This window comes from Schistocerca americana, chromosome 3 (assembly GCF_021461395.2).
Source record: "Schistocerca americana isolate TAMUIC-IGC-003095 chromosome 3, iqSchAmer2.1, whole genome shotgun sequence".
Lineage (NCBI taxonomy): Eukaryota > Metazoa > Arthropoda > Insecta > Orthoptera > Acrididae > Schistocerca > Schistocerca americana.
Window position 1 is genome coordinate 230,219,763 of NC_060121.1, and position 537,392 is coordinate 230,757,154.

Consider the following 537,392-nt stretch of genomic DNA (forward strand, 5'->3'; position numbering starts at 1 on the left):
GTCAAGAGTTGGGGACGTTTTGCAAGACAACAACCATCTGCACTAACAGTTCGACGACGTTTTCAGCAGCATGGACCATCAGCTCGGAGACCATGACTGCGGTGACCCTTGACGCTGCATCACAGACAGGAGCGCGTGCGACGGTGTACTCAACGACGAACGTGGGTGCACGAATGGGAAAACGTCATTTTTTCGGATGAATCCAGGTTCTGTTTACAGCATCATGACGGTCGCATCCGTGTTTGGCGACATCGCGGTGAACGCACATTGGAAGCGTGTATTCGTCATCGCCATACTGGGGTATCACCCGGCGTGATGGTATGGGGTGCCATTGGTTACACGTCTCGGTCACCTCTTGTTCGCATTGACGGCACTTTGAACAGTGGACGTTACATTTCAGATGTGTTACGACCCGTGGCTCTACCCTTCATTCGATCCCTGCGAAATCCTACATTTCAGCAGGATAATGCACGACCGCATGTTGCAGGTCGTGTACGGGCCTTTCTGGATACAGAGAATGTTCGACTGCTGCCCTGGCCAGCACATTCTCCAGATCTCTCACCAATTGAAAACGTCTGGTGAATGGTGGCCGAGCAACTGGCTCGTCACAATACGCCAGTCACTACTCTTGATGAACTGTGGTATCGTGTTGAAGCTGCATGGGCAGCTGTACCTGTACGCCACCCAAGCTCTGTTTGACTCAATGCCCAGGCGTATCAAGGCCGTTATTACGGCCAGAGGTGGTTGTTCCGGATAGTGATTTCTCAGGATCTACGCACCGAAATTACGTGAAAATGTAATCACATGTCAGCTCTGGTATAATATATTTGTCCAATGAATACCCGTTTATCATCTGCATTTCTTCTTGATGTAGCAATTTTAATGGCCAGTAGCGTACTTAAACCTATCTAACCTGAGGACATCACACACCTTCATGCCCGAGGGAAGATTCAAACCTGTGACCGTAGCAGCAGCGCGGTTCCAGACTGAAGCGCTTAGAACCGGTCGACGATACAGTGAGATAAATTGTAATAAAACTATTTTTCACGACACGAATACCACGAAACAGCAACACGAACAACGTCCGCATTGTTGTCAGTTTTCTGGCAATCAAAATTTCTGACAAACACGTCGAACACGCTGTATGTTTGACAGACGCGTCAAATAGCACTGGACACGGTTAAATATTTCTCAAACACAGTAGAATTTGACAAACTGTTCGTGTATGAGGAGACAGAGAGGAGAGAGTATATGCGTATGGGTTGCGAAAGCGGGCTGAGGAGCAGGCGTGGCGGCGCGGTGGGGCGTCCGCTGCGGCCGCGTTCTCTGGCCGGCGGTCTGCCCGTCCGCTGCCGCGGCCCCAGTTGTCCACAGATCGCCGCGCAGAGCGCAATGGACCGCACCGCCCCGCTGCTGTCTCTGCTGCTGCCTCTGCTGCTGCTTGCTGCTTCCGCAGAGGGCGCGCCCCGGCGCGCATCGCGCAACTTCGACGGCGCTGCGCGCTGCTTGCTCGACTGCCAGGTCAGTTCCTCGCTGCTGCTCCGGTGAGCAAGTACAGGAGTTCATTTTCACAGACACGACGCTGTGATGTTAGGTCACCGAAATTTACGGTGTGAATTCGCATTCCACTGACAAAATTTCTGAAGTTGGTCAAGCATATTCTCTGACAAGGTGTTGTGTTGGCATAAGAGCCAACACCGTGTTACGAGTGGAGGCCGAAATGCACGCGTTTTAGCTTACGCAGGCTGGCTTGAGGAGGAAAGAACTATACTGACGTGACGTCTGGAACATGACAAGGAATTAGAATTCAGAAAGCGGACGAAATTAGTTTGATACTTAACTTTAATCCAGTAATGATGAACGTCGCTCTTGACGGTACATGATTCACAATATTATCAGTTCAGAATACATTCTTGAAGAATATGGCGCCTTGCTAGGTCGTAGCAAATGACGTAGCTGAAGGCTATGCTAAACTGTCGTCTCAGCAAATGAGAGCGTGTGTAGTCAGTGAACCATCGCTAGCAAAGTCGGCTGTACCACTGGGGCGAGTGCTAGGGAGTCTCTCTAAATTAGACCTACCGTGTGGCGGCGCTCGGTCTGCAATCACTGACAGTGGCGACACGCGGGTCCGACGTATACTAACGGACCGCGGCCGATTTAAAGGCTACCACCTAGCAAGTGTGGTGTCTGGCGGTGACACCACACAAGGGAAACTCCCCATCGCAAATCGCCTGAGATATAGTGGTAAAATGGCACAGTGGATAGCCCGTCAGAACCTGAACACAGATCAAGCACGAAAGGGTGAAAGGAACTGTGGATAAAGAAGCAAAACAGGAACAGTGAACGGTCCAAGGCAGAGATGTGCAACATTGAGCGAATTGCAAGAAACACTGCGTCGTGGTTGTGTGATCACGGTTTTGAACTGCAAAGTGGAAGACCCGTGTTCAAATCTCCCTCTCCCCTCATTTTTTTTCCACAAAATTATGAATTTTCCGTCCGCTCATTGACATGTTCGTTATCCTTCCGTAGTCTTGTCAACTGCAGTACTATACATTGCTTACAGACAGAATATGGGTCATGTGGTAAGAATATATTACTGTTGTAAGTAAACTTTATGAATAGTGAGAGCAGGCGAGATGCAGCATAGACCTCTTCAGAGAAATGAAAACAGCAAATAAACGGATGTGAACAACAAAGAGTTCTAGAGTCAAAACTTCCACATCGAAACGCAAGAGTCGTAACATGTGGTACTTGTGTAGAACGAATAGGACGGCCCTTCCTTACACCTCCCTGTTAGAAATGGACGTTACACCCCGACACAAATACTAATCTGAATACAGCGACAGACACGTAAAAGACAGGACGGACAGCTCATAATTTTGAGTGAAAAAATATGGGGCACTAAGGATATTTGAAGATCGATCTCCCCTTTGCCGTTCAACACCGTGACCTTATAACCACGACGCTGTGGCTACCCGAACTCGCTCGGTGCTGCACATCTTGAACTTGGATCGTTCACTCTTTCTATTTTGCTTCTTTTTTCACAGTTCAGTACACTTTCTTCCTGTTTGCACGCTCGATCTGTGTTGTCGTTTGACGGGATATGAACTGGGCTATCTACCACTAAATCTGAGGGGGATGCGATGGAGAATTTCCCTTGTGAGTATTTTGGCACAAGGGGCCTCTGGCTCTGGTTGCTCATTACACAGTGATTGCATTTGGTTTTATTTCTTACGCCCAGATGCAATGAAAATACTTGCACAACAGTGCGAATGTCGATGGTGTGCGCTGTGATTCTTATTGGGAAACAGCCTTATTCCTTTCACTCATGGTAGTTATTCATCGTATGGCGTTATTACAAATCGCACCATTGAACATAAATTAAGAATAACAGCCATATGGAAACATCTACGTCAGAAATACAGTTAAATGAACTATGAGTTGTATTCAAGAAGGCTTCAAATTGCCCGGTGTAGCCTGTTAGTGAACATGTCTGCACTATATGCTGGAGTGTCTGCCTTTTTGCTTCACGGTCGTACTTAGAAGGTTTAATTATATCGCCGCTACCCTTTCCGGCTGCTCTATAATGCATTTCTTGAGCTTGGACCGTTCACTGTTTCTATTATGCTTCTTTTTTCACAGTTCAGTACAGCGTTGTCCTGTTTTCACGTTTGGACGGGCTGTCCGCTGGGCGCTCTTGCCACTAAATCTGAGGTGGGTGCGATGGGGAGTTTCCCTTCTCAGTAGCGCTGCAGCTAGCATGGGTTAGGGCAGTGTTCTGGTTATTCTTCGAGTTTTACTGTGCCTGTTAATACGTATAGAGAAAACAAATATCGCACTAATCTGGGGCCGCTCTATAGAATGAGCAAGTAAAGTTCCGGTTTAAAAATAATTTTGTTCGTAACGTGAAACAAACCGATTCCATCCGTCGACAACGGGTGTCGCGTGAAAGACACGATAAGCACTACTTGTCTGGGCTGACTCCGGCTACACAATGCAAACACTAAATGGCAAATATCTGTTGAACCACCAGAGAAAATGTGCCTGATGTCTCTTAGGAGAGGCAGCCTGCAAAATGAGAAAGCAAATTTGCCATGGTTGGCTCTAATTCGGTTTAGAGTTACCCAGGACTGCTTTTTGGGTGGTCAAAGTCAGTCTGTTTTTCAGGGATGAATCGGAATTTGTTGAGATCTGCAGTTACACTATTTTCCCAGGCTTTCTTTTGATGTTACACAATATCAAGGTTGTAATTTCTTAGGCTCAGAGCTTCAGCAAATGGTTTTCTAGAATGGTCAGCAAATGGTTTTCTAGAATGGAGTCCTTTAATATTTATGCAATCAGAGGACGAATCAAAATGAAGTTGTTGATTGTTTTGAATTTTTATAAATTCTTTAAGAAGTCCTTGTTATCTTCGCAGTTGTGGTGGAGATATAAGACTAACGACTGACAGCCAAAAGACGGGAGTTTCTTTGGTAGAGCATCTACCCGCGAAAAGCAAAGGTCCCGACTTCGAGTCTCGGTCCTGACCACAGTTTTAATCTACCAGAAAGTTTTAATCATATAGTATGAGAAATGGTTGACAACATTACCGAAAGATTAAATCCTGAGACGCCAAATAGTGTGTTGAAAACCTGGAAATAATAGTGAAGAAATAAAATAATGGATCGAAGATAAAAGAAAAGCAACAGAAGCAGACAGGAATGAAAAATGCTGGGAGTGTGATGACAATGTCAGTGATACTGGTTCATTGGTGGATAGGAGCGGATCACCTAGGATGAGTACCTGTAATCCCCTCCAGAATTCCGTATGGTTTCGCATTAGCAATGGTTTTCTGGGTAATATGTTCAACAGGCAACCGACGAAAATGGGAAATGAGGTATTTAGATGCAGATTATTGTTGAAAAGAAGGAAAACATTTCAGATACGCCAATATGGACCCTTGCTGATGTGAATACGTGACAATATGATTTAACCACCTCTTGAATACAGAGCAGTTTTAGATAAGACGAAGGTTACTATTAAGTTGCTCCACAGTCGTATCGCTGAAACAGACAAGGAGACAAAGGATAGTCATACATAGTGTTATGCATAGATGTTGCCAAGACGCTAACACGCATACAGTATTGTGTAGCAGTTAAAGAATGACGAGAGACATTTAATGAGCGTGAGAGATACTGAGTGGCAAAGAAGCTAATAAAGAAAATTGAGCGGGTAAAAGTAATTTACGCTATTTGGTCACATGTACCTTAAATGTGCCCAGGAACGACTAACACCATCAAACAATCGAATGTCACACACACTTTATACAAAAGCGTTCAGGTCGTCAGGAATGTATTGCACTACATCACAGTAGTTGACATTTGGCTATGCTAACGTCTGAGCTAGTTTTTATTTTATTTTAGGTGGCAACATTTTTTAACCTTTTGAATATCATATAAATTAGAGACAGATTTTCTGTATGCTGTGACAATCTATTCTCCTCAATTTACATGTTTATACATGATTAGCTGAAATATTTTACCGTCTTTTGATCGAGGAACTGGGTACATCAAGGATTGCAGGAAGAAGTGCTTGACGAAGATGTTTGTTGATCAGCTTTATTTCCGGCATAAGGGCCACCTATGGCTTCGTAGGTATTAGTCTGAGACCGAGGTTTTGTGATCCTCTTGACTGGTTTCACGGTAAATGATAACAGTCAAACAGTTGCAGTATAAAGATTTGTTGAAATCCTTGACCACGGTTTCGGTATATCTAAATATACCTTCATCAGAAACAAAAAATACGCCTGAACAGGAAGACACCTTCATTAGCAAAAAAACTTGACACCATAACAGAGAGAGGGTGTGGAAGCCCTAGGGCAGACAGTTTCACCGAGAGAGGGCACTTGGGGTATGTGCGAGACACTCGCGCTCATTGAAACCCGGGGATACATACTCATACGCATCAAAATTTTAATAGTTGTGCTAATTCAAATCCTCTGTCTTAATAAATAAAACATATCAGAACCATTTAAGACCCTACATACAATAGAAAATATGAAACCAATTTGCCTGTGTCTTAGAGTCAAGCAGGCGAAGTTTGCGCTAAGGAACACATCTAACGAGAGAGGGCACTAGTGTTATGCGCCGCAATCTCGCGTAACTTAAAGACTAGGATACATACTAGCGAAAACGAACAAAATGTTGTAGTAAAACGAAACCATCTGTCGTCGTGAATAAAAAACATAACAGAATCATTTAAACCACACATACACATCGAAAACCGCGAAGAGCAAGCATCATAAATACATAAAATTTCGACAAACCAGGAAAGGAGCATCTCAGCAGCATCAACAGACAAGAAAACTAGCCCCTAGTCAGCCAGACTATATTACATTAGAGCAATTTGAAACTATCCACATTTTTTTTTGTTTCTAAGCTGCGCCTGTTCGTTAAAATAAAACAATCTTTTTGAGACAGATGCTGGAAAATCTCTAATTCCTCGAGCAGGTCCAGTTTGTAACCCTTACTCACTTCGTGTAGCAGTTCTACGTCACCCAGGTTACGTGGTGTATGCTGTAAGAGCAATAGATGCTCAGCGAACGTGGAATTGTGCACGTTTTCCCCGTTTTTACCTAACATGTGTTTCTTATATCTTACCTTAATGGGTCTACCTGTCTGTCCAATGTAATAGTTGGGGCAGTCGTGACATGTAATTTTGTAAACTCCGGATTTAGTGCCAAGTTCTTCCTGTGCCCCAATAGTATGAATCACTCTTTGTTTCAAGCTATTATTTGCGGAAAAGGCAACTCTGTATCCGTATTGCTTCTGTACAAGTCTTCCTTATCTTGTATGATACGTTCCCCAAAAATGGAATAGAAATAAAGTTATTACCCTCACTCTTTTTCACCCTGTTAGTTTTGATACTAAACAGATGTCATCTTTCACGCTTTATAATAGAACTGATATTCTTGGAGCTGGCACTCGGGTAGAGTTGAATATGGTTACAATGTGTCATAGTCATAAAATTGTAAAGGAGATGGGGTATCATTGATAGAGGGAAGCAGCTCAGTAAGGACTGAAGCCTGGGGGACCGTGGAGAGCACCTTTTTCCGTGATGACTCCTCCAACCCGTGGACGATACCCATTTATCAGGTATGTTTTAATTTTTCGAGATTAAGATACTGAAGCCAACGTTATCAGAGTCTACTCCAAAATCAGTCTTAAGATGGCCGCTTCTCGCCTGTCCGCGGCTTATTTGAGACAACAGTCAGTGATTTATTGGTACGATAATGCGAAAATAAAGTCTATGTGCCAAGGAAATCTCCTTCAAAACACTTACGAGACCTGAAATACTGTTAAAGTTTGTGACATCCAAATCTGATTGGTCACACTGGGGGCATCGTGAATGTACAAAGGACAGTTAGCAATCGTAGGCCGACTTGCTTCACGTAAAAGTGTAACAGAGGTATTGAGAAATATCAGCTGGCAGACGTTATAAGAATGATGCCGAACATGTCGTGAAATATAGAAGACCCGGATTTTTTGGTAGAAAACACAAACACAATAACAGAATAAAAATACTCGTTGACACGCAATTCATAACGGTTCGCACCGAAAGAGATGGAGCAGTGATAAGGTACCGCGTTAGCATTCGGGAGGACGGCGATTCAAATCCTCGACCGGCCATCCAAATTTATGTCTTTTGTGATTTCCCTAAATCGTTAAAAGCAGATGCTAGGATTGGGTAAACGTCGGATTCCGCGGCCGTTGTCACAGTCAATAAAATTCTTCTGGGTTTCAGGCCGCATTGCCAACTATAAAATTCCGACGTTTCGGCCACCATTGCCGACGTCTTCTTCAGGGTGTACTGATAAACTGCTGAATGAGCATTTTTTTCCCTTTATTGTATTTCAGCGCCCCATCTGGGGCGAGCTGGCAGCAGCATATGCGCCGCTCTTCAGCCGAAAGACATGAATTATCGCACACAAAACAAAATAGCACACACTGGATCACAAAAGTACTGAATGAGCACTAGTCTGGTTACTTATATACTATAGAGGAGTGCTGTCATTGGATATGTGGGTGAGGAGGAAGGGTATTAGGCGCTCTTTTATTGGTCCAAAATGTCCAAATGTGTGTGAAATCTTATGGGACTTAACTGCTAAGGTCATCAGTCCCTAAGCTTACACACTACTTAACCTAAATTATCCTAAGGACAACACACGCACCCATGCCCGAGGGAGGACTCGAACCTCCGCCGGGACCAGCCGCACAGTCATGACTGCAGTGCCTCAGACCGCGGGCTTTTATTGGTCTTTGCATTGCGTGTTGTCATTGGCGGAAATAGGCGTTTTCTATTGGAATTTCCTTTATTGCTTGCCATTGGTGAAAATCGGCAAATGGGTGAGCGATGACTGCAGCGTAGCGTTGTTTACTAACTGCCTAATGTCGACTAGGCCGCGTCAGCGCTCTGTGTACCCTCCGCCGCTGTGGACCACCGCGCGCCTGTTTCATTGCGAGGGCTGTCCTTCCGCAAAGCTGTCCCAGCTGGCAGCCAAGACGCTGGAAGTCGGTGCCCGTCTTCTCTACTCATATTGCCTGGTCGCTTGGCTATTTTTGTAGCCTCTCTAATCATCCTCCTCAAACTAAACGCCTGTTTTGTCAGCACGCGGGCCTTCCGAAATTCGATCTCCATCCTGCACTGTTTCTGGTATTCTGCCACCGCTAATTTGTTGTATTGTTTGAAACGGATATATCTCTCGTGTTCAGATAACCACGAATATATCTCTCGTGTTCAGATAACCTTGTGCTTACAGGACGCCCAGTCTCACCTACATATACCGTCCCATTTTCGCACCAGATTTCATAAAATCCGGCGGCATGAAACTTGTAAAATGTGTCTTTCTGCGAGAGCAGAATGTCTTATTTTGTTTTTACTATGGAAAATCGACTTAATACCTGCCCGACGGAGAATTTTGCCCAGACGTTCAGTAACCCCTTGTACCAACTTCCAGGGTCTTGGCCGCCAGCAGTGACAGCTCTGCGGAAGGACAGTTCTCGCAGTGCTGACGCGACCTAGTCGATGCTAGGCAGTTGGTAAACAACCCTACGTTGCAGTTGCCGCTCAGTTTCTTATTCACTGATTTCCACCAATTGTAAGCAATAAAGGAAACTCCAATGGCAAACGCCTATTTCCGCCAATGACAACACGCAATGCAAAGACCAGTAAAAGAACACCTAATACCTTTCCTCCTCACCCACATATCCAATGACAGCACTCGTCCATAGTATATAAGTAACCAAACTAGTGCTTATTCAGCAGTTATCAGTACATCCTGAGGAAGGCGTCCGAATTTTATAGTTGACAATGCGGCCTCAAAGCGGAAGAATTTCATTGACTGTGACAAATGGTGGGACTGTTTCCATGAAGAGGACACAGCATTTTTCCTTTCCCATCTTTCGTTAATCCGACCTTGTACTCCGTGTGTAAAGGCTTCGTTGCCTACGGGCGTTAAATCCTAATCTTCATCCTTCTTCCACCATTCCATATGCGGCGTGAGGTACACTGTTGTTGTTGTGGTCTTCAGTCCTGAGACTGGTTTGATGCAGTCCTCCATGCTACTCTATCCTGTGCAAGCTTCTTCATCTCCCAGTACCTACTGCAACCTACATCCTTCTGAATCTGCTTTGTGTATTCATCTCTTGGCCTCCCTCTACGATTTTTACCCTCCACGCTGCCCTCCAATACTAAATTGGTGATCCCTTGATGCCTCAGAACATACCAACCGATCCCTTCTTCTGGTCAAGTTGTGCCACAAACTTCTCCCCAATCCTATTCAGTACTTCCTCATTAGTTATGTGATATACCCATCTAATCTTCAGTATTCTTCTGTAGCACCACATTTCAAAAGCTTCTATTCTCTTCTTGTCCAAACTGTTTATCGTCCATGTTTCACTCCCATATATGGCTACACTCCATACAAATACTTTCAGAAACGACTTCCTGACACTTAAATCTATACTCGATGTTAACAAATTTCTCTTCTTCAGAAACGTTTTCCTTGCCATTGCCAGTCTACATTTTATATCCTCTCTACTTCGACCATCATCAGTTATTTTGCTCTCCAAATAGCAAAACTCCTTTACTACTTTAAGTGTCTTATTTCCTAATCTATTTCCTTCATCATCACCCGACTTAATTCCACTACTTTCCTTTATACTTGTTTTGCTTTTGTTGATGTTCATCTTATACCCTCCTTTCAAGACACTGTCCATTCCGTTCAACTGCTCTTCCAAGTCCTTTGCTGTCTCTGACAGAATTACAATGTCATCGGCGAACCTCAAAGTTTTTATTTCTTCTCTATGGATTTTAATACCTACTCCGAATTTTTCTTTTGTTTCCTTCACTGCTTGCTCAATATAGAGATTGAATAACATCGGGGAGAGGCTACAACCCTGTCTCACTCCCTTCCCAACCACTGCTTCCCTTTCATGTCCCTCGACTCTTATAACTGCCATCTAGTTTCTGTACAAATTGTAAATAGCCTTTCGCTCCCTGTATTTTACCCACGCCACATTCAGAATTTGAAAGACAGTATTCCAGTCAACATTGTCAAAAGCTTTCTCTAAGTCTACAAATGCTAGAAACGTAGGTTTGCCTTTCCATAATCGAGCTTCTAAGATAAGTCGTAGGGTCAGTATTGCCTCACGTGTTCCAAAATTTCTACGTAATCCAAACTGATCTTCCACGAGGTCGGCTCCTACTAGTTTTTCCATTCGTCTGTAAAGAATTCGCGTTAGCATTTTGCAGCCGTGACTTATTAAACTGATAGTTCGGTAATTTTCACATCTGTCAACACCTGCTTTCTTTGGGATTGGAATTATTATATTCTTCTTGAAGTCTGAGGGTATTTCTTTCGCCTGTCTCATACATCTTGCTCACCAGATGGTAGGGTTTTGTCAGGACTGGCTCTCCCAAAGCTATCAGTAGTTCTAATGGAATGTTGTCTTCTCCTGGGGCCTTGTTTCGACTCAGGTCTTTCAGTGCTCTGTCAAACTCTTCACGCAGTATCATATCTCCCAATTCATCTTCACCTACATCCTCTTCCATTTCCATAATATTGTCCTCAAGTACATCGCACTTGTATAGACCCTCTATATACTCCTTCCACCTTTCTGCTTTCCCTTCTTTGCTTAGAATTGGGTTTCCATCTGAGCTCTTGATATTCATACAAGTGGTTTTCTTTTCTCCAAAGGTCTCTTTAATTTTCCTGTAGGCAGTATCTATCTTACCCCTAGTGAGATAAGCCTCGACATCCTTACATTTGTCCTCTAGCCGTTCCTGTTTAGCCATTTTGCACTTCCTGTCGATCTCATTTTTGAGACGTTTGTATTCGTTTTTGCCTGCTTCATTTACTGCATTTTTATATTTTCTCCTTTCATGAATTAAATTCAATATTTCTTCTGTTACCCAAGGATTTCTATTAGCCCTCGTCTTTTTACCTACTTGATCCTCTGCTGCCTTCACTACTTCATCCCTCAAAGCTACCCATTCTTCTTCTACTGTATTTCTTTCCCCCCTCCTTGTCAATTGTTACCTTATGCTCTCTCTGAAACTCTGTGCAACCTATGCTTTAGGCAGTTTATCCAGGTCCCATCTCCTTAAATTCCCACCTTTTTGCAGTTTCTTCAGTTTTAATCTACAGTTCATAACCAATAGATTGTGGTCAGAGTCCACATCTGCCTCTGGAAATGTCTTACAATTTAAAACCTAATTCCTAAATCTCTGTCTTATCGTTATATAATCTATCTGAAACCTGTCAGTATCTCCAGGCTTCTTCCATGTATACAACCTTCTTCTATGATTCTTGAACCAAGTGTCAGCTATGATTAAGTTGTGCTCTGTGCAAAATTCTACCAGACGGCTTCCTCTTTCATTTCTTAGCCCCAATCCATTTTCACCTACTACGTTTCCTTCTCTCCCTTTTCCTACTGACGAATTCCAGTCACCCATGACTATTAAATTTTCGTCTCCCTTCACTATCTGAATAATTTCTTTTATTTCATCATACATTTCTTCAATTTCTTCGTCATCTGCAGAGCTAGTTGGCATATAAACTTGTACTACTGTGGTAGGCGTGGGCTTCGTATCTATCTTGGCCACAATAATGCGTTCACTATGCTGGTTGTAGTAGCTTACTCGCATTCCTATTTTCCTATTCATTATTAAACCTACACCTGCATTACCCCTATTTGATTTTGTGTTTATAACCCTGTAGTCACCTGGCCAGAAGTCTTGTTCCTCCTGCCACCGAACTTCACTAATTCCCACTATATCTAATTTTAACCTATCCATTATCCGATTAAGCGATCTGACATTCCACGCTCCGATCCATAGAACGCCAGTTTTCTTTCTCCTGATAATGGCATCCTCTTGAGGAATATTTTACGCAAGACGACGCCATCATCATTAACCATACAGTAAAGGTGCATGCCCTCGGGAAAAATTACGGCTGTAGTTTCCCCTTGCTTTCAGCCGTTCGCAGTACCAGCACAGCAAGGCCGTTTTGGTTAATGTTACAAGGCCAGATCAGTCAGTCATCCAGACTGTCGCCCCTGCAACTACTGAAAAGGCTGCTGCCCCTCTTCAGGAACCACACGTTTGTCTGGCCTCTCAACAGATACCCCTCCGTTGTGGTTGCACCTACGGTACGGCTATCTGTATCGCTGAGGCACGCAAGCCTCCCCACCATCAGCAAGGTCCATGGTTGAGGGGGGGGGGGGGGGGCGGGAGGTACACTATGGGCCAAAATTTCTTACTCTCTCTTTACGCCCCAGCCACAGATGGCTAGTGAGAAGAACGACAGTAGGTGCTGCTTCATAAAAGTTGGAATCTCTCTTACTTTGTCTTCACAGTCACTATGAGAGTGTGAGAGTAAGTAATACTTGGAATAGAAAGCTTTCTGAATCTAGAAATAAACAGCAGCAAAATGTTAAATTCCGCAAGAGCTGTACGCCGGAAAGGCAGGTCGGACACCAATTGAGGCGGCGTATTTGCTGCTGAGAAGGAAACTCATTAACGTCTAATGAAAGCTTGAGAGCACGTATTAACGTTAAAACTGGGCAAAAAATAGGAACACTCTTCTTCCAACCCGCGTCAAGCAGCGACCTGATAGATGGCTCAGAGAAATCTTGGAAAATGTAGCGCGTTAGTTATTCCTTCATCATGTGGTAGTGATATGGGGGGATTTAAATATGCCATCTACAGACCGGAAGATGCACCCGCTTACAACGGGAGAAAAGGGTAAAGATTCTTGTGGCGCTATAGCAAGCATATTTAAATAGGTATTAAGCAGTTGTTAGACAAACCACATGTGATGGAAACGTAGTGGATTTGCGGGCAACAAACAGGCTTTTCCTCGGTACAGTGACCATGGAGATAATAATAACGACCACAAGGTTATTATATCATCGTTAATCATAAGTGTTAAACTAAAATTTAAGTAAAGTAGGATTGCATTTCTGCACTGAAAGGACGACAAGAAAATGGTTAGATACTATCAGAGCAACCGACAACAAACATTCGTCGCTGGGGTGGAAAATATGAACGAGTTATGCCGCAAATTCCGGAAATGTTGCAGGTCCATGCCAGAAACGTTTATGTGGTGGAAGGTAGCAAGAGTCTGGAGGGCTCCGCCATGGTTCAAAAACTAATTTGTAACACTGTATTCCATAGTTTTAAGCAGACAGAGGTGCAGTCCAGATTCAGACGAAGTTGAATCACTTTTGGCAAAAAAAGGTGATTAAAGTGAAAACAAGCGTACGGATTGCTGTGGAAGAAACTTTCAGTGGACCGTGATTTAAAAAAGAGTAAGAACGTACAGGCTTATGTAAAATCGGTTTGTGCTTCAAAATCATCAGCCGAGATGCCCGACAACGCCGGGCCGGAGGGGTATAAAATGTATAATTAAACCCTAAATTCTTTTTTTATAAAAATTATCACCGAAGATTACGACAGTTTACGTTGTGTCAATCGTCAAATGAATACGAATGTGATATATATAAAAATGAAGACGATCGGTACAGTAAACGTCGCTAGACCTGACGGGGTGGGGTACTCTTTGAGATGTGTGTGTAATATGCGGCGTAACTAGCCGCTCATCTAACAAAAGCTTATCGTAACTTCGTGAACAATGGTGTGGTCCAGATGACTAAAAAAGGCCACAGCTGGTTCCAGTCTGTAAGAAAGGTCACGAGACAGATGCACAGAACTACGGATCGCTCTCACTAACATCAGTATGTTATGGAATTATGGAACACAGTTTGTGTTTGAGTGCGCCGAATTTTTTTTTTTTTTTTTTAGAGAGCAGGAAACTCCTCTGTAGGAGTTACCGCGGATCCTGCAACCAGTGATCGCGTGAAGCATAGCACGCTCTCTGTTCGTTTACGATAGCCAGAAGGTTCAACATAGATAATGGTACCCAAGTTGATATAAAGTTTCTTGACTTCCAGAAATAGGTAATGGGTTCTATTACGACGGGGCTTCAAGAAATATGTTACACGTTATTATTTCAGGCCAAGTAACTTTCATTGACTGCCGCACTACACTTCAAAGTGGGACAGAGACGTGACACTAATAGTCACCAAGTGTCTGTAAACTATGGTGGGAACGGTCTACCACTCTTTCATTTCCCCGACAATACAAATCCGCTCCTTGGTCACGGAGCCATTCGAGAATTCTTGTACGAGCTTCCTCATCGAAAAATATCGTTAGAAAATATATCCCCCCCCCCCCCCGATAAGTTCCTTCAGATTGCCGTAAAGATGGAAATAACATGGTGTAAGAACTGGACTTCCCGACCAACAATACCCACGCCCGTGCGGCGTTGGTCACTACTTCATTACGAATGTGCTGCATATACGAAAGTCATTTTTAAAGTAAGAACCGACAGGCCATCGTGTCCGCACATCCTGTCACGTAACGTCCGTTGACGGTCGGCCACTCTTGTACCGGTCTCTCACTACGCCGCCATAACGTTTTACGTCTCTGCCGGTGTTGGTGCTTCGTTTCTCGCCATGTCAATAAGTAATCCCGCCGATTGTGATGTGCGCTCGGTTATTCGGTTCTTAAATGCAAAACAAGTTCGTCGTGCTGAAATTCACCAGCAGCTTGTTGAAGTTTATGGTGAAGGTGTAACGGTTGATGGAGATGTGCGTAAATGGTGTATGCTGTCTAGTGGAGGAAGGACAAATGTTCATTAAGAAGAACGGTCTGGACGGTCTACTGTCATGAATGAACACTTGATACAAAAAGATAACGACGCAATTGACCAAAACAGGCGCTTCACTATTGACGAGCTGCATCAGAAATTTCCGCAAGTTTCAAGATCAGTTGCTTATCACATAATTACTGACAAACTTCATTGTTCCTGTTGAAGTGCAGTGATTTCTTACAACAAGCTTGTTGAGGGAATAACTATACTGTGAAACGGGTACAATGCTACTCATACGCCGAGCACATGGCAGTCACGACGAAAAGCGTATTCACATAAATTTTGAGCCAAAGCCTTTTTCAGAAAGGAAGCACAGCATACACATACATTCATACAATCACACACACAAAACTCAACGCTCGCATGACTGCCGTCTCCGGCTGTTTTAGCCAGAATCTTTTTTGAAGAAGGAGGAAATGTGAACAATGAATAGTAATTATTGGCAAGAGGAATTTACAGCATCAGATGATGCCACAACCATCATCACGGTTACGTAGCCGTGTGTTGTGCGGGGATGAGACCATTTTTACACTGTGGTTCGGATGCTGGAACGTTTGCGACTTGGGAGGGAATGAGAACCACAGGAAAGCAGAGAACGGACACTGAGTGAAGTAAGGCAAATCTAAAGTGAAATGACAGAAATAAAACCATTACACTAGAAGTAAACAGTGCAACAATAATTTATGTAGGCTATACGAAAGAAAATATTGCTTGAATTGCTCCATTTACGAATGAAACGTGATTTCTTTAAACTTTAGATTACGACTGAATTGATTAGTACACCCATAAACAACGCAAGCTGCCATTTTTGACGAAATAACTATGTCTCCAGACAATAAAAAGCACCCAACACGCTCGAAACTGGGCACGGGTACGTCAGAGTGACGTCACGGGAAAGTACTGCAGTGAACTATGGAGGTATGAATGCGGTGAACCTTATGTTTTGGGCTAGTTAAGATGGTGGACATCGGCTTCAAGTTCGTGACGTAATGACACCTCCCTACTCTTTTTTACCTCCATGTTGTCAGTCTAGTAATGTTTGCCTGTGAACAAACTTGCACTCTCTCCGATGTGCTCATTGACAACTTACAAAAATCAAAATGACATTACTACCTTACAGCCTCTGTGTTATATAGGAATAATTGTAGAATGTGAACAAATACCGAAACTGAGGATAGCAAATAACATAGCATTTTCCGGCGGAAGGAAGGAAAATTAGACGAACTGTGGAATGAATGGCTTACTGCCGGACAACACGCTCTCACGTGGGAGATACTGCGTTGGCGGCGTCCCGTGCAGACGCTACGTCAGCCCCAGAAGACGACGCTCAGCGCCCTTGCTGATGTAGCAGCTGTTGAGACAGCTGGAAGGTCAGACGTGTCGTCCACACAACACTGAGGCTCTCTTGCGTCTAGACCAGTCGTCAAATTTTTATGCTCAAGAGCCAACACTGATACTGCGAGGCGGTACCTCAGGCCGCATATGTACCGTTTTTATTATTAATTGGTGTCCTACGTAAATTATTAGGTTATGAGCCCCCAGTAAACTAGCTATAGTAAGGGCGCGATAACTTGGCCGCCGATCCGCGGTGTTGATCGTTAAAGATCGGCGCCGTTCGGGACACTTCGTGTTGACTATTCTCTGTTTGAGATTGTTGCTGCCCTCAGCGACCCCGAACTTGACGCTGTATTTGCCTGACGAAATGTTGTTATGTTGTCTGTGAGAGAGGATGATGACTTAATAACAGTAAAAAAATGTAAATGTCGTGTAACGAGGGCCTCCCATCGGGTAGACCGTTCGCCGGGTGCAAGTCTCTCGATTTGACGCCACTTCGGCGACTTGCCCGTCGATGGGGATGAAATGATGATGATTAGGACAACACAACACCCAGTCCCTGAGCGGAGAAAATCTCCGACCCAGCCGGGAATCGAACCTGGGCCCTTAGGATTGACATTTTGCCGCGCTGACCACTTTGCTACCGGGGGCGGACAATAGCAGTAATTGTACTTATATTTAAACACATTATGCAGTCTGAGACACGATAGCATGTGTTTACCAAATATTTCAGTGTCAATTTCTTCTACTGATTGCGTTGTACTACAGCAGCCTTAACCAAAGGGGGAAATAATGTTACATTACCGCAAAACCATCGTAAATTTTACTGCTCCAAATTTTATTCAGAGGAAGTCATAATTTATAGGTTATAAACTAGTTAATTAAAATTGTTAAATCTCCAGTTGGACGTTACATGCAAAATTTTACTGCTCGAAATGTTGTGGGAAAGAAGTAATAATTTACGCTACGCACTAGTTACAAATTACTGTAATTCTTATGACTCCAGGAATATTTTGTATACAAAATGAGTAGAGCGTCTTGTGATTGCTTTGACAGTCACCGAGGAGTTCTTCATTCGATTCCTCCCAGTATGTTAGCGTCAATATCAAACTCAGTACTACCCATACTATGTTAATTTCAGTAGCAAAAGACGAGATTAGCACTGAATAAGGCCAATGTGATACAAGCTAATACCCTTCTAACTATAACTGCATGATATTTTGCACCTACGATGCCAAACTGGATAAATTCTAAGCGATAAAACACGTGTGCCGACTATTAGAAAAGCAATATTTACAAGGACATCTCTACCAGCGAACCGATGGAGCCGGCCGGTGTGGCCGAGCGGTTCTAGGCGCTTCAGTATGGAACCGCGCGACCGCTACGGTCACAGGTTCGAATCCTGCCTCGGGCATGGATGTGTGTGATGTCGTTAGGTTAGTTAGGTTTAAGTAGTTCTAAGTTCTAGGGGACTGATGACCTCAGAAGTTAAGTCCCATAGTGCTCAGAGCCATTTGAACCATTGTTCTGAACCGATGGAGGCAGGCAATAAATAATTCAGCCATTGTTAACAACTGTGTTTTCCAAAAAGGTACTCAAGAGCACGTCCCACTAATATGTTCACATTGTCGGAAACCAAGAAGAGATACCAACTGCAATCGTAAACTTTAGGAGGGTTTAGTAATAAAAAAAATGGTTCAAATGGCGCTGAGCACTATGGGACTAAACATCTGTGGTCATCAGTCCCCTAGAACTTAGAACTACTTTAACCTAACTAACCTAAGGACATCACACACAACCATGCCCGAGGCAGGATTCGAACCTGCGACCGTAGCAGTCGCGCGGTTCCGGACTGAGCGCCTAGAACCGCTAGGCCACCGCGGCCGGCGATTTAGTAATCTAGGATTAATTCAATGCCATATTCCCATCTGCATTTGAAGATAATCATCTATATCACGCGCATTCACGAATCCATGTTTTTTCCGCTTGAATGTAACGCCATAGCAGCTTATCAATACTGTACGAGTCGCGCATGTTCGGGAGTTGTCGGAACTGGATGACAAAAAATAAAACATACCCCCTCTCGCATCTTCTGACCCTGCAGCAGCCGGGCTACTTACCCTCTTCCCCTGAGGTAGCGTTCAACTGTACTTAGCCCACGGCCGATATGAGCAAAGCCAATTAAAATTAAGTCCGTCTTAAAACATTACTTTTTCTGCAAGCATTTTTGTTTGTTGCTGAACATAAAAGCTACACTCTGAAGAAGCTGTAAATGGTAGTCGACGAAAAATGGTTCAAATGGCTCTGAGCACTATGCGACTTAACTTCTGAGGTCATCAGTCGCCTATAACTTAGAACTAATTAAACCTAACTAACCTAAGGACATCACACACATCCATGCCCGAGGCAGGATTCGAACCTGCGCCCTTAGCGGTCGCTCGGTTCCAGACTGTAGCGCCTAGAACCGTACGGCCACTCCGGCCGGCGGTAGTTGACGTTTCTGGATTCGGCTGTTAGTTGCTAGAGGCGTATTATTATAAAATACGGCTGAGTGAGGCGGCTCGCACGAGCACTAGACTCGGGCCGCAAGTGGTTGGCGGACTGCAGTTTTACAACCACTGGGCTAGACTGTTATTTTTTTTTCCTTCTTTCAAGCTGCATTATGACTACTAGGGCCTGCTGTCTTATTACTTTTACAGGCCGTGGTGTTCCACACTGACCCCTTAGCCAGTACCATGGCCACCATGCGCAGCAAAACTGTGCTACGCAGTTCAGGCCACCTGCACTGTTGTCCATGCGGCACCACATGGAAGTGGGGCTGCGGTGAGTTCTTTTGCCTGCACATTGATGTTAACTTTTATTTACTTACTACAGTTAGACTTATTTCTAAAGGAAAATACGGGTATTTGGACGCAGGAATTTATAAATTTATGATATAAATTAGGAAGTGAATGAATGAAGATAGGAAGGAGTAAATACAGATATCCCTTCAACAGCATCACTCGGGGAAGAGGATTGGGTATTGAACTTCAAGTCCAGTGCCCACGTGTGGTGCTGCCCATTTTAGTATTGTCCACATGAACATCGCTCTTCCGGAAAACTCGATTTGTTCAGTCCATGCGGATCTACTCTGTGTCGGTATTAAACTTCCTGGCAGATTAAAACCGTGTGGAAGTGAGGTGAAGCTGTGAGGCCGGGGCGTGAGTCGTGTTTGGGTAGCTCAGATGGCAGAACACTTACCCGCGAAAGGCAAAGGTCCCGAGTTCGAGTCTTGGTCCGGCACACCGTTTTAATCTGCCAGGAAGTTTCATATCAGCGCACGCTCCGCTGCAGAGTGAAAATCTCATTCTGTGTCGGTATTGTTTGTTAGAGTGCTATGTGAGTTGACGTTTGTTAGGTTACATAACAACTAATACTATTGAGTAAGTTAGTAAAAAAATTCTGCATGGCTTTGGAACAATATCCTGCCGTAATCTAATTATGTTATATACTGTTCATAAATAGCTGTAGGAGAAATAACAAGCCGCCACTAACCTATTATTAATGTTGTAAAAACTTTTTTGTAGAACAGAACTAGACTTTTTTGAATAGTGGACCCATTATTTTTGTATAATTGTGCGTTATGTGTTCTAGTGCGTATATCTAATGCATTTCAAAAGGAAATGTTCCGGGGAACCAATTTCCCCGCATGTGCAACGATTGCTTTCTGAAAGCGACGTGGAATAAGCGATGTCCAGTCACAAAATGAGCCATGGCTCGGCCGGGGTTGACATGGCACAATCGTAAACGCTCCCTGATATTGGGGGAAAATGAACAGACTCGACGGCCCGTATCACTCTCGTCCCATTCTTTTTGCAACGACTGCTCTCGACTACAGCGGACAGGACACAACTCGTGAACCATCAACGTTTCTACGCCGCCCACCAGAGCAAGGGTAGTCAGCCTTTTTTAATTACCACCCACTTTTGTATCTCTATCAGTAGTAAAATTCTCCAAAGTGCAATTGCATACCAGTTCTGCTGTAATACTGACTCATAAAGTAAGAAAGTAATGCCACGATATAAAATTTGCAAAGTGTAGTTGCAGCAAGTTCAAGCACATAATAAAATTCGGTTACCAAATACTTTAAATCAAAATTTTATGAAAACCTAATGAAATTATTTTAACTGCCCTCTCCCACCGACCTGCCGTCCACCATGAAAGCTGGAGCGCCCACTACTGGGCGACAGGGATCATGTCGACTCACACTGCACCAGATGATCGTAATTCAAGTTTCCGTTAGGGCATTCAGATCTATTAAAAGACGTCTTGCTCTTCGTCATGAGTTGCTTTTCAAATATGTAATTACAAGGCTCGTATTCGTACGTATATCGATAATCAACAGGGGCCAAACAAATGAATGTATACATATCCCCTTCTACAACAGTAAGTAGGCTGTTTAGGTTTTTATGTTGGCAACGCCACGTAGCGCTCTGTATTAATATGGCTGAATGCGCTGTGGCTGGTTGGACTCTTTGTTGGAAGTTAATCGTGCAGTGTTGGGCAGTTGAAGGTGAGCCACCAGCAGTGGTGGATGTGGGGAGACAGATGCCAGAGTTTTGAGATGTTAATATGACCGGACGTGTGTCCGTCAGAAAAAGGAAATTTGTCGAAGTGGAGTGACTTTTGAACACTATTAAGGTAAATATATTGTTTGTTCTCTATCAAAATCTTTCATTTGCTAACTATATGCCTACCAGTAGTTATTGCCCTCAGTAGTTAGAATCTTTTATTTAGCTGGCAGTATTGGCGCTCGCTGTATTGCAGTAGTTCGAGAGTAACGAGGATTTTTGTGAGGTAAGTGATTCATGAAGGATAGGTTATTGTTAGTCAGGGCTCTTCTTTTGTAGGGATTATTAAAAGTCAGATTGCGTTGCGCTAAAATATTGTGCGCCAGTTTAGAAATGATCAGAACAAATAAAGATAAAACAGTCGGAGTACGTTCAGTTTCACTCAGCTGTTTCAGTATCAAATAACGCAGAAATTTACTAGCACAGTCTTTCTTTGCATTCAAAGGGGAAGTTTCACAACATAGAACATTTTGTACAGTTACAAAAGAAATAAGAGGTTTACATATTGTTTACTTCTACATCTAGTGTTGTCAAGTTTGGAATTTTTTTTTTATGTTAAGATTGATGTGGATCTAGAAAACGCAGAACCCGATGGATATTTAAAGTGTTATTATAACAATGTTTATGCGATTGCGATAGAGTTCATTGTGTATTTTACCTCTGTGGTACACAAGGAGTTGTCGTGTGTAATGTTATACGCTATCTGATCAAAGCAACCCAAAACCTATTAGTAGACATTATTATGAGGTGTCCACCGTTCGTCTTTACGACTGCTTGAACTCTGCGGGGGAGACTTTCAGTGAGATGTTTCAATGCTGTGGACGAACTGCGGTCCATTATTCATCACGAGCAGAAACCAACAAAGGTAGTGATGTTGGACACTGGGGTCTGGAGCAAAGTCAACGTCCGAGCTCATTCCAAAAGTGTTCCGTTTGGTTCAGGCCGGGACTCTAGGCAGGCCGGCCAATTTTATGAAAGTTATTGTCCACAAATTATTGCCTCACAGATGCTGCTTTGTGACAGGTTACGTTGTCATACTCATGCAAACAGTCGTTGTCTCCGAACTGTTCCTCAGTACACAATGGCTGTGAAGTGTGTTCATGATCCTTCCACGTTTAGAGTTCTATTAAGGCAGTAAGTGGACCTCACCCTAACCACTAAATATACCCCTTTACACCACCCGCTTTGTGCTTCACTTTAGGCACTATACACTATGACAGGCACTGCTACACGCCTATGTCTTAATACGAGGTATGTCCACAAAGTAAGTTCCGTTTGGTTACATAAAACAAACGTGTGCAGATACAGAAAAAATATTTATTTTACAGAAAACTGCAACTGTTAAACTACTTTTCTACACAGCTTCTGAAATTTTGTAGGCACTTGTCACAGCGTGGTACAAGTTTCTGTATGCCTTCTTCATAGAAGGTTGCCGCCTGTGCGTTCAATCATGTGGTACAAATTCTTTCAACTCGTCATCATCGTTGAAGAGTTGACCACCAAGGACAGATTTTAGGTGTAAGAAGAAATGAAAGTCGCTAGGAGCGAGGTCCGGGCTGTACGGAGGATGATCAAACGCGTCCCAGTGAAATTCCCGCAAGAGTTGGTTGGTCACATTCGCCGTGTGAGTTCGGGCATTATCGTGAAAAAAAAAAAAAACCTTTTGACAGTAATCCTCGGCGCTTGTTCTGTACTGCGCGGCGCAATTTCTTAATGGTCTCGCAGTAACCATGTGAATTGATTGTTTGGCCTCGTGGTAAGAAATCAATCAGCAAAATGCCTTTTCTGTCCCAAAAAACGGTGCAAATGACTTTTCGAGGCTTTAAGATTTGCTTTGACTTAACCTTCGTTGCGGATGAAGTATTGTTTCCTAAGTTTCATCCCCCGTGACTATCCGAGAAAGAAAACCATCGCCTTCTTCATTGTAGCGTATCAAAAACTCAAGTGCACTGCCCATGCATTGTTTTTTGTGTTGTTCAGTAAGAATTTTGGGTCCCTAACGTGAGCAAAGTTTTTGAAATTTCAGTTTTTCAGTAACAATTTCATGAATTAGTGATCGTGGGATTTGCGGAAGTGTGAACCAATTCATCAGTAACCACAGACGGGCGTTCGCTTCGTTCTTCATTGTGCACTTGATCATGTCCTCCATTGAACAGTCTAACTCATCTTCTAACCATTGCATCACTCATAGCATGCCGGCCATGGTGGCCAAGCGGTTAAAGGCGCTACAGTCTGGAACTGCGCGGCCGCTACGGTCGCAGGTTCGAATCCTGCCTCGGGCATGGATGTGTGTGATGTCCTTAGGTTAGTTAGGTTTAAGTCGTTCTAAGTTCTAGGGGACTGATGACCTTAGAAGTTAAGTCCCATAGTGCTCAGAGCCATTTGAACCATTTGAACTCATAGCATTTTGTCCGTAAACATCGCAGATATGCCGATGAATTTCCTTTGGTTTAACTTTCTTTGCATTTAGAAAATGAATCACAGATCTGATATCACACGCGGTGGCATTTTGAAGTACTGCTGACATTATAAAGAAGCACTATAAAGCACACGTCGACAACAGCGATCTGAAAATGGCGTACATGTCTTCTTCTTGAGTCGGAGTAACTGCCGCGCATGCTCGGAACTGCTATCGTAGCGCTGCCGTGGATAGAAATAGAAAAGGAACTTACTTTGTGGAGGACCCTCGTATCTTTCCGCATTTAGCGTTTTCTTAAGCGCAATAAGGGTCCCATACCCCAATCACGAAACCCCCCTCCCCATATCGTAGCAGCAACTCCTCCATACTTCACTAATGGCACTACACATGATGGCAGGTAGCATTCTCCAGGCATTCGCCAAACCCAAATCCTTCCATCGGATTACCACAGGGCATGACGTGATTCATCACTCCTAATCACTCGATTTCAGTCATCCCTTGTCCACTGGCGTCCCTCTTTACATCATCTCAAGCGTTACTTAGAACTAAAGAAATGGATGTCTTATGAGGAGCTGCTCCATCATTACACCCCATTCTTTTTGACTCCATCATCATCATCATCATCGTTTTCCAACTCCAGTTTCCCAGGTGTGGTTTTTAACTACTTACGGACAATGAGTATCCTTGCTGGACTGCAGGTAGCAGTGATTCCTTCCTCTGATTTTATGCAATTTTTTACAGTCACTCTCCACAATGCTCAATGGTCCCTATCCGTCAGTATATGAGATCTGCCTGGTCTTGATTTAGCTAAAAAATGGCTCTGAGCACTATGGGACTTACCAGCTGTGGTCATCAGTCCCCTAGAACTTAGAACTACTTAAACCTAGCTAACCTAAGGACATCACACACATCCATGCCCGAGGCAGGATTCGAACCTGTGACTGTAGCAGTAGCGCGGTTCCGGACTGCGCGCCTAGAACCGCGAGACCACCGCGGCCGGCTCTTCATTTAGCTATGGGTGTTCCTTTGTGTTTCTACTCCACAACATACTAGAAACACTGCCCAACACTTTAGTGCAGAGAGGTTCACCGGATTTCTAGAGTGGTTTCCATTTCGCGCCAAATCGGACCTTACTTTCCGAATACACATGGATTTTAGGAATAGTATCGCAAATGCTTGTTAATTTGCTACAGCTTTTAATAATTTAGTGGTTATTTTCTGTTAGAACAAGAGAGCAAGCAAAACTTTTAACTTCTGTAAAGGAAGGAACTATTCTCGTAATGTAGCAAGCATGTAACTAAATACTGCGCTGTTGTGCTTATCCAGTAGTATCCCGATACGGATACTGTTGCAGTAAAAGACAGTAGATTCTTGTCTATAAATAAATAATCCTTCATCACACATGGACGATCGAAATTATTTGCCGAATTGCGATACAGTCTGTAGTTACTTTGTGTTTTAATTCGTAATGGCTGCTGGATGAAAATACTGTCTGTCCTTTCCGACATGTTCAAAAGGATATACAATTAAGGCTAGGATGGCCAATGATCTCTTCAGTGCAATTGCACACCAGGCTCTAACTATTATCGGAATCGGCGAAACGCCATAAGTGATGAGAAGAATGGACAAGGGACACTACGTTAGTATTGTCTACATAAGCTGAGAATTCGAGTGTGACGGGAGGCGTGCTAGTGTATTCCATGCATTGCGATAACCCCTGTGTCTGGATGGTGCAGTGGTTACTGCATCTGCCTAGTAAGCAGGAACCCCGGGTTCGAATCCCGGTTCAGCGCAAATTTTCAACCTTCCCCACTGATTTGCATCAATGCCCACTCGCAGCCAATGTCTGTAATTGCTTTGTGTCTTAATTCATAGCGGCTGCTGGATCAAAAGATGGTGTGTGTTATTTCGGACATGTCTGAAATTTATATAAAATTCAGAATGCTGTACGAGATTGTAGATCAGTCCCGAATAATAATCCTGGAGTAAAAGAGAGAGAATGAGCAGCAAACAGAGTTAGGAGTAGGGCCTAATCCGTCTACACTAAAACTAAAAACTCCTCTCGAACAGGTCGTGAAGGCCCAACGGTACCGACCGGCCTCCGTGTCATCCTTAGCCCACAGGCGTCATTGGATGCGGATATGGAGGGGCATGTGGTCAGAACACCTCTCTCACGGCCGTATGTCAGTTTACGAGACCGGAGCCGCTACTTCTCAATCAAGTAGCTCCTCAGTTTGCCTCACAAGGGCTGAGTGTACCCCGCTTGCCAACAGCGCGCGGCAGACCTGATGGTCACTCATCCAAGTGCTGGCCTAGCCCGACAGCGCTTAACGTCGGTGATCTGGCGGGAACCGGTGTTACCACTGCGGCAAAGCCGTTGGCCAATCCATCTACACTGCCTGACAGAAATAAATGAAGCACCCAAAAAGAGGACGAGGAAATGAAACGAAACTTCACCGGTTGAGAGGGTCCTGTTGCGGAGTAAAATCGAGCACCGCCACGCCTGTCGGGAAGGAGAGAGCAAAGAGGAGTGTGAAAAAGACATCAGCCAACTGCATGCCGACCGACCCCTCTCTAGCGTCCTAGAGCGACAGCAGCGGCCTCTATGCGAAGAGAACATACGTTCTATGCAGCTCAGTCTTGGAATTGTTATACTGAAGAACATTGTTTATTTCGGATGTTGCCCTTTGCTTGCCACACATTTATGTAATTCTCAAAGTACGTCATTCACTTTTCGTAATAAAACTCATTAATACGATTTGCTTGAATTGTTGTCTAGCAATTAGAGAAAGCAGGTTTTCTAGACACTCCATAATTGTACAACTAGGCAGGATTCAACAGGTCCGACATGTTATTGCAGTGGTTAGAAAATCGGTTCAAACTGTTATAGGTCCCGGCGGAGGTTCGAGTCCTCCCCAGGCATGGGTGTGTGTGTGTTTGACTACGTCTATATCTACATCCATACTCTGCAAGCCACCTGACGGTGTGTGGCGGAGGGTGCCTTCAGTACCTCTATCGGTTCTCCCTTCTATTCCAGTCTCGTATTGTTCGTGGAAAGAAGGATTGTCGGTATGCCTCTGTGTGGGCTCTAATCTCTCTGATTTTATCCTCATGGTCTCTTCGCGAGATATACGTAGGAGGGAGCAATATACTGCTTGACTCCTCGGTGAAGGTATGTTCTCGAAACTTCAACAAAAGCCCGTACCGAGCACTGAGCGTCACTCCTGCAGAGTCTTCCACTGGAGTTTATCTATCGTCTCCGTATCCTTGGGATAATTTAGGTTAAGCAGTGTGTAAGCTTAGGGACTGATGACCTTAGCAGTTAAGTCCCATAAGATTTCACACACATTTGAACATTTTGAACAAACTGTTATATAATTTGACCGTTTGATGACCCCTTTGACCTGGATGCATGCACTGGTTTGGCTGGAAATGGTGTCATAAAGCCACTGTATTCTCTCCTGAGGCAAGATGGTCCACAACTGTTGTAACTTAAGTCCGATCAAAATTATTCGGTGGTTGAAGTCTGTCACTTGCCGCTACAGCGTTCCCGCGTCGGTTGCAGCTACCGCTCGGTATGTAAGTAGGGGAACTACAGCTGTAATTATGAATGAAACACACACAACAATGGTTGTAAATAGGCTGTTTAGGTTTTTATGTTGGTAACGCCATGTAGCGCTCTTTATGAAAATCACTGACTGTGCTGTGCGCAGCCTGTGGCTGGTTTACATTGTTTGAATTTGCTATTGTAGTCAGTGTTGCCAACTCTAAAAAACCCGAGTCGCTAGATTCGATATCAAAAGTCGCTAGAAAGTCTCTAAAACTGATTTTACTAGGAGTATACTGAAAATTTCGTGCTGTGAATGGTGCAATAAGCCAGTGAGTGGGGGGGGGGGGGGGGGAGGGTAATAGAATATTAATAAAAATTGTCTCATACCTAATTGCTATATTGTTTTAATTAAATGACGCATCGCTTGCAACAACATACATATAAAATACGCTAATGTTTAATTAAACATGTTATCATAATTGATGCAACACATAAATTGTTGTTTCAATCACAGTAGTCGAATACACTAGAAATATACAACTATATTTGTAACAAAAGAAAGCAAGAACTCAAATTAGGTTTCAAAATATATACATACCGCTATGTGAGCTATTCATCGTCGTCACTCAGAAGATCGAATAACTCTTCTGTTTCATGCTCTGACAGAACTGTAGTTGGTATTCACCAGGCGTGCGAAACTGCAAGCTGAAGAGAGTGGCAAATGCAACGGATCACTACCAAATGCTTCAAACCATATTCTCTCTTGAGTTGTTCGAAAAGCCCACTGTTTATTCCAACTATTGCAGAAGCATTACCTGTGGCAATTCCTACCATATTAGCGATTGGAAGTTTGAGATCTTTCAAAGAATTCACAAGAACAGCAGCCAGATTTCTTGCATCTGCAGTTTCTACTACAGCGAGTTTGAGAAATGCTGATTTAATGGTTTGGTTCTTTACACTATAGCACCGTATAACGATACCTAGCATTTTAGATATTGATACGTCTGTGGATTCATCTATTAGTACACTGTATTTTTGGTCACCTATATCTTCAACCAATTATTGTTTAAAATATGGAGCCAAAACTTCAGTTATAATGTTAGTGCACTTTGTACGATGTAAATGCATGTTTTTAGCGCCCTCATCACCGAAAAACACCTTCTTGCACAGTATTCCTAAATGATCTACAGCTAAAATAGAACAACGTTCAGCAATAAATAAAGAAAGGGCGCCTTCCTCTCTGCTTGCTATTTTAACTGTAGTTTTCGGAACAATTTTCACAGGTGAGATGATTTGTGTTTTTTTAAAATCAATTTTTTGTTTATGCTTAATAGTTTTCGAATGCTTTCTAATATCACACAATTTAGCATAAAACTCTGTTGCACATACTTGACATCTTGCCTTGGATAAGTCTCCAACGACTGGTTTCAGCCACCCATTGAATTCAGGTTCTGCTTCCCACGCAACCCGGTATTTTTGAGCGTACTGCTTCTTCTTCTGCGGTAAATCCATTATGTAAGACACCACAACATAAGTTTCACCAATTTATAATCGATGAAAATACATTAAAACTCAGGCGAAATAGAGGACACGAAACAATCTACTCACTCGCCAACTCGATATCAGTCCTATTGTTCATTGTTTAAAACGTAATAATGTCTGAGATACCCCCACCGAATTGTTCTTGTGTTACCACTGTGCATGTGTTAATAATTTGGCTGCGAGTTAACATTTCGAAAAATTAGAGGTTGCTGGACAGAAATGTATTTTATTATACTTAATATTACGTATGTTTTTTTGTCAATTCGAAAAATAAAGGGAGTTCAAAAGTTGAAGAATTATAGATCGATACGCTATCGACGATAACAGGCTAGCGGGTAATGAATAATGAATTGTTCTACAGTCAAGGGTTTCTTACTCTGTAGGCAATTCCCACATTCAGGTTTACTAAATGCTGAACAATGCTACATGATCTGCTAAGAACTTAATTTGACTTAGTAAATCTAGAACAAACTCAGTGTAGTACCCATTCTATAGTTAAAATCTTAGTTTTGTCAATGAACATACAGGCACAAAATAGTTTTAATTTGTACTTCAAAAGTCGTCAGTACTCCAAAAGTCGCCAGATAAGTCGCTAAATAATTTTTGTCGCTAAAAAGGTTTTTTTTTGGCTAAGACGAAGGCAATAGTCGCCACTTCTAGCGACAAAGTCGCTAAATTGGCAACACTGATTGTAGTGTTGGGCAGTTGGCTGTTAACAGCGCGTAGCGTTGCGCAGTTGGAGGTGAGCCGCCAGCAGTGGTTGATGTGGGGAGAGAGATGGCAGAATTTTAAGAGCGGACGATCTGGATGTGTGTGCGCCAGAAAGAGTAAATTTGTAGTACTGGGTATCATGAAAAGATATATTATGACTTTTGAACACTATTAAGGTAAATACATTGTTTATTCTTAATCAAACTCTTTCATTTGCTAACTATGCCCATCAGTAGTTAGAATCTTTTATTCAGCTGGCAGTATTGGCGCACGCTGTATTGCGGTAGTTTGAGTAACGAAGATTTTTGTGAGGTAAGTCATTCATGAAAGGTATAGGTTATTGTTAGTCAGGGCCATTGTTTTGTAGGGATTTTTGAAAGTCAGATTGCGTTGCGCTAAAAATATTGTGTGTCAGTTTAGTGTTGTTCAGAACAGGTAAAGAGCGAAATGTCTGAGTACTGCTCAGCTGTTTGAAAATCAAATAATGTAAGAGGTTTATCAGCACAGTAATTCATAAATTTTTCTAAGGGAACGTTTCAGGTAATAGGTGACACACAACAACAGCGAGTCGCGTCAAAGATGCTGTCACATATGCTGTTAATGTGTAGTGCGCACCAAAGTTGGAAGCGGCGGCCGCGAGGTATGAGGGAAATGCGAAATGCTCTGTCGACATCTGATTTTAAGCGACCAGTGACTGAACTGCGGCGTACGACACGTTTTATAGTCCTGAATTTACGCTCATGTCCTAACCTAACCACACCCTAGAGATGTGCAATGTATCTGAAAAAACGGAGGTCAACAGTCAGCGGCAGAACTAAAATTACGGCGATTGAAGCTAATTTATACGCGCAGACTCAAGACAGAAAAAGTTCAGTTTCAGCGCTAAACAGCAAAACAGTAATTTCTCTCTGTCATTCAGTAGTTGCGTGAAACTATCCTCACACTGGCTACACGAACTGCCGCTTCATCAGCCGACGAGCAGTACTAGTCGGCACTTGGTTCTAGATTATGGAAGATACAGGCAGATTTCAAACGAAAAAAGAATGGTAGAAAAAAAAGATCAAATGAAAAAGTCAGTACGAGAATGAAAATGACTATGAAGTATTAGACATTAAAAATTACAGTTAAATCGGTTAACTGAATAAAAATAATAATGAATGTAATTAAGTCGGAACTCATCAAATACAGTGGGATGTCAGGTCTTAAATGGCTACACAGGATAATTGAAATGGCCTGGGAGTCGGGACAGGTTCCATCAGACTGGACAAAAGCAGTAATCACACCAATCTTTAAACATGGAGACAGAAAAGATTGTAACAACTATAGAGGTATCTCTTTAATCAGCGTTGTGGGTAAAATCTTCTCAGGTATTGTTGAAAGGAAAGTGCGAGTATTAGTTGAGGACCAATTGGATGAAAATCAGTGTGGGTTTAGGCCTCTTAGAGGTTGTCAGGACCAGATCTTTAGCTTACGGCAAATAATGGAGAAGTGTTATGAGTGGAACAGGGAATTGTATCTATGCTTTATAGACCTAGAAAAGGCATATGACTGGGTTCCTAGGAGGAAGTTATTGTCTGTTCTACAAGATTATGGAATAGGAGGCAAACTTTTGCAAGCAATTAAAGGTCTTTACATGGATAGTCAGGCAGCAGTTAGAGTTGACGGTAAATTGAGTTCATGGTTCAGAGTAGTTTCAGGGGTAAACCAAGGCTGCAACCTGTCTCCACTGTTGTTCATATTATTTATGGATCATATGTTGAAAACAATAGACTGGCTGGGTGAGATTAAGATATGTGAACACAAAATAAGCAGTCTTGCATATGCGGATGACTTAGTTGTGATGGCAGATTCGATTGAAAGTTTGCAAAGTAATATTTCAGAGCTAGATCAGAAATGTAAGGACTGTGGTATGAAGATTAGAATCTCCAAAACGAAAGTAATGTCAGTGGGAAAGAAATATAAACGGATTGAGTGCCAAATAGGAGGAACAAAGTTAGAACAGGTGGACAGTTTCAAGTACTTAGGATGCATATTCTCACAGGATGGCAACATAGTGAAAGAACTGGAAGCGAGGTGTAGCAAAGCTAATGCAGTGAGTGGTCAGCTACGATCTACTCTCTTCTGCAAGAAGGAAGTCAGTACCAAGACCAAGTTATCTGTGCACCGTTCAATCTTGTTGTATGGCAGCGAAAGCTGGGTGGATTCAGGTTACCTTATCAACAAGGTTGAAGTTACGGATATGAAAGTAGCTAGGATGATTGCAGGTACTAGTAGATGGGAACAATGGCAGGAGGGTGTCCACAATGAGGAAATCAAAGAAAAACTGGGAATGAACTGTATAGATGTAGCAGTCAGGGCGAACAGGCTTAGATGGTGGGGTCATGTTACACGCATGGGAGAAGCAAGGCTACCCAAGAGACTCATGGATTCAGCAGTAGAGGGTAGGAGGAGTCGGGGCAGACCGAGGAGAAGGTACCTGGATTCGGTTAAGAATGATTTTGAAGTAATAGGTTTAACATCAGAAGAGGCACCAAGGTTAGCACTGAATAGGGGATCATGGAGGAACTGTATAAGGGGGGCTATGCTCCAGACTGAACGCTGAAAGGCATAATCAGTCTTAAATGATGATGATGATGAATGTAATTTGATTAGCTTTAGATATATAAAAAAAGACTTTCGCTGAGTTTTACGAGATGTGAACCTGCGACCGTCTTCACTACAGGTTTTCGTGCTAACCAATGCGCTACCTCACTACGCTGCGTGGAGGTATCACATTTATGACTCTGTTAGCCCAGTAGCAATGATGAATTGCAGTTTCCATGCCGTGCGAAACTTATCTGATGTAAGCAGATCTCTGTGATTATAATAACTGTCTATGTGATGCTGAATCGTGTGTAGTCGGAAGAATCCAGTAGTATGAGTTAGTGCTATGAATGGGACGCGTGTGTACTGTTAGCATCATTCCGTGTGTGTGAGCGTGTGTATGGGTGTGTGTGTGTGTGGTGTTTTTGGCATGGTTATAATTTCTGATGAACTACGAAATAAAAGCGCCAGACCCAGGATTCAAGAAGCATCAAACAAGAAAGCCGGATAAGGAATTGAAAGTGAACTAATTGTTGTGGCAGTTTGGCAATGGAGAACGATCCGCGATAGACGCTGTTCGCTCTGATTGGAGGAAAACAGCTCCAGCGCGTGAAATGTCAACTATCAGGTTATTTTAATCGGACTATAGTCCTTGCTACCCCGGATACAGAGTTGACGTTTGAGCTTCTCCCATATATATTCTGTCGGGGACACAACTGGGGATCTTCCTGTCCATGGGTGCACATCAACATCACGCAGGCAGTTGATAGAGACACGTACCATTTGTGAAGCATTGTCCTGTCGAAAAATGGCGTAACGATACTGTCGCATGAGAGATAATACATGAGAATGCAAGATGTCTGGTAGTGGTGATAATTTCCTATGGGACCAAACTGCTGAGGTCATCGGTCCCTAGGCTTACACACTACTTAATCGAACTTAAACTAACTTACGCTAAGAACAACATCCATACCCATGCCCGAGGGAGGACCCGAACCTCCGACGGGGGGAGCCGCACGAACCGTGGCAAGGTGCCTGAGACCGTGCGGCTACCACGCGTGGCGCAAGATGTCTGTGACGTATCATTGTGCCATCACTTCCCTCTACCAATAGCAGCCCCGATATAATTCATACCCAATGGGTTCCCACAACCACTACGCCTCTCCAAAACATTGGATGACTGAGACCTCTCCGCAGGTCGCAACCATACTCGCCGACGATGCTCATCAGGCGCAGTGCAGAACTGCGATTTATAGCTGAACACAATACGACACCATTCACCACCAGCAGTCCATGCTTCCTGGTCACTGAACTAAAGATGAAAATGTTTCTGTTTTGGCGTCTACGGTGGATTACGCGTGGGACGATATTGTTGTAGTTGGCAGAAGAGCCAACACCGTGTTACTAGAGGAGGCCGAAATGCACGCGTTTATCTCACGCAGGTTGGCGTGAGGAGGGATGAACTATACTGACGTGAGGTCTGGAACATGACAAGGAATGAGTATTCAGAAAGCGGACGTAATTAGTTTCATACTTAACTTTAATCCATTAATGATGAACGTCGCTCTTGACGGTACATGATTCACAATATTATCTGTTAGTAACTGAATATGGCGCCTTGCTAGGTCGTAGCAAATGATGTAGCTGAAGGCTATGCTAAACTGTCGTCTCGGCAAATGAGAGCGTATGTAGACAGTGAACCATCACTAACAAAGTCGGCTGTACAACTGGGGCGAGTGCTAGGGAGTCTCTCTAGACCAGACCTGCCGTGTGGCGGCGCTCGGTCTGCAGTCATTGATAGTGGCGACACGCGGATCCGACGTATACTAACGGACCGCGGCCGATTTAAAGACTACCACCTAGCAAGTGTGGTGTCTGGCGGTGACACCACAGATATTTCTGAAGTCCGGAATTTCTTAGTTTCCTTCCAATGGTGCGAGATAACAGAGAATGTTCCAGGGAGACCATTATTTGTTCTCGGATGGTATGTGGAGATGTTCATGGGTTACTATGTGTCTGGTGCACAATACAGCGATCCTCACTTGTGGTGGTCAGACGTCGTTCACTGGAACGTTAACAATGAGTATACTGGCTCTCACATTCCCTTAGAGTCCACCTTCGGGCCACTGCCACATCCGAATGCGCAACAAATCTGGATATTGCACGATTGAACTGGCCAACAAAATGGAGACCCGCTGTGAGATCCTTTTATAGCTGATAACGCTGTCTCACACTAGTACGCATCATCTCCTCCTTCACAGCGATCATTCAACATCTGAAGATGTTCACGCCTCTTATGTACCATATTAGGCCTGGTAAAAACACAAAAGGCTATCAAGAATATGCAAGTTGGTGACTGTTCTTGTGGTGTGCGTGCTGTAAGACCTTCGGTACACACACCATCAGATTATTTGACTTGTCGCTCTAACGAAGTAGGCGAGTGTCAGCAAGATGTCTCTTGGTCTTACTGTGGCGTGTTTATCTTCTGCCGTTAGGTCAGGCGATAGAAATGCCACTTGCACGGTTAGAGTAGCAGAATGACAGTGACCAAAATTGACAATCTGAAGTTCCTTTGCTATTGGTACGTTACTCTTATTCTCACATATATCTCTGATACTTGACAAAAGTGTCTATACATTTATCTTCATGGCTATGTACAGGAATATGGTAATCTTATTAGGCGCAGACTGAAACATGACTATAGACTGGTACAGACTAATGTAGACTCGTACAGACTAATGCAGACTGGTACGGACTGTGCAGACAAATGCAGACTGACTAACCGGAGGTGTGTACGCTCATTATAATACCTCGCGCGTTCAGGTATCACTGCGCGAGTGTGATCTGCGAGGAGAAAAGGTTCTACGTTAGCAGCAATCTCATTGGCTGCGTTGCATATTAATACGCAGATCGGCGGAAGCAGAATTTGGTCCGTCTCTAACGCAGCGCCATCTCGTAGTGCGGAGACGGACGAGTGCTGCGCCTGCGCTGTTGTGCTTAGCGGGGCGCGCTCTAGTGGGAAAGTTGTGTACGCGCCGACTACGCGGAACTATGTACACATCAGTTCTACCTGTGACAGAGAATACCAGCTGTTTGCTGATGGTGTATTGATGTATGAAGTTAGAATGACGTCTTACCACGTCTTGTAGCTGCTTAACCTTTTTTGTGAGGCAGTTTATGTCTGTCTGTCATAAGAACATTTTTATTAACATTTACGATCTTGTTTTCTTGACTGAATTGTAGCAAGTTACCGATTTTGCTCTCTTACTCTCCTAAACAGATACACAAATTCGCTTAATATTTTTGCCTAGCACATGATGACCCCGATGTAAATTAAAAATAGTTCAAATCCCCCCAAATCCGATTAATGCTTCGGGAGGTTGCACTTGGTTGCAATGGCGGAACTGAAAGTACTCTCCCAGATATTCCAAATTGGGACCAGCTATGCACCACCACCAGTTGCCTAGCATTTGGCTGGAAACAACTGAGCTCGGCAAAGGGACTGATTTCAGGCAACCAGCCCTGCCCTCTACGCTGGAGAATGGAAGACAAAAGCTCGCGAATCGCTGTGGGCCATCACATGCATGGCTGAACAGGCATCGCCTTGCAGTTGCGCACTGCAGCTGTGCAGCTTGGAGCCGTGACTTTCTTGGCTGCACCCTTGACACACATTCGTATTTCGGTGCTGGAGGAGCCGCTAGTGCAGCTGGTTATGCATGCGGCCCGGGTGGAGGCTGCGACCCGTGGACTCTTGACAAGATCGCCCAGCTAGCCGGCGAGACAAGGGAGCCGCCAGCTGGTGACGCACAACTCTGTGTGCAGCGGGCGGAGCATCGGCTGCAACGCTCTCGGCCCACGTATCTGCACTCACACCTGACTTCCAGGACACTGCGGCGCATGTGCCAGTGTCTAAGATGTACCGGTATGAGATGTTGCGGCAAGTGAAAAACACCTGTTGCATTACCTGGTAAAGTGGAATTTGCAGCAGGAATAAGCACGCTTATAAATGAAATGAACATACTAAAAATTAATTAAATTGCTTTGATTCTCATTTAGGAGGTAACTTTTCACTTAGTTAAATATTACAGTGATACACAAAATGCAAAGGTATAAGCCTCTAAAATTCAGCAAACAAAATACACTACTAGGCCATTAAATCTGCTACACCACGAAGATGACGTGCTACAGACGCGAAATTTAACCGACAGAAAGATGATGCTGCGATTTCCAAATGGTCAGCTTTTCAGAGCATTCACACAAGGTTGGCGCCGGTGCCGTCACCTACAGCGTGCTGACATGAGGAAAGTTTCCAACCGATTTCGCATACACAAACAGCAGTTGACCGGCGTTGCCTGGTGAAACATTGTTGTGATGCCTCTTGTAAGGAGGAGATATGCGTACCATCACGTTTCCGAAGTTGATAAAGGTCGGATTGTAGCCTATCGCGATTGCAGTTTATCGTATCGCGACATTGCTGCTCGCGTTGGTCGAGATCCAATGACTGTTAGCAGAATATGGAATCCGTGGGTTCATGAGGGTAATACGGAACGCAGTGCTGGATCTCAACGGCCTCGTGTCGCTAGCAGTCGAGATGACAGGCATGTTATCCCCATGGCTGTAACGGATCGTGCAGCCACGTCTCGATCCCTGAGTCAACAGATGGGGACATTTGCAAGACAACAATCATCTGCACGAGCAGTTCGACGACGTTTGCAGCAGCATGGACTATCAGCTCGGAGACCATGGCGCGCACGGAGGCTTTCAGACAGTCGTTCTTCCCGCGAACCATACGCGACTGGAACAGGAAAGGGATGTAATGACAGTGGCACGTAAAGTGCCCTCCGCCACACACCGTTGGGTGGCTTGCGGAGTATAAATGTAGATGTAGATGTAGATGGCTGCCGTTACCCTTGACGCTGCATCACTGACAGGAGCGCCCGCAATGGTGTACTCAACGACGAACCTGGGTGCACGAATGGCAAAACGTCATTTTTCGGATGAATCCAGGTTCTGTTTACAGCATCATGATGGTCGCATCCGTGTTTGGCGACATCGCTGTGAACGCAAATTGAAAGCGTGTATTCGTCATCGCCATACTGACGTGTCACCAGGCGTGATGGTATGGGGTGCCATTGGTTACAGGTCTCGGTCACCTCTTGTTCGCATTGACGGCGCTTTGAACAGTGGACGATACATTTCAGATGTGTTACGACCCGTGGCCCAACCCTTCATTCGATCCCCGCGAAACCCTACATTTCAGCAGGATAACGTACGACCGCGTGTTGCAGGTCCTGTAGGTCCTGTACGGGCCTTTCTGGATACAGAAAATGTTCGACTGCTGCCCTGGCCAGCACATTCTCCAGATCTCTCACCAATTGAAAACGTCTGGTCAATGGTGGCCGAGCAACTGGGTCGTCACAATATGCCAGTCACTACTCTTGATGAACTGTGGTCTCGTGTTGAAGCTGCATGGGCAGCTGTACCTGTACACGCCATCCAAGCTCTGTTTGACTCAATGCCCAGGCGTACCAAGGCCGTTATTACGCCCAGAGGTGGTTGTTCTGGGTACTGATTTCTCAGGATCTATACACCCAAATTGCGTGAAAATGTGATCACATGTCAGTTGTAGTATAATATATTTGTCTAATGAATATCCGTTTATCATCTGCATTTCTTCTTGGTGTAGCAATTTTAATGGTCAGTAGTGTATATATGCGGAGATAATAGCAAATAGAATGAGAAATATCGTAGCATATTACTCGAAGAACAAACAGGTTTTCGGAAATGAAGGACCTGCTCAGATAACATTTTCTCGTTGAAACAAATAATCGAAAAAAGAAAGGGATACAATTTAAAAAACCTACATAATCTTTGTAGATCACACTGGTGTCCAAAATTAAAGCAACAAACCGTTATTTCCCCCACCTATGTCTAGGGTACGATATAATCACACCAACTGTCAACAGATGTCCGTACGATCGTGTTCTGCACGTAGGATGGCATTCTGGTCAATGGACAACCACGCCAGCGATGACAAAAGGGCACCCATCAAACGGGGTAGTATTTGTTGGGTAGTCCCACATCCACAATCGCTGTGTACACAGTCAAAAATGGTTCAAATGGCTCTGAGCACTATGGGACTCAACTGCTGTGGTCATAAGTCCCCTAGAACTTAGAACTACTTAAACCTAACTAACCTAAGGACAGCACACAACACCCAGCCATCACGAGGCAGAGAAAATCCCTGACCCCGCCGGGAATCGAACCCGGGAACCCGGGCGTGGGAAGCGAGAACGCTACCGCACGACCACGAGATGCGGGCCTGTACACAGTCACAGACGGTGTAATACAGCAGAGAGAAGACGCCTGCCAGGTTTTCTGCAGTGGAGAGACGTAGGAGAAATGGAAGCAGGACAGTCGCAAACTGATGTGACCCGATGGCTTAAAGTGAATCGTTCTGTTGTTTCTCGGATACGGCAACAGTTTGTAGGGACCGAAACTGTTTCCGAAAGGTTGGGACGACCAAGATTGACATCAGAAGGAGAAGACCGTTATTTGGCTGTAAGGCTCGAAGCACTGTGGGACTTAACATCTGAGGTCATCAGTCCCCTGGACTTAGAACTACTTAAACGTAACTGACCTAAGGACATCACACACATCCATGCTCGAGGCAGGATTTGAACCTGCGACCGTAGCGACAGCGCGGTTCCGGATTGAAGCGCCTACAACCGCTCGGCCACAGCAGCTATTTGGCTGTAAGGGCACAACTGTACTGCCTTAATACTGCACAGTAACTGACTTCTCACTTTGCAGCAGTCGACTGGATGCGTTATATCGAGGCAAATGGTGTACATAAGGCATCGGCAGTGTCGAAGACTTGCTGTGTGTATACCTCTGACGCGTCTCTGAACGTCCTAGAGTAGTGTCCTCAGGATGCCACCTGGACAGCCAAACAGTGGGCCAATGTTCCTTTCACAGATGAGTACCAAATTGTTCTGGAGAGTAATTGTCGACGGATTCGCATGGACCCAAACTTTGTGGACAGAGACCGATATCGAGGAGGATCCCTAATGGTGTGGGCAGAGATTATGTTGACCACTCGAACAGGTCTTCATGAAATTGTACGGATGAATCGGCAAGGTTCATCTGGTGTCAGGTATCGTGACGAGATCTTGGGACCAATGTGCGGTTGTTGCGAGATGCTGTGGGCCCAGACTTCGTATTCATGGACTATAATGCTCGACCTCATAGCGCAGGTGGTTGGTATTTTGTTGGAAGCGGAAAATATTGCACGCGTGACGTGGCCTGCTCGCTCTTCCGATTGGTATCCCATAGAGCTTGTCTCAGATGCGCTTCGGAGACGGGCTGCATCATGGCAGCATCCACCAACCACACCCTAAGACTTGCGATCAGCTCTACAGGAAGAATGGGCGTTATTGCCTCAACGTGAGATTGATGATATCATTCACAGCATGACCCGTCGTTGTCAGGCCTGTGTTGCTGCCAGAGGTGGTCACATCCCGCACTGAGCACATTAACCAGTTGTCGGAACGTGTGTACAAATCCGTTAAGACGGAAAAAACGAATAACGTTTTTGTCTACCTTCATGCTTGTTGCAATTGATTACGTTCTGTATTCTTTACATTGTTTCTAATTTACTATCATCCGTTTATACTGTTTTGTCGTAAATAAACGCAACCTTGCAAGGAAACTGTCGAATATTATGAAAGTGGAAACTGGACTATGAGCGCTAGAACATGTAATACATTCCAAGCAGACGAGGTGAGAGTTTTGAGAATAGTCCAGGGAGTAACAAGAATAAGCAGATTAAATATGAGACCATCCGGAAGAGTGTAGAAATTTTCACCTGAATTGAAGAGGTTAAGGAACACAGAAATGAATGAAAACAACATACAAGAAGAATGAGCGATGAACGGAATCCAAAACGACTGCTACAGTGAATTACTAAAGGAAGAAGAAACTTCGGTAAACCCAACAGGGAAAATGGATGCATTAGGAAGTTGCAATGGACAAACTGGTCCAAAGCTTGAGGCAGAAGAATAAGAAGAAGAAGAGGAAGAAAAACACAAGAAGCACTCTCACCTGCCAGAGTCTGAGGCAGTTCCATCCACACAGGACGCAACAGCTCGTTACCTTGGTGTCACGCTAGACAGACATCACATGGCGCCAATGCATTAGCAAGCTGCACTGGAAAGCGTTGGGGAAGTTGAACGCCCAGTGCTAAATCCCAGGTCAACATCGTTGTCACCAATCGGCCTCGTCATCAACAAAGCCTCAGAGGACCGTTACTGGAGTATTCGGCGATTGTATGATGAAATGCCGCTGATACCCAATCAGCAATCTTCACTGTATGCAAAACATGGTCGGAATCTGTAGTATGTCACTGAAGGTGATCATAGCAACTTCTACGACCTACACTGATGATTCAAAACCTTGCGACCACCCGCTTCATAGCGTGTTATTCCCCCTTTGGAACGCTATACTGAAGGGATATTGCGAGCACAGATTCGACAGGGTCTTGGTAGGTATGCGGAAGTAAGTGGTACCAGATGTCTATACAGGGTGAAAAGTATTTAAACCGACAAACTCTTGGAGGTTGCAGGGGACATCAAAACAAATATTTTTCCCAATGTCATTTTTTCCTATGAGGATTATTTAACTGCTGTCCATCAATGTAGTACCGCATTGTCTCTGTCTACTAATGGAGCGATACACCTGGAGTGAGTACACTGATATGGTTGGTGCGTACTGCGTAGCGCACCATGACGGACGAGCTGCTCAGCGGGTTTATCAACAACAATATCCTAATCGCCGTATCCCGGATCATACGATCTTTGCTGCTGTGTACCAACGTCTGCGTGAGACCTGGTCATTTAGCAGATTACCTGGACAGGGACACCGTTGCACGGTAAGAACGCTGCAATTTGAGGAAGCTGTCTTGCAGCATGTGGAGCGGGATCCTTCAATCAGTACTCGTGCAATTGCACACAACATGGGGACGAATCAGACGAATGTAAGAACAGTCCTTCGAGAGCAATTGTTACGTCCATTTCACTTACAGTGTCTCCACAACCTGGAACCAGTTGATTATCCACCCACATCACAGTTCCTCTACCGGTTTAAATACTCGTCATAGGAAAAAATAACACTAGGGAAACATATTTGTTTTGATGTCCCCTACAACCTCCCAGAGTTTGTCGGTTTAAATACTTTTCACCCTGTATACAAGTCAGGCAGCTCTCGTAAAGTACGGGACAACGTTTTGTGGGCACGGAGCCGGCGCCGCATATCAGCTCAAATGTGTTAAGTTGGGTTCAGACGGGGCGAATTTGACAGCAGTGACATCAACATGGATTCACTTTAATGGTCCTCAAACTACTATGGCACGATTTTGGCCTTATGAGATGGACAGTTACCTTGTTCGAAGAAGCCATTTTTGCGAACAAAGACATGAAGCATGAAGCGATGCAGATGGTCTACAATGTTCATGTAGTCAACAGCTCTCATTGTGCCTTTGATTAGTACAACAGCATTCATGGAAGACCGGGTGAAAGTCTCCCATAGCATAATACTCTCCCCACCAGCCTGCATCCATGGCGCAGTCCATGTTTCCAGTAGCTATTCGCTTGGAGGACCCACATCAGGCCACGATCATCATCCTGGTGTAGCAAAAAACATGATTCATCTGACCAAGTGATACGTTTTCATTTATCTGTGGTCCAATCTCGATTGATCCTGTGCCCACTGCAATCCCGATTGACGTATTATTGGGTCAACATGAGAATGCATAGGCATTGTCTGCTGTGGAGCTGTATGAGCAACAAAGTGCACTGAACGGTGTGCTCCAAAACCATTATGCCTCCACTAGCATAGTACTCTGTCGTGAGATCTGCCACAGATTGACGCCTATCCCGTTTTACCGAGTGGGCTAGCCTCAGAACTGCACATCTGTGGTGAGGCGCGGTCTTCCAACACCTTGTCGTCAACTCTTGGTTTCACCATTCTTCAACAGCTTTCCATAGATACGTACGACAGTAACATGTGCAGAGACGACCAGTTTCACCCTTTCCAATATGCTCGTTCCTAGGCGCTGGGACATAACAATCTTCCCTACGTCAAAGTTGCTTATGTTAGTGGGTCTGTCCATTTGCAGCCTGTATTGTCGCTAGAATGTGCTGTGTACGACTTCTTACACAACGGGAAGCAGAGATTGGCGACAGACTTTTGCGGCAACTGCATGGTAAGAAATCTGGATAAGAACAGAAACGATTAGCGAACAAGTTAACCCAGTAAACGGAAGATTTACTTGTATTTCTTCAAGCATACAAAGACTCATTACAAACAATGCAACAAGAAATACAGGGTGTTTCAAAATGAATATACGAGTTTTAAGGCTTTGTAGCACGTATTACGTTCACCTTACAATTATAAATAATACACCAAATGAGAAAGGCAAACAGTTTTTCTTTCAATTATTCAGTGTGAACAGCGATCACACATAGAGTCGATAGGCGAGTTGTTCCGAAATCTTGATCAATGTGTCAGGAGAGAACTGTTGCAATAACAGTGTTTCTAAAGTCGCATAGATCAGCTGGAATCGGAGGCACATACACATTATCGCGTCAGATCGTGTGTGAACGTGGAGGACATGCATAAAACGCTGTGTCCACCGGCCCCTTGCGCCCAATCCACCGGTCGGATACAACGTTGTTTAACCAGTCGCGTACTGAATTATGCCAGTGAGGTGGCGCACCATCTTGCTCCCAAATAAATATGTGTTGTTCAGCTTCTTCCCATTGAGGCACGAGCCATAGCTGTAGCACATCAAATAAAAAACAACAGTTACAGTTGATTCACCGAAAAAGAAAGGCCCATAAACTTCCCGCAGGGATATTTCTTGAGGCTAAGCATGAAAGACCCGCACTCGTTCAACACGTTTTTCAGGAACGCTTTGTCATTCCATACTCTTCCCATTGCGCACAGGTATACAAACAAAACTGTTTGAGTTGGTCTTTCATCTGGAGTATTATTTACAATTGTAAGTTGAACGTAATAAATACTACAACGCCTTAAAACCGGTATGTTCATTTTGAAACACAAAATAGCAATAAAGATGAGGCTCTCTGAAATAAGCACGAATGACGGTGTCGAAATTGTGACTAGGCAGCGTCTGCGTAGCGTGTCATAGCGAACTAGCCCCGAGTGCGAGTGGACTGTGTGATAGCCACCGGCCATCCTACACTACTGGTCATTAAAATTGCTAAACCAAGAAGAAATACAGATGATAAACGGGTATTTATTGGACAAATATATTATACTAGAACTGACATGTGATTACATTTTCACGCAGTTTGGGTGTATAGATCCTGAGAAATCAGTACCCAGAACAACCACCTCTGGCCGTAATAACGGCCTTGATACGCCTGGGCATTGAGTCAAACAGAGCTTGGATGGCGTGTACACGTACAGCCTCAACACGATACCACAGTTCATCAAGAGTAGTGACTGGCGTATTGTGACGAGCCATTTGCTCGGCCACCATTGACCAGACGTTTTCAATTGGTGAGAGATCTGGAGAATGTGCTGGCCAGGGCAGCAGTCTAACATTTTCTGTATCCAAAAAGGCCCGTACAGGACCTGCAACATGCGGTCGTGCATTATCCTGCTGAAATGTACGGTTTCGCAGGGATCGAATGAAGGGTAGAGCCACGGGTCGTAACACGTGTGAAATGTTACGTCCACTGTTCAAAGTGCCGTCAATGCGAACAAGAGGTGACTGAGACGTGTAACCAGTGGCACCCCTAACATCACACTGGGTGATACGCCAGTATGGCGATGACGAGTACACGCTTCCAATGTGCGTTCACCGCGATGTCGCCAAACACGGATGCGATCATCATGATGCTGTAAACAGAACCTGGATTCATCCGAAAAAATGACGTTTTGCCATTCGTGCACCCAGGTTCGTCGTTGAATACACCATCGCAGGCGCTCCTGTCTGTGATGCAGCGTCAAGGGTAACCGCAGTCATGGTCTCCGAGCTGATAGTCCATGCTGCTGCAAGCGTCGTCGAACTGTTAGTGCAGATGGTTGTTGTCTTGCAAACGTCCCCATCTGTTGACTCAGCGATCGAGACGTGGCTGCACGATCCGTTACAGCCATGCGGATAAGATGCCTGTCATCTCGACTGCTAGTGATACGAGGCCATTGGGATCCAGCACGGCGTTCCGTATTACCCTCCTGAACCCACCGATTCCATATTCTGCTAACAGTCATTGGATCTCGACCAACGCGAACAGCAATGCCGCGATACGATAAACCGCAATCGCGATAGGCTACAATCCGACCTTTATCAAAGTCGGAAACGTGATGGTACGCATTTCTGCTCCTTACAGGAGGCATCACAACAACGTTTCACCAGGCAACGCCGGTCAAATGCTGTTTGTGTATGAGAAATCGGTTGGGAACTTTCCTCATGTCAGCACGTTGTAGGTGCCACCACCGGCGCCAACCTTGTGTGAATGCTCTGAAAAGCTAATCATTTGCATATCACAGCATCTTCTTCCTGTCGTTTAAATTTCGCGTCTGTAGCACGTCATCTTCGTGGTGTAGGAATTTTAATGGGCAGTAGTGTATATCGCCACAGTAGAGAGTGCTTGCGCTACAGACCCGCTGTAGGCGTGGCTCGCTGGGCATGTGCCATTGGGGCCGTCAGTTCCACACGATTTCTGTCAGCATCTGACGTAAATTTTCATTTCTGTTGGCAGTGTTTGCCAACACTGAGACGTTGGTAGAGTAGTATCGATATGTGGTTCCACAAAGTGGTTCCGTATTTGTCTCTGTTCCACTTATATTCTTTCCCTACTGCATCACATCCCTGGGCAGTGATCATAATGTTCTGGCTCGTCGTACATGTGAATGCTTTTCAAGTACTTGGGATTCACATTAATTTTGAACAGTTATCGATATTGTCATCAAAACATTAATTATGTACTTAGCGAAAGTAAGGGCATCTGAGGAGGAGCTTCTGTTTACTACCCTTGAGTGGTGAGTTTACCCGTATGTAAACGGTGCGAATCCTGGTGGCGTAAAGAATATTCATTGCCATTATTTGATTGGAAAGAAGAGGAGAGGTTGTGGTGTAAGATTCTTGATCGCTAGACTTTGCAACAGTGTCCTGGATATTCCAAACCTTTCTACAGTGTCTTATGAAGTGAGGGCTCATCACAAATAATCTGCACCGCACGTATACACACTGAAACTATGCGAAGGAAAGGTTTTTCAGTTAAACATCCTCTTGTGGGTCTCCCAGACAAACAAAGTCATATCATTTTATACGTCTTAGCTTAACGCCAGGGTCGATGTTTCCCAGTTGGCTCGCCAGCGGACAGATGACGGATCTGGGATAAATATTCTCTCTGCTGAATTATGTAGGAAGCTAGGCTCTTATGCCACAAACTTGATCTGCTGCCAGACGCGATAAATCAGGGATTAGCATTTTCTTTGTTGGAATACTCTGGCGTTGAAAGACCACGGAGACTGTCTTGTCCACGGAACGCCGTGTCACGTCGTCACACTCTGACGTAAGACAAAAAGCACAATTCTTATACACTGGCGGAAAAAAAACACAACACCAGCGAGATTTTGTGCGACATAAACGAAAGTTAGTGAGCGTGTTTCTACGTCTGATAGATGATGTCTATTCAAATTTCGCGCCAGTCGCATAAGAGTGGAGCTAGTAACGCCACTATGAGAATGCAAACCAGATTTGCTTTAAGTACACACTCAACGATCGTGAGCGTTAGTTACCTTTGAGATTGGATGTGGTGGATTGATATTAGTCAAGAATGCCTTTAAGGCGGCAAAGACACCAATATCTATACCTCACTGAGTCTGAACGAGGTCGTGTAATAGGAATACGAGAAACTGGATGTTGCTTCTGTAGAAAGACCTAGCGGGAATGTAGCATTGTACGTGATTGCTCGCAGCGGTGGTCACGACTACGTGCGGTCGCAAAAAGACTGGGCTCTGAACGGCCACGTGGTACTACCGAGAGGGAAGAGCATCGTGTTCAGCGTATGGCTGTGACGCATCGTATTCCGTGTGCGGCAGCAATTTGAGCAACACTTGACACCGCAGTGACACAGTTATTACTTCAACGGTGTCGAGCGAGAGCTCATTGGAGGACAGAAAGGAGGTCTGTTGTGTTTTCTGATGAAAGCTGATTATGCCTCGGTGCCAGTGACGGCTGCGTGTTGGTTAGAGACAGGCCAGCTGCATGCTAGACACACGGGACCTTCACCTGATGTTAAGACCTGGGGTGCGATTTCGTATGACAGCAGGAGCGCCCTCGTGGTTATCCCATATGCCCGGACTGCAAATTTGTACGTCAATCTGATGATTCGTCCTGTCGTGCTTCCATTGATGAACAGGGGGTGTTTTCAACAGGAAACGCTCGCCCATATACTGCTGTTGTAACCCAAAAAGCTCCACAGAGTGTCGACATGTTGTCTTGGCATCCTCGATCACCAGATCTGGCTCCAGTCGAGGACATATGGGAGTTCATCGGACGACAACTCCAGCGTCATCCACAAACAGCATTAACAGTCCGTCTATTGACCGAGCAAGCGCAACAGACACGGAATTCCATCCCAAAAACTGCAATCCGGCACCTGTACAACACAATGCATTCATGTTTGCGTGCTTACATTCAACATTCTGGCGGTTACGCCGGTTATTAATGTACCAGCATTTCACATTATAGTGGATTATCTCGTGCTTACATTAACCTGTGATCGTGCAACGTTAATCACTTAAATATGTTGAAACTTCCTGGCAGATTAAAACTGTGTGCCCGACCGAGACTCGAACTCGGGACCTTTGCCTTTCGCGGGCAAGTGCGAAAGGCAAAGGTCCCGAGTTCGAGTCTCGGTCGGGCACACAGTTTTAATCTGCCAGGAAGTTTCATATCAGCGCACACTCCGCTGCAGAGTGAAAATCTCATTCTGGAAACATCCCCCAGGCTGTGGCTAAACCATGTCTCCGCAATATCCTTCTTTCAGGAGTGCTAGTTCTGCATGGTTCGCAGGAGAGCTTCTGTAAAGTTTGGAAGGTAGGAGACGAGATACTTTCAGAAGTAAAGCTGTGAGGACCGGGCGTGAGTCGTGCTTCAGTAGCTCAGTTGGTAGAGCACTTGCCCGCGAAAGGCAAAGGTCCCGAGTTCGAGTCTCGGTCGGGCACACAGTTTTAATCTGCCAGGAAGTTTCATATCAGCGCACACTCCGATGCAGAGTGAAAATCTCATTCTGGAAACATCCCCCAGACTGTGGCTAAGCCATGTCTCCGCAATATCCTTTCTTTCAGGAGTGCTAGTTCTGCATGGTTCGCAGGAGAGCTTCTGTAAAGTTTGGAAGGTAGGAGACGAGATACTTTCAGAAGTAAAGCTGTGAGGAGCGGGCGTGAGTCGTGTTTCGGTAGCTCAGTTGGCAGAGCACTTGCCCGAGAAAGGCAAAGGTCCCGAGTTCGAGTCTCGGTCGGGCACACAGTTTTAATCTGCCAGGAAGTTTCATATCAGCGCACACTCCGATGCAGAGTGAAAATCTCATTCACTTAAATGTTACCTACACATATGTATTACGGATATTTCATTACTCAACATTATTTTTTGATATTGCGTTTTTTCCGCCAGTGTATGTGCTATATTCATAGTAGTTTTACTTCAATTTAGAAAAATTTAATCTGTCAAAAGTTGAAGAAACAGTTGTATACAAAACTTCATTTACTGGTATAACGTACACAACGCGGAAGTGAAACAGATCCGGATCGTGGGGTTAACGATCGTGGGTTTACTCCATCCCTAGTTAGTGTGTTGGTTGTAAATGGCTTCCCACACGTCCTAAGGTAGTGCCAGTCTACGGTTGGAGTAACGAACGACGATCGTCGAGTTTGTGCAGGTTCTGTGCATTCCCCGACATCCAGTGAGCATTCAGTAGTGTTCTGAGAGCTCAGCTATGACTGTAGTAGCCAGGCGAACATTAAATGTGATCGTAGCGAGTTATTTAGTGAATTTTTGTTCCATGATGGTGGTAACTGACAAATTCTACATAAGCAAGCGAGAGGCATAATTTGCAGAATATAGATTTCTTCACGGGCAAAGCCCCTCTATGCGCGCATCGCAATTGTCGCTTGGAATTGGCAATACGGCAGTTGCCGTGTGTGCCTCGATCTGCGCAAAACCGCCATCGTTCGTGAATCAGACTGTAGTCGTCCGGCGTCTAAAAAATATGCAAACAGCCGAGAGCAGTCATTATTCAAATGACGCATAGCCAACATTTGTGTGCAATTTTGTCTAGTGTTACTGAGTACTGAAATGCACTGTTTGCCGCTAACCTCCGAATATGTGCGGGCAGAAAGTGTGCAAGGAAATTCACAATACCTCCAGTGTTTCAGAAGATGAATGCACGGAAAGCACAAGACATACAGAAAAATGACGCATATCAGTGGATAAGATGTCTCTCCAGGATCCGATTAGTAAAACGTGCTGAGTAGTTGCAGAACAAGTCGGTAGGGGGCAGGCAAGTCAGAACACGGAGTATATTGGAGCGATGTGTGCGTTTTATGTCCTTGATTCGCTAGATCTGAGTCAATTGTGGGGATTCAGAGGCGATTTTGTACCAAATACCAGGTAAAAACTCAAACAGACAGAACAATACATGGGTGGCACAACTGGTGGCTTATGTAGTGCAAAGGAAACAGGTTGCCCGGTACCGTGAGGAGAGAAGTTGGAGCATGTGCGGGAATCATTCTTCAGGAGCCGGAAAAAATCGACGACACGTGGAGTATAGAACTGCAGGTATCACAGTCAACTTCTGGCACATTCTATGCAGACGACTGCTTGCAAAAGCGTACTTGCTGTATATGCGATCTAATGATTTCCTCACCTACTTTTAACTTGTAGATTGTCGTCACGGGTCACGTCATAAGTTCATACCTTGAGAGAGGGCCTCACAGCAAACTAGCTCTGCGAGCACACGCTGAGCGGAGTACTGCGAGCAGCGAATACCATAGCCCCTCCATTGTCTCAGGGTACAAAGTGGGGAAACTTGTGCAAAGCAGGAAGTCGATCCTGAGGAAAATCTAGATTGTCTTCAGATTCCTAGTCGATTTACAGGGCAATTACTTCAAGCTTCAAATCAGTGCAAATTGAGTACTGGAAGCTATTTCATTTTCCTATTGAGATGCGCTACGATTCCTGATTTTTTTTTTCGAACATGTCTGGCAGTCCGTCTGTAGACACACAAACTAATAAACTCAACGACGAACCCATATTTTTTACACTTTCTTCGACACTGCTAAGAATGTTACATCCATCTGCCTGCCTGCGATGTCTACGCTTTCGTCGAAAGCTAAATAATGTGCAACCTACTCTTTACACAGACATTGCACGCTGGCTGTAAACGTTGTCTGCCATAACCTATGCGGGACGCATGAGTGTCATATTTGGTAACAACACCACGCAGAATTGTTCTACATGAAGTGGACATCAATATTCATCTGCAACTACCAAGTGTCTTTTTATTAAATTGACATTTGCGAAAGGACGCGAGAACTTTGCTACAAGCAGTGCAGTTTTGTAGCACATCCGAACAGCACACTCACATGACTTATCCTTCTTCTTCTTCTTCAGAGGGCTTTAAGTTTTTAAAACTCTTGTACACGCTCCGGTCCTTCACATTTTCCGTTTCCGCACTCTTTGGTGTGGTAAGTAGTGTACAGCCTTTGTAAATTGAACTTCCTGAAAGTACTGAGCGTTTTACGGCATACTAAACGTTTTGCGAACCCATTTTCTGTGTAAAACGGTAAGATCCTTCGCATTGCAAATTTGTGTGCGAAGACTTTGTCGGTGTTACCCAATGCCGACTCGCCATTGCTGCTGTTAGATGGCACCGCTATCAAAACTGACCCTTCCATATATCGCAGTTAGAGCGTCTCCTGTGTTGATTGCGATCACATGATGCTCGCGCATATCCCTCACTCCCATCAACGCCGCAAATGGTCCACTCGCGAGGAAGAGCGTGAAAGGCGCTAGTGCTAACGCTCAAAATCGGCGAGTTATTAAGCTCTGCCTTAAGAGCTATGAGCACCTTGTTCATCATCGCTTCTGTAAAAAAAGTCTCTTCTATTCAACAAATGCCCGTAACTCTTAAGGTATGCATTTTATATAGCCTATGTTTACATGACTTTTCTGCTTCGAATGATCGTTCCTGTCATATGCCAGAATACTGACCATTCCTGCATAGACATCCTATATACCTTTCGTCGGAGTGTTGCGAATAAATGCCATGTGTGTTATTATCTGACAACGTCGAAGGGAAATTCCCATCGCACCACCCTCAGATTTAGTGGTAAAATGCCACGTTGGTTAGCGCGCCAAAAACTGAACACTCATCAAGCATGAAAACAGGAAGAAGGTGTACTAAACGGTGAACGAAGGAGCAGAAAAAGAAGCAGTGAACGGTCAAGCTCAGGATGTGAAACATCGAGTGTATTGCAAGAACCACTGCGTCGTGGATGTGTGGTCAGGTGTTGGACTGCAAAGCGAGAGAAGCGTGATCAAATCTCCCTCGTGCCCCATTTTTTTCACAAAATCATGACCTTTCCGTCCGGTCATTGACATGTCACTTCTCCTTCTGCAATCTTGGCAACTGTCATACTATACATTGGTTATAGATTGTGAGTCATATGGTAAGTATGTGCTACAGTCGCAATCAAATATTATGAATAGCGAGAGCAGGCGAGATGCTGCATAGGTCTCTAACAGAAATAAAAACGACTAATAAACGGGTGTGAACTATGTTGCAACAAAGGAATTCAGAAGTCAGAACTACTAATATGGAACGCAAGAGTCATAACATGAAATGAATACCCCTAGCTGCATACAGGCGTTGATATAAGTCACCGGGGACAGCTGAAAATGTGTGTCCCGACCGGAACTCGAACCCGGGATCGCCTGCTTACATGGCAGACGCTTTATCCATCTTTTTTTTCCCCTTTTTCTTTCGGTATTGTTCGCTGAGTTTGGTCTGGGCGGACGTCACAAGACATCGGTTCAAGTTGGTCATTGATTCCTTTACTCAGTTTTTTTTTTATTACAGAGGGCGAGCCCGAACACGCTGAGCTACCGTGCCGGCAACCAATTGAGCCACCGAATCAACCTGGGTTGAATAACGTTGTTTGCGGTATATTATGAGGTTTTGCATTTATGTGCGTATGCCACTGGAGCAGTAATACTATTTTAAAGCGTTGACCAAGACGGAAAGTTGCTCTCGTTCGTGTTTATAGCGACAACTGTTGCGTATTATAATAATAGGCAGTATGTACCCACAAAGGGCGACTATAAAAAAATTACGAAAATGGCGAACAGCCGAAATCAGCTGATGGCGTGATAGAAATGTCAGTGATTGCATAACAGCCAGGGTGGAAAATGGAATTGTTCTTCTTTTCGGTGTTTATAGATCAGTGTAAGAGTTACTAGTGTCTGCTTCCGAAGTTGACTTTCATAGTGAATTCTCTATATGTCTTTTATTTCAGCTGTCTCGATGTACTCCATGATTTATTGATATTGGCAGCCATATGGACGTATGAGTTACGTAGGTCCATAATCGATAACATAATGTGAATATACACTTTTAAAACAAGACAGCTGGGTGGAATATTCGAAACATATCTGTTGAGAAATCCATCTGAATGCCCATGAGACCAGTCAGGAGAGCTCACACACACACACACACACACACACACAATTATAGTTAACGCTTTGCCATGGAGTAGTATTGCTGCTGCGTTGTAGTTTATTGATGGATGGTGTGGACCTTTACAACAGTGAAGGCCGACTGCACCAACGTTGAATAAACCGCTGTTAAGTCGACAGTCAACCCTGGTCAACGCAAATCTACTGCACCAACCCTAGTTAAAGTCAAACGAGGGAGTTGATCATGGTTAAAGTTGACCGAGGTTGGAGGGTCGTCTACTTTGAACTGATCATGGTTAGAATAAAATAAATATGTACAGTATTAAGTTGGCGGCGTGTTTCGATATTTTAGATGAAAAATGTTATATCTTGACCATGTAAATCGTCTCCGCAATTGTATTGGTGTACTTGCCAAAAGGAGAAATCCTTCTGAAGATTACGGAGACAGAACACTTGAAGATAGATTTCGTCATTCAAAAGAAACAGTGTGATGGTTATTTGGTCAAATCAACGAGAGGACGGAATTGCATACTTATCGAGATAACCCTGCAACGCCCATGAACAGACATTAAGGGCGCTTGCAACTGATGCATTTAATATAGTTTTGATACAATTTGTCACAGTTAAATATCGAATAATGACATTTGTAGATGCGATCTTTACGCAGTATCGATACAGAGACGTAACTGGTCTGTTGAAGGGCAATTTATAGCGTCATGAGCTGCGAAGAGAGAGGTTGCAGGTTCGTGTCCATCTCCTTCTAAATTTTTTTTTCATCTTTTGTTTTCCATAATATTTTTGGTATGTCTTCTTAATTTAATAGACGTATTACATGAAGTAGTCGATGTTATTTATCACAAAAATGTATTTGCTGCAATTCTTGTTGCAAAGGCCAACGTTTGCAATGTTACCCCAGTGGGTAGAAAACGTAACGTTCAGTTTATATCAGAAAGTAAACACAAGTTACACACTGGAAGTTTTTGTTATTATGAAACTTCGTGCAAAATATGTGTCCCCATCTCTCGGATTTACGAGCTGCCTCACGTTTGTATCTTGTCGGCAAATATCTTTTTCAGTGATGAGCAGCTTCGAAAATATATGCTCTTCCATTCAAATGAAATTACGAAACGAATCGCGATCTTGAAATCTATCTGATGAAATACGTTACTTCAGAGTGATGGTAGTCAATGCAACATCGGAAATCTAGATATTATGCAAGTGCAATCTGACACTAGACACTATAATTTAAGTACATTCAATTTAAAATCGAAAATGGTGTGAAGCTTGAATTTTGTTAACGAAAAGCTTCTACTAGTACGAATGCCAGATCATTGTACAGCATTATTCGCTGTTCAAACTATCGACAAGTCTAAAACCTTCTTAACACCATACCCGTCCGTTTTTTTTTAAATTCGAATTTTCACATTACAGCCAACCATTTCTAAAAGGATACCAGTTTCAAATGTTGAGAAGCTAGGTCTCCTTTTCTTGCTCTCCATAGCGCGGTAACAATACCCACGCTCACGACAACGAACTGCGAATCACCTGTAAGTACCATAGGCAACGATTAACATTAACTTTGTATGTACGCTGATGAGCCAAAACATTATGATCATCTGCTTAATAGCTTTTTTGTCCGTCTTTGGAACGAAATACATCACTGATATTGTGTATCAGGGATCCGACAGTTTGTTAGCAGGTTTGCGCAGGTATGTGGCATTAGATGTCTACGCATAGGTCATGTAATAACGGGCCTTTGATCTGCGTGTTTTTTGATGGGGCCCGATAGCGGCCAAGATGGGTTCAACAGGATTTACATCGGGCGTATTTCGTCGTCGAGACATCAACGTGAGTTCATCATAATGCTCCTCAAACCACTGTAGCATGGGTTTTGGGTTGTTTGGGAGAAGAGACCAAACAACGAGGTCATCGGTCTCATCGGATTAGGGAAAGACGGGGAAGGAAGTCGGCCGTACCCTTTCAAAGGAATCATCTCGGCGTTTGCCTGGAGCGATTTAGGGAAATCTCGGAAAACCTAAATCAGGATGGCCGGACGCGGGATTGAACAGTCGTCCTCCCGAATGCGAGTCCAGAGTGCTAACCACTGCTCCACCTCGCTCAGTACTGTAGCATGATTCTGGCTCTGAGACACGGACAATTTTTCTGCTGAAAGATAAACGACGTCGCCGTCGGGGAAGACATCAAGCATGAAGGGATGCAGGCGTTGTCTTCGATTACTACCAAAAGTCCCATGCAAGGGCAGGAGAATGTCTCCCATAGCGTAATAACTGCTTCCACCATCAACCTAGCGCAGCACATTTGTGATTTACCCGAAGAACCAACACATTTCCGTTGATCGACGGTCGAACTGCGGTGGTCCCGTGCCCACTGCAATCTTAACTGACGATGTCGTTGGGTCAACATGTGAGTCCGCAGCTCGTGGTCGTGCGCTAGCGTTCTCGCTTCCCACGTCCGGGTTCCCGGGTTCGATTCCCGGCGGGATCAAGGATTTTCTCTGCCTCGTGATGACTGGGTGTTGTGTGATGTCCTTAGGTTAGTTAGGTTTAAGTACTTCTAAGTTCTAGAGGACTGATGACCATAGATGTTAAGTCCCATAGTGCTCAGAGCCAGAGCCAACATGTGAACACGTAGGGCTGGTGTGCTGCAGTTCTCCATGCTCAACAATGTACGATGAACGGTGTGATCCGAAACACTTGTGCATACACCAGCAGTGTGCTTTTGTGGCAAAGGTGCCACAGATCACCATATATCCCCCTTTACAGATGAGACAAGCCTCCGAAACCTACGTTCTGTGAAGAGTCATGGACGTCCTACCATTTAGCCCCTACGGTAGTTTCACTGTCCCTCTACCTCTTTCCGTAGATTCTCACGACCGTAGCACTTGAACATTCGACCATCTTTTCCGTTTTCGAGATACTCGTTTACAGGCTCTTCCCTTTGTCAAAGTCGCTTATCTCAATGGATTTCCCCATTTGCAGCCCATACCTTCGCTAGAGTGATGCCCCATGCGCGCAACGCCACCAGGCGGCATCCAACGTCGCGGTGGGTAGTGGTCGTAATGTTTTGGCTGATCAATAATGGGCGTCCTTTGTAACACACGAAGTTAACCGTAGTCAAAGTCCTGGTTAGCTGAACGTGTTTTGTTATCCAGCATTTAACGTTAATCGCTGTTAATCTTTAACCGTGTTCAGGAGATCCTCGGCTATCTTGCTTTTTAATCGATGTCGGTGCAGTCGGCCGTGAGAGGCAGAAGAGGTCGGTGGCGGGCATCAGTCTGGCCGTAGTGGCGGCAACCCCGATCTCTGGAGCGTTATTAATGACGGAAGAGGAGCCAGCTGGCAGCCCGGGCCGCGGCCGTTAATGTGCATGAGCGGCGGTGGCCGCGATCAGGGCATCTCTGCATGGCGAGCAGCGCATACGACTTGCAGATGCGGCCGCTGCGCCGTCTCGCCAGCGCCGCTCACCCCCGGCCCGACAGTCTCCTACTCCGCTTTGACTTCCTGCAACATCATCTCCAGAGGTTTCGATCCTGAGCACCTCTGGCGAAAGAGAAAAGAACGTGGTTTGGAATTCATCCCCTCCCCCCATCCCATTCCCATCATCCTCCTCTCTCCCGACATAAGGTCAAATGGTTCAGATGGCTCTGAGCACTATGGGACTTAACATCTGAGGTCATCAGACCCCTAGACTTAGAACTACGCTACTAGCCATTAAAATTGCTACACCAAGAAGAAATGCAGTTGATAAACGGGTATTCATTAGACAAATATATTTTACTAGAACTGAAATTTGATTACATTTGCACGCAATTTGGGTGCATAGATGCTGAGAAATCAGTACCCAGAACAACCACCTCTGCCCGTAGTAACGGCCTTGATACGCCTGGGCATTGGGTCAAACAGAGCTTGGATGGCATGTACAGGTACAGCTGCCCATGCAGCTTCAACACGATACCACAGTTCATCAAGAGTAGTGACTGGCGTATTGTGACGAACCAGTTGCTCGGCCACCATTGACCAGACGTTTTCAGTTGGTGGGAGATCCGGAGAATGTGCTGGCCAGGGCAGCAGTCGAACATTTTCTGTATCCATAAAGGCTCGTACAGGACCTGCAACGTGCGGTCGTGCATTATCCTGCTATTTTATTCTCGAATCAGAAACATACAAATTTACAGTAGCCATACACATCAATAAATATGTAACTATATTCATCGATATGATGGTCAACTGTGGTCCTGAAAAGTACCAAGATGATGTTTCTGGTGTGAAAGGATCAGCCGCCAGAGAAACCTGACGCCCAGGGTACGCCCGATTGCAAGTCTTATCTTGGTCGGAAATCATTGCAATCTTCGTGAAGGCTCCTTTCATGTACCCCTGCTGAGATGTAGGGTTTCGCAGGGATCGAATGAAGGGTAGAGCCACAGGTCGTAACACATCTGAAATGTAACGTCCACTGTTCAAAGTGCCGTCAGTGCTAACAAGAGGTGAGCGAGACGTGTAACCAATGGCACCCCATACATCACGCTGGGTGATACGCCAGTATGGCGATGACGAATACACGCTTCCAATGTGCGTTCACCGCGATGTCGCCAAACACGGATGCGACCATCATGATGGTGTAAACAGAACCTGGATTCATCCGAAAAAATGACGTTTTTCCATTCGTGCGACCAGGTTCGTCGTTGAGTACACCATCGCAGGCGCTCCTGTCTGTGATGCAGCGTCAAGGGTAACCGCAGTCACGGTCTCCGAGCTGATAGTCCATGCTGCTGCAAAGGTCGTCGAACTGTTCGTGCAGATGGTTGTCGTCTTGCAAACGTCCCCATCTGTTGACTCAGGGATCGAGACGTGGCTGCACGATCCGTTACAGCCATGCGGATAAGATGCTTTTCATCCTGACTGCTAGTGATACGAGGCCGTTGGGATCCAGCACAGCGTTCCGCATTACCCTCCTGAACCCACCGATTCCATATTCTGCTAACAGTCATTGGATCTCGACCAACGCGAGCAGCAATGTCGCGATACGATAAATCGAAATCGCGATAGGCTACAATCCAACCTTCATCAAAGTCGGAAACGTGATGGTAAGCATTTCTCCTCCTTACACGAGGCATCACAAGAACGTTTCGCCAGGCAATGCCAGTCAGCTGCTGTTTGTGTATGAGAAATCGGTTGGAAACTTTCCTCATGTCATCATTTTGGAGGTGTCGCCACCGGCGCCAACCTTGTGTGAATGCTCTGAAAAGCTACTCATTTGCATATCACAGCATCTTCTTCCTGTTGGTTAAATTTCGCGCCTGTAGCACGTCATCTTCGTGGTGTAACAATTTTAATGGCCAGTAGTGTAATATTCAACACTCTTCTGTTGCATCACATCTCAAATCCCTCGATTTTCTTATTTTCCAGTTTTCTCACAGACAGTGGTTCCCAGCTATAGGTGCTGTGCACCAGTATCAGAAATTTCTTCCTCAGATTAAGGCCGATGTTTGATACTAGCAGACTTCTCTTGACCAGGAATGACCTCTTTGCCTGTGCTATTCTGGGTTTTATGCCCTCCTTGCATCGTCAGTGATATTTTATGTGGTTTCGAAGGTAGCAGCACTACTTAACCTCGCTTCCGTCGTGGTCACCAATTTTTATGTTTGTCTCTAATCTCATTTCTGCTACTCCTCATTACATGATTGTTCATTCTGCTGAACACGTCATGTAATTATTCCTCACTTTCACTGGGGATAGAAATTTCATCAACGAGTCTTACATTGATATCGTTTGACCCTGAATTTGAATCTCACTCTTGAAAGTTTCGTTTATTTCTCTCATTGTTTCCTCGATGTATAGGCTGAACAGTAGGGGCGAAAGACTATTTCCCTCCCTTACACCTTTTCTAATATGAGCACTCTGCCTCTGATCTTCCATTCTTTACGGCAGTGAAATTGTGCAGAAAATCGTTAATATGGAAGGAAGTTCCCTAGCCATGCACTGTACAGTGACTTGCGAAGTATACATTTATATGTCGAATCTTGCATTTTTGCTTTGGGCAAAATGGCTATAGGTTTCGTTTGGCAAATCCTTCCTCTGACATTTTTATGAGATTTCGAGTATAGTGGTTGTCTGTGATGGGAGTTTAGGTTATGGAAGGGTCGTATGTTTCCCTCCACAACACACTCATAACATTGTGCGTTGAACGAACAGGGTTTTATGCAACTGAATTTCACTCTTTTCATCGCTGTTGATTTAATTTATTTCATTTCAGTGAATTCAATTCAACTGATGTACATCCTCAGGGTAGTATAGGCGACGATCTGCCGTCATATTGTTTCTTTGATGGCGCTATTACCGAACTGATAACCTCTAGTTGTCTATACGGAAAACTAGGACTAAGGCAAGTGATACTAAATGTTTGGGTCGATCTTAGAGGTGTGTCCAGATGGCGTAATAGATGAATGTGGCTGATCACTGTAAGTAGGAGACCCGTTTCGGATACTGGTTTGTCACAGTGTTTATATGCCCGTACACATGAATTACAGCGCGAGTGCAACATTTCTGAGCAGATTTCAGTGATAGCATTTCACGTCACTGAATTTCACTGATTTCAGCCCCATTTCATTCCAGTGAATGTAATTCAATTGGAGAGAGAATTGTTTGTGAACTTGGTGATCGTACCGTCTGGCATTTACCTGTCGTCATTTAGGGCAATCACGTTAATCTGTAAAGCCGATCTTGATATGAAATTTTCTCATTGTGGATACAAATCTAGTGTCTTATGCACATCACCAACTCGACTAGCCGTCAATGTGTGTCTGTTATTGCCTTTTTTTTAAATAATTGAAAAGTTTGGCTAATACTGCTTTGTCCAACGTGTTTGCCCACTGAAGGCGTGGGTTGGAACTAGTTTGGCGGGGGGTTGCCAGTATGCTTGCACTGCACTGACTGGGCTTTGGTCTCTGGTTCATGGCAGTGGAGTCAAGTCTTGTCGACGGTCACGAGTCTGGATATGAAACATTCTGGATCCTGGCGGAGGCGTTGAAGGAGATCACTACACACGTCTTTGTGCGGTTGTATTTGTGCCGCATTCAGGGCTTTGCGGTTACACCTGGTGGACACATTGCAGAACTTAATGTATTCGCACACTCTGCGGTGCAAACTGCTTCTGGCAAGTCCTGTGGCCACCTCCAGTTCCGTGAACGTGACGCACGAATTCTCATGAGTGTGCTTTTCTACTCTTGAAATGTTGCCTGGTGTTACCACAGTTGCTTTCCTTCCAGAACTGGTCCCTTTCTCTATTGACTTGCTGCCTCTTTTCCAGCCAGCCATCCAGTTGTATACGGTTTTTCGTAATTGTGCACTCTCTCCACACACTGCCACCAACGACCAGTGAACATCCTCCTACCAGAGACATCACGTCGTTCGATGTTGTTCTCGATGCTCACACTCAATGTTGTCCACTCACGTGATGTCAGCAGTTGTGAAAATGAGATTTACTGTGCAGGGATTACGCTTCCAGTGATTAGTTACTTTCTTCTTACAGATGAGGGAAAGCCATCCGACGTGAAAACAATGAAACAGCAATGACAGCAAAGACGTCGGCGTGGGAATTTTGTCAGATCGTGAGCTCTACTCAATGGTGGTTACCAAAAATCCTCGATATAGTGATATAAAAGTTATATTATCCGTGGATGAGTGGATTCGCCTGTGTGATACTTCAGTGAAAATTGCTGCCATGTTCAAGGTCTCTCAGTGTTACTACCTTATCATACGATCTCTGTTGGGGGTTTTCCACGAATGGTTTAACTTTAATGAGAAAAAATGCTCTCATCTGCAGGAGCAAACATTGAAAAATGTAACGTGTACCGGTTAAGTGAACCAGCATACTCTAGACAAGCGGCTAAGCTGCCAGCCATATGTGTACAGATGTAGACTCATTGGTCGGAGTTAGCGCACCAAACTTCGCATCCACTGGAAGAAATTCTCGTTCACCTGTTTGGAAAAATGTAGGAACCAGCCATGCTAGATGTAGACACTGAACTACGTTTTTATTTAAGCACGTACATATATATTAACTGTATTTAAGAATTTATAAATACAACATAATTGTAAGACCCACAAGCGTTTCGTTTTTCTCTCTGTAAAATCCGCTGCATGCTAATGTAAACCTATAGTCATCACCATGGCCATATGCATGAAACACCCTCATGACAAGGACTTTGTCGTAACCAACTAGTCCCGCAATGACACTCAAAACCAGAAGAAGAAGAAGAAGAATGGACCATTCCTGTCCAACAGTATACGAGCCAAAATTGTACCTCCATTGGATAGCAGCAGACGAACGCAGTTACGATATTGCTAACACGTCCTGATGGTATTCGCTTCCAACATGTGTACATATTTTCAAACACATTATTTCAGCCCAAATAACAGCTGTTACAGGAGATACTGACCAGCTCTGATGGTGTAACATACACGTCATTCAGCAAAAATGGTGATATCAAAATGTTCAAATGTGTGTGAAATCTTACGGGACTTAACTGCGAAGGTCATCAGTCCCTAAGCTTACACACTACTTAACCTAAATTATCCTAAGGACAAACACACACACCCATGCCCAAGGGAGGACTCGAACCTCCGCCGGGACCAGCCGCACAGTCTATGACTGCACCGCCTGAGACCTCTCGGCTAATCCCGCGCGGCCAATGGTGATATCCCCCCACCAGAAAGAGTGAAGATGAACACTGTTTTCATATTTGGCGATATAGCTGTGGAAAACCAGGATCACTCACATATTTCTCTTTCGGTCATGATATTGGGGCTGATGTCATTTATTTGAGCCAAACATACTCTAGGATCTCGAAGCACTTAGCAAGGGATAACATAAACCTTATTATTGCTTTCAAACAATACAGTTTAAAACACACGTAGGTACTGACACGAAATTGAATGAATTTATAACCATACGTGGAGACTGCTAGAATCACACACAGTACGGGTTTCTGATTATTGATAGAACAATAAAACTGAGTGACAGATGATATAGACGAAAATTCCAGGAGCTCTTTTTAAAAGATAATGCACCAACACATAAAAGTGCCAGTATATTGTATACTATCGACTAGTTCGTACGAATGTCATGCACATATTCCGAGGAGAGCGATGCGTCATGCCCTGCCTCAGCTGGTGCGGCGTTTATCGTTAAGACGAGCTTTCTTTGCGGCGTAGCGCCCTCTAGTGATAGTGAACAAATTTCTTTTAACGTGTCAGTAAGTGAACTGTAAAGTATTGGTAAAGAAAAGATGAGTTCTTTAAAAGATTCTAATATGTCAGTAAGTATAGAACACACTGATAATGTTAGAACTATTTCATTAAAGAAGTTAAAATTATACGTTAGTGCTGCGTTGGTGTGTTTTCTGGTAGTTGCATGTTATATCACAAAACTACTCTAATGACAAAATGTCTGACCTCATTTCTTGGGTCATAACTCAAAGAAATTATAACAATTCAGTCAATAGAGAAACATCAATTTGAGTTTCCCGCCATTTTTGGATCAAATCATTGTAGCTAAGATAACTCAGCCATTAGGGTGGCACCCATTTGAATTTCCCACCATTTGCTTTCAATCAATAGCAAAAGAGAAGCAGGGGTGGGGGTAACAACTTCAAAGTGCACAGTTTGTTTACGTGTCAAATTACGCTTGTGCAAACATAACTTACGAGCACATATGAACGTTTTGATGATCCACTAATAAAGCAGGCTGCACTTGAACACAGTATTCACCCCCCACCCCCCTCACTACTCACGCATGCACGAGACACCTGTAGATATTACAGAGTATTTCCTAGCAAGAAGTCTCGCCGTCGGTGACACTGTTCAGAGTTGATTTAACGGTTTGTGTGACGTTTCCTACCAGTGGAAAGCGAAAACGACGTGTGATGTACAAGGTAAACTCCAGGAAAGAGAGTGAGTAGCAATTACGATCCCAACTGAAGATTTCCCAAATCCTATCTTACGCTTCAATGACGTGAAACCTCTACATCTAAATTTAGATTCTATTATGTAGACCAATGACAGTACATGATGTAGTACAATATCTATTTGTCTTTCCTTGGGAATGTATTGGATGGAAACTGATCTGCGTCTACTTGTGGAACTCATGATGTTATCACCAAGTCCTAGATGCACTGTGAGAAGAACTGAGTTCTTAGACTCCGTGCTGATTTCATGTTTCTGCAACTTCCAAAGCATTTCTTGATCAGAATAGCGACATCTTTTTGTTTATTGTTTCCCATCCAGGTTATGAAATATGCACATTCTTAATGAAGAATTCAGCATATGCGCCCTATTGAAATTTGATTTTTTTGTTTCATTTTTAAGTCACCCACTGATGCTCCGAATGGCTGTGAGTTGATAAAAACTGATTTTTGAATTGTAAAGCGCTGCATCACTCATTCATTTTTGCAAATTAATTCGTTAACTGTGTGATTCATGCTTGTTCAGGAAGGTGCTGAAATACGTCTACAACCTGTTTTCTTCCTGCCTGCTGTAGCCTCTTTTATAATTTCACTGTTTCATTATCACAAGGTAACTGTTAGTAAGCTATCTGTTCATGTTATACACTACTTTAATGAGTTAGGGACTTCCTCGTCTTTCCTTTGACGTTCCAAAAAAGGTGTGTGCAATTATTTATTTGATTTTTATCGACATACAATACGAAAATGAACAGAGTAAGAATTCGAGAACACAGCAGGGTACAATTGCAGTCGACTATCAATGACTCCAACATCAAGAACCTAACAAAAAGTTCGGATGATTGAGAGTTCGATTTAATGCGAATTTGACTGCTCAAGGTGGCATCGGGTAAAATTAGAAGTAAGGGCATAAAGTTGAAAGATAGAACTGTTGTTTCAATAGTGTATGTATGCCTATGTTAAAGGAAGCAGAAGGTAACAACTATAATTCAAAATGAAGTTTAATTTTTACAGCTTAATTATTTTTTATTTTAACAATTAAAAGGAAAGACAAACACAAATTTCCGCGCATACATAAGAAATTCCTATATCATTCATTTTTCCATGCTAAGCAAACTATTTTATCAACCCTCGTTTTTGTTCCAAAAATCTTCTTAAAATCAAGTTACCGGTATGTCTTTTTTTTTAAGTTAGTGGCCGGCCTGTGTGGCCGAGCGGTTCTAGGCGCTTCAGTCTGGAACTGCGCGACCGCTACGGTCGCAGGTTCGAATCCTTCCTCGGGCATGGATGTGTGTGATGTCCTTAGGTTAGTTAGGTTTAAGTAGTTCTAAGTTCTAGGGGACTGCTGACCTCAGATGTTAAGTCCCATAGTGCTCAGAGCCATTTGAATCATTTTTTAAGTTAGTGAGCCACTCTTCACTTGCGGCAAAGCGGGCAAACGTTTTATCTTATAGACTAACAACGAGTGGCTTGTGTTTTTTTAAATGAATAACCTCCAATAGGGATATTTTATTCTTGATATTGATTCAACCATTTCAATATGCATTCTTCAGGAGTCGGGAACAGATCTCGCACTGCTTGCTTCCCCCTGTTTATGATAACCAAGCTTACCTTTCTGTTTCACGTTTGTCGACAGCATGGATGACGCAATTCTGAAATCTTTCGTTATATACTAGTTTTTTTCACTCCACATTCTATTCGCTCAATAACCCGCGTTTTCTGCAAAGTCAGTTTTACAGCTGAATTATGAATTGTAGTAAGCTATGCACTGTTACGAAAACAAAAGAATGTCGCCAAGAGTTGAAGCTGAAAGACGAAACAATTATCTGAAGAACTGACGAAATAATTCGAATTATCGAGTTTTTGATGGCCGCACACTTGAAATTATCGTGGTGCAGTTGCTCATGACAAAAGCTTCGATTTATCGAGTGTACTAATACAAATAAGATTTCCTCGATTTTTCAAAGATTTTTCAAGGGACTTGACAAGTTCGACTTATCGAGAAATTTGACGTATCGAGGTTCAAATTAGCAAGAGGAGACTGCATATATTTCCGTTACCAACTGTAACTGTACGGTCGAAGATTAATGTAAAAAGTCTCATATATACACCGACCTCTGGCAATCAGCAGCAATTTAAAAAATAAATACATACAGACAAATGTATTTCACAACATCAGTATGCTAACATTACTCGTAGAAGACCAATGAATTATCAATGGTTAGACGGTAGTATTTTATAAAACAAAAGCGTACTGCTACTGAGTTGCTTGTGTGTACTAATTTCAGACAAAAATACGAAAAGAGCTCTGCCAGACTTTGTGCCTGCAGAGTTCTAGGATACACTTTACATCAGTGGTGACATTTTATTAACCCAAGAACGTAACATGCGGTTTAATTCTCCTAATGAACTATGAGCTGTTGTCACAGTTGCAGAAACTGAAATATCTACGCACTACTAGAATACAAATTCTATCAGTGGAAACACGTATATTCCACTTCTGAGATTAACAAAAACATATAATTTGATTTTCGTAATGAACTATCAACTGTCGTCACAGCCGAAGAAACTGGATTGCCTACAGACTTTTAGAAAATGTTTTGTCAATGGGAACAGATATATACGATCTCTGAGGTTAACAGAAATTTATTTGGGACATACTCTTCAGACAAAAAAGTAACATATGGTTAAATTCTACCTACGAGGGCAGTTCAATAAGTAATGCAACACATTTTTTTCTGAAACAGGGGTTGTTTTATTCAGCATTGAAATACACCAAGTTATTCCCCAATCTTTTAGCTACACAACACTATTTTTCAGCGTAATCTCCATTCAATGCTACGGCCTTACGCCACCTTGAAATGAGGGCCTGTATGCCTGCACAGTACCATTCCACTGGTCGATGTCGGAGCCAACGTCGTACTGCATCAATAACGTCTTCATCATCCGCGTAGTGCCTCCCACGGATTGCGTCCTTCATTGGGCCAAACATGTGTAAATCCGACGGTGTGAGATCGGGGCTGTAGGGTGCATGAGGAAGAACAGTCCACTGAAGTTTTGTGAGCTCCTCTCGGGTGCGAAGACTTGTGTGAGGTCTTGCGTTGTCATGAAGAAGGAGAAGTTCGTTCAGATTTTTGTGCCTACGAACATGCTGAAGTCGTTTCTTCAATTTCTGAAGAGTAGCACAATACACTTCAGAGTTGATCGTTTGACCATGGAGAAGGACATCGAACAGAATAACCCCTTCAGCGTCCCAGAAGACTGTAACCATGACTTTACCGGCTGAGGGTATGGCTAAACTTTTTCTTGGTAGGGGAGTGGGTGTGGCGCCACTCCATTGATTGCCGTTTTGTTTCAGGTTCGAAATGATGAACCCATGTTTCATCGCCTGTAACAATCTTTGACAAGAAATTGTCACTCTCAGCCACATGACGAGCAAGCAATTCCGCACAGATGGTTCTCCTTTGCTCTTTATGGTGTTCGGTTAGACAACAAGGGACCCAGCGGAAACAAACCTTTGAATATCCCAACTGGTGAACAATTGTGACAGCACTACCAACAGAGATGTCAAGTTAAGCACTGAGTTGTTTGATGGTGATCTGTCGGTCATCTCGAACGAGTGTGTTCGCACGCTCCGCCATTGCAGGAGTCACAGCTGTGCACGGCCGGCCCGCACGCGGGATATCAGACAGTCTTGCTTGACCTTGCGGCGATGATGACACACGCTTTGCCCAACGACTCACCGTGCTTTTGTCCACTGCCAGATCACCGTAGACATTCTGCAAGCGCCTATGAATATCTGAGATGCCCTGGTTTTCCGCCAAAAGAAACTCGATCACTGCCCATTGTTTGCAACACACATCCGTTACAGACGCCATTTTAACAGCTCCGTACAGCGCTGCCACCTGTCGGAAGTCAATGAAACTATACGAGACGAAGCGGGAATGTTTGAAAATATTCCACAAGAAATTTCCGGTTTCTTCAACCAAAATTGGCCGAGAAAAAAAATGTGTTGCATTACTTATTGAACTGTCCTCGTAGAATTATGATCTGTTGACACAATCGCAGAAACTGGAATGTTTTTTGAACAGTTTAATACGATTAACTGGAAGAACATGTAACTGAACTGCATCCTAGTGGTTGATGTGATGTTCCTTATGGGTCTAAAATTATGGAACAATCAGAGACTTGTCAGGTCTCTTTGGACAGATGAAGGAAATTGATATTTTCTCTTTATTAATTATTATTTACTCAACATTTTGTGTGGATTCTTTTATTTACTCTTGTACGAAAATATGGCATATGAATAATTCTAACGCTCATAACAATTCCGTTAACTTTTTCATGTACTAATATTTTATTCACACAAGGTTTCATATTCTTTCTCGCCAGTATTATTTTTCCGTCTTTTTAACAATATTCAGTCCTGTATCTGCTTTTGGCGTTCTTCCAGTTAAGATTCTGAAAGCGCTCTGTAAATCGAATAAAATGAGATATGAATTAGTTCACTGCAATGAAATGAATGGAAGTAGGAGGATGAAATCCTTGCAGACGCAGTGGCATGAAATGACGTCACTGGAAAATAAGAATATCCGACGATTATGTATTGTGAATTCTGTTGTGCCTTCATTATGGTTCAATGGTTCAAATGGCTCTGAGCACTATGGGACTCAACTGCTGAGGTCATTAGTCCCCTAGAACTTAGAACTAGTTAAACCTAACTAACCTAAGGACATCACAAACATCCATGCCCGAGGCAAGATTCGAACCTGCGACCGTAGCGGTTTTGCGGTTCCAGACTGCAGCGCCTTTAACCGCACGGCCACTTCGGCCGGCCCTTCATTATGTCTATGGCTTCTGAAGTACATATTGACTCGCCTTATGCTTTTTGTACTGTTCTTCATGAATAATTTTAGGTTACAATGTAGATCATCGTATCAAGTTTTGTCCTATGATACTACAAATATCAGCGTATATATGCAATGAAGTGAGATAATTTTATTCTTTACAGTTCAAGAAACCGATATGTGGATTTACATTACACGACTGGATTTTGTTTCCATACGTTAATAAACTGGAAGCTGTTTCACGTTCTTCGTTTACACGGAGCTCACAAATCCAATTTATAACTTCGGAAGAGAGAGCAATTACAGTCGTTGGTGACGCAATATTAGTGCAGAAATAATACACTATCAGTATCAGTAACGAAGACAACGTATATGTTGCTGAAAGATAAACTTACCGTTAACAGAAATACAGCTCTGAAGTTGGAAGACAATTCGATCCATAGACAGGCTGTGTGCACAACCTGGGCATATACCAAGAAGAAAAATTAATCTATCCATAGCGCATCATCAACGCAGCTCCGAAGCGTCTAAAGTGAAGCGTAATAGCAGCAGGAACTACCTACCGCCTACAGACTTCCATTGTTGGCAATCAGTAGCTAACAAAATGTATTTGCGTCCATCACTTGCTTCATGGCCAGTGTTTGGGTGCCAAGAGTTGAAACTGAAAGACAAAACAATTATCTGAAGAACTGACGAAATAATTCGAATTAACAAGTTTTAGATGGCCTCACACTTGAAATTATCGTGGTGCAGTTGCTCATGACAAAAGCTCGATGTGGAAATATCTTGCAGGAGACGCTGAGGGGCTCGTCAATAAGGCTAACTAGAGCATTTGGAACCGCTCTAGTAGGATAACTGGGTGTGATTTTAGAAATATTACAAACAGATAGTGTTGCTCTTGTTATTGTATGGTCTTCAGTTTAATGGAGCTCTCCATGCTACTTTATCCTGTGCAAGCCTCTTCATTTCCGAGTACCTACTGCAACCTACATCCTTCTGATTCTGCTTAGTGTATTCATCTCTTGATCTCGCTCTATGATTTTTACCATCCACGCTTCCCTCCAATACTAAATTGATGATCCCTTGATGCCTCAGAACATGTCCTACCAACCGATCCCTTCATCTAGACAAGTTGGGCCACAAATTCCTCTTCTCCCCAGTTCTATTCAGTACCTCCTCATTAGTTACTTGATCTACCCATCTAATCTTCAGCATTCTTCTGTAGCACCACATTTCGAAAGCTTCTATTCTCGTCTTGTCTAAACTGCTTATCGTCCATGTTTCACTTCCGTTTCATGCTACACTCCATACATATACTTTCAGAAATGACTTCCTAACACTTAAATCTATACTCGATGCTAACAAATTTCTCTTCTTCAGAAACGCTTTCCTTGCCATAGCCAGTCTACATTTTGTATCCTCTCTACTTCAACCATCATCAGTTATTTTGCTTCCCAAATAGCAAAACTCGGCTACTACTTTAAGTGTCCTACTTTCTAATTCCCTCTGCATCACCTCAATTAATTCGACTTTATTCCATTATCCTCGTTTTCCTTTTGTTGATGTTTATCTTACATCCTCCTTTCAAGACACTGTCCATTCCGTTCACCTGCTCTTCCAGGTTCATTGCTGTCTCTGACAGAGTTACAATATCGTCGGCAAACTTCAAAATTTTTATTTCTTATCTACGGAATTTCTTTTATTTTCTTTACTGCTTGGTCAATATACAGATTGAATAACATCGGGGATAGGCTACAGCCCTGTCTCACTCCCTTCTCAATCACTGCTTCCCTTTCGTACCACTCGACTTTTATAACTGCCATCTGGTTTCTGTACAAATTTTAAATAGCTTTCCGCTCCCTGTATTTTAGCCTTGCCACCTTCAGAATTTGAAGGAGACAACAACAAAAACACGGTTACTGAAAGAGAGTCGATGTTACCATCAAAAGTTCCAGGTTTAACGCATGGAATTTGCAATAAAGTCCAGCTGACGCCCTGGCCGATGGATAGCTGGCAAAGCAACTGGAACTCACCTGATAAAGTTTGGCAGGTCTATGGAATCCCTCCAAACATCCGGGAAAGGCTGTAGCTACATTATATCTCACCCAGACGAGGCATTACATTCAGCTGTTGACTCGGCGCGGCCCTTATTTCAGAGCGCCTTTCAAGAATACAACGCCAGCAGAGAGGTGAATGTGATTGTGGAGTGGATGACTCTCCAGAGTAAGCTACATAGAGAAGAGGTAATAGAAGAAAATCGACTACATGTAACTTTTAAGGACCACTGTCGGGGAAGACTGTCAACAGTATGGCAGATGCGATTTCCTCATAATTTTAAAATGTAAATTTCAACAGGTGTCTGGGAAATCACAAAAACAGGCTTAGAGCACGCAACACACACAGTCTGAGTGGTAGTTAATGACATACTACGTGAAGCAGATTCGATGCATCGAATTAAATTGTGACTTTCGCCTACATCACCCACATCGTTGAGACCATCACCTGTGGCCATTGTTGATTTGAACAGCTGCAAGGCCGTGTAGCGGACGGTATCTGAACGTTTACCCACATGTTATTCAGTGGTTAAGGGATAGTAGCTTTTAATGTAGTTGTCCAGGGTTACAGCGGTTTCGTTTATTTTGAAAATATAAGCCACATAGATTATGTGGCATTTAGAATTGCAGTTTCGCTTAAAAAAATTCGGGAATTCCACAAATTTAGTGAAATATACTGGTGGCAGTAGACGTAATTGTACTTTCCATAGGTGCAGCGTAATATCCACCCCTCTTATTTTGTTAGACATAATTTACGATTCGTGCGACACAGTAAAGGCAATTGAATGTGGGGCAGATCTTATAAAATTAATTTTGACTGCCGATTTGAAGCGGGATCTGGGGAAACAACTTCAAATAGTATTAGCATCGTTTGTGAAATAATGATACAAATGTTTTATATACTTTTTCTTTATTTTGTACCATGTCTCATATAATAACATTTGATTATGCGAAATCTAATCTTTTAACTTTTCAAAACAATCAGTCTTAATTAATATAAATTATTTGAGCTTAATGCAGCAGTTTGGTAGAATGGAAACTTTATATCTTTTACGAGCGCTTCTCTCTAATAACGGACTGTAACTCTTTTTTCAAAATATGGATGCATGTTGTCTTCCTCTACGGAAGTAAGAATATGAGAAGACTAGCACAGGTGTGCATTATTTAACCCTTATCTGTGACTTTTCGTAATCTCAGTTCGAGCTCACTCACTGATTTACCAATTAATGTTTTATAAAAAATTTACAACATAATTTCTACCCACGATGGAAAATGGAAGGCATACGAGACATTACAGTAGTAACAGCTTCTAACTGGCTGTAGATCCCTGACGGTGTGCGAGCAAACCACGAATCTTTTCCAGGAGAGGCACATAACCAGCGGCTGTTGAGGGGACTCTGTATGTTAACTTAGCCTTTTTTAAACCAATTTCGAATTTTAGTTTTGTTAATGAATAACTATTTCCTGTTAGCTTCTTAGACTTTATTGTTCTTTCGTACTATAAGCTTATAGTACGAAACAACAATAAAGTTTAAGCAGCTGACAGGAAATAACTATTCATTAAAATGTCATAACGTGACCTGTATTACCCTGGATGCCCTACAATGTGGAAATTTCTATGCTGTGTTAATGAGTTTCTAATAATTTTTAGTTTCCATTTAGCTATAAACTGATCCAAAAAAAGAAACAGCAAGTATAAAGTAAATTTTCGGAAAGGTGGTGTAGATTGCAGCCCATGGAGAATGGATTTAATAAACACAACAATAATAAATAATAATAATAATAAAATACTAAATTTATAAGTTTTCAATGTACAAGAAATAAGAAACTGGGAACAACAAGGACAGAAGAATGGAAAACACAGCATGGGGAGAAGATGAAGGAGTAATGCAAAAGTAGGAAACAACAAAGAAGGAAGAAGAACTGCAGTTTTACATTATCCTGATTGGTCGTATAAAACAAAACTGTGCATGTGGATACGTGTCTTACTGCAAATAAACCCATTTTCTAGACAAAGACACGCGAAGTGGCTTTATGATGCTGAATGACAGAATGGACAATGCGCTGTCCTCTCGGGCGCTAGTCGCATGGAGCTGCTGAGATTCTGCATTGATTGAGTATGGTCCTCCGGAACTCATCGACTCCTTACTTACATGACAATCGTGGGATACTGACCGACGCTAATAGCACTATCACGGAACAAAAGACCGCAGTCTCAACGGGCCACAATCCTGCCACTGCCACAAACAACCGACATTCAAATGCAATTTCTGACTGAGAAACCTGCTGTATTGTCTTTCCTTATATGCATAATGTAGATGACGTTGTTAATACCTAATTTGTACGGTTGTGCTCTAAGGCCAATCATTTGCATGCCCACACATGCTGTACGCTTCATGCCATTTTGACGTTTGTTATATGCGTCTTCAAGGTACTATGGTTTTAATAGCCAGTGGTGTAATACTGTTATGTGCAAGAAGTTCGTGAAAGTGGGTGTCTCACCGCAGTACTGTACGTAAGTGAAATGTGAACCACAGGAAAACCATAGAAGAAGAACCGAGAAACATTTGAAATGTTGTATTGTTGAAGAGTAGTAAAAATTATGTAGGCAGACAAAATACAAAATGGAAAGGTTACTAAAATCATAGGTGAAGAAAGAAGTCTATGGAAGATATTTCCAGGAGAAGGAGTGTGTTAGTGTGAAATGTCCTACGACATCAAGGTATTGGTAGCTTGGCGCTGGAAGGAGCAGCAGTGTGGAAAATAGTAGTGGCAGACATGCAGAGTTACAGCTGATATTGAGTGTAGTACGTAGACGTCAAAAAACTAGGACGACATGGTACAGGTTTCTGTTTAGCTGTAGGACTGCTAGCGTCAAAGAAAATAATGGATTGCTAACTTTACTCTTGAGCCTAATGAAATGATGGTTCCTATGGCTCTGAGCACTATGGGACTTATTATCTGAGGTCATCAGTCCCCTAGACTTAGAACTACTTAAACCTAACTACTTAAACCTAAGAACAGCACACACATCCATGCCCGAGGCAGGATTCGAACCTGCGACCGTAGCAGCAGCGCGGTTCCGGACTCAAGTGCCTAGAACCGCTCGGCCACAACGGCCGGCTGATGAAATGAATTCTGCAAATTTCTTCTTAATGATTCTGCCCAAGGACATCGGTAGGGAAACGCGGAAATGAAAATTCGTTCAAAGTCGCCTATCTGGAGAAGCTCGTAGCTGCTTTATGCATCACCATTTGACTCCCTCATTCGAATTTCATGAAGCGACGACCTGCGGCCGCGTTGGCTTCCGGTGAGCATTTATTTACATCTCCAGTCAGGAAACGAATGATCTCCTTCCTTGATTTTTACGAGATTTTTTATTTAGTGACATCGCGTGTTGTGTTCTGTGAGCCACTGCCCAGCATCGTTGCCCTCGTTTGATTTTCTTCCAAGTTGCCTTATGCTTTACTAGCGGATTTTCAGTAGACGTGAATATCATTAGGAACATAAAAGAGGTGGGGAAATTTTCAGTTTCAGATAATTTAACAAGAAACATATGATGCGGATGTATTTACAGAAGTAGGTGTGGTTGGTTTATTTGCAGTATTTTTTCTCTAGAAAGAGGCCAGATTTCTACGACGAATCACTTAAGGGCAATTTCCAAGAATTATTGCCTATCGAAGTGGCGGGATCCAAACGATACATATCTAATGTGCGATCGTAAATCGGCCATGCGACTCTGGTGGCGGGCGTTATGAGTATGTTTACGGTGGTCGCTACAGCAACGACAAAAGAAGAGCGTTACAAAAATACTTTTAATTGCAAAGCAAACGACTTACCTTACTCGTCGTCGGTGTTGGAATCTTGTGAAAGTCCATTAGGTGGTCTGGATGGCTAATTTGGAAGAGTCGAACCATATATTCTTCCTGATACTCGTTCGTTCTCCACACTGTCCACAATGAAAGTGTAACGGTATTTCAGCATCGAAACTGTACTTACGAAGTTTTACACACTTCGCACCGCCACAGTGTACACAGTCCCTTCTTTCCTCGTCCAGTAGTACTCCATATTTGCGACAATAAGTCGAACAATTTTCTACGCTGGATAAACATGGAATTACATTTTTCCATGTGTGAGAATCCGCCATAGAAACGTCAAGAACACCAGACATCCCACTCACTAATCACATAAATCGTCTGGGATTCCCTAGCAACTCACAAATAATTCGCGGAGGTATGTAATTTAGAGCAACTAAGGGAACGACGGGAAACAGATAAAATTGACGATCACAAATAACTGATCACGCCCACCACCAGAGTCGCATGATCGACTTACGATCGCATGGTTGATATGTATCGTTCGGACACCGCAACTTCGATAGGCAATCATTCTTGGAAATTTATTTCGTAAGCGACTAGGAGGATCAATATTTGACCTGTCATTATTTATTTTCAAGAAACTTACAATCATTCGTATTTATCCAAGAATAAGCAAGATTCTAAAACTTCCGTTTTGGACATTATTGATTTGCTGAGCTTAAGAATTTGTCGCGCCCTCAAGAATGTTATATGACAGGTATTATAAAAAAACTTATTTCAAAGATTAAATATTTTCATATCATTACTTTTTTGGAGGTAGAGTAATGGAATACCAAAAAGATAATCATAATTCAATAGTAGATACAAAGTACGTCTTTTAATCTTATTAGCATCAATATGGATGTCACCTTTTTGATTTAACAATCTGAATTACACACACATGTGAAGATATCCGGCAAGCCCAACGAGTTAGGCAACAAAGTAAGAAAACATATACAGAACATATTTTTTTCATTGATATTGAAAATTAAAATCTGAAATGGAAAAACAATCATATCATTTCAGGAAATCCTGTAGATATAGAAATAAATATGCAACAAAAAATGCTCTTAATTGTACACAAAGCTGAGAAATAGGGAGTAAAATTTTAAAAAAGCTTATTGAACTTGGATTTGACCTGTAACAATTTTTTTGATTGCAATGCTACGCATCTGATTATGATAATCGGTTTATTGCATTATTATCATGTCATGTATTTTTTGATGTTGAGCGAAATGTTAAAAGTTGAACTGAATTTGTTTTGAAAGCTATGATTCTTGTTGTGTTTTACTAACATGCAACCCATATCCGACATCTGACGAGATGAATGTGGGAAACCTCCCAAAAGAAATTGACTAGTAGAACCGACTCTAAAGGTTTTACAAAGGGACCACGAAGATCCTTATCTTCGTAGTTTGACACATTATCTTGCAGCCTTGCCAACTGCAATTCGGAAACACAGTATATAACGGATACGTGTACAGATATTTTCATGCAGTATGTGCTACGTTAATATGTGTACATATCAGTGTGTTGGTTGCTTTTTTCTGTGCGTCGAACAGTCTTCCCACAAACACGTCACATAATATACATACTGACGTTTTCCGCACGGTCGTAACTGCATCACTGATTGTTAAGTTGACTACTCCTGTCAGTATAGACTACCCTTTAAGCGTGCACCTCATCTGCTGTCCAGGGGAAAATGAGAATTACTGGTTTGCTCTTGCCACACGTACCTGGAAGCACTAAGAAACGTTAAAACATACTACTCGTAACAGCTATAGTTATTAGTCTACAAATGACGTAAATACTGACGTAAAGTTGTTCAGTACAACGTCCTCAGTCACCACCAACTGCACTTATGCCCAGTGTTTCGCAACACATAAATTTATACCTAACGTTGACATATTTCTTTTCTTCATAAAAGTTTTTCTTGCTATTGTTAGTCTTTATTTCATATCCTCTTTACTTCTCCCACAGTCACTCATTTTTCTTTCCAAATAGCAAAACTCGTCTACTGCTTTTCGTGTCTCATTTCCTAATCAGATTTGCGCAGCGTCACCTGATTTAATTCAACGACACTCAATTACTCTTGATTTAGTTTAGATGATTTTGCGCATTTAGTTAAAACAGGAGCCGACGCAGTATCAGTCGCAGTGAAATACCGCATAAAAACTGCACTCCATTGGATAGGAGTACTTGATGAGCTGTAATCCGTTTCGTGTCTTAGCATGCAACTCACTGTCTTCCTGCGGCTGTTCTTGATAAATGTATCTCGCATTACTATCATGTAGGCCACATGGTACAAGCCAACTAAAAAGTAATAAATGTTGCAGGAGCACTGGAGAGTTTGCGCCAAACGCTGCTTGCCGCCACAGCCGCCGACCAACTTGACCATTCTCGAAGGTAAGTGTGATGCAAGCTTTGCTTGCATGTAATAGATCAACCCATCTTCAGAACTACTCAGTACTCTTTAGTAATGCATGCCATTCACTACGAAGACTACGTTATCTACGGAAGACCAATATTTGGTGCTCATAATTATTATAAATACGTAAACTTACAGTCATCTGTATTTCTCTTTCGCAATATACACAGTGTGATCAAAAGTATCCGGACATCCCAAAAACATACGTTTTTTTATATTACGTGCATTGTGCTGCCACCTACTGACAAGTACTCCATATCAGCGACCTTAGTAGTCATTAGACATCATTAGAGAGCAGAATGGGGCGCTCCGCGGAACTCACGGACTTCGAACGTGGTCAGGTGATTGGGTGTCACTTGTGTCATACATCTGTACGCGAGATTTCCACACTCCTAAACATCCCTAGACCCACTGTTTCAGATGTGATAGTGAAGTGGAAGCGAGAAGGGACACGTGCAGCACAAAAGTGTACAGTCCGACCTCGTCTGTTGACTGACATAGACTGCCGTCGGTTGGAAAGGGTCGTAATGTGTAATAGGCTGACATATATCCAGACTATCACACAGGAATTCCAAACTGCATTGGAATCCACCGGAAGTATTATCACAGTTAGGCGGGAGGTGAGAAAACTTGGCTTTCATTGTCGAGCGGCTGGTCATAAGCCACACATCAAGCCGGTACATGCCAAACGACGCCTCGCTTGGTGTAAGGAGCGTAAACATTGGACGATTGAACAGTGGAAAAACGTTGTGTGGAGTGACGAATCACAGTACACAATGTGGAGATCCGATGGCAGGGTGTGGGTATGGCGAATGCCCAGTGAACGTCATCTGCCAGCGTGTGTAGTGCCAACAGTAAAATTCGGAGGCGGTGGTGTTATGGTGTGGTCGTGTTTTTCATGGAGGGGGCTTGCACCTCTTGTTGTTTTGCGTGGCACTATCAGAGCACAGGCCTACACTGACGTTTTAAGCATCTTCTTGCTTCCCACTGTTGAAGAACGATTGGGGTATGGCAAGTGCATCTTTCAACACTATCGAGCATCTGTTCATAATGCACGGCCGGTGGCGGAGTGGTTACACGACAGTAACATCCTGGCCTACACAGAGTCCTGACCTGAATTCTATAGGACGCCGACTTTGTGCCAGGTCTCCCTGACCGACACCGGTACCTCTCCTCAGTGCAGCACTCCGTGAAGATTTGGCTGCCAGTCCCCAAGAGACCTTACAGCGCCTGATTTAACGTATGCCAGCGAAAATGGAAGCTGACATCAAGGCCAACACCATACTGAATTCCACCAATACCGATAAAGGGCGCCACCAACTTGTAATTTTCAGCCACGTGTACAGATACTTTTGATCACATAGTGTATCAGATATTTGTTGACTCAGGCGGCTGTGGCGTTTGTTTAAGCAGCGCCTTCTCTGGAAGTTTGAAATGTAAACAGTGTGAAGAAATAATGTTTTTGTTAATAACTCAACTGACAAACAATTCGAAGTAGAGAGGAAAAAGAAATAATCACATACGGAACGGAACAGGTTTAAAGTGTTAATGTCTTAAATGACAATCCAACAAATATATGATTGTATTATTTTTATGTACAAAGTATAAAAGAGTTATTTTCATTTTGTATCTTCATTATAAAGTACTTTTATCATATTTGTATTCACAAAGAAAATTCAGCAGACAATCAGACACAATTATTTGTCGAGACGCTTGTCATGCTCACTGTAGTTGGAACAACTCAGTTTTTCGTAAAATTCCTATCGATAGAGATAAGATAAGTTACTTACGTTTCTGTGGACAATCGGAACATTACATACCGGTGCATCATACATTATACGCATGTGTGTATGTTCCTGTCACTAATAATACCCCACCTTAGATAAGGAGACTGAACACGCTTTAAATAGTGGTAAACTCCAGCGTGGACGCATAACAAACGATTAAATGTTTCAGGCGGTCTAAAGTACTGAAATGAACAATGCATTTCAGTAATAAAAAGTTGTCTGCCGGATGAACCGACGTGGATTGTTCATTTCAATACCTTCGAGCGCCTGAAACTTCCTCCACCGTCTGTAAAATGCTTTTCCCAAGCTTTTGAGAGACCCAGTGTACATAATACTATTCAACCGATTTCACAGGACTAAATAAATTCATATATGAAGATGATACCATTGTATAGGTTAAAGTTAGATATAGTGGGAATTAGTGAAGTTCGGTGGCAGGAGGAACAAGACTTTTGGTCAGGTGAATACAGGGCTATGAATACAAAATCAAATAGGGGTAATACAGGAGTAGGTTTAATAATGAATAAAAAATGGGAGTGCGGGTAAGCTACTACAAACAGCATAGTGAACGCATTATTGTGGCCAAGATAGACACGAAGCCCACGCCTACTACAGTAGTACAAGTTTATATGCCAACTAGCTCTGCAGATGACGAAGAAATTGAAGAAATGTATGATAGTGAAAGCAGACGAAAATTTAATAGTCATGGGTGACTGGAATTCGGTAGTAGAAAAAGGGAGAGAAGGAAACGTAGTAGGTGAATATGGATTGGGGCTACGAAATGAAAGAGGAAGCCGCCTGGTAGAATTTTGCACAGAGCACAACTTAATCATTGCTAACACTTGGTTCAAGAATCATAAAAGAAGGTTGTATACATGGAAAAAGCCTGGGGATACTGACAGGTTTCAGATAGATTATATAATGGTAAGACAGAGATTTAGGAAGCAGGTTTTAAATTGTAAGACATTTCCAGGGGCAGATGTTGACTCTGACCACAATCTATTGGTTATGAACTGTAGATTAAAACTGAAGAAACTGCAAAAAGGTGGGAACTTAAGGAGATGGGACCTGGATAAACTGACTAAACAAGAGGTTTTTCAGAGTTTCTGGGAGAGCATAAGGGAACAATTGACAGGAATGGTGAAAAGAAATACAGTAGAAGAAGAAGCTTTGAGGAATGAAATAGTGAAGACAGCAGATGATCAAGTAGGTAAAACGACGCGGGCTAGTAGAAATCCTTGGGTAACAGAAGAAATTTTGAATTTAATTGATGAAAGGAGAAAATATAAAAATGCAGTAAATGAAGCAGGCAAAAAGGAATACAAACGTCTCAAAAATGAGATCGACAGGAAGTGCAAAATTGCTAAGCAGCGATGGTTAGAGGACAAATTTAAGGATGTAAAGGCTTATCTCACTAGGGGTTATACTGCCTACAGGAAAATTAAAGACACCTTTAGAGAAAAGAGAACCACTTGTATGAATACCAAGAGCTCAGATGGAAACCCAGTTCTAAGCAAAGAAGGGAAAGCAGAAAGGTGGAAGCAGTATATCGAGGGTCTATACAAGGGCGATGTACTTGAGGACAATATTATGGACATGGAAGAGGATGTAGATGAGGATGAAATGGGAGAAATGATACTGCGTGAAGGGTTTGAAAGAGCACTGAAAGACCTGAGTCGAAACAAGGCCCCGAGAGTAGACAACATCCTATTAGAACTAATGACAGCCGTGGGAGAGCCAGTCCTGACGAAACTCTACCATCTGGTGATCAAGATGTATGAGACAGTCGAAATAACCTCAGACTTCAAGAAGAATATAATAATTCCAATCCCAAAGAAGGCAGGTGTTGACAGATGTGAAAATTATCGAACTACAAGTTTAATAAGTCACCGCTGCAAAATACTAACGTAAGTTCTTTAAGACGAATGGAAAAACTGGTAGAAGCCGACCTCGGGGAAGATCAGTTTGGATTCCGTAGAAATATCGGAACACGTGAGGCAATACTGACCCTACGATTTATCTTAGAAGCTAGATTAAGGAAAGGCAAACCTACGTTTCTAGCATTTGTAGACTTATAGAAAGCTTTTGACAATGTTGATTGGAAAACTCTCTTTGAAATTCTGAAGGTGGCAGGGGTAAAATACAGGGAGCGAAAGGCTATTTACAATTTTACAGAAACCAGATGTTAGTTATAAGAGTCGAGGGACATGAAAGGGAAGCAGTGGTTGGGAAGGGAGTGAGACAGGTATGTGGCCTCTCCCCGACGTTATTAAATCTTTATATTGAGCAAGCAGTGAAGGAAACAAAAGAAAAATTCGGAGTAGGTATTAAAATCCATGGAGAAGAAAAAAAACTTTGAGGTTCACCGATGACATTGTAATTCTGTAGGAGACAGCAAAGGACCTGGAAGAGTAGTTGAACGGAATGGATAGTGTCTTGAAAGGAGGATATAAGATGAAGGTCAACAAAAGCAAAACGAGGATAATGGAATGTAGTCGAATTAAGTCGGGTGATGCTGAGGGAATTAGATTAGGAAATGAGACGCTTAAAGTAGTAAAGGAGTTTTGCTATTTGGGGAGCAAAACAACTGATGATGGTCGAAGTAGACTGGTCTAAGTAGATTGGCAATGGCAAGGAAAGCGTTTCTGAATAAGAGAAATTTGTTAACATCGGGTTTAGATTTAAGTGGGAGGAAGTCGTTTCTGAAAGTATTTGTATGGAGTGTAGCCACGTATGGAAGTGAAACGTGGACGATGAATAGTTTGGACAAGAAGAGAATAGAAGCTTTCGAAATGTGGTGCTACAGAAGAATGCTGAAGATTAGATGGGTAGATCACACAACTAATGAGGAGGTGTTGAATAGGATTGGGGAGAAGAGGAGTTTGTGGCACAACTTGACTAGAAGAAGGGATCGGTTGGTAGGACATGTTCTGAGGCATCAAGGGATCACCAATTTAGTATCGGAGGGCAGCGTGGAGGGTAAAAATCGTAGAGGGAAACCAAGAGTTGAATACACTAAGCAGATTCAGAAGGATGTAGTTTGCAGTAGGTACTGGGAGATGAAGAACTTTGCACAGGATAGAGTAGCATGGAGAGCTGCATCAAACCAGTCTCAGGACTGAAGACCACAACAACAACCATTGGTGATCTTGCAGCTTTCGAAGAATGAAATTACAATGAAATCTAGACCATTAGCTGCTTACAGGCGTTGATAAATATCAACGGGGACGGTTGAAAATATGTGACCCGACTGGGAGCTTCTGCTTATATGGCAGACGCTGTGTCCGAGTGAGCCATCGAGGACACAGAGGACAGTGCGACTGCAGGGACTTATCTCTGGCACGCTCCCCGTGAGACCCACATTTCCAACTTACTCTTCACACACTACATTTGTCGTGCTCCTGCCCACTATACTCATTACTGGAGGCAGGCAATCTACCGACATGTCCCAAAGAACAGATACCATCTTCATGCACACAAGGCTTACAAGCCAATGATCTTCTTCAGTGCGGATGCACTCCTATTGCTCAAACTCTTACGGGAAGCGGAAGACTGACTGCTGCAAGTAATGAGTGTAGTGGGCAGGGGCACTACAAATGTAGTGTGTGGACAGTAAGTAACGTGGGTCTCACGGGGAGCGTGCCAGAGATAAGTCCCTGCAGCTGCAGTATCCTCTGTGTCTTCGATGACTCAGTCCAATAGTGTGTCTGCCATGTAAGCAGAAGGTCAAGGGCTCGAGTCCCGTTCGGGGCACACATTTGCAACTCTCTCTGTTGATATTTATCAACGCCTATAAGCTGCTAATGTCTGGATTTCATTGTTAATTCATAAATTATTTCAAGTGGTCGTGGTGATCTCGTGAGTGCCGGCACGGTAGCTCAGCGTGTTTGTTCAGAGGATTGGCTGCCCTCTGTAATAAAAAAAAACCAGAGTGAAGTATTCAACGATGAACTTGATCGGGAGTCATGTGATGTCCGCCCAGACCGAAGGCCGAGGAAAAAAAAGAAAGCGAGTAGAACGCTAGACTGGCCATTGAGATCCCGTGTTCAATCCCAGTTGAGGGATTTTTACTTGACCCAACCCCTCCAGCACCGTCCCATTTCGAAACAGCCTACTGTCAAAATGAATACCGTCGGTAAAATGCGGCCGCATGACTAACACGCCACCCCTCATCCTGCGAATAGGAAAGCGGCAGTCTACTTGCTGTGAGGCCTATAATCCGGTCATGGGCTTGCTGCATAGACTTTATCTTTTGCAGCTTTCTCATGAATCAAGTTAGAAGGTTGAAGCGAATATTGATTTTATGCATGAGCTTAATTTCAGCTCACGATTCGTTTTTAAAAGCGTTTACGCATCCGCTGTGGACAAAAATATGGAAACATCAAAAAAGACATTACTAGGCCCAATACGTTGTAGGAATGCCGTTGGCATTCAAATCAGCGCCGGCCGCTGTGACCGTGCGGTTCAGGGCGCTACGGTCTGGAACCGCGCGACCGCTACGGTCGGAGGTTCGAATCCTGCCTCGGGCATGGATGTGTGTGATGTCCTTAGGTTAGATAGGTTTAAGTAGTTCTAAGTTCTAGGGGGCTGATGACCTAAGAAGTTAAGTCCCATAATGCTCAGAGACATTTTTTTTTCAAATCAGCTTCCAGTCGTCTCGGACTGGATAAATACTGGTCATGTATGGTTCTCAAGCGAATTTTATACCATTCTTCCAGCAAAATAATGGCAATTTCAGGTATCGATGCTGGAGGTGGAGAGCGATGACGCTCCTTTTCAAGGTTCAATAATATTGAGATCTGGTGCCTGTGGCGGCCAGGGAAGATGCGACAATTCGTCCTCCTGGTCAGAAAACCAGTCCTGGACGATGCGAGCTGTGTGAACAAGAGTCCTGTCGTCTTAGAACATAGTATCACCATTGGCGAACAAAGATTGTGCCATGTGATGAACATGATCGTCCAAAAAGGTCACATCATCCTTGGCAGTAACGATGAGGCCCATGAAATATCTACATCTACATCCATACTCCGCAAGCCACCTGACGGTGTGTGGCGGAGGGTACTTTGAGTACCTCTATCGGTTCTCCCTTCCAGTCTCGTATTGTTCGTGGAAAGAAAGATTGTCGGTATGCCTCTGTGTCGGCTCCAATCTCTCTGATTTTATCCTCATGTTCTCTTCGCGATATATACGTAGGAGGGAGCAATATACCGCTTCACTCCTCGGTGAAGGTATGTTCTCGAAACTTCAACAAAAGCACGTACCGAGCTACTGAGCGTCTCTCCTGCAAAGTCTTCCACTGGAGTTTATCTATCATCTCCGTAACGCTTTCGCGATTACTAAGTGATCCTGTAACGAAGCGCGCTGCTCTCCGTTGGATCTTCTCTATCTCATCTATCAACCCTATCTGGTACGGATCCCACACTTGTGAGCAATATTCAGGCAGTGGGCGAACAAGTGTACTGTAAAACTTCCTGGCAGATTAAAACTGTGTACCGGACCGAGACTCTAACTCGGGACCTCTGCCTTTCGCGGGCAAGTGCTCTACCAACTGAGCTACCCTAGCACGACTCACGCCCCGTCCTCACAGCTTTACTTCCGCCAGTACCTCGCCTCCTACCTTCCAAACTTTACAGAAGCTCTCCTGCGTACCTGCAGAACTAGCACTCCTGAAAGAATGGATATTGCGGAGACATGGCTTAGCCACAGCCTGGGGGATGTTTCCAGAATTAGAATTCTCATTCTGGATGTGTACTGTAACGTACTTCCTCTGTTTTAGGATTGCATTTCCTTAGGATTCTTCCAATGAATCTCAGTCTGTTATCTGCATTACCGACGATGAACTTTATGTGATCATTCCATTTCAGATCACTCCTAATGCCTACTCCCAGATAATTTATGGAATTAACTGCTTCCAGTTGCTGACCTGCTATATTGTAGCTAAATGATAAAGGATCTTTCTTTCTATGTATTCGCAGCACATTACATTTAGCTACATTGAGATTCAATGCCATTCCCTGCACCATGCGTCAATTCGTTGCAGATCCTCCTGCATTTCAGTACAATTTTCAATTGTTACAACCTCTCGATGTACCACAGCATCATCCGCAAAAAGCCTCAGTGAACTTCCGATGTTATCCACAAGCTCATTAATATATATTGTGAATAGCAACGGTCCTACGACACTCCCCTGCGGCACTCCTGAAATCACTCTTACTTCGGAAGACTTCTCTCCATTGAGAATGACATGCTGCGTTCTGTTATCTAGGAACTCTACATAACGATATAGGTTCCCAAACGGGCACCGAACCTCCCGCCATTTTTCACTCTTGGGACGTAAACTCGTCCAGAAATTCGAAAAAGTGTGAAACAAGACTTATCCGACCAAATGACTTTCTTCCATTGGTTCGTAGTCTAGATGTTATGTCATCGGCACCACGGTTTCCTATTATGGGTATCTGCGACGCTGGTGAGCAACTTGGAATCCAGCTCGCCGTGCAATTCCCTGATTATGGAGATCTCTTCGTGTCGTTTTGGTGCCTACACGGTTCACGAGTGCATTTAGTTCTGCAGTAAATGTTGCAGCTGTTGTCCTCTTATTTTTCTTCACAGTTCTCTTCAGTGACCGTCTGCCATGATCACTCAACATAGACTTTCGTCCACTTTGTGACTTAGCGGTTGATTTTTTTTCTACTTTCCCTGTATGCCATATAAATTTTCTGTACGATGCCTCTTGAAACACCAAACACTTCGACTCTCTTGGTTACGGAAACACACACCATATGAGCACCAAGAATTTATCCACGCTCGAAGTGACTTAGCTCCGACTTAATACACTGACAACTACACATAACAACGTTCTGATCAAGACACATCTGCAGCCTAGTAAGGATGCTGCACAGCTACCTTTCGTGGTCAAACACAACAGCGCCACCTGCAGGCTTAGCCGTCATCTGCATTTATGTTCAAGATTAAATTTCTCGCGATGTTTCCATATTTTTGTCCAGCGCCTGTAAAACGTCAGCGTACTTCATTCGATTATGTTTAGGACCGGACTTTTAGAAATGTTGAATGTATCCTGTAACGAACGCAAGACAAACATAAAGACGTTTGTCATTCTCGCTCCACAATTTTGCGAGCAAGTCTGGTGTACTGCATTCATTGCTGTTTCCATTCGGTGTATCAGTTTACCCAAAGTTGAAAGAAGGGCAGACACAGCTCGTCCCCCCTTAAAAAGAGAGAGAGAGAGAGAGAGACAGAGAGAGAGAGAGAGAGAGAGATCAGACGACGTTACAGGTCAATGGTGCATTGCAGATCTGTACAGATCTTATGGCCACTTTTGAGGCAGCTCATTGCCGTGCTATAGACGAAAATCACGCCACACAGTTGTAACTGAATTGTTGCTGATGAAGTAGAAAACGGGAAACACTTTTTGCTGATGTGCTATCACCAACGTTACTCTACGCACATTGGGGGGATAATAAATGGAAAACTGAACGAGCGAGTGAGCTAGCTGCGCCAGAGAGACTCCGACCAGTAACCAAGTGAGCCTGTAACTTACAGCTAGCGCCCCGGGAAACTTTTAATTTCGATCCGTAGGTTGAAATGTACCCAAAGGTTATATTTTCGTTCATGTGGAAGAGACAGTCTTGTGAAATCGGATAAATCTTTTTGAAACAATATGTGTTAAGGTAAACATGAAGCGTCTGTCTACCGTAAATAGAAATTTATACATCACATTTGTACATAAAGTATTATTTAGTTGTTGGCTTTCACAGATTACTTTGTAATACAGGATTATTCATAAGTACCTCTCGGATTCCAACTGCATGGCAACTGTAAGGCATAATCGAGTGACTGTCTGTGAGATCACTCTCTAAGTTTTTATATATTTTTAGGTTTCAGATACATATTTTAACGGTTTTTGTGATAATATTTACTATATAAGTGACTTATTAGTGGTTTCTTCATTCACCTCTGCGTTTCTTGTGTTGTGTCCTGATATCTGTGAGTGTTTCGTATCGAGCAACGTAACCTCTTACCTGTGTTTACATTCCGCGCTGACCAGTTGCAGCTGTAGCGGCGCATCGAAAGCTAAGTACTAATTAATTGTTTGTGTATAGTGGTTTATTTAGGAACTTTAGTAGTCTTCAACCGGTGTTTTTTGTGTTTTCTGGTGAAATAATTTCAGAAGAACCTTTTGGGAACTGTTTTCAGCTTCGTTACTGTGTAGTTAGACGTTTGATTCTCTTTCTGTATTAGTCTTTTGTTATATTCACATTTGTTGTTTATTAATACTGTTAATAATAGTAGTTACTTCCCTTATAGAGTAAATTTGTGATTATTGTAGTCAGGTTTTTAACATCTTCTTATTGTAGTAGCGGAACTTAGAAAAAGTAAAATTTTTCCATGAGTGAGACGTGTGGGCTTTGCCGTAGGTTCGTGAGTAGTGGATTGCGGTGTGAGACTTGTTCGAAGTATTTTCACTGGGGGGAATGCAGTGGGGAAGCCAGTGGGCATTCTGGTGAGATCCTCTCCTGGAACTGCAGGTTATGTAGCAAGAGTAAGTTGATAGGGGAGCAGGAGCGTAAGATCTGTGCCCTTCAGGCGCAGTTGAAAAACGCACAGGAGGAGCTAAATAGGATGAGGAGGGAGAAGGGGGTTGGGGAACGGGAGTCGGCTGTTGGCAAGAGATCTGCTAGGAGAAGATTTTCAGATAGTTTTACTATTGGTGTTTACAATAGATATGACCAACTGTCAGAGTCTAGTGGAGAGGAATCTCTAGTAGCTGTAGATGTAGGAAGTATGCAGCAGACCTCAGTAGTTACGGTGGCTAGAAGAGTTGCAAAGTCGAAGAGGAAGAAGAAGGTTCTGCTGTTAGGTAGTTCTCATGGCAGAGGTATAGGCCAGCAGTTGCAGAAAGTGCTGGGGAGTGAGTACCAGGTCACCAACATTGTGAAGCCTAATGCAGGACTGGCTCAGGTGACTTAACATAGGGGGGTTATGTAAGGATTTTACTACAGAGGATCATGTAGTGATTGTGGGTGGGGCTGGTAATAGTATTGATAGGGATAGGGAGCATGACATAGATGGTGACCTGGAAAAGATAGCCACTCAGACTGACAACACGAATGTGCATTTCGTGGAACTGTTTCAGCGTCTCAATCGGCCCCATCTTAATACAGCCGTCAGGCTTAATAACATGAGACTTGGGGGTCCGCTGATGACAGAAAGCATGGGTCACATTTCAGTGGTGTCGGTGGAATCTATCAGCAGGACGGGTTTCACTAGACATGGCCTCCACCTCAACAGGTATGGGAAGGGGAGGTTGGCAAAGCTTATAGGTGACAGCATAGGTGGGGTTGGTGGGATCACTCATGGGAAAATTCCTGCAGTAGTGGGTGTTAGAGCTGCACCTTTTTTAGATTGAAGTCAGCTGATAGGTATTCCTGCTTAAGGGAAGTCTCTCTAACAAGGGAATCACTTTTGACAAAGCTTAGGTATCCGAGTAATGAGGGAATTAGTATACTTCATCAAAATATACAAGGTATTAGAGATAAAGTTAGTGAACTGCTTATAGATGTTGACTCTGAAATTATTGGTATATCTGAACACTTCTTAAATAAGGAGATAATTCAGAGGCTTCCTTTACCAGGATACAGGTTGGCTGGCAGCTTTTCGAGGAGCTCTTTGCGGTGTGGGGGAGTAGCCATGTATGTGAAAAACGGCATCCCATTTGAGTCAATTGATGTTTCAAAGTACTGCACTGAAAAGGTGTTTGAATGTTGTGCAGGTATGGTTAAATTTAATGGAGCTTAACTTCTAACTGTTGTTATTTATAGATCCCCAGACTCCGATTTCACAACATTTTTGATAAAGCTAGAGGAGGTTCTTGGTTCACTTTATAGGAAATACAAAAAGTTAGTTATATGATGTGACTTCAATATTAATTGTATAAGTGATTGTGCAAGGAAGAGGATGCTGATAGACCTCCTTAATTCATATAATCTTATGCAAACCGTATTCTTTCCAACGAGAGTGCAAGGGAACAGTAGAACAACCATAGACAACATTTTTGTTCATTCCTCATTACTAGGGCATTCTGTTAGCAAAAAGGTGAATGACCTTTCAGATCATGATGCACAAATTTTAACTCTAAAAGATTTTTGTGCTGCAACACGTGTTAAATATAGTCATCAGCTGTTTAGGAAAGCTGATCCAGTTGCTGTAGAGACCTTTGTAAACCTTATCATGGAACAAGAGTGGCAAGATGTTTATAGCGCTGATACAGTAGACGATAAATATGCTTTTCTCAAGACTTTTCTCGTGCTCTTTGAAAGTTGCTTTCCGTTTGAACGTTCAAAATAGGGTACTAGCACAAACAGACAGCCTGGGTAGCTGACTAGAGGGATAAGAATATCTTGTAGAACAAAGTGGCAATTATATCAAAACTTTAGAAACAGTCAAAATCTAAATGCAGCAGCCCATTAAACAGTATTATAAGGTGCTTAAAAATGTTATTAGGAAGGCAAAAAGTATGTGGTATGCAGATAGAATAGCTAAGTCTCAGGATAAAATTAGAACCATATGGTCAGTCGTAAAGGAAGTGGCTGGTCTGCAAAGACAGGTCGAGGATATAGAATCAGTGCGTAGTGGGAATGTCCGTGTTACTGATAAGTCGCATATATGCACAGTATTTAATAATCACTTTCTGAATATAGCAGGTGAACTAAATAGAAACCTAGTCCCAACAGGGAATCATATAGCGCTCTTAGAAAAAAGTGTTCCGAGACTTTTACCTGAAATGCTCCTCCATGATACTGACAAGAGAGAGATTGAGTTAATAATTAAATCACTAAAGACCAAGAACTCTCATGGATATGAAGGGGTATCTAGCAGAATACTGAAGTATTGTTCTATGTATGTAAGCCCAGTGCTTAGCCATATCTGTAACTTTTTCTTTAGGAGTGGTCGGTTTCCTGACCGATTAAAGTACTCGGTAGTGAAGCCACTTTATAAAAAGGGAGACATTGATAATGTTGACAATTTTAGACCTATTTCTATGCCATCGGTGTTTGCTAAAGTTATCGTGAAGGTTGTATATACAAGGTTACTGGAGCATTTAAATTCACATAATTTGCTGTCAAATGTTCAGTTTGGTTTTAGAAATGGTTTAACAACTGAAAATGCTATATTCTCTTTTCTCTGTGAGGTTTTGGACGGATTAAATAAAAGGTTGCGAACGCTATGTGTTTCCTTTGATTTAACTAAGGCTTTTGACTGTGTTGACCAAAAAATATTACTGCAGAAGTTGGACCATTATGGAGTAAGGGGAGTAGCTTACAATTGGTTCGCCTCTTACTTTAAGAACAGAAAGCAGAAGGTAATTCTCCGCAATATTGAGAGTGGTAGTGATGTTCAATCCCAATGGGGCACTGTTAAGTGGGGTGTTCCCCAAGGGTCGGTGCTGGGGCCACTGCTGTTTCTTATTTATATAAATGATATGCCTTCTAGTATGACAGGAGATTCAAAAATATTTCTGTTTGCTGATGACACCAGCTTGGTAGTGAAGGATCTTGTGTGTAATATGGAAACAGTATCAAATAATGTAGTTCATGAAATAAGTACGTGGCTTGTGGAAAATAATTTGATGCTAAATCACTGTAAGACTCCGTTTTTACAGTTTCTAACTCACAATTCAACAAGAACCGATATTTTGATCAGACAGAATGGGCATATTATAAGCGAGACGGAACAGTTGAAGTTCCTAGGCGTTCGGATAGATAGTAAGCTGTTGTGGAAAGCCCATGTCCAGGATCTTGTTCAGAAACTAAATGCTGCTTTATTTACCATTAGAACAGTATCTGAAATAAGTGACAGTTCAACACGGAAAGTAGTCTACTTCGCATATTTTCATACGCTTATGTCGTATGGTATTATTTTTTGGGGTAATTCATCTGATTCAAAAACGGTATTTTTGGCTCAAAACGGGCTGTTCGAGCTATATGTGGTGTAAGTTGGAGAACCTCTTGTCGACTCCTATTCAATAGTCTGGGAATTCTGACATTGCCCTCACCGTATATATTTTCTTTATTGTCGTTTGTTGTTAGCAATATTAGCCTATTCCCAAGAGTTAGCAGCTTTCACTCAGTTAATACTAGGCAGAAATCAAATCTGCATACCGAGCGGGGTGGCGCAGTGGTTAGACACTGGACTCGCATTCGGGAGGACGACGGTTCAATCCCGCGTCCGGCCGTCCTGATTTAGGTTTTCCGTGATTTCCCTAAATCGCTCCAGGCAAATGCCGGGATGGTTCCTCTGAAAGGGCACGGCCGACTTCCTTCCCCATCCTTCCCTAATCCGATGAGACCGATGACCACGCTGTCTGGTCTCCTTCCCCAAACCAACCAACCAACCATCAAATCTGCATGTGGAATGCACTTCCTTGACTCTTGTGCAGAAAGGAGTGCAGTATTTTGCTGCATCCATTTTCAATAAGCTACCACAAGACTCAAAAATCTTAGCAGTAGCCCAAACTCTTTTAAGTCTAAACTGAAGAGTTTCCTCATGGCTCACTCCTTCTATTCTGTCGAGGAGCTCTTGGAAGAGCTAAAAAATTAAGCAAATTCCAGTGTTACATTGTTGATTTTCTTTATTTAAACTTACGACTTGTCACCTGAATATGTTTTTTTTATATTTCATTTTTTCTGTTTATAATATCGTGTTATAATTTCGTGTATTGACTCGTTCCATGACCATGGAGACTTCTCCTTAATTTGGTCCCACGGAACAATAAACAAGCAAACAAACAAACAAACAAACAAAAAACAGACACGTGTCTATGGACAGAGCATCTCTACACGATTTTAACCAACACTGCAGGTGCTTAATATGGAAACCGTTTGTGACGCGGTGGACGTCAATTCGTGCGTGCGACTTGCGTACTGCGAAACAGCAGCAGCTCGCTTTGGAAATGGGTTCATTGGGCTGGCTATCTGCATGCGTGAACTAATACGAAGCGAAAATACGGAGCGGATGATGTGTCTACATGTTGTGACATGCTTACCGCCCACTGGTGTTCTCTACAACTACATCATGGCGCGTATTACGAATAGAAACTTGAGACATGCTCTATCCACTGAGATGTAGTTAACATATTCGCGAAAAGTATGATGAACTTAAGAGAAACATGTATGTAATGGTCACAAAAAGAAAGGAAAAAAGTTATGCAAGTAAGGCACGTCCTTCTTTCACGCCGTTTTTGTTGTGGTCTTCTGTCCAGAGACTGGTTTGATGCATCTCTCCATGCTACTCTATCCTGTGCAAGCTTCTTCATCTCCCAGTACCTACTGCAAGCTACATCCTTCTGAATCTATTTAGTGTATTCATCTCTTGGTCTCCCTCTACGATTTTTACCCTCCACGCTGCCCTCCAATACTAAATTAGAGATCCCTTGATGCCTGAGAATATGCCCTACCAACGGATCCCTTCTTCTAGTCAAGTTGTGCCACAAATTTCTCTTCTCTCCAATTCTACTCAATACCTCCTCATTAGTTATGTGAACTACCCATCTAATCTTCAGCATTATTCTGTAGCACCACATTTCGATAGCTTCTATTCTCTTCTTGTCTAAACTAATTATCGTCCACGTTTCACTTCCATACATGGCTACACTCCATACAAATACTTTCAGAAACGACTTCCTGACACTTAAATCTATACTCGATGTTAACAAATTTCTCTTCTTCAGAAACGCTTTCCTTGCCATTGCCAGTCTACATTTTATATCCTCTCTACTTCGGCCATCATCAGTTATTTTGCTCCCCAAATAGCAAAACTCCTTTACTACTTTAAGTGTCTCATTTTCTAATCTAATTGTCTCAGCATCGCCCGATTTAATTCGACTATATTCCATTATCCTCGTTTTGCTTTTGTTGATGTTCGTCTTATATCCTCCTTTCAAAACACTGTCCATTCCGTTCAGCTGCTCTTCCAAGTCCTTTGCTGTCTCGGACAGAATTACAATGTCATCGGTGAACCTTAAAGTTTTTATTTCTTCTCCATGGATTTTAATACCTACTCCGAATTTTTCATTTGTTTCCTTTATTACCTGCTCAATATACAGATTGAATAACATCTGGGAGAGGCTACAACCCTGTCTCAATCCCTTCCCAACCACTGCTTCCCTTTCATGTCCCTTGACTCTTATAACTGCCATCTGGTTTCTGTAAAAATTGTAAATAGCCTTTCGTTCCCTGTATTTTACCCCTGCCACCTTTAGAATTTGAAAGAGAGTATTCCAGTCAACGCTGTCAAAAGCTTTCTCGAAGTCTACAAATGCTAGAAACGTAGGTTTGCCTTTCCTTAATCTATTTTCTAAGATAAGTCGTAGGGTCAGTCTTGCCTCACGTGCTCACGCTGTTAGTGGTTGAAAAATTGTTTACATTTTAAGGCTTGAAATGTTTAGCGTGCCTCACTGTATACTTCACGCTAGAATAGCAAGCTGGGCCCTTAGCCAGTGGGGTTACAACAGGCGGTGGATGTATACTGCGCCAATCGCTGAACACGTATTTCCTTAAACCAGACTGAACATAACGATGGTTGCAGGCGAGGGTCAAGTATTCGGCTGTGGAGCACATGAGCGTCAAGAACACTAGTATCTAATCTTCGAATAACAAACTACATAAAATTTTGACTGTTCGCCGAATTCACTCTCTCGTAGTGAAACTAATAGGGATATTCACCAAACAGGTAAACAAGGTTCCGCAGTGGCTCTGGAATGCTATTGTACGACGAGATCTGAGATGTAAACAGATTTCAGCCAGCACGCACCTATCAGATTTGAAATTCTCCCTGCAATTATATGCAATGAAACACAAAAAAACATAAAACTGAAAATTTTGTGTCACTGCAGATGAATGTACAGCGCACGTAAATCTCTGTATATAAAAAGCAGTGTCCCGACTGACTGACAGATTCATCATCGCCCAGTCAAAACCACGAAGGATAGAACTTGAAATTTACAGCAGATGTTGATCTCATACTGTGTGCGTCGCTCAAGAAAGAATTTTTTGAAATTCTACTGTTAAGGGGTGAAATAGCGGATGAAAGGTTTTTTGAAAATATGTCGCTATATGACATTTTGAGAAAAGGACTACAAAAATTGGTGTTGGTTTTTTCAGGCAGAAATAAAAAAGTGTCTCAGCAATTTTGGAAATTCAACCAATGAGGGAGTAAAATATCGAGTGAAAGGTTTTTTGAAAATAAATAGTTGTTGCAGAACTAGTAAAGCAATTTCAAAGCTACATGTATGAAAATTAGTATTTGACTTCTCGGTTGGAGATATAAAGCATATCTTTCAGCGTTTTTCCAAGTTCAACCCGTTAAGGGAGTGAAGTAGGGGATGAAAAATTCTGTGTAAAGGGAAAAGTTGGAAAGTTGTGTTAAGTTCTTATGGGATCAAACTGCTGAGGTCATCGGTCCCTAAGCTTACACACTACTTAATCTAAGTTACACTAAAGATAACACACACACACACACACACACACCAATTCCCGAGGGAGGACTCGAACCTTCGACGGGGGAATCCGCGCGAACCGTGACAAGACGCCAGAGACCACGCGGCTACCCAGCGCGGCGAAAAGTTCTGTGAAATTATTCATTATCAAAGCCTTCTCAAAATTACATCTTTGAATATTTGTATTTGAAATCTCTGTTTGAAATTAAAAATGACGTGTTTCACTGTTTTTGAAAATAGGGATTGAACATTTTTAAGAAAAAAAAGTTAAATCCAAGGAAGTTGATATTTCACTTCTCGGTTAAGTATAAAGAAATGTGTGTTAGGGGATGAAAGTTTCTGTGGAAATATCACCGCAAGAACGCAAAAGGCATGATTAACAAAAACCTTGGACTCCAGCTATCAGAATCGCTCCTTGATCACGAGTACTGAAACCTCCCCCTTAGAAAAATTTATGAATGATTGTGCTGGTAAACCTCTTACGTTATTTCATTTTCAAACAGCCGAGCAAAACTGAACGTACTCAAATGGTTCAAATGGCTCTGAGCACTATGGGACTTAACATCTGTGGTCATCAGTCCCCTAGAACTTAGAACTACTTAAACCTAACTATCCTAAGGACAACACACAACACCCAGTCATCACGAGGCAGAGAAAATCCCTGACCCCGCCGGGAATCGAACCCGGGAACCCGGGCGTGGGAAGCGAGAACGCTACCGCACGACCACGAGCTGCGGACTGAACGTACTCAGACATTTCTCTCTTTACTTATTCTGATCATCACTAAACTGGCACACAATATTTTTAGTGCAACGCAATCTGACTTTCAATAGTCCCTACAAAAGAATGGCCCTGACTAACAATAACCTATACCTTTCATGAATCACGTACCTCACAAAAATCTTCGTTACTCTACTGCAATACAGCGAGCGCCAATACTGCCAGCTACATAAAGGATTCTAACTACTACAGCACAGTCAGTGATTTTCATACAGATCGCTACGTGACGTTACCAACATAAAAACCTTAACAGCCTACTTACAGTACATTCGCAAAAGACCATGCTTTAGAAGCCGTAATTAGCGTGAAAGGTTTAGAAGGTATTGAAATTTGTGAACTAAATCAAAGAAATCTATTTAACAGTCACAACGACAAATTGATTTGTCAAAATTGCATGGAAGAGGAGACGACTCATTAATACATTAATTTTTCCGTGGGCGTAATATATGTTTATAAAATTATTTTTGATGTAATTACTACGCAAATGCGAGCGAAGGAGGTGGCGCTAAGCTAGTGCTATATAAATGGAAGAAATGCCAAAAGAGACAGTTATCGCAAATACTGTACATAATATTTTCCTACGAAAAAGCATATAATAAAAGAAATCAGTTTCAATTTAACCTTTTTAAATTACTTTTCAGTACCATTTAAAGTACATTAAATCTGTACACTGAGCAAGCAATAAAGGAAACCAGAAAAAATATTAAGGCCAAGACTTAAATATCTGAAGGAAGAAATAAAAAATCTGAGGTTTACCGATGAGATCGTAGTTCTGTCAGAGATGACAAAGGACTTGGAAGAGCAGTTGAACGGAATGGACAGTGTCTTCAAAGAATATAAGACGAACATCAACAAAAACAAAATAAGGATAATGGAATGTAGTCGAATTTAAGCAGGTGACTCTAAGGGAATTAGATTAGGAAACGAAACACTTAAAGTACCGTATGAATTTTGCTATTTGCGCAGTAACATAATTTATGATGGCCTAAGTAGGGACGATTTAAAATATAGACTGGCAATGGCAAAAAAGCGTTTCTGAGGAAGAGAAATTTGTAAAAGTCGAATATAGATTTATGAGTTAGGAAGTCTTTTCTGAAGGTACTTGTCTGGAGTGTAGCTATGTATGGAAGTGAAAGGTGAACAATAAACAGTTTAGGCAAGAAGAGAAACAAAGCTTTCGAAGTGTTGTGCTACAATAGAACGCTGAAGATTAAATGCGTAGATCACATAACTGATGAGAAGGTACTGGATAGAGTTGGGGAGAAAGAAATTTGTGGCACAGCTTGACTAGAAGAAGGCATCAAGGGTCACCAATTTTAGTCTTGGAGGGAAGTGTGAGGGGTAAAAATATAGAGGGAGGCCAAAGGGTGAATACAGTAAACAGATTCAGATGGATGTAGCTTGCAGTAGTTATTAGGCGATGATAAGGCTTGCACAGGATAGAGTAGCACGTAGAGCTGCATCAAACCAGTCTTCGGATTGAAGACCACAACAGCAACATGATGTAAAGTGTCTGCGAATGAAGTTACGTGAGATAGATAACAATAATGAGAAATCGTAAAATTAACTTCAGCAAAATAATTATATGTTTTTTACATGAGTTCTTTTGAAACAAATTTACGAGAAGGGCCCTACACACGCACCATCCGACCTACAAATCTGACTTGTGTAGGCACTTTGGCCAACTGACTTACCAATTTTTCTTGTCAGGATGTCGATCGGATAGTACCATCCGGTAGCCGAGCCCCCCCCCCCTCCCCAAATCAGTCCAACCAAGGGCTTTTTATTTTTTTGTGGCGCTGTCGTGACAGCCGCACGACAAAGTTCGCCTTTTGTCACTGTGCGTGGGGCTGAACGCTGTTCTTGGAAATATGCATGACAGAGTGCTGCGCGCACGAAGTTTTAATGACAGAGATTCTGGAGAAAATTAAAGACTGCCGATGTTTGTGAGAAACGCCGTACGAGGAGCATAGCAATAGAGATGCAAGAAATGAAGCACTTGTTTTCTTTCTTTTCATTTTTTTTTTAACGAATCGATTTCTGTTTCATATGGAACACATAGAGATTAACATATATATATTTTATGAATAAAAACGCCCATCGAAATTCTGTACATCGGTTTTGTGTTTTATTCCGAGGTTAGCTCTTACAGTTCATTTCCGATACGAAATATAGACAGTCAGTGGACGTTTATTCATAAAATATACTTGCTTCATTGTTATAAATGTTAAAAAAAGTCCAGCAAGCCATCTTCTATGAAGAGCAAAGTGTGCGGTATTTTTTACAGTTCTGACCGTTGCTAAAGGCTTCGTTTTTTATGTAGCTGTCGTTGAATTTATTAGCCGCTATGCGCCACCACCATTTGTAGTCTTTCTTTTTCTAATTCGAAATACCTTTCGTAAACTTACAGGTGCATGTTTTATTCTACATAAATAATTAAATTAATAAAGTATATACGAACATTTTTGTTTTATTTAATTTGCTTTACCGTGGTGTATTTCGTCAGGAAACTACAAATCACGCTGCAGGTTTCAGGAATCATTTTAGATAATAATTGTTGGGATGAAAATGCACTGAATTTGAGATCCTCGTAACTTCAGTCAGCGGCTAGAAACCTTACTGTACCTAACAGTCTCGTCGCAGCCAACAGCCTTTCTGTGACTGTATTCTTTTTCGTTAACAGTTGTTTTGGTGATGTTCAGAAGCTCATAAATTCATGTTTCATCCGTTCTTAGATAATTATGAAAATCATGGGCTCCCAGTTCGTTAAGTACCAGAGCGTAGGTGAATCTTTGCATTAGCCATTTCTTTGTCCACAGCTTTCTCTCGACTGTTTTGCCCTTGTTACCTATAAAACAGCCGGTCGGAGTGGCCGAGTGGTTCTAGGCGCTACAGTCTGGAGCCGCGCGACCGCTACGGTCGCAGGTTCGAATCCTGCCTCGGGCATGGATGTGTGTGATGTCCTTAGGTTAGTTAGGTTTAAGTAGTTCTAAGTTCTAGGGGACTGATGACCTCAGTAGTTGAGTCCCGTAGTGCTCAGAGCCATTTGAACCTATAAAACAACCAAGGCAAACACCTGCTATATTTCTGAGTGAAACTAAGCGGGGCGCCGTAGAATATAAACACAATGAGCTTAAGATAAACGAATGACAACAACAGAGAGGCGCTGTAACCGCCGAGCGCAGTTAGTCAGGACATGGGTAGGTTGCCACGAAATTGGTCGGTCGGTCGTTAGTTCGACCTATAAATTGGTGCGTTTGAAGAGGCCTTAGAAGATTTTTCTTTAATGTCTGAATCTGGCCAACTAGGACCGCAAGGAACATAAGATTTCTCAGCGTCTCTGCTATTCTCCTCCCAGAACCTCTTCATTCTTTCGTTTTTTGTTTCTCTCTCCCCCTCGGAAATGATACGTTGCGCCTCCTGTTTGGTGATTTCTCTTGAAATGATTTTATATTGATAACTGTTCTTCCGAACTCACTTCTATTGTGGTCCATCTGTAGCATAATTCCAACTTCCACTGCATCCCTCTGTTCATCTACCTATTCACATGTGGCCTTCAAACACACGCAGTAGCTGAAGATCCTTTTGGTCAGTCTGCATTCATCCATCCTTAGTAGGCGTCCGTAGAACGTCAGCCTCTGCACCCACGCTGTGTCCGTGATCTTTCCAGTGTATTTGTAGAGTTCTTCATTTTTCCTCTTCTTCGAAGCCCCATCAGTAGAGTTCTGTAATTTGAGTATTTTCCTCAGAATCTTCTTTTCTTTCTTACAAAGTTCTTGAACCTCTCCTTTTTTTATTTAAAAAAACACACTCCAAAGCGTGCATTCCCTCATGTTGTACAACCAATTTACAGTGTCTGATTTTTCCATTGTCGGAGAACGCCCGTTTATTGTTCTGTGTTAGCTCGTTGACCTGGTCTAGTTTCCTGGCTCCTCCTTTGTTTGCCTCCTTATCCAATCCCTTGGGTTGGATCCATGCCCCAGGTATTTAAACTCTTCTGTCATCTTAATCTTCCCATGATTTACTTCCATGCATCTGTCACTTCTGTGTCTATGCTCCATATATTCTGTCTTTTCATAGGAGATTTGAAGAGATGTATTTTTCTACGATTTCATGAAGACTCTCAAGCACATTTCGAGGGTCTTCTCGGTTGGTGTATAAGAGAGCAAGGTCGTCGGCAAAAGCTAAACACTTGATTTCCAGGTTCTGTCTTTCCCTCCCAAGGCGTATTGCTTCCAAATTCGGAGCCACGTCCCAGGTTTTCACTGTTTTCTCCAGCCGAAGAGCGTTGGAGATAATCCATCTCCTAGTGAGACCCCTGCCTTAATTTCAAACTGATGAGCAGTTTAAGAACTTGACTTTCGAGATGGCATCTGTCAGTGTTTGTTTAATGATTTCTCTAGTTTTTTGTCAGTTCCAAACTCTTACAAGGTACTAAATAATGTTTGTCTGTTTACTGAGTCGAATGCCTTTTTAAAGTCGCAAAGATCAGCTGAGTTACAGCTCCTTAGAGCTGTTTTTCGCAGAATGCTTTTTAGGTTGAATATCTGTCTGGCGTATGATCTTCCTTTCCGGAAACCAGCTTGGTATTCTCCAATGAGGTAATCAGCTTGTTCTTCAATTCGCCTCAACAGAGCTCCAGCGAGTATCTTATAGGCGACTAGAAGTAGAGAGATCCCTCTGTAATTATCTGGACCCGTTCGGTACCTTTTTCATAAAGCACGTGTGTGACCGCACATTTCCAGTCATTTGGTATCTGTCCAGTGTTCCATATTCTGCTGTAAGGTGATCGATCATTTCTGCAGCGATCTCTTCTGCGTTTTTCCACATTTCTGCTCAAAAAATTTTCAAATGTGTGTGAAATCTTATGCGACTTAACTGCTAAGGCCATCAGTCCCTAAGCTTACACACTACTTAACCTAAATTATCCTAAGGACAAACACACACACCCATGCCCGAGGGAGGACTCGAACCTCCGCCGGGACCAGCTGCACAGTCCATGGCTGCAGCGCATGAGACCGCTCGGCTAATCACGCGCGGCCACATTTCTGCTACAATGCCATCTTCCTCTAACGCTTTGTTATTATTGAGCACTTTGGTTATTCGCTCGATCTACTCCACACATGATGGTTTGGAATCTGGGTGTGTTTCTTGGCATCCAGTCTTACTAAAGGTTCTTCACCAGTTTATTATTCTCTGTTCCCACCCATTGCTGTCAACGCCTCTTTTAACATGCCTACGATTTTAATAATAATAACAAAACTATAAAGTGTTTTAATATTCAACTAATAATAAATTTTTAGCGACAATAAAATGTGTAATGTAATTTAGTATAATAATGGTAATGATTATTTGTTTGCAACAGTACGTAGTAAATCGCTTCAGCACAACTTCCAAGAAATTGCAAATCTGAATAAAAATAACATTTGAAAACGATTCACCCAAAAAATTGAGAAGTGCGTGTGCCATGCAATTAAGAACACTAATAGCATCTCTCTCTCAAAACTTTGACAACTTCACAGTTTACACGACATAAATTCGTAGTATACAATCATCCTCATCAGTATTTCAATGAACGCTACGATTACCAATACACATCTGCAGACTATGGGTTAAATGAGAGGAATGCTGTTTCTTTCAGTGATTTCTGGATGTATCTTTCTGTTATTTTTTTCTTCCCCGTTCTGTTTTGCCATAAACAAACTTCCTTCCTCTTCCACCTGTGGATTCACGAACTGTTTCGGATTTGTTGTTGGCAGAATGTATGGTCAATCTGGAATGTTTTCTGTCTTCGTGAGACCGCAAGTCCATCCACGTGGACAGACCCTCAGTCAAACAGCTGAAAAATATCTTCCTTGGCGTTTTCGAGACTCTTCATTTTCATTCTACATCATTCACCGAAACTTACCGAGAAATAGAGGAGCGTTTTCTTTTAAAAACTCGATATATGCAAAAAAAAATTCAAAATTGAGTTAGGCATGGTAATGCCATAATGTTGATCTCTTACATCAACCCCTGAACCAAGTTTAACCAAAAGTCGACTACTGCTGTGCGTATGAACACTCCAAATCACAAGGTTTCAGCAAAACACGAGTATGCATTCTTACAGTGACAGCAAGCAGTTAACAATAATGGAATATAATGGTTGCTTTAAACGATGTTATTCATTGTTGTAATAATACAGTATTTACTTGGGGGAAATGTATTGCAAGTAGACTTTATTGTCGTCAGAACACTTGCAACTGACTTTTAGACAAGTATTCACTTGACAATCACGCGTATGTCTACAAAGAAGCAAAATAGATGATGATTCTTCTGAGTCTGAAAACGGCATACAGGTCAAAGAATGTTCCGATGGGAGAAAATTCCCATTCGAGAAGAGCTTGCAAAACAAAAAGTGTAAAAAGAGTCTATCACTAACTTCAATAATAGACTTAAGGTTACGCTTCCAAAAGCTTAAGGAAAGAAAGAATGCAAAGCTGCTGAACTCAGCTATGAAGATATTTCCCGAATTTATCATCACGTGACATCATTAAATAAAATGGATCAAGATAAGTTTGTATTAAAATTTCTTCACCTCAGCGCAGAGTGGTGGACAAACAGAAAGCAAAAAGGGAGAAAACAGTGACAGTAAAATATACCATTAGAAAAATGAATGGTAAAGTATTGCCTGTTTGTGCTGCCACTTTCCATGGAGTACCTGGCATGTCAAAGGACAGGTTATCCTATCTAGCAAGCATGTTCCATGAAGGAGGAAGGTTGCCAGAGGAAAGAAGTGGAGGTGACAGAACAGAAAAGGATCATAGGGAGGTAACTATTGCCTTCAAGAATAATATAAAAAATATAAAAGTAGAGAGATTCACCATGGAAGGCGAAGTCTACGAGTGGTTATTTGTCTTTAGGTCTCACAGTCAACAAAATGTTCTAGAGATTCTGTGAAGAAAGAAAAAAATTAGGACTGAAACAATGCTCCTTATCAAAATACAAGCATATATTTTACGAACATTCCAATCTGTCACTAGTGCGAAGAGAGTACTAAACTCCAAGCTACCATTTAAAATGAACAGCCAGCGTGTCATCTAATACAAGAAAGCAAAGAGAATTGTTAATGTATCACAGTGATACGTACTCTGGAGACCCACTACAAGTTGGCATCCGGAGAAAAAAGAAACCACGCCAACCAACGTTATTAACATTCACCTTTTTACCAAAACAAAATATGTTAAGCAAAATAAGAAAGAAAGCTGGGTCTGCCTCGCTAAAATATTTTGAAATTCCAGATGATGCAAAGGAGTTTTACAAAGATGTCTCAGATGAATAATGTATAGATTTAAGTGGAAAAACTTGACAATAAAAATGTGATCGTTACATGTAACGTTTTTGGTGTTATTAATTTCATAATTCATATAGTATTAATAATAATTGTATAAGCTAAATAATTATGTTAAAATAGTTATCATTGCTATTATTGTAATATGCTACCATATTTCTATTATTACTGTTTGTGTTATCAAGAAAGTAAAAAACTATAAATTTAAAAGATGCATATTGGCAACAGCCTTACCGCAGTGGCTGCATCGGTTCCGTGAGATCACCGAAGTTAAGCGCTGTCGGGCGTGGTCGGCACTTGGGTGGGTGACCATCCAGACCGCCATGCGCTGTTGCCATTTTTCGTGGTGCACTCAGCCTCGTGATGCCAATTGAGGAGCTACTCGACCGAACAGTAGCGGCTTCTGTCAAGAATAGCATTATAAGGGCCGGAAGAGCGGTGTGCCGACCCCGCGCCCCTCCTATCTGCATCCTCCACTGAGGATGACCTGGCGGTCGGATGGTCCCGGTAGGCCACTCGTAGCCTGACAACAGAGTGCTATATATAGTAAGATATGCATTTTACAACAATCCAGGAGTACAATAAACATTGCAGTATATAATAAATTAGTTGTAGAAAAAAATACACAGAAGTAAAGGAGGCAACTTAACTGATACTAGCAATAATAATAAGCATTTATCGACTTTTGCAAAAAAAACTGGAAAAATCTCAACTTAATATACTGCTATAATAATTTGTATGCATTTCATTACAATGCTTTACTAATGTCAGCGAAATCTAGTACTCACGTAAAAATTCAAACTGTCTGCTATGCCTAGGTGAAAGTGGAAAACGCATTTTGTGAAAAACCGTTTGAGTTGCATTTATCGAGGTTTGAAAAAATGCTCCTCAACTTGGAAATTTGTACACGTAAGTCAGTAAAATGTTATTTTGAGGGGTAGCGGAGTCACGCCAAGCATGACTCACCTCCTCCCCTCCCTCTCACATACACGACTAAACTGCGTGTCATTTACGACGGCGGCCGAGTTTAGGTTCGTTCTGCGCATCTGACGTCACAAAACACAGTCAACCAGTGAACAGAGAACGACGTTGCCAGAGCTCGAGTGCAGTGCAGAGCGCGGACGAGTGTCTTCAGTTTTAGAAACGTTCAGTCATAAATAAAGTAATTGAACAAAAGTAGTGTCTTGATAGCAGGCTTTCTATAAAAGAAAACTTGGAAAAAGCGTTCTTTATACCAATTGCTTCATATTCTATTAATTGATTAAACCAAACAAGCAACAAGGCTCCTAATTCAGGTGGTAGCAGTTAAATTCATTTTCACTAACTGCTTTTTCGCAATAAAGAACAGCGGTAATTGTTTATTTCCTATTGTACTTCGACGAAACGTGAGTAATTCAAAGTCATAGCAACAGTGTTTGTCGGTATTTTGCGTGATTCTTTAAAGTCCTCCAGGAGTTCTATAGAATGCCAAGCTGCATTAGCGTAATGGTTAAGGTGTTTGGCTGCTAAGCAAAAGGTTCTGAATTCAAACCTTGTTCGACACTAAATATTTTCCTTATTTAAAAACAATATCGAAGTGTTTTACTTCATGAATTTTATTGGTTTGAATGTAATTTATTGAAATTTCTAGTGGCAACTAAAATCGACCATATGGAAAGTATATCCGCTGTGGACTTTTACCTATGCAAACTCTTCAAAATTTCGTGCAGTGCTTTACTACACTACTGGCCATTAAAATTGCTACACCAAGAAGAAATGCAGATGATAAACGGGTATTCATTGGGCAAATATATTATACTAGAACTGACATGTGATTCCATTTTCACACAATTTGGGTGCATAGATCTTGAGAAATCAGTACCCAGAACAACCACCTCTGGCCGTAATAACGGCCTTGATACGCCTGGGCATGGACTCAAACAGAGCTTGGATGGCGTGTATAGGTACAGCTGCCCATGCAGCTTCAACACGATACCAAAGTTCATCAAGAGTAGTGACTGGCGTATTGTGATGAGCCAGTTGCTCGGCCACCATTGACCAGACGTTTTCAATTGGTGAGAGATCTGGAGAATGTGCTGGTCAGGGCAACAGTTGAACATTTTCTGTATCTAGAAAGGACCGCACAGGACCTGCAACATGCGGTCGTGCATTATCCTGCTGAAATGTAGGGTTTCGCAGGGATCGAATGAAGGGTAGATCCACGGGTCGTAACACATCTGAAATGTAACGTCCACTGTTCAAAGTGCTGTCAATGCGAACAAGAGGTGACCGAGACGTGTAACCAATGGCACCCCATACCATCACGCCGGGTGATACGCCAGTATGGCGATGACGAATACACGCTTCCAATGTGCGTTCACCGCGATGTCGCCAAACACGAATGCGACCATGATGATGCTGTAAACAAAACCTGGATTCATACGAAAAAATGGCGTTTTGCCATTCGTGCACCCAGGTTCGTCATTGAGTACACTATCGCAGGCGCTCCTGTGATGCAGCGTCAAGGGTAACCGCAGGCATGGTCTCCGAGCTGATAGTCATGTTGCTGCAAACTTCGTCAAACTGTTCGTGTAGATGGTTGTCGTCTTCCAAACGTCCCCATCTGTTGACTCAGGGATCGAGACGTGGCTGCACGATCCGTTACAGCCATGCGGATAAGATGCCTGTCATCTCGACTGCTAGTGATACGAGGTCGTTGGGATCCAGCACGGCATTCCATATTACCCTCCTGAACCCACCGATTCCATATTCTGCTAGCAGTTATTGGATCTCGACCAGTGCGAGCAGCAATTCGCGATACGATAAACCGAAATCGCGATAGGCTACAATCCGTCCTTTATCGAAGTCAGAAACGTGATGGTACGCGTTTCTCCTCCTTACATGAGGCATCACAACAACGTTTCACCAGGCAACGCCGGTCAACTGCTGTTTGTGTACGAGAAATCGGTTGGAAACTTTCCTAATGTCAGCACATTGTAGGTGTTGCCACCGGACCCAACCTTGTGTGAATGCTCTGAACAGCTAATCATTTGCATATCAGAGCATCCTCTTCCTGTTGGTTAAATTTCGCATCTGTAGCACGTCATCTTCATGGTGTAGCAATTTTAATGGCCAGTAGTGTACATTTATTGCTGCACAATAACTGCGTTGAACATCGAAACAAAATTAAGTCATTTATGGGGGGAAGGTATCAGTCAAGAAGATGTGTAAAAATCAAATTTTTGGGCCAAATAGTTTTTGTGAAATCGAATGATAAGTGTGTCAAAGCAGCCTGAACATCATGTGTCTGCACAGGCGAGCAGTGCAGTGATGACAAAATAGCGCACAACGCGGAATGCGGGGAGCACGTCTCTGTAGCAGCGAAAGGGTTAATGCGGCCGCGGTGGCTTTACTTCATAAACTGCGCGCTACCCCCGAGACGTAAGTTTGCGAACTATACTATACTATGGCGCTGCTTCTCTTGGCGCGTGCAACTGGCAACGCAGCAGTCTCCCGCGTCTGTGCGGGCATGCGCGAGCCGCCAAGAGAAAAGAATTGAACTTCAGTGGCGAATGATTTTTGTTGTGGCAGGTGCGGCCCGCTCAGGAGCGCTGTCCCCGCGTCTTCTGCGGCGCGTGTGCCGCGGAGAGGACCTGCTGCGCGTCGCGTGGGACCCTCCCCCAGCACAGCTGCCAGCCCCGGACCTCTACCTGGCGCAGGCCACCGACGACCGCAGCCGCCGCGCCACGGCCAACTGGGTGAGCACACCGAGTCACCAGCTGTTCACTTCGTCTGCCATAATACACTGTCTGAAGAAATAAAGTGAAGCACCCAGTATAAGTGATTAGCTCCAAAAACAGCTTCAAACACGCACACACCATAAGGGATGTAAAATGATTTAGAGTAAGCAATTCTTTGTAATGGGCAGAATTGCCACCACAGTGCAGTGGTGTCATTTGTATTTAGTGTTTGCACAGAGCATAACTTAATCATAACTAACTCAAATAGGGGTAATACAGGAGTAGGTTTAATAATGAATAAAAAATGGGAGTGCGGGTAAGCTACTACAAACGGCATACTGAACGCATTATTGTGGCTAAAATAGACACGAAGCCCACGCCTACTACAGTAGTACAAGTTTATATGCCAACTAGCTCTGCAGATGACGAAGAAATTGAAGAAATGTATGATAGTGAAAGGAGATGAAAATTTAATAGTCATGGGTGACTGGAATTCGGTAGTAGGAAAACGGAGAGAAGGAAACGTAATAGGTGAATATGGATTGGGGCTAAGAAATGAAAGAGGAAGCCGCCTGGTAGAATTTTGCACAGAGCACAACTTAATCATAGCTAACACTTGGTTCAAGAATCATAAAAGAAGGTTGTATACATGGAAAAAGCCTGGGGATACTGACAGGTTTCAGATAGATTATATAAGACAGAGATTTAGGAACCAGATTTTAAATTGTAAGGCATTTCCAGGGGCAGATGTGGACTCTGACCACAATCTATTGGTTATGAACTGTAGATTAAAACTGAAGAAACTGCAAAAAGGTGGGAACTTAAGGAGATGGGACCTGGATAAACTGACTAAACCAGAGGTTTTTCAGAGTTTCAGGGAGAGCATAAGGGAACAATTGACAGGAATGGGGGAAAGAAATACAGTAGAAGAAGAATGGGTAGCTTTGAGGAATGAAATAGTGAAGGCAGCAGAGGATCAAGTAGGTAAAACGACGCGGGCTAGTAGAAATCCTTGGGTAACAGAAGAAATATTGAATTTAATTGATGGAAGGAGAAAATATAAAAATGCAGTAAATGAAGCAGGCAAAAAGGAATACAAACGTCTCAAAAATGAGATCGACAGGAAGTGCAAAATTGCTAAGCAGCGATGGTTAGAGGACAAATTTAAGGATGTAGAGGCTTATCTCACTAGGGGTAAGATACATACTGCCTACAGGAAAATTAATGAGACGTTTGGAGAAAAGAGAACCACTTGTATGAATACCAAGAGCTCAGATGGAAACCCAGTTCTAAGCAAAGAAGGGAAACAGAAAGGTAGAAGGAGTATATAGAGGGTCTATACAAGGGCGATGTACTTGAGGACAATATTATGGAAATGTAAGACGATGTAGGTGAAGATGAAATGGGAGATATGGTACTGCTTGAAGAGTTTGAGAGAGCACTGAAAGACCTGAGTCGAAACAAGGTCCTGGGAGTAGACAACATCCTATTAGAACTAATGACAGCCGTGGGAGAGCCAGTCCTGACGACACTCTACCATCTAGCGACCAAGATGTATGAGACAGGCGAAATACCCTCACACTTCAAGAAGAACAGTGAAGGAAACAAAAGAAAAATTCGGAGTAGGTATTAAAATACATGGAGAAGAAATAAAAACCTTGAGGTTCGCCGATGACATTGTAATTCTGTCAGAGACAGCAAAGGACTTGGAAGAGCAGGTGAACGGAATGGACAGAGTCTTGAAAGGAGGGTATATGATGAACATCAACAAAAGCAAAACGAGGATAATGGAAGGTAGTCGAATTTAAGTCGGGTGATGCTGAGGGAATTAGATTAGGAAATGAGACACTTAAAGTAGTAAAGGAGTTTTGCTGTTTGGGGAGCAAAATAGCTGATGATGGTCGAAGTAGAGAGGATATAAAATGTAGATTGGCAATGGCAAGAAAAGCGTTTCTGAAGAAGAGAAATTTGTTAACATCAAGTATAGATTTAAGTGTCAGGAAGTCGTTTCTGAAAGTATTTGTATGGAAGGGAAACATGGACGATAAATAGTTTAGACAAGAAGAGAATAGAAGCTTTTGAAATGTGGTGCTACAGAAGAATGCCGAAGATTAGATGGGTAGACCACATAACTAATGAGGAGGTATTGAATAGAATTGTGGAGAAGAGAAGTTTGTGGCACAACTTGACTAGAAGAAGGGATCGGTTGGTAGGACATGGTGTGAGGCATGAAGGGATCACCAATTTAGTATTGGAGGGCAGCGTGGAGGGTAAAAATCGTAGAGGGAGACCAAGAGATGAATACACCAAGCAGATTCAGAAGGATGTAGGTTGCAGTAGGTACTGGGAGATGAAGAAGCTTGCACAGGATAGAATGGCATGGAGAGCTGCATCAAACCAGTCTCAGGACTGAAAACCACAACAACAACAACAGTCAAATGGTGCAATATCTATATTTTGGGGTACTCGAATGTGACAGTGGTCAGATGTTCGGCTACATAAGAATGTAAAGGAAAGCACACTCATGGTCATGGTTGTGGTCGACCATGTATGACCACACACAGAAGTATCGCCATATTCTGCACCAACCACACCGTAACCCTTCACTTATATGCCTGGCGTCCGAGAGGAGGAGGAGGAGGAGATTAGTGTTTAACGTCCCGTCGACAACGAGGTCATTAGAGACGGAGCGCAAGCTCGGGTGAGGGAAGGATGGGGAAGGAAATCGGCCGTGCCCTTTCAAAGGCACCATCCCGGCATTTGCCTGAAGCGATTTAGGGAAATCACGGAAAACCTAAATCCGGATGGCCGGAGACGGGATTGAACCGTCGTCCTCCCGAATGCGAGTCCAGTGTGCTAACCACTGCGCCACCTCGCTCGGTGGCGTCCGAGAACAAGTAATGGCGTCCCTGCACTATTCTGTGTCTTCCACACCATTGGTCAGAGACTAGCAGCAACCAAACTAGGGAATTACTGTTTCATTTGTCGGCTGCTGCTACACCACAATATGAACGGCTGCGTTTTGAGTTGATCCTTGACTGGGAAGCATGACTGCTAATGAATTGCATCAAACAGTGTTTTGTGATAATTCATGGTTCTGCGCTACCATAGATGACCATCATTGGTGAGCATGGCAGTGACCTGGAGATATGTCCCATCTTTCCAATGTTTTACTCTTTGCATCATGGTGCTGAGAGCTATCGGATATGACTTCCGGCCATGGCTGTTAGTGAGTGAGGGAACTCTGGCAGCACAGCGATATGTTACGGACGTCATGCGTCCTGATGTATTATATCTCATGTGACAGCATCTTGGTGCAATTTTTCAACAGGACAATGCTTATACACACATGGCATATGTCTCTGTGAACTGCAAGCGTGATGTTAAGGTGCTCTAATGTCCAGGGAGATTCCCAGATCCCTCCCTAATAGACTGTATGTGGGACCAGCTCAGACATCAAATTGTCCCAGTGTCAGTATCAGGGATGTAAGGACTGTGCAAAGGCTTAATGACACTTTTCTCAACGGAAGCAATGCATGCATACTCATAAATGGACTTATACTGCCAAGTTATTCGTAAATTTGACTCTATTTTATGATAACTCCTGAGAGTCAGAACCAATGAACCGTCATAAGTCCACCAAATGTGGCAAAGACTATTCTGAATGAAAATATACTCCTATCATAAAACAGAAACTCCCATTTAAAGGTGTGATCTATAGTCCTGACTTACAAACTGTGTAAAGATGTAGACTTCATATACCATGTATTAACGCTGCCCATTCTCCTTGGCATACTGATATAGTAAAGGAAACTGTTGTGTTATTAAGAGGAAATACTGGACTTCCTATTTTACTTGCATGGTTCATCAATCCCACTTATTAATTGGATTTATCGTGAATTTGGTACCATATTTCATGTAGGAAAGTAATACTACGAACAAGATAATGATATTGACCCTTATTAGAACAAATAAACATAAATTCTCAGCAATAAAATATACAGTTACACAACAACCGCAGAAACTTAATCGGAACGAAAAGGACAGTAAAAATGCCAACAAATAATAAATAGTGGATAACACAAATGGAATGAAATGATATGAAAAACATTACAAACAAATGCAAGTAGTCACTCAACTCTGCCTCTTTAACAGTGGGCAGGAACAAAATTAAGATGAAAGATTAAAGGAAGAGATTACTGTGAATAATGTACCAAAGAAAGAAGGTGACACTAATTTATGGCCCTTATGTAAACAAACACCACCCACCACTTTCAGTGTCACCCCCCCCCCCCCCTCCCCCCACGCCTCTCTGGAAAAGTAGGTCCATTCTCACTTTATGTAAATAGACTGGTCGCTTGGCACAGCACTCTTATGTAAACAAACTGTTCACTTGTGGTCTTAGTTACATTTATGCAAGTCTATTTTATGACCACAAGCTTTTACCACAATCTTAACAGCCGTAATTTATGACGCAAAAAATGGCTGCCTTCACCGTCCCGCTACGCCCTACTCCTGCTCTCCTAAGTTCTCGATTCATATCGGTAGAAAAAAAGGCGGGGAGTTATCCCACTGGCGGGATTTGACCCCTCCAACGGCCCCCTACCTCTCATTGGGGTATGGTAGCCATCATAATGAGATAGGCACGTTATTTGTGCTCTGTATGTTGGTTGATCAGTGTGAAACCACAGCTGCTGCAGCGGAACTCAGTTTTTGGGCAATTTGTTACAGTTTTGAAGTAATTTCTTACAATTTTTGCAGAAACCTTGCCACTTTTCTCCAAGCGTTCCAAATACCCACTTTCAACTACTCTTCAAGATCGTCATCAAAAAATACATGTAGATTACAATGAAAACGTAACTTTTTATGATTAACACGTACCACAGTGCATTATTTAAACAAATACACTGATATCCCATGGTTTAATGTTTAACCTTTACCACAGTGCATTATTTAAACAAGTACACTTTGGTAGAGTACCAATTTGATTAATGTAGGAATGTTTCACTGTAAGGACCTTATCCTTACCTTACTAATGTGTTAATAACAATACAACACTATCAAACGTTGTCTAACTACACACATCACCCTTATCTTAATTTGCATAATTTATTGCCCAAAAACTGTCCGATACAGTATGACATCACTATCACGCTGCTTCAGAGGAGTGTGACACTATAAACTTACTGTGGGTTTGTAACACACACAAGACATCATTAAATTACACTAATATCACAAGTTTTTAAACGATTTCGCACACTTGTGTTGTTACCACCAGCACCGCGCTAATACGATGGTATGGGTGCGGTAACGATAACTTTATTTGGAAATAAGTAAACTGCAGGACATTTCCTTGACAGTCTACGCAATGGACTGTAATCGTAACTGTACCTGGCTACATCTACATCTTCACGGATACTCTGAAAATCACTATTAAGTGCCTGGCAGAGGATTAATCTAACCATATTCACAATAATTCTCTATTATTCCAGTCTGGAACAGCGCGCGGAAAAAACGAACACCTACATCTTTTCCTTGCGAGCTCTGATTTCCCTTATTTTATTATGATGATCATTCCTCCCTATGTAGGTCGGTCTCAACAAAATATTTTCGCATTCAGAGGGGAGAGTTGGCGATTCCACCATAACGAGAAACGCCTTTGCTTTAGTGACATCCACCCCAGATCCGGTATCGCGTGAGTGACACTCACTCCCCTATTTCTCGATAGATAGTACAAAAAGTGCTGCTCTTTTTTGAACTTTCTCGATGTATTCCGTTAATCTTATCTGATAAGGATCCCACATCGCGCTGCAGTGCTCCAAAAGAAGACGGACCAGCACAGTGCAGGCAGTCTCTTTAGTAGATCTGTAGGATCTTCTAAGTGTTCTGCCAACAAAATGCAATCTTTAGTTCGCCTTCTGAACAACATTTTCTATGTGTTCTTTCCAATTTAAGTTGTTCATAATTGCAATTCCTAGGTATTAACTGGAATTTACAGCCTTTAAATTTGAGAGATTTATGGTGTAACCGAATTTTAACGGATTCCTTTTAGCACTCATGTGGATGATCTCACACTTTCCATTCTTTAGGGTCAATTGCCAGTTTTCGAGCCAGACAGATTTAGAAATCGTTTTGCAATTTGTTTTGATTTTATGATGACTTTAGTAGACAGTAAACGACAGCATCATCTGCAAACAACCTTAAAGGGCCACTCAGATTATCTCCTAAATCGTTTATATACATAAAGAACAGCAGAGGGTCTATAACACTATCTTGGTGAACGCCAGAAATCACTTCGGTTTTACTCGATGACTTTCCGTCAGTTACTGCGATCTGTGACCTCCCTCACAAGGAAATCACTAGTCCAGACACATAACTGACGCGATATTCCATAAGCACGCAATTTCACTACAAGCCGCTTCTGAGGTGTAGAGTCAAAGGCCTTCTGCGAACCGCCCTGTCTCTGCATGAACCTGTGTTGCCTTGCCACCGCTGCCACAGCCAAAATACGCGCGAAATGACTATTGCTTCCCCCTCTGAGGGACACAGTCAGCCGTCACCCCTTCTGAGTTGAAGTGTGGTATGATTTTAATACTGAGATGAGGGTGGAGGCGACCAGCAGAATACTAACATCAGGCACAGGGTGCATAAACAAGCGGTGGGCAAACAGATAGGTCTTTGTTCAAGCCAACGCACCGGCTGCCACAAGGATCTGCAGTCTTAAAATGAATGTTAATACCCAGATAAAGTGATGTATATAACTTATACGGAAAGTAGCCTCCATCATAGCAATGTGCGATCTACAGTCTGCATGGACTACCTAATCAAAAGCATCCAGACACCTACTAACAATGCTACCACTATCTCATTGATCAGAGATACAGTGTGTCCCTCATATGAGTCGCCAAATGCATTTTCTCAGTAGTTTCAGTGTATATTTGCAATTTCGATTTTGCAAATTGTAGATGGAGTCTGTACAAACAGTTACTGCTGATCTTGTTTTTAACATGCTACCCGCTATTGATGGAAAGCGTTGATTTGTTTCCCATTATGATCTACATGATTTAAATAGGAATGTAATGCGGTCGAGAGTGGTCCCAGGTTGGTCTAATGGGATATTCGTTTAATCAGTATGTATTAACAGAGACATCAAAACACAAAGAATAAATCGGTAGGAGAGAGGGCATGGGACAGGGCGAAGGCAGCCCTTTTATGAGCATAAATTATTGTTATTAACATTGTATTAAAAGTATGTGGTTTTAAGTTAGACTTGCATAAATATAAATAAGAGCACAAGTGGTGGTTTGTTTATGTAAGGACACGAGGCCGCCGGCAGCTGTGACCGAGCGGTTCTAGACGCTTCAGTCCGGAACCGTGTGGCTGCTGCGGTCGCAGGTTCGAATCCTGCCTCGGGCATGGATGTGTGTGATGTCATTAGGTTAGTTAGGTTTAAGGGTCTCCGGAAAGGCTCACAATCATGAAAAGTTCAATTTTTACTTTTTTGCGTTTTCTGAATCTGCAGACTATTATCTTTTAATAGATATATAATTTATTCAATTCCGAAGACTACAACTATTTTTAAATTTTTTTTGAAATGTGTTCTACATGGGCGTGACCCACTGTGGCGCTGTTAAACTGCTGTCAAATGGTGTTATTATTAACGTCCGTGTTCATCAGGTACATTTTAGTGATGTGAGATAAAGTATATGTTGTGGCTAACCTGAGATGGTTCAGTATATATCGCTGGTGTGATTGTCGATTGTTTCATGTTTATTTACTCTGCCGTTATCTCGAAAATATTCGTAATTAATTCTGTTTCTTGAGTCTCTGTTTTGTTGAAGTATAATAATGAGTAAAAGCAAAGTTATTAGAAATCCTCTGAAGGCTTTTAAGAAAAGGGGAAATGTTGGAAAGCCAAAGGTATGTGTTATTACTGTAAACAATAAAGACGATAACCAAGTGAGTGAACCTAACCTCTCAAGTACACCTGCCCATAGCAGTCAAAGTGGGAAAGAAAATACTTCACAGAAGAAGCTTGGTTCAATGAGTGAAAACTATTAATGTTTTATGGGCGAATCGGATGTGAATGAAATATTTGATATGTCGGTTCTCAAAGGAATTTTTTCAGACTGTGTAAGATGTATTCATTGTAGTGAAGTTGGTCTGGAACTCTCCATAATAAAGCACGTAGGACTTGCTAGTGAAATACAACTGAAATGTGATAAGTGTTCATACATGACCACCTTTTGGAACAGTGTTGCAGTAACTGCAACTGAAGAAAATGGTAGCAAAATCTACGAACACAACAACGAGTGATGCTTGCTTTAGACAAGGAACGCCTTTGGGCTGCAGACAGGGCTGTAAAGAGTCTAGAAATACAAGCAAGAGTAAACAGGAGGAGGAACAAGAGGAAGCTGGAGGAGGAGTTTGCAGAGGATGAAGATAATCCATCCTATGGACCTGGAATGCACTAAAAAGTTAATCCAATCTTTGTCGCTCGATTCCTAAAACTTTTATTTTCTCATACTAATTACATGTTTTCTAAGGAACTTCCAAACATATTTGTTTCAAACTTTCAGTAAATGCTACACAGTACCTTCTACATCATTTAACACAGCCTTTTTCCAAAAAACTGTATATTTTTGAATATATAAATAAAAAATTGCAAAAAAATGTTGTGAATTTTCATTACAATTGAAAAAAAAATCATCTTTAATAACTGAACTAAAATTTTGTAAAATCCCTGTGTTAAGTTGTAGCCCATATTCCAATAAATAATCTGTAAAAAGTTCAACTTCCTACCTCAAATGCGTTGTGAGGAAAGATGTAATTTATAAGCGTTATTTTAACATTGCAAGTATAGGGCGTTCCGGAGCCCCTTAAGTATAGGGGACTGATCACCTCAGGTGTTAAGTCCCATAGCGCTTAGAGCCATTTGAACCATTTTTTTTTGACATGAGGCCAAGTGACCAATGCGTTTATGTAAGGAGAACAATAGAGCCATTGATTCAGGGAGGGGTGGTGGCTGACCTTGATAATGGCAGGTGATGTTGTTTACATAAGAGTCATAAATAACTAGCCCCATTCTCTCCTTGGTCCACTATTTATCTGGGCAAGTGCTGGGGATAGACTGCAGCGTAGCTTACAGGTGACTTCATCATTTCTCTGGCTGTAGGTCAAGTAGATATTTTCATAAATGTAAAGGAGTCACTGTTAACGGACCTTGCCGTCGGTGGGGCGGCCTTCGTGCCTCAGTGATACAGATAGTCGCACCGTGGGTACAAACACAAGTGGGGTATCTGTTGAGAGGCCAGACAAACGTGTGGTTCCTGAAGAGGGGGAGCAGCCTTTTCAGTAGTTGCAGGGGCAACAGTCTGGATGATTCACTGATCTGGTCTTGTAACACCAAACGAAACAGTGTTGCTCTGCTGGTACTGTGAACATTTGCTAGTTAGGGGAACTAGAGCTGTAATTATGAATGAAACATACACAACAATGGTTGTAAGTAGCCTGTTTAGGTTTTATATTGGTAACGCCACGTAGCGTTCTGTATGAAAATCACTAACTGTACTGTGTGCAGTCTGTGGCTGGTTGACATTGTTGGAATATTCGCTTGTGTAGTGTTGGGCAGTTGGATGTGAACAGCGCGCAGTTGGAGGTGAGCCGCCAGCAGTGGTGGATGTGGGGAGAGAGATGTTTTAAGAAAGGACGATCTGGGGCTGTGTCCGCCAAAAAAAGGAAATTTGTAAAGATGGATGTCATATATATATATATATATATATATATATATATATATATATATATATATATATGATGACTTTTGAACACTATTAAGGTAAATATATTGTTCTCTGTCAAAATATTTCATTTGCTAACTATGCCTATCAGTAATTAGTGCCTTCAGTAGTTAGAATCTTTTATTTAGCTGGCAGTATTGGCGCTCGCTGTATTGCAGTAGCTCGAGTAACAAAGATTTTTTTGAGGTAAGTGATTCATGAAAGGTATAGGTTATTGTTAGTCAGTGCCATTGTTTTGTGGGGATTATTGAAAGTCAGATTGCGTTGCGCTAAAAATATTGTGTCAGTTTAGTGATGATCAGAATAATTAAAGAGAGAAATGTCTGAGTACGTTCAGTTTTGCTCAGCTGTTTGAAGAACAAATAACGTAAGAGGTTTACCAGCACAGTAATACATAATTTTCTACGGGGAAGATTCATGGTGTAATATTCTACACTATATTATTTGTTATACAAACCGATTTTCGGCTGTTACGCCTTAAACCGATACAAAGGAAAGTTTGTGGTACAGTGAAATTTCTTTGGATCAAAGACTTTTAACTAGTGCAAATCTTGGATCCAACAAAATTTCACTGCAGCACATACTTATCTTTGTACCTGGTGATGGTGTAACAGCCGAAAATCGGTTCGTCTAACAAATTATAAATATTGTATAATATTCCACCAGTGTTATGTGTGTTTCATTCATAATGTACAAAATATTCTACCAAGAATCGATGGAACAATCAATCAATACAGACGTAATTTTTCCTGAGAGCATCCACTGAAACGTTAAATGTTGATGGCGTTCTGTTGGATAAAATATTCCAGAGGTAAAATAGTCCCCCATTCGGATCTCTGGACGGGGAATACTCAGGAGGATATCATTATCAGGTGAAACAAAACTGGCGGCCTATGGATCAGAGCTTGGAATGTTAGATCCCATAATTGGACAGGAAGACTAGAAAATTTAGAAAGGGAAATGGATAAGTTGAAGTTAGTTGTAGTGGGAATTAGTGAAGTTCGATGGCAAGGGAAACAGGACATCTGGTCAAACTGAATATAGTGTTATAAATACAAAGTCACATAAGGGTAATGCAGTAGTGGGTTTAAAAACGAATAAGAAAATAGAAAGAAGGGTAAGCTACTATGAACATCATAGTGAACGGGTTACCATATCCAAGATAAACATGAAGCCCACACCTATCACAGTAGTACAAGTTTATATGCCGATTGGATCCGCAGATGATGAACAGACTGAAGAAATGTATGATGAGATAAAAGAAATTGTTCAGGTAGTCAAGGGAGACGAAAATGTAATACGTGTGGGGGTCTGGAATTAGTAGGAATAGTAGGAAAAGGAAGATAAGGAAAGATAGTACGTGAGTATGGACTCGGGGAAAGGAATGGCAGAGGTAGCCGCCTGGTAGAATTTTGCACAGAGCATAATTTAATCATTGCTAACACTTGGTTTAAGCCTCATAAAAGAATACTGTATACGTGGAAGAGACCTGGAGACACAAGAAGGTTTCAGACTGGTTATATAATGATAAGACACAGATTTCGGAACCCTATTTTAAATTGTAAGATATTTGCAGGGGAATATGTGGACTCTGACCACAATTTGTTGGTTATGAACTGTAGATTATAACTGAAGAAATTGCAAAAAGTTAGGAAAGTAAGGAGATGGGATTTGAAGAAGTTGAAAGAACCAGATATCGTTGAGAATTTCAGAGAGCATTAGGCAACAGTTGATTTGAACATGGGAAGGAAATACAGTAGAGGACGAATGGGTAGCTTTCATAGATGAAATAGTGAAGGCAGCAAATGATCAACCAGGTAGAAAGAGAAGACCTAGTAGAAATTGTTGGATAACACGGAAGATACTGAGTTTAACTGATGAAAGAAGAAAATATCAAAATCTGCAAACGAAAGAGGAGAAAGGGAATACAGAAATATAAAAAATGAATGCGAATACATAAAATGCAAGAAGTCACTTTTTGAATAATTATTTATTATTCCATGAAGATGTTTTGGAACGTCTTCAGGTTCATCTCCAGATGGTTTTCTGGAAGTTGCATCACTATGTCTAGCATAATTATGGTTGCTGGATTGCGACAATATGGGCGGCTTTTTCGTTAGTCCATCTGTCTGCTTCCATTTTGATGACCAGTTACGTAACTAATGAGGAGGTACTGAATAGAACCAGGGAGACAAATTTGTGGCATAGTTTGACTAAAAGAAGGGACTCGTCGATAGGTCACATTCTGCGATGTCAAGGGATCACCAATAGAGTATTGGTGAGAGGTGTAGGGGGTAAAATTCGGAGAGGGAGACCGAGAGATGAATAAGGCAATCAGAATCAGAAATATGTCGGTTGCAGTAGTTATTCGGAGATGAAGACGCTTGGCCAGCACAGAGTAACATGTAGAGCTGGATCAAACTAGTATTCGGACTAAAGACCACAACAACAACAATAACGTAATATTATTTAATGCGTCACTGCTTTTCTGACATGAAAGTAATCTGTGAATATTTATCGTGATGATCGTATTCACTGCATCCTTGTAATGTGGTGAAGTCCTTTAAATTAGTACGGATGTATGTGTTGTACCATTTCTTCTGCATGCCATTGTTGTCACATGTTTTGTCTTCTAATTTTGTACCTCAGATATCATCAACAAGTTGTGCTAGTCTAAATAAATGATTGTTTTGCGACATATTTTCATCTATTGCATCATCATTCTTGGATAAACCTCGTCCCTAGAAGGTAATTTACAGGGATCTACAATCAAATTTTTCAGGTCTTTTCACATGCCTATAGCTGTATTAGATAACTCAAATATAACGATTATGTTACCATCTATATCCACTCTAGTGAATCCAGTTCTTTTGTACGCTGTCACAACCTCTGTTAGTACAAATTAAATCAGGTTGTAGGACGGTTTTCATGACACTAACAATGTTTAACACTTCATTATCAATTTTGTAATCTTGTAATGAAATTTTCTACTTCCGCTAGTCTGTAGAGAAGGATTAGGTTCTTTGACAACTCCTGCCACTTAAATTTCTAGGTCCTGACGTAAATACTAACTGGGGAGGGGGACGTGTTTCTCCAGATACACTGGTATTCGATTTACTTCTTGTTTGCTGATAATTGTCGATTGCATGACACGGCGCTGGATGAAATCTGAAGCAGCTTGAGGAAAAGGGGAGGGGTATGGGGCGAGGGAGGGCAGCGGATTGAGACTTCTACCAGGTAATTATTTATTTCAAGTTTCTGCTACCAGTCACTTTTTATTTTATGCTTAATCTAACATAATGCAACGCGTTTAGAACATGTTCTGTTCATCTTCAAAGTTTATACATACATACATAGAGAAATGTTACTTAAAAATAAAGTCTTAAACTACATTAATCTAGAACACTTTGTCCATTGTTTTTTACTGTAGCTGCTGGTGTGGAATTTGGGGGGGGGGGGGAAGAGGGGGGCAGTGTATATCTAGAAATCGAAGGCAGTGATGTCTTCTGCTGGTTTTCTTCTTTGTTGTTGACTGTGTATATCACAGCCTGTATCGGATGCAGATAGATTTGCATCAGTTATGTGTTACGAAAATTGTGTGAAAGGCTTTTATATGACAGTTGATCACTTACAATTTCATCAACTTGCTGCTTCACTTGCATCACTGGTGTAATGGCGGAGCTGTTGATTGACACTACACTATTGCACATCATGTTTTGTCACTGGTTGCCACTGCACAAATTGCTTCGACGTTATACACACAACACAAGATGGCGGACTGTAGCATGTGAGGCTGTATCGATTATTGAGGATTTCTATAGATATTCTTGGTTCTAGTCAATTGTTTACATTGACATTTCATGAATCTATTGAGTTAGAACTGGCTTAAGACTGTTGAAGAATGTTGAGTTTTTGAATACGGTTATTTCATTAAGAATGTTATCTCCATGCTTTGTGTTATGTATGCAAATTTCCATTTCTTCCATGATATCCATTCTTTTACGTTTTCCTATTTTGTGTAAAATTTCGAGGTTGTCTTTGATTTTCAAAGGGTGGTCTGTGTCTTTAATGTGAGTTGCTACTGCTGATTTGTTACATCTATCAAACCTGTAGCAGTCTAAATGTTCTTTGAATCGGGTTCTGAAATTTCTGCCTGTTTGGCCGATATAATATTTATTACGTTGGCTGCAGGTAATTTTTTGTGGGAGGAGGGATGCGTTGAGGAGTTTGGTATAGTGGTGTTATCCCACACAGTCACGGTTCACAAACATAGCCATTATGGCTGAAAATAATTCTACCAGGTAGTTGGAAGCGATGAAGTAGATGTGAACGGCGAAACGGCAGACCTGCACCACGTGTCATTGCTTTTGGTTCTAGTGGCTGGAAATGGGCGCAAGAAGTCCAGATGCATAGCATCGGCTGGCGTGGAAAGTTGGAGCTGCGAGATGAAGATTCAGCTGAGAAGGCGAGAGTGTTGACAATTGTGGAACAGGAAAGGTGGCCTGGTTCCTTTGCTGGCCTCGGCGATGATAGCGATCCACTTTCTGCCGGGTCATCTAATTAAAAAAGGAGCAAGTTTAACGTCCTATCGACACCGAGCTTGCTCAGGTGGATAGAGGCGAGAGAGGGAATAGGCCTTGTCGAAGGAACAAGGTCAGCTGTGGTGTGCTACTTCTTGGAATCCATCGCAGAGCTTTCGATGACAGGCTATTTCTGCGGCGTCTTTCTAGCAGAAGTGGCCATAATCGTCGAACATTCTCTCCATTACTGTGGGCGGATCGGAATCGAACGTGCGTCTGAGGATTACGTGTACCCATATCTGTAGCGCTACTAATATTCGCCATGTATAGGAAATACAACTCCCTTATATACAGGAAAGCAATGGGGATGCGAAAGCGCAGTTAAAGCTTGAACAAGAAGAACGCCTCAAAGGAAAGGGAACCTGTATTTCCGATAAAGGCAACTTCCGTTGGTGTAGTACAGTTTTCCACTTGTCTTTTTGTATTTTTTTATGTTTTCAGTATCGGTAAAACAGGCACGACGCAGCAAGGAAGATATATCTGTAAATACACTGCCTGACAAAAGAATTTACACTCGGAGAAGGGGAGGAGGAAACAAATAATACTTCACGGGCTGAGATTATGTGTGACGTTACCGCAGTGATTACAAAATCGAGTCAAATTCACAAAGGATTTGGCAGTGTGAGCCGACTTATTTGTATGACGTTAAACCACCTCTGGCCTGGATGTATGCACTGATAGCGGCTGAGAAGGGCGTCATGAAGCCTTTGCATCTTCTCGTGAGGCAAGCTGATCTACAACTGTCGCAAGTGGTCGTTTATATCCTTGATACTGCCACTGGGATGAAGTTTTCCAAGTTGGACCCACATATGTTCTGTCGGGGACAGATCTGAGAAACTTGCTGGCCAAGAGAGTACCTCTACATCACGCAGACATCTCATAGAGACATGTGACTTTTGGAAAATGGCACTGAGATACTGTCGAATGTTAGATACCTCCGTGACGTAGCGTTGTGCCGCCAGAGTTCCCTCAATCACTAACTACTATGATCTAGAGTCACACCCAATCTCTCCACTTACACTATGTGATCAAAAGTATCCGGACATCCAAAAACATACGTTTTGCATATTAGGTGCATTGTGCTGCCACCTACTGCCAGGTACTCCATATCAGCGACCTCAGTAGTAATTAGACATCGTGAGAGAGCAGAATGGGGCGCTCCGCGGAACTCACGGACTTCGAACGTGGTCAGGTGACTGGGTGTCACTTGTGTCATACGTCTGTATGCGAGATTTCCACACTCCTTAGCCTCCCTAGGTCCACTGTTTACGATGTGATACTGAAGTGGAAACGTGAAGGGACACGTACAGCACAAAAGCGTACAGGCCGACCTCGTCTGTTGACTGACAGAGACCGCCGACCGTTAAAGAGGCTCGTAATGTGTAATAGCCAAACATCTATCCGGACCATCACACAGGAATTCCAAACTGCATCAAGATCGACTGCAAGTACTATGACGGTTAGACGGGAGATGAGAAAACTTTGATTTCATGGTCGAGCGGCTGCTCATAAGCCACACATCACGCCGGTAAATGGCAGACAACGCCTAGCGTGGTATAGGGAGCGTAAACATTGGACGATTGAACAGTGGAAAACCGTTGTGTAGAGTGACGAATCACGGTACACAATATGGGGATCCGATGGCAGGGTGTGGTTATGGCGAATGCCCGGTGCACGTCATCTGCCAGAGTGTGTAGTGCCAACAGTAAAATTCGGAAGCGGTGGTGTTATGGTGTGGTCGTGTTTTTCATGGAGGGGGTTTGGACCCCTTGTTGTTTTGCGTACACTATCACAGCATAGACCTACATTGATGTTTTAAACACTTTCTTGCCTCTCACTGTTGAAGAGCAATTAGCGGATGGCGATTGCATCTTTCAACACGACTGAGCACCTGTTCATAATGCACCGCCTGTGGCGGAGTGGTTAAACGACAATAACACCCCTGTAATCGAATGGCCTACACAGAGTCCTGACCTGAATCCTATAGAACATCTGTGGGATGTTTTGGAACGCCGAATTCGTGCCAGGCCTCACCGACCCATGTTGATACCTCTCTTCAGTGCACCAGTCCGTGAAGAATGGGCTGACATTCCCCAACAAACCTTCTAGCACCTGATTGAACATATGCCTGCGAAAGTGGAAGCTGTCATGAAGGCTAAGGGTGGTCCATCACCATATTGAATTCCAGCATTACCGCTGGAGGGTGCCACGAACTTGCAAATCATTTTCAGCCAGGTGTCCGGATACTTTTGATCACATAGTGTATCATGGCGTCAGTGCCTCTCCAAACCACGAAAAGAACTCCCCCCCCCCCCAGGTCGCCGCCATATGCACCAACGATGGTGAGATGGGGCAGTGCAGAACTGCGATTCATCGCTGAGAACAGTGCGACACAATTCATCTGCAGTCCATGATTCCCGGCCACAATACCGCTCCCAGCTCAGCCCTCTATGTTGTGGTGGTAAAGGAAGCCTACGTATGGGGCGGTAATTTCCTATTCTACCTGTTGTTAGTCTCTGACAAACGGTGCGGAATGACAGAAGTTGCAGCGAGTCTTTTGGATGGCAGGCGCCAGGCGCAAATGTTAAGAGGTTGCGATGCGGGTGGTGCACAATACGGTGATCCTTTCTTGTGATGTTCAGCTGTGGTCGACCGGACTTTTGACGACAAGTATGTTTGTATGTGCCCTTACGTTCCCATACAGTCCAACATTTGGGCGCCGAAACGTCAGAGTGCCCAAGAAAACTGGATATTACACGAGTCATTCAACTGCCCAAATGGAGAAGCACAACGGGACCCCTCTCAATCGGTGTCAGGTGCTCATAACGCTGTCTCACATGAGTACGTGGCATCTATGTGTCCTTCAGTGATTACTCACCATCTGATGTTGTTCACGACCCTTATATATCTTACCAGGCCTGGTAACAACACTAAATACCAACAACACTAATGTACTCTGGTGGCTGTTTTAAGTGTCCCAGAGAATTTCAAATCTGATCAATTACATACACGCCGATAGGAATGTACGTGTACGAAGTTACAGTGATATCCGACCATGTCTTCTTGGTGCTTCAGGTTTTTGAGAGACAGTGTATTAATTATCCTTTAATATTTAATCCAGATTCCATTATGCTTCATCAGGCTAGAAGGTAAGCACGTTAGTGGAACATATATGAACCAGTTTCGTTTTGGTGATGAGAGATTATTGATCGCCGTTATGTTAAAAAAACTTAAGCAATGAATGGAGGAATTCAATACAGCTATTTTGAAAATATGATTGATAATCTCTTACGATGAGACTGAAATATCGAAAAGAAAACAGCACAAATTAACGTCATAGTTCCAGTTGACAAGATTCTATGTTTGAGGCAGTTGCTCCACCTTCACTGATGTTATAGCAGTCGCACGAATATTCCTATGTGATTCCTTTGTCACCACCGTACGGCCTTCGCTCTAATATATACGCTGCTTTCCGTCGTTATTCATTTCATTACCACATACGCGAATTCGGCATAGGTGTGGACGTAGTAGTCTGAGGTAGCTCATACTCCGTGTGTTCTTATATCTTCTACATTAAAATCCTAAAACCTCCTTGATCGAGACTAGTACAATATTTGCTTTCGATGAAAGAATTACACACTACGTAAACGTTTCTGAGTCGATCCTTTACCAATTCAGCAGCGAGCGAAATGCATTCCTTCTCCACGTACACTCATGTTCGGAAATAAACAGAACTCCTTGAACGACTAGAGATAGGCCATTCATATTCAAAGGACATACACATTAGGATGTTCTACAGAAATGATTAGAAAATGAGTCACTTCGGTTCAGCATGTGTCATCCGCCATGAGCCCTGATAACTTGTTCCATGCGTGAAGGCATCGACACTTATAAGACGCGAAAGCCATCCATGCTGTATTCACCTGGTTCCAAAATACATATGTGTTGGTTGGAACTGGGTCACAGCGCTGCACCCACCCTTTGACCATATCCCACACATTTCCGATTGGTGACAAGCCTGGTGATCTGGCGGGCCAGGGCAAAAGGTTAACATCCTGTGATATCAAGAAGGCACGTATTCGTGCAGCAACATGTGGTCCTGCGTTGTCTTGCTGAAAAATGGCGTATCGAGTGTTGTGCAGAAAGGGAATGGCTACGGGTCGCTGGATGTCGTTCACGTAGGTCACACTGGTCACAGTGCCCTGGACACGCATCGTAAGGCCTTGAGTTGGCGCTGTGTGTGTCGTCTGCGAATGCAGTCACTGTGTTGCCGTTCCCCCTGTCTGTGGCGAACCAAAACGAGGCCAACATTTTCAAACAGATGCTGGACTCGTCTTAAAACACTATCTGACGCCATTCGTGTCCCCAGTGACGTCGTTACATGCACCATTGCCGTCTGGCATGTTTCTGCACATTTCTTCTGGTAAACCTCCCGGGATGTACATTCGTCAAAGCTAGGTGGATTCGTAGACGACGCGCATGTAACCCATTGCCGTAATAAATGGCGACGGATTGGCACCCCTGACAGTGTGCGACGCGTTACACTGTTACGCCAGAGCCGAGGAGGACGCAGATCTGTCCTGCAATGCCATTCGGATGAGGTGTAGATTTTCTCGGAGGTGATCTGGCTGGTACGACCCAACTCGTCGTTTTCTATCGGCCGTCCGTGCGTCATTCTGCACACACCCGTCTCACACGAGCAGCAGTTTCCCGGATGGAAACATTCTCCCATGCCACTAAAGCGTCTTCTTTTAAACCCACTGATTTGATGGTACGGTTATCGCATACGTCCACGAGGCATCCTGCACATCTGCACAAGTGACACTCAAGGCACCTTCGGTTTATAGCGCATTTTACCGGTAGGTGGTGTTGCGCCGCGATGTCGATGAAGACCTTAAGCCCGATGGCCGACATGGTTCAAATGCTACTCATTTCTGCAGAACATACTAATGTTCATGTCCTGTGAATATGGACGTCCTATCTCTAATGTTCTATTTCTTCTGAACGTGAGTGTACATCTGCCAAATCAGCGTACATAATATGACAGATTGTGAAATACGCCCTGAAGACTACCAATCTTATAGCTTGTGGCACTTCTGAGATCAGATGGCCTGTCAAAGTGTTGGTGGACGTAATATCCCGTCACTGTTGGCTTTCCCCGCAGACGCGACACGGGGACGTAATACTGGACATGCTGAGTCCGGGCCGCGACTACGTCATCACACTGCGGCCGCTCTGGCTGGAGCCCGCTGTCGCCCGCCTCGCCAGCGACGACTCAGACACTGACGGCGCTTCCGATGCTACGGTGGCCGTCATCAGAGACGCAACGCTGCCCGGTGAGTAAAACGCCACTTCTGACCGCTTTGTGATATGAAGCTGAGCAGTTCTCTGTCTGGCACACAGCTGGCGTTTATGTCAAGGAAGTTTGTTTTTGTTATGTTCATACAATGTCTCCTAGAGATCATAAATGAGCTCTCTGTACTCGCTTTAAATTCCCCGTTGGCCCTGTAACGTCTTCTGCTTGATCCACCAGTTTCCGCCGCTGCCCTTTACCGGAAAAATCATCAATAGAGTCTGTTGTTGGGTACAAATGGATTCTACTCGTATAGAGTCCACGAGTACGCAAGTATAACCGCGGACTCAAGGCACCCTGCTACATACATAACAGCTGGACGCTGCGGCGCCAAACCTCTCTTTATGTTATTATTTAAACATACATTAGTAAGTGTGGTACCTAACACAGCTGACATAAACTTTCAATCAGGTACGTACATTGATATGCCAAAACATGATGACCACTGCCCACTGTGACGTTCGATGCTGCCTGGTGGCGTTGCGGGCGCGTGACGCGGTAACAATAGTATGTAAGAAGAGCAGACACGGCCGGGGATCGCCCTAGCGCAGAAATGGGCTGCAAATAGTGAAATTCATCGAGATACGCGACTTTGACAAAGGGTATATTATTATGTAGAGCCTGTGAATGAGTATCTCGAAAACAGCAAAATTGGTCGAATGTTCACGTTCTACTGTCGTGTGCATCTACGGAAGAAGGTAGAAGGACAGTGAAACTACCACGAGGCACTAAATTGTTGGACGTCCACGACTCTTCACAGAACGTGAGGTTTGGAGACTTGTCTGCTCTATAAAGTAGGATAGGTGGTGCTCTCTGGAATCTCTGCCAAAAGAGCACAACGCTGGTACACTCACACGTGTTTTGGAGCACACTGTTTATCGTACATCGTCCAACACGGAGCTCTGCAGCAGACCACTCCTACTTACTCACATGTTGACCCAATGATAACGACAATTACGATTGCAGTGGGTATGGGACCATAGGGATTCGACCGTCGATCACTGGAAATATGTTATCTCTTCGGGAGAATCACGTTTGCGCTACACTAGGTCGATGGTCGTCTCTGCAAAGGCCGTCATCGAGGTGAACGATGGCTCGAAACATGCAACGCGTCATGGTCACAGGCTGGTGGGAGCAGTATTATGCTATGGGAGATATTTTGCTTGCTTGCTTCGGACCTGTGGTAGTAATCGATGACAGCTGTGATACACCTTCATCCCTTCATAGTTGATGTCTTCCCCGACGGCGATGTCATTTTTCATCAGAATAATTGTCCGTGTCACGGAGCCAGAACTGTGCTACAGTGGTTTGAGGAGCATTATAGTGATGTCTCGGCGACCAGATTCGCCTGATGTGAATCCTATTATAGGTGCCCCGGTGGCCCCGGTTGCCTACGGTGGACTGGATTGCCGAGCAGTGACCTCTCCAGTTGTCAGGGTGCTAGGAAATGACTGTCGACGTGTCAGAAACGCCAAGGAAACATTATTAATTCATAACACCTTTATTCCTGCCGAGTACAATGTGTCTTGGTGATATCAACGACCTTTCCCTAGTCCTCGCTCACTCGTAGTGATGACACCAGCTCCGGGCCGCACGTCTTGCTAGCGCAGCGCCGCGTGCTGTGACGTAGCGAAGGAATGTCCTTACTTCGAACTTCGGCCGCGCGTGGCTGGTAGTGTCCGGCTGGCCGGCCAGCTCGGCGGCGAACAGCGGCCGCTGCGCGTAGGGGGCTCGGGGGCTCCGGGTTGGAGTTCCGGCACTGTCGGCACGAGAGGCATTCTCGCAGTGCGGAGTGTACTCTATCCCACCCCATCTTCTTCCCTGCTCCTCCTGGTGGCTTCCCCCGCAGTGGACGGGCGGAACGGGCTGCAATCCCCCAGCGTCGTCGGCTCACCCAGTTGTGACGGTGGATGCACAGGGCCTAGGCCCCGCACGATCTCGACGACGGCTCACTGATGTGGTCAGCATTGGCGGCGAGCGAGTCTGCCGCGATGTCTGCTAATCCTGGGTTGATGACTGACAGCGGCAGCAGAGAGGACCAGAGCTGGTACTGTCCCCTCGTCTGCTGCTGGATGGGCCGCCCTTACTGCAACATCTCCTTAATAAAGATTAACATTTCGACCACCGAGCTGAGCGCTATGCAGCGACCCAGTACACATCTCACTGCAAGTCTAACTGTGAGTGTCTTGTTGCTTATCAAAGCTGGCGTATTTAAAGGAAGCACGAGCGACGTCCTGTCGTCATGCTCGTTTGTAATGAACGCCTTCATTCCACTTATACTGTTGATTCATCTGTCGTACTCGCCCCTTAGGTGTTCTTGCGACAGGGTTCCGTGGTGTTACGCCAGTCTTACGCGAAGTTGTGAAATGCAGTACAGCTGACGCTATACCTGTGTCTTACACTCCACGAAAGTCTCCGTCTAACACAAACCGGCATGCTAAGCAATTCTCTCTCGCCTGCTGTGTGTAACCAGGCCATTGCACCTGCGTGACGAGACATTCCATACATGTGCAATCCTCTTACCTCTTGGCTAACCTACTGCCTCTGGCTCTCGGCATAGGCAACGAAACTTTGACAATATTCCACGTTTCCAACTCTTTACTATTCCGTGACACTACACTATGGAACCCATCTGCGTCGCTATCGGGAGTCATCACCGCGTACGCAATCTGCGGCCCGTTGTTTACACGAATTACATGACCTGTGCGTAGACATACCAACAAACTGTCATATCCGTGATATACAGAAGTAGTGATGCATTTCGTTCCAAAGACGGACAAACAAGCTATTAAGCAGATGGTCATTATGGTTTTGGCTCATCAGTGTACAGTAATTCAGTTTGACAGTTTCAGACTTCCTTTTAAGAGAGGCACGCCACAATGAATTTGAATTACTTCAGTGAAATAGATTAAGTTGCTGCAAGCTCGGAAATAGATAGACAATATTTCAGTCATTTTACGTATCACCAGTTCCTTAAAAGCTCAATGCCTTCCCGAAAGTTAACAACTGGGTATCATCTTGTCTTTAACTATCGATCCAAAATTCTCAACAAGACGTGATTACAAGAAAAGAAATCTTCTCGTGATGAAGTCAGATTTAAATTCAAATTACTATTTCCACATAAGCATTCACTTTAGAAAATCATAAGGGATAAACAAGTAACTTTTCACGTCAACTAATATATTTTAGTACACGTAAGTTATACATTAACATCGATGTTAGTCGTACGAGGTCAAGACTGTTGTTGCGGTCTTCAGTCCGAAGACTGATTTGATGCAGCTCTACGTGCTACTCTATACTGTGGCAACCTCTTGATCTAATAACTACTGCTACCTATATCTTTCTGAATCTGCATACTGTATTCTTCACTTAGTCTCCTTCTACGTTTTCAGCCCCCACACTTCCCTCCAATACTAAATTGGTGATCCCTTGATGCCTCAGAATGTGTCCTACCAACCGATCTCTTCTTCTTGTCAGGCTGTACCATAAATTTTTTGTGTCCCCAATTCTATTCAGTACCTCATCATTAGTTACATGATCTACCAATCTAATCTTCAGCATTTTTCTGTAGCACCGCATTTCGAAAGCTTCTCTTCTCCTTTTGTCTAAACTGTTTCTCATCTATGTCACACTTCCATACAGGGCTACACTCCAGGCAAATACTTTCGGAAAAGAATTCCTAACTCTTAAATCTATATTCGATGTTAACAAATTTCCCTTTTTCAGAAATGCTTTTCTTGTAATAGCCAGTCCACATTTTATATCCTCTCTACTTCGGCGATCATCAGTAATTTTGCTGCCCAAATACCAAAGCTCATCTACTACTTTAAATGTCTCATTTCCTAATCTAATTCCCTCAGCATCACCTGATTTAATTCGACTACATTCCATTACTCTTGCCTTGTTTTTGTTGACGTTCATCTTACATCCTCCTTTCAAGACACTGTCCATTCCGTTCAACTGTTCTTCCAAGTTTTTTCTGTCTCTGGTGGAACTACAATGTCATCAGCAAACCTCGAGCTTTTTATTTCTTCTTCCTGAACTTTTGATTCCTATTCCAAATTTTTCTTTGGTTTCCTTTGCTGCTCAGTGTACAAATCGAAAAACATCAGGGATATGTTACAGCCCTGTCTCTCTCCTTCCTCAACAAATGCTTTCCTTTCATGTCCCTCGATTCTTATTACTGCCGTCTGTTTTCTATACAAGTTGTAAATAGCCTTTCACTCCCTGCATTTTATCCCTGCTACATTCAGGATTTCAAGGAGAGTATTCCAGTCAGTGTTGTCAAAAGCTTTCTGCAAGACTACAAATGCTATAGACGTAGGTTTGCCTTTCCTTAGCCTATTTTTTAAGGTAAGTCGTAATATAAGTATTGTCTCGCGTGTTCCTCTGGTATCCAAACTGATCTTCCCCGAAGTTGCCTTCTATCAGTTTTTCCGTTCTTCTGTAAAGAATTCATATTAGTATTGTGCAACTACGACGTATTAGTGATAGTTCGCTAATTTTCACCCTGTCACTGCTTTCCTTGAAATTGGAATTATTACATTCTTCTTGAAGTCTGAGGGTATATCGCCTGTCACGTACATCTTACACACCAGATGGAAGAGTTTTGTAATGGATGGCTCTCCCAAGCCCATCATTAGTTTTGACGGAATGTCATATACTGTTCATCTCCCCTGTATAGACACTCTACATACTCCTTCCACCTTCCAGCTTTCCCTTCTTTGCTTAGTACTGGTTTCCCATCTGAGCACTTGGTATTCACGCAGCTGCTTCTCCTTCCCCCAAAGGCCCCTTTAGTTTTCCTATACTCAGTATCTATCTTTTCCCTAATGAAACATTTGTTCTCTAGCCATTCCTGCTGCACCATTTTGTACTTCTTGTCACTCTGCTTTTTAAAAAGTTTGTATTTGTTTTCGCCTGCTTCATTTGCTGCATTTTTATGTTTTATCTTTTCATCAATTAAATTCAATATATCCTGTGTTAGGCCTTGTCTTTTTACATATTTGCTCATGTGCTGCCGTCACTATTTCATCTCTCAAAGCTACCTATTCCTTTCCCATGTTCTAGTCAACCATTGCCTAATACTCCCTCAGAAACTCTCAGCAGCTTCTGGTTCTTTCAACTTTTCCAGGTCCCATCTCCTTAATTTATTACCTTTTTCAGTTTCTTCAGCTATAATCTACTGTTCATAACTAGTAAACTGTGGCCAGAGTTCCATCTACCTGGTTCCTATATAATAATCAATCTGAAACCTTCCGGTGTCTCCAGGTCTCTTCCACATATACAGCCTTCTTTTATGGTTCTTAAACCGAGTGTTAGCGATGATTAAATTATATTCCGTGCAAAATTTTCTTTCATTTCTACTATTTTTCCTTCTCTTCTTTTTCCTACTATCGAAGTACAGTCTACCATTACTATTAAATTTTCGTCTCCCTTAACTGCCTCAATAATTTCTTTTATCCCGTCATACACTTCTTTGATCTCTTCATCATTTTCGGAGCTAGCCGACATATAACATGTACTAGTCTGGTGGGTGTGGGCTTCGTGTCTATCCTGGCTCTAAAAATGCCTTAACTATGCTCTTCATAGTAGCTAATCCGCATTCCTATTTTCGTATTCATTATTAAACTTACTCCTGCATTACACATGTTAGTTGTATCTACGTGTCCAGAAGTCTTGTTCTTACTGCCACCGAACTCCACTCCGCTCCACTACACATAACTTCAACCTACCCATTTCCCTTTTTAAATTTTCTAACCTACCTGCCTTATTAATCGATCTAACATTCCACGCTCCGATCCGTAGCATACCAGTTTTGTTTCTCCTGATGACGGCTTCCTCCTGAGCAGTCCCCGTCCGGAGATCCTAATGGGCGACTATTTTACCAACCGGAATAATCCGGAGGTCAAGATGAGAACTAAGTAATTATCATTACATTTTAATTTACAAAGTTGATCGTCTATTATTATGTTTGTTTAAGACAATTAAATCGATTTAATACGATGTAAATCAGAGGACGGTAACACACGCTGACTGAATCTTCTTTCACGCGATGGTCTTCGCGTTTTGAACAACAGCGGTCGGCTTTTTGTTTGATGACAGCACCGAAGATGATGCCGACGTCGTGTTACGTTAGGGAAAAGATGCAAAAAGCCAATTAAGTTCACAATTCAATTTTTACACTAACACAAATAACATTGACTATAATGCTACTACATATTTTACATTATATGTTTGCGTGTGTGTGTGTGCGTGTGCGTGTGTGTGTGTGTGTGTGTGTGTGTGTGTGTGTGTGTGTGTGTGTGTGTGTATTATACATGTGTATATAAATACGTATATCTATGTGTGTATGCACAAGGTGATTCTATGACTATGTTTCAAACTTTCAAGTATGATGGAGAATGGTAAAAGTATCAATTTGAGGCAAGGGACTATGGTCCGGAAACCACCGAGTGTAAAGTTATAAGCGAGAAACGTTCTGATACTTGTGACAGTGGAACACATGCGCTGGTACTGTTACTGTAGGCTAGGTAATCCCGAAGAGCACTTAGGTGTAGAGGCTGGGACAGTAACTCAACTAATTCGATGCAGTACTGTGTACTAATTATGAGCAATCCTGGTATACAATGTCTGTACTGTAGTAGACTACGAGTTAAAGTACTAATGTCGATCAGCCCTAATCAAATGGAGTTGTATACCGTGACAGAACATGATTTTTGTGCATGGACAAGGAAATGGAAGCAGCCGAGAAGCGGAAAGGTTGTACAGCACTAAATATTCGTGCAGAAGACCTCAGGCTCACACCATGTTTCCAAGAATGTTCCAAAGATTAAGTGGAACAGGGCAGTTGATACGACAGTACTGCGACCGAGGAGGACGAACGTGGGTTTCATAGTCGAAAAATTGCGAAACTTCTCTTACTTAACTACGAAATTCATGCTTGAATATAACCAGGTATGCTTGTGGGGCGGTGGAGCGTGTCCTCGCATCTCGGCCCGACCATGTATTGTTTCAGTCTGCCTTTAACCTAGCCTTCGCCTCTCAACGATATGAAGATCAGCAAGGAACAACCAGTGGTTCGCATTCCACGTCAAACGGTAGATTCCTTTCACCGGTAGGATTAAGCGGATGGGTTAGGAACATACAGGTCACCGACGTGACGTCCGACGGAAAGACTTTGTCAGCCCGTTGAGCCACACGGCATTATTACCTATGCGGAAGGTTACTACAGTTCCTTGCCTTCTTCTTCCGATTTTGTAACTAACTTACCGAGTTTTTAATGGTCTCCGAAATGCCACACACGATGACATTTTCACTCATAAGAAAAATTAGCATCTCAGTACCTTGAACACAATACAAGTAGGATCGTTGAAGCAGTATTTACCGACTGGGACACGGTTTTTTTTTTTCTTTATTGAATTTCGATCCCCCCGAAGGGGGCGGGCTGGCAGCAGCGTAGTATGCCTCTCTTCAGCCTACAGACTATGTTAAAAAGATGAAGAGAATAAATAATAAAAACAGGCGATAAAATTGGAGAATTAAATAGGAACATGGCGAAAAAATCGTGGAACTTAAAACATAGAACAAAGGGATGATGATGCGAATAAAATACATACAAAGCAGACAGGTAAAATAATAGACAGACAATTAAAAAAACACGGCGACAGTCTGGTTTCTGTTCACAAAAGACATTAAATTCACACCCAGCGACAGCATGGTTTCTGTTCCCAACACTAGAAAGACGAACAACACTGAACATCCCCTGGAACACTGCACTAAAAGTTGGCAAATGTGACATACCACAGCCAAGAGCAGGTGGGGGGGGGGGGGGGGACACGGGACAGATGATGGGAAAATAAAAAAAGGGGGGGAAGGAAAGGAAAAGCGAAGGGGGGGGAGGGGGGAAAGGAGCCGATGGAGGATGAGGACCCTTAAGAGGGGTGGGGGGGTGCAGGGCAGATGCGACAGGGAGTGGGGAAGGCAGAGGAGGGGAATACAAAAGGACTCAGGGGGGGGGGGAGAAGGGAGGTAGGGAGAAGTTAGGCAGGGAGAAAACACAGGATGGAAGGGGGGGAAGACGGAGCCCAGGGAAAGTACGGAGGAAAGGAGAGGGGTGAAGATCAGAGTTGATAGGAGGTATAGATGGAGGGAGAGAGGGCATCATCCGGGAGAGGGAGTTGATGGAAGCCACCTCAGGAAAGGAGATGAAGGGTGTAGAGATTGACGGTACGGGGGACACAACAGTGAAGGCGTGGCAGGGGCGGGGACAGAGAGGAGCAACCAGGGGGTGAGGGGATCAAGGCGACGGGAGGGGTCGAGGATGCGGATATGTTTGAGGAATAGGAGCAGATGGGGGAAAGGAATGAGATCATAGAGGATCTACGTGGGGGGTGGGAGGCGTATACGGAAGGCGAGGCGGGAGTGCATGACGCTCAAGGATCTACATCTACATTTATACTCTGCAAGCCACCCAACGGTGTGTGGCGGAGGGCACTTTATGTGCCACTGTCATTACCTCCGTTCCAGTCGCGTATGGTTCGCGGGAAGAACGACTGTCTGAAAGCATCCATGCGCGCTCGAATCTCTCTAATTTTACATTCGTGATCTCCTCGGGAGGTATAAGTAGGGGGAAGCAATATATTCGATACCTCATCCAGAAACTCACCCTCTCGAAACCTGGACACCAAGCTACACTGCGATGCAGAGCACCTCTCTTGCAGAGTCTGCCACTTGAGTTTATTAAACATCTCCATAACGCTATCACGGTTACCAAATAACCCTGTGACGAAACGCGCCGCTATTCTTTCGATCTTCTCTATCTCCTCCGTTAACCTGATCTGGTACGGATCCCACACTGGTGAGCAGTACTCAAGTATAGGTCGAACGAGTGTTTTGTAAGCCACCTCCTTTGTTGATGGACTACATTTTCTAAGTACTCTCCCAATGAATGTCAACCTGGTACCCACCTTACCAACAATTAATTTTATATGACCATTCCACTCCAAATCGTTCTGCACGCATACTTCCAGATATTTTACAGAAGTAACTGCTACCAGTGTTTGTTCTGCTATCATATAATCATACAATAAAGGACCCTTCTTTCTATACATTCGCAATACATTACATTTGTCTATGTAAAGGGTTAGTTGCCACTCCCTGCACCAAGTGCCTACCCGCTGCAGATCTTCCTGCAATTCGCTACGATTTTCTAATGAAGCAACTTCTCTGTATACTACAGCATCATCCGCGAAAAGCCGCATAGAAATCTGGAGGGACTTATAGAATTTGGGGGGAGGGGCAGATATCCAGGCGGGACTGGCATAACAGAGGATGGGACGGATTAATGATTTGTAGGTGTAGAGGATGGTAGAGGGGTGCAACCTCCATGTCCGGCCAGAGAGGAGTTTGAGGAGTTGGTGGCGGTTGTGGGCTTTGGATTGGATGGAGCGGAGATGAGGGATCCAGATGAGGTGACGGTCAATGGTGAGGCCAAGGTAGGTGAGGGTGGGCGTGAGGCGGACAGGACGGGCGCAGACGGTAAGGGAGAAATCCAGGAGCCGGAAGGAGCGAGTGGTACGACCTACGACGATTGCCTGGGTCTTGGAAGGATTGATTTTCAGGAGCCAGCGGTTACACCATGCGGCAAAAAGATCAAGGTGATTCTGGAGAAGGGGCTGGGACCGTTGGAGGGTAGGAGCGAGGGCGAGGAATGCGGTGTCATCGACATATTGCGGGAGGTGTACTGGAGGGGGGAAGGGGGGGGGGGGGTTTGGGGCATATCTGCCGTGTACAGGAGAGGGAAGAGGACGGAGCCCGTGGGCACATCTGCAGAGGGGTAGAAGGTGTGGGAATTGGCATTATGGATGGTAACATAGGAGGGGCGGCGGGAGAGTGGGCCACGGTACAAGGTGCAGTACTTTAACACACTTATTTGCCATTGTAGGAGCTTATTGTTAAGCACTTTTCGTGTTACATGTGTCAATAACGAGTATGAAATTGGCAGGTTCTCACTTTCAAAGAAAGAAAAGGCATTAAAGGCTTTCAAAATTGCATTGTATGCATCCACCTTCTGCTTTAATACGTCTGCTAGAATGGCTACCACATAGTAGCATCATAATACCGTGACAACAGTGACATCTATCGGTGCCTTCTAGAAAGCTGGAGCTGAGCAGCGTGTTCGTACATGTTGGCGTAATACCTAATATCTACGGACTATTACTGTTTGCACGTTTGTTTTTAGTATTTCGGTAAAATGGATAAATTTTAATACTGGGCAGAAGGAAAATTATTTGTCTTTGACGGTTTCCCCTTTCTGGAAAAAGATTAGTTACGAGACTGCTCCTTCTTTATCGGCACAAACGAAACAGGCCTGGTTACCGTCACATATTGCAAAATGGCTACTCCGCAGAAGAAATCATTTTGTGTTCTCGAGTTTGCGAATGTAAATCCGTGATGACAGTGTAAAGACGTTTCAGGTTGAGTTACCAAACTGATCCTCAGATTGGATGGAACATTTGCAGATGGTACCAAACAATTTGTAGACACAGGACGTGTACGTAAATGAAAGAGTCCTGGCGGCCCTCGTGTTTCCGACGAAAATGTCGCTCGAATTCAAACCGCTTTCCATGTAGTCCTTCAAAATCAACTCGTCGTGCCAGTCGGGAGCTACAGCTGCCTACAACAACAATTTGGTGTGCTTTGAGACGCCGGTTGGTTATGATGCCGTACAAGTTACAGACTCTAGGTCGTGATGACAAATGAAAAGATATTGTATCTTCTTTAGAATGCCATTGGCAATAATAAAACTTTCACACAATGCATCGTGTTCAGTGATGGAGCGACTTTCACCTTAGTGGGAAAGTAACGAACAGTACGTTCGAATTTGGCTCCTATAGAACCCACATGCACACAGTCAGCATGTACGAGATTCACCCCCAGTCATTGTTTTATGTGCGAAATCCCACTCATATGTTTATGGCACATTCTACTTCGGTAGATTCACGATTAACGGTCAGCAGTGTCTTGTTATGTGACAAAACTGGCTGTTTCCGAGGCTGAACGAGGACAATTTCATTTCTCAACAACCCCGTCACTGGAGTCGCCAAGTTCGTGATGACTGAAACGCTACCGAGCCATTGGATTGGTCGTCCTTGTGTCGGCGACTGACTTGGCACATCTCAGCCGGCCTCCCCGGTTACAGGATCTGACGCCCTATGACTTCATTAAGAACAACGCTTATGCACTAGCATTACAACACAACTTCGAAGAGTTGAAGAACCGGATCCGTACAGCTATAAGATCAGTGACGACGTCCACCTGCTTGTCTGAATGGTAATGTGTTTTCCTACCATGGAGCAGGCCTGGGTTCGATTCCGGCTCGGGTCCGAGATTTTCTCCACTCATGGACTGGGTGTTGTGTTGTCCTCGTCACCGACGCGCAAGTCGCCCAATGTGGCGTCGCCTGAAATAAGACTTGAAACCCGCGGCCGAACTTCCCCGGATGGGGCCTCCCGGGCAACAATACCACACGACCATTCCATTTTTTCATAAGAGGCGATGGGTGTGATTATCCGAGTATGAGATGAATTCGAGTATCGATGTGAGATTGTTCTTGTCACTGGTGGAGGACACTGAACATCTGTAATCTAAACTTCAGAGATTCATAAATATGTGTCCCAAGCTTCAGAGTTGTAAGTCTTACAGTTTGATAAATAATGCGTCCAAAATACGTATATTCTTTCTGAAACACCCAATATTTAAAGTGAAAAAATAAACTATGAGAAAGTTTTGTGCGAAATTAATGCCCAATTTGTTGAAAGCTGGGCATGAGCAAAGGCGAAAACGAATTTCTCAGCAACGTTGGACTATTTATACATTAAAAAAAATCCATTTTATAAAGTGTCTGAGAATAAAGCGACGAAAAAGAAAGATGCATATCATAGAATTTATTGCTATTATTGCGTTGTTGTTTATATATATTGCAAGAAGCTCTGATAGTCTTATACCTCGAGAACATTAACAAAGTAATTGACAGCAAAGCGCAGTTGACGTGGTAGGGGATGTCGGTTCGTCGGTGCATGCAAGAGCATAGTGACTAGTAGCCACAGCTGCGCTGTTCCGTACTAGTATCTTCTAAAAATGGTTCAAATGGCTCGGAGCACTATGGGACTCAACTTCTAACGTCATCAGTCCCCTAGAACTTAGAACTACTTAAACCTAACTAACCTAAGGACATCACACACATCCATGCCCGAGGCAGGATTCGAACCTGCGACCGTAGCGGTCACGCGGTTCCAGACTGTAGCGCCTAGAACCGTTCGGCCACTTCGGCCGGCAGTATCTTCTAATGCTCCCTCTTAACAGGCAGCATTCGGTTTGCCTTACAGAATCGTTACATCCTTGTCGTTTAAGGAACGTAATCTTGTGTACAAAATGATACCGTTTTTCTGTTATTTGTATAATTCGACAAATGCAGAGTATTGACGTTTAGTTGGCGTATTCCATACGAAAGGGGTGTTCAAATGGATCTGAAACCTTCCTGGGAATACAATAAATAACGACATTAAAATAATATAAACTGCTTAAGTTCTTAACAGTGATGCAATGTACATACAGTATATCATACGTGTAAAGAGGGGAGTTCCTTAATGCGATATGAGATTTATTACGGAAGCACAGTGGGTGTCACTCACTCAAAATATGCAACACAAACTTTGACGAATTACGACAAAGGAATAAATGCCACTTACAAGGGAATGATCCAATCCGACATTGCAAAACATGCCATGAAATTTTTTATACAGTTGCTCTCGGTTGCTAAGGGAAGGTCGTCGGGCACTATGTTGTCCGTGGTGAGAGGTAATGTCCGAAATGTGGTATTCTCGATACACTCTTGACACTGTGGATAATGAATTCCCTAACGATTTCTCTAATGGAAGGTCCCATGCATCTAGCTTCAACTACCATTGCGCATTCAAAGTCTGTTAATTCCCTTCGTGCGGCTCTAACCACGTCGGAAACCTCACCACATGAACCACCTCGATACAAAATACAGATCCGCCAGTGGCACTGCCCTTTTGTACCTCGTGTGTGCGATACTATCGTCATCTGTATATGAACATATCTCTCTCCCATGACTTGTGTAACCTCAGTGTATTATTGTCTCTCTATGTTTATTTGTTTGTTACTGGACAAGAAAAATACGCTCTTGAGAAGCTGTTACCGTTGTTTCACGATTTTGGAATCCAATGTTAGTCGCGAGAAGGACATCTGATTCGGTCTGCATGCTGCCGCGGGCCGCAGTTTGACGACCATTGAAGGCCATACGGATCCCCAAGCTACGCTGTAAATCCCCATGAAAATTCGTTTAGTAGTTTTGGAGGTCAGCTTGTTCAAAGAGAAACCGACAGACACGACGGCTTTTCAGGTTCAGTTAGTAGCATAGAGATACAGCTTAGCTGAGTCATCCTGCATATTTTCCACAAACCACATTAAGGCCTGAGGCGGAGAATGCTTCAAGTATCACTGTTATTAGTTTATTTCCAGTCTTATTCGCGAATGATGCGCTGGAAGCCTCTGTGAGAACGCTCAGTGTTTACTGAGCCGTATGTCTGTAAGAGGAAGTAATACGCTGCATGACTTTTATTGAAGCGCGTTATCGGAATTTTAAATATAAACCTCTCCATTGTGCACAACGCTCCAATTATTAGCTTCTGCCACTGGAGTATGATGAGCGCATTAGTAATGTCCATGCGCTTACTAATGAACCTGCGCAAAAGGTGTTACTCTTATTTGGACGTTCAGTATCTCTTCCATTAATCTGCCTGGCAAAGCCTCCAGGCTGACGAGAAATGCACAAGAATCACTCAAACTATGGCTCTTTAAGGTATAGATTCGTTGGGATTCTTCTGATGACTGTCTCACTAGTATCTACCGCAGTTAGTGTCCGTATGTCGCTCCAGTTTAAGTCGCTTTGAGCATATTCTCCTAGTATATAGTACTTATAGTGACTCATTCCAAAGACTGAATGCCGAACGTATAATCGAACAATAATTCGCTATTCAGGTTTTTTGTACACAGTACGCTGCTATATTGGCTGAAATTAAGAGCCAACTGCCAATCCCTGCAAGGTCTGTTCAAAAAAATTCTGAAACATTCGTAATTTCGCACCATTGGTGTGCTGGAGCGAAATGCGGTTGACATCCCTGCACACCCTGTGTTTAATGTGTAACTGCCGGAAGTTTCATTATTGTATCTTTGTGAGTTATTGTTCAGTGCTGTATTAAGTTGAACATTGTGTCGCAGAGTTTGCGAACTTCGAGAGGACAGAGTTAGAGGAGCAGCACGTTTGCACTAATTTTTGCGTGAAACTCATGGAGCCCTTTACAGAGACACACCAAATGATCCAGGAAGCCTACGGTCATGAGTGCTTAAGCCGTACTCGGTGTTGCGAATGGCCGGACAGAAGTTAAAGATGACCTTCGTTGACGAAGCCCTTCGACGGCTACCGACGACGCTCACGTCATAAACGTCAACGAAATGCAGGTGCCAATCGAAGGCTGACTGTTCGAGAGATTACAGAAGCATGTAACATTGCAGTTGTATCATGTCATAAAATCTTGACACAGCATCTTGGAATGCATCGTGTTGCCGCCAAATTCGTCCCACGGCTCATGAGTCAAGACCTTCGCCTCACAATCAGTGAAGAGCTTTTGGAGCGCGCAAATGAGAACGAGATGTTCCTTAAGAGAATCATAAGCGATTATGAGACATGTTGTAAGTAGCCTGTTTGTATGTTGGCAGCGCTGTAGACTGTGTTAATATCGCTGACAGTGCTCTGCGCCCTCGGCAAGAGATTCTGTGGTTGGACGGACTAGCAGACAGCGAGTGGATAGGGAAGTGTATGGACATGATTTTCTTCGTGGAGACTCTGTTTGTAGGACACGCAATGTAAAGTGAGATGAAATGATGTGTTTATAAGAAAATATGCAAGGAAATGTATGTGATGGATGGTTGATAATGCTTGGGCAGTGGAATTATTGACAACTATATAATTTTTGGAACTGGATGTCACAGGAATAAGGTAAAATTTTCTAAATACACTGTTTGCTCCTCAACAAAAATCTTTCTTTTGCTAGCCATATGTCTCCTAGTAGTTAGAGTCTATAGTAGTTAAAATCTTTTTATTTAGCTGGCCGGTGTTGCTACTTGCTGTAACTGCTGTAGTTCGCGTTATCAAGATTTTCTGTGAGGTAAGTGACTTAGGAAAAAGAATGAGGTTTGTATTATCGGGATTCGTGATTGAAATGAATTTAGACAATTAACAGAGTTGGAGGTAGTTTCATATTTCTTTAATTTCATGTTTTTGGATTTGTATTATTGTTAGGATTTTTTGCAATTCAGGGCCTTTCTTTGTGTTAATTATTGGAGGTCATGTTATAGCAGTCAGATTGCGTTGGGCTTGTATATTGTGGGTTATAAATGAATGGGTTAAGTTTGAGTTGTCTTTGGCAGGGAAAATTCGGTAGGTCAGTGCTTAATAAAAATAATTAATTCAGTGTGTCTATGGTTATGGTGTTGAGTTCTGAATGGGTCGGGAAGGGTACTCCAAGACGAAAGAAACCTCGTCAGATCAGGTCAAATATCAAACCTATGCTGATAGTTTTAACTTTGAAGGATCAGTTCACCATGAATTCGTTCCACAGGGACAAGCTGTTAATCGATGGTTCTATTGGGACGTGCTGCGACGTCTGCGAGAAAATGTGAGAAGGAAACGGCCTGAAATGTGGCGATACAATTCATAGCTCTTCCATCACGAGAACGCACCCGCCCATTCATCCCTATTGGTGAGTGACAAAAAACGCAATCACTGTGCTGCCTCATCCTTCGTACTCTCCAGACCTGGCCCCTGAGGACTTTTTTTATTTCCAAAGTTGAAAACTGCATTGATAGGACGAAGATTTACAACGATAGACGAGATAAAAGAAAATTCGCAAACGGCGCTTCGTGCGATCCGGCAAGAGGGGTATGCAGGGTTGGGGGAGGGGGGTGGGCGGGGGGGGGGGTGATTAAGTGGAAGAGACCAAACAGCGAGGTCATCGGTCTCATCGGATTATTGAAAGATGGTGAAGGAAGTCGGCCATGCCCTTTCAAAGGAACCATCCTGGCATTTGCCTAAAGCGATTTAGGGAAATCACGGAAAACCTAAATCAGGATGGCCGGACGGGGGATTGAACCGTCAACCTCCCGAATGCGAGTCCAGCGTGCTAACCACTGCGCCACCTCGCTCGGTCCAAAAGGCGTACTAAGATTACTTAAGGAAGTGGAAACGGCGATGGAAGCGGTGTATCAACTGTGGAGGAGCGCATTTCGAAGGAGATCATTCACAATAAGTATAATGAAGAGCCAAAGCAAGTGGTGCACCTGCCTAATATCGTATAGGGCCCCCGCGAGCAGCACAAGTGCCGCAACACGACGTGGCAAGGACTCGACTAATGTCTGACGTCGTGCTGGAGGGAACTGACATCATGAATCCCGCAGGGCTGTCCATAAATCTGTAAGAGCACGAGGGGCTAGAGATGTCTTTTGAGCAGCACGTTGCAGTGGATCCCAGATATGCTCAAAAATGTTCATGTCTGGGGAGTCTGGTGGCCAGCGGAAGTGTTTAAGATAAGAAGAGTGTTTCTGGAGCCAATCTGTAGTAATTCTGGAAGTGTGAGGTGTCGCATTGTCCTGCTGGAACTGCTCAAGTCCGTCAGAATGCACAATGGACTTGAATGGATGCAGGTGATCAGAGAGGGGCAGTCAGAGTCGTATCTAGACATATCAGGGTTCCCATATCACTCCAACTGCACATGCCCCACACCATTACAGAGACTCCACAGCTTGAACAGGCCCCTGCTGAAATGCAGGGTCCATGGATTCATGAGGTTGTCTCCATACCCGTACACGTTCATCCGCTCAATACCATTTGAAACAAGATTCGTCCGACCAGCCAACATGTTTCCAGTCAACAATAGTCCAATATTGGTGTTGACGGACCCTGACGAGACATAAAGCTTGTAACCTCCCCGCACGAAATTAAAAAATGGAAATTGACCAAGAACCCACACAATAATATTAATTAGATAATGAACCATGAACTGAATGTAACATCTCAACACAAATAATTAAACCTGATAAATCTTATAAGGGCAGCAACGCTGACCTTCGGCCCTGTGAAATGATTAAACTAAAATTCTTACCTCAGTAAAACTGCATCTATATCTGCTCTTATTTTTCGGCATAGCTTCGTGCAATGCTGGCTTATATTTAATTTTGATTCTTGGAGGGAATACATAGGAAATATTATTTAGCTTGAAATGAATCTTTTTCTTTAAATGAGTTACTTTATAAAAAGTTATTATTGGGGCATCTTTTTGACAAATTAATTACAATTAACATACGTTATTAGCTGAGCGCAATGCTGCTTCATTACCTTCTACAATAATATACATATCGTCCACCACATTCCTGACCAGACTCGTGGGCAGAGCACACCGCGGACGCATGCCGACTCGCTACACACTACTGCCGACTGACTACTACTGCAGACAGAGTGCAACACGCAACTGCCGACTCGCTACACACTAGCACTGTCGTCTCGCGCGGTCAAGCGCAGACTAGCCACGATAAATAACTCTCTGGTCAGAGATTCTGTCATGCCTCACCATCGCTGATAATGAATACATATGATACGTACGCGTTTCATAACCCTCCACTGGGGGGGGGGGGGGGGCAAAAATTTGGCAGCGATGGTGAGTCATTTGGACTAGCCATGAGCAACAAATTTTTTCTTAACTAATTAACCTTACAATTACAGAATATATACAGATATATATAGGTGTAGAACATGAAGTAAATATAGTGCACATGCACTGAGTACAGAACATATCAGGCAAAGACAAAATATATACAATGAGTACAAAACATATTCACAAATGGCAAAAGTGCACACGCACAGTAGTGCAGAACATATCAGCAAATCACAAAAAGTATAGGCCATGAATACAAATCATGATAACAAAATGATTTTTAATATGTTACAAGAATTAGGATAGGAAAGGGAAGGATTGCGTCATGGTTGTAGCACTTTAGGTTGCACGCAGCTGCACTGAAAGTCCATATCTTTCTACAGAAGCACAACACCAAGTGAGGCAATCTAAAGTTCTTTTCCCAGAAGTATTAATCACCGTAGCCAAGACACTGAAATGCCGTAGTAATATTCCATGTTATCCTTTTGGTAGTACATTAGGTACACCAAACAGTGGGACCATAATAGCATCTCATCGCTCATTGTGGTGGACAGCATGTCGTGTCAACACCACGTTCTTGTCTGTTACAGCAACGTAGAATTAGTGCAAAAACCAAATATAGTGCTCCATGATCATGAGGATATACAGGACAAACGGATATTGCAGTAATTCCAGGTAATTAGGTTAGAAGGTGAAGGACATTAAGTCACATACTAGTCTTCATTGAGAATTACACTAGTAATGGGTGGCACTCATTGCCCAGTCATTGAACATTTCTGTACCATGTACGTAGTATTACAGAATAATGTTCATGAGTAACTTTACAGAGAACATTGGCACTCATTGCCTAATTACAAACCATCAGAAGTCATTTACAGAGAACATTGGCACTCATTGCCTAATTACAAACCATCAGAAGTCATTTACAGAGAACATTGGCATTCATTGCCTAATTACAAACCATCAGAAGTCATTTATAGAGAACATTGGCACTCATTGCCTAATTACAAACCATCAGAAGTCATTTACAGAGAACATTGGCACTCATTGCCTAATTACAAACCATCAGAAGTCATCATTGAAAATGAGTTAATAAATGGCATAATTAATCTAATTATAGTAAACATTGTCTTCATAGTTCATCTTATTACATTAATCAGTGGCATTCATTTGCCAGTTACAAAGCATTTTTTTGTGCTAGCAATGCATTGCGTTGGGATCGATAATTAATAACAATATTTGCTTTTGAGTTATTGCTGCAAATGAAGATGTGTAACGTCATTCGTCATGAGTCAGCTGTATCAAGATTATGAAGCAAGTAGAGTATATGTAATCACATTCATAAATGACATGGGTTTAATGAACAACTGCTTATAGTACATTAATTTCATGAATAATTTCTCCTGCAAAATATACAAAAATGGATTATTAGACTGAAAGAAGAAACGGATTTTATGCTGAAAAGTACTGAACTTCGAATTAACAGATAGTGAAATGTGTATAAAAAATACGTGTTCCCTAGCTGTCCTTTTCAAAACCTTCAGTCATCCTACTATGCAATATAACACATACTGTCAAAACGAACTGCAACAAATACTTAAATAACTACATAGCAAAAATACATAAACTTCAACATCATCCTCATCTGTAAAGAAAAAAACTTCATTATCCATCACTTCATTATCCATATTATCATAACTCCATTATTATCATCACCTGTAAAGAAAACTTCATTATTCATAGTAGCATATTCTTCATCATTATTCATCATCATTCATTATCATCTGCAAAAAAGTCACTTCATTATTCATTATACAATTATTCCTTATTTCTATCATATTTCATCACGAAAACTAAGATGTGAAGTTCTGTCTGACAGCCTGCATCAATCGCTTCGTATTCTGAAAGAAAAAATTAGTTAAGACTGCTATTCTACGATGTGTATAGTATATTCTTGTTAATGCTTGTTAATCCTGATCCATTTACTCTTCCTCATAAGGTTTTTGCATCTTTTTTCGTTTATTCTGTAGGTGAAATTCCCATTTCTGTTTAATTTATTTCCTTTACACGTTATTTCTTTCTGAAAATGATGAACAAAGATTAATGTCTTGCATTTAAATCATATACCCATTAAATAAAAACTGTTTTATAGTAACATAATTTGAGCATACAGCATAGCATGACAGAAAACGTAATATGTCAAAAAACATAGTGTTCAGATGCAAAAATGTACACAGAATATCATAATGCAGCAGCAAAAAATGTAAAATAGTCACGATGTTGAGATATCATAGGGCAAAAATGTCAAAGTCAACTGGTGTGTGTTATATCTTAACTATTTCATAGTGCATACAAACAAAACAGGAAAACAATCGTACATACATAAAAAGTGATGACAAGAAATGTGACTTTCTTTGTGTTCAGCTTGTATGTTGTGTAGTTAATAGAGGCGACAATTAAAGACTTTAATGGAGAGAGAATTTAATAAAATTAAAATTAATATGTCACTAGGTAAAATTGCATAATTATTCATAAGATACGTAAGTTTATCTGAAAAAATATGCACGGTCTGATGTGTAACGACAAGAAAAGCGACCTGCTAACCTTACCTTGCCGGGCACTTACCAAGAAAAATACGAAAATCATCAGTAAGTATTCATGTAAATATAATTGCATAAGTGGTCATAAAAATTAGCAAATGGCATTACAGCATGTTAAATCATAAAGTATCTTCATTCAATAAAAGGTTTAATATTCGATATGTGGTGGTTTCCTTTGGATTTTCTGGTTCTCGAAGTTTCGACGTGTACAACATTGGGGTGAGGAATGCTGCGAATCCGATATGGACCTGCGTATAGAAGTTCAAATTTAGTGCACCTACCTTTTATTTTGTTGGATAAATAGTGTGTATGTACTAATATCTTCTGTCCAACGTGAAAGTCACGGCGTATACAAACCTGTTTTTGTTGTCTTCTCCGGTGCTCTGCGGCACGTTTGATGTTGTTCAGCGCAATGTCAATTATTTCATGGTGTCGTAGTCGACGAGATGTAGAAAAGTTTACTAATTCTTTAATTTTGTTATGTGGTTCAACATTTTTCAGTATAACAGACGGAGATAGCATAGTGGATTCATTTGGTATGGAATTAATTACATCCTGGAATGAGTGTATGTGTGTGTCCCAATCAATATGTCTTTTATGGCAGTATATTCTACACAGTTTACCAATTTCTTTCATTAATCGTTCACAAGGGTTCGAAGAAGCATGGTACCTGGATATATAGATTGGAGAAATGTTTCTAGATCGTAACATACGTGTCCATATAGCAGACCGAAACTGTGATCCATTGTCAGAAATTACTTTCAACGCATGCCCTACATGAAATAAAAAATGTTTTACAAATGCCTTCGAAACAGTTTTAGCAGTAGCTTTGCGTAACGGGGTGAAGGTAACAAATTTTTAAGTGAGTTCAACAGCGACAAAGATGTAGCAAAAACCTCTATTAGTTCTGGGAATCGGACCAAAAATGTCTACAGCGGCCATATGTTCCAATTTAACAGGTACAATGGGATATAATGGAGGAATAGTGAAGTCGTGTCTGACTTAGCTTTCTGGCAGATTTTACATGACGCTAAAACTCGTCGTATACGTTTCTCCATGTTGGCAAAATAACAGTTCTGTCTCAGTATAAAAAAAACATTTTCTAGCTCCGTAATGTGCGTAACTTAAACGAGTATACCAGATTAATTTGTTAACAAGCTCGTCAGGAATGCATAATAACCAATTGTTGTTGTCAGGATGACAGCGGCGAAACAGAATGTCATTGCGTACAGTGTAATGGTTTCTAATCGTAACATTATTCCTATCTTGCCAAAGGTGTTTAATTTCTTTCCACACGTTGTCTTTACTTTGCTCTTGTGCTATGTCCTGTAATGACGACGAAATGAAATTTTCAAATGCAACTTGTTGAATGTACATGACGCTGAAATTTGCTTTGCAGAAGTTGGTCGCGATGTCTTGCTGATTGTTGCTGAGAGAACGAGATAGTGCGTCTGCTACAGCATTTTGTGTGCCGGGAATGTGAACAATTGTAAAATTAAATTCCTGTAGATAAAGTTTCCATCTGCTTAATCTGTCGTGTGTAAATTTAGCTGAAAGTAAAAATTGTATCGCTCTGTTGTCTGTGTAAACGGTGGTATGTCTTCCATAAAGAAAATGTCGAAATCTCGTAAAAGCCCAAACAACACATAATGTTTCCAGTTCTGTAACAGAATAATTTCGTTCAGCAGGTGACATAATGCGACTTGCAAATGCGATGTTTTTAATTACAGTACAACCATCTTCTTCAATTTCCTGAAAAATGTGTACGTCTAAAGCGGTGTTAGAACTGTCGGTAGCAATGGAAAAATTTCTGGTACGATCTGGGTGCGATAAAAGTGGTGCATTCAACAAAGCATGTTTCAAATAACATTTTCGTGAACAAGATTCTGCGTATCTAAATATTGCTTGCGTTACTGGCATATACAACCTATACTGTATTTAATCAAATTCTATCTGGCATGTTATTATTTTCGGGAGGATTCTGTGGCATTTCAACTATTTGTACTATCCTATTATTTCTTCCTGACGTATTACGTTCTGGATGATACCTACTGTCTGGTTCATTCATGATAATATGTCATTGCTGATGTTTTGCTGTTGGTAAGACCGACTGTTATTAGATGTACGCTGAAAATTGTGCTCATCGTTTTTACGTCTGTCGTGATAGTCATTTCTATACGGCGCATTACGATAGGGATTGAAATATTGTGTTTTCTGTACGTAGTTATTTCCTTGCTGCCGTGCGTTACTATTTGTTGGAGCAGAGACTATACGTGCACGCGGCGAAACATTAAAGCTTGGTTGACCTTGTACATTACATTGTTGGTTAGGTATGCTAACCGGTTGGTTTTGTTGCTGCTACGGTGAAAAACCTGTATTGTTACCAAAATGTGGTTCCTATTGCTGATAATTTTACTCATACTGATTAAAAATTTTTTGATATTAAAATTACGCTGGTAGTTGTCATTTCAGGAGTGTCTAAAGAGAACTGTCACTTTCGGTAAAATTTGTCATATCGGGTTTTCCTTACACTCTTCTTAATACTAGGTAGAGCAATAGTTAAACAGCTATTTTGAAAGATATAAAGGATAGTAGAAGAGAAGGCAGCAGTGCAGAAAACTAAAGATGAAACAGCACTACTACAGCTCGGGGCCCTGTGCACGCTACGGCACATATTCATCGAAGCGTAATGAATCCCCTGAGGTCTATTACGCGCTGCAAATAAATTTTAGCTTCTGCGTTACAGGCAATGCCGGTGAAAATTCAAAAATAAATTGCTGTATCCATGCTAATTGTAGTTTCTGCATTACACGAAATGTTGGTAAAAATTCAAGAGCAAATTGTCGTATCCAGTTCAAAGCTAGTTTCTGCGTTACAGACCAAGCTGGTGAAAGTACAAAGATAAATCGACGTATCCAGTTCGAAGCGTATACCTGTGCTCTGTCATTTTTAAATTCCATAGATTTTCTTACGGATAAAATTTGCTCGTAATCTACGTTCTCGTCACTGAATTTGAGAACACGTTCAGGTTTGTGTGAGAATCTGTTTGTCTGTGTCATTTCGGATTTCAAGCTGCGTAGCTTTTCAGATTTTAAGTCACGTAGTCTCTGTAAATTGTTTAAATTACACTGGCTGTGTGAGTGTGAGAAATGTTCGGAATGGCGCGTATGCTGTGCTGTGTTATTGAGTGAAACATTTTTCGTTTCTGTTACTTTAATACGTTCGTCATTTTGCTTGTTCTGTTGTTCACATTTCTTCTCGACTTCCGTATCCACAGTGTGTGAAAGTTCTGGTGACTTTAAATTAAACTCGTCGCGTATCTGTGTTGCGTTTTTAGGACATTGTTCAGTGACTGCATTAATTTCGTCTCTATGTGATTCTGTTGTGCCTACACGTGTACTACTTAATTCTTGTGCAACAGTTCCAACTTCTTCATTACTGTTACTAGCACAAGCTTTAGTATCCTCACGTAATTGTTCTTTCGTGTCGTGACGTTGCACGGTAACAGTTGTAATCTGTTCACTAACTTGTTTGTTCTGTTCGTTAAGGTTGTCGTGTTTTTCGTTCGTCAGTTTAAAACTTTGATCAATTAGTTCATTAAGTTGTTTGTAATGGTTATCTAATTTTTCATTAAGCTGTTGTTTGAGATTTTCTTTATTTTCATTAAGCTGTTGTTTGAGGTCTTCTTTAAGTTGTTTGGAATTGTTATCAAGTTGTTTGAAATTTTCCTTAAATTGTAGCAACACTGCCATAATTGGATCTGAGCCTAAATTATCGGCTCTATTCTCTGTGCCATTTGATGGCGTACCTGCAATTGTCACGTTTTGTGTGACCATTCGGTCATTTTGTGATTCTTGAAAAAGTTTGCCAATCGGATGTACACTGTTGGTCACTAAATCGGAATTAAATAAATCCGACGCATTCTGATTACACTGCTCGTTTTCATTGGACAAATCTGTCTGTTCATTACGTAAATTTTGCAAACCGGTTGTGTTGAGCTGGGCAGCGCTCATTGCAACAGAACGCCACGCGTCATCAATTGTCGTTAAATTAACAGAGGACACAATCGAATTCGTTTGTTCATCACTAGGATAAAAATCAATATTAGTGGTCGGTACACACTGATTGTCAGTAAACGGAGGATTGTCATCACTACACTGTGTGTCATTAGTACTGTCATTCAAGTAGTTTAATTCGGTTATTTCACTCATTATACCTCGCGATGTACTATTAACAGTTTTTCGCGGCATTTTTACACAAATCACAATTATTCAATAATGAAACAAAGACAATGCAAAATGCAACAAACACAAATACAACAAAGAGCCACGAATTGCCGATGATCCGTGAAAGAAAGTGACAAAATTAGTATAAGCGTTGCGCCAAATGCTAATTATATTTAAGTAAATAAGAGCAGATATCTGACTACTTATCAGAAGATTCACAAAGAAATACGATCCTGGTCCGGATGTCGCCCTAGTGTAACCTCCCCGCACGAAATTAAAAAATGGAAATTGACCAAGAACCCACACAATAATATTAATTAGATAATGAACCATGAACTGAATGTAACATCTCAACACAAATAATTAAACCTGATAAATCTTATAAGGGCAGCAACGCTGACCTTCGGCCCTGTGAAATAATTAAACCAAAATTCTTACCTCAGTAAAACTGCTTCTATATTTGCTCTTATTTTTCGGCATAGCTTCGTGCAATGCTGGCTTAAATTTAATTTTGATTCTTGGAGGGAATACATAGGAAATATTATTTAGCTTGAAATGAATCTTTTTCTTTAAATGAGTTACTTTATAAAAAGTTATTATTGGGGCATCTTTTTGAACAAATTAATTACAATTAACATACGTTATTAGCTGAGCGCAATGCTGCTTCATTACCTTCTACAATAATATACATATCGTCCACCACATTCCTGACGAGACTCGTGGGCAGAGCACACCGCGGACGCATGCCGACTCGCTACACACTACTGCCGACTGACTACTACTGCAGACAGAGTGCAACACGCAACTGCCGACTCGCTACACGCTAGCACTGTCGTCTCGCGCGGTCAAGCGCAGACTAGCCACGATAAATAACTCTCTGGTCAGAGATTCTGTCATGCCTCGCCATCGCTGGTAATGAATACATATGAAACGTACGCGTTTCAAGCTTTGTGTCGTGCTGTCATCGAGGATACACGAGTGGGCCTTCGCCTCCGAAAGCCCGTATCGAATGGTTCTCACGCTGACACTTGTTGGTGGCCCAGTATTGAAATCTACAGCAATTTACGGAAGTGTAACACTTCTGTCACGTTGAACGATTCTCTGCGGTCGTCGTTGGTCCCGTTCTTGCTGGATCTTTTTCTGGCCGTAGCGATGTCGGAGATTTTATGTTTTACCGGATTCCTGATATTCACGGTACACTTGTGAAATGGTCGTACGAGAAAATACCCACTTCATCGCTACCTCGGAGATGCTGTGTCCAACCGCTCGTGCGCCGAATATATTACCACGTTCAGACTCACATAAATCTTGATAACCTGCCATTGTAGCAGCAGTAACGGATCTAACAACTGCGCCAGACACTTGTTGTCTTACATAGGCTTTGCCGACCACAGCGCAGTATTCTGCCTGTTTACATATCTCCGTGTTTGAATACGCATGCCTGTACCAGTTTCTTTGGCGCTTCAGTGTAATAGATAAACGTAGAAAAATTTTGCGGACGAAGTTCCAGAATTTTTTGAACAGACCTCGTAGAATAGAATCATCCACCAACTTGACAAACAACAATAAGATGCAGAACTCTGTTGCAGCGAAGCACAACGTGTCGGGCGTGGTGGACGTGCGCACACGTGTGATAGCGCGACCGGACGGCACCGTCGGCGCCTTCGTCTCCTGGCTGCCTGGTGAAGGTGAGTCAGTCATAACATTCTAGCTACGCTTAAAGTTGGTTGGTTGTTTGAGGTTTAAGGGACCAAACAGCAAGGTCATCAGTCCCTTGTTTCAGATAGGCTCCATTCCGCTAATGGGACATCTCAGTATAGTCAGAAAAATAAAACGGAAAAAGGTAAAAACGTAAAAGGGCAGTCATGTTGTCATTGGTAAAAAACAAAAAGAGGGAAGTCAGCAAGAGAACGAACACTAAGCTGAAGCAGCATAGGAAAGACCACCTGTGACGAAAAGGTACAACTGCTAGAATGCAGAAAGTACGTATGGGAATAAAAAGACTAACCAAGACCATCCGGGAATCGTCAGCCAACATCAAAGATAAAGTGCGGGGGAGTCTGTACTTAGCACGCAGAGCCAAAAGAAGGGGGCATTCAACCAAAATGTGGGCTACTGACTGGAAGGCTCCACAACCGCATAGTGGGGGTGGCTCATCACGCAAAAGAAAACCATGGATCAGCCTGGTATGGCCAGTGCGGAGACGACACAGTGTGGTCGAGTCCTTTCGGGAGAGGCGAAAGGAAGAGCGCCACGGCCCTGGCCACGCTTAAAATGTGTGCTTGATCCATTTCTGTTGCCCATTTCTGTTTATTTAATACTGGTACTCTTTTTGACGTACTACACTCATTCAGCTTGTTGTACTGCCGAAGATTACTTTCGGCATGCAAATTTCCTCGTCAAATGCCCATTCAGTGCGATTTTTCAAAGTTATACTTAAGTTTTTGAAAACGATAGTAACAAGTGTTTATTAGATAATTACCGTATCGGGAGACCTACGAATAAGTAAGGCGCAATAGCAGTCTCAGTTCCGCTGTGGTGCAGCCGAATGATGTACCTCATCTCAAACATCATACATGGAAGCTCAGTAGGGTCCACCAAAAACTATTTCTGAGCAGGCTGAAGTGAGATAACAAGCATTATCACATCCACATGAAATAAGAAAGGGAATGAAAACGTATTCTGCACTTGGATAACTTTCCTCATTTCTGACAGGTACGTGAATTCTCATTATTTTTATGGCTTTACCTGGTCCTTAGAAACCGAATGTGTATAAATCACATTTAAGTCACGCAGTTAATATAGCGGACAAACTTTTCGCCTGTTTCCTTGCGCACTGGGCGTGGCTCACTCATCTGCTCTGTTTTGATTTCTCACACAAAACTGCATCGTCGTCCCGTCCGTCATTTTCCTGTTACGAGGGCCAGTATACCAAAACCATATTTTTTAAAATATTTGTTAACACGTGACATAAAGCCGCGTCATTCCCACGATAAATTTAAGTTTGCCTGTCCTTACAAAGTGCCTGAATTTCACAGAAGATCGTTTGGCAGTCTGTACAATGTAGGGTACGGAGGATCTAATGACTTAGATAACATAATTTCCAAAATAAAGCAAATGCAAAACTGTATAAGCGCGCATGACAAGGACTCATTTCCTCGTTTACTTGCTTGATAGAATGTTAACTACACAGGTCATTATCTGTTCACGACTTTTGCTATTCAGACTACATTTGGGCTTTAATATTATTAGGCTATCTTCAATTTGTGTGACATTGAGCTGTACGTTATAGTCTTTATTGTGTGTTTCCACCGCGTCAGTGTAATAACCGAAATAAATTGTACTCGTAAGTGCAGATTTCTTCAGCGGTGACGAATTCAAAATCAAAGATTGCAGTTGCAGGAAATTGAAAAAAGATCCAAGATGCTGGCGGTGGGAAATTTTAAAGGAATCCAAGATGGCGAAACTAGCTCAGCTGTGCTTCATAATCCCATCCTCTGATGTTACAGTGTAAGATGGTGCCTAATACAATTTTTTTTATCAAATATTGTACCTGCCACTTCACAGTCTGCACTCACAGCATAAAAAAAAACGTAAGCTTCACCTTAATTACATAAGGTGGTACCGTGTTCAAAGATATTTGCGAACACTACAGTACTTTCCAAAACATCACGAAAACATCACCTGAATTACATAAAATGGCACCATGTTCGAAAATATTGTCAATACTACAGTATTCCCATGTTGAAAAATACTCAAACTTCACTTGAATTAGCGCCACGTTCAAAATAGATATTGATAATATCTTAGTACTTAAAAAAAAGCATAAACTTCTTCACCTGATTTTCGTAAATCGGTGACATTCTGCACACGTCTGTATTTCATCTCACTTTTAAAAGATGTTAATGTCAAATACTGTACACTTTTCACATGTTATCTCTCTCTTTGTCTCTCTCTCTTACAAGGTAATCATGGAATTGTGTGTTTTTTTAATCAAAACCCAACAATTTTTTACAAATACTCCCTACCCACCCCCACACACATACACACGGACACACGCAAGTGTATGCACACACGAACACCTGACTTGCATTAAGTCCAAAAGTATCCGCTGTACCAGTATTTCCATCGTCAAAAATATGTAAGCATCCATAATTCTGACCCATAAGTTTTGTTTATTTTCTATAAAAGAGTGAAGACCGGAGATTATTTGTGATTCGTAAAACAGTATTTAGTTGAAAAAATCGTATGTAGAAAAGGAAAAGAAACTTTCGTAAAATAACTGGATTTTGACAAAACACACACCCCTGTGTGTGTGTGTGGGTGTGAGAGGGAGAGGGAGAGGGAGAGAGGGGGGGGGGGGGGGGGGAGATGTCATGTAATATGTACAGAATTTGATATTAACATTTTTCTTCGAGTGAGATGAAATACAGATGGTACAAGTACATGTGTGTGCATGTGCTGACAGGTGTGAATTTACGCAATACAGCTGAAGAAGACTTTGTAAGTTTTTAAAGACGTCATCAATTCAAGTGAAGTTTACGTATTTTCCGACATGTAAACACTGTAGTATTGACAATATCCTTTACACAATATGAGTGAAGCTTATGTAATTTTTGAAACTACTATAGTACTGGCAAATATCTTAGACGTGGCACCATTTTATACAAGTTAGGTGAAGCTTACTCATGTTTTATGCTTTGTGCATGCATATGAGATGATGGGTTCAAATGGTTCAAATGGCTCTGAGCACTATGAGACTTAAGATCTGAGGTCATCAGTCCCCTAGAACTTAGAACTACTTAATCCTAACTAACCTAAGGACATCAAGACATCCATGCCCGAGGCAGGATTCGAAACTGCGACCGTAGCGGTCGCGCGGTTCCAGACTGAAGAGCCTAGAACTGCTCGGTCACAACGGCCTGCTGATGATAGGTACTGGTACAATATTTAATATAAACGTTTTGAACTTCACACACTCTTGGATCGTAAAGTCAGAGGGATCACAAAGCACAATTGTGTTGGTTGAGCTGTTTTGGAGCTGGAGCTTTTTGTATGTTCCACCTCCGCTATCTTGGATTTTTTCAGTTTCCTGCCAACACCATCTTTAAGTTTTGAATTTCCCACACCACCATCTAATATTATCATATTTCGTACCAACACCATTATTCATTCTTTTTAATTTCCTACTACTGTGATTGTGGATTTTTCGGCGACTGCAGCGCTGACTAGTGATCGACACTTGAACTGTGTCCCAGAAGCCCTATAGACAGACTAATGCCAATAACATAGTTTTCTCAGTGACGGAGCAGTGAAAGGACAGTGCTTTGGAAAGAGATTATGAGAAAAACAGCAACAAAGTAAAACGATTGTAGTTCAGGCGAATGAAATCAGGTAATGCTGAGGGAACTGCATTAGGAAATCAGTTTCTGAAAAGACAGATTTTTAAATACTTCAGGTATTCTTTTATGAAGTTATTTGTGTGTAGTATAGTCTAGTACTGAAGTGAGGCGTAGATGATAAACAGTGCAGAGAAGAAGGGTATAGAACCAACTGAAATGCAGTGCTACAGAACAACGCTGCAGATGAGGTGAGTGACTCAGATAACTAATGATGAGATTCTGATCTGGAAGAAAAGGGATTTATGGCAAAACTTGATTTAAAGTAGGGATTGGTTGATAGGACACATCCCAGACCATAGGTTATGGAGAAAAGTAAGGGGGTTAGAATTATAAAGGGAGATGAAGACGTTACTACAGCAAACAGATCCAAATGGCTGTAGGTTGTTGTAATTATGCAGAGATGCGGAGGCTTTCACTGGGGGGACTAGCGTAGAGGGGGACATCAAACCAGTCTGCGGACTGTAGATGAGAATAACACTAACAATATTTCAAACATTTTTTTTGTAGATTGGTGTGCTGATGTAAACGTTGTACGGCACATGTGTTTAAATAACGCAGTCGTTGTTGTTGTGGTCTTCAGTCCAGAGACTGGTTTGATGCAGCTCTCCATGCTACTCTATCCTCTACAAGCTTCTTCATCTCCCAGTACCTACTGCAACCTACATCCTTCTGAATCTGTTTAGTGTATTCATCTCTTGGTCTCCCTCTACGATTTTTACCCTCCACGCTTCCCTCCAATACTAAATTGGTGATCCCTTGAGGCCTCAGAACATGTCCTACCAACAGATTCATTCTTCTAGTCAAGTTGTGTCACAAACTCCTCCCCAAATCTATTCAATACCTCCTCATTAGTTACGTGATCTACCCATCCAATCTTCAGCATTCTTCTGTAGCATCACATTTCGAAAGCTTCTATTCTCTTCTTGTCCAAACTATTTATCGTCCATGTATCACTTCCATACTTGGCTACACTCCATACAAATACTTTTGGAAACAACTTCCTGACACTTAAATCTATACTCGATGTTAACAAATTTCTCTTCTTCAGAATCGCTTTCGTTGCCATTGCGAGTCTACATTTTATATCCTCTCCACTTTCTACCATCATCAGTTACTTTGCTCCCAAATAACAAAACTCTTTACTACTTTAAGCGTCTCATTTCCTAATCTGATTCCATCAGCATCACCCGACTTAATTCGACTACATTCCATTATCCTCGTTTTGCTTTTGTTGATGTTCATCTTATATCCTCTCAAGCCACTGTTCATTCCATTCAACTGCTCTTCCAAGACCTTTGCTGTCTCTGACAGAATTACAATGTGATCGGCGAACCTTAGAGTTTTTATTTCTTCTCTGTGGATTTGAATACCTACTCCGAATTTTTCTTTTGTTTCCCTCACTGCTTGCTCAATATACAGATTGAATAACATCGGGGAGAGGCTACAACCCTGTCTCACTCCCTTCCCAACCACTGCTTCCCTTTCATGTCACCCGACAGTACAAATTGTAAATAGCCTTTCGCTCCCTGTATTTTACCCCTGCCACCTTCAGAATTTGAAAGAGAGTATTCAAATAACGCAGTCATCACACATTAATTTCCTTGCCTTTCATGATAATTATTAATGCTGCAAAGATAACTTGGAATTTTACAGCTAATTTAGTACCCTGAAGAAGTGCAATTTTATTTTTTCTATGTAATCGGGAGAGAGCAACGCATTTCCGATATCTATGTGAAAGTCTTGGCCAGCAGTAAGACATTTTGTCCCTGATACTTTTTCCATTAGTGGCAGCGTAATGTTTTTTTTTTTTGCAGACGCGACCTGTTTCAGCGACATCTGGCGAGCGCCGCCGGAGGACGTCAGGGTACATCGTGCCCACGAGGTAAGACACAGCTCTTATGCAGCATTTAGAAGCTCTGCTGAGTCGTACATCTTGACATCTGACTTGAAGGAAAAGCTTTGATTCGCGCGCTTAAGAACACTACCTATATACAATACCGGAAAGAACAGTAGCAACACCACTATTATTATTTGTGGCCATATTGGCTACAATCGGGGACCGTGACTCTGTGTAATAATTACTTACTTGTATTTTCTGCTACCAGTCACTTTTATTTGTTTTTACGTTTAATTTAACTTACTGCAGCGCGTGTCGAGCATATTCTGTTCATCTTAAGGCGTTTATACGAGGGCGAGTCAAATGAAAACCCATACTTTGTAATAACAAATCGAATTTTGGCGCCGTTATTCTGTAAGTTGGTAAGCATGCTACAAACGGTGTGCAGAATGGACTGTAGGTGGCAGCATAGAGCAGGTGCACACATACCGTCGCAGTATCAGTATAAAGATGGCCGCCCCACTTGCGACTTGCACCAGGGAAGAACAGCGTTCTGTTATTCGGTTTTTGCGTAGTGAAGGTGTGAAACCTATTGAAATTCATCGACGAATGAAGGTTCAGTACTTCAGTACGGTGATGCATGTTTGTCACAGCAGCAAGTCTACGAATGGAGTAGAATGTTCGCAAATGCTGTGACTTCAATGGAACATGCGCCTCGTCCAGGTCGGGCACAACGAGTTGTGACTCCACAGAACACTGCAGCAGTTGAAGCCGTAGTGAAGGAAAACTGCCGAGTGACACTGAATGACATTGCAGCATGTTTACAGATTAGTCATGGGTCAGCACATCACACTGTGCATGATGTGCTCCAGTTTCACAGAGTGTCTGCAAGCTGGGTGCCACGGCAGCTGACTCCTGAAATGAGAGAACGACGTGTTGATGCTTGTGAAGAAGTTTTTCGGCGCTTTGAACGAGAAAGTGATGGCTTCCTTGCAAGAATCGTTACTGGGGACGAAACCTGGGTTCACTTCCATCAACCGGAAACGAAGAGAGCGAGCAGGGAATGGTACCATTCCTCATCACCCAAACCAAAGAAGTTTCGAACAGAACCATCAGCAGGGAAGGTTATGCTGACTCTTTTGGGATGAAAAAGGCGTCATTTTGGAGAATTACATGCCTAGAGGGACCACTGTCACCAGTGCATCATACACAGATCTCCTAAAAAAAACATCTGCAGCCTGCAATCAAATCAAAGCGACGTGGATTGCCGTCAGCAGATGTCCTTTTGCAAGATGACAATGCAAGGCCCCACACTGCCCGTACAACAGTTGCAATAATCACAGACCTGCATTTTGAGTGTCTTCCTCATCGACCATACTCACCAGACCTTGCCCCAAGTGATTTCCATATGCCTGGACCACTCAAAGACGCAATGGGAGGAAAGAAGTTCCGTTCTGATGAAGAGGTACGCCACGTGGTGCATGAGTGATTGCGCGGACTACCAAAAGAATTTTTTCTAAAGGAATTTATGCGCTTTGTAAACGCTGGAGGACTTGCATTGAGCATGGGGGAGGGGTGGGGGGATTATGTTGAAAAGTGATACAGCTTTGTACCACTTCTGCACAATAAATAATATTTTTAAAAAAATTTGAGGTTTTCATTTGACTCACCCTCGTATATACAGAAAATTGTTACTTAAAAATAAAATTAACTTAAGAATTTTTGAGTATTGTTCGCTGCTGATGTTGCTATTGGGATATTTGGAGGTAGGTAGGAAGGGCAGTGGTTGGCAGAAATTGATATCTAGTGATGTCTTCTGCTTGTGTGAAACTATTTCTCGTTGATTATTATGATTGACACAAAAGCCTGTGTAGGATTAGATAGTTTTCCATCAATTGCTACTGCGCAAAAATCATGTGATACAGTTTTTTATTTGACAGTTGTTCACATGCAATCTCGGCGTCCCAAAGCTTCTTTTGCATGATTGGTACCTTGGCGGAGCTGTTGCCAGACGTTACACTATTGCACTGTTTAATTTGGCACTGTTTACACTTAATACAATATGGCGGTCTTGCACCGTGTGAATGAGTATTGACTAAGGCATTTTACATCGATATTCGCGATACTTACAGTCTGTTCGTAGTTTGTTTCACATTGGTACATCTTACATCTATTGCATTAAAATTGGCAAGGACTGCAGAAGAAATATGAGTTCTTAAAACTCATCATTTCACTAAGAATATTATCTCCAATATTATGCACTATGAATGAAAATTTCCGTTTCTTCCATGATACCCCTTCTGCAGAAAAAAATTGTGCAGTGAAATATTTAGACAGTTAGTGGCAGAATCCAATGAAGAGGCAAAGAAGCTGGTAGACCTGCCGAATATCGTGTAAGACCCCCGCGAGCACGCAGAAGTGCCGCAGCACGACGTGGCATGGACTGGACTAATATCTGGAGTGGTGCTGGAGAGAATTACACCATGAATCCTGCAGGGCTGTCTATAAATCCGTAAGAGTGCGAGTGGGTGGAGATCTGTTCTGAACAGCATGTTGCAAGGCGTCCCGGATATGCTCAGTAATGTTCATGTCTGGGGAGTTTGGTGGCCAACGGAAGTGTTTAAAACCAGAAGAGTGTTCCTGGAGCCACTCTGTAGCAATTCTGGACGTGTGGGGTGTCGCATTGTTCTTCTGGAATTGTTCAAGTCCTTCGGAATGCACAATGGCCATGAATGGATGCAGGGGATCAGACAGCACGCTTACGTCCGTGTCACCTGTCAGAGTCGTATCTAGACGTATCAGAGGTCCCATGTCACTCCAGCTGCACACACCCCATACCATTACAGAGCCTCCACCAGCTTGAACTGTCCCCTGCTGTAATACAGGGTCGACGGATTCGTGAGGTTGTCTCTATACCCGTACACGTCCATCTGCTCTACACAATTTGAAATGAGACTCGTCCGAAGAGGCAACATGTTTCTAGTCATCTATAGTACAGTGTCGGTGTTGTCGGGCCCTGGTGAGGCGTAAAACTTTGTGTCGTGTTGTCATCATGGGTACACGAGTGGACCTTCGGCTCCTAAAGCCCATATCGATGATGTTTCGTTGACACTTGTTAATGGCCCAACATTGAAATCCACAGCAATTGGCGCAAGGGTAGCACTTCTGTCACGTTGAACGATTCTCTTCAGTCGTCGTTGGTCCCCTTCTTGAGGCATCTTTTTCCAGCCGCAGCGATGTCGTAGATTTGATGTTTTATCGGATTCACTCGCGAAATGGTCGTACGGGTAAAGCCCCACTTAATCGCTACCTCGAACATGCTGTGCCCCATCGCTCATTTGCCGACTATCGCATCACCTTCAAACTCACTTAAATCTTGATAACCTGTCATTGTAGCAGCAGTAACCGACCTAACAACTGCTCCAGACACTTGTTGTCCAATATAGGCGTTGCCGACCGCAGCGTCGTATTCTGCCTGCTTACATATCTCTGTATTTGAATACGCACGACTATACCGGATTCTACGGCACTACAGTGTAAATAGTTCAATAGTGTAATGTCTCATAACAGCTCCGCCACGTGTCAGTGAGGCAAACGAAGATTTGGGATGCCAAAATCGTAAGTGAACAACTGTCAAGTAAAAAAAGTGTATCACACTATTTTCGCGCAATAACAATTGATGCAAAACTATCTACATCCTACACAGGCTGTCGTGTCAGTCATAACAAACGAGACAGAGCACCACGGCAGGAGAGGACGTCACTAGACATCGTTTTCTGGCCTATCACTGCTCCCCACCCTCCAAACACCCCAACAGGCACTTTAATACATTTTATTTTTGAGCGATTTTTTGTATATATAAACGCCTGAAGATGAACAGAACACGCATGAAACACATTGCAATACGTTAAATTAAACTTAAAAACAAATAAAAGTGCATGGTAACAGAAAATACAAATACGTTAGTTGTAACATCACTGCTATACTAGCAGTTCCCTTGTTGGTTTCAGCGAGGGGTTTAGTACTGTTAACTTAGATATTTTACTTTTGAAAATGAAACTGCAGAACTATTCAAAGAGTGCTGTACAGAGATCCGACAGCTACGTGGAAAATAAATGAGCCCAATCATCCGTGTATTAGAGAAGCCATCACATTAAGAAAAAGTGCTCTGAGAGATCTCACAAGGGAGCACTTGCTCCGTTCTTGGTCCGTTGCTTTTCTGCCTGTACATCAATGATAATCTATCTGCAGTCTTGTAGCTATCATTTATCTATGGACGACATCTAGGGTCGTTACCTGTGAACCAGTATTTATTAGCAGCATTGTTTGACCAGATGAGGGGCAAGTCAAACTTGATGGAATTGTCAAGAAGCGCAATTGTGTACGTAATGAGCTATAGATAATTGCCACATTACTACTGAAAAGGCTTTGACTATGCCTGGTGCGGATTTGTGGTGCAGTCTGTGTCCTAGGGAACTCATTGACGTTTCCATTATGGAGGTAGTGTAACTGGAGAGCAGTACCCGACAACGTGTGCTTAATTTATTTTATTGGCAATTCGTACAGTGTATTGTAATGACAGGTTTTGCTACAAACAAGATAGTTCCCCGCCACACTGTCATAGACATATGTGAGCTTACCGGTATCAGAAAGTGGGGGCCCAATTGAGTTTCCTGCAGGTTCTCCAGATCTTATGGCTCTCGATATTTGTTCTTATATGGCAAAGAGGGAGAGTCTACCGATGTAGATCGTGTAACCTGGACACATTTTTGGATGGGTCTCAAGAGGAGTGTGTAGAAATTCCATTAGTACAATCTATGAAACCTGTCGTGAAGGCCAACAGTTTGAACATTATTTTTAACTACCATTTGAATCATTTAGTTCAACCAGAAAGTACTCTCGTTGGTATGTGGATATATTTATTTTTGGTTCACCCTGCATTAGTAGTACGTAACAACTGAATGTGTTTCCTGTGAATGTGTTTCTTGTGCTGTAAATCGCCCTTGGCATTCAGAAGATTTAGTCTACTGTCAGTGTAACTTCGTACTTTCACGCACCATGGGAGAGAATGTAATTGATAAGACTTACAATTCTCTTCGGCACTTAGAACGGCTACCAGAGTGCATTAATGTTGTTTGTGTTTAGAGTTATCACTAAGACTGATAGGGTATCCGTCAGATGTTGACTGATCACTGTGAAGGGTTCGGAGGTGCTGCATACTCGCGTGAAGCAGCGTTATCAACACCTGACAGAGTTTGAAAGTGGCCTTGTTGAGGGTCTCCATTTGGCCGGCTGGACTAATCGTGCAATATCAGATCTGAGGGGCACTCGCTTGTGACAATGGCCCGATGTTGAATCGTATGGGAACGTGAAGGCATTTATAACTCGTCGCCAAGACCACATCTGACCATCACGAGAGAGGATCGCCATATATGCACCAAGCACATCGTACCCTTCACATCTGCCCCTGCCATCCGAGAACAAGTGATATACTCCCTGCAACATTCTTTCTAACCCCCCACCATTGGTCGGACACTAGCAGCAGGTGGACTAGGGAATTACCGTCCCATACGTAGCCTGCCGTTAACACCAGAACGCAAGCGGCTGCGTCTGGAGTGGTGAGTGACCAGAAAATAAGGATTGCATATGAATGACGTCAGATTGTAAAACTTCCTGGCAGATTAAAACTGTGTGCCGGACCGAGACTCGAACTCGGCACCTTTGCCCTTCGCGGGCAAGTGCTCTACCATCTGAGCTACCCAAGCACGACTCACGTCCCGTCTTCACAGCTTTACTTCTGCCAGCACATCGTATCCTACCTTCCAAACTTTACAGAAGCTTTCCTGCGAACCTTAGATGGTAGAGCACTTGCCCGCGAAAGGTCTCGGTCCGGCACACAGTTTTAATCTGCCAGGAAGTTTCATATCAGCGCACACTCCGCTGCAGAGTGAAAATCTCATTCTGGAAACATCCCCCAGGCTGTGACTAAGCCATGTCTCCGCTATATCCTTTCTTTCAGGAGTGCTAGTTCTGCAAGGTTCGCAGAAGAGCTTCTGTGAAGTTTGGAAGGTAGGAGGCGAGGAACTGGCAGAAGTAAAGCTGTGAAGACGGGGCGTGAGTCGTGCTTGGGTAGCTCAGATGGTAGAGCACTTGCCCGCGAAAGGCAAAGGTCCCGAGTTCGAGTCTCGGTCCGACACACAGTTTTACTCTGCCAGGAAGTTTCATATCAGCGCACACCCCGCTGCAGAGTGAAAATTTCATTCTGGACGTCGTATTGTGTTCAGTGATGAATTGCGCTTCTGCATTGCTTCGGTCCCCGAATGACCATCGTCAGCTAGTATGGCGGCGACCTAGGGAAATGTACCATTCTTCTAATTTTTTGGAGAGCGACTGTAATGTTACGCGTGGATCCATGGTTTGGAAAGCAGCTGGGTATGACTTGAGGCCACGGCTGGTGGTGACTTAGGGAACTCTGACAGCATAGCGGTGTGTCTCAGACATCCTGCATCTTCACATGTTAACTTCTCATGCGACAGTATCATGGCGCCAGTTTTCAACAGGAGAGTGCTCGTCCACACATAGAACGTGTCCTTATGAATTCTTGTCGTGACGTTGAGGTATTCCACTGAGCAGCAAAATCCTCAGAACTGTTCCAAATAGAACATGCATAGGACCAGCACAGATGCTCTGGTTTTCCGACAAAAGACAGTTCTCTGCTTGGAACGCACATTTGTTACAGACGCCATTTTGAAAACTTCGTATACTGCCACCATGTATCGGAATATCATAAAACTATAGGGGCCGAAACGTGAAATTTCCGCGATGTACCACAGCAAAATGTGCATTTTTCTAACAAAAAGTGACCGAGAAGAAAATGTCTTGCATTACTTATTGAGCGCCCTCCTCCATTTAAGGATTCACAATAATTTTTCCTGCTGTTCCTTCTACGATCTCTTGACTTTCTTTGAACTCTCGCTGTTTTCTTGTACGCAGTGACATTTTCTACATTTTGTTGTTTCAGAAAAAGTTTTTGTGCACTAGCTGTGCGATAGCTCTAGTGGACTCTGGTCACCACCAGGTTGGCGGCTGTTGCTTCAAAACGATTGTGTGAAACTGGAACCTAGAAACGACGGAGAGGCTTCATCACACTGTAGCTCTCAGTGGTTCACAAACCCACAACAGGCCACAGCGGTCCACCCACCCCACCGCAGCCCCACACCGAACCCAGGGTAATAGTGCGGTTCGGCCCCCGTGCAGTTATTTCTGCAAGGGTATCTTCTTTAGATAATGCTGTACCAAGATGACCGTGAGAAAACTATGAAAGTAAACCTCCACACTTTTTTGCCAAAAGTCATCAAAATTCTCAATCGGTTTGGTAACTACCTAGTTTTCGTTTCAGTTTTATATCTGCTTCTACCACTAGTTGAAATATTAATAATTTCAAGTCGTAAATTGTTATTTCTTTAAATAACATTCTGCGTAGGGTCATTGGATGTAACTCTCCCAGATTACCATTTTCTCCCTCTACAAAGGCAACATATGGGCATGATATGTGTTATCTTTGCTAGCATGTTTTCTGATGCTAGGAAACATTTTATTTCCTGCAGGAGTTACAACCGTGGCGCTTAGGGCAACCAAACTTTTGGGGAGCAGGTTGCCCATTGGAACTTATTTCTACTGAACTAATACTCAAGTACTATGTATACAGCTTCTACAATGTGATCTGCATCTACCATATCTACGTCCACTACGACATTACTACTAAGCGTTTCACTATGTTTCGGCTTCTTTGGTGCATTTGTGTCAGGAGTCGGTACATATTGTGATGGTTGCCTTGACTTTGGTCGCTGGACGTTGTTTATATAAGACTGAGACGGGACTAACGTTTATGACAACTGATGTTCCACCTTCATCCGATAATCAAGAGGGCAGTGAAATGGCGGCATATTTCGATGGTACCCAGTTTATGCTGATCTGTAAGTAGCACTCTTGGAGGAGATTGCGTCATGAGTGGCGGGATGTTTTCGCACGTGTGCAGTGCCATAAAAGGACCCTGGCCAGTATCGGCTGGCATCTCGTCATTAATTTCCATTCGAATTATAGTAGAGTAGGCTCCCAGCGACTTTGCTTTAACACAAGTTGCAAGTGATTTGTTTTCTGCAAAGCAGAACTAGTGAAAAACTTATGAATCTACACCACAATGCTGATATAGGAAAAGTATGTTGCTGCGCACTTCTCTTACTGAGGTGTTACATGTTGCTTTCGTATCCTGTACGATAAACATTATATGTAACGGTACTGGTACACTTACAGGTGCGAATGATTATGTTTAATTTCTCTAAGGACGAACAAATATTGTACCAGAAAGTAGTAATAATTAAAATAGTGAAGAATTAGGTCCCTGAAAATATTTCAGAGTGAGATAAGTCGGTAATCTGCTGCATACTTGCTCCAAACTCTAAGTTTTTCCGGGCACTTTCACTTTGGTATATTAGAAAGCCATTACACAATGCCACCGCAGCATCTATATTACTCGTACTCTATATATCTAATAGCCCAGTTCATAGTTCACGGTTCACAATCTGAGTTACAGGTTACCTGTCTAACGGCAACGAACGTCTTTTTTCAGGGCACCAAAAATACGGAAATCGCTTGGTAAGTGATAATGGCTGTATGAAGGGTGTGTGACAGCTTCTCAGCCGAACTTCTGCAGCATAGTCGAAACAACAGGCTTGCCAACTCCGAGAAAGTCATGATAACCTTTCTCTTTGACTGCAAGGACCCGTCACTCATTCACCGCACCACCATTAATGCATTGTGGTACGTGGACACTCCACAAAAATTAACGTGCACCTTCAAATCCAGACGCCAGGCATCTTAAGAACGGCATCATTGTGTTGCAGGATAATGCCCGCTCACATGTTCCTAACGTTGTTTCGACTACGCTGGGAAGGCCTTACACATCGCCCGAACAATCCCGATATCTCCCCGTGCCATTTCCATATTTTTGGTGCCCTGGAGAAAGACTTCGTGGCCGTCGATTTTCTTCGAATGAATACGTGCACGGCTGAGTACAATCATGGTTCGTAGGCAACCGCAAACAGTTTTCCATGAAGCCATTGACTGTCTTGTCTCGCAGTGGAATATATGTATTAACAGTTACGGTGACTGATTTTGAAATAATGAACGGTTTACTTACTTCTTTTCCACTTGTGGATACTGCCCCATATAACTCATTAGTGCTAACTCCATTCGGAACACAATTTGCAGGCAGCATCCACATATATCACTGAACGCACCTGCAAAACTGTATCATTTTACAATACACAGTTCAGGGGACACAACGTCGTAAACAATCAGATACCTGAAAAACTAGCTTTTGTTTCGTAATTAGAGCACTTAGTTACTTCCAACTTTTACTTAACAATTTGTCGCTTACATGCTTAATGTCAAATACACTCTAAGAAAGAAAAAAGAAAAAAAAGATGCACCTCGAAGGAATTATCCGAATTGGACGGAAATCAGTAATGTGTGTGTGAAATCGTATGGGAGTTAACTGCTAAGCTCATCAGTCCCTAAGCTTACATACTACTTAACCTAAGTTATCCTAAGGACAAACACACACACCCATGCCCGAGGGAGGACTCGAACCTCCACGTGGATCAGCCGCACAGTCTATGACTGCAGCGCCTTCGACTGGGAAGTCAGTAGATGTGATGTACGTGTGCAGACAACCCAATGATCACAATTTCAGAAAAATTGTGGGTTTTGTTCAAGAGAAAGAGCTTCACAAATTGAGCAAGTCAATAACGCGTTGTTTCTCTTCTGGCCCTTATGGAAGCAGATATTGGGCTTGTTACTGATTGACAGAGTTTTTGGATGTCCTCCTGAGCGATACAGTGCCCAATTCTGTCCAATCTGCGTGTTAGACCGCCAACATCCTGAGCTGATTGGAACAAATGTTCTCAATTGGGGAGGCATCCGACGACCTTGCTGGTCATGGCAGGGTTTGGCAAGCACGAAGAAAAGCAGTAGAAACTATCGTCATGTACGCGTGGGCATTATCTTGCTGAACCGTAAGCCCAGGATGGCTTGCCATAAAAGGCGACAAGACGGAGCGCACAATATCGTCAACGTACCGCCGTGTTTTAAGGGTGCCGAGGATGACAACCAAAGGGGTCCTGCTATGAAAAGAAACGGCAGCCCAGACCATCACTCCTGGCTGTCAGACTGTATGGCGGGCGACAGTCAGGTTGGGATTTGGTATGCCACTGCTGTTCAGGGCGGCTCCAGACACGTCTTCGGCCCGGAATCTCATTGACTGGAGTAGACTTGTCCTCAGAGATGAGTCCCTCTTCGTACTGGGGCTCAGCAACCAGCTAATACGTGTCTGGAGATGCCACGAACAGTGACGGGATACCAACCTGACTGTTCCCCGCTATACGGCCCGACAGCCAGTAGTGGTGGTCTGAGGTGCCGTTTCTTTCCGTAGCAGGACCCCTTTGGTTCTCATCCTTGGCATTCTTAAAACACAGCGATACGTCGACGATATTCTAGGCTTGGTTTTGTTGCCCTTCATTTCAGGCATCTTGGGCTTACATCATTTCAGCACATGGCGAGAGATTCTACTGCTTGCCTTACAGGGGGAAGCCACGACGTTGGGATCACGGATTTACTTCGAACTTTCTATGCGTTTAGTAGGCCATTAAAACAACATAATGTGCAAGTAGTACGGTGCACTGACCTGGCAGTTCCTACGAGGGTAACTCCAAAAGAAATGCACACTATTTTTGTAAAAATACCGTTTTCATTCTGCATGTGTGAAAGTTTTTCGAGTGTGTAGATACATCCTTCCCGCTTGTTTCCAAACTTAGTTCAACCTGTTCTCGTGAGTGGCGCCGTCACAGCATGTCTTCGAGATGGCTGCTACACTTGACGTACGTCAGAAACAACGTGCTGTCACAGAATTCCTGTCCTATGAAAAAGAGACAGTGGGAAACATCCACAAGGGGTTGAAAAAGGTGTATGGAGATGCTGCTGTCGATCGCAGTACAGTCAGTTCGTGGACAAGCAGGTTACATGATGAAAGCGGGCACGGCAGTATTGAGGATTGTCCTCGCAGCGGCAATCCTCGTACTGCACACACTTCAGACAATGTGCAGAGAGTTAACGAATTGGTGACTGCTGACAAGACGCATCACAGTGAACGAACTGTCACGCTATGTTGGGATAGGGGAAGGAAGTGTCTGCAGAATGCTGAAAGTGTTGGCGTTAAAAAAGGTTTGTGCCAGATGGGTTCCCAGGATACTGACAGTGGCTCACAAAGAAACAAGAAAAACGCTATGCAGCGTACGTTTGGAACAGTACGAGAATAGTGGAGATGAATTTCTTGGAAGAATTGTGACAGGTGATGAAACATGACTCCATCATTTTTCACCAGAGACGAAGAGGCAATCAATGGAGTGGCATCATGCAAATTCACCCAAGAAAAAAAATTCAAAACCACACCTTCTGCTGGAAAACTTATGGCTACGGTGTTTTTCGATTCCGAAGGACTCTTGCTAGTGGACATCATGCCAAGTGGAACCACCATAAATTCTGATGCATATGAGATGACACTGAAAAAACTTCAAGCTCGACTGAGTCGTGCTCGACCACATCGGCAAAAGGAGGATGTTTTGCTGTTGCACAATGCACGGCCACATGTCAGTCAAAAAAACATGGAAGCGATCACAAAACTCGGATGGGCAACAATGAAACACCCGCCTTACAGTCCTGACCTAGCTCCATGTGACTATCATCTCTTTGGGAAAGTGAAAGACTCTCTTCTTGGAACAAGGTTTGAAGATGATGACTCCCTTGTGCACGCTGCCAAACAATGGCTCCAACAGGTTGGTCCAGAATTTTACTGTGCGGGTATACAGGCGCTGGTTCCAAGGTGGCGTAAGGCAGTTGAGAGGGATGGAAATTATGTGGAGAAATGAAAATACTGTTCCTAAAGGATGTATCTACACACTGTAAAACTTTGAAACATGTAGAATAAAAGATGGATCTAAAAAAAATAGTGTGCATTTCTTTTGGAGTGACCCTCGTAGATTATCGCAAGAGAAGTTTTACGCATTTCTTGTGTGGCTTACGTATCTGTGTGTAGGTGCCGGACGTTAGAGTTTATGGTGATCAAGTGATTTGCGATCGAGCTTCGTAAGACGAACGTGTGTGAGGCGACGGTTCGACTCCCTCTCAAACGTAATTATTAATCTATCGTTTTCATCACTAGTCATATTATGTAATTTATGTGACATTTGAGAGGTAATATAATGAAAAAACGACGTATATTTGCATGAAGTGTCAAGTTGTTTTCCATGTCTGTATGACAAATAACATCCTGCAACGTGTGACGTCGAGAGCACATCGGACGAGTAATGGTACGTTACTCTTGCGACTTGCTGTACTAATGATGGTGAATAACATCATTCGCATCATTATTTGTCGAAGTTTGGCTTGGGCTTCCAAAGCCTGTCCCTCGTCCTTGAAAATTTAATTGCAATTATTAAATAGTGAAATAACATACGAAATTCACTACAGCTTAATGAAAATGCGCATGATTTTTTCATTATACACTCCTGGAAACTGAAATAAGAACACCGTGAATTCATTGTCCCAGGAAGGGGAAACTTTATTGACACATTCCTGGGGTCAGATACATCACATGATCACACTGACAGAACCACAGGCACATAGACACAGGCAACAGAGCATGCACAATGTCGGCACTAGTTCAGTGTATATCCACCTTTCGCAGCAATGCAGGCTGCTATTCTCCCATGGAGACGATCGTAGAGATGCTGGATGTAGTCCTGTGGAACGGCTTGCCATGCCATTTCCACCTGGCGCCTCAGTTGGACCAGCGTTCGTGCTGGACGTGCAGACCGCGTGAGACGACGCTTCATCCAGTCCCAAACATGCTCAATGAGGGACAGATCCGGAGGTCTTGCTGGCCAGGGTAGTTGACGTACACCTTCTAGAGCACGTTGGGTGGCACGGGATACATGCGGACGTGCATTGTCCTGTTGGAACAGCAAGTTCCCTTGGCGGTCTAGGAATGGTAGAACGATGGGTTCGATGACGGTTTGGATGTACCGTGCACTATTCAGTGTCCCCTCGACGATCACCAGTGGTGTACGGCCAGTGTAGGAGATCGCTCCCCACACCATGATGCCGGGTGTTGGCCCGGTGTGCCTCGGTCGTACGCAGTCCTGATTGTGGCGCTCACCTGCACGGCGCCAAACACGCATACGACCATCATTGGCACCAAGGCAGAAGCGACTCTCATCGCTGAAGACGACACGTCTCCATTCGTCCCTCCATTCACGCCTGTCGCGACACCACTGGAGGCGGGCTGCACGATGTTGGGGCGTGAGCGGAAGACGGCCTAACGGTGTGCAGGACCGTAGCCCAGCTTCATGGAGACGGTTGCGAATGGTCCTCGCCGATACCCCAGGAGCAACAGTGTCCCTAATTTGCTGGGAAGTGGCGGTGCGGTCCCCTACGGCACTGCGTAGGATCCTACGGTCTTGGCGTGCATCCGTGCATAGCTGCGGTCCGGTCCCAGGTCGACGGGGACGTGCACCTTCCACCGACCACTGGCGACAACATCGATGTACTGTGGAGACCTCACGCCCCACGTGTTGAGCAATTCGGCGGTACGTCCACCCGGCCTCCCGCATGCCCACTATACGCCCTCGCTCAAAGTCCGTCAACTGCACATACGGTTCACGTCGACGCTGTCGCGGCATGCTACCAGTGTTAAAGACTGCGATGGAGCTCCGTATGCCACGGCAAACTGGCTGACACTGACGGCGGCGGTGCACAAATGCTGCGCAGCTAGCGCCATTCGACGGCCAACACCGCGGTTCCTGGTGTGTCCGCTGTGCCGTGCGTGTGATCATTGCTTGTACAGCCCTCTCGCAGTGTCCGGAGCAAGTATGGTGGGTCTAACACACCGGTGTCAATGTGTTCTTTTTTCCATTTCCAGGAGTGTATTACCTCTCAAATGTCGTACAAATTAAGTAATGTGACCAGTGATGAAAAAATATAGATTAAAAGACACATTTCAGCGAGATTCGAACCGCCACTTCGTCCAGGGCCCTCTCGCAGAGCGCGAACGTTAACCACTTTTTTTTTCATTTTGTTCAACACCCGTTGACGTTTGTTGTTGATCCCCTCACTCAGTTTTTTTTTTATTACAGAGACCATTCAGCTCTCTGACTGAACATGCTGAGTTACCGTGCCAGTGTTTTCTACTTGTACATTATGTTGTTTTAATGGCCCAGTAAAGGTGTACAATGGTTGAACTAAATCCGTGATGCCAATGTCGTGGCCTCCCCCTGTTCGTGGTAGCCAAACCTTACGTTTGTCAGCAAGGCCGCCGGATCTCTCCCCAGTTGAGAATGTTTGGAGAATTATGGGCATGGTCCTCCAACCATCTCGGTATTTTGAAGATCTAACACGTCATTGGGACAGAATTTGGCACAATATCTCTCAGGGGAACATCCAATAACTCTTCTAATCAATGCCAAGCGTGATAGCTGCTTGATAAGAGCCAGAGGTACACCAACGCTTTAATGACTTCCTCAATTTGTGAAACTCTTTCTCTTGAACAAGTCATCCAGCTTTTTAAAAATTTTAATCATTTGTCTGTATTTATATGTACATGAAATCTACCGTTTTCCGTCCCATTTGGATAATTCCTTCGTGGTGTGTCGTTCTTTTGTATTAGATTGTATTTAACACATTAACTCATTTGTACAGTAACCTGGCACTTGAAGCTGTTTTATACATGGGAGTTCGGTTCTTTAAAAAATCTGGAGATTACTGTTAATTTATTAACAGAGAGGCTCAGCAATTCTAACTTTTAGTACTTGAGAATGCGATATTTTAGTCGTGAAACTTATTGTGGTCAATATATCGCTCATTCTCGACAGCTGGAGCGAACCATTCTCTGTACTGATGTATTCATGTGCTTCTTACCGCGGTGGTTTTGACTTGTTTGGTAAGGGGCAGTGTCGTGTACATAGTTCTGCGTAGTCAGCGCGTACACAACTTTCCCACTAGAGCGCACAATAGCGCAGGCACAGTGCTCGTCCGTCTCCGCACTACGAGATGGCGCTGCCTTAGAGACGGACCAAATTCTGCTTCCGCCGATCCGCGTATTAATATGTAATGCAGCCAATGAGATTGCTGCTAACGTAGAACCTTTTCTCCTCGCGGATCACACTTGCGCGGTGATACCTGAGTGTGTGAGGTATTAAACGAGTGTACAGACCTCCGATTAGTCAGTCTGCATTTGTCGGCACCAGTTTGTACCAGTCTGCATTTGTCGGCACCGGTCTGTACCAGTCTGCATTAGTCTGTACCAGTCTATAGTGAAGTTTCAGTCTGAACCTAATAAGATTACCATATTCCTGTACATAGCCATGAAGATAAATGTATAGACAATTTTGTCAAGTGTCAGAGATATGTGAGAATAAGATTAACGTACCAAGACCACAGGAACTTCAGGTTGTCAATTGTAAACAGCATCCAGAATCAAGTTACGTATTGTCTATGCTTTTTATTATTTTAATAAATGTGTGTGAAAATTAAACAAGTTCTGTTTAAAGTTGGTCACCGTCAATCTGCTACTCTAAGCGTGCAAGTGGCATTTCTATCGTCTGACCTAATGGCAGAAGATAAACACGCCATGATAAGACCACGAGATATATTGCTGACACTCGCCTACTTCGTTAGAGCGACAAGTCAAATAATCTGACAATGTGTGTACCGAAGGTCTTACAGTACGCACACCACAGGCAGCAAGGTAGCTGTGATACGGGAAACGTGGCTTGTCCACAGCCGCTGTACCTGCCAGAGGATCAGAGAGGAGGCGGCGCCTGGCTGTCGTACAGGCTGGATGGCCTGTCCTTCGACACTAGGTACGAGCTGCGGGTGATTCCTCGCGACCGCAACGAGACACGCGAGGGACCCGACCGCCTTGCGGAACTTACCGTCCCTCCGTGTGCAGACATCTTTCCAGGCAACACTGAAATTTGTGGTAAGTACTGCGGCCTCGCCAGCCATAAGCTTTTAAGTTGGCATGACATATATCCGACCACGGCCTACTTGTTCTCACTGGGTCCGACGGACATAGGTATCCGCAGTATTCTTGGCTTGTAGCAGATGGGAATGACGAGTTGCAGGTCGGCAGGAGCTGAAATGCTACTAGTTAATGCTTTCTCCGTTAGGTGGTGCGTCTCGTCAGTGGAGATAACGTGTCCTCGGCCACTTATAACGTTTTTCTTTGTTCTGTTGGTGAGGACGGAAATTATGACAATCATTACTCTGAAGAGAAAACAATTTCTAGAATAAAAATGGAGGTTTTCCGGATTTGCTTAGAAATTGTTACTGTATTTACTTGTACAAATGATAGATTAATCCAGATTTGGCTAAAAAACTAATTAATATAGGAAAATCGATTATATCGACACTCCGCCCACCCAAGTTCTGTAAGTCCCTCCAGATCCCAGAACGCCAGACGGTCCACCTCGCTTACAGCATCCCCTTACCTTCCCCTGAAAGGATCCTTTATCAATTCACCAGATTCCCGCTTCTCCTCATACACTGAACACCTCCAAACAAACTACACCATCCGCAACTCGATTCCAGTAATCCTGTAGTTTCCCCTCAACTTTCAAATCATCGTACGCTGTTGCCTCTTTGCCAATACAGCTCACCAACCCCATTCTTATACACCCATCACATACTCTCCCAAAGAAACTTCAACCATCCCCCCCCGCCCATATTATGTTCTGCGCCCTGACATTTACGCTCCTACCAGCTATAACTCCACCTTACCAATTTCACCTCATCAGGGCTACATTTCCCTCCCCTCCCCACATTTCCTTACCCCCCATTGCCTCCCCATCTCTCTCTCTCTTTCTCCCCCCCCCCTCTACTCCATCCCTCGTCTGTCACAATAGCCACTCCTACCCCATTGATACTGTGCACCAGTCCTTCATCCTTATACCGCCACTTCTCAATTCAATAAACTTTACCAACAGCTGTATATAGGTTATGTTATTTTATTTCGAACGCAACCATTTCGGCTATTCATTTTGCCATCTTCAGGCCCCATGCCCATTTTTCGAATCAATGAGCTTATCGTATAGCGCCATAAAACTGGATACCGTGAATCCCAATCGTTGTGCATCTGATTCATACGAAAGGGTGTCACCCTTTCGTGTGAATCAGTTGCACAACGATGGGGCCTGAAGACGGCAAAGAAACTGGTTGTGTTCGAAATAAAATACAATAACCTAAAGTATACGGCTGTCGGTAAAGTTTATTGAATTGAGAAGTACGTACCAGCCGATGTCCCCTGGCCATAATGGACCGACAGAGACTTACACCACCACATTCGTACCCTCCTCACTGGCCAATCTCTTCCTATTCAACAACTGACTCCCTATCCCAGGGCAAATATTTCCATTTTTTAGTGTCTTATCGGTGTTTTGGTGTCATGTTTTAAATGTTTTGAATGTGCTCTTATTATATTTTCGTTTTATTTTTACTGTTTTTAACTACAAGTGCAAAGTCTAGACTAGCGTTAGTGAAGGTGTAGCGGCTGCTCCGTTCACAGTCACCATCTACATCATGGTGTGCATCTGAAGATGGCCTAAAACATACCGAAATCGGTAACATTATGTTTATAAAAAAGTTTATTGCGGTTGTGACTGTTTATATTCAATTTTAAATCATAATAAAATAAGAGAAATCAGAGTTTGTACGGTAAGTTTTAAGTGTTCATTTTTTCTACGCTTTTAGAGAGTGTAATGGTAGAGCAACAGTCGAAGGGTGGTTCGAAGAAGCCTCTGCTGGAGTGCAGAGTACTCATGTAGACGTAGATGTCCCCAGAACGAATTTTCACTCTTCAGTGGAGTGTGCGCTGGTTTAAAACTTTCCGGCAGATTAGGACCTTAAGACAGGCAGAACAACTTCTGTAAAGTTTGGGAGACAGGAGAGAGGAGCTGGCGGGAAGTGAAGCTATGAGGGGAGAGGGGGCAGGGGAATCGTGAGTCTTGCCTGGTTAGGTCAGTCAGTAGCGCAGTTCCCTGCCTTGTGGGGTCAGCGACTACTGCCATCCACTGAAAAAAGAACCCTCTGAACCGAGCCAGCAACGGAAATGGTGCACCTGTGTCACGACAATCCACATAACTTCTTAAGCCACCTAATCGCTATGGACGAGTGCAGGGCGGATCATTTTAACCCCGAAATAAAGGAGAAAATCAGGCAGTATAAACGTGGATTCACCACCGCCGAGAAGGCCAAAGATCCAATCATCATAGGGAAAGGTGAACTATTTGATTTTGTGCTGACAGATTATGCTCGTAAGGGGCAAATCGTCTTCTTGTTGTTGCGGGGTTTCTATTGCTGTCGTCGCATCCGACATGTCTGTCGATAAACACCTTGGTCTCACCATTCTGCCTCGTCCATTTCGAATCACCTTGTCTCCGTCGCTTCTCGGGTATCACTTAGGTGTTCCTCGCCTTCTCTTTCCCGCGGGTTGCCGTGGAAGTACTTTGAGTCGTCTGTCTTCATCCATTCTTCTGACATGTCCAGAGCATCATATCTGTCTTGCTTCTTTTCTGTCCGTAATACTGAAAGAATCTAACCAGAATTGTATCCTTTTTTGTGAAAGAATCATCGATAAGATTGTGCTAAATCAATTATTCAACAAACCTACATCTGACTGCATCTGTGAACTTGTTTCTTGCACTCCTCCATTTTGCCAGAAATGCAATAAGTATTTGACTCAGCAATCAAGTTTAAGAGAATAATGCCGTTTGTGCAATGGCATTAAGATGGTACTGGAAAATTACCTTTTGGCCCTGATGTTTACCTAATAAATTATATCTTGACTTGAATAATGCCAGTTGCACAATGGCATAAATTAGTTATTTCAAATAACTTTGCTCTGATAACGTTAGTTGTACCAAAATCGATTTCAAACTATGAACTGCACATATATATTGCATAGAGGCCTCATTTTCTTTACGTTCTTTCATTGGTGGGTAACTGTACTACTGATTTTCATATTCAGTACATGCAAGGGATGTGGATTATGATTCAGACTGTTAGATTTAAACACAATGTTGATCTCAATATATATATTGTTAAAATTTTAAGTCATACGCAAAACCCACCATTTCCAACATTTTTGTAGCACGAATCACTCTTACAAAAAATTTTACAAAACGCTCACTGCGTCAAACCTTAGACATACAAATCCTAACTCTGAACATTATCTAACAAAAACCAGTTTGAAATGATTATGTATCTTCTGTCATTTATATGCTGAAGTTTGGTCAGGGGCAGCGACCTACCTTAACGCTGTCACCACACGTCTGTTTCTTCCGGGCACCTAGCTGCGACTCCTCCCTTAAAGCTGCCTGCACACGACTGCTTCCTCCAGCCACCTATGTGCGACTCCCCGGTTTTTTACTGCGCGCGCTCGGCTCTCTTAACCATCAAAGATTCTCCTACTCAAAGATATTATACTCGTTCCACCTTGCGGTTGGCAACTACCGACTTTATTTTCTGGAGCTACCTTGATCAGACCTTACCACATACCTTTCAAGACTATAATGAGTCTATGTGCTCCCTCTTACTTCCTTATTTCTTACGTGATCAAGTCAAGAAATTCTACGTGCTCCATTCAAGTGGTCCATTTCTAAAGCTCTAATTCTCTTTTTTCTTATTTCTTTGCGTTCTCAGCACTCACTCCCATAGCTTTTTATTGGTTCCACGACGAATTTGTGTATATATTTGCAAATCGTCATAACCAAAATCTGCTAAAGAGGTCATGGGACCTGGCAAAGTATTTATCATCTGCTCTCAGTCCATTTGTTGGCAAATGTGAACACCATATATCCAGTTCGGTGGATTTTATTCGATGATTGGGATCTTTGAAGTTGAGTCCTTCAGATCTGTTAGTGAGTTTCGATGTGGTATCCCTTTTTACACGAGTTCCTCTGGAAGAGTCCCTTAGTTTGATCAGTGAAAAACTGGATGAAGAGCGGGTGAAGCTTTGTCGTCATGTGCTGACCTCCACGTATATTTTATTTAACGGTAACATTTTTGAACAGAATGACGGAGTGGCTATGGGTAGTCCTTTGTCACCCATAGTCGCCAATTTATTTATGGAGGACTTCGAGGCTATGGCACTGAGGACTTCAGCTTTGCAACCAACGTGCTTCTGGAGATACGTGGACGATACCTTCTTCGTATGGCCGCATGGACGTGATGCTCTTAACAGGTTTTTGGACCACTTCAACTGTCTTCATCCCCGTATCAAATTTACTATGGAGGTTGAAAATGATCGGATGCTTCCATTTTTAGCCGTTATGGTTTATAAAAAACCAGATGGAACTTTGGGACACAGTGTTCACCGAAAGCCGACACACACAGATTTGTATCTGCACCCTAAGAGTTGTCATCCACCACACCAACGTAGTGGCGTCCTTAGGACTTTGGTACGGAGAGCATATGCCATTTCCGACGCAGACAGCTTAACCCAAGAACTTCAGCATTTGATGACTGTTTTTAAGGAAAATGGATACACCGAGAAACAGATTCGTCGGTCTATGGAATTTGGACCGTCTCCGGAGGTGTCCGAAGAGGAACATAGATCTGTGGCCTTTCTTCCTTATGCTGGAGGCTTATCGTTTAAGATTGGACGAATTTTAAGGAGTTTTAACATTAAGAGTGTGTTCCATGCACCCTCTAAGATTAGGGCTCTGCTCGGCTCTGTGAAGGATGATTTGGGACTTAAGAAACCCGGGGTGTACAAAATCCCGTGTCAATGTGGGAAAGCTTACGTTGGCCGTTCTATTCGCACAGTGAATGACAGGTGTGGGGAACATCGCCGTCACACGAGGCTACAACAGCCGGAAAAATCGGCCGTAGCAGAACACTGCCTGAATGAGAGACATAAAATGAAATTTGAGGAAACTGTTATAATTGCCAACATTTCCGGTTTTTGGAATAGTGTGTATAAAGAGGCGATTGAAATTAGGTTGGCTGATAATTTAATCAACAGGGACAATGGGTTTCCTCTTAGCAAAACGTGGAATCCTGTATTATCTCGCATCAAAACTGAACGTTCTTCGATGCGGCCTTGATTGCGATATATCGTTGCCAGCAGTGTTTCACTAAGGGCGGCGCCACCTCCCTGTTTTGGAAGTCAGAAACCGTGATGGGCGGCGCATGCGCCGTGTACTGAACGGTGGCCTATATAGGACGTCGAATTGCAATCTTGCGTCAGTTCTCAACGGGACTCATCAGCAGAAGCAGCATTTCCTGAAGATGGCGAACAGTTGGATCGCCGAAATATCGAGTCAAGTTGATTTTAGGATCCGGCAGCAAACCCGAAAAGACTTTCAAGACTATGGCGGTCTTCCCTAGGTTATTATTACCATTGTAAGATTGAGGCAAAATATTCCCATTTTTGTTACCATTACCGTTTTCATTGAGACATTGGTAATAGTTATTACTGTTATTGTTGGGTACTTGAGCATTACGGCCCCCATTCAATTTCGCTTCTTCATGCAACAGGTCAATAGAATCAAGTGTTGACATGAAAAGTTCTACGTCTGAATCTGGTATATGAAGTAGTTTTTCTTTTATTGAGACTGGTAATTTTGATTTTAAAAGCCATATGACTTCTTGTTTGGGGATTAGTTCATACCAATATTTCGTCTTATTTATATACTTCTCAAAATATTTACACAGTGTACCTGCTTTACTGTTGTACGTCTCGGGATTATATACCTAACAACTTACGTTCTTGTGTTTTTGCTGACTAATACTAATTTAGAAAAGCTTTCTCGAATTCCTCATAAGTATGGCAATAATCTATTACTTCATTTACCCATAAGACTCCATCACGTTGAATACGTGTAGTGGCAAACTGTATTTTCTGTTTATCATTCCATGAAATGGTTCAAATGGCTCTAAGCACTATGGGAACTAACATCTGAGGTCATCAGTCACCTAGATTTAGAACTACGTAAACCTAACCAACCTAAGGACATCACACACATCCGTTCCCGAGGCAGGATTCGAACCTGCGACCGTAGCAGGCGCCCAATTCCGGACTCAAGCGCCTAGAACCGCTCGGTCACCGCGGCCGACCTATCATTCCGTGACTTTGGTAGTATACCACGGGGTGTTATCAAGACAAAGCGTCGCGGGAAGCTATTAAAGGGGATATTTTCGCTTAGCAACAATGCCCCAGCTCTTTCTGGAGAAGATACAGTCACACAAGTTGCTTCTTTGGCTTGCCAAATTTAGGCTCACCCCACCCATTCACCTGACATGGCGCACTCTGACTTCTTCATCTTTCCTCTGATGAAGAAACTGTTGCGTGGCAGGCACTTGTATAGTCACGACGAGGGGATTTTCTAGGTGGAATCTTTGCCGAACAGCCAACATGTAAAACTATAGAACCAAGGTCTCCGCCAAATCGTCCATCGTTGAGAAAACTGTGTATCATTGAAAGGTCAGTACATAGAGAGGAACTGACACCATCACCTAGCTTCATGGTCGCAGCTTAATGTGCTCTACGTCATAATTAAAACTTTACAAATACTCTTTAGAGTTTATAGATGAAATGAATATAAAAACGAATATTGAAAGAGAGATAAGATTATTTGTGTTAGTGGCATCCCGACACAGGGCGACGCTTCGATGTGCGCAGACATCAAATTATCTACGGATACTGATGACAGGAAACGAAAAGTTATGTACAATATTTTGACGAAACAATTTATACAGATCTAGCCTGCTTTTCTGTAGCTCACAAACGGCAAGTAGGAGAAACGGAAAACTAATGCAGACGTAAAATTGTCACTTTATAAATGTTGCAAGGAGCTGCTTCGTCTAAGCGCCAGTCTGCATACCTAGTCGCCAGTCGCCACTAATTCAAAAGTAGGACTGTGAAAATAGCAATTAAATTTTGTACTGTATGTATTCGCTACTGTCGAAGCACACACTCGTTGCAAAGTATTCGTTACTCGTCCTTTTCATAACTGAATGTCATTACTGACGTAACCGTGACTACGTACTGATGAAGAATCAGCTTGCCGTTTTGACAAGTGCTGAAGATTGCAAGTGTTGCACTCGTTGTCATATCAAATAATACCGAAGAAAATCGCCACGCCACTACCTCGCGCAGGCCTGTATAGCCCAATGGAGCCGTATGGCCGTCGGCGTCTGCAGTGGAGAGGCACGGCGAAACACGGTCACCGGACGGCAGTAACTGTGGTCCGGCCATTTGCCGGAGCCCTTTTACTAATCCCGTTTAAAGTTGTGCGTTATCGAAAATCCGTCGATTTGCCGTACGGTGGAGAGTGTAGCGAGTGAAACAAAGAGGATTACGCATACTGCCGACTCCGCCTGAGTCAGATCCGCATGCGGGATCGAAGAAAAGGCCAGTAACAAAATAAAATTGGTACTCCGATTTCCGAGTGCCATTCCTATAATCAAAATACGTAAATGTTGATTTTTTACTAGGTTGTTGGCCAAACAGTATAAAAGTGGAAACAGTTTTCATCTGCAAATTATCTATCATTATGCAAGCATAGAAAGCTAACCCGTATAAAACACAGATGACAGAGATATGACTGGTCTTGTGATGTTGCAGCATAGAGGGGTATGAAGCATTGTGGATGGGACGATTTCAAGCCCTTGCACGGTGTCGGTCTATGCAGCGTTCACGGCGCCAAGTGCAATATTTCCGTTTCAACGCTCAGGCACTACATAGTGCTGGTATTTCCTCATTTATCAAAAATGGCTCTGAGCACTATGGGACTTAACTTCTTTGGTCATGAGTCCCCTAGAACTTAGAACTACTTAAACCTAACTAACCTAAGGACGTCACACACATCCATGCCCGAGGCAGGATTCGAACCTGCGACCGTAGCGGTCGCGCGGTTCCAGGCTGTAGCGCCTAGAACCGCTCGACCACTCCAGCCGGCTCTCATTCATCAGCCAGAACGTTATGACCACCTACGTAATGACCGGTATGTTCACCTTTGACACGGATAACAACGGCGACGCATCGTGGCTTGGAAACAATGAGGCCTTGGTACGTCGCTGGAGGGAGTGGGCACCACATGTGCTTACACAAGACACCAATTCCTGTAAATTCCAGGGAGGGGAACGATGACTCTGACGCCACGTTCAATCGTATCCCAGATGTGTTCGATCGGGTTCAGATCTGACGGGTTGGGAGGCCAGCACATCAACTGGAACTTGCCACTGTGTTCCTCGAACCACTCCATCACACTACTGGCCTCGTGACCATTATCTTGTTTAAAAATGCCACTGCCTTAGGGAAACATGATCGTCATGTAAGGGTGTACGTGGTCTGCAGCCAGTGTACGGTACTCCTTGGCCGTCATGGTGCCTTGCGCGAGCTCCACTCGACCCATGGATGCCCACATGAATGGTCCCAAGAACATAATGGAGTCACCGACAGTTTTTTCCTTCCCGCAGTACACGTGTCAAGGAGCTGTTCCCCTGGAAGACAACGGATTGCGCCTTCCCATAGGCATGATGAAGAACGTATCGGTTTTCATTAACCATGTAATGCTCTGCCAATGCACCAACGTCCAGTGACGATGGTCTCGTGTCCATTTCAGTCGTAGTTCCCGATGTTATGGTGTTAACATTGACACATGCATGGGTCGTTGGCTGTGGACGCCCATTTTTAGGACTGTTAGATGGACTGTGTGTCCAGACATCGCACAAACCTTATAAGACGCTGCAAGTATCTTGATAAGAAGAGTTTCTTCGTCGGGATCTGGTGTCATGACCGCGACGCTTCTGATATACAAATACTAAAAAACCAAGAGGTGTCAGATCAGGGTACCCAGGGGAAGCTGCTATCGCCTGGACGTGTTTATGTCGGTAAGAGGTCGGTGGTCATCATGTTCTGGCTGACCAGCGTATACATCCCCATCCAAAGCCACACTTGTTCTCTGCCCAGCATTTAAGTCTTATGTTAGTTCTTCCGCAGTTCGCTGCCCGTCCTATTTTACCAGTGTGCCCAGCCTACGGCGTCCTACATCTGTTATGAGGAATGGCCGCCCAACCTCATGACGTCTGAATGTGTTGGAGACACTCACCACAGCATTCCTCGAACACCCGAGAAGTCGTGCTGTTTCCGAAATGTTCGGGCTGAGCCTCCAGGTCATCACAGTCTGCCCTCGGTCAAACTTAGATCGCGCGGCTTCTCCATTCTACACACGGACAGCACGCTTACTGATACTACATGCACCATGCGTGTGTCTGACTAGCAGTCATTACTTGCTAGGTGACGCTGATATCGGATGGATGTGTTTATGTCGATAATATATAGGTGGTCATCATGTTCTGGCTGACCAGTGAATACATCCCTATCGAAAGCCACACCTCCCAGGCGTTGGATCGGAAGGGGAGGTCCAATTGCATGGTCACCTGGCTCCCTGATCTGACACCTGTTGATTTTTTTGTGTTTGTATATCAGAAGCGTCGTGGTCATGACACCAGAGCCCAACGAAGAAACTCTTCTTACCAAGTACTTGCAGCGTCTGATTTGTGCGATGCCTGGTGCACTTGGCAGAATGCCCCCGAGTTCTCTACGACAATTTCATGGCTGTATCGAATTTTGCGATCGCCATTCTGATCACCTTCAGTAATGTTCAACATTGTTGATTAAACAGTACATTGTATTTGTTGAGCTTAAGGTATCATTTGTTCATTCTTGCAGGCGACAGCGGCACGACCACTCCAGAAGTCACTCCTTTCATGACTGGCGGCTACCCAGCCCTCAATGCACCATTTCCTGACGACAGTCCGGTGAGTATCAATACAGGTTACACGAAGTGTAATGCAACTACTTGTTACTACGCGTCGTTGTCTCGCACATCGCAATGCAAAATGTAGCTTTCGACTGCAAAATTTGCATAAATGTACACTCCAAGGAAATAAGTGGTTTCACTTACGCCCTTTATGCTACCTCCGTGTCGATTCGGAGCGGCAGTATGTCTGAAATGTTTTCCTCAGCCACCCATATGAAAACAGAAAAACCGCTTGATTTTAACGCTGGGTCGTGGTTCTGAGCTCCATCGTGTGTGTGTGTGTGTGATAGAGAGAGAGAGAGAAAGAGAGAGAGAGAGAGAAAGAGAGAGAGAGAGAGAGAAAGAGAGAGAGAGAGAGAGAGAACGAGAAAGAGAGAGAGAGGATATTCCCATCGTGTGACACATCCTTCTTGGCGTTGAACAGAATTGTGGTGCCAATGTAACATCATTAACCAGACTTACACTTCACATGATCTTCTGAGCTCTGGCCTTCATTTGGCATGTTTGGAGCGTCGTCGAGCCCCAGGGTGACGTAGCAGGGTGCCACGCTTTTGTACTATTACAGAGGGAGGTTGTAGGCACCTTTGAATCAAATTTCAGACTTCTGCGTCGCAATGGGGAAAGTGGCGGGGTTTTAAAAAAGTGACCCTCAATTTTTTTGTGCAACGTACATACATAAGAATGAAAAAATTGGTAGAAGCAGACCTAGGGGAAGATCAATTTTGGTTCAGGAAAAACGTAGGAATATGTGAGTAATACGTATCTTACGGCTTATCTTAGAAGATTGGTTAAACAAAGGCATTTGTAGATTTCTGGAATCCTTTTGACAATGTTGACTGGAATGTTAAGGAAGCAGTTATAATTCCAGGGAGCGAATGGTTATTTATAACTTGTAAAAAAAAAAGTGACTGCAGCTACAGTAATCGAAAGACGTGAAAGAGAAGGGAAGCAGTGCTTGGAAAGAGTGAGACGGGGCTGTAGCCTATCACCTATGTTGTTAAGCCTGTGGAGTCAGCTAGCATTGAAGGAAATCAAGAAGAAATTTCGAGAGAGAATTCAAATTCAGGGTAAAGAAATAAAAACTTTGAGGTTTGCCGATGACATTTTAGTGCTCTCTGATACGCCAAAGACCTTGGAAGAGCAGCTGAATGGAATGGGTAGTGTATCGAGTAAGAGGTTAGAAGATGAACATCAACAAATGTTGGTTGGTTGATTTGCGGGGAGGGGACCAAACAGTGAGGTCATCGGTCCCATCGGATTAGGGAAGGATGGGGAAGGAGATCGGCCGTGCCCTTTCAAAGGAACCATCCCGGCATTTGCCAGAAGCGATTTAGGGAAATCACAGAAAACCTAAATCAGGATGGCCGGACGAGGGTTTGAACCGTCGTCCTCCCGAATGCGAGTCCAGTGTGCTAACCACTGCTCCACCTCGCTCAGTATCAACAAATGTAAAGCAAGGGTAGCGAAATTTTATTCGAATTAAACCTGGTTATGCTGAGGGAATTAGGTTACCAAATGAGACAGTAAAAGTAGTAACTAAGTTTTGGTATTTGGGCAGCATTATAACTGCTATGGCCGTAGCAGAGAGGATATAAAATGGAAACTGACTATGGAATGAAAATCTCTTCTCAGAAACAGGACTTCGTTTACACCTAGTATAACTTATGTCTTAGGAAGTCTTTTTTGAAGGTGTGTATGCGGATTATAGCCTTGTACGGAACTGAAACGTGAATGATAACAAGGTTGCCACAAGTTTCCCCTAGTGAAATTCCCTGATATTTCCCTGATTTCCAGACAAGTTTTAGCATTTTTCCCTGACAAAATTTTGAGATCTCAAGGGTAAATTAAGACGTAAGTTGAGAATCTGTCTTTACAGATACGGTACCAGAAACAATAGTGCAAATGGGGAAATATTTAAAAAGCTAGCAATCAGACGGGGTTCCCTGTGTGAGCAAACATTTTAAGTACCAACATCAACATCTTCTGTAATGAACTGTTTTTAGATGGAGAAAGGAAGCCAAGTGATATATGTGTTTCATTAAGACCACTGATGTTATTTTATTTCAATAAAACGAAACACATTTTGCGATAAAAATACGCATTTCCTTGGAGTCGCAATACAGATTTAAAATACCTTGACTAATTTCAGAGGCCGGCCGCAGTGGCCACGCGGTTCTAGGCGCTTCAGTCTGGATCCGCGCGACCGATACGGTCGCAGGTTCGAATCCTGCCTCGGGCATGGATGTGTGTGATGTCCTTAGGTTAGTTACGTTTAATTAGTTCTAAGTTCTAGGGGACTGATGACCTCAGATGTTAAGTCCCATAGTGCTCAGAGCCATTTTGAACTGATTTCAGAAATAACCTCAGAAAAAAGTAGGCCTCTTGAAAGAAGTTTATAAGATGCAAAAGAATTGTGTAAACCAACACTGCAGGTGACCGCCAATAAAATGTTGGTTTACTTTGTTCATTATTGTCGGTTATTACCCACTGTCCTATATCTACTATTTTACAGGTATTGTGTGATTTTTCTTTCAAGAAATACATCAGTACACAGCGTACAAACTGCCAGAAATTGACACAGTTTTCTTCTTCTTATTTTCTACAATTTCTAACTTATAAACTACTTTTGAAGTGCCAAAATGTACAAGAAGAAATAAAATGTCTGTAAAACACCACGCTGCCAAACGTATTTGCGGTGAGACGGTCGCAATTACTGAAATCCATCGCCCATGGCCTCTGGTCTGCTGAGGAGCACCGCAGTCGTGGGCCTGTGGATAAACCATGAAAATGTGCTGCATTACGCCACACACAAACAGACCGGCCTGTGGGCAGGACAGTGAGACTATATCCAGGGCCTGCAAATTAATGGGAGCCGAATGGCTATAGATAGGCAGGCCCGATCCATTACAGGTACCCGCAGAAACAGCCTGCAGTTTTGGCCCGTCTCGGAAATCCACTCGTGTGGCCAGCTATTCACGAGCCGCAGACAGCTAGTTGATGAAATGAGACCACGGTGATCAAGCCATGCAACAGATAACTTGTACGCCGGCCGGAGTGGCAGAGCGGTTCTAGGCGCTGCAGTCTGCCGCTGCCCGACCGCTTCGGTCGCAGGTTCGAATCCTGCCTCGGGCATGGATGTGTGTGATGTCCTTAGGTTAGTTACGTTTAATTAGTTCTAAGTTCTAGGGGACTGATGACCTCAGATGTTAAGTCCCATAGTGCTCAGAGCCATTTTGAACTGATTTCAGAAATAACCTCAGAAAAAAGTAGGCCTCTTGAAAGAAGTTTATAAGATGCAAAAGAATTGTGTAAACCAACACTGCAGGTGACCGCCAATAAAATGTTGGTTTACTTTGTTCATTATTGTCGGTTATTACCCACTGTCCTATATCTACTATTTTACAGGTATTGTGTGATTTTTCTTTCAAGAAATATATCAGTACACAGCGTACAAACTGCCAGAAATTGACACAGTTTTCTTCTTCTTATTTTCTACAATTTCTAACTTATAAACTACTTTTGAAGTGCCAAAATGTACAAGAAGAAATAAAATGTCTGTAAAACACCACGCTGCCAAACGTATTTGCGGTGAGACGGTCGCAATTACTGAAATCCATCGCCCATGGCCTCTGGTCTGCTGAGGACCACCGCAGTCGTGGGTCTGTGGATAAACCATGAAAATGTGCTGCATTACGCCACACACAAACAGACCGGCCTGTGGGCAGGACAGTGAGACTATATCCAAAGGTCAGGGCCTGCAAATTAATGGGAGCCGAATGGCTATAGATAGGCAGGCCCGATCCATTACAGGTACCCGCAGAAACAGCCTGCAGTTTTGGCCCGTCTCGGAAATCCACTCGTGTGGCCAGCTATTCACGAGCCGCAGACAGCTAGTTGATGAAATGAGACCACGGTGATCAAGCCATGCAACAGATAACTTGTACGCCGGCCGGAGTGGCAGAGCGGTTCTAGGCGCTGCAGTCTGCCGCTGCCCGACCGCTTCGGTCGCAGGTTCGAATCCTGCCTCGGGCATGGATGTGTGTGATGTCTTAGGTTAGTTAGGTTTAAGTAGTTATACGTTCTAGGGGACTGATGACCTCAGAAGTTAAGTCTCATAGTGCTCAGAGCCATTTTTTGAAGATAACTTGTACAAATTATCTGAGAATCAATAATAACGAGGACAGGTAGCAACTCACCATAAAGATGATTGCTGAGCCGCAGACAATCACACTCTCACAGCTAAATTTTCAGCCATAGCATTTGTAAAAAAAAAAAAAAAAAACGAAGCACACACACATTCACACAATCACTCAGACACAACACAATCTCACATGACCTCTGTCTTCGGTCATTGCATCTAAAGTCTCTGAGAATCAGATACAAAGAAACCACTCCTCTTGCCTCCCTGGCTCTCCTCGGCAGCTGCTAGGTTAGCGGCAAGAATTGGTGGCAGCACTGACTGCAAGCTGAGGGGAGTGGTAGGAAGGGGAGAAGCGGTAAGAACGAGGGAATAAGGAAGCGGTGCGCGTACTCGGCTGCACCCAGCCACCGACGATGCATGACACCTCAGTAAACAAACCATTTCATCTACTGAGTCCGCCCCCGGTAGCTGAGTGGTCAGCGCGACAGACTGTCAATCCAAAGGGCCCGGGTTCGATTCCCGGCTGGGTCGATTTTCTCCGCTCAGGGACTGGGTGTTGTGTTGTCCTAATCATCATCATCATCATTTCATCCCCATCGACATGCAAGTCGCCTAACAAGGGGAGGCCGCCAATTGTGAAATTCAGATTCGATTCATACTGCGCATAATAAATGCTCATGGCCAGAGGTGTAATGTGGCAAAGCACCAAGATGCACTTCTCAGCCGTTGTCGAGAAAATCGACAGTTAAAATAAACCGTTGCGGTGAAATACTCTCTACGATTGATAAATCTCTACAGCGTAGTGGCGCAGCGGTTAGCGCTCGGGTTCGTAATCCGAAGGTCACCGGATCGAATCTCCCGCCATGCAACCTTTTTCTTTTTTTTTTTTGGTATTTGTTTTCTGTAATTCAAATGTGTACACACACACACACACACATATATATATATATATCCCGGCAATCAGTTGCAACAATTATGCATATAATAAGTTGTTGAAAGACGTTTGTCGTGGGAAAACTGGCGACTTCGAACATCATTATGTTTTCCGCAAACAAAGTTGTATTTCGCAAATGTTATTAATTGTCTTCATAATGTTAACCACGTATAGTTAACGGAAGACGTAGAAACGATATTCCGAAACGAATACGTATAGCGTAAGTCAAACGTTCGAATTAGAATAGAAACCCCACGAACACAAATTTGCTGTGTCAGGTATGAAATAGAAACTCCGTTACTCGCTCGTTACACTTGAAGGACAGATGTTGAATGGGCCGAAACGAGCCGCCGCATAACAGCGTAGTTGCCTGCTAACTTCGAAAGAAGGTAGATGCGGTCCCTAGCGCAACTTATAACATCGTCGAAAATCAGTGCGGACGTGAGAGCTTTGGTACACCCTGTTAAACAAACGGAAAAATGGAGGCGGTACAATTGGAGAGCGATCTGCCTTCACCAACATGCATAAGCAATTCATTAATAGTATATATATATATATATATATATATATATATATATATATATATATATATATGAAATACAAAAAACTAATAATTAATAATAATATTGCATGGCGCGAGATTCGATCTGGCGACCTTCGGATTACGAACCCGAGCGCTTACCGCTGCGCACGACGCTGTAGAAATTTATTAATCGTAGAGAGTATTTCACCGCAACGGTTTATTTTAGCTGTCGATTTTCTCGACAACGGCTGAGAAGTGCATCTTGGTGCTTTGCCACATTACACCTCTGGCCATGAGCCTTTATTATGCGCAGTATGAATCTAATCTGAATTTCACAATTGGCAGCCTCCCCTTGTAAGTAGCGTCAAATCGAAAGACTTGCACCAGGCAAGCGGCCTACCCGACGGGAGGCCCTCGTCACACGCCATTATTATTATTATTATTATTCATCTACTGAGACAAAAGCGAGATTTTTCCAGTGTTTCATTCAATTTTCCCTGATGTGTATGAAATTCCCTGATTTCCCTGATTTCTAGAACCTGTGGCAACCTTGCATAAGCATTTCGGACGACAAGACAATAACGCCTTTTGAAGTGTGGTACTACAGAGTGCTGAATATTAAATGGGTATATCGAGTAACTAATGAGGTGATAATCGGATTGAGGAAAAAGAAATTCGTGGCACAACTTGACTAAAAGAAGGGATCAGGATATCCTGAGGCGTCGAGGAATCGTCAGTTTTCACTGGACTCGCATTCGGGAGGACGACGGTTCAATCCCGCGTCCGGCAATCCTGATTTAGGTTTTCCGTGATTTCCCTAAATCGCTCCAGGCAAATGCCGAGATAGTTCCTTTGAAAGGGCACGGCCGACTTCCTTCCCCGTCCTTCCCTAATTTGATGAGACCGATGACCTCGCTGTCTGGTCTCCTTCCCCAAACGACCAAACCCAATCGTCAGCTTGGCAGTGAATGGAAATGTGGGGGTAGAAGCTGCAGAGGGAGACCGAGGAACGGATTAAGCAGTCTCAAAAGGATGTAGGCTGCAGTAGTTACTCGGAGATGAAGACGCTTACACAGAATACAGTAGCATAGAGAGCAGCATCAATCAGTCTTCGGGCTGAAGACCTCAACAACAATGAAAGCATCATCTTTCTACAGACTTAAAGAGGCCACAAATACTGGAACTTCGTTCCAAATTTTATAGTCTCTACGCATTAGTTAAGGCTATATGAAGATGATGTAAATGCTTCAGTTTAACCATTTTATGTTTTTTCACATATTCCCAATGTACTGTGCGTGGGAACAGCGACCAATACAATCAGAAAAAAATATTTATATAATTCTGTAATTGCACTGTTTACTTTGCCTACTGGCTACTGTTTTTGGTACCAAGTATCTACATCAAGCCATCCCCTGGCGCGTAATCGCCAAGCTCGCTTGCCAAGTAGGTGTGTCATATACTTTTTGTGTTAAACTGGGACTTTAGTCGTAACGTGTGTCTAATATAAGTGTCTGATACCGCGACTTTAGCCTCGAAACTGGTTATGGCTCAAATGGCTCTGAGCACTATGGGACTAAACTGCTGAGGTCATCAGTCCCCTAGAACTTAGAACTACCTAAACCTAACTAACCTAAGGACGTCACACACATCCATGCCCGAGGCAGGATTCGAACCTGCGACCGTAGCGGTCTCGCGGTTCCAGAATGTAGCGCCTGGAACCGCTCGGCCACATCAGTCGGCGAAGCTGGTTATGAAACAATGATGAAATAAAGAAGTCAACTGTAGATATGGAAGATTTATTTTCTTGAATAAATACTACGTGAAAATTAATATTGCCTACTAACAAATGTCTCAATAACTGTACTCAGTCTCTTTAGACGTTCTGCTCCCTGTTATCACACAAACCTGCAGTATTGCTGAGCTATCTTTACACCTCAGCACATTAATGAAGAATCACTGAACGTAATCCAGTTACATAGCCAAATTACTGTTAAAGTTCTTATTTATATCGGTGTGCGAATGTCAGAATTAATTCTGAAAATACTATAGTGATCAGTCAGAGCATTATGACCTACTGTCGATATCATTCCCCTCACGCAATAGCAGCGTCAGCTGGTGAGAAACGACTGCTAGTCAGACACACGCACGGTTTATGCAGTAAGAGTCGGCGTGCTGTCCGTTTGTAGGATGGGGAAGGCGTGCGATATGTCTGAATGTGACCGAGGCCAGATTGTGATGGCACCAAGGCTCGGCACGAGCGTTTCGGAGACTGCACGACTTGTCGAGTGTTCGAGTAGTGCTATGGTGAGCGTCTTCAACAGGTTGCGAAACCAAGGTGAAACCAAGTCCAGACGTATTAGGGTTGGACGGCCACCCCTCATTACAGATGTCGGACGTCGTAGGTTGGGCAGACTGTTAAAACAGGACAGGCGGCGAACTAACATCAGACTTTAATGCTGGGCAGAGTGCAAGTGTGTCTGAACACACAGTGCACCGAAAATTCCTCACGATGGACCTCTGCAGCCGATGACGCATGCACGTGTCAATGTTAACACCACGACATCGGTAACTACGACTGAAATGGACCCGTGACCACCGGCACTGGTCGTTGCGCAGTGGCAGAGTCTTACATGGTCTGATGAAACCCGATACCTTCTTCATCATGCCGATGCGAGACTCGAATCCGTCGTCTTCCAGGGAACAGTTTCTTGACACCTGTACTGCGGGACGGAGACAAGCTGGCGGCGGCTCCGTTATGCCCTGCGGAACATTCACGTGGGCATCCATACGTCCAGTGGAGCTCGCACAATGCACCATGACAACCAAGTAGTATCGTACCCTGGCTGCAGACCACGTACACCCCTTCATGATGATCATATTTTCTCGAAAGGAGTAACATTTTTCAGCAAGCTAATACGCCACGTCACAAGGCTAGGAGTGTGATGAATTGGTTTGAGGAACACAGTGGCGATTTCCAATTGATCTGCTGCCTCTCCAGTTCGCCGCACAGTCCATGACTGCAGCGCCTTAGACCGCTCTTCTAATGCCGCGCGGCTTTGAAGGACAGTAACAGGTGCAAACATGTAATTCTTTTGTATCGGTTGTGAATAAATAGTTGACACTATTCAAATTCCAACCCTCGTACATTAATTGTTACTGCAGCATATTGTTCAACTGACAGAGTTATGGTTTTCGTGAATATGTTTTATAGAACCAATAACAGTTACTGCAGTGGCACTTATGAACACCTTAGATTGAGAGCATCACAAATGTTATGGGGAAGGCAAAACAAAAACTTCGTTTTATTGGGAGAACACATACAAGGTGCTACACATCTACTAAGTAGAGTGACTATACTACGCTTGTCAGTCCTCTTCTTGGAGTATTACTGATCGGTTTAGGATTCTTACCAGACAGGACTGACGGAGGATATAGTAAAAGTTGAACAAAGGGCATCTCATTTTGTACTATCGCAAAGTATTGGAGAGAGTGCCTCGTGCATGACAAGCGAGTTGGGTTGGGAATCGTTAAAACAAAGGCTTTTTTTCGCTGCAGCGAGATCTTTTCAGGAAATTTTAATCACTAACTTTCTTCTCCGAATTCAGAAATATTTTGTTTACTCCCACGTACATAGGAAGAAATGACCATCGTGAAAAAATAAGAGAAATTAAAGTCCGCAAGAAAAAATTTAGATATTCATTTTTTCCCATGTGTTGTACGAGATAGAACGATTAAGAAACAGTCTGAAAGTAGTTCTACAGTGTGTGTGTGTGATTTGAGGTTTTCGGGCGCTAAATAGTTCTACAAATCCTCTGCCAAGCACTTAAAGACCGGAACATTCATGTAGATGTACATGTAATAAGAATATCTCAGGTGCACCGTTTTAAAGCCACTGATATTCAGAGAGGGTGATCAAAGTGCCGTGTGACGAATACTGTTTTAGAGATGTTGCTGAACTCCTGTGGAATTACTTTTGTGGGGGAAGATGAAGCGTTTGGTGTACGAGATGCCGATAGACACCCTAGTCGAACTGGTTGCCCGTTTAATTGGACTTAATGCACCTGCTTGTTTTGAGTGTGTTAGACAATCATTAGCACACAGATGCCAGTTGCGCATTAATGTAAACGGACAATACTCTAAATGTTCATCAGTCGGCAGTTTGAACATCAGCAGCATCAAAACTCCCAGCGCTGAAACTGTACATCTGTGACATTTTTGTCACGTCACAAAAAAAAGACTATTCCTTTTTATCTCTTCTAAACACTGACGGAAAAAAATCGTAACACTAAAGAGTTATGAGAGGTAAACGACCATTGTTTCGACATCTGAAAGATGACTTCTACTCAAACTTCGCGCCAGTAGCTTAAGAGTGGCGCTGGTACCGCAACTATGAGGATGCAAATTAGGTTTTCTTTAAATACGCGCTGTAATGGTCGCGAGCGTTAATACTCGTACCTTCGAGATTGGACTTAGTGAGTCGATGTTGATCAAGAATGCCTTTAATGTTGGAAAAAATTCCGAAAAAAGTAAGAGACGTCTTACAATTACGAGCAACTTAAATTCAAAGACTACATAGATAATATTGTGGGGAAGGCGAAACAAAGACTGCGGCCGCGTGGGATTAGCCGAGCGGTCTAAGGCGCTGCTGTCATGGACTGTGCGGAAGTCCCATAAGATTTCACACACATTTGTACATTTTTTGAACGACGAAGACGCCAGTTTCAACAGCTCACTGAGTTTGAACGAGGTTGTGTAATGGGCTACGGGAAGCTGGATATTCCGTCCGTGATATTGCAGAAATTCATTCATTTCCGTGTCCGGCCAGCATTTCCAGAAGGTAGCAACTCCGATAGCCTTGTTGTTTGCCTCGATCAGGTCCTGTGTTGTGCAGGGTCGTTCAAGTTGAAGACAAATTAGCACGTGGGCCGGGTCTTGTATTGCTCCGCACTCGCAGGATGTATCTCCATCAGCTGAAAGAATGCCCCATTTTCGCATGTTGGTCTTGCAAAGAGGAACGCCCACCCTCAGACGATTGAGCGATCTCCAAAAGGGGATGAGTTAGCTTGCTTTTCCACCTGGTGATACGGTTAGATTCTGGTGTTCCCTCTAGTGGTTGAGTCCTGGCGATGAAGCTCTTTCTCGACTTCAGTCGACGGACCTTAGTCATGCAGTGGATGTCGGGGATCATAAGTATGCTTAGCCCTCTCTACATCAGCTGCAACAGCCCTTCTAATATTGGGGGGAGATATTCTAACAATCGGCTGGAGTTGGCTTCATACATTCCGACGAGATTCGGACGGTCTCATTGATTGCAATATCAACCTGTTTGGTGTGAGTAGATGCTCTCCACACAGGTGAAGCATACTCTGTAAGCATACTCTGTAGCGGACACACACAAAGCAAGAGCCGTAATTCTCAGGACGGGAGGACTTGCACCCCAGGCGGTGGATGTGAGCTTCCTCAAGATGTTATTCCGTGAACTAACTTTCAGCCTGCTGTTATGGCAGTGTTTCTTGAAGGACATAGTTCAGTCAAGGGTAACACCCAGATATACTGTACATGATTGCTAGCTGCGGTGGTCACGGGAAGGTATGGTCGCAAGAAGACAGGGCTGCGGACTCCCAAGTGGCACTACCGAGAGGGAAGGCCGTCTTTTTTGGCGTATGGCTGTGGTGCATTGTATTGCGTCTGCAGCACCAATTCAAGCAGCGGTTGGCACCGCAGTAACACAACAAACTGTTATAAATCGGTTACTTCAAGGACAGCTCCGATCCAGACGGTCTGTAGTAGATGTTCCGCTGACTTCCAAACCATCGCCGTTTGCGACTTTAGTAGTGTCAAGCGAGAACTGATTAGAGGGTATGGTGGAGGTCTGTTGTGTTGTCTGGATGAAAATTGGTTCTGCCTCGGTGCCAGTGATATCTGTATGTTGGTTATAAGGAGGCCAGGTGAGCGCCCGCAACCAACCTGTCTGCGGCCTGGATACGCTGGATCTACACCTCGAGTTATGGTCTGTGGTGCGATTTCGCGGGTAGGCGCGCCGGCCCCGGATCGAATCCACCCGGCGAATTAACGACGACGGCCGCCGGCCTGGACGTGGTTTTTAGGCGGTTTTCCACATCCTACTAGGTGAATACCGGGCTGGTCCCCACGTCCCGCCTCACGACTCACAGACACTTGAAACACATTCACACTATTTCACGATTTATACTAGACGCAGACAGCTGGGGTACACTAATTCCAGCACGGGGGGTATGGGGTGGCGGCAGGAAGGGCATCCGGCCATCCCTTCAAGTTAACCATGCCAAATCCGTACTTAACCCTGCCGACCCTGCCCGCACTGCGGGATAAAGGAAAAAAAAAAATAATCAAGTGAGTTTCCCAACAGATTAACGTTCGCCCACATTCCGCTGTTGTAATCCAACACGTTCAACAGAAATGTTTCCTTGCCCTACTCGATCACCAGATCTGTCTCCAATGGAGCATGTATGGGACATCATCGGACAACTCGATTGTCATCCACAACCAGCATTTACTCTCCCTGCATTGATCGACTAAATGCAGTAGGCGTGTAACTCCATCCCACACTGACATTGTGCACGTGTATGACACAATGCATATACATTTGCATTCAACATTCTGGCAGTACCATCATTTCACATTTGCAGTCGCTTTTCTTGCGCTTATATTAACCTGTGTATGATCCTCCAACGTTAATCGCTTAAATGTGTTGTCTAGATAAATGGATTCCCGTGATTGATTATTTCTAGCTGTTGTGCTTTTTCTCCCGTCATACGTTTGTGTGTGTGTGTGTGTGTGTGTGTGTGTGTGTGTGTGTATGAAAGAGAGAGAGAGAGAGATATGACAAGTGGCTTGTTAGTTGTAAATTTGTGCATTTCCTTTACGTTTACTGGTTCAAGTATGTTTGTGCTGATGGCTGTATGAGAAAAAAGTTTCAACTGTTCTGTCAGGAGACACCTGTCTTCTGTCGTAGGAGCTGCCGCCATCTCTTTCTGCGAGAAGAGCTACTGCCGAATCGCTGCACACGACACAGCTTATCAGACGTGAGTACCAGACATAAACTTTTTCTTCCTAATTTACTTTTCAAAGTTGCAAACCTTCTTGCTTTCCATGCTTGCTAAGCAAAATTTATAACATGTGAAATGGCGGCAAAAGCCTTGTAAATTGTTGATAAAATACCGGGTGCCTCAGATGATTACTAATGTTTTAAGGCTGTGTGGCATTTCTTACATTAACTTGCAATTATAAATAACACATCAAATGAAAAGGCAACGGAAACAGCATTTCTTACAGATGTTGGATGTGAGCGCCATTCACCTCATGGTGCTCAGCCAGTTGATAGGCGAGTTCTTCGCAAACTTTAATCAGTGTGTCTGGAGTAATTGTTGCAACAATTGCTAAATCCTGATTCTTCAGTAGGGTAGGTCGGCTGGTAGCGTAGCCACATACGCATGTTCCTTTATGAACCCCTAAAGGTAAAACTCACATGGCGACAGATCGGTTGAACGTTGGGGTCATGCAAAACAAGCTCTGTCATCTGGTCCCTTGCGGGCAGTCCAGCGGTCGGGAACAACGTCGTCTAACCAACCACATACTGAGTTATGCCAGTGAGGCGGCGCGCCATCTTACTGCTAAGTATTGTTCTGTGGTTCACCTTCCTCCCGTCGAGGAAAGAGCCATAGTTCTAGCACGTCAAGATAAACAATACCAGTAACCGTTGCTTCGTCGGAAAAGAAAAGCCCATAAGCTTTCCGTCAAGATTTGGAACAAAACACATTCAATTTAAGAGGGGTAGGGCGTTAAAAATTAAAAAAAATTGATTTTTCAAAAATATGCCTATTTTGTAGCGCACATCTACCTGAATAGTTTATTGTATTAAAAACATATATATTTGAGAGATTATAAGGCACGTTATTTAGGCTTAAGTGTACCAAGATGCAGCGCCACACCTCTTTGCACAGCATTCTTCTGTCACACGTATTTCGCTCTGTAGAATTCGAATGTTTACATTTGCGCCAGAGACTGTCACACGTGAAACAAAGGACTATTGATATCGATACTTTCTCTGCTGCTATCGACGTGCATTGTTTTGACCGCTAATTTTGTATGTTCTCTGTTTTGAAAGGCTTGCAGTGTGGTGGTGTGAATTTCGAAACGATTTTCATTTGGCTGTGTTGTTTTGTGTTATTTTGTGCCATATTATCGCAGAAGCTGCCTAGAATGCGTTGCTTCAACCGTAAACAACATCACCAGGACAATAGATACACAGTAAAGAGTGTGGCTACACAACAAATGTTATGCCAGTGGCTCATGACTGCAACCTCTCAGAGCCAGTGGGAAGAATATCATCACAGGAATTCTCTACCAATTGCTGTAATTGAGGCCATCAAACCTATATTCAGGGACCTTGCGAATGAAAACTTATTGAAGAAATGTCTTCATGGCGGTACCCAGAACCCGATGTGTATGGGAAATCTTCCAAAAACCATTTTTATTGGAAGAAATGCCCTTGCTATTGGTGACTATGATGCAGTTTCATGTTTTAATGATGGTGTGCAAAGCAGGAAATGTGTTTTAGAGAAAATGGGAATTAAGCCAGGAGTGAACTGCATCAAAGCTTTGTACGTGATAGACAGAGTGCGTGTAGTGAAAGCAGATAAATCAGTTTTGGAGGTGATAAAACCAAGAAGAGTGCATCATAAGAATGTGAAAAGGAAGAAAACTGATTTAGAAAATGGAAAAAGAACCTGCTTATGGTGCTGGACAGTTCTAAAAGAATGCCAAATAGAAGCAGAAACTTTAACGGCCTGTTTCTGCAAAACACAAATTTCTGTACTTAGGTACATGTAACATCCAAAATAAATATCCTATTACTTTCAAACTTGGTTTGCTTATTAAACACAAACTCCTAAATGCAAGACTCACGAATTTTCCAAATCTATTAAAACCTTTCGTAAAAATTGAGACAATCAACTATAATTTTTTTCTAAACATTAACTTTAAAATATAGCAGCTCTTTCATTCTTCATAAACTAAATAAATTCTAGAGTTCCGTACACCTGTAAGTATGGTCTGTATGCTGTGCAAAATTCATCGAAGAATCTCTCTTACTTATGAAGAAAAGTGTACCTATAGCAACAAATGCAGCCAATAGTAAGTGAAAGAATGACGAAATTTCACAGGTAAAAAAAAAATTATTTTGTTATGGTTTTGAACTTTCACTGCTATGAGTGTGAATCCTGAATCCTTCCTGGTCATGATGACAAATTTTTGTGTATTTATTTGTAAAAGTATAGACAGTGGAAATTAAAATTTCCTATGGTGCCTCTCCTGCTCAAAGTCGGCCATTTGACGTCCTTTAAGGAACTTTTCGTTGCAACTATACCATGTCATGGCGATCTGCTAACCTCAGATGTGCATATTATGTGTGTTCACATTTCCAGTTAGGTAAAAAGTTGATTCATCACTGAAGACTACGAGATCCAGATTTTTTGTCATGCGGCAGCCTTTCGCTTGCAGAATTGATATATAAACCGTAGTCAGTAAACTTTAGAGCTAGTAAAAACTGCAAACGATAAGGATATAGTTGGAAGCGTCTCCTTAGAAGTCTCGACGCAGACGCCACTGGAACTGCTAATTCAGGAGTAGCCTTCCGAATTGATTTCTTGGGGCTACCATGAAAGATTCCCTCACCGTTTAACACGTTCTTAAGTCACTCTTGCACGTCTCGTATTCTTCTCTTTGCGAAGACAACCGTTGTCTTCAAACTGATGGTACCATCTACGGATGTTATCGTCATTTGGAGAATTGCAATGGAACTTAATACGTAACGCACGTTGCACTGTAACAACGGTCCTTTCAAACTGTAACACACAAAAATCTTTCTATTCAGTAGTCACCATCTTTGTTACTAGCGCTTTCTAATGGAAAACCACAGTATGCAGAGTATGTGCATGTACACAGGTATACGAACAAAACTGTCTGACTTACACCTTTCATTTCACGTATTATTTATAATTGAAAGTTGAATGAAATAAAGCTATAATTAAAATCCCAGTATTCATTTGAAATATCCAGTACTCATTGGCGTTCATTTGATAATAAATATGCAACCAGTCGCTGTTTTACGATTTATTCAACCATGAACATATTTTCAAGCCACCGTAGGCTCATCGTCAGATGGAGATGTTAAAAGAACATTATGTTGTGGACCAAGTGTCGCTAGATGCAGTACCGGTGTTGCTGGCGGGAATGACGGTAATTTAGTAATCGGTAACGAAACATTTACGAACCCGAAGGTTCTTTATGTTTTAGGTTCTTACAGTGCACTGCCTCGTGGTATCCATATCATACTGCTTCTTATAACGTACAATATTAAGATATGTACACAAATAAACACTGTCTGTAGCTACACTTGGCTTTACACTGATTCACAGAATGCAAACATTCGACGTTTTTACAAAGAATATGGATATGATAGATATTACACTTTACTACATAATAGTCTTAAACAAGAGATACATTATATTATGGTACAAATAATACTAAAGTGCGCGTCATATAAGTTGGCGGCCGAGTTTAGGTTTGTTCTGCGCATCTGACGTCACAAAACACAGTCAGCCAATGAACAGAGAACGACGTTGCCAGATCTCGACTGCAGAGCAGAGCACAGACGAGTGTCTTCAGTTTTAGAAACGTTCAGTTATAAATAAAGTAATAGAACAAAAGCAATGTCTTGATAGCAGATTTTCTTTGATAGAAAGTTTGGAAAAAGCATTCTTTATACCAATTGCTTCATATTCTATTAATTAATTAAACCAAACAAGCAATAAGTCTTCTAATTCAGGCGATAGCAAGGAAAGGTGTTTGTATCAATCTCACGAACCGCTTTTTCGCAATAAAGAACAGCGGTAATTGTTTATTTCCTATTGTACTTCGACGAAGTGTGAGTAATTCATAATCATACCACCAGTGTTTGTCAGTATTTTGTGTGACTTGTTAGATACCTCGTGGTGTTATAATTTGGGACGAGTTGCGGTAGCGTAATGGTTAAGGCGTTGGGTTAGTAAGTGAAAGGTGTAGAGTTCAAACCTTGTGCAGTGATTATTATTTTCTTAATTTAAAAACAATATCGAAGTGTCATACTTCACGAATTTTATTCGTTTGAATGCAATTTTTTGAAATTTCTAGTGCTTTGTCTCTTCATTAACCCTTTCGCTGCTGCAGACACGTGCTCCCCACATTCCGCGCTGTGCGCGATTTTGTCATCACTGCACTGCTCGCCTGTGCAGACACATGGTGTTCTCACTGCTTTGACACACTTATCATTCGATTTCACATAAACTATTTGGCCCAAAAATTAGATTTTTACACATCTTCTTGACTGATACCTTCCCCCCATAAATGACTTAATTTTGTTTCGATGTTCAACCCAGTTATTGTGCAGCATTAAATATAGTAAACCATTGCACGAAATTTTGAAGAGTTTGCAGAGGTAAATGTCCATAGAGTATACTTTCCGTATGGTCGATTTTAGTTGCCACAATGTTGAGAATGAAATGTGGACAAGATACCTAAATTTCATATAAAATTTACTGTGTAACAATATCTCATTTAATTTAAGTACCATGTCGTATGTAATATTGAGAAATATTCCATCTTTCGTGACTGCAACAAAAGTGTGTCTGCACAGGCGAGCAGTGCAGTGACAAAATCGCGCACAGCGCGGAATGCGGGGAGCACGTCTCTGTAGCAGCGAAAGGCTTAATGCGGCCGTGGTGGCTTTACTTCATGAACTGCGCGCTCCCCCCTAAACGTAAGCTTGCGAACTATGCTATACTATGGTGCTGCTTCTATTGGCGCGTGCGTCGTGTGCAACTGGCAACGCAGCAATCTCCCGCATCTGGGCGGGCATGCGCGAGCCGCCAAGATAAAAAAATTGAACTATAGTACAGATTTTACATTTCAGAAAATGTTGCTATCTGCAGGAGTGTCTTTACATTGGCAAAAAAATTTAATGTGGGTAACAGTTATACAAAAGATAAACAACTCGAAGGGTTTTTAATACATAACTAAAACCTTTTTGTAAATTACAGAATACCATAGTCTTTACATGCCAAGAAGAACAAGATTTATGTAGGCAAATGAATATGTGTTATTATTGTCATTTTTGTTGTTTTGGAGCCAGGATATCCTGGAAATTCTGGAAGAAAAGGTTTTGTGTTGACTCAGTCTGCTCATTCAGGATTTTTTGGGGTGATTTTAGTTTGTGGATGTAAATTTCTAATTGTTCAAGGAGGTCCACCTGTATTCCTTTCTCAGCAATGTGTAGCACAGAAAGCTTGTCACTGATATCACCAACAGAGTGTTCATGATGAGCAACATGTGATGCAAAACTGGACTTATTTAAGTTCTTGAGTCGAAGGGCATCCATGTATTCTTTGTATCCGGTTGCAAAATTTCTCCCTGTTTGGCCTATGTAGAAGCAAGAACAGAAGGATCTGAGTTTGTATACGCCAAAATTTTTATGCCAATCTCCAGTCGATTTATTATTGTGAACAATTTTATTTTGTCGTTTATTGTCAGTGTGGAAGGATATTTTTTTGTTGTGTAATTTGAAAAGATTTACAGGTTTATATGACACTTTGGCAAGGAATGGAAGACCGACAAATTTTGGCATTTCTTTCTTAGTTTGTAATGGAGTTGGTGGATGCTTCAGTTAACCTGGGATTTTTTAAAACTAGAATGTTTATCAAAGAGCTATTGTAACTATTATTTTGGGGTATAGATTTAAGTATGTTCATTTCTGTACATGCATCTTCTTCACTTACAAGGGTGCGGAGCATATGGTTTACAGATGATCTGAAGAAAGCAGTTTTTAGTTGGTTCGGGTGGCATGAGGTACTGTTAATGGCAACATCACTGGTATTAGGTTTTCTGTATATTTGGAAGGTACGCTTGTTATTGTGAGTGGAGATAGTCATGTCAAGGAAGTTAATTCCTTCAGTGGTCTAGTTTTCAACTATGAATTTGATATTTGGGTGCATTCCAAGTGTAGCTAAATGCAGTGTTTATTTGTTTTACATATCTTAATAATGGACGTTATAAGAAGCAATCTGATATGGATACCACAAGGCAGTGCACTGTAAGAACCTAAAACATAAAAAAACTTACGGGTTCATTGATGTTTCGTCACCGATTACTAAATTTCCGTCATTCCCGCCAGCAGCACCGGTACTGCATCTAGCAACACTTGAGACCACAAAATAATGTTCTTGTAACACCTCCACCTGATGATGAGCTTGCAGTGGCTTGAAAATATGTTCATGGTTGAATAAATCGTAAAAAAGCGACTGGTTACATATTTATTACCATATGAAAGCCAATTTAAACCGCAGTCGCAGTTCGTCGTCCACAATGGCTATACTAAAATCTGGTACTCATTTGAGATGACAAAAAGTAATGGGGTAACTCTTAATATCGTTTTGCCTCTCCTTTCGCTCGACGTAGTGCAGCAGCTCGACGTGGCACGAACTCCACAAGTCGTTGGAAGTCTCCTGCAGAAATATTGAGCCATGCTGCCTCTATAGCTGTCCATTATAGCGGAAGTGTTGTCGGTGCAGGATTTTGTGCACGAACTGACATCTCGATTCTGCCCTATAAATGCTTCATGGTATTCACGTCCGGTGATCTGAGTGGCCAAATCATTCGCTCGAACTGTCCGGGATGTTATTCGAACCAGTCGCGAACAATTGTGGACCAGTGACATGGCGCGTGGGTATCCGTAAAAAATTCTATCGTTGTTTGGGAACACGAAATCCACGAATGACTGCAAATGATCTCCAAGTAGCCGAACGTAATCATTTCCAGTCAATGATCGGTTCATTTGGACCAGAGGACCTAGTCTATCCCCTGTAAACACAGCCCACACTGTTATGGAGCAACCACCATCTTGCAAAATGTCTTGTTGAGAACTTCGGTCCATTGCCTCGTCAGATCTTCGCCACACTCCAACCCTCCCATCAGCTCCTTTACCAACTGAAATTGGGACTTATCTGACTTGACCAAGACTTTCCAGTCGTCTAGGGTCCAACCAGTAAGGTCACCAGACCAGGAAAAAGTGCTGCAGGCTATGTCGTGCTGTTAGCACTCGCGTCGATCGTCTGCTGCCATAGCCCATTAACGTCAAATTTCGACGCACTTTTCCAACGGATACGTTTTTCGTACATCTCACATTCATTTCTGTGGTTATTTCACCCTGTGTTACTTGTCTGTCGGTACTGACAGCTCTACGCCAACACCGCCGCACTCGGTCGTTACGTAAAGGCCGTCCGCCAGTGCGTTGTCCTTGTTTAGAGGTAATGCCTGAAATATGATATTCTCGGCACGTTCTTGACACTGTGGATCTCGGAATATTGAATTCCCTCACTATTTCCGAAGTGCAATGTCCCATGTATCTAGTTCTAATTACCATTCCGCGTCCAGAGTCTGTTAATTGCCGTCGTGCTGCCATAATCACGTCGGACATCTTTTCACATGAATCACCTGAGTACAGATGTCAACTTCACCAATTCACTGCCCTTTCATACCTTGTGTACGCGATATTACCGCTATCTGTATATGTGCATATCTCTGTCTCATGACTTTTGTCATCCCAGTGTATGATAATATGTGTGCTGTTCAATTCTATTTGAATATTCAGTTGTTTAGCCTCTACCCATACAAGACGTAATACGAAATGAGTGTTGTGTGCCGGCCGCTGTGACCGAGCGGTTCTAGGCGCTTCAGTCCGGAATGGCGCTGCTGCTACGGTCGCAGGTTCGAATCCTGCAATGGCTCTGATCACTATGCGACTTAACTTCTGAGGTCATCAGTCGCCTAGAACTTAGAACTAATTAAACCTAACTAACCTAAGGACACCACACACATCTATGCCCGAGGCAAGGCAGGATTCGAACCTGCGACCGTAGCGGCCGCTCGGTTCCAGACTGTTAACTGTATGTTAACGGGGGGCCTAGAAACGACGGATAGGCTCCGTCCCCGCCGCAGCCGCAGTGGTACGCAACCCCACGACGACTACCGCAGTCCATTTCACCCCTCTGCCGCCCCACACCGAATCCAGGACTACTGTGCGGTTCGGCCCCCGGTGTAACCCCCTCCAGGGAACGTCTCACACCAGACGAGTGTAACTCCTATATTTGCGTGGTAGAGTAATGGTGGTGTACACGTACGTGGAGAACTTGTTTGCGCAGCAATTGCCGACATTGTGTAGCTTAGGTGGAATAAGGGGAACTAGCCCGCATTGGCCGAGGCAGATGGAAAACCGCCTAAAAACTGTCCACAGACTGGCCGGCTCACCGGACCTCGACACAAGTCCACCGGACGGATTCGTGCCGGGGACCAGGCGCTCCTTCCCACTGCGGAAAGCCGTGCGTTAGAGCGCTCGGCTAACCGGGCGGGCGATTCCTCACATACTAGCAATATAAAAGTGTTTCACAAAATCCACCTGCACATATTTCAGGCAGTAAATGGACATTAAAGATTAGCAATCTGGCAAAACTGTGATCACATGTATGGTAACTACCTCTGTCGTGTAGAAGGAGAGTGCTGTGCATTTGGTGCAGTGGCTAGCGTTTTGGGTTAGCAAGCAAGAGGTCAAGGGTTCAATTCTGGGATGAGGCTTATTTGTTTTTATTTGCTAAATGTAGTCTACCTGGTACTGTATCTGGCGTATTAATCAACATACAGCGACTTCAGTTGGTTTTCTGCTAAACATTTGCAATTACGTACCACGAACACACAAATGTAAGTACAGGGCTATTACAAATGATTGAAGCGATTTCATAAATTCACTGTAGCTCCATTCATTGACATATGGTCACGACACACTACAGATACGTAGAAAAACTCATAAAGTTTTGTTCGTCTGAAGCCGCACTTCAGGTTTCTGCCGCAGTGAGACAAAATGGCGACAGGAGCCGAGAAAGCGTATGTCGTGCTTGAAATGCACTCACATCAGTCAGTCATAACAGTGCAACGACACTTCAGGGCGAAGTTCAACAAAGATCCACCAACTGCTAACTCCATTCGGCGATGGTATGCGCAGTTTAAAGCTTCTGGATGCCTCTGTAAGGGGAAATCAAGGGGGCGGCCTGCAGTGAGCGAAGAAACGGTTGAACGCGTGCGGGCAAGTTTCACGCGTAGCCCGCGGAAGTCGACGAGTAAAGCAAGCAGGGAGCTAAACGTACCACAGCCGACAGTTTGGAAAATCTTACGGAAAAGGCTAAAGCAGAAGCCTTACCGTTTACAATCGCTACAAGCCCTGACACCCGATGACAAAGTCAAACGCTTTGAATTTTCGGCGCGGTTGCAACAGCTCATGGAATAGGATGCGTTCAGTGCGAAACTTGTTTTCAGTGATGAAGCAACATTTTTTCTTAATGGTGAAGTGAACAGACACAATGTGCGAATCTGGGCGGTAGAGAATCCTCACGCATTCGTGCAGCAAATTCGCAATTCACCAAAGGTTAACGTGCTTTGTGCAATCTCACGGTTTAAAGTTTACGGCCCCTTTTTCTTCTGCGATAAAAACGTTACAGAACACGTGTATCTGGACATGCTGGAAAATTGGCTCATGCCACAGCTGGAGACCGACAGCGCCGACTTCATCTTTCAACAGGATGGTGCTCCACCGCACTTCCATCACGATGTTCGGCATTTCTTAAACAGGAGATTGGAAAGCCGATGGATCGGTCGTGGTGGAGATCATGATCAGCAATTCATGTCATGGCCTCCACGCTCTCCCGACTTAACCCCATGCGATTTCTTTCTGTGGGGTTATGTGAAAGATTCAGTGTTTAAACCCCCTCTACCAAGAAACGTGCCAGAACTGCGAGCTCGCATCAACGATGCTTTCGAACTCATTGATGGGGACATGCTGCGCCGAGTGTGGGAGGAACTTGATTATCGGCTTGATGTCTGCCGAATCACTAAAGGGGCACATATCGAACATTTGTGAATGCCTAAAAACACTTTTTGAGTTTTTGTATGTGTGTGCAAAGCATTGTGAAAATATCTCAAATAATAAAGTTATTGTAGAGCTGTGAAATCGCTTCAATCATTTGTAATAACCCTGTACAATTCATTGGTCAGCTTTTAAAGAAGCCTTTTGCACGTGTTGGACGCGAATTGTTTGGCGCCACTGCATCTACTAGATTCAGAACCTGTTTCCTGTGTACCCTCCTCCCCCCCCCCTCCCAATGGTCCCATCGATTATTTGCAAAGCACTTTGTTAGCCCTACTGCTCACGTAAGGTCCAAATGAAATGCAATGGGGCCGCGCACGGGGTAGACGCGCAGTCTCGGGCGCCTTGCCACGGTTCGCGCGGCTCGCCCTGTCGGAGGTTCGAGTCCTCCCTCGGACATGGGTGTGTGTGTGTGTGTGTGTGTGTGTGTGTGTGTGTGTGTGTTGTCCTTAGCAGAAGTTAGACTACGTAGTGTGTAAGCCTAGGGACCGATGACCTCAGCAGTTTTGGTCCCATAGGAACTTACCACAAATTTCAATTTCAAATGTAATGTACCTCAACGTGACAAGAATATTTATTCGTATTAATCTATGGGACAGCTGGGGGGAGGGCACACACAAAAAAATGTTTGAAATCTGGTTGGTGCAGTGAAGCGAAACAATTTTCTTCTACGATGTGATTAGGCTCCTTTTACAAGCTGACTGCCGGCCGGAGTGGCCGTGCGGTTCTAGGCGCTACAGTCTAGAATTGCGTGACCGCTACGGTCGCAGGTTCGAATCCTGCTTCGGGCATGGATGTGTGTGATGTCCTTAGGTTAGTTAGGTTTAAGTCGTTCTAAGTTCTAGGGGACTTATGACCACAGCAGTTGAGTCCCATAGTGCTCAGAGCCATTTGAACCATTTAAAAGCTGACTACTGAAAACGACTCTACCTCCAGTTCTGTGTTCGTAGTACTTAACTGCAAAGGTTTTGTAGAAGACCCAGTGTAATCGCTGTATGATGATTAAGACGCTAGACACCGTACCACGCAGAATACATTCAGCAAATAAAAACAAATGCGCCTCGACACAGAATCGAACCCTCAACCTCCTGCATGCCAACCCGAAACACTATCCTTTTTTTTTTTTTTTTTTTTTTTTTTTTTTTTTTTTTTTTTTTTTTTAATCTCAATTTGTTCTAGATTGTTCGTTGAATTTGTTCGTGGCGGACGTCCGATGACGCCTGTTCAGGTTGATCGTTGATTCGTTCACTCAGTTTTTTTGTTACAGAGGGTAGCTAAACCCTCTGACCGAAATCCTTTGCACCAACTGTACAGTACTGATGCTGTAACCTGGACAGAACTAGTTACCGTACCGGTGATTACGGTGTTGCCAGATTGCCAATCTTTAACGTCCATTTACTGTCGCGCAGGACGAAATTTTGTGAGAGACATTTTTGTATTGCTAATATGTGAGAAATCGCGCTGCGAAGTCCGAGTGGGCGAATTTTTCTTCACTTTGTATATGCTGTAGCGCGAGTTCTCTTTATTAAAAAATCTTGTTCCACATAGTTTATAAGCACACTCAAGTATATTCCGGAAAACTTCAGTTAGATTAGCTAACTGCACAGCACGTATGAAATAACTATTCTTCCACATATGTTAACCACATGTCTACGGCCAGGGCGCATTGTTGATCATTAATTACTGAACACATAAATTCTGAATATTGTTCGAAATCGTCCCGAAACAGTTTATAAATACCAGAACCGAGTTGTCATTTAAAATATTTTAGGAGTACTGGGACAGTTTAGCTTGTTGATATTACAGAAGTTCATCAAAAGAATCGTTACACAGCTCGATAACGATTCATGACTGCGTACACATTAGGTTTATTTTAGTACATTCCAGTACCCTTTATTTACTTTCATTGATGTTCATCTTACAACCTATTTTTTAAGATACCATCCATTCCGTTCAAGCGATCTTGCTAGATCGTAGCCATCTCTGAATGTCAATAGCAAACATTAGCCTTTATTTCTCCTCCCTTTATTTAGCTTTTATTTCTCCTCCCTGAACTTAACTTCCTTTTCCAAATTTCTACTTGATTTCTTTACTATCTGCACAATGTATAGATATAATAAGGCTGGGTATAGCCTACAACCATGTCTTACTCGCTTCTGTATTATTAACTTTCTTTCATCTCTCTCACAACTACAATCTGATTATGCACAACTTGTTACTTGTAGTCAACTTTTCGCTCCCTTTATTGATGCGAAAAGGTCTATTCGCTCGTCAATCGATCTTCCTTGTGTGACAAAATTATGTCAGTTTGGAATCGGTAATAACAGCGAGATTAATGATTAGAAAGCAACCGTTGAACCCACAACGGATAGATTGTATCTGTGCGTATTTGTCGCGCAGTATTTGTTTGCTTTTGAAGTCATCGCACTAGTCTAGGCGCATGCACGTGATTATTACGAATTAGCTTTGTGTAAAATTATAAATTGGTGCAGCGTGGAAACGCGTTTAGCTTGGACATTGGTACGGATGTCATTGTGAAGAGGTTACAGAGCACTAAGGAACCCAAAGTGAGACAATAAAAATATTCGCCTGAATATAAGTGCAAATCGGTATTAAATTACGAAATAATGAAATATGAGCCGGCCGAAGTGGCCGTGCGGTTAAAGGCGCTGCAGTCTGGAACCGCAAGACCGCTACGGTCGCAGGTTCGAATCCTGCCTCGGGCATGGATGTTTGTGATGTCCTTAGGTTAGTTAGGTTTAACTAGTTCTAAGTTCTAGGGGACTAATGACCTCAGCAGTTGAGTCCCATAGTGCTCAGAGCCATTTTTGAATGAAATATGTCGTCTCATACAACTCATAAATATGCGCGGAAGTACAGAAAACGCCATCACAGAGGAGCCTGCGTCGAAGGGAATCCAAAAAGCCTAAAAAGTTAGTGCAGAGCGAATGTGAGAACTACGGGAGCGTCGAAAAGGGAACGAATTCGGTGGAGGGCGTGGTGTAGGTGTGTTACTTCAGCTGCCACATGCTACATGCAAAAAACTTGTGATTTATCTATTCTGCAATTCTTATACTACTCTGTGTAACCATTGTATTAAAGACGTTGATAATTAAATCAGATATTAATACAAAACACTTGTAATGATTTTATCCCAACGTTTTCGCGAAAAATGTATACAGCGGATCCGAATTGCGCACACAGACTTTTTTATCCCTGATATCGTCAGAGTTTCAAACAGTGTACTGCAGTTAGCATTCTCCAACAACAACAACAACACTCGCCCAAGTCATGCAACCTGCTTTGAGTGAAAAATGGGTTCAGCCGCCGCGAAAATATTCGTTTGGCTTTGCAAACATGGATGGCTCTCTATACTACCCCGCAGTAATAAAAATAAAACAAATGCCCATCCAACGTGTCAAGCAACGTCACAACTTCTGCGAGCACGTCAAATGCGTGGAGCAATACAGGATGATTCCGTGATGATGTTAGAAACTTTTCACGGATGCGGGGAAAGATAAATGTACCAATATGACGTACGGGACCGTGGTCCGGAAACCATCTAGTGGAAAGTTATAAGTGAAAATCTTTCGATACCTCTGACTGTACTCCTCTTCAAGTGGTCAAAACACTTCAGGTATGCACTTTAGAGCCCACATTTATTGGACACTTTTTATCTTGTTTTGGTCTATACTGTCTCCTCCTAAAATATGGAAAGCAGCGAGTTCGCAAGGTCCGTTGTCAGAGGCATCACAACAATTTTCTATTATAACTTTAGACTCGTTCATTTCTGGACCAGATTCTTTTACATCAATTCATACATTTAGCTTGCTCCATCATCCCTGAAAAATGGCTCTGAGCACTATGGGACTCAACTGCTGAGGTCATTAGTCCCCTAGAACTTAGAACTAGTTAAACCTAACTAACCTAAGGACATCACAAACATCCATGCCCGAGGCAGGATTCGAACCAGCGACCGTAGCGGTCTTGCGGTTCCAGACTGCAGCGCCTTTAACCGCACGGTCACTTCGGCCGGCTAAGGCATCCCTGAAAGTTTGTAACATCATCACAGAAGCACCCTGTATACATTCTAAACCCACCTGACAAGATATCATAGCGGTCGTCACGAAAATAGACATCTCAAGGTCATTTCGGCGACCTACAGCATTGCCAGCAAGCAATAATTTGGAATTACAAAGACCACATAGATAATATTGTGGGGAAGGCGAAACAAAGACTGCGGCCGCGCGGGATTAGCCGAGCGGTCTCAGGCGCTGCAGTCATGCACTGCGCGGCTGGCCCCGGAAGAGGTTCGAGTCCTCCCTCGGGCATGGGTGTGTGTGTTTGTCCTTAGGATAATTTAGGTTAAGAAGTGTGTCAGCTTAGGGACTGATGACCTTAGCAGTTAAATTCGATAAGATTTCACGCACAAAGACTGCGCTTTGTTGGCAGAACACTTAGAAGATGCGACAAACCCACTAAAGAGACAGCCTTCATTACACTTATCCGTCCTCTGCTGGAATATTGCTGCGCGGTATGGGATCCTTAGCAGGTAGAATTGACGGAAGACTTCGAAAAAGTGCATAGAAGGGCAGCTCGTTTCGTGTTATCGTGCAATACGGGTAAGAGTGTCACTGATATGATACGCGGGGAGTGGTGGCAGTCACTGAAACAAAGGCAGTTTTCTTTGCGGCGAGATCTATTTACGAAATTTCAATCACCAACTTTCTCTTCCGAATGCGAAAACTTTTTGTTGACACCCACCTACGTAGGGAGAAATGATCATCATAATAAAATAAGAGAAATCAGAGCTCGAACGGAAATATTTAGGTTTTCCTTTTTCACACGCGCCATTCGAGAGTGGAATGGTAGAGAAGAAGTATGAAAATGGTTCAGTGAACCCTCTGCCAGGCACTTAAGTGTGAATTGCAGAGTAAACATGTAGATGTAGATGTATTTTTAGTCTAGAATATCATGGAGTACTTTCCAAAAGAACATTCTTGCCAGCTGCACGAAAAAAATAGTAATAAAAACTAGCGTTACAAGAAACTTTAAACAAAAATATTTTTTTTACTTCAACCTGTGGGGGAAAAATACAGAACCACTGGCATACATGGCCTGAAAAATATATATGAACATTTTCATTCTCATTCTGGAAACATTTTCAAAGTTTATAGATGCATGTGATATATATTTTCTCGTGAATACATAAAACTATTCCGAGATAAAAAAAATAAAATATGGTTAGAAGTGTGAGACTGTTCCTCCTGCGTAACAAAAAGTGTCGTCGCCGATGAATTTGCGGCCTGTTGGATTCTTTAGAGACTTCCAGCATGAAAGAAAACTATGAAATTATTTTTGTTAACTTGTGAGACATCATTACTGTATAGTGTCACATATGAACGCATTTTACCTATGAGAGCCTCCGTGCGCGAAAGCGCGCTAGTCCTTGTATGCCGCCACCAGGATTTTATTTTCGACACGACGTAATACGAGAATGGCCGAGAATATTGCCTGCCTCCTGAAATTTTTTTTATTTGCAGCTGTTACTGACTATTGCTCACTGCACCCGTCACCCAAATCGCCGATATATGCTGTACAAAAGTAACTGTAGGTACTTTCAGGCCAATAGTTCCGTTGAAGTCGAGCAAAATATATTTTTGCGTGTGGTTTTGTGAAACTCGCATTTTAACAAAGTATACTAAAAGACTATTGTTCCCAGCACGCAGTAAGAGCATTTTAAACAAAACTTCGTTCCTGCTGCTACAACGTCTCTTCATTCCATGAAAATTTTTGTCGATAATTATACTTTCTGAATCAAAAACAAGTGGTCATGGAGGACAAAAAACAGGGTCTGAGCCAGAACAATTAATTTTTTACGGAGATCACCCTGTATTTTTCTAGCCCTCGGATACTCTTCTCTGTCGTATTATCGAAGTACAATTCTATGCAATAACTTTTTGTCATAATCGTCAAATTCGATTATTTCCGTTTTCATTTACATCCCTTTCTTGGAGAATCAAAACACATGTTCTCATCTAGAAATTCTGGCGATGTTACTGCACTGAAAATACTAAATACAGTCGATTCGGAAATTACTGTCATTTTATGAAATTGTGCAACATTTATATTATTCCTGACACCGAATCCTCAGTACATTCCATACGGCAATTTTACATTATTCTGAATGTCATTTCGCCCTTCGAGTAGCACTGCACGGAGGTCCGTGGTCCTGCATTTCGCTCGCTACCAAATATGTGTGAATGCACCTTTCTGCGGAAGACAGAAACCACACGTGAACATACGATATTGCACGGAAACACAGAACATTCAGATGGCGCTGACCTGTTGCACTGGTAACAGTGTACATGCGGCAACAAAGCAAAGAGATGAACGAATGCCATCATTGAGCGCCAGGGGACCGCAGGGAGTGGGTGTGACCTTGAGATGGCTAATTTGGTGATGGCCACTCTACTCAGCCTTTTAAAATATCACCCTGGTTGCTTTGGAGTGCTGTAGATGACGCAGCACTAGCACCAGGCAGTCACGTGGCTGCCCCTCTACTGCTGACTTAAGTCATGGCAGTGAAGTGGTTTGTATCCACCAGTAGCTTGTATGGAATCATGACAATAGGATGGATCGATGTAGAGACATGGTAGAAGGGAGCTGCCGTTTTAGCACGGTTCTTTGATGAAATAGTGAATGAAGTTAGCTAATTTGTTGGTGTATCAGTGCAGACAGTCAAGTGGTTCAAGTGGCTCTGAGCACTATGGGACTTAACATCTGAGGTCGTCAGTCCCCTAGAACTTAGAACTACTTAAACCTAACTAACCTAATGACGTCACACACATCCATGCCCGAGGCAGGATTCGAACCTGCGACCGTAGCAGTCGCGCGGTTCCGTACTGAAGCGCCTAGAACCGCTCGGCCATACCGGCCAGCTGCAGACAGTCAAACGCATCTGTGAGGATAGTGTACCACTCGCAGCTGTGTAACACTGTATAAGGACAGTTATGATAAAGAGGTACCAAGCGAAAGGTACTGGCGATGAATATCACGCCTTTTCAATGATAATTGGTTTCAGTTGCTGCTGTCAGTGAACGATGGGCCTCCTCAACCAGTGTCTGAGGACAGACTGCAATTGACATTTGGAGCAGGTACCTCACAAAAGGGCACTGCTCAATTTGCACGTTGTTTACAGCCATACTGAGGTGAATACACCAGTTCCCGTCAGAGTACCTAAGTTAAGCAAAGTTGGGCATCAGCAGTAGTTGAATGAGTGGCTGTCCCTGTACGCTGTTGACATATTTCCCTTAGCCTTTATGGCAGAGAGGACAGAAGGGGTAGTGGTGTAAAGTCCCTGATCACCAGTCTGAACGCCATTGTCCTGGATCGGATTCCGAACCTCTGTGCAGTGTCTCATGAAGTGAGGGCATGCGAAACTGTTAATGGTGATCTGTCCATTAGATAGGAACGTTAAGATCAGCGGTCTCCCTGGTGTTCTTCGAAACGACTAGGCTATCTATCATTACTGGGTTTCACCGTCTCCCTTACCTCACCATCTCCACCACAAGTGTGACACTGCACTACCCACACACCCATTACTATCACCTACACTTAACAAATACACGTACGCACACAGCTTTCCACTTCGCAAAGTAAAGGTGCCTGCAGGCACGAAGGTCGGGAAAACATTTCCAGTGAAGCCGCTGAACCTTCCCCTTTGAGATCTTCCAGCTGCTCATGCTCTCGTACTGAGCATCGCGGGTTTCGAATCGCACATATATAGCTTTTGTTGATTTTTATTAATAAAATAAATACATTATGCACACACACACACACACACACACACACACACACACACACACACACACACACACACACACTCTCCACCGTAGTTCACTGCTGTTTACTGCTGCACTTGTTTCCATCTACATCTACATTTGTACTCCGCAAACCACCCAACGGTGTGTGGCGGAGGGCACTTTACGTGCCACTGTCATTACCTCCCTTTTCTGTTCAAGTCGCGTATGGTTTGCGGGAAGAACGACTGTCAGAAAGCCTCCATACGCGCTCGAATCTCTCTAATTTTACATTCGTGACCTCCTCGGGAGGTATAAGTAGGGGGAAGCAATATATTCGATGCCTCATCCAGAAACGCATCCTCTCGAAACCTGGCGAGCAAGCTACACCGCGATGCAGAGCGCCTCTCTTGCAGAGTCTGCCACTTGAATTTGCTAAACATCTCCGTAACGCTATCACGGTTACCAAATAACCCTGTGACGAAACACGCCGCTCTTCTTTGGATCTTATCTATCTCCTCCGTCAACCCGATCTGGTACAAATCCCACACTGATGAGCAATACTCAAGTATAGGTCGAAGGAGTGTTTTGTAAGCCACCTCCTTTGTTGATGGACTACATTTTCTAAGGACTCTCCCAATGAATCTCAACCTGGCACCCGCCTTACCAACAATTAATTTTATATGATAATTCCACTTCAAATCGTTCCGCACGCATATTCCCAGATATTTTACAGAACTAACTGCTACCAGTGTTTGTTCCGCTATCATACACTCCTGGAAATTGAAATAAGAACACTGTGAATTCATTGTCCCAGGAAGGGGAAACTTTATTGACACATTCCTGGGGTCAGATACATCACATGATCACACTGACAGAACCACAGGCACATAGACACAGGCAACAGAGCATGCACAATGTCGGCACTAGTACAGTGTATATCCACCTTTCGCAGCAATGCAGGCTGCTATTCTCCCGTGGAGACGATCGTAGAGATGCTGGATGTAGTCCTGTGGAACGGCTTGCCATGCCATTTCCACCTGGCGCCTCAGCTGGACCAGCGTTCGTGCTGGACGTGCAGACCGCGTGAGACGACGCTTCATCCAGTCCCAAACATGCTCAATGGGGGACAGATCCGGAGATCTTGCTGGCCAGGGTAGTTGACTTACACCTTCTAGAGCACGTTGGGTGGCACGGGATACATGCGGACGTGCATTGTCCTGTTGGAACAGCAAGTTCCCTTTCCGGTCTAGGAATGGTAGAACGATGGGTTCGATGACGGTTTGGATGTACCGTGCACTATTCAGTGTCCCCTCGACGATCACCAGTGGTGTACGGCCAGTGTAGGAGATCGCTCCCCACACCATGATGCCGGGTGTTGGCCCCGTGTGCCTCGGTCGTATGCAGTCCTGATTGTGGCGCTCACCTGCACGGCGCCAAACACGCATACGACCATCATTGGCACCAAGGCAGAAGCGACTCTCATCGCTGAAGACGACACGTCTCCATTCGTCCCCCCATTCACGCCTGTCGCGACACCACTGGAGGCGGGCAGCACGATGTTGGGGCGTGAGCGGAAGACGGCCTAACGGTGTGCGGGACCGTAGCCCAGCTTCATGGAGACGGTTGCGAATGGTCCTCGCCGATACCCCAGGAGCAACAGTGTCCCTAATTTGCTGGGAAGTGGCGGTGCGGTCCCCTACGGCACTGCGTAGGATCCTACGGTCTTGGCGTGCATCCGTGCGTCGCTGCGGTCCGGTCCCAGGTCCATGGGCACGTGCACCTTCCGCCGACCACTGGCGACAACATCGATGTACTGTGGAGACCTCACGCCCCACGTGTTGAGCAATTCGGTGGTACGTCTACCCGGCCTCCCGCATGCCCACTATACGCCCTCGCTCAAAGTCCGTCAACTGCACATACGGTTCACGTCCACGCTGTCGCGGCATGCTACCAGTGCTAAAGACTGCGATGGAGCTCCGTATGCCACGGCAAACTGGCTGACACTGACGGCGGCAGTGCACAAATGCTGCGCAGCTAGCGCCATTCGACGGCCAACACCGCGGTTCCTGGTGTGTCCGCTGTGCCGTGCGTGTGATCATTGCTTGTACAGCCCTCTCGCAGTGTCCGGAGCAAGTATGGTGGGTCTGACACACCGGTTTCAATGTGTTCTTTTTTCCATTTCCAGGAGTGTATAATCATACAATAAAGGATCATTCTTTCTATGTATTCGCAATACATTACATTTGTCTATGTTAAGGGTCAGCTGCCACTCCCTGCACCAAGTGCCTATCCGCTGCAGATCTTCCTGCATTTCGCTACAATTTTCTAATGCTGCCACTTCTCTGTATACTACAGCATGTAACCTCCCCACCGCAATTTTTAAAGAAAATATAGCAATACTTAATAGAAATGGGACCCAAGTGTAACCTCCCCACAAAAATTTTAAAAGAAAAGGACGATATTAATTAGAAATGCTGATGGACATGGCTCTATGCGTAACCTGCCCACAATGAAATGTACTGACAATGGCAACAAAATTGTGAAATTCGCAATCTGACTCAAATATAAATCCTTCAAAAGTAAAGTCCATTCAGTGACAAGAAAATTCAATTAAACCGAAATATCGGTCTTTGGCCCTGTGTAAAACAATCAGAATTAAAGTCTTACCTCAGAATAAATGGATGTCACATATCTGCTCTTGTTGTTGCGCACCGCTTCGAGGAACTGCATTGCAAATAATAATATTCTCTTTTTTTGTGATTTTAGTGGAGTTTTTCTTCAAAAGAAGTGGAATGAAATGGGAAGTGCAACGAAATCTTGAGTTCAATAAAAAATTAAATTTTTGAGAAAATGCTTTTGAAATAAAAAAATTATTATTGTGAGACTTGTTGGAGAATAATTACAATAAATAAAATTTTTCATTATCTAATGATTATATTAATTAACAGTATACCTTATTCCTCATCTTGACCAGTGTTGCCGACCGCCTACATCACACAACCGCACTGGGCTGCTACTACTGACCGACCGCTCTGCATGACGACTACAGACTGAGTACTGCTCTCAACTAGACAGAGCTACAGACTCGCAACGACTGAACTGACAGACTCGCAACCACTGACTGAACGACTACTACTGAGAACCGCTCGCAACACTCGCGCGGTCAAGCGCATACTCTCTGGTCACAGATGCTACAATGCCTCGCCATCGCTGCTATGTTACATACGTGTTTCATAACCCTCCACTGGGGGGGCAAAAATTTGGCAGCGATGGTGAGTCATTTGGACTTGCCAAGCGCGGCAAAATTTTTCATTAATTAACAAAATGCTACAACTTACAGAATATTTAAATGTTGTGCACACGCACTAAGTACAAAATATAACAGACAAAGACAAAATGTGAATACTAAACATAGTAGCAAATCAGAAAAAAGTATATACAAATTTTTTGACAGATAAAGTGCACAGGCACTGAAAAAATTCTTTAGCATATTCAGAACAAATAAACAGACTGGCAAAAAATATTATGTTGACAAGTGTACATGCACTGAAAAATGTCTTTAGCATTTTCACAACAAATAAACATAATGGCAAAAAAATCATGTCCAAAGTGCACATGCACTGAAAAATGTCTTTAGTATTTTCACAACAAATAAACATAATGGCAAACATCATGTCGACCAGTGACATAAGTGTACTCACACTGGAGTTTAGCGAATCGAAAAATGTATAACCTATGAACATAAATGATGTTACCAAAAAATTTTTTCTTTATGTGACAAGAATCAGGATAGGGAAGGGAAGGATTGCATCATGGTTGTAGCACTTTAGATTGCACACAGCTGCCCTGGAAGTCCATATCTTTCCACAGACGTACAACACCAAGTGACACAACTTGAAGATCTTTTCCCATCAGAATTTATCAGTGTAGCAAAGACACTGAACTGTCGTAGTAATGTTCCATGTTTTCATTTTGGCAGTACATTAGGTACACCAAACAGTGGGACCATAATAACGTCTTCATTGCTCACGTTGGTGGACAGCATGTCGTGTCAACACCACACTCTTACAAGGCACACCAACGTAGAATTAGTGCAAAACCAAATATAGTGCTCCATGATCACTGGGATAAACAGGACAAATGGACATTGCAGTAATTCAGGGTAGTCAGCTTATGAGGTGAAGGACATCAAGTCACATAATATTGACAATTACAGACTTAATTAGTAGTTTGTGGCATTCATAGCCCAGTTATTGAACATTTCTGTACCAAGTATGTAGTATTACAGAAAAATGTTCATTAATTGTTTTACATAGAATCAGTAGTCTTCTTTTCCTAGTTACAAAGCATTATGAAATAATTGCATTCTTTTCAGTTACAGAGTATAATTAAGAATCATTAACCTTCTCCTAATTACAGTTAATTAATCATTTTCATTCCAATAATCATTAGCCTTTTCCTAATTACAGTTAATTAATCATTTGTCGTTAATTAATCATTTGTCTAATTACAGTTAATTAATCATTTGTCTAATTACAGTTAATTAATCATTTGTCGTTAATTAATCATTTGTCTAATTACAGTTAATTAATTAATCATTTGTCATTTCAATATAGTAAGAATTATTAGCCTTAATTAATTACAAAGCATTATTAAACAGTACCATAGTTAATTAATTATGTGTCATTACAATCTATTAAGAATCACTAGCTGGCATCATGGGTAATCGTATTACAATAAACAGTGGCGGTCCTTCGCCAGTTACAAAGTATATTTAGTAAGACAGAATAATGTTCATCAGAAGTCTTAGTTAAAAAGGAGAGTCAATTATTGGCCTAGCATTAACATAATACATTGAGTGATACAAATTATTGGCACTCATTGGCTATTAACCAAAACATGAAAAGTCAACATGGAAAAAAGGGCTAATTAATGGCATAATTAATAACAATTCTTCAAGTGACATTAATTATTGGCACTCAGTGGCCAGCAAGTATTGAATAGAATCATCATTCAGTATTATTCAAATTATTACGAAGTCATTATTAAAAATCAGTTAATTATAGTCATAGCATTAATAATCATGGGCATTACAAGTACTCATTACAATAAACAGTGTTCCTCATTCAGTAGTATTCAGATCATTACAAAGGCATTATTAAAATCAGTTAATTACAGTCAAATCATTAGTAATCACAAGCATTATAAGTGGTAACATTACAATAAACAGTGTTAGTTATTAGCTAGTGACAAAGCATTATTTTGAATATAGTCTCCTTAAGAGGTCATTACTCAAGTGACATGCTATTCAGAGTTGATCAGTATTATTCAGAATTATCATAAACTAGTGACATTATGTGGGACTGGTAATACATTTTTTTGGTAGCAATGCATTGCGTTGGGATCGATAATTAATTGCTGAGGCATAATACTTTTTGCTTTTGACCTATTGCTGCAAATGAGGATAGGTAACGTCATTCGTCATGAGTCAGCTGTAGCAAGATTATGTAACAAGGCAGTACATGTGATCACATTTATAAACGATAGACACAAATGGGTAAAAAAATAAAAATGCAAGTACTAGAACAGGTATAATAACTAACAAGTTTAGTAAGTGTCATGAAAAACTTCTCCTGGAAAAAATACAAAAACGGATTATTGACCTGAAAGAAGAAACGCACACTATGCTGAAAAGTAGTGAACTTCGAATTAACAGGTAGTGAAATGTGTATAAAATATGTTCCATAGCTGTCCTTTCCAAAACTTTCCGTCATCCTACTATGCAATATAACACCTGCTGTCAAAGCAAACTGCAACAAATACTTAAATAACTACGTAGCATAAATACATAACTTCAACATTATCCTCATCTGTAAAGAAAAAACTTCATTATCAATCACTTCATTATCCACATTATCATAACTTCATTATTATCATCACCTGTAAAGAAAAACTTCATTATTCATAATACCATTTCCTTCATCATTATTCATCAGTATTCATTATCATCTGCAAAAAATCACTTCATTACTCATTATTCAACTATTCCTTATCTCTAGCATATTTCATCACTAAAACTAAGATGTGTAGTTCTCTCTGACAGCCTGCATCAATCACCTTGTATTCTGAAAGAAAAAATTAGTTAAGACTGCTATTCTACGATGAGTATTGTATATTCTTGTTAATGCCTGCCAATCCTGATCCATTTACTCTTCCTCATAAAGTTATTGCATCTCCTTTCGTTTATTCCCTAGGTGAAATTCCCATTTATGCTAAATTTATTTCTTAGAATCATCATTCCTTTCTGAAATTCATGAACAAAGATTAATGTCTTGCATTTAAATCATATACCCACTAAATAATGACTGGTTTATGGTAACATAATTAACCCTACAGCATAACATGACAGAAAACGTAATATGTTAAAGACGTTGACAGTGTTCAGATGCAAAAATGTACACAGAATAATACAATGCAGTAGCAAAAAAAAAAAATGTGAAACAGTCACGATGTTGAGATGTCATAAGGCAAAAAAAATGTCAAAGTCGACTGGTGTGTGTTATATCTTAACTATTTCATAGTGCATACAAACAAAACTGGAGTACAATCATACACACAAAAAAAAGTGGAAAATGTGCACGGTCTGATGTGTAACGACAAGAAAAGCGACCTGCTAACCTTACCTTGCCGGGCACTTGCCAAGAAAAAATACGATAATCATCAGTAATTAGTCAGGTGAATTAATTGCATTAGTAAATGACATCATAGTGTGTTGAATCATACAGTGGTTTCACTCAATAAACGGTTTAATGTTTGAGATATGGTGATTGCCTTTCGATTTTCTGGTTCTCAAAGTTTCGACGTGTACAACATTGGGGTGAGGGATGCTGCGAATCCGATATGGACCTGCGTATAGAAGTTCAAATTTACTGCACTTACCTTTTAATTTGCTGGATAAATAGTGTGTACGTACTAGTATCTTCTGTCCAACGTGAAAGACGCGGCGTGTACAAACCTGTTTTTGCTGTCTTCTCCGGCGCTCTGCGGCACGTTTGATGTTGTTCAGCGCAATGTCAATTATTTCGTGGTGTCGTAGGCGACGACTTTTGGGAAATTCTATTAATTCTTTAATTTTGTTCGGTGGTTCAACGTTTTTCAGTATAACAGTCGGAGATAGCATAGTGGATTCATTTGGAATGGAATTAATTACATCTTGGAATGAGAGTATGTGTGTATCCCAATCAATATGTCTTTTGTGGCAGTATATTCTACACAGTTTACCAATTTCTTTCATTAATCTTTCACAGGGGTTCGAAGAAGCGTGGTACTTGGATATATAAATCGGAGAAATGTTTCTGGCTCGTAACATGCGTGTCCATACGCGACTACGAAATTGTGATCCATTATCAGAAATTACTTTCATTACATGCCCTACATGAGATAGAAAATCTTTTACAAATGCTTTCGAAACAGTTTTAGCAGTAGCTTTGCGTAATGGAGTGAAAGTAACAAATTTTGAAGTGAGCTCAACAGCGACAAAAATGTAGCAAAAACCTCTGTTAGTTCTGGGAATCGGACCAAAAATATCTACTGCGGCCATGTGTCTTAATTTAACAGGTATAATGGGATATAACGGAGGAATATGTGAAGTGGTGTCTGATTTAGCTTTCTGGCAAATTTTACAAGACGCTAAAACTCGTCGTATACGTTTCTCCATGTTAGTAAAATAACAGTTCTGTCTCAGTATAAGAAAACATTTTCGTGCTCCGTAATGTGCGTAACTTAAATGGGTGTACCAAATTAATTTGTTAACCAGTTCGTCAGGAATGCATAATAACCAATTGTTGCTGTCAGGATGAGAGCGGCGAAACAGAATGTCATTGCGTACAGTGTAGTGGTTTCTAATCGTAACATTATTCTTATCTAGCCAAAGGTGTTTAATTTCTTTCCACACATTGTCTTTATTTTGTTCTCGTGCTATGTCCTGTAATGACGATGAAATAAAGTTTTCAAATGCAACTTGCTGAATGTACATGACACTGAAATTTGTTTTGCAGAAGTGGGTTGCTACGTCTTGCTGATTGTTGCCGAGAGAACGCGATAGTGCGTCTGCTATAACATTTTGTGTGCCGGGAATGTGAACAATCGTAAAATTAAATTCTTGCAAATAAAGTTTCCATCTGCTTAATCTATCGTGAGTAAATTTAGCTGAAAGCAAAAATTGTATCGCTCTGTGGTCTGTGTAGACGGTGGTGTGTCTGCCATAAAGAAAGTGCCTAAATCTCATAAAAGCCCATACAACACATAATGTTTCTAATTCTGTAACGGAATAATTTCGCTCAGCGGGTGACAAAATGCGACTTGCAAATGCGATGTTTTTAATTACTATACAGCCATCTTCTTCTATTTCCTGGAAAATATGTACGCCTAAAGCGGTGTTGGAACTGTCGGTGGCAATGGAAAAATTTCTAGTAAGATCAGGGTGCGATAAAAGTGGAGCATTCAACAGAGCATGTTTCAGGTTCATAAATTCAGAGTGTGCTTGCTTATCCCATGACCAAATACTGTTTTTACCTGTTAATTGGCATAATCTGGGTGTGTCTAAAGCAGAATGATGAATAAATTTACGAAAAAAGTTAATTAAGCCCAAAAAACTGCGTAATTGCTTCTTCGTCGTAGGAACACTAATGTCACGTAGAGCCTGAAGTTTTTCTGGATCAGGCGCAATGCCTTCTGCTGAAATTACGTGTCCAAGAAATTTTATGGAAGTTTTGCTAAAATGCGATTTACTGAGGTTAACTGTAAGTCCTTGTGCATGAAAAGTTTGCAGCAGTTGTTCAAGAATCAGATTGTGTTCAGACCAGTTAGCTTCTGCGATAAGAATGTCGTCTACATACGTCGTGATTCTGTCTTTAAGTTCTGTCGGAAGTATTGTGTTCAAACCGCGAATAAAAGCTGCAGAGGAAATAGTTAAGCCGAACGGTAGTTTGCAAAATTGATAACAGTCGCCGAAACAGAGAAAAGCTGTATATTTTCTACAATTCGGATGAAGTTGAATTTGCCAAAATCCCGATTTCAAATCTAATGTGGAATAAATAGCTGTACCATGAAATTTCTGTAAAAGTTCCTCTAGTGTCTGTGGTCGATCTGTTTCATTAATAATAATGTCATTAATGTGACGTGAATCAAGTACAAGGCGAAGTGAGCCATCTTTTTTCTTAACAATATGCAGCGGGTTTATGTACGGACTAACTGCTGGTTCAATAATTCCTTGATCAAGCATATCCTGCAATTCTTTTTTAACTTGTTCTCTGTGGATATATGGAATGGGATAATGCTTTGCTTTAAATGTGTCGTGCTGTTTCACTTGAAATTCATACATAAAGCCGGACATAGTACCAGGAATGTTGTCAAAAACTGGAGCTTGCTGTAAAAGAATTTTGTGTAATTGCGTTCGTTCGTCGTCTGTAGTTGCACTGCTCTCTTTAACCTTATCAGAAATCAATTGTATTACGTCGTAGTCAGCTTCGTCTGGAGTACTATAGTTGTGTACGTACGTATCCGTGAACAATCTGGGATTACAGTCTATGTTACGTGTTGCGGAAATGACCTCTGTGCGGTTGATTGTTTGTTCTTCCGCAGATAATGAGTGCTGAAATTCTAAAGCAAGTTGTACATTTTCATCCTTTAACATTAAATAAGAATTCTGAAAATCGATAACTGCGTCGTGTTGTACCAGAAAATTCGTGCCTAAAATAATGTCTGTTGTCAATAAAGGCACAATCCAAAAATTAGAGTGAAAAGTATGACCTCCAATACAAAATGATAAATGCGTCTGTAATTTAACGTCTACACCTTTACTCGATACTGCTCCTTTCACTTTTGTTTTGCCTAAAGATAATGTCGGATAGGTATTCTCTTTGTTGCACTCATAAAAAGTCTCCTCATTTATTACTGATATAGGTGAGCCGGAATCAATTACTGCTGAGAATTTTGATGAACCAATTTTAATTTCGATAACAGGATGTGAAATGGTTTTCTGAATAACTGGTCTTTCCTGTAAAAGAGTGTCTCTGATGTCGTCAAAAGTAATTACATTTTCGTGAACAACATTTTGCGTGTCTAAGGTAGTGCTTGTGTTATTAGAAGATGCGTCCTGTGCAGTATTTAGTCAGATTCTATCTGACGTGTTATTATTATTAGGAGGATTCTGTGGCATTTCGACTATTTGAACTGTCCTATTACTTCTTCCAGGCGTGTTACGCTCTGGATGGTACCTACTGTCGGGTTCATTCATGAGAATATGTTCTTGCGTATGATTTTGCTGTTGGTATGACCGATTGTTGTTAGATGTTCGCTGAAAATTGTCCTCATTATTTTTACGTCTGTCGTAATAGTCATTCCTATACGGTGCATTACGATAGGAATTGAAATACTGTCTTCTTTGTACGTAGTTGTTTCCTTGCTGACGTACGTTACTATTTGTTGGACCAGGGGCTATACGTCCACGCGGCGAAACATTAAAGCCTGGTTGACCTTGTGTATTCCATTGTTGGTTAGGTATGTTAACCGGCTGGTTTTGATGTTGTTGTTGTGAAACACCTCTATTGTCACTAAAGTGTTGTTCCTGTTGCTGAAAATTTTGACGGTATTGATAATTAGAATTTTGCCTGTTATTAAAGTTTTGGTAGTTGTCGTTCCTAAAACGTCTGTTATCTTTCCGATTGGAATTACGTCCCTGATCATAATTGTAGTACTGTTGTTGACCTTGGTTGTTACTCAAAAAGTTTTTGTTTACAAAAGAATAATCGGATTGCTGTACCTCCAAGAGCTGTAAAAGATTTCTGAATGCTGAAATGTTTTCTTTTTGCTGGCCCGTTAGAAGTGACACTCGTAATGACCGTGGTAATTTAGAGATGCATAGTTGTATAAGTGCGGATTCACTGTACGGTTCACTTAGGTACTGGTTTTGTTGTACCATGTGCTCAAAAAATTGCGCTACACTGGGAAAATTTGAGTTTTCATAGTTTGGCAAACTAATTAGTTGATCTTTAATTCCGCGCTGTGTCGTCTTCGACCAGTACGCTGACAGAAAAGCATTCTGAAATTCCTCTACCGAGTAACACTGTCTCGCGATCGGTCTCATACGAGTTGCCGGTTCGCCTTCCAAAAAACTGCAAATAAATTCAAGTTTATGTGTTACAGGCCAAGTCGGTGGAAGAGCAAAGCTAAACTGTTGAATCCAATCCAGTGGGTGAATCTGCGTTCTATCGTTTTTAAATATTTTGAACTTTCTTACTGACAGAAAATGTTTATAGTCGAAATTATCATCTCTGTGTAATGGAACAGGTTCAGGATCGTAAGAGTATCTATTGAACTGTGGTTGTTCGGAATCTAAGTCCCGTACTCTCTGCAGATTACCCAAATTATACGCGCTGCGTGAGTTTGACACATGTTCATAAAGTGGCGTCTGTTGTGATATGTTATTAACTGAAATGTTTTTCATTTCTGTTACTTCTTGTTGTAAATTTGATAACTTCCGACGTAACGTGTTGTTAGATGAATCGATTTCATTAATTGTCTGCTGTAAATTTTGAAATTCAGGTGTTTGGATAAAAGAAACCGGTGCAGTATCGTCTGATTTATTGTCATTAGTATTTTCGATAACATCAATACGACTGGCCAATTCATCACATTTTTCAGTCAGTATTTTAACCTGATCATCGGTTTTAGAATCAGACGCATTAATCTGTTTTTGCAACTTGCGCGTAGTTTCGCTCAGTTTTTTAACATCAGCTTTGATGACATCGCAATCCTGTGTTAGATCTAGTTGTTCGAATCTATCTGTCACTGTTTGAATATTTACTGTGTGTGTATCTGTTTTTGCTTTAAGATCAGAAATTTCATCCCGTAATTCCGCGTTCAATTGTTCTATGGTATTAATTTTGTCGGACACTGTAGTAATATTATTGTCTACATACGTCTTCGCTTTCGCGAATATTTTACGTTTGTCCTCTTGTCTCTGTGCAGTGATTATTTCCATGACTTGTCGTTTTACTTTGTTTTGATCCTGAATAAATCTGCGGAAACGCGTATCACTGTTCTGTATGTGCTGATTAAAGCGCTCCTTAATCTGAGTGTTCTGCTGTTCGAATTTCGCGTCTATCTTTGCGTCCATAGTGCGCGAAAGTTCTACCGTCATTGCTTTAAACTCGTCCCGTAATTGTGCAGCTTTTTCAGAGCATTGTTTAGCGACTCCGCTAATTTCGTCTCTGAGTGTTTCTGTTGCGACTGTTTGCATTTCTCTTAATTCTTGCGCAACAGACTTAATTTCTTCGCTATTTTTTTGAGAACAAGCCTCAATTTCCACGCGCAACTGTTCCTTAGTGTCATGGCACTGCGCGGCAACGTCTCTAATTTGTTCACTAAGCTGTCTGTTCTGTTCCCTAAGTTGTTTGAGATCTTCGGCATTATTGTCAAGTTTTTCATTTAAGTGTTGTTTGAGTTTTTCATTATCTTGTTTGATATCTACACCAAGATCGTTCTTAAACTGTAGCATTATTGTCATAAATTGATCCAAACTTAAAGTAGCTGTTGCATTCTCAGTACTGTTTAATGGTGTACCTGCAGTTGTCGCGCTTTGTGTGACCATTTGGTCATTTTGCAACTTACAAAAAGGATTATCAGTCGGATGTACACTGTCAGACATTATTTCGGAATTAAATGGATCCGTCATACTCTCACTACACTGATCATTTTCATTCGAAAAATTTATCTGTACATTACTTGGATTTTCTAAATCGGGTGTGTTAAACTCGGCAGCGCTCATTACCATAGAGCATTCTGCGTCATCAATTGTCGTCAAGTTAACAGACGAGACAATTGAGTTCGTTTGTTCATCATTAAGGTGAAAGTCATCTTTAGTGGTTGGAATGCACTGATTGTTAGTGAACGCAGGATTGTCATCATTACGTTGCGTATCACAATTACTATCGGTCACGTTGTTTAAGTCGGTAATTTCATTCACAATACTTCGCGATACACTATTCACAGTCTTTCGCGGCATTTTTACAATAGTCAAAATTTTTCACAAAACAAATCAACACAATGCAAAAAGCAACACACAAATACAACAAAGCAACAAATTGCCGTTGACCTGTAGAAAGAAAGTCACAATATTATTAAAAGCGTTGCGCTAAATCCTAATTATATCTAAGCAAACAAGAGCAGATATCTGACTGTTGTTCAAAAGACTCTCAACGAAATACGATCCTGGACTGGGTGTCGCCAAGTGTAACCTCCCCACCGCAATTTTTAAAGAAAATATAGCAATACTTAATAGAAATGGGACCCAAGTGTAACCTCCCCACAAAAATTTTAAAAGAAAAGGACGATATTAATTAGAAATGCTGATGGACATGGCTCTATGCGTAACCTGCCCACAATGAAATGTACTGACAATGGCAACAAAATTGTGAAATTCGCAATCTGACTCAAATATAAATCCTTCAAAAGTAAAGTCCATTCAGTGACAAGAAAATTCAATTAAACCGAAATATCGGTCTTTGGCCCTGTGTAAAACAATCAGAATTAAAGTCTTACCTCAGAATAAATGGATGTCACATATCTGCTCTTGTTGTTGCGCACCGCTTCGAGGAACTGCATTGCAAATAATAATATTCTCTTTTTTTGTGATTTTAGTGGAGTTTTTCTTCAAAAGAAGTGGAATGAAATGGGAAGTGCAACGAAATCTTGAGTTCAATAAAAAATTAAATTTTTGAGAAAATGCTTTTGAAATAAAAAAATTATTATTGTGAGACTTGTTGGAGAATAATTACAATAAATAAAATTTTTCATTATCTAATGATTATATTAATTAACAGTATACCTTATTCCTCATCTTGACCAGTGTTGCCGACCGCCTACATCACACAACCGCACTGGGCTGCTACTACTGACCGACCGCTCTGCATGACGACTACAGACTGAGTACTGCTCTCAACTAGACAGAGCTACAGACTCGCAACGACTGAACTGACAGACTCGCAACCACTGACTGAACGACTACTACTGAGAACCGCTCGCAACACTCGCGCGGTCAAGCGCATACTCTCTGGTCACAGATGCTACAATGCCTCGCCATCGCTGCTATGTTACATACGTGTTTCAAGCATCATCCGCGAAAAGCACCACACTCGTCTTCTCTTTTCACATTTGCACATACTGCTTTCTCACAACCTGAACAAATAGTAGCAGTATGGTTCCCTTTATATGAGCTACGAATTTTACACTTCTCTCTTAGTTGCCCTCTGTAGTCCACCTTTAGTGTCTGCATGATTCTGCTCTGGCTCTTTATTTCTTGATGATAGATACTGCGCTCGAAGCTCTTCACACAAATCAAAAATATACTTCCGCCTGCTAAGTCGCGTACAAGTCACTTCCTTATACAATACCCAGGAATTTATGGCAGCCGAATCAAGAATGTTGTAAAATAGATGCATTGGCCAACGTCTTGTACCAGCTTCTGTGGAGTACATCCTTGTCATTTGATCGACAACGTCGACCCCAAATTTTGATTCATTGTAGAATTGCATTGTTTCAGTAGTCTTCTTCTGACTATCGGACAAGGATACATGAGAGAGAAGTGAACTCAGTAACAAAATATTCTCATTTGTTTTCCCTTGAGAAACTGTTAGTGTTGTTCCATCATCATTTTTATACACAATACTCGAGTGGAGTGGTTGTTTTCTGGCCTTTGCAGCAGGAGGCACCTCCCTTCGATTACGGTTCAAAGTACCTACTAAAGTTGTGGATGCTGCCCTCAGACAGTTTGCAAAGCATAGCGAAGTAACTGTCAGTAGTGACATTCAAACTTTTGCCTAAGTATGGTCCCATAAGCCTAAGAACAACATTTTCACCTACGCCTTGGTCAGCTGGTCGAAGGGGATCAGCACCAGGGTATGGGAATCCATTCAGTATGTATTTACTGGAAACACCTACAAGTAACCAGAATTTTATGCCAAACTTATCTGGCTTGCTTGCAATATATTGTGTGAATTGGCATCTTGTTTTAGACGGCAAAAGTTGTTCATCAACTGTAAGATAAGGTTCTGCTTTATAGCATGACGCGCTGTTTTCTATGAAAGCATTCCAAGTATCTGAGACAAGAGCAAATTTGTCAGCCTTGAGGCGTTCAGATCTAGAGGACTTGGTGTCAAACCTCATATTCTTCATTATTTCGATAACTCTGTTTCGTCCCATAGTTTGTCTGAAAAACGGAGGGCCCCATACTGTTGACCAAAGGCTTTTGAGAGGAAAATTCTTTGCCCCATACACTCCTCTTGCATACATTATGGCGACAAAAGCATCCAGTTCTTCAGTGTCTACCGTCCAGGAATCGTCTTGTGTTGGACGACGAGCCTCAGCTTCAGTACAGTGCTTGATGTGGCGCTTCATGGAAGCACTGAAAATTAACCGCCAAGCACCAATAAGTTTCCAACTTTGAATTTTCCTTTTAGCATATGATGCTAGTCTTGAGCTCTCCCGTAAAATGTTATGACTTTGTAGACGACCTGAAAACATATGAAAAAAGAACAGTATTTTTAGAACGTGTAATGTACTGATATTATACGAGTACAGGGTTATTACAAATGATTGAAGCGATTTCACAGCTCTACAATAACTTTATCATTTGAGATATTTTCACAATGCTTTGCACACACATACAAAAACTCAAAAAGTTTTTTTAGGCATTCACAAATGTTCGATATGTACCCCTTTAGTGATTCGGCAGACATCAAGCCGATAATCAAGTTCCTCCCACACTCGGCGCAGCATGTCCCCATCAATGAGTTCGAAAGCATCGTTGATGCGAGCTCGCAGTTCTGGCACGTTTCTTGGTAGAGGAGGTTTAAACACTGAATCTTTCACATAACCCCACAGAAAGAAATCGCATGGGGCTAAGTCGGGAGAGCGTGGAGGCCATGACATGAATTGCTGATCATGATCTCCACCACGACCGATCCATCGGTTTTCCAATCTCCTGTTTAAGAAATGCCGAACATCGTGATGGAAGTGCGGTGGAGCACCATCCTGTTGAAAGATGAAGTCGGCGCTGTCGGTCTCCAGCTGTGGCATGAGCCAATTTTCCAGCATGTCCAGATACACGTATCTTGTAACGTTTTTTTCGCAGAAGAAAAAGGGGCCGTAAACTTTAAACCGTGAGATTGCACAAAACACGTTAACTTTTGGTGAACTGCGAATTTGCTGCACGAATGCGTGAGGATTCTCTACCGCCCAGATTCGCACATTGTGTCTGTTCACTTCACCATTAAGAAAAAATGTTGCTTCATCACTGAAAACAAGTTTCGCACTGAACACATCCTCTTCCATGAGCTGTTGCAACCGCGCCGAAAATTCAAAGCTTTTGACTTTGTCATCGGGTGTCAGGGCTTGTGGCAATTGTAAACGGTAAGGCTTCTGCTTTAGCCTTTTCCGTAAGATTTTCCAAACCGTCGGCTGTGGTACGTTTAGCTCCCTGCTTGCTTTATTTGTCGACTTCCGCGGGCTACGCGTGAAACTTGCCCGCACGCGTTCAACCGTTTCTTCGCTCACTGCAGGCCGACCCGTTGATTTCCCCTTACAGAGGCACCCAGCAGCTTTAAACTGCGCATACCATCGCCGAATGGAGTTAGCAGTTGGTGGATCTTTGTTGAACTTCGTCCTGAAGTGTCGTTGCACTGTTATGACTGACTGATGTGAGTGCATTTCAAGCACGACACGCCTTCTCGGCTCCTGTCGTCATTTTGTCTCACTGCGCTCTCGAGCGCTCTGGCGGCAGAAACCTGAAGTGCGGCTTCAGCCGAACAAAACTTTATGAGTTTTTCTACGTATCTGTAGTGTGTCGTGACCATATGTCAATGAATGGAGCTACAGTGAATTTATGAAATCGCTTCAATCATTTGTAATAGCCCTGTATATCTGTTCTTGTAATTTTACAAACTAAAACTCTACACAAAGAGCAGAAATATTACTGACCTGCATTAGAACCCACTGGTACAATTTTCCACACAGTCCCATCTTTTGCTGTTTCTTTTTCTACAGTGGGTTGCCCAGAATTAGTTTTTGACTGACTTCCGGGGGAAGCAAATATTGCCCGGGTTGATCTTATAGAGCTAGAATTTGGAACATCGGAAGGTATGCTGGATGTAGAAGTTTCACTTTCCCCTAAATGTAGCGGAAAACTGTCGTGGGCTGTGTTACATCATCACATTCGTTGCACGAATCACATTCTTCATCTGCACACACTGGAACTACCAGACTTTCTTCATTGTCCTGATCGCTGTCGCAAAACTCAAATTCTTCATCTGAACTTTCATCTTCTGTTTTTCTCAGTTCTGCTAGTATTTCAGCGTCTGTTAGCCGCTTCTTGTATTCGCAGCTCATGACTGCAGGGACGACTCTCAGGTACCGTCACAACAGACAATAACTGAAATCCTTGCGTCAACTAACCAACAATCAGCGCTGGATGGAATGACATTGTTGTCGCATATTTGAACAACAAAGGGACAACAGTTGATGTGATTTCATATGCAGTATTGCAAAGAAGTAGCTTCTAAATACAGAGAAATGTTGGAGTGGCCAAATTGGTCCCGCCTTCCTTCTAGGTGGTAAGCTTGATATTTCACAACCTAATACAAATAGGACACTCCAAACAGCGGTGGTTAATATTTCACATGACTGATGAAAAGTCACAAAATATCAAATAAGTCGAACTTACGATTTGCTCAGAAAACAAGTGAAAAGATCGAAAAGGGGCCGGCCGTTTGGCCCCTCGGTCCTTCTAGTGGTAAGCTGCGGCTCCGCCCGCTTCTGGCCCGCGCCACTGTGGAGCACGTGGTCCCATCGGCCACTAGCGACGTACCCTATCATGTATTTAACCGCATGCCCTCACTCATCGAGGCGGTCTGATATTCGTGTGAGTGTCTTCATATCTCGCTTACAGACATCATGTTTACTTTGTTTGTCTCCGTGTCCGAGTGGACGTCGTTGATGTTGTGACTTCGCAAGACAGCCAAGTCACTATGAGAGGAAGCCGAAAGGCACGCGCTTAAGCTCACGCTGGCTGGCGTGAGGTCTGCAACAGTTAAGGGAATTTTTAGTAGCAAATAAAGTACGTAGTTGATGTAATACTTAACTTTAATCCACAATTGGTGTACATCGCTCTTGACGGTACATTAATAATAAGCTCAATATAACTGGTAATGGCGCCTTGCTAGGTCGTAGCAAATGACGTAGCTGAAGGCTATGCTAACTATCGTCTCGGCAAATGAGAGCGTATTTGTCAGTAAACCATTGCTATTAACGTCGGCTGTACAACTGGGGCGAGTGCTAGGACGTCTCTCTAGACCTGCCGTGTGGTGGCGCTCGGTCTGCAATCACTGACAGTGGCGACACGCGGGTCCGACGTATACTAATGGACCGCGGTCGACTTAAAGGCTACCACCTAGCAAGTGTGGTGTCTGGCGGTGACACCACAGTTGATACCGTGAGGTTTTCGCTCGTGACGCCGTTGCTTCTTGCATTTCTCGGTGTCTTGTTCGGTCGTCTGTCGTTGTGTGTGTCCATCCTTTCCCATTCGTCCGTCTTGTTTGTCCGCGGGCTGCTCCCGTTAGGTCCCGTCGCGCTTACGTTCACGGCCACCCCGCGACCGTTCCGGTCGTGGTTACAACACATGCCATATGAATTTACTTTAATCTGCACGTCTTCAATTTATCTAACAGCACAGAAACAGTACAGTGGCACACTGAGGGCGTGTAGTGTGGGCTGATGGGTCATGATCCTGCTTATTTTCAAATTATGCAAGGAGTCGATTGCACCGACTGGCCAATGAGGTGTTTAACCCGCAGTATGTGGAAGGTATAGTTCAGGCCGGGAGTGCTTCTGTAACACTTTTCGTACAAAGCCTCTTACCACTCATTCAAGTTAGCGTGAAGGTGAACCAAGATTTTTATTTCAACATTCTTGGTGCCCAAGTGTTGCCCTTTCTTCTACAGTTTTGCGGGGAGTGTGCAGTAGACACGCCGGCCGGTGTGGCCGTGCGATTCTAGGCGCTTCAGCCTGGAACCGAGTGACCGCTACGGTCGCAGGTTCGAATCCTGCCTCGGGCATGGATGTGTGTGATGTCCTTAAGTTAGTTAGGTTTAAGTAATTCTAAGTTCTAGGGGACTGATGACCACAGATATTAAGTCCCGTAGTGCTCAGAGCCATTTGAACCATTTGAGCAGTAGACACTCCCGTCAACCAATATGACAACAGTTGTATTGACACAGCTGCATGCATATGTTCTGCATTTGACCAATACTCATGTATCCTGTCAGACCTTGACTGGCCCCCTAACTCACCCAATCTTAATGTCAATGAAAATGTCTGGGGCTGATTGAAACAGTGGGTGAAACGTAGAGTTGATATCCTTGCATGATTTAAACATCAGTGAGAGCCTCAATTAGATACGGCATACCTGGAGAATCTTGTGGACTCTCTTCCTCGCCGAAATGAGGCCGTTATCGTGGGTAGAGCTGGTGTTGTTGGGTCTTTTTTGATGACGTATTTTGTCTAGTGTGCTTACTGTACCTAGCACATCCACCGTTGTAACAGGGTCTCAGTTGTGAGGTCCCCGAATTTGTACGACGCAAGCAGTGCGCCTTACCAGCTGTTCTGGAGGCACGACCTGGGGTTGCAGTGAAGCGGACGCTCCTGACGCGGCGTGACGAATCCGCAGGGGCGGCGCCCGCGGTGGGCGGCGCTGGAGGCGCGCTGACAGAGCGCGGGATGCCGCCGCTGCCGTCGCCCTCGCCGTACGCGCTGGCGGCCGCTGCCCTCGCAGCGCTGGCCATGGGCGGCGCGGGGGCGGCGTTCACAGCACGCTGCCTCTCCCGCAGGGTTCGACGGAGACGCGCCAAGCTCTGCTTCCAGGTAATGCAGCCTCACCCCACTCTCTCCCTGCAACTAATCACTACTTATCTTCCACATCTGCTTACGTGCTGAAGGACCTGTAAGTGAACTGATGGCCATTAAAATTCCAACGCCAGGAAGGATAGTAAATAAAGAAAATTTTACTTAGCCTGCATTTATAACATAGTAGAAAGAATACACCGCGTGCCAAAAGAAGAGAAGCACCCTGAAGACGTAGTCAGATTCTAATGTAACTGTAGAGGTACGCAGCATTAGCAGGTACCTCAATGATCACAGTTGCACTTCTCTGTCACAGGTAGAAAGACCACCAGGGTGCTTTAGTGTTGTTACTAGGTCTGGTAGAACACCGTGCAAAAATAAAAACTACTTACGTGTTTGGGATAAACCTTTTTTTTATTGTTCGACATAGTCTCCTTTTAGACTTATACACTTCGTCCAACACTGTTTAATTTGTTGATCCCTTCCGAACAATAGGAATTGTCCAAGTCTGTAAAATAGCTATTAGTTGCTGCAAATCTCTGTCCCACTAGCCATTTCTTCAAATTGGGGAACAAATAGTCCGAGGGAGCCAAGTCTGGAGAATAGGGGGGATGTGAAAGGAGTTGAAATCCTATTTCCATTAATTTTGCGACCACAACTGCTGAGGTGTGTGCTGGTGCATTGTCGTGAAGGAAAAGGACATTTTTGCGGTCCAATCGCCGGCGCTTTTCTTGCAGCTCGGTTTTCAAACGGTCCAATAACGAAGAATAATATGCACATGTAATAGTTTTACCCTTTTCCAGATAGGCGATGAGGATTATCCCTTGCGAATCCCAAAAGACAGTCGCCATAAATATGTGAAGACAGTAACTGTTCTCGAAAGAACAGATTACTGTTGTTGACCGTGCAGCTTTTCCCTGGAATAAATGATTTATTCCAGGGAAAAGCTGCACGGTCAACAGTCATCTGTTCTTTCGAGAACAGTTACTGTCTTCACATATATATATATATAGTTAAAGGCTACCCAGCCATTGACCTTCGTCTGTGCGAATGCGCACAGGTTGCCCAAACTCTTACGGGAATCTCCTAAGCGTGCGCGAGTGATGAGTGATTGGGCAAATGTCTGTAAGGTACATAACATATGTAGAATTGTGGACAGTTGGGAATGTGAGTCTCACGGGAAGAGTACAAGGGATAATTCCCTGCAGTCGCGCTATTCATCTGTGTCCTCGATGGCTCAGATGGATAGAGGGTCTGCCATGTAAGCAGGAGATCCTGCGTTCGAGTCCCGGTCGGGGCACACATTTTCAGCTGTCCACATCGAGGTATATCAACAACACCTGTCGTCATCATTTAGTCGCCATAAACTTTCCGGCCGAAGGAATGGTCTTCGCCTTTTTTGGTGCAGATTCTCCCTTGGTAACCCATTGTTTAGATTGTTGTTTGGTCTTAGGGCTATAGTAATGTATCCATGTTTCATCCACAATGACGAAACGACACTTAAAGTCCTGCGGATTCTTCCTGAACAGCTGCAAACCATCCTTGCAATACTTCACACGATTTCGTTTTTGGTCAAGCGTGAGCAATCGCGGAACCCATCTTGCGGACAGCTTTCTCATGTCCAAATGTTTATTCAAAATATTATGCACCCATTCATTCGAGATGCCCACAGCACTAGCAATCTCACGCACGTTAACTCTTCTGTCGTCCATTACCATATCATGGATTTTATCAATGATTTATGGAGTCGTAACCTCCACAGGGCTTCACTTGTGCCCATATGGCCACTCCGAAAATTATGAAACCACTTATAAACTGTTATAATCGAAGGTTCAGTCACCGTAATGTTTATCAAGCTTCTCTTTAGTCTCCTGGGGTGCTTTGCGTTTCATAAAGTAATGTTTAATCACCACACGAAATTCTTTTTTGTCCATTTTTTGACAATCACTCGAGTTCCTTGATTCACACGAATGCCAGACACAAGAAATAGACCAATATGTCTGAAACTTGGTGTTCGTTCTTTCCAAAGATGCTACTAAGTAAACATGACCTCGATACGCGCCAGTGGTGCCATCTCAAAAACTTTGCACGGACTTCTCAAACGCCCCTCTTATTTAAGGACTGTGAATAACATCAGATGTTGAGTGATCGCTGAGAAGTACACGGAGATGTAGCTTACTCACGTGAGACTGCGTCGCCACAAACCGACAGTGTGATAGAGGCCACATTGTGGGCCTCTCTTTTTAGCCAACTGGGCGACTCGTGCAGTATCTAGATTTGCGGGGCATTCGGATATGACAGTGGCCCTATATTGGACCACATGTAAATGTGAAGGGCGGCGTGCTTGTCATCAAGTTTCTGGTTGACCCCGTTTCACTGCCACAAGGAAGGATCATTGTGATATTGTCCAAAGTGGCACACCAAAGTCAGCGACACACATTAATACCACAGACATTATGATGTCTCATTGCAATCCGCAACAACGGGTGGGAAGTGCTTCAGAACGCAACACCTCTCCCTCAGCGAAGTATCACCCTCGCATGGTGGTCAAAATAGAGGTGCGCATGGAAGTGCTGTATAGGATGAAGAGTTACGGAAGTCGCAGGTGGATATGTACTGTTGTAAATGTTGAACCCTGTACTTCAATAGAACACTTTGTTAATTACAGCATCTAGTGATGCTTCAATAGTTAACCACTGTTGTAAATTATCAAGCACTCCCGTGGCAAAGGACTGTATCAGTTTAAGTAAATCTTTTCACTATTCACGTAATAAAGTGAACTAATATTTTATACACTGTAGTTTAGTTGAACGCTCTCCCCGAACAATCAAAGAACCCACAGTCAGAGCCAGGCGATAGTTGTTTCTTCTGATGGTGACAGAATTATGCGCCAAACGCATCGTAACCGCTTTACATCTGCGCCTGCCAGCCGACAACGAGTACTGGCCTCCCTGCAATACAATGCATCATCCGGCACTACTGGTCAGAGACTGGCAGTAGCCAGCCTAGAGAATTACCAATCCATGTGTACAATACTATGATCAACACAACATGAACGGCTATTTTTGGCGTGGTGCTGTGATTGGAAAGCATGAACTGTTGATGAATAGCATCGCAATGTATTCAGCAATGAATTGCAATTCTGCACTACCCCAAATGATCATTTTTAGCGGAACATGGGAAGAGGTCACATTCTTCAGTGTTTTGGAAAGGCACAGCGATGTTATTCCTGGCGTCATAGTCTGGGGAGTCATCGAATATAACTTTTCCTCGAGGTTCGTGGTGGCTGAGGAAGCTATGACGGCAAAATGGGACATCACGGACATCCTGCGTCCTCATGTGTTATCTCTGATGCTACAGCATCGTTACGTAATTTTTCAACAGGACACTGCTGGTCCACACGTGACACATGTCTCTACGAACTGTCTGCATGATGTTGAGGTGCGCCCTTGGGCTGGACCAGCTTGGATGTCAGCTCCTACTGCTCGAATCCAAGATGTCAACGACCACGTGCAACAGTTGTGGACTAGTTTGCTTCAGGAGAGGATACAGCAGCTTAATGGGCATATGCATTGGGGCCGGAACAGGTCCAATGTCATACTGGTAAATCGGCCCATACTACCAAATTCTTTGTATCTTTGACTGGAATTTAAAATCACAGAAACAACATCACATACCTTCTCACCTTGGGAAGTTTCACTTTCCCCTTCTGGGTGCTTCACGTTTTTTCTCAAGCAGTGCACATGACTAAATTTCTAGCTGATTTGGTACACAGAGCAGCCACATCTGGCAGCAACAACGGCTTTAGCCCCGCTGGGCATAGAGCTAGAATGCCAGATAGACATGCGTCATTCCATACCGCTTCAGCTCTATGCCAGAGTTTATCAATCATAGCGGCTGGTGAATGGTGGCATGTCAGTGATAACATCTGTAGGACGTGCTGGAGAGAGTCGGACACGCTCAGTATTGAGGAAGGTCAGGACAGCAAATGCAAAGTGCAATCTTTCGTTATCTTGTTGAAAGACAATGTCATGGAGATATCGAACTGGCCTTGATACGTTAGCTCTGTAAAACTTGCTGTCTAAATTGCCAGGTTTACAAAACATAGGTCATTGTGTTGTATAGCGATGACACCCAAAGTAATCGTTTCAGGTGCTGGACTCTTATGACGAATGCAATCTGGCAGTATCCCTTCACCTCAGAGAGGCCACATGCTGTTATTTTCCCAGTTCTACTATGTACAGAACAGGGACTTGTCTGAAAGAAGACTTGATGCCAGTGTTTTTCGGCACATCACTGTCAGTGCATCTCTCTGTGCTGCCGCGTCAAAGAGACCCTCAGTAATGGTCGCCCTGTTCACAGTCCGTGGTGCTCTGAAGTCGTCAGATTGTCCGGGTGGATGCTTGACGTGCTGCAAAAAAGCTCATTTACTGATTCAAAGTACATGATGTGGCTGTACGACTTTGCACAGCAGAACGAAAAGTACGTCTGTTTTCTCGGCCACTAGTCGCATGGAGCCGTTAAGATGCTGCATGGCCCTCTGAACCCATTAGTTCCATATTTGCATGACAGTCATGTGATCGTGACCAATACGAGCATTAATATCGCAGAATGATAAACTGCGCTCTCGAGAGGCCACAATGCTGGCAGGATCCAATTCCGACAAGAAGTGGTAGACATTGCGTTGCTCCTTGTTACAAAATCCATACGACTGATCTCACAAACAACCAACATTCAGTTGAGATTGCTCAATGAGAAAACCACTACATATTTTTTCTTTCTGTACAGAGCATAGATGCCGCTACTCCTACCAGTTCGTGTGGTTGTGCTGAAATGCTTCTCATTTGCATTCCAAACCATGTAGTACATTTCGCGTCTGACTGACGTCTGTTGCCAGCCGCCTTCATGATGTTGCAATTTTATGGTCAGCAGTGTTGATATACTTTGTCCATCACAAGAATAAACCTGTTGTAAACAAATATAAACTCGATGATGGGTCAGCAGCTGTAGCCCATTAACACTTGGTGTTGTCACACTCTTGGAAATCGATCCTACTTACATAAGCGCAAGTGCGTGAAGTAGTGAAGGTTTTAAATTGAGTTCACTTATATATTTTTAATAAAAAATTAACATATCACACTTTCTAAAAATGATTGATATTCAGTTTAGATGTTGTAAAAATAAAAAGAGTCATAATGTGGTGTCACCGCCAGACACCACACTTGCTAGGTGGTAGCCTTTAAATCGGCCGCGGTCCGGTAGTATACGTCGTACCCGCGTGTCGCCACTATCAGTGATTGCAGACCGAGCGCCGCCACACGGCAGGTCTAGAGAGACTTCCTAGCACTCGCCCCAGTTGTACAGCCGACTTTGCTAGCGATGGTTCACTGACAAATTACGTTCTCATTTGCCGAGACGATAGTTAACATAGCCTTCAGCTACGTCATTTGCTACGACCTAGCAAGGCGCCATTATAATTTGCTATTTATCTTGTGATGCATGTACCGTCATACCGATGTTCACCAATTATGGATTAAAGTTAAGTATTCCAGAAGCTCCGTACTTTTTTTACTAGACTCAACTCCTTTAACTGTTCCAGACCTCACGCCAGCCTGCGTGAGCTTAAACGAGTGCCTTTCGGCTATCTCATAGTGGCTTGGCTGTCTTGCCAAGTCACAACACATAATGCAATTATTTAGTACACCACAACTTACGCCCGTCTCGCTACTTTAAAATAAACGAACATTTCAATTGTCCGGAATTAATGCCACTACTGCACGCTGAGATGACAAAAGTCATGGGATAGCCATATACACATATGCAAATGGCGATAGTATCGCGTACACAACGTATGAAAGGTCGTTGCACTCAGGAGATTCGTGCGAAAAAGTGTCCGACGTGACTCTGGCCATACGACGGGAATTAACAGGCTTAACGTGGAGTGATAGTTGGAGACAGACGCATGGGACATCCGGTGTGGGCTGTGTTTACTTGGAATGTACTTGGTCCTCTGGTCCAACCAAACCGATCGTTAACTGGAAATGGTTATGTTCTGCTACTGGGAAAGCCGGCCGGGGTAGCCGAGCTGTTCTAGCCGCTACAGTCTGGAACCGCGCGACGACTACTGTCGCAGGTTCGAATCCTGCCTCGGGCATGGATGTGTGTGATGTCCTTAGGTTAGCTAGGTTTAAGTAGTTCTAAGTTCTAGGCGACTGATGACCTCAGAAGTTAAGTCCCATAGTGCTCAGAGCCAATTTTTTGCTACTGGGAAACCATTTGCAGTCATTCATGGAGTTCATGTCCCAAACAACAGTGGAATTTTTATGGGTGACGATGCGCCATGTCACTTGGCCATAGTTGTTCGTGGTTCGTTTGAAGAACATTCTGGACAGTTCGAGCGAATGATTTGGTCACCAATCGAACAATTGGGGGGCACAATGGAGAGATCAGTTCGTGCACAAAAACCTGCTTCATCAACACTTTCGCAGTTATGGCCAGCTCTAGAGGCAGCATAGCTCGGTATTTTTTCGGGCGGCTTCCAACGACTTGTTGAGTCCACGCCATAGAGTTTCTGCACTACGCCGGGCAAAAAGAGGTCCGACACGGTGTTAGGAGGTATCCCATGATTTCTGTCAACTCACAAGGGAACCTCCCCATCGCACCCCCCTCAGATTTAGTTATAAGTTGGCACAGTGGATAGGCCTTGGAAAACTGAACGCAGATCAGTCGAGAAAACAGGAAGAAGTTGTGTGGAACTATGAAAAAATAAGCAAAATATACAAACTGAGTAGTCCATCAACAACATCAAGAATAATATGAGCTCAGGAGCGCCGTAGTCCCGTGGTTAGCGTGAGGAGCTGCGGAACGGAAGGTCCTTGGTTCAAGTCTTCCCTCGAGTGAAAAGTTTACTTTCTTTATTTTCGCAAAGTTATGATGTGTTCCATGAAAACACGGGAGAACTGCCGGATATCAGTAACGTCCTGCCACGATATTTCGGCGCAGAGTCTTCTGGCCATCTTCAGGTGAGTGCCACTGTCGTAGTACTGGCGAGTACGCTTTATTTTTTTTTTTTTTTTTTTTTTTTTTATAAAAATGACTTGTAGTCCGGGGTGATATGTTACAATACAGCATCACCGGTCTATTGCGGTCTAACTGTGTTGGTGAGGCACACTGAGCTCCGCTATTTAAAGCCTTCTGAGGTGACATTGCGCATGCGCTGCTCAGCGTGCGCGTTCGTAACGGCTCCGTGCGCTGCGCCTCGCGCCCTCCACGGTGAAAGCCTGGCGTATCGGTGTCAGGTCGATTTCCATCTTTATGCAGATAACTACGTCGACTACGAAGTTCCTCTGTAACAGGATTCCAAGCAGAGTTTAGCTGATAACCGTTATCTCGATTGATGAGAGTCTCGTTGTCAGACAATCTTATTTCCACAGATTCATTGATAATCGAGCTCCAAAAGGTTGATAAATGGGCAAAAATGTTTGTGTCACGGCTTTAAATAGCAGAACTCAGCGCGTACTCGCCAGTACTACTACAGTGGCACTCACCTGAAGATGGCCAGAAGACTCTGCGTCGAAATATCGTGGCAGGACGTTACTGATATCCGGCAGTTCTCCCATGTTTTCATGGAACACATCATAACTTTGCGAAAATAAAGAAAGTAAACTTTTCACTCAAGGGAAGACTTGAACCAAGGACCTTCCGTTCCGCAGCTGCTCACGCTAACCACGGGACTACGGCGCTCCTGAGCTCATATTATTCTTGATGTTGTTGATGGACTACTCAGTTTGTATATTTTGCTTATTTTTTTCATAGTTCCACACAACTTCTTCCTGTTTTCTCGATTGATCTGTGTTCAGTTTTTCAAGGCCTATCCACTGTGCCGACTTATAACTAAATGTGAGGGGGGTGCGATGGGGAGTTTCCGTTGTCAGTGTAAGTGCCTGTTAAAGCTGCGACACTGTCGCTCACTCGGCGACAGGAACTGGCGGAGAAGGAGCCGGGCCCAGGGTCGGCGGCCGCTTCTGCTTCGACGCCTGCGCCGGAGGAGTGGGAGTCGTCGCTGGACGCAGAGGAAGCCGGCGACGGGTGGGAGGTGTCGGCGGGCCGGCTGCTGCTGGCCGACCAGCTGCTGGGCGAGGGCGCCTTCGGGCTGGTGCGCCGCGGCCTGCTGCGACAGCCCGGCCGGCCGCCGCTGCCCGTCGCCGTCAAGATGCTCAGGGGTCAGTCTGGCAGTCTGGCTGTGCTCAGCGCTCCGCTGGCGGCGTACGCCACATTACACTCTCTGAGCAAAAAACCCGGACACTCCTGTGAATCCGAGCGAGGTGGCGCAGTGGTTAGACACTGGACTCGCATTCTGGAGGACGACGGTGCAATCCCGCGTCCGGCCATCCTGATTTAGGTTTCCCGTGATTTCCCTAAATCGCTCCAGGCAAATACCGGTATGGTTACTTTGAAAGGGCACGGCCGACTTCCTTCCCCATCTTTCCCTAATCCGATGGGACCAATGACCTCACTGTCTGGTCTCCTTCCCCAAACAACCCAACCCAACTCCTGTGAAATGAGAGACTGGTTACCAGATGTCACGAGAGGCTCTCCCACCAGTTTAGTGTTGTGTTGTCAGCAGAGAGGCAATAACAGCAGAATGGCTCCATAAGGATAGCTCAGTTGTTTCTAACGTCGACTGTTCTTTCAATGTCACCTGAGTAACAAATCCGACAGGGACATTTGAACCCTTCTAAAGCTGCCTAGTTCAACTGTTGGTGTTGTGACGGTGAAATGGAAACGCGAGGAAACAACCAAAGCTAAACTGAGATCGGGAAGAATTCATGTACTAAAATATGGGGACTGTTGACTGCTACACGAGTTGGTTATAAAATGTTGTCTACAGCTCCGTATACAATGGTAAGGAAAGGTGGGGGCTGCTACGGTCACAGGTACGGATCCTGCCTCAGGCATGGGTGTGTATGTGATGTCCTTAGGTTAGTTAAGTTTAAGTAGTTCTAAGTCTATGGGACTGATGACCTCAGATGTTAAGTCCCATAGTCCTCAGAGCCATTTGAACCATTTGAAAGGTGGGCTACAGAGTGGAGCAGTGACTGCGGTCGTAGGAATGCTGGACAGAAGCGGAAATGCTTAGCAAACAAGTTAATACAACAAACAGGAGATTTAATTATATTTCTCGAAGCGAATGAAGACTCATTACAAATATTGCAGTAAGAAATAAAGTCTAGTACTCATTGCCCACAAGCATAAGGCTCTCTGGATGCCGGCCGAAGTGGCCGTGCGGTTAAAGGCGCTGCAGTCTGGAACCGCAAGACCGCTACGGTCGCAAGTTCGAATCCTGCCTCGGCATGGATGTTTGTGATGTCCTTAGGTTAGTTAGGTTTAACTAGTTCTAAGTTCTAGGGGACTAATGACCTCAGCAGTTGAGTCCCATAGTGCTCAGAGCCATTTGAGAGCTCTCTGGATAAAAGCACAAACGAAGTTGTGAGAGCTGCGACTAGGCAGTGTCTGTGTACCATCACGTAGTGAAGAGGCTCCCAGCACGACTGGGGCGTCTGGCGGCCACCAGCCACCCCATGTTGTTGCGGCAGAGAGCGCTCGTGGTTCCGAGCGGCTGGAGGCGTGGCTCAGCGGGCACGCACCATTGGGTCCGCCAGGTCCCGCATGACCTCTATCAACCTCTGACGGAAACTTGCAATTCCGTTGCAGACTTTGCCCGCGGGATGGTATTGACATGCGATACTGAATACAATGTCGTACGAAATCAGTATCACAAATCACTCTTTAGTTCTGAAGTAGTACCAGCAGTGCAGCTAGTACACTGACTGGGCGTATGGAGTAAAAAACACTGGCTACAATCGTTGAGCAGCTCCAGACAAGCCGCACATTTCTGTACTCAGTACAGTGCTTAGTGACGCTTGCGATGGTGTAAAGAACTAAGGCACTGGACAGTGGATGACTCCGAACGAGTGATTTGGGGTGATGAATCGCGGTATGTACCCTGTGGCAATCTAGTGGTAGGGTTTCGGTTTGGCGAATGTCTGGAGATCGTTATCTGCCGTCATGTGTAACGCCAACAGGGAAATACATAAAGGTGATGTTACAGTATGGTGGTGTCTTTCATTGTCTGAGTGTGGTCCCCTTATTGCACTTAAGGAAAAGTTGTGTCGAAGGATATGAGCACATTTTACAGTATTGTGTTTTTCATATCGTAGAAGAAAAGCCCAGAAACGATGAGTGTCTGTATCAGGATGGCAGTGCACCCCGCAATAAAGCAGCATATGTGAGGCATTGGTTTCTGGACAATAACATTCCTGAAATGGACTGGCCTGCCCAGAGTCCCGACTTGAATCCAATGGAACACCTTTGGGATGAGTTTGAATGTCGACTTCACTCCAGATCCCAGCATCCATCATCACTACCTTCTGTTCCGGCTCTTGAGGAAGAATGAACTGCCATTCCTCCACAGACATTCAGAAAAGTCACTGAAAGTACCCCCTGCAGAGTTCAAGCCGTCATAATGTGTCGACCCACCCCATATTAATATCCAAAAATAGGTGCCCGGATACTTTTGGTCAGATAGTGTACGTGTCTGTACAACACATCACTGCTGGTAGCCATCTCATTATACCCTGATTTGTATTAGCTGGCGTCTAATGTATAAGAGTGAAGTTGCGACGTTATCCTAGGAATTACAGTTTGTTCACAACGTCCTGACTAAATTTTCTAGGTAGTGTGAGCTGTGGGGGGTAGCAAGCACTGCCTACCGAAACCCAATACATTGTCAGTCTCACGAAACACATGTTTAAGGGGGCAATGAGCTGCACGTTCCTCGCGCAGTGCAAACACAAAGCATTCGTGGCGTGCAGTCGACCAGCTTCTATGGCTTCGGCCAACCCAGAACTAGGGAGCCCTCGTTCAGGACGTTGTGAACCGACGGTGCTGTTTGCAGTGCTCCGCTCCCCTCGGCAATAGAAAATCAATGTCGACTCCTCTTCTCCTCGGCAAAACTTGTTTTTTGGGTACCAAAACCCAGCCGCGGATTCCGAGACAGCTGTGCACAGAAAATGGCTGTAATTTTTACAATGTACTCTTAAGATCCCATCTCGAACAACCTGAACATTTTCGTCATATCTTTATCTATTTCCGAGATGCAGAGTTTCAAAGTCGCCCTACCTGTACACTTAAAATACGCACGTATAATCCGGTGTGAGGCGAAAGCGAAGCTTATACGGTTAAGGTGACGTAGAGCGGAGAAGTGTGCTGTAAAGTGTCTCCACAATCATCTGGGAAACCCATGTAGTAGCACTCAAGCACTTGCAGAACTTATTTACAAATAAATCCGGGCTGGGCTATAAAATTAGTTCCGTGTTATTTCAAATGCGCGTAAGTAAACTGTCAAAATTTCTATTTGTATGAATTTCATGCCCTGCTGTAGCAGGGAAAAGAAGGGAACCAGCGGAAAAATGGACCTATCAGAGCACAAAAAATGCGAATATATTCCTTTTTATTTAAAAGACCCTGACTGAAAAGTGGGGGTACCAGTTGCGTCATTCCACCTTCCTCAGAACCTTTCCTAAAATTTTGGCGTATGAATATATTCGCGCTTTTTGTGCCTGAAAGAGAAGAAGACAGTGGCAGTGGCAAAGAAATGGGAAAATAATAATTTTTTTTTGGAGGGGGGGGGGGGGGGGGAAGAGACGAAACAGCGAGGTCATCGGTCTCATCGGGTTAGGGAAGAAGGACGTGGAAGGAAGTTGGCCGTGCCCTTTCAAAGGAACCATCCAAGCAATTGCCTGGAGCGATTTATGGAAATCACCGAAAACCTAAATCAGGATGGCCGGATGTGGGATCGAACTGTCGTCCTCCCGAATGCGAGTCCAGTGTGCTAACCACTGCGCCACCTCGCTAGGTAAGTAATATATACTGGAAGATAGTAGATAGTGGTTGTGCTATAGAAAGAGAAAGGGGGAGACTGGCAGCGTGAGAGAGGGAGACTCTGGCAGTGGGACATAACTGACAGGACGACTGAAGGAGACAGTGCCAGGCAGGGGTGGGGTGGGGGGAGGGGGGAATAAAAAGAAAGAGAACGCAGAAGTGAGTGACACTCATTGATAATGAGAGACAGATTATAAGACAGCGACAATCAGAAAGAGAAAAATAGTGAGAAGAGACAGAAGCAGTAGGAAGGAAGGAATGAGATATTAGTAGTAAGCGAGTGGAGACTGCAGTAGTAGGACAGATCCAAGGGGAAAGTGGCTGTCACACAGGAGACAATGTCAGAGAAGCACAAAGCGATAATGACGATAAGTTGGGCTGAATGAATGAATGAGAGTGAACAGCTGGGAGCGGATGAGTATGAACGATTTACAGCAATGAACTATTGGTTGTAAGTGAGTTATAGTTAGGCGAGTTTGTGGGAGTTTGAGGTGAGTTTCATGTTTAAAAAAGCGCGAACATGTTCGCATGCCAAAATTTTTGGTAAACGTTTTAAAGGTGGTGTGGAAGGTAGAATAAGGCAGCTGGTACCCCACTTTTCAGTCAGAGTCTTTAAAATAAACAAAAACATAATCCCTTTTTTGTGTTCCGATAGAAGCATTTTTCTGATTATACAAAGTTTTATTGCGTTTAGAATTCATCATTCTGGGCAAATAACCCATCAAAATAGCAGGACAGCACCACCAGTAGCCGATACGCGAGCTCAGAAGCCTAGGAAAGGAGGAGGGAAGGAAGATTGGGTTTAGTGTCCCATCGACATCGAGGTCATTAGAAACAGAGCACAAGCTCGGACTGTGTCAAGAATGCGGAAGGAAATCGGCTGTGCCCTGTCGAAGGAATCATGCCGGCGTTTGCCTTAAGCGATTCGGTAAAATCACGGAAAACCTGAATCTGGGTGGACGGTCGCAGGTTTGAACCCGTCGTCCTCCCGAATGCGCGTCCAGTGTGCTAACCACTGCGCCATGTCACTCAGTTTAGGGACCGAGGCAGCGAGAACCAAAACAACGCTTACTTCGCCGGCCGGCAGAAGCTTGGTCAGCCCTACGGTCAAGGCGGCGGAGAAAGATCCCTAACAGCTTGCAGCACTGTTGCCAACTTCCAACTGCGAAGCGCTAACGGCTGCAAGCGGAAACAATAACCGCCTGTAGAGCTGCGACAACACTGGGGCGTTACCATGGAGACATTTACAAAATAGCGTTACGCTATTGGTTGAGGTAGGTGCACGAAGCTGCCGCACTCTGCCCACTGCAACTATCAGGGATCAACTAAGGTCGACTCAAACATAGCACACGCAGCAAGCATGGGCCCATTTTCTTCCGTGGCCGCAAATAGTAGGCGACAGATTCTTCCGACGGCACTCCGCTTAAGAAGTTGCACAGCCAGTGCCGGGCAGTTGAAACTCTCTCAGGCGCTCACCAGCCAGGGAACGCCGCCGATGGACCCTACTTCGATTCGCTGGGCGTCCATGACTTCACTACACTATGACATGGCTTCACAAAGCTCTGACACACGTACTTTGCTATCACAGCTTGTTACTTTGTTGAGTTCTGGGACAGGCGTCCTCACACTGTGGTCCTTCTGGGCACAGGCTTTTACCTGTTTCGGCTCAGTGAAATTGTCTTCTACGAGAAATAGTTACAATCCTTGATTAGACTACTTTATTTATTTTATATTTATTCGTATGGCCAGGGCCCACTGTCGGGCAGACCGTCCGCCGGGTGCCGGTCTTTCAATTTGACGCCACTTCGGTGACCTGCAGTCAATGAGGATGATAGGATGATGATGATGACAGCACAACACCCAGTCCCTGCCCGAAGAAAATTCCCCGACCCATCCGGGAATCGAACCCGGGCCCAGAGGATTGAGAATTCGTCACGCTCACCATTCAGCTACCGCAGGCCGATATTAGACTACTTATGTGTCCGAACAGAGACAGTTACCTTGTTGTTGTTGTTGTGGTCTTCAGTCCTGAGACTGGTTTGATGCAGCTCTCCATGCTACTCTATCCTGTGCAAGCTTCTTCATCTCCCAGTACCTACTGCAACCTACATCCTTCTGAATCTGCTTAGTGTATTCATCTCTTGGTCTCCCTCTACGATTTTTACCCTCCACGCTTCCCTCCAATGCTAAATTTGTGATCCCTTGATGCCTCAGAACATGTCCTACCAACCGATCCCTTCTTCTAGTCAAGTTGTGCCACAAACTTCTCTTCTCCCCAATCCTATTCAATACCTCCTCATTAGTTACGTGATCTACCCACCTTATCTTCAGCATTCTTCTGTAGCACCACATTTCAAAAGCTTCTATTCTCTTCTTGTCCATACTAGTTATCGTCCATGTTTCACTTCCATACATGGCTACACTCCATACAAATACTTTCAGAAACGACTTCCTGACACTTAAATCTATACTCGATGTTAACAAATTTCTCTTCTTCAGAAACGATTTCCTTGCCATTGCCAGTCTACATTTTATATCCTTTCTACTACGACCATCATCAGTACTTTACTCCCTAAATAGCAAAACTCCTTTACTACTTTAAGTGTCTCATTTCCTAATCTGATTCCCTCAGCATCACCCGATTTAATTTGACTACATTCCATTATCCTCGTTTTGCTTTTTTAGCCAGCAGAATATGTTGTGACTTTTTCTTGTGTGTAACTCTAGTTGCTCTGGAACAGAGAAGCGTGATTTTAGTTGTTATTAATAAATGTTATGCTCCATGTTTACCTGGGAGTGAGTTCTTGCCCTGAAAGGGCCACTTCAGTTATGATCGCAGGCTCTGTGAGAGAAATGAAATATACGTAATTGCATATTCTTGATGTGTTCATTGCAAATGTTAAGAACATAGTAAGTGATTTTGTTTCTCACAGTACTCCCTATAAGTAATGTTAGGTGGTCCTCAGCCTGCCTTTAGAGTGCATGTTTATGCTGTAGTCTCGCTAGTGAACATCAGCACCACACCTGTTTAGGGTAAACAAACTCACTGCTCACTAGCAGGCCACACGGGCACATTTAACCTGCAACTGTAACTTCATCACTAGAGTGGTGAGGGTGCTTCTCTCTAGGTGAGAATGCAATCACTCAGGTGCAGACGAGGAAGACTCATGTACGAGGGCAGTTCAATAAGTAATGCAACACATTTTTTTTCTGAAACAGGGGTTGTTTTATTCAGCATTGAAATACACCAGGTTATTCCCCAATCTTTTAGCTACACAACACTATTTTTCAACGTAATATCCATTCAATGCTACGGCCTTACGCCACCTTGAAATGAGGGCCTGTATGCCTGCACGGTACCATTCCACTGGTCGATGTCGGAGCCAACGTCGTACTGCATCAATAACTTCTTCATCATCCGCGTAGTGCCTCCCACGGATTGCGTCCTTCATTGGGCCAAACACATGGAAATCCGACGGTGCGAGATCGGGGCTGTAGGGTGCATGAGGAAGAACAGTCCACTGAAGTTTTGTGAGCTCCTCTCGGGTGCGAAGACTTGTGTGAGGTCTTGCGTTGTCATGAAGAAGGAGAAGTTCGTTCAGATTTTTGTGCCTACGAACACGCTGAAGTCGTTTCTTCAATTTCTGAAGAGTAGCACAATACACTTCAGAGTTGATCGTTTGACCATGGGGAAGGACATCGAACAGAATAACCCCTTCAGCGTCCCAGAAGACTGTAACCATGACTTTACCGGCTGAGGGTATGGCTAAACTTTTTCTTGGTAGGGGAGTGGGTGTGGCGCCACTCCATTGATTGCCGTTTTGTTTCGGGTTCGAAGTGATGAACCCATGTTTCATCGCCTGTAACAATCTTTGACAAGAAATTGTCACCCTCAGCCACATGACGAGCAAGCAATTCCGCACAGATGGTTCTCCTTTGCTCTTTATGGTGTTCGGTTAGACAACGAGGGACCCAGCGGGAACAAACCTTTGAATATCCCAACTGGTGAACAATTGTGACAGCACTACCAACAGAGATGTCAAGTTGAGCACTGAGTTGTTTGATGGTGATCCGTCGATCATCTCGAACGAGTGTGTTCGCACGCTCCGCCATTGCAGGAGTCACAGCTGTGCACGGCCGGCCCGCACGCGGGAGATCAGACAGTCTTGCTTGACCTTGCGGCGATGATGACACACGCTTTGCCCAACGACTCACCGTGCTTTTGTCCACTGCCAGATCACCGTAGACATTCTGCAAGCGCCTATGAATATCTGAGATGCCCTGGTTTTCCGCCAAAAGAAACTCGATCACTGCCCGTTGTTTGCAACGCATATCCGTTACAGACGCCATTTTAACAGCTCCGTACAGCGCTGCCACCTGTCGGAAGTCAATGAAACTATACGAGACGAAGCGGGAATGTTTGAAAATATTCCACAAGAAATTTCCGGTTTTTTTCAACCAAAATTGGCCGAGAAAAAAAATGTGTTGCATTACTTATTGAACTGCCCTCGTACGAGGGTTGGAACTTAAATAGCGGCAACTATTTATTCTCATCCGATACAAAAGAGTTACAAGTTTGCACCTGTTACTGTCTTTCAAAGTAGTCACCAGCGTTGTGTAGACCCGGTTGCCAGCGATGAGGAAGGCGTAGTATACCATCAGCAGAGCCTGTTCTGTTCACGGTGCGAATGGAGCGGTCTACTGCCTGTCGAATCTCTGGAACAGATCTGAAGCAAATGCCACGAAGTGGTTCCTTCATCTTCGGAATCAAATCAAAGTCACAAGGACTTACGTCCGGGTGAGTATGGTGGATGGCATAGTACTTCCCTTTCCCATCGACCTACAAAGCAGCCATAGCTTGAGCTGTATGCGCCCGCGCACTGTCGTGCAAAATGATGGGTGGGTTGCGCAGAAAGCGTCGCCGCTTCTTTCGCAAAGCTGGTCGAGGTGATGCTCCAAAACCGAACAGTAATACTGTACATTGACGGTCTACTGTGGAAGAGCGTAATGCATTAGGATAACACCATCACAGTCGTACTCGAGAATCACCAAAACTTTGGACGTCTCCATTCGCACCATCAACAGAACAGGCTCTGCTAACGGTATACTGCGCCTTCCACATCGCTGGCAACGGGGTCTACACAAAGCTGGTGACTACTTTGAAGGACAGTAACAGGCGCAAACATGTAACTCTTTTGTATCGTTGTGAATAAATAGTTGCCACTATTTAAGTTCCAACCCTCGTATACATCTATGTGCGTGTGGGACAAGCACAGGCGTAAAACGACTAGGCACAAGGCAGGCAGATGTAAATGCAGCTTAAGATGGTGGTACCCTGAAGACTTTGGACCATTAGTGATTTATGTCTGGCTCCTGCTAACTTTACAGCTCAAACACTACGTATATTTCAGTAGTCGTTACATGTTGTAGTAGGTAGTGAATGTTATATTGTGCTGATGGAGATGGTTGTTTTAGACTTAGGCTTCACACAAGGAGGACAGAAAGAGTATTACTTGAAGGGCCTCTCCGCCTCCCTTCCCTGGAATCTGGAGTGCAGAGATTTTATTCATTAAGAATTCTCAAAACCAATGATAACCGTCAGTTCTCTGAGATGTACGTTTTTTTTTGCGTCGCCTATAAAATTTTGTTCTTGTGGCAGGCCACATATCGATAAAATATACAAAAAAATGGCAGTTTTGTGTCTTCTCCCCCCCCCTCCCCCCCAGGATAAATTTATGCTGACGCCCATTGTTTCAAAATCCGCAAACTAACAGCTCTGAGTACAACGAGCTACCTAACGGTCCTTGGAGGAGGAGACGGTTGGTTATAATTGAAAGTGAAGCAAGGAAAACAGTTAACAGTGCAGCCGAATGCTACTTTTCAAAACTGACACAGATTTTGTAGCAGTAAGTGCCATTATTGATAAGGAACGTGCCAATAAGGCACTTTATGAAACTTTTGCCCACTATAGGAGCCCACTATAGGAGCCTGCATAGCTCCTTCACGGAATCTGTTTTCTTCTTCTCCTCTCAGAATCTCTTCATCCTTTCTTCTCTCCCGCCCTCCTTTCGATATCTTCAGGATCCTCTTTACCACTCCACTGATAACCCACCAGATTTCTTCTCTGTCGTTGATCTCTGGCATGTTGGTCGGTGTGTACTTGCAGCTCCAATTTACCTTCCCTTCCAGTTTGACCCTATGTTCCGACCAATCCTGCCTCATTTCAACAACTCATTTGGTTCATTTCTTTCCTCTCGTCTTTCCCGTTATTTCCTATGCTGTTTTACGCCATTTCATCCATATTCATCCTGATCACATGCTTAAACGCTATACAGATCTCTACCACAGCTGGACTTCTGATTTTTGCGTATTTTTCCAGGAGATAAAGATGTTAAAGTGATTTTTTACAGCCACTGGCTGCAGACAGCACTTATCGCATCAACGTCGCAACTTTGGATCTTAAAGTCAGCTGCCAGATAATGTAAATCACGGCTGGTGGATATGCACTCAACACACCACTTGCGTTATAAGTTATGCTCAATACACAACATTTAACATCAAAAAGTAAAAAATTTATATGTGAATAAAGACAATTTTGGTCAGCTAGTTGCACTGATCCCTTGGGGTCTTCCAACTAATAGTGCCACAAGATTTGATTTTTTTAAGTGTTCCATCAGAGTAATTGTGACATCCATTTTTGTTAACGGAACAATAACTGCAGACGGTGACAGTGCAACTTTGCTTACTCCGCAGATGACCCATCGCCAGAGGACGTCCGCCAGTTCGAGCGCGAGATCGAACTGATGAAGTGCGTGGGCCGGCACCCGCACATCGTGTCCATGGTGGGCTGCGTCACCAACCCGACGCGCCTCATCGTCGAGTACTGCGAACTCGGCGACTTGCTGCACTTCCTGCGCAGGGCGAGTTCTCTTCCTTGTTTTCTTTCAGCCTACTTAGACTCTGATTGGGAGAAGCGCACTTCGTAGATATTGTCTGACATATATGTGTTTACGTTTGTGAAAATCTACACTAGAGATAGACCTTCTCTCATATTCCAGTTCAATCATCACTTTTATTATAAGGCGGTTGGCTTCTGTACCATTAACCTAGTTAAGATATCTGACACACAAGGAACGAAGCTTCTGTCATTTCTGATAAACAATTTACTGTGGCATATTAGTGACTGATTTTCGATCTTGAACAGTATCCTTATTCATAGGCTGGTTTCATCAAAACTGATCAACTCAATGACAGTGGACGAGCAGTCTACCAAAAACGTTTTCTTGCGAGTGGTAGCCAGTAAGGCTAAAACACTGAGATTGTAGTGATAGTAGTTAAGCAGTACTTCATTAGAATTTGAAGTTTGCACCCTCATCACCCATGATGAAATATGGCAAGTTTTCGATATATGTACAGGAAATAATTTAACACAATTTGTACACTTCTTATCAAATCGATTGTCCATAAAGTCTTGCTGTTATTTCCAAAAATCATAACTTGGAAAATATTAAAGAGAGAGCAACGCTGTTTGTTGTAAATCTTTTAGTAAGTCTCAGTTTTTTCTTAGTATTAAGAAAGCAGTCTTAATAGCGTTTTTTTATTTATTTAGTGCAGACCGGTTTCAGCCCATCGCAGGGGCCATCTTCAGGGCGAACATACGGTAGACTGCTGGTGTCGTCACGTCTACCAAGGTGTGGCACGAGACTCGGCACTAAATAAATAAAAAACGTGATTAAGACTGCTTTTTAATACTAAGTTAATTTATATTAATCGCTGTTAATCCAGAACCGTGTTGTCCAAACATCTCAGTTTTTTCTGTTATGCAAGAATTTCAGTGTGTGACCCGCCTGTCACTCGAAGAACACAAGGCAGTATTAGAGTTGTGCCCATGTATAAGTCAGCATTGTAGCATCAACAGTCCTCTTTGCTTCGTTGACTCTTGCACGAAAGATAACAATGCCATTGACTGGTGTTGTGTACCAGACAAAAACAACACTAATGGTGTGACACTGGAAGTGTGTAGAGGTCACGAGATGGGACCATCACGACCCATTTACCTCTCAGGAAGTGGTTCATTCAGAACATACTGCTCGTTCAAACTCCACTATTTGTGGGGATGGTTCATCATCGTCGTGGAAGATGGTGGACGGCTGCATCTCTTCGCTATTATTTTCTCTGTGAAGAAAATGGGCCGATCGCCAGATCGTACATTAGGCTACATCAAACATGAAGCTTCGGGCAACCACGAGTATGTTCAAGTGCGTTCTGGTTGTTTCCAGAGCTCCAAATCATAAATTTATGGCGAGTCATATGTTAGAAATGTAGAATGTTGCTTCATCTGACGAATGGCTCTTTTTGATCAAATGATGATTGGTGCGAAAACAAAGACTCTCTGTAAATTACTCAATGGATTTTAGCCCGAATTTTCGTAGCCAAACGAAGAGCGGGAAATGAACCAATTGACTAGAATGAGGCCTAATTATGAAAAAAAAGTTTATTTCCTTAAAAGTAATCAGGGTAACACAGAAAAAAATAGTGATTTGAGGAAATTTTTTTGACCGAATTTTCATATCCAAAAGGAGAATGATAAATGGACAAATTTGGCATGAAATTGACCAGCATGACGTCCAGTTTTGCAAAAAAATATTTAATTGCTTTAAAGTAATCATGGAAATTAAGAAAAACATAACTAGTTATTTGAAGGAAAACTGAAATATTTCCTGTACAGCTGCTGTTAGCTAGGTAAATAAAGTGTCAATAAGTTAATCTCTTCAAGGCCTGCAGTAGCTGCTTCACGCACAAAAGGTAACATTGGCTTGATATTTAATTGTCGAAAAGGCTTTCTTCGAATCAAGTATTTTATTTGTGACATTTTACAACAGATGACTCTAGCAAGACAAATAGGTGCCAACAAGATCATGCTTACTGAACAAAATATGAAAATAGAGAATAAAAAAATGAGAAAAGAAATTAGTGAAATGTTTTGTGAAATTATTTGTGCGAAAAAAAAAAATTAAACATATTAGAGAAACATTTGACTTGCCTTTCAATGAAGTTGTAAATCACGCACAGCAAAGGAGATGTGTCAAATTTTCTATAGTTTGTTTCATTTCTTACTTTTAGAAAAATAGTTTCACGAAACATTTGACTTATTTTTTCAAAATTTTCGTAATTCAGGTACTCACTGTCAGTATCTGTAGAGGCCAGCATGGAACATGCAAGTGTATGCAGCACAGGACTATCGTTTTGTTGCAGTGCTTGGACCATGAACACATGGTACGCAAAATGGGGTAACCGCTTATGGAGAGTTGCTCTTGCTTCCTGCAATTCGCGTGATGCACGACGAATTGACTTCAGGAGCTGCGATGAAATGCAGCTGGTACTCTGTGAACACGTGTTTGAGACACTGGCGGACGTCCACTCCGAGGAAAATCTTTGACACTGTGTGCCTGTTTAAAGTTTTTGAATAACTTCATTGTGCTCGTTTCTGCTGGTGGTGTCCTCCCATATCAGCATCGGTAACTCTGCTGTCACACTGCACTTTCTCCTGATCTGTCGCCGTTTTGATGCCCTCCAAGTCAAATATGCAACAAAGGACGAAGGAAAAGTCTTTGAGGGATGCTAAACGTTTTATAAACCACGTTTCTCTATCTCGGATGGTTTACAAGTTACGATTTTTTGAATTGATAGGAGGCTTTGTGAATACCCTGTATTTTTATTCCCTGAACTGCGCGGGGTACATAATGGAAAATAGACTACTGACCATTAAAATTGCTATACCACGAAGATGACGTGCTACAGACGCGAAATTTAGCCGACAGCAAGAAGATGCTGTGAGATGCAAATGATTAGCTTTTCAGACCATTCACACAAGATTGGCGCCGGTGGCGACACCTACAACGTGCTGAATTGAGGAAAGTTTCAACCGATTTCTCAATCACAAACAGCAGTTGACCGGCGTTGCCTCGTGAAACGTTGTTGTGAGGCCTCGTGTACGGAGGAGAAATGCGTACCATCACGTTTCCGACTTTGATAAAGGTCGGATTGTAGCCTATCGCGATTGCGGTTTATCGTATCGCGACATTGCTGCTCGCGTTGGTCGAGATCCAATGCCTGTTAGCAGGATATGGGATCCGTGGGTTCAGGAGGGTAATACGGAACGGCCTCGTATCACTAGCAGTCGAGATGACAGGCATCTTACCCGCATGGCTGTAACGGATCGTGTAGCCGCGTCTCGATCCCTAGGTCAACAGATGGGGACGTTTGCAAGACAACAACCATCTGCATGAACAGTTTGACGACGTTTGCAGCAGCATGGACTATCAGCTCGGAGACCATGGCTGCGGTTACCCTTGACGCTGCATCACAGACAGGAGCGCCTGCGATGATGTATTCAACGACGAATCTGTGTGCACCAATGGCAAAACGTAATTTTTTTGAATGTATCCAGGTTCTGTTTACAGCATCATGATGGTCGCATCCATGTTTGGCGACATCGCAGTGAACGCACATTGGAAGCGTGCATTCGTCATCGCCATACCGGCATATCACACAGCATGATGGTATGGGGTGCCATTGGTTACACGTCTCTGTCACCTCTTGTTCGCATTGATGGCACTTTGAACAGTGGACGTTACATTTCAGATGTGTTATGACCATGGCTCCACCCTTCATTCAATCCCTGCGAAACCCTACATTTCAGCAGGATAATGCACGACCTCATGTTGCAGGTCCTGTATGGGCCTTTCTGGATACAGAAAATGTTGAACTGCTGCCCTGGGCAGCACATTCTCCAGATCTCTCACCAATTGAAAACGTCTGGTCAATGGTGGGCGAGCAACTGGCTCGTCAGAATATGCCAATCACTACTCGTGATGAACTGTGGTATCATGTTGAAGCTGCATGGGCAGCTGTACCTGTACACGCCATCCAAGCTCTGTTTGACTCAATGCCCAGTCGTATCAAAGCCGTTATTACGGCCAGAGGTGGTTGTTCTGGGTACTGATTTCTCAGGATCTATATACCCAAATTGCGTGAAAATGTAATCATATGTCAGTTCTAGTATAATATATCTGTCCAATGAATACCCGTTTATCATCTGCATTTCTCCTTGGTGTAGCAATTTTAATGGCCAGTAGTGTAGTTGCTCTCAACATGACAACCGATTAAAGTGACATTGCCGGAGTTTCATGGATCTACGTGCACAGAAAAATTTGAGCAAGCATGCACAGTAGATGCTAATCTCTAATATTTGGACATTTTATGAATGCATATGAAAAACAAATTATGAAAATAGGTGTACTATATTTTTATATATAAAAGTGTATTTGAAAAAAGTGACTTGTTGACTATTTTTCCACATAATCGGTATCCCGTTCAGTGCATGTGGTGATCTGTGGCACAAGCTCCTTTATGCAATCCTTGAAGAACTCTCCCAGCAGCTCCTCTCCCTTTTCCAGAACCTCTTTCTGCACCTGCTCATTGGTTGAAAATTTAATTCCACTCGTGTGCCTTCAGGGAGGCGAAAATATGATTATGTAAAGGCGCCAAGTCTGGGGAGTATGGGGGGGTGTTCAAAACATCACAACCAAATGAGTCCAAGAGAGTCTTTTTGTCCAAGGCTTTGCGAGACAGGCCTTGTTGTTCAACAGGTGCACTCCTCTTGTCAGCGTTCCCCTCCTTTTGTTTGAATCCTCCTTTCGAGTTTTTTGGGTCTCACAATGTTTTTTAGCAGATGGGGAATTGGTATGACACGTTGTGATAACTTGTATTTTTGTCTCAGGCATGTAATGGGACACCAACGTTTCATCTCCAGCACAATAGAACTCAGAAAATCCTCACCTTCCAAGTCAGGTCATTCAAGCAACTCTTGGGTGCAACTGACTGGATTTTTCTTTGACTGCTCTGTCAGCTGTTTTGGCACCCATCTTGTGCACAGTAGCCAGTATCCCAGCGTTTCTGTGAGTGTCTCGTATAAGAAAGTTCTGGAGAGTTGTGGTAACATCGCAGAAATTTCGTCCACTGTCAGTCAGTGATCTTCACGACCAGTTTCCTCGATTTTTGCAGCAATTCATCTGTCAAGGTGACAGTTCTTCCAGTTATCTATTCGTCATGAACATTTGATCTGTCTGCACTAAACTTCATACACCACTTAAACACACTCATTCTGTTCATAACACCTTCACCTTAAATGTTCTTCTTTCGAGGAAAAAATTTCGATAGGTGTTAATGTTTCCGTGAGTAGGAAACAGGTTACAGCTCATGGTTCCCACTTGGGAGTATTTCTTACCCCATCTTCCACACAATTATTTTGCGCTTGACAAGCACTGTCTTCTTGCAATGCTTGATCTGGTCTTGACATACCCCCCCCCCCCCCCCCACCACCACTCTCTCTCTCTCTTTTTTATTGGGCTACCACTCAGCGTTGCCAAAACTCATAAAATTTTGTGTATCATTCGCATATACTGATAACTGCTTCAGCTGTTAGAGAAGAACAGTGATAAATTATCCTGTAGCTATTTTTATTTAACACAAGTTCAAGCAAGTTAAGATTTTAAATTATAAATATCCTTATGTTCATGTTGCAGGCCTGGGTAGCAGTGTCACAGAGAGAATCCTGCTGTGACAATAAAATAAAATACGCACAGCTTCTTGCAACTCCAGGTATTTTATTCATAACTGATAATTTGTAGATAGAGCCAAAGTGTTTTATTGTTGGATTTGCTATCAATTATGTAATTGCATGATTTAATTGTAGTTAATGTTATCATTTCTCATGTTATATCATAAAAAATTAAAAATTTCTTTCATTTAAAATTTTACGAAGTATATTTGTTGTTTCAGATGTTCCCAGTACACAAATGACTCACATTTTTATACTGATCCATTATATTTGAGAAAAAAAACATTAATTTCTCCTTCTGGTCTGGCAACATCAATATTTTAAATGAAAAATTAAATGTACACAGCACAAAACATCATTTAAATGTAGTAATATCCCAATAACCACACACTTAAACAGGCACCTCAACCATAATGGTGTAGTCTGCAATGAATAATATTGTTTAAACAGGCTCGTGTTACATTGCAGTGTAAATTTTGAGAGTGTGAGATCCAAGAGTTAGAGTGAGATATTAGTATAATAAATTGAAGAGTTATGGATAACAAATTTTCCAAAAATCTATTTAATCTTCTTTTCGTATATTTTGACCTCAATACACTGATGATACTATAATATGTATTAGTTTCATTACTTTCGGAGAAAGTTAACAGCTTTCTCATAGTAGTACACTTTCGTGCCATGGTTTGACTCTCATTTAAGAGCTGCTCATTTGTTCATTCATTCATTCACGGCCCCCAACTGTACCTTACCCGACCCACCAGAATGATAGCTGAATGGGCCTTCAACTAATTCTTTGTTTGATCTTAATCTCACCAGCACTCATATCATGCGATTACAAACAAGCAAAAATGATCAGCCAGTAGACATTAATGGCCATACACTAAATGAAACACTGTACAAAAAATTCCTTGGATCCAGATGGATAATAAATTCAACATATCAGATAGACTAATCACAAAGCTCAGTTTGGTATGTTTTTCACTCAGAAGTATCTTGTTGTATATTGACCTGAACACAAAGGTATTGGTTTATTTTGTATGTTTCCATTCTCTGTTGTCTTGTGAAATTATTTTTTTGGAGCATGCAACCTTTATAATATGCTCACTTAAACAGATAAGTTATAACTTCATCTGTGAATTAACATCCTGGTTGCAGAACTTAATCTCACATTTGCATTTGAAATAACGTCTTTCGCTTGAAAATAACTACATAGTGTATGATCTTGAACCAGTGCAAAACTGTTCCCTTTTTTAAATTAAAATTCATGTACTGTAGTTAACTTGTAGAGCTTGTTAACAGCAGAATTAAATGAATGTAAGTAGGTGGAGTTGACTGATTAAACTAGAAAACATTGTAGTTTATAGTTTCAAATTAAAAAGTTTATCTGAAATAAAACAGAAGTCCTTTTCCAGCTAAAAAACGTACAAGCAAGCTGGTAGCCAATGTACTCAGTGCTTTGCAAATACTTCACTGAATGAAGAAAAATGTTCATTTTCTTTGCCTATTATTTCTTTTGTGTAGGCTCTTTGTGAAATCTTTGGAGTTCACAGTATAAAATGCTTCACAAAAACAGCTTAAGTCCTACACAGACTACTCTAACAAAATTTATAGCTTTTGACTACACAGCTGTAAACCACCCAGAAACTAAAAAGACCACCTCATCTTCACTGTGTCCCTACATGAAATCTTCTCTCAACCCTCTACCAGCACGAAGTCTTTTTCCATCCCCAAACAACTACTCCTGTCCAACCCTTCCATCCTGTGTGCTCCCCTGCTACTGCAGGTATCTAGCCTGTCATTGACTGCCACTTTTACTGCCTTTCTTCCAGCCAGTCTGTCACCAGCAGTGTATTTTATTACAATATAAAATTTACAGCTCTTGTGCATATTAGCTGAATGACATAAATGTCTTATATGAAGTGTGCTAAAATGCACATAAGTTGATGTTATACAGTGTATGAACTATTGATTATTTCTTATATAAAGTTAAATTAGTAGTTTGCAACATTTCTGAGTTATTTTTTCATAAATAGTAAATTAAACCAAAAGATATGTTTTTTTTGTGTGGCCCATCTTCCACAGCAGCAATTACGTATAAATTATTGCAATTAAAATCTTAACCTCTGTGAACAAAGAAGGAAAAGGAAGTGGACTTCAGAATATGTGAACAAGAGGCAAAAACACCACTAAGTAAATTGTATGCCAATTTTATTTTTAAAAAATGCTGTTTTTGACCTAATATAGAGACTTATTATGTACACCATACTTCCATAATGAACACAGAAGATGCTTTATAAATGAAAGTGATACATGGTTGCTGAAAAATATTCTTTAATTGTGTTAAGCTCAAGAGGTAAAAGCCAATAATAATTTATATAAACCACAAGAAATTATAGATACAACTCATTACTAAGGTGCTATATATGGTGCCACTGATAGTTTATTTTATCTGTACCATTTCTTGTACTTAGAACTGTAGGTAGACATTTGAGAAAGAATTTTGTACTGGTCTTACTTTTACATAATTGGTTAAAGGTAATGAGATTCTTAATTTTGCATGCCATGGTGTGGTTTCATATGTTATTCTGTGCATCTGAGCAATAACTCCATTCAAACATCTACATGTAACTTTTCCTAAGATTTTCCTATGTGGAACCCACTTTGCTCAATATACTAAGCTTATTTTAACTGTGTTGGGCACTCAGAGCTAAGTGACACAGAGATAACATGTGTATACTTCTCTTGTTAGAATTTCATAGAATACTCAAAGCCAACAAAAGTGCTCACTGTGGAAAACTCTCTCATAGGCCAAACTTTCTAACAGAAGGCTACAATATTGTCCAGCATTTAGATTTCAAATGGGGAGAGACCACCCCTTACTTCCTTTGATTAATTTTTGGCAACATTCAACAAATAAGATTTTTCAGAGTTGCTATAAAAGTCCCCAACAGTTCCTCTTTCTTTTTTAGCCCCATCTTCAAACAAATCGAATTATATGCTGAGACTATACAAAACATCCCTTGCAACATGACTTTAATGCAAACTGTAGCTAGGGTGCTGAAATGTGCTTTGAAAGCTTCATCTGCTTTTCCATGAATTACAATTTTCTTACAAATAATATCTTTCTTCAGGTACTCCAGATGGATACTATAATCAGAATGCATGTATTGCCCATAACCACATGTATGACATGCAAAATGGTAAGTGGCACTGAATTACACTATTATTTTACTGGCAAGTAAGAAAGCATATCTTTTCACTTCATATTTCTTCCAAATTTACAAGTACATTGCAAAGTAATGCCTGATGAAGGCAATAAAGCTACTACAATAAAATATCAAGTAGCATACTGTTTTCCAATTCTCTGCATAGTTTATTTTATAATTCAAGGACAATAATAGTGATGTGAGTAACAGCATTGCTTTAATACTTTAAATCTTTAAAAAGTCTGATGCAGAAAGTGGGAGATAGGAAGAACTAACAGTCATGAAAAATGGCTATGGGGACTTGTCGTATGAATAATTTAATGAGGGAGCAAGCAAAATGGAAGTTATGTTATGGCTTAACATCTTGTCAGTATTAATATTATTAGATAAAGAGCAAAATTTTAGAAGTGGACAATGGTAGGGAGGACACTGGAAAAGCTTTTTCCCAGGAACACACACTTCAAGAGATTTAGCAAAACAATGGGAAACCTTAATTAGGGAAAAGCTAGATCAGGTTTTGCATTCCAATCAGCCTGAAGGGGTGGAAGAGTAATGTAAAATTTCGAACGGGGGAACTTGTTAGAAATGGCACACTGTATACTGCAAGAATGAGGACCAGTTTAAGGTGAAATCAGGTTGATGCTAATTGATGAAAAGGGTTAACAACAAAACACAAGTGCATTTATTTAATTAAATACAATTGTAATGCCAAAATCACTAATATAATATGATATACTTCTTTCTTATTATTAGATAATTTGATTGATATGTAATTCAGCAAGGTTAGTTTTGAAATCTTAAGCTTTAAAAAAGTACCTCCTTCTTAGATTAGTTGTTACATTTCTTTCAATTTATTTTAATGAAAATAAAGTGTATTATATTCTAATGCAATATTTTATCATGTCTTAACAAATAAACAGAACTAAGCTCAAATGAAGCACAAGAAGAAGACAATGAAGTTGCTCTGAAGCCCTCAGACCTACTGTCCTTTGCACGGCAGATTGCAATGGGTATGGTAAGCAAGTCACAATGGTCAGGAATAGCTATCATACTTTTATAATCATTTCATTTTGTTTCTTGTTCTAAAACAGAATAATACTACAAATACCTTAGATTATTTACAAGGCACAGCATCTCCTTTGGTTGTTTCATCAACCATCAAGTGATGATGCTGTCACTTTTGAAGTAAAAAAAGGAAGGAAGATTAGCATTTAATGTCCCATCAACACTGAGGTTGTTAGAGATGAAGCACTAGCTCGAATGGAACAATCGTGTGCAAGTTAAATCACTAGGTCCTTCTCAAAGAAATGACCATGAAATTTACTTTATAAATATAGGAAAATCAAATTCTGGATGGTCCTGATTGCAGCATGTCTCATGTCTTATTCTTGCTTGATCATTATTACTAGTTCGTTTTGAAGTAAAAAAGGGTATTTTACAGAAATTCTTCAGTCATTGTGCCATTCTCCTCACATTGTGATGAAGAAGTAGAAGATTGCTATGAAAGGTTACAGAGACTGTGTACAACAGTACACCTCACTAAAAGATTTAGGATGGGAAGGTAAAACAAAAGTGGATAAAAACCTAGAATTTTTTCTTTAGAAAAATTTTTGATTGGATAGTACAAATAACAGAGGCCATATATTAGTGAAATTAAGCAAGGGAAATTGATTGTTTTTCCTAGACCAGTCCTTCTAGAATGAAAAAAAAAAAAAAAAAAAAGAAAGAAAAAAATGAAAAACACAAATGGAAGGACCAAGTGGAACTAAAAATGAAATTGCACCTAATGAAAGAAATTGTACAGGATGTGATAGTCACAGACAACTTTAGAATTTCTTGTAATCATAAATCAGTAGGAAGCAAAACAATCAGGTAAGAAATGTAGATTATGAGAATCTATTTAATAGTAGTTGGACCATATTAAAATAAGCAATAAGTTAATTGTCTTAGAATATGAAATTTATACAGACTATAATGTCTCTGACCTGGATTTTCCGCTCTCTGTGGCTGCTTTTCTTGGTGTCATTTTTTTAGTGAGCACTTTGTTAAATAACGAACAGTATAGGCAGAAGTCAACCTGAGATCTCCTCACATTTATTGATACCAGAAATACACCACTTTTTTTTTTTTTAAAAAAAAGTGCATTATGAAGGAGTTATGGAAATTGGTCACAAACTGATATTCATAAGGTATCAATGGATAACAGAAAATTGTAAACTTTGGGACATGTCAATGATGTGTAAACACTACACACAGATTTCGGCATTTGAGAGAGGACCTATAGCTGGGCTCAAAGAAGCAAGTTAGAATAATTACCAAATCACGCGATATTTGAACAGGAGTGTTGTCACTATTTGACAATCTTAGCAGGAATGGGTGAACCATGGTCAAACAGTGTTAAGAAGGAAGCAGCCGACCTACAGAGATGCCATAATGTGAGGACCAAGCAATCATCAGAGGGGCACTCAGAGCCCTGGATTTTTCATTAACAGCAATCCAGTATGCAACTGGTGCTTCAATGACCACAAGGAGCATAAATATATGGCTCTCTGAAAGTGAGCTGAGTTCCCGGCACCCTGTATGCCAACTAATATTGACCTCTGTACACCAACAACACCGTCTACTGTGGTGTCAGGCACATTCAGCCAGGAATCTCATTGACTGGGGTAGAATTGTCTTTAGTGATGAGTCCTGCTTCTAATTGAGCCCCAATAACCAGCCAAGATGTGTCTGGAGACACCCCGGACAGCAGTGGGATAGCACCCTGACTGTCACCCACCGTAAGGCCCGACAACCAGGAGTAATAATTGTCTGGGGTGCCATTACATTTAATAGCAGGGCACCTTTGGTTGACATCTGTGGTATCCTTACAGCACAGCAGTACGTCAGTGATATTCTAAACCACGTTTTGTAGCCCTTCATGGTAAGCCATCCTAGGCTTACATTTCAGCAAGATAATGTCCACGTGCATACGGCGAGTGTTTTCTTTGTGCTTGTCAAATCCCACATTGGCCAGTAAGCTCACTGGGCTTTTCCCCAAATGAAAATGTTTCAAGCATTGTGGGCAAGGACCTCCAACCAGCTTGGGATTTTGCCAGTCTAACACACCAATTGGACAGCATTTGTCATAATATCCTTCAGGAGGACATCCAACAACTCTGTCAATCAGTGCCAAGCTGCATAACTGCTTGAATAAGGGCCAGAGGTGGACCAGTGCATTATTGAGTTGCCCAATTTGTGAAGGTCTTTCTCTTGAATAAAATCATCCAATTTTTCTGAAATTGTAATCATTTGTTTGTCTGTACATCCCATCTATCAATTTCCATCCCATTCAGATAATTCCTTCATGGTGCTTCCTTTTTTTATGTGTTAGTGTTTTACAATGGTCAGCTTGTATTTATGGAGCTAATGGAGCTATTGGAGCTATGTAGTTTGCATATTACTAGCCTGCACATCACTCCCACTCTGATTTGCAGAATGGCATCATATTTACAGTGCACATTCAGTACTGAGTCCTTTCTGATTAACAACTTGAAATTTACAATTTGGTGACTAACCGCAGACTGAATCACAACATAATTGTATATTTTGACTCACAGAGGCCTAGAGGTGTTATCAAACTGACGACTTAGCACATAATATATGCAGTAGCTGGAATTATCATCCCAGAAGAAGTTCACTTTAAATGATGATTCAACTTCAGAATGGCATGCTGGGAAAGTTTCTCAAAAGAATTTGACAGTGAAGTTGTAAAACTTAAAGTGACTTCAAAATTGTATGAGGATTTTGTAGCCGTAGCAAAAAAGATCTCTTAGAAACACATACCTCATAGGTGCAGAACACGATTCATGTTTGGTCTCAGTGAAGACAGTTAGCTTACTTAAGATCTATCAAGACAAATGCAAAAGAGATCCACTAGCTGAAGACACCACTGAAGCAGGTGAAGAGCTGATTACATGTATCACAGAAGGAAAGGTAAAAATGCCCACATCTTTTAGGGAATCTAGATATGGCTCAAAACAGTAATGGGGCATGTAAACTAATTAAAAATCTAAGCAATGATCCTAAAAGAATTGTTAGAGGAATTCCCTTTTTTAACACCAAATGAATAACTCACCAAACATTTAAGAACAGTGAAACCCAGAAGAAACCACAAATTAAGAAATTTTCATGATACATTGAGGAAAATAACTTTCTGAACTTGCCTTTTACAACAATAGAGTTGATAGTGCCATAACGCAAATGAAAAGTAACAGAGCTGCAGGCCTAGATGATATAAGAAGGGAGCAGCTGAATAAGTTTGGACCAAAGACTATAAAGTGGTTGGTTAAATCAATGAATGAGTGTGTTAAATCTGCTCATATATCTGAAGTGTAGAGAAAAGCACATGCCAGAGCTAATGTCAAGCTGGGTAAAGAACATAAAGATCCAAAGACTTTTTGTCCTACCTTTCTTTGGTGTCACCTGTATACAGTCTTTGATTATACTGACAAGGATTTCATCAAGTGTGGATGGACCAGGTTCTTAACTTCGAAGATTGGTATAAGAAAAGCTTATCACTGGTGAAGTTTTTGTAGAGCTCAATGCTGCGTAGGACATGGTGAATCACCAAAGACTTATCCAAAGCTATATGAGATAGCACAAAATTTCAGACTGACAACTGTAATCAGAGGTATGCTCCATGGAAGAAGAGGCTGTTTAATGTCGCAAGGTAAGAAGACCACTACGGAAACCAGAAAAGTGGACTACCTCAAGGCAGTGTGTTGTCACTGAATCTCTACATCATATATATGAATAATCAGCCAGATTTTCTAGTTCAAAGGCAATTTATCTGTATGGATGACACAGCTGTGATGGTCCAAGGCAGTAGCTTTGAGGAAGAAAAGTCAAAGTAAGCAACACTCTTGAAAGGTTAGGAGAATATCATGATCTGACCCATCTCAAGCCCAATCCAAGAAAGACCCAAATATATGTATTCTACTTAAGAAACAGAGATGCCAAAAGAAAACTGAATATTAAATGGCTGTGATGGTCCAAGGCAGTAGCTTTGAGGAAGAAAAGTCAAAGTAAGCAACACTCTTGAAAGGTTAGGAGAATATCATGATCTGACCCATCTCAAGCCCAATCCAAGAAAGACCCAAATATATGTTTTCTACTTAAGAAACAGAGATGACGAAAGAAAACTAAATACTAAATGGAGAGACTAAGAAAGTCATTACTGTGACACACCAAAACATATGGGAATTACTCTGGATCGCACCATATGTTTTAGAATGCACCGTATGGGTTTTAAAGGAAAAATCTGCAGTAGAAACATCTTGAGAAAGCTGCTAAGTTATGTGTGGCCACCAGATCCCCATTTTCTCCAGTCAACTGTGCTGGGACTTAGTTTTTCTATGGAAAAATACAGATCACCAGTTTGGTAAGCATTGGTCCACACCAAGCATGTGGATGTTGTCTTAAATGAGTCAGTCTGCATACCTACTTGGTGTCTTAGACTAACCCCAGTCCCAAACCTTGTCCAGCACCACACCACCACCCATAAGATGCAAAGTGGTGGGAGAAATAAAATGGAAGAAGCAGATTGAAAACCCAAAATACTTTATGTGCAAATACCGAGTGATCAAAAAGTCAGTATAAATTTGAAAACTTAATAAACCACAGAATAATGTAGATAGAGAGGTAAAGATTGACACATGTGCTTGGAATGACATGGGGTTTTATCAGCAAAACGTTAGTGACTGCGCACGATAATCGTGTATAAAAGGAGCTGTAATGAGAGAGAGAATCAGATGCGCCAGCAGCCACAGCTTGTTGACGTTACCTGAAAAGGCGCTTTTAGTGGAGCTGTATTATTAGAATGGGGAATGTGGTAGTTCAGCATTACGATCCTATCGCCATAGGAAGAGGATTCAAATGGGTAAAGGTCCGTTGACAAATGCAGCTGTGGCGAGAATGATTTCGAAGTTCGAACCCACGGGTTGTTTAGACGATAGACCCTGTAGTGGCCGACCAAGCACAAGGCGTAATGCTGCTGAGACAGTTCAGCAAGAAATGAGACTGTCGTCTATGCACGGGGAAGTCAGCGCTCGTGCAGTCGCACGTTGCATCGGCTTTCCATATCACTTGCCTGCGTAAGGCAAAGGTCCCGAGTTCGAGTCTCGGTCCGGCACACAGTTTTAATCTGCCAGGAAGTTTCATTCCATATACTATTGTTTGGTTGGCACTTAGGCATACCCTCCGATGCCATCTGTACAAAATCCATCGGCATCATGGACTGTTACCTGGCGATTTAGTGAAGTGGAGGGCATTTGCTGTGTGGGCGTTTCAAAAGTTGGCGGAAGATGACGATTGGTTGAGTAACATGTTGTGGACCGAAGAAGATCTGTCAACGCCCATGACTGCAGAATTTGGCCTACCAAAAATCCTAGAACTGTCGTGGAAACTCCATTGCACAATGAGAAAGTGACTGTATGGGTTGGATTTACCATATCTACCATTATCGGGCCTTTTTTCTTCGAGGAAATGTGTGATTCTGGTTTTGTAACTGCTACCGTGATGGGCGAGAGGTACGCTGATATGTTACAGAATCGCATCATCCCCAGCCTGGCTGATAAACACCTGCTGGAACGTACGATGTTTATGCAGGATGGCTCTCCACCCCATATTGCTAGATCTCTTGCGCACGTCGTTTGGTGATGATCATGTGCTCAGCTGCCACTTTCGTCATGCTTGGCCTCCCAGATCCCCAGACCTCAATCCATGCGATTATTGGCTTTGGGGTTACCTGAAGTCGAAAGTGTATCGTGATCGACCGACATCTCTAGAGATGCTGAAAGGCAACATCCGACGCCAATGCCTCACCATAACTCCGGATATGCTTTACAGTGCTGTTCACAACATTATTACTTGACTGCAGCTATTGTTGAGGAATGATGGTGGACATATTGAGCGTTTCCTGTAAAGAACATCATCTTTGCTTTGTCATACTTTGTTATGCTAATTATTGCTATTCTGATCAGATGAAGTGCCATCTGTCGGACATTTTTTGAACTTTTGTATTTTTTTGGTTCTAATAAAACCCCATGTCATTCCAAGCATGTGTGTCAATTTGTACCTCTCTATCTACATTATTTCATGATTTATTCAGTTTTCAAATTTATACTGACTTTTTGATCACACGGTATAAGCTTCAGTACATCATCTCAGATTTATAAAAAGCTTTTTTTGCAGCAAATTTTACCATTAAACAGCAAGCCAGATTTAGATGTGTTTTTCTGAGGCAAGAAAGTGCTTCTAAGCAAGAGAACTGCACTCCAAGGGAAGAAATGTACTGCAGTTGCCACCTACCTTAAATTATTTGGAGAACTGTTAATAGATTAGGAACAGGAGGCTCTTGGTGCAGAATGAACTTGGTCACATGGTAGTATGAGGAGGATGTTACATCCAGCTGCAGAGTAGTCCAGGCACTAACTACCCTACTAGTATCCCAAAACATGGATGAATCCTGTACTCAGGTAGAGATTTTAAATGTCACCATAAACAGCAGAAAGGTTGAAGAATTTTGGAGAGGAAAAAATGTGATGTTTTTCTTCTGGACACGGAAAATAAAGTAAACAGAAGCAAAGACTCTCTTCAGTAACACATAGATGTTAACAATATAAACTACTGTTGCTGACTGACTTGCGCATTGTCCTGTATTTCTACTTTTTGATGTGCATATAAATAAAAACTTTTGTTATATTTTCATATTGTCACAGAAGAGAGCAAAATAAGACAGCATAAAGTTATAGTAAACAAAACATAGTCTGTTAAACACATCACAGTTGGGCCCCAGTGACCGATGCAGTCCCCCAGATATAATAAACTTCTTAGTGTGGCTCCTAATTATAAGAGCAAAAAGGAAAGCAGATTACTTTCTTTTTCAGAAATACTGCCATCAATCTAAAAACCATTATCATTCATTTTTGAACCAGATTCTTTAAGTAGCCTCAAATTTCTTCATCAGTCAAACTGTCCCCCATTTTATGGCAAACTTTTGTGATCAAGACAACTATGGAAGTGCTCTGCAACAACAAGTGTGCAGGAACTGATCATGCATGTAATATGGTTTTCAAGTCATATACCACTATGAGGAAGCGGGAACATCTGTTTAGCAGCTCTCCAAAGTACTAAAAGAGTGAACATCTAACTTCAAGCCATCAGTGATCGAAAATAATGCATCGTGAAGTAACAGTCAGGAAAGCTGTGCTCAAAGATTCTTCAAGCACTGACTGTTAGGAAAATTATGATGTGTCCATAATTTCTACAGGCAGCAACCAGAATGTGTTAACTATATCTTTTTCCAATCATCCAATTCAAATTTACAAGTACTACTTTATGCATATTATTTCTGCTTTTGTGGCTGCTCAAAGAACCTGCCTAAAATGGATAAAAAATGTTTTCAGGATTGGAAAGTTGAAAAACTAACAGGTTCTCCTAGTGAATGAAGGCAATAATGAAACAAAAAATTCAGCTACCCAAGACTGCGACACCGAATTTTGGGGATAACCATTACTTAAAATTCGAATGTTCTGGAACATGGGAACATTGATTACGAATAGTTTTAATATATGATGTTTTTCAATAAAGTAAAATGCTAAGAGAGAAGAGATGAATGAGGGCTTACAGATTAGGTGTATCAGTTTATAAACAAATAACTATTTTCTCACTAAGATTTTCAACTCCATGTGTTCCTTATAAATTTTATATTGTTTATGTATCTTTACAAAAATTACTTCCTGTTAAACTAAGTGCACTATTATAGTCAGTAATTGGGAAATTATGCAGTGGACAAGAAAAATTTATGAATTCCTGTGTGAATAAAAAATTATCAATTTTATGTAACTGTGTTGTTCACAAAATGGGATCAAATGAAGTAAAAAGTTATATTGATTTCAGGAGTGATACAAGAACAAGTATGATGGTTCCATGCTGCTCTATTATAAGACATAAACAAAAGGAAAAACTGCCTCATAAATGAACTGATGAAAAGAACAATAAATTTTACTAATATGGAAAAGAAATGAAAATGAAGTCTTGAATGTAACAAAGCAACTATTAAGGAGAAAGTGATAATTTTAAGTAAACTATTATAGGAGTGTGACATGAAATGCTGATTGAACAAAAAAACTATTTGGTAATGACTGCCAAATAATGTGATAACATGAGTCATGCTGTTTAGAATGTCTGCAATTTGTACATGATCCTTGCTCATCAAGTGATAGTTACACAATGAAGTTGAAGATGTACTCTCACATCAATATTCCTGGGCAGATAGATCCCTTGGAGTTACACTTTAAGTATTATTTGTTTGCTGCAAGCACTGAGAACACAGCATGTACAGGGTGAAATCTGATCTGCTGTTCTCTATCTGTAGATGATAATTTTTATTTTGTGCTTCAGCTACCCAAACATCAATTGTCAGCTGCAACTTGTTTAAATTTCAATTTTTAAAAGTGTCTGACAAAAAGGCAGCATTCTTAATTTTAAAAATTCGGGGAAGTTCTTAGGCCATGTTGTTGTGGCGTAAAATTCAAAGACTGGTTTGATGCAGCTCTGCATGCTAGTCCATCCTGTTCAATTCCAGAGTACTGTGGGAGACAATACAGCTGTATTAATTTATGACACAATGATAGACCTTTTGTTCTTGTAATGTTTGTAACAGTGGCAAAGCCTATTTCTGCTATGTGAGTTTACTGATTTATTTCAATGTTTGGGGATCCTTATTTCATATGTCATTTTTATTTATCTGCTTTATTTCTGAAAATGTATGTTTTCGTATTGTCAAGTTATCAGGGTGAAACATTGATAATCATAAGTGACTAATTAAGTTTCCACCTATCAGTTATTAGCAGAGAATTTTGAGCTTACCAACATATAAAACTGTTAAAACCTGTTATAATTTATTGTTTCTAAAAATAATTGATTATTTGAATTTAACAAAACTGCAATTTGTATATACAGTCAGATATTTACATTTCTGTAAGAATGCGATGGCTCCTTGATGTTTGTTTTAGTGCAGATGCACTATTATCATCTGAACTCCTAAGGGAGTCAATAATTTGTGTGTAGGGGGTTAATAGATGAGGGACAGTGCATTGCAGTGTATGATAAATTGTGAATTGGCTCAGATGGAAGGTGTGTGTGGCTGGCCAAGGCAGTTAAAGCAGTCATTCTAGAGAAGTGGGGCATCCAGGTTTGAGTCCAAGTCTGGCACAAATTTTCAGTTTTCGCCAGTGCATTACCACAGTGCCCTCTGTGGCTGAAAGCAATGTGTTCTCCACCCATCCTTTCCCTTTACTTCCCCATCCTCTATTCCACATTTTTTTAAAAACTTGCAGTTATTATTCAGTGTAAACTATTCAACATATATGTAATCTGCGAACAAATATCGATATGAATGATACTTGTATGAAGTCATATTGTAACTGTGTTGTTGATTGGATATGAGGAAATAAGACTGTAACTTGACTGCATAGCACACATGTGGAATTCATTCAGATGTATGAAGAAATATGAAAAATAGTTTTGTGATTATTCACAAGTGGGAGAATATATACTATGATGATTTCAGTTGGTGTTTCATTTGAAAGAATTTCATTTTATGCCAAATTATATTATTTTGAGAACATGACAGGATTGCATTATTGACAATTTTATTGGATTAAAGAATTACGCCGGAATATTGAGCCCAAGAGGAAAATCAACATATTGTTCTTAAACACTTTCGAGACCCAGGCACCATCTTATGAAATCATACCCCCTTTTATGTCAGGACAATGAGCAGCAACAACAACACCTAGATCCTAACACTTGTGCCCTGCAATTTCTTTTAATCAATTCTATGTCTTGTGTGCACAGACTGGAATCTGACTGTTCTTTTTTTTTTTTTACAACAGTTATTCAACAGTATTTTATTTTAATTATATGGTAGGACAGGATGGCTTTAGACTGTCTAAGTCTTCTCATCCCAGCATAACTATACACCTACATCGTGTTAAACCTGTTCACTGTGGTGAAGTGTAGGTCCTCCTCTATGGTTGTTATCTTCCACATTTCCCTCCATTACCAAATGAAGTATTCCTTGTGCCGCAGGATGTGTTCCATCAGCTAGTCTCTTCTTTTAATCAAGTTATGCCATAAATTTCTTTCCTCTCCATTTCAAACATTGAGAAAAGACTCCCAAATGTTCAAATTTATATTCAGTGTTAACAAACATCTCTTCTTCAGAAATGTTTTTCTTACTATTGCAAGTTAGCTTCTTACATCCTCCCTACTTCGGCCATCAACAGTTATTTTTCTGCACAGATAGATCTACTACTTTTAATGCCTCATTTCCTAGTCTAGTTCTCTCAACATATCCTGATTCAGTTAGCATATATCCCATAGGCCATGCTTTACATTTTTTATGTTCATCTTATAAAAATGGTTCAAATGGCTCTGAGCACTATGCAACTTAACTTCTGATGTCATCAGTCGCCTAGAACTTAGAACTAATAAACCTAACTAACCTAAGGACATCACACACATCCATGCCCGAGGCAGGATTCGAACCTGTGACTGTAGCGGTCACGCGGTTCCAGACTGAATTGCCTAGAACTACACGGCCACACCGGCCGGCTCATCTTATAACCTCGCATTAAGACACTATCCACTCCATTCAACTGTTCTTCCAAGTCCTTTGCCATCAAGGACAGAATTATTATGTCATCTGCAAAACACAAAGTTTTTATAATTCTTTTCCAAAGTTCCTCTTGATTTCCTTTACAGTTTACTCCATGTACAATTTGAATTACGTCACGGATAGGCTACAACTGCCATTCTTATAACTGCATTCTGGTTTCAGAGCTGCATCAGAGAGGGAAATTATCTAACTTGTTCACAAAGCTAGTGTAAAGAAATGAACTCTATTGTGACAACCCTTCTTTACTTTGCAACATGTGTTTCATGTTTGAAGCAAAGCACTGACAAAATTGTAACAGTGTTTGCTTTTTAATATGAGGGAAATTTTTACAAGTGCAGACTACATTAAATCAACATGTACTAGTACCCTATAGGTCTCAATATTTTCAAAAGCATTTTTAATTAAATTATTTATTTTCTAGCTATGGGGGTTCATTAAGATATGGCATCACCTTGTTTCATAATTACCTATTCAAGTTTAGCATCTTCAACAGCAATCCATATTCTGAACCACATATCAACATACTTGTACTATTATATATTACAGAACAAATCTATTCTCTATTGAACTACATCATACCTTCAACATTATCAAAACATGCTATTCCTCAACAATTCATATCCATAACTGACCATCATCATCATCATTGCTTCAACAAATTACTTGATAACTTCAGTATTACCACAACATGTCTTCACTGCTATAAATTCCATATGTCATTACGCAAATACTTCAGAATCTCACATGTACCTAACATCATCAATGTGGCTTAATCTGCACTGCTATAAATGAAAATCTATGCCTATCCTGTATTCTGTGCTGCTGATTCTATATGTTTTCTTTATGCTTGTTCATAGGAGTGTTTCCCGACTCTTATGTATATGCATTAGTACAATAGTTTTTCTTGTGCATACTGTGCGGCATACTGGGGGTCTTGCCCTGGGAAATTTTCTAAATTTTAGATGAAAAATAGTGAGTTTTAAATTTTTTTAAACATTTTAAAGTCATTTGATCAGTGAATATATAGCTCTGAAAACACTGAAATGATATTTAAACAAATCCTAAACTATCATTAAAAGAATAAAACATAAAATATTGCTGTTACACAGTAATAGCACGATTAATAAGTGAAAAAGCTAATTTAAGCTTACTCTGAATAAGGCTCCTGGTTCATTAAATAAAAACAAAATCTCAAAGTTAATGATTTAACACAGTTAATAAAGCTAATACAGCATGCCTAATACTTTCAGTCAAAAAGTAAGTAAATAGTGGGTTTTAATTGGGTCTTACACCCAAAAAATATTTAAGTATTTGAAAATAACTAATACAGTATTATAGTAATATAGTAATACAGCACTAAACTAGTACTAATATTTTGAAACTGAAAATTTAACATTATGTAGGTATGTAATTCCCTATTTTATAAAGATTTCTAATATTGCTCTAAATGCCATTATTAGGGCTAGAGTGTCTTTAGAAAGGTGCAAATGTCGACCATCTGACTGGATTTCTGAATATGAAGTCGTCGATGACTGGTCGGATATCCAATTCATCCAAAACATCTCGGTGGGCATGAAGAACAGCCAAGTTGTTCAATCGTTTCTGTCCCATTGTTGATCGGAGATATGACTTCAGATGTCTAACGGCGCTAAATGTCCAGTCTACTGTTGCTGTCATGATTGGAACTACTTGGAGAAGCTTAATGCACTTCACTACTTCACATAACAGTTCTCCAACTGCACGCTCTTGTGTAATGTACTTTCTTGCATCACAAATGTTTTTTAAGACCAGTTGTTTTTTATTAGTGATATCGGCTAACTTATTCAAGTGTAAGCGCAGTCTCTCAATGTCTAGGTCATTTTTGAAAAACTCAGTTGATTTTTCCCAATTTGTTTCACTACTGTTTACTAAAAGCAAGCACTCTTGTTCGACTGCAATGACCTGTGTGAGTCCAGTTGAAGCAAACTGCTCAGTAAGGCAAGATTGCACCATTTTGCAAACTTCAATGTAAATAGCTTAGTAGTATTCCTTTAAGGTTTTGAAAGTGTGCAGTGAGCTGGCTTCATTGTTTCCATACTTCTTTGGTATACTCCAATTCCGAGGAACTGAAGCATCATCAACTTGTGAAGGTTTCTCTTTTAAACACAATTTCCAAAAGCATTTAGAACTACCATACCTTCCATTCAATATACAAATCAAGCCCTCATATATTTTTTCCATATCAGCAACACTTAGATGAGGGCACTGAATTTTTTCATTAATATTCTCTACTGGGTTCATTGCATGGCAACAATGCCATAAAAAGAAATAAGTCTTGAATTGTAACATTGACTCAAGGTAGCCTGCACATTTGTAATCGGCCTCTGTTTTGTCCTCTGCAGAAAATGTTTCATGAAACTCTAGAAGTTCTTCAAAGTTTTTCAATATTCTCAATATTCTTGCATAGTCCATCGAGTTGGGCAAAGGGGTCATAGACCAGCTCGGTCATTGGCACTCTCTCAGCGTATGCTTCTGAAAAGTCACATACTTTTGTTGGATTCCCTTACGGTGTTTATTAAGTCCTAGGCTAAAGCCATAATATCCCTCATAGACATAAGATGGTGGAGACTGTCTACAACTGCCAAGTTTTAACTGTGAGCAGTGCAGTGCACATAATGTGCTTTTGGTTGTATATGCAAAACTATCTTTTTTAGTCCGTTGAACTTACCTCTCATATTCGAGGCACCATCGTAGCACTGTCCTCTTAAGTTATCCATTGACAACTCAAGACGAGCAAAAATGTCTTTTAAAATACTAAACAGAGTTTGTGATTCAGTGTTCGGGGTCTCGTATAAGCCAATAAAGTCTTTGTTGATGATTAAGGAATCATCGACAGTACGAATACAAAATGACAGTTGTTCGTGAATCGAAGAATCACTTGTTTCGTCAACCATAATGGAAAAATATTCAGCCTTCTTGATTGAAGCCAATAACAGACTTTCCTAGTAGATCAATGATCTCATTTTGAATATAGTGGGATGTCCACTTATACCCCGAATGCCCTAACCAAACATTAATCTTAGGTATGTCATTCTTTCAGAGTTCCAGCAACTGAAAAAAAAAATTGAGTTTACATCTTAGTGGCCTCTGATTGCTAGTCCTTGTCCACATAGAAATCGCACGGTAGTAAAAATTGTCCCAAGAGCTAAACAGCCTTTCTTCATATCACTATCTAACTCTTCATTCAATTTGGAGGCCACACTTCGGTCGGTGATAGAATTTAGTTTTAGAAACCTTCTTTATGCACAAATGTATTTTCATGAAGACAGAATTTTTCCAAAGCCTTTTTCCAGTTAGAAAACCCTACAGAAGTAAATGCATATTCTTTTTTTGAAGAAAATTGTAATAGATTTTTAGCATGTGCCTATTTGCAGGTTTCGCAAAGAACTTTTTCGGTAGATGCTTCATATTCTAGCCATGTATATTTGATCAACCAAGACTTCTGAAATGATCTTCCCATACCGCATTGTCCAGGTTTTGGTTGTGAATAGTTTTTGTTTGAAGACAACGAAGCAATTGACAACACAATAATTGTTGGAGGTTGACTTGCAGTATCATCATCTTCCAAGTGTGCCTTTTTGGTAACAAATTTATCCATTGCAAACTTAATTCACAATACACTAAGAGACTAAAGTAAACAAATAAAATATAGTCATATAAAATAGTCCGCTAGATACTAAAGTCAGAACACTAAACACGTCTCCAGCATGCACTGAACGTAACTATTCACAACTGAATGACTGCGACAGCAGGGTGGGCTTTATGTAGCCGCATCGTCGTAATGTCTCGAAGCATCAAGGCGATGCAAGGCAGTGAGTTCCAGGCACTTCTGCTCCAGTCCTTTCGATGTTGCTGTGGCCGCAGCACTGGCCCGCTGGTGCCAGACTTTACCCGATGGTTCAAGCACCAGGAAAAATTCTAAGTGTGCCTGCAGCACCATAACACTATCATGGTTCACACCACTCGTTTTCAGTTAACCTGCTTACTACCATAATAATTATTTATTTTAACTCATTACTGAATGTATTTTAAAAGGTAAATATCGTCAAATGAGGAAAATAAAAAAATTCCAACATAATTTTATGATTTTACAGATCATAGTATCACTGATAATTTTCTTAAATTATTGGGGGGCTCCCCACCCCCAAATGAATTATTGAGGGGGCTTGGGGCCCCTCAGGCCTCATGGAGTCGGCACCTGTGTGTATGCTATAGGGCATCTGGCTCAGAGCTACATTTCTGCCAAGTACTTCAATGGTATCACAGAAGGAACATCCAGTTTCTTCATAGCCCAATTCCGTGAACTTGTTCAAACTCAGTGAGGTGTTGATAATGGCATCTTTGTTGTGTTAAAGAATTTCTTGACTAACTCACCACATCCAATCTCATAGGCAAATAATGCTCATGTATTTAAAGCAAATCTGATTTGCATCCTCAGTGTGGCACTTCTAGCACCACTCTTATGGGGTTGGTATGAAACTTGGGTGACATCATCTTTCAGATGTAGAAACACACCTACCAGCCTTTGTTTATGTCACATAACTCATTCTTGGTGTTACGATTTTTTTCCATCTGTGTGTGTGTGTGTGTGTGTGTGTGTGTGTGTGTGTGTTTGTGAGAGAGAGAGAGAGAGAGAGAGAGAGAGGAGAGGAGAGATATGTGCTGAAATTATAGTATAGCTAAAATCAGTAATACCTAGAAGTTCTGGAAATGAATATTTAAGAACAAATTTGTAACACATATTTGGAGTATATTGTATGTCTAATATGTATGTCTGTATTGTACTGTTATCAAATGCTAAATAAAATAAAATAATAATTGTAACAGTAATAAAACATGAAAATCTATGCCTCAGCTGACAAGAGGTTCTTTGCTGTTGATTTTATGTATTGTAAAATAGAAAAACAAACTGCCTTCAGCCACAAATCATGATTGTTATTTCATTGTATTGAAATAAAACTCATGATTTGCAATTGAACAGGCTTGTTGTTCTTTTATTACACAAGTACTACAGTCACAGAAGTAACACTAACACCAGTGGATAAAATTAAGGTTCTCTAGTGTCCCATGTGTCAGTTCCATGCACTCACATAAAGTTGCAGTGTTGTGCAGTGACAGTGCAGTGTTGTATGTGCATAGCAGGTGAATCACAATCGAGTAGTTCTACACCTGGCCATTAGGATCACCACACTGCATGTACAATTCATTTCTCCATGCGCGTGGTTACTCTTAGATTTAAAAATTATCCCTGTTGTTTTTCTATTTGACTACTCTCTGGAACAATGCTATGAAGTCTTCTAGCGCCCATTCTGATTCAAATTGTAATTCTAGAAGGAGGCTAAATCTTCAATCAAGTTATCCTTCAGTTATAATGTGGAGAGTAGACTTACATGCTGGAATCAATAAAATCTCTTCTCCAATTCCTGAGGTTATTCCTCCTAAGTATAGAAAACATTGAGCAATATTTTGGCAGCAATTCCCTGCAAGGACCGACAAGAGGTGACCCCAACATGAGTGGGAGGAACAGTACTGCATCAGAGTCTCTGTGAATTATGTATTGGTCAAAGAGTGGACCATTTCAAAATTAGCAATCCACCTTTCACCATTCCGACCAGACAATCCTGTCCTTTGGTTCATACAAACAGAGGCAAGTTTCTGTTGCATGGGAGTAATGGCTGACATGAGTAAGTATGCCCTCATCATAAGTCAATTGTATCATAAGTCAATTTGCAGCCAAGATGCAAGACATCGTTACTGAACCATCTGAGATGGACTCACACACTAATCTCAAGATAGAACTGATAGGACGTATGGCTGCCTCCTAGGGGTATCACTTTAGGCATGTGCTAACACAGGAAGAGATTGGTGATAGGAAGCCATTGCAGTCCCTACATCAACTGTGCAGTGAAATTGTCACAGTCATGGTAATGGCTAACTTGCTACATACATTACTGGGTAGCGACTTGGCATCACAGATCATCATGCAGGTGGACATGCCGCTGGATGCTGTTGTGGAGCTAACTGACTGCATTCTAGATGCAGTTTCACCCATGCAGGTTAGGGCAGTCGTGGGGCCAGATAACTGTGCAACAACCACATCAACAGTACTGCAGGCTGACCCTGACTCGCTTGTGGCAAAAGGCGAAATATTGTCCGCCCAAGTCTGCACACTGTCATCACATGATGGCACCAGAAACAGTAGAGAATGATACTGATGACATTTGATGAGTAGGACTGCCAGCCGCACCAGGACTCAATCGAGTGATACACAGATATGTTGGTACCATCGCCAATTTGGTGATCAGGCAAAGAGGTTTTCACCACGTTGTTCATTCTAAAATGCTGCCAGCATTAGGTAGAAGGCAGAACTGACTGCCAAACATCCTCTAAGTGTTGTCTGATGGCTACTAACAACTCTCCAATTGCAGCTTATGACACTCAACAGTTAGAGCTTAGTTTAACCTTGGACTGCAACCCATCCCCCCCCCCCCCCCCTCCCAAATACAAGTGGGATATCACTGTCACAGACATGACAGAGACCATCATTGGAACAGACCTCCTGGCACACTTTTGGCTACTACCCAGTGTGACGAGTGCCCACTTGGTGGACAGTGTCACCGGCCTCGCTGACACTAGCTTTCACTGTACAAGTTGATGCAGGCTTCTGGTGGTGAGTATATTGCATTGCTGAGTGACTACCTGAATTTGACAAGGCCACTTGGTGGCCCAAGATGCCTACCACATGATACAGTGTGTTATATTAAAATAACAGATGGATTCAATATGGTGGGCAGGCCTAGATGCTTGGCTCCAGACCATTTAGCAGTTTTGAAAGCCGAATTTGATTCAATTGTACAGTAAGTCATATGCCAAAGAAAGGTAGAGCCTGGCATCCATGCAGTGACTATCATGCATATAACTCTCAAACAATTTGTGACAGATATCCTGTACCACTGTTAAGGGTCTTCAATTGCTTGCTACATGGTGCAGCCATTTTCACTGTTTTGGACTGTGCATAAGCAAACACCCAGATACCTGTAGCTGCAGAAGACATTCCAAAGACCACCATAATCACAACTTTTGGTTTATACGAGAGCATGTGTATGACCTTCGGCTTACACAATGCAACTCAAAAGTGGCATATCTATAGAATATCTATTGATTCCGTTCTTCAAGGACTACCATTCTACTTTGCATATCTCAACAATATCCTGGTGTTCTCCACCAATTCAGAGCAACATTGCCAGCACTTGTGTGAGGTATTTGGATGACTAGAACAATATGGAGTTGTACTGAACATAGCCAAGTGTGTTTTTGGGGAGCCATAAATGACATTTCTTAGTAATAAGATCTCAGTTGTGGGCTCCCTTCCTCTGATGGAGAAGGTAGAAGCAATACTACAGCTATCCAGGCCAGCTCCATTAGAGGAATTATGATGGTTCTTGGATACGCTTAATTTCTAGATGCAACACCTTCCGGATGCAGCAGAGTTACATGAACCTTTGACAGAAGCATTGTGAGATCTTAGTGTTAATGACAAATCTCTTGTGCACTGAGCAGATAATTTGTGCTTCATGTTCAAGACTCCAAAGAAGAGCACGGCTCATGCAGTGCTTTTATCACACTCGAAGCTTGATGCACTGCTAGCTACTGTGGATGCGAGCCAGATAGCCACTGGTGCAGCTGGTGTCAGCAGTGGGTGGACAACACCTGGCAGCCAAGTTATGCCATCCAGGTGTTCAACCAACCTTCCGTCTGGGACTCAGCACTATGTGAGTCTGGACACGCAGAAAGACTTCCACGAGTGGATCAGATCCTGTCTCAAGTACTAGTGATGCAAGATTTGTCAGCAAGTGCATTCCGCCAATTGGCGATTTCCCAGATACCACCACATGTTCGCCAATGTGTATTTGGTTGTGGTTGGCTCACTTCCCCCATCAGACGGACAGCAGTATTTGCTGACCATGATTGACTGTTATACCTGTTGGCATGAAGCAGTACTAACGGAGAGTATCACAGTTGAGACATTAGCTTCCATTTTTGCAGTGACATGGTTAGTGAGATTTGGTGCCCACTGGATGTTAATATGACCATGGATACCAGTTTGAGTCAGACTAGTTCACTCAGCTGGCCGAGTTTTGTAGATACACCTGTCACAAGAACACAAGCTACCACCTGGAAGAAATGGCATGATTGAGTGCTGTTACCATTTTCTGAAGGCAGCGTTAATGTGCCATGATGAATCTTGGATGTTGGCACTTCCCACGAGCTTATTGACAGCTTTCAAGTTAGACATCAATGCATCAGCAGCAGAATTAGTTTATGGCAAAACATTTGCCTTCCTGGTGATTTTGTCAACGCAGAAACTATCAAAATGACCATACAAGACCAACTAAATTTTTTATGGTGCTTACGACAGCATGTGCCCAAAATCCGGTCACCAAAGGTTTTGCAATATGATACACCACATTCTTTTATGCACCAAGACCTCAAGCACTGTACACATGTGATGCTCTGTGCAGAGGGCATTAAACCTTCACTTTAAGCGCCAGGCCTGTACAAAGGTCTCCAGAGACATGTGCAAACAATAGACATTCTGCTGAATGGTAAGACAGCAACTATCTCATTGGACTGAGTAAAGCCAGCATATATCTTCCTTGAGACACAATAACCAATGGTCCAGCATAGATGATGGCAAGCCTCCCACCGAGACTCCACGAGATGTCCACCGCCTCGTAGAGTGCATTGTCCACTGACTGCTACAGTACCTCCTGCAGCATGGACAACGCGGTCTGACCACCAAGTCCTCTTCTCGGTGAGACTCTTCAATACCAGTGCTTCGCTTCCACAGGGGGATGATGGTGGTGGTGGGGGGGGGGGGGGGGGCGGGTGCTGATGTAGTGCCCTGTGAATCTGCCCTGAGAAGTGATAGTCCAGTGTCGTGTGTGGATAGCAAGTGAATCGTGATCAAGTAGTTCTGTGTGTGCAATACATTTTTCCATGAGCACAGTTACTCTTATATTTAAAATTTATCACTATTGTTGTTCTATTCGACTACTCTCTGACACCTTGCTACGAAGTTTTCTATCATCCTTTCTGATTCAGATTGTAATTCTGTAAGGAGGCTAGTGCTTAAATTTACACTTTTGTTACTATGTGGAGAGTACTCTTACGTATTGGAATCAATAAAATCTGTTCTCCCATTGCTAAGTTTATTCATCCTAAGTACAGAAAATGTCAATTAAGGGTTGGGCAGCAATTCCCTGCAAGAACCAACAATTCTATATTTGTTTTATTCTTGTTCATATATGTGTGTTCTGAATATCATGCAAGTGCAATAATATAATAAAATGTTTTTCTTTTGTACCATGATCGCAAACCATCCATTCATCTTTTGTTTCTTGCACCAGCTACTTGCGCAGTAACTAATGTCTTCACACCAGCCCCCCATCCTCCCCTCCTTTTTAAAGCTGGGTACACAAGAAATATTGGAGTACTGGTGCTTAACCTGTCAGCCAGTGCTCGTTATGATTGACTGGGAGGAGGTATGCTGTGGCAGCAGCTGGCAGAGTAGCGTGGGCCTCCTGAGCCTCTGGGAGGTTGCAGTGTTACTTGGTGTTGTAGGCTTGACCTTATCGGGTGGAAAACTTGCAGGGTGGTGCTGCAGGGGTTCCTTCTTGTAGAGGTAGGCAGGTTTAGTCACTCTGTGGAGAGAGTTTTATGCCTGCCATTCAGATCAATCTTGGAAGCGTTCTACTCTTTAAAAAGCACTGTGTAGTGACCAGTATATGATGAACATAGCAGTAGGCCTCAATATCATCTCTGGGTCAGACATGTGATGCTGTAAACAGATCTTTATGGGTGAAATCGTTTCTCTCTCAGTGCCTGACTGGTAGGTTTCCATGCAAATGTCTCATCTGGGACCTGAACTGTTGTTAAACTTTGTCTCTCTTTCTTGAGTGGTCAGCTAAAGCTTTGCTGGTACAATGAGATCATCAGGCATGTGCAACAGCTCGGCAAAGACCAGTTGGGTGGGTAAACATTGCAGATCCTCCTTCACTAATGTGCACAAGCCTAACAATACCAACAACAAGGAATCTGTCCATGTTGCAGCTCTCCATCTTTCTATTACTATCAGGATGTCAGTTAGTGGTGCAAAGATGGTAGCAGCCACACAGCTGACAAATCTCATTAACAGCTATGACATGAATTGGCATCCACAGTTAATTGTAATGGTTTGAGGAATGCCAAACCTCGAAAACTATGTAAGCAATGATGCCTTTGCAACTGCCTCTGTGGGGAGTCAGGCTCCAGCGCTCAGTTGATACACATCTACAGAGCAGCAAGTTGAGTATTTATCATTTTCTGTGTTTTCCCCATGCTGTATTTATTGAATTTCATGCATGTTTTTCTGTTTAAGATTTTTAATCTTATGTTTTTGTAAGAGTAAAGTCATTCACTCTAGCACAGTAGCTGCTTACTGAACGGCCAGCTGTATAGCTCATTAACGTATCAGCATCCATTAATGACACATCAGGAGGGTGGAAAGTTGCATTTCTAGGTTCTGTCTGCTTTTATAGTTTACTTCTTCAGTTAACCTTGCTAGGATGGTTAGGATATGTGCATGCTGTGTGCAATTGCAGGAGGAGCTGGTTGCAGTTCATGAATAGGTGAATACATTTTTTGCTACAGTCAGTCAGCTTCAGGTTACGTTGGGGTGTTAGCTGTTAGCACTGAGAGCTCTATGCAAACACAGCTGCTATTGGTCACTAAGTGAAAGCCATCGGCCACTGCATTGTCAGTGGTGAAAGGTAATGTCTAAAATTTGGCATTCTCAGCACCCTCTTGACATTGTGGATCTAAGAATATTGAATACCCTAATGATTTCTGAAGTAGAATGTCCCTTGTATCTAGCTCCTACGTCCAGCCTGCATTCAAAGTCTGTTAATTCTGATCATGCAGTCAAAATCATGTAGGAAACCTCTTTACATGAATCACCAGAGTTCAAATGACAGTTCTCACAATGCACTGACCTTTTATACCTTGTGTACACAATACTACTGCCATCTGTATATGTGCGTATCGTTATTCCATGACATTTGTCAGCGTAACACCGAAGAAATTGCAGAAAGATAGAAAATGAAGCACATGGGCTCTGCATAAGTTCAAAGAACCAGATGTTGTTGAGAGTTTCAAAGGGAACGTTAAGCAATGATTGACTGAATAGGGGAAAGGAATATGGTAGAAGACGAGTGGGTAACTTTGAGAAATGAAATAGTAAAGGCAATTGATGATATAATAGGTAAAAAGACAAGGCCTAGTAGAAATCCTTGGATATCATAGGAGATGTTGAATTTGATGGATGAAAGGAGAAAATATAAAAATGCAGCAAATGAAGTAGGTGAAAGGGAATATAGACATCTAATAAATGAGACTAACAGGAAATACAAAATGGCTAAGCGGGAATGGCTAGAAGACAAACACAAACCTATAGAAGCTTGTAAAATTAGGCAAAAGATGGATACTGCCAACAGGAAAATTAAAAAGGGCTTTTAAGAAAAGAGAAGCAGCTGTATGAATATCAATGGCTTATATGGAAAACCAGTACCAAGGAAAGAAGGAAAAGCTGAATGTTGGAAGGAGTATGTAGAGAGGCTACACAAGGAACATTAGCTTTGAAGGCAATATTATAAAAAGGAAAGAGGAAGAAGAAGAAGACAAGATGGGAGATATGAAACTGCAAGAAGAATCTGATAAAGTGCAGAAAGACCTAAGTCAAAACAAGACCCCTGTAGTAGACAACATTCTCTCGGAACTGCTGATATCCTTGGGAGAGCCGGCCATGACAAAAGTATTCCACCTGGTGTGCAAGATGTTTGAGACGGGTTAGATACCATCAGTTTTCAAGAAGAATGTAATAATTCCAGTTTCAAAGAAAGCAGAGCTGGCAGGTGTGAAATTACTGAACTCAGTTTAATAAGCCATGGTTGTTAATATTGACATGAGTTGTTTACAAAAGAGTGGAATAATTAATAGAAACTGGCTTTGGGGAAGGTCAGTTTGGATTCTGGAGAAATATAGGATCAGGCAAAGCAATACTGATTCTATGATTTATCTTAGAAAATAGGTTAAACAAAGGAAAATGCACACTTATAGAATTTATGTACTTTGAGAAAGGTTTTGATGGTGTTTATTAGAATACACTCTGTGAAATTCTTAAAGTAGCGGGGCTGAAATATGAAGGTCAAGATGTTATTTACAACTTGTACAAAGACAGACTGTGGTTATAAGGGTTGTAGGACATGAAAGGGAAGCTGTAGTTCAGAAGGGACCGAGACAGATTGAGCCTATCCTGCTGCTCAATCTGTGCATTAAGGAAGCTATAAAGAAACCAAAGAAAAAATTGGAGAAGGAATAATGTTCAAGGAGAAGAAATAGAAACTTTAATGTTTGCTGATGCCATTGTAATTCTGTCAGTGACAAGTAAGGACTTGGAAGAGCAGCTGAATGGAATGGGTAGCGTCTAGAAAGGAGGATATAAGATAAACATCAAGAAACGCAAAACAAGTATAACAGAATATAGTTTAATCAAATCAGGCAATGCTGTGGGAACTGTATTAGGAAACGAGACATTGAAAGTAGTTGGTGAGTTTTGCTGTTTGGGCAGTAAAAGAACTGATGATGGCTGAAGCAGAGAAGATATAAAATTTAAATCAGCAGTGGCAAGAAAAGTATTTCTGATAAAGAGAACACGTGAAAAATTCAGTTTAGGAAGTATTTTGTGAAGGTATTTGTCTGGACTGTAGGCTTGTATGGAAGTGAAACATGGACAATAAGCAGCTCAGACTAGAGGAAAATGGAAGCTTCTGAAATGTGGTACTGCAGAAGAATGGTCAAGATCAGGTGGGTGGACTGTGTAACTAATGAGGGATTACTGAGTAAAATTGGAGAGAAAAGAAATTTCATTCATAACTTCTCTAAAGAAACAGATTGGTTAATAGGATGCATTCTGAGACAACAAGGAATCATCATTATAGTATTTGAGTGAAGTGTGGGGGGTAAAAATCGTAGAGGAAAGCCAAGAGATAAATACAGTAAGCAGGTTTAAATAGATGTATTTTCGCAGTTGTTTTTTAGAGAAGAAAAGGCTTGAACAGTATAGAACAGTTCGGAGAGATGTATTACACCAATCTTCAGATAGAAGACCAAATCAACAACAAATATTTATCGTGTTCTAAGCAAAACGTATCAGTGAAACCCAGGTAACAAGTCGAGGATAGGAAAGGATCAAACATCTACATGTGGGAGGGAGACCCATCAGATAGTTCATCATTTGCACCAAATTAACATTTATTTAAGAAAAACATACTGATCAGTTAAATTCCAGGTTAATAACAATCATGAAAACTATCAGAATTATAGTGAAATATAAAGTGACAAACTACTGAAATTTACCAATATAAGCAAAAGAATACAGTATTCAGTAAACACAATGCATCCAAGTTTATAATATTAGTAATGAAATTTGAAACGTAATTTACAAAATTCATGAGTTTATCCCACCAAACTCCACAGCCTACAACCCTGGCGGCAGTTGCACAACCCAGATATAGCTCCAAGGAACAAGACAACTACTCACTTTTGCTAGGTATGACAGGTGACGCAGCAAAGCGCTCCGACGGCAATAACTTAGACCTCGGACTTTAGGCAGGATGCTGCCAAGGTAGCGGCCTGGACGTCACGGCTGCAAACACCAAGGTAGACTTGTGTTTTTTGCAGTCAACTATAAACATAAATCACATACGAGGCAGCACTCTCAAACAATAACAGAATATTCACTCACAAATGGTGAGACTCGCTTTAGCAAGGTAAATTCAACTCCTAACCTTTGATAAAACAAATAGTTAAAGCCAAACTTAAATTTGCTAAGACTGACAGGGATAGTTAGAAAGGATATTGTCATATACAAATACATACGCTTCTGTCTAGGTAAGATGATAAGCAATTACATGTGACGGAGAAGGTGCAGGTATCAACAGAGCAGTCGCAGTTAAATCCTTAAGCAAGGAAGAAAATTTCTCTCTGTAGTAGCCCTACATAATTCAGTTATGACTAAAACACATTAACATAGATTAGAATAAACACATTTTACTAAATCACAATTAGATTTCAAATTCATACCCAGTACCTGTACAACTGGGTACAGTGCCACTCACCAGTGTTACCACTTCAATCCATAACATTGCACCCCAGGTGGGTGCACACAAGTGGTTTACCAGTTAACAGAATCACATGCCTTCAAAAAAGACACACTAAAAACCATCGGCCACTCGCAAGCCAAGTCACACCTCAGAACAAACAAATACATATTATTCAGTGAACATGACACAAAATATTGTGCCAGTTTTCCTTTAAACAACAACACCACACAGTCAGAATGTCCATAGGCAGTATGTTATAATGCACTCTCCCCACATCAATTATCCTTTTAACCCCTTTTCAAAAAAGCAGGAAGAGGCCCCCATCACCAGAGCTCCAGAGCATGACCTTCGTCACCTTCTTTAGCAGATGCCCAATTTATTTGACAAGTCGCACAGCGATCTGGCTGGGTACATGCATTGTCCATACCAAACCTGCCCAACCAAAGCCCACTGCCAGGCACTGCTGCTCCAGCCCTCCTCCTTCTGTCATGTGCTGTTCACAACTCGCTCCAACGCGCCGAGCCTCCGCGACTCAACCAGGAAAACCAAAGATAAGTCTCAAGGCAGGTGACTATTGATACCGGTGCCAGAGGTAGTTAGGCCAACAACCCGAGCCACCATGGCTCAATCAGTTGTATCATACGTAGAAAGTAGTGAACTCATTATAAATCACTTCAAAGCATAGTAACATTCAAGTGAAATAATTAGTTTCTTGGCAAAATATAAGTAATATCATGTGTGTGAGCATCATCTGAACAAACTGATCCAATTACACAGTCAAATCCTTTGCAAAAATATTACAATAACATAATACAAACTATATTCAGATGTAAATGTAAGCATCTAACTAGGCAAATAGCAATAATAATCATAAGCAACGAAAGATATTAATAAATATGAGGCAGAATTGCTGACTAATACTTACCTTCAGGATGTGGGATGTTTAGTAGTGCTGACAGATGCACATAAAAGAAACAGTGAAAATGTTATCATAGCTTTTGGAACTATTAGTTCCTTGCTCAGGGAGGAGAGAAGGGTAGAGTGAGGTGGTTTAAATAGGAAAGGCAGGTCTCTAAAACCATAGAATGAGAGGACCTGCCTGTAGTGAGGACAAGGGTAAATGAAGATGGAAGGGGAGGCCTCAGAGAGAGTAGGAGGTAAGAGATGGAACACTGATTTAGTGATCATCCATTTTATCATGTACAATGATATAGGACTTGCCATATGTCAATACACAAAAAACTTAAATAATAGTGCCTGTGTGCAACTCGTGCAGATAACTAAGTATATAAACAGACTGGTAAATGTTGTGCCAGCTTCAGTCCAGAGATGATAAGAGCAGAATGAGAATTGAAGATAGATTAGGGGGAAGAGGAATGAATAGTGCAATTAAGTTTTGGAAAATGAACATACATATAAAGAAAGGAAAATGCCCTTGTAAAAACTAGCATTATGAGACAATGTTACTTACCTTCAGGAAGCAAAAAATTTAGTACTGCTGATAGGCATACATAAAACTGACAATACTATCCTAGTGTTCAGGTCTATCAGGTCCTTACTCAGGGAGGGAGAGGGATTAGATTGAGGGAGGTTGAAAAGGAAGGACAGGTCACTCAGACCCCAGAATGAGAGGGACTCACTAGTTTTGAAGACGAGGGAGACCTCACAACAGTTTGGTCCCCTCATACTTGCTTCTGAACATCCTGCCCTTTCTTTTTAACCTTCCTCACTCTATCATTTTCTCTGCCCCAAGGAAGGAACTAATAACTCTGTAGGCTACTATAGTGTCACATACTTTTATATGTGTCTCTCAGGAACACTAAATCTTTTGCCTTTTGAATATAATAATTTCAAATATTTCAGAGTTACAAAATAAATTACTGAATCCACATACATTTATAAACTATGTAATACCTTGCCACTAGAAGATATAAATGAACAAACTGATACTTCACATATCACAAAAATCACACTGCAAAACATTATGGCACTGTGAAACCCTAAACAGAACCTACTGATATCACTGATAACATTTTAGTCTCACTTCAAGATCATAGAAACTGAAGCATGGGAATACTCCCATTTTATTTCCATTGCCAATACTGATTGAATACTAAGTGTAGCACAATAACACAGGCTGTTGTCATGAATTGTTGGAATTTGAATCAGTAGATTAGAATTAATGTTTCTATAGGAAGCCTTTGTTGGAATGCTATGATGAACAATAACTCAGTCATTCCCAAAACTTACAGAGTTATCTACTGATAGCCTTACTGTTGAAATGTCATAATATGATACCACCTGTCCATAAATCCTGTTAGTGCAACAAAATGCACTAGATAGCACTAGTTATTTATTGATTTCTGTCATGAGTTCTACTTGTGTGTTTAAAAAGATTGAAATAACATAATGGTGGTAACAGGTCTCAAATTTGGAAGGATCACTACCTTGATTCCATTGTTTTCACAACAGAAAAAAAATTTCATCTATAAAAAAACACAATGATAAGATTTCATCAATCATTTATCAATCATTTATTGATGGAAGTTGTGTTTGCCTTCTTAAGTCATTGCACACAGAAATACATCTTCTTTCAATTATACTGCTTACTTTAACTTTATAGTACTTCCTAGGGAATGTACCTAGATTTTAAATGTTAAGTATCCCCAAATTAATTAATAAAAATTTGACACAGGGATCTTCTCATGTCAGGACTTGAGGACAACATTGTAGAATTTCAGTTGGCCCTTTGAATGTGATGTTGCTATTCAAGAATGTTCCTGTACTAAAAGCAGTGAAATGGGGGAAAAGGAGAGAGAAAAGAAAATGCCATTGACACTGAGAAAACTTTCCCAAATAATTTATGGACAGAAAATGTAAAGCATTGTATTTCCTTAAGGATGACCTACAAGCCCTACACTGTATTCTGTAAAACTGGAACAAACATAAGAAGTGTTGAGAATTTATATTTGTTTATTAGTTTTGTTTGATCTTTGTTGCCTTTCCAACAGTAGGATTTATTCCTCAAAATATGGAAATTATGTATCAAATGGTGTCCATAATGATCTGACATTTAGCAACTTCAACTTATTATTATTCCTCCTTGAATAAAATATTCATGCTTCATTTTAATATATTAATTAAGTAGGGTAAAAATATGTTGCTGAAGCAGAAATATTAAATGATATAACAGTTTATCAAAGGCTTCTATTATTCTCTGTATTTGTACACCTATGAATGTGATGCTTCATTATTATTGGTACACACAGCAGCTTGCATCTATGCATCCATTTCTGTTCTTTATTCCTAATGTTAAACCAGTTCTCTTAAGCACAAAAGTAACTAGTTAGTTCTTGCATCCCATTATTATTGGTCATTTACGCTTTGCTCATGTTACCTCTTTTTTTCATCATATTCTAGGTGACTTAAGAAATATATCTTCTACATCTGTTAATATTACAGAATATTTATTCTTCCTTATCATTTCTTTTCTAAAACTCATTTAACAAATTGAACTGTCTGACATGCTGATACTCAGAACTGAGTGTGCATTTTTATGAATAATGTTCTGCCAGATAAAAATCCATAACAAACAGAGTCAAAGGTCCTTATCTTGTGACAGATGAACCTTATAACAAGAAATCTGAGTAATTTTCTCTGCACCAGCTGCACTTCTGTAGTTTGTAAGGATTAGTACTACACTGGTTTGTTAATTTCTTCCTAAGAAATACACACCCAGCACAATAATATCTCATCTCAATGTTCTTCACAGTAATGTAGATGTGACAAACATGAATTTGTCTGTAGGGGCGAGTCCCATGTATGACATTTGTTTGAAACTAAAATTCTGTTGTTTGCTTTCAGTTACTTCATATTCAATCTAGTTCTATAATTCTGTAGTTCATGACCCATTCATTCTTAATAAATATTGCTGCTGATGTTTTGCTATGCTACTGTATCACTGTGCTATTTGTATTTTAATTGCAACTGCACAAATAACTTATCTGTTCCATAATCAAGTAGTTTATTTATTTATTTATTTTTGATTTGTATGATCTGTATTATTAAAAGCATAAGTATACAATTGCACTCTTTTTATCAGACATTTCACCAGATCAACTTATGTCATTGCGCAGGAATATCTTTCATCAAATCATGTGGTACACCGAGATTTAGCGGCTCGAAATGTTCTTGTCTGCTCCAACCGTACTGTGAAGATATCTGACTTTGGACTAAGCCGTGATATTTATGAGCAGAACATCTATCGCAAGACTGGATCAGGTCGCCTACCAGTGAAGTGGATGGCCATTGAATCACTTGTTCATCAGATATATACATCACAGAGTGATGTGTGAGTAAGAACTCTTTCCTTACTCTCATGTATGTTGTGTGGTGGATGGTAAAAAAAGTGAATACTTCAGAATTTCATGTAATTATGTTGGTGCCGTTCCAGTGTGGCAGGAACTTGTTTCCATTTTTATGATGGCAACATGCAGAGAACTTGAAAACTAATGCTTATATCACTAATAAATACTGATTCTGTTGACAAGTTGTATATTCTGAAAGACATTATTATCATATAATAGCAAAACTATGCTCTGCATCTTGAGTTCATCTAACTTCTCTTTCCTGTATATTTCTTCATTATATCTGATTTGTTAATTGACCTCCCTGCCTGGCTAACTTATCGAGCGTTTTCACTTTCTTTCTTGCTGACATTTCAGTGTGTATTTCCCTCTTCTTCTCACCTGCCTCCTCTGTTCATCTCGAGTCATGTGACTTTTTCCCTGATTGTGGACTAGTTCCTTTCCTCTCAACTCTGTTTAACCATCTGAAAGAAACCTACAATTTTGGAAACTACAGTTTCTGTCGAATGTTTTATGTGTCTTGTTAATTTCTGCCACCTTACAAGTAGAACTATTCTCTGTCTTTATTTTTCTATGAGAAGGAATAGTATATTTCTTTGAATATTATCATTTTAGGTTAGGCTTTCAAATAACTAATTATCAACTGAAAGAACATGTTTGCTGTTCACAACAAACATGCTGCTTCAGTCAATACTATATTTCTCCATAAGGACAAATAAAGGTTGAGAATAGTTCTACAGTACTTTCAAGGCAAATATTAATACGTCAGTCATAAAATATGGAACAGTTTACACACATATAGCCAAATGTTACTGTAGATATGTAAATAAAAGCCTTTTCATACCTAGGTAAATAAATACATTATGCTTTATATGTAAACTTTTTCATTTTCCATGGTATTCACACTGTCCATGGTATACTTTGAAACAATATGGTACTCCTGATGTACTGTTTCAGAAACTTTTCTCTCAATTCTGTGTCAATAATTGACATTATTTGTTAAGTAGCATAACTATTCTATTCAATTTTTTAAAAAACATTCCTGATTTTCAGCAATATGCATAACAGTTAATATCTTACATGTTATTATCTGTCTAAGCTGTGGCTATGCATTAAATAAATAAATAAACCAATATTGTTGCCATTAAACATAGCCTTTCCCAGTATCATCCTCACACTGAACTATCCATCTTATTCCTAATTATTTTGGCAAACACATCCTCACCCATAATTACTTCTCCTTTGAAACCCAAATTTACAAAATAGTCCTCAGAACTGTTACGGGTTGTCATGCGCCTGTTCTGTATGTCAGAATACTTATGGATTGCTTAGAGAATCCCTCCCACCCGACACCTTAAACCCCATACTGGTGGGGATTTAGTGATGACATCTTCATGATCCTGGATCCATAGCAAGGACAGCCTCCATTCTTTCCTCCAGAAACTTAACTTCTCCTCCCACATCTGCTTCTTCTGATATTTCTCCACTAAACAAGCTACTTTTTTGAACGTTGATCTCCACCTCAGATCGTCCAATAAAAACCTATTCATATCCCATATCAACCAACAAAAATAATTGTCTTTCGGCAATGTCACCCATTTCATTCTGAAAAGTTCCTTCTTACGCATTAACACCTGTGGGTGGCACACCTGTCATGGGAATCAAGAGTTATCCAAATATCTTGATGAGCTAGTCCAGGAACAGATTTTTGGGCCCCATCATACTAACAAACTCAATACTACTGTGAATCCAGTCAGTAACCCCTACTCCTCTTTATCCCTCAGTTTCAACCAGACATGGATGCCATGACAAATAATGTGGCTTACTTTCTTGAATACTTTTTTGTGCTTTGAAATAAGCTATATTCTATGCAAAATCTTATTCTCATCCTGCCAAATGATATTCTGTTGCCCGCCTGACTTATACAGTATCATGGTCTGGCCCTATTTCACTGCTGGTTCCATTTCTGGACTTCACGGGTCTTTCCCATGTGAATGACCTAAGAGCAAGAGCCATTTACCACATCCTAGTTTAGTCCAGTCACAGCCATTTTCTATGTCATGAAAGATAAGGCCACATATGAAACCAGTCACATTGTACACCATCAGGTATGTGCAGCATTTTGTTTGTGTATGACAGGGTATCAGCTATGTATCTGTGTGGATGGTCACTGCCACACTGTTGCTTATCACAAATCCAAGTCACCCACTTTCTCAACATGCTGCACACCACAGCATCATTGACTTTGGCCTAAGTCTCTACTAGTCATCATTCATAGCTGCCACCCCCAACCCCTCCCCCACTGACATAGCATTGGATCAAGTTTACATTTGCCTTCTGAACTCTGTCTACAGTGAACACATGCCACTCAATACAGATTTGGAGGCTGTGACTCTTCAAGTGCGGGTGTCTCTGGATTTAACTGTCTCTAATGTGTATCCCCCTCCCAATGGTGAAGTGTCTCAGACCACACTATTTGCATTGATTTCTCAGCTTGCCTCACCCATCTTCATTTCGGATGACTTCAGTGCCCATGATCATTGTGCTCTGCATTATGCTCGAGCATCTGCATCTGAGAATTATCAGCCATTATTTCCTGTCCTCAAATAATGTGTGGAGAAAATTCATTTACCTTTCGTTACACATCACTAGAGCCGTATAATGCTCTGTCCAGTGAATAGGAATTCCTCATTGCCCCAGTCCTTTGCCCTGACACAGCTCCAGGGCTAGACTGCATCCACGGCCATATGCTCGAACACCTTTCAGTGGAAACCTGATAGGACTGTAAAATACCAGCCAACCAGTTGCAGCATTAAAGGTTTATTAACTTGGTTGTGATTAATATAAGTTTATGTTCTTGAGAAGGAAAATGGACTGCGACACTATGAGCTACTCAGTAGCTGGAATCCATCTGGCGCCTTATGTCGTGACTACAGATTGGCCACACATCACTCAAATTCACAATCAATGAGTATAAGTATAAAATTCTTTCCTGGGTTAAGTCTCAGCCAATGTTACTTGCCACACTATAAGCCAATGTTTAAAATTTTAAAACCTATCAGTGTACTGCCAATGTCATGTCCTTGCCATTTTCACCCATATCTGGAGTGATGATGTGCTCCCATCTCCGTGGGGAGGAAGCGTGGTTTTCCTGGAACTGAAGGCTTGTAAATGCCCCCTTGAGATAGACAGATATAACCAAATTAGACTCACTAATGGCCGCCAAAAGTTGAGACAGATACTGTGTGGTACTTTGAGTCTCAGGGTCTTTTAGCTCTGTCCCAGGGCAGTTTTTGCCATGGCCGTTCTACTGCTGGCAATTTGGTATGCCTGGAGTCTGATATTCAGTGGGCTTTTACCTGAAGTCAACACCTAATCGGTGTCTCTTTCGACTTGCAAAAGGTGTATCGGTGTATGACACCACTTGGCGGTCTCCAGAGCCTACTCCCAATTTTTGTCTAGAACTTCTTGTCACACCATATTATGTGGGTTCCAGCTGGTGCTTTCTGCAGTACCCTCCTCCCCCCTATTTACAAGAGAATGGGATGCTGCAGGATTCTGTATTGAGAGTACACCTTTTTCTAATGTCTCTCATTGATATAGCTACGGCTGCAGGGTCTACAGTGTCACATGCTTTGTATGCTGATGATTTTTGTATTTACTATTGCTCCTTCACTGTGGGTGCTGCTGAACACTGACTGCAGGGTGACACACACAAGATGCAGTGGAGTATTATCACTTTCTGGGATGAGTCTTCAATGCCCAATTGACGTGGTTCCCCATCTTGGAAAACTTAAGCAAATGTGCTATTCGTACCTGAATACCGTTCACTGACTTGGTAAGATGAGCTTGGAGCACAGACCACTCTATACTGTTGTGGCTTTACGAAGCTCTGATTCTGTCACATCTTGATTATGGGAATCTGACATATGGCTCGGCCTCACCTTCAGCTTTTTGGATGCTTGACCTGATACACTATTATGGGGCCTGACTTGCAACAGATGCCTTTCAGTCCAGCCCTGTGAACAGCCTCCTTATGGATGCTGCAGTCCCTCCAGCATATCAGCATATGACGTAACAAGTCCTTTTTTGTGGTAGGGAGATCCACCTCCCACAGTGGCAGTCCAGGATTGGAGTCTTGATTGCAGTTCACATATGGCATCTCTATTCTCAACTCCAACCTTCCTCATTGTCACCTCTTGTCAGGGAGCAACTGTGCACACCTCCAAGGTGTGTACCCCATCCTCATATCTATCTCAACCTACCCTTTCGACTGAAAGGCTCTGTTGACCACATGGTTTTTCATAACCTGTTCCTGGCTGTCCGCGATGCATTTCTGGGTTAAGAAGTGGTATGCACTGACAGCTCTATGGTCAATGGATGAATCGATTTTGCCTACACACATGCAGGGTACAGTAAACTGCACTCCCACACAAATGGATGCCGTGTATTCACTGTAAAATTGGTGGCCATTGCTCAAGCCCTCAGTCATGTTCGTTTTTATATCAGCGAGGCAGTCTTAATCAGTAGTGATTCCCAGAGGAGTCTTCAGGCTATCAATCAGTGCTACCCTTGACACACATTGGTTGTGGTTATCCAGGAAATCTTTTCTCAGCTCCATAATGGAGGACAGTCAGCCATCTTTGTCTGGATTCCAGGTCATGTTGGGACCCCAAGGAATGAACGTGTTGACCAGTTGATGAAGTTGGCTGCCAGGATGCCAACTCTGGAGGTGGGGTTACTGAAACTGGACCTTTGCTTGATTCCGTGCCATCAATTGTTGGAGGCTTGGAATGTGGATTGGTGTGCCTTGGTTTCTCTGAACAAACTGTGAGCAATGAAGGAGACCATGAGTATGTAACAGTCTTCCCTTCATGATTCATTCAAGGAATCTACTGTTCTCTATCAGCTTTGCACTGGCCACACTTGGCTGACTGATGGCCACTTCCTATGACATGGGGATACACCACACTGTTGGTGTGGTCCACAGTGGTCCACCTCCTACTGGACTGCCCCAATTTGGCCACCTTTTGCCAAAACCTTAACCAAGCTGATGTGTTGCCTCTGGTGCTGGTGGATGCCACCAAAGCTGCTGATCTGATTTTTCATTTTATCTGTGAAGGTGGCTGATTGATGGCCACATCCTAGGACATGAGGATACACCATACTGTCAGTGTTGTGCTTGTCTGATGGTGGTTCACATCCTACTGGACTGTCCCAGTCTGGCCACTATTCTTCTCTTTGAGGTGGGGCACATGGCCTTGTCGGCCACTTGAGGGACTGGAGGGATGCTCTGTCACCTCCCCTGAGCCATAGCTGTCCTGGTTCCGTGGTTCAATCTGGCTCCTATCCTTCCCGGCATTTTAGTTCTTCTTTTCCTTTTACATCTGTCATTGGTTTATTGTCTGATTATCGTTGTTCTCTTTCCCAAGATTTTATCAATTTGTCCATGTTGCAGTTTCTTGTGCAAATTGGGAGTGATGCAGAGGGTGTGTCTCCTGTTGCAAAAAATGCCCTGGGAGCCTCCAGCTGATTTCTCGGTGGAGGAACAGAATCTTATCTGGCAAAGCAAGAATTTGCTTATTAATGATCCTTTTATATCTTTCATCTGGTGTGGGTAAAATTTTATGCTCAAGACATTACCACAGGGCAATTAACATTTTCCGTCATTTTATTTAGTACTTTAGCTACTGCTTTGTTTGATGGCAAAGACTGAATGTTGAGAATGGGATTGAAAGTGCCTATTTATCAGGGGAACATGAGGTTGAAGTAAGTTATGTTTTCACTGGTTACAACCCATCTCCAAATAATCTAGTACATCATTAGTTATTTTCTCTTTCCCTCTTTTTGCTTGACAGGAATAGAGAAATTTTCGTTTACATTACCGACATGTTTGGCATTTCTGTTCTTCATGTCCATAAAATATGTTAGTTATGCTTGTTCCTAATTAATGAAAACTGAAGTATTTTAATAATCATTTTACAAATCAAGTATGTTAATGTATCAATACAAAGTAGCTACTTCTACTTCCATCTTTGCTAATAACGCCTTACTCAGATGTTGAATACATGATTTTCACTAGGAAAGACAGCAAAAACAATCAATGAGTTTTCTCAATTTTGCACAGGTGGTCATTTGGTGTACTTCTTTGGGAGATAGTGACATTGGGAGCAACACCGTATCCTGGGACACCAACTGGACGTGTGCTTAGATTGCTGTGTTCTGGCTATCGCATGGAGTGCCCACCAAACTGCAGTCAGGAACTGTAAGTCTGAGGGGCACATATCATTGCTTTATGTTCATGAACAGTGCCTACCATGAACAACCTTTTTAAGTGATTCACACATGACATTTACCCAAAACTCCCACACATTAACACAGAGGAAAAATCTTGAAACTTTTTATTTTCTTACGTGCCATGTTCCTAGGTAATTATGGGCACGACTGACATAATTGTTTAGTTAGTTGATTATTATTTCATGACTCATAATTCTGATCTCTTGCTGTTATGTGGAACAGCAGTTTACACTTATAACACACTTTATGAATGAATATATGGTAATACCATGACCATTGACATGATTGTCTATTACATTAACTTTCTGCTACTATTTGCACCACACTATTAGTCATTAAAATATTTTCCTAGGAAGTAGAAGGAACCATCAGTTTTATATGATTTCAGTTTGTGTTGAAGTTACTTTTATCATCTGTTAAATTCTTTATCTGACTGGGTAGGCAGCCAAAGATTTTTATGGCTGAATATATCACTTCTTTATGTGCCATACTTAAGCTGAATGATGGGTAACATAAGTCATTTCTCCTTATAGTATTCTATTTTTGAATGTAACTCTTGTTTTTGAATTTGAGATTAATTGTTGGCAAGTACTAAGGAATTATGGGCTAATTAATCTAAAATGTATATTTTATTCATGAAAAGTGAGCATTAAAATATACAATTAACATAAAAAATCAATTTTCCTACTCCAAAGGCTTTCTACAAGGCTTGTTCAAAAAGCATCCAACTTTTGTACTATAGGGCCCCCAGTGCAAAATATATCTTTCAATGACATGATTAGTGTGAATAATAGCCAACCACACTGCTATGTAAATTGCTTACATTTTATCTCATTCACAATGAACCCGTATGGGCAAATTACCATCATCAGGTGCTCTGTAAATACATAAATAAGCAATGGTCTTCATATAATGGTCTTGTAACTATGATCTAAAAAGCTATAATATATCATTAGGTATTTTTACCCTAAATGTGACACTGTTGCTGTCATGTCTTGTCTGTTTTACAATTATTACTTTCTCCCAGGTGTACAATGGAGATGTGTATCGGATATTACTTGTTTTCCATATATGCTACTTTTCTGACAGCTTGGATGACAGTGGGTCAGCAATATTACATGTTCACATACTTACCATTATAAATAAGTGATGTGTGAAATTCAGTTGTTTATTATAATTTTTTATATAGGTTTGTTTCTAATTATATTTTTGCCTAAAGTTTGTTTTAGTGTTATTTGAGATTTTTATTTTATATTTTTAATTCTTTTGTAATAATTGTTGTCTATGACTTATGTTGGTGTTCTGTCTCTGTTTTATACTACTCATGTTGTTATCGCTGTTACTATGGGTAGGTGTTGCAGATGATTTTATCATTTTACCCATTTTCCTGATTTATAATGTGAATAAAGTTTTCTGTATACTTTTTGTGCTTTAGGTCGGTTTGTTCATTCAGTAAATTTGTTGGGTTGCTGTATGCATGTGAATATATCTCTATTTCCTCAAGGATGTTCATGCACGTTCCATTCTGCGTAATATGGAGGATTTCTAGAATATGGATCGGTTGTTTCCCCTTTCTCTGGTGTGCTCTTTATATATAATTTTGAAGTTTCTAACAATTTGCCCTATGTAGAATTTGTGGCATGTGTTATATGAAATTCTGTAAATGCCGGGATTGCTGTGTATGGGAATTTTTGAGCTGTCTTTTTGAATTTTGTGTTTGATGCTTTGTGTGTTTTGAAATGCAAATGTGATGTCAGTTTTATTGAATAATTTGTTGATTTTGTTCAAGATGTTTCCTAGATAGGTTGTGATTACATGTTTTATTTTCTTCTTTTTCATTGTATGTATGTTTAGTGTTAATCCTTTATGTATATTGTGCTTTTCTGGTTGTATTGTTATTGTGGTATAGATATAAAGAGCACGCCAGAGAAAGTGAAAACAACCGATCCACAATTTTTCAATGTTTACAAGCAGAGAAACGTGACGTAAAACCCACAAATGAAGCACTAGAGATTCTCCATATTACACAGAAGGGAACATTCATGAACATCCTTGAGGAAATAGAGATATATTCACATGCATACACCAACCCAACAAATTTACTGAATGAACAAACCGACCTAAAGCACAAAAAGTATACAGAAAACTTTATTCACATTATAAATCAGGAAAATGGGTAAAATGATAAAATCATCTGCAACACATACCCATAATAACAGCGATAACGACATGAGTAGTATAAAACAGAGACAGAACACCAACATAAATCAAGGACAACATCAATTATTCCAAAAAAAAAAAAAAAAAAAAAAAAAAAAAGAGAGAGAAAAAAAAGACAAATGAAAATCTCATATAACACTGAAACAAACTTTAGGCAAAAATATAATTAGAAACAAACCTATATAAAAATAATAATAAACAATTGAATTTCACACATCACTTATTTATAATGGTAACTCTGTGAACATGTAATATCACTGACCCACTGTCATCCAAGCAAAGTAGCATATATGAAAAACAAGTATTATCTGATATACATCTCCATTGTACACCTGGGAGAAAGTAATAATTGCAAAACAGACAAGACATGACAGCAACGATGATATATTATAGCTCTTCAAATCATAGTTACAAAACCATTATATTAAGATCATTGCTTATTTATGTATTTACAGGGCACCTGACAACGGCAATTTGCCGAAATGGGCTCATTGTAAATGAGATAAAATATAAACAATTTACATAGCAGTGTAGTTAGTTAGTATTCATAATAATCTTCCAACTTTTGATTATAAAATAAATCAGTATTCAGATGCACTTGTTTGACATTAGTCACATTCAGAGTAGTCCCCTTCAGCTTCTACACACCTCTCCCAATGCTGCTGCCACTACCGGAAGCATCAGTTGAAAGTCTCTTTTGGTGTGGTATACAGCTGCTCTGTTAATTTCTGCATAACGTCTTCCCCGCCTGAGGTCACACAGTGCTACGTCAGGGGAACTGGGAGGACAACAAACCACAGCTGTGTTGTGTTTGGCCCAAAACTCTGAATTAACTGAGAATGATGAGTGGGTGCATTTTTGTGGTTAAGGTGCCAATTGTTCGCTGCCCACAAGTCAGACTGAATCTCACTGCTTCAAGAAGTTGATGCAGAACCTCTTGGTAGTACTCCTTATTGACATTATTATCTTCTGGGGCATACTCATGACAGACCATGCCACTGGAGTAAAAAAGACAGTCAGTATGACTTACACGTTACTGCGGACCTGCCTAGCCGGTTTGGGTCTCGGGGATGATGGATGCTTCCATTGCAATGACTGGATCTTTGTTTCTGAATCATACTCAGAAACTCAGGACACATCACCAGTGATCACTGTGTTAAGAAAGTTTTGATTACTGTTCACTGTGCCTAGTATGTCCTGTGGAACCTCTGAATGAAGTTGCTCTCAGTTTTACCAACTTTGGCACAAATTTTGCTGGGAGACTTCTGAGGTGCAAATGTTCCATTAAAATGTAGTGAATGGATCCAATCCTAATTTTTACCTCATTTACAAGTTCTCTGATCATGATTTGTCTATCCTGCACAAACAGAGTCCCTACATGATCGATAACAGCTTCATCTGCGGATGTTGAGGGCCTACCAGGATGTGCTTCACTCTTCACTGATGAGCAGCCATCTTTGAAGTGCTTATACCACTCCTTTATCTGTGTGATATCCTTTGCTTCATCCCAAACACTTGTCAAATCTTGCAGATTGTTTCAACTTGAGGATCACCAAGTTTAAAACAAAATTTGATGCAATAACATTGTTCTACTGGTGCAGTCCCCAACAATCAGTCTTTCATTCTCATCCCATCCAGTAAGTCTCCTCTGACTCATGGTTCAGGTTGACTTTTCCAAAATATACCCCTTTTCCTAAACCTCTCCAGTCCTTTTCCTTCGCCCCTCTTCCTTCCCCTTCAGCCCATCTGCTGGAAGAAAGATCCACTGGATCTGAAAGCTTGCATAAGTATAACCTTCTTTTACGTGTGTTTTCTTGTGCCACCACTTGGTGAGTAGATATTTTTATCTATCCAATATCTTGTATTAACAATATTAGAAGGGTAGATTTCTGCTAATCCATAGAAGAGGCACCGAGTAGCCAGCAGGCGCATTGAAAAAATACTGCTAGACATTATTAGCTATGAAATTAAGTCCTTTATCAAATGATTAATACATACACACATTCGCACCTCACACATACAAGGCTGCTGTCATCTCTGAGCACTGAGGTCCAACAGGACTGAGTCTGAGGTGAGCAGTGATCTTTGCTATTTCCAGAATGAAATTTTCACTCTGCAGTGGAGTGTGCACTGATATGAAACTTCCTGGCAAATTAAAACTGTGTGCTGTACTGAGACTCAAACTTGGAACCTTTGCCTATCATGCTCAAGTGCTATACCAACTCACCTACCCAAGCACACCTCATGACCCACCCTCACAGCTTTACATCCACCAGTATCTTGTTTCCTACCGCCCAAACTTCACAGAAGCTCTCATGTGAAACTTGCAGGACTAGCACTCCCGGATGAAAGGATATAGCGGAGGCATGGCTTAGCCACAGCCTGGGCTATGTTTCCAGAATAAAATTTTAACTCTGCAGTTAAGTGTCCACTGATACGAAACTTCGTGGCGGATTAAAACTGTGTGCCAGACTGAGACTTGAACTCAGGACCTCTGCCTTTGGCAGGTAAATGCTCTACCGACTGAGCGACCCAAGCACGACTGATGACTTGCCCTCAGAGCTCTACTTCTGCCAGTACCTCGTCTGCTACCTCCCAAACATCACAGAAGCTCTCCTGCGAAACTTTCAAGACTAGCACTCCAGTCTTTGGAAGCAGTAACATCCGTATCTGGGTGTCACTATTCGAAATGATCTCAAGTAACAGGCAAACTCTAGATTGCGGTTTATTGGTAGAATCCTGAAGCAATGCAGTCCTTCAACAAAGGAAATAGCTTACAATATGTTAGTTTGTCCAGTCTTAGAGTATTGTTCATCTGTATGGGACCCTTACCAGTTGGGTCTGATTCAAGAGATTGAGAAGGTCCAAAGAAGAGCGGCAACATTCGTGACTGGTACATTTAGCCATCGCCAGAGTGTTACAAATCTCATAGAGAGTTTGAAGTGGGACACACTTGCAGACAGATGGTGTGCTAAATGGAATGGGCTGCTCACTAAATTCCGAAATCCGATCTTCACCGAGGATGTAGTGCATATATTATCACCACCAACTTCCAAATCGCGCAATGATCACCCTTCAAAGATAAGGGAAATTAGAGCTCGTACTGAGGCATTCAGACAGTCATTTTTCCCTCGCAGAGGGAGGGGGGAGGGGGGGGGGGGGAATTATGACTTTGGCGCGAATTGTGCCCTCCGCCACACACCGCTTGGTGGCTAGCAGAATATATATGTAGATGTAGGAAGTAGCAGATGAGGTACTGATGGAAATTACGAGGGCTATCCACAAAGTACATTACGTTTTGGAATTAAAAATAAATAAAGTATTGGAAAAATTTTGCATTATACACAGAGGAAAGCCACAATTAAATACTACTTTTCTACATAGTTGCCATTTAAATTAAGGCACTTATCGTAGCGATGGATGAGCTTGGAAATTCCTTCGTCGTAAAATTCGGTCGCCTGCGCCTTCAACCACGTGGTTACCTTGAAGCTGTGGGTCGTCATCAAAATGCTGGATAGCCAACCACTTCTTCATTGCTGGGAATAAGTGGAAGTCGCTCGGTGCCAGGTCGGGACTGTACGGCGGATGAGGAAACAACTCCCACTTAAAAGATTTGAGAACTTCACGAGTGGCATTTGCCGTGTGGGCCTGGGTGTTGTCGTGAATCAGCAAGATCTTTGAGCCCAACTTTCCCCTGCGCTTGTTTTGTATTGCTCTTCTGAGGTTGTGCAGAGATTGGCAATACCTTTGAGAGTTTATTGTTGTGACTCTTTCCAGGAAATCACAAAAATCACACCTTTTCTGTCCCAAAAGAGGTAATCACATGGTTGAAGGCGCAGGCGGGCGAATTTTACGACGAAGGAATTTCCAAGCTCATCCATCGCTACGATAAGTGCCTTAATTTAAATGGCAACTATGTAGAAAAGTAGTATTTAAGGGTGGCTTTCATCTGTATGTAATAAAAAAAATTTCCAATACTTTATTTACTTTTAATTCCAAAACGTAATGTACTTTGTGGATAGCCCTCTTAAGTTGTGAGGACAGGTAGTGATTTGTGCATGGGTAGCTCAGTTGGTAGAACACTTGCCTGTGAAAGGCATATTTCACAGTTTCAAGCCTCAGTCTGGCACACAATTTCAATCTGCCAATCCTTGGTGTGTTGAAGAGTGGAGTTAGAGAAGAGGCATGGGGTGGGCAGGGGGAAGTGTATCACAGTAGGGGCATGGAAGATTCTAGTGCTGTCTGTGAGAATCTTGGAGAGACATGGTGGGGCAGTATAGTGTGCTGAGGGGATGTGGGGTGGGGGTTGTGCAAGGGGACAGGGGCAGGCAGAGTGGAGATGAGAGAAGAAGTATGATGAAGGATTTAGTCCTACAGCTAATAATATCTGGCAGGTCTGTTTTCAATGTACCTTTCACCCACTACTCAATGCCTCCTCTATGTGGCGAGTAGCAATCTATTATTTTCATATTGTTATTAACTGAAGTATAGCTATACATAATGCTCTCCACCTCCCACTCTCCTTCCAATCCTTCTTCCTTTTTCTGCTGTTTCTCCTTCCTTCTGATCACTATTCATACCTTCTTTACATATTTTCCTATCTCGTTTTACTCCTCCCCCCCCCCCCCCCCATTTCCCATCACTCATTGCCTCATTCCTATTGTTATTAACTGAAGTTTAGTTATACATAATGCTCTCTACCTCCCACACTCCTTCCAATCCTTCTTCCTTTTTCTGTTTCTCACTATTCATACCTCCTTAACATATTTTCCTATCTTGTTTTCCTTTTCCCCTTTTCCCCATCATTTGTTGCCTCATTCATGGAGCAAAGACAGCTACAAATGCTTGCACATAAGGAAGTTTCTTCATTTTAGAAGATTAATGTAATTTGTTATAGAACTGATGTCTCAAATTTTCTGTTATGTGACAATATAATAATCTCTCTTTTCACTATTTTAACACAGATTCTGGATATGTGTGACTTTTTGTTTTTTAAAGAACTGTTTTTGATCATGTAAGATGTTCACAGTTAAATGTAGTAAAGAACCATGTTTAAATACAGCAGCTCATTTCTTCACTGCAAAACCAATGAGTAGTGCTATGTCAAAATAAAAATGAGTTCTTTTTATTTATATTATCAGTAAATGTTTGAAAACAAAGTATTTACTTACCATGTATAATGGCATTCCATAACATTGATAGCTTGCCCTCCTATCCTTGTCACAACAAATTATCTCTGTTTTGAAGAAATTGTTTTGAACAGTCAGTATTCTATCCCTTATTCCTAAGAGGTGTTATTGATGCACACTTTTTATTTCAGGTATGAAATCATGCTCTGTTGCTGGAAAATGAAGCCCAAAGATAGGCCAACATTTACGTACCTACGGCAGCAGTTAGATTCACTACTTGAGAATGCTTCACCACAAGAGTATTTGAACCTGGACTCCATGATGAACATAGAGAACCTTCAAACATCTACATCTAGTACAGAGAGTCATGACAGGTTTACCTTTGACACATTCTTGCCTATATTCATTGAACTTCAGCTCTGATGCAACTGGTTCCTCATCTGTTTTTTTTATATACATATATAATAGAGGGAAGCATTCCACGTAGGAAATATATATCTAAAAACAAAGATGATGTGACTTACCAAATGAAAGTGCTGGCAGGTCGACAGACACACCAACAAACACAAACACACACAAAATTCAAGCTTTCGCAACAAACTGTTGCCTCATCAGGAAAGAGGGAAGGAGAGGGAAAGACGAAAGGATGTGGGTTTTAAGGGAGAGGGTAAGGAGTCATTCCAATCCCGGGAGCGGAAAGACTTACCTTAGGGGGAAAAAAGGACGGGTATACACTCGCACACACACACACACATATCCATCCACACATATACAGACACAAGCAGACATATTTAAAGACCAAAATATGTCTGCTTGTGTCTGTATATGTGTGGATGGATATGTGTGTGTGTGCGAGTGTATACCCGTCCTTTTTTCCCCCTAAGGTAAGTCTTTCCGCTCCCGGGATTGGAATGACTCCTTACCCTCTCCCTTAAAACCCACATCCTTTCGTCTTTCCCTCTCCTTCCCTCTTTCCTGATGAGGCAACAGTTTGTTGCGAAAGCTTGAATTTTGTGTGTATGTTTGTGTTTGTTGGTGTGTCTGTCCACCTGCCAGCACTTTCATTTGGTAAGTCACATCATCTTTGTTGAAAACAAAGATGATGTGACTTACCAAATGAAAGTGGTGGCAGGTCGACAGACACACCAACAAACACATATATATATAAAGGGTGATTTATTCGTCAAAGAATATTTTACTCTTACAGATGCCAGTTGAGATTGGTTCTTTTACTTGTTGTACTGTACTATATGTGAGGTTTAATATGTAATGACTATCCTTCTGATTTCAGACAAAGTTTTACCGGTGAGAGCATTCTAAATGAATTCCAAGATCCTGAAATTCCTATTGATTATCTGGAACCAATGTACACTGCTGGCTCTCTGCAAGCACATTCTATGCCAGCCGTTGGAGTTTAACAGAGACAAAAATGTTATACACTCCTGAAAGTAATTGAAAGAGAGGTAAGGCTCAACAGTGGACGACATATGTTGCATGATGTTGAGACTCATGGGAAGTGTATTGATCTACTGCTTTATTGTTGCACAATTCATAGGAAAAGATTTATTCACATGCAGTCCACTTTGCAAATAAATTTTCCAGACATTTATTACAAAAGTGTAGTAATGTAAAAAACTGCTAGTGCTGGGAGAGTGAAAAGTATCATCAATTATTTAAAAAATCCATAATTGTAATATTATTAAGTGATCTTTGGTAGCAAGCAATTTATTATATATGATGCTGTTACCAGCAAATGGTTACATGAAAATCATTACACAGCAAGTAGCACTTCAGTTAAGAAAATTGTCAAATATGATCCTCTGTATTAAAATTGTAAAAGATGCAGTATTGAGCAGTCCATGGCAAATGTCTGTATAATGTGATCACTGTGACTGGTATATTGGAGCAATCTGCTGCAGATGCATGTTGCTCTTATCATGTGTGCATGCTATTCCATTGTGCTGTGTTTTAATTACTTCATTGAATCTCTGCACTTGTTTATTAATGGCAAATAAGAGAAGGACATACGACAACAAAGGAAGTTCTGTTTTGAGATGTCTCTTGTTTCAAGTAAATGTTTACCTTGTTATCAGATTGTTGTTGTTATTGTGGCCTTCAGTCCTGAGACTGGTTTGATGCAGCTCTCCATGCTACTCTATCCTGTGCAAGCCTCTTCATCTTCCAGTACCTACTGCAGCCTACATCCTTCTGAATCTGCTTAGTGTATTCATCTCTTGGTCTCCCTCTATGATTTTTACCCTCCATGCTGCCCTCCAGTACTAAATTGGTGATCCCTTGATGCCTCAGAACATGTCCTACCAACCGATCCCTTCTTCTAGTCAAGTTGTGCCACAAACTCCTCTTCTCCCCAATCCTATTCGATACCTCCTCATTAGTTATGTGATCTACCCATCTAATCTTCAGCATTCTTCTGTAGCACCACATTTCGAAAGTTTCTATTCTCTTCTTGTCTAAACTATTAATCGTCCATGTTTCACTTCCATACATGGCTACACTCCATATAAATACATTCAGAAACAACTTCCTGACACTTAAATCAATACTCGATGTTAACAAATTTCTCTTCTTCAGAAACGCTTTCCTTGCCATTGCCAGTCTACATTTTATATCCTCTATACTTCAACCATCATCAGTTATTTTGCTCCCCAAATAGCAAAACTCCTTTACTACTTTAAGTGTCTCATTTCCTAATCTAATTCCCGCAGCATCACCCGACTTAATTCGACTACATTCCATTATCCTCGTTTTCCTTTTGTTGATGTTCATCTTATACCCTTCTTTCAAGACGCTATCCATTCCGTTCAACTGCTCTTCCAAGTGCTTTGCTGTCTCTGAGAGAATTACAATGTCATCGGCGAACCTCAAAGTTATTATTTCTTCTCTATGGATTTTAATACCTCCTCTGAACTTTTCTTTCGTTTCTTTTCCTGCTTGCTCAATATACAGATTGAATAACATCGGGGAGAGGCTATAACCCTGTCTCACTCCCTTCCCAATCACTGCTTCCCTTTCATGTCCCTCGACTCTTATAACTGCCATCTGGTTTCTGTACAAATTGTTAATAGCCTTGCGCTCCCTGTATTTTACCCCTGCCGCCTTTAGAATTTGAAAGAGAGTATTCCAGTCAACATTGTCAAAAGCTTTCTCTAAGTCTACAAATGCTAGAAACGTAGGTTTGCCTTTCCTTAATCTTTCTTCTAAGATAAGTTGTAGGGTCAGTATTGCCTCAAGGTTTCCAACATTTCTAGGGAATCCAAACTGATCTTCCCCGAGGTCGGCTTCTACCAGTTTTTCCATTCGTCTGTAAAGAATTCGTGTTAGTATTTTGCAGCTGTGACTTATTAAACTGATAGTTCGGTAATTTTCACATCTGTAAACACCTGCTTCTTTTGGGATTGGAATTATTATATTATTCTTGAAGTCTGAGGGTATTTTGCCTGTCTCATACATCTTGCTCACCAGATGGTAGAGTTTTGTCAGGACTGGTTCTCCCAAGGCTGTCAGCAGTTCTAATGCAATGTTGTCTACTCCCAGGGCCTTGTTTCGACTTAGGACTTTCAGTGCTCTGTGAAACTCTTCACACAGTATCATATCTCCCATTTCATATTCATCTACCTCCTCTTCCATTTCCATAATATTGTCCTCAAGAACATCGCCCCTGTATAGACCCTCTATATATTCTTTCCACCTTTCTGCTTTCCCTTCTTTGCTTAGAACTGGGTTTCCATCTGAGCTCTTGATATTCATGCAAGTGGTTCTCTTTTCTCCAAAGGTCTCTTTAATTTTCCTGTAGGCAGTCTCTATCTTACCCTAGTGAGATAAGCTTCTACATCCTTACATTTGTCCTCTAGCCATCCCTGGTTAGCCATTCTGCACTTCCTGTCGATCTCATTTTTGAGACGTTTGTATTCCTTTTTGTCTGCTTCACTTGCTGCATTTTTGTATTTTCTCCTTTCAACAATTAAATTCAGTATCTCTTCTGTTACCCAAGGATTTCTACTAGCCCTCGCCTTTTTCTTACTTGATCCTCTGCTGCCTTCACTATTTCATTCCTCAAAGCTATCCATTCTTCTTCTACTGTAATTTCTTTCCCTCATTCCTGTCAATTGTTCCCTTATGCGCTCCCTGAAACTCTGTACAACCTCTGGTTCTTTCAGTTTATCAAGGTCCCATCTCCTTAAATTCCCACCTTTTTGCAGTTTCTTCAGTTTTAAACTACATTTCATAACCAATAGATTGTGGTCAGAGTCCACATCTGCCCCTGGAAATGCCTTACAATTTAAAATCTGGTTCCTAAATCTCTGTCTTATATAATCTATCTGAAACCTTTTAGTATCTCCAGGGTTCTTCCATGTATACAACCTTCTTTCATGATTCTTGAACCAAGTGTTAGCTATGATTAAGTTATGCTCTGTGCAAAATTCTAGCAGATGGCTGCCTCTTTCATTCCTTATCCCCAGCCCATATTATCTTCTACTTTTCCTTCTCCTTCTTTCTCTGCTATCAAATTCCAGACCCCCATGACTATTACCAAGTTTCATCTTCCTTAACTATCTGAATAATTTCTTTTATCACATCGTACGTTTCTTCAAGCTCTTTGTAATTTGCAGAGTTAGTTGGCATATAAATTTGTACTGCTGTGGTAGATGTGGACTCCATGTCTATCTTGGCTACAATAATGCATTCACTATGCTGTTCATAGTAGCTTATCTGCACTCATATTTTTTTAATTCATTATTGAACCTACTTCTGCATTACCCATATTTGATTTTGTATTTATAACCCTGTATTCACCTGACCAGAAGTCTTCTTCCTCCTGCCACTGAACTTCACTAATTCCCACTACATCTAAATTTATGTTACCCATTTCCCTTTTTTAAATTTTCTAACCTACCTACCTACCCACTTAAGGGATCTGACATTCCATGCTCCGATTCATAGAATGCCAGTTTTCTTTCTCCTGATAACATCCTCTTGAGCAGTCCCCGCCTGGAGATTCAAATGGGGGACTATTTTACCTCCAGAATATTTTACCCAAGAGGACACCATCATCATTTAAACGTACAGTAAAGCTGCAGGCCCTTGGGAAAAATTATAGCTGTAGTTTCCCCTTGCTTTCAGCCGTTCGCAGTACCAAAACAACAAGGCCATTTTGGTTAGTGTTACAGGCCAGATCAGTCAATCATCCAGACTGTTGCCCCTGCAACTACTGAAAAGGCTGCTGCCCCTCTTCAGGAACCACATGTTCATCTGGCCCCTCAACAGATACCCCTCTGTTGTGGTTGCACCTATGGTACGGCTATCTGTATTGTTGAGGCACGCAAGCGTCCCCACCAGCGGCAAGGTCCATGGTTCATGGGGGGAGGGGTTATCAGATTATAACTAATTTATGACACTAGTGAATTTGGTGCTCACAGTCATCTGTTAGATGATGTAATTTTATTCAGTGACATGTACTTCTGCAGTATTTATGACTTTTTCATCTTGAAACACTTATTGTACATGTAGAGATTTAAAGATAAATGGCCTTAATGGTGAGAGAATGGATATATCTCTGTGTGTAAAAAATAAATAAATAAATAAATAAATAAAAATAAAAAATTGGGTTTTAGCTGTATAAGCAGTGGTTACCCCCTGCGATAGATAGTTTCTGAATGTGATGTTACAACTAAACCATTCCTTTCTTTCATTTAACACAATCTGTACTATGATGAACCATTGCCTCTGATTCTGTATCTTTTGAATTCACAGAGCTGTAAGGACACAGCCTAACATAACAATCATGATACTCTGTCTCAATTTTGTTAGCCCCTGTGATAGTAGCATGCCAAGCAGCCAGCAAGTTACACTTCTGAGTACAATTTTGACTGAGTGTGAAAGGTATGGTTTATATTGATTTGTAAGATAGTTTTTACAATAGGGAGTGTACATTGTGCCATAAAAATCAACAATAACTATTAAATGACATCACATTTGCCTTTCTTTAATTTTCTAAGGACCCTGGAACACGTGAAACAGTATAATCAGGACAGTTTATTTATGAATCTCTTATAACTTACCAATCTTTACAGAAGAATACTATTTTCTTTTAAGAATTAAGAATAGTAAGTACCAAAAGATCTCTCCTTTTGCAGAAAGATGTCATATATCTACTAAATGATGTGAAGTTTTCTTCACTACACTTCCAGCCACATCTATGAATGTGAAACATAGGAAACACCTATGCACAGTAGTTAATGTACCAAATAAAATGCCATCCCTGTAGTGGAAGGGAGAGTCACACAGACATGATGATAAAATTTCAAACGTAATAAAACTGTTTTCCAATCCAGAAGAAACCAATTCTGCAATTGTTGCTATAATCTAAGCCACAGACCACAAGAATCTTCAAAACATTCGTTTTTATAGCAAAAGTAATTAAGTTTGCAAAAATACTTGTATTTGAAAGTTGAATGAAGTGTAAGAAAGGGCAGATCATTAGACTCTATACACAAGTTTAAGCAGCAAGTAAAGTGCCTATCATAATAAGAACAGACAACAACACAATTATAAGCTTTTAATGTATGAACTATGTGTTTATATATTCTTTCCTTCAGTGGAGAAAGCTGTAATTCTGCGCCTATTCAAAAGTATTTCTTCATGAATAAGCTGTACCTTACATTATTTAATCAGTAAGATTTGGCTTCTTTTACATTTTTCACATTAATTCATGTCTCTTGGTAATTTACTAATGCATTGAATGCAAAATATAATAATTATTTCATTAATTATGTATAAAAATAATTAAAAACAAGCATTATCCTTATGATATATGTGACTGTGAGCTTTCACACCACTTGGAGCACTGTGTTGCTCCAGCTGTCAAACAGTAACAACTTTTGTGGCAGAGAGTGCCACAACTGTATGTGTTAGACTTTGTTGGAGAGTGGTTCAGCACTCAGATTTATTTGTGAGGCCATAGAAGATTTTTATGTTGTTTTGTAACTTGTAAAAGATAAAACAATTTACTCTTCAAGTTCATTGATGGCACCTATTTTGTTCATGCCTTTTTGAAAGTCGAACCAATTTCTAGCAGTAACATGAAATTTTTGAATAAAATTGTGAATCTGAGTTGCAGCATTTTCTTCAAATATTTTTAACAGCATTGTGGGAAGAGAAATAGAGTGATAGGTTCACAGAAAGATGTGAGACTCTTCCTTAGATAATGAGGAGTGGAGGCTATGAAGAGGCAGAGGGGTGAGGAGGAGACAGAGAGTGGGGGAGGAGGATATGGACAGGGAGAGTGTGGAGAAGGATGGGATTGACAGAAGGGGTGGGGATAAAGGGACAGACAGAAAGAGGGGGGAAGAAGGGGAGGGCCAGACACTGGGGGAAGGAGGAAGTGGACAGAGAGAGGAGCCATGAGGGGATCAACAGAGAGAGAGGGGAGATGAGACGGACAGAGTGTGGGACGCAAAGCAAACGGATGGAAAGAGGCGTGAGGAGGTTACGGACAGAGAGAGGGAAGGGGTAAATGGAGATGGTGCATGCAGCAAAAAATAGGTGTCCAAGCAGCATTGAACACTAGAAATTTATTTATATAAGAAAGCTACAAGAAAACATGAACAACAGAATACTGATTCTCTATGAAAGAACACAACAGATCATTGTGATCTAATAAGAATAATTGTCACTCATTGAGCACAGTTCTACAAAGGTGCAAGAGAAAGCACACTGTCTGTCACCATAGGTTACTTTGCATGGTTAGAATTGGTCAATCTCACAATTGGTGGTGCACTGTCATTGCCTTGGTGGATTCATTATTTACTCAGAATCAGATTCAGCATCAGACACAGCATTAGACTGCTGGAGAGCTGCAGGCAGCACTCCTATAAAGGCTGTCCGGTATATGGACACCAGGAAGTGGCTGGTGTCACATGGCTTCGCAGATGTGAAACAGTACCAGCTGTGTCTGGTGATTGCAGCGCCCTTCTTACTGTAGCAGATGTAGCAGTGAAGTCGAGCAGAGTCAGCTGCAGGCGTCTGGCTGCGTGGTGAGTGTGCCAGGTCATCAGGCACCAGCTGTATACAGCATTCCTCGTCTCTTTGGAGGGAGATGTCAAAGCCATCTTGATATGTGGACAGTGGCTGTGGCAGAGACAACAACTGGGAAAACATCAGTCTTCTTTCCCATGGAGGCAGTTGGCTGGGAGAAGCAGACAGGAGGAAAGGGCCACTGGTGAAGAGAAGATCTGACCCTGACCCTGGACAGCGGAGAAGATGGTTGGGGGGCTGTGATCAGGGCTGAACTGTGCGGAATGTCAGTGAGAAGTGGCCATGTGGTGCCCTGAAAAGTTGCCTGTCAGGAAAAAAAAAACTGATGCCTGAGAGAAAGCAGATGTTTCAGAGTAGCTGTATGGAGCTGAGGATGAGGGAGGAACACGGGCTTCAGGCAGGAGAGAGGATGGTGAGTAGACCATATGTATGCATGGATGGCATATGCAGGCCAGTGGCCAGCATGCAATGTGTAGTGCTTCAGCAACAGGTGCAGTCTGAGCAGGCAGGTGCGGAGGGGAGTGCCAGGGCCAGCAGTGAGTGCGCTGGTGGGTCTGGAGTAGGCAATAGCAGCTACTCAGCACAGGGCTGCACAGTGTATGGGGGCAGCTAGATGAAGGTTGCCCAGGAGGAGGCCTGGAATTCATAAGTCAGGCAGGGACAGCACTGACAAGGGAAACTCCCTATCACACAACCCTCAGACTTATTGGTAAGAGGGCCCAGAGGACAGGCTGAACCTAGATCAGGCATGAAAATAAGGAGGAGGTCTACTCATCTGTGAAAAAGAAAAGAAAAATAGAAACAGCGAATGGTCCAAGCACAAGACGTGCAACATGGAGCACTGAGGAAAGCCATGGCATCATGATTATGAGGCCAAGAACCACATTCAGAGCTCCCTCGTGCTATTTTTTTTTTCTTTTCTTTTCTTTTCTTTCTTTCTTTTTTTCACTGTTCGCTGCTTTCAAATTCATGTCTGTGTGATGGTGCAACATCCACGTGAAACAGTGAGGTGTAAGAAAGGGACCTAAAATGAAAGTTGATTCTGCTTAACTCCTCTATTAGCAGCCAAAAGGCTTTAGGATAGGAACTGCAAATGCTTGATGACAAGCTGACCAAATCCTCCACATGAAAACACATCTGTTGTGTCATATATGGCATTAGCAACAGTACATGTGTCATATGATAGGAATCTTTTATTGACACACATTTTGTACATTGTCTGGTGAGTGAGTGAGTGAGATATACCTCCTTGCCGGATCTTAGTGTCTGAATGAATGTGAATATAATCACTCAAAAGGAAATTATGAAAACATAATAGTTACATAAGCTGCAACAAATAAATACAACAGTTTCACATTCACACAGTTTTCCCTGTGCTGTGTCAAAACATAAGTTTTTAACATTTTTGAAGTTGTGTTCCATTTTGAAAGATTTGACTGTTGAATTCCTTTGTTGTAATGTAGTTCACACCCATTCATTTGTTGTTTTCATTTCTGTGGTATCTCGCCTGCTCTCTCTATTCATCACATTTACTTGTGATGGAAATGTATTCTTACCACATGACTCTTATTCTATGACCTATGTAGAATATGACAATTGCCAAGACTACAGAAAAAGAACAAACATTTCAATGACTGGTCGGGCAGTTCGTAATTTTGTGAAAAAAATAAATAAAAATAAATGTTACGAGGAAGTTCTGATAATGGCTTGTCCACTCTGCAGCCCAACACGGTGACCACTTAACCATGATACCGTGGCTATTCAACTTTGTTCGATGTTGGACGTGTTAAGCTTGGACTGTTCACTGGTTCTATTTTGCTATTTTTTACAGCTCAGTACACCGTCTTCCTGTTTTCATGCTTGATCTGTGTTCAGTTGTGAGAAGGGCACCCAGATCACCGAAGATGGCAGGTCAAGGAATGGCTAGGCATGGTGAAGAAACTTCCATAAGGGATGGACAGAAGGCACAGGGAAGTCAGTGAGACTGCCAGAGAGAGTCACGGTGAAGGATGGGTGGGGCGGTGACCAAGAGGAAGCGGTGCCAGACAGGGTCCATTCGAAGGCAGGAGACAGGGTCCAGGAGGAGACAGGACCAGAGCTGCAGAAACAGAAGGAAGATGAGCCATGGTAGCTGCAGAAGGAGCCAGGAAGAACATGGAATGGATGGACATTTAGGGCACTGAAGGCCAATAGTGGGTCGGACGGAGAGGGCCATCGACCACGCCAGCTGCAGTGTTGGCAGTAGTAGAAGCCACCGAGAGGGTGGCAGGTATGCTGCAAGTATGAGAACCAGCAGAGCTGCATTGGGTGGAGATGCCACATTGGTTGTGTGTCATGAGGAGGCACTGCAGCTGGGCCAGGTGCCATAGCTAGCATAGGAGCTGCAAGGGGAGGCACCATGCGAGGTGTAGAAGCCATATCAGAAGGCGCCAGAGTGGTCCTAGGAGTCGCATCAGGATGCACTGGAGTGGGTGGAGGCGCCACCGCATCGGGAGGTACCATGCCACATCAGGAAGCAGCAGAGTGGTCATAGGACCCATGCTGGGAGGTATCAGAGTGGTTGTAGGAGCTGTCTCAGTAGGCACCAGAGTGGACAGAGGCACCACCTCAGGAGGCATGGGAGAGGTCGTAGAAGCGGCACAGGAGCCACATCGGGATGCGCCACTTCAGGAAGTGCCTGAAGAGCCATGGTGGACGAGTCTGAGATAACAGTGCAGGATGTGAGTCTATGAGAAACTGAGTGGGCAGGGGCCATAGGTCAGTGTCGGGGGCTGGGGTGGAGGTAGCGAGCAGAGAAGCATCGGAATGAGCACAGTTGTGGAGTAGGCGGTCCAGTGCAACCAGGAAGGTGTGCCAAGAATCCAAGGCTGCATCAAAGTTGGAAGGAAGCAGGTGTAGTGGTGTGTCAACCTGTGCTGGGAACATGTCAGTACAGGAAAGGTGCCATCAGAGGAGCTCTGAGGTATGCAGGAAGTGACAACCATGAAGCAGAAGCTGTGTTGTCTCAGCTGTAACACCGGAGGATGCCACCACTGGAAGCACTGAAGCAAATGAGCAATTTCCCTGTTCAGATGGAGCTACTGCTTACTCCACAACTAGACAAGAAGCAGAAGTGTAAGTTCTGGTGCAAAAGCCATGGGAAAAGGGCAAGCAAAAAGAGACAAGAAGAGCGTCAGTTGAATGTGAGTGCAAATGCACTAATGCAGAGAGAGAGCTACCTGGATGAGCACAGATACTGGAACAAAATTCTGAAGACACAAGAAGCATGAAAAGTTTATCCTCATCGTCAACTGAAGTATCCCTTTGTGAGATGGTGTACACATAAAAGAAGTAGGTGCCTAGGTGGCACTGAACAATAAAAATTAATATCTATAAGAAACCAACAAGAAAACATGAACAACAGAATACTGATTCTCTATGAGACAACACAAGAGATCATCATGATCTAATAAGAATGTCACTTATTGAGTACAGTCCTACAAAAGTGGGAGAGAAAGCACACAGTCTGCCACCATAGGTTTCTCTACAGGCTCAGACTTGGTTGTGGTCACAATCAGTAGTGCGCTGGCATTGCCTTGGTCCAGTAACACTGCGTCTTGGACTCTTCATTTACTTGGAATCAGACTCAACATTAGACTACTGGAGAGATGCAGGTGGTGGTCCTATAAAGGGTGCCCAGCATATGAATACCAGGGAAGTGGCTGGCATCACATGGCTTCATGGATATGAAATCATGTCAACTGTGTCCAGTGCTTGTGGCACTTCATAAAATAAAGGAAAGGCAACCATTCACCACCTTTAGATGAATGATGCGTGGCACTTAGACACACACAACAGGAAACACTATTTATACTAGTTTATGAGCTCTTGCTCTTCATCTTTTAGAAATGCACACATTCATACACACGACCACACAGACAGCCAAACAGGTCCATAGCCATGGTGAGACTGACTGTAGATTATTGATTGCAGTTGTGTGGGCAGATGGTGGAGGGGAGAGGGTAGGGAAAGACACATGAGGCAGGGAGGGGATAGTGGATTATTGTGGAGCAGGTCCTTTGGCAGGTGACTCAGTGGTCATACAACAAGACGAAAGGAGTTCAGAGGGTAGAGCATATAAGAAGTAGAGAAGGTGGGGAGAGGGAGGGAGCAGAGGGGAGGAAGATGGAGATGAGGGGGGAGACAGGGATTATTATAGAAATAGCATTAAGGAAATCATTGTCACAGAGTGAAAGGATTTTGTGACAGCATTATGGTTTGAGTGTAGATATCATTATGAAGGACCAGACTGGTGAGGATGAGGGGCTGATGGAACTGAAAAAGGTGAAGGTGCTTGCAGTAGGATGATTGACAGCCCTAGATGCCAATTTTAATGTAAGCCCATTCGGTGGGATGCCATGCGCAGTCAAGATTTCAGAAAGAGGAAGTGTGATTTGAGTTTGGCTAGTAAAAAAGGAGAGTTTGTGGAATTGGTGGAAGTAGAATGGACAGGGATTCATGATCAGATGGATAGGAGACAAAAGGAGTGACTGAAAAAATACACATAGTTAAAAAGATTGAAAATAGGAAGGTGAAAATTAGTGTTCGAGGTATTATATTGGAAATAAATAGTAGGTGTTACATAAAGAGTTATTTGGGAAGCTATAAGGAAGGTCATATAATATTTCAAAGTAGGAAGTAAGAGGCACATTTATAAATAGATATGTTTGATCACAAATTGACATGCAACACAGTAAATAAACACATTTGATGTTCTGCATCTACATCTACATTTATACTCCACAAGCCACCCAACGGTGTGTGGCGGAGGGCACTTTATGTGCCACTGTCATTACCTCCCTTTCCTGTTCCAGTCACGTATGGTTCGCGGGAAGAACAACTGTCTGAAAGCCTCCGTGCGCACTCTAATCTCTCTAATTTTACATTCGTGATCTCCTCGGGAGGTATAAGTAGGGGGAAGCAATATATTCGATACCTCATCCAGAAACGCACCCTCTTGAAACCTGGCGAGCAAGCTACACCACGATGCAGAGCACCTCTCTTGCAGAGTCTGCCACTTGAGTTTGCTAAACATCTCCGTAACGCTATCATGGTTACCAAATAACCCTGTGACGAAACGAGCCGCTCTTCTTTGGATCTTCTCTATCTCCTCCGTCAACCCGATCTGGTACGGATCCCACACTGATGAGCAATACTCAAGTATAGGTCGAACGAGTGTTTTGTAAGCCACCTCCTTTGTTGATGGACTACATTTTCTAAGGACTCTCCCAATGAATCTCAACCTGGTACCCCCTTTACCAACAATTAATTTTATATGATCGTTCCACTTCAAATCGTTCCGCACGCATACTCCCAGATATTTTACAGAAGTAACTGCTACCAGTGTTTGTTCCGCTATCATATAATCATACACTAAAGGATCCTTCTTTCTATGTATTCGCAATATATTACATTTGTCTATGTTAAGGGTCAGTTGCCACTCCCTGCACCAAGTGCCTATCCACTGCAGATCTTTCTGCATTTCGCTACAATTTTCTAATGCTGCAACTTCTCTGTATACTACAGCATCATCCGCGAAAAGCCGCATGGGACTTCCGACACTATCTACTAGGTCATTTATATATATTGTGAAAAGCAATGGTCCCATAACACTCCTCTGTGGCATGCCAGAGGTTACTTTAACATCTGTAGACGTCTATCCATTGATAACAACATGCTGTGTTCTGTTTGCTAAAAACTCTTCAATCCAGCCACACAGCTGGTCTGATATTCCGTAGGCTCTTACTTTGTTTATCAGGCGACAGTGCGGAACTGTATTGAACGCCTTCTGGAAGTCAAGAAAAATAGCATCTACCTGGGAGCCTGTATCTAATATTTTCTGGGTCTCATGAACAAATAAAACGAGTTGGGTCTCACACGATCGCTGTTTCCGGAATCCATGTTGATTCCTACATAGTAGATTCTGGGTTTCCAAAAATGACATGATACTCGAGCAAAAAACATGTTTTAAAATTCTACAACAGATTGACGTCAGAGATATAGGTCTATAGTTTTGTGCATCTGCTCGACGACCCTTCTTGAAGACTGGGACTACCTGTGCTCTTTTCCAATGATTTGGAACCTTCCATTCCTCTAGAGACTTGCGGTACATGGCTGTTAGAAGGGGGGCAAGTTCTTTCGCGTACTCTGTGTAGAATCGAATTGGTATCCCGTCAGGTCCAGTGGACTTTCCTCTGTTGAGTGATTCCAGTTGTTTTTCTATTCCTTGGACACTTATTTCGATGTCAGCCATTTTTTCATTTGTGCGAGGATTTAGAGAAGGAACTGCAGTGCGGTCTTCTTCTATGAAACAGCTTTGGAAAAAGGTGTTTAGTATTTCAGCTTTACGCGTGTCATCCTCTGTTTCAATGCCATCATCATCCCGGAGTGTCTGGATATGCTGTTTCGAACCACGTACTGATTTAACGTAAGACCAGAACTTCCTAGGATTTTCTGTCAAGTCGGTATGTAGAATTTTACTTTCGAATTCACTGAACGCTTCACGCATAGCCCTCCTTACGCTAACTTTGACATCGTTTAGCTTCTGTTTGTCTGAGAGGTTTTGGCTGCGTTTAAACTTAGAGTGAAGCTCTCTTTGCTTTCGCAGTAGTTTCCTAACTTTGCTGTTGTACCACGGTGGGTTTTTCCCGTCCCTCACAGTTTTACTCGGCACGTACCTGTCTAAAACGCATTTTACGATTGCCTTGAACTTTTTCCATAAACACTCAACATTGTCAGTGTCGGAACATAAATTTTCGTTTTGATCTGTTAGGTAGTCTGAAATCTGCCTTCTATTACTCTTGCTAAACAGATAAACCTTCCTCCCTTTTTTTTTTATATTCCTACTAACTTACATATTCAGGGAAGGTGCAACAGCCTTATGATCACTGATTCTCTGTTCTGTACATACAGAGTCAAAAAGTTCGGGTCTGTTTGTTATCAGTAGGTCCAAGATGTTATCTCCATGAGTCGGTTCTCTGTTTAATTGCTCGAGGTAATTTTCGGATAGTGCACTCAGTATAATGTCACTCGATGCTCTGTCCCTACCACCCGTCCTAAACATCTGAGTGTCCCAGTCTATATCTGGTAAATTGAAATCTCCACCTAAGACTATAACATGCTGAGAAAATTTATGTGAAATGTATTCCAAATTTTCTCTCAGTTGTTCTGCCACTAATGCTGCTGAGTCGGGAGGTCGGTAAAAGGAGCCAATTATTAACCTAGCTGGGTTGTTGAGTGTAACCTCCACCCATAATAATTCACAGGAACTATCCACTTCTATTTCACTACAGGATAAACTACTACTAACTGCGATGAACACTCCACCACCGGTTGCATGCAATCTATCCTTTCTAAACACCGTCTGCACCTTTGTAAAAATTTCGGCAGAATTTATCTCTGGCTTCAACCAGCTTTCTGTACCTATAACAATTTCGGCTTCGGTGCTTTCTATCAGCACTTGAAGTTCCGGTACTTTACCAACACAGCTTCGACAGTTTACAATTACAATACCGATTGCTGCTAGGTCCCCGCATGTCCTGACTTTGCCCTGCACCCATTGAGGCTGTTGCCCTTTCTGTACTTGCCCAAGGCCATCTAACCTAAGAAACCGCCCAGCCCAAGCCACACAACCCCTGCTACCCATGTAGCTGCTTGTTGCGTGTAGTGGACCCTTGACCTATCCAGCGGAACCCGAAACCCCACCACCCTATGGCGCAAGTTGAGGAATCTGCAGCCCACACGGTCGCAGAACCGTCTCAGCCACTGATTCAGACCCTCCACTCGGCTCTGTACCAAAGGTCCGCAGTCAGTCCTGTCGACGATGCTGCAGATGGTGAGCTCTGCTTTCATCCCGCTAGTGAGACTGGCAGTCTTCACCAAATCAGATAGCCGCTGGATGCCAGAGAGGATTTCCTCGGATCCATAGCGACACACATCATTGGTGCCGACATGAGCGACCACCTGCAGATGGGTGCACCCTGTACCCTTCATGGCATCCGGAAGGACCCTTTCCACATCTGGAATGACTCCCCCCGGTATGCACACGGAGTGCACATTGGTTTTCTTCCCCTCTCTTGCTGCCATATCCCTAAGGGACCCCATTACGCGCCTGACGTTGGAGCTCCCAACTACCAGTAAGCCCACCCTCTGCGACCGCCCGGATCTTGCAGACTGAGGGGCAACCTCTGGAACAGGACAAGCAGCCATGTCAGGCCGAAGATCAGTATCAGCCTGAGACAGAGCCTGAAACCGGTTCGTCAGACAAACTGGAGAGGCCTTCCGTTCACCCCTCCGGAATGTCTTTCGCCCCCTGCCACACCTTGAGACGACCTCCCACTCTACCACAGGTGAGGGATCAGCGTCAATGCGGGCAGTATCCCGGGCAACTACAGTCGTAGTCCAATCGGGGGATGCGTGGGACGAGCTGGCCGTCCCCGACAAACCCCCATCTGGAACCCCACAGTGATGCCCATTGGCAACAGCCTCAAGCTGTGTGACCGAAGCCAACACTGCCTGAAGCTGGGAGCGAAGGGATGCCAACTCAGCCTGTATCCCAACACAGCAGTTACAGTCCCTATCCATGCTAAAAACTGTTGTGCAAAGAACGTCTGAACTAATCTCCAGAGAGCGCAAACAAATCGACACAAAATTTAAACGGTTATTAAAATACAAGATTGTCTAGTAAATGCAGTAATGCTGCTACTTGCGCACTGCTGACACACTGCTCGGCGGCGGAAGGAGACTACGTGATTTTACACTATTCAGGTACTAAAACGCGATGCTACAACTCTCAAATACTATAATACGCCCGAAATTTATGAATTAAACAATGCAAGTACCAAAAACACGCAAAGAAATTAAGAATTAAACTATGTAACAAATGAGTGAGCTAGGAGTATACGACTTGCTGCTGCAGCTGTTTATCCAACGATGGCACGGAGCACACTGACTGTGACCAACCGACACTGGCCGTTCGAAACAAAAACAGAAGACAAACGACTACGCGAATTTACACTATTCAGGTACTAAAACGCGATGCTGCAACTCTCAAATACTATAATACGCCAGAAATTTATGAATTAGACAATGCAAGTACCAAAAACATGCAAAGAAATTAAGAATTAAACTATGTAACAAATGAGTGAGCTAGGAGTATACGACTTGCTGCTGCAGCTGCTTATCCAACGACGGCAGGGAGCACACTGCAACACAGTTGGTTAACAGTCAGGTTTGGCAGCACAAGTCAAGAGTGGGGAATGTGTTAAAAACAGCACTGGAATTAAATGTTCGAAAAGGGGCTACCACTGTGAGAGACTGAAAATATACTACAGCACTTATGAGCATGGTGGGTTATTACAACTGTGGGCATTAAAACTGAGCAACAGAGGGTGGCCAGTGTGTACTTTGGCTGCAGGTACTGTAGAGGAGAAGAAATTGTGGACACATTAAGGAATAAAGAATTGGCAGATGAGTTGTAGATAAGAAAGAATGACAGTAACAAAGACAAAAGGGAATAGGATAGGAGAGAACTGAATCAGCAATGTATAACAACGAATTCCTGAATGGCATCATAAATAAAATAAAGGTAAGGCAACTGCTCACCTACAGCTGACTGATGTGTGGTACATAGATAGATGCAATAGAAAACAGTATTTATACTAGCTTTGGAGCTCTTGCTCTTTCTCTAGCAGAAGTACACACATTAATGCACAGAACCACACAGACACCCAAATGCACATGCCCTTGGCCTCTGTGAGACCCATGTCCACCTTCCTCTCCTTTCCTCCCCTCCCTCTCCATCTCTTATATGCTCTACCCTCTGAACTCCTTTGGCCTTGTTGTACAGACATTGAGTCATCTGTCAAAAGACCTGCCTCACACTATCCCACTATCCCCTCCTTGCATCATGCATCCTTCCCTACCCCCTCCCCACCTCCATCTGGCCAGGGAACACCTACTGATAACTGACCGTTGGTCTTGCCATGGGCATGTGCATTTGGATGTCTGTGTGCATGAATGTGTATACTTCTACTAGGAAAGATCAAGAGCTTGAAAGCTAACATAATTATAGTTTACTGTTGTGTGTGTCTATGTGTCACATATGTCAGATATAGGTTAGTGGTTACCTTTCCTTTATTTTACATATTATTCCACCCAGGAATTTCTGTTGTTGTTACAAGCTTATAGTTTGATGTAGTCCCATTTAAGGTCACTTTGTCCAACAATTGTCCAGTGATTAGATTCCATCTTTGAAGTACAGTTCTGGAAAATCTGCAAATTGTTCATCTTTGCCTGCTGTGACCTCTTCATTGGACAAAACAAATTCTAACATCAAATTTTATTATATGTGGAAATAGGCAAAAGCTTAGAGGGTACCAATGATTTGTACTTCAGAACCCTCAGTTTTTCCATTGCCAGTACACCTTTTACATATAGGTACAATAGCCTGTTGAAATATGATTTTTTTAAATTTGTGGTTCATGTCTCTTCTCATGGGTTTTTTCATCCATTTTGTCCAAAAAAACTTACATAGAATTTATCAGGTTTTTTTCCGCTTTCCAAGCAATATATATGATGAATCCATATTATACCAGAGGAAAAACTGGATATAACCTTTGTGACAGATGAAACTGAGTTATTTACTTTAAACATTTACTAGCGTTCCTGGTCAAAATAAATTTTGGTGTGTGTTCATACCTCAAGCAGCCAAATCACTTATCCTCTGAGCCTGTTGTAACCAAAACACACAAAATTTTACTTACTCCAAACTTGTTAATAAGAGTTTCAGCAACTCAAAAACAAATTATAGTCATCGTCCTGTAAGTGACATATCCACCAGATCTTTCCCTGGTCCAAGAAACAATGCCTTTGCTCATGGTATTGTTACAGTCATATATCACATAGCTTTCCTGGCAGTTCTGAGAGACCATTGGATTTTGAATCAAATACCTTATCATAAACACATAAAAGGAAGGCCTTGTCATTATTTTTAGGGTATAGAAATTTAAAATATTTCTATATGACAATACATTTCAACTAATTACTCACCACAAACATTACTGTCAAGTTTCAGGCCTAAATTCAAATTGCCCAATTGTAGTGCACACAAGCTCTAATCATGGGCAAGCTTTAAAAAGGTGGTCTTCTCTTAACATATAAAAATGAAGTATGCAGGTTTGTTATTTCTTCCTTCCTGCAATACTGCTTTTGAACTCACTTAACAAATCATATTGGGGGATTGCAAGGATGAACTATCTTTCTAGGAAGTATGTTCATTGGCCAAAAACAACTGAAAACATTACAAACTTTTTTGTTAATTATGAAGCATGTAGAATGCATCAACCAGTGCCTTCACAACCTTTTTCCTGCTGGAAGAGCCATGTGACTCATTGTAATAGATGCATACTCCCATTTCCCATCTATGGCAAAGTTTCAGCTTATCATCATGACAGTCACCACTATGGCTTTATTTAAAATCTTCTCCTCATAGCCTTGTGACTGACAAGTGGTTCTGCTCGATGGCAGCAGACATCTAGCCAGCCCTCATTCCATCCTGCATCTGCATCCAATGACACTGTGGAGAGATTTGTGCATATTTTTATAATCAAATGCTTAAAGAATTATAAATGTCCACTTCTGAGATAGCTTTAAAAAGTTTTCTAGCAACATACAGAGCAGTGGCCATAGTCCAGCTGACGTGCTCCAGGGCCATATTCTTTAGATCACTGTAGCAATTTTGTCAAACTTCAGCTACAAAACAATACTTAGGGGAAACCATTTAAACTTCTAACAAATAAAATAAAGATGCCGACAGTGCTGTCAACTCTTAGGTGCACAGATGGCACTACTACCAGGGGCTAGAGATGTTCAGCACAGTACCTGTTGCACAAGCTTATCTCTGATGATGAAAAGGTGGATGACCAGCAACATCACAGAGACTTACAAAGACAATGAAGGACATCTACACATATGGCTCTGTTACTGTCCCATTTTCCCAAGAACATCTGAGAAACTAACAGTAGGGTTTCACACTATACATGGTGCAACCAAAAGTATATTGATAAATTTTGAGGCATTGTAGATGGTGTGCTGAGGAAAAAACTGTGAATAAGAAAATATGTAATGCAACAATGCTAAGCATATTGAAAATATAGGGAAAAATGCATGTTACTAGCTATCCCTTGGACAGCAAATATGAATTTGATGGTGACAAAGTGCAAGCAGAAATCTAAGCAGAAGCTTGATGGTATTTGGGTATATCAGGTGGCATATAACAAGTCTACATGTGACTCAACAAGACTGCAGAGTCTACAAACTCAAGTTTTCTGCTGAAGGGTTGACCTATAACTTTGACACTTTTTAGCATCATTGGATACTGATTCAAGATATGGATTCCTACCCTAAAATTGTTGCTTAATACTCCATCTATAACTCCTCAAATTTTGACAGTATATTCTTGTAACAACTTATATACAGCTAAGGCTAACCATATTTCACAATGCTGGAGATCATAATTGGAGAGATATTGAGTGCTTCATTGCTTGAAAATAAATCCTACCAAAGGAAACATATTTTGCTTGGAATGATAAACTAAACGCAAGGGTCACTCTGTACGTTGTGAAGAGGAGCATAAGAAATAGCAGAATGAAGATCATATAGTGTGCTTATTTGGGAACAAAGTTCAGGAATACTCTTGCAGAACTTCTTCTATGCATTTGAAACCATGCTTTCAGATGATTTCTTTCACCTTTTTGGAAGAGAAATATGAATGTAAAATTTCTCAGTTTGACACAGATATGAATACAAATTTCTCAATTGCTTCAACGTACTCCTTTGTTGACTAGAGACTTTTCTTGTTTAGGATGCACCCCACTTATAGGACACTTGTTTGTAAAATAGAATATTTGGAAATAATGGTGTGGAAAACGTAAGGATGAAAGTACATTTCACTTCACTTTTATGTGTCACTACCAAGTAACATAGCTTGGTGAAACATGAATCATACATAGAAAGAACTGCTACAATGTAGTACAAAAGGTAACTGAATGAAATGAACAATGAGGCAAGCAGAACTGGCACTTTTATTTAAAGACAAAAATTACATTAAAGTCACCATCGTTCATGATGCCCCCCTGGATATTACATAAGACAGGACATGGTTCGTAATATGGTATGTGATCACCACTGATGGCAGTGAATGGCCAGCAGTGTGCTACCAAGCTGGCCACAAGGTTGATAAAGAATTCTTGTGGAAGCGTCTTCCATTTCTTCATGAGCACAGGCGTCAGCTGCTGGACGGTCATTGGTGCACATGAATGTGCTACAATGCATCTCCCTAATGTATCCCACACTTGCTCGGTGGTATTTAAGTCTGGGGAACTGGCAGGCCAATTCATTCGCCAAAATTCTCTCATTCCAAGAGTTCCTCCACCTGAATTGTTCGATGTAGCCGTGCTCAGCATTCATTTGCTGGGTACAGGCTTGGCGACCCCGGGGTTCCTGAGCTGGGGACTGGTAAGCGCCGCCAGTCCCCTGTCACCGTGGCTCCCTGTCGCCGCCAGTCCCCTGAACATACTTCAGCGACCACCGTTCAGTGGGGCGGTGGAACGTTGTGTGTCTCAGGGAATGGGGATCTTGGCTTGACCGCCTGGATCGCGAGGATAGAATAAACCTCTATAAACAACCCCTCAATCTCAAGGTGTGCTGCACGCTGATGAGATGCATGGCTGTTGAGGTGGAACAGTCATTAGCGGGCAACCTCTGGGGAACCTGCCACACCTCAGTTGTATAATTCTTACCTAGGCACGCGGGGCTCTGTCTAGGTGGACTTCTAGTTCCCTAGCTGCTCGTGGAACCGAGATGGAACCCTCGAACTTTTCTTCTCCTCCCAGCGGAAAGGGTGGGCCGCTGGTAGGTTCTAACACCCAATCTAACAAGAGGACTCGTGTAGCCAGTCCTCCTGATTCCGTTAGTAGTAACAGAACGCATGCTGCTTCACAGAATGTGTTTCTTATAATTAAAAGAAAAGATGGGAGTTTTCATAAAGTTTCACGATTTTATACACAGAAGGGCTTAGAAGGTATTGCTGGCACATTAAAATATGTAAAGCACTTGCAAAATGGCTCCTTGTTGGTTGAAACATCTAGCTTCCAGCAAGTCCAGAACCTTCAGAAGGCAAAATTTCTTGGGGAGTTTGCGATAGAGACTGAATTTCACAACAGCTTGAACTACAGCAAGGGTGTTGTGACTTGCAGAGATCTCGTTGACATTCCCCAAGACGAACTGAAGGCTGAATGGTCCCGGGAAGGAACTATCGACGTGCAACACATGAAACGGGTGGATGGTGCTCTCATGAAATCTGACTCTTCTATCCTTGCGTTTAGCAGCACCAAATTGCCAGAGCATGTGAAGGTAGGTTTCCTACGTCTCAGTGTACGTCCTTATTACCCCAACCCCATGCGATGTTTTAAATGCCAACACTTTGGACACACTACTCTCGGCTGTAGAGGGGAAGCCACTTGCAGGAATTGTGGTAAAGCCGCCCATGAGGGAGTTGGTTGCTCGTCTCCTCCCAAGTGTGTCAACTGCTCTGGGGATCACCCTGTGTGGAGTAGGGAATGCAGAGTTTTCCTTGAGGAACGGAAGATCCAGGAACTTAAAACCACAAAACGCATCCCGTATGGTGAGACAAAGAAAATTTACAAGTCCATGCAGCCGCCCACGTTCGCTGCTTCCTTTTCTCCCGTTCTGAAACAGCCAGTCTTGAAAACCGATGCCGCTACACAAATGGAGGTTGCTACTGTCAGCACTAGCACCTGCGTTTGTCAATGTACGTGTGCTGCTGCCATTCCTGTGAAGCCTGCTGCTCCCCGCCCCCCCCCCCCCCCCCACCGGCCTTCTGACCAGGCCATGGTAGCTGACATCATGGAAATTCCTGTCCCTTCTCGGGTCCAGTCTTGTGCACTCCCCAGCGCTGCTACACCCCCTACTGCTTCTGAGGTTTTGTCTCCAATGCCACCTCAGGCCGGAAAATCAAAGCCAAAGCCAAAGGTAAAAACTCGCCCACTAAAGGAGACTGAAGTTATACAGTCTGCTGATGTTGATGTCATTCTCTCTGATGTCTCTCTCAACTCCTCTTCAGAGGCAATGGAGGTTGATGTCAGACTGGGGCAATCATCTCGCCCCAAAACTGAGCCTCCACCTGTTGTGGGCTCTCCTCCCCGACAGAAAGTGAGAATGAAGGTACTCCCACCCTGATAGATGGCTCCCATTATACAGTGGAACATGAATAGATTCCGGGCACATGTGGAGGAACTGAACCTCCTAGCACGGCAACGCCCCCTGTGCTTGTGTTTACAGGAAATGCATTTCAAACCATCTGAAGCTCCTGTACTAAGGGGCTATACGTTATATCGCAAAGATGACCTGACTGGAGAAAGGGCCAAAAGCGGAGTCGCCGTGTTTGTCAATAATGACCACCACTCCTCTGCTCTCCCCCTGGATACTGACCTGCAAGCAGTTGCAGTTGAAATTCATTCACGTCGGAGGCTTACCGTTTGCTCCCTTTATTTACCCCCTCTGGATGCAATGACCTTAGACGCTCTCACAGATCTTATCGACCAACTCCCCCACCCATTTCTCCTCCTGGGAGACTTCAATGCCCATCATGTCCTGTGGGGCTCCACTTCTCTTTGCACTTGAGGTCGAATTTTGGAGAGCCTCCTAACGTCTCAAGTGTTGTGCATCCTCAACACAGGTACTCTGACTCATTTCTCTACTGCTACTGGGTCATTCTCAGCCATTGACCTATCTTTCTGCTCTCCAACCCTCACTGACTCTGTTCACTGGGAGGTCATTGACGACCTTCATTCCAGCGATCACTTCCCCATCCGCATTCATCTCCTGGATGGTGTATTGCTGGAGCATAGGCCGCCATCGTGGATGATTGGCAGAGCTAACTGGCCACTGTTCACTCGGTTGGCTGTCTTTGAATGCCACAACAGCCTACAGGAATGGGTGGATCACATCACACTTGTGATCCATCATGCTGCTGACCTGTCGAAACCACAGTCTTCTGGCCCTCTTAAGCGCCGCCTTGTGCCTTGTGCCGTTCAGCCATCCGGGACAGGCGTGCGGCTCTTCGCCGATTTAAATGCTGCCCAACAGCAGTCAATCTTACCGCCTTTCGAATCGCGAGAGCCAGGGCACGCCATGTCATTAAAGAGAGCAAGAAAAGGTCATGGCAGGAGTTCCTGGACTCCATCAACCGTTCCACTTGTTCCACAAAAGTATGGGAAGCCATCCGGAGGATTTCCGGTAAACGCAGCCCTTTACCAACAGCTGCAGTCCTGAACCAGGGATGCCTCCAAACGACACCCAGAGCCAATGCTCAGACACTGGCAGAGAATTTTGCACAAAGTACTGCCACTGCAACCCAGGATCCAGTGTTTCGTCGCTACCGTGCGACTGTCGAAAGAGAGAACTTGGACTTTTGGTCGAACAGTTCTGAGGCCTAAACTCCCCTTTCTCCATGTGGGAACTTGAATCGGCAGTTACTGAGACTTCTGACACTGCACCAGGTTACGACCCCATCCGGTACTCCATGCTTCGACATCTGCCAGCGGTGTCAATGGAAATCCTCCTCGAATGTTTTAATCTCATATGGCAGACAGGAGTGTTCCCCACCTCATGGAGGGAGGCAATCCTCATCCCTTTCTTCAAACCAGGAAAGGACTGCTCATGTCCCAGTAGTTATCGTAGTATTGCCTTGACAAGCTGTGTCGGAAAGACCCTGGAACGGATGGTTAACCGTCATCTGGTCTGGCTGTTAGAGGCCAGACAGCTCCTTAGCCGCTTTCAGTGTGGATTCCACAAATTTTGGTCCACAGTCGACAACGTGACCCTCCTAGAGGCGGCTATTCAGCAGGCTTTCCTCCGTCAGCATCACTGTATCGGTATCTTCTTTGATATCAGTAAGGCGTATGATACTACTTGGAGACACTGTATTGTTGCACAACTGCATCAATGGGGCTTTCATGGCCGCCTCCCTGTTTTCATTCGGTCTTTCCTGTCTCAGCGGTTTTTTCAGACCCACGTTGGTAACACACTGTCTGATCGCTTTGAGCAAGAGAACGGTGTCCCCCAGGGCAGTGTTTTAAGCGTTACCCTCTTTGCCATAGCCATCAACAGTATAACATCTACAGTGAGGAGTCCAGTACAGTGCTCCTTATTTGTGGATGACTTTGTTGTTTTCTGTTCCTCCTCCAGTGTTGCAACTGTGAGCCGTCAGTTGCAGCTAACAGTGCGGTGGTTAGAGGAGTGGGCTGCAAAGACGGGTTTTCGGTTTTCTGCCGATAGGTGTGTTTGTGTTCATTTTAATCATTCTCGTTGTCTTTTTACTTTGCCTGCCTTGCATATGGGGAATACTGTCCTACATTTTAGAGACACAGTGCGGTTACTGGGCCTAATTTTTGACTCAAGGTTGTCATGGCTACCACACCTACGTGACTTGAAAGCCAGAACCCTGAAGGCACTGAACATCCTCAAGTGCCTCAGCCACAGGTCTTGGGGAGTGGACAGGGCACGTCTCCTTCTGTTTTATCGAGCTTTTGTGCGTTCACGGCTGGACTATGGGTGCATAGTATATGGGTCAGCAAGGCCGTCTTATTTGCAGATCTTTGACGCTGTTCACCAAGCTGGGATTCGACTGGCCACGGGTGCTTATCGGACCAGTCCTGTACCCAGCCTCTGTGCTGAGTCTGGCGAACCACCACTTACCATCCGGCAGCAGCTCTTGCTGGTGCGCCAGGCTTGTAAGTTTCTTGCAGCTCCCACCTCGCCTGCTCACCATCTTGTTGCTCATCCACCTCTGGACCGCCTTTTTCCCGCCGTCACCGGGCTACGTTGCCGTTTGGGATCCATGTGCAACGTGTGCTAGAGTCCTTCGGTGTGGAGTCTGTACAACCCCAAATCCAGGGTTTTAACCGCCTGCCACTCTGGTTACTGAAGAGGCCCGGAGTGATTTTAAATTTATTGCAGTACAAGAGAGATTGCACTCCTGCCACCGTTTTTAATGCAGCATTTTCTGCCATTTTATCTGAGCACCACGACTATGTAGCTGTTTTTACGGATGGGTCGAAACAAGGGGATTCCGTTGGTTGCTCAGTTGTTTTTCCGGATCGTGTCCTCAAGGTCCGACTGCCTCAGACTTTTACTGTCTTTGATGCAGAATTGTCTGCGATCTTGCGGGCACTGGAGCAGATGAGACATTCTTCCTCTCCTAAATTTCTTGTCTGTTCTGATTCACTCAGTGCCCTTCACTCATTGCAACATTTGTATGCGGCAGACAAAATAGTCCAGACCATCCAGGATGCCCTCCTCCGACTACAGCGACTGGGGAAGGTTGTAGCTTTCTGCTGGGTTCCGGGGCATGTCGGCATTACTGGGAATGAAAGGGCAGATCTCGCAGCCGAGGAGGTGTGTCTCGATCCACAAGTATCTCAGTGTGCTATCCTCTTGCACGCACTCACCTTGCTGTTGAGCTCACGAGTCATGCGTCGGTGGTAGGATGAGTGGCTGGAAGTGACTGACAATAAGCTCCGTATAGTCAAGCCCACAACGCACGTGTGGTGTACTTCCTTTCAGCCCCATTGACGAGACGAGGTTCTCCTCACTTGGCTTCGAATAGGCCACAGCCCTATGACGCACGGCTTCCTGCTCCAGCGAGAGGACCCTCCAATGTGTGATGCTTGCGGTGTCCAGGTCACTGTGCGCCACGTTTTATTGGATTGCGTTTTATTTTCTGACCAGCGGGCCGCTGCTGACTTGCCAGCAGACCTGCCATCTCTTTTAGGCAACACTCGGACGAATGTAGTTAAAGTTTTAAAGTTCTGTGACATGTCAAATGTTTTTACAAAGATTTTAGGGAGAGGGTTTTAATTTGCTCACTGCGTGACAAGCTCGCCCATATTTTATGTAAGTGGCCAGCCAATGACAATTTCCTGTGGCATTCTTGTTGCTATGTTTTCCCTTTCCTTAGGTTTTACTTTCTTATGTCACATTTTCCTTCTTTTCCTGCTTTCTTTGAGTGTGTGCTTCAGGTTTATTAGGTCTGTCCACATTCGTTCCTTTTAATGTGTGTCAGGGTGCTGATGACCTCGATGTTGAGCACCCATAAGCCCCAACACACCACCACACCACAGTAATGTTGACTGGTGAGTGTACCATGTTCAGAGAATTGGAGGTCAGTACACCCATGCAACATTACGGCTCCCAATACCATAATGCATGGACCACCAAAATGATCATGTTTGATAATGCTGCGTATACCCTTATGTGGCGAGAGGTGGGAACATGTAATGCATCCTAGAAACTTTATCAGACACAATCTTTTTGGTGGTGTGGGTGTTGTGGAATGTGGAGGCATAATGTTGCATAGGATTATTGATCTCCAAATCTTTGGGTGCAGTAAACTCACCATACAATCTTATTATGACACTGTTCTCCTTCTACAGGTGTATCTTCTTAGGTGTGCGTTTGGCTCCGGCTTAATTTTTATGAACAGCAGTGTGTGACTGCATCAAACTAGGAAGGTGGAGGAACTCTTGGAATGAGAGGATATTTGGCAAATCGACTGGCCATCCAGTTTCCCTAACTGGAATCCTATTGAGCACATCCAGGATGTGTTGGGGCAATGTACTGCAGCACGTCCAATGCACCAATGACCATCCAGCTGGTGGAGGAACAGAAAGCCCTACCACAAGCATGCCTTACCAACCTCATGGCCAGCATGGGAGCAAATTTAAGAGTATGCATTGCCATGTCCACTGACCACCCACCCTGTTATGAACCACGTACTGCAACTTGTAGTGCCTAGGGGACTATCATGAGTCACAGTGACTTCAGTGTAATAATTTGAATAAAAGTGTTATTTCTGTTCATCTAATTGCTTATTTCTTTCAGTTACCTTCTAAGCTACACTGTAACAGTTCTTTCTATGTGTGACCCAAGTTTCATCAAGCTATGTTACTTGACTGTGACACATCAGATGAAAGTTACTTTCTTTTTAAGTTTTGCATTCTGGTGTATTATATTTAAGGCCATGCTGTGAAAGTGTTTCAAACACAATTCTCAAATATACTGATGTCCAGTGTTTGTTTTGCTTGTGAGATTCTCACCATTTAGCTAATTTACACATTTTAGATCATCCTGGAGCTCTATGGAACATGATGAATGAATGATTACAGCTGAAGACTTCGAGCCAGATGCAGCCTATATGTCACTGAACTGGAGCCCGACATATATAATGGCAGAATTGGCTTCCAGAGGTCTTGTGAAATTGATGGGATGGTCTCTTGTAGTGAAATTAAATACTAGCACCTAACATCATGATTTTCTTTCTCTGGTCAGTCAAATAGAATATGCTCTCCTACACTCTAGCCATGGACATGCTACTTGTTATATCATATGTGATATTTATATTCCTCCATGCAGCACCATTATCCCATATCTTCACAGATGGAAAATGGTTTGCTTCTCAGATTTCCCTCAAAATATTCCAGTTTCTCATTCACTTCCATGTCACTGTTACCACTGTTTCAATTTATTTATGTTTCCTTTTCATCTTTCTTTTACATCTCATGGCTACTTCCTCTTTTCTTTCCTAGCTGCTGCTTCTCCACTATAGCCTTCCCTTTCTTGCCACTTCATATAATCCATGTATAAATCACTTTCATGTTGCAGATGCTGGAAGGTGACATACACAAGATAATATGGACCCCAGCCTTTGAGAATTTTATGCTCCAAGGAGAAGCAATGGACTACACCTACTGTTTGCATTAGCAGACTATGAGCTTTCTTGTCTTCAATCATCCCAAAACGGATACATGTGTCTTGAGAGTGAAATACTTACATAGGAAATTTGTAATGTAATAATCCTGTAAATACTGGGTTTACAGTATAAAATGCACAAAAATACAACTTTGAAGGGGAAACAATTACTGTGCAAGCATTTTATAATGCAGTTAGTGCATAATTCAATGAAAACTATATGCTGACAGGATTTTTTCTTGATTTATATCTAAAACTAACTTCTGTGTGCTGTCAGCAAAACTAAAGTTATGACTGTCCATGTGTATTACTCTCAGTCGTTTGCTTGTAGCTTGCTTTTCTGATACAAATTGACAGTCAGAGGTGGGCAGAAAAGCAACAAGAGTGAACACAATGAAGGACGTCCACATACAGCAACTTAGCATGGTACATTAATACCAATGCTGTCAATATTATTGCACAGTAAAATTCAAATGTACTTTAGTTTTTTATGCAGTAAACAGGTTAAAATATAAAAAAGTATTGTAGAAAAATATATGTTGTTCTGTTCTTGGAACTGTAGAAACTGGTTAGCAATCAATAAACAACTTAGCAGTTTGGTAGGCAGATAGTAAAAATTTCCTGCTTTCACGTTTTACTCTCAAGTACAGCAAATACTTTTCTGCATTATAAGTGTTCACTGCAAAATATATTTAATCGCACATTACATCAGTGACTAAGACTGCAATTACTTGATAAATATGTATTAGTTTTTCTTTTAGCCAGATACAAAGAATAGAAATTAATTGTAATCAAGTACATACATAATCAACCAGTTCCATTTGAAATTTAACAACACAGCTCTCTGCAGTGTTGCACAATCTGTATCTGAAATAACAATCTGATCACTGAAAACTGCCAAATTCTTGTTTGCAATAAAGCAGAACTAAAGTTTCAATCAACTAGTGACACTAGTCCATAAAAAAGGATATGAAGGAAATAGCTACTGGAAAGCACTGCCCACATAAACAGCAGATACTATATTACAGATTTGTGCAGAGTTCAATCATAATTTGCTGTACACAGAGTTTGAAACCCACTTAGGTGTAGTTTTCATAAGCACACTTATCTACGTAATCCTACAAAAAAGTTCTGAAATTTTGCCTCACCTGGTCTGCATACCAACATATGCATTGCAATTCATGTTGCATGTATGTTTATATACCTCAAACAGATGAATCTCCAAATATTTTTCTTACTGCAACTATCAATTTGACTAGTGTGAATGATAAGGAACTGTAACCAAAAGGAAAAAAAGTACAGTAAAGCAGTGACGGAAGAGAGATTGAGAGAGGTGCTGCAGTCTGAGGCACTGGACTTTTATTTAAGAAGGGTGGGATTCATATTCTTATGGATGGCATATTTAGATTTGCAGAAGTTTCCCTAAATTTGTTACAGCTAATTCTAGAGTAGTTCTTTTGAAAAGCATATGGTCAGTTACCTCCCTACCTGGAAAAATATGATCAATGTTTTGACTAATCTGAAAGATTTTTCTCAGTTTCAGATCATTTTGAGGAATTTCATTATTGTTCGCTTTAGCAAAGAGATGTAAGAGGTTCAATAGATAAAAATAATCAGTCTATATTTATATTACACTTTTTTAATTATTTGTCAGTTGCAGTATTTTATTTTGTATGGATAGGTTCGAAACAGATAAAAGTGGTAAATATTCCACAACACCACCTTTGGGTAGACTGTGAACTGTATTTTCACCAGTGATAACAAAAAGGGGCCAGAATTTTGTGAACGTATGAAACAATGTGATAATTCTTAAAATTTATTCAGTACAAAACTAATCTAAAAATTAAAGAAGAATGTAAAAATATAAAAAAGATGTTTCTCATTTTATGTTAATGATAATTCATCTCTATCTAATTATTCATATAAGTTATATGTGCTCCTGCCCAAGTTACTGTGGCTACTCATAAGATACCAAAATATTAGTTTATGAAATGTAACTTGCAGAATTTGATTTTCTTAGAAATGAGAATAAATACAATTTGAGCTGAAAAATGTTTTGAGTTAGTAATTAGGCTTACCATTAAAATTTTGAAAAACCAGTATTGAATTAAAAGCAAACTCTCAAATTTATCAATTTTGATTTACTTGCTAAAGACTTGTTACATTACAGAATCATAAATATACAACGTAGAAATTTTTTTAACAATAATTAAAACAAAATACGGTCTTACTGGATATATAATTGGTAGTAATTACTATCCACCCTCTGTGCACACAGCCTAGATACAAAAATTGATAATATTTATCTGTACAAGAAGTAAACAACAATGCATTCGCTATGTAATCCACCTTATGTAGTCACTGACACTATCTGTTTAAAGAATTTTAATGAAAAACGCAGATAAGGTCCCCAAAGAGAGAAGCAATCAACAACTAATAACAAAAATTAGTGCTTAATACTATTTTAGTTTCAATGTTTCAATCATTCTCACGTTCAATTAAACATAATAGAGAACAGTGGCAAAGGGAAACAGCACTGGGTTGTTTCCCTTTCTTACTGCCCTCCACATGTTTTTATTATTCTATCTTGAATGTATTGTTGTTATTCCATCCTGGAGATAATGTTATTCCATCGCAGATTTTCCATTGTTTGGTTTCACATTCAGTCTGATTACTGAAAAGACAAAGATGTGGAAAGGAGAAGTTAGAAGACATCTCCAACAAGCACAAAAGTGAAATAGAGATGCAGGTAGGTAATGCATCAGTCCCATATCTTGGTCTAAAATTTGCTGGAAGTTCAGAATCCCAATTTGGTTTGAAAATTTTGTGTAATGGATTTACAGGACAATTGCCTCTCAGATACAGTGTGGAATTTAAGTATTACAGAATTTAAATAATTACGAGGATACAAATGAGAACATTGTGGATTAAGGCAAAATCATAGCAATAATAAGAAACAAAAACTGCACAAAATAATGTAATAATGAATTTTTAAGCACAACCATCTATGATGCTGTCAAGAAGTTCTGCTCTTATAGGGAGCCAGTTAATGAATCTAAATTTACAATGCCACCTTTTGTTAAATGTACATGTATGAGAATGAAATCTGGTACTGTATAGCAAATACTTGCATTCTGTTTTGTGAAAGTGTTTTAAAGAAGAAACTGTATCACTGCATTTTCTTTCTTTCAAGGCACATATCAAAAAACAATAGGTACATGGATAAATGATTTGACAGCTGCATATGTGTAAAGTGACTTAAGGATAAGGATATTGGATAAGGTAGCTTGGTACCTTTTAGACTCTACATCCAATTCACAATTTTATGAGAGTACAAGAGCAATTTCTTGCATATCTACTCTATTGTCCTTCAGCTCACTGGATTCAATGAACAAAGTGACACAACACTCTAGGTAGTGTGAAATATGAGTCCTTGAATCACTTTCAATCTTTTGTGAGGAGTAACTGCGACTGGTATGTAACCAGAGTGAAGTGCCTCTGATTGAATGACATTTTGCGTCCGTTTAATAAAGACTCGTTCCTCATCTTATCATTATCTGTGACTTCACTAAATCTTTGATGTATTTGAGATACAACAGTGTTCTCCACCAGATGTTAAAAGCTCCAAGTACTGGGCAAATTGCTGGACTTCACTTCTTCTCACCTGTCTCTGTTCCCATGCTGTTGACAAGGGCAGGAATGCCAGGGAATTAAAATTCTCTGTTTTAAAATTCTTACTTCTCTATAATGAGACAGCCAATTCAGCATGGCCATCACTTTTATTTAGTTTTATCTGCTTCATTTCAGATAATTTACTCTGATGCTACTCATTCCAATCACTGATCGAAGGGTCTTCCCATGGATCCCTCACTCACCACAGCAATAGCTACCTGGCATAGTACCTATTATCTGGGGTCCTAATGCCCCAGTTTAGACAGGCAGCTATTCCTTGGCATACATGACGAGTTTACATCTCAGGCATCAGCAGTACAATCACTGCATTGTAAGGTGACTGTAAAGATAAGGGTACATGATTTGGAAAACCTAAAGGACAGAGAAAGGGAAAGACGCAGATAAAGGAAAACAGAAATACAGTAAATAATTTAGTAAAATATTAAATTCTACAAAAGAGGAAGAAATAGGAGGAAGGGAGGGTGGGGTGGTGGGGGTGGGGGTGGGGGAGGGGGGGTTGGGGGGGGGGGGTAAGTGGGAGTTACTAACTGATGTTAAGTCCAAGAGGTGTATGAGAGTATGTTGGTGAGCAAATTTCCTTGCATGGAGTACTGGATGGCAGGATCCAAATGGCCCATGTAACGTATCAGGCACCCAGGTTCCTTGTGTCATGCTTTCGGCCAGTTAAGTCGTGGTCATTACTGCATGAAATGGTGTGCAGTGAATAATGTTAATTGGTCAATAATTTGTGTGTTTCACATGTTTCTCTGGATTTGTTTGTTTACAGCAGCACAAAGACTGCCTGGTTTCCATAGTAATCCCACAATTTGTTTATAGGTCTGGCCTTAAACGTAATGTAGTTATAGGTGAGGACGACACTGAGTATGGCTTTTAGGAAGTCTTTCATGTAGCTAGTGAGAGAGGTGGTATTCTATGGCTGAGAGGCCAAGAGTAAGTGTGTGTAGAGTGAGCCCACACCGGTATTAACAACGAGTGTTCCAGGAAAGATAGGAATGGATTTGAGCAATTCAAAGAAAAGATGCATTTGGTAGGTGCTTTAAAGCCAGCAAAAGTGGGACTGCTAGGATGACTGTTTTGTTTGTTGTGGAAAGTAAGTGGAGGCTAGCATAGTGTGGAACAGTAATTGTATGGAGGCAGTTGTGTGCCCTACAGGGCTAGGGTTTCTGGATTTTTTACAACTTAGTATGGAAGGAAGGCAGGAGCGGAATCACTAGGAATAATTTTTTGTCTCATGGAGAATATGATGATGAATCCACAAAAGCTGCCCATGTACTCAGCCACTATCACTTACTCCAGCCCTATTATTATTAGTAAATTCCACATCATCAAAGGCAGAGCAACACATAAAACCACATGGTATTTATTGACTGAAATATATTCACTGCACAACATTTTATATAGAAATGACCACAATTCTGAGAGCATGAAGAACTGTCTGCCTTGGGGACACCCAGTACCCAGTTGGTTAGTGCACTCTACAGAATGACTCAAGGGATCTGAGTGCCTGCTACACTACACAAGCCATATGTATCCTCACAGTTGCAATGTTTCTTGAACTCCACAGATGGGACATTAATCTCCAACAATCCTCCCATAAACACCTTTCCTTCCTTTCTTTTTTTTACTATTATTTTCTCTGGTACCTTGTACCTTTTTATATTCATTTCCATTGTCCCTAGTTGTATTTTTTCCCATGTTCTTTTTCACTCTCCTCTTAGTTCTTAATTCTTTTAACTTGTCATGTCTCTTCATTTTAATCCATTTTTACTTGTCACTCTGTTTCATCACATTTGGACTGAAGCTAGCACAGTGCTTGCTAAGGTACTATCTTCAGTCTCTTACTTTCTCTGACACCTCCTGCTACATCTTTATGTCCCCGTGTCTTTGCTGCAACAGCTGTCATCCTCATCTTTAGCCTGCTCCTACTTTCTATCCCTCCCCAATTTATCCCTCTTTCCTCTCTGAGGGAGTAATTATCAGTTCTGAAAGCTAGGATAATTTTTTGTATCTTTATGTGCATCTGCCAGCAGCAATTAGTGTTTTGCTTCCTGAATGTAAGCATTGACCAGTCATTCTGTCTCCTTGTAATTTCAATGCAGTTTTTTCAATAGATACATTTTTTTTTTAAATGGAAGAAATGAGTATACAAGCTCATTTCATGTTCAGTGCGTGATGACTCACAAACAGACTGTCAGTCCATCATGGTGAGAGGACAGGAACCAATGTGAGATTAACCAAATCTTATGGACATGCATAAAAGAATGCTTCTGAATGATAAAGTGTGTCTCATGTGTATTACATCAGCACCAGCACATGTGAAAGTCTGATTCTCATGTACCATACATGTTATAGGAATGGGTAACAAGTGATCAAAGTTCTTGACCTGCTACAGGAGGTATACTCATATACCATTAGCATCCCACTCTGGCATCATGTGAATGGTGCTGTCTACAGTCAGACGACTTGTCTGGTATAGTTGTAATTTTGTTTGTGGGCCAGTGCACTGAGTTATGATTAAAATTCAGAGAAAATAACCACTTTCATATTACTTACTGAAAACCACATAACAATGCACGCTGCACGTAAAATGGTAATTTGTTGTTGGAATGGTCACAGGCTCACTTTGTGCCCTATACTGGCTGCAGCTCTCGTAACTGCCATGAGAAGTCACTCCAAGTGCCAATCAAATATGGCACGGGTAACAGCAGCGGAATGCCTGAATATCAAAATCCCTGCAGTAGTTCATGATAGTAGCCTTCTCATACAAACAGAAAAAGACTGTGAGAGACTCAGTGGCCTGTAGCAACTGCTTCAATTGGGCACCACTTCAGTGATTTGTGTGTCTATAACCAGTTATCCAAGCGTGGAAAGGGACCAACAGTTTAATATGGAAACTATACCACATTTCATTTCTGGCAAATCTCCACATCATTGAGAGGTGAATGGTAGTTTATAAAGTAGAGTGAAAAACAAACAGTCCTCCCAGGATATGATCCCACAGTCTTTCACTCTGCATGCACGTGCTTTACTGCTGGATCAGAAGGTAGGCACTGATCATTTTCAGAGGTGCAGGAGTCTTGAATTAATCATAGGTCATCCAATTTTCATGAAATATTTATAAATTATGTACATGTACCTTCCTCATGAGTCATTCCATGTATTAGTCAAAGCCAGATCAAAATCCCAACAGTAGCTCGAATGTACTAGGGGCAGATATTCAGAGGTAGTAGATGAAGTGACATTTCACCAATATTTTTACCTTGCCACTCTTTAAAAAGAGTTCATTTATCATACCACATAAGCTGGTTTTTACTTCGAATGTAATTACTGTTTTGTACTGTGGGGAACTCTCTCGTACTAGTAAGCACGCAATTCTGACTGTGAGAAGTGAAATAGCCTTCGTTGCTTGCAGCTTGACCTCACGGATGGAGCCACAAGTTGAGCATAACTAGTGGTTACTACTACAACCGTGACGCTACCTGCTTGAGTTTGTATGTGGAGGGTGGCATTGGGGAGGTAGATGGAAATTTTAATTCCAGACTGTAAAGCAGCAGTTGTGTAGTTGAAACTTCTGCTACAGTTATACAAAAAATTTTATTATTGGTGTCTTACACAACCTGGTTTCAGGGTCTCAGTCCCATTTTCAGGTGCAACTAAAATCAGTACAAACTGTACATGTTGAAGAAAAGTTAAAGGGCAGCACATTTGCTGTGCATAGTTCATCAGAGTGAATATGAAAAAGTGACCATGCTAGAATTGCCTTTCAGATCTGCCTGATGTAAGTCAGCCATACAAGGTGTGACAAAAAGTAATGGAAATTTTTTTGATTTTGTGGGCTTTACACATCAGATTTTCATCTTTTTATCTCGTTGGTACACATATTCCTGATGTATGTTTGTATTTTCTACACAAACCCTTCCTTGCCCTTGATGTAGATCAGTTTCTTGTCTTTGATTCCAGTGAGGATTCACTTAGCCACTTGCCAGTGAACAAAATTATGACCATTACTGTACTGGTTTAGCCTACTGAATGCACAACATGTGTCAGGTTGAGTACCGATGGCAATGTTCCAATGGTCCAACCAGTTTTCTGAATGGACAATGAGTGCCATCATCTGTGTTCATAGCTATTGCATCCAACTTGTTGCCAGTGGAGTTCTTACTGGCTTGAAGCTGTCCATTCTGAATTGGTGTTTGACTTAATGTAATTTTGTCAACAGACTGATTTTCCTCGATGCTCAGATAGCACCAAGATTACTGACATCAAATATCGCAGTTAACTCATCCTTGATTTGTTTTACCTTTCTGTGTCTGCTGAAGTGATTTTAATGTCATCTGTGTACATAAATGAATAGAAAGAATAGATGTTTTTCTATACTGTCTACACAGGCATATGGATCTGAATTTGTGGGCTGCAAGCCAATTGATGTTAGGGTTGCGTCCAACTTGGCATACCACTGTCAACCAGCTTGGCACAGCCCATAAAGGGCTTTTCTAAGTTTACACACTTTATCACTCTATTTCAATGTTTGAAGCATGTCACTTGCCTTCTTGACTATATGGTAACCCTTCTGACCACTTTTCACCTTTTGTAAAAATTCATCCAATGAGTCCAGCCATTTCATGAATATTTGTATGTCAATTTCATCATTGGTAAATGCAGTTGTGAAAGCTAGCTGTCAGAACACACAAATTAAATTTGACTGACAAAGCCGTTAGTAGTCAAAATGATTTGATTCTGACAACTGGAGGCAATATTTTGACAAAGTCAACTCCAGGCTGTTGGTTGAATCCTCGTGCTTCTTGCTTTTCTCCTCAGCAAAGATCCATCATTTCTGTATTTATTTCTCAAAACAGTCCCACAGACAATTACCCTTTCATTTGTTGGCATGTACACAATGTCCCAAGTATCATTTTTCACCAGTGACCTGATTTCATCATATATAGCCTCGAATTCCTCTAGATGACCTGGACCAAGTAATGTATCATTGACATTGTTGGATACGACATGAAGTTAGCATCATGAACTGAAACAGACTGTGAAGCAGGTGTGACACTTCAAGAATTATTGTCATTACTACAAAACTCATCATCAGGATATAATTCTTGGCCAGTAGTGATTAGAAGCCTGTCTTCTTCAAAGCTGTACAGTGGTTCATTATCTGATTCGAAGTTGAAATCTCCTCCAATGAAATCCATGTTGATGCCTCTTCTTTGGTGTTGATCCAGTTCCATTTTCATATAAGTCCACATAAGTTTGTTTGGACTCAAATCGGTCATGATCCAGAAACTTTACATCCCTTGACATGTGAATCTTGTGATCTCTTGTACCTACACATTATAGGCTTTCGAACAGTCAGAACAGCCTGCAAAAATCCCTTTTTTGCCTTTAGGATTGAAATTTTCGTTTAGCTATTTAAATAGGATGACAACCTTTTGACCAAATGTATGAATATGAGGTAGATCAGATTTTCGCTTCAGCCACTTCTCATATTGAGTTTCATTGGACAGCCTTTAGCATCAATTTTAGATGTATTTGATTGCGTTGTTTTGACTCTCTCTGGTTTCTGGCAGCAGCTATCTGAGTTGGTGAAGACTGCCAGTCTTGCTAGCAAGATGAAGGCAGAGCTCACCATCTGCAACATGGTCGACAGGACCGATAGCAGACCTTTGTTACAGAGCCGAGTGGAGGGTCTGAACCAGAGGCTCAGACAGTTCGGCAACCATGTAGGCTGCAGATTCCTTGACTTGCGCCATAGGTGCTAAATAGGTCAGGCGTCCACTACACACAGGAGGTGGCTACACGGGTAGCAAGGGCTGTGTGGTGTGGACAGGGAGTTTTTTTTAGGTTAGACAGTCTCGGGAAAGATCAAAAAGGGCTCCAGTCTCAAAGGTTACAGAGCAAAGAAACGGTGCGAATCGACCAAGCAACAGTTGGTATTGTAGTTGTAAATTGTCGTAGCTGTGTTGGAAGGTACCAGAGCTTCAAGCACTGACAGAAAGCACTGAAGCTGAAATCGTTATAGGAACAGAAAGCTTCATTATAGGAACAGAAAGCTGGCTAAAGCCGGGGATAAATTCTACCAAAATTTTTACAGAGGCACAAACCATGTTCAGAAAGGATAGATTAAATAAAGTAGGTGGTGGTGTTGGTTGGTTGATTTGGGAGAAGAGACCAAACTGCGAGGTCATCGGTCTGGTCAGATTAGGGAACCATCCCAGCATTTACCTGAAGCGATTTAGGGAAATCACGGAAAACCTAAATCAGGATGGCCAGATGTGGGATTGAACCATCGTCCTCCCGAATGCGAGTCCAGTGTGCTAACCACTGTGCCACCTCTCTCAGCAGGCAGTGGTGTGTTTGTGTCTCTTGTAGTGAAGTTGAAATAGTTCCTACGAATTACTATGGGTAGAGGTTATACTCAACAGCCATACCAAAATAATAATTGGCTCCTTCTACCAACCCCCCTAACTCAGATACTATAATAGCTGAATAGTTCAAAGAAAACTTGAATCTCATAACAAATAAGTACCCCACACATACAGTTATAATTGGTGGAGACTTCAATCTACCCTTCATTTGTTGGTGAAAATACATGTTCAAAGCTGGTGGTAGACAGAAAACATCTTCCAAAATTGTACTAAATGCTTTCTCTGAGAATTACTTTAAACAATTAGTTCATGAGCCCACAGGAATTGTAAATGGTTGTGAAAACACACTTGACCCCTTAGCCACAAATAATCCTGATCTAATAGAGAGGGTCATGACGAATACGGGGATTAGTGAACACAAGGTCATTGTAGCGAGGCTCAAAACCGTGTCAACCAAAACCACTAAAAATAAATGCAAAATATATCTATTTAAAACAGCAGATAAAAATTCTCTTGGTGCCTTCCTAAGAGAGAGTCTCCATTCCTTCCAAGCTAATTACGTATGTGTAGACCAGAAATGGCACAAATTCAAAGATAGAGTATCGACAGCGATAGATAGATTCACACTGCATACATTAATAAAAGATGGGACTGATCCACCATGGAACACAAAACACTTCAGAACACTGTTGCAGAAGCAACGAAGAAAGCATGTCAAATTCAGAAGAACGCAAAATGCCCAAGGCTGGCTAAATTTCACGCTCGAAATTTATTGCTGACATCAATGCGAGATGCTTTTAATAGTTTCCACAATGAAACATTGTCTCAAAATATGATAGAAAACGCAAAGAGATTCTGCTCGTATGTAAAGTACACCAGTGGCAAAACACAGTCAATACTGTCACTGCATGATAGCGATGAAATGTTACCGATGATGGTGCCACTAAAGCGGAGTTACTAAATACAGTTTTCCGTAATTCCTTCATGAAAGAAGATGAAGTAAATATTCCAGAATTTGAGACCAGAACAGCTGTTAGCATGAGTGACATAAAAGTAGATATCTTAGGTGTTGCAAAACAACTCAAATCACTTAAGAAAGGCAAGTCTTCCAGTCCAGATGGTATACCAATCAGCTTTGTTTCAGAGTATGCAGACACAATACCGCCTTTCTTAGCAATCATACACAACTGCTCACTTGACGAAAGGTCTGTTCCTAAAGACTGGAAAGTAGCGCAGGCCGCACCAATATTCAGGAAAGGAAATAGGAGTAATCCATTGAATTAAGACCCATATCACTGACCTCAATTTGCAGTAGGATTTTGGAGCATATACTGTATTCGAACATTATAAATCACCTTGAAGAAAATGACTTACTGATACATAACCAACACAGATTCAGAAAATATCGTTCTTGTGCAACGCAGCTAGCTCTTTATTCCCATGAAGTAATGAGTGCTGTTGACAAGGGATCTCAGATCAATTCCATATTCCTAGATTTCCAGGAGGCTTTTGATAACATTCCTCACAAGCTACTATTAATCAAATTGCATGCATATGGAGTATCGTCTCAGTTGTGTGACTGGATTCATGATTTCCTCTCAGAGAGGCCACAGTTCATAGTGACAGATGGTAAATCATCCAGTAGAACAGAAGCGATATCTGGTGTTCTGCCAGGTAGTGTCATAGGGCCTCTGCTGTTCCTGATTTACATAAATGACCTAGGTGATACTCTGAGCAGTCCCCTTAGATTGTTTGCAGATGATGCTGTAATTTTCCGTCTAGTAAAATCATCAGATGATAAATTCCAATTACAAAATGATCTAGAGAGAATTTCTGTATGGTGCGAAAAGCGGCAATTGGCACTAAACAAAGAAAAGTACAAGGTTGTCCACATGGGTACTAAAAGAAATCCAATAAATTTTGGGTATACGATAAATCACGCAAATCTAAGGGCTGTCAATTCGACTAAATACCTAGGAATTACAATTATGAGCAACTTAAACTGGAAAGACCACATAGATAATAATGTGGGGTAGGCGAAAGAGAGACTGCGCTTTGTTGGCAGAACACTTAGAAGATGTGACAAACCCACTAAAGAGACAGTCTACATTTCACTTGTTTGTCCTCTGCTGGAATATTGCTGCGCGGTGTGGGATCCTTACCAGGTAGGATTGATGGAGGACATAGAAAAAGTGGAAAGAAGAGTAGCTAGTTTTCTGTCATTGGGCAATAGGGGTGAGAGTGTCACTGATATGACACGCGAGTTGGGGTGGCAGTCACTGAAACAAAGGCGGTTTTCTTTGCGGCGAGATCTATTTGCAAAATTTCAATCACCAACTTTCTCTTCCGAATGTGAAAATATTTTGTTGACACCCACCTATGTAGGAAGAAATGATCATCATAATAAAATAAGAGAAATCAGAGCTTGAACAGAAAGATTTAGGTGTTCCTTTTTCCCATGCGCCATTTGAGAGTGGAATGGTAGAGAAGTAGTATGAAAATGGTTTGATGAACCCTCTGCCAGGCACTTAGGTGTGAATTGCAGAGTAACCATGTAGATATAGATGTAGATGGGTTTCCTGCCTGAGCAGCATCCAACAAACCAATTTGGCCAACGATTGATTCTTTCATTCAGCAATACCATTCTGCTGCGGTGTGTACGGAACTGTTGAACACCACTGTATTCCTGCCATTCTGAGGATGAAGTCCATTCTTTCATTGCAGTACTCCTTACCATTGTCTGACTGAAAGGATTTGATTTTTTAACCAGTCTGATTATCTGCTAGGTTTCCAAATTCAACATATTTGTCGACAACTCTCATTTATGTTGAAGGAAAGAGACTTAACACCATCTGCTGTAGTTACCTATAAAGGTAACAAAAAGTTCACAGCACCTCGAGATGTTTCATTGGCCCACAGACATCAAAGTTTATTAACTCCAGTATTTTGTCTGAGTTCCCTTGTCATTTGGCGACGGGAGTGGACATGATTTTTCCTTTAACAAATATAATACATCTAGTGAGACTGACATCACTGAATTTTAAACCTGACACATACTTGTTCCTGAGCATTTTGATCACGTCTCATGAGTTCATGTCGTCTAATCAAGCACAACAGATTTGCATTCATGTTTTGTAACTTTTGGGTCAGCAATGACATATAACTTTGGACTATTCTCTTGAAAAGAAAAGAAATTATCAACTCTGTTTGCAATCACATTGACTTTATCATTAGTATCTCATACAACTACACCAATTTTCTCAAATGCCACTATGTGCAGGGTGGCTGCCAAATCTTAACTTTAAAATTCAAGGTTTTTTCCAGATTAAAATAATCATTTTCCATGTTGTCATGTAGCTTATTTTTACCCAAATGAGGTTAGCAAGCATACTGTGCTGGAAATAACATGTAAAGTATTTTTAAGAGATATGTCATACAAGCCTCCCATGAAACATGGACCTTGCCATTGGTGGGGAGGCTTGCGTGCCTCAGTGGTACAGATAGCCATGCCATAGGGGCAACCACAATGGAAGTGTATCTGTTGAGAGGCCAGACAAATGTGTGGCTCCTGAAGAGGGGCAGCAGTCTTTTCAGTAGTTGCAGGGGAAACAGTCCGGATGACTGACTGATCTGGCCTTGTAACACTAACCAAAACGGCCTTGCTGTGCTGGTACTGCGAATGGCTGAAAGTAAGGGGAAACTACAGCTATAATTTTTCCCAAGGGCCTGCAGCTTTACTGTACGTTTAAATGATGATGGCGTCCTCTTGGGTAAAATATTCTAGAGGTAAAATAGTCCCCCATTTGAATCTCCAGGCGGGGACTGCTCAAGAGGATGTTATCAGGAGAAAGAAAACTGGCATTCTACGAATCAGAGCATGGAATGTCAGATCCCTTAAGCGGGTAGGTAGGTAGGTTAGAAAATTTAAAAAAGGGAAATGGGTAACTTAAATTTAGATGTAGTGGGAATTAGTGAAGTTCAGTGGCAGGAGGAACAAGACTTGTAGTCAGGTGAATACAGGGTTATAAATACAAAATCAAATATGGATAATGCAGAAGTAGGTTCAATAATGAATTAAAAAAATATGAGTGCAGATAAGCTACCATGAACAGCATAGTGAACACATTATTGTAGCCAAGATAGACATGGAGTCCACACCTACCACAGCAGTACAAATTTATATGCCAACTAACTCCGCAAATTACGAAGAGCTTGAAGAAACGTACGATGTGATAAAAGAAATTATTCAGATAGTTGAGGAAGATGAAACTTAAATAGTCATGGGGGTCTGGAATTTGATAGCAGAGAAAGAAAGAGAAGGAAAAGTAGAAGGTGAATATGGGCTGGGGATAAGGAATGAAAGAGGCAGCCATCTGGTAGAATTTTGCACAGAGTATAACGTAATCATAGCTAACACTTGGTTTAAAAATCATGAAAGGAGGTTGTATAACTGGAAGAGGCCTGGAGACACTGCAAGACTTCAGATAGGTTATATAATGGTAAGACAAAGATTTAGGAACCAGGTTTTAAGTTGTGAGACATTTCCAGGGGCAGATGTGGACTCTGACCACAATTTATTGGTTATGGACTGTAAATTAAAACTGAAGAAACTGCAAAATGGTAGGAATTTAAGGAGATGAGATCTGGATAAACCGAAAGAACCAGAGGTTGTAGAGAGTTTCAGAGAGAGCATTAGGGAAGAATTGACAAATACAAGGGAAAGAAATACAGTAGAAGAAGGATGGGTAGCTTTGAGAGATGAAACAGTGAAGACCACAGAGGATCAAGTTGGTAAAAAAAAACAGGACTAGTAGAAGTCCTTCAGTAACAGAAGAGATATTGAATTTAATTGATGAAAGGGGAAAATATAAAGATGCAGTAAATAAAGCAGGTGAAAAGGAATACAAACGTCTCAAAAATGAGATTGACAGGAAGTGCAAAATGGCTAGAGGACAAATGTAAGGATGTAGAAGCATATATCACTAGGGGGCAAGATAGATACTGCCTATAGGAAAATTAAAGAGACCTTTGGGAAAAAAAGAACCACCTCTATAAATATCATGAGCTGAGATGGAAAACCAGTCCTAAGCAAAGAAGAGAAAGCAGAAAGGTGGAAGGAGCTTATAGAGGGTCTATACAAGGGCAATAAACTTGAGGGCAATATTATGGAAATGGAAGAGGATGTAGATGAAGATGAAATGGGAGATGTGATACTGCATGAAGAATTCGACAGAGCACTGAAACACCTAATTCAAAAAAAGGCCCTGGGAACTGAAAACATTCCATTAGAACTACTGATAGCCTTGGGAGAGCCAGACATGACAAAACTCTACCTTTTGGTGAGCAAGATTTATGAAACAGGCGAAATACCCTCAGACTTCAAGAAGAATATAATAATTCCAATCCCAAAGAAAGCAGGCATTGACAGGTGTGAAAATTACAGAACTATCAATTTAATAAGTCATGGTTGCAAAATACCAACACGAATTTTTTACAGTCAAATGGAAAAACTGGTAGAAGCTGACCTTCGGGAAGATCAGTTTGAATTCCATAGAATTTTTGGAATATGCATACCAATACTGACCCTACAACTTATCTTAGAAGATAGATTAAGGAAAGGCAACCTACATTTCTAGCATTTGTAGACTTAAAGAAAGCTTTCAACAATGTTGACTGGAATACTCTCTTTCAGATTCTGAAGGAGGCAGGGGTAAAACACAGGGAGGGAAAGGCTATTTACAATTTGTACAGAAACCAGACGGCAGTTACAAGAGTCGAGGGGCATAAAAGGAAGCAGTGGTTGGGAAGGGAGTGAGACAGGGTTGTAGCCTATCCCCAATGTTATTCAATCTGTATATTGAGCAAGCAGTAAAGGGAACAAAAGAAAAATTTGGAGTAGCCATTAGAATCCATAAGAAATAAAAACTTTGAGGTTTGCTGATGACATTGTAATTATGTCACAGACAGCAAAGGACCTGGAAGAGCAATTGAACAGAATGAACAGTGTCTTGAAAGGAGGATATAAGATGAATATCAACAAAACTAAAGTGAGGAAAATGGAATGTAGTAGAATTAAATCAGATGATGCTGATTGAATTAGATTAGGAAATGAGACACTTAAAGTAGTAAAGGAGTTTTGCTATTTGGGGAGCAAAATAACTGATGATGGTCAAAGTAGAGAGGATATAAAATGTAGACTGGCTACAGCAAGGAAAGCGTTTCTGAAGAAGAGAAATCTGTTAACACCGAGTATAGATTTAAGTGTCATTAATTCTTTTCTGAAAGGTATGGAGTGTAACTATGTAAGGAAGTGAAACATGGACGATAAATAGTTTAGAGATGAAGAGAATAGAAGCTTTCAAAATGTAGTGCTACAGAAGAATGCTGAAGATTAGATGGGTAGATCACATAACTAATGAGGAGGTACTGAATAGAATTGGGGAGAAGGGGAATTTGTGGCACAACCTAACTAAAATAGGGGATTGGTTGGTAGGACACATTCTGAAGCATCAAGGTATCACCAATTTCGTATTGGAGGGAAGCGTGGAGGGTAAAAATTGTAGAGGGAGACAAAGGCATGAATACACTAAACAGATTCAGATGGATGTTAGTTGCAGTAGTTACTCAGAGATGAAGAAGCTCACACAGGAGACAGTAACATGCAGAGCTGCATCAAACTAGTCTCTGGACTGAAGACCACAACAACAATAACAACAACAACAACATCATACAAGCTGAACCATGTCATGTTATGATGTGCAATTCATAGCCTACAGTGTAATGATCATAGTCGAGTTTTAACATTTACAGGATACTGCACATTATAATGCGATATGATTGTACTCGAATTTCTCATGAACTAGTGGCTGTTGCAAGAACTTTCTGCCACACGTACTGTTTTTCTAAACTTGTCTACATGCCTACACTATGCAATATGAAGTGAAAGATCAGTGCAAGGGTTACTTTTGAGCAAATTTTGTCTGCATTTTGTATGATGTACTGTACTTTCAGTAAAGGAACAACTATTTTTTGTTTCAATGTTTCTTTTATATTTTTCCCAATGATGGTTTTAAAACATCCGTGTATCAAACAAGTTTAGTCCAGCAACACTCTAGCACCACATCAATGAATTTTAATGCCTTAGTGTGCGTAATAACACATTGGCATAATGAAGAATGCTGGAAGTTTAGAGTTCTGGAATTCAGAGGAGATGAAATGGGAAAGGAAAAACATTTCAGGAACAAGGGACGTGGACAATTCGGTCTCACAGAGTGCCTGGCAGTAATACATCCGTTACCAGTAAATGCTCAATAGAGAATTTCAAATGGAAAAATTGTTTTGTTCTAATTATGATGCTTCATCTTTTTGTCCTTACAGTTTTAAAAAGACTCTGAAATACACACAGATAATCTGCAAGCCACATAACTGCGAGTTTGCTATACTTGTGTAACTTTACATTGTTTACTTTTTATCAATTTTAATAATATTGTATGAAGTCACTTAACATATACGCACATCTAACTACATTTCATGAACTTCAACAGATTCATCTTTTGGCTCTATAAATAACAAGTTTCACAAACAAACAACTTATATTCTGTCTACTTATTCTATCTACCATAAATTGGGGCTACTTTGCTCCAATATTTAGACACTTTGTACCAATGCTTGGAAATACCTACATTGGCGTTAACAAATAGATTTGATAATTTCCTAGCAGTTAACTAAAGCACAAAGGAATAACGTCTGAGTGAAGAGGTCTTTGGATTTTTATTTCATAATGAGTTACACAATTTTTAAAAGTGGGGCAAAGTTTCTCATATGGGCGGGTTACTTTGCTGCACTTTCAAAATCAATTTAATTCTAATGGACAAATTGTATGGGGCACAATGTTAGACACATAGTAACGTTAGACACATAGTAAAGTTAGGCACATAGTAAAGTTCAATTTTTAGATTTATTAAACAGAAAAAAATCCACATATAAAAATACAGTATTTATTTTTCAAAATTACAAAATTATTCTTAGATTTTCTTGGATATACCATATTCACTAAAAATATATCATCTTCATATAATCTAGGCACCATAACCTAATTACCACACAATTCAGCATTGTCACTCAACACCACTCAGTTCAGGAATTTGGAAAAAGCCCCTTTTATTCACCACATCTGGTGGATCTATGCCTCCTACAATATCTTTCCATCCATAAAAGAGTTAATCTGGTTTTGATGGCCATTTCCATGACTTTTTTGGCTTAGTCGTACCGCCAGCTCATTAAAATTTTGAGTAGCACCTGGATCCAGATGATCATTATAATGAAAGATCACAAAACCACCAACTTTTCTCTTCACTGGTTTAATTTGTGGTCCTTGAGAATTTTGTAAGTTTTCCTCATCTTCTTCATACTCTACTACCTGAAGACATCTCTTCCTGTAAGACTCCCAGGATTCTTCGCCATAAGAGTCTTGTGTATAAAGATCTTCACTTCTCTTAGAATACCAAATTTGTTTTCTTTTACGTTTTCCTGATTGGTGGCTAGGTGTTTGTGAAGCGGTTTCTGCTGTAACACCGACATTCTCCTCTATTCTGCTACTGGTAGTAGTTGCAAGGGGGACACTTTTTCCAGTTGAGACTGGAATCTTTCTACTTTTCATGTGACCTTTATCCCCAGGAATGTTGAGAGTTCCGATTATCTTGCGCCAATTGTGTAGCACGTTCATTTGTTGCTGAAATATCCAAAAAATAGTAATCTGCAGGAATATTATCCTTGTCTTCAAGTTGTTTGCCATCATGCTGCCTGACAAAATTATGAAGTACACAATACGTTTTTTAATGCTTTCACAAAACTCAGGATTTGTGTCGAGGTCGATGTAATATCCTCCACTTATTTGAGAGAATATCAAAAGCACACTCTACCATTCTGCGTGCTGTACATAGTCTACAATTAAGGATTCGCTCCAGATGTGTCAAATTTCTTTTGCATACGGCCTTAACACGTATTCTGACGATGTAAATGCCTTATCAGCAGGAAAAACTTATGGCATTGCTGTTCCATTTGTCTCGTCTGGTAGCTGAGTTCTTTCTGGAATATTTAAGTTATTATTTGACAGTCGTCTCCAAAAAGCAGTATTCTTAAATATTTTGAAGTCACTGCAACTGCCATTAGCTACTATGTCGACCATGGAGAAACAATAATTATTGTCCATAATCGCCATTAGTATAATTGAACAAAATTGTTTATAATTAGAATACTGGCGTTTGATTTCTTTAGACGTATGTGTTTTCCGTCAATGGCTCCCAAACAATTTGGAAAATGCGTTCCTTCATAAAATCCTTGTGCTACATTTAGCCAATTTAGTCTTTTCTGGCATATAAATAGGTTGGAGGTATTTCCATAACTTATCACATGTGTCACTACTTCTCTGACAGTCGTAGCACCAAGTAAATATTCGAAGTGTAATGACTGGAAGCTGTTTCCCGTTGACAAACATCTGTGAAAAAATGAAAATATCGTATGAATAATTTGCAAATGTGTTCAGTTGAAGACAATATGTTTTCTTTTTCAGTGAACAAAGTGCAAAGCAGGTGGCAAAACCTGCGTACCTCTTTTAAAAAAGAATATAACATGCAAAGAAATGGTAAGTCAGGCCAATCAGCAAAAAAAAAGGAAGAAGTATGAGTACTTCGACCAGCTATTGTTCTATCTACCGACGCTTAAGCAGGGTTCACACAGGCAACAAAAGTATCGCCACTGCTAATGGCGAACTGCAGTTGCTTTGTAGTTGCACAGGCAACAAAAGCATCGCCAATGCTAATGGCGAACTGCAGTTGCTTTGTAGTTGCATGTGTGAACTCCTAGTTTTCGGTGGCGCCATTTAAGAAGCGCAGCTTTTGTCACGTCACAAAAAGTTGAACTTGGTTCTACTTTGTTGCGCCATTTTGCCTTCTCCACAATCGAATAACGTCATTCGATTGCTACCTCGCGGCTGGATTCAAACCTTTCTAGTGCGTATTCGTTCGCAGATAGTGCTCTTGTTTGTGGGTTTGCTATTAATATGTCGAAAAAGTGGTCAACAGCGACAATTATGAGATTCTTGGAGGTGTATCAAAAACGAGAATGCCTTTGGAACCAAAAAAGCGAATCATACAAAGACAGAAATTTACTTTCACTTTTGAGAACAGCAAAAGGGGCTATGTTTTATCACTTACCTGCAAATGATACTTAAGGGCATCGTAAATAGCATCCAGCACTTCGCACAAGAATACTGAAATAGTATTTTTCGGGACACGGTAGGTGTGCTGGAGAGATGATACGGAATTACCAATTACCAAACATCGGAGAGTTACTTGAAGTTTCACACGAGCAGGGATTGCGTCTCTCGTGTGTATCCGATCTTTGAATAGAGCTTGATACGCAGCTCAACAAGTACTCGAAATTCGTCTTCCACATCCGAAAATGGTTTACGAATGAATTTTCATCTTCGAATGTTAATTCTTTTATGAGCGTATTTGTTGCTCCCATATAATTTCTGCGCGATATCCACTTACGGATCCATTTGCGTTTCTGTTTCTTTGTTGTTAACTCTTCGCTCAGTTCTAATGCTACAATTTGCGCTACAACATTAAACGCATCGTTTCAGCTGAGACAGGTGACTCCATTTTGCAAACTGCGCAATTACGAAGAATTTGTTGCGCCCTGTGTGAACGGTAGCTCACAGCGCCATTCCAGAATGACTTTACTTACGGCGATACTTTCGTTGCGTGTGTGAACCCGGCTTTAGCGAACGGTAAACCAGCAGCAACAGGGAAGAATCTGATACCTCAGATACAATTTGCATTCCGGCATCCGAAACTTAGGAAATACCACGGAATACAGATGCAGATATATGTACAGAAACCAATATGAATACAGATACTGGCAGTGCAAGCCCTGCAAGCAATGGAAGTACTTCTGAACAGCCTCAATCAAAGAAAAAAAAGGGAAAGACTTTTATGAGGAACGCATTCTCAAAATTTTAGAAACGAAGGCCGTCCCTTAGAAGACTCAATCACAGGCAGAAATTAAATGTTAATATGAAATTCCTGCAAGCAATAGCACAAGAAGAAGAAACAGCTCAACAATAACAACAAGAACCTGAAATGAAAACTGTATTACACATAATAGACAGTGAAGAATGCAATGATGGCATGACTCTGTCATAACATGCAGCAACTTCTAATACATAAAATTCAAATAAATGTTCAAATAAATAACAAAATAAAATCACATTTTCTAAATTACAGTGAATGTTTTACTTTTTTAAATGAATTTATCTGAAAGTAACTAAAAGCCTTTCAGTACTTGAAATACTATCACGAACAACATTCTGATTCGTAATGTGGGATGAAATAATATCAAGCAATGTATCAAAACTGTTGACAGACATTCTAGTATACTCCTAAAATTTTGAAGGGTGTGATCTCAATTCTTTATATGACCTGTTAAATTGTCCCTTTACTCGTCTTGCACTAATAACTTGATGCACCCAATATTTTGGCCGCTTTTTCTTCTATCTACGTTTTAAAAGAAGAGCACAAACACCCACAACCATTTCGAAGTCCATGTTTATATCTGCTGTTGACCGATGATATATCGGCCATGCGCGCACACAGCTATTGGCCGATTCACGTCGGCTCGAAGCTCAAGTATCGGCCAAGCAAAATCGGCCGATCGAAAAATCGTCCATGCGCACCTAGCCTCAAAGTACTGGAAGGAAAACTGTGATGCCACCTGTTATTTAAAGCTGTAGCTTTTGATTTTAGTTGAAGATTTCTCTCCTGAGGGCTTTGAAACTTTTTCATTTCATGAGCAATGTAGCCCCAATTTACGATATCAATCTACTCTGTACATACGTACATACATTAATACTTGTTCCATAGATCATGAATATGAAATTTCGTAATGACGTGGAACGTGTCACTTTAACATAAGTTTTCCATACACAATATATTTTTTTTATTTTGTTTACAATTGCATCTTCACACCTAAAAATTCATCTATTGAGTAGGAGTTGTCATTCAGAAATTCTTTTAATTTGGTTTTAAATGTTGGTTGGCTATATGTCACACTTCTAATGCTTTTTGGTAAATGACCAAAGAGTGTTGTGGCAATATAATTCACCATTTTCTGTGCCAATGTGGGATTTAATCCATAATAGTGAAGATCATCCTTTCTTCTAATGTTGTAGCTATGCACTTCGCTGTTATTTTTGAACTGGGATAGGTAATTAATAACAAATTTCATAAGTGAATATATATATTGCGAAGGTACTGTGAATATCCCGAGTTTCTTAAATAAATGTCTGCAAGGTGATCTTGGGTGGGCTCCAGGTATTATCCTGATTACACGCTTTTGGCTTTTGTGCAATGAATACTTTTTGTCTTAATGATGAACTGCCCCAAAGTATGATACTACATGAAAGAAGTGAATGAAACTAGGCATAGTAGGCTAACTTACTGATATGTTTATCACCAAAATTTGCAATAACCCTAATGGCATAAGAAGCTGAACCTAACCGTTTCAGCAGATCATCAGTGTGTTCAATTTCTCATCAGTGCACACACCCAGAAAGTTTGAATATTCTACCTTGGCAGCAGACTTCTGTTCATAGTCTATATTTATCAATGGTGTTATGCCATTTACTGTACAGAATTGTATAAACTATGTTTTCTCAAAATGTAGTGAAAATCCATTTGCAGAGAACGACTTAATAATTTTCTGAAAAATTGATTCTTGATTGTTGGGTGTGATTATTATACCTGTATCATCAGAAAAAAGAGCTAGCTTTGCATCTTCATGAATATAGTGGCAGGACATTAATATTATATTAAGAACAATAACGGACCCAAGGCTGAACCCTGTGGGATACCATTCTTGATACCTCCCCCTTCAGAGGACTCTGCTGATTTTTGCAGACTATATGTACTGTTAATTTCAGCCTTGTGCATTCTTCCAGTTAAATATGAATTAAACCATTTGTGCAATGTCCCACTCATACCACTATACTTAATCTTATCTAGAAGGATTTCATGATTCACACAATCAAAAGCCTTTGAGAGATCACAAATATCCCAATGGGTGATGTTCAGTTATTCGATGCATTTAATATTTGACCAGTGAAAGCATCTATAGCATTTTCTGTCAAAAACCTTTCTTAAAACCAAACTGACATTTTATCAGTACTTCATTTTTACAAATATGTGATTTTTGGATAAAGCTGTCAGAAATGAGATTGGACAGTACTTGTTAGCATCAAACCTGTACCCTTTGTATGCAATGGTTTAACAATAGCGTATTTCAGGCTACCTGGAAAAATGCCCTGTTTCAGTGAGCTACTATATATGTGGCTGAGAATTCTTCTTATTTCTGGGGAACAAGCTTTTAGTACTCTGTTGGAAATGCCGTCAGTTCCATGTGAGTTTTTACTTTTGAGTGAATTTATTATTTTCCTAATTTCAGTAGGAGAGGTGGGTTGAATTTCAATTTTATCAAATTGCATATGTACTGCCTCTTACATATACTGCCTTGCATTTTCTAATGTATAGCTGGATCCTATTTTCTCGAGAATACTTAAAAAATTATTATTAAACTATTTTCTACTTCTGACTTCTTGTTAACAAACTTTTCATTGAGTTTGATAGAAATACAGTCTTCCTGTGTTCTCAGTTGCCCTGTTTCCATTTTGGCAATACAGCATTCCAAATTATTTTAATTTTACTATCAGATGTGCTAATCTCAGACATAATGTGCATACTTCTGGACTTCTTAATAACTTTTCTTAATACTGTGCAGTAGTTTTTGTAATGCTTCACCGTTTTGGGAGCATAACTCCTCTACCTATATTCCATGAACATAAACAAATTCTGCTTTTGGCTCTGTAAATAACATGTTTTACAAACAAATAACTTGGATCATTTATAAAGTATTATAAGTCAAATTGTACTATGAACAACATGACCAAAAACTAACAAAAACATTTAGATGAAAACTACTTTCTCAAATGTTTCATTTCTGGCCACAGTTTTGTTTTATTAGGTTCTAACATATTAATTTCAGACTGCGTTCTTTTTCTGGCAAATGTTTATTCTTGTTCTTTTTCAGTTTCACTTAGTTGTTTCGTTTTACCTTCTTTATGCAACGAACTTGCATTACACATAGACAGAATTAAATTTTCGTCGATTTTGAAATTGTCAACACTGGCAACAACAAGGATCGTGGCATAAATATGTCTTTAAGCAACAATACTTTTTTCATTCTGAATCTCAATAATACATTTAGCATTTATTGGAAAGTCTCGTTCCACTACAGCATTTCGGTTCCATCTGAAAGTGTAAAAATGATTTTGAGGAAATCTACAATGTTATAAAATTCTTTTGTGACAGTTTAAACACATTCATCCAAAATTCATCCAAATGAGTTTTACTTTTTTTGAACAGTCTCATTTCTTTGTGAGTATGAGTATTGCTACGAATATTGGCAAATTCCTGTTTAATGTGATACTATTTTTACATCATTAACCTTTCACCAGGTACGATAATTTCAAGGCACAAAGTCAACCTTTTTACCGCCATTTCTTGATTTAATGCTATTGAAGGTTCCAAACATGAAATAGCACATGTAAGTTTACATTTTAGTGGTGATCTTTCAAGTAGCTTTTGTATCATGACAACAACACAAGAACATGTGTCTTCTTTAAACCTCAAGATGTTAGTTGGATCTGTATCTTTCTTTAGGGCATCTTGCGTAGGTAAATCCAATACAGAGCACTGTGCAGTCATCAGATTCTTCTTATCCTTTGTGTCGATCTTCGTGGAGGATCTTTTGCTTACCAAAATGTCTGATATGACAACTCACTCCATTAAAGAGGAGGTAAGAGTGACAATTCGTTGTACATAAAAGGAGCCATAGGTCTTCACTTTGGAAATCACATAAAACAATCTTCAAATGCACATGCAGATGCAGCAAAAAGAGCCAATTTTAGAACTAAGAATTTGTTTTTAACTGCTTCAGATACGATTTTAAAACTCAAAGTATAATACAGAGTTTTATTTTGTGCCAATTGACAAACGTATTTTCTTAGATGTGGGCCAATTTTTAAAGCTCATCTGGCTACATTTGCATTTTCGATCCAATTAGTGCCACAGAATTCAAAGGAAAATCTGAGGTGTCAGTATATTCTGTATATTGACTTCTCCGTGAAAGCAAATTGCGAAACAAATAATATAAGGCTCCTAAAAATTGTGCAATTTCACAATTACTTGTGACATGTTAGTTTTGTATGCTCTGTGAACTAAATGCAGGCTGCACCTATCCCAACTGTAAGAGTTCCGCATTATTCAAGCCCTTCCAAACTTTAAAATTCACTTTTGGCCCATCTGTTGACAATTGCAAAAATTTTTTGAAGATTATGTAAATCAAAAGATCCTTTCAAAGCATCTTGTACATCACTGACTCTTATGCGTGAATAAAAGCTGAGTCAAAATATCAGATTGAAACCTGTGACTTATTTCGATCCCAAAATCTAACATGAATATCCATTTGTGTTTTTAGACAAACAGTGTTTAAACTGTCGTCAAATTCAAGAACAACATTGTCACACTGTTTAATCATGTTAGTAAGTTTCCCATGAATATAAGGAGCAATACCATAAACATTACGGTATGCAATTTTACTTCATTGCAATTGATTTTTTGCTGCAATTTGACTATCTGGGAACATTTCCTAAAATGATGATATGCAAGCATACAACTCTGGATTGCAAAAAATAAATAATACATAAGCACTACAAAATTTCAGCTTTTGTGACATTTTTGATAATAAAAATGAATGCACTGAAGACTGATTGGATGCTCAGTTTTTTGAAGTTGAAGGTATCACACCTGCTTCTGTAGTCCCAGTTGCCTTGGAAGAATTGCTAGATGCTGGAATTCCCATAAAATTTAAGTAGTGTTTAACTTATCCTATTCTATAAGACCAATTATGTGCTAGAATGTATAATTACAATTAGATATTATTATGAAAATATTGGGTTGTCGACACAATATTCTCGCCTTAAAATAATAATAATCCAATGCTAAATTTCTTTGTTAAACTATGTTCTTTCGGTCGCTGTGAGTCGGTGTAGCGTGGAAAAATCTCGAAAAAATTCTTCCATCAAAAATGATATTCTAAAACTCTTAACTGCACATCATAATAGATCATATGCTGAGGCTATTTGACATGCATTCCAGCCAATTACGTGAAAATACAGCAAAAATCGTCCTAGCAGACCCAATGCAATTTCCAAAATCAAAACAAAGAACATATTAAATTAATTTAAAAAAAGACTCCAAAAACAATTTGCATGGTTACAAAATAAAAAACAGTGATCATCAAAATAGATCACTGCACTCTAAGAAAAATCTATTGTTTCGTGATGGCTCATGTTTACAGAAGTTGACGTACTCGAGCATAAAAGGTTTAGAGTATCATTTTTAACGCATAGATAATTCCAATCAACATCTTCCCCTATGTCAGCTCAGAGTATCAAGGAATACAGTTAAACGGAGATTTCATTTCGATTGTTCATCCAAGACTGTGACAATACTGTGCACAATGTGCTGTCGCAGCGACAATTGTGTCCTAAAGACATTTAAAACAAAAAATGTGGAACGAGAAGTGGATTTTGCGATGGAATAAGTGTACACGAACTGTATGTGTTTCACCGACCGACCACGCGGCGTAAAATATCCATGTTTTATAGTAAATATTAAATTTAATCTTAGTAACAAGGAGTAAACGTTTTGAATGTAATAACTTCCATGATATTAATAAGAGTGAAGAACGCTCCTACATTGTTCTTCTCTCTCTTTCTCTTTCTTCGCTTGTTTCTAGTGTTAAGAAGCAGATGTCTTATAGCAGAAAAGTAATGTAAGTACTTATGCTGTTAACCTTGTTAATATAATAAGTTAAAGTTTATATTTGAGTTGTTTCGTTGTACACTGAGCCCTCTGTAATGTTCCTCTTACTGAATTAATTTTTCTTAAGACGTTTACAGCTCCACAATAATAGCGGCCGCTGCTTCAACGTACGCCATTACGCGTCGATTTAAAAAACGAAATCATAGCAGAAGCTCAGATATCTCGCACTTTAACAATAACCATTTTTTCACAGCAATGAGCCGCAGCGGAGAGCAACATTAGATTAAGATTTTACTTTTCATCTTACGCCGAGTACCGCGATTCAATGACCTCAGCCTGAATATGATAGTAAGGGTATTCGAGTATTGTGTGGGACCACAATAATTTCAATATTTGAGTCCATGCTCTTTAAAGTACAAATACATCGAGGCTAATTATAATACTGTTACATTTTCATTTGCAAGTAATATTCTTGAAAGCAAATCATTTAACAATTTTTGCATATTGGACCACACAACTAAATTCACTCGTGTTTTTACAAACACCGAACAAATAAATAAGTATACTCCTCTAGAACAGCAGATTTGACAATTTTTGCTCTTTGTAATTGCTTTTTTGTTGCAATTTGACTATCTGGAAACATTTCCTGAAATGATGGTATGCAAGCTGAACAACTTTGGATTGACAAATAATAAATTGTACATAAACACCACAAAATTTCAGTTTTTTGACATTTTCTGATAATAAAAATGAATGCACATATGATCGATTGGATAGCCAGTTTTTTGAAATTGAAGGTGTCACACCTGATCCTGTAGTACCAATTGCCTTGGAAGAATTGCTAGATGCTGAAATTTCCGTAAAATTTAAGTAGTGTTTAATGTAACAGCAAATCTCACAAAAAACTGGCTTACCTTGTTAACTGCTTTGTGGCTGAATTTTCTTTGAGTCAGGTTGTTGGTGTTGCATAAATATACTTTTTGAGAAAAGATTCCGTTTGTCTGCGAAAAGTTTATGTTTTTGGCTGTTATCAAAGCTGTTCAAAGCACTTTACCCCAGCTTCATCGGTGTTGCACCAAGAGCATAGTGTATTCGTTGTAATTTAGTGTCACACGCAACCCATGGGTAAACTGACTCATATGTACTCTGGTATCGAGTTATACTCAGTTTAGGCATGACTGAAAACAGTGCCCTCTGAAAATGTTATGAACTTGTTTAACTGCACGGGCGATTCACACCCTCTGTCTCCGTTACTGTCCTTCAGTCTCGGAAAGATGTAGATGGCACTAAGCTCGGAAGCGGTGTAACAATGGGTTTGTTAAACGGTACTTTCGCACCAACTCCAACAAACTCAATTGACAACCGTTCTCAACTCTTAAGTTTGACTTAGTTTTCAACTGTTGTCAACAGTTGTTGACAAGTTGAGGGAAGTTTTGTTTCGAGTTTGTAGTTTATGGTCAGTGAGCAAAAAGACGGCAGAGTTGTGTGACTTGCGCATGCGCATTTGCCGTGTCACCTGCTGTTTCTTTCTTCGTCTGCTGTGTTTCTTCCGACAATGGCAGCTCACGAGTCGTCAGCAAATCCAACAATTAATTTTTTGTTAGAAATTGAAATGAAACCTCTGAGGATACTTCTGATTCTGCATATAAAGACAGATATAAAAGGAAAGATTTGCTGAAACAAGTTTTGGATAAAGTTGGTGTACCGCTGGTGGAATGTGAAAGGAAATGGACAAATATGAAAACACAGTTCAATCGTGAGCATTGTAAAATGCTCAAAAATAAAAATGGGTCTGGGACAACTGAGCTCTATGTTCCCAAATGGATATTTTACGAGCGTGTGAAGTATTTAGGAGGCGTGGACAAGCCAGGAAGAAAAATATTTACAATCATAAGTAAAATGTCATTTACTGGCGTAACTGAAACTAAGACTGTTGGTCGGAAATTTTGTAATTATAACTGTATTTTCACGGAAAATTATCTATTTCTGTTGTATCATTTTGTCAAAAATCTGATACAAAGTAGTCTGAAAATTAATGGTTTACATTGTTAATTACTAAAGCTGTAAGGGCTTTGTTCGGAATTTTTAATTACATTTGTCTTTTCACTCAATAATTATTTATTCATATTCCTCTTGCCATTTCACTTTACCAACATCCGATACAAAATAGATTGCAAATTCATCCCTTATATAACTTGCGGTTCTTCCTGTGTTGCCTCACTTTCTCTGAAGACATTTATTTTGCGGAGATATCCTCCAACTGTCATCCGAAACCCTACCTGTTTCTGGATCTTCCACATCAAACTCCCAGGTGGGAAGTAAACTGTGGCACTTTCTTTATTTCTTCTAAGAAAACTGTGCAAAGACACAGTCTGCAGAAGTCACTAATGTTGCTTTTTCAGGATGTAAGTGCATAGTTGTTCTAAGACACCGAAAAACTGTTTACAATATTCCAAAAAATTCTCCACAATTCTAGTGCGAGATATTCGGTAGTTAAACATTCTTTCCTGTCTGCCTTTCTCTTGCCATCCTGCGTATAGTTTCATCATGTACTCTGAAAGAGCAAAACATCATCTTCCACCATAACAAATGGCAAACTTCGGAGTCAGAATCCATTTACATTGCTTGTCTGCAATAAAAAATAAAAACGCCAAACGTGTGTTAACAAGAGTTTGAAACTGTTGTACGCTTTTGTTTGTTGGAGCTGGTTTTCGGTGTTAAGCAGACAGTAGCCAGACAGCTACTTAAGTTTGTGCATCTGCGCAGCTACGATGACGTAGAAACTAGCGTTTGGTCTTTGTACTGCTTAAACGCTTCTCATTTCATTTCACGGTAGGTTCCTACGTATAGTGGTGTATAAACATCTGATATATTTACCTTACTGTTGTTGTGGTCTTCAGTCCTGAGACTGGTTTGATGCAGCTCTCCATGCTACTCTACAATGTGCAAGCTACATCACCAAGTACCTACTGCAACCTACATCCTTTTGAATCTGCTTAGTGTATTCATCTCTTGGCCTCCCTCTACGATTTTTACCCTCCACGCTGCCCTCCAGTACTAAATTGGTGATCCCTTGATGCCTCAGAACATGTCCTACCAACCGATCCCTTCTTCTGGTCAAGTTGTGCCACAAACTTCTCTTCTCCCCAATCCTATTCAATACTTCCTCATTAGTTATGTGACCTACCCATCTAATCTTCAACATTCTTCCGTAGCACCACATTTCGAAAGCTTCTATTCTCTTCTTGTCCAAACTATTTATCGTCCACGTTTCACTTCCATACATGGCTACACTCCATATAAATACTTTCAGAAATGACTTCCTGACACTTAAATCTATACTTGATGTTAACAAATTTCTCTTCTTCAGAAACGCTTTCCTTGCCATTGCCAATCTGCATTTTATATCATCTGTACTTCGACCATCATCAGTTATTTTACTCCCCAAATAGCAAAACTCCTTTACTACTTTAGGTGTCTCATTTCCTAATCTAATTCCCTCAGCATCACCTGACTTAATTCGACTACATTCCATTATCCTCGTTTTGCTTTTGTTGATGTTCATCTTATATCCTCCTTTCAAGACGCTATCCATTCCATTCAACTGCTCTTCCAAGTTCTTTGCTGTCTCTGACAGAATTACAATGTCATCGGCGAACCTCAAAGTTTTTATTTCTTCTCCACAGATTTTAATACCTACTCCGAATTTTTCTTTTGTTTCCTTCACTGCTTGCTCAATATACAGATTGAATAACATCGGGGAGAGGCTACAACCCTGTCTTACTCCCTTCCCAACAACTGCTTCCCTTTCATGTCCCTTATAACTGCCATCTGGTTTCTGTACAAATTGTAAATAGCCTTTCGCTCCCTGTTTTTTACCCCTGCCACCTTTAGAATTTGAAACAGAGTATTCCAGTCAACATTGTCAAAAGCTTTCTCTAAGTCTACAAATGCTAGAAACGTAGGTTTGCCTTTCCTTGATCTTTCTTCTAAGATAAGTCGTAAGGTCAGTATTGGCTCACGTGTTCCAGTATTTCTACAGATTCCAAACTGATCTTCCCAGAGATCAGCTTCTACTAGTTTTTCTATTCGTCTGTAAAGAATTCGTGTTAGTATTTTGCAGCTGTGACTTATTAAACTGATAGTTCGGTAATTTTCACATCTGTCAACACCTGCTTTCTTTGGGATTGTAATTATTATATTCTTCTTGACGTCTGAGGGTATTTCGCCTGTTTCATAAATCTCGCTCACCAGATGGTAGAGTTTTGTCAGGACTGGCTCTCCCAAGGCCGTCAGTAGTTCCAATGGAATGTTATCTACTCCGGGGGCCTTGTTTCGACTCAGTTCTTTCAGTGCTCTGTCATACTCTTCACACAGTATCGGTTCTCCCATTTCATCTTCATCTACATCCTCTTCCATTTCTATAATATTGTCCTCAAGTACATCGCCCTTGTGTAGACCCTCTATATACTCCTTCCACCTTTCTGCTTTCCCTTCTTTGCTTAGAACTGGGTTTCCATCTGAGCTCTTGATGTTCATACAAGTGGTTCTCTTTTCTCCAAAGGTCTCTTTAATTTTCCTGTAGGCAGTATCTATCTTACCCCTAGTGAGATAAGCCTCTACATCCTTACATTTGTCCTCTAGCCATCCCTGTTCAGCCATTTTGCACTTCCTGTTGATCTCATTTTTGAGACGTTTGTATTCCTTTTTGCCTGCTTCATTTTTATATTTTCTCCTTTCATCAATTAAATTCAATATTTATTCTGTTACCCAAGGATTTCTACTAGCCCTCGTCTTTTTACCTACTTGATCCTCTGCTGCCTTCACTACTTCATCCCTCAAAGCTACCCATTCTTCTTCTACTGTATTTCTTCCCCCCATTCCTGTCAATTGTTCCCTTATGCTCTCCCTGAAACTCTGTACAACCTCTGGTTCTTTAATCATATAGTAAAGCTGCATGCCCTCGGGAAAAATTACGGGCGTAGTTTCCCCTTGCTTTCAGCCGTTCGCAGTACCAGCACAGCAAGGCCGTTTTGGTTATTGTTACAAGGCCAGATCAGTCAATCATCCAGACTGTTGCCCTTGCAACTACTGAAAAGGCTGCTGCCCCTCTTCAGGAACCACACATTTGTCTGGCCTCTCACCCCTCCATTGTGGTTGCACCTACGGTACGGCTATCTGTATCGCTGAGGCATGCAAGCCTCCCCACCAACGGCAAGGTCCATGGTGGGAGGATTTACCTTACCTTACTATTAAAAATAAAGTGTAAATGTTAAATAGCCGAATGCGGGAACTGCAATAGATTCGCAACGATTGAAAAACGCGCCACAAACAAACACGAATCACGTGAAGTTTACCCCACTCCAACTCAGACAGATATGCGCATGAGCGAATCTGGCAGCGCTAGATACCAATTTTCCATGTAGATTCTGGCTGGCTATCTCTCACTGCCTAGGCCTATACACCAACCAGTTATACCACAGTCTAGGTTATGCTCACATCTTTTTTTGGTCTACAGTCAAAAATGGCTACCAAGACTACACGAATTTGTGTTTACAGTTAACACTGCCAGTGTAAGGTCATCCACAGAAACTATTATTACTAACAAAACATTAGTGCTAAATTGTACTAAGTTTTAATTATCAAAGTCCTCAAATGAAAAGACTTTCCAACACAAAAAAAACCTTACCTGTGATGAACAGATCTCATACTGGGGAGGTGTCGTAAGATAGGTGTGTGTGGGTCATTTATCAAATAAGAGAATTTAGTGTAGATAAATAAAGCCTTTAGTTCAGGCTGCGATTTCGCACAAACGCACGCTCCGATGACATGGCGTCTCTTGAATAGAGGGCCACCATTGAGAAAGAAATTACGTCGAGTCGTATGGAAGAAGACATGGGGATAAAAGTGGAAATACTCAGATAATGTAGAAATATATGGTCTATTATTTGAATGCTTCTTAAAACGACCATAAATTGATTTAAAAATGTGTTAATGTACGAAAATGAATTGATGAATATTATTATAAAAATCCAAGTTTCCCGTGGAAATTCGAGGTCTTTTCCAGGTTTTTTTTTTTTTTTTTTTTTTTTCCAAATTAAATGCTTTTTCCCAGTTTTTAGGGTTTGGTGGCCACCCTGTTTGTGATTGTCGTCCACAACCTTCACGACTGGAATGGGGTTGGTGCCGAGTTTAAGCATGTAGGAAGTGTTTTTCAGAGTTATGGAGATGATGCGACTGGCCATGGGTGTGTTACTTACCTAGCACTGTGGTCTAGCAGCATTAAATTCTCTTGCGTTTTGACATGAGTGAGCACTTTTGGATTTCAGCACATGTGCGATGTACGACCACTGTCTATGTGCCAAAAAATGTTGGAAACTCCAGAGCAGGCTCATTCACAGAACAGCAATGAGCTTTGCCAACATTGTCTGCAGCTTGCGCACTTTGTTCCTTCTTGAAAAGCACTCATCTTCTGTGTGTCCCTTCTTGTTACGAAAGCTGCATTTGTGCATGGATTTTAGCCCATTCTGATTTTTGTTCCGATTTGTCACTGTCTGAGCACTTTTTGGCTTGTTCATGAAATGTTTACCTGATTTAACAAAACTTGCAGCATTCACACTTTACTGTCTTTCTGAATCCTTACGTAGTGTTCTTCTCAGAATTTTACTTTTAGCATCTCAATATCTCATAGACTGTTATCTAAAATTGTCATAGCTATGTGAATGACAGTAGAGCAACATTGTTGCCAATAAACCACCATTTATGCTGACATCTAACTTGTCCATGATGTGTGACACCATTTTGTGAAGCATGAGGCATTTGAGCAGAACTGCTTTGCGATAGGTCCTTTAGATGCACAGATTGATTCAAACTTAAGCCACACCTGACATGATGTAGTGCAGTTCCTTACTAGCTTCAGCATGATGGGAGAGATGGATGAAATCAACTCTGCTTTTGCTTTTCTGTCTGGTACTAGCCACCATTTGTATGCAGCTTTTGCAACAGTGAGCACTTAACCTTGATCAACGTCTGTAGGTTATGTCACATTTGCAGATACCTATAGGCCTACCCAAGTGTCGTTTCTGATGAGTAGTGCTTTGACTTTTATTTCCATGTGTCACAATTATCATGTGACAGCATCTCCTTTCAAACACTGTGTGCAGCAGGCATATTCACTATGGTAATGCCCTTGTATAAGGGGCAGCCAAACAAAAACAAGACGGATGGTTAAAAAGTAACTACACTGTTTATTATTTTGAAAGTAATCACTATAACTGCTAATATATTTATACCACTATGAGACACGATGGTCGATATCTTCATGGAAAAATGTGTGCGCGCTTGGGCACGCACCACTTCATCCAAAGCCATGAGTGCCTTACTTCAGATCTCCAAAAATATGGAAATCACATGGGGAAAGACTGGGACTGTACGGAGGAAGTGTAAGGGCTTCCAAGCAAAACTCCTGCAGCGTTGTCGAAACAACCTAGGCAACATTAATTGGTGTGCCAGAGATGATGTTACTGGCTATCAGTCAAGGGCCAGAAGATGATACTTTGCAGGGGACAGCCTAGACCCAGAGGTATGGAGTATTCTTAATATTTTGGAAGATGAATGGCAACTTTTAAGTAGCCATAAAAAAAGGTTCCAGTTCCGACACTGTTAAAGACCTGCAAAATACCAACTTAAAAAATCATTTTCTTGTAAGAAAAATACCTGACTACAATATATTTTTTTCTTGGCCCCTGGGTTTGTGTGCTCTTGCTATTAGTGGTTTTGATGGGCAGCGCAATACGCCAGCAGAGCTGTGGAAATGGAAGATCAACTTTAATTACAACTGACTGTGTATTAAATGTTACAATGATGTTAATGAAGAACAAGATGAGGTGAAAGTCAGTCACTGCCACATCTCATAAAGATAACTTATAATGGTGAAGTTGTGTGACCTGTAACTGTTCATGCCGTTAAAATCTTTATATTAAGTTCTTGGTGTTGGTTTGAAGCAAGGTCATCACAACATACTATGAAGATAAAGCAAATGTTCCCGAAATATTGTGTGAGGAATATTTAGCTTTTTTGTGGTGTATTATATTGCAAACCCAGTTGGCAGTGTATGCTTAATGCCTGCATAATGTTGAACATGATGAATGTGACCATCCTTAAGTGTCAACACACTTGAACTGTTGGAATAGTATGTGAAATGGCTACCAATTTTTTTATTTTATTATATTTTACATAATCAACACACAAACTGATGTGCAAGCTATTGCATTTACAATGGAAAAAAACACAAAATATGAAATGGATTAGAACAGTAAATACAGAATTATAGTTCTAAAAGTAGAATAGATAATAACTCCAAATCTGTGGTTTTTGGGGGGCTCAACTGCGTGGTCATCAGCGCCTAAACAAAGTCCCATTTTTTACACAGTTCAATTTAACCACTGTCACGAATGATGATGATGACAACACAAACACCCAGTTTCCAGCCAGAGAAAATTCCCATCCTGGCCGGGAATCAATATGTAGGGAAGTTACATCATAAAGAATAAAGTGCTACCTTTTATAATTTACAACATGGACAAAAATTTAAATTTAGAATATTATCAGACTAAAAATTGTTTTCAAGTTACTGAAACAGTAAAGCACTATTAGCAGCAATAATGAATGTTATGTCAGTTGAAAAGTGTGTTGTACAAATGTATTGACACTGCTGCAATTTTTTTCCTTGGGGTAAGCCAAAACTGATTAATAATTATTCTTTATAATACAGAAAAACTATCATAAATATATGTTAAACTGAGGAGGGGGGGGGGGGGGCACAGAACTAACAGACTCGTACACAACTGTTAAGTGCTGTTGATGGGCACCTTTTATTTTTTTTATTTATTATTTTTTTGTTTTTGCAAGTATTACGTCTTAATTAAATACTGTAATTCAGCTAGTAACTTACAGTGTCTTGCATTCATGTATGACAAACAGACATCTAACATTTAATAACAGTATTTTGTTTGTATGTTACATAATTTTGGAGATTTACAAATCAAATATAACATTTTGGGCATGATCCAGAATTTGCTTAATGCACAATTCTACTGACACTTTATTGCACACATCAGTTTGTGCTACTATAACAATAGTTTTCCAATGAGCATCCCTCAGGCACTAAGGGATGTGTAGACACATGCAACCTTTGATAACTAATTCAGTCCCTCCATTCAAACAAGAACCATAGAAATTCTCTTAATTTCTCAATTAAAATATAATATCCCACATGTCTGTATTTTAATGTTAGAAAACAATGTGTGTTTGCAGCAATTACTAACATGTAATAGATCACCAATCTGGAAATATCTTTGTAAATGTGAAACAACATAATCCTCATTTAACTGTGTGTGACTTCTCAGTAACATTACTATATGGTCTCAAAGCAGAAAAACTTATATTTATTTTTAAGATGACTGCCATGAATCAGTATAAGAGACTTGTTTCATATTGCAAATCACATGCACACCGTACATGCTCGTCTTTGATGGCACAGGACACTGTATTCATATATTATTTCTTAAACAAATGGAAGAAGGAAAGGAGAGCATGATAGTCAAATAATATATATATTCTTTTCATTGTTCAACAAATATCTCAGCATAAATATTACAATACTGTCTCAGATCATATGTATAAACAAACATATACAATATATCATAAACAACAAAAACAGCTATAATGCATCAAAACATTACATTCAACAGAATATCAAATAGATATATAAAGACTAGCTGCTACTCTCAGCATTCATTTGTAGACTGTTGCAGTCATTTGTACTTCTCTCTGGAACAACTGAGTCTGTTGAGGTGCCTGTTTCTATAGAATTAGTAGTATCAGCAGGTGAAGCCTGGTTATTTGCAACAGACACTGGCATTGTTTGACTATTATTTGATACCATGAACACCCTATATATCTGATGTCCTGGATTGTCTGGCGATTCTGTAGCCAAAACAATTAATGTTCCAGGTTTCACATTGGAATAAACACTACCCAAATTCACCTGATTCTGCTCCACAGTCAATGCATCTTCAGCAATCACAAAGTTTTGCTCATTTTCACTGTCATATGAGGCCACTGAATCTTCATTAACCATGGCATTCTCTGACACTACCAATTCCTCATGATCACTTGGATTATCATCTCCTACAGGCTCAGAATCACATATATCCTCCACAGTCACACGATCACATATTTCAGTAATCTCAGTACGATCACAGATTTCAGTAATCTCAGTCTCTTCATATATTTCTTCCATGTCTTCAGTCATGAAATCCTCAAAAATCCGTGGCCGTGGTATTCTGCCAGACCTCGTCGGTTTGACTCGATTCATTAAACAGGTGGCCTCAGGTACATTAGTCTCACTGTCAACATGTCCATTCACTGGATTACTATCACCACCATCAGGTTTGCACTCCGAAGTTGTCCCTTTGTCATCTGTTCTTCTCTTCGAATTATTAACATCACTTTCAAGTGTATACTCAGGAGGAGCCTTTTTAGTGTCAGCTTTTCTCTTTTTCTTATGGTGAGTTTCTTCTGAGTCTTTAGGCTTATCAGACTTCCTTTTGACTGGTTTCTCTTTAATTTTCCTCTTTACAAGATTCTTTCTTTCAGATCTCACCTCTCCTCTATCTGTTGAGTCAAGCACTGCAAATAATGAACCTGTATATACAGAAATGAAAGAAAATGAGAAAAATAAGCAAAAAGTGTGAGTCAAATATAAAAAAATAAGCAAAGTTCACATACTTAAAAAAAAGTAAATACTAGAATACACTCGAAACTAAAACAATCTACTGAATGACACACAGGCAGGAAAAGTAACTGAAATGCAAGGTTATTCATAAGGACATGCAGTATTTCAGGAGATGAATATGCAAAAACTGCAAGGCATACAGAAAAATGACACACATCAGTGGAAAGAGTATCTCTCCAAGTTTTGTTTTGTATTTCATGCTGTGGTGTAGCTGCAGAGCACACCGCATGGAACACAGCATACAATGGGGTGACGTGTGTGTTATGTCTCCTTGAATCCACTAAATGTGAGTTAATTATGATGGTTCAGTGAGAGTTTAATACTAAATCTCAGGCGTAAGCTCCAGCAGACACAACAACCCATAGAGGTGGTACAACACACTTCACAAGTCTGGCTGCTTATGTGGTGCGAAGAAAACAGGTCGGCCAGGACCACCAGCAGAGAAGGTGGTGTGTGTGCAGGTACCATCTGTCATGAGCCCAAAGAAATTGATGACACTTGCAAGCACAGGACTGCACATATCACAGTCAAATGTCTGGTGCATTTTTTGCAAATGTCTATATGTAAAGTCATACCGGCTGCAGTTGTTACATGTGCTGACTAATTGGAACAATGAACAATGGCTTGCAGCAGCTATTAAAGGAAGATGGTTTTTCACAGTAGTAGATTGTCAGTGTTGAAGTCACATTTCATGTGTTTGAAAAGGTGAATCTTCACAATGTACATGTCTTGGGAACAGAACATCCACATGAGATTGTGGAACAACTCAAGATTCACTTAAAGTTAATGTCTCTTGTGCAATGTTCTCTTCAAAAGTTTACAGACAAAAAGGAGGAAACTATAGCTAGTTTCATCTACCTCCCAAAGCTGACTTATGCCACAATTACAGCAATACTGTAGAGACTTTAATTTAAAACAAGACTGTGCTCCAACATACTTTCTTCCAGCCTTTCATGGTTACCTCAATGCTGACCTGCCTCTGCACCGGATTGCTGTGCTTCCTATTGCAGCTCTCACCTTCTTCTGTACCCCCCCCCCCCCCCCCCCCCCCCAGTCACCTCACGTAACTGCACTTGATTTTTTTCTTATGGGGTTATGTTAAAGGTCTTGTGTTCCTGTCTCCTCTGCCACTTAATTGGTTGTCTGGAGGCAAGGGACTAAACAACAAGGTCATGAATCCTTCAGTTATGGGTTTGTTCATCTGGAGTACACCACGTGTGTACTCGGATTAGTACATAGGCGAGGTAAAAGTGAAGCACTAAAAGCAATACTGATGCCAGAGCTGAAAAACAAATTAAGGAGTAGTAAACGTATACGGATTGAATTGGTATGAAGGTTAGAACAGACAAGTGGTCTTCCAGGGCTCGGTCATGCTGAGAGAAACCCCTCTTGCAACTGACTCCTGCCAACCTGATTATGGATGAAGACAATTACAGGGTAAAGATTGCTTTCTAGTCAAGAGACGCAAACTGTAAAAAGGGAAAGGTTAAAATGTAATGGCCATCAGCTGGACCATTAATAATACAACAAGGTGAGAGAAACAGTTAGGGCCGCACACGGGCGATGGGAGTTCTGAATGCAAATGGTGCAGCCCCCCCACCCCCCACAGCTGTCCCAAACCCCTTAAAAATAATTAAGGCAGAGGGAAGGAGCTATGGTGAGGAGCAGGCAAAGGAGGCAGAATCAATGGTCCTCCTGACCCAGCATGTGGCATGAGATGCCCCAACATGCCCCCCCCCCCCCCCTTTCACTCCCCTGTCCTAAAGGTAGTTTAAAACATTGCATCTGAGAATAAAAACTACCGTCATGGAGAAAACAGAGAACCAGTTCAATGGCCATACACCAACATACAACTGTCCATGAGTTGTCCACCAACATGACATGCAAAGAATTTGGAAGCATGGAGAGCCAGAAGGAGTGGGCATTCCACTAGATCACGAGTAACTGTCAGCAAGGCTCCACAACCACAATTTGGGGATGGCTCGTTACATAAAATAAAACTATGGGTCAGTCTGGTGTGACTGATGCAAAGATGATACACAAAGGTGGATTTTTTTCTGAGAGGAACAGGATGAGGACTGCCAGGCAGCATTAGTCTCCTTGACAGTGCAGAATTTGTTAGAGGACACAGTAGCCCATCAGATATTGTTCCATCTCAGAGTGAGCAGAGGCCTTAGCTGCACCTGCCAATGCTTGCATAGGATCGTCAAAGAAAACTGAGAGGGGCAATTAACCATTTCTATAACCAATTCTATATCCCAATGGTTGGCCAGTCCATTCCCTGGGAGACCAATGTGACTCAGGGCATGATTAATTTCAGACGGTTTAGCAAAAATCAAAGGGTGACATGAGTAACATCAGTCAGTGGCCTGGAGACTGCTCACTGAATCAACAAGTATTAATATGCAGTTAATGGCCATTAGTTCTACAGTAAAAACACATCACGTTGCTGGCAATGATTGGAGTTCCTGACTGCTGGAAGGTGTGAAAGCACAACCCGTCCTATCCCTGGCTTTAGAACCATCAGTGTAAAAGATGGTGGCACACTGATACTCCTAAAGAACTGAAAGGAACAGACACTGAAAAGATGTGGGGACAAGTGAAACTTTAGGTCCTTGAAATAGGCTGTTTCTAATTAATGGCATGGATACCAACCAAGGTGACATGTGCGAGAAATTCCAAGGAGTGCAATCTAAGGAGGATAGGTGGAGGTCCTGGCAGAGGGCCGTGACGTGCATTCCAACTAGTAATCCCAATCAAGAGCGAGTGTCAGGGTCGATGCCCCTCGAATGCAAAAAGAATAGGATAGCTTGGGTGATAATGAAATTGTGAAATGGCAATTGCATAGGTGAGCAAAAGTTAGTGTTATCAAAACTGAAGAGGGAAGATCCTCGTCGGGCAAGGAGACTGTCGAAAGGAATAGTCAGGAAGGCACCAGTGGCCTGTAGAACTGGACTGGGACAGACCTCCCTATCTCCAGCCCTCACCACCAGTGGCACTGCAGTCTATGAGCTGTCTCTGCAAGAAGTGCTTTGGAAAGAGGCCACGGCCCCTGAGCTAACATATCACCTGGGGGGACCCCATGATCACAAACTGGTTAACTTCCATAGTTTCTAACTTAACCAGATGGTAGGTTGTGGATCATCCCTCCCAGATATCACATTGATAGTGGGACAAAAGGCTCTGCGATTCGAGAACCCAGTGTAATTGGTGGGCAACCATCCTTTCAAGCAGTTTGCAGAGCATGCTGGTGGCCTAATCAGCAGGTAACTCTCCAGCTTAATGACTGGAACAGTAACACTATCTCTCCATTGTGAAGGGAAGACAGCCAAATCAACCTGACCTTCAGGAGATAGAGCCATTGGGTAACAGTCAGATGTTGTATCACCTGATTGTGAATGGCATAAGGGCTGAGGGCCATATTGTGAGATGCAGTAAGAACTTGAAGCAGTTTCCAATCAGTGTAAAGCTCATTATATAATTCGGCAGTCTTTAACATCTTTCCAACTTATAAATTAATATGTTGAAATGACGTAAGAACAGAATGCCAATCCACCCCAATATGGATCGCAAGATGTTCAGCAAAAGCGAAAGAGCCAGTACAGAGACCATAATGAAGGAACAGACCAGGTACAGTTGTGGATCTTTGACAGCCCAGAAGACTACAGAGCTCGGCCCATACCTTGGATGGAGAGGCGTACATTCCCAGCGAGGTGACATAGTGCACCCAGCATTCCTTCTTATTTCACTCAATTAGATAGTGAGCATTAGCATGAAGTCAATTAAAAGTGAGAAGGTTTGTCTACGAAGAGTGTCACCTGAAACACTGCAGGGCTCTCTGGCAATCCTGAACAGCTGCTGCAATGTCTTTGGTCCTCCATGGTATCAGCCTGTGATAGAGGGGACATGTAGAAAGGGGAATAGCAGTTCCAGTGGCATAGGTGATCACATCAGAGACACTTTGCACAGCCTCGTCGATGCAATCTGACAAATAGGTAGTTGATCTGGCGACAATGTAGCAAAGCTATAAGACTGGGGTGATACATTGCGCACATTTCCCAATGGCTCAACTTTTCCAAATTTATTTTCAGTGTGTTACACAAATAATAATGACTGTGTTGCAGTCAAAGTATCCCCACCAGTTCAAGCACATATTAAATATTGGATAAATTGTTTCACTCCCATCCATTTGGCTAGTCCCTCTTCCCATGGGGCATCCAGGATAAGGAAAGCAGTTGGGTTACAACTGCACAGAAATTTTTATATCCATCTAACAAGATGACTGGATTAGAACAGCCATTGTTTCGGTGTAATTTAATATATTTCATGTGCAAAATGTCGGGTCTGATGCCACCTACTGCAATCAAGAGCTCTCCTCACAAATGCCAGACAGACAGACACACACACACACACACACACACACACACACACACACACAAAGGGCATCTAGCACACTGGTTGTTGCCGGGAGTCCTGATGTCCCAGGACGATTGGCATCTTCTACTTGGCAGGTGTGGGGAGCTAGCAGCTCGAACATCAGCAATAAGGTGCCTTTGTTGTCAGACAGCTGAACTGAAAGGGTACATAATTAACACACCACAGCAGTTTGGCTACCATGTTGGTTTTGAAGAGAATATGTGAGCTTTCACTGGTATTGTGCACAGATGATCTTTAACACTACAGGCAGTAGGCACTATTTAAGGTGTTCTTCCCCCATCAGTCGACACTATAGAAAAAAATTTGGAGAACGAAAGTCAAAACCAGAAGGGCACCAACAGTTACTTCAGCCAAAAGCTGATGAATGAATGAATATTCAGAGAAATGAAAGCAAAACCTAGGGAATAGCCTGGCTGACATCAAAGGTTGCCATTGTGAGGAAGAGAGTAAGACAAGGTAGGATAGCCAGAGATGAAAGGTTGCAGCACATCAAAAGGATGTTGGTGTTGCAATTGCTTGTGGTTCCATGTTTGCCATGCACATACTCACAAAAGAACTCTTGAGCGGCCCTGAGGGGTTAATAAGAAGGGTTCCATAAATGATAGATAATGCAGTTGCTGATGTTGGGAGATGTATCACAAGAATCTGATCATCATATCGATGTTTGTTGTGTTGTAAATGGTGTCCATACTGAGCATCTTAGCAATGAGTTACACACTTCTGTATATCTTGTATTTTTCATGCAGCCGTCTTACAAACCCCTGGAGGTACTTGCAAATAATTTTGCTTGCTTTCCTCCACCGACTTTTGTTTATTTATGATCTCTCTGACATACAATAATTTATTTCTCATTATTCACTGAAGCCAACATCTGGAATCTCTATCTCATCAGTCCATGTTACTGAAGTACACAGTTTATCTTCAGACACCATTAACACTTAAATATTGGACAAATAAAAAAGAGAGCAGGGATTAGTAATTGCTCAAGTTATCTTAGCCCACATCTCTTTATGAAGTATCAATACTCAACATTAAAAGGCCAGATACACAAAAATCAGTGGAAATATCAATTACTTGATAAGCTCTCATTAGTGTAAGAGGTCAATCACTATGCTCTTAACTCCTGATGAGACTGTCTTTACCCCAAAATAGTTTCATGTTTTGCATTTCAATAAGCTTTACTATAATAGAACCTAGACCCTTATTTCAGTACAAAATCATGTAGGTATTCCATCTGCAACACAAGTGCTTTGTTCCTATTTCCTAAATAATCACTGTGTGTGTGTGTGTGTGTGTGTGTGTGTGTGTGTGTGTGAGAGAGAGAGAGAGAGAGAGAGAGAGAGAGAGAGATGTATATGTCTAGAAATACTTACAACTTCGGCGAGCACTTCCTTTCCTTTTTGGCTTTTCTGCCTTCTTATGTTGCTCTTCCTCCAGTCGTTCCACCTCTGTAATTTATATGGAAATATTTTAATGGTGTCAAGATAATAACTATAAGCCAACTATTAACATTTTATTGTTAGACACACTCTTCTTGTTTTAAGTATTTTAACAATGTTTACGAATAGTAAATCTGTTACATTTCATGACAAAAACTCATTTTATTTTTTGAGAAAAATTAACTTGAGTGGAATTCAATTTTTGCTCTTGGAAGAGAGGTAGAGGGATAGTTGGGAAAGAGGGGGATTTGGGGAGGGGAGGGGGGGGGGGGGGGGGACAGAGTCATCCAGTTATGTGTGCGTTACACAAACCACTATATATGTATTTACTGGACCACAGTATCTCTTAATTTTTTTCGTCTTCTCTCTTGTTATGTTTTTTCATAGAGTTCTTATCTCTGTAAACACTTATACCACTTTTTTTCACTAATATATCCTACAGAACAAGACAAGCTTATTTAGGTGATTTCCTTCCTTTCTTTTCTCGCCACACACTCTGCACCTTCTTGCAAAGACTATCTTTTCCAGAGCAGGGGTTACTAGATATCATTTACTGAACCCACAAACCATACACTGTGTTTCCACAAAGATATGATACAGATGATAAGAAGGTAAATAAACAGTAAAAAGTTTATATAAGAAGATAGTGCACTTCCAACAACAAAACGTAATCAGTAGTTGCAACAATAAAAAGTACTATTAACCTTAAACAACTCATAAATAAAAGTAAACATAACAATTCTGCATAAATATTGTGCTGAAAATGGCAGTAGCTATGAAATATCGAAAGATGAAACACACCATGTTTATAATGATATGCAAAAACTACATACTAATACATCTACAGAATATAAAACACATACAGTTTTATTTATTTGTTCTGTGCATCTTATAATACACAGCCGTACACAATATAGGACAACTACAATACTAATGCTTACAACAAGATACAAATACAAAATGCAATTAAGTGAACTGTTGACCACTGTGTACATAGTATTTTGAGAAGATGGTTTTCTTGAGATTTAAATTATGTGGGGGAGAGGATGGGGTCACATAAATAACGCAAGTTTGCCTTCCAGTACCATCCAACAGAATAAAAAGTATGTTGCAATTCCTTTACATTCTTCTTAAGAGTATTGCTTTTATTTCTAGTATGTCAAAGAGTAGGCTGCCCATATTTCTCATTCCATCATGAGTTCTGCTTAATCTTTAGCTCATCAGAAGAATCTTTGCCTTGGTTCATGTGTTATGGTTGTCCTTTTCTCCACTTGTTATGAAAATATCAAGGTTTTTTTGTTCTTAACAAAAGACTGTTTCTATAATACAGATACTGAGAACTAGTAATACATCCAATTTCTTTGCACATGGGATTGGTGGCTGATCATATTGGTTCAGTTTTCATTATTTTTATTATTATTCTTCACATAAGGACCATTTTTCTGAGAGTAACCCCCCCCCAATATAGGGATGGCATATTATTGAGTGTACAAGCCCATGATACAAAGTTTTCAGAATACACTCCCACAAACGTCTCTTTTACTTCTTAAAATTGTCAATTTTATAATTTTGGGATGAATAGAAGAACATATGTGCTGTCTTGTTTGTGTTTAGCTACAATTTATTCCCATGTAGTCAGGAGAAAAAAGCCTTTCATTTCTTCATTAATCTCCTACTTCAGTTGCATAGCTGAGTCAGAGCTCATTATTACTTCTGGGAAACACACTCTGCTTATTGAGTCATTTATCACATTACTTAGAGTGCGACAATTTCCAGACAAATGTTCTGTAATAAGCAATCTGGGATACCATCAATTCCATGTGACTATGATGATTTTTGGCTCTTATGATTTTTAAGACTTCTTGTTCAGTTACTGGTGTCATGAAAATTGACCTGCCTGGTGTTAGAAAAATAGTTTTGTATGATTTTGCTCTTCCAGTGAGTCCTGATGCTAGATTATGAACAATCTTTGAAAAATGCAGGTTAAATAGTTCACTCATTTGTTTTGCATTGAAAATTTTGTTTCATTTGGCTGAAGGTGTTCAGGTACACCTTGTTTGGCTGTGGTTCCTACGGTACCGATGACGATGATGATGATGATGATTGGTTTGTGGGGCACTTAACTGTGTGGTTATCAGTGCCCGTACAATTTCCCAACCTTTGCTCAGCCCAATTCTGCCACTTTCCTGGATGCTGATGAAATGATGAGGACAACACAAACATCCAGTCATCTCGAGGCCCCTAAGGTACCATTGACAACTTCCCCAGTGCTGCACTCTTACTTGAATTTACTATAAACTGGTGGTTTGAGATTTGCTTTGTGTTTTTGGTTGACTTTTCCATTAACAGATGATAGTCTATTACAATTTTGAATTATAGCTGTCCACCACAGCTATATCTGCAATGTCTGTTTAATGGAGGCAACTTTCAATTTCAGTACCTTGCTGTTTTGACTTGTGCTGAGAGTGAGGATAGAGGGTTCTTTTGGTTAATGCTGATGTTCATTCAAGGATGTAGATATAAGATTTCAATGCCGATTTCTTTTGTTGTAGCGACACTGCTGTAAGGCGTACCAAATGACACTATGGCATAATGAGAGAACATACTGCTACCTCACATATGATATGGATATTAGCCCTTTCCAATACAATTTGTCTATTCATTTCATTCTCCCCAACTCTTATTTATTTTATGCATCCCCAACTCTTCTTTATTTTGTGAATGTAAGGATGTAAGGCATTACGGGTTACTGTTTAAAAAAAATTAAATGCAATATGAGACCACTTGACAATTACACTATTTTTCACACTAGTTTTTCAAACTACACATTGGTGTCTGTTTATGGTTGTTTATAATTTTTCTACATGATACTTCCTAAAATAATCTTTTGGATGAAGTCCAGGCTTCGTCTTGCATGTTTCACAGAAAAACATTGGTTCTCTTTTTCCTCCTTTCTCCTAGCTTTTGCTGCAAACATTCATTATTTTTTTTTCTTCGTTTCATTCTGTGGTTCATGGTGTAAGTTCCTGTAGTCATGTCCTAGTTCATGAACCATGGGCAACGTATGAGTGGCCAAGTAAGTGGTCCCGACAGTCGGGATATCAGTTACTTTGGAATAAGGCTGGGCATCTCGGACATATTCTGAGTCATGGTCACCTTTGTGCTCATACGTCAAAGACTACCAAATCCACCGGTTAGTCCCTCAACCGTTAGGGGTAAAACTCAATGGGACTCGGGGCAAGTAAGGCTAGCAACCTGCTTCCCTGGTACTTTAAATATGATGCTGGCAACAATCAGAGCAAAATGCCTCGGACCATTGGAGGTGACAGAGTCCCACCTCTAACTGACAAACCAGGGACTCCTAAGATACGACTTGGCAAACAAATGGTAATGAGATGGGGAGCTATTAATATCAATGGGGGCTACACTGGGAAGAAGGTAGAGCTGGCAGAGGCTGCAAGTAAGATGGGGCTGGATGTTTTAGTGGTTAGTGACATTTGGGTAAGGGGTGAGAAAGAAGAGGAAGTGGGAGAATACAAGGTCTACCAGTCAGGAGTCAAAGCAGGAATAGAACAATGGGGTGTAGGGCTTTACATCAAGAAAGAAATGGAACGCAGCATAGTTGCAATAAGGTATGTAAACGAATGACTGATGTGGATAGATTTGACAGTGTCTAGCAAGAAAATTAGGATTGTGTCAGTATGTTCGCATTGTGAAGGGACAGATCAAGATAAGATGGATAGTTTTTATGAGGCACTCAGTGATGTAGTTGTTAGAGTAAAGGACAAGGACAGTGTTCTGCTCATGGGTGATTTTAATGCCAGGATTGGAAATTGAACAGAAGGGTATGAAAAGGTTATGGGTAAATTTGGAGAGGATATGGAGGCCAACAGGAACGAGAAACAACTCTTGGATTTCTGTGCCAGTATGGGCTTAGTAATCACAAACTCCTTTTTTAAACATAAGAACATTCACTGGTATACTTGGGAAGGCAGGGGAACCAGATCTGTCATTGACTATATAATAACAGATCAGGAATTCAGGAAGGCTGTGAGGGACACACGTGTATTCGGGGGATTCTTTGATGACACTGATCATTATTCAATCTGCAGTGAAATTGGGACTGTGAGGCCGAAAGTGCAGGAAGTCAGGTCCATATGTAGGAGTATAAGAGTGGAGAAACTTCAGGATAAGGAAATCAGGCACAAGTACATAACAGTGATCTCAGAAATGTACCAGTCAGTTGAATGTAGTCAATTACAGTCATTGGAAAAGGAATGGACAAGGTACAGGGACACAGTACTAGAAGTGGCTAAAGAATGTCTTGGAACAGTAGTAGTAGGAATAGCACAATGTAGTAGTAGGATGAAGCAAACAGCTTGGTGGAATGACACAGTCAAGGCAGCCTGTAAAAGGAAAAAGAAGGCGTATCAAAAATGGCTACATACTAGAACTCAGGTAGACAGACAAAGTTATGTTGAAGAAAGAAACAAAGCCAAACAGATAATTGCAGCATCCAAGAAGAAATCTTGGGAAGACTTTGGAAACAGGTTGGAGACTATGGGTCAAGCTGCTGGAAAACCATTCTGGAGTGTAATTAGCAGTTTTCGAAAGGGAGGTAAGAAGGAAATGACGAGTATTTTGGACAGGTCAGGAAAACTGCTGGCGAATCCTGTGGACTCCTTGGGCAGATGGAGGGAATATTTTGAAGAGTTGCTCAATGTAGGTGAAAATACGATCAGTAATGTTCCAGATTTCGAGGTACAATGGGATAGGAATGATGATGGAAATAGGATCACATTTGAGGAAGTGGAGAAAATGGTCAATAGATTGCAGTGCAATAAAGCAGCTAGGGTGGATGAAATTAAGTCGGAACTCATCAAATACAGTGGAATTTCAGGTCTTAAATGGCTACACAGGATAATTGAAATGGCCTGGGAGTCGGGACAGGTTCCATCAGACTGGACAAAAGCAGTAATCACACCAATCTTTATACATGGAAACAGAAAAGATTGTAACAACTACAGAGGTATCTCTTTAATCAGCGTTGTGGGTAAAATCTTCTCAGGTAATGTTGAAAGGAAAGTGAGAGTATTAGTTGAGGACCAATTGGATGAAAATCAGTGTGGGTTTAGGCCTCTTAGAGGTTGTCAGGGCCAGATCTTTAGCTTACAGCAAATAATGGAGAAGTGTTATGAGTGGAACAGGGAATTGTATCTATGCTTTATAGATCTAGAAAAGGCATATGACCGGGTTCCTAGGAGGAAGTTATTGTCTGTTCTACGAGATTATGGAATAAGAGGCAAACTTTTGCAAGCAATTAAAGGTCTTTACATGGATAGTCAGGCAGCAGTTAGAGTTGATGGTAAATTGAGTTCATGGTTCAGAGTAGTTTCAGGGGTAAGACAAGGCTGCAACCTGTCTCCACTGTTGTTCATATTATTTACGGATCATATGTTGAAAACAATAGACTGGCTGGGTGAGATTAGGATATGAGAACACAAAATAAGCAGTCTTGCATACGTGGATGACTTAGTTGTGATGGCAGATTCGATTGAAAGTTTGCAAAGTCATATTTTAGAGCTAGATCAGAAATGTAAGGACTATGGTATGAAGATTAGCATCTCCAAAACGAAAGTAATGTCAGTGAGAAAGAAATATAAACGGATTGAGTGCCAAATAGGAGGAACAAAGTTGGAACAGGTAGACGGTTTCAAGTACTTAGGATGCATATTCTCACAGGATGGCAACATATTGAAAGAACTGGAAGCGAGGTGTAGCAAAGCTAATGCAGTGAGTGCTCAGCTACGATCTACTCTCTTCTGCAAGAAGGAGGTCAGTACCAAGAGTAAGTTATCTGTGCACCGTTCAATCTTTCGGCCAACTTTGTTGTATGGGAGCAAAAGCTGGGTGGATTCAGGTTACCTTATCAACAAGGTTGAGGTTACGGATATGAAAGTAGCTAGGATGATTGCAGGTACTAGTAGATGGGAACAATGGCAGGATGGTGTCCACAATGAGGAAATCAAAGAAAAACTGGGAATGAACTCTATAGATGTAGCAGTCAGGGTGAACAGGCTTAGATGGTGGGGTCATGTCACACGCATGGGAGAAGCAAGGTTACTCAAAAGACTCATGGGTTCAGCAGTAGAGGGTAGGAGGAGTCGGGGCAGACCAAGGAGAAGGTAGCAGGATTCAGTTAAGAATGATTTTGAAGTAATAGGTTTAACATCATAAGAGGCACCAATGTTAGCACTGAATAGGGGATCATGGAGGAATTTTATAAGGGGGCTATGCTCCAGACTGAACACTGAAAGGCATAATCAGTCTTAAATGATGATGATGATTTCATTCTGCATTATTAAATGAGTCTGCCTATTTAGTCTCTCCACAATGTCAGATGACTGTCTTTCTCTTTTCTTTGAATTTGTATTTCTTACTTGGCAGACCAGATGTCTGATTAGATTTCTTTGTACGAAAGGTGAATCTGCAGTTCTCCACATTCGTTTTTGTGTATTGGGTAAAGAATATAACTGGCCACAACAGCAATTTCAATCAGTGAGAAGAATAATTTTTTCCACCACTTGTACAACCACCTTGTAAAACCATAGCAACCACAGTACTGATAAGCCCTGTCCACTCCTCCCATTAACCCATTAACTTAGTATACTTCAAAATGACAATGGGTTTCAGGAACTGCACAGGCTACTTCTTACTATATCCAGTGATCAATTGGCTTTGAGGACCAAAGAATGTACTCAATGTAGTCAGTAACCTCTTGTCATGGAATGAACGTAACTTTCATCCTACTTTGATAGGCACATAGCTCACATTCAGCAAGTTTTATCTTCTTCGAATTGCATGGAAAATCCTTTCCAGAAGGCATAGCTATATCTGTTAGATAAAATTTCGCTTCGTGAAGTTCCCGAGCAAGTTGAGGGATTGTGTAGAACCTGTCAGTAAAATGTGATGGCCTGAACCAACTGCACAAGCTAGCAATTGCTATGCCAAATGAATCACTATTCCGATTGCAAAGTGTAAATCAGGGTGAATTAAGACTTTTTGTCATTGTCTTTCCATAATACTGAATGTGAGAAAAAACATAACCATTTCCTGAATCACACAGAAACCTTGAAAACTCCACTTCATAAGCTTCTCTGGGTTCCAGCACTTTAATGGAATTCTTCCTTTGAATCCTACTGTGCTCTCATCTATGGCCACATTTCTTTTCAGAACATAAAGATATTTGCATTTACTGTCAACATACCAACGTTCTTCACCTTGCTCCCTTAGATATACTGATATTCCTGAGGTATTGTGACAGGCAGAACTAAATGCAGCATCCAAAATATTTGGGAAACAACACACACACACACACATACACACACACACACACACACACACACACACACACACACACACACACACACACACACACAACATCCTCCTTGAAAAACGGAGTTCATTCTAGCCAGTCTTCTGTAAAATAGTCATCTAATTCTGCCTTCAAATTAAAGGTCATATTCAATATTACACCACGAAAGCCTTCAGTTCTTCTATTGAAGTATACCTCCACGAAAGCCACATTAAGGGTTTTGTAAGTGGAGTGACTTTCTGTGTCTTTTCTTCAGTGTACATACTTGTAGCATACGCATTTTCAATATTATGTTCTAAGTGAAGAAAAGTCGAAAATATTCGAGTTCGGCTTTTTGGTCAATCACCACAAGGAATGGTGAAACTTTGTTGCGTGACACAAAAAGGAAACTTCACGAGTTCACTGTCACCATCACGATTAACTTTCTAGGTATTTGCTACAGTTTGTGTGTCTGTCACTTCCACTACATCCGTAGATTTTGATTCTTCCCAATCACTTTCATCACTAAATTCTCCTTCGTCCTCCATGTCTTCGAAAAGCTACCTGCCAATATCGTCCCCATTTATGTGTGTTTTACCAGCCATTATCATACTATAAATGTGTGAATACAACACGCTTTGAGTTGTCAGGTCTTTGTACTAAGTGCTAGCAAATTCAACAATGGAGCAGACAGAAAGCACAATAATGGAAACATATCACACATCATCTGACATTGGAGCTGAAGCAGAAAATTGTAATGTCGGACATTGTTTGACAGTGGATTGGAAAAGGTTAATATCGAATTAGTGCAGATTTTCTTCAAATGTTTATATAATTTATGAGATTTTCTTTTCACCCAGAGATTCCCTTGGTGTAAACTAGGTCGAAAATGATTTTAGCATATCTTCAAATAAAAATCTGCCGCCAAAAATTGAGGTTTCCAATGTTTGTAATGCTTCAGGCTACACTACACTACTGCTAGTTTTGAATTCCACCTTGTCAATTTTTGTGGGAACTGTACCCAACAATTCTACTGTCTTATATTCGTATGTTCTCTCATTAGCAGCTTCATGATTTAATTCTGGGGTATGGTTTATCTCTCCTAATATCTCAAATTAGGTACTTAACTATTTTGCTGCAGTGAGTTACTAAAGGTGATCACCTGAGGTATTGCACATATTCTCCTCATATTTGGTTTTTATATACCAAATTTGTAGTTCAGTACTGGCTGCAATCAGTTAGGTTTCTTAGGTGAGCAGATGATTTTTTGACCATTTTTTGAGAAAGACTGTTAAATGTTTCTTTGTTATTAAAAGTATTTTTAATGAAGTCTATTGTGAATTACAAATCTCTGTGATCTACATAATGTCCAATAAACAGCTCATAAATCAAACAGTGGAAAATCCAGGATGTAATGTAATAATATTACGAAAAGGAAAGTTGCTACTCACCATATACCAGAGATGCTGAGTCGCGGATAGTTACAAACTATCTGTGACTCAGCATATCTGCTATATGGTGAGTAGAAAACATGTCATAAATCTATAACGCCTTCTTTGCTCGCAATCTTGGAACAGGCCATTTACTACTTGAAAGCTCTGACTTTTTTTCAGTTACCAAAGGCAACAAATGCAGAATCACTGCTCTGGTTTTGTAAGTATAATAGCAGGGTGTATACGCGGACAAATAAAAACATTCCTGGATCTCCCGGTTAAAAATACATTTTCTCCCAGGTGAAAATACACTTTTTACATGTTAAGTGACAGTATACTTTCCCTCAAAACTGTGAAAGTTATCAATCCTTTGAATGGCTATGGTGTTATACAGCAACGTAGAGTTTCCCGGCACTTTAGAAAACTAAACTCAGGGGAAAAAACATGTTTTGGAAAGATCTTTGATGTGCAGCAACATGTGCGCTGCATATTTTTGTATTATGAAAGTATAAATTCGAATTCCACCAACAGGTAAATTTTAAATTAATGTACATAGTGTTGCTACAAGAAAAGCAAAGCTTTCGCATATAATATTTGTCTCGAAGATTAATAAGCTACATCAGAAGCTAAGCTTTCACATATAATGTTGATTTGTTTAGTGCATGTTACACTTTAAGATACATCACACAAACACGCCAGTAAAATTTTTTATTACTGACATAAATCTCTGATCGCCTGGGCTCGAAATTCTTCTAAATGGCTCATGACAAAAGAGTTGATTTTTAAAAGAGGGCAAACACTCTGTGATTTAGGAAATTCTTCGACCATTCTCGCACATAGTTCATTTTGCGTATAAGGAAATTTACTTTGAAAATAACGCTTTTCGAACAACAATTCGCAATATTTTCCCGAGACCTGTTAGAAACAGATTCATTTCAGCAGTTGCCAGAGAGCGCCAGATTTAAGAGGCGTCACCACGCTTGCGCAGCTATGGTGATGTAGGAAGCCCGTATGTTTGTATGTGTAAAACATTAAAAGATCTTACATTATGTCATAAAAGAAACGACATCAGAGGATACTCCAAGAGCGTCAGAATTTCGTGAACCATACTATAATGCATAGTTCGCCTTACAGTGCATATTTGTATGTAGAGATTCCCAATGATGTAGACCTCAACCTGATATGAAGCTTTTCAGTGTAGTTTTCGGGAGGTAAATTTTCTTGTAGTACCAGTACTGTATTATCCCATGTTTGGTTCTTTGTTATGGCATAGTGCCATACGTGCTAGAAGATTGAAATCGTGCACTTGAAATGCAGCAAAGAGTTGAAACTAGCCATAGTGTGGAATTAAACCCTTCGTTTCAAATAAATTGACTGCATCAGCAGGAAAGCTTAATAAAAGCCAAATTTCTTTAGCAAACTGACAAAAATAACTTTATTGGTCTGCAAGGCGATTAATGCTTGACTGTCAAGACAGATGGAAATAAAAGAAAATCTGAAACTAGTAACATATATTAGCCTTCCTTAATTATATGAATGTATTTCAATTCACTTGAAAGCTCCCAGCCACAGAAATCTGTCTTGTTTCTATTTGACATGATAACGGTAAACGAAGAGGAAACAGAAAAATCATCAAATGTAAACATGGGTCACGTGGAGACGACCCCTCCCTCCGCCCACCACTGTAACTCAGACTACTCTGCGCATCAGAACGTCAAAAAACGACTTTTCAAAAATAAGTTCATTTTGTAGCGCACATCTTTCTGAATAGTCTGATATGTAAAACATATACCTTCAAGGAAATGTAAGACATTGTAATGGTTCTTTATTTACGTGACCATTACGGCACTCCAACCCCAGTTCTCGATACCAGTAATATCGTACTACTTTTCTGCGAAGTAACAGACATATTTTTGTGACAATATTCACATTTGGTTTTATTAATGTATAGGTACTCCGATGTATCGATATATTACAGTGATATGGTTCTTGTGTGTATTCATTTCTGTGAGACTGTCATAATCTTTTATTTATTCGTGACCGTTTTGGCGCGAATGCGCTCAGGGCAGTCTTTGTTTCACTTTGCAGAAGTTAAGTTGTTATTTCGCTTTGTAAAAGAACAGTCAAGTCTTGTGTTTCGTTAAAGTGGAAATTAAATATATGAAGATTGATACAAAACTGTTTTCTTGATGATGTGACAATTAAGAAGTAGTATATGTGAATTTACAAGAAGTTTAATAAAAATGTGGATCGTGAACACCAAGTCAAAAATTATTTCTACCATACCATTGCTCTGATCTGGGATTGTTTGATCATTAAGAATTTCCTGAAAAACGCATTTGTTAGGTCTTCAAATATTGCTAAAATACAGATCTGGACCTTCTAGCAGCCAAAGTGGAATCACCCTAGAATCAACATGATGAGCCATAACAACTTCGACGAAATCTACATGGGAATCCATTCAAGATAAGTGCCAAAATTAATGACTTTTTTACAGTGATTTCATTATTTCCATTCTGACGATACCATCCACAGTCAACAACTTTGTTGTTGCCCGATAAAGCGAACATATGCTGCGTGAGCAATATTATTAATCTGATTTCTAACCTACTTTGCAAGTGGTGCTATTGTTAGAACACCTCTTCAAACAACATTCTTATAGTGCACATCACTGTATTTCGATCTGTGGAACTCAAACGTGTATATTTTGTAATGGATGCCAGCCAACTATTTCAGGACAGTGGAAATTAAAATGTTCTGTAGTACCTCTCCTGCTCCCAGTCGGCCAATTTGACATCCTGCCCCTCTTTATATATAACCTCTCGCAATTAATACTGGATAGGGTTATTTGTAACCAGGAGAACAAGAACTCTTCAGAAAATCTGGATTCTTTATTGCCTATTAGCTAATAACTTGCTCTTCTGTGTGACATAAAATTAAATACAGGATACCTAAAAGCAGTAAAGACAGTACACATTTCTTCACTCCTTACGTCCTAGCGATTTTTCTCTCTAATCTTGCTACAGCTTGACACGGTGTGCTTTCCTTTCTATGAAAGAACTATTACCTCATCAAAATTCGTCAAACGTTTTGCTACATGAAAAATGGAAATGTCATTGTCTAATACTGAAAAAGCTGTTAATACAAACAGTACCCAAGACTGGTGTGGTTTCTCCATTTGATTACATCTATTTTGTCACTGTGTGCTGGATAAAACAAAATAGGCCTTTCTAATATTGCGGCAATTGTAACAAACAAAAATAAGCAAGACTGTTTTGGCAATAATGAACATTTTTATAATATGACAGAATATATAATTCATGAAGTACCAATACGAAATACCTATTTGGCCTACTACAAGCAAAAAGCTTTGCATTAGGAAATAGTTTCACATTTCATTCATACGCTCCAGTTTCTCATGCTCGAAACCGAAAAGTAGTAGAACGAAATTTTTTTATAAATTTGGAATCGTCATGTTCTTCCATAATTTGCGTGATGTCCCCGTTTCTTCTCCTTCCTCGTTCTTACAAACAGTCCTGTCATCACTAATTCTGTAACTATTCCTACCACTGTCAAAACTCAATCTCCGGTTAACTTTACTAACCCTGCCACAATCACTGGTTTAGTTGTCCAGCAATTATTCTCTGGTTCGGCGTTATTACGAGTTTGTATAATGTGTTTCCTGCGCTACTCCCAGAATGGAACTTAAGCGGACTACAACTGGCCTTGTCTAGTGTAGCGATCAGGCCAAAAATTTTCTGTCAAAATTTCACTTTCTTGGGTACCCCTAGAAGATAATACTAATATTTCTTACCTATTATTCCTGTTAGTCATTTATTTCCACTCTGCTAATCTGAATCTACGGATTTCACTAGTAATTATAACAATGCTGAACATTCGCAAACTGAATCAACCACATAAACAAGCAGCAGTTAGCATTCACCGGTTTGATTTCATTCCGCTCAGCTCGTATAGCCCCGTCCCGTTCTGTCTGCAGGAAAGTTTATTTCTAGATGTGACAGAGACACATATGCACGCATTCAAAAATCAACTTATAATTCATTCAGAAATCAACTTAGAATGTGTTCAAAAAACAGCAGGGGTGCATTTCAAATTCATATGAATAATTGAGCAAGCAGTAAAGGAAACAAAAGAAAAATTCAGAGTAGGTATTAAAATCCATGGAGAAGAAATAAAAACTTTGAGGTTCGCCGATGATATTGTAATTCTGTCAGAGACAGCAAAGGACCTGGCAGAGCAGCTAAACGGAATTGACAATGTCTTGAAAGGAGGATATAACATGAACATCAACAAAAGCAAAACGAGGATAATGGAATGTAGTTGAATTAAATCGGGTGATGCTGAGGGAATTAGATTAGGAAATGAGACACTTAAAGTAGTAAAGGAGTTTTGCTATTTGGGGAGCAAAATAACTGATGACGGTCAAAGAAGAGAGGATATAAAATGTAGACTGGCAATGGCAAGGAAAGCGTTTCTGAAGAAGAGAAATTTGTTAACATCGAGTATTGATTTAAGTGTCAGGAAGTCGTTTCTGAAAGTATTTGTATGGAGTGTGGTCTTGTGTGGAAGTGAAACGTGGACGATAAATAGTTTAGACAAGAAGAGAATAGAAGCTTTCGAAATGTGGTGCTACAGAAGAATGCTGAAGATTAGATGCGTAGATCACATAATTAATGAGGAGGTATTGAATAGAATTGGAGAGAAGAGAAATTTGTGGCGCATCTTGACTAGAAGAAGGGATCAGTTGGTAGGGCATATTCTGAGGCATCAAGGGATCACCAATTTAGTATTGGAGGGCAGCGCGGAGGGTAAAAATCGTAGAGGGAGACCAGGAAATGAATACACTAAACATATTCAGAAGGATGTAGGTTGCAGTAAGTACTGGGAGATGAACAAGCTTGCACAGGATAGAGTAGCATGAAGAGCTGCCTCAAACCAGTCTCAGGACTGAAGACCACAACAACAACAACATTAATAAATGATAGACCAATGTGAGCTGGATGCTAGGTGCTTTGTGAAACAAGGTTTGTTTCCTCAAGAATATGAATTTGCCTCCTCCCTCTGTAATTGCCACCCGCTTCAGATACCCCCGGATTGCCCCCACCCCCCACTAGATCCGGGCCTGCTCCGCAAGCGTGAATCTGGCAGCTGGTTGCTGCTACTGCTGCTTACACAGCCAACAGCCACATTTCTGTAGCCAGAAGCGGGAGAAGGTACTACTCATACGCAACTCAACTGCACGTGAGCATGAGCCCACTCGCAACTGATTAAATGAGTCTAATGTAAACAGTTGTGATGTTACACCCATCGGAGGCAATTTGTTGTTGTGAAGCATTGCATAGTGTTCTGAAAGCCTCTGACACATTTTGCTGTTGGTAGACACTTGTACGAGCACTGTGTTATTTTATATGGCACATTTCCTTTGCAATTTAATTTAATTTTCGTGTTTTTTCTCTCGTTCATGTTTTAATGCTGCAGTATTATTCTGCAATGACGGGATACAGTAATATCCTTTGTTTGAGTATTGGTTCTTACCAGTCAAAATTACAGAAATTTAACTGAAAACTAAAACAACGAAAAATTCCCGGAATTCTAAAAAAATCCCGGGTTTTTCCTGGTTTTCTCCCAGATGAAAAAATTCCTGGGTTTTTCCCGTTCTCCCAGGTCGTATACACTCTGAATAGATTATTAAGAGTGGTTAAACTGTAAAACAGGAAGAATATTTAGGTAGCAAAACTATCACCTTTAACAGCACTGTTTTACACACACACACACACACACACACACACACACACACACTACTTAATTATATTCTGCAAATAACATATTATCCTTCACATTGCTTTGATTTATGATAAGAGTTACACAATTTCAAGAGAAAAGTTAATTAACAAATATGAAGGAGTAGCTTTCACCCATATGGAACAAATCAGACATTAATGATGTGAGGGGAAAAGTAATGGATTTTGTGAACACTTACCAAATTCCTTCTGCAGTTCTGTCAAATCAAAAGTAAGTGGATTTCGTAGAGCTTTTTCCACTAATTCCCTATTAATTCTTTCTTCTTTTTTATATCTGTCCTTTAGATCCTTGCGAGTGAATTTGGGAAACAGTGATTGCATCACAAGGAAGTCTGTTCCCACAGTGTGAAGAGCCCGGTAAAATCTTAATGTTTCTAATTAAACAGAAAAGGACATGGGAAAATGATTAACAATAACTATAAAACTATATAAGAATTCTTGTAATTATCTGTGGAAAGAAAATATTACAGAAAAAAACCATCAGTTTGAAAAACAGTTTTCCACAATTAATTCTTTGAAACAGAAACCAACACATATAAATAACCCAATCAAAATATCCCAAAAGATCAAGCAAAGAGTGTGCCCATAGATTAGGATAGCCCTGTGCTATGTTGTATTGGAAGGAAACTGACAGTTCTATCCATGCAGTCTTTCTTATACTTTATTATGTACCTGTTTTCTTCACAAGAGAAAGAATACAAAAATCTAAGGGGCATACATGCATAATGAACAAATAATTCCAGAATGAACAATTGATTTTCTAAGGAACAGGCATCAGTTGGACAGTATTCGTTACATTTTATATATTCTCCTTCTCCCTAGGACATGTTTGCAGGATTGTAATTAATAAAGTATGTGCTAGAACACCATCTGAACTTCAATTTAAGGATGTTTTCACACCACTAGAATATCTATTGCAGCATATAGCTCAATAACAAGGGGACATTTCACTATGGGCTGATGACCACTACCTATCACTGTCCTCTAAACACAGGTTGGGCAATGATGCAGAAAGCATCAATGCCTTTTTTTTTTAACACACTATTTATTTATTTATTTATTTAAATTGAATTAATAATATATCATTTTGACACATTACATCCTTTTTACTTAACCTAACATTCAATTTTAAAGCCCATCAACTGAACTATGCTATACTAAAAGATTAATTATATTAAAAACGGAAAATCCAAGATGGAATGCAACATCTATCCATCTGCGACTCAGCATCTCCACAATATTATTGATTAATTATATTAACAAACTAAAAAAGTTCTCAGTAATTAAAACTTCCGGTCTAACAGGCCGTGGTCCAATAGTAGAAATACTTCTCCCTGTCGTTTCGTTGCCAGCTGCGGGCAACATCATCTGAGGTGAGTCTACGACTGGTTGCTAGGCCGTGGAGGTCCTGTTTATATAGAGCGCGTAGAGGGCACCACCACTCGTCACGTGTTGTCAACAGTAAAACTATCTCTGGCTGGCGTCATTACTCTCGATCGAAGGTAATCGATTGTCACATCTTTGGTACAAAGTCGACCGCCATATCTTATCTAACTTCAAGCCTTCTTCTTTCCTGTTGTGGTGTTTAAAAATCTCTACAGCCTCTCTATACATACATGCATAATAATGCGATGTCTTAGCTAGCACGCTCGTCTCACAAAATTTTATTTCATGGTCACCCGTTTCAAAAACGTGTTCCGCTACAGCTGATTTGTCCGTGTGTCCCAGTCGACAGTTCCTTTTGTATTCAGTTAGGCAAGTATTGATACTTCTTTTTGTGGTTCCAATGTAAACCTTCCCACAACTACACGGAACTTTATACACACCAGGAGTAGCTAAAGGGTGTCGTGCATCTTTCGCCAATCTTAAGCATTCACTAATCTTCTTGGTGGGTCTGAAGATTGCTTCAACTCTGAACTTGGCCAGCACTTTCCCGATACGGTCCATAATATTGTGGATGAATGGAAGAAAAACTTTCCCCACCGATGGTTGTTGTTGTTGTTGCACGTTTTCGGACATTTTTCTTCTGGGATGGAGTGCTCGATCTATCTCCTTGCCAGCGTACCAATTTTTCTGGAAAGTGGTTCGCAAGTGGTTTAGTTCCTCTTGCAAATAAGCTGGCTCACAGATTTTATTAGCCCTGTCCACCAATGTCTTGATAATACCTCTCTTCTGCCAGGGATGATGGTTCGAATCCTTATGAAGATAACGATCGGTATGTGTATCTTTTCTGTAGACTTTGTGACCCAGAGTCCCATCTGCTCGTTTAATTACTGAGACATCCAAAAAATTAATCTGTCCATTACTCTCTGTCTCCATAGTGAATTGTATTTTTGAATTGATGCTATTCAAAATGCTTCAAAAAAACGGTTCAGTTCTTCTTCACCGTGATTCCATATGACAAAAGTGTCGTCCACATACCGATACCACTTCAAAGGCCTTTTTCTGGCTGACTGCAGTGCTTGCTGTTCAAAAAATTCCATAAAAATATTAGCAACGGCTGGACTCAGAGGGCTATCCATTGCCACTCCATTAATTTGTTCATAGAACTCATTATTGTACTAAAAATAAGTCGTGGACAGGCAATGTATAAACAAAGCTACTATATCAGTAAGAAATGTGTCAGATATGCAAGCAAGAGCTTCGTTGACAGGAACCATGGTGAACAGAGACACTACATCAAAGCTGACAAGAATATCACTGGGGCTGACGGTAATCTCCTTCAATTTTTCGATGAAGTGCATAGAGTTCCTAATATGATGATCAGTTTTTCCAATAAACGGTTGTAACAAGGTGGCAAGATGTCTAGCCAGCTCTTGAGTAGGGGATCCAATAGCACTTACTATCGGTCTCAGTGGGACATTAGGTTTATGCACCTTAGGTAGCCCATATAATCTAGGAGGATAAGCTTCCGTTTTGCAAAGATCTTTTTTATCCTCTGAAGGAATAGAAGACTTTTTTATTAATTGATTGGTAACTGTCAACACTTTCGTTGTAGGATCCTTTTTCAACTTTTTATAAGTGGTAAGATCCAAAAGGTCACTGATCATCTTGTGGTAGTCTTCGCTCTTCATCAAAGTATCAAAACATGATGTGGTAAACATATCACACATTCAACAACTGATGTGTAACATTCTCATTACTGATTTGTGAGACAGTTGTAAGATGGTTTCACAGCAGATAACACGTCTTAGTCTCTACAGCAGGCTACTCTTTTTAAGGAATAACTATCCCTACATTTACATATATTGTGAAATGTGTGGCAAAAATTACTTCTCGTTCAATCATACATCAAGATTTACTCCTCTTTAGTTCACAGTTTTTTTCCTAATTTTATCTGCAAAATCTCTCCATGGGATAGAAACATAGGGGTACTGAAGAATATGTCTGAATCCTGCCCTGAAAGACAGAGCTTGAGGTTTTCTAATAAAGTTCTCACAATGTGTATGACATCTTTCTGAAGTGTATATCAAGCCTACCAACCACCAACAGGACCTGCATTTTGACAGCTTATGCCTCAACCAAACCAATAAATCACTCCCGTTTAGCCTGGCCACCTGTAGAGGGCATATCTGCAGTGATGAGAATCCCAATCTTCAGTCTCACAAAGGGCTCCACAGACAGGCACTATCCCCAAAGCCACTCTACCAAAAATTTCCCGCACTGTATCCTCACACATCTCTGAACTTCTAACCACCTACGAGAACCAACTGCAAACACAATATCTTCCCAGACTGAAGCAACTGAATCATGTCCTTTGCCAGGGCTTTGATTGTCCCACACCTTCTAAGGTGGTATTTTGTGCTTACCTGTCCTACACCAACATCCTGGTCCATCCCTATGATATTTCCATTCTCTACCCCTTGCCACAGTGGTCATATCCCTGTGGGAGACCCAGGAGTAAAAACTGCCTGATTCACTCACCCACCACATCTTATTATAGTTCTGTCACATGCTTACCCTTTACCAATCAACGGCATGACCACCTGTGAAAACAGCCACTTAATATACCAGCTCTGCTGCAATTTCTGCACAGCACTGTGTGTGCATGACCGTGAACCAGCTGACCACCAGAATGACTGGCCGCTACCAAACGTTGTTTTGTGTGTGTGTGTGTGTGTGTGTGTGTGTGTGAGAGAGAGAGAGAGAGAGCACATATCCATATTTACAAATTAACTGTGAAGCGAATGTAACATGACTCATCCCTCATCATTACAATGTATCATAAAACTAAACCATGGAACATGAAAGTAAATACGTCAGTAAGTAACTAGCTAGCTAACACAATGTGTTCGACTTCAAGGCCTACTTCAAAAACCCTGCTGTCTGGATCCTTGCCTCCAGCACCAGCTACCGTATTTACTCGAATTTAAGCCGCACTTTTTTTCCGGTTTTTGTAGTCCAAAAAACCGCCTGCGGCTTAGAATCGAGTGCAAAGTAAGCCGAAGTTCTGAAAAATGTTGGTAGGTGCCGCCACAACTAACTTCTGTCATCGAATATATGTAGCGCTACGCAGGCATGCTTCACAGGCACAAAGACAAATACTGGCACCAAAACCTCTGCGTCAGTAAATAAATAAAAAAAAAAAAGGTGGAAGACGAGCTTTTTTTTCTCTGCCCTGAGTTTCGACCACTGCATTTTCATACCTTATCCAACGAAGTAAATACAAATTCCGTATTGTTCCTCTTCGAACGTAGCAATATTTCAATGTACTACGAAAATCTGACTGGCAAGACTGTTTGGGATATTTGTCAATATGCCTAACTCTGCTTTCTGAATTTTTTCCTAACTGTGAGAAGAAATGGTTGCTAATAGGAACTTTTATGAATTGTGAATCACATGCAGTATTCTCTTCACCATAAGAATAATACGAATATAAACATTTTGCCATGTATTCTTTCGTGTTTGCTGCTATCTCATTTAAATCCTGTCCACCTAATAAACTACGAAACTAGAGTGAGACAACAGCAGACGCAGAAGAATATACATACCATGTCATGTTTATATTCGTATTATTCTTATGCCTAATAGTGATACAGTCAAAAATGAAGCACGGCAATTGACTAGATTTTTAAATCTAAGATGACTCTAATTTCTATGCACAATGTAATGTACTAAAGAGGCGTCTGCAAAGATTTTCAAACGGAAAAAATTTTCGCTAAATTCTCGTTCAGAACATCTTCTATCATACGCAGTCTATTATTTGATTCTTGTTGATCATTATCAAAGAAAGCAGCAGTGTAAGTAGCAACGAATAGCAGTCTAATGCCATTGTTTCGCTAATGAGACAATTCCTCTCTTTGTTTTTTTTTTAATTGTAAGCGGCGGTAGCGTGCACAAAAGCAAGCCATACCGTGAGCGGCGACAGGCCGTAAACCCTCATTTTCAGAATGCGACAAACAATGCATGACACAGTACAGTAATGCATTTTCAGCTTTGAGTGACGGAAACACCTATAACAAAGAGAACTGCACTTGTCAGATCAAAGAAAAATAAGCAATCAATTCAAACCAGACGAAGCACGTGAAAAAGGAAGGGTACCCGTATAAATACGGACGGAGCGCCTGACGCATAACAACGGCTACCTGGTAAAGCTTAACTGCTAAGCTTACGACTCGAACCAAACTACTACAGCTGTATCGTCATTCATTCAACCTAAATTGTGTCTAATATTACAATGGACCAAGTTTGTTTCGATTTGGAAGTGCGGCCTAAAACTTTTCTCTCCCCTTGAATTTCGAGTCTCAGATTTCAGGTGCGTCTTAGATTCGGGAAAATTTTTTTTCCTCGATTTCGAGTCTCATTTTTCAGGTGCGGCTTAGATTCGAGTGCGGCTTAAATTCGAGTAAATACGGTACTCTGAACTGCACAGATGGAGTTATCCTCGCAATATAGGCCTACCCTTTGCTCCCATAATCCTCCTGGCCTCTTCGCTAACCATGTTCACATTCACCCTCAACCCAACAGATTCCTGTTCCTCTGTCATGTTACTTCCTCCCAACTCACACCTCCATGTCATCGCCCTCCTACACTGCACAACCCTCCTGACCCCAATGCCCATGCATCTTCTGTCTTTCCCTCCCATTCTGCTTCTTACCATGTCTATCAATTACAATTTCTCAACAATTCAATTACAACTTCTCAACAATTCTATTACACTTTCTTGTCAGTCAGACTAACTTGAATCACTCACAGTTTATCTGATTTGCCCTCTTAGTCCAACCTGTATGAGAAACATACACTTTTTAAGCAGTGTTCAATACAAGCTCTACAAGTGCTCCCTTTTGCAAACAAACTGCATTTCCACAGTATTCTATCAAAGAAGTACAGGCTGCCATTTGCTTCACCCACAACTGAGCCTATTTGTTAGTTTCACTTCATACCTATACATATTGTTATTCCCAAATATTTGTACGCCGTTACTGACACTATATGGGACTCACTAAACTTCCTGTCAAAGTACGCCATATTTTTACATTTAGTGAAATGCCCAACTCTGAAACTCTCCAGGTTAAGAGTTAGTTCCCAGGCCTTGCATCAGGCTGATATTTTGTACGTAGGGTCTATCTAACTGGACATTACTGCAATTTTTACCTTATGCAATTTCCTCACAAATAACTCCACTGACTGAGAAAAGCTTGAGCTTGAAACTAATGCTATCTGCTCAGTCATCAATGTATAATACAAATGGCAATAGTCCTATTATACTTCCCTGTGGCATATCTGATATAATCAAGGCATTACTTCATTACTTCAGTCTCTATACATGACTGTGGAAAACATGCTGTCTTGTCTTTTAGTAAATTTTTGACCAGTTCCAAAACTGATTAGATATGCCATGGGCCACACATTTTCTTTAAAAGGCACTAATGGAATACTGAAAGAAAGGGTTTTTGAAGTTCAGAAAACCTGAAGAAACTGGCTTTAGTTTATCCACTGGACTGGGGATAGCATGTGTGAAGAGCACGAGTTGGGTTTTGCATGCTTGATGTTTCTAAAACCCATGCCAATTTCCATGTAGAATATTATTTTACTCCATGTATATCATAATGTTTGAACCAAGAATGTGTTCTAGAATTACACTACAAATAGATGTGAGTGATATATGAAGGCAATTATACTGATAGGTTATATTTCTCTGTTGGAGACTGTTGTGACTTGTGCTCTTTACCAACCATGGGATATAGAATGGTGTGACTTTTTTCTCTTTTCCAGACATGGGAAACATACCTCTGCTCGAGAAATTTGCAGTAAATCATAGCAAAAAAAAGGTGCTAATTCACTAGAGAATTCTGTGTATAATTTGGCACACACTCAACAGCATTCAGATGCACAACTGCTCGCAGTTTTCCATCGGTGACGAGAGACAGTGGTCGTGTGTGTGTGTGTGTGTGTGTGTGTGTGTGTGTGTGTGTGTGTGTAAGGGGGGGGGGGGGGGGAGGAACCACACTTGCACACTTGTGGGTGTGTTTGTCTACCTCAGGAGGTCTTTTGGCTGAAAGGTCACTTGTTTAGCATTCTTTTTGTTATGCCTGTCCGCAGCTCAGCATCTCCACTATATGGTGAGTAGCACTCTATCCTTTTCATAATATTGGCACTCAGAACTGATTACTATATTACTTGTCTCAGCAGCAATATAGCCACTGAATGATGGCAATATTCCTCAATTTTCCTTTGTTATTTTCTATTTCGGTTCTTGTCCCACCTACAAGTGTTTGGGCACTGATTTGTGCACTACTGACAGTTTAAGCATATGTCAAACTTTGCTTGCAGTTTGAGAGAAGCCCTGTCATATTCTGCTACACTTCTGGTAACTAAAAACATTTCAATTAACATCCACCTACATGTTGATTTATGCTTTGTTTTGAACCTATTGTGCATTGGACACTTTTACTTAAGATGCTTCCTGATATTATATAAACACCAAGTGGGATCTCTATCAACTTTAATTAGTCTGCTAGGTATACATCTTTCTAGAGGTTGGTTTGTTTGAACCTGAACAATAGCTCCTCTACATGTTACCAACCTGAATCAAATCATTCAAGTACCTGTCTAAGAGACGTGAATACCTACATTTTAGCTATGTATTGCCTGTTTGTTCTAGATCATAGCCACAATAATTTCTACCTGCAGCTCTTTCCATGTAGGTCACAGCACTTTCTTGTTTATAGTGTCATTGGTACCCCACCAATGCACCCACATCTTTCGTATCAACAATTTTGTTGTGAAGTATTAATACTAGCACAACCACATCAATACCTTAAATAAAATGTAGTACTACAGTTTTAGGACAATGAGTGTTGTGAACATTCTGGTAGTTCAAGCTTGCAATGTTTCAATTATTATGATAAGTTTCCAGAATGAAATTTTCACTCTGCAGCGAAGTGTGTGCTGATTTGAAACTTCCTGGCAGATTAAAACTTGGTAGAGCAATTGCCCACGAAAGTCAAAGGGCCTAAGTTCAAGTCTAGGTCCAGCACACAGTTTTAATCTGCCAGGAAGTTTCATTATGATAAGTGTTTGACTGTACATGAAGATTATATACACACATTGTTCCTGAAGAACAAGCAGCGAGTATGGGTATTGGCAAAGCAGATTTTTCCAGGTTTCAATATTTGTAATTTTTATCCGTGAGAAAATTTAAAATAGAAAGAGTATTAAGGAAGCCATGTATCCAAAACAAGTTCAAAAAGAACATAACTGGCACTTCCAACAGCATCACAATCAAAGAGTGTCTACGCCCTGTAACACACTCAGTATAACATCTGAAAGAACACCATGCAGTATTTATTATCATGTGTGAAAAGTCACTACAACTCTGGCTTTTCAGAGATAAAGTAATAGTTGCATCTACTGCAGCAATGTAGTGACTGAAGGTTTTCAAAGGGGCAGAGAAGGACATTTTGATTGTTACATTCCATTGGCAATGAGGTCATTAAAATAGAGCACAAACTCAGGTGGACAAGGCAGAGACAAAAAAATCAGTTGTGGCATCACTGAAGAAACAACCTGTACCCTCCAACTAAAAATAAGGAAATCTAAATAGAGTTAACTATATAATTATTTGAACACTACTACCCCCAAACTAGTCCAGTGCGTCATTTGTATTACCTTATTCAGTATGCATATCCTAGTTACAGGCATTATTAATTTAAGCTCAACATTTCAAGGACAGCCTCCATTCCTTTAGTCAGAAATTAATCTGCAATGTGTGCAAGCCTCCTTATACAAGGGCTATTCATAAAGTAGCCTCCAATTACTTTTAAAAAAGAAGTGAATCAAATTACAGAATTTGTTTTACAATACTATGAAAGAACACACACTAATTTATTTTTCCACTTTGTTTCCAGGCAGAGCTTTGAAATTCCCCATTCCTAAAATTCTGCCACTTGTAACTGTAGCCAACCTACAAAGCTGGTTTTCAACTCTCCTTTGTCCAGAATAGTACGAATAATCTGTGGAAAATGAACACAAAGCTCCCTGATGTGAATCTGCGGTTTTTTAATCAACCAAACAAATCAACTTTGCATTCACAATACTCGTGAGTGGGGAAGGTTGTCAACCAAGTATCATGAATGTAGATCTCATTTGTTTGGTTGATGAAATGGTTAAAGAAAACTGCAGAGTCACCATCACGGAGCTTTGTATTTTCCACAGATTATTCATACTCTTCTGTACAAAGGTGAGTTGAAAACCAGCACTGTAGGTTGGTCTCAGCCACAGACAGCAGAATTCTATGAAAGTGGAATTTCAAAGCTCATTAAACACTACAATATATCTCAATCTGGCTGGAAACTATGTGCAAAAATAAATTAGTGTGCACTTTCACAGAATAGTAAACCAATTTTTTTAAATAAACAGAAGTTACTTTGTTAATAGTCCTTGTATTTAGATGGCCATATTATCAGTAGTTGATATCATAATGGGAAGGATTTTATTACATACAATAAATTGCAATGTATGAGCAGAGCTTTCTCCTCTAAGCTGGACCCAAGTGACAGTAGGCTCGGGCAGCAAAAACTGTCACACATGTTATCACTATAGCTATATTTTCATTTACTAAATGTTCAAAACTCACTGCATGTTTCCAGGTATTCACAATTATTTACTACAACAGGAGACTATTTAATGCCATACTTATGATACATCACAGAAGTGAATGTGTAGTGAAAGAATTCATCTTAAACTTGAATTTTATGTTAGGGCCTCAGAATTAATGCAAGTATTTAACTTTAAGAGCATCAACCCATACTGAAATTTTTTTGAAGTTTCTCATAATCTTAAAATCATTTAAAAAACAAAGATCTCTTGGCACTATGTAGCTGGGTTCTCACTTTATATGGAAAGATGTTTAGGATTTACAAATACATGTTATGATGGTCACCAAACATTGTATGAACAATTAATTTGAGCCCATACATCTCTACAAAAAAGTGATTTTATCAAAATCATGGAGATAAAGTAATTTCGGGGTTGAAGCAAGAAGCATTTACATACGATACTTTTTACTATTCTGCAATGGGATTTAAGTATGAATCATTAATATGGAGTTCTGATTTTACTATCTGGTGATTCTTCTCCCATGCTGCTCATCAGCTTTTGTTAGATAACCAATATTAGTTTAAAACTGAATATAATGATTAACATTACTGCCTACTTTCTTCATTCTGCACATCTTCTCAATGCTGCTCTTATGTCGTCATGCAACACCTTTCAGTTCCACTTCCTTAAATTAATGAAAATTAACATTCTTTTTCCATAGCCATATACTCACCTTCCCTGTTCCAATCTTTTGTCTTGCTTTTTCTTTTTTTACTGTAAGCATTGAAAGTTGTAGTGCCAGTACCATAATCCATAATAACTTCAGAGTTCTGAAGATCATTCCAATTCTTTTTGGCATCTGTTGTCTCAATAACCTACACATAAATACAAGACAATTACAATCCTGACTGACATATTCACAAATGAAGATATTAATAGTCACTGAAGCTGAAAATTGTGATCAGTTCTAAAAAGATGGAAGAATAAGAAAAGTCACCTATGAAAGAACTCTTTGTGTTCTCTTTACTCATTTGTGCACCCCATGCCTTTTACATTATTACGGCCAACATTAAATTGTCCACATGAATAAATGAATCAGTCAGCATCATCAAGACACAGTAATTAGTCAAAAAAAATTTGCTTCAATGATTTGGATTATCTGTGTCTTCTAGACTACCTACATCAAAGTAAATGACTGGCATGCAACAGTGTTGAGAAGGCAACAACAAGCTACTCTTACTACTGTGACCCACCTTGAAACGTATGCAGAATCTGATTTACATCATCAGAACACATAAATATTTCTTTAATATAGTTTCCACTCTACAAGTCCTGCTGCAATAATTTCATTGAAATAGCTTGTGGTTATTGTGGCGCCTGGGAATCCTATAGTCTGTTCGTGTTTGAATCTGTTACAATAATGTCACCTAGTTAACCAAGGTTTATTCAGCACTTGCGCATACAAGAGCGTGGAGCGAGCTGCCTCTGGCCAGAACACATACAGTATATATACAGCTACAGAACATTCCAGTACAATGATTCTTCACATTCGTGGATACTTCTAGAATGCACTCGAACCGAATATACAAATTAAAATTGTACAGTCCAGGTGAGTTTTGAACTCACAACCCTCCATGCAACAGTTTAGTATAGTAACCACTAAACCACAGTGTTACTCAGCTTCTTCTGCGACAATATTAATGTAACTTTAATAGCCAAGACATCTCAGCAGATACAGGTTTTGTTAATTTATATGCACAGAGTGGTGAATATTTCCCAAGACAGCAATATGCTAACTTCATTACAGCACTCACCAAGCTTTGCTCATCAAGAATAATTTCTCCATTTGGTCCAACTTTTACTCGAGGCACTGGCACTGTGGAACTTTGTTCTTCAACTTCTAGTGCTTCTGGTTCATCGACAGATTCTTCAGCCAGACGATTCTCACTTAAGAATAGGTAAAATAAAGTTCTTTAGTATCAAATTAAAAATTCATATGTTAAGAGTGACACAATCTTAGGCGTTATTTTGTACTAAGATTAACATGTTGATTTTCTTTTTATGTTGACAAACTTCACACTTTTCCCCTGCAAAGCACTGACTTGATTAAGAAAATGACAACGCACGCATGTTCAATTCTCAGTTAACATATCACCACAGGTTGCTGGCTTATAAGTGTCCAGGCAACTAATGAACTAATTTTGAAAGAAACAGTCAGTAAATGCAGAGGACTTAATACTCCAGGATTACTCATAACAAAGACATACTTTTCACAGTTTCATTGTTTACATAAAAGAATATACAGCATGACCCAAAGTCTATTAACATTTGAAAATTCAATACTTCAAGGAATAATGTAGGCAGAGGTAAAAATTGACCCTCATGCTTGAAATGATATGGGATTTTATTGAAACCCAAAATAATTGCCCAAAATGACCAACAGATCACTTCTTACAATACAAAAGCAGTAATTAGCATAACAATTGATTTTTTGCAAGACAATGTTCTTTATAGCAAATGCTCAATCTGTCAGTCGTCATTTATCAATACTGTAGACGATGGACAGTGTACAGCACTGTACAGCATATCAGTAGGTACAACTACCATCAGATGTTGTCTTTTAGCACCCTAAATGAGATCGGACAATCACAGTAGCCTTGTGACTTCAGATAACCCCACAAACAATAATCACATAGATTGACGTCTGCGGACTTCGGAGGTCAAGCATGATGGAAGTGGCAGCTCAACTTGTGATCCTCACCAAATGATGTGCACAAGAGATCTTCCAGACTTGTAGCAATATGGGCTGAAACACCATCCTGCATAAAAGTCATGTCTTCCAGCAGGTGTTTACCAGCCAGGCTACAGATGATGCAATGCTGTAATGTATCAACATAGCTCACACCTGTCATAATGACAGTTTTAAAAGCAGCACCTCACTGGGCAGTGGCATCTGTTGGCCAGTTTTAGCACTCTTTTTAGTTTCAATAAAAATCCTTGTCATCTCAGATGTGTGTCAATTTTTACCTCTAAAGTGTAGAAAGAGTGAAATAAGGGAAACGATAACACAATGGAGGTGGAAGTGGAACAGGAAATATTGAAGATTGGGGCCAGAAGGACGGCTGAACTGAAGCGTGTGTTGTAAGTAAATTCCTAACTACATGATGTAGAGAAGATGGATTGGGACGGGGGATCCAGATGGCACAGTGCCTATCAGGCTGGTCAACTCTGATCTTAACACTTTGTGGTGATCAATGAAGAACAATGTACCCACAATCCTTCTCACCTCTCCCAAACTGTTATTTTGCCACACACCCAATCTACGAAATGTCCTGGTCCATCCTTTTACCACACCTATTTTCAATTTCTTGCCGCATTGGTCACATCCCTGTTGAAAACTCAACTGCAAGACCTCTGTATACTAACCTCACACATCAGGGGCAGGGTTGCCTAAGAAAGCAGGCCAAATCATACACCTGCTTTGCTGAAACTTTTACACTGCCCTGTTTGTGAGCATGATCACCAACCATCTCCCAGAATGGCAAGGCCAAAGCTAACTACCCAGTAGCAGAACATGCTGCTGAGCACATATGCATCACTGCTTCACAACCGCTATCATCTGGAGTCTGATTTCTCATAATTAAATAGAACAGAATTGGCCTTACTACATACACATCAATCTCACAATCCTCAAGGCCTCAATCCCCAATGTCCCTCGCCCAACACTCATCTCCACATTTTCTCCCCATGCACCCATGTCCACTCTTTCACTCTAAGATCATCAGAACCACATTCCTTTCCCATTTTGTTGCTGCCTCTCTCTCCAAGCTGTCAGCCACCCATCCCTGCAACCCCTCAACCCGTAAATTCTTTTTCTTCTTACTCATTCCATCCGACACAAACCCTCATTCCAGCTGAGCTGCACAGAGATGGTCCAATGTTGTTAGCCTGAAAAATATAGCTGCCATGTGTGCACACCTATTCGCGTGTGTGGGAACACATGCTTGTTTTCTGTATTAGGTATCTCTGAAGGACACGGTCCAAATGATCAGCAATCTTGTTTATGTGCTTATTGAAAGTTCAATATCTAAACTGAAAGTGAGCTGTTGCCTTTACTTCTTCCATTACTTGTATTGCATCCAGGACTTTCCATCATTGTATGAATGGATATGTTCCCTTATTTTAATGAAAATCTGATTGTACAATTATTTGTAACTTGTTCTATTCAATGCCAATTACTTGATTTGATTTTTTATTTGGCCCTGTTTCTTACATTTTGCCTCGAGAATTTAGGAGTAAGTTCTAGAGACTCTCATATTTCCACCATCTCGAACACGCATTATTTTAGAGATGAGTGTGGTAAAGTAGAACTATGTCTACTGCACCACAATTATGTGTGTCCAGGATGGACGTGTATTGGACGGATGATCAGCACGGGCAGGTGGCCACCGAGCCCCCCTAAGAAGTTACACGTCCAGCTCAAGGAATAAATGTGCCGTACTCCATGCAACGTCAAACATTTCTGCGTGAACATTTGAATGTTGTTGAAAGAAGAGAAGAGACAATTATTATTCGTTAATTCTCTTACTTTTGTAAGGTCCAGACAGTTGTCTTGTTAAACTTGAAGAGATTTGTAGACTGTATTTATGGAAAAATGAATGAGATAGTTTCTGACGGACTGGAAGGTGTCGAGCTTACGAAAAATGTTTTAGTTGTATGAAAACTGTTGTGTGTGATGAAAATACAGTGAGATTGAGTTCAAAGTATTCTCAAGTGTACAGAGTTATTTTAAAAGTATAAAAAATTCCTCCAAAGTAGCATCTTATCTTCGAAGAAGAAGTTGTGCAGGACATCGCAGCCGGCGATCCTGAAAAGAAGATCGGCGAACCAACTCCAAGTAAGTTCGATAGGCAAAGGGGGAGTGAGAGTCTTGCACACCAGCACCACACTGCCACCCTTAATCACCAGAAACCTCCAGAACACATATACTATTTCACTTACACTGCTGGGAAAAAAAATTAGTCCACCCCTTTAGAGGTTTCCAATTCACTCAAGATTCAATGTTGCAACAGTGCATATGGAGAACATGATATGATTACATTTTCACATGAATATCACAAGCAGTTCTCAGGTACCAAAGATCAACCCATATTGACTCTGGCATCCAGTCGATTGTATAGATGAGGAATACTGTTCTGGGGTACATTATGCCATGCCTGCTCGACCTGTTCACGTAGTTCTGTACGAGTTGTTGACCGATGAGTCGCAGAGTAACTTTTCATCCCATCATATCCCACATGTGTTTGACTTGAGTCTGGAGATTGTGCTGCCCAAGGAAGTTGCTGCATGCTGAGTTTCATAGGCGGTGTGTGGGTGAGCAGCATCTTGTTCGAACGACACAGCACCTTCCTGTTGCAAGAACGGCAAAAGAATAGGTCTAACACCATTCTGAGCAAACCAAGCACTGGTTCGCATCCCCTCCAGAAACACCAAAGGTGACTGAGAGCTGTAGCTTATTGTTGTATCCTAGACCATAAGGCCTGGGATGGGGTTAGTGTGCCTCGGATGAATGCACTCTATGCGACAGCACTCACAAGGTCTACGTCGTATGTGCAAACTTGCATGCAAGCAGAATCTGCTTTCATTGCTGAAGACCCTGCTGAACCACACCATCTCTGAAGTGATCCTCTGACGGCAGTCAAGCCATGCACATAGACACTGTGGCGCTAGTGGAAGATGGGCTAGATGTGTGCATGCTCATAGTCCCACTGCTAAAAATCGATTCGCAACAGTTCATGCTGACACACCTGGGCTGACAAGCCCTCTTATCTGTGCTCTGGTATCTGTATGATCTGCCACTGCTGCCCCTACAATATGACAATCCTGTCTGTTGTAGGTGCTGTGTGGACATTCAGAACCTCATCTATGGCTGTCAGAATGTTCACAGCACCACTGACAACAGCATTGTTGCACAACTGAAGCAGCACATCCAACTTGTGTGACAATTCTCCTAAAGGACCATCTTGCCATTCTAAAGCCCACAGTTTGAACCATTTCAAATTCGCTCAGTTGGCTGTAGTAAGCACAGGTGTGTCTCTGTGCCATGGTTGCCCGCTTGCTTCATGCATCTGCACAAGACTGAGCCTTCTGGCTGTGAGCATTCCCAATTAAAGAGTAGACACAGATGGTGAGTAGCTACCCCACTACGCTATTTGTTGGTGGCTCATGTTGAAACCATTAGCAATACATCTTCTAACCCCCTGGTGGCATATGCCATCATTGAATCAATCAAAGTCATCTTTCTGAGTGCACTTACTTATTTATAATTTTTATTCATTTTTTTTAATACCCCCCATGAACCATGGACCTTGTCGTTGTTGGGGAGGCTTAAGTGCCTCAACAATACAGATTGCCGTACCGTAGGTGCAACCAGACCTGCCGGATGTTTGTTGAGAGGCCAGACAAATGTGTGGTTCCTGAAGAGGGACGGCAGCCTTTTCAGTAGTTGCAGGGGCAACAGTATGAATGATTGACTGATCTGGCCTTGTAACATTAACCAACACAGCCTTGCTGTGCTGGTACTGTGAACCACTGAAAGCAAGGGGAAACTACAGCTGTAATTTTTCCCGAGGGCCTGCAGCTTTACTGTATGGCTAAATGATGATGACGTACTCTCGGTTAAGATATTCCAGAGGTAAAATAGTCCCCCTTTCGGATCTCTGGACGAGAAAAACTCAGAAGGATGTTATCAGGAGAAACAAAACTGGCGTTCTATGGATTGGAGCGTGGAATGTCAGATCCCTTAATTGGGCAGGTAGGTTAGAAAATTTAAAAAGAGAAATGGATAGTTAAAGTTAGCTATAGAGGGAACTAGTGAAGTCCAGTGGCAGGGGAAGAAGACTTTTGGTCAGGTGAATACAAGGTTATAAATACAAAATCAAACAGGGGTAATGCAGGAGTAGGTCTAATCATGAATAAAAAAATAGGAGTGTGGGTAAGCTACTACAATCAGCATAGTGAACGCATTACTGTAGCCAAGAAGGGCTAGAAGCCCACACCTACCACAGTAGTACAAGTTTACATGCCAACTAGCTCCACAGATGATGAAGGGATTGAAGAAATATATGATGAGATAAAAGAAATCATTCAGATAGTGAGGGGAGGCAAAAATTTAATAGTCATGGGGGACTGGAATTCGATAGTATGAAAAGGATGAGAAGGCAAAGTAGTAGGTTAATATGAAAAGGGGGTAAGGAATGAAAGCGGAAGCCACCTGGTAGAATGTTGCACAGAGCTTAACTTAATCATAGCCAACACTTGGATTAAGAATCATGAAAGAAGGTTGTATATGTGGAACAGGCCTGGAGACACTGGAAGGTTTCAGATAGATTATATAAAGGTAAAACAGAAATTTAGGAACCAGGTTTTAAATTGTAAGACATTTCCAGGGGCAGATGTGGACTCTGACCACAACTTATTGGTTATGAACTGTAGATTTAAACTGAAGAAACTGCAAAAAGGTACAAATTTAAGATGGGACCTGGATAAACTGAAAGAACCAGAGGTTCTAGATAGTTTCAGAGGGAGCATTAGGGAGCAACTGACAAGAATAGGGGAAAGGAATACAGTAGAAGAAGAATGGGTAGCTTTGAGAGATGAAATAGTGGAGGCAGCAGAGGACCAAGTAGGTAAAAAGACGAGGGCTAGTAGAAATCCTCAAAAATAAGATGAACAGAAGTGCAGAATGGCTAAGCAAATGTAAGGATGTAGAGGCATATATCACTAGGGGGTAAGATAGATACTGCCTACAGGAAAATTAAAGAGACATTTGGAGAAAATAGGACCAATTGTATGAATATCAAGAGCTCAGATGGAAAACCAGGTCTAAGCAAAGAAGAGAAAGCAGAGAGGTGGAGGAGGAGAGGAGGAGATTAGTGTTTAACGTCCCGTCGACAACGAGGTCATTAGAGACGGAGCGCAAGCTCGGGTTAGGGAAGGATGGGGAAGGAAATCGGCCGTGCCCTTTCAAAGGAACCATCCCGGCATTTGCCTGAAGCGATTTAGGGAAATCACGGAAAACCTAAATCAGGTTGGCCGGAGACGGGATTGAACCGTCGTCCTCCCGAATGCGAGTCCAGTGTGCAGAGAGGTGGAAGGAGTAAATAGAGAGTCTATAAAAGGGTGATGTAATGCAAGGGAATATTATGGAAATTGGAAGAGGACGTAGATGAAGATGAAATGGGAGATAGGATACTGCATGACAAGTTTGACAGAGCACTGAAAGACCTGAGTTGAAACAAGACCCCAGGAGTAGACAACATTCCATTAGAACTACTGATAGCCTTGGGAGAGCCACCCCTGACAAAACTCTACCATCTGGTGAGCGAGATGTATGAAACAGGTGAAATACCCTCAAACTTCAAGAAGAATATAATAATCCCAATCACAAAGAGAGCAGGTGTTGACACGTGTGAAAATTACTGAACTATCAGCTCAATTAAGTCAGTGCTGCACAAATACTAACACAAATTCTTTACAGACGAATGGAAAAACAGGTAGAAGTTGACCTTGGAGAAGATCAGTTTGGATTCTGTAGAAATGTTGGAACACGTGAGGCAATACTGATCCTACGACTAATCTTAGAAAATAGATTAAGGAAAGGCAACCTACATTTCTACCATTTGTAGACTTAGAGAAAGCTTTTGACAATGTTGACTGGAATACTCTCTTTCAAATTCTGAAGGTGGCAGGAGTCAAATATAGGGAACGAAAGGCTATTTACAATTTGTACAGGAACCAGATGGCAGTTGTAAGAGTCGAGGGGCACGAAAGGGAAGCAGTGGTTGGGAAGGGAGTGAGAGAGAGTTGTAGCCTATCCCCAATATTATTCAATCTGTATATTGAGCAAGCAGTAGGGAACAAAAGAAAAATTTGGAGTAGGAATTAAAATCCATGGAGAAGAAATAAAAACTTTGAAGTTTGTCGATGACATTGTAATTATGTCAGAGACAGCAAGGGACCTGGAAGGGCAGTTGAACGGAATGGACCGTGTCTTGAAAGAAGGATATAACATAAACATCAACAAATGCAAAACAAAAATCATGGAATGTAGTAGAATTAAATCAGGTGATGCTGAGGGAATTAGATTAGGAAATAAGACACTTAAAGTAGTAGATGAGTTTTACTATTTGGGGAGCAAAACAATCGATGATGGTCAAAGTAGAGAGGATATAAAATGCAGACTGGCGATGGCAAGGAAATCATTTCTGAAGAAGAGAAATTTGTTAACATCGAGTATAGATTTAAGTGTGAGGAAGTCCTTTCTGAAAGTATTTGTATGGACTGTAGCCATGTGTGAAAGTGAAACATGGATGATAAATAGTTTAGACAGAAGAGAATAGAAGCTTTTGAAATGTGGTGCTACAGTAGAATGCTGAAGATTAGATGGATAGATCATGCAACTAATGAGGAGGTACTTAATAGAATTGGGGAGAAGAGGAATTTGTGGCACAACTTGACTAGAAGAAGGGATCAGTTGGTAGGACATGTTTTGAGGCATCAAGGGATCATGAATTTAGTATTGGAGGGCAACATGGAGGGTAAAAATCATACAGGGAGACCAAGAGATGAATGCATTAAGCAAATTCAGAAGGATGTAAGTTGCAGTAGGTACTTGGAGATGAAGAAGCTTGCACAGGACAGGGTAGCACGGAGAGCTGCATCAAACCAGTCTCGGGACTGAAGACCATAACAACAACCATTATTATTATTATTATTATTATTATTATTATTATTGCATTGTATTTTCAAGGAACAATTGCTGCATTTAATACTAAAACCTCAAGTTTAGAGGAATAAGTTTAAGTGAGTGGTTGAAATAGTAAAAGATATGGAAGTCCACATTTTCATCCTAATGACATACAAATAAATAAATTTGAATTTTATCATCATGATTCAAATTAGAATACAAAATGACTATCTTCATGACATGTTTAAGTGAATGCTTAACAATGTAAAATAAATGAGTGTGCACACTTTCATGCTAATGAAATAAACAAATTTACATTTTATCATCATAATTCAAGTTCAAAGACAAGTATTTGTCTTTGTAACTGAAGTATTACATTTTTTCTTCAAGAATGGTTTGCTCTGCTGTTACACTCAAGGATGCCTTGTAACTCTAAAGAATTCATTCTTTTTATATGTTTCTAATTTTCTTTTGAATACCCGTACATTATTAAATTCCTTTTTTATATAGATGGGAAGCTTTGATACCTGACTCAGTAACTTCCCTGTATAATTTCTAAGAGTTGCAGAACCTCAGTGGAAATTTTTCACATCTTATATCATGGTTGTGAATGTCACAATTTTTCTGAATTAATTTCCTGTTGTTTGCTACAAACATCATCAGTGAATACATATAATCTGTAATAGTAAATGTCATGAGAGTCTTCCAGAGATCCCTGCAGAATGTTCTGTTAGAGACCACGTATATTAATTTCACTGATTGTTTCTGATGTATGAAGATTTTTTTCAACTCCTCCAGCATTTCCCCAGCAGACTATATCATAGGAGAGTACAGAATGGACTGAATGAGACTGAAAGTGAGATATGGCTCTTAGTGTGAATCACGCTGAACTACATTTCTTGACCAGATGATTAATTTGCTCTTTCTATCTTAGCTGCCTAGGAATGCCTAGGAATTACGAGGGTAAGCCCAAAAGTAATGTCTCCTATTTTTTTATAAGTAGATAGACTTGTTTATTTCTACAATGGTTTACATCAGTTTACGGCTTTAACATTTAGCTATTTTTCAACATAATCAACATTTCTGTCGACGCAATTTTGTAGATGCTGTGGCAGTTTTTGTTTGTCCATGTCATACCAGCTTGCCGCCATACTGTTCGGAAAGTTATGAACCTCTTCTTTCACCTCGTCGTTGGAGCTGAATCGCTTTCCGGTCAAATGTTCTTTTAACCTAGGGAACAGGTGATAGTCACTGGGCGCCAAGTCAGGACTATAGGGAGGGTGGGTGATTACGCTCCACTGAAACTGTTGCAGGAGAGCAAGGGTTTGCCGAGTGATGTGTGGGCGAGCATTGTCACGGAGAATATGTACGCCCTTGCTCAACATACCTCTTCTCCAGTTCTGAATTGCCCGTTTGAGTTTTTTCAGAGTCTCACAGTACCTGTCAGCATTAATTGTGGTCCCAGTGATTTAGCTCGCTCCAACGACGAGGTGAAGGAAGAGGTTCATAACTTTCTGAACAGCATGGCTGCGAGCTGGTATGACATGGGCATACAAGAACTGCCACAGCGCCTACAAAAATGCATCGACAGAAATGGTGATTGTGTCGAAAAATAGCTGAGTGTTCAAGCTGTAAACTGATGTAAACCATTATAGAAATAAACAGGTACTTATAAAAAAAAATAGTAGATGGGATTATCCTTGTACATGCGTGGTTTCATAAATTTTCTTGTTGTTAATATCCAGTTCAGGAACTTTAAGTATTTTTATTTGCTGTCTGAAACTGTATCACATTAGTTTTCAAAAAAAATATGGTTAAGCTATTGTCTGTGAACTATTTGTGTATATCGTTAGTGATTGTCAGAGCCATATCCCGCAGCATGCTTGTATCATCATCAAACACGATAATTTCTGCTCTGTCATTAATTGTAATCGGTAGATGATTAATACAAACCAAGAAAATCAGTGACCCAAGGATTAAGTCCTGGGGGACTTTGAATTTTACATTTTCCCAGTCTGAACTGGGGAATTACTTTTACACCTGGCTCTAAAAGACAACTTTGTTTGATGTTATATAAGTGAGATTCTAGCCAGGTCGAAGGTTTGTTTTTGATGCCATAGTGTGGAACCTTTTTTAGCAAGATGATACGATTTACAAAGTCAAATGTCTTAGCAAGAACACAAAAGATACCTCCTAAAATTTAGTTCACTTAGAATTTCATCTGTTAGGCAAAATATTGCTCTCAGTGTGGAAAAACCCTTACAAAAGCCAAACTGTTTATGTGTCAGTGAGCCACTGGTGTATAGTGTGGCTATAAATCCTCTCAGATACTATTCTCTTAAATAGCTTTGAGAACACTGGTAGCAGAGAGATGGGATGATAGTGGATATTACATTCCTCACTCCACTTTTGTCGATTAGCATCACTATAACATGTGTTAGTCTATCCACGAATACCTCAGTTTTCAGTTATTGGTTATACCAATAGCACAATATTTGACTTACAAATTCTGCACATGATTTTAAAATCCTGCTTTATACACCATCATATCAAGAGAACTCAGAGCTTTTAAGTAACCTTTTTTTTTCCAATTTCTTTAGGAGTTGTGCTTTTGAATGAAGTGCCACATTTGGTGTGATTTGTATGGGATTAAGTAGCTCTATGGCTTCTTTGGGAAATTGTTTATTATGGTTCCCGTGTTTTCAGCTATGGTCAGAAAAAATTTCTTGAATTCTAAGGCTGCAATGGTTCGATTATTCTTGTTTGTACCATTACCAGAGAACTGTGGTACCTCACCTTGTTCTGATTTTATGTTCCTATTTGTCTCATTTTCTATGAGGTTCTATATTGGGATATAGTTCTTATTTTGTCTGACTTGCTAATTTTCTGGGCATAATTCATGTGTTTGGCCTTCCCGATTGTGTAATCAGGAAGGCCAAACACATGCATTATGGACAGAAAATTATCTCCCTCTTTTTGGCATATATTTCAATGCCAGTTGTTAACCAACCTTTCATTTCACTATAGGTTGGTTTGATTTTAATGTGTCTTTGGGGAGAAGCCGGCTTTAAAATGTGTGAGAAATAGAGTCCAGGAATGAACTGAATTTCTCAATTACTGTGTGTGCCCACTATACATCCTCACTTTGTTTATGATGAAAACAACTTCTAAACAAGCTAGCATATTCAGTATTTATTGTTCTAACATGTTTAACTTGGATGTGACCATTTCCTGTTTTTCTGCTGTCACATTATAAGGTTATCATTTAACCATAATGATCAGCAGACCATCTATTGCAGCCAGAGTTTTTACTTCACTGTAATTTATGGGGTCCAGGAACAGATTATGAATCATGGTCTTGCTGTGTCCATATACTGAAGGAAGGAAAGAGGACTTGGTTTAATGTCCTATTGACATTGAGGTCATCAGAGATGGAGCACAAGATCAGATTGTGTCAAGGATGGGGAAGGAGATTAGCTGTGTCCTTTCAAACGAACCATTCCAGCATTTGCTTGGAGTTAATTTAGGGAAATCACGGAAAAACTAAATCTGGATGGCCGGGTGCGGCTATGAACCATCGTCCTCCTGAATGCCAGTCCATTGTGCTAACCACAGCACAACCTCGCTTGGTCTATGTCCATACACTCTTTTCGGGAATGAGATGATAGGGAGTACCTTGAAAGCACACAATAATGATTCTAACTGTTTATAACTGTAATCATTTGAAAGAAAATTAATGTTAAAACCAGCACATAGTACACTGGAGTGCATGCATATTCAAATACAGAGATATGTAAACAGGCAGAATATGGCACTGCGCAATGGCTATATAAGACAGCAAGTGTCTGGTGCAAATGTGAGATTGGTTATTGCTGCTACAATGGCAGATTATCAAGATTTAAGTGAGTTACAACATGGTGTTATAGTTGGCACATGAGCGATGGGACACAGCATCTCTTAGGTGTTGATGAAGTGGGGATTTTCCCATATGACCATTTCAAGAGTGTACCGTGAGCATCAGGAATCTGGTAAAACATCAAATCTCCGACATTGCTGTGGCCAGAAAAAGATTCTGGAAGAATTGGCCCAACAATGACTGAAGAGAGTCGTTCAGTGTGCCAGAAATGCCACCCTTCCACAACATGCTGCAGATTTCAATGTTGGGTCATCAGCAAGTGTCAGCATGCGGACCATTCAATGAAACATCATTGATATGGGTTTTCGGAGCCGAAGGCCCACTTGTGAGCCTTTGATGACTGCACGACACAAAGCTTTACGCCTCGCCTGGGCCTGTCAAAACCGACAATTGACTGGTGGTGATTTGAAACATATTGCCTGGTTGGATGAGTCTCGTTTCTAATTGTATCGAGCTGATGGACGAATATGGGATTGGAGACAACTTCAACAATCCATGGACCCTGCATGTCAGCAGAGGACTGTTCAAGCTGGTGGAGGCTCTGTAATGGTGTGAGGTGTGTGTAGTTGGAGTGATATGGGACCCTTGCACGTATAGATACAACTCTGATAGGTGACACGTGCGTAAACATCCTGTCTGATCACCTGCATCCATTCATGTCAATTGTGCACTGCAACAGATTTCGGCAATTCCAGCAGGACAATGGGACACTCCACACATCCAGAATTGCTACAGAGTGGCTCCAGAAACACTCTTCTGAGTTTAAACCTTCTGCGGGCCACCAAACTCCCCAGACGTGAACATTATTGAGCATATCTGGGATGCCTTCCAATGTGCTGTTCACAAGAGATCTCCGCCCTCTTGTACTCTTATGGATTTATGGACAGCGCTACACTATCCATGGTGTCAGTTCCCTCCAGCACTAATTCAGGCATTAGTCGAGTCCACGCCACATGGTGTTGCGGCACTTCTGTATGCTCGTGGGGGGCCCTACATGATTTAGGCAGGTGTACCTGTTTTTTTGGCTCTTTAGTGTATAATGTTTCTGATATTCCTATACAATTTTATAAGAACTGAGTGTAGCTGACAAAGGAACTTTTGAATGTTTTCCACATGTGCTCCATAAACTGTTGTTATTATGAGGGACTGAGTTTCCAGTTCCAATCTGACAGCACAGCATTCAAAATGTTGTTCAATACAGTACTTCTATGACTTGTGACCTAAGGGTACTGTGCATGTAAATTGCCACCACACCATGTCTTAAGTTGGTACTACAGTAGTAAAAACAGATTCTGTTACTACTGAAATGCATCTGGTTAATATCTGTTGTTTTCAGATGACGTTCAGTTAAGCAAGGGGCATCAGCAACTGTTTCATCTCTGTCACCTGTTGTTCTAGAAAAACAGCAGTTCTTCTTCTTTATTTAAAATACTTCTTAACGTTACATTTGACACGAGCTGTATTATTATCAAAAAGTGCAAGTTGTTGGGTGTAGTTTCATTATGGTACTATCCTCTGCTAAACAGAACAATGAAATTTAATGTAAGACATGACTGTTATTGGGTATACACAAAAATGAAATTAACTTTATTTTTAAAATTAGTATCCAAGGACAACTGCCAAAACATATTTGTGGATAAAACATGACAGTTATTTTCCCATGTGCTGAGCAACAAGTTGTCCAATAGGATGCTGAGTGAGGTGTTAGTATCAGTCTTGCTGAGACCATCATTTGGATGTGGTAATGGAGAGCATCATTAGCTATTATCCTAATGGAGAAATTTACAAAGTACTGACATCTGAGCTGATAATACAGATTTGCTCACAGATGGCTCTTCTCTTGGCTACCTACTGTCAATGGTCTATCGGGACACACTTTAATAAGCTGACTCACAAAATGTATCTTTCTGTCAAAGGTAGGATCAGAAATTTGATCATTTGAATAAGGACATCACAATGTTTTCTTAACACTTCCATTCCGTACAACTATTTGTCATTTCATAAACCTGTTTGAATACAAATCCACGATGCTCCTCCAGTGTAAACAGTTGTTTGGTCTGTCTTCGTTTCTTCAGATTAAAATAAATGCATTGTGACTTTAAAAAATTACAGCTACATTCTAAGTGTACATGAGGATAGGTCTGTGATCACCTCACCAATTACATTTTCAATAGTGTCTCACCCTAGGCATAAGAAATTTATATTCTTGCATAATCCATGCAGTGGGAATGCCTTCTTGGAAAATTTATTCAGTTCATCAATATTTGCAGCTGAATAAAAAGATAAAACCACATTGGTTGTAACAAGCTGACGAAACATTTGCATATACGAGAAAGCAGTGGACAATCATAAAGCTCACAAATATTTAAGTTTACTAGTGGAATGGCTGTTATTAAAATGAGATGATGTTTCATGCAATTCAGGAGTTATATGGGCAGAAGGGCTTGGTACTTTAGTTTCCACAGCAATTATGTAATCTAAGAGGCCACTGCATTAAAATTCTCTCTGAAAGGAGGGATTCTATCCGATGAGATGAAAAATCATTTGTGATATGGATGGATTCGTTACACGATATCAGTGTTACAAAAAATCACACAGGTTTATTTGTAACAAATTCCTTCAGTACCTATGCTAGAATTTTTTAATGCATGTGACAGATAAATTTGTATAAAGCAGTTCTCCACAGAGCTTCATGAAAACCATATTTCTATTTTAAGATTAACTATCAGTACTACACAATGCAACACATTAACAAAAAGATTCCAAAGTTTATCACGTTATTGGGAAATGTATATGTACATTACATTAGAGAGACACCTGAATGAACTGAACAGATCTCTGCTCTGGTGAAACAAGACGAGAAACTTACATTACATTAAGTTGTTTCTAGTCATCTTCGTTCACAATTTTTCTGGATATGCACTTATGTTGGTCACTACTTTGGGAAAGTCTGAAACTGAATTTTCAAATCAAATATTGAGCGAAAGAAAATAATTCATCTTTGGAATTTTGGTCACAGCTTAAAGTCAGGAACATTTTACAACACTGGCCAAGGAGCAGTCGTGCAAGAGGTAATGTCATTTCAATTGAAATCTGAAAATAGTTTATTGGCATTTGCATCAACTAAGGTAATGACTACTGGTATCCTAGCAGACAGTGACAGAAAGATGTCAGCATCAGGCCAGCAATGTATGTGATGCTAACACTTTTGCAAGCATTGTCGTCCTCTCCCACTCACACGACAGTCATGTTAGTGGCATTATATCCAATGCACCAATGATATTCAAGGAAATAAAAATTAAAAACCACATCGATTGTATATTACCATCAACATCCATCCTATTTTGATGCCCTCACCATAACTCACAATTTCTTGATAGTTATCTATCATTTCGTAACAGGGATGACTATGCATAAGTGATCTACTAGAACATTGAAAGTGGCCCTGATGGTGAAAATCAATAATGTACAGCCATTGTTGGAACGTAATGAAATGAAAGCTAAATTGTAGAAAGCCAAAGCGTATTTCAATGAAGTCATATACCAAAATAATATCACCATTATACTGATGAAAACTTGCAACAATAGTTGCATTTATATGATCACAAGTCAATCAGAACTGGAGTAGTACCACTGCTGGAATGAATGTTCTCATGACTGCACCTGGACCACTTTTACAGCTGTCATGGGCTATGCAGTAGAGTGTGTGATTTTATTAACTTTTATCCAATTAGTTCCAACACTAAACAGAAACTAATGTCATGGAGAAGTATTGCTCATTTAATCAATTTAGCCTTCAATCTTTTAGTGTTATAACTGAAATGGACAACTGTGCAACCTCTGTTATATTTAGAATGTTGTTAACAGAATAGTCACTGATCTGATCAATTAAAGACAGGTTTCTTAGAAAATGTAGCTTTGAGAGAAATGTAACAACTCCTTCAATATCAGCGAGAGAGAGAGAGAGAGAGAGAGAGAGAGAGAGAGAGAGAGAGAGAGCTATTTGGAAAATAACCTCAAAGCTCTTAAATCAGCTGACAAATTAATTGCACATACATACACACTCTGCAAACCAATTTGAAGTGTATAGCAGAGGGTACCTAGTCGGTACCTCATATTGGCATCTCTTCTCATCCCTGATGTATATGGAGCATGGGAAGAGTTATTGTTTAAATGCCTCTGAGCATTCTGTAATTAGTTAACATGGCAAATATGAACATTGTCTAGCCTTGTCTTCACAGTCCTTACAGAAATGATATGTAGGGGGATGAAGAATATTCTTATATTCTTCACTTAATACTGGTTCTTGAAATTATTTAAGTGATGTTTCATAGGATAATTTGCTTTTGCTTTCAAGAGTCTGCCAAGTCATGTTTTTCAACATTTCCAAGACACTCTCCCGTTAGTGAAACAAATCTGACTATTTCTGTTACATTTCTTTGTACACATTCAATACCTCATTATTCCAATGTTTAAGGCAAGCTGCCAATCTCTGAACTGAGTTGAAATCTTAGCAAGATGTAACTGACTATTTCTGCAGCTTTTTTCAGACAGTACTCCATTACGGATAACTGCACCATCTATTAAAAGTATTAGTTTGCTATTAATATTGTCTGCCAAGTCATTAAAAATACAACATGAACAACAATGGTCCCAACATACTTCCATGAGTGACACCTGCATTTACTTCTGTCAATGGTGACGACGATGATGTTTGGGTTTTGGGGCGCTCAACTGCGCGGTTATCAGCGACCATTCTATCAATGGTTCTCCATACAAGATAACAAGCTGCATCCTGCCTACCAAGCAGTCCTCAACCCTGTCATAAAATCTGTTAAATGTAATCATACTTTTGTGAATAATCATTAGTGTGGTACCAAGTCTAATGCTTTTTGAAAGTCAAGGAATACTGCATCTACCTGGTTTTGTTGATTCAGTGTGTCATATGAGAAAGCACAAGTTGAGTTTCACAAGATCGATGTTCTCGGAATCCATGCTGGTCAGCATGGAGAAGGTCACTCTGTTCAAGATACCTTATAACCTCTGGATAAAATTCTGTCACCAAAGATCATAGTCACCCATGAGAGTATCTGGAAAATCTGACAGAGGGTAAGTGCAGGGAATAAAGCCACCTCTTCATATATATGAAAAGATAGAAATCACATAGAACACAGTCTTTGGTATAGGGCAGCTATTCAGATATGTTGAATTTGAACTAGCAACAATTTTTATGTTTGCTAGGCAGTGTATCACAGAATACTGTAATGTAATAACCTTGGACAATGGACCTACAGTTCAATGTTAAAGAAATAATTTCACTGACACGCAAAACCATTGATCATATTTAACTGATATGCACCACAAATTTCATTATGAGTGACAACAGGTTTTAGTCCCCCCCCCCCCCCCCTCCAATTAAAAAACTATTACAGAATAATTCACACTGAAACAATCACAATTAAGAAAAAACGCAAGAATATGAGAAGTGGCAGGACCTTCCCATTATCGCAGCTCCAAGTGCACTGAACTACAGTGTGAGTTAACGTAGTGATTGTTTTGGCTGCGCCCTCCTCCTCCTCCCAATTTCTCATTAAATCCTAAAAAGGATACAGCAAATATCCAAAACTATGCATCTCCTTCAGTAGTACTTGAACAATATTGCTGAAGGAATGCTTCAAATGATGAAACAGCTCTTACATCCTGAACATGTAGAGTTTTAGAGAAGACGAAGAAGCCATAGTTATGAAATTTTAATATAATAAACTGAAAGCATCTGTATAGAATATGGAACGTTTGAAGGTCATCTTAGCATGGCAAATAATGAGTGCATAAGTATGACTCCAAAAGAAAGAAAGAGAAAAAGAAAATTGGGGAAGGGGGGGGGGGGAGAAGAGGGAGGGAGGGAGGGATGATAAATTTTGATATTGACTTATAACAGAGTGGCAAGGGAAATTAAAAGAGTGACCTCACTATGAAATTTTCTGATCCTCAAGCTACATGATATTTACGTGCACATAATGTTTCTCAGCCTCTAAAATGGCCAGAAATTAAAAGGAGGTGTACAACAAAGAGTTCCAAAAAACTAAACTAAACTGTACACTATAAACAGTAAATACATATAAGTAGTGCACTGGTATCTATACAAATCTTTTCCTACTTTCAAATTACAGCCTCACTGAAAGTTGGGTATAAAATGCATGTTTGACCGTCAGTTGCTTTTATATTCAAAACCCAAATATCGAGCAGTTTCAGTCGCAGACCATCTTTACAGATTAGGGTTAAAACACATCACATATATCATTACTTAAATAATGGCAATGTCTCAGGTGCAGAGCATATCATGAATTCCAGTATACAATATAGGACTTTTAAGAGCAAACATACTAATAACAAGCAGGTCAGTACTCTGTACCTGAAACCAGTTGATATTTGGGTTTTAAATAAAAAGGCAGCTAATGGTCAGACATGCATTTTATACATTATTTGACAGCTGTTAATAGTCACCTTCCAAAAATGTTATTGAAAGTTGAAAGAAAAATAACTCGAGAAGGTCAGTGGCTAACAGAAACAATAGAACTTAACACATCCGTAACTAATCATGTTGCATTGGTAGTTTTTTGGGTGTGGAGTGTAAGTTGCCAAGCACATTTTCAAGGCTCAGTGGTATTTATTATGGTGAAACTGGATGACACTACACTTTTGAGGCACTTAATCCATCACATACCAAATTTTTAACAGATAAGCTACAATTACACTCCATATAACTTGAAAGACAAGTCACAACCATCATCCTGAGTACAAATACCAAAAACTGTTAGACATAAAAACTACTGCCTGAAAATTAAAGAAATGATATGAGCTTAGAAGAATGTTTTGCTACGACAAATCAAGTGAGAATGCAATCTGAAACCATTTCATTATGTCTCTGCTACTATCATACTACAGTGGCATGAATCATTTGGAGTAGCACTTCACACACAAAGCACTGAGCTGTATATTTAATTCCCTAATGATCACAATGCTTCGTGGACTTCCGGATCCATACCTTTCAACAAACATTTTGATAAACATGTACTTCTTCCCCAGGCGCTGATACAGAACATTTAAGACATAAACATTCACCTTGACTCAATGCCTACTATGACAACAGACAATGAAGAATTTAGTGCTTAAAATTCAGTCAAGCATTACATGGATGAATGTAATGTAAATGGTTGAATGTGAAATACTTTTCATTTATATGATAGAGCAAAATTCATCAAATACAGAGTGTACATAAATTCCAGGAACACTTTCAATTATTTATTGCACACGAACTAAACATTGTACAGATGTCATAAATATTGCATTTTGAAGAGAAACTCTGAAAGTTTTTTTTACAAGCATTCAATATGTGAACCACGAGTCACCCAGCAGACATCAATACAGTAATCAAATTCTTGCCATACCCGTCCCAGCATAGCATCGTCGACTGTGGTAGTCGCTTCTCGTATTCTCTCCCGGAGCTCTGCTACATCACGTGGTAGAGGCAGTACATACTCCAGATATTTAATGTGCCCCCCCCCCCCCCCCCTCCAGAAAAAAGTCACACGGAGTGAGATCTGGTGATCGGGGAGGCCATTTCATTTCATGAAACAGCTGTCCCCTTCTGTAGCACAGCTGATCCATCAATGTGGCAGTTCCGTATTCAGGTACCCACAAACTTCACAATGAAAATGGGGTGAAGCCCCATCCTGCTGAAAGATGAACGGAGAGTCTGATTGCATTTGAGGCATCAGCCATTGCTGCAACATGTCCAAGTAGGAATATCCAGTGACAGTGCTCTCGGCAAAGAAAAATGGCCCGTACAGTTTTCGACGTGTTAAGGCACAAAAAACATTTACCTTTGGGAAGTCACATTCAAATTCAATGCATTCGTGGGGATGCTTTGTACGCCAGATTCAACAGTTACGCCGGTTCACTTTCCCATTAGTTTGAAAAGTGGTTTCGTTGCTAAAAATTAAGCGATCAACAATGCCATCCCCATCATCCTCATTCAATTGTTGCAATCGTGCACTAATTTCTTTGGACTCTTTATGAATGTGTCTCGTATGCGCTCCACATTCACTTCACTCACACTGGGACGTCTGCTTCTCTTTGCTGGGCACAAGCAACCCATCGTAACAAATTTGTTGTGCCAGTGGTAAATGGTCATCCTTGTTGGTGGCTTCTTACCGTACTTGGTTCTAAACATCCGTTGAACAGCTGTAGCACACTTGTTTTCATCAAACTCCAACACACAGAAAGCTCTCTCCGCACCTGAACTCGCAATGTTAGCGACTAGCGCTAACTATCGGCAAATTATCAAACTATGCTGTGGCAGTATACATGAAAAAAAAAAAAAAAAACTTTCAGGGTTTCTTTTCAAAATAACATATGTATGATATGTGTACAATGTTTGGTTATTGTGCAATAAATAATTGAAAGTGTTCCCAGACTTTATGCACATCCTGTATATACCTACATTCAACAATTTACAAACGTGTGGACTTTTTTTTTTTTTTACCTGTCTCATCTGTAGCAGATTGCATAATTTCACAATCCACTGCTTCTATGTAAGTAACAAGTCAGTTATTAGTATTACTGAATATGCACTAGATCAAGACATGTTGCCAAAAGACTACAGCTGCAAAATAAGGCTTTGGTTCTCCAACTGACACCTTAGCGAGTCAGATTGATACAACTTACCCCATTTGTCACAAAATTGCATGCCTTACACAGAGTATCATCTTAAGTCATTAATTAATGATATCATAGGTAGTTTGAATTAAGAATGTCTCATACTATCAATTTTATTAACATTTTTATTTTCCCAAATTTCACTACATCAGAAAATGTCTAGATAAACATAAGCGCTTAAGTTATACCTTATCTAGTATTAAGAATTGCAACTCTGCTCACTATTCATATTTAAGATTGCTACTACAAATAACAAGACAGAAGGAGCATGCAAACTGCAAGGCATTAAAATGAATTACACATGTTAAACAAGAACAAAATACATACTTTTCAGTTGCATTTGTTGGGGCAGGTCCAGGATTTCTCACATCTGGTTCTTGTACAGACCTAAAAAATTTCATTTGACAGCATAAGACTTCCAAACATCTGACTTACTTCACAGTGATATAACATGATAGAACAGAAAAGTCTACTAAATATTTACACAATTTTGTTTTATGGAAAGGCAGAAGCACAAAGTTCATACAGCTATCATATAATGAGGCATTATTCCTCATAATTAACACAATTAACAGGGCTCTTATTGCATCATTTAAATGCTGACAAATGTCACATTGACCTAAGCACCAGACAAATTCTATAAGGACTGCATTCTGGTATCTGCTTGCTGATGACAGAGGATCCTAAAGGCACAAGAATTGGAAATTAACTAGGGATGTATGAAAAAAGTTCTTTTAAAATATGCACTGTTTCTATGCACGCTTTTGGGAAATGTGTAAAAGAAAGAGATCAACAATCTGCACTTCTAAGAAAGGTAATTCACAGCCGAACTATCATATGAATTCACAAGCACAATTTGCACCTCTAAGAAAGGTAATTCACAGCCAAACTTTCATATGAATTCACGAATTCACAAGCAACAAACAGGATGTATAAAATCGACAAGTTATTAGGAGTAACAAATGCTCTACAATATTTTGGAAGGAAATTTCCAGTTTAACGTTCCATCACCACTTAGGTAACTGGTGATGGAGCACTAGTTCATTTGGAGAAGTATAGATGTAAACTTGATTAAGGACTCATTCAATCACTTAATATTATTTAGCAAAACTGCAAATGCCTTAAATTGCAATTAAAAGACAGATACCTGACCATTAATCTTCCAAAGGCATAGCAAGTGGATTAGCAACTGTGTCATCTTGCTCAGGTCAAAAATTCCAGCAAATGACAGAAAATGAGTATGTGGTGCTAATACCTAATCATAGAAAGAAGAGACAAAGGCAGAAGTCAGCAAATCAGTGAGGTTCATAACTACTAGCAACATACCCAAAATATACAAATCCAAAATACAGTGTCCAGATCTGAGAAATAATACATATAAGAAAACTGGATGTGGCTCAATGAATAAGCACCAGATTACAAGTCTAATGATCCAACACACAGTCAAACCTGGGATTATTTGTCACAGTTTCTTTTGCACTGACAATGATTTGTTAATATGAAAATACCATGTTACACTGCAATCCAGAGTCCATGTTAAACTGTGGGTTCCCCAATAAATAGTTGTGTAAAACTAAGTTAAAAGGCCAGAGGAAAGCAAGTGCATACAACTGCCTACAGGAGACTCATGTACAATACTGCACTGTAATAAAGAACTTTGGTACTGAGGACAGCTTTCCTCTATTTAAGGGAATTGGAAAATGTAGATAAGTTGTCTTCTTTTCCATTTTGCTAATGTGAGGCAGTGAGTACTAAGTACAAGGAGCATTACGATGAACAGTTCTGCCTACTTTCTCCTCTTGTTGTTATATTTTGTTCAAATATTCTATTCCAGTTATGTAACTGTGAGCATCAATGAAATTTCCAAACATACTAATTATGAAATAATAAAATTTCCAAACATATCAATTACGAAACTACCTTTTGTCATATTCTGATAATGTCCCACAGTTCCAAGTCTAGTGCTTATTCAGCTAATGCCTTTTTCTTTGTTTTACTTCGTCAGAACTTTCTTACACCACTGTCTTACCCCATATCTACTTTTTCATATTCTGTTATTCCAGTTCATTGTTAAAATCTTACAGGGTACTATACATGTAATGCTTCTTTTCTTCTACTTTCCCCATTTTCTTTTTTCTACTTCAATATGATAATTACAGCCACATCTACAATTTCAATATATTCAACTTCACACTTTTAACAATACTAATAAGCAGAGAAAAACTTATTTTATGCCTGGGGCATCTTTTACATCTACATGCACTCTCTCTGCATGCTGCAGCATGGTACACGGTAAAGGTACCTTGTACCACTACTAGTCATTTTCTTTCCTGTTTTACTCACAAATGGACCGAGGGAAAAACAACTGTCTATATGCCTGTGTACAAGCCCTAATTTCTCTTAGCTGCACCGTCCTTGCACAAAATGCATGTTGGTGGCAGTAGAATCAGTCTGCAATCAGCCGCAAATGCCGGTTCTCTAAATTTTCTCAAGAGTGCCTTGCAAAAAAATTTTGCCTTCCCTCCAGGGATTCACATTTGAGTTCATGATACATCTCCATAATACTTGTGTGCCAATCAAACTTACTGGTGACATATCTATCAGCACGCATATGACCTGCTTATGTCTTCCTTTAATCAGACCTGGTGGGGCTCCCACACTCTCACGCAGTGCTCAAGAACTGGTTGCACTAGTGTTCTATATGCAGTCTCCTTTATAGATGAGCTAAACTTCCTGATATTCTCCCAATATATGGAAGTCAGCCACTCACCTTCCCTACTACCATCTGTACAGGCTTGTTCGATTCAGAATCGATTTGCAACTTTACGCCTCAATATTTCATCAGTGTGGCTGTGTCAAGCAGCACACTACTAATGTTGCGTTCAAACATTACAGGTTTGTTTTTACTCCTCATCTGCATTAACTTACATTTTTATGCATTTAAAGGAGGCTGCCATTAGTCACACCAATTAGAAGTTTTGTCCAAGTCGTCTTGTGTCCTCCTACAGTTACTTAGTGACAACACCTTTCCACACACCACAGTTTCATCAGCAAACAGCTGCAAATTGCTACTCACCCTGTGCACCAGATCACTTATGTATACAGAGAGTAAGAGCAGTCCTCCACACTTTCCTGAGGCACTCCTGATGTTGCTCTTATCCCTGATGAACATTTGCCATTGAGCAAAACATACTGTGTTCTATAACTTAAGAAGTCTTTGAGCCACTCACATATCTGAAACTTATCACATGTCCTCAGATTTCCGTTAACAGTCTGCAGTGGAGCACTGTGTCAAACGCATTACAAAAATCAAGTAACACTGAATCCACATATTGCCCAATATCCATGGTTTGCAAGATATCATGTGAGAAAACAGCAAGCTGAGTTTCACGTGAGTGATTCTTTCAAAATCCACGCTGATTTGTGGACAGAAGCTTTTCTGTCCAAGGAAATTGAATTCAAACTCAGAATAGGTAAAAAAATTCTATACGAAACCAATGTTACAGATACTGGTCTATTCTTTTACCCTTAATCAGTCCCCACTTCACCACCTTCTGTGCAAGTATTGTGTAAATTAAAACTCTTCTTCTCTAATTATTTCCCACTCATACTAAAATCCAGTGAAATGATTAAATCTCCTAAAGTTTTTATTTGCATGAAGTCAGTAGTGAGATTACTTCACTCACACAGCACCTTACTTCTTAAATCCAAATAAAGTTTTTTTTTATATATATATAAAAATGTGAAAGATTTCTTCGTGACAATTAAGTGACATCAATTTTCATAAGTAGTTTTTCTAGCACTGTGGTTCCCAAGCAATTTATTCTGATTAACAGCTACCCTGAAAGTATGCCATTCTGAAAGGTTCAAGATCTTTTGTTTCACTTTCTTTCCTTTTCCTGACTTCCATTTGCCAGTGGCTGTACAGTTAAAAACCACCTATTTTTGTAATCAATCATTAGAATGGACAAAATTTTATTGCTGCCTGTATTGTATAAACTCTCTACAACAATCAGAGATTTTGACAATCTCAACCATTGACTACATCAGGAAAGCAACTGATTTTCATACAGAATTAACAACACAAGTGTAACAAAAACATTTAATGCAACAAACCCACAGACAAAACCTTTGGCTTACATCATTAGAATGGTTTACCACTTCTCTTATGACATTAGCCCTTATACACTTGCATGTTTATTACTCTTCACCACTCTGTGTGCAATTCTTTCCCTTCTTGTACTTTAGTTGGCAAGTTCACTATTTCCACAAAAAAGCAGCACACAAAATGATTTGACTCCCATCCTTACATGGAAATATTTTAAAATAAATCTTGCCGCCTCAATGTCTTTATACCCACAGTATCCCTAATTTAGAACTTTTTCCTCACACTAACATTTTTTTGTAAAAGATGTGCTTTCCAGAATTTTTAATTCCAACCGGGAGTATAAGCATAAACATAATAGTTCCTGTAGCAGCATTAAAGTGGCAGAATCTTTGTGAATAGTATATTTTCAATTGGAACCTTGCCAAGATGAAGATGTGCTCACACCATTTATTATGTCTCATCAGACTCTCAAAGTGTGTCATTCAGTTCAGTATGGAAATTGGCCACTGATTCTGCAAGAAATGATTGAGAATGTAATGAGGAGCTTCAGCAATGCATCACCAAAGGTAGAAGCTATCTGTGTGTTGTCATTTTTATGAAGCTATTTGTGTGTTGTTATTTTTAAGAAACAAACTTGTGTTTGGCTTTACAATAATGGCAATAAGTGTATAACAGTTATCTGTACATTATATTTCTGTAAATATATGCTAAACATCATAATAACCAAATGAAAATGTAGTACTTCTTGTGGGCCACTCTGTAGATTATATAAGTAGTGAAATATTGCATCATCATTCATTGATTACAAAATGAGGATTTCATTGTCTCATCTTGTATACACATAAGACTTGTTTAATATACGTGATTATCTTTAAGAATATTGTTAAATAAAGTCGTATATTTATTTTGACTGCCATGTTTCTTAACACCTTGGTGATCAAGCCTGAGCATAGCTCAGACTACAACTATGTGTTCAAGAGACAATGCCCAAGTATAGCTCGGGCTGTGATTTTCTCAATGCACGAGCTACTTATTGCTCAAAAACCGGACTCATTTCATATGAGAACAATGTTCACACACACCTCACTACCCGTCCCTTGATATATGCTGCCTTCAGTCATCAATTTCTAGAATTACTTAAAAAAACATTAGTAAACTTAACAGCTGTTGGTATGAATGGCTGAGCCAATACGTGATTGTGTTTGCATAAATTTGTGCGAGTACTCATTAGGTTCCACAGTTTCCTATAATTCTACTACAAATACGTCACACTGTTGAGTGAGCAAGAGATTTTAGAAGCTCAAGAAAAAGAAACTGCTCAATAATTCACCTCACACTTTTTTCTGGAAGGATAATTATACTTTCTGTTATTGTTATTCTAAAATTTGTAATCTATCAAAGAACTAAAGTGAACAAGAAAAATAAATCTTGATGCCCAATCTCTTTTTAGTATGTATTGCTCTTGAAGATATATCAATTACATATGTGCCAGGAACACTTTAAATAATAGCACAAATGGCTTGTTTTCTAGGCCCAACATTCTTCTAAATGGAGTGGTCGGTCTTCAAAGTATCAAGATATAGTATATTACGTGGTAAATTTGTCTCAATAAAAGCCCATAACAGGGACAGTGCCTTGCCTTGTGTGATTTGCAGAGCAATGCTTGCTGTGCTCACAGTGAAGTACAATAGGAATGCAAGAGGGAGTGACTTGATTATAACCATTAAATGTGTAATGCATTCCCAAACCAGTAATTGTAATCTAAAAAGTTTGCAAGGTACTAACAGCAGTAAGAAGTTTTGTGGCACCTGTTATTGTTGTTATAATTGTTGTCTTCAGTCCAAAGACTCGTTTGATGCAACTCTCCCTGCTACTCTATCTTGTGCAACCCTCTTCATCTTTGAATAACTTCAGCAATTCACATCCTCCTGAATCTGCTTACTGTTTTCACCTCTTTATCTCAACTACAATTTTTATGCCCTACGCATCCTTCCAATATGAAATCAGTGATCCCTTGACGTCTCAGAATGTGTCCTATAAACCGATATCCTTTTGTAGTCAGGATATGCCACACATTTCTTTTCTCCCCCATTCTATTCAGTACTATCTCATTAGTTCTTTGATCCACTCATCGGGCGCTGATAACCTCGCTGTTGTGCGCCCTAAAACATTAATCATCATCATCCTCATCCACTCATCTAATCTTCAGCATTCTCCTGGCACACCACATTTCTAAAGCTTCTATTCTCTTCTTGTCTGAACTGTTTATTATCCATGTTTTGCTTCCATATAGGGCTACACTCATGCAAATTCTTTCAGAAAAGACTCCCTGACACACAAATCTATATTCAATTGGAACAAATTTCTTTTCTTCAGAAAGACTTTTCTTTCCACTGCCAGTCTACATTTTATATCCTCTCTAATTTGGCCACCATCAGTTATTTTGTGCCCAAATAGGAAACCCATGAACTACTTTAAGTGTCTCATTTTCTAATCTAATTTCCTCAGCATCACCTGATTTAATTTGACTACCTTCCATTATCCTTGTTCTTCTTTTGTTGATGTTCATGTTATATCCTCCTTTGAAGACACTGTCCATTCCATTCAACTGCTCTTCCGCGTCCTGTACTGTTTCTGACAGAACTGCAATGTCATTGTCAAGCCTCAAAGTTTTCATTTCTTCGCCCTGAACTTTAATTCCTACTCGAAGTTTGTCTTCTGTTTCATTTATTGCTAGCTCAAAGTACAGATTGCATAACACTGGTGATAGACTGCAACCCTGTCTCACTTCCTCCTCAACCACTGCTTTTCTTTCATGCCCCTCAACTCTTATAATTGTCATCTGCTTTCTGTACAAGTTGCAAGTAGCCTTTCACTCCCCATATTTTACCCCCGCTACCTTCAGAATTTCAAAGAGAGTATTCCAGTCGACACTGTCAAAAGCTTTCTCCAAGTCCACAAATGTTTTGCCTTCTTTAACCTATCTTCTAAGATGAGTCATACAGTCAGATGTGCCTCATATGTGTTCCTACATTTTTCTGGAATTAAAACTGATCTCCCCCAAGGTCGGCTTCTACCAGTCTTTACATCCTTCTGTAAAGAATTTGTGTTAGTATTTTGCAACCATGTCTTATTAAACTGATAGTTCGGTAAAATTCCACCTGTCAGCAGCTGCTTTCTTTGGAATTTGAATTATTACATTCTTATTTAAATATGAGTGTATTTGGCCCATCTCATACATCTTGCACCCCACATGGAAGAGTGTTGTGATGGCTGGCTCTTCCAAGGCTGTCAGCAGCTCTGACAGAAGGTTGTGTACTACTTGTGTTGATTTAGATCTCTCAGTGCCCTGTCAAATTCTTCACACAGTTTCATATCTCCGATCTCATCTACATCTATGTCCTCTTCGATTTCTACAATAATGCCTCTTCCTGTCAATTTCATTTTTTAGAGATTTGTATTCCCTTTCTCCTGCTTTGTTTGTTGCATTTTTATGTTTTCTCCTTTCATAAATTCAATTCAATATCTCCTTTGGTCTCCAAGGATTTCTAGTAAGTCTTGTCTTCTTATATCTTTGATCCTCTGCTTCTTTCACTATTTCATATCTCACAGCTATCTACTCGTCTTCTTCTGTATTCCTTTTTCCTGTTCTAGTCAATCTTTGCCAAATGCTCCCTCTGAAACTCTCAACAACCTCTGGTTTGTTCAAACTATCCAGGTCCCATCTACTTAATTTCCTCCCTTTTTGCAATTTATTCAGTTTTAATCTACAGTTCATAACCGATAAATTGTGGTCAGGGTCCACATCTGCACCTGGAAAAGTCTTACAATTTAAAATCTGGTTCCGAAATCTCTGTCTTACTATTATATAAGCATCTGAAACTGGCTGGTGTCTCCGGGTCTCTTCCAAGTACACAACCTCTTTCATGATTCTTAAATCAAGTGGTAGTGATGATTAAATTATACTCTCTGTGCCAAATTCTACCAGGCAGCTTCCTCTTTCATTCCTTTCCCGCAGTCCATATTCACCTACTATTTTTCCTTCTCTCCCTTTTCCTACTATCGAATTCCAGTCACCAACCACAATTAAATTTTTGTCTCCCTTAAATATCTGAATAATTTCTTTTATCTCATCACACATTTCTTCAATCTCTCAATGATCAGCGGAGCTAGTTGACATACAAACTTTTACTACTGTGTTAGGTATGGGCTTCATGTCCATCTTGGCTACAATAATGCATTCACTATGCTGTAAATAGTGGCTTACCTGCATTCTTATTTTCTTATTCATTATTAAACCCATTCATCCATTATCCCTACTTAATTTTGTATTTATACCCCTGTACTCAACTGACCAGACATACTGTTCCTCGTGCCACTGAACTTCACTAATTCCCATTATATCTAACTTCAACAAATCCATTTCTCTCTTTAAATTTTCTAACATACCTGCTCAATTCTGCTCAATCATGGGATCTAGAATTCCATGCTTTGGTCCATAGAACGCCAGTTTTGTTTCTCCTGATTACATCGTCTTCCTGAGCAGCCCCCACCCGGAGATCTGAATGGGGACTATTATACCTCTGGAATATTTTACCCAAGAGAATGCAGTCATCATTTAACTTTAGAAATGCACACCCACTGGAAAAATTACAGCTACAGTTTCCCCTTTCTATCAGCCATTTGCAGTACCAGCACAAGAAGGCTGTTTAGGCTGATGTTACAAGGCCAGATCAGTCTGCCACCCAGACTATTGCCCCTGCAACTGCTGGAAAGGCTGCTGTCTCTCTTCAGGAACCATACATGTGTCTCGCCTCTCGAAAGATACCCCTTCATTGTGGCTGCACCTGTATGGCTATCTGTATCGCTGAGGCATGTAAGCCACCCCCACCAACAGAAAGGTCCACTGTTCATGGGGCTTATATAAAGATGAAAGTACTATTTGAAACACCCAGTAACTTTAGTCAAGCTTTCTCTCATGACATCAGCAACTGTAGAAAAGCTTTGATGATGATGATGATGATGATGATTCATGGGTGAGGGCACTAAACAGCAAGGTCATCTGTGCCCTTGCGTGAATGATATACAGACGAGTATGGTGAAAACCTATTAAAAATAATAAAATTGGAAAACCATATTGCAATTACACACACATGAGTTTAAAAGACAACTCCAATTTGGTGAGCGTCAGAAAAGCCCTCAGTAAAAGTCACACGAAACACAGCAAAATAGTAAGACAAAATGAAGGATGACTACTTCGAAATAATGGGTGATCGTGCCACTTTCACAACAAATTGGGAAAATTCTGGATAACACACGAAATCTTAAAACATGAACCACACTTGATTCATTATCAGTTAAAATAGATGGCAGGTCCTGTGGGAGACCAAGGTCTGTATGACAGTGCGTAGCCGTCCAGGAACACCCACTGATAGAGCTGCAACAAAAATTATGCCTCCAGGTGTACGCCTTTTCCAAATTGAAGATGCCACCAATAAGGTGTTGCTCACGCAGAAAAGTATGTCAAATTGTTGCTTCAAGTAGGATCAGCTTACTGACAGTGGAGTGATACTTCCTGAAACTGGGATGGGAGCGACTTAGCAGGGACCTGGTTTGGAGGACCCACACTAGGTGCCAGTTGACAATACACTGATGCACCAAAGGAACTGGTACAGGCATGTCAGGAATGCCTATGTAAGACAACAAGTATTTGGCGCAGTTGTTAGATTGGTTGCTGCTGCTACAATGGCAGGTTATCATGATTTAAGTGAGTTTGAATGTGGTGTTGTTGTCTGCACATGAGTGATGAGACACAGCATCTCCGAGATAGCAATGAAGTGGGAATTTTTCCTTATGACCATTTCATGAGTGTACCGTGAATATGAGGAATCCGGCTAAACATCAGTTCTCAGACATTGCTGTGGCTGGAAAAAGATTCTGCAAGAATGGGACCAATAGTGACTGAAGAGAATCGTTCAGCGCGACAGAAGTGCCACCCTTCCCCAATTTGCTGCAGATTTCAATGCTGGGTCATCAACAAGTGTCAGTATGCGAACCATTCAATGAAACATCATTGATATGGGCTTCCACAGCCAAAGGCCCACTCATGTACTCTTGATGACTGAATGACACAAAGCTTTAAGCCTCACCCGGACCGGTCAACACCGACATTGGACTGTTGATGACTGGAAACACATGCCTGGTCGGATGAGTCTTGTTTCAAATTGTATCGAGTGGATGAATGTGTCGGGAATGGAGACAACCTCATGAATCCATGGACCCTGCATGTCAGCAGGGGTTGTTCAAGCTGGTGGAGGCTCTGTAATGGTATGGGGCATGTGCAGTTAGAGTGATATGGGACCCCTGATACATCTAGACATGTCTCCAACAGGTGACATGTACGTAAACATCCTGTCTGATCATCTACATCGATTCATGTCCATTGTGCATTCCAACGGACTTCAGCAATTCCAGCAGGACAATGTGACACCCCACACATTCAGAATTGCTACAGAGTGGCTCCAGAAACACTCTTCTGAGTTTAAACATTTCCACTAGCCACCAAACTCCCCAGACATGAACATTATAGAGCACATCTCATATGCCTTGCAATGTGGTGTTCAGACGAGATCTCCAAACTCTCATACTCTTACAGATTTATGGCTAGTCCTGCAGGATTCATGGTATCATTTCCCTCCGGCGCTACTTCAGACATTAGTTGAGTCCATGCCACATCGTGTTGCGGCACTTCTGAGTGCCCATGAGGGGCCTACATGATGTAGGTGTACCACTTCCTTTGGCTCTTCAGTGTATGCTCTAGTGTCTTTCCCGTGCAGCTTGTGACACTAATGCTACGAAATCTACCAGGGTTAGTCTGATTCTTCCGTGATTTAAAAAAAAAGCAACAAGATTTAAATAGGTTCTTTCCACGAGTTGGTGAAGTCTCCTGTTATCCAAATTTCATTAAAAAACTGAAGAAGGACCACATTTGATGGTGGATCCAACTGTTTCACATGTTGTACGTTATCAGATTATGACTGGGCATAGTATCCCAAGCTATTGATAATACAGAATCCAACTCCCACAGAGAGAAAGGCTTGTTGTATTCCTCAATGTTGGCCATCATAACCAAACCTCTCCTGTGACTCCCGATAATGACAGAAAGCTGGATCCGCAAGAGGATCAGTTGTAATGGTCTTGCACAACTGAGCCACTGTCTGAGCAATGTGTCGCAGTGATGTTTGGAGATACCCCTACTCTCGTAAAGCTGCTATTGGTGGTCACAAGTTACATCATAAGATCCTCCCGATGGCTTCCAATACATTACTTTCAGATGTGGACCTGTTGATGTAGTTCAGGAACTCTTGCCAAGACCTCTTCTTATTCTTGTCTTTGCCCATATCATTCGAAAGGTTCCAAGATTCACATCTGTAAGGCATCAATTGAATCTTTGCACAGCTGCCCTCCGGTCCCTGACTGCAGAATGACATTTATCATTCCGCTAGCGGATAAGCTGCCTCCTAGGTGTTAGCACTGACTTCGTGTTAGATGCATCAGTGGCGTGGTGGATCATGACTGTAATGTGATCCACCCAGACCTGGATGCTGTCATACTCCCAGAAAAAATGCTAACTGCCTGTAAATCATTCAGTTAGCTTTCCTGAACAGCTATCGGCTTCCTTTCAGGATCTGCCCCTTTGGGCAAATGGATCCAGACAACAGGGTAGTGGTTGCTACCATTCAAGTCATCATCCACTCCCCATTGAGAGGTGTTTGCAAGGGCAGTGAGCAGGAGAAGAGGTCTATTTCCGCAGGTTCAGGTGGGGAGGGGGGGGGGGGGGGGGGCACTAAAATGTGTAACTCGACCCACATTTATCAATAGGTGTCTGTAGTTCATATCAGATCTTCAAATAACTGACCCCTGGGCTAAGTGGGGTTAGAACCCCATAGCACACTGTGTGCATTAAATACCACAAATGCAAAAAAGGATGAGGTATTTCATCAAGAAGATGTGAGAGGACGTCACTATCAAGGGGCTCATAGGGTGGTAGGTACACAGAGCACACCATGACAGAAATATGAGCCACTGTCTGAACAGAAAATGCTTTTAGTGCTGTGGTTAAGGGCACAGGTGAGGAGTGGAATGTGTCCTTGATGAACACTGCTACCCCACTTTTCACCCTGTTACCAGTAAGACTGTCTTCTCTGTAGTGATGGTAACCTAAAAGTACAGGTGTGTGTATCTGTTTCAAATGAGTCTCTTGTAGACAGAGGCAAAAAGATCTATCCTTTATGAAGGGTCTCAGTTCCTTCAGATGAATCCAACATCCATTCATATTCCAATAAAGTAAGGGAGACATTTCAGTGGTGTGGTTTTGATTTACTCCTATCCTGGCGAGGCACTTGTACAGTGAAGGAGAATTCGGTGGCGAAGCATTGAAATCCACAATATCCTCCTGATCAGACAGACATGCCAGAATGACATCGTATGGCGCCCAAAACAGCTTCTGATCTGAACGTTGCCACCCTTTGATGATGATTGGGGAACTGGACATGGAGATGCACTCTGCTTTTGGGATGCCTTTCTGATACTCACTGCGAAAATATTGCTGATCTCTTCTGTTGTTGCTGCCTTGATCACTATGTCTCTACTCAATTTGCTCTAGCATGTAAAGGTGAAAGTACAGGTGCTGCTGCTGGGTAAAGGCATGCTGGATGTCATCTGCATCGAAGTGTCCAGCTTGATAACAGGTTTCTGCACCATGGACGGATATGAAATGCAATACATAAGGTCTTTGTTGCCTTATATTCTATTTCGGCTTCTGCATAGGGGATCTGCTCGGTCACTTTTGTCTCCTGAATTTTGCATTCTCAACAAAAACAGGGTAGTCTCAGTTCCAGACTTGGCGGCTCCCAGAGCAGTTAATGCCTACTGGTGGTGGTGGGCAGTCAGTCTCAGGTTCATGGGCTGCCTTTCCACACTTCCACAGGTCACTTCACCTCCACACCTCAGCATTGTATGGCCAAACCACTGGCATGTATAGCCCCACACAGGGTTAGGAATGTAAGGCCTAACCTTAAATCAAAGGAATCCTTACATAATGTGTTCAGGCAGTGCTGGAGAATTGAAGGTGGTACTCTTCTCAACTTCTCTATTATTCCTTTGTGTCCTTTACTCCACATCCACTATCCTCCATCTCCATGCTGCCCACTCTTGTTTGAGTTCTGGGATAGGTGTGTCCATAAAATCATGGCATGTGACCACACCCTTGCTTAAGTTGGGGGAGTTATGCAACTCAACAATAATGTCATTGTCACCCAATTTTTCCAACTTCTAAGATGTTCCACCTGCTTTGCCCTGTTAGTAGCAAATTTTGACTGCACATGACTAATGCATTACCCAGTTCCTGTACGAATTTGGAAGAGTACTCAAAGAGGCATGTATCAATAAAACTTATGCTGTTTTTGCAACATTATTCACATTTTGTACATGGTTATTTTGGCTAATAAAATGTTGGTTAAATTTTCCATCCTTACAGCTGACACACACACACACACACACACACACACACACACACACACACACACACACACAAAGAAAAAAAAGTATATTAGGTTGTTAGTTGGCAAAGTCAGTTAATATGATACCATGAGAAAAGGCAGCAGTGAAATGTTGTGTGTCACAAGGACTGGGGATCTTGGCTTAACCACCTGGATTGCAAGGACAGTACAAACCTCTCCCCCCTGCTCCACCCCCCCCCCCCCCCCCAGGAGGCTCACCTCCCTTTCATGAGTTGGGGTGTGGCACACAAGGATCTCTGAGCTTTTGTGCCCATTTCTTCCATCCCAGGCAGCATCCCCCCTTTCCCGTTCCCCTCCCTGTCTGTCCTCACTCCTTCACCTCTGCTGCCTCCTTCCCATGTCTGTGTCCATGCATATTCGGCATGTGACTCAGCACCTCTTCCATCTTTCTTTGACACCATTGTCGTTTAACGCTATACAGCCAAGCACAGTAACCAGCCCGTGTGATGGATTCATTATGTACTCGTTTGGTTGAACCCTCTGATGACAAAGGGTTGATGCCTCAGATACCTGAGCTGCTACCATCCATTGTATACCTAGGAGTGGTTGCTTGTCTTTCAGGAGCATTGGAACTCGCAGCAATGGCCACTGTGTCAGGTGGCCCTTCCTGTGGCTGGTTGACGCCTAAGGGGAGAGCCCCGATTTGAATGGGTAGTATTGGGGTGGACACTTTGCATATGAAATGCATTGAGCTTCAAATGCAATGAACATCAGCATCGTACACGCCTTCATCAACCAGAAAAGTCAGCAATTGTTGAACACTGTCTGAATATAGGACATCGCACAGTTTATGAAAAGACGGAAGTTTTACACCCAGCATCATCTTTCTGGGATTGCGTCATTACGGAAGCAATACATATCTGTACAGCCGATACTCTCATCAACAGGGATGTGGGATTTCAACTGAGCACAGCTTGGAACCCTGCATTGGCCGCTATTACATCACTAAGTGAAAAATCAAGATTTTCGATAACAGATCTGAAATAACATTGGTCTATTACAGTCTTTGGTGAGTAACATCTGGCCGCACCGTTAGTAAACACAGCGTACAGTGCACACGCAGGAGAGCTGCCGTGTGATTTTCAGCAGAGGGTGTTTGAATGGGGCACCATCTATCTGCAAATCATTTGCACATGCACATTTTCCACTCCTGCACATTCTTTGCGTGCGTATTCTAGAAATGGGGTGTCAACGTGCAGATACCATCAGTCATACCTAGCCACCAGCAAGGTTGAACCACCTGAAGATGTCGCCAGTTGCTCTGAGGAAATATTATGGAATTTACACAACATAATCTGTCAGCAAACCCGTGAAGACTATTTACAACATATCTGCCAGGAAAGCTTGAAGAGTGAGATCTGTAGTGTTTGCATAGTGTTGTCAGTGCTATTAAACAAGCAACACTGCACGAAATAAATGCAGAAGTCAATGTGGGAAATAAAATGTAATACAGTAAAGCAAAATTTGGTATTCATGGACTATGACAACAGACGACCAATGCGACTGCTTCTGCTAACAGCTCGACACCACCTTCAGCACCTCTCCTGCGCTTGTGATCATACTGGTTGGACCCGAGACGACTGGAAAACCATAGCCTGGCCAGATGAGTCCCGATTTCAGTTGGTAACAGCTGGTGGCAGCTTCATAATGGTGTGGGCTGCGTTTACATGGAATGGACTGGGCCCTCTGAACGTCCAGATACTTTGAGACCAACTGCAGCCATTCATGGACTTCATGTTCCCAAACGACGACGGAATTTTTATGGATGATAAAGCACCATGTCACAATTTTCTGTGATTTGTCTAAAGAATATTCTTGACAGTTCGAGCGAGGCCACCAAGATCATCCAACATGCATCCCTCTGAACGTTTATGGAACATAATTGAGAGGTCAGTTCGTGGACAAAATCCTCCACCAGCAACACTTCCACACTTATGGATGGCTACAGAGGCAGCATGGTTCAATATTTCTGCAGGGAACTTCCAACAACTTGTTGAGTCCATGCCACATCGAGCTGCAGCACTATGTCGGGCAAAAGGAGGTCAGACACAATATTACGTGGTATTCCATGACTTTTGTCATCTCAATGTAAATAAGAGATAAAGTATTTAAAAGATGGCGCCTTCTGTTGGTGTCAAATGTAAGGACAAGACGTCCTTAAGAAATATATGGACATAACAGCTTGTTTACAAAAAATAAAAAAATTACATAAGCCAAGCATAAAACGTAGGATATATAAATAAATTAACATCTTTATGAGGAGAATTATGCCAATGCTCAGTAATACCCTTTGGAATATTGTCATCATCGAATCATAAAATGTCTGATTCTTGGTTGTTCAAAAAAGGATTACGTTTTTAGCTACATGAGAGTGTTCCACAATCTCCAAACTCCAGCAAAATCAAATTCTTACTATTGGCACACGATACAAAGCCTGGAGCAATTCTAGTACAGGTTCTGCATGTTCACTAGCATTTAAACGTTCAGTGACTGAAGAATTATTTTTAAGTGCACCTTTTTAGTGAGCATATGCTCCTGAAATCTTGTTCTGAACATCTGGCCAGTCTGCCCCTATGTAAGACATAGGACACTGAGCACATAACTTATAACCTCTGGAATGAGAGAATCTGTCTTTACATAGCTGCTTGTTACATATAAAGGGATACTGAATTTTATCATGAATGGAATAAGCTACTTTAACATTATAGCTCCTGAACAGCCTAGTGAGCTGACAGCTTCCCCGAGACCGGTAGGACAATAGCTTTTGCTTTTGGAATTACAAAATTAGCACCTGTTTAACTACCACTTTCTTTTACTTTTCATTTGTACAACTTATCAACATTGTTTGGGTCACATCCATTGCTACTAACTACTACCTGTAAATTGACTATTTCACCATCAACAGTAGCTGGGGTTAAAAGAAGTTCACACAGGCGATCTACCATGGCTCTGAAGAAATTCATTTTGTACCGATATGGATACCATGATGATGCACGTATTATTGAGTTGCTGGTGATTGGCTTGTGATAGGTGTCAAAATTAATTTCATTACTGGTGAGCAGAAGCTTTACATCCAAATAATCAAACACTTTGTCTGGAGCCCTTACTTCATAAGTGACAGATTTTAGAATAATGTTGTTGTTGTTGTTGTCGTGGTGGTGGTGGTGGTGGTGGTGGTCTTCAGTCCTGAGACTGGTTTGACGCAGCTCTCCATGCTACTCTATCCTGTGCAAGCTTCATCATCTCCCAGTATCTACTGCAGCCTACATCCTTCTGAATCTGCTTAGTGTATTTATCTCTTGATCTCCCTCTACGATTTTTACCCTCCACCCTGCCCTCCAGTACTAAATTGGTGATCCCTTGATGCCTCAGAACATGTCCTTCTTCTAGTCACGTTGTGCCACGAACTCCTCTTCTCTCCAATTCTATTCAATACCTCCTCATTAGTTATGTGATCTACCCATCTAATCTTCAGCATTCTTCTGTAGCACCACATTTCCAAAGCTTCTATTCTCTTCTTGTCCAAACAATTTATCATCCACGGTTCACTTCCATACATGGCTACAATGCATACAAATACTTTCAGAAACGGCTTCCTGACATTTAAGTCTATACTCAATGTTAACAAATTCCTCTTCTTCAGAAACGCTTTCCTTGCCATTAACAGTCTACATTTTATATCCTCTCTACTTTGACCATCATCAGTTATTTTGCTCCCCAAATAGCAAAACTCCTTTACTACTTTAAGTGTCTCATTTCCTAATCTAATTCCCTCAGCATCACCCAACTTAATTCGACTACATTTCATTATCCTCATTTTGCTTTTGTTGATGTTCATCTTATACCCTCCTTTCAAGACACTGTCTATTCCGTTCAACTGCTCTTCCAAGTCCTTTGCTGTCTCTGACAGAATTACAACGTCATCGGCGAACCTCAAAGTTTTTATTTCTTCTCCATGGATTTTAATACCTACTCCGAACTTTTCTTCTGTTTCCTTTACTGCTTGCTCAATACACAGATTGAATAGCATCGGGGAGAGGCCACAACCCTGTCTCACTCCCTTCCCAACCACTGCTTTCCTTTCATGTCCCTCAACTCTTATAACTGGCATCTGCTTTCTGTACAAATTGTAAATAGCCTTTTGCTCCCTGTATTTTACCCCTGCCACATTCAGAATTTGAAACAGAGTGTTCCAGTCAACATTGTCAAAAGCTTTCTCTAAGTCTACAAATGCTAGAAATGTAGGTTTGCCTTTCCTTAATCTTTCTTCTAAGATAAGTCGTAGGGTCAGTATTGCCTCACGTATTCCAACATTTCTACGGAATCCAAACTGATCTTCCCCGAGGTTGGCTTCTACCAGTTTTTCCTTTAGTCTGAAAAGAATTCGCGTTAGTATTTTGCAGCTGTGACTTATTAAACTGATAGTTCGGTAATTTTCACATGTGTCAACACCTGCTTCCTTTGGGATTGGAATTATTATATTATTCTTGAAGTCTGAGGGAATTTCGCCTGTCTCATACATCTTGCTCACCAGATGGTAGAGTTTTGTCAGGACTGGCTCTCCCAAGGCTACCAGTAGTTCTAATGGAATGTTGTCTACTCCCAGCACTTTGTTTCGACTTAGGTCTTTCAGTGCTCTGTCAAACTCTTCACACAGTATTGTATCTCCCATTTCATCTTCATCTACATCCTCTTCCATTTCCATAATATTGTCCTCAAGAACATCACCCCTGTATAGACCCTCTATATACTCCTTCCACCTTTCTGCTTTCCCTTCTTTGCTTAGAACTGGGTTTCCATCTGAGCTCTTGATATTCATGCAAGTGGTTCTCTTTTCTCCAAAGGTCTCTTTAATTTTCCAATAGGCAGTACCTATCTTACCCCTCGTGAGATAAGCCTCTACATCCTTACATTTGTCCTCTAGCCATCCCTGCTTAACCATTTTGCACTTCCTGTCGATCTCATTTTTGAGATTTCAGAATGCAAAGTGTTAAATTCATCTTTTGTTAAAGATATATCATCCATAGTGCCATCAAAAAAATGAACATGTTGTCAACATAACAGCAATAGAACACTTATTTTTTTGCAGAGATCAGAGGAGGAGATTAGTGTTTAACTTCCCATTGACAAAGACTTCATTAGAGATGGAGCACAAGCTTAGATTAGAGAAGGCTGAAGAAGGAAAGCAGCCATGCCCTTTTCAAAGGAACCATCCTGGCATGTATCTTACATTATTTTGGGAAATCACAGAAAACCTAAATCAGGATAGACAAACGTGGGTTTGAACCATTGTCCTCCAGAATGTAAGTCCAGTGTGCTATGCACTGCACTACCCTGCTCGGCTGCAGAGATCAGAAGATTGCTGAAAGTATTTACATTCTAGACTGGTCACAGATATATCTGCCAGCCAGCCAGCGAGACAACTGCCCACAGCAGTCAATCAGCTTTCTTGTACATACAATTACCTGAAAGAAAAGTAATTATGGGATGTTACCAATTTAAGAGTTAAAGTTAGTTCTCGAATCTCTTCAGTACTAAATTGACAGTTAGAAGACAGGTTTGCTTGGATAATATCGATCGTCTCATAAATAGGAATGTTAGTCTACAAATTCTTTATATCAAGAGAAGCTAGACAACAGGATGATGTAAAGACCTTTTCTTGCAGTTTCTGAATTGATTTTTTCCTATTTGAAATAGAAAAACTCTGTTCTGTAAATGAACACTCTGTATATTTTCAGCAAAAACGTCACTGGGCAGACTGAAAGATCCTGTTCATGGATCTTAATCTGTGTGCGAAGTGCTGGTGCTCTAGGGTTTATTACTTTTGTTCTGTACAAATTCTCAGGACTGAGAATACTGCTACACTCAAGAAGAGATGTCCTAAGGTCCCTAATGTAAGTGTTAGTCAGATCTGATCAATTTGCGTTATAGATGACAAGAGCTGTGCTACCCTTGTCTACCCTGACAATTAAAGCTTCGTTATCTTTAAGTTTTTTGTTAACTGACTCCGTCACAGACAGATCTCCATTGGAAGGAGAGGCACGTATCAATAAGTTGCAATCCCATTACTTTTTATTATTCTTGTAAATCTAGATTTTGGCTATAAATACCATCTTCAGTGCATTTGTGTTACAATTCAACAGAATCAAAGCAGTTCATGTCATGCTGCACATTCTTACAGATACACTTGTAAGAAAATATGGTTATTTAGAGCTGAAATCTAGATTTGCAAGAATAATAAAAACTAATGTTATTGGGACTTACTGTTGTGTGCCTCTCCTTCCTTCTGGTCTACAGTCACTGTGCACAATGGTTCCTGTGGAATCAAAATTGCTTAAGATCTCTATTTGGCGTCTCAGTTTGAGTTGCATTCTCTATACTGTCACTGGCTTTACAAGTCAACTTTACTTTATCCATCCTACTGTCATCCACGTTATCAAGTGCCATTCTCAAGTCAGCTACAAGGTTAGGAACCATTTTGTCATCTAATCGGGGTAGCAGATTATGTTTAAGAACTTTGTTTATGAACCTCTTGCTGAACAATAAAGGAAATAGATGTTATGTTGACCATGCATTCACCAAAGGGAATCAAATTACCCTTACTATGATTAGTCCTGCAAATAGTTTTCCAGAAGACCTATTGCAATTTTTTTGATCTTAGAGTAATGCCTTAGAATAACTGGGCGACTGCTCTCCCAAACCATGTAGTTCAACTCTATCATTAAATTTTCTAATTCTGAGTGGCTGAGCAAGATAGTGACAGACATGTAAACATCATAGGCCACCTCTTTCTCACTATGAAAATGCCCGAGTTTGTTATTCTTAAGAAATCTGGCACATTTCAGCAGTGATTTGTCCACGGGTTGGTACTTACGAATTTTAAGAAATTTATGTAAGTATACAGGGACAATATTTTCAGTACTACACTGACTGTTGAAATTACTGTTCATAAATATCTTCATAAGCCCAAGGAGGCAATTGGTTATATAAATCCCCCCACTCTAAGGCCATGGTGCAGCAACCGTGATATAATTTCAATAGGAAAAAGATGCTCAATGTTGCAAAAATGATGTAAGCTTTATTGATGTGTTTCACCTTTCTGAGACGTCTTCAGAACTTTTATAGGAACTGCAGGTAATGCATTAGTCATAAGTAGTCGAAATTTTGGTGTGCACACGCAGCTATGCTTAGATAGGCCATACTTCCATCTTGACACAAATATTGATGAACAAATCGCAGTGGCCATGAATACATCACTGCATGTATGCACGCTATATATAAGACTGGAAAACAGGACACTTCTGACGCAGCACATAGAAGCTCTGCTAGATGGTGTTCACAAGTTTGAAAATATAGTAACCAAGAATGAAGTGGAACATTTAGTGACAATTAACATCCATGCAAATGAAAAATAGATTTAACACAGGTGATTAAAGTAAAAGATATGTAAAAATATTAAAGAAGAGATAAAGTATCTAAAACACGGCAAAGAAGAGATAAAGTATCTAAAACATGGCACTATCTCTTAGCGTCAAATGTAAGGACACAAAGTCTGTAAGAAATACATGGACATAACAGCTTGTTTACAAACAGACAAAATGTTCAAAAATTCCCATATGGCAAATATAAAATATATTAATCTTTACGAGAAGAACTATGACAGCGCTCACCTATCTAAGCATAGCTGCATGTCTTTGTCGAAGGTGCAAACCAAAATTTTGACTACTTATAACTAATGCATTGCCCACAGTTCCTATACAACTTCTGAAGATGCCTCAGAAAGATGTAGCACATCAGTAAAGCTTAATGCTGTTTTTGTAAAATAGACCATATTTTTCCTACTGAAAATATATCACAGTTGCTGTGCCATGGCCCTAGGGTCTGATGATTTATATTAAATTTTTCATTTTCTACACCCAAAATACACTGTCCTTTCTTTACTTCTCTGTGGTTACCTAAAACTATCATCACATTGGCTACATACAACTGAAATTTTGTCACACTATACACGCTTTTCTTTCCTATCAGAAAAACAGAGAAAATTATGAGAGTATGAACAGGACACAGCTGTAGGAATTACATTAAGTCCACTATTAACATTGTGTGATCACCAGGGCCTGATAGAGTTTAGTTTCAGTTTTTACTTAACAGTCTTCTGTAAAGAAATGTCAGTCATCACTATAATGGTCTCAAGAAAATGAATGATGGGGTTATTGACCTCTAAGTGTACAGTCTTAATGACTAGGAAGAAATCCTTCTCGATCAGTTAATTTGCCTCAAAAACTGAGGTTAATAACAGAGCTATATACTGAGAGGCAATTGAGCCTATTTGTGTTTCCAAGAGCTTCCCGAAACCCAGAAGTCACTGATCAGTACACCATACTGATGGTCACATTTGGAGTGGTACAAACAATCGGTCTGTGGAGCACTGGAAAAAGGTTTCACCAAGAAATGTATGACAGTATGCAATATGACACTTAGATTGACATGTGAAGACCTGGCAAATGGTACCCACCCGAATTTTCTGTACCAAAAGCAAAAGTGGATGGGCATTGTGTGGTGATCTGGTGCCGTTTATACTTAAGGTGTTGGATCATTATATTTAGTTAACACTGAAAATAATATGTGGACTTAAATGGATAATCCATGTAGGAGCCCAGATACAGGGACAAACTAGGGCAGAATAAGATAGAAATCAACAGTGTGACCAGTTGACTGCCCATGTGTGCTTGTCACTCCTGTAGCTTAGCAGGGAGTCATTTTTACAGTATTCATACGACTTCTCTTATTTTTATACTAGGCTGTCACACATTTCTTCATGCCACTACTCTAGAAACAGATTCAGAGGAAGGTTACTGAGGGGGGCAGAATGCTTGGGTCATCCTACAGAGATCAAAAGAGGACAGTGATTCATTTGGGTTGGTGGTAACTTGGACCGTGTTGTTAACTTTATCCATATAGATTTAGTGGCAACAGAAATACATATAAAATTATTTGTTGATTTCTGAAAGTGTTTTTCATTTATTTTCTATTTACATACCTTATTTGTGTATGTATGTGTGTGTGTGTGTGTGTGTGTGTGTGTGTGTGTGTGTGTGTGTGTTTTCTCTGGGAGCTCCCTTTAGTTTGCCAATTTTTGTTGTTAATGTCTCATTTTGTTGGTGACATGATCCATTGGTGAATTCTTGTGACTATCTTTTCACTACGTTGATGATGCCATCAGCCTGGTGTGTGTCATTTGCTACTTTGTAAAATAGCACTTTTATTACAGTTCAGTATTAGGTCAGGCACAAACTTCATTAAAAATGACTTAAGAAATAAATGCACACACATCTTGTAAAAATTGTCTTTATATTCACAAAGAAAGATTAAGGACGATTGCATAGTTTAACTACAGCTGGTTTCGTCAGAACTCAATTACATAAATCTCTTTAGTATAATTTCAACGATTTACTACTCCTCTATTTCATTACAACTTATCTGTTGTAACTACTCATTACAAACAGCTGAAACTGACAAGAAGTGACAAGAAATGTGTGCTTCACATTTTCCTGACCACGATGAAACACCCGGTTCACAAATCATTTGTAATTGGTAAACAACACGTAATACCAAAATATTCTAAAATAGACCTATGGCTGATATTTAGTAAAACCACTAGAAAACGTTAACAGCTCATCTTCAGTGCAAATGTCACCAAGCAGTATCAGCAAGAGAAAATGGCTGATAATAGCTTAATAGCAACAAAATAATGGTACAACCACCCTCTTTTGAAACTAATGTAGGAAAGTAAATAAATGAAAGCTATTGCATTGTAGATCCATCATTCCAGTGAGAACCTGAATGACAACAGTAACTGACGAGAGATTGTAAAAATGTTTGTCAGCCCATTGGAAGGTTTCATACTGTGTTGTACCCCAATTATCTACACTGATGAATGATACCTAAAAATTAATATAAAATATCAGCAATAATAGTTTATTAATCCACAGATGACATTTTGAATTGTTATATGTTTTATATATCCCATCAAAAAGAACAACTTTCAGGAATGTGAAATGAGTCAATATAACAATAACAAAAGACAAGCATAATCATATAAGCTTTGTCTGTACACATCATCAATAAAAAAACTATCACAATAAAGCTAAATCTGTATCAACAGTTAGAATCAGCCAACACGAGTACGTGACGTAGGAGGCTCAAGTTCTATTGGGCACCTACAACAAATGAACAACAATAGGCTTACCAAGAAGATCATCTCATTGGTTAAGCATGTGGCTTAACAAAGTACTCAAGGACTTGGATTCGGCTAGGATCTCTGATCTTGAGGTAGAAGATCGTTCCAAATTTTATGCTGTGGTAGAGTCTTGGACCCCTAGAGTCCCTAAACATGGTAAGCCGCTTTCACAGGAGAGGAAGGAGAAATTATCAGCAGGGCTCAAGAGAAATATTGAGAACAGAACAGAAAGAGAGCTCGCTCTCTCTCTCTCTCTCTCTCTCTCACACACCTTTGTCAAGGAAGGAATAAAGTATTTTCTAGAAAAGAAACTACAGAAATCTTTCGGCAGGATGGTCATATAAGGAAATAATTTAGTTACATGCTACAAGTTCTGACTCATTATACCTACAGTAAATACTAGACGAGAGACATGAAAAACCAGGCACGGGTAACTTGTGCACCATTATATCTTTACAACTTTGTTACATTGTTTTGTTAAAACAGGTAATGAATTATTTTGATTATATTTTGTATAACGAGATTGTCTTCATCTGTTCACTTCACGAATGTGTGACGTTACGCCCTCCATTTTGCATTAGGATGAAACAGTGTTACCTGCCATCCTGATTGCATCACAGGTAAAATTCAACAGCTGGTACTGTGCATTTCCAGATTTTCTAATATTTCAAAAGACCGATGCAATATGTATAATCACAAACTTCCCTGCACCAATAGGTGACAAACTGATTATGACAATGGGGTGGGATTCAGTACACAAGAGTTTGAAATCCTAATAATTACACTGTAGGCTAATTACTTTAATACAAATACAGAGAGAGCTCCTCAAATCTGGTCATGCAGTGTTACCCCAACCTTGACTGGTTGATCTAGTGCTGTCTGACATTTGCATTAACCAGATTTTAAATGCTAGTCCCATGCCATAGTTTACTCTGGCACCCTTGAAAGAACACATTTTTACACTTCTTTACGTGAAAAATAATGACTGTCTTTTGCATTTAATAAATTCTTGGCATGGTATAGAACTTTTCCCTTGTTAATATTGTGTTATTTTTAGCCAACTCAGTCCGAAAAACTTCAGGACATAAAAGTACAAAGACAAAAAATGTTAATACCACTGAACATAACATAAAATGTATTTCATATGTGACTACTTACTTCATTGGATTTGTGACTGGATTGTAATAAATTAGATCAAACATGGTGAGACGACTCCTATTCACTTTGCCATCACTCACTTTATGTGAAATCTCTTTTTTTATCTCTATTATACGTCTCAGGTATTCTTTCCTTTTGGTTACCCGTTCTGGCTTAGCATAAGGTTTCTTTATTGGCGATGAACTTTCCTCTGATACCTCTTGAGAAAATTCACTATGTGAAGTATCACTTCCACTGTAACTTAAACAAAAAATGGAGTTATTACATATACTTCCGATTATTTTCGCACATGAATACTAAAAATGTATTCTATCTACTCCCACTTTGGAACACACAAAATTGACATACCTATCTAATCTTGCTATTTTCTTTGGTGGTGATATTGTTGCTGCCCTAGAAACTGAACTACGTTCATCCTCTGACTCATCAGTACTCACACCTGAAGCATTAGCCAGCTTGTCATTCTTCCTGGATTGCACATGGGTTAAACTAGTTCTAGATGTTTTAATTCTTGGTTTCCATGGAGGACTTACAGTCGTTGCTGATGACAAAGATTTCTTTTCACTGTCTGATTCACTAGCACTTCCAATACTACCAGTTCTGTTACGCCTTGCTGCTGATTCAAGGAGTGGCTTTGGTCTGATAAACCTCGACCTAAATGAATTCAACTGACTACAATCTTTTACTGACTGACTAACAGAACATTTTACTGAAGGTGAAGTCCCTTTGTCCTTTTCTGCTGATGGAGAATCACTCACTGGAGGATTTTCACAAGTGGGTGTGTTAACAATAGCACTAGTACATTGTTCTCCAACAGGCGTATCCACAGATATAACATCAGGTGCAACTTTATTTTTTCTTTCAGGGTTGCATACAGTGGTCTGTGAAAGAAATTCAGGACCAATTTTTCTATGAACTTCACGTGACGCACTAGAACTTCCAGTTTCACAGCCAACAGCTGGAATAGTTCTCCCGGAACCACCTGTTTCTACATCCTGGTGCATATTAGAGCTTGTGTCAAAGGTCTGCAACTTTTTAGGAGCCTGAGCAGTAGAATGATCATCAGTTTTACTGGCACTACAATGTTGAATTACTTCTGCTGTACGATTCTCTTTCACTTTCTTGTTTACTAAGGAAAGGGAAACTACTGGTTTCATACGTTTACGTGGTAGTCTTGTGAGTGCAGATGATGTCTGAACTTCCACTGTGTCAGTTTTATGAACACTTGTGGCGCAGGACTCTCCTGACCTCACAGAATTAATACTCTCTTCACTTTTGAAACTGTGTTCGTCAGTTGAAGCTGTAATTTTTTCATCTGTTCTATTACAAAAAGACACATCATTGCTATCACAATTATCTGAATGCTGAACATCAGCATATCCAGGGTGTTGTGCCAAATGGCAGTCAACTATACTTGGCATACCCTCAGGAGTGGAACGATCGCTGCCATTTGCTTCCAAATAGATCGCCTCACTGACACTTGCAGAATTTTGGACTAAATGACCAACCGAAGTGTTTTCTAATGTCTCATTTACTGGATTACACTGCTGAGTTATTTCTAGTATAGAACCTTCTTTCGCTTTCCTGTTTACTATGGAAAGAGAAACTGTTGGTTTCATACGTTTTCGTTGTAGTCTTACAGGCGCAGACGATACCTTGATCTCTTTCACATCTATTTCCTGAGCACTTGTGACACTGGAATCCCTCAACCCTTCACAATTGATACTCTTTTGAGCCTTTAAATGGTGTTCATCAGCTGAAGTTGTAACATCCTCATCTGTTCTTTCACAAAGAGATGCATCTTTGTTAGCACTATTGTCAGACTGATGTTGTGTCAAGTGGCAGTCAACTACACTCTGAGCATCCAAAGGAGTAGAAAAATCACCACTGTTTGCTTCTGAACAGGTCTGCTCACTCACATTTGCCAAATTTTCAACAAAGTGATGAACTGACGCATTCTCTATTGGAAGATTCTCTTTTGCTTTCTTGCTTACTGAGGAAAGAGAAACTGTTGGTTTCACACGTTTTCGTGATAGTCTTAAGGCTGCAGACGATATCTTGGTTTCTGCTACGTCTATTTTCTGAGCACTTGCACAGGAATCCCCCAACCTTGCACAATCTATACTCTCTTGAGTTCTTAAATGGTGTTCATTGGTTGGAGCTGTACCACCCTCCTCTGTTCTTTTACAAAGTGACACATCTTCACTAGCACAATTATCAGATTGCTGAATGTCAGCATATCCAGTGTGTTGTGTCAAGTGACAGTCAACTACACTTCGTGCATCCACAGGATTAGTACCACCACCACTTGCTTCCAAACAGGTTGTCTCACTGACATGTGCAGAATTTTCAACTATGTTACAAACTGGAGAGTTTTCTACTGTAGGGTCCTCTTTTGCTTTCTTACTTAATAAAGAAAGAGAAACTGTTGGTTTCATACGTTTTCGTGATAGTCTTGTGGGTGCAGATGAGGTCTTGATTTCCATTGTGTCAGTTTCATGAACACTTTTGGCACCAGACTCCCCCGACCCCACAGAATTAATACTCTCTTCAATTTTAAAACTATGTTCATCAGTTGAAGCTGCAATTTTCTCATCTGTTCTATTACAAAAAGATACATCATTGCTATCACAATTATCTGAATGTTGAACATCAGCATATCCAGTGTGTTGTGCCAAATTACAGTCAACTATACTTGAGGTATCCTCATGAGTGGAACGATCACTGCCATTTGCTTCCAAATGGGTCGGCTCACTAACATTTGTAGAATTTTGGTCTAAGTGACCAAACGAAGTGTTTTCTAACGTCTTGTTTAATGAACTACACTGCTGTGTTATTTCTAGTGTAGAATTTTCTTTCGGTTTCCTGTTTACTAAGGAAAGAGAAACTGTCGGTTTCATACGTTTTCGCGATAGTCTTAAAGGTGCTGACGGTATCTTCTTTTCTGTTGTGTCAATTTTCTGAGCGCCTGTAACACAGGAATCACCCGGCCTTACTGAATCAATGATGTCCTCAGTTGTAAAACTGTGTTCTCCAGCTGAATCTGTAATACCTTCATCTGGTCTATTACACAGAGATACCTCTTTGCTATCACAATTACCTGTTTGTACACTGTCAACATATCCTTGTTGTATCAATTTAGAGCTAACTACATTTGGTGCATCCATAGGACTAGAACAGCTACTGCCACTTCCTTCCAAACAGGTCGGCTCACTGACGTTTTCAGAATTTTGTACTAAGTGGCAAACTGGAGCGTTTTCTAACGTTTCATTTAATGAACTATCATTGTGCAGCTTTCCAACTACGGTAAACTCGCTTGCACTTTCGGGTAATATTGTTTCTCTCGGGCTAACTTCATGATAATCTGGCGTGGCTGAAGAGTTACTCGAAGTTTTCTCATCCATTTTTTCGTTTTCTCGGGGCTTTTCGCCACAACGTCCCCTTGAAACCGACACATTAGCAACTGCTTTTATCCTACAGCGTCTTGTAGCCATGGCTAACTACCTAAATATTATCAGTACAAAATATTACATCATTTATGCCATACGACAAATAATAAGACACTACACGGCACGAAAAATTAGCTCCATCCGCTGAAATCAATAATTGTATGAATAAATCACTATAAGTGTGTTCTGTTTGACAGAAGTTTATTATTCATTTCTTTATAATCAAACAATGAACTGACAGACTCCAACAGACACACGTTCACAGCTGACACAATGTTCGACACACAACAGTGACTGACAACACTAAACGCCAAAGCCATTTTAAACATATGGTCGATATACACAACTAAATAACACAGTAGTAATGCACGTCTCGCACGTGTACTTCGCCAACTTCTGAAACTCTTTGCAAACGCAGATTTAACATTGCCAAATTAAACTCGTTGGGAAAAGTAGTAATTTCAAAGCCACCTAGATGGCGTTGGTTATTGGCGCAAAGTATCAGTAGGATTATTGGCGCAAAGGTCCAGCGGCAAGACATTGCCCTTCTGACAATTTCCTGAATGTATACCATACAGACAATTCTCGAAGCAATAGAAATGTTATGTTCCACCCTGATAATACTGTAAATAAAGAAAACAATGGACTGAACTCAAAATATTCATGCACGGTTATTTAGCTAAAACTGTTTGGGAATACAATAAATTCTCCATTAAAATCGAAATAGTAACAATTGTTATCAAAATCTGTCATCACATAATAGGGTAAATACAAAATTAAGTGTGCGTAACTATACATGTGTGCAAACAATAACCGGTGCACAAAAAATGCATCAAATTTTGCTTTCTTCGGAAAATTTAAGATCTTTCCTGCGTCATATATTAATATATGAACGAATCGGTTCTGATATTAGTTTTATTTTTGCAATCACCTCGAAGTTACATGTAGAGGGGTTGAAAAATATTCAGCTCACGGGATTTGAAAATTTTGAAGCGGGTTTTCGTGAAACATAAAACCTTGCTTTGATATCTGCCGATTGTAATTTTTCTCCATATCTGCTACACTGTCGCGCTAGGCAGACAAGCCACTGTAATTCGTAATGCTTTTCATCACTCAACACGAGGGCGAATCCAGGGGAGGATGGGGGGAGGGGGGGGGGGGGCGCTATGGGACTACAGCTCCCTCCCAAGAATTGCACCTGTTTCTTGGTAACAAAAAATTTAAAAAAAATTCTGTGCAACACAGCTTTCAGACCTAACAATCTCATCATTGTAGTTGGTAATGTAACAGATTAAGAAAACACCATCATTTAATCTAGAGAATTTGAAGTCGACCTGGTGATTCAATATTTCTATGAGCTCTGCCCCTCCCCCTCCTCTACCTGTCCAAAATCTTGCATTTGACTCTGACTAAACTTCTAAACTTGTTTTGTATGCATTTTCTTCCATACATCGACAGCAGTTTCCCAGTGTCCTGCCAGTTAATTGACGTCTGCAATTTGGTATATAGTCTGTTCACAAATAGATGAACAAATTCAGAGGTGATGCCAGAAGCAGAGAAAGCAGCTCCGCCAATTGACTGCCAGCATATTAGCTGCAGAAACGTGCTTTCATCAAGCAGTGCTGGCACTACACCTGTGCTCACATATCAATCTATGCCACAAGCAACACCAGGTTCTGATGTTTTCCCAGAACTATCTTGGCAAAAATTGTGAATTACTCTCACACAACTGAAGATTGTCCTTTTGTATGTATCTGATTTTCTCATTGGCTGAGGGAGTGGATTGAACGACTCTTTCTTCAGCTCGCAGCAGTCAGCTACATTATTATTTTGCTAGCACTAACCCCTTCTCCAAGAAGTGGAAAGATTATCTGGCCCTGCCTTTGATGGGTAGTTGCCAATGGTTGCATTTCGTGAAAATTAGACTATGTATTACCGCATTCTAAATTTGGTAACACTTTTTCATAAAGAACTACATCATCTACCAAATATATGACATTGCAACTAATGCATTCTGAGTCACTGAAACAGAAATTACTTTTTTTATTATTTTTATTTATGGTTGATCCACCCTTACACATTTGCATGTAAGTTTTAAAACAACTTTTACGTTGGGGACTGGCGTATTCGAGAAAACATGGTTACCAGTTTCTAGCAAAACATACTAATACTACGTTATTACTGTGTCGTTTACGACATATGTCTGGATAGACTGCACCAAAAATTACCAAACTGATATATGTAAAAAATACTTAACAATACAAGAAATTGTAACATTAAGCATTTTACTATACATACATTTAATCTGCTTTTGACAATTGGCTTTTCTGAAAGATTCACTAGTTTTGGAGATAGTTCTGTAAATCCATTCATTGTCTTCACAGCAAAAAAATTCCTGTATGGAGTAGAGCAGACTTAATTTAATGTCCCTTGAAATTTTGTTCTTGAATCTCTCCCGCGACAGGACCTGCATTTCTATGGGTAGTGATCCAAACATTTTCAGAGCAATGATCAGAAAGCTACCTCTTATTTCGGACACTCATCAGGTTGGTATGTTTATGCTCTCTTTGTTGCAGGTGTTGTTATCATGTCTGTCATGTCCCTTGCTGAAGGAATCTAGATTTTTCTTAATGTAAAGGAGACACAAAAATACATAATGACTATAAAAGTTATTATTCCCAATTTTCCGAATAATGGTCTGCAGTCCTCATGTCTCCTACTCTATGTTATGATCTTTATTGCTTTTTTTCTTTTTTTTTGAGTAGTAATGCTTTCTTGCAACTTATGGAGTGACCCCAGAGTGACAGGACATGGCCAACTTGGCTGTGAAACAATGAATAATATCCTGTTAGGAGATACTGATCAGTTATCACGTTCAAATTTTCTAAGTGGGGAACTGGGAGGCTATTTCGGTTAGAGGCTCTCAGGAAACTACTGAAAGGGCGTCACTCTAAAAGGACTCAGGAAAAACACAAGAAAGAAGACATAGAAACAGTATTGTAGTTGTAAATTGTTGAAGGTGTGTTGGAAAAGAACCAGAGCTCCAGATGCTAATAAAATGCACTGAAGCTCAAATTGTTATAGGTATGGAAAGCTGCCTAAAGCTGGAAACAAGTTCAGCCGAAAATTTTACATAGGACCTAACCAGGTTCAAAAAGGATAGATTAAACACCATTGATGGTGGTGTGTTTATGGTTCAGAAGTAGCTAACATTGCAGTGAATTTGAAGTAGATAATCCCTTCAGTTATTAGGGTAGAGGTTATACTTGGCAACTGGAATAAACTAATAACTGGTTCCTTTTAGCGACTCTCCCATCTCAGATGATACAGTTATTGAATAGTTCAAAGAAAATTTGGGTCTTTTTGGAAGTAGGTACCCCACTCATACCATTATAGGTGGTGGTGACTGCAATCTGCTGTCAATATGTTGGTGAAAATACACGTTTAAAGTCTGAAGTAGACACAAAACGTTGTTTGGAATAGTTCTGAATGTGTTCTCAGAAAATTATTTTGAGCAACTAATTCAGGAGCCCACTCCAAATGCAAATGATTGCAAAAACATACTTGACCCATTATCAACAAATAATCCTGAACAAATAGGAAGCACTATGATGGACACAGGGATTAGTGACCACAAGGTTGTTGTAGGGAGACTGAATACCATGAAATCCAAATTCACCAAAATGAAATGCAAAATACATACATTTAAAAAAGTAGTTAAAAAATCGCTTGACACCTTCCTAAAAGACCGCATCCACGCTTCCAATCTGAATATGTAAGTGTAGACCAGATGTGGTTTAAACTCAAAGAAATAGTATTGACAGCTATTGAGAGACAAGTACAATTTAATAAGAGACAGTACCAATCCCCCATAGTACACAAACAAAGTCAGAACACTGTTGCAGAAGCAACGAAAAAAGCATGCCAAATTTAAACGCAAAATCCCAAGAATGGAGAAGCTTTGCAGAAGCTCGAAATGTAGCATGAACTCAAATGCGATATGTTTTCAGTACTTTCCATATTGAAACTCTGTCTCGAAATTTGGTAGAAAATCCAAACAGATCCTGGTTGTATGTGAAGTACATCAGCAGAAAGACACAATCAATCTCTTCACAGCGTGATAACAATGATGGTGTTACTGATGAAAGAAGACAAAGGAAATATTCCAGAATTCGAACCAACAACAGCTGCCAACATAACTAACCTAGAAGTACATATTCTGAGTGTAGCAAAGCAGCCTAAACCATTTAATAAAGGCAAGGCCTCTGGCCCTGATTGTACACCAGTCAGGTTGCTCTCAGATATGCAACAGCTTCATATTTAGCAATCATATACAACCACTAGCTCGTCAAAAGATCCGTACCTAAAGACTGGAAAGTTTCAGAAATCACATCAGTACCCAGAAAGGAAACATGAGTAATCCACTAAATTTCAGACCCATATCGCTAACGTCTATTTGCTGTAGGATTTTGGAATATATTCTGTGTTTGAACATTATGAGCCATAAAAAGCTTAACAAACAATGAAATTCAGTTGAAGTGAAGCCTAAAGGATTTATTGGTGGCCAACTCCTTCTACTCCATTGATGAATTTCTCAGTAGAGCCAACTGATTTGTGTATATATATATATATATATATATATATATATATATATATATATATATATAAAATCCAACTTCTGCACAATTTCAGTGCAGTAATGTGTTCATTGTAAATAAGTATTGTAGCAATTCTGTTATATGTTGATTACCTTATGAATAAGAAACACATTTTTTATTTTAAATTCAGTGAATTAATACAATCTTAGTGAATGAGTGTTTGTAAAATGATTCTTTCATATAGTGTTCATTAAAAAAATGACGATCATTCCACTTGGGACCTGTGAAAGGTAAATTAGCTTATTTGTTTCAGTTGTAAATACTTGTCATGTATTATTGTTCTTCTGACATGTTTTACGTCCTGGAGGACCTCCTCACTACGGATCAGTTGGAATGGAAGTAAATCTAATCTAATCTCAAAAAAACGATTTTTTGACAGACAGCCAACATGGATTCAGAACATTTCAGTCCAGTGAAAGACAACTAGGTCTTTATTCTCATGAAGTGATGAGTGCTATCGACAGGGGATATCAAATTGGTTCTGTACTTTTATATTTCCAGAAGGCTTTAGACACTGTAACTCACAAGCGATTTCTAATCAAATTCCATATATATGGAGTATCTGTGGCTTGAGTCTTAATCATGCAACTGGATTCGTGATTTCATGTCAGAAAGGTCACAGTTTTTAGCAATTGATGGAAAGTTATTGAGTAAAACAGAACTAATATCTGGCGTTCCCTGAGGAAGTGTTACAGGCCCTTGGGTGTTCCTGATCCACTTAAACATAGGCCTCTTATACTGTCATTTAATGTATAATAAAGTCATCAGACGATCAAAATAACTTGTGAAACGATGTAGACTAGATATCTGTATGTTGCAAAAAGTGGCAATTGACTCTAAATAATGTCAAGTGTGAAGTCATCCACACGAGTACTAAAATGAATCCGCTAAATTTCGGATACATGATATAACACACAAATCTAAAGGCTGTAAATTCAATTAAATACTTGTGGATTACAATTATGAATAACTTAAGTTGGAACGATTATGCAGATAATGTTGCGGGTTAATCAAACCAAAGACTACAGTTTATTGGTGGAACAGTTAGAATGTGTAACAGGCCTACTAAAAAGACTGCTTACCCTATGCTTGTACTTCCTCTTCTGGAGTATTGCTGTGCAATGTGGGATCACATCAGATAGGGTCGACAAAGGACATTGATAAAGTTCAGAGAAGGCCAGCTCATTTGGTACTATCGCGAAATAGAGGAGAGAGGACCACAGATATGATATGTGGGTTGGGGTGGCTATCATCAAAACAAAGAGTTTTTCATTGTGGCAGGATCTTCTCATGAAATTTCAATCACCAGCCTTCTCCTCAGAGTGTGAAAATATTTTGTTGGTGCCCACCTATGTAGGAAGGGATAATCATCATAATAAAATAACAGAAACCAGAGCTCCCACAGAAAAAGTTATGTCTTCGTTTTTTCTTCCTGCTATTTGATAGTGGAACAGTAGAGAAATAGTTTGAAGATGGTTCAATGGACCCTATGCTACGAACTTATCTGTGAATTGCAGAGTATTCACGTAGTCTTAGATGCAGATGTATATGACTCACTACAGTTTTTCACACACGTGCACGTGTGGTCTTGCCAAGGGAGTTTGCTGTACACTATGAACCACAGAAGTTTCAAGACACCTACATAGTTTAGGTGTCCTTTGTCACTGAGACTACATATCAATGTTTGCGTTTTTTCTCCATTTATTTTAATTTTATTTATAACAAACCATTCTTTTGTAACATCAAATAAAACATCTGCTTCTTCTTGAGACTTGCTGGCATTGATACTTCGTGAATAAAAAGTTGCCCCAACTGCAAACTGCAAGAACTGTCCATGAGAGCTTAAGTCATTTACAGAAACTAGGGACAGGAGGGGCCTGGTAACTGTTCTGAGGCACGCCGTATTCCAACTTCCATTCACATTGTAGCCTTCCTTGGACTGTATAATGCCTTCTGGTTTCCCAGGTAAGATTTGAGGGTTGCCAGAACAGCGCCTCCAAATCCATACTGACTGATTTAGTTTAGAAGGACCTTATGAGGAATGCAGTCACACACCTTACTAAGGCCACCAGGTCGCAGCTAAAGATTTTTTCCCCTCAAAACTGTGGTTTATCCCAGTATCCAGATCTAGTGTTGTCGCTGTTGTAGATTTCCCTTTCCAGAAACCATGCTATACATCTGAGAAGATTTCATTAATTGCAACATAATTTGAGACTGGTTCTTTCACTACAATCTCAACGGCTTTAGCAAAAATGGGAGTTATTGGGATTAGTCTGAAGCTTGCTACCACGCTTGCGTCATTTTTATCATCTGGTACTGCCCTTGCAAGTTTCATAAGGCCCAGAAATACTGTGGTTAATGGTTCAGCAACATCAGGGATAGTTTCCATGAGGATGTTGGCAGACGTCCCGTATACATCCTGACTGTCAGAAGGCCTTTAAGATTTTGTTATCTTTATTATTTCGTTTTTTTATAATTTCCTCCAGTCCATCATGGTGTGCCTTTTCTCATTTGTTACAACAGCTGCACAGTCTATATTCAAGTCAGGGATTTCACTTATAATGTTACTTACAATATCAATAAAATAATTGTTGAAGCCATGTGGACTACATAGGTTTAATGGGGAGGTGGGTTTTTCCTGTCTTTGTTGACCAGGAACCAGGCTGACTTGCATGGGTTGTCAGTTCCTTCAATGAACCTATAACTGCTTTTTTTACTAAACTATATGCAGCCAAATAAACAAATTCATACATATAAATCAAAGAAGACTACCCAAGAACAAACATATAATTTCTCAAAATAAGGTACAACCAGTGACATGAAGCAATTTGTAACTGAAGTCCTTAGCATTGTTTTCAAATTCTTCAGGCCTTTTCTTAGAGTCACTTTTGGATATTGTTTCTGAGGACATTTAGTGAGACCTGATATATATCTGCAGCCACATCTCGAACTTTGGCTTATCACTAAGCTCTAAATCTAATAGCAATGCTGGTTGATATCCTGTATAACAGTACCTCCTTTACAGTTATTAGTGTGGTACTGAGTCTAAGGATTTTAGAAAATCTAGAATATTGAATGCACATGAATACTCCCATTTGTTGCTTTTAAGAAATTTTTCCAAAACATATACTTGTTCTTGCAGCATGGATAATGTTGGTTTTCCAGTGGGTTATTAAATTTAACCTTAAAATATGTTCTATAATTCTGCTACAATTGGAAATAAATGATAAAGGTTGGCACTTATGGTACCCAAGTGTGGTGCCTTTCTCTCTGGATAGACATAACCTCTGCTGTTTTTCAATCACTTGGAATAGTTCTCTGTTAAAGAGATCAATGCTAAATTATTAAAATTCGTTAACAAAATCTAATGGAAGACAACAGAACTTTCTTTGTATCTAGAGATTTTGATTTGTTTCATTAATTTCCTCTGCTTTATGGCAATAATCGTTTTTGTCATGGCACAACGAAATAGTAATGGCAATATTCGTTCATTTTCTTTGGTTGATCGCTCTTAATTCTAGTGATATCTACTGTTTTATCATAATAGATGTAGATGTAAGATACTCATTTTTGTAGTGGCATAACAAAATAATTATGGCAATATTCTTTAAGTTTCTTTTGTTGATCACTCTTAGTTCTAGATTCACAGTACTATTAATGCTCAGTCAATGAGTACATTTTATAGTGGTTAATTGTGTTACTTTCCTATTCTGTATTATCTGTTGTTCATCAAGTACACTCTCTTTCCAAGCATTTATCCCAGCTTGTTGGGTCTGCTGTGTTATCAACAGATTTGGCAGGGTTAGTTTGTGGGGTGGCCAGATACCCTTCCTGTCACCACCCACAAATGATGGTGATGACAATGATGAGGAAATGGTGAGGACACCACAAAAGCAAACACCCAGTCATCTTGAGGCTGATGAAAATCCCTTATCCTGTAGGGAATCGACCCCAGGACCCCGTGCTTGGGAAGTGAAAATGCTACCGCGAGACCAGAAGCTGCAGTCTGCTGTTCATCTAAGACTATACTGACAAAATTAAACTTTCAGTGCACTTAAATTAAATGTAGCTTTATTTTATTCAGTTCGAATAGTCACTGTAGACACCCATCCAGAGAAGAAACTGAAGATTTTACAGAGAACCGCTTATTACTGAAATGGATATTTACCAGTTACACTTCAGAAGTTAGAGAAAAATTTCAACTATTCAGCAACATATCAGGGATATTGCAGTTGAATTAGTGATGAGCAAGACAAAAATTCCTACACACCACTTCTAAAATTGTATTCAGGAGACCATACTGCCATGAAGAATATCACACCATAAGCAGTGTGGCTGGTCATGATTCAGTTGTGAATCTTAACAGCCAATCTACAAAATGTTACTGAAATGAGATATCAGCACTACTGTAAACTGGATTCACAGATGAATCTGCCAAACAAAAGGTAAGATAATTTGATCTTGATCAGAAACATGATGGAGCATAATGTTTTGGATGCTGGCGAAAGATTGATCAAACTTTGGAAAATCTGTAATCAGCAAAACAGTTGCTCTTCTAGTCATAATCTGTAATGCTGATCTGAAGCATTTCTACATCCCTGTCACTTGCCCTCCCTTTCAATATAACTGCAGTATCCCATATGTCCATATGTTGGACAGACTGTCTTATACACTTCTGTTTAGGCATGCTCCTCAATTTATTTGCTTCCATTATCGCCCCATCCACGATTTTCAGCAGTAATTGGCCAAAGAAACATCTGAAGAACCAGTGGCTGTTACACTATCTCTCTGGAATACAACTTTGTGTCAAAAGCATACAGGCTTCAAAACTAATGAAGCTGTACATTATCAAAAACACTTTTTAAAAATTCCAAGAAATTTTCACTATTTTTTTAAGATTGCCAAAACTCGTTCATGAAACATTGTGCTGGTAATGCTCGCAGTATACTACCGGAAAAAAATCGCAACACCAAGATGATGTCTATTCAAATTTCACTCCAGTAGCATAAGAGTGGCGCTAGTAATGCCATTATGAGGATGCAAATCAGGGCTGCTTTAAATATATCCTGTAGTGATTGTCAGAATCAGTACCTTGAGCTTGTATATGGTGAGTTGACGTTAGTCACGAATGTCTTTAAGGCGACAAAGACCCGAAAATCAACACCTCACTAAGTTTGTACAACGTCATGTAATGGCGCTGTGAGAACCTGGCTGTTCCTTCTCCAAAACTTTAGAAAGACTTAGCAGGAATGCTGCCAGTATACATGATTGCTGGCAGCAATGCTCACAAGAATGTACAGTTGCAAGAAGATGGTTCAAATGGCTCTGAGCACTATGGGATCAACTGCTGAGGTCATTAGTCCCCTAGAACTTAGAACTAGTTAAACCTAACTAACCTAAGGACATCACACACATCCATGCCCGAGGCAGGATTCGAACCTGTGACCGTAGTGGTCTCGCAGTTCCAGACTGCAGCGCCAGTTGCAAGAAGACCGGGCTCCAGACGGCCACATTGCACTACCAAGAGGGTGTTCTATGTATGGCTATGAGGCACCACACTGCATGTGGAGCAGCAATTTGAGCAGCAGCGACACAACTATTACAAACTGGTTCTTCAAGGTCAGCTTCGAGTCAGGCGTCATGTAACATACATTCCACGGACCCCAAACCACTGATATCTGCGACTTTAGTGATGTCAAGTGAGAACCCATTGGAGGGCGGGATGGAGGTATGTTTGTTTTCTGATGAAAAACTGAGTCTGCCTTGGTGCCAGTGTGTTGATTTGAAGGTGCTCAGTTGAGGGCCTGCAACCAAACAATTTGCGTGATGCACTCACAGGATCTTGAGTTATGGCCTGCCGTGTGGTTTCATGTGACAGCAGGAGTGCTGTCAGCGCTAATTGTGCCTGGACTGGACTGACATCCAGCACCTGTACGACAAAATGCATGCACATTTGCATGCAATAGTTACAACACTTATTAATATAATAAAATTTCACATTTTTAATGGCTTATCTCGCCCTTACATTAACATGTGACCTTGCAGCGTCAATCGCTTAACTAGGTTACCTAGGCCAATCCATTCCTGAAATTTTACTACTCTACATTCGTTATTTTTTGTGTTGTGGTTTATCTTTTAGTCACAGAGTCTGATGGTCAACATGGCGAGTTGCATTTTAATTACTCCCTGTCTGAAACACAATTTATTAGAGATCTCTTAAACTGAAAGTTGTTTCCTATTACTGGAAAAGATCACAAGATGCACACACATAGGACAAGCGCAGCATATATTAAATACATCAAATTTTGAGTCATTCATGATCATTATCATGATTTTAAAAATAACTTAAATAGATAACTACTAGTCCCTTAGTCCTCATAAGGCATTCAAACACAAAGATGCATGATGTGTTATTACCATATGAAAATACCTCCTAAATTTGTCAAAAGAGTAATTACCAACATAGACACATAGATTACCGCTATATTATCAAATTTTAATTTTCTATTGACCTTAGAGGTAACAAATTTGAAGACAGCTGACTTAGGGCAAAAAGTATTGAAGTATAAGCAAAAGATATCAATCTGAATAAGAATGAAATTAAGGTACCATTGAATTTCATTCTATCCGAAAATATCTTTCATTTACATAAAAAATGCTACATATCATGTTAAAAAGAAATGCTTTAACGAAATTAATCACAGAGTATGCCTCACATAACATATGAGTCGCTTGATGTGAGCAAACAAACATTTACACGCAATCTGCACATTAGCAATAAAGTAATGTTTGCATCAGTATAACTTATAGATGCTTGTGGCATGGGCAGCGGTGGTTGGTGGACGTCAGTTGTTGGTTGGGACAGCGATGCAATGTAATTTGGTCCCACAGATATCTGGCTTTAGGCGGAAATTCTGCCAGAGTCTTGTCTAGGGAATGATCTCTCTTGATTCAGCAAGAAGAATGATATTGATGAAGTAATCAGTATCGGTAGCCACCATCGAAATTCACGTAGAACGTGGCAGTTAGGTGCCTGTGATAATCATCACCCAACCTTAAGTAGCTTTTGGAAACGACTTGACCACAGCAGGATGTTTCTGACTTATTGAAATTATTGCAGTGTCAGAAGGTTCTCATTATTCTCTGCACAGTGAGCGTTGCTGATGCAGGCTTTCTCCAAAGTTTAATCTTGAAATCGGTCAGCAGATTTGCTCAAGCAAATGTATCTCAAGAAGAAGTGAATGAGTGTCTGGAGGCCACAGCACAATGGCCATCATGTCACATTCCACATTGCATTTCAAATGGCGGCATTCACACAGACCGTCTATGGTGGATCAAGTCAGGTCACCTCAATGTTTCTCAAGAAGAAAGTTTTAGCTATGTTATTGTCTACTAGCATCAGAAGTTAATCTATTTTCACTACAGTTATTCATGTTATACTAGTGGATATCATGCTCCTGTACCTTTGTAACTTTTATTTTATTATTTTGTATTGTTTTCATGACAAAAATGTTCCATGACGGCTTGGATATTTTTACTATTAAATGTTCTTCCACAAGTGAGGTCAGATTTCTGAAAGTAGAAAATACTCTATATGTAAATGAGAACATAAGGTGATGAAACAGTTTTAATTAAATAACATTTTAAATGAAAAAGTCAGTTCTAATTAAGAAGAAATACAATTTGTGGTGTTATTAATTACATAAGGAGAAAACATAATTGATAAGATAAACATTGTTTGTAGTCAGAATGAGATTTTCACTCTGCAGCGGAGTGTGCACTGATATGAAACTTCCCGGCAGATTAAAACTGTGTGCCGGACTGAGACTTGAACTCGGGACCTTTGCCTTTTGCGGGCAATTGCTCTACCAACTGCGCTGATATGAAACTTCCTGGCAGATTAAAACAGTTTTAATCTGCCAGGAAGTTTCGTATCAGCACACACTCCACTGCAGAATGAAAATCTCATTCTGGGAACATCCCCCAGGCTGTGGCTAAGCCATGTCGCTGCAATATCCTTTCTTTCAGGAGTGCTAGTTTTGCAAGTTTCGCAGGAGAGCTTCTGCAAAGTTTGGAAGGTAGGAGACGAGGTACTGGCAGAAGTAAAGCTGTAAGGACGGGGCCTGAGTCGTGCTTGGGTAGTTCAGTTGGTAGAGCACTTGCCCGCGAAAGGCAAAGGTCCCGAGTTCGAGTCTCGGTCCGGCACACAGTTTTAATCTGCCAGGAAGTTTCATTGTTTGTCGTGTTTGTATGTATATATTTTCTTAACCAATAAAAATCGATGTTTTGAAAAGTTGTATCACTTTTCATCACTTTACCACACAACATGGATCAAGAACATGAGTTATGATGTTTGGTTTGAGCTCTAATAAACTCCTACTTTTTGTATCAAGAATGGTAACTCATAACCTCACTGTCACTGTTTGGTACTGGGCTACACAAACTGGTCTGACATGGCGTGGCATGACGCTACGTCCAGTGTCAATACGCCCAGAAATAGATGTGATGTGACGTGATGTTCTAGTGTGACTCGGCCTATACTCAGCAGATTAAATTAATCATCAGAATAAGATGAACAAGCTGATGAAGGTAAATCAGACTGTTCTGCTCGAGTGCAGAGACGTTAAGTTCTCTGATCTATATACATCTATCTCCCCTCTGTTTTGTTGCATCTAGTCGGAATTTTTACATTTTTTCACTAAGCACAAGCTTTGTCAACTGGTTTTACCATCGCTGTCCCACACTTATTTTATCTATGCACCCTATTTAAAAATCGTCTAATGGTATTTTTTAACTCAAAAAGCATACTCACCAGCGGTTTTGCTGCTTGTTTATGGGGATAAGCAGTGTTGTCAGGTGAACTGAAAAGAGACTGCTTGGTTCACTGTATATCTCAAGAATCTGTTGACTCTTCATTGCACTGAATTCTTGGACGTCCATCTCACGTTTGAATCGTCTACATCTGTGATGGTGTCACCAGGAGATGGTTATGGAACATTAAGAATAGCAGGCTGTTGTCCAGGGTTTAAGAATTTCTGATGTGTACCAACGCTGTCGGGTGTGGTCGGCACTTGGATTGGTGTCCATCCAGGTCGCCATGCACCGTTGCCATTTTTCGAGATGCACTCAGGCTCGTGATGCCAATTGAGGAGCTACTCGACCGAATAGTAGCAGCTTCGGTCAAGAATACCATCATAACGACCGGGAGAGCTGCGTGCTGACCCCACACCCCTCCTATCCGCACCCTGCACTAAGGATGACACGGCGATCGGATGGTCCCGGTAGTCCACTCGTGGCCTGAAGACGGAGTGCTAAAAAAAGTGTTGTATACCAGAGCAGTTTTTGCAGGTGGTTCACTGTTAGGTGCACTTCACCTGCTGATTACTGTGAATGTGGGGCTGTATGTAAGACCAGGTTCACACGCACACAATTAAAGTGACACAACAGCAACAGGCACACTACAGTGGCATCACAGCAGCATGTTCAAATAGCCAGTTTTCAGTGGTCTCACTCACAGACGACATTTTTGTCATGCCATAAAAAGTGCACCTTGGTTGTACTTTGTGACACTATTTTCCTTTCCCCACTATTGAACAGCACTGTTCAACCGTTAACGTTCGGCTGAATTTCGAAGCACCATCACTGTATTTTGGTTTTCATGTTTGTAATTTTTTCGCGCGCGCGCCTGCGCCTGTGTGTGTGTGTGTGTGTGTGTGTGTGTGTGAGTGTGTGTGTGTATGTTTGGGCGTGTGTTTTACATGAAACTGTGAATGACACTCAGGGAAACATCGCCATTTGGGATGTATGTATCGCAAAAGCTAAAATAAGAAACATTCACGGTGCTTACAACAATAAACATAACGAAATGTTAAAATGTCGTAAGAGTGCTGCATTTCAGGTCTAACTGGCACCCAAAAAAACTGATTTCTGAAAATGCATGGCTGTATGTAACATAAACCATACTTTAAGAGCTTGTCCCTTTCTTGTATGAGTGTTTAAAAAAATCCTGAATTTTGTTTAAAATATATGTGAGATACTTTGTAAAATTTGGATAAAATTAATGCTATTACTGTACTTCTTGATACAAAAAAAATGTAGTTATCATACAACAAAATAACGGTGAGTATGGTTTCATTCTGTATGGTGACTCCCAACCAATTCTGACAACATGTTGTGTGTATTTGGTCTTCTACTAAACTGTTAATGCCCAGAACAATGACAAAGAGGTTTTTATTTTAAATAGGAACAATTTATCAACCATCTACATCCACAGTTGTTGGTAGTTAAAGATTTTGTCATTACACTTATGAGCACACAGTTTTAATTTATGTTTTGAACAAAATACGATATTTCTACAATCCAAAGATGGAAACGATTTATATATGAGTAAGTGAGTATTACCAAACAATTAGTGAAAGGTGGTTTGTAGCTTCACAGCAGGCTACTTAATTCTATGAATGGTGAAATTACAATACTGGCAGTATATTCAGTTTCTAGTACCGGGTCTATAAGTGGTCTTAAACACCTGTGCATTGGATTTGAGAAAGGAAATAACAAGATTTCTGGAGGCAATACAACTTCAGCTTGGCTATAGTTGTCAATAAAGGAACATGAATATCTAATCACCAACTACATTTCAGTGTCTTCTTGTGTTCTTGCACAAAACATAACTCCAAAATTCAGTATGGAATAACTTTAAAATTTCATTTTACTGAACTGGTGTCAGATGCAAGAATGAAGATATTAACTTTGAAATGCATCTTTAGGGCATCATAAGAGGCGTCCAACATATCACACAAGATATTTAAAATTTTACTTTTTGGGACTGATATAAATATTGGAGGGTGATTGGTAATTGCTAGTAGTCAAATATCGAAGTGTCGCTTGAACGAGAGCCGTTCAATAAGCAATTTTTTGCTTGGTGAACTGTGGTTGAAAAACACGAATTTGTTCTGGTACATCATGGAATATTCCCACTTCAGCCCCTACAGTTTCATGAAGTGACGATAGGTGGCTCTACTATATATAATCTTAAAAATAGCGTCTTTAAGGGAGATGTGTTCCAAACAGAGAGCTGTCATCGAGTTTCTTTGGCAGAAAACCAGAGCATTGCAGATATTCAAAGGCGCTTACAGAATGTTTAAGGCGACTTGTCAGTGAAATAATGCTTGGTGAGTTGTTGGACGAGGCGTCTGTGATCATTGCAGCAAGGTCAAGCAAAGCTGTCCGATCTGCTTAGTACTGGGTGCCTGCATGAAGCTGTGGCTCCTGCAACGTTGGAACGTACATACACTCTCATTTGAGGTGATTAATGGATCACAATCAAACACCTCGCTGTAGAAGTTGGTGTCTCTGTTGGTAGTATTGACACGCTCGTCCACCGGATGGGGTACTCAAAAGGTGCCTGGCCACTTGGTCCCTCATTGCAAACAGAAGACCATAAAGAGCAACAAAGGGCAATCTGTACAGAATTGCTTGAACATTATGAGAAGGATTGTAAAAATTTCTTGTCGAACATCTTCACGGGCAATGATACTTGGGTTCATCACTTCGAAGTAGAAACAAAATGGCAAACCATGGAGTCGCGCCTCGTCCTTCTGGGACTCTGAAGGAGTTATTCTGTTTGATGTCCTCCCTCATTGTGCTATGATCAGCTCTGAAGTCTTCTGGGACTCTGAAGAAGTTATTATATTTGGTGTCCTCCCTCATGGTGCAACGATCAGCTCTGAAGTGTATTGTATTACCCTCAGGAAATTGAAGAAACGGCTTCAGTGTGTTTGTTGCCACAAATATGAAACGAACTTCTCCTTCTCCGTAACAATGTAAGGCCTCATATGAGTCTGCACACCCAAGAGAATGTCACAAAACTTCTTTGGACTGTTCTTCCTCATCTACCCAAGCCCAGATCTCACATCTCCAGACTTCCCTCTCTTTGTCCCAATGAGGGATGCCCTCCATGGGAAGCAGTACATGGATGATGTGTCGGTTATTGGTGCAGCAAGGCGTTGGCACCGACGTCGACTATTAGAGTGTTACCATACAGACATACAGGCCTTCCCAGTAAGGTGACGTAAGGCCGTCGCACTGAACGAAGATCATATTGAAAAATAGGTTTTTGTAGCCAAAAGAGTAGGGGAATAATTTCATGTATTGGCATCCTGAATAAAATCAACCTCCTTTTAGGGAAAAAAAAGTGTTACATTACTTACGTCCCCTGTAGTTTTGCTCAAAGAAGTGCTGCGTCCGTAATGTTAGCATAAGGTTTTTTAATAGTGTTCAGTACACAGCTCAGGTAACCGAATTTTATTTTTGACATTCAGAAACGGTTCATGAACGAATTTTCGTCTTCAGTTGATAGTGTGTATTTGTTGCTCAATCGACTAATTTTTTTATTGGTGAACCATTGTGTGTTAGAACCCGCAGGTCTTATAGACTGTCTTGTTAGGCGGGCGGCCTAACTACAAGGGGCCCGTACTGACGAGATTTATCAAGATATGAGTAACTGGGATGTTTGGGATGGGTCATTCATACTGACCCAACAGGTTTCTTTTTTGCTGTCATGTGCTTTATTAAAATAAAGGATACAGCTCTATGTCAACAGTTCAGAGGATGTACCACGAGGAGGGATCTGCTCCAAAGACGTTGCAGTAGACTTAGCAGTAGTGTGAATACGAATAATCGCAACAGTCAACCAACACTCACCGACAGGATTGTCAGTTACAGATAAAGTAAAATCAAAACGACCTCCTCGAAAAACAGTCTGTCCTTTCAACACATCAATCAAAACGGAAGAACTGACGTTCATGTTATACTCAGTCGCCACATCCAAAATAGATTTGTAAATAATAGGTTTCCATCGGAAGACACGATGTATCCTACGACGAGGCAAGCTGCCGACTATGCTCCAGCTACCGAAAACACGCTATTTATAGACGACACGCCACCCAAGGTCACGGACTTAGAATAATTTCGACTTCGGCGGTGCGCTTATCCCGCCATCGCGCTGAGGAGTTCTAGTCAGCGCGACGGTTGGGCGCGGCTCGGAGGCGTCTAAACAGGCGGGCGGCCTAACTACAAGGGGCCCGTACTGACGAGATTTATCAAGATATGAGTAACTGGGATGTTTGAGATGGGTCATTCATACTGACCCAACAGGTTTCTTTTTTGCTGTCATGTGCTTTATTAAAATAAAGGATACAGCTCTATGTCAACAGTTCAGAGGATGTACCACCACTTTATTACATACTATTATATACAGCCATATCGCCAACTATTTTAAATTTCATATCAACACCTCTACCACGGACAAAGACACAGATATTATCATCATGAGACAGTTTACAAGACCTACAGGTTCTAACACACAATGGTTTATCAATAAAAAAAATCCATTTTCGTAGCCATCATTAGCGTTTTCTTTTTTTTGCATCTAACTCTTTTCTCAGTTCAAACGCCACAATATAAGCTTCTACATATAGTTTACTCACCATCAGCTAGTGCTCATGTCATGCTGAAAGCTTTACAACCACGAAGAATTTGTGGTTTCCTGTGCAAATGGTAGGTCACAGGCCACTACAGAATGCCATGAGATGTCGCATCACTTTACTTGTGTGTGTGTGTGTGAACTCAGCTTAACATGAATTTCAGCACATCTTCAATGTTGATAAAATGGAATCCAGTAATCTGTGGTGTCAATAATATGTACTTATTACAACAACCATTAAACAGAGAGAAGTAGTTAGAATTATGAATGCATTTCAGACAAGTGCAATTGAGTGCACAAATTGACATGGCAGAAATTCGCAGCCAGAGTCAAAGTTGGACACAATATTGGCGCAAATGAAATTCAACATGGTATGTTTCCTCTTTACATAGAGAAAATGGAAGAGGAACATGTAAGCTGTTCTCAGTGTAGCTGTATTTTCATTACTGTAAGGGCATAGGTTCGATTCCATATTAAGTTACAAAAGATTTTTTTTCTATTTTTGCCTTGGTATAAGAGACCCACACAATACAGAAAACATACTTTTACTCTGATAATGTGCAGTTAATCTTCCACAGCTCATGTGACCGATTTTAGGCAGTGAATTAGAAAGAGTCACTTTTGCCTTCAAGTATTACAAATCTTGCAACACTGTGCACTGTTAGCCCACCTATATGAGATGGCCCTGAAATCTGCTAACAGTTACCTAATAAATAATAATAATAATAATAATAATACCCATAATAGTAATAGTAGCAGTAATATACTACTAATAAATTAATTGTATCACAGACTAGCAGAAGAGTTAAGATTATCAAAGGGTTATTATTCATTCTACAAAACAGTAGCAGTAAGAACAATGAGGCTTTCTTGTGATATCGTTATATTACTGAATTCTGGAAAGCGAGGCTACACCTGATGACCCACCAGTTTCTGTGTGCATTAATACACCGATCTGGGACCACTCAAAAATAACTCTTGTAGAGCGGTTCATCGTGACACATACAGTTTTGTATTATCATTCATGTTGTTTCTTCCTGAATATCATCTTGACAGTGCATTGGGTGTTAAGTATCACAAAAGCATTCAAAATATAAATCTTCTGCGCCACACGTCTTGAATGAAAGACATATAATAACATGGACATTTCTTTGGACTAAGAGCGAGCAGGATTACATTCGTGAAAACACAGCTGTGTGTAATTAATTAGTATCAGACTGTTTGAATGATAATGCAAATGATATGCATTATGGTTATCTGTATCTGGATATTGCACTATTTTAAGTATACTGTTATATTATCCTGTAATTATTTCATTAAGTGAAGTCTATCTTCAGTTTTATGGAATACCATTAATTCTTTTTGTGAAAACAAAAAAGTATAAGCAGGAAGGGTTTAGTATCAAAATTAGTTGTTCTGTACAAATTCTGCAATAAATCTACCTCAAAAATGACTTCGAACGTTGTGCATAATTCATATGATGTGAATATGAAGTTAGTATACGCAATGAGTGCAATAGGAAAAGGAAAAAAAGGCTGTTCAAATATTTTGTGGTTTGATAGACCTTCCTCTTCCTCCCAGTAGGTTCAGGAAGTAATTAAAAGTACTTTCAGGTGCCATGAACGGTTGTGGCTAAAGCATCTACAAACATGAACTGTAAATATTAGTGGAAGCAGGGACATATCTGTTACACTTGATGGGACATGACAACATCGAGGACATTGTTCCTTGAATGGTGTTGTAAGTGCTACTTCTCTGGAGAATGAAAAAGTTGTTGATGTTGAGTGCTTGTCTAAGTACTGCCACATCTACCATGGTAACACTGAAGAACACATTGAACTTCAGTGTTCTAAGAATTATGAAGGTTACAGTGGAGGTATGGAGAGTGATGGAGCACTAAAAATATTTCAGAAGACGGTGCCCATTTATAACGTTAGATATATGAAGTACCTAGGCGATGGGGACTCTAAAGCTTTCAATAAAATTAATGAGCTCAATGTTTATGGTGATACCTTGTTAACAAAACAGTAATGTTGTGGACATGTTCAAAAGGGGATGGGTGCTAGATTGAGGAAGCTATGAAGAGAAATGAAAAGAAAGTTGCTATATGATGGAAAAATATCTTTCTGGCAAACTCAGATTGACAGAAACTGAAATAGACCTTCTTTGGAGTCATTATGGACTGGGCATTAAACGAACTGCACCTCTGAATGATGTTACAGCAATAAGAAAAGCTGTATGGCCCATCTACTTTCATAACGTCTACACAGATGACCACACTGTTCGCAGACTTTGCCCTAAAGGAGCAGAATCTTGGTGTGGTTACCAAAAAGCAAACAAAAGTGGTCAAATATACCATCATGAGTTTCAACCATTGCATATGGAAAAGATTATCCTAAAATGTTTTTGTAGGACTAAATACATTAAAAGGTAGTGTACCAGATGCAGTGATGTGTTTCTATGATGGAGTGATAGGAAGGTTGGAAGTCCTGAGAAATTTAGGTATAAAATGTGGCTATAATATGGAAGATCAATTGCTTGCATGTATCAGACAACGGGTGCATGAAGCTGAAAGATTTGCTCTTCAAGTTACCAAAAAAGCAAGAAGTGCTAAAAGGAATGCCAATAGGAAGCTTGAAGATGAAGAAATGCTGCAGGATGAAGACTATGCTTCAGGAATGTTCTGAGGTACAGTTTAATTGGACTCATATCTTCATTCGCAATTTCCCTCAAGTTGTATTTTTCAGAATTCAGGTACAAATATTTCCTAAAGTTTATAAAGGATTGCTCTAATTTTTTTCTGTAACTTGCAATAGTTCATACTTATGTAGTGCACCTAAGCTTTATTCCAGAATCAACTGAATTATATAAAAAATAACATTTTTACTACGAAAAAATTATAAAAATTAAAATGTAAGATGTGACATTTTTTATTCTTGTATAATACATAATACCCCCCATGAACCATGGACCTTGCTGTTGGTGAGGAGGCTTGCGTGCCTCAGTGATACAGATAGCCGTACTGTAGGTGCTACCACAACGGAGGGGTATCTGTTGAGAGGCCAGACAAACGTGTGGTTCCTGAAGAGGGGCAGCAGCCTTTTCAGTAGTTGCAGGGGCAGCAGTCAGGATGATTGACTGGTCTGGCCTTGTAACACTAACCAAAACGGCCTTGCTGTGCTGGTACTGCGAATAGCTGAAAGTAAGGTAAAACTACGGCCACACTTTTTCCCGAGGGCAAGCAGCTTTACTGTGTGGTTAAATTATGGTGGCGTCCTCTTGGGTAAAATATTCTGGAGGTAAAATAGTCAACCATTTGGACCTCCAGGCGGGGATTGCTCAAGAGGATGTTATCAGGAGAAAGAAAACTGGTGTTCTACGAATCAGAGCATGGAATGTCAGATGCCTTAAGTGGGTAGGTAGGTTAGAAAATTTAAAAAAGGAAAATGGGTAAGTTAAATTTAGACATGGTGGGAATCAGTGAAGCTTGGTTGCAGGAGGAACAAGACTTCTGGTCAGGTGAATATAGGGTTATAAATACAAAATCAAATACGGGTAATGCAGAAGTAAGTTCAATAATGAATTAAAAAAATAGGAGTGCAGATAAGCTACTATGAACAGCATAGTGAATGCATTATTGTAGCCAAGATAGACTTGAAGCCCACACCTACCACAGCAGTACAAGTTTATATGCCAACTAACTCCACAGATGACAAAGAGCTTGAAGAAATGTACGATGTGATAAAAGAAATTATTCAGATAGTTAAGTAAGATGAAACTTTAATAGTCATGGGGGTCTGGAATTTGATAGCAGAGAAAGAAAGAGAAGGAAAAGTAGAAGGTGAATATGGACTGGGGATAAGGAATGAAAGAGGCAGCCATCTGGTAGAATTTTGCACAGAGTATAACGTAATCATAGCTAAAACTTGGTTTAAGAATCATGAAAGGAGGTTGTATAACTGGAAGAGGCCTGGAGACACTGAAAGATTTCAGATAGGTTATATAATGGTAAGACAAAGATTTAGGAACCAGGTTTTAAATTGTAAGACATTTCCAGGGGCAGATGTGGACTCTGACCACAATTTATTGGTTATGAGCTGTAAATTAAAACTGAAGAAACTGCAAAAAGGTATGAATATAAGGAGATGGGATCTGGATAAACTGAAAGAACCAGAGTCTGTAGAGAGTTTCAGAGAGAGCATTAGGGAAGAATTGACAAATACAAGGGAAAGAAATACAGTAGAAGAAGAATGGGTAGCTTTGAGAGATGAAATAGTGAAGGCCGCAGAGGATCAAGTAGGTAAAAAAACGAGGGCTAGTAGAAGTCCTTGGGTAACAGAAGAGATACCTTTGGTAACAGAAGAGATATTGAATTTAGTTGATGAAAGGGGAAAATATAAAGATGCAGTAAATGAAGCAGGTGAAAAGGATTACAAACGTCTCAAAAATGAGATTGACAGGAAGTGCAAAATGGCTAAGCAAGTGGAGAAGGGATGCTTTAGCTATGATACTGAAATTGATAAACATGCTGTCACATAACTGGTTGGTGTTGAAATAACTGTATAATTGCTAAAACTGTTCACACTATTAACTGTAATGTTTATTATTTCAGTACTCGGCGGTGTCTTTTCCATCTCATCCATCCATTGGTACACTATTGGTTACCACATAATGACTGACTGAAAACTCTTGTTTCAGTTTTGTGGAGGGGTGACACATTCTGGTGATGGCTAGCACCAAAACAGTGATCACGTACATAACTGCAATATGAGGAATCAGTCGAATCGGAATGCAGAGCCATCGGCAGATGAGTTTAAATGTAGAGCTCGTGAATCACCTTTGGACTGCAGTTTGGAAACACCCCCCCCCCCTCCCCCACAACGTCGCAAAACTCTTCCAATTTCCTTACGTTGTAACTGACTTTTATTTAAAATCATCTAGTGTGTTATGGTAACAGCAGTAATAGAATGATTTACACCATGCAACGTCTGGTTTTCTGCGATAGGTCGTGGATCAGAACGTGTATATATCAGTTTAGAACCTAACACACACCTCGAAGTCGTGGCAGACAAACAAATGTTGGGTGGTGTACAAAGCGTGTCAGAGCAGAAAAATAAACAATGTTTCAAACAATGAGATAGGGCCACAAGGCGCGTCTCTGGCGAATCGGAATGCAGAGCCATCGGCAGATGAGATTACATGTAGAGCTCGTGAATCACCTTCGGACTGCAGTATACTCCGCGGGATATAATCATCCTCCTACAGTACAGGTGATGAAACATTAAACTGGTCTGTGCAGTTGATCAGTACCTCTATATTTAATAGGATCGTCACATATATTCGATGCCTGTATGCATGCGGTATTTGTTTTCGATATATGGGAGGAGAGAGAGATGCGGTAAAAATCTTATCGAGTTAACTATCGGATGAAGTTATTGGAGCTTTTATAGTTTGTAACTTTTGTCTGTTGGATTCTACAGAATAATCAAGACAACATGTTGAGGTAATAGACGTGAATGGCCCCTGAGGGACGCGGATCTGTAGTAGTTGTATGTAGTTTGGGGACGCACCACAGCGCATTAGCAAAACTCGTTGTCCTTCTCCCAGTTCCCGTTTCCACCAAATGGTCGAAACACAGTCCTGTCGCAGTAACACAGCTTAGCCTGTTTCTACATGGGTTGCAGAAAGTGGTAGATATATATCCCTCCAACTCCTACTCAGTTCTGACTTAAATTGGAACGATCACATGCGTAAAGCTGGAGAAATAGCAGCAGTTGCAAGATGCATGGGGGCTATCTAAAACGAGGTTGGAATTTTACTGTAGCAGATAGGTTCGAGAAAGGTGACTCGTTTCGAGATATGAGAGTGCCGGAAATATGATTCACTAGTGGCTGTGATCAATAAAGGACTAATCCATAGGATCCAACACAGGTATGTACTTGAATGGGAGGACTTGGTTCTAAATCCCAGACAGCAATTCTAGCGAATAGTGTGACACTAGAGCTCTGAAAAGCTAGTGTACATTTCTTACAACCTCAATCAGCACACCATCCACTGTTTGTGATCCTTCTCAATCAAACATCGCCTATAGCCCAGTCGTTATATCACCGAACCTTTGACATGGCATCGAGACAGAATGCATTACAAATACTGGAGAAATATCTAGCGGCAGTGGCATGAGGGAGTTGCAAATACCGGTTTCATACCACATGCCTTAGCAGAATCACTTTCTAAATTGTGTAATTTTATTACGAGGTTGCACCATCGCCAATGTGAAAGCACACTGTTTGTCTGATACTATATATTCCAGCGATCACCGTCTATATTCAGAGTTACGGTATTTGTCTGGACAAAAAATCAGCTCATTCAGAGGAAATGTTGTACCTCGATTTGTAAAGTGGGTATAACTTTTAACATGGATTCTTGTATGCACCTGTAGAACCAAGACCGCTTGTGATGGTAATATGATTATGCTTTTTAACATCTTGCTGTTTGTAAGACGATTACGCCTCACTTTCTAGGACAAAGCGATAACACTCACAAGAAAACTTATTAGACATGTCCACCCATGGTTGATTTTCGGGCAGTATTATTTCGTATCGCCGGCAACCAGATATTGACGAAGCATTATACTTAGTAGTAGGGCCACAGGCCTATAAAGTATGTTTAGACATGGGCAAAGGAAATGACTATGTCCAGTCGTAAGGAAGGTATGGATTTGACGTGGAATACTGTGATGGCGAAGGGAGGTGACTGTCAAGTAGTATGAATGGTACAGATATTTCTATTCCCAGAGCCATAAGCGTCAGCAGGGTGTATTTCCGATACTTCGCTTATTGTCGAATATCATTCAACTGACCGCAATCCTAACATTTAATTGTAAGCATAGCGATCAAATATATACACTCCTGGAAATGGAAAAAAGAACACATTGACACCGGTGTGTCAGACCCACCATACTTGCTCCGGACACTGCGAGAGGGCTGTACAAGCAATGATCACACGCACGGCACAGCGGACACACCAGGAACCGCGGTGTTGGCCGTCGAATGGCGCTAGCTGCGCAGCATTGGTGCACCGCCGCCGTCAGTGTCAGCCAGTTTGCCGTGGCATACGGAGCTCCATCGCAGTCTTTAACACTGGTAGCATGCCGCGACAGCGTGGACGTGAACCGTATGTGCAGTTGACGGACTTTGAGCGAGGGCGTATAGTGGGCATGCGGGAGGCCGGGTGGACGTACCGCCGAATTGCTCAACACGTGGGGCGTGAGGTCTCCACAGTACATCGATGTTGTCGCCAGTGGTCGGCGGAAGGTGCACGTGCCCGTCGACCTGGGACCGGACCGCAGCGACGCACGGATGCACGCCAAGACCGTAGGATCCTACGCAGTGCCGTAGGGGACCGCACCGCCACTTCCCAGCAAATTAGGGACACTGTTGCTCCTGGGGTATCGGCGAGGACCATTCGCAACCGTCTCCATGAAGCTGGGCTACGGTCCCGCACACCGTCAGGCCGTCTTCCGCTCACGCCCCAACATCGTGCAGCCCGCCTCCAGTGGTGTCGCGACAGGCTTGAATGGAGGGACGAATGGAGACGTGTCGTCTTCAGCGATGAGAGTCGCATCTGCCTTGGTGCCAATGATGGTCGTATGCGTGTTTGGCGCCGTGCAGGTGAGCGCCACAATCAGGACTGCATACGACCGAGGCACACAGGGCCAACACCCGGCATCATGGTGTGGGGAGCGATCTCCTACACTGGCCGTACACCACTGGTGATCGTCGAGGGGACACTGAATAGTGCACGGTACATCCAAACCGTCATCGAACCCATCGTTCTACCATTCCTAGACCGGCAAGGGAACTTGCTGTTCCAACAGGACAATGCACGTCCGCATGTATCCCGTGCCACCCAACGTGCTCTAGAAGGTGTAAGTCAACTACCCTGGCCAGCAAGATCTCCGGATCTGTCCCCCATTGAGCATGTTTGGGACTGGATGAAGCGTCGTCTCACGCGGTCTGCACGTCCAGCACGAACGCTGGTCCAACTGAGGCGCCAGGTGGAAATGGCATGGCAAGCCGTTCCACAGGACTACATCCAGCATCTCTACGATCGTCTCCATGGGAGAATAGCAGCCTGCATTGCTGCGAAAGGTGGATATACACTGTACTAGTGCCGACATTGTGCATGCTCTGTTGCCTGTGTCTATGTGCCTGTGGTTCTGTCAGTGTGATCATGTGATGTATCTGACCCCAGGAATGTGTCAATAAAGTTTCCCCTTCTTGGGACAATGAATTCACGGTGTTCTTATTTCAATTTCCAGGAGTGTATGTGACCGATTTCGTAGGATGATTCTGTCTATGCACAGCCTGTGGTGGGAATGATGCACGTTTCCTGCTAACGGTAGGGACCATCCGAATGGAGAGGGCTGTTGCAGTGCAGGAATGTAGTTGACTTTACTGTCTTGTGCTCTAGATGGGCGAATAGCGAACTGATATATGAATATGTGTTGGACAGCTTTCGTGGTCAAGAGGAAATTTGACGAGATTCAATATGGACGTGTATTTGCACTGGGCCATTATTCCCTCCTACGTAAATTGTTCCATTGACTGCTTCTTCGCATTTGCCTTCTTTATTTAGTTGAGAGAAGTTCGATTGTGGTGTGTGCATCTAGCAAGTGGAAGACACGTTTGTCAGTTCTCTAGATATGAGAAACATCTTATTTGACTCTGTAAATTATACAGATAAATCGGAATCTGTTACATCACTGACATCGGCATTCGCAAGTGGAAATATCAGATTGCTCTATTTTCGTTTTTCGAGTTTCCACGTAAAGGTCTTCGCAGATGGGATACGTTTCTAGTTACTCTATGCTTTACAGCACGCTCTACCTAGGTAAAGTTTAGGGTATGTAGAATATGATATATTCGTCATAAACGAAAAGGACAGCAAACGAGCTGTAGTTCATAAAGATGCTCAGCATCACAGGGCGAGAGTAAAGAGATGAAATATTTTTTTTAATGTGCGCCTATACCATGACTCGTGTCCAGCATTTAAATACTCTAAATAAACACTATGACCTGCTGGGCGCAGATCTTAAAATCATTGCCGCAGCGTTTGATAGGAAGAAGCTGCGAAACAGAAGAAAGAACAATCTATCTTTTGTTAGGAAATATTCTAGGGACTTCTTTGCCCTTGTACTTTTGGTCGCCGACATGTTAAGACGTACCAAATAGCATTGCTATAATAAGTGTAATTTTATTTTGTCTAAAAGCTATGTGAAACGACGAATAAACGTTTCGGTAACTCGGGTGAAGATACACTCCTGGAAATGGAAAAAAGAACATATTGACACCGGTGTGTCAGACCCACCATACTTGCTCCGGACACTGCGAGAGGGCTGTACAAGCAATGATCACACGCACGGCACAGCGGACACACCAGGAACCGCGGTGTTGGCCGTCGAATGGCGCTAGCTGCGCAGCATTTGTGCACCGCCGCCGTCAGTGTCAGCCAGTTTGCCGTGGCATACGGAGCTCCATCGCAGTCTTTAACACTGGTAGCATGCCGCGACAGCGTGGACGTGAACCGTATGTGCAGTTGACGGACTTTGAGCGAGGGCGTATAGTGGGCATGCGGGAGGCCGGGTGGACGTACCGCCGAATTGCTCAACACGTGGGGCGTGAGGTCTCCACAGTACATCGATGTTGTCGCCAGTGGTCGGCGGAAGGTGCACGTGCCCGTCGACCTGGGACCGGACCGCAGCGACGCACGGATGCACGCCAAGACCGTAGGATCCTACGCAGTGCCGTAGGGGACCGCACCGCCACTTCCCAGCAAATTAGGGACACTGTTGCTCCTGGGGTATCGGCGAGGACCATTCGCAACCGTCTCCATGAAGCTGGGCTACGGTCCCGCACACCGTTAGGCCGTCTTCCGCTCACGCCCCAACATCGTGCAGCCCGCCTCCAGTGGTGTCGCGACAGGCGTGAATGGAGGGACGAATGGAGACGTGTCGTCTTCAGCGATGAGAGTCGCTTCTGCCTTGGTGCCAATGATGGTCGTATGCGTGTTTGGCGCCGTGCAGGTGAGCGCCACAATCAGGACTGCATACGACCGAGGCACACAGGGCCAACACCCGGCATCATGGTGTGGGGAGCGATCTCCTACACTGGCCGTACACCACTGGTGATCGTCGAGGGGACACTGAATAGTGCACGGTACATCCAAACCGTCATCGAACCCATCGTTCTACCATTCCTAGACCGGCAAGGGAACTTGCTGTTCCAACAGGACAATGCACGTCCGCATGTATCCCGTGCCACCCAACGTGCTCTAGAAGGTGTAAGTCAACTACCCTGGCCAGCAAGATCTCCGGATCTGTCCCCCATTGAGCATGTTTGGGACTGGATGAAGCGTCGTCTCACGCGGTCTGCACGTCCAGCACGAACGCTGGTCCAACTGAGGCGCCAGGTGGAAACGGCATGGCAAGCCGTTCCACAGGACTACATCCAGCATCTCTACGATCGTCTCCATGGGAGAATAGCAGCCTGCATTGCTGCGAAAGGTGGATATACACTGTACTAGTGCCGACATTGTGCATGCTCTGTTGCCTGTGTCTATGTGCCTGTGGTTCTGTCAGTGCGATCATGTGATGTATCTGACCCCAGGAATGTGTCAATAAAGTTTCCCCTTCCTGGGACAATGAATTCACGGTGTTCTTATTTCAATTTCCAGGAGTGTATAATGTATTTACGCACATGCAAGGACATATAATTTTAAGAAGGAACGGACTGACCAAGAAGTGATTATTGGACTTCACCATGTACAAAAGAAATATCAGATGTAAGTCATGTATTTATTGTGTATTTGTCAATGTCTAGAAGTTTAAAGCCCATTTGATCACAATATATTAATAATATCTTATGATGCAGTAATTTTCATCTTATTCTTTTATTTCACTAACCAAAAATGATGTTCAAATTGTATATGAGCTTTGTTACAGATTCGCTCCTTATCACAGTGTCTCGATTGTGTTTGGGAGATCACTAATGTGTTCAACTTCCGATCTATTAATCTTTCTCTTACGCAATTCCACTAATTTGCTTTCAGTTCCTTTTTTATATTCAAATAGGTCCCTTAGGTATTTTCATCAAAGATTCTGATTGCATGAAGGTAATCCGGGTCAAAAGGTCAATTAAGAAAACCCCTTCACATAATCAATCCGTACGTCTCCTGAACACAATTGAGAATCGACGCATCGGTGATCAATTAATAATCTCTCTCTTTTTTTAATTCTTACTGCAAAACGGCCACACAGAATAGACGTAAGTACGCAGTCTGGTGTTAGGTTGCATTTTGCCAGTAAATATTACCAACAAACAGTGACAGCATCACTATTATTATTTACTACTAGTAGTAGGACTAACTATGTGTCAGTTCACTCTGCATTGTTGCCTAACATATTCAATATGGCGGCGATGGCATCATCCATTATGGCGGCATGTAGACTTGGCAACAGTGCATGACGTCATCCAAGATGGCCGATTTCGGTGGGAAGATAGGCCAATTGTGCTATGTCCTCTAATCTAATCCCAGAAAAAAATGGCAGTGTTTTGAATTTTGGCGCGAAAATAGGTCAATTCTGCTATGTCCACCAACCTAACCCACCAGAAGAAATTGGCGCCAAATTCAAATTCCAACAAGATAATGCATACAAAACTGTACTTGTCTTTATTATTATTCATTATTATTGACTATCATTTATTAACATTCATTATCATTTATTATTATTTATTATTATTGGCCTACCTCCACTAGAAAATCCGCGCCAATTTCAAATTCCAGCAGGATAATGTCTACAAAACCGTACTTCTCATTATTATTATTATTATTATTATTATTATTATTATTATTATTATTGATTATCATTTATTATTATGTATTATTATTATTGGTCTACCTCCACTAGAAAATTGCGTCAAATTCAAATTCCAACACGACAATATCTCGAAAACTGTACTTCTATTTTTATTATTTATTATCATTTATTATTATTATTTGTTCAAGATGTCCGATTTTCTCGGTGAGAAAGCCATTTGCGCTACATCCATAACAAAAATCTATCACAAGTACAAATGCCAACACCATAACCTATCACACGCATGAACTTTCGCTGTCACTTATCTTTTTTCACTGGTAACCTATCAAAATCGCGTCAAATAATAAAGTGCACTTATAGTAACCTAAGCCACGCCCTTTGATTTTGCAGGGGGAAAGGACTGAAGTCTTTTTATTTCAAGCAGGACAGTCATCACTTGTTCTCCAACACAATCAGTAGACATCTTCGAGATCGCAGCAACGCCCAATGCAGTCGCCACGACGTCCACGCTCCAACTGAATTAGTTCAAATCGTCGCCACCCCCTGGGCCCGCTGGCCAGCGCGTGGATCACTGCCGACGTCTGTCACGTGAGGCGGCCGCTCGCGCCGGAGTGGCAGCGCGCTCCAGCGGCCGGTGCGCTGGGGGTGGCCCGCGCTAGCCGCGGGCCCCGCAATCGCTCTCACGTCGTAAACATGTTTTCGCCGGACACTCTGGTACCTCCCAATGCAGACGTCACATAACGGCCGGTTGTCCGTTCATCACGTGTTCGACATAGAACGCGCTGCCACACTTTCGGCGCCAAATTTGTTTTCCTGGACAGGTTCGAACGTGTCTATGCTGACGTCACACAAGGGTCGGGCAGCTGCCGATCCAGCACGTTGCCGACATAAAACGCACTAACACACGTTCGTCTTAAACATGTTTTGCTGCACAGGTTGGAACCAGCCCATGCCTACGTCACAACAGGTGGTCCAGCACGTGTGTTCGCCGTGAAGTCCGTCTCTAAGTTAACAGATCACGCGAGTCTCATTATGCAATCGACATAGTGCTATTACCTAATCCAAATTCGTCCCGAAAACACACGCGCGTATGCGTGAACCATCGCTTGCCCCAACCTACATACCTCCGCAATTTAACCTAACACAAAGTTTACGTCATATAGGTACGAAAAGGTGTTCACTACGCTTTCAACTACCTAGTTTCAACTACTTTTTAAGGTCATCCAATGACCTACTTCCCCCTTTCGAAATACAAATGACCTTGAAAAGTAGTTGAAACTAGGTAGTTGAAAGCGTAGCGAACCCCTTTTCGTACCTATATTAATGGCGTGGGGTTCACTGGCGGGGGGAGAGACACTGTTTACATGTCGAGTTGGAGATGCACGGGAGGATAGAGACCTGCACTATTCAGGAATCCATTTGTGCTGTGTATGTCGTTAGACAATAGCTGGAGAGCAGATATAAAGAGAGCCCACTTCGGCATGCTGGTCCTGGGGCTGAGTGGATGGCTGTTTAGATGGATAGATATGTGGCTTTGACATGCCGCCGGCGGCACTCGCATTTCCGGCAAATGGTCAAGACAAAGTCCTGTTACAGTAACTGAGGTCGTTCTGTTTCTAGACAGGCTGTAGAAGGTAATGGCTATGTCTTTTTCTTACTTAAATTGCAGATATCAGATGCGCAAAGATCTGGAAATGGGATCAGTTTAACCATGTGTAGGGTGTGACTAAAGCCAAGTTGGAATTTTACTGTAGCATGCAGGTTCGGGAAAGGTGACACGTTTCGCACTGGGTGCAGCCATCTTGAATAATGGTAATTGCGTAATCAACTGACGTGATGACAGAGCGCTCTGGTGGTTGTGATAGGAGCTAAACACAGTTGTACTTGGAACCATTTTTGTTATGTAAACGAATAGTACGATCTTCCACCAAAATTCAAACTCCCTACCAAAATCGGACATCTTGAATGAGGCCCTCTGCTGGTGGCGATGTGCACTAACCCAGTTGGCGAACACACACGCATGATATAAATAATAATAAGTAATAAATCATAATAAATAGTAATAAATGATCATAAATGATAATAAATAACTGGAGAAGCTGTCCGAATGCAGAGACCTGTTGGAGTGTACCGATCTGTAAGAGTTAACTTTGATGTCCTCCAGACGACCGAATAGCGAAGTAATAGTATGTGTTGGGCGGCTTTGGTGATCAAGTCAGTATTTGAGAAGATGATTGATTTCGGTTGTAGTGTTAGTCGAAAGGATGTAGATTGTTCGGTTGACTACTTCTGCACATTTGCTTCCTTTATTTAGTTGAGTGAAGACCGATTGTGGTGTGTTGGATACACGCTTGTCTGTTCTCTAGACCTGGGATAGACCTTAGTTGACGTGTAAATTATAGCCAAGATCTCGAATATGTTACATGACTGAGACTGGTATTCGAGAGTGGAAATATGATTTTGCGTATGTTTGTTTCTAGTTAGTCAGTGTTTTACAGCATGCTGCACATAGATAAAGTTCGGCGTTTGTAGAGAATTAATTTGAAGTCTATATCTTGGGAATTATGATGAACTAGTGATTGGTAGGGTGCAGCCTAGTGCATGATATTGAGAAGTACAGCTGAAATGGTGTAATATTATGTAGAAAGTACATGTGTTGTTGCAGTGTATGAGTCTGAGGATGTTTGTAGAAAAGCGAACAGACAAGGAAGGAGAGACAGTAAAGCGTTTGTGCTGAGGGGGGACGGTACCGAATTTGTAAAAAGAGTTTTGAGGGTTACTTAGGTCCGCTGATGTAGGAGGGAAGATTAGCTCTGGGTGTCTGGTCTGTAGAGAGAAAGAGCAGGTTGACGGTGCTTTCCTAGGATTGGAGAGCATTGTGGTATATAGACACTGTAGGAATAGGGTATTTTTTTTCGCAAGCTATAGAGATATAATGGATAAGTGCATTGTTTTGTGTCAAATGTATATATACTGTATTGTAAAGTTAATGTGGTTTACATTGTGTAGCGTTTGTATATATTGCATTGTAAAGTTACTGTTGTTTATGTTATGTGATGAATAGAGAGGAAGTCGTAAGGACGGTAGAGATATTTCCAGAGTAATAGGGGTCAAGAGAGTGTATTTCCGATACTTAGCTCATTGTCGAATGCCAATCCATTGAGACCGCGATCGTAACATTTAACTGTAAGTATAATGACATCAACGACTTCAGTATTCGAGAGTGCCAACATCATTTTTTGGTTTGTTTGTTTCTAGTTACTCAGTGGTTTATAGGATGCTGTACTTCGAAAAATTTTGGTGTGTTCTTGTAGTCTATGAGTCTGGAGATGTTTGTAGAAAAAATGCGAGCAGTCAAGGAAGAAGAGACAGTAACGCATTTGTGTTGAGGGGAAGCGATCACCGAATTTGTGGAAAAGTTCTGAGAGGGACTTCCGTCCGTTGATGTAGAAGAGCTGATTACCGCTGAGTGTCACGTGTGTAGAAAGAAAGAGCAGGTTCACAGTGCTTCCTTAGGGATGGAGAGCATTGGGGCATGTAGTCGGTATTGTCAAAGTTACTGTGGCTGTAGGCTTTGTATATATTGGATTGTAAAGTTACTTTTGCTTATGTTATGGGATGAGTAGAGAGGATGACCACAGCGCGCGCGCGCGCGCGCGTGTGTGTGTGTGTGTGTGTGTGTGTGTGTGTGTGTGTGTGTGTCAACACACCTTGCATTCAACAGCAGAGGCGAGCGATGCCTCGAATATGACACTGGTGTGGGCGCTGCTTGGAATGCAGCTTTCACCGGAGTTCCGCGGCGGATGCTGGCGGGTGCGAGCTGTGGCTGCCCCACTTCGCGGGGGTTGTAGCGCTTGGTGAAGCTTCAGTCAATCGTCACTTATGGTCCGTTAGAATCTCTAAGGGGGACAGCAGGTTCTCCTATTGTGGAATGGAATTCTCAAGCGTCTTCGCCGGACCGCAGTTAGAGTGACGAAGGCCGAACGCGCGCGGCTCTCCTTGGAGTGCACGTTGTTTGTGTAAATAAACGCCCGGTCATTAAGGGCGCCTACATACAACTTTGGCCTGCGTTCGGCTGAAGCTCGGGGTTGCACTCCCGCCCGATCACATCAGCACGTGTATGTAGGTGAGCACGTATTTGGATAGGAATTTCACAGGTACTATGTATGAGGGAGGTACCGCCACTTCATGTTTGCGGAAACCGAGCAGGGGCTGTGCGCGTTTCAAAGACCTTGTAAAAAATAACTAGACTCACTGATGGCGCTGCAGTCGCGGGACAATTTGAATCTTCGGCTGGACGCCATTATAGTGGTTGTAGTCTGATGTGTTGTGTAGTATTGTTGTTTATGAAGATCCTGATTCAACGTTGTATATTTGTTGGGGCGTACATACAGTATTTGTTACTCGTAATTCTACTGTCTGTACATCCCAATCAAAAGAAGTACAATGGTGAAGAGTTACGCAGCGATTAATTGTACAAATAAATTCGAGAAAGGAACGAATAATACATTTCATAGGTATGTGAATATTTTAAGTTGTTTCGTATGTCAGTGCATTTGCTTAATAAATGTTTTTGTAACACGGTATTAGAATAATGTCTGTGCATCTATTTGCAGGTTTCCTTTCTCAAAACCACAGCTGTTACAAAAATGGTTACACGCTGTCAGGAGGCAAGATTTCCGACCGACAGAAGAAAGTTGGCTGATCGGTAGAGTTTTCATGGTCTAGGTTAGGTTGAACCTTGATAATTTGGTCCTGTGTTGCCAAAGCACTATGCCATATGTAACGCACTTCTCGTCATAAAATCTAAAGCGAGGTAGCGTCAGAAAATATCTATTAATATAGTGGGCAAATCTTTGAGTATTTTGATGCATTTTGCGCACATCTATCGTAAATGAACTACGAAAAATGCTAGGGGTCCAGTACATAACTTTTAGCTACGGCTGATTCCATGTAGTACGTAAGATAAATTCATAAACAGTGACTAGTTGCTGTTTGTTGATAAATTAAAAAGTATATTGTAGTAAAGCATTTAAATGAGGCATTATGTTTGTGGCTTAACTCAAGGGAAGGCATTTTATAACCAAAAGCGATGTATAAACATTCGAACTCCGCGCATCAGTTTACCACTCTTAACGGCCGCCGCCCAGCTATTCAGTTTGTCCGCTCTTCACAGTCGACCATTCGTGCGGTTGTGGGGGCCTGGCGCGTTTCGAGATCTTAGGTATATGTCAGTTATCGCTGCCTCCTGTGCTTTCGTGCGTTGATTGCATTATCTCGGGATCGGGTCGGTAGGCCTTCATATGCGCTATTTGAATAGTTTACGAGTACTTAGCGTGTCTACACATCATTGTGGTGTATTATTTAGGAGCAGTTTGCAGGTCTGCACTGAAATTAATTGCAAAAATTAGGAGTTGTTTGGTTATCTGGAATTAAATGTTTTGCATTATTTACGAGCGGTTCGCATGTCTGTAGGCTGTGCTATGGGTTATTTTTAACTGTTTACAATCAGCGAGCGTGTGTGTAGAGCATTATACATGAGTTATGTGGGAGCGGTTTGCAGGTCTGTATGGTGTGGGGCATGTCAGAACGTGTGTTCTGTGATACATATACTCCATCCGTAAATAAATTGCTCCCAAATAAATACAGTAAACTCCTTCCTCCTTCCATCAGCGTAGTTTGGGCAGAGTCCTTTTAACAACAGCTCCCTAGGAAGTGGTGGTGGAGGTACGCATCGTTTTCAGCAATTTTCTTGCCTTAGTAGCGAAGATGCAAGTGAGCTTTGTTTACTGGCAGATTTCACACTTGGCACCTGATCGTAGGAGGAAGTGGTGGTCGGGTGGATTAGGTTAGTACAAGTGTCCTTTCTTTACGTGCAATTTTCTTAGATTGGTCGCGAAAGCGTAAGCGACCTGTCTTTACTGCCAGAATTCACACTCGGAGAGGGTTCCTAGGGGGAAGTGGTGGACAGTTGGCTGAGGTTAGTAGAAGTGCCCTTTCTTTACGCGCAATTTTCTTAGGTTGGTAGCGAAAGCACAAGTGAGGTTTCTTTACTGACACAATTCAAACTTGGCGACGGTTCCTAGGAAGAGGCGGCGGTCCTCTAAAAGTAGTTGAAAGTAGGTAGTTGATCACCTTTGCATACGTATATGAAATTGTAAATTGAATTATTTAATATGATTAAAATTGAAATGGAATTAAGTACTCCGGTAAATGATAGGTTAGATGGGCGATGTGGGTGTTAGTATATTTGCAGAATACTATGTCCGTCGCGTGTATGGAGGGGGCGATCGAGGGTGTGTGACGTAAGCGGTCGGACGTCCGCGGTTAGCGTGTCTGGTTATAATGCGCCCGCGAGAGAGAGTCAACTAACTTAGCGAGGAAATATGCTCTTGTACAGTCATGGCGGATTGAACTGTTGAGCAAACTTTGGCGCCAAAAGTGTAGCACGGCGTTCGCGGTCGGATAGTAATAATAATAAATGATAGTGAATGACAATGAATGATGATAAATGATAATGAGTGATAATGAATAATAATAATAAATGATAATGAATAATAATAAAAAATAGCTTTTAGTGGGTCACATGATAGAACTTAACTTTGGAGCTTGTAGCAAACATCTCGGACTGCTGTGTGACATCAGGAAGATTGCAGTGTCCCGAAAAACAACTTTAGCAGGAAAAGCGTTCTTTTGTCCGCAACTGAGACAAGTGGTGGAACGCGGACCGATTGGCGGGTGTCTGATGTGAATATGGACCTGTTCGAACCTGTCCAGAAAAACAACTTTGCCGCCAAAAGTGTGAGAGTGCGTTCTCTGTCCACCGCGTGCTGGATCGAACGGCTGACCATTGTGATGTCAACCTCAGCAAGTTCCAGCGTGTCCAGCGATAACATATTTACTTAAGTTTGGTGTGGGGTGCTCTGCGATGCCGGTAGCCGGGGGCTAGAGCGGGCTGGCCCCAGCGCGCCGCCCATGGAGGTAAGAATAGAGGGAGACGCCGTGACGTCACAGCTGTGAAGCTATGTGAAGCCGAGGGTAGCCATCTCAATCCGACCAAAACATTGCTGCTGTAAGCTTGTGTGCATAGGCTTGTCGCTCGCTTTTGGAAGGATTTTGCGCTATTATGGTGACTTGTGTGGTGTTCGGATGTACGAATCGTTCTGATTGTGATGCGAAATCGAAGGGAATAACATTTCATGTGTAAGTTGTCTCGTTAAGTGTGATTTTACAACTTTATTGTGAATGAACGTGTGCTACATCGGTACTTGTACTATAGCGTGTTTTTCTCCTGTATGATTTTAGATTTCCTAAGAACGAAAGTCGGAAAGCTCTGTGGGAGAATGCCGTGAAGAGGAAGAATTGGCGTGCGTCTAAATGGAGCACTATATGTTCTCAGCATTTCCGAGAAGAGGACATAGACCGAACTTCCCTTTCAACAGTAAGGCTCCGAGAAAATGCTGTACCATCAGGTTTCCCTACACACCCAAAACATTTGCAAAAGGTATGTTAATTCAAAGAATTAAATTCTTAGTTTGCAAGTTTACGTTTCAGTATAATACGTACGTATCGTCGATAATCGAAGTATTGAGTAACTCACTTTGTCTTCATCACGTACCAAATTAAAAGCTAACATTACATTAACTGGCGTAAAGTATAGGCCTAAACAGGACACTGTGTAGATTTGCCATTCTATGCACCGTATTTCAGTAAATATTGGTGGTAATGAACAATGTTTCCCACTAGTGTAACGTAACTTGAAACGTCCCCTTTGAACAATTATACATGACTGTGCTTAACCTGACACACAATATTTTGTTAGCGCAACGCAATCTGACTTTCAAAATTCCCTACAAAACAATGGCCCTGACTAACATTAAACTATACCTTTCACAAATCACTTACCTCACAAAAATCTTCGCTGCTCAAGCTACTGCAATACAGCGAGCGCCACTACTGCCAGCTAAATAAAAGATTCAAACTATGGAAGGCACTAACTACTGATAGGGATAGTTAGCAAATGAAAGATATTAATAGAGAACAAACAATGTATTTACCTTGATATCATCATATATAAATATAGCAGTTCATGACAAATTTCAAAACTCCGCCATCTCTCTCCCCACATCCACCACTGCTAGCGGCTCACCTCCAACTGCGCAACGCTACGCGCTGTTCACAGCCAGCTGCCGCTGCCCAACACTACAATGGCAGACAACAATGCAAACTAGCCACAGACTGCACACAGCACAGCCAGCGATTCTCACACAGAGCGCTACGTAATGTTGCCAATAAGAAAACATAAACAGCCTACTTACAAACTGACATGTCCCAGTACGTATTACAAACAAGATGTAATTGTGGGGCTTTGGAGGGAGGGCATAGCTAACTTAGTTTTCAGTTACTATGATTTAGTTTGTGATACACGTTAGTTACTGAATTATCGAAATTGTATCGTTAACATTGAAATATTCGTGATATTACATTAAAAACTATTTTTAATCAGAAGAAACGTGGAATTTCGCCTTAACGAGATTTTATTTTAAACAAAAACTTTGAAACAACCAATCTGATGACGTTACATGCGTATATGGTGCAATTAGCGACTGTAATACACGCAGCGCTATAGCACACTGGCAATGTTTTGGTCAGAGTGTCACGGCAGCGAGCCACGCCCCCATGGCTTCAAAACGTATACGTAGCGCCATCTCCCCTTATTCTTACCTCCATGGCGCCGCCTCACATCACCGCCATAGGCAACAGCCCGCGCGCTGGTCGGCAGGGTCAGGGGGTGGCGACGACTTGAACTAATTCAGTTGGAGTGCGAATGTTGTGGCGACTGCATTGGGCGTTGCTGCGATCTCGAAGATGTGTACTGATTGTGTTGGAGAACAAGTGATGACCATACTGTTTGCAATAAAGACTTCAGTCCCTTTCCCCCTGCAAAATCAAAGGACGTGACTTAGGTTAATATAAGTGCACTTTATTATTTGACGCGATTTTGATAGGTTACCAGTGAAAAAAGATAAGTGACCGCGAATGTTCGTACATGTGATAGATTATGGTGTTGGGATTTGAACTTGTGATAGATTTTTGTTATGGATGTAAGGCAAATGGCTTTCTCGCCAAGAAAATCGGACATCTCGAATCAATAATAATAATAAATGATAATAAATAATAAAAAATAGAAGTACAGTTTTCGAGACATTATCGTGTTTGTATTTGGCACAATTTTCTAGTGCAGTTAGGCCAATAATAATAATAAATAATAATAAATTATGAATCATAAAGAATAATAATAATAAAGAGAACTATGGTTTTGCAGCCATTATCGTACTGGAATTTGAAATTGGCGCGAAGTTTCTAGTGGAGGTGGGCCTATAATAATAAATAAGAAATAATAATAATAATAATAAATAATAATTAATGATAATGAATCTTAATAAATGATAATCAATAATAATGAATAATAATAAAGACAAGTACAGTTTTGCATGCAATATCTTGTTGGAATTTGAATTTGGCACCAATTTCTTCTGGAGGCTTAGGTTAGTGGACATAGCCCAATTGACCTGTTTTCCCGCCAAAATTCAAACTTCCCGCCATTTTTTCTCGAGGGTTAGTGGACATAGCCCAATTGGCCTATTTTTCCCACCAAAATTCAAAATTCCCGCCATTTTTTCTGGAGGTTAGGTTAGTGGAGGTAGCCCAAATGGCCTATTTTCCAACAAAAGCCGCCATCTTAGATGACGTCATGTGCTGTTGCCAAGTCTACAAGCCGCCATCTTGGATTATGTCATCGCCGCCATCTTGAATAAATTTGGCAACAATGCAGAGTGAGCTGGCATGAAGGTTGCTCTACTACTACTACTGTTTCTTATCCAGAATAAGCAAGTTCCTAACGCCAGATGTGGCACCCAAACAGGGACTGTGACTAAAAACTAATCTGTTCTTTTTATTTTTCATGCTACCATCTGGAGGAAATTTGGAAGCACATGACAAAAGAACCAGTAAAAAAGGACGTATGTGCAGATAACTGCAGTACGAATCGACAACAGCAGTAAATACCAGCACGCAAGACAACTAAAATGAGTACGACTTTTCATTACGTTTGAAGCTTTGCGTATCGAGCATTCAATTGGCTAGTGAACATTCACTCTCTATGCTTCTTTCCTTTTTCTCACGCCATTTAGTTCCCAAATTTCTCCTTCCTTTTGCTGTTACATCATCCTTTTTCGCATCATTTCTCTTAAGATAGTTAGACATAGTTAGCCAAAATTTCCATTGTTGTAAATTTTAATGGATCAAAATTGCCGCTATCTACACCAGTTTCACTGCTGTATACGTGTTTTTCATTTATTTTATCTCTGCAGTTGCCATATTGGCATCTTTGCGTGCTAGAATTTCAATTGTTCATAATGCGCAAGCAATATCTAAGAAATCATTGGCGCGCCTGATAAGTGAGAATCATAATTATAGATTATCTTTTCTGGCTCGTGTGGTGTAACTACGCTAAATTTAAGATGGTAGATGAGCAACCCAGACAACTAAGACCGCACCCAGGTGTAAACAAACTTGAACCTCGCAGTGAAGGAACAACAGACGACGAAGTGACACGCGAGGTGTCGCCGCCACAGTCCGCGTCGCAACCGCGTGAATGCTCGTTGTCAGATGTACTAAAATTGTTTGCTGATATGAAAACCAGTTTTGAAGCACACAGGGGACAGTTAACAAACAAAAGTGACAACATTGAGGTTCACATGGGTAATCTTAGAAGCCAAATAGCGGATGTTGATACCAGATTACAGGATGTTGAACCCAGATTACAGGATGTTGATGCCAGATTACAGGAACAGAACAGAGCTGTAGACAGCAGGTTCAACAGTTTAGAATTGACGATAGAGGACACTCAAGTGCGAATGACCAATATAAATTCTGTTATTGTGATAACGTAGATTTTCCCGACGTATGAAATACTAATGATTTTCATGGGTTTGCAGCCGGGTTCCATCGTCCTGACGACAACACGATATTTCGGCGGACCATCTGGCCACTATCTTCAGGTGAGATTGAGTGCACAATCACGCCGGAACTGAAGAGCTCGCGCTGCTGCAATTCTTCCCATCACAGAGAGCAGCTCTTCCGTTGCTCGTGCACGCGCAGTGGCCAGTACCCGCGGTATAAGGGAGCCGCAGAATCTGCGGTCTATGTTCACCCTTTCCAGCGCCCCCAAACACTCCAACAGATATCCCTCGCCGCCCGTTCCGTCTTCCACCTAAAAATGTATGCCACCTACTCCCACAACCAGGCCCATTTCACCTTCTCCCGTCATGACACCCTCGTCTAAATCCTTGTCATGGCGCAACAGCACCGTATCCTGTTCAACAACATCCGCTCCCTTCCCGCCAACAAGAACCTCTTCCTGCACACCCTTGCCACCCACCGCATGGATGCCTTCCTCCTAAACGAAACCTTCCTCCAAACCCACCACACCATCCACACTTCGCCCTACCTCCTTCACCGCTCCGATAATCCCCTCCCGATTGCGCGTGGCAGAGTTGCCATTGGTCACCATCGCCAGATCCCGGTTCAGCTCCAACCTCTCCTTCCTGACCCCACCGAACACCTGATCCTTAGTCTCTTCTTCCCCGGCCTTAGCGTCACCTGCGCCACCATCTATGTCCGCCCTAATGCCCCTATTCCCTTCGACTTCCTCTCCCACATTGACCGTACCTTCCCCTCCTACGTGATCGCTGCCGACCTCAACATCCATAGTCGTTCCGCTGCCCAGTTATGGCAGTGGCATCAGTTCCTCTCCTCCCTTCAAGGCGACCTCATCCCCATTCCCCAGCACACCCGTCCCGAATCCAACTCCACTCCCGATGTCATCCTCTCCTCCCCTAACCTCCTTGGCTGCATAACGGTGGATGTCCTGGAGCCCATTGGTAGCGACCATCTGCCTGTCCTCCTCACTGTTTCAGATGGTCATCGCCCCTGCCCCGACCCTCGTAATGACCCTCCCCCGAAGTACGTCCATGATTATTCCCGTGCCAACTGGAATGCCTACCAGGATACCCTCTCCACCCAGGTCGAAGTCCACCACTTCACCTACCACCACCCTGACAATGTTACCCATGCTACCGCCTTTCTCCAGCAGACCTTGTCTGAGGCCATGGAGGCCCACATCCCTACTGTCGCCATCCACCCCCACCGCCCTACCTTACCCCTACAGGCCGTCCTCCTCCTCTGTGAATCCATCCGTCTCTACCATGCCTTCCTTCATACGCGTGACCGGGACACACTACAATGCCACCGGCAACTCCAGCAACACATCCGAAATTTGCTCGCGGCTAAGAAACGCCGGGACTAGCGACAGATATGCACCTGCTTAACTGCTACCCTACCTATAAACTCGTCCAAGTTCTGGTCAGCCTTGCGTCGCCTTACCGGAACTAAACCCTCCCCCTACTATCCTCTTCTCCATGATGATCACCCCTTCCCTGATCCACTTAGTAAGGCCAATCACTTTGCCTCCTACCTTTCCAATGTCTTTTCCATCCCCGACGATCCCCAGTTCGATTACTCCCTCTTCTCGGATGTCTGCGATCGAACTGACACCTCTGTCCCTCCCCTCGCACCTGGTTTCCAGTACTTGGACAACATTGCACACACGGAACTCAATGCCCCTACCACTACACAGGATGTCATCGCTACACTCCGCACGAAACGCAACACCGCTCCTGGTCATGATTGTATCACCTATCGCCACATTCGTGAAGCTCCTGCCTCTTTCCTCTCCACACTGGCCAGGTTCTACAATGTAGTCCTGTCCACCAGCTACTACCCCAACCTGTGGAAAACCTCCCGTATCCTGATGATCCTTAACCCGGTAAACTGCCGTCTGCTGTCTCCTCCTACTGTCCCATCAGCCTTACCTCAGTCTTCAGCAAGGTCCTGGAATCGATCCTCACCCGACGCATCCACCAGCATCTCTGCCAGCACCACCTCCTTCCCATTACCCAGTGTGGCTTTCGGCCATCCTTCTCTTCTGATGACCTTCTCCTTCACCTCACTCATCTCTTCTCCGAACAGCTTCTTCCTCTCCCTTGACCTTGAACGAGCCTATGACCGCATATGGCATTCCGGTCTCCTCTTCAAGCTCCAAACCTTCGCCCTTCCCATTAACTACGTCTGTCTGATCGGCTCCTTTCTCTCCCACCATCCTTCCTACGTCACCATCCATAACACGGATTCCTACACCTTTTTTCCCTCGGCCGGTGTGCCCCAAGGCTCCGTCCTCTCCCCCCTTCTGTACCTTTTGTATACAGCGGACATACCGCCGCCGTCACCCCTCATCCACCTTCTCCAGTTTGCCGATGACACCACCTTCCTTGCCCTTGCCCCCACCCTGCAGCGTTCCCAATACCTTCTCCAATCCCATCTTGACCGGTTCACCGCTTGGTGCAACCAGTGGTCGCTAAAGGTCAATCCCTCCAAAACCCAGGCGATCATAGTAGGCAAAACTACCCCTTCCTTCCGCCTCCTCGATTTCTATCTAACCATCTATGGCCGTCCTATCGCCCTCACCCCCACCCTTAAGTACCTTGGCGTCACCGTTGCCTCTCCTGGACCCCCCCATCTCTGGATAATCCAAGTCAAGGCACACTCCCGACTCTGTCTCCTCAAGCTCCTTTCCGGCCGTACATGGTGTCTGGACCCCTCCACTATACTCCACACCTATAAATCCCTCATCCACCCTACCCTTTGTTACACCCATCCGGCCTGGATCTCCGCCCCCCCTACGTTTTATAAATCCCTTCAGATCCTTGAACGCCATGCTCTCCGCCTCGCCTATCGCATCCGACTCCCCTCCCCCACGTGGATCCTGTACGACCTCATTCCGTTCCCCCGCCTCCTCCTTTTCCTTGAAAGGATACAGATCCTGTACACCTCCCGTAAACTCGATCCTCCTCACCCGCTTGTCTCACCCATCCTCTCCCACCCCCGCCTGCTGCCGCACCTGTATTCCCATGTCCCACCCGGTCTCCATCTCTCCACCCTCCCTACCCTCTCCCAAGGTGGCTTCCGCCAGCTCCCTATCCCTGATGGTGTCCTCCTCCTCTCCATCTACCCCTCCTATCGACTTTGATCCTCCCCTCCCACTTCCTGTGTCTTTTCCTTTGGGCACCCTCCCTCCCTCTCTCTCCTTCCCCCCTTCCTCCACCCCTCTTCCCCCAGGCTTCCCCTCCCCCTTCCTCCCTCCCCCCTCTCTCCACTGTCTGTGGCATCTCTGCTCTCCCCTCTCCCTCTCCCACCCCCCCTTCTCCTCTCTTGGCAGGTCCCCGGACTGGTACACGCTCAGTGGACATTCACGCGCCGGAGATCATCGCCATCAGTGTCTTGTGTGTGTGCCTTTGTCTTGTGTTTAGTGTTCTTTCGCCGTCACGCCACCACTGTTCACCTGTACTGTCGCAGTCGTCCATGTTTTGTGCGCCGTGTCAACGGCTTTTAGTGTTTTTTCTCGTCCAGCGTGAATGGCTTCATGTTTACTGTTTTTCGTGTCTAGAGTTTTTGTCCGCCATTTTTATTGTATTATCTGTACCACCTTTATGTCATATTTATTGTACCGCTAGCGGCTGAAGAGCAGCGTAATATGCTGCTGACAGCCCACCTTTGTATAAGGTAATTAAAATAACAATAAAGAAAAAAAACTGCGGTCTCTTCAGTTCCGGCGTGATTGTGCACTCAATCTCACCTGAAGATGGCGGCCAGATGGTCCGCCGAAATATCGTGTTGTCGTCAGGACGATGGAACCCGGCTGCAAACCCGTGAAAATCATCATATTCGATTATTACCGACATCCAAACACAAATAAAAAGTTCGAATGACACCATGGAAGAAAAAATTAAAGCTGTTACCACTGCTTACGCAAGCGAGCTAAACGCAAGTAACATGCAGTAATAGACAGTGTTCTTTCCATGGTGGATTCCGCCGATACCAACATTGGCAGAAAGTTTACAGATTTGCAGACCCAAGTCGATGTGTGTAAATCAACAGCGAGTGACTCTTTGAAACATTACAATGATGTTTCAAAGAGAGTAGGCCAATTGGCAGAAGGTGTCAGCCACATTGGCGGGCGAGTAGAAGACCTTACTCAGCGAATATCCGATGTCAATATTGACAAAAGGATCGAAGATGTCACTGCAGGAATAAGCACTACACTTAATAGGAAATTTGAAGAGTGGATACAATCCAAGGAACAGTACATTGAGAGTAAGGTACACTCTGATCAAAAAGGTGCAGTTAAATCCGCCACAGTAGAAATCCTAACCACTCCCGGTACTACTGATGACACTTTAACCAATGAATTAGGCGAAATCAGACGAGCATTCAGCCACGATCTTCCGGAGTGGAAGCAACGGCTGACCAATGACATAGATCAGCTGACAAGGCAAGTTATAGAATTGCAAGGTAACAATCAAAGCGATTATTCACTACCGCCAGAACAAGATACTCGTCAATATCCCGAGTATCTGATACAATTCTCACCAATGGTAAATAATACGCGTGACAAAGCTTCAACGTCACGTAGTCATACCGATCAATTGACACTCGTTGAACTAATGTGCGATGAGAGTGAGCTGAAGCACAGAGTTTTCCAGCCTTTTATACCTGAAAAACGAAATATATATCCCATGGTATTTCTAAAATCATTCACAGGTGCTTTACCAGAATCTAGGAACGACAGACAGCGAATACAGTACATATTGGGATATGTACATGGCAAAGGATCAATTTGGAGTACTGAAATAATAGACAAATGTCACACCCATACAGATTTCGAAAGGCATTTTTTGAATAAATTATGGAGTTCTGGTATACAACAATCTCCGAAAGGAAGTCTACAACGCCGAACCTTTCAACACCAAGGGAGGTGGTTTGAGGCGTTATTTCGAAAAATATCTACGTTCACTTCAGTATTGGGACACACCCATTTCAACCAAAGATGTCATCATTATCTTAAAGTCAAAACTTCCTGTGTCGATAAGGGAAAAATTAGTTAATGTGAGTGAAAAGGACCAAGAAGCCTTTCTTTCCGTTCTAGACAATTTGCATATGATCTATGAGGACGTGCATGCGAGTGCGCGGAATAATTACAATATAGGACCGCCCGCTTCGCAACAGCACGAGGCAAACTGCGCCAACGGAATGTCGTACCAACATAACACGGGACAACCAAACGCTCAGCCTTGCAGAAATCATCATAATTTCAACCGCCGCAATGGAAAACCATATAGTAAATATACAAACCAGAATAGATACAACCCGATTTATCAAAACACACAGCGACAATACGGTAACTCACCAATAAATCACAACGGTAATTACTAGTATCCGAACAACAGGAAATATAATGGAAATCGTCGCAAGGGAAAGAAATGGAACAATTATAACGGGCCTGGGCCACAACAGTACAGTCAGCCAAGTCACTTCACTCCCTCACATCAAATGAATTCTTTACAGCCTCAAAATGCGACATTTTCTCACCAACTCAACCAACAGTTCAGGAACAATAATCAGGACAGTCCGCTGCATGCTTTTAATACCGCCAGTCATAATAGCCAAGGAAACCCGAACATTTTTTACACACAGGCGAACCAAGCATCAAACGCGATGTCAAATGACACGCAATTAAGTGATGCGCAGTTCGTATGTGTTACGAACGCAAGTTTTCAGCCTAGCATGACGCAAAATACTAATCAAGTAAAAATAACTGACACTTCATCTCCACCACGTCGGAAAACCATTATCAGCTTCTTTATGCCTCCACGGGGAAGCTGCGGAACTAAGTTACAACACCCTAAAGTAAGGTTAGACGACAAGTTAAGACAAGCTCTCATATCTTTAACCACTCATGCCAACCTAAGAAAAAAGGTGCATGACAAACACATTAGGAAAGTCTTATTGTATCGTATAAATGAACGAGTGCCATTAAAGACCCACTTCAATCCATCTTTGATACATCATAAAAATCGCAAGTGGCAGCACTTGTATGAAGGACCATTTATTATACTAAGAAATCCGCACATTGGTTGCTATCTATTAGCTGACCCTGTATCTGGAAGAATAGAAGGATTGTTTCATCACGCAGACTTAGAGAAATACCGAGTCAGCCATTGAAGATATAATTTATGAGTACCTGAAATAAAATACATTCATTGTAAGAGAGCAAGATTTGCCTTAGATGTAAGTTAGTTTTAAGTTAATTGAGCCATGAACGGCCACAGCCAAAGAGCAGCCGAATGAATAATATAGTAGGGACGTGCTAAGTGCTGGCCGGCTGCGGTGGTCTGGCGGTTCTAGGCGTCTGCCGGCACGGTAGCTCAGCGTGTTCGGTCAGAGAGCCGGTTGGCCTCTGTAACAAAAAACTGAGTGGAAGGATCAACCACCGAACTTGAACAGGATGTCTTGCGACGTCCGCAACGATCAAACACAACGAGAAAAAAAAAAAAAAAATTGGCGCTCAGTCCGGAACCGCGCGACTGCTACGGTCGCAGGTTCGAATCCTGCCTCGGGCATGGATGTTTGTGATGTCCTTAGATTAGTTAGGTTTAAGTAGTTCTAGGGGACTGATGACCACAGATCCCATAGTGCTGAGAACCATTTGAACCATTTTTTTTTTTTTTTTTTTTTTTTTTTTGCTAAGTGCCACCTGCTACCACTTGATTTAAGTATAGCAAAGTTCTCACCTCTTGAATGAAATAAATTAAAATGATCATTCGGACCAGAATGATTGCTCGTAAATAAGAGTTGATTAAGGTCGCTTGCTCTTATGAGGTAGATGTTATGTTTTGTATAAGGAGTGTTTGACGACAATTTTTATGAGACCACCAGTAAAAAGCAGCAGACAAAGGCAGCATCTTAGCATATAAGAATCAAATAAATGAATAACGATCCAGACAGCAGGAAAGAAGGGCGCAGTTCAATTATTTTTATTACAGTACGGAGAAAACAGTAAGCGCTCATGAGAATTTTATGGCACAGTGCAGCTGAAATACTTACAAAGATCATTTATAAGTAAACTAATTTAATATCAGAAGTATCCATTTCAGGTTCTCGAGATACGACGACTGTTTTCAAAAATGGTTCAAATGGCTCTGAGCACTTCTGAGGTCATCAGTCCCCCAGAACTTAGAACTACGTAAACCTAACTAACCTAAGGACATCATACACATCCACGCCCAAGGCAGGATTCGAACCTGCGACCGTAACGGTCGCGCGGTCCCAGACTGTAGCGCCTAGAACCGCTCGGCCACCCTGGCCGGCGACAGCTTTTTTTTTTCTTTTTTTTGAAGGGGGTGGGGAACCAATTTTACGGTACCAGGAAAATAGCTATCAGACTCTGTTCACTGCTAATGCATGGTGTAAACAATCTTAGATATCCATAGAGAAATTCTTGGAGAGCTGGATCAGACGATACGGAGACTACTGTATCGTTTTAATTACGCTAACTACTTGTCATGAATAACTAGTGTGATAATGCATAATTTATGTCTGGCTCATCATTTCGTACGTCATTAACATTGTGTCTTCAGATCTCTTCACTCCATAAAAGTCTATTGTGTTTTCCTCTAATCAGTATCCTTACCTTCCTACCCTACCCAGTAGAGAACTGACTGACTGACGGACTGATTGCATGCTTGATACGTACAGACTGTACGTCTGGATGGTCGTGACACATTGGTTGCCGACAGGCTATGCTTATTCTCCGTGAACCGCGAATTCGATTAAGGTTTGTTATGTGCAATTGCACGACAGAGAACACCAAGCTTCCCAGTTTCCCTAATGGAAACTTGAACATGAATGTTCATCACGTAAACGAAGCCACAGTGACTACGTCTTCAAATTAACGAATTAATTAACAGAGAGAAAATAAAAGAGTTGAGCTTGAGAAAAGAGTAATTATTGTAAAAAGGAAAGAATAACAAGATTTCGAACAAGGTGTAAACCTAAAGTGCCTTGGAAGCACAAACTATGAATAAGAGACACGTTTTTTCGTCAGGTCTTGTAGTCACAGAGACTAATTTTTCTTTGTAAATAAATTTTAGACATAATATGTATACCGAATGTTAACTGTAGTCATCAATTAATGGACACGTATAATGCTGCTGCGTGTGAACCGACTGTAGACAAGCAATTAAAGGACACGTATAAAAATGTAGCTTTTGAAACTTAACATGGCGACGAAATACATGTGGACAAGAAATAATAATAAGTGTGAACTGAAAGGGTGATAACTTTATGGACAAGTGTGAAATTCCGCGTGTGAAGTAATGTTATAAGTACTTGTACCACGAAACCACGATGTAGAAAGCCGAATTGTGCAAGTGAATAAGTGTTGTACTTACCGCAACCGATACTGTACGCCTTTCCATGGAAACATTCTTCGACACGGCTGCAGAAGTCGCCGCGTCTGGCTGCTTCCGTAATTACGAGTCGATGAAAAACTAAAAACTCACAACACGGCTAGCAGAGTGCCTCTCGCAGAACACTGCTGCTAGCGTTGTGAAGCAGTCGAGTTACCATCACGTGACTATGACAAACGGGCAGAGTACGCTGCGCGCTCAACAATCCAGATTCCTTTGCACAACGAGCGAGGGCGCCAAATGTGTTTGAAATACTTTCAATATAAAATCTGATAAAATCATGAGTTAAGCACTTAGGAACCTTATAAAATCACCAAGACACTAATCTGAAAAGTCTTATACTCGACTTTGACAATTGCTACCAAATTTATAGACCAGGCCAACTAAAGACGAAAACATGTCGACCCAAATAAAACCAGAAAAATAAATAAATACAAGATCTAAGCGCTCGTAAGAGAATGAGACCTTATGTACATAACCAATTGTTATCCTTACCTAATCCACTTTTCTTTTAGAATAAGTTATAAGTAAGTAAGCACATTCTAATACAGACTATCTCTGTATTTTTCATGTACGAGAACATGAATGGAAGACCGAACGCGTGTTAAGTGAAATGGAGACCGCCACCAAACGGCTCAACATGTTGGAGAACCAGTCTTCCTGTTCCTGTTCCATGACGCATTTCCAGCGCACCATCACATCCAGACAACCACTTCAACCTCCACAGTGAAAGTGATGCCCTACTTTTCCTCCCCTGTGAAAGTGCAATCAATTACCCTCACTCAAGTGTAGTGCTACCATTTTTACACGAAATTCTGCCATTCCCATTGCAATTTATACCTACCCAAGTGTAGTGATTTTTTTTAATAGATCATAAAAGCCGTAAATCAGTAAAGCGCTACGTGTTTACCACAAGAAATCTTCGTCAAGACCACGACAAAAATATTCCTGTTAATGTCACTTTAGAACAAGAATGTCGATTCTTTGTAACATATTTTTCCAAGAGTGCACAATGCACTAAGACTTCCTGTGTAGTCAAATAATTTATTTCTTTATTATTTTTTAATATTTATTATGTCATGTATAATGTATCTAGTTATGTGTATCTTTGTCATAATTTCACTGTCCCTTACTGAAAAATGAAAATTTGTTATCTTAGTGTAATACATTAGAAAGAATATGGCTCAGTTTTCATGTAATTACAAAAAAATGGCTCTGAGCACTATGGGACTTAATATCTATGGTCATCAGTCCCCTATAACTTAGAACTACTTAAACCTAACTAACCTAAGGACATCACACAACACCCAGTTATGTAATTACACTATGAACAAGTTACCATCAATTTCATTCGTACGAATACATTTACCTGTTATTCTTTATGTCAACCATTTAGTCTAATGTCATGTATGAAAACTATTGTAAAGAACTTAAGCAAGTGATACTAACTTGATTCACGAAAGGAATAATAATACGACTACGCGTGAGTCGCAATGATCCTGACGGAGTCATCACTCCTCATGCGGGAAGCAATGTAATATTATTGGATTTCAGATACTTTGCATATGAGGTATTTGTCATAAAAGAAAAGGACAGCCAACGAGCTGTAGTTCGTAAAGATGCTCAGCATCACAGGGCGAAAGTAAAGAGATGAAATATATACTTTTTTTTTAATGTGCGCCTATACCAAGACGCGCGCCCTGCGTTTAAATTAAATAAACACTATGACACGCTGGACGCAGATACTTAAAATCATTGCCGCAGCGTTTGATAGGAAGAAGCTGCGAAACAGAAGAAAGAACAATCTATCTTTTGTTAAGAAATATTCTAGGGACTTCATTGCCTTGTACTTTTGGTCACCGACATGTTAAGATGTACTACATAGCATTGCTACAAGTTGTATTTTTATTTTGTGTGAAAGCTATGTGAAACGACGAACAAACGTTTCGATACCTCGGGTGAGGACATAATGTACTTACGCACACGCAAGGACATTTAATTTTAAGAAGGAACGGACTGACCATGTAGCGATTATTGGACTGCGCCATGTACAAAAGAAATATCGATGTAAGTCATGTATTTACTGTGTATTTGTCAATGTCTAGAAGTTTAAAGCCAATTTCTTCACAATATATTAATATCTTATGATGAAGTAATTTTCTTCTTATTCTTTTCCCTCACTAACCAAAAATGATGTCCAAGTTGTATATGAGCTTTGTTACAGGTTCACTCTTTATCGTGGTGTCTCGATTGTGTTTGGGAGATCACTAATGTGTTCAACTTCCGATCTATTAATCTTTCTCTTAAGAAATTCCACTAATTAGCTTTCATTTCCATTTTTATATTCAAATAGGTCCCTTAGGTATTTTCATCGAAGATTCTTATTGCGTGAAGGCAATCCGGGTCAAAAGGTCAATTAAGAAAACACCTTCGCGTAATCAATCTGTATGTCTTCTGGACACAATCGAGAACCGACGTATCGGTGATCAATTAATAATCTCTCTCTTTTTTCAAGTCGTACTGAGAAACAGCCATACAGGATAACCGTAAGTACGAATCTGGTGTTAGGTTGCATTTTGCCAGTAAATATTACCAACCGACAGTGACAGCTTCACTATTATCATTTACTACTATTTCTTATCCAGAATAAGCAAGTTTCTAACGCCAGACCTCCCATCGGGTAGACCATTCGCCTGGTGCAAGTCTTTCTAGTTAACGCCACTTCAGGACTGTGCGTCTCGATGGGGAGGAAATGATGATGATAAGGACAACACAACACCCAGTCCCTGAGTGAAGAAAATCTCCGACCCAGCCGGAAATCGAACCTGGGCCATTAGGTATGACATTCCATCGTGCTGACCATTCAGCTACCAGAGCCGGATTCTAGAGAAATAATTTCCAGTCTATATCTTTGGAATTATGTCACAAGTGATACTGCTATGCAAGCGATATTGCTATGTGCTTCATATCGAGAAGTACCGCTAAAATGGTACGATATTCTAGCAAACCATGCGAAATTACATATGTTCTTATAATCCCAGTGTCTGGAGATGTGTGTAGAAAAGCAAGCAAGCAAGGAGGTCCGGACCAGAAACAGTAACGCATTTGTGAAGAGGGGTAAACGAGAACATCTCTGCTCAACAGTTCTGAGAGTGACTTCGATCTACTGAGGGCGCTCTGGTCACGACTTGGGAGTGGATAACCACCCGATCTCGAGGGAAGTATCTAGTGACGCGAGTTCACCTATGGTGCATGTGCTTATGCTGTCTGTCTTCGCAGTATATGTACAAATTATTTAAAAGGGGTGATTTTGTATGGCACAGGATAGGAATTGTATGTTTACTACATCGACACGGTACGCGGTGGTACATTGTTGGTTTGGAGATCGGTTTTGCGCTCTAATATTCAAACTCCTGTCTTCATTTGGAGAGCAGTGTAATTGAGTACAAGTCTTTCCGTATTTGACGATATATAGGGCACTTTGCAAGGTTTATTTGTCAGTGCAGTATGACGATCTGTGTATATTAGCTTTTTGCCACTGAAATTCTGGTCTGCAGAAAGAAAGAAAAGGCAAACTGTGCTTCCACACTGGCTGCATCAGTAATTTGGTGGGTAAATCCGATAAGAGCCAATCATAATGCCCCATTGATTCACAAGTCACCCTTTGTGTTGGGATATAGGAGCCTCTACATAGCGGTGAGAACATTTGCAAGCAGGAAGGGTAGCGTGTGATGGACGGGGTGCCACATTAGGACCACAAGGAAGAATGCATTCGATGTTATTCTGCGCTATTTTCGTAAACAGTTTCTGTTAGGGCAAGAACTTCCATGCATACAAACTTTGACCTCACGATAGCTCCTACAAAAGCAAGTGTTAAATATTTCTGGGTCACTATACAATTTCCGAGAGGTCGACTTAGTTCTTATTTTACAAAGCCATGTGTCATCAGTATAACATTGAGAACCTTTTAGATGTGCTTGTGATGGTGTGTAGCTATGTGCACATTTACTGTGATGTGTCAGCCACGCTGGGCGAGTAAGCATGGCTAGACGCAGCTCGAATGTCCCGTTAGGATCACAAGGAAGAGAAAGCAGCATGTGCTATTCTGGGAAACAAAGGAACGGATTTCTGCAGTGTCTGCGAGGGTGAGTCGCTCTGAAATTAGTTCTTTGCTCCCATCCAGTCTTCACTCCATCCTCAGTGGCAGAGCAGTGTAATTGAGTAAGAGTCTTTCCATATTTTACGATATGTAGTGCAATATAGCGATCTGTAAAAAAGAAAAATAATTTTCTGGCAATGAAAGTCTCACCTGCAGAAAACAATGGCGGATGGTGCTCCCACACTGGCAACAGTTTGATGGACAAATTCAGTGACGAACGGGCTGTCCAGTTAGGACCACAGTCAAACATATTTCTGTAGCATGACCTGTGACGTCAGTATAACATTGAAAACATTTTAGCTGATATGCACTGTACACACATCGCAGCTATGCATCATCGTGTCAGCAATGATGCCTAGGTGAACACGTATTTTCGACAGGAATTTCTCAGGTGTCAAGTATGAAAGGGGTGCAGCCGCCTTATGCTTACGGAACCCGAATGGACACCTGTGCGTGGCTCGGCAATGGCAGTGGCTTGTGTTGGTGTCGATACTTGTGCGCATTGGAGCCTCTGATACATTGTGATTGACTATAGTTCGCAAGTGTTTTTTACGTGCACTGAGTGTTTGTTGCAGTGCATTATTTTCGGCTGTTTAAGCGTTGTGAGTATGTTCGCAGAGCGTTGTATATGCATTATTTCGGTAATTTACGATTTTATTTCGTGTCTGTACAATGTACTGCATTATTTTGATAATTTGTGAGTAGTTTGCATGCCTGTGTGCTGTGTAGTGCATGATTTCGACAGTTTAGAATTAGTGAGTATGTCTGCAGAGCGTTTAACATGCGTTATTTCCGTAATTTACTAGTAGTTTGCGGGTCTGCAGGCTGTGAATTGCGACCACAAGCTTGTCAGAGCTTGTGTTTTGTATCAGTGTAATATATAAACTACGTGAAATCTGTCCTTAAATAAATTGTTCCAAAAATAAATAAAGTACACTCCTTCGTATCCCCAGCAGCCCAGCACAGGTTGAGTCTTTTTCGCGCCATTTTTCTCCCTCCCGACCGCCATCTTGGATTACGTCACGGGAGGGACGACGGCGCCTTCTGGTGGCAGACTGCATACTAGGTCAGGTGGACTCCGGACCCCATGTTGAACACATTGGATGGAGGTACTACCTCAAATTGTTAAAATAAAGACATACGCCCAGCACAGGCTGAGTCCTTTTCCTGCCATTCTCTCCCACCCCAGACCGCCATCTTGTATTATATCATGGGATAGGCTACAGGCCCCTCTGGTGGCAGTACTGTATACTAGGTCAGTTGGACTCCAGACACTATGCTGAAAACACTTGATTTTGGTACTGCCTCTGGTTGTTTAAATAAAGACTGAAAATAAAGACTTATGTTCATCACAGGCCAAGTCCTTTTCCCACCAGTTCCTAGGAAGAGGTGGCGGTCGGATGACTTAGGTTAGTGGACGTAGCCCAAGTGACCTATTTTCCCGCCATTTTCTTAGGTTAGTAGAGGTAGCCTTGGTGTGCTGCATCGTCCTGATGGAATTTGAACTTCCCACCATTTTCTGGGTGAGGGTTGGCGAGGAGGTTATATTAGTCGAGGTAAACTATTTTACCTATCTTCCCACCAAAATTCAAAGTTCCCACTAAAAGCTGCCATTTTTGGTAACGGTACTTGCATCATCAGCTGACGTCACGCCGCCATCTTGGATAAGGTCATGCACTGTTGGCAAGGCTACAGGCCGCCATCTTGGTTGACGTTATCGCCCCATCTTGGATAACAGTACTTGGGGCACACGAAATTTGTCCCACTAGTTATATATACAACAACACTTGAAAGTTTTGCCTGTACCTACTATCATTCAGTTTCCTTTTTTTGTCATTAACGAGAAACCCATACTGTGAATGATTCCAGCAATCACCACATATATCTTTACAAAATCATTGAATGAAATGTCATTTCTTACATGTGCCTGGTAAATGTGTTTCAAATTCAGATTGCGTTATTTGAAGGCTATTGCAAGGTTTGCATTGTCCCTAACCAACTGTTTCAGGATTCTGGAATTGTTCAGCTTAGATAAAATACATCAGCATCCATAGCCATATGATGACCAAAACCGATATATTTTCAAATTTGATTTTCCACAGCAACATTGTCAAATATGAAGACAGTGGTTATCCTTGCTTTTTCAGGTGGGGGGTGTCACCACTTTCACTGAAAAGCTTTTACACCATGCAATATCTTCTGTAACAGCTGATACTTGGGCTGAAACAGTGTTTTAGAGAATACACAAACATGTTCAAATCGGACTTCATCTGCATGCATTAGCAGCATCACAAGGACATTAGTCTTGTCACAATTGGATGGACCTACAATAATTGCTTGTACACTATCAGGAAAGATTATACCATTCTTCTTCTTCTTCTTCTTATTCCTATTCTACTTCTTGTTCTTCAGCTCTTCTTTGCAAGTTAGCAGGACCAGTCACCGACAACAAAATCCTTGTGATGAGGATGTTTCACCCACCCTGCCATGGTGCTAACTACACCAGATACTAACAAGTATATATATATAAAGAAACACTTGAAGGGACAGTAATAGTATGTGTAGATTCTATAGCTCCATCACTTAACCAACTGAGCTATATTGGCTACACAGAGAAATTGGATACATATATATTACCCATGAATAGTAACTTCATCATCCATTTTGTCAGTGACTGATGAGGAGATGTTTGGGGTAACTGTCTGCTGCATCATTATGTGTGTAGTATTAAAAAAATGATATTAATAAGTGTATACTTGGACAATAATGAGAGAAGTAAGATATAAAAATTATTTATTTAAATATCAGATGCTGTATTTAAAAAAACCATCAGGCTATTTCTTTGTCTTCTTTTTTGCACCCGAACAATATTTCCCAAACAAAGCTTTTTGATATGCAATAAATTCCACATGTATCTCCCTCAAGCCAATGGATTCCTCATAGTTCACAGGCTTTTCACATGCTCCCTTAATCCTTTTCTCTTTTTGTTCTGCGTTCATGTGCAAACAAAGGTACTGCTCCAAATCATCAACATGTACACTATGCACATGTAGGAAGTGTAAAACATCATTGTATGCAGAACCTGTGCTCGGCAAGCAACGACTCAGTCTCTCCAATGCAAGGTGCAGTGCAGTACCCAGATCGTTTAAGTTCATAACTGAGGCATTCCAAAGATAAACACACTTGTTACCTGATTTCACACATAGAGCAGAGTCATCTTTCACTGTTGTAATAGATAGTCTCACAGCAGTTAGGCGAATGCACGTGGAGGGGGGGGGGGGAGTACGACTTGGGTAATAATCTGTAGTCATCTGCTGATTGATGTAGCGCTCTGCATGAGATATTTCGTCCCAGTCGAATTCAGAAATAGGCACTTTAACACCCTGCAATGCACTTTCACTTTCTATTCTTGCATGCTAGCCCCAGCCATAATGTGCTTCTATACCAACATTTACACGTTTCAATCCCCTGGAAGTTAAATTGTATGTAGAACTGAGAAGCATGGGTACACTTGATGCCTTCCTATCCAGAGCATCTGCACCCTGTGCCTGCACTAGCATAGGGATATTCTGCTGGGATGGGTCATTTGTCAGTGACGAGCACTGCCCTCCATCTTGCTGTTGTTAGGACCACCAGCACCATATGGCTCAGACACACTGGAAGTTATTGCTGCGACAGGTCCAGAGGTCAGTGCACGTCTCGACAACATGGAGCTGAGGTTGTTGCAGGTCCAGAGGTGGCATGGTGGCGTTCGCCCCTGCAGGCTTGAACATGTCGAGGGCTACTGCTGAACAAAGAGGGGGAAGTGTTACATAGGGACCGAGAAGCGAAAACAACCAATAATAATACTGTTAACCACAGAAAAAGATGTAATATCGGGTACTTACTTTTCTGCTTCTTCCCGTTCTGCAGAGCTGTGCTGGATCATGACTGCTGTTGATGCTTCATGGTTCGTCTTCCTCCTCTTCTGCTGACTGACTGAATGAGACTGAGGTCACAGTGCTGCTGAGCCTGGCTCTCATCTGTTGCTTTCCCCTCTTTGGGGAAGTGTGAGGGGGAGTCTGTAGCCTTTCGGCTTTTACTCCCCTGTGAACGTGTGTGTGTGTTTTTTCTATAGTTTTTGGTGTCTGTGATTTGTGATAATTGTTGTGAGTGTGTCTGGTACTTGCCTGAGGTAGGCGAGAAGTTTGGTGTTATATGGGAAGGAACAGGATGATGGATTGGGTGTTGGGATTTTCTCTTCGACTTAGTAGTCGAAGATCGTCATAGGGCGCTTGTGCTTATCGCGGGACATGTCATACCGACCTAGGGAGTGGATGAGTGCGTTTCCGGATCTGGAAGAACCCTCATAGAAGGCCCTTGCCAGATCCTGGAAACGCTCTCTCAGGAGTGGGATTTCGGCTGCGGCGTGCAAGTCGTCTGTAGGGAATCCAAGAGGTAAGTGCAGTGCCCTTCTGAGGGCGCGGTTCTGCAGCCTCTGGAGTTTGTCCAGGTGCTGCTTTGCCGCGTATCCCCAGACAGGGCACGCATACTCCATTACTGGCCGGATCAGGGCCTGGTACACATTTACTGCTACTGGGCATGGAAGGGAGCTGGTTGTGTTCAGGATAGGATATAGGATGGACATTCTGGCGCAGGCCTTCCTGTGGGCCTCGTCTATGTGGGGTTTCCACGTAAGACGAGAGTCCAAGGTCACGCCAAGGTACTTGGCGGTTCTGCGCCAGGGGAGTTGGGTTCCATTTAGGCGGAGGTGGAGGGGGGGACGTTGAGGAGGTTCGCGCCTTCCGAGCCTGCGGGTAATCAGCATTGCCTGCGTCTTCTCCGAATTGATGGTGATGCGCCAGCGACGGGCCCAGTTTTCTGCTGTTTTCTGCTGAGCCTGCCCTGTACCCCCTCTAATGATGTTACCAGATACTGCCATCCTACTGGCTGAAGTCTAACATGTGACCAGATTCAGTGATCCTATTGGTTCCCACCTTTTTCTTCTAGACCGCCATCTTGGATTATGTCACTGGTGGGATGACAGCGCCCTCTTGTGGCGGTACTGTGTACTAGGTCAGTTGAACTCCGGACCTCATGTGAACACACTGGATGGAGCTTCTGCCCATGACAGCTAAAATTGTTTAAATTAACAATGCATGCAAAATAAAGACTTACAGCCACACTATCCAGCAGACCAGCAGAGACTGAGTCTGATTCCTGCCAGTTCCAAGGAAGAAGTGGTGGTTGGATGACTTAGGTTAGTGGAGGTAGCCCAGTTGACCTATTGTCCCCTCATTTTCTTGGGGAGGGAGGGGAGAGGAAGGAAGGGAGGGAATAGGAAGAGAGGGAAGAGGAGAGGGGAGGATGTTAGGTTAGTTGAGGTAGCGTAATTGACATATTTCCCCGCCAAAATTTGAACTTTTGGCCATGACATCACTGCAACATTGTCACATCTATCTCCGCCATTTTGGATCCGTTATCTTGAACAAATTTGGCAACAGTGCAATGTGGGGGACACTCTTCGTCCCACTACTGATGCCTTCTACATCTTCGTATGGGCCTCAGGATGTGGACGCATACTCTTCTGGTCGTTTTCAGGGGGATGTTTCCATCAGAGCGAAGGCCAGATGGCGGGCTACAGCCGGAAGTCTGATGTTATTTACCATTTAAAATTCAACGTACTTTTGCTCTCACAACTATTGAAACATGATGGTAATGATCTGGCACATAAATTGAATCAGTGCTTAACTGAACTACCGTTCTTTGAAAAAGAATCACCTTTTGTGATTAAAAAGCGACTAATGGGAGAGATTAACCAATAGAAGCAAACGAGCATAAATGCCCTTAATGATTGTGATTTTGTTATGCAAGCCTTGTCTGTTTGTTCTGGATCTGACTATCCTACTTGCACAGACTGTACACAATATTTGCTTGTCTATCTGCATCTATTGCTACAGTAGAAAGATGTTTTTCAACATTGCAGCCTTCAAAGACATGGCTGAGGTCGATAATGAAGGACGATCGACTTAATGGCTTAGCTCTGCTGAATGCTCACCCTGACATTGATTGTCCTACTGATGATGTAATTAACCAATTTGCCCGGAAGAACAGGCACATACAATTTATCATTTAAGGAAGAGAACCACAATTGTAACTTTTTTATATCATAAGATGGCATTGTCTTGTATACGTGTATGATCAGTTTAAATAAAACTTTCTTAAACTTTGCATGTGACTTGATTATTTTTTATTACAGTAAAACTATAGGTAGCTCACGATAACTTTAGCACCCCCTTCTTGAGGTTTTTCTGTATCGGCCACTGGGGTAAGGGGGTGGGTTGGAGGTATCCTGAAGGGCGGGGGGGTGGGGGGGGAGGAGAAGGGGTGGTGGAACAATAGGTTAAGTACCTGTCAATCAAAAGGAAGGTTCTTAAGAGAGCAACAGGTTAATCATCCGTCGATCAAAGAAGAACAGTAGGTTTGTCCCTGAGTGCATACCTGCCCCTGATGTAGCCAAACCTGCACTAACGAAATGCGCTGATGCCCCTGTTGCCCTACTACTGCCGGCACTTTACTTTATTCTTTAACATTCTTCCCCTCCTTAAAGGGACGAACCATCGCCGTATAAAAAATACGACAATGTGAGAGGGGTAAAAGTGTGGACGCTGTGATGGACCTGAAGCTGTGTGTTAGTTCAGTTAAGCACTGATTCAATTTATGTGCCAGATCATTACCATCATGTTTCAATAGTTGTGAGGGCAAAAGTACGTTGAATTTTAAATGGTAAATATTTTCTTCAGCAAAACGTTCTCGCATGTCAATTGTAACATGGTGCAGTGTAGGAATAATAACATTTATTTTCCAATATGTCATAGCATCATCATTATGATTTCAGTTTTCCTTGTGTCTTTGTCTCCCTGTAAGACGAGGAATACTCATCCCTACGTCTAACTCTTTCATTACTGCCTTCGCTTCTTCAACAATAAGAGCAAAGTGTATATTAACATTAGCTCTCATGCCGTCATACACCTTGAGCGTCGAATCTAATTTTGATTTTGCGTTCGCCACAGCTTTGGAAGCCGTTGTTCTATACCTCCAACACCGTATTACTTTAAGAACTTTGCAAACTGCTGTGAGATCAGCTGCGAACTGAATAACAGCATCATGTCGCTTAACACATGTCGTTTGACAATGTGACTGCAGTGAGTGTTTAGGTGTTACTTCAGTATTGCGAACCGGTTGCTTGACGCTGTAAATAATGATACTACTTCTTCAATAGTACCAAGTAAGTTTCTCACACTTGTAACTTTGCAAGAGCGATAGACAGCAAGGTTGAGCTGATCACTTAGACACAGTACTACCTGCCCCCTGGGAGCTTTCTTCTTTCTTGTAGCCTCAGCTCCTTTCAATTCTGACGTATTAACTGAGCAACCATCACAGCCTATACCCACACAGTTCTCCAGCGACAAAGAGAGGATTTCGTAGTACCTAACACTTAACCAGTAACGCTACGCTCTCCATCTTGACTCTCTTGAAGTCCATCATCAATGTTCCCACTACAATCATTGTCTTTATGGATGTCAACGAAACCCAAAAATCTTTGTGTGATTTGCCGTCACCATCAACATATCTTGCAGCTAAACTCAGTTGAGCAATGTGCGCTATGTCCATAGTCTCATCGAAGATTATGATGTAATAACGAGAATGTTTGATTTCCTCCAGTATTCTCGATAACATCACTGTTTCACAGCATGAAATAAGTTCGTTACACGTGTTTTACTTACGTAAGTGGTCTCAAGGTGATGTTTTGGTTGCAAGTCTTCAGCATCAATTCTAAATCTTAGAAAAGCTCTAAAGTTTCCCTCGTTACTCACTATACTTTCACGAACATTTTCGTTTTCTAATAGACTCCAAACAACTCTATACCACCGCAGAGGAATATTTTGCTTTCCATAAAATATGATTGTTTTTATTGTAAGTACAAGACGGTTTCTGTTTACCCTAATGCTTTCCGTTCTGTGTCTTGACAATTGATTTGTTACCTGAAGTTCACGGTAGTCTCGCGTCACCAAAAATAATTTTGCATCTGTTGACTCTTCAGTGTGGTGCTTGAGCTGAGAGTGGATCTCGAGGTCACCATTTTCACCAGTAAGTTTGGCAAACTTTGTTAGTGAATCAGTCACAAGTTTCTTGGCGATAATGGATTTCTTTCCTCCAACTATTTTATTTTTCACAGTTAATGCAAACAAGTCCCGTTTTAACTAGTGAGAACACCAGCTATGGACACTGTTCAAAGTGATTATCGTGTACTCGTCTGCGTTCACCCCGTCCCTTCTTGTTGTGCGCGGTAGTAGGAAATATACAATCTTTTTCAGGTTTCCTTGGAGCTATGAGAAGCTTGTGTTTTATATCACTAATATTTCCTGACGACAAATTGCCAGTATCCGTGGGATTAAAGGAATCAGTCGACGAACTTTAATGTGGAAGTTTCGACGAAGTGCTGGGCTCTGCCTGTTCTATTGATGTTTTTGCGGCTGAATGTGACTGGGATCTTCAGATGTTTATACTTTTCTTTTTCTTATTACATAACGATCCATTTTATTATATTTTGCAACGTAGGTATTTTATTCTCGAATAAACACTTTATTCACACTGAAAAATGCAACACTTAGTACTACAACACACACGGTCACACTCTGCGTATTTCTAATATCACTAAGCACAGCACTGACTGAAGTCAGTGATAACAGCCAATAATCGTGGTTGTTCACTTCTTATCACTTTCAATTTATCGCGACGATTGTAACTTTCAAACTGACTACCTGGCATCGACTCTACTTCCCTTATATATGTGGTTCGGTTGTTTCGAGAAAACTCGCTGCCAGAAAGTTCGCTTCCAGACTTTTATGGAGTGTTAACATATACATACTGTGAAAGCGACAAGCCAATATGTACCTTACAATACTTTAATATAAGGGCAAGTTTTCAATGATGACGTCATCTGGCAATTTATGTGTGTGGCACTTTTATTCTTTACCCTTTCTAGTGCATTCGATAGAGGGCGCATACAGTAACAATGCGTTTTTAGGACCCTTCTTGAAAGTCACTGTTACCGGAGATATAAGCATCAATAGCCTCCCATACCTAACTCGTGTTATGAGTTAGGTATGGGAAACTATTGTTACATTATTAATAAAAAATTGTTACGAGTCACGTGAAATATCTTTACTAAGAAATTACTATGAGTTACTATTATTAATACTTCACAATCAACTGATCACTCTCGCTATTGACTAATCTTCACACTTGCACTTGCTACAACAAAGAATTTTTACTTATTCATTCTTCAGCCTTAATATTTCTGCTTCTGAATGTAAATTATCTTCCTATTCGGCGAATAGTCCGTATTTATAACGCTACGTATCGAAGGTTCTCTGTACGAGAAAACAGTAGAAGATTCGCGACTTTTCTCTTTTCTCGAACAAATGCCAGGCAGAATAACGTATCGAGATCACTAGATGGCTGTGATTTTTCTCTTAAGTATGTGTTAGCTATCTATGTGCCAGACAGAAACGTATAAAATATAATAACGCGGACGCGCGTATTACATAGGAAAGTACAACTACTCGATAACTCGATTCAGTCGAATCGACTGACGAAAGAAACGAAAGAAAAGCATGCGGGCCGACTGGTGGTGACGGGGCCGGTGGCAATGCAAGGGGGGAGGGGGGGTGGGGCGCTCCCCACTTGCCCCCCATATATATTCACCACTGCCTCCCCCTCGCAGATACAGTTACACTTTCAGGTATGAGTTATTTAATCAGTCCCCTCTCAGTATTATCAATTTGATTAACTACTTAATTAAATTGATCAAGTAATTAACCCTCACCCCTCTTGTAAACGCCCATCCCTTCTGTCCCCCCTCTCCATACCCATCTCCTACCTGGAAACTGATGGCACTGTAGTGCAGAGAAGGTATCTCATGAAGGGAAATTCAAGGGTATATTGTTTATTTATTAAAAAAGTCAGTTTGCATGGGTTAGATTTCTCTTGCTCATCATTCCCTGCAGTTTGGAAAGCTGCACGTCTTGTAAGAAGTAATGAAATCGATCGATATTTCTCATTCCGATAGCGCAAGGAATTCCATCATGAAACACCTACCACATGTAATAACACTGATGCAAATCTTTCGATCGTGAAGCATGTGCTGACCACTGGACCACACACAATGCCACTGCACATGCTGCCAGTAGTCGGGATGCACTGGCAGCCCGGCAAAACGACGATGCTGCCTACAGCTGCTGAGGCAAGTGCAGGTGTCCATTCAGGACCCACAAGCAAGAGCCGGTGTCATCCCTCTCATACTTGACACCTGAGAAATTCCTGTCGAAACACATGTTCACCCGGCCAATGTGGCTGCCACATAGCCTTTGCTGCTGGGCCAGCACAGACGTAATTGCAAGCGAGAGATGTTTATCTAGTGACTCACTCTCAAAAATGCATCTGAAAGGTTGTCAGTATTATACTTATGTCTTATATCTATGTAAATAACAGCCAAGTCACCCTCTGGACGCGCTATGGAAATCTTTTGCAATGCTTTCAGAAACAGTTAATGAAAATATCCCGGATTAACACAGAATGAATTCTTCATAGCGATCCTAATGCCAGATCACGTCCATTACATATTAGCCCCACACAGAAATCATGAAGTGATGCAGAAAAAGTTAATGGACCCTTTTGTTGTAGTCAGGAGCTTTCATGATGTCTCAGCTTGACTGCACGGAAATTCTTGTCCTGATAGGACCTGTTTACGAAAATAGCCCAGAATAACACCGAATGCATTCCCTATGATGGTCCTAATGAGGCACCCCATCTATCACGTGTTACCCTTCACAGAAATCGTAAAGTACTGCATTCAACGTACGTCTCAGAAACAGTAGACGTTCTCGCCGCTAAAAGGCATTATCATGTCTGTGCATGCTTGCGAAAACACCGTTTATCATAAAAGCATTCTTGTCGTATGGAAAGAGAGCACTGTCTAAGCACAGACAGTAGAATAAGAACAATCATGCAAGCATAATTCGAAGCACTGTCCAACAGAAGAAAAATATGGCTGGAACTTTCAGTGCCTCAACTTGTCTTGGAACACTTGAACAAAGAAGACATCACATTACTCTCAGAACTTTCTGTAAATACCTTGCCCCCAGCTGGTTTGAGCCAGTCTGTAGAGGCTCCTACGCCCCAGAAAAAGGACGTCTTGTGAATGAATGGAGCATTCTGATTGTCTCTCTTGAATTTACCCGACAAATGACTGATGCAGCCAATGTGGAAGCAATGTCCGCCATTTTTTTCTGCAGATGAGGCTTTCAGTGGCAAAACTATTTTGAACAGATCGCCATAACGCACTGAAAATATGATGTACAGGTCATGACATACAGGAAGACACTTTCTCAATTACACTGCTCTGCTACTGTCGAGGATAGGTTGAATATTCCAGCGTGAAACCGATTTCAACTCAGCTATATCACCACACACAGTATCAATGTAGTAAACACACAATTCGTATCCTGAGTCATGCAAAATGACCGCTTCTGAATCCTGCATATAGCTATAGACCATCAGACATTCGTACATATACCATAAAGACAGACAGCACAAGCACGTGCACCATATATACTCCTCACAGCACTAGATATTTCCTGCGAGGTCGGTAGGTCATCCACCGTAGCCGACGGTCACACGTCATCTACCGCAGTGCACACACAGGCCCGACGCGCGACTAGAGCACTCACATAGGACCGTGGTCACTCTCTGAACTATTGTATGTTGGGTCGGTTCCTCTTGGCACAAAGGTGTTACTGTTTCTGATCCCAACCTGCTTGCTTGCTTGCTTTCTGTAGCCATCTCCCGACTCTGGGATTACAAGAACACATGGACACTCACATAGTTTGCTAGAATATCATACCATTTATGAGATACTTCTCCATATCAAGCACATAGCAGTACGGTACTAATCTCCTGCGAAAGAGAGCTTCTGTAATGTTTGGAAGGTAGGAGACGAGGTTCTAGTAAAAGTGAGGCTGTGAGGACAGGGCGTGAGTCGTGCTTGGGTAGCTCAGTTGGTAGGGCACTTGCCTGCTAAAGGCAAAGGTCCCGAGTTCGAGTCTCGGTCCAGCACACAGTTGTAATCTGCCAGGAAGTTTCATATCAGCGCACACTCCAGTGCAGAGCGAAAATCTCATCTTGGAAACATCCCCTAGCCTGTGGCTAAGCCATGTCTCCGAAATATGCTTTCTTTCAGGAGTGCTAGTTCTGCAGGTTCGCAGGAGAGCTTCTGTAAAGTGTGGAAGGTAGGGGACGAGGTACTGATAGAAGTAAGGCTGTGAGAACGGGGCGTGAGTCGTGCTTGGGTAGCTCAGATGGTAGAGCAAAGGGCCAGAGTTCCAGTCTCGGTCCAGCACACAGTTTTAATCTGCCAGGAAGTTTCATATCAGCGCACTCTCCGCTGCAGAGTGAAAATCTCATCCTGGAAACACGCAAAAATTTGCTTCTCGCGGCAACCACAGCACAGAACTTCTTCAAGGGCTCTCCTCGGCAGAGAAAGCGTTAGCGCACAGTGGTAGCGATGCGCACACCTTGCTGGCTCAGCTGTGTAGGTGCAGACCGCTTCATTCTGCGTCTCGTGAATGATTGTAGTGTGCCGTATCTGTAACTGTTATTCCTCACGCATCCAAGTTCACAAGATTTCTCCAGATGCGCACATGTTAAGGAGGTTAGCACCCGTTATCGGTGTATAGTAGTAGATATGAAAGTGTTGTGATGTAATAGCAGACAGTTATGAAGAAGAAGAAATGACTGATTTTTATGCATAATGAAGCTTCAGACAGACAGAGTTCGAAGCATGTTACGTAAATCAACCAAGCTATCAATCCTAAAGTACAGGGTGATTCAAAAAGAATACCACAACTTTAGGAATTTAAAACTCTACAACGACAAAAGGCAGAGCTAAGCACTATCTGTCGGCGAATTAAGGGAGCTATAAAGTTTCATTTAGTTGTACATTTGTTCGCTTGAGGCACTGTTGACTAGGCGTCAGCGTCAGTTGATGCTAAGATGGCGACCACTCAACAGAAAGCTTTTTGTGTTATTGATTACGGCAGAAGTGAATCGACGACAGTTGTTCAGCGTGCATTTCGAACGAAGTATGGTGTTAAACCTCCTGATAGGTGGTGTATTAAACGTTGGTATAAACAGTTTACAGAGAATGGCTGTTTGTGCAAAGGGAAAAGTTCTCGACGGCCAAGAAGCCCTGATCTTACCCCTGCGATTTTTTCTTATGGGGGTATGTTAAGGATATGGTGTTTCGGCCACCTCTCCCAGCAACCATTGATGATTTGAAACGAGAAATAACAGCAGCTATCCAAATTGTTACGCCTGATATGCTACAGAAAGTGTAGAACGAGTTGGAGTATAGGGTTGATATTGCTCGAGTGTCTGGAGGGGGCCATATCGAACATCTCTGAACTTGTTTTTGAGTGAAAAAAAACCTTTTTAAATACTCTTTGTAATGATGTATAACAGAAGGTTATATTATGTTTCTTTCATTAAATACACATTTTTAAAGTTGTGGTATTCTTTTTGAATCACCCTGTATTGTTCTAGTGCGTGAGATCAGTACCAAGAAGCTATTTGTAAAAGAGAACATAAACACATGCACTCCTAAGGCTACACGGTACTGCACTTAAAATGGGCTATAATCTTAGACTGTTGCAGTTTAAGATCTATTAGTCGTGTGTAATGCAATGCTGTTAATATTCCAATGTAATAAATATATTTACAGCATCTTGGAGGTTTCTCTACGATAATCTATGGTGACTAAATGTAAAATGAAAAACATACTTCCTTAAAACATCGATTCTTTGTGATACATGCACAATATAGGTTTCTAGAGGTGTATAGCGTCCACTGGTCACATCCGATCAAGGTTCAGAAATTATGCTATGCTTGCATAAGTCCTATAGGAAATGATTATAAATAATGGAGAATGCCTCTTACAAGGAAACAGATAAATGCATAGTAGTGGCGTTTGACATATCGCCACTAACTCTGTAAACAGGACATCCGTCAAGCAGATGTATTCACAGGGATTGCAGTGCCTCACAAATACCTCTCGCTAACTTAGAATCACCTTAGTCAAGAAATTGAAGTCGTGATTTTATATCCAAGGTGCGACAGGGCAGTGGAGTCCATCGCAAAAATCTTCGTTCGTTTACAGGAATGTGTCGAAACAGGATGGTCACGTCTTATCACACACAAGAGATGGACGTGCTCTGATGATCGATAGGTTTGATGTTAAAGATCGCAAGTAGACAGTGCTCTAAGTCACACACAGAACACGCGGTTATATACGAGTCAAACGCAGGCTATGTCACGCAAGTGATGCATCCTGACAGAACAACAGAAAAAATGGTCAACTGACCTGCAGCAACCTCTCCCTCTCTCTCTAGAATGCATCATCAGTCTACCATTAAATCGTTCCTCGTTGCAACTCCATCTCAACCGACCACTCCATCCACTATCTGCAATCCTTTAAAGCATATGCAAGTAAGTTTAGAGGGAGATGGTTCTCTGTTTTTCCAGGAAAGCATCAAAGACAGCAGTCAACTCGCATGTATCACTGTTAACTCAATTGACATAGAGTAGAATGCCGAACTCAATTGACATAGAGTAGAATGCCGCTTCGACGAAAAAAAAAAGATTGTTTCCCTGTTTCCTAGTGCTTCCATGTCAGTGTTTTCTCGTTTTCCTCTTGCTGCGGATACTCGTTCCCATGTACAAGAATTGTTCTACGGCAACCAGAAGACGTGCAATTACTTCCTCAATTTCCCCGCATTTCTATGTATTTTCCCTGAATTTATACGTATTTTCCGTCTTTTTTCGTAATTTTATCGATTTTGTGTCACTTCTACCCAACCGATCATGACATTAATTCTCGTTCCTTGTTCTAAAATTGATTGTAAATGTAGTACAGCTGCCAACTACTAGTGGAAATACACTATTTTCCTGGGCGGGTGGCATAGTATAGCACTGTACTCGAATGCATTCAGTCACATCCACCCACATATTCTATAGTTGCAGTGCATTTACTCTGTTTTCTGTAAAGTAGGTAGAAGCGACATAAAATCGTTAAAATTACGAAAAATGACTTTCTTCGTACTGATCCCAGACACTAGAACAGTTTAGAATTGATAACATACACTCCTGGAAATGGAAAAAAGAACACGTTGACACCGGTGTGTCAGACCCACCATACTTGCTCCGGACACTGCGAGAGGGCTGTACAAGCAATGATCACACGCACGGCACAGCGGACACACCAGGAACCGCGGTGTTGGCCGTCGAATGGCGCTAGCTGCGCAGCATTTGTGCACCGCCGCCGTCAGTGTCAGCCAGTTTGCCGTGGCATACGGAGCTCCATCGCAGTCTTTAACACTGGTAGCATGCCGCGACAGCGTGGACGTGAACCGTATGTGCAGTTGACGGACTTTGAGCGAGGGCGTATAGTGGGCATGTGGGAGACCGGGTGGACGTACAGCCGAATTGCTCAACACGTGGGGCGTGAGGTCTCCACAGTACATCGATGTTGTCGCCAGTGGTCGGCGGAAGGTGCACGTGCCCGTCGACCTGGGACTGGACCGCAGCGACGCACGGATGCACGCCAAGACCGTAGGATCCTACGCAGTGCCATAGGGGACCGCACCGCCACTTCCCAGCAAATTAGGGACACTGTTGCTCCTGGGGTATCGGCGAGGACCATTCGCAACCGTCTCCATGAAGCTGGGCTACGGTCCCGCACACCGTTAGGCCGTCTTCCGCTCACGCCCCAACATCGTGCAGCCCGCCTCCAGTGATGTTGCGACAGGCGTGAATGGAGGGACGAATGGAGACGTGTCGTCTTCAGCGATGAGAGTCGCTTCTGCCTTGGTGCCAATGATGGTCGTATGCGTGTTTGGCGCCGTGCAGGTGAGCGCCACAATCAGGACTGCATACGACCGAGGCACACAAGGCCAACACCCGGCATCATGGTGTGGGGAGCGATCTCCTACACTGGCCGTACACCACTGGTGATCGTCGAGGGGACACTGAATAGTGCACGGTACATCCAAACCGTCATCGAACCCATCGTTCTACCATTCCTAGACCGGCAAGGGAACTTGCTGTTCCAACAGGACAATGCACGTCCGCATGTATCCCGTGCCACCCAACGTGCTCTAGAAGGTGTAAGTCAACTACCCTGGCCAGCAAGATCTCCGGATCTGTCTCCCATTGAGCATGTTTGGGACTGGATGAAGCGTCGTCTCACGCGGTCTGCACGTCCAGCACGAACGCTGGTCCACCTGAGGCGCCAGGTGGAAATGGCATGGCAAGCCGTTCCACAGGACTACATCCAGCATCTCTACGATCGTCTCCATGGGAGAATAGCAGCCTGCATTGCTGCGAAAGGTGGATATACACTGTACTAGTGCCGACATTGTGCATGCTCTGTTGCCTGTGTCTATGTGCCTGTGGTTCTGTCAGTGTGATCATGTGATGTATCTGACCCCAGGAATGTGTCAATAAAGTTTCCCCTTCCTGGGACAATGAATTCACGGTGTTCTTATTTCAATTTCCAGGAGTGTAGTTGATTTACGTAAAATGCTTCCAACTCCGTCCGTCTGAAGCACCATTATGCATAAAACTCGCCTGTTTTTTTGTTCTTCTTAACTGTCTGATATTACGTCACAACACTTTCATATCTACTACTATACACTGGCAAGGGGTGCTAACCTCCTCAACATGTGCGCATCTGGAGAAATCTTGTGCACATGGATGGGTGTGGAACAGCAGTTACGGTCTAGAAACACTCCACTCATTTATGAGACGCAGTGTGTAGCGGTCTGCTTCCGGTCAGCTGCAGATTAAACCAGTGACAGTGTTGCAGGGCGGGCTGGTCAAAGACAATGCGAGGAGATTTTTCAGTCTCTAACTTTATCCAAAGAATGCGAGATTGCACTTGACTCCCATCCACATAGAGAAAGAATGTAAATTACGCGCTCTGATCGAAGCGCTAGAAATATGTAGATCACTGTCTGGTTTACTTTAATGTATATCGTTCAAATGGCTCTGAGCACTATGGGACTTAACATCTGAGGTCATCAGTCCCCTAGACTTAGAACTGCTTAAATCTAACTAACCCAAGCATATCACACACACCCATGCCCGAGGCAGGATTCGAACCTGCGACCGTAGCAGCAGCGCGGTTCCGGACTGAAGCGCCTAGAACCGCTCGGCCACAACGGCTGGCTTTGATGTATATGTTCGAGAATTAACAATGAATGGACGTACTGCGCAGTCATCTATCTACATTCGCAATGGTACTTGCAAAGCAGAGGAATGGCGGTTTAGCGATGGTACAGAAACCGGGAAGCATGCTGTTGCATCATTGGTTGGTGTTGAAATTACTGTAAAATTGCTAAAATTGTTCACACTATCAACTATGATGCTTATTATTACAGTATATCGATAGTCTCTTTTCCATCTCATCCGTTCACTGGTACACTGTTGATTTCAACCTAATGATTGACTGAGACCGTTTGTTTGAGATGGAGAAAGAGTCCTGGTGGAGGGGCAACACCTTCTGGGGATGGCCAGCACCAAAACAGTTATCGCGTATATAGCTGCAATATCAGGAATCAGTCGAAACAGAACACTGAACCATTAGCCATTCCGTCACTGTGACAGATGAGTTTAAATGTAGAGGCCGTCAATCACTTTCGGACAGAAGTTCGGAAATGCTCCACAATGCCGCAAAACTCTTCCAGTTTCCTTATGTTGTTACTGTCTTTTACTTAAAATCATCCAGTGCGTGCGTGTGTGTGTGTGTGTGTGTGTGTGTGTGTGTGTGTGTGTGTGTGAGTATGTGTGATGTGATGCAGCAACAACGACATGATTTACAAAATGGTTCAAATGGCTCTGAGCACTATGGGACTTAACATCCGTGGTCATCAGTCCCCTAGAACTTAGAACTACTTAAACCTAACTAACCTAACGACATCACATACACCCATGCCCGAGGCAAGATTCGAACCTGCGACCTCAGCAGCAGCGCGGTTCCGAACTGAAGCGCTTAGAACCGCTAGTATTCTGTGAGAGCCAATAGATCAGAATGTTTTAATGTCAGCTTAGAACCTGACACAGACCTCGAAGTCGTGGCGTAAAAAGAAAATGTATGGCAGTGTTCAAAGCGTGTTACAGTGGGAAAAAGGAAAAAAAACAATGTTTCAAAACACGACACAAGGGCTCTCTTCTGCGACTGACAGTCTGTGGGATACGGTTATCCTCCTACAGGCGATGAAACTTTACACTGGTCTCTGCAGTGGATCAATACCTGTGTGTTCAGTAGCATCGCTGCATATGCTCGATGCCGGCATGCAAAAGGTATTTGTTTTCGATATGTCAGAAGAGAGAGATGTGGTAAAAATCTTATCAGGTTCTCTGTCGGATGAAGTTAGTGGAGCTTTTATAGTTCATAATTTTTCTCTGTTGAATGGTACAGAATAAGGAGATGGAATGTTGGGGTGATAGATGTGATTGGGTCCCGAGGGACGCTGATCTTCTTTGGAATGCAGTACCTATATATATTTTGGAGACGCACCGCAATGCAGTAGCAAAATCCTCATCCTACTCCCAGTTCCCGTACAATCTTTTATACCACCTGGTATTGCAAGAGTGGGCTCCGTTTGGCACTGACCTTACGCACCATACACGGTGGCGGAGCTATGACAAAAAGTCACTGAGCCGTGCGTGGCTTGTGTTCGTGCCATCTCTTATTTAACATCTTGCTTTTGCTGTACTGCCACCTCGTTATGTTAGTTTCGATTACTTGTGTCACTGAGTTGCTGCTTTGCCTGTCCCTGAGCGGCAGCAGCAGCGCTTATCGATATAAGCCATGCTGTATTATCTTTGCTGAACTGGTATTACTTCCTGGTCGTCGTATGTCGACCAGTCGGTTGGGACGTGCCAGCAGTTAGTTCGGACCTGGCAGTGTTTGAGTTGACACGCGGCAGAAGTACAGTCGGGGTGCGGCAGCAGTGAGGTCCGGACCACCATGACTCGCCCAACGGTTGCCGACACACATGATTTGAGTGGCGACGACTTTGGTTGGTCGTTGGTCGGTCGTCTTGCCGGACGACGTGTATTTAGCCAGCAATCGCTTATGGGTTGGCTGTGTATGCCGTCCCGTGATTCATCCCTGTTATTGTACAGTCACTGCCGTTAGCATTGTTTGGTTCTTTGTGCAAGTGTTCGTGAAACTGTGTGTAGATTGTGTGATTTTGATTGACAAGTTATTTTAAATGTTGTCAGCGTACTAGCTCTGAGGAGTCGGTCAGTTAACGTGGAGCAGCAAGGAATTCTCGGCGGGGCGTAGTTTGGCCGGAGCCTGCTGGCGGTCTCTACACAGTGTCGCAGTGTGTGGCGCTGTTCCCATTGCTACGAAGTCCGTGGCTCACCGACCCTGGACACAAAAGTTTAGTTTTGATTTAACCTACCAGCAAGTCAAGACTGTCCACGTGTCGTTTGGAGTTCGTTCTCGGCTCTTGGGATATTCCCGCGAGCAACAACGTGGTTTTCAAGCCACCCTCCGGTGGAGTTTCATTGTTTTTGGTTATTTGAATTTAAGTGCACCAGCGGAATCTTCTGCTTTGTGGCCGTTAACGTTCCGATTACCTGAACTGGCCATTGACGTAAATTTCAGGCGGTATAGTTTCCTCTTGGTGTCGTTGCTGTCCAGCACTGTGTGTAGTTTGACAGCTCCATATATGATTGATTGTGGGCGCCAATATCTTCTACATTGTTCCGTTGAACTCCCTGTTGTGCCCTGGTCGGGTGAAGTGGAAGTTATCTTGCTTGTGGGTCCGCTGACTGTTGGTCAGCTGGGTTGTAGTTGGATCCTGAATGGTTGGCCCGACTGCCTGTCTCACCTAAGCAAGCATTAGGGTTTGAATTACAGGCCGTCCCTCGAACATTTCGGCGCCCTTGTGTGGACTGCCTTACTTTTTTAAAATTTGTACTTGTTTTTGTTACTTGCATGGTTTCTAGCCGGTTTTGTGTTTTAAATTAGAGTTGTTTTACTCTTAAGGCCTTCAGCCTAGTTTAAAGTACTGTTTCACTTAAGCCCTTCGGCATTTCAAAAAGATTTTGAATTTTTGAGTCTTCGGCCTTCAGCCGATCTGAATTTAACTTGTTTACTTCAAGCTATTCAATTTTTAAGTCATTGGCCTTCAGCCGGTTTGAGTTTCAGTTGTTTGTTCTTAAGGCCTTCAGCCTAGATCAAAGAACTGTTTCAAGTAAGGACTTAAGTATTTAAATATATATATATATATATATATATATATTGGCGCTTTAAGTGTTCGGCCTTCAGCCGATTTGAATTTAACTTGTTTACTTCAGCCTAACTAAAGAAATGTTTTAAGATAAGACTTGTCTTTTAAGTTTCTGATTATGTTTGCATTTTAAGTTATTGGCCTGCTGCCACTTCTAAATTAAAGTGGCTTTCAGCCAGTTATTAAGTCCCAAAGATTAAAGCTGTGTTTTTTAAAAAAGTTTTTGGACTCTCATAATGTTTCATCAAACAATAAAGTTGTATATTGGAGTGTAACTGACAGCCCCTTATTTTGACCCTTTCCACAATTTATTCTATCTGTCCTGTCCTGCGGGTTAAGCAGGACGTTTCAGTTACCATTTCCACCATATGGTCAAGAAACGGTCCTGTTGCACTAACTCAGGTCACTCACTACACAGATTGCAGAAGGTGGTAGATATAGCTATCTCCGACTTCTGGTCAGTTCTGAATTAAATTGGAACGATCACATGTGCAAAGCTGCAGAGATGGCAGGGCAGTGTCTGATGAATACTTACAAGATGCATTGGGGCTGTCTAAAACCACAATGGAATTTTACTGTTGCAGATAGGTTGCAAAAAGTGACTCATTTTGAGATATGAGAGTGCTAGGAATATGATTCACTAGTGGCTGTAATCATTAAAAGACTTCTCCATAGGATCCAACGCAGTATGTGGGTGAATGGAAAAACTTGATTGTTGCTTAACTGAAACCTTACTTTTTTCGACCGCCGATCCTCCTCTTGCAGTTTAACCTTGTTATTACACATCTCCAAAAAATATTTTCTGAGCTTAGTGTCCTTTATAAGCATAATCCTAAACCCAGTATCCTGTTCTACCGATTCCTCGAATTCAGGTGAGGCGTGAGGCGATCGTGATAAGGCATTATCAGTTACTTTGTCATTACCGTTCACATGTATAATTTGAAAATCGTATCCTTGTAAGAACAGTGTCCACTTTGCAAGCCGATTGTGGAACAACCTACAAGTGAGTAGAAAACTTATTGCTTGATGATCACTGTATACTCGCACATGCTTACCAAACAGATAGAAATGGAATTTCTTAAATGCTCACACAATAGAGAGAGCCTCCAACTCTGTTGTTGAGTAACTGCGTTCACATTCAATAAATGTCCTGCTTGCGAAACTGATCACTTTCAAATCTTCGGTGCCCCCACCACCGGTGATCTGAAAGAGGCAGGGACCTAAACCTGAAAATGATGCATCGGTTGCAATACAAAAGTCTTGGCTCATGTCTGGCTGGCCAAGAATGTTAGAGTTTACCAGAGCATGTTTTATGTCCTCGAAGTCGGCTTAGCACTGTTGTGTCCAAATTCACTGCCTGTCCATCTTTAACAATTCTAACAAAGCGGTACTATGTAGCAGGTGATTAGGGACAAAACGGCAGAAGAAAGAACACAAACACATGAACACTTTTAGCTGCCGTTTTGTGCAAGGTACAGGAGAATTGTTAATCACCAGCAATTCTTCAGGGTCAGGATTTATTCCAGCAGGTAAAATTATGTGATCTAAAAAATTTAATGTTTTTCGTAACAAACTTTGTTTTCTTAAGATTCGCCATTACCCCAGCTGCCGAAAATCTCTATAGCATTCTCTCTAATAGTTCTAAATGTTCGTACCAGGTAGATATTGCGGTTAATACATCATCAATGTTCACAGTGAGCTTGTCTACGAGCTCAGGCCCTAATACAGTGCCAACTGCAGTTATAAAGACTCCAGCACTAACATACAACCCCAAGGGTAAAACGCAGTACCGGTAGGATCTGCCTGCAAAAATAAAGGCTGTGTGCTTTCTGCTTTCAGGTGACAATTCAATCTGCCAGTAAGAACCCCGTAGGTCAACACTGGACACATACTGCACAACATGAAACAGTTGTAATTGTTCCTCTAAATTTTCAGGACAGGTTGTTATTGGGACAACAATTTTGTCAATTTCCCAGGCGTTGAGAACGAGCCTCATTGTGTTATCTGCCTTTTTTACTGCGAGTAGTGGGCTGCAGTATGGTGATAACGAGGTCTCAATAATATGGCAAGACAATATCCTTTTCATCTCCTGAGTTACCACCTCTCTTTGCGACCACGGTATGAAAGATATGTTCTTGCAAAGTGTGTTGTGGGGCCGAATATCCATGTGGTACTGATACTTTCTAATAACTCTGGGTCTTTTATTGAATACACGTCCATATTCAAATAATAAACTTCCAAGTTCTTCTTTTTGTTGCGGAGAAATCTCTGTGCACTTTTCTACCCTATTTTCGATTTCATCACGCTCCACTTGTTGGCACCACTGTTCTGTAGAGTCATGGCAGTGAAACACGTTGACCTTCAAAATTTGAATGTGTTTGCTTTTACGAGGCTTACCAATCCTACCTTTAACCCTTGTTACATCTATTACACAGTTGTGATCATTGATAAACAGATGACATTCTCCACATTCTAAATCAACTTTAGCACACTGTTCCCTCAGGAAATCCAGTCGGAAAACATATCATTTTGTCAACTCTTCGGCCACCAGGAAAATCTCCTCAATCTATACTTCGCTCATGGTTTCCACTTTAATCAGCTTGGATTTACCACCTATACCACCTCGTATTGAGATGCGGGGTGCTGGGTAGGTTCACAGGGCCTTGTTACTGTCAATCTCTTTGGAAACGGCTTTCGATATCACATTAATCTTGGCACCAGTGTCCAGTAAGTTATTGATCGGAATTTTTCCTGCTAGCGCCTGTATACTTGCTTGAACTATGCCATCCTGCTCGTACAAACAGGGTATTTCATCGTTTGTCAACACTTCACGTATGTCAGCTTCATCTTAGTATCTCAGTAAATTGTTATGTTGATTGTATGGATCGCCGCCACGACTATCCATGGCCAACATTGGAGGGTATAATGTGACCACGTTTAGCTTAATGCCACATTACTGTCGGTTGGTGTCTTATTCGTCACTTCCATAATGTTTTCGGCCAGTCCGTTATTTATACGTTGCGCATCTCGGTCATTATTTGGTTCTGAGTTCACAGGGATAATATTATTTTGTGCCAGAAATTGAAATGGTTGGTTTGTCTGAGCATTCTACCATAGCATATTTCTGGGATCGGCTAAGTTGTTATTGCTATTGTGCTGTGGTCGATACTGGTTATACGCGTTTCCCCACTGATTTCTACCATCCTGCCCATTCCAGTTTCGATTTCCATTGCCAGAATAACTAGAATAATTCCTATTACCATTCTTCCTCTCTCTTTTAAAGCCATCGTTGTAATTAGAATTGTAATTGGAATTAAAATTGCCTCGAGAATTCAGATTTTGCATTCGACAAAAGCCGGTCGTAGCTCACCCGCATGATCGGCATTGTTGAAGCCGTATTGCGCTTGGTGCAACGGAGACTGATTTCCGCCACCGTTACGATAGCTATTTGGCTGTTACAGCCGTGCCTCGCGTCTTTATAAATCAACTCTATGAAATCTGAGGTCGATAAGAAGTACTCCAAATTGCACTCAGGTGTCTGTACAAGTTTTTCTCTAATGTTAATGGGCAGTTTGGCTTTCAAATTCCTTATAACATCAGTATGTGAAACTGATTCATCCCAGAAACGCGTTTTGTTTAGATAGTTCTCGAAGTATTTTCGTAAAGATCCAAACTTTGGATTGTATTGTCCAGGAGCGAACACCGGTTACCTCAATCGTTCCTGTACACAACGCAACCAGTACTTAGAAAGAAGCCGGCGGGGTGGCCGAGCGGTTCTAGGCGCTTCAGTCTGAAACCGCGCGACCGCTACGGTCGCAGGTTCGAATCCTGCCTAGGGCATGGACGTGTGTGATGTCCTTAGGTTAGTTAGGTTTAAGTAGTTCTAAGTTCTAGGGGACTGATGACCTCAGATGTTATGTTCCATAGTACTCAGAGAAATTTGAACCATTTTTAATTTAGAAAGAAAAGCGTTTTCAAATTGCTCTTATGTTTGGCAAGTTTCAGACATTTAGGTCACTCTCAGCGCACCATCGCCTTGAATGTATCCGGTAACATACTGAATTCATTTGCAGTTCAGTCCATACCTTGTGTTACGTTATATATATATACCAAAAAAATTATATATATTTTTTATTTTTTATTTATCTGCATGAATCTTTCTCTCAGGGACATTATCTGTTCTTATCACGTTTACTTATGTGCATAAGTAAATATGAAATGGGATCTTGAAGGGCCGCTGTTATTCATGTACCAACTTTAGATTTTGAACATGATGACTAAAATATAGTTGCTGTTAAATGAATTGAATGTAATTTTATTAATTTCTATTTATTGATTGAAAAGCAAGGCTCGAGAGAATTTCTATTTCTGCAGTGGAGTGGCCAAGATAAAACTTACTGAACTCATGGAATCTGTATAATTTAAAAAATGAACCGTTAAATTAATTTTATGTTGCAATTCAGAAAGGTTCTTGCATTGAAATCACTCGCATTTACAGTTACTGTTAACACTTTGAAAAATAAATTAATATTTCGGTGCATAATGGCGCACCAGAGGCTGCATCGGAAGATGAGCTTCCCGCAGCGCATATTACTGAAAAAAAATGCTTATTAAAAAAAATTTGCTGCTGCGACCAATTAAGGTGACAACTATTACAAAGAAATTCATTTTGTGATAACAATAATTAGTTTATTTTAGCAGAATACAGAATAACTTACATAAAATACGTGTAGCCGCTCGATGGCTGCCTTCCATATTGCGAAACAAAACAGTGTGTGTACCATAAAGTACATCCGTATAATCACATCTCTTAGCGACCCTTTTTTATTTTCATAGACAGGTTTAAAGTAAAGATGCTACTTTTAAATTATCGCTGCATATAAGTTTTTTTCAAGAACATTAACTTTATCTTTTATTCTAATTATGTTCATAAAATGCGTTAAGTGTTTACAAATAATTTTTAGTTTACCCTTAACACTTCACAATATTGTTCACTGCTTACAACCGATAAAAATGTCAATATTTATGTGACGTACTGTCAAATGGCCCCCCTAGTGAGGGTGTACATAATAAAGTCCACTGTTTATGTACACTCTCACTATGGTTTTATATTTAGTTCAGTTTTGTGGACGGCCAAAAATTTATGTTTGGGCAACCTATTTCAATTCACTGTTCAATACCCTGTTCATTACACAATTATGGATGTCATACATAATTCACAATTACAGGTGAATATGTCTATCAGTCCCATCTGTCTTTCTGTTTTGAATAGGAACAATCCGGTATCTTACAGACCCGAGGCACTTTGACTTACGCTCCCCCATTCGGGTTACAGGCATGAGGGAGAAAATGGGCCAAAAAAAACCCCTCCCAGAGTTTTGGTATTACAGTTATTTTGCTTTTACATTGAATATGTAGCACATGCACACAAATTAACAGACAACCATATACATATACATTTACATTACAAAAATTCATCATTAAATCATGAAATTACATAATGTACAACAGTCTTTTTTCTTTTGTACAGATAGTTGTTTTAGTCTTTATGTTTTTGAGTAGTTATGTTTGTTACAATTTTACATGGTGTATCAGTTTATCATCGACTACTAAATTTTTGGATCTGATCGAAGTAAACGTTACCGACGGCGGTTTGTTGCTCGTCTGGCGGTGTGTCACTGGTGGCGTAGACGGTAGCGAGCGTGACTGCTTGATGCAGCCGGCGCTCGTCCATTGACCCAAGCTGTGACGTAGGCGCGAACAGCTGCCCGGTCAGTGAGTGGGGCACCGCGCCCACTGCACGGACAGGACAACCGCCGATCGCTCGCCGCGCAACATGTAAACATTTCACTGAGAATCAGTTCATCAGCATAATAAAGTAAATAAATATACATGCTATAAGTGTTGGAAGACACTCCACAGTCACTCGTGTTCACTGTTTATGGAATGCATTGTAATAATGTATGAACGAACGAGTTCCAGGTCTTTAAATAAGTTCTGGTTCGAACTCACACATTTTACACTGATTTAACACAACTGTAGTTTTAAGCTAAGTGTTCACTTGATCACAGTACGCACTGTCACCATGGTGAGTGTTCAGTTGAGTACGTCGCAGTGACACTTTTCGCTTCATACCACTTGGCCTGCATCACTTCTAGCATGCATCTGCCGGCCCGGAAACCACAGTTTGCTGTGCGTTACCTATAGTGTATTTTCACAGTCCACTGCTATGGCTCTGTTTATCAGAAGTCTCACTTCTTTGCAGAATCATTTATCCACACTGTGAATGTCTATCATGCTTCGCATATAAATTGTTTTCTGTGAAAGGCACACCATTTGAGCTATTAGTTTTTATTCTTTTGTTCACCATGCTTTCAGAACAGTCTTCCACTGTTAAACCCAGTCACACATGTTGTGTTCTTGCACAGAGATTTCTCCGCAACAGAAAGAAGAACTTAAAAGTTTATTATTTGAATATGGACGTGTATTCGATAAAAGGCCCGGAGTTATTAGAAGGTATCAGTACCACTTGGATATTCGGCACCACAACATGCTTTGCAAGAACACGTATTTCATACCACGGTCACAAAGAGAGGTGGTAACTCAGGAGATAAAAAGGATGTTGTCTTGCCATATTATCGAGACCTCGTTATCACCATACTGCAGCCTGCTACTCGTGGTAAAAAAGGCAGATAACACAGTGAGGCTCGTACTCGATGCCCGGGAAATTGACAAAACTGTTGTCCCAATAACAACCTGTCCTGAAAATTTAGAGGAACAATTACAACTGTTTCATGTTGTGCAGTATGTGTCCAGTTTTGACCTATGGGGTTCTTACTGGCAGATTGCACTGTCACCTGAAAGCAGAAAGTACACAGCCTTTATTTTTGCAGGCAGTTCCTACCAGTACTGCGTTTTACCCTTTCGGTTGGATGTTAGTGCTGGATTCTTTATAACTGCAGTTGGCACTGTATTAGGGCCTGAGCTCGTAGAAAAGCTCACTGTGAATATTGATGATGTATTAACCGCAATATCTACCTGGGATGAGCATTTAGAATTATTATAGAGAATACTACAGAGATTTTCGGCAGCTGGTGTAACAGCGAATCTTAAGAAAACAAAGTTTGTTACGAAAAACATTAAATTTTTAGGTCACATAATTTCACCTGCTGGAATAAAGCCTGGTCCTGAAAAATTACTGGCGATTAAGAATTTTCGCGTACCTTTCACAAAACGGCAGCTAAAAGCGTTCATGACTTTGTGTTCTTTCTTCCGCCGTTTTTTACCTAATCACCTGCTAAATTGTACTGCTTTGTTAGAATTGTTAAGGAAAGACAGGCAGTGAATCTGGACACAGCAGTGCTGGACGACTTCAAGGACATAAAACATGCTCTGGTAAACTCTAACATTCTTGGCCAGCCAGACATGAGCCAAGACTTTTGTTTCGCAACCGATGTATCATTTTCAGGTTTAGGTGCCTGCCTCTTTCAGATGGCCGAAGGTGGGGGCACCAAAGATTTGAAAGTGATCAGTTTCGCTGGCAGGACACTTATTGAATATGAATGCAGGAACTCAACAACAGAGTTTGAGGCTCTCTCTATTGTGTGGGAATATAAGAAATTACATTATTATTTGTTTGGTAAGCAGGTGCGTGTATACAGCGATCATCAAGCACTTAGGTTTTCTACTAACTTATAGGTTGTTCCACAATCGGCTTGCAAAGTGGACTCTGTTCTTACAAGCATACGATTTTTAAATTATACATGTGAACTGTGAAGACAACGTAATTGCTGATGCCTTATCACAATTACCTCATGGTTTACCTGAATTCGAGGAATTGGTAGAACACAATAATGAGTTTAGGATTATGCTTATCAAGGACACTGAGAATAGAAAATATTTTTTGTAGATGTGTAATATGGCTAAACTGCAAGAGGAGTATCGGCGGTGGAAAAAAGTAAGGTTTCAGTTAAGCAACAATCTACAAGTACCTGTGCGGCAACACTACTAACTGTATCACGATTGTTATTTTATAGGAAAAACCCTGACAGCGATTTGTGGTCTGTTTGGATTCCCGAAGCGTGTGAAGAGAATTTAATTTGGCACATTGATTTCACTTGGGGACACTACAGTGACCGTAAGTGCTGTAAGAAGTTAAATGTTTGCAGCTATTTTCCTAATATGCTCAAACACGCCCAGAAAGTTTTAAAAACTTGTATTGTTTGCCAGAAGGCTAAGCCTTCCAACAGGAACTGTGAAACAGTACTACATCCTATACTGCCAAATTTGTATTGGTGTTACAGGACCCCTGCCTTCTGCTCGAGGTGGTGTTAAGTAAACTGTATGCCCCAAAATTTACGGCAGCTAAGTCTATCATCAAACGTATGCTACATGACTACTTTCCCTCTGTTGGGAAACCTCAAGTGATTTTATCTGACAATGCAGCTAATTTTACCTGCCAGGCTTAGAAACAATTTTTAAGGGAGCAGCAGATTCAGCAAATTTTGATATGAAAGTATAGCCTGCAATCTGATCCCATTGAAAGAGTTTTCTTGTATTTACAATATTTTACTCAACATAGGTGGGAGATATTTTGTGTGTGATGAGAGCTGTGAGGTGATAGAGGGCACGATGATTATTAATACAGGTGCATACTAGTGCAGTGAAGAAGCAAACAACATGAGACATGCACAGTACACTGACACACACTCATTTCAAATGCAATTATCAATCTCTGTCAATAAATTATTTTAACACTGTGTAACTGTTTGTCTAAACCAAATAAAGAAACTTCAAATTTCATAAACATTTCTCTGTTAGTGCTTTGTGTATTATACGAAACTGTCATAATTTTCTAGGCATCTGTACCACCAGTGAAGGTGGTTCACAGACATATCCAAACCAGCGAAATTAAAATTATTAATATTTATTCAGTCTGAAAGCGAAATCTAAATTATTACATATGTAGCGTCATGTCTGTGTACATCAAGTTTTTGTGATAATGAGTCATCTAAAGTTTGTTTGCTTTTGGAATCAGATATTTTATGCATATAATGGTAATACAATTAATGTTTTAAATCATTGTGAAGCGAGGTTCGTATAATTCAGTCACTTAGTCAGTATTTTTTGATACCTCTGGTAGTTTTATATTCTCACAAGGATACTGTTAGTTAGGGAACTGAAAGAGATAGGACCTGGCTAAACCGAAAGAACCAGAGTTTGCTGAGAGCTTCAGAGGGAGCATTAGGGAACGATTGATGAGAATGAGGGAAAGGAATACACAGATGAAGAAAGGACAGCTATGCGAGAAAAAAATAGTGAAGGCAGCAGAGGATCATGTACATTAAAAGACGAGGGCTAGAAGAAATCATTGGATCACACAGAGAGAATGAATTTAATTTATGAAAGGAGAAAATATAGAAAAGCAGTAAATGAAGCAGGTGAAAGAGAATAGAAACATCTAAAAAATGAGATTGGCAGGAAGTGCAAAATGGCTGTGCAGGAATGGCTAGAGGGCAAATGTAAGAATTTAGAGTGCGTATCACTAGGGGAATAATAGACAACATCTAGTGGAAAACTAAAGATACCATTGGAGAAAAGAGAACCACATATATGAATACCAAGAGCTCATATGGAAAGCAATCCTAAGCAAAGAAGGGGAAGCAAATGGATGGAAGGAGTACATACAGGGTCTATACAAGGGAGATGTACTTGAGGGCAGTATTATGAAAATGGAAGAGGATGTAGATGAAGATAAGATGGGACGTATGATACTGAGTGAAGAATTTGGCAGAGCACTGAAAGACCTAAGTCGAAGCAAAGCCCTGGGCGTAGACAACGATCTGTTAGAACTGCTGATAGCCTTGGGAGAGACAGCCATGACAAAACTCTTCCATTTGGTGAGCTAGATGTGTGAAACAGGCGAAATACTCTCAGACTTCAGGAAGAATAAAATAATTCCAATCCCAAAGAAATCAGTTGCTGACAAGTGTGAAAATTACCAAACTATTAGTTTAATTAGTCATGGTTGCAAAATACTAACACAAATTCTTTACAAAAGAATGGAATAACTGGTAGAAGCCGACTTCAGGGGAGATCAATTTGGATTCTGGAGAAATGTAGGAACGCACAAGGCAATACTGCCACTGCAACTTCTCATAGGAGATAGGTTACGAAAAGGCAAACCTACATTTATAGGATTTGTAGAGTTAGAGAAACCTTTTGACAATGATGACTAGAATACTCTCTTTCAAATTTTAAATGTAGCAAGGGCATACTTACAGAAGCTTTTGAAATGTGGTGTTACAGAAAATGCTGACGATTAGATGGAAAGATCACGTAACTAATGAAGAGGCACTGAAATGAACTGAGGTGAAAAGAAATTTGTGGTACAACATGATGAGAAAAGGAATCGTTTGGTAGGACACATTCTAAGACATCAGGAGATCACCAATTTAGCACCGGAGGGAAGTGTGGGGGGTACAAATTGTAAAGGGAGACGAAGAGATGAATACAGTAAGTAGATTCAGAAGGATGTAGGTTGCCGTAGTTACTCAGAGATGGAGAGGTTTGTACAGGATAGAGTAGAATGGAGAGCTGAATCAAACCAGTCTTCAGACTGAAGACCACAACAACATACTGTTAGTGACCATTATAGTTTCTACAGAGATTAATACAAAGAAGAAAATTTTAACACAAGGAAGTGTAGTGTGTAAGCAATTGTTTTTGCTTACAATGGTTCCTAATTTGTGAAGGATGAAACTACTTTTAACAGCTTTCTATATACCTGCTGAGCATGTGCCCAACACGCTAATTTGAGATTAAGGTGTATGACTAGCCACCTGGCAGAGCATACTTATTACCTCCACCTATGAGTTCGTGACGGAAAACGTAAATAGCAACAGCTTAAATGTTATTTGAAATATAGATGTCACGTGAAAAACAATTAAGAGTACTTGTTATATCTACTTCCTTTCTCACTTTGAATATGGGCTTATCTTGTGGGGTAAATTGGTAGCAGCTAAACGTGTTTTCACAACACAGAGAAGGCTGATAGAATCATAAAGGATGTAAACATAGAAACGCCTGTAAGTCCCTATTTAATAGTTTAGGTACTCTACCTCTATCGTGTATTTGAATCATGGAGACTAGTTTTTTTAAAACTAATGAAATGGAAAAAAAATAACAGACTATTTAAACAGTGACAACCATCGACATAACAATGTTTTTTGTTGTTGCTGTTGTCTTCAGTTCGAAGACTATTTTGATGCAGCTCCCCACACTACCTTATCCCGTGCAGTGCTCTTCACCTCTGAATAACTGCCGTAACCTATACAATTTTGAACTATTTTCATCTTTTTAACAACTTAAACTTATAAAAAGATATTAATTTCCGGTAGCAAAAATAAAGAAACAAGAAATAACAAATAAAGTAAACGAAATGAGAATAAGCAAGCTACATG

The 537,392-nt window shown here is 41.5% G+C and overlaps 3 protein-coding genes across 4 annotated transcripts; 2 read left to right on the plus strand and 1 right to left on the minus strand.

The window, feature by feature from the left end:
- Positions 1-1,257: 1,257 nt before the first annotated feature.
- Positions 1,258-232,092, plus strand: LOC124605992. Its single transcript, XM_047137954.1, has 10 exons — positions 1,258-1,521; positions 74,848-74,917; positions 103,921-104,087; positions 123,611-123,782; positions 150,010-150,108; positions 155,637-155,704; positions 171,554-171,752; positions 181,509-181,597; positions 194,192-194,261; positions 231,788-232,092. Exons 1-10 carry the CDS (start codon positions 1,258-1,260, stop codon positions 232,090-232,092), a joined length of 1,503 nt encoding a protein of 500 aa, XP_046993910.1.
- A 7,374-nt stretch (positions 232,093-239,466) lies between these two features.
- On the plus strand, positions 239,467-334,709 carry LOC124605993 (tyrosine-protein kinase receptor torso-like). The gene is made up of 11 exons (XM_047137955.1): positions 239,467-239,478; positions 239,981-240,221; positions 250,696-250,862; positions 256,530-256,605; positions 259,696-259,764; positions 260,691-260,785; positions 289,872-290,086; positions 296,230-296,367; positions 303,940-304,122; positions 305,040-305,211; positions 332,585-334,709. The coding sequence occupies exons 1-10, from the start codon at positions 239,467-239,469 to the stop codon at positions 305,164-305,166; spliced, it is 1,323 nt and encodes a 440-aa protein (XP_046993911.1). The 3' UTR covers positions 305,167-305,211; positions 332,585-334,709.
- Positions 334,710-369,284: 34,575 nt separating this feature from the next.
- Positions 369,285-452,307, minus strand: LOC124605326 (titin homolog). 2 transcript variants are annotated; one of them, XM_047136932.1, is made up of 8 exons: positions 448,820-452,307; positions 448,472-448,705; positions 423,712-423,771; positions 402,817-402,949; positions 401,736-401,877; positions 391,141-391,335; positions 376,287-376,361; positions 369,285-370,385 (listed from the first exon to the last, which is right to left on the minus strand). In XM_047136932.1, the coding sequence occupies exons 1-8, from the start codon at positions 451,963-451,965 to the stop codon at positions 369,454-369,456; spliced, it is 4,917 nt and encodes a 1,638-aa protein (XP_046992888.1). In that variant the 5' UTR covers positions 451,966-452,307; the 3' UTR covers positions 369,285-369,453. The 2 variants fall into 2 exon arrangements, with proteins under 2 accessions (XP_046992888.1, XP_046992887.1); XM_047136931.1 differs by having other exon boundaries at positions 448,472-448,711.
- Between the last annotated feature and the right edge of the window lie 85,085 nt (positions 452,308-537,392).

Bases quoted from the DNA above. Each gene is read 5' to 3' on its own strand.
- LOC124605326 (XM_047136931.1), bottom strand. From the start codon at position 451,965: ATGGCTACAAGACGCTGTAGGATAAAAGCAGTTGCTAATGTGTCGGTT. The intron at 423,772-448,471 runs GTAAGTAGTCAC...GAAATTTTTTAG, and splicing joins CCAGTCACAAATCCAATGAA to GTCTGTACAAGAACCAGATG. The intron at 402,950-423,711 runs GTATGTATTTTG...CCTATTCTTAAG, and splicing joins CCAACAAATGCAACTGAAAA to TGAGAATCGTCTGGCTGAAG.
- LOC124605992 (XM_047137954.1), top strand. From the start codon at position 1,258: ATGGGTTGCGAAAGCGGGCTGAGGAGCAGGCGTGGCGGCGCGGTGGGG. The intron at 1,522-74,847 runs GTCAGTTCCTCG...TAAATGTTGCAG, and splicing joins GCTGCTTGCTCGACTGCCAG to GAGCACTGGAGAGTTTGCGC. The intron at 171,753-181,508 runs GTAAGTACTGCG...TCATTCTTGCAG, and splicing joins AGGCAACACTGAAATTTGTG to GCGACAGCGGCACGACCACT.
- LOC124605993 (XM_047137955.1), top strand. The intron at 290,087-296,229 runs GTGAGTAAGAAC...AATTTTGCACAG, and splicing joins TATACATCACAGAGTGATGT to GTGGTCATTTGGTGTACTTC. The intron at 296,368-303,939 runs GTAAGTCTGAGG...TTTTTATTTCAG, and splicing joins CCAAACTGCAGTCAGGAACT to GTATGAAATCATGCTCTGTT.